The sequence below is a fragment of the Vicugna pacos genome, chromosome 21, assembly GCF_048564905.1.
Source record: "Vicugna pacos chromosome 21, VicPac4, whole genome shotgun sequence".
Classification (NCBI taxonomy): domain Eukaryota; kingdom Metazoa; phylum Chordata; class Mammalia; order Artiodactyla; family Camelidae; genus Vicugna; species Vicugna pacos.
The window spans coordinates 8,456,779-8,968,489 of record NC_133007.1 but is presented as its reverse complement, the minus strand read 5'-3'; the positions used below and the strand labels follow the sequence as shown (position 1 = coordinate 8,968,489).

Here is a 511,711-nt window from a genome sequence, read left to right as displayed (position 1 = left end):
ACTAAACCAACTGAATAAAAAGTAGAAAATGCAGTGACTGCAATGCTCCCAAATACATACCTTTTGGATCTTGGAGGCACGTACTTGGCAGTATCATCAGCAGATTCGAGGAATTAGCTCAGACTTCGCTGAACCAAAACCCACAGCAGAAAATAACATGCACAAGTGCTTCTCCTTGAAAGAATTTTAAGCTCCATCTATTAAACTAAATTACTCACAACAATGGGCCAAAAATCTCATGTTTACCTACCACAAGACTGAGTCAAGTGATGGGAAAACATCTTGAACTCCCCAGGAGAGATTATGGAAACGGGTTTTGAGCAGAGGCAGTATACCACAGTGGTGATATGTGTGGGCTCTGAAGCCACGTCGCCGGGCTGAGGTCCCAGCTCTGCCACTTCTGAGGTCCAGTGACGTCGGGTAAGTCCCTGAATCTCTCGGGGCCTCGGTTTCCTTGTCTGTAAAACGGGGTTACTGGTAACTACCTCATGGATTGTTGTGAAGAGAAATTGAATCATTATAGAAAAATCACTTAGAAAAGTTTATGGTTTATACCTCCAGTCTGATGATGATGATGATGATAATAACAGTCATCACTATTGTTATTATGACTACTATTATTTAACATTTGTTGAATGCTTATAGTGTTGCAGGCTTTAGGCTAAAAGTTTTTCACATATAATTCTATGTCACCCACACAGCAGCCTTTTGGAGTAACTCCTATTATCCCTCTTTGTTTATTTATTTATTTTTTGCTCTTTTTAAACCTTATTTTTCTTTTTATTATTGATTTGTAGGAGTTCTGGTGCCAGATACTAGTCCTTTGTCAGAGACATTTACTGGGAATATTCTCTCCCAGTCTATGGCTTGCCTTTTCATTTCTTAACTGCCTCTGTGTGTGTGTGTGTGTGTGTGTGTGTGTGTAAATAAATAATTGAAGTACAGCTTACCATGTTGTGTCAAGTTCTGGTGTACAACACAATACTTCAGTCATACATGTACATATATATATATATGTATTCATTTTCATATTCTTTTTCACCATAAGTTACTATAAGGTGTTGAATATAGTTCCCTGTGCTGTACAGTATAAACTTGTTGTTTATCTTAACTGCCTTTTGATAAGTAGAAAATTTTAATGTTGATAAAGTCCAATCTATCAATTTTTTTTTCCTTTTAAAAGTAATGCTTTTAGGATCTCATGAAAGAAACCCTTTCCTGCCCCAAGGTTATAAAGATATTCTCCAATTTTTTTTTCTTCTAGAAGCTTTATAGTTTCAGCTTTCACATTTAGGTCCATGATCCATCTCGAATTATTTTGGGGGGTGAAACTCTGGGGCAGCCAGGTGGAAGAGAAGCAGAGGTCAAGGTATGCGGGAAGGTGCGTGGAGCATCTGCACCCTTTCCCAGCATGCCCCTCTCCCCGTATCTCATGTGTTCACCAACCCAGAAGACCCTCCCCTTTCTTTACAAATGAACGTCAGAGACAGTGAGTAATTTGCTCAAAGTCCCACGGCTCACAAGGATAGACCCAAACTTTGAAGACAGGGCTAGTATGAATCAAGAGCATGAATCTTTCATCACTGTTTATACTGCCTCCCAAGTCAGCAGTTCACAAACAATATAAATCCATTCCTTTGTTCATTCATTCATTCATTCACTCATCCATTCACTGAGAACTTGCTGTGTGCCAGGCACTCTACGCAGCATTGGGGATCTAGACATGAACTAGGCAGACCAGAAGGGAACTGCCTTCCTGCAGCCTACATGCTGGGAAGGGACACAGACAAGCAAACAAAAATAAAGCCATCGTGTAATAATCAGACAGTGGAAAGTTCCCTAAAGAAAATCAGAAAGAGAGGATAGAGAGCGTCAGGGCTGAGCGGGCTACTTTAGGTAGAAGAGTCAGGGCACACTTCCCTGAGAAGGACAGAGGAATCCAGAGAGGGGTGCTCTAGGCAAGATCTGGGGAATGAGTGGAAACAGAGTGAGGCAGGAACAAGAGTGGCCTACTGGAGGCATGAGAAGGCCAGAGATACTGGAGGGAGCCAGTTTGGAGAGAGAGGGCGTAAAAGAGCCTCTCAAAGAATAGGAAAGTGAATTAACTAGGGAAATGAGGCAGCACTGAGAATCCACTTGAGCTCTGTGTTCATAAAATTAAGACTGGTGAGCCTTTTTTTTTGGTGTGTATTTTTATCCAGACACATTCTGAGACTTGGCGCTTGGATGCACCCATGAATAGGTGAGTAGAGTGCAGTGAGGTCCAGGCACCTGCCATCTGAGGGGGAGAAGGTGAGGGAGTTGAGCCTGGGCCATGGACTCAGGTAGGGTGGGTGGATGTCAAGGCCTGGGGCCATGATGGACAGTGGAAAGGTGTAAGGATGATGGACTGGTGGACCTGGTGAGGTCAAAAGATGGTTGGAGTTGGGGCTCCAGAGAGAGTGAGCTGGTGTTCAGAGTGAGATGCCAGAAGTCCACATTTATGAGTTGGGGCAAGAACTGGAAATGACAAAGACCAGAGTGTTACTATAAAAGCGAGTAGCTGAGCTGGGAGAAAGATGGTTGAAAGTAAGGAGGAGATGAACAACAAGGTCCTACTGTATAGCACAGGGATGTATATTCAATATCTTGTAATAATGTATCATGAAAAAGAATATGCACCTATAAATGTATAACTGAATTACTGTGAGCTACACCAGAAACTAACATAACATTGTAAATCAACTGTACTTCAATTTTAAAAAAAGTAAGGAGGTTAAGGATCCAAGAGGCCAGAATATTACTTGGATCACCTACACTGGTCATCTCAAACCTGGTCACATACTCGAAGAACCCAGGGAGCTCCTAAGAAATACACAGGCCTCCAACCCCCAAAGATTCCAGCTCAGCTGGTTAGGAGGCAAGGGTGTTGTGTTTGGGTTTGGGTTTTTTTTTTTTAAGTTTCCCAAATGATTTTAGAGAGCAGCCAGGGTTGAGATCGACTGATCTAAGTGGGCCAGCCACCAAGAGTGAGCACAGTAGGGGTGTGAAGAGGGTAGAGGTGAGTCAGAAGGGCTCAGAGCTTCACTGGATGAGGCGTGACCGCAGGCTGGTGGATGACCACGGCGTGGGAGGTGGATGGAGATTCGATGGCCTGTCCTTCAAAGCGGGGGCGGGGAGGGAGGCAGCGGTCAGGGAGGAACCATGGTCTGGAAGTGGTCATGAGGAGCAAAGCAGGCATCTACCCCACCATCAGGGCCCTGGGACACTTGAGGAGTGTCCCCACGTTCCCAGGAATGAGTCAGGTATCAGAGCCAAAAGGTGAGGGGGACATTCAGAGAGGAGGCTAAAGACACTGGGGAGGGCTTGGGGGTCAGGAGAGTGGGAGATACAGTCAAATAAGGAGACTTACGAAGGTGTACGGGGAAGGGGGCCTGGGAGTCTCAGGGTGAGGTAACCACGAGGGAAGGTGTGATGGATGGGGACTTTCTGGGGAAGATGAGTAATCCATTCAAATTAGAGCTTCTCTTTTGTATTTTATTTAGACTCTTAGGCAATGTGTTAGTTTCCTAGGGCTGCCATTTCAAAGGACCACAAACTGGGCTTAAAACAACAGGAATTTCTTTGCTCTTAGTTCTGGAGGCTGGAAGTCTGAAATCAAGGTGTCAGCAGGGCCCTGCTCCCTCCAAAGGCCCTCAGGGAGGATCCTTCCTGTCTCTTCCTAGCTTCCGGTGGCTCCCTGCAATCCCCCACATCCCTTGGCTTGTGGCTCTACCACTCCAGCTTCCGACTCCACCTTCCCATGGCCGTCTTCCCTCTGTGTGCCCAAGTCCCTCTCTGCTTGGAAGGATACCTGTCATTGGAATTAGGGCCCACCCTAATCCAGTATGGCCTCATCTTCACTTGAGGACATCTCCAAAGACACTGTTTCCAAATAAGGTCACATTCACAGGTACTGAGGGCTAGGATTTCAACATATCTTCTAGGAGTAGGAGAGGGACACAATTCAACCCACAACGGGCAATTCATGGAAGTGGTGGGACAGCTGGGAATAGCATTCTTATCCGAAGAACACAGGCCTTTGGGCCTCTATTAAACCTGTTACTCGCCTATCGCTGCAGGATAGGGCCAGCTTTAGGCTTCTTTACAGACCTCAGTGTCCAAGCAGGGGGAGGCCAGTCTCACCAGGCACACACGCAGCTCCGTGGACTGTCCTCAACCCTGCCTGAGCGAGAAAACAGAGCTGATTCAGGGAAAACCCATCCTCACCATAGATGAACAATTCAAACAGACTTTGTGTTCAGGGGAAGTCAGCAGTATCTTTGAATACACATGGAGCATATTTTTGATGAGAAGCTACAAATTGCCAAGCTAATGAAAGCCTCAAAGATTTCCTGCTATCTCGCCATTAGCAGCAAGCAGTGAAGGAGAGATAAAGACAAAGAAAATAACCCGTGTTGTGCTAAGAACCCAAATTTAGTTGAAAAAGTCTAAGAACCCAAATTTAGTTGAAAAAGTCATGTATTCCATCAATCAGTTATCAAGGATTAAGTGCCGATTATTGTAACATTGACACAAGAAAAATAAAATGCACCGTAAAGAACTTATTCACCCACCAGTCAGGGATGTGAAGAAACTAGAGCCACATGTTAAAGACAACGTACAGTTAACTCTTAAGATTGTGCCATGTAGACAGACTCACTAATACAGAAATCCAAAAATAGGAGAGATTAATCACTCCGTGACTACTCAAATCGGGCTTTCTGGAGTCAGACAAGTATTTCTTTGGAGCCTGTTCTGTGTATCTCAGTCGCTGGGCTGTACTCTAAGCCCTCAACCCTCACTCCGTGAGATTATCAGTATTTCTTGTTTTACAGGCCAAGAAACTGGCATAAAGTGACTTGCCCAAGGTCAGACAGCTTGTCAGCTTCCAAGCCAGGAGTTGAACCCAAGTCTTTTATCCTCAAGTCCATGGCTTTCTCTACAATGCACTGAAGAGTGAAAAGGGTTTGGATAGGTAAGGAAAAACAAGGAGAGTGCTTTATGTGTGGGAAATGGAATTAATATTTTATCATTACATTTAGCTAATTGGCTCTTGAGAGCCGGCCTGTATCCCCAGATGAGAAGCTGCTGTCAATCCTCCAGGTCTTAAAATATCTGGGTTAGTGAGAAGAGGATCACAAGGCCTCCTTGTGCTTATTTTTAACTTAAAAAATATAACCTTTAAAGAAAAGGAGAAGATAAAAATGAAAAAAAATATATATATATCTCAGAAATGTTACAAGCTATAGTCAAAAGGGAACTACTCAACAGGAACAGCTCGGTTATTGACCCTGACTCGGAAGCTGCAGGGAGGGGTCCCTGGAGGGTCACAGTGGCTCCTGGCCCCATCAGAGCTGAGAAGGGTGGCCCTGCATCGGAAAGTGGGCCTGCGACTGAAACTGACGGCAGGAGACATGCAGGTGTGGGTGCCACCTCCCCAGGCCTGCCTTCAAAAGACATTGCCCTTGATTTTTTCTTCAGAGAAGAAAGGGAGAAAGAAAGTCAGCGGACCTTTTCCAGCTTCTACCACTGGCTTTGGCAATTTCAGAACAAAAGAAAAAGAAGGGGCATCTTTTAAGGAATGGCCCTACGGTATCTGAAAGAGGCACCAACCGACATGTGAATGCTGCTCTTATGGGAAGGATATTCTGAGTGCTGCTTCGTGTTTTTTTGAGACAAATCAGCAATGATATAAATCTCCTGCACAGCTGTCCCATCAACTCGAAGATACGAGGAGCAGGGAAGCTCTAAGTGCCAGAAACCATGTCTCCTGGGACCTCAGAGCGAGAGGTTTCTATAAAGCATCCCTCTGTGTCATGTGTCAAAAGAAGCAGCACGTAAGGACAGGCAGTTTCCCTCAGGTCTGGGACAAGCTGGGCACTTTCCAGCCCTGGGTCCCAGGCAGGGGAAGAACTATCAGAGCTAGGTCCTGAGTCTAAGGAATTGACTTCCTGCCTGGGGCTTTAACCCACGCTCCTGCTCATAGCAAATGTTCCGCAAATGTTGGACATCACTGAAGGACACGGCCACCACATGCAGTGCAACAAGACAACTGTGCAAACCCCTGGCTACCTGAGGGCTGAATCATGTGCTGGGGGAGTTCCTTGGAGACCAAGAGCAACACAAGCTGGTTTCACGGGGACTTCAGCCAAGCTCACAATGGACCCAACATGCACTGAAAAGGTTCTTGGAGTGAAGAGATTTGTTTCTTTAGGCACTGAGCATGTACCAAAAGCACAACGGTAAGCAAAACACATCCCGTGCCTGCTTTCAGAGCTACAGTCCAACAGTCGGTTTCCTTAGAGTAGAGGGTACTGGTGAGTCATGACAAAAGTTGACATTCATTTAGGGCCTACGATGTGCCAGGCATGATGCTAAGTGCTGCACAACTAGAATCTCAATGGCCCCTCACTGCAACTCAGGGATAAGGGGGGGGTTCTATCATCAGCATTTTATGGATTGGAGACTGAGCCCACCCAGCTAATTAGCGGTGAAGGCAGAATTCAAATCCAGGGCTGCCTGGCTCGTGGGCCGAGCTCTTTGCACTACACCCCCCGGGAAAGGAGGTCAGGGGAGGCTGCATGTGGAGTGCTTGGTGGCCCGGTGGAGCAGTCCATATTTGCAATGGAGGAATTATTTGCTATCAGTTTTGTCTTCCTGCTGTTGCCTTACCTGCTCTGCCAAACTCAGATTCCCAAGGGCCATACGCAAAATTCAGAGGACCCGCCAGGCGAGATATACGCTGCCCCTCCAGACCTCCATCAGCTTTCCTGCCATAGCGAACTGCACTGGCCATCTTGAAAGGAAATTTCAGAGCCCTGCTTTTTTTTCTCTCCCTTAAATCCTAAGCTTAATGAGAAGTCATAAGAAACCAGTCCCCCTGGTTTTTTCTCATCCAGCTCTTGTATTGGCCTTTTTAAATTTTCCCAAGATCCACAAGAACCCTTGAATTTGCCCAGAGACTAGAACTAGTTTTTTAGGTGGCATCTTACCACCCAAAACATCTGAAGGAGGAGAGAGATGCTTGCAAACTTCTCCTTAGGTTTGCTTCTCCATCTTCTCAGGGTGCTCTCTCCACCTCCCAAGAGGATGAGGGGCAGTTCCCTGCCCTCAGTCCTTGCCTTCACTTCTGAGCTGGGAAATCCTGCTCCCCAGGGAGGCCAGCCAGGATCAGGAAGGGCAAGTTGGAGGTCAGCCCACCTAGAGGAAACAGAACTGGAAATGCTACAATAAAAGTGGAAAAAAAATTTTTTTGGTGGGGGATGGGGAATAAATCAGTTTTGTTTTTTTTTAACAGAGGTACTGGGAATTGAACCCAGGACCTCATGCATACATGCTAAGCATGCGCTCTACCACTTGAGCTATACCCTCCCCCCTAAAATGGAAATTCTTATGCTCAGATGGATAATATCTATCAACCACAAAGCACTTCCAGAAACATCCTTTCATTTGAATCTCTCACAATAGTTAGGCAGGTTTTAATGTTGTATTACTTTTTTTTTTTCACAGTTGAGGAAATGAAGGTACATAAAAAGGAAGTGAGTCCCTAAGGTCAGAGAAGTAGAACTTGCTGCCAGACCCTCTGAGCTCAAATTCTGTACTGTCTCCTCTGGTATATCCACTCAGAAGCCCAGTGCAGACAAGGACGCCAGCAGAGACAAGAAGGCTTCCCGGTCAGTCTCTATGGTGTCGTCCTCCAAGATGAGGTAGATTCACCCCCAATGGTTTTCACTGCATTTTGTAATCTCCCGTGGCTCTCTCCTCCCACAATATGTCTTTCTCTTACAGTATCTGGTTCTGGTCCTAGCCAGCATTCAGAGTAGTGAGTTCTATGTGCCCACCATTCCTGTAGAAAGACGTGCTATTTTTACTTTGCCCTAAAACTATTTCTTTTAAAGGATAAAGTTGTCCCTAGTTCTTGTGCTGTGGGATTTAATAAGCTCATATTTTTATCTTGTGATGTTCATTATTTTATAAATTTCGATCACATTCCCCTCTCAGCCTGGGTCTTTCCACAATGAGGAGCCCTAATTCTTTTATCGTCCCTCACAAAGGACTCTCCTGACCTTCTCGATCAATTTACGTGTCCTTCTCTAGACCTTGTCTGGCTCTGGGTGTCTCTGCGGTGTATCAGATCATCGGGCCCCCATCCCTCTGTCCATTATTCTGTATGAAAGAGCACAATAACTTCGGGTAAAATCAAATGTAGAAATATTTGAGGGACATTTTTAAAAAGCAAGGAATTCTTTTGCTCCATGTCAGCCCGGCATATGCTGAAAAAAATATACCTTTTGCTTCAACTCTGAGACGAACCTGAACATACTGCTACTAGGCAACCTTGTAATCTGTTATGAAAATGGCAATTTGCAAAACAATTTCACATACATTATCTCCCTTGACCCCCACATGAACCACGCCTGGTAGAAAAAAAACATATGGTTATCCTCATTTTTCACATGAGAAAAGTAGAAAGATGAGTCTCGTCCCAGGTCAAACAGCTGGAGTGAGAGCCCCAGTCACTGGGCGCCCACTGGGAGAAGGGGGCTTAATCACTGCGCAATACAGCCTTCCTTATGAAGACTTGCGGTTTAAGTTAAAGCCCCAAACTACCTCTTTCTAAGTCTATTTCTGCGGCCACAGCACAGTCATGAAATAGTCGATACCTCTACTGAAAGGAACGCTGTTTAAGGTTAGTCTAGACCCTCTTCCCTTCTCCCTCTACATGTCGTCCAGGGGGGAGTCTCAGCCACACCACACGCATCATCAGCACCTCTGTGCAAATGACTCCCCAGTCTACATCTGTAGGACACACCTCCCCTCTGAGCACCAGAGAGGCACGAAACTGCAGACTTGACATCTCCTGGACATCTCAGTGTGGGGGTCTGCATCTTCTGCCCCAGTCATACTTCCCTTCACTGCCAAAACCCAGTTGTCTTTTGATGTTCCTCCCCTCAAAGACCATCCAGGAGCCCAGGAGTCCTCTTGACATTTCCCCCTTAACCCCGCCCCCATGTCCGGTCTAACACTGAGTCCTTCGGCTTTTACCTCCCACAGAGCTCTCCGTTCTGTCCATTTCGCTCCTTGCCCAACATCTCCGCCTTAGTCCACGATTCCATCATCGCTCATTTGGAATTTTATGGACTTCTATTCCTCTCCAGCCCTTCCTCCCCACTATAGCTGGAGGGATTCGTCCACCAAAATGCCATTCTGGTCACGCCACACCCACCCTACTCCTGCTTACAGCACTGCGGTGGCATCCCAGGGCTTGTCAGGTAAAGGCTACACACTGGGAACTGGCCCACCAGCCCTGCCAGCCCTCGTCCCACCTCCAGCCTCATCCCACAACTCTCGCCTTCACTTCTCAACCTCCAGCCCCACTTCGTTCAGCCCCTTTTACTTGCCACTCTTTCGTTTGCCACAGGTCCTAGAACATTCTTCCTTGTCTTCCTTGCCTATTTAAATTCCTAAAATTCAATTCTTAGAAGCATCAAGCTTCAGATAGAGGCGCAAGGGTCTTTCCTTAGGGAAAACTTCCTTGCCCTCCCTGAGTTAGTTCATCTGTTTCCCCCACCAGATTTGTGGGCTTCTGGCTCACCACTGTACTCCCCGTGCCGTGCAGGGCCTGGCACATGGAGGCACGTCAATAAACGTTTTTAAATAAAGGAATAAGCTCACTAGTAAGGAAACGGCTGTATGTGATAAACATCCTCATTATGGAACACTAAGCAGTTGGTAAAAAGAGTAAGTCTACATGTTCTAATATGGAATGAGGTCCATGATGTATAACTGATTAAAAATAGTACCTTACAGAACAGTATGCAAACTGTGATCAGTTATTTTTTAAACCTATTAAAAAAAATACAGCCATCTCTGTGTGAATGCATAGGCACGTATGTGTTTTAAATGGTCTGCAATATACCTGAAACTAATATAACATTGTAAGTCAACTAAACTTCAATTAAAAATTAAAATAAAATATTTTTAAATTGCAAGACTAACACCAAGCTACTGATAGTGGTTTACCTGAAGAATAAGAATGAGACCGAGCAGAGAAAAACAGTGTAGCAATTTCTACTCATCAACTTTCCACTGGTTTAACTTTTTTCAATGACCCTGTGGTATGGTCAAAATTACTTTAACAATACCATTTTTAAAATAATGATGCAATTCACTGAAGACCAGGAAACTGACCATTTCTATGTTCAGCAAAAAGAAAAATAATAATAACCACTCTGTGTATGATTCCTCAACAATGATAAAGTTGCAGAAACCAGCATATTTCAGCTCAGATCTTAGGTCTATCAATTAGCTGTGATGGAGAGGGAACAAGGAAGAGAACCACTGGAGAGGCCGGCATGTGTTGGCTTAATTAGGTCTTCCCTCACCTGACCTGTATAAACAACAAAAGTTTTGAAAAATCACTGCTTTTTAATTCACTCATAAAATCCTGGAAGGAAAAATAAGAGAAAGAAATAATACCGTGAATTTTTCTTCATTCAGTTTTCTTTTGGTTGTTGTTACAAAAAAGTGATTACGTGAAGATACCTTTATTTTCCTTCACTTGCCAAAAAGAGATCCTTTGTCGTCTTTACCAAAGTTCCAAGGAAAAAGACAGCTTTCTAAAGCCACACAGATTGCAGAGGAAGGAGCAGGGACAAACAGACAGGATTACTCTACAGCTAACAGCACAAAACCTCACTCTGGTTGTCGAGAGACGTGTGTGCAGGTGGACAGACCCACAGTTAGTGAGGAAGAAGAGGTAGCTGTGTGGGGGTGAGTTCTCTGGCAGCCAGCCTACAAGGGAGAGCCGGGAAAAGTCTGTGAATATAGAATAAATGCTGTCACTTGGAGCTGCACTGATTCTTTTTTCAGACTAACTAATGGCTCAGAACAACCAAACGATGACTAAAATGTGAGTCAAATGCTTTCAAATCAAATCATGCCAATGAAGCAGGAACACAGGCAAGCAGAGAGCAGGTCATTAGAGGTTCTAACCAATACTTGTTAAACCCGAAGAAACTCACGCTCCTTAATGACTGCCCATTTCAATCTAAATCACTTTGACGTGAGCGAGCCGGGGACAATCGACTTTATTACTAGTGACATCTACCCATCAGCTCTGAAGGTGGGAAAAGGTAGCTCCCAGTGGGGCATGTGCACTTTTCTCAATCCTGATTTGTCTTCCTTCTCCCCTGGGGTCTATCCAGCATGTCTTCAATTATCCCAGAGGGTGTCCAGAGATTCTAAAATGAGCCTCGAAGTTGGTGTCTTGGTATTTTTGAAAACTAACTAAATTCAAAAATAGCTCACATTAAGAAGTAAGTTTGGGTGAAGGCAGGTGAAGAGAGGCTTATTAAATGCAACCACAGGGTGTGCAGCCCCCAGAAGGTGAAAATGTGCAGCCGGGCCCAGGGGAGACGGCAGCCCGTGCCCTCGTGGAAGCACCAGGTGGGCCCACAAGAGACCCGTGGGCGGTTTCCCTGATCTCTTCTCCCTCCCTCTTCCTTCTGCTAATTTCTCAGTTTTAAATTCTTTCCCTAAATGCTCCCTTTCTATTTTTTACAACTCAATTCTTCCAAAAGCTTTTTGGTGAGGAGTCCCTGAGAAGATGGGTGTTTTCGAACGGCCTGGGTACCTATCAGGAAACAGAGCCTCTTACCATGTTTCCTGGAACAGGACCTTGTGAAGAATAAGAATCAGGTGTCTGCTTTTATCCCCCACAATCCCCTCCTCTCGGGGAATGACCACTGATGCAGTGGGAGGGCTAAAGAGCAATGCTTATAACCAAGCAAAGGCAAAGGGCCTCTTCCCACAGGCCAGGGCCGGGGCAGCGACTGGAGCCCACTTCAGCCTCAGCTGGGCTCTCTCCTCACACTCCCTGTTCTCTTCTCTGAATGCATTCACTTCGATGTAGGGGTAATATATTCTTTTAGTTTTTATTTTGGTAAAAGATACATAACATGAAATTTACCATTCTAACCATTTTTAAGCACACAGTTCAGCGGCATTAAGTACATTCACATTGTCGTACAACCATCACCACCGTCCATTTCCAAAATTTTTTCATCTTCCCAAACTGAAACAGTAGAGCCATCAAACAACAGCTCCCCTCTCTGTCTCCTCCTCCCAGGTCACGGCAACCACAATTTTACTTTCTGTCTCTATGAATTTTATTCCAGGTACTTCACATAAGTGGGATTATACAATATTTGACCTTTTGTGACTGGCTTATTTCACTTAGCATAGTGTCCTCAAGGTTCATCCATGTTGTAGAATGTGTCAGCATTTCCTCCCTCTGTAAGGCTGAGTAATATTCCATTGTATGCATATACCACATTTTGTTTATCTACTCATCTGTGATGAACATGTGGGCTGTTTCCAGAGTAACTAATTCTCAACTTAATCTCGCAAATTAAGACCTGCAGATCACTCATATTCAATTCAGTTCAAGGGTAACTCACTGTGCAAGGAAATAAAGGCCTGGAGACCTTAAGTAACCACCTCTCAAGTGCTGAGACTGGGACTCAAATCCACATCTTGGATTCAGAATCCTATGTTCATTCCACTAGGCATGCTGCTCCCGCTGGTGCAAGGCAGAATGTGACACATCCTGGGGGAGAAGCTTCAGGAAGGTAGAAGGGAAACAAAAGAGATGAGCACCCACCTGAGGGGAGAAGATCATGCAGAGGTAGGTGTTGGAGGTCAGGAAGGCTTGTGTTAAACAGAGATAAGGGGTAAAAGAAACTGCTTAGCAGAGCAAAGTAGGGAAGGTGGGCAATCCAAGTGTACACGGAGGGGCTGGTGGAGCTGTCCAACATACAGCTGGAAACACAGAGGGACGAAATCCTGGTCATAATGAAATCTAGCTGGAGGAGTCTGAGCTCCACCCTGCAGACGATGGTGAGCCACTGCTGAGTTCTGAGACATACACAGTCATAGCTGTGCTTTGGGAAGGTCGCCATGGCAATAATGTAGAACAAAGATGGAGGGGCGAGGGTAGTTTGAAGGTAGGAGAGTCAGTTAGAAGGTGACTGGAATTAGCAGATGTGACATAATTAGTCAGAATGGAAAAGAGGATATGGAAGTGAGAGACCTCTTAGAGGTGAGGATGGCAGAACCTGGCCGTTGATACATTATGAATAGGGAGACCAGACATCCTAGTTTGTCTGGGACATCTGTCTTCCTAGCATCCTTTCACTCTCAAATGGGTCCAAATTTGGACAATAAAGTATATGATCACACTAACTAGGAATAAGAAAACAGACTCAAAGGTGACTCTAAAAGATTTTGAAACTGTGTTAATGAGGAAGGTGGTAAAACCTTTAAAAACACAGAAGGGAAATCAGGGTTTTTGGAAACATTATGAGTTTGGATTTAGACATGCTGAGTTTGCCGCTGAAGCAAGGACTTATTTAAGGGACAGAAGTACCTTGCCTGTGGATTTGCGCTGTGTGACATGAAGGAAGGCATCGTTGACCTAAAAAAATAAATAAATCCAGAAAAAAATGAGGTCAGATTTGCATATATGCACATTTCAACAAACATCTGTTGCTGGCTCAGTTCTTAAAAGAGCTAAAGTATTAAGATATGTCTCCAACAAAGTGTATACAGCTAACTGTGCAATATTAACTCAATAACTGATCACCACAAACTCAAAGGAAAACAATAAGAATAACCTAACCTCAGTTCTAAACGACCATTTTAATGTTGTCAGGCAAATGAGAGCAGGTGAAAAGTCCTCAGGCCTGTCCATACTCTGCTGTAATATTTCTGTGTGTTCTAGCTTTTAAAAGAATAGAGCTACTGCCAGAAGAATCAATCATTTAATTTTTTATCATTTTTATCTTTTTATTAAAATGGTCCTATTATCAGTATAACTGAAACTGCAGTCTCTCTCAAATCCATTTTTAGAAGTACAAGGTTATAAAACATAAATTAAAAAGCAGTCACAGTAGTCAAGACAGTGTGATATTGGTGTACGAATAAAAAAAAAAAAGTCAATGGAACAGATTAGAAGAGCCCAAAAATAGACCCACACAAACATAGTCAACTGATCTGTGACAAAGGGGCAAAGACTATTCAATGGGAAAAGGGCAGCTCTTTCCAAAAAATGGTGCTAGAACAACTGAACATCCACATGTGAGAAAAACAAAAAAAGAATCTAGACACCACCCTCATATGTTTCACAAAATTAACTCAAAATGGATCTTACACATAAATGCAAAAGGCAAAATTATAAAACTTCCAGAAGAAAATAAGAAAAAAAGTAAGGTACCTTGGGTTTGGCGATGAGTTTTTTAGATACAACACCAAAGCACAATACATGAAAGAAATAACTGGTTAACTGGACATCATTAAAATTAAAATCTGCTCTGCAAAAGACACTTAAAAGAATGAAAAGATAAGCCACAGCCTGGGAGGAAAATATTTGCACAATGCTTCTCTGATAAAGAACTCGTGTCTAAAATATACAAAGAATTCTTAAAACTCAAAAATAAGAAAACAAACAACCCCATATAAGAATGTGCAAAAGCTCTGAGCAGAAATTTTACTAAAGAAGATACACAGATGGCAAATAAGCATATGAAAAGATGCTCAATATCATATATTGTCAGAGAACTGCAAATTAAAACAACAGTGATACAACTACACACCTACTGGAGTGGCTAAAATCCAAAAAGGAACACCACCAAATGCTGATGAGGCTGTGGAGCAATGGGAACTCTCATTCACTGCTGGTGGGAACGCAAAATGATACAACTACTTTGGAAGACAGTTTGGCAGTTTCCTATAAAACTAAACATAATCCTACCATATGATCCAGCAATCATGTTCCTAAGTATTTACTCAAATGAGCTGAAAACTTACATCTACACAAAAACCTACACAAGAACGTTTACAGAAGCTTTGTTCATATTTGCAAAAACTTGCACACAACCACCAAGATGTCCTTCTGTAGGTGGATGGGTAAACAAGCTGTAGTACATCCAGACAATGGAACATTATTCAGTGATAAAAAAAAAATGAGCTATCAAGCCATGAAAAGACATGGAGGAAATTTACAAGATACAAGATCAGCTTACAAAAATTACTGCTATTTCTCTATATCAGAAATAATCACACTGGAATTTGACACAACACTGTAAAATGATTATGAATCAATAAAAAATGTAAAAAAAAAGAAATAATCAACTAGGAAATAGAACAGAAATAAAATATTGTTCTCAAAAGCAACAAAAACAATAAAGTAGTTGTAATGAACATAACTCAGAATAATCCAGAAGACTTTAAGGGAAAAAACTTTAAACTCTATTGAAAACCATGAGCAATCTGAATAAGTAGCAATGCATCCCTGTTCACAAGTGAGACAATTAAAATTGTAAAAAATATCAATATTACCCCAAATTCACCTCTAAAATCAACACAATTCCATTCAAAACTGCAGCCAGATTCTTTGTGGAGCTAAATAAATGTATTCCAAAATTTATCTAAAAGGATAAAGATTCACAACTAGCTTAGTCACACTTGAAAAAGAAGAACGCAGGTGGAAGAGTTACTCTTCTAGATATTAAAACATACTTCAAAGCTATAAACATAAAACAGTGTGGTACTATTACAGGAACAGATACGTGAACCAAGGGAACAGAACAGAGAGCAGAGAGCAGACACTTACATGTATATCTGGGAATTTGAAATAAGACAAAGGTGGCACCACAAATCAGTAGAGGAACAATGAACTGTTAGGTCTGAGAAAACAAGCTCAGTACAAAAAGAAAGAAGTGAAACTGGTTACCAAATTTATACCCAATACAAAGGTGACTTCAGATAGATTTAAATCCTTAAGTGTGAAATAAAAGAACACAGTTAATAGAGAAAAATAAGAAAATCACTGTGATTCAGCGATGACAAAGGATTTGTTAAACAAGTCCCAAATAACAAACACAAACCATAAGGCAAAACATTGATGTTTGACTGTATTAAATCTAGAAAAAAGTGACAGACACATGACAAATTTGGAAGGACAGACTTGTAAAGCCTCAAACGAACATCCAGAACCTTGCTACTCACAGGGTGGTTCAGGACCACAGGCTTCTGCATCATCTGGGAGCTTATTACAAACGCACGGTCTTGAGCCCCATCCCACCCTTATTAAATCATAATCTGCATCCTAACATGGTTCATGTGCAGATTAAAATTTGAGAACCACAGGTTATACAAGGAACTTTCGCAAATTAGTAGAAAGAGACAGGAAGTCTCACAGAAAACTACCTGAAGGGCTTAAATTGCAGTGCAATGAGCTGGAAACCTGAATGGCTAGCAAATATATACAGAGATGCTTAAATTAATAAGAAACCAAGGAAATACAAATTAAAATAACAATAAAATGCCACTTTATGCCTATTAACTTGCCAAAAATCAGAAAGTTGGACAAATGCTACATTTCAACAGGGTGGCAAATAAACAAGAATTCTCATGCACTGCTGAGAAGGGCATAAACAGGGCAAGTCATTCTGGAGAGCAGCCGGCAGTCAAATGAGGGATGCGTACATCCTATGACCCCCCAACCCGAGTCCTGGGAAGATACCCTCAAAGCGACATTTGCACAAGTCCCGAGGGTTATCTATGAGACTGTTCATTGTAGTACCGATTATGGCGGCAGGCAATCAAGTCAACTTTGAGGTTTATCATTAGGGAATGGATCTGTAAACCATGGTAGATGCACATCATGGACACTATGCAGTGGTGGGAAGTAATGAACTGGATACAGGACCAGCAATGCAGGTGGATCTTAGAAAAGCAGCACTGTGTGCAAAACGTTAAAAACAGAATACGATCTACAGCACATTTATGTCACTTGAAAATAAATTAGCACACAAAATGATTCTGCGTGTCTTACAAGGAAATATAAATCCAACGATATGTACCGAACACATGATAGAGACTGACTCAGAAAACGAGAGTAAGTAGAGACAGCCATAAACATACAGGCGTAAAAGCCAGAGACGGGCCTCGTGCCAACAGCCAGGAAGATGTGCTTCGAAACGAGGATTACGATTAACCAACCCTTTCCACTTGGAATCCTTCCCCAAAAGCATAAGAAAAATAAATAAATAAAAATAAGCCATGAAACCAATCAGTCGTGGCAATCTCTCTGCGGCCTGAAATTCCTGATTTCGAGAACATCTGTCTCTCAGGCCTTTGGGCCTTACAGAGACCTTTCCAGTCTGTGCAAATGTAGACGTTCTTGGAGGAGGCGGAAGAGGGCTAAGACAGATGTTTGAAACACTCGTCTTCCTGTCCATCACTCAAAGTACGTCTCCAGGCGACTCACAGCTGCATCACGCTCCCTGTCAGTTAGAAGCTTCTTGTTCCCAGGGATCTGTCACAGCCCACAACAGAAATACTTGGGAAAACAAGCATAATTGGAGAGAGTGATATTTCTTTCCACCTGGCATCCTTGAGAAATGAGGAATCTCCTGCAAATAAATGTTAACATAAAAAGAAAGTTGTCTCTGCCAATGCTAAAGCTTATTTTTAATCATTCTGCATATAGATCTTTATAAAAATGTGGCACATATTTACCTGACTTCTTTAAAAGATACTATGAGGGGCAGAGGAAGCATAATCTTTTTGTCCCATGATTTGGGAATCTCAGAATTTTGAGCATACGTTATTTCGTCCTCTGTTTTTCGGATGTTCTGTTAATTCTGTGTCTAGCTGCCACTTCTGTTGTGATGGCGGCTTCTAAAAATAACCCAGCTCTATCCCTTCCTACCTGGTGGTTTCTATCTGGGTAGGGAAAACACACAACCAGTAGTGTTAGGGGCTGGATGTTTAATACCAGTGATGACCCTCTGAGTGAGAGACTAAGAAGTGAAGTACCAGGCTTTAGACCAGAGGGTTTTGATAGGTAATTCAGATGCCTGGGGACATTGTCCCCTCCTGTATTCTACAGGCTGTGTCACGCAGAGGGAGGCTGCTCCACACAAATGCCTACACAGATACACAGGCTGTTCCCAGAATCTTGGTTCTCTGCCCTGCAGTGGGTGAAGCCAGAATTAAATTTGTCTCCAGAGATATGCAACCTGGAAATCGGGGGTCGGGTGAGGATTTTGCTTTTGTTTTAGGTTCTGTTGTTGGAATTCTTAATTAGCTCATCAAACCGGCATAATCAGAGTTAACTATTGTTCCCTAAATATATTATGCTGATTCATCCTTCTCATTAGAAACTAGCTTTTCCCCCTCTCGCAGCACTGTCCTAAGACCATCCCAACTAAAAAATAAATTCCTTAAGTCTTACTTTTTATTGACTGGCATACAGAATGTACCTAGTGAATGTCTGACAAATAAAATAAACTCATGAATGAATGAATATATCAGGGGCTGAGTGAGACTGTTTTTAAAAGGTAGACATGTTTAGTTAGTGATACACTGTCACAGCTGAATTATACGCATCAGCTCATTGCTCTGATAGAAGTTAATCTGAATCCTCTTTTAAAAGTCAGTCAATGCATTTCACCGGAAAAGATACAGATGGCAAACGAGCATATGAAAAGATACTCAAGATCATTCTTCATTAGGGAAATGCAAATTAAACCCACCATCAGCTACCACTACACACCTATTGGTTAAACTTAAGGAAAACAACTGACAATACTAAGCTCTGGCAGATGCAAAGCAACAATGCTCACACACTGTCAGTGGAAATGCAAAATAATACCACCACTTTGATAAGCAACTTGGTAGTTATTAAAAGGTAACCATGTAGAAGCAAATCAGTATAAACAAAATCCTGAAATGTTCAAACACTGTACGTTGGAGCACCAGCTTCTAATCCAAAATACATCAAAAAAAAGGAGAAGGAGAAGGAGGGGGAAGGAAGGAAGGAAGGAAGGAAGGAAGGAAGGAAGGAAGGAAGGAAGGAAAAGAAAAACCTATAAACCCACGTACTGTGGGCTTTGCTAGGAATGCGGTAACAGTATCCCTGTCTTCAAAATCATGGGCTGTAGAGACTGCTTCTCATGACTGAAGCACAGAGAGTGAGCTGCTGGCTTGGCCAGCTTGCCCTTCTTGAGGGGCATCAACATCTGTTACTTCTGAACTGATGTTCTTATCTAATGACGTTCTCTAGCCACCACTGGAGACTTGGGGTGTGGGTGATGGGCTAGGGAAGAACCAGCTGCTCGGTAAATAAAGCCAACTAAATATCTGTATAAATTTAACAGAAAGGTTAAACATATACTTAGTGAATGATGCAGAAATCCCAGTCAGAAGGTAAATAAAAACATAAGTCTATACAAACTTATACATGAATGTTTATGGAAGATTTATTCATAATCACCAAAAAGACTAACTAATCAAGTATCTATTAACTAGTGAAGGAAAAAACAAGTTGTGGTATGTCCATTCAATGATATTATTCAGCAATAAAAAAGAACTACTGACTTATGCAAAAACATGCGAAGCATGTTGCAAAGTTGCATTATGCAAAGCTGACTCAAAAGGCTACATACTGTATGATTCCATTAATACGACGTTCTGCAAAAGACAAAACTATAGGAACAGAGAACAGATCCGTGGCTGCCAGGGGCTGTGGGGGTAGAAGGGGACTGACGACAAGGGACACAAAGGAATGTTTTGAAGTGATGGAAATGTTCTATATCTTGATTGTAGGGGGGGTTAGATGACTAAACATGTTTGTCAATTTACAATTTGCAGGGAATTTTACTGTATATAAATCATCCCTTAATAAACCCATCTTTTATTTTTTAACACCTCTATTGTGGTATGGTTCCTGTATAATAAACTACACATATTTCAAATGTACAATTTAATGCATTTTGATAGAAGTGTATACCAATGAAACCACTACCAATCAAGATTGCTAACATTTCCATCACTCCCCAAGAGGTACAGTTTTAGAATTCCCAACCTATCCCTTCCCATCTCCTTTACCTACTAGTAACCTTAAAAATAAATCTGACTTGTGGAAAAAAAAAAAAGTCAAGCCATGTATTACTAACCACAAAATTAAATAAATTTTCAAAATTAAGTGTCAGCCTGGGTTCCTTAGAAAATACAGCCTGATCAAAATGTATGCCCTAATGCTACATGGCAATCCCAGGGAGGCGAGGGTGAGGGGAGAGTAGGGTGATCAAGGAAGGAGGAAGAGGAACCACAAGGCATGTGTTACTGGTTCGGAACTGGCCCGAGCTGCGAGGGGACAGGCAGCTGGTTGTTGTTCACACGGGTCTGCTCCAGAGAGGTCGTGTGGAACCCGGAGCCCATTGAAATGGCCCATTGGGAAGAGGAAAGGCAACTGATTTATCTCCTGTCTCCATGTGCCCAGGCTTGCCCACGCAGGACTCCTCCCCACCTCTGGGTGGTTACCCAGACACCACATACGGTTTCTGGGGCCACCAGACCTTCAGCAGGCCCTTGGGGTCAGACCTCTGCACCGGAGCTATGGCATCTCTCGCCCCAATGGGCAAAACAGAGGCCTCGCCTCACGTCAGCCCTATCCTGGGGGAAAGCATGAGCCTATCAACAGTGTCAGGAGATGGGCCCGAGAGCCGGGCCGGGGCTGTGTGACTGCAGGGGTGGGCAGTGGGAACCATCACTGGAGAAGTGTGACAAGAGGCCCAGGCCTGGGGCAGGTGGGGCCGGCTGATGTGGGGAGGCCCCTACACTGGGTCTACAGCAATGGACTAAAACTGAGACTCCATCTAAACTGAAGGAATAGGGGTAGGGGAGAGCATAGCTTAGTGGTAGAGCACGTGCCTAGCATGCATGAGGTCCTGGGTTCAATCCCCAGGTGCATGAGGTCCTGGGTTCAATCCCCAGTACTGCCGTTAAATAAATAAACCTAATTACCTTCCCTCAACAAAAAATAAATAAATAAAAAATTTTAAAGAGCAATTTAATTTTTAAGAATATTCCACAGATACACTCAGGAAACCTCAAACAGACAATTTCTATCCATTAAATTTGTTCATGTGGTGATCTCACCCCACCTTCACATAATAAACACGTTCAGATCCGTGAGGTTTAAGTCCTGTGTCAGGTTGGGATGTGTGTGGGCAGCTCCCTAGAGAAAACAGACTCTGGCACATCTAAATAATGTCTTCCTCTGAACAGATCTCGGGGCTAATTCACAACCCACCCGTCGTCGTGGCACAGATACCACCCTTCAGAAAACGATACCTGCTAGTTAAAATTCAAAACCTGAAGACTGCGTCTCTAATCTTGCCTCTAAAATGTCAATGTAAAAGTGTTACAGTTCAGGGACCTGAGAAAGCTCAACTCTGTATTTTATAATGACTATGTATTTTGCTTTAAACAATATACTGAGGGTTGACCATGTGCTTTTATATGTACTACCTTACTTAATCCTCATAAGCACGTAGGAGGTAGGGCATGTTACTGCTCTCATCACAGGTGAAGAAACCAAGGCACAAAGATGTGAGTCACTTGCGCATAGCCAGTTAAGTGGCAGCGCCAGGCTCTGAACGCCAGTGGTCTCACCCATACCCACGATCATCCACTGAAGAGATGTGTGAGTACCTGCCGGGATCTGGAGGTACAGGCAGCACGTGGGCCTCTGGGAATGACAGGCATCATACAAGTCCTTACAAGTGGATGAAGAAGAAGCAGAGAGTGCTACGGATGCTCACACCTGTTGCCTACTGAAAAGTCTGTAATACAAATACGTGGTCATGTTAATACCAACTATCAACGTCAAATCTATAAGCCCACATATTCAGGAGAAGATGTAAGCTGGGAAGCACTGGCATCTCTGGTGTTACGCAGATGTTAAGTACTGCAGTCATTTTCAAAACAGATTCTGATCATTTTTTTTCCAATGTGTTAACTGATTTATGTGAAAAAATATTACTCAGGCTTTAAAGTTCAGTGAAATTAATTATAATTTCCTTTAGTCATCTTCATTTTAAAAGAACAAAATATATAAATTCTGGTACTGCTTAGGAAAATCCAAGATTCCTGTTCATTTTAACAATAAGACAGCTTGTTCACATAGCTAATTCCATGATAGATGGATAAACTCTGTGCTCTAGAAAAAGGTTTCTAAAAAGCAGCTTCTGGCTTGTTTGAGGAGAGAGTATGAATGACGTAGCCCTAAGGAGCCCCCATTCCGGGGTCAGAGACCAACCCGGACTGGATTCCAGGTCTGTCACTTACGACATAACATTGGGCAGATTTCTCAGCATTTATAGGTCTTGATTTCATCTGTAACCTACGATTAAAAATGGTTCATACCTTAAAGAGTTGCTGTGATGATTAAGTGAGAAAATGCCTGCAAAGTGCTAGCACAGTTCTTGACCTACTGTAAGTGAGCACCTAGTGTCTGTGAGCTGCCGTCACTATTAACACTATTATCCTAAATAGCTTGCATAGTGAAAGAGGCAGGAAGGGAAGGAATAGTGAATGGATGGTGTGTGAATGAGATGCTTAAAATGTGTCAGGGAGCTTGGCCTCAGGTAACAGTTGATAACAGGAAGGTCAGCAGAGTGGGCAGAGCTAGAAAATCCTACACGCAGAGCCCTCGCTGGAAAAGAGAAGGGCAAACAGAAACTGACAGCAAGTTAGCAGTTAGTTAACTTGAGCTTAAGATGAGAGAGAACTTCAATGTGGGTAACTGTAACAATCCACCTCGGGTTTTCTTTCCTGCCTGAGCGGCACCTAGAACACCTCAGTGAGGAGAAGAAACAGCTCCAACTAGCCTGCCTTTCCACTCTGGTCCTGCCCACCTGTCCTTATCCTCTGTCGACAGGTGTATGTGAGCCTCAGGTAAAGCAAACATCAGCTTATGAGTCACATGATAAAAGTCACAAGTTGGAAAGGGACCCAGAAATTCTCTGAACTGGTGGCTTTCGAGATTGCAAGCCACAAAACCGTTCTTAAAAGGGAAGTGTGAACAAAAAGATAAAAACATGCAGCTACTCAGGCCCCAACAGAGATGGCGTCCCAGAGCCCGGGCAGCTCAAGTCTCAACCTGCCCACCCTGCATCTTGCATGCGGCTCTGAAGCACAATCTGAAAGCCTCTGATACTGTCCTACCCTTCAATTTTAGAGATGTGGAAATGAAGGTCAGGAAGGTGAGGGGCAAAGCCGCAACAAGCCAGGGGAAAAGCTAGAAACACAATCCAACCAGTTTTCTGTTCATCAGTCAGGTTCTCTTTTTACCACTGAATATTACCTTCATGACCAACATGCCAAAAAGATGAGGAAGAAAGCAAACCGTGTTTGAGAAGAATGTGCATCAAAAAACATAAAACTGTATGTATGTTCATGTGTAACTGAAAAATTGTGCTCTACACTGGAATTTGACACAACATTGTAAAATGACTATAAAGCAATAAAAAAAAGTTTAAAAAAAAACATAAAACTGGAAGGCTGAGGGAGGGAGGTATGGCTCAAGTGGTAGAGCACATGCTTAGCATACACAAGGTCCTGGGTTCAATCCCCAGTACCCCCTCTAAAAATAAATAAGTCAACTAATTACCTATCCTCCCCTGAAAAAAAATAAAATAAAATATTTTTTAAAAACTAGAAGGCTGGAGAGCAACCAGGCTGGCAGTGACAGCTTGGGCTTCACTAATCTGCATATGAACAAAACATCACCTCCATCAGTGGCTGACTAGAGTTACCAAAATGGTTTTTTGAACATTAAAAGAAATTAAGCCAAAAAAAAAAAAAATCCTTCACAGTGAATGCCTAACAGATTCACATTTACAACTATGTTGCATATGCATGCACACAATTACACTTTGGAGGAAGTTTAAGCCACGTTAATGGGGCTGTGAGGGAATGAAAAAAGGGAGTGAAGAGCCAACAAAATTAACTACAGTGACTAATGGATGAATTACAGTCATACAATGCTGGGCATGATTTGGTGTTTTGTTCATAAAACTCCAGCTTAGATCATCCGGTTATACTTTAAAGAGTTTGCATTCTACAAAGTTCAAGTTAAGTGCTTCCTTTTTGGATTTGTACGTTGTGGAGTTCAGAGTTCATATCAACATAGGTAAATTATTTTCTAAAGTACTATCACATCCCTCTGCTTAAAACACCAGTGACGTAGACAGAGCCCCTCAAAACTCAGCTCCTTCACAGCCTTCATAGACTCAGTTTCTCACTGGCTTGCAACACCTAAGTCCACAGCCATACAACCCAAAAGACAGGGAGAAGTCCCATGACCCTGCAGCCTGTGAGACCCCATTATTTTGCATTGTATTTTTACCCTTTAACTCCATGAACAGAAGAGTTATGATATCTAGAGAGAAACACTCCAGTAGTTTGACACAGATTATTTCCTAGCTTTATCTACATCATATCCCTTAAGAGCGTCTCACCTCCTCCAGCTTAAAAACAGCTCCGATGTGTGGCTGGATGCGCCCTTGCTGGCAGTACTGAATTGCAGAGGACAGGCCCCTGGAGAACAAGGGAAAGTTCTGGTCCCAGTATCGGCTCAAGTACAGCCCCATAGCAGAGACATTCTTCAGAAGCAGAAGATTGGCTGGCACAGAAGCAATGGTTCCTCCGGCAAAACCCACCACCACAATCCTGCCTTCCCATGCCAGGCTGCGGACAAAAAGGAGAAAGAAAACCAATTATAAAAAGTAATGAACATTCACACCCATTAGGATGGATACTATTTTTAAAAAGAAAAAAAAAACAGAAAATAAGTGTGGGCAAGGATTTAGAGAAATTGGAACCCTCATGGACTACTGCTTGGATTATAAAATGGTGCAACTGCTATAGAAACCAGTATGGAGGTTCCTCAAAAACTTAAAAATAGAACTACCATATGATACAGCAATGTCACGTCTATAACCAAAAGAACTGATAGCAGGGTCTTGAAGAGATATTTGCACACCCGTGTTTACAACAACACTATCTACAACAGTCAAGAAACAATCTAAATGTCCATCAACTGATGGATGGAGAAACAAAAAGGAAATCCTGTCCCATAAGAAGAAATGGATGAACCTTGAGAACATTATGCTAAGTGAAATAAGCCACTTACAAAAAGACAGATAATATATTATTCTACCTACATGAGGTATCTAAAGTAGTCAAATTCATAGAAACAGAGAGAATGGTGGAGGGGAGTGTATAGCTCAGTGGTAGAGTGTGTGCTTAGCATGCATGAGTTTCTGGGTTCAATCCCCAGTATCTCTGTTAAAATAAATAAGTAAATAAATAAATTTAATTACCTTCTTCCCAAAAACAAAAAAAATAATCAATAAAAATAAAATCTAAAAAGTAGAATGGTGGTTACCAAGGGCTAGGGAGAAGGGGGAAAAGGGATGTTGCTGCTTAGTGAGTACAGAATTTCAGATTTGCAAGACGAAAAAGTTATAGAGATCTGTTTCACAACAATGTAAATATATTTAACACTACTAACTGTACAAGCTAAAATGATCAACATAGAAAATCTTTCGTTATGTATTTTTACCACAATAAAAAGTGCAGAATGGGGAAAAAAAGCAATGTACATTAATTCAAAGACACAGAAAGAGACAGAAGGTAGAACAGAGGTTACCAGAGGGTGGGGGGGCAGTTTAATGAGTACAGAGTTTTTGTTGGGAATGGTTACACAACATTGCGAGCATGTTTAATTGTACACTTAAAAATGGTTAAAATTTTAAATATTAGGTTACATATATTTCACGTATTTTTTAACAAAAAAAGCAACATGCATTAAACCTCTAGGAGTGAATTCCTCTTGATGGTACAAACTGGCTGGGGTGAACCATTCTGCACCAGTTTGGACTCCTCAATAGGAAAATAAAACTAAGCTATAAAGAAGACAGTAGGGGCCAGAAGAGCTAGACCATTTTGTAAGGGGACCCATTTTAGAATTAAGGCTTTCTATTTAACTACTCAACTACTTTGCGAAAAGGAATCGGGTATAAGCAGATGTCATTCCATATGCTGAACTTCAAGACAACTCAGTTTGAAGGTTTTGAACTTAGGAAGCAGGAATAATTAGTCAGACGCTTTAATGAAGCATCATTTGCTTTGCATAAAAACTTACCTTAGGGCTCATACTTTTCGAGAGAATTTTGAATGATCTACAAAAATTCACACAAGTATTCTGCGCCCCATTACAAGAAGTACCATACAGCACACGCGAAGCAATGAATTATAAAAGCAAATTTTGTTAGCATCTTTTATATACGTGTATGTTTATTTTGTGTTTGCTTCTGCCTTTTCTTCTTCAGAGGGGAAATGAAAGGCTGCTGCCCAAACACTGTCATCCAGGCAAGAGAAGGGTGTGCCCTCGCAGCTCTCTGTCCCAGCTCTGCATTTACGCAACACACTCCTTCCTTTGCATCCTCTCTAAGCATGGCGGCAGGCACAGTGCAGTGATGCTCAGGGGCTACAGAACCAACTGGATCCCTTCTGTGGGCAAGCTGCTCTCTCTGCTTCTGTTTCTCCTAATTTAAACTGAGATAAACCACAAAACTGGGCTTCCCAGGATGACACAAGAAATGAAGCTAATATTATCAGAGCACTCCAGAGTCCCTGTTTGAAAACAGAATGAGAATTGGTGTGGATACAACAGTCGCGTTAAGTCTCAAGTGACTTCTTTTTTAATTAAACAAATCAAGGAGACACCTACACTGGTGGCTACTTCAGAAACCAGTAAGATCTGAAGAGTCTGTACCTTGGTGCACAGTGAACAGGGGGACTGCCACGCCCGTAATTGTAACATGTGGACAATGATCTCAAGAATTACCCACATCCTATATATTAAGTAGTTAGTGGGTGCCGGCGTGGCTGAATTTAACGCATGTATAATTTCTAAAGCATTTGGTATTGCCAACTAGAGAGTCTGCAGTCACTTTCTGGATATTTTCCAGTTGGATATTTTGTGTTTGCTATATTTAAGCATTTCCTGATTTCCCCTCTGCTTCTATTCCTTTTCACCCACCCACTCAGCTGTTCTCGATGATGCCAGTGCCTACAGGAAAAGTGAGCAGCAAAGACGAAAGAGAAGTGAGGCCAGAAGGAAGACAGAGGTCTGGAGAGGTTTCAGCAGAGCCCCAGGTCTAGCCCACTGGGAACGACCCCTGTGCGTACCTGCGGAGAGCTTCCAGGAAGAGATCTCCTCCCACAGTGTCGATGACCACGTTCACCCCGCCATTGCCCACCAGCTTCCTCACTGCCTCCTTCAGGCTGCCCTGACTGTAGTTCACGCTGGAGTGGGCACCCCGCTGCATCGCCAGCTGGCACTTCTCATCACTGCCCGCAGCAGCTATTACCTGCGCAAAGAACACAATGCTTCTGATGGTCCAGAATAGGTACCAAGAGGGGCTCACCCCACCCACCAAGCCTCCAATCAAAAGGCACTAATCAAGGAAGCCAATTCCCCGTCCCAGTATCAGCCTCAACCCAACACATCAGGTCCGTCACACAGCACCATCACACTGGCCCCTCCATGCCCCACTGGCAATGGGACTGACATCTCCAGGAATCCTGGAACTCCAATGGGTCTACGTAGGAGATGGTTCAGGAGACACAAAGTCCTCTCCAAATGCAAATTAAAACCCCTATTTATTGAGTACATACTATGAGTCAAGTGGTAAGGACACAAGCTAAATAGCAAGCTTAGAGTCAAGAAAGCAAGACCCAGCGGTATAGCAGGGGGAGCTCAGAGGGGTCCAGGAGCGCGAGAGGTATCCACCTGTGATCTATTAGATCAGGAAAGGCTTCTCAGAGGGCAAAACATGACTCAATGGAAAGACCTTGAAGTCGGACAGACCTGAATTCAAATCCTGGCTCTGCTACTAACTGCTGTGGTACCCAAGGCAAATTACTCAGTAAGAACCAACACTTGGCACTTACTATGTGCCAGACACTATTCTAAATGCTTTACATACATTAATAACTCACTTAATCTTTTTTTTTTTGGCTTATAAATATCAAACATATATTTCTCACAGTTCTGGAAAGTTCCAGATCAAGGCACTGGCAGATTTGGTGTCCTGCTTCTTCGAAGGCTCAGCCCTCACATGCCAGAAGGTGCAAATAAGTTCCCTGGGGTCTCTTTTATAAGGGCAATAATTGCATTAATGAGGGCTTTGCCCTCATGAACTAATCACCGCCCAAAGGCCCCCACCTCCAGATACCATCACACTGGGGGCTAGGATTTAACAAATTTGAGGAGGACACAAACATTCAGTCTATAGCGTGGTATAACTTTAAGGACCCAGGGATTTGTCCTTTCCCTTACCCATATCTTCTTCTTCTTTTTTTTTTTTTAAATCAAAGTATAGTTACTGTACAACATTATATAAGTTACAGGTGCACAATATAGTGGTTCATGGCTTTTAAGGGTTATACTCCATTTGTAGTTATTAAAAAGTATCAGCTGTATTCCCTATGTTGTAATAACTCAATCATAATAACCCAATAATATACGCACTATTATTATCTCCAATTTCAAGATGAAGAAACTGGGGCAAAAGAAATTAAATTATCTGGCCCAAGATCACACAGCTAATAGGAGGCAGAACTGGGATCCAAACCCAGGTAATCTGTCTCTAGAATTCTTGCTTTGAACCTCTATACTTCCAGCCAACTTCTCTTAAGATTCAGTTACCTCATCCTTAAAAGAAGATGTGTTTTTTAAATTAAATGGAATATTGTATATAAAGCACTAGGAAAACAAAGTGTTACACACACTGTTACACATATGTAATCCTTTATTCTATTTAAACCACAGCACATCATGGGATGGTATACTTACTCGCCTCCTGTAGAGGGATACAGATCCAGAGAGGTTAAGTACTTAACCCAGGAGCATACAGGTAGGAGGTGGAAGAAAAGTTTCAAATCCAGTGCTGCCTGATTCCAAAGCCCATGTTTTTCCACTCCATCACCCTGGGACAGAGCCATGTCTGAGGCCTGCCAAAGATGGCAGAGGCGGCTGTGGGCCACACTGTGAAGTGGCCTGGGGGCTGCAAGTCTCCAGAAAAGCTTCAAACACTCAACAATTTGCCTAGAGATGCCCACCAGCCCAAGCACTTTAGCCCCAAGGTGATGTTCAGAACTTGCAGTCAAAAACCCAAGAACATCCGTGTCCCCAAAAGAATCTAAGCTCACTCATAACTATTTGCAACTACCATCAAACACTCCCCAGGGGAGCCCCCACACAGCTGCATTTCGCTGAGGGCTGTCAGCACACAGAGCCTCTGAGGACACCCCAGACTAGGTCAGGCACCAGCCTCCAACCCAGGCTTCCCTGGGTCCCGGTCAGGCCTGCTGTGAACCATTTTCTCTCTTGATGCCTCACTTTCTTTGTCTGTGAAACAGGGGTAATAAACACTTCCATTACCCATCTCCCAGGGTAATGTGAGGGCCAAGGGTGAGGTGATTGCTGCAGAGGCGCTCTGTAAGCAGGACGAGATGCTGTGAATGGGACGTGTTCTCAAAATGACCTGTTCCAAGTAGGTGGCGTGATGACATTATTATTTTTTTTCCTTGTTTGCTTTTGCTTAAAACCATTACTGCTGCTAAAGAAAATACAGCTTGGATTAATTTTATTATCTGAATTGAAGTGAATTTTTCTCTCTGCCTAACTTCCCATAGCTATTTAAAACAAATGGCACGATTTTACCTTCCCAGAAATGTTAAATAGTCAATGGTTCTACACAATGAGACTAGTTTTGGTCTCCCCTGCTAAGAGAGGTGCTAAAAGCCCTTACTTTTGAGTTGAAATACATTAATATTTCACAAGGAGCCTCTTGCTTTCAGAACTCACAGGCCCTTCCCCAAAGAAAGTCAATGTGAGGAAGGAGTGATGCCACCTGAGGCAATTCCAGATCAGCCCAACTCCCACCAAATATGCACAGTGTCTCCGCGCCTCTGGATATCCCAGCTGGGACTCCACAGGAGCCTCACACTCGCCACGTCCAAAGCTGAACTCACCGTCTCCTCCTGGGTTCCCAGTCCCAACAAATGGCCAGTCCCCCAGTGAGCCTGGTCGGCGCCTTCCCCTCAATGTAGAATAATAACAGGGACCATTTTTAAAGGATCCTCCAGCACACGCCACGCCCTCCAGCAAGCACTGGATTCCCACAACCGCCCTATGAGAAGAGCATTGTTGTACAAACGAGGAAACTGAAACTATTAAGCTAGAGACAGAGCTGGAATCTGAACGTAGGTAAGGCTAACTCCAACGTCCCTGTTCCTTCAGCTTCTCTTAGGATGCTATCCAGTCACCAAATTCTCTATTTTCTTCTACTTTGTCTCTCTCCACTCATCGCCTGCAGGGCCTGGGCTCAAGTGCCATCACCTCTGGCTTGGGTTGCTCCAAGAGTCTGCCCTACTGCGTCCAGATTGCTCTGGACCTTGCCCCATCCCTCATGCCCACTGCCACCAGAGGGAACTCTGCAAAACGCAAAGATGATCATGTCACTTCTCTACTTAAAACCCTCAGTAGCTCCTGATAGCTTCCGAGAAATGTTCAAATTCTGCAGTCCCTCATGATCTTGTCTCCGCCCACCACTCTGGAGTCACCCTCTACCACTCCCACCCCTCAACCCTGCGCCGTTGCTCCAGAGATGCTATTTGTAATTCCCTGAATGCATCAGGTTGGTACCCAGGTCTCTGTCTTCTACTATGTCCACCCATCACTGAATCACCCTTCCTGTCCCTTCTTCCTCTATTCAGCTGCGACCAGTCCTGCAAAGTCAGCTTAAATGTCTACCTTCTCTAAGAAATCCTCCTTCTCTGATGCCCACAGCCTCAAAGAGATGCCCCTGTAAAGGGCTGGGTTCTTCTTTTATGTATTCATTCACTCATTCAGGAAATACTTATTGAGTGCTTACTATGGGCGAGGTACCATGCTAGGTGCTAGGACTATAATAATGAACCGACCAGACACTATTCCTGCCTTCATGGGGGTTAAAGTGCAGGGTGAAGCAGACGTTGATCCAATAAGGACACAAGTAAAGGACTAACCACACACTATGAAAGAGAAGTACAGGATGCTCTGAGACCACATACAAACAGTCGGGGGCAGAGGGAACTTCTCCTGAAGGACAAAGAATACTTCCCTGAAAAGGCAAACATCTGACTTTGAATTTGAACTGCAGGGGAGAGAGCTGAGAGGGGAGGGAGAGGGAATAGGGTCTGCAGAAGCTGAGAAGTGAGTGGAACCTCGCTAAGTTCCTGGGAACCAGAAGGACCAGTGGTTTACTCCTCAGCCCCCTCCCTGGGCTGCAAGCAGACAGATGGCAAGCCCCTAGCCCAGGTTCCTTTATATCCCCAGTGCCTTGCACGTGATTTTTAACAAATAAATGAATATATATGCTGTGATTTTTAATAAATACTGTGATTTTTTTTCGTGCAAAAGCATCTTTTTACTTTTTTAACACCTTTATTGCAGTTTGGCTCCTGTACATTAAATGACACATATGTCAGATTGGACTGTGATATTTTTAAATGGAGAATCGAACACACAAGTACCTTGGCCTGAAGAATGTTTGTTGCCACGTCTATCACAGCAAGGCCTGTGGCTCCAGCTGCTGCTGTCACTAAGACGGTTTCTCTGTGCCCAAGAAAGAGGAGTGTTACCCAAGAAACCAAAAATTATCCAGCAACGTGATTCCATGAACAATTTTAAAGCAAAAAGAGAACTGACAGGCTCCTGCATTCAACCCCTCGTGTACATGGACACGTATACATCCACCCTCTGGCCTCCTGGGCTGGATTATGTATGTGGTTGCTAAATCAGTGCTGGTTTGGTCCAGTCTTGAAGTCTTCCCAGGTAAAAGATCCCTTGATCCCTCTGCGTAGCCTCTTACTCATGCCAGTGGCAGCCTTCCTTGGGGCTACCCCTCCAATTTTTACTTTGCAAGTTCTGTCTTAAAATTGTTTTCACTAAACACAGGCAAATTTTAGAAGGTGATGATCATGTAACAGCCACAGCTCAACTACGCCCATCGCTCTGGAGCAATCCCGAGGCTCTATGAAAAGAGCAAGAAGCTGTACGCTATGCTCCAGGGAAAAGCGGGAAATTCAGCACCTGAGTTTGAAATACCACAGGTAGGCACACCCGACCAAACCTCACAGGAGCAAACACCACAGGCCTCCATCAAAGCCGGACTGAAGTGAGTTTACATAAACCGACCCTCTAAAAGTTAGGGCTTTCTAGGAGGTGATCTCCAGAGGGGCCTGATTTGAGAGAGAGATGTCTTCAAATTCATATTGGCCAATTCACAGTCTACCATCCCTCTCAGACAAAAGGATATCCTCTCTGTCACCAGACTCCAGTCTTGGGTCACTACCTTCCTTTGGCCTTTCCTCAGACAGCCTGAACACAAGGTGAAGGTCAGGGGAGGGGAGGGGAGGGGCAAGGGCTGGTGGGCATTTCTGGTATCAGAGAAGGTACCACCCAGCCCTCTGTTGTCTGCACAGTCCTCACCCAGGCTGGGTCCGGGCCCGATGCTCCAAGGCCAGGATAGCAGTGCCGTAAGATACAGGTAGGGCCGCCGCTTCTCGAAGGGGGACACCTTCTGGAATCTGCCACAGTGCCTATTAAAGACATAACAGCGACTTAGGCATTAAGCATCTGTACCTGTTCATTAAGGCTGCCCAGTACCTATGATGATTTGATTTGCAAAGGGCAACACACGTCAGGAACCAAGCCCAGCGGAAGTCAAGGCCAAGCAAGCTGTGGCCAAGTTCAAGACCTGGGGGCAACCATCTTCAAAAATCCTAAGGCTGGTATCCGGATCAGGAAGGAACCAGCTTACGGAGGATGTAACACAGCCCACTGTACTACAACGAGTGAACTGAATGGGACAAAAATTTTACCTCAGATGAAGCTGTTGGGAGAAAGAGTGTACTGTTCACCACCAGGGGGCACTACTCACACCTCGCACAACCACATGCCCCCACCGCCCTGGCTGGCTCCCTTCCCAGGGCTCCCTCTTTCACAAGCTTGGTGTGGGGGAGAAACCCATTACACCCAGCTCAAAGCCCCCAAACCCATTTTTCTACCAAAACTACCAAACTGTGGTCCAGTGGGACAGCCAGCCAGTTGCTCTGGGACTCGGAAAACAAAATGCCTTGCTTCACGAAACCACTCTACACAAACAAAGCTTTGTGCAAGGGCTATCTGACGGACAGAAAAAAAGGGATTGAGCATTTGAAAGAAAGAAGTGCTTGGCTGAGAAACAAGATAAAACCAAAAGAATACAAAGAGAGGGAAAGAAGAAGGAATGAAGGACAGATGGAAATTAAAGAAAAGAAAGAAGAAAAAAAAATCTCAAAGCACTAATATTAAAGAGATAGGGCTACCTTGTGGTCAACAACGCATTCTTCAGCCATACCATTAAAGCCACTTATGCCAATAACTCGATCTCCCTGAAGGGAAAACACCAGCAATGTTCAAATGAATGGCCTTGCCACTTACCCCTTCCCGAATTAATCCAAAAAAGAAAGAAAATCCTCCTTTCTGACCTAGTAAGACACAGGTTTCCCTTAATTAACTATTCAGTGTTAATGTTTAGTAAATAATTTCAGCCATTTTCTCAATACCCCCACCCGGCTGCCAAGCCAATTTGAGCACATTTTGGACCAGGATAAGATGGGGTAAGGAAAAGGCTGATAAGAATTAGAATATTGGTATTAATTTCTTTCACAAGAAGCTGAAACTTGAGAATTCTCTATCTTCTCAGTAACTAAAAACCCAGGTGCTGCCTTTTATTAGTAATAAAACGTTTGACGAAGCCAGGAGCTTCCACAGGCTACTTTCCCCCGATTCAGAATTAGTTTCTTCCCGCTCCACCTTGATTTCCCTTTGATGTCTGCTGGCAAAGGCCAGGAGAAGCAAGAACTCTGGCTACAAATGAGGTTAGCACATTTCTCATAGCTGGCCATACATCAATTCCCTAGATTTCAACTTATTCACCTCTTTCACCGTGCTGACATCCGTGCCTGTCTCCAATACCGTCCCAGCAAACTCCACTCCTGCAACGAATTGTTTAAAAACTAGGTTATCTGTAAAGCCCAGCACCAGGGAAGTAAGAAGACCCTGATCAACAGACAATCCTATGAGTTTTCTGGAGCTGAGAGGGTCTGTGTTCCTCCCACCCAGGGGAGGGATGGAAGAGTGTTGTCCCTCAAGGCACAGGAAAGTGATCTAAGATTTCACAGTCACAATCTGAAAAAGCTATGGCAGGCTCATTCTTACTGTGACACAAATGAAAATTCCAAGAGCTGGCAAAAGCATAGAGAATCACAGATATACAAGTGCTTTTGACCTTGACCACTGGGGCCTTGGGCTCCTACCTCACCTCAATGACAGCATTCACTGTATTATATTTATTTGTTTCCATGTCTCCTCTTCTGAGGCCCTCAAGGACATGAACTACATTTATTCACATGACACTTGGCTCAGTTGGATGAACTGGTGTTGTCTGCCCTTTCCTCTTCCACTTCAAAAATTTCTTAATTTAATGACCATATATTTTCCACTTGAGCTGCCGGAAGAGTAAGTCCGTTGAGTATGACACCACCTTCCCCCCATCCAGCATTACAGCAAATACAAACTGAGGGAAGTGGCTCCCAGTGCTGAGTCATAACCAAATACCCTAAGGCCAAACCACTGTGCCCTAAACAGTGTATAGCTGTATAAAATATACATGTACTGTATACGTGTTAAACTATACTTACTTCTCTTTTAATAAATGTCAACAACAAAAATCAGTCATTGGTCCACAGATTCAGGAACTAAATGTAATCAGATTGGGCATAATGCAAATCAGATAAGAAATGTATAAACTCTTTTTCTTCTTTCTGATCCTTTGGTATCAGGTTTCTTGGGGCATGCATTCATGAGACTGAGAGTTTTAGCTGCAGCAAGATGTTTATGATCCTTCAGTGAAAAAACAAAATTGAGGCACTGTCAACGAATGAAAGGGAATGACCTGGGCCAGTGATGATTCTGAACAGAATTCTGGTGAACATGATATACAAAATTTTATCTGTTCATTTATTCATTTTTAAAGTATTTATTGAGGGATGGGTGAAATAGGTGAAGGGGATTAAGAGGTACAAAACTCCAGTCATAAAATAAATAAGCCACAGGGATGTAATACACAGCATAAGGAATATGGTCAATAATATTGTGATAATTTCGTATGGGAACACATAGTTACTGGCCTTATCGTGGTGATCATCTCATAATGGATGCAAATCTCAAATCACTATGTAGTACACCTGAAACTAACATAACACTGTTCATCAACTACATTTCAATCAATCAATCAAGTACTTATTAAACATCTACTATGAGCCAGATACAATAGTGCTAACGGAGGGCGGGTAGGGGAATAAGGCTGAGCAAGGCAGTCACAGAACCTTCGCTCACAGCACTTGCAACTTAGTGATTCTAATTAGCAGTGAGGTTGACGTAGCTGAGACACCACAGGCAGCGGGCAAACACCACTATCATAGCGCCCGAGATGAAGCACATGGTTCTGAAAACTCTCTAGACCCTCTTTTCCTGAAGCAGTCCCTCGGCCGCCCTTCCTACTCACCAGGTGTGAAGGGAAGTTGGGGCCTTTTCTGATATTGACCATGACAGACCAAAATATCCGCAAAGTTAATTCCACAGAAATGGACATCAACTCTGACCTGCAAAGGAAACAGAGCAACAAGGCAGAGCAGTACACATTTGTGGAGACAAAGTTCATTCAGTTATACCAAAATATTTGCTGAACGCCTACTATATAGCAGGTACGGAACTAACTACCAGTGCACATTCTTGAAGCAAAATGGACAAGGTTCCTGCTCTCATGAAGCTAAGAATATAGTAGAGAAGACAGGCATTAACCAAACTAATTATGAAGATTTATGTGTTAAATTACAATTCCTACACAAAATGTTAAAGATACAAATGTACAGTGCTATATAAGCGCATAATGGGGGGGGAGATTTGACCCTTTGGGGAAGTCAGGAGAAATTCCTGAGAAAGTAACACTCGAACTAAGAACAGCTAAGAGTTAATTATTAAAAACTGGGGGTAGTGGGGAGGAAAGCCTGGCACAGACAAAAGCAATGGCATGTGCAAAGGCCCCGTGGTGGGGACAAAAGAAAAACCAGTGTGCTTTGAGGACAAGGAGGAGAAAAAGACGGGCTAGAGAGAGCAAGACCCACACCATCGAAGGTTTTGTAAGTTTTATTATGGATCTTAGTGTTCATAGCAGGAATACTGGAAGCCAGTAAGAGATTGTAAGCAGAGGGTAACATGATCAACTATTTGGAGAATCAGGAATCCTACAAGCTAGTTCTAGAGTCCCCAGTTTCTGGGTTTCATAACAAAACTAGATCGGAGGCAGGCCTGCAGGAGTTTCTCTAAGTTTTATTAGGCAGTAGTTCTCAAAGTGTGGTCCCCAGAACACCAGCTTCAGTGTCACTTGGCAACTTGTTAGACGTTCAAATTCTCAACCCCCAACCTACTGAATCAGAAACTCTGGGGACGAAGCTTGTTTGAACAAGCCCTTGGTGACTGTGATGCAGCCTGACGTCAGAGAACTATCAAAGACCAACACAACTCAACAGGGCTTGGAATCACAGGAGGATATGAAGGCTGAGACAGAATTGGTGAGAGCTGTTTGTTTGTTTGTTTACATTTCCAATTTAGTACAGAGGTGGCCATATTGGTGAGAAGACATTTTATGGGCAAAACACATTCATTCAACAATGTTTTCAGCATCCGTCACAGGCCAGGCACCATTCCAGACTATGGGGATTTTACGGTGGGTCAACGCACGTAGGCCCAGCTCTCATGAGCTAATTCTTGACAAAGCAGCGTCTGGACAAATAACAGAACAAAAGATCCCAGCCCTCAAGCCTATGCACATGGTGTGCATGACACAGCTGTTGATGTGTGCAGCCCATATAAACTCTCAAGCCACTCCACCGTGATTTAGGGTGAACGTCTTTCAGCATGTGAATCCCAGGAAGTAGATGCTCACCCAAATAATCCATTGAGCCACAGGGTCTGTGTTGGTGACACTTCAGGGCTGCAGCCACATTCCTCCCCCTCACCAGTGGTTCCCAACCCTGAGCCTCACTGCCTGCTTCACTTTGTCAGAGGTTCTCATTATCCACGCCAGATGACAGTGTTACTGGGGGGTCAACAGGCAAAGCCAAAGTGACTCCCACATTTCCCACCACTCCATCTGTGGGGAAATGCCCACAACCCTAAACTAGCCCCACCCACCCCAAATTACTGCAGTACACCAGAGGAGGGCACGTTATCATGGAAATTAAGGGCGTTCGAGGGCTGGCTGTGGGGAGGAGGTGGGGGTGGATAATTAGATGTTCACACTTTTCAGAGGAAGCAAAGGATGGGGTCCATTTATCTGTGTTAAATCAATAACGTGCAGGTGATTATGCAAAGCAGTGTGCAAATCAAACTGTCAGTTTCTAAGGCAACAGCTCTAAGGTCTTCAGAAAATGCCTACATGTGTTTTGAGGAACAATCTTCGTTTAGAACTCTGGTCTTTTTGTGACCCAGGAAACGGCCCTTCTAGAAGTCCAGCTAGAAGCTGGGCTCCAATCTCGCGGGCGCCCCCTGGCCGAGCACTTGCGAACTCGACCCGGGACGGAGCCGGCGGGTTGTGGCTGGTGGCCGCGGGGACAGTGAAAGGGAAGTCCAGGGGTCCCGGGGCCAGGCCAGTCACCCTACCTCGTGCGGCCGGACAGGGCGGGGGGCGACCTCCTCAATGGCCAGGGGCTGCTTCAACTCGGCGCACAGCACGGCGCGGTAGTGCCGGCCGCAGTCCTGCCCAGCCCTCCTGCAACGCGGAACAAGGGTCGGGTTACTGGGGGCGAACCGGGGGTCGCCTGTGGGGGCCCGGGGGTGAGTCAGGGTCGCACCTGCAGAGCCACGCCCGAGGCCAGCACCGTCCCCACACCACCGCCGCCATAGCCGCCATAGCCCCACTCAAGGGTCACCAGAGGGGGCAGTCCGAGCACAGCAGGAAGAGCCGGCCCCGCCCAGCCCCGGCCTGCCCCGCCCCGGCCTGCCCCGCCCCGGCCTGCCCCGCCCCGGCCTGCCCCGCCCCGGCCTGCCCCGCCCCGGCCTGCCCCGCCCCGCCCCGCGGGACAGCGGGAGGGCGCCCGGCCACGCGGCCCGCGGACGCCAGCCGACCGCGCCTCGGGCCTGCCCCACCAGCCGGGCGCTGCGCTTCTCCCGGGCGCCGCTGGACCTGGAGCCCGCCTCGGGGGACGGGGCTGGGGGTGGAGAAAAACAGGTGAAAAAGAGAGTCCCCGAGATTAACCTTTGGGCCTTTTTGTAGCAAATTCGGGAGACTTTGAAACCACACTTGGTGGTTCTTGTACAGAGAACAAACTAGTGGTTAACAGTGGAGGGGGCGAGGCAGGGAGGAGTAAAATAGGGGAAGGGGATTAAGGGGTACAAACTACTAGGTATAAAATAAATCACACCCAAGAAGGTAATGTACAGCACAGGGAAGACCGCCAATATTTTATAGTAACTTTAAATGGTGTGTAATATATAAAAATATCGAATCTCTGCTGTACTCTTGAAACTAACATAACCGTGTAAATCAACTATTCTTCAGTAAAACAAATGTATAAATAAATAGCTAGGAGCGGGGGGTCTTCTGGATGTGAGGAATCCTAAATGCTTAAAAACTTTGATGTCTGCCTTCAACATCTTATTAGGATTCAATGCTTGTTAGTCATTTTCTCCCACTTACAGGAGCATTTGTACTAAAACTGTACAGTTACTAGTAATCCAATGTTAAATGATCCTACACAAATTCAAAGAAAACTTCCAATTAAAGTCAGCCCCAGACCTGGTAGTTTTCCTGTTCCTGACACCTATATTATGCCTGGCACACAGTAGAAGCTCAACAATTGATTCAATGATGTACCGAGGTGAACAGGTACACTATGGAAAAACTGAGAACATGACACTATAATCTGTGAAGTGTTATGAAACTGGGTAGATCTCTGTTGCAACAGCAGCCAGATATTCATACACTAGCAATGTAAGAGAATGCTATCTTGGGAAGAATGTTTCATTTGACAGGTAGCTTTTAAAGACAGTATGATGTCTTACATCTGGGCAAAGAGTATGCAGTCTCTGAGTTGCAAGCCCAGCTCTGCCACCTATTTGTGTGGCTTTGACAATCCTCCTGGCTGTGGAGTTGGTTCCTCCCCCATAAAGTGAAGGCATTGGGCAGAGTCTCTAGATTGCTAAATTCTGTTTCTATTTTTTGATGGAAACCGTAGTCCAAGATAGCATAGAATAACAGAAGGAATGATCAGGAATGGAATAAAGAAAAAATGAAGTAGGAATGTATTTCTGAGATTATGGCCTAAAGGCTTTGGTGGGAAAGGAATTCAAAAACCAGTTTCCCACCTCAGGTATGTAGTAGAGATCCACTGTGATCTTAAGGGCAGTCACAGGGAATTTGAAGTCATTTTAGGCCCGCCTCCCTCAGGGGGAATCTCCACAGAAGAGGAACAAGGACTTAAAGGTGAGAAGGTGGAAAAACTTGAATTTCCAATGAGACAATTTGTAAATTATTCTAAATCAGGAATAATGGAGACATACAAATATTATCAAAATGAACATTCTGCTTGCCCAGTAACAGTGAGCAACAAGAAATCTCAAGTTTATGAAGTGTGAAACCAGGGCTGATCTGGGGATGCAATGAATTGTTACGTATGGAAAATGTTCTGTAAGATATTAAGTATTGATATGAGACAAAGCTATCGACTTTTAATTGATCTCCTTGAAAGCAGCAACCATTTCTAAATCTCTTTTATGTTTGTAGTACTTTGCATAATGCAACACTTTTAGGCGCTTAATACATGCTTATCTACTAAAGTGTTGAATGAGCACTCAATTATCTAGTATCGATTTTCCAGATAATTGGAAGTATCTTTAAACATCAGGTTGGGTTTTTTTTTTTTTGATTAAGTATTTTTATAGAAATGTTTCCACTGTCACTTTCATAATATCCTTGTCATTCTCGGGGAATATGAAAATCAGTGCGTTTTGGAGAAATCTATCAATACTTCATTCTTCATTTATAGCAATATCTGAAAAAAATAGCAGAAATCCCTATAAGAAGAATCTTGGAGGGAGATGAAAGTATCTTAGGTAATTGAGGTGATTTTAAGCACCTATATGCAAAATAGCTTTCACTTTTCCAAAGAGCTTCAAAGGTAAGTGATAAGGCGTTTAATAGTAGTTGCTATAGTAGCAAAAGAAATATTTGTCTTATCCATCAACATGCTGCCAACACCACGCTGTCTTCTTTTTGTTATCGTTTCTGGTTATGTTGGTTCATGTGGCGGTAAGGGAGGAAAGCGGACAAGAAGAGTAAACTTTGAGTCCTGGGGGAGAATAAGACCAAGCAGCTAAATGTGAACTCATCAGTCCTCTGGAAAGAAAAAGAATCTTTCACTGGCCTGCAGACTAGTTTGAGGGCTCATTAGGAAGTGAAAGAGTAACAGATGATTCTTCCTTCTGGTACAACATACACGAGGTGCTAATATTTAACATCCAGAAGCCGCTGGAGGGCTGAGGGAGAACACACAAACAGCTATGTTTTCACAGAATAATAGTACAAACAATATAAGCACCACACAGGACTACGCTGAAGATGTAGAAGTATCCCCTGCAGTTAAAATGCTCTAGCCAATAGTCTGTCAGCTCCTTGAGAACAGAGGCTGTGTCTGTAGCCCAGGGTACCAGCACAGCTAGCACACAGCAGGTTCTCCATACGTTAGGAAGGGAGAAAGCAAAGAGCCCCACAAGCTGTTTGGGAGAGCTGCCAGCACGTTACTATCCAAAGACACATCCAAAAAAAATGTTAAGGGGGCTCGCATTTCCTGCCTAAGTATACAGCTGCCGGGGCATCATCTGATCTATTTTCTGACTAGTTCAATATTGCCATTATCCGGATAAGTTGTCATCTTCTACCGAAAAGACGAGGTGTGTTGTAGTTGCCTTTTCATTGAATCCCCCCAGATTACTCTTCCTGATTGCTGGAGTTGGGATTAACTTTTCTCCACTTCAGAGATGGACTTTGGCCATCGGTATATGTGGTACCATATTAACCGTCTAGTTTATTCTAAGAACCATGTAAGATTTGTCACATAACTTATTTGCTCTGATGACACTGTGGAATATAGAATTTCAGAGCTGGGATGGAGCTTCAAGGCAATCTAATCAAAGTGCGTCATTTACATGTGAGAAAGCAGGAGGCTCAGAGAGAATGTCCTAAGGTCACACTGCAGATAGGTGGCCAAAGGAGCATTAGGAGCTGCCTTTCCTGATTTCTTGTTCGCTTCTCTTTCTACTGAGCTCTTTAGATTTCACCCAACACTATATGCAGTAATAAAATTTCACATTTTCATAGTACTTCATAGGTTTCAAATCACTGTCACCCAAATTGCTTCTTCCTGCCAGTGATAAGAGGGACAACAATTATTGTTTACATCTTGCACTAATTGGTAACTTCTAACAAACCAGTCACTAAGCCCCTTGTGCCTTATCTCATTAGTCCTCACCATAGTCCTTTTACTAGGATACGATTCTGTTCACCCGTTTATAGATCAGGAATGCGGGCATAAGGAGGCTACGTAACTTGCCCAAGGCCACACAGCTAGGAAATGAAGCAGTTTAGAAGCCTCCTAATTGCCTGGTGCCAGAGCCCGGCCACCCACTGTGCCCTCTGCAGCAGACAAGGAAGGTATTGTACCATACCTTTTAAAGCTGTGCTTTTTGCCTGTAGTTTTAAGTTTAATTTTATAGGAATTTTACAGTGGTTCAAGCCGAGAAATAGATGAATTAATTCCCTGAAGGAGAGGAGAGAGAGAAAGCAGCCTCCGGGAATGCCTGCAGTGGAGACAAGAGCAGGCGGAGAAGTTAGCACATAATTAGGAGCACCATCCTACTCCGCAGAGCCACAGGCTTGCAAATGTATTGATTTTATTTAAGTTTAAAGGAGAGTGTGTAAGGTTAGAACTGACTATATAAAGTCGTTTTCACACACACACACACACACACACAAACGTGATTTTAATGAAACAGTGTGCTAACTGGGTTGCCTGGTTACCAGCCATCAACGAGGCAGGTACCCACAGGCGTTTGGGCTACATTCCTGGCACCCAGATGGACTCATTTGGAGGCAGTGGTGACCCAGGCGATGGCTGCCATGGCCCCCAAAACTAACCACCTGTATTTGATGCAGGGATGGATTTTCCACCTTAAGTTTACAAGTTCTCAAGCATTCTGGCAACTTTATGAAGCCTTTCCAACACCACCTCTCCCAGAGAGAACAAATTCTTCCCATCCAGATGTTTCCTCCCAACAACTTTGTATAAACCTGGATTAGCTCACTAATCTCATTGTTCAGGTGGTATTTATCTGTTTATCCCAACAGCTAAGCTGTGAGCCCTGTGGATGGTTCTGATGGTAACACAAGGAAAAGAATCTAGGCCTTGGAATCACATGTACCTATGTTGAATTCCTGGCTTAGCCACTTACTCATTGTGACCTTGGGAAAGTTGTTTAACCTCTCTGAGCCTCCTTTTTTTTTTTTTTCATCTATAAAACAGTCATAATAACACCCTCCTGGGAGTGGTTGTGAGAATTAAACAAGATAACAACTATGCCCAATACAAATGGCAGCTCTTATTAGGAAGACAGTCCCTGCCCTTGGACCTCTCACCATCTAGTGGAGAGACACACACATAAATAGGCTTCTAAATGCCTGTGATGTGTCCTATGACAGAGGGCTGCAAAGAGGGCTGCGAGAGCACAGAGAAGGTCAACCTACCCCATCGGAGAGCATCCTTTCAAGAAAGCCTCCCAGGGGAAGGATGAGGAAGAATTAAGAATTAACCAGACAGAAGCTACAGCTAAACGTGTCCCAGGCAAAGGAGTGCACAGGAGAGAACGTGGCTCATTCAAGGAATTGCAGGCAGTCAGTTATGCCAGAAGTTACAGTTTGAGTTGGGGAATAGTGAGGGATGAGGCTGGAGAAGCAGATGGTGGTATAGAAAGAGCACAGAATCAGACAGTGAGGAATTTCAGCCACTTTCCAGCTATATATCCTCAAGCAAGTGACTTCTTTCTGAGTCTCAGTTTCCCCATTTGTAAAATGATTGTGATTCCACAAACTAATGTATATAAAGTGCCTGGCATAGAATATTTATTTCTTTTTTGTTGTTGTTTTGTTTGGGGGAGGGAGTTAATTATGTTTGTTTATATATTTTAAATGGAGGTACTAGGGATTGAACCCAGAACCTCATGCTTGCTAGGCACACACTCTACCCCTGAGCTCTACCCTCTACTGGAATATTTAACTCTGTTAGTCTAGGATGAACTTAGTGATTGACCCATAGCATCACTCACTTTGACTGAGTCAATGGGAGGCTGAATGAATGGGTGAATTCATTCACTTAGTAATATTATTTAGACACCATCCCTATACCAGACACTGTTCTAGTCACTGGGGGTATAGCAGCGAACAAAACAGACAAAAATCTCTGCCCTCGTGGGACTTGCAGTTCATGAGTTGAGATGGAAAAGGGGCCACGGGTGTCTGTGAGGGGACAGTCTACTTCATAGCCCATGTGGCCCCAGGGTTATCTGATAAAAACCTAATAAACTGACGAAGCAAGTTTCCAAGTTGAGGTCTGGATGTAAGTCCCACCTCCCAACAAAGAGGAACCTCTTGTCCCCTCCCTTAGTCACTTCTCGCTTATCAACCCCCAGCTTCCTGTTGTGATCCAGAGGAACTGGTAGTTGTGTTGTTTGGCAGGAAGAAATGTCAAGGAGGGCTCAGTTCATTCTTGGGCTCTAAGTCTAAAGTGGTGGAAAGAGGAAATAGGAAAACAGCTCACACAAAAAAAGCTCTGGAGAGGGAGATTTGCCTATCTCAGCAGCCCAGTGATAAGTGAGCTCAAATGCCTTATGATGCATGGAGGCTTTATTTCAGTAGCAGGATAATCATATTCACATGTGTATAGTACAAAGGGTTCCCCAGGTGATCTCATTTAATCCTCCAAAGGACTCCACAAAGTACGAATTAACCCCCCATTTAATCCTATCTCTCTCCTTTAACTCCTCCCTCTCCCAGTGCCTCCTTCCCTGTAGTATATAACTACATCCAAGCGTCAATAATAGACAAAAACAACAAAAATTTTCCTTCCTCTCTCATCCCTCTCTAACAACACCCTACTCTTCTCCTTACAACCAAGTCCACTGAATGTTAAGAATATGCCCATTAGAGAGAACTATTTATTATATGATCCAGCAATTCCATTCCTGGGTATACACTTGGAAAAACTGAAAACACTAATTCAAAAAGACACATGCATCCCAAAGTTCATAACAGCACTATTTACAATAGCCAACATATGGAAACAACCCAAGTGTCCATCACCAGACAAATGAATAAAGATGATGTTGGATATATATGCAATGGAATATTACTCAGCCATAAAAAGGGAAGTTCTGCCATTTGCAGCAACAGGCATGGACCTAGAGAATATTATGCTTAGTGAAACAAGTCAGACAGAGAAAGACAAGCACTGTATAATATCACTTATATGTGGACTCTAAAAAGTAAACCAGTGAACATAGCAAGAAACAGATGCACAGACGTATCAAACAACCTCACAGTTACCAGTGGAGGGAGGAAATGGGGGAGGAATAAGTTAGGGGTAAGGGATTAAGAGATACACACTATTATGTATAATAGAAATGAGCCACAAGGATACATTGTGCAGCACAGGGAGTTATAGCCATTATCTTATAGTAACTTTTAATGGAGTATAATCCATAAAAATACTGAATCACTATGCTAAAGCCCATGTAATATTGTAAATCAACTCAATAATATTAATTTTTAAAAGAACATGCTCGTTAGCTCTGTTGCTCTCCTCCCACTCACTCTCCACTGTGATCGTCCCCTAAATGCCGCTGGTCCGGTGGGTGCCTGTCAGTCCCCGTGGTAGCTGGCCTCTTGCAGCCTTTGAAGCCAGTCTGTTGGTTCTCCTCCTACTTCTCAGCCCACTCCCCAGTCTTGTCCTCAGATTCCTTTCCTCTGCCACCCCTCTAATGTTGTCAGCTTCCTCTCTCTCTCTGTGTGAATTCTCTTTTTTCTTCAAAATCCTGCTCAAGCACCTGATTTGGGAGGCCTTCTGTAACCATAGTCTCACCCCCTCTCCCCTTCTCCCTTGTCTCTCCCACCTCCAAATCATACACAGTGCCCTCCTCTCACTTTCCTGGGAGCCCTTCTGTAGCTCCGGTAAAGCGCGGACCATATTGTGTTGTGACAATGTGTGTGTCTCCCCCGGACATTATGCAGAACTTCAAGGTGGAGCCAGTGACTTCTCTCATTAAGCCTGGCACATGTTAGATGGTGAGATTTAGAGATGTTTTGCAAATTCTCAAGAGACAAACAGCTAGCAAATGGAAAGGCAGGCCCTCAACCCTAGCCTTCTGTCTGTAAAGGATGTAACTTCTCTGCCTCAGCACAGAAAAGAACCATGTTGCGAGTATTTAATTCTAAGTGCCTCAGCCCTGGTGAATTATATATAGGGGCAAGGTGGCAGGAAGGATTTCCTTTTCCCCACAGACATTGCCTCCAGGTACCAGGTGTGGAAGGATTCTTTGGTATTTGTAGCCTTCCTTTCACAAACTCCAGGATGAGAAGAAGGAAGAAAAGAAACAGCCCACCTCCCATCTCTTCCTCCCAGTGGACGATTACCACCATCACTTCCTTTTGAACCAGGAGGCAGGAAGTCTAGCCTAGCTCATGAAATTCCAGACTGGAGAGGAGTAGGGGTTCTCTTAAGACACTTTGCAGCTGGGCCAGCCCTGAGTATGATCGCTGCCACACTGAAGTAATGCTCCTGGGGAAACCTTCAGAGGGTGATCACAGATACACCTAGAAGGAAAAAAGCTTCCCCTTCCCCCTGGGATTAAACAAGCTTTCTAGGGAGAGGCTCTGAAATCAGACAGTGTGTGCATTCGCCAATTACAAGCTCAAGTTCCACCCAAATACACACAATCAAAGGCTTACCAAGGCCATCATTACATGTGCAGGGCCCTCCTGCTGTTTAGGCAACATTTCAGTGCTGCAGTGAAGCAAGAGAAATATCATCAAAGCGGGAAGGTAAAGACAGACCCGTCCGGCCAGCCGTGCCTTTTTTCGACCTGATGACTCATGCCGCCTTGTCATTTATAATGTTGCAGCCTGGGAGGGGGAGAAGGAAACGAAGAGGGAAAGAGTGGACTGTGTTGTGCCTGTAATTTGTTTCCCGATTTCAGACGGCTTTTTAATGAGCTTTCTCATTAAGGACTCTGTGAGCCTATGCTTAAAAGTTTTCCGGACAAGCAAATAAGCAGGACTTAAATCAGATGGCGTCAGGCCAGCACTTCATGTTTTGTTTTAAAGATACAGTAATTGCGGAGGAGAGGGGAAGGCATGGGTAGTATGAAAGAAAACACTGTTATTTGTGAGAAGAGAGATTTGATAACTCTTTTGTCCAAGATGATTCGGAAGTGAGCGATGTAGTTTTCCCCACTCCTGATGGAAATTCTAATGTTCATCAATTATTAGAATATTAATGTGTATCTGGGATGGCCTTTCTCTATTCAGCTGGCTCCCAAGGAGAGATGTCATTGTGCTGGGCTATCCTAGCCCTGGGTTCATATTTCTGGTAAGGTCCTCATCACATTGCCTCAGAGATAATGGCCCCTCCTGACTCTGATCCCCCATGGGATAGGCACTCAGCCTCACCCAGCCTTGTTTATATTTCCATGGCCCACACAGTGTCCAGACACATAGACATTCAATAAATGTGATTTTACCATTTAACTGAATTCATTAGGTGCTATTAGTATATAAAAAGCACATAAAATAATTAGACCTAAGTACTAGATTGCAAGTCAGAGTAATTTATCACCTTGCAAGGTTCAACAAACATTTTAATGTGCTAACAGCCCCTAATTAAAGCAACAGCCTTCAACTGAAATTATCAAGAGGGAGGAAGAAAAGTGTAGCCGGCCCTCTGGATCCATGGGTCCCGCACCCGCAGATGTGGAAGCCGGTTGTGCTGCACCATTTTATGTAAGGGACTTGAGCATCCTCAGATCTTGGTATCTGCTGGGGGTGCTGGAATCAATTTTCCTCACCCCCAGGCCCCAAGGACACCAAGGAATGACTGTACTGATAGGGGTTCAGAGGTACAATTTTTTTTTTAAATCATTGGTGCACATCATTTGGTTTCTGAGCAGGAATTGGCTCTTTTACAGTAAGGGATGTGGTTGTTGGTCAATTTCTCTTTCTAGCAAATTTGCTTAAACAGAGCACAAGTACAGAGTGCAGGAAAGCAGATTCTAGCTGTTGCCTATCCTTGAACCCAGGTGCCCACAATCCTTCCCTCTGCTTGAATGGTATAAGGCACCCCTCACCAGGGACTTCCAGAGATGACACACTGCTGCACATGAACTATCTGACACAGTGTTGGCTATGGAGTGTGTGTTCAGTGGAAACCAGGAACCCATTGCCAAGGAAGGTTGAAAAAGAGGAGGGGGCTTCCCTCCTTTAGACTGAAGAACGGGCATCAAGAGAAGGTAGCACAGTCCTCCCTGAAACATTTGCTCAGTGGTCCAGCTGAAACTGCTGCTGGCTGTTCTTGTGTGACCTGGACTGTATTTCATACAAAAGGTCGAGGCTATCTCTGTGCCTCCCTTTCTCACTTGCGTCCACATTTGAGTAGTCAGCAGTGAGTCAGTGACCCATCCCTACAAGCGAAAGGAGATTGGGTGTCCTCAAACTACATACCTGAAACACTTCCTTTGATGGGCATCACCTAGTCAGTATTTCACGAAGTGTGAGCTGTGGACTGTGTATCAGATCCCTGAAGATATCGATTCAAAGGATTGGTCTCCCAGCTGGCTTGACATTCTGGCATCTGTAGTTTCATGAGGCTTTCTCATTGATCTTGCTTCCTGCTGAAGTTCAAGAGCCTCTGGCCCTGGGTTCCGACCTAGTGGGGCCTTGGATCACTAGAGGGCACCCTGGAACAACAGTTCTCCCAGGCTGTGGGCTTCCTGCCAAACGACCGGGGCTGCGGCGCCCTGAGAGATCTGGGCTACGGTTTCCAAGCCCATCCTGAAACCACAGTTTCCTTTAAGAGACTTGGTCCAATTGCCACATCACCGAATATATCTAGCATGAATTCCCACAATGGCGCTGTAATAAAGTCAGGTTTTTGTTTGTGGGGGGAGGTAATTAGGTTTACTTATTTATTTATTCTTAGAGGAGGTACTGAGGATTGAACCCAGGACCTGATGCATGTTAAGCATTCACTCCACCACTTGAGCTACACCCTCCCGGCTAAATTCAGTTTTTAAACACAAATTGGACTTAAGTCATCCTATCACCCTATCATTAAACACAAATTGTGAACCAAAACAACACTAGGTATTAAAGGGACTGACAAAAGAAGGCATTCTTCCTACTCTGAACAAAATTTTGGGAAAGATAAGGCATAAATATGAAATCATTTGAACATAGTTATAATAAATTAATTTTCAACTTAATGAAAAATAGAATAAATGGCTAAATCTGACACAAACAGGGACAATATGTACACAAACAAGGAACTTCACCGGAAGGCCTGACCTGACGGAGAAAATTGCACACGGGGTCCCTGGGAAGGCACTCTGGGAAAGGAGAAGGAACGCCAGACAGCCCAAATACATCACGTCTTTTTAATTCAGGGCTCTTCCTTGTGTCCCAGCAGACACTTAACTAAAATAAACATGGCAAATGCAAAGCTGGGAAGGACCACTGGGACTTTGGTCATGTTGGCATAATGCCCATTTATTCAACAAATCTTTATGGGGCACTACCGTGTGCCAGGCACTGGCCATGCACTGGGGGAAATGGTGGGCAGGACAGACGCCTTTGTGCTGCCCTCGGGTGTTTACAGTCCAGCAGGAGAGACAAACCAACACGTAATTACAAAGTAGCGTGTAAGTGATCGGTTAAGTAGGAGGTTTGTGGGAGCTCATGGGGCGAAGCCTAACTCGGAGTCATGGCAATGAAGGAAGGCTTCCTGGAGTAGAAAGATGCAGTGGAAGAACTTAAAGGATGAGTCAGGAGCAGCAAGAAAAGGCATGTTTGAAAGAGGAGGGAGAGAAGAAGCAGAGATTTGAGGAACTGAAAGAAATTCAGCGGAGCTGGCAGAGTTGGGGAGGGGGCCAGGGGAAGTGTGCTAAACCATGGTGGGCAGGGGGAGGGTGTGCAGGGCAAGACTCAGCCAGCTCATGAGGAGCCTTGTAAAGGTCAGTGGGGATATGTGGACTTTATAAGGGTACGGAGGGGCCACTGAAGGGGTATGATCAGATCTGCATCTTAGGAGGCTCTGCCTGTGCCAGGGTCAGCGTTAATAAGCCAGGAAAGCCAGAGGAATCAGTCTCCCTTTAACGGGAACTCTCCAATTTCCTTCCTCCATCCCCAGTCACCAGCTCCCAAGGAAACACTTTATTATTTTTTTTGAATTATTTCTTTTGAGAAGGCTGTGGGAGGTAATTAGGCATATATATATGTTTTAATGGAGGTACTGGGGAATTGAACCCAGGACCTCATGCATGCTAGGCATGTATTCTACCGCTGAGCCATACCCTCCCTTGCGCCCCCATACCTCCTCTGCCCAAACCTTTTAAAAACAGAGGTCCTTTTTTAAGATCAGCTTCACAAGCCAGATAGCAGAGGAGACAGGAATAGCCTAAGAGGTGTGACTATTCCAAGCTGGACTGCCCTTCTCAGTGTACCCTTTGGTCCTCACAAAAGGCGACCTTGGGCAAAGTGAAGAGGGAGACAGGGCCACGCCGGACTGAAATGGGAAGTGATCTGAACCCCATTTCCTTGGTTGGATGCCCTAAGCACTGCTCTTGAACTGGTTAAAGGCCATACAGAGGAGAAACAAGAAACCTGTGAATGGCACAGAAAATGTATGCAAAATATACAAACAGAGGCCTTATCCACCCAGGTAGCTGCTGTTTTATTAGGCTTATTACTGATTATGACTTGGCTCGGCCTCCACATCAAAGCTTAAGACTCTTAATCAAGCCTCTCGTCCTTATCTGCCTAGTAGCCGAGAGGCAGGTGATGGCAGTAAACCTTAACCTGGAGAAGCGGAAGACTAAGGCAGCTGACTGAGCTTTCCAAGGAAAGTCTAGCTCCACCATTGTTTGCCAGCAGAATAATCAGAGAAGGCTTTTTTGTTTGTTTTTAACCAACGCCAGCCTCAGGCCAGTCCCAAGGCATCCTGCTTTGAATCCTTATTTCCTAAAATGGAGGTCGCACGGAGAACAGGCCTTCGAGTAAGGCCAGTTCCTCAGTTCCGGCCTCTCACAGAGGCCTCACACCCAGTTTCCTTTCCTTCGGAGTGAGGAAGAGTCTGTGTGCAGGGCCTGGAGCCTCTGGGCACAAAAATAGACTATTTGAGCATTTGGATTTTCCTTTCCTCACAGTGGACTTGCTCAGGAAGAGGCACTTAAACAAGACTTTTTTTTTTCCCTCTGGGTTTTTCAAAAAACACATTTAAAGCGGGGCGGGGTGGGGGAGCAAAACTGTTGTGGAGAGACTTTTCAGGCCCCTCCTCTTGGTTCCCCGAAGAGGCTCAGGTGAGGCAATCCTTCCCCCTTACTTGCCCTTTCTGCTTGCCCTCCCACCACCCCCACTGCCGCCCCCAGCAAGCTTCCACACGCCTCCGCTGGGCCCCCACCACGTCCGAGAGGCACCAGCGTCTCTTCCATTGTTAGGCTTGTAACTGAGACTTCCCACACAGTGATATGAAGAGACATATGATTCAAGCATCCCCATTCCAGAAATATTATTATAGTCTCAGGAAAAAAAAATCGGGGCCTGCTCTATGTCTGTCACCTGAAATAAACTCCCAGTTCCTTCCCTACTGCTCCCCAGATGCTCAATTCTGAAGATTCTTCCCGCTGATTTTGGGCCCCCCACCACATGCACACAAGGTTCCTAAGCCCAGCTAGTGGCTGAGGAAGTGGGAGGAGAAGAGGGGCCTCTGCAGTCAGCCACGTCAGGCTGTGTGAAGCACATGCTCGTCACGTGGAGAAAAAATGTGCCGGGCTAACCTCTGCGACTCCCTCGGGAATCCAGAGTTTGTGTCTCTTTGCAGAGCCCAGAACAGCCTGTCTGTTCTCCTCCCCCTGTTGTGTGCCTGGCGCTTCCCCAATGAGATATCTTCTGGAAAAGCTTTTCCTGTGAGGGGTGGGGAGCTTTTGTTCTCTGGGAAATATGGTGCAGCTAATTAAGAGCATTGTCCTGTGAGGGGGAAGGTTTCAGAGACGGTTTCCACCAGGGGCGAGTGCCACTGCTTCTTGATCTCTCTGCCCTGCTGGGCTAACCATTTTGGGGGGAGATCGTGATAAAGCCCAATGAAATAAAAATAGATATGCCAAGTGAAATCTCCAGCTCTCTTTAAAAAAAAAACATTAAAAAAGAAAGATTTTCTCTGCAATGAATTGAGTTTCTATTACTAACACACTTCAAAGAGGGACCCTCTGACAGTGGTCTTGGACTCCTACCCATTTGGTCAAAGCTGGAGGTCCCAGGACCAAAGCCATATTCTGTTACACCCCATTTCTTATGTAATAACACTCAGACATGCAGCTAAAGTAAAATTTCTAGCAACTATTTTGATTTAGCTGTTGGTTGTCAGCACAGAAGTAGTTCAACAGCTCAGGTCTTGATTAGAAAAACAGGAGCAGCATCGTTCATGGCATTTGTGGGATACAGCCCTGCAAAGGCCTTAAAATCTCATGAAAGCTATGATTGCCCCATAGTGGCAAATCCAATTAGAAGTGAACTCCGTGGAGGCAGCCTTCTGCAAGATGTATCACTCACCAGGTTTGCTCTCTCCGCATTCAAGAATTTCTATTTATTAAATGCTACAAATATTTATTGAGCATTTACTACGTTAGGAAACAAAACAAACACAGATTCCTGCCCTTATGGGTCTTACAGTCTAGCCGGGGAAGATAAACGATAAAGAAAATACAGTAAATAGCTTATATATTGAAAGATGATAAGTGCTTTGGGGGAGAAAGAAGTAGATCGGAGTAAGAGCAACTAGGAGGGCTGGGCTGGGGTGAAGGAAGGAGGCTGCAAGTGAAATAGAGTGGTCCGGGTAGACATGGAGAGGTCACTGAGAAGGTGGCCCTTGTACGAGGACTTGACGGAGGTGACAGAGTTAGCCATGTGGATGCCTATGGAGGACAACTTTCCTGAAAGAGAGAAGAGTCAATGCAAAAATCCTGAGATGAGAATGTGCCTAGAGCAACAGGGAGGCTCCTGCGGCTGGAGCAGTAGACCCAAGGAGGACAGGGCAGGCAGGTGGCAGGTTCCAGATCAGCAGATTCTCGAGTGCCAAGGCCAGAACTTTGCCTTTTACTCTCAGGGGCAGAGCAAGCCACAGGAAGTTTTTGAGCAAAGGAATGAAATGATTAGACTTAAATTTTAACAGAATCACCCTAAGCTACTTGGTAGAAAAAAGACTATGTTAGGATATCAGCAAAAGTGATAAATCCTAGTTGTCTGAAAACATTTTTTTCTTTTCTGTCCTGGGTATATTTTGAAAGCAGACAGAGCCACCAAGATTTGCTGATAGATTTGATGTGAGGTGTGAGAATAAAAGTTAAGGATGATGCCAAGGCTCTTGGCCAGAGCCACTGGAAGGAAGAAATCAGCATCACTTGAGAAAGGAAAGGCTTCACCAGGGTCACCTGGGGTCCATTTGACCCAAGTAACTTTTTCTGCGGTTCTTATCCAAGTGTGTGAATCAGAATCACATGGTGGCAAGTTCGCCAATTTCACTTGCCCAAGAACCCCAGAGATTCTGCTTTAGCAGGTCTCGAGTGGGGCCCCAAAATATGTTCAATGTACACTTTAGGCTAAGAACCACAGAAATTGTGAAATAATATTTGGTGGGGTTTTCTGCTTAAAATTCTGGACTTCATAATGAAACAAGTGAAAGAATTTATAGAAATCTTTCCACTCTCAGATGAACTGCAGTTTCTCCTTTCAAATTGTGTTTTGAATGAACTATATCTAGCTTAATACACAATTAAAGCTTAAACATTCAGAAATGATAAATGATACGGAATGAAGCTGTGAGGTTAAATTCTGATCACCCTCATTAGAAAATTGGTTATGGGACAGTGATGTCCTGAGTCTGTTTAGGTTCTTTTGTTGCTTACCTAGTGTGGGCTAAACATCAAGCCAGTCGCCATCTCTCCAGCAGGGACCAGAAGAGATGGAAAGGCAAACCTTCTTGGTGTAAAACAAACAGGAAGACAAGAGGAGTATCTCTGGGGAAGTTTGAGGGATGGTTAAAAAGTGACATGATGGTTTTTCCAATTCAGGCACAATATGAAAACATGAATCTAAAGGTAAAGGCTACAGATCCCACTTTCCAGATTGGAAAAGAAAAAACAAAAATCTGAGACCCAGGAGGCCAAGTTCACTAGCTTACACTCAAGGAACAATTCAGTGACAGGACTGGGCTTCAAAGCATCGAATCAAAGACCTGCTTTGCTGGTTCCCAGGGCTGTCAGCACTTCCTCGTCACAATTGGTTCCACTGAGAGTTGGAATCCCTCAGTGAAAGGCCGAGTTGCATAATGAAGCAGTATTCAATGGGAACCTTCTATTCAGGCTGACTCCCGGCCGGCCGGATCGTTCTTTTATCCTGGATCGTTTTCTCAAACTATTTATTGCCGTGCGGCGGTGGTGGGAACATTGACGACAAAATGGCACCTTCTTACTGGATGTTGCTGCTCCCCGGCATGTCTGACTCACACCTGCTGACAGGAAGGAGCCTCAGCGTCTTGGTTCCCTGCGGAGCTGGAGGTGGATTTTAACTTGCCGTTGCCCTCCCGTCGTCAGGAAGAGTGTCAGCTTAGTTCTGATTTAAAAACAAAAAAAAAAGAAAAGAAAAGAAAGAAACAAAGAAACTCCACAGACCTTGATTACCCAGCAGGTCACTAGAGGCAGAGAGAGAGCAGCTGAATTCTCCAGCCTCACGTAGAGGACCCAGTGCTGGCAGTGGGAAAACCAGTTTCTGACTTGTTAAACGGCAGCTGAATTGGCCGCCGAAGCTCTTAGGCAAGGAGGAACAGGCGGCCCCTCTTTCCACATTCAACTTTGACGCTGAAAACATTCTTTTCACTGGGCAGAATGTCCTCTGGACGACGTTTATTTGGGGTACATCTAGAGTACTGGTTTTGTCAAAAACAAGCATTTGTTTGAAAAATCACACTCACGTCCAGTGAGAGTCTAGAACAAGTTAATGTCATGTGCTCTTCTTATTGCCCATGGGCTGGGGTTGTGAGTTCCTGCTTCCCATTCGTGGCAATCTGGTTGATGCTCTTTCAGAGGGTTCTTCCCAACCCCGGGCATCCTGGAGATCAGCCACTTGCAGGACGGCTGGCCCCGGAGCAAGGACGGTGCAGAGAGCAAAGGTGACTAGTTCTGTGTGATTTAAACCCCTAACTTTGTTTTCCTTAGTACCTTGCCCTATGACACCAAGACAGAGACCGCTTAGCACACAGGTGCAGCCTCTGGGATCCATTTAGATGTAGCCGATCTTGGAAAATCACTTTCTCTGGAAGCCAGACTCAGGTCACGGTCCCACTGTGTTGGAGTATTTGCCCTTTACCTGCACGCTCATGGAATGGCGAGGGATTGTGCTTTTCTGCCTGTCTCCTGGACTGCTCTGGGGTACTGGGAAAAGGGGCACACGCAAGAGCAAACTGCTCTGATTAATATTGTATTTATAGTTCAGTCTATCAAGGTCATTTCCCTAGATGCCAGCCTTCCTTTATGAAGACAGAAATACTGTGTCAGTGTTTCTCTAACGCTAGAAGAGGCAGGGGGCCAGTGAGGAAGACCAGTAGTAGTAAGAGTGAGATGCACATTTATTTACACACACACACACACACACACACCCCACACACATTTGGCAGCTTGGTGCCGTGCCTAAGTCTGGTCCGGCTTTTTCTCCTACTCTGAAACTCTCTTAGGTGGCCTCAGTTCCCTCTTAGACTGTTTCTTTGGAAACAAACCCACCTCTGTTAAACAATTTTATTCTGTTTCTATCTCTTCTCTGATCAAACTAAGCATCGGGTGGGAGGCCAGTTTGCAGGACTGTGGTAGGAATATAGTGTCACTAATAAAAACTGACTTTTAAATCATACAAGTTTGTGAAGTCTGAACTAAAGTCTAGCGTCACAGGGGAGGGTATAGCTCAGTGGTAGAGTGCGTGCCTAACGTGCATGGGGTCCTGGGTTCAATCCCCAGCACCGCCATTAAAAATAAGTAAATAAACCTAATTACCTCCCCCCACCAAAATAAACCCAAACAAATGAAAAATGGTAAAGTCTGGCATCTCTGACTCTGGAAGGGAAAGCACCCCCAGAACACAGCCCTCTCCTTGAGCAGGATGAGTGAGATTACAGATGTCTGTGACACTGGCAGAAGGGAGGGCCCTGCAGTCTTAAATTGTTGGAAAACAAGTTAAAACAGTTACCTTCGTGTTTCCTTGCTCTTAAACAGTCACATTTATGTAAAGAAGACATTACCTCAGAGTCAGTCATGACGCCTTCAAGAACCTTGAGGTGTCCTGTTCGATTCAGACCTTCCCCCTCAAGGGAGTATAATTCCCTGAGCACTCGGGTAGAAATAGAATGACCTCATTTCCAAAAAGCTCCAAGTGACCAGCAACCATACTGATGTAATTTTTATGTGCGGTGCTTAGTGTATTTCTTATTCACTTTGGTGTTAATGTTAAGAATTTTGATGACAAGTTTAGATACAAACATTTCCTTCATTTATTCATTTCATAAATATTTAGTGAGTAGCTCTGTGGAGATAAATGACACAGTACCTGCCTTCAAAAGTAGTAACAGCCTTCTTTAGAGTGCTCACTATGTGCCAGGAGCCATTCAAAATGCTATACTTAGCTCTTCTCACTTAATCTTAGCAAGAACTTTGTAGGTACTTTAGCATCTCCATTTTGCAGATGGCAAAATGAAGGCACAGATTAGCAAGTTGTCTAATGGCACCAAATTAGGACATTGCAGAGTCTGATTCTGAATCCAGGCAATCTTGCTCCAGGGCCTGAATTCTTAACCATTGTACTCAAAGTGCCTTGGGTCTAAAGAGAGAAAACAGACAAGTGTACTATGACTGAAAGAAGTGTGGGACACCAGCAAGTATCTAAGGGATATATCGACCTAAGCTGCCCATCACCACGACATACGTATTTAGCCAAATTCCCTGCTTTGCATGAGATTCAAGAGCCTGCCTAGGAAAGTACTTCACCCTAATCCAAAAGAGGTAGGAACACACAGACATATAAGTTGGTGGAGGTGAGAAGATGTTCCAGAGAAGGAGTTAGATTGAGACTAAGGAAGTTTTTTTAGCAGAGAATCCAGTCTCAGCTCATTGAGGCCAGATAGAAGACTGTCTGGGAGCAGAGGGGACAAAAGAGAGCTTGGTGACAGATGGCCAGGTCACAAGAGGCCACACATACCATGCCAAGAAGTGAGGGTTTTATCTTGAAAAATTTGCACTTTAGAAAAATCACTGGCTGCATGATAGAGAATGGATTCGAGATGGACAAGCTGGAGGCAAGCGGACCAGCCAGGAGTTGCTTGGGGTAATCCTGGGTAGAAAAGATGGGGGCTTGGCTTAGGCAGTGGTAGATGAAATGAAAGTAAGTAAGTGGATTCCAGAGATATTTAAAGATATAATCATCAGACTCAGACTTGACTGGAAATGGGGTACAGATGAGGGAGAAGAAGTTGAGAATGACACTCACATTTCTAGCTTTGGGTAAATGGTAGGACCATTCACTGGCACGGGGAACCCAGCAGAAAGAAGAGGCTGGGAGGGAAAGGTAGGTGCCTTTGGAGCAGTTAGAGTTTGAAGAGCATGAAGTGCCTCCAGACCATCTGAGTGGACATGTTCACGAGACAGGTTGATATACACACATACCAGTCCCAGAGGGGCGATCTAGGCCAGAATTGTGGATTTGAATCACAGGCAAATAGACGGTAACTAAAGGCAAGGGAGTGGATGGGGCCACTCAGGGAAAGTGTGTAGATTGAGAAATGAAAAGGACCCAACACAGGGAAAGAGATGGCTGGCAAAAGAGAAGCTTAAAAGAAATACAGCCAGAAAAGTAGAAAGAAAATCCAGCCAAGCAAAGAAAGCAGTTCAAGAGATGGCGAACCATAGTGTCAAACACTGAGAGGTGAAGAAATAAATGGAGTGAGCAGTGGCCCTAGGATTTTGCAATAAGAAGGTCATTGGTACCCTCAGAGATGCAGATTGACAAAAACGTTGATGGCGTATGCCATGATGTGGTGGGGGTGAGGAGTGTGTGGGGGATAGAGCAGTCGTGACACCAAGTGTAGACAATTCCTAGAGACGTGTGGCTGAGAAGGGGAAGAGAAAGTGCAGAGGCCGTGGGATGGTGCTCGTTTGTTTATTTGTTTTGTTTTTATTGATTATGCAGAGATTTGAACATTTTAAAATACTGATGAAAGGATTTAGTCGGGGAGGGAAAGGTGAATAATGAAGAGAGAAGGAGAAATCAATAGGACAGTGGGAGGGTCTGGGATTCAAAGGACAGGCATTCAGAGGGGAAGCTTCAGAGGGGAAGGGGGACTTCCAACACGAGTATAGAGAAGGAGGATGAGGTGCGTCTGGTGGGAGGCCAGACTGCAGGATTGTGGTAGGAATTTGAGGTAGTTATCATCCGGTGCCTTGTACTTTCCCTATCAGTGGGTGTTGAGTCATTTGCTGAGAGGGAAGGAGAAGTGATCTGTGTGGGTGGGAAGGATGGCTGCAGATTTTCAGAGAGACAAGAACTTGTAAGAGAGCTGCTTTGGAGAATGGAAGGGAACGTACCATGAGGGTCCCCCAGGCCTGGAGTGAAGTCGGAGAACCCCACCCACTGTGATGTACGCGTTCAGCCAAATTTGTTGCTTTGTAGGAGACCCAGGAGTTTGCCTGGGCAAGTGTTTGATCCTACTCTACAAACAAGTTTGAAACATAGGTGGATACGTCAGCTACTTGACTGGACTTAGATAAATAAATATTTCTTAGAGTTAATATTCATTAATGATTCATTTTAGGTGCTGTATTTACTGTGGATAAGCAGACCCCACAAATCTCACCTTTTCATTAGATTCTACTTTTTATTTGTTTTGTTTTGGGGGGAGGTAATTAGGTTCATTTATTTTTAAACGGAGGTACTGGGGAGTGAACCCAGGACCTCATGCATGCTAAACACACACTCTACCACTGAGCTATGCCCTCCCCCACTCCATTAGATTCTAATATCACAACATTGAACTAACTGGTGTAAAGAGGTGGTATTGATAGTTAAAAGCTCAGGCTCTGGAGTCAAACTTGAGATTCAATCCTGCTGAGGCTACCGACCAGCTATGTGACCTCCAGCAAGAGAACCTCTTGTCTATAAGATGGAGATAATATGGACACGTACCTCATAGGGTTGTTAAAGGAGATGATGCATTTTGTGGGATATTTTTGATATGTTAACTTTTTAAGTTATTAGCAAATTTCCTTCCTGGAACTGTTTTTTTGTGATCTGCTTCTGGAAGTAGATTGGGGAAGGGGAAGTGAAGAAAAAAATGTCTTTCTAATTACGGCACACCTAAACCTATTAAGAAGATTAGGCCAGGCAAGCAATACATCTGAAGCCAACAGCAAGAGAAGGATTGTCTTGGGCAATTGATTTTCCCTGTAGAAAAGATTCCCTACTTCCTGGAGAGAAAAAAAGGAACTGAGAGAAAAGGGCGTCTGCGTGTGTTTGTGTGTATGTGTGTGTGCATGGGTGTGTGTAGGACGGTGTCACTGGAGAGAAGTGAAGACTTATCAGATCTAAGCCCAAAGGAATGAGGGATAACTCAGCAAGTTATCTATTGCCAGACACTCTGCTGGTTATCTGTTGCGCAGTAACAAATTACCCCCAAACTTAGCAGTCAAAGGAAATAAATAAACATTGATTATTTCCCAGCTGCTGAGTGTTAGGAATCTGGGTGTGGCTTAGCTGGGTGGTTTTCACTCAAGGTCTCTCTGGAGACTGCAGTGAAGCCTTTGGCTGGGCTGCCATCATCTGAAGACTTGATTGGAGCTCAAGACATGGCAGACGGCCTCCCCCAGAATGAGTGATCTGAAAGAGGGAAGAGGAGAGACCAAGACAGAAGACATAGTGTCTTTTATTACTTAATCTTGGCTGTGTCCTACGATCACTTCTGCCCTAGTACATAGATCAGCCCTGGTGCAGTGTGGGAGGGGACTGTAGGAAACGTGACAGATGTCGGCCGTTGGGGTTATTTCAGAGCCTGACTATCAGAGATGCTGTCAGGGGGTTGTTGGAGAAGCCAGGCATGAGTGGGAGCGGACTACCTGACTTCCCTGGAATTTTGTTCAGCACTGTGGCTCTGCCAGCTCAACTTCCCTTTGGTGTTATTTAAAGACTTCTCTACTACAGCAGACTTCCCCTTATTTTACAGGGCCTCTAGCAGGAGTGGTGGCCACCATGCTCTGAATCTTGGTTTCTTTATGCTTACCCTGTTGTGTGACTCCCACCTTGCAGTGAGCCCCAAAGATGGATGCCTGGATTTATTCCTGGGTGGATGTACTCAGGAACCTCCCTCATTATCCAGGACAGTAGTTAAACATATTCCAACTTCATAATAACAGCTAATCTTACCAGATATTTATTTACCAGACACTATGAAGTCTTTCAGATGAAGAATTTAAGGCCCAGTGAGGTTAAGTAACCTGGTGAAGGTAATAATTAATGGGTGGTAAAGCCAAGATTTGAACCCTCTAAACCTGGTTCTAAATCCATGCTCTCAGTTCCTGATTCTTTATTTTCAGCACAGAGCCCAACGTTAGTAAATATTCAGTAAATGTTTGTTATTATTAAGTTTTCTCATTGGAGACAAATGTAACTTTCTGCATTCAAGAAGCTAAAGAATTGGTATATTCATTGAAAAAGGTGAACATTATGTTTTTATTACTTTTTTTTGTTGCTGTCATCGACAACCTGACAAAGCTTATATAAAGTTGTATTTACCAAATAGCTATTTTGATCGAAGTGCCTGCTGAATTGCTCAATGGTGGATCCAGATTGGCTATGGCTACCATTTGTTTTACCTTCTGTTTAGACAGTTTTAATAACCCAAAGTCATCCTTTCAAACATCGGTGTCAAAAGCTGCCAGTTCTTCTCTGGACTCAACTGTAATCCACACTGCTGCCTTCCTTGAGGGGACTGAAAGGAGTGTGGATTCTTCCAGGTTTGAATTTGGTTCAAATTCAAAACCTGAGCGGTGTGACCTTGGGAAAGGTACTTAATGTTGCTGAGCTGCCTCCTATGTAAAATGGGGCTGCTGGGAGGATTAAAAGAGATAAGATATGTAAAGCACTTAGCACGGTGCTTATCGCAGAGTAGGCTAAATGCAGTTAAATGCCTTCTCCACTTCCTTCTCTCAATAGGGTTTAATTACGCTGGTCATTGTGGTCCCAAATCATTCTGCTTATGCCACTTTGTGGCATCTGAAATTTATCAGATGATATTCAAATGCATGAGTGCCTAGTGATATCTGTATTTGTTTTGTATTTTGTTTATAGACAAGGCTCATCGCCCCTGATGTATTCCCTGAGAGCAGAGGCTATTTCCTGTTCATACTTACATTTTTGTTCCCTGTGGTGCCCAGCAAAATGACTGGCACATGGTAGTATTTAATATGTATCTGCTGGCCTAAATGGAAATCAGAGTAAATGGAAAGGATTGAAACTAACACAAAATAGGAAATGCTTGCAATGAAAGGTGAAGAAGATGGGCTTGAGGAGAAGGGAAATTCATATTTCCAGGAAACAAATCACGTGCCCTGCATAGATTTTCATACTGCATATCATTCAACACCCTCCACGTACATCTTCAAACTCAATTAAATAACATTTCAAGTCTTTAAAGAGATAATGGTGGCAGAAATAGACAGAGATTCATCTTTTGAAAATATTTAACATTCTATTTCATGAGCTTAAATGATATGAACTCCTAGTACTGGAGAAATTATACCATTAATCATATTAATGATTTAACTGGTTTCCAAATGTTTTAGTTCTATTATTGCTTAAAGAGAGAGTTCTTAGATGGGAGAAGAATTTGTCCTAGAGGAAGTCAGTCTGTATTCTCCATTCAACTAATAGGACACTTGATAATAGATTCCTAATGGATCCCTGATAATATGAGTGGAACAGTGGGCCCAAGGCATTTTATTTTCCTTTCCCTATTGTCTAGTCACTTCTGAATGACAAACTATCAGCCATGGATCAACCCAACCGTCTGATTCCTCCATGCCCACATCAGTCACTTGGTAGCCTGGAGTTGCTGCCTCCTGTTTGGGTGTGCAGGGCTGTGGCTCTTTTTAACCTCCCTGCACCATTGTATGTCCTTTATTCAATGGTACATGTCCTGTCAAAGAAATGCCTGGTTGGAGTTACTCAGTTTCCTGGGTATCTCCCACTAATACAGGAAGTATACATGTTTTTGAACTTCTGTTTGTTTTCCTTTTGCTTGAAAAAGAAAAGAAAAGAAAAGAAATGCCTGGTCATGGCACAGCTCTGGCAAGCTCTCAGGAGAGGATGGGGGTTTCTCTTCCAGGAGAGTCCCTTCAGTCCCTCGCAGTGTTGTGGAGATGCGCTGGCTTTCTTCTTAAGGGGCAAGTGAGGATAGGTTCAGGAACAGAATTTCTCTTTCTTCAGGTTGTATTGCTGAGTTGGGTCCCCTTTTCCAGTCTTCTCCCCCTCTGATGGTGATTTTTCTCCTTTCAGGGGCCCCCTTGTCCTCCTCTGCAGTCCAGATCCTATTATGGGGGTGGGTGGGGATGAGATGGGGCTCAGGGAGTGGGTGAGGAGGTCTGTCAATGCACATTACTTGGTAATAACTTTTTTTGGCGAAAAGTTTATTGGTTTGTTTTTAGACAGAGTCAAAATGTTCCCATATCAAAACAGCCACTTCAAGGCAGCCACATCAAGATGTTCCTGGCATCAAAATGACTGTGTCAAAGCTGTGTGTCAGCAAATTGACTACAACAAAACAGCCTGTATCAAAATGGCTGTATCCTACGTCGGCACAGGACTTGCCATCCAAGCAATGCATTTTAGAATGTCAGTGCTGTTTATAGTAAGATAAGATGAGAAGTTGTTTCTTTCCATTGATGCTTCTAGAGCTGGACTTGACCACAAGGAACTGGATGACAAGAAGGCACCACTCTTTCTTCCTAGTTATCACTGCCTCCTGCAAAAAGTAATTAGGCACAAATTAACAAAGATGATCCTGCTTTTACTAATTTTATAATCATGCCTTTGCAGTTCGTTCTCATCACAAAGATCTTTTGGAATTATCTACTAAGAATCAGCCAACAAATGTATGCCAACATGAAGGCAGCCTGGAGCCACTTGTTAACTGCCTACCACTACTGTGTTCAACCAAGCCTAGAACAACCATAACATGTGCAAATGCCCTGAGATGCTGCCTCTTCAGATACCCAAATAGGTTGCAAAACCTTTCCTGGAAGATTTGATGTTAGAAACCTTCCTTGACTTCTGTCTGTGGGCTAAGAAAACTTACAGATTGGGCAGAATCTTGCACTGGGTATGCAATAGATACTGGACGTGGCTCTGTCCTGCATTAATTGTCCCACCTCTTCTTTGACTTCAAGGTACTATGCTCTCTTGGCTTTATCTTGCCTCACTGGCTGCTTCTTCTCTGTCCCTCTCTGTCTCTCATTTTTCTATATGACCTCTAAACATTGGAGTGCCTCCGTGCTCAGCCATGGTCTCTAGGGCTAATTCTCTTGCTGGAGAGCTCATTCAATTCTGTGACTTTAAATAGCATCTCTGTGCTGATTACTCCAAAAATACACTTCTAGCCCTAACCTTTCCTAGAACACCAGATTCATAAATCCAATACCTCCATTTGAATGTCCAAGAGGCATCTCAAATGTATGAGTCCAAAATGGAGCACTAGATTTCCCAACCTAAACCTGTTCTGCTAGTCTTCATCTTAGTGCCAAAATGAACTATGTAGTTGCCCAAGCCACAAACACAGAAATTATCCCTGACTTTCTTTCTCTTTTTAAATACATATATTATCAGCAAATGCTACTATAGCTGTGTCTCCAAAACGTAGTTGGACCACATCTCCTTTCTTATCTCTTCACTGGCACAAACACAGAGTCTAAGTCACCGTCATCTCTTACCAGGGCTACTACAAGGGCCTCTTAATTGATCTTCTTTCTTTGCACGGCTGTCTCCTTCAGCCCCCTAGGTCTCAGACAACAGGTCAAAGCTCAAAGAGGACTTCCCAAACTACCCTGTTGGGAAAGCCAACTTGCTCTCTGAAAAAACACCGTGTTGATTTTCTTCATGGAATTTACTACGATATGTGATTGTCTGTTTCCTTCCCTTGACTGTGTTCCCTGTTGGAATCTAAGCTCCAGTGGAGCAGAGAGTTCAACTCTTTTCTTCTCCATTCAGTTCCCAGGGTTCACCACAGTGTTTGACCCGCAGTAGGACCTTGACAAATATTTGCTGGAAATAACGAATTCAAGTCTTTCCAAAAGACAAAAAAAATCTCTTTGGGATTCCAAAAATTTAAGATCCACCAATATTTGCTATTGTTCAGAAATAATTTATTCAGGTTGGCCACACATACATACATACAAACATGAGGAAAGTTCATTTAAAGGCATTAACTTGAGACTATTTTAAGACCCAGTTCAGACATAACTCTGTAAAGACTATTCCTTGGTTGTCCTGACTTGAAAATGACAATGGTGACTACCTGGTTCTGGCACCAATCATTGGCAATAACTAAAGGTGTTCTGCTGCACAAGATTTTACAAAAGATTAAGTTGGGAAGAAACAATCACATGGCTTAAAATGAACAATATTGAATTTTTAGTTATCTGACACATAAACATATATACCTTATAGACAGAAATTAGTCAAGAAATGAAATATTTTATAAACTGGTACAAGAATTCTCTTTAGGTAAAGATTGTCTTTGTTTAGAATAATATCTTGAGAAACGCCTAAGAAGTGAAAGTAGAGGCTCTGTATGTGTTGGAAAGAAACAACAAAAAGATCACAAAATCATTCTGCATAAGAAATTGGAGAAGAAAAGAGAAGAAGTAAATGAGGAGGAAGAGTGGAGGAGAGGGCTGAGGAAAATGTCAGGAGGCTTAACTTTGGTTTAGTAGGAATAGAGCAAGAAAATCAAGTTTTCAGTTTTAACTTAGCTGCTGAAGAGTGCTGCGTATTTGCCATTTAGCTCCCTATCTGGCAGACATTATCTTTGAATCTCCAGGAAGGGTCTATTACACACAGCTGCCCCTCATGAATTTGGGGTGGGAAAGCTAGGAGGAAGGGCTGGACCCACCCTGGAGTTGGTGCCAAATGAAGATAAAGAAACAGCTGCAAGATAGAGAATTAAAAATGGGAATTCAGCAGAAGCCAGAAAGCAAACCCTGAGGTTATCAAGAGAATGGGGAGCCCAGAAAAACTGCAGGGAGTTTGTGGAGAGCACTGGTTTTTCCCATAAGACATGGGATGGGGTTTCCAGATGAATTTATATAAACCTCAAGGTGATATCTGGATTTGCAGATAATCCAGGAGCCACTAAAAATGTGATCCCTCTGGTAAACAGTAATCACTCCTCCCCATACCATTAGTGAAAACCCTAGTTAGGGATGATTGACAGTGTGTGTTCCAATGTGTATTCTCTCCTTTCATTCTATCCTACTTTATTTGTTTCTATGTTCCTCTGTGGTTCCATACTCCAATCTGGACCATATTAGCTAGACTCATAGGTCACTAGTTTTTTGGGTTTTGTTTTGTTTTGTATTTTTTTTTTTTTTTTTTACTATTCTTAGAGTTGGTTAGCCAGAGCAAAAAAAATAAATTTATGACGTCTACCTGGTGGGAAAGGTCTAGTGAAAACTAAATTTTAAGCAATAATTATCAGAAAGACCAAAAGTTTCTGCAAAGAGCATATTCAATTCAACTACATCATTTATTTCTTGAACTCCACAAATATTTGTAGGTTCTCAGACTTTGAATATGAATGAATAAAGCTCAGTGGCTTCTTTTGATGAGTTCACTGTCCAATGGGGATACATGAGCAAATAATTACAATGCAATATGGTAAATGCAAAATGCAGTAATAACAATGACTTCTATGAGATCTTTGAAGAGAGGCACTTAGGGAAGCCTGCAGGAGGGGGTCAGTGTTAGCAATGGTTTTGATTGAGCTGACAGCTGATTTGGATCTTAAAGGATGTGAAAAGTTAGTCATGTAGAGATGGGGGTGGGGAGTTAGGTTTGGGTTGGGGTAGGAGAGGTGAAGGGAAATGGAGCTGTGCCTTCTAGAAGGGAGAACATGGCAAAGGCACGGAAGGACAAAAAATGCATAGGGAACAACAAGCAGTTGAGTTGCTGGAGACAAGATTAAGATGTAATTAAAGCTGGAGAAAAAGGTAAGGATAACGGTGGGCTTTGAATGCCACGTCAAAAAATGCAGACCATTCTATCCGCAATGGAGAAACTTTGTAGGGCTTTGAGGCAAAGTGGCATGGTGAGATTAGAGTTTTTAAAAAATTATTTCAGTGATTGTAAAGAGAACAATTAGAAGGTGGTGGTGGTGACACCTGCAGTTGCATCTATATTTGAAGTAGACAAAACAAAGGAGAATGGAGATTTTTTAGCAAATTTTTGTGCTAGTCCAGGTAAAAGGTGAAGAGCCCTATCTGAGGCCTGGAAAATAAAAGTGGGGAGGTGGAACAAATCAAGTAATGTTTAGGAAGCTAAACTGTCAAGGCAAGAGAAGAACCCAAAGAATTTCCTCTTGGATGACAAATATGGCTAATGGGGTCATGAGCTAAGATTGTGTCTGCAGGAGGAGAAACTAGTTTAATGGAGAAGATGGGGAGTCCTTTTCTAAACATGTGAAGTCCCAGGTGACTTTGGGACAGCCAGAATGAGCCAGGGTAAGCTGGAACTGAAGGGAGAGATCTGAGACGAAGAGACAGCACTGAAATTCATCTCTGTACAGGTGGTAGCTGAAACCTTGAGGATGTGTCAGATCACCTAGGGAGACTTGCAGAGTGAGAAGAGTGTTGGTCAAGGGAGATTCCAGGGAAAAGATAAAAAGGCCCACAAAGAAAATAGAGAATGAATTCTCAGAGATGTATGAGAGAACAAGGAGAGTGTTATTAATGAGTAAATTTTAAGAAGGAATTGATTGTGTAAGATGTAACAGAGACATTGCAATATGGGCTTTAAATTCACCCCCTTAGATATCATTTTGAGAGCTGTTGTCATAGAGCAGTTACAGGTTGAGGAGTGTGTAGGGAGGTAACTCCCTTGCATATCCAGGAAGGATAGTCAAACCAGACAAGGACGACACCAGAAGGGAAAGTTATCAGCTTGTCTCATGTATAAATATAGATACACAAGAACTAAATAAAATATTTACAGTTCCTTAAAAATATAATCAAGAAGGGTTTAAACCCAGAAATATAATGATACTTTTTTTTTTGAAGTCTGCTAATGTAACTCACTATCTCATCCAATTAAGGGCAAAAACTAAACTATCACCTCAATAAATACAAAAAAATGTTTAATAAAACTTAACACTCAATTTGTGATTTTAAAATAGTCTTCTTAGAGAACTAGAAATAGATCAGACAATCCTTAATATCAAAACTTACAGCAAATATCGTAGCTAATGGTGAAATAATGGAAGTAATCCCTTTAAAGTCAGAAACAAGACATGACTATTGTATCCATTCCACATTGTCCTGTAGGTCCCAACCAATGCAGTAAGACAAGCAAACAAAGGGAGGGGATTGGAAACAAAGAAACAAAATAGTCATTATATGAAAATAATACAATTATCTACTCAGAACATTCAAGACAATCTTTTGACATGAAATCAATACGTATAAGAGAGTTTTTCAAGGTTGATAAACACAGCATCAATATTCAAAAACTGATGGTGTTCCTATACATAAGCAATAACCAATTTGAAAATATAATAATAATAATAATAATTAATAATACCGAAATTAGAGTGGGAAGAAAAGCCATATTGTTTTCAGGAAAAAATCTAACAAAAAAATCAAATACCTATAAACGAATGATAAAACTTTATTGATAGATATAAAATAGGAGAGATGTACCATATTTTTGAAGGGAAAATTCAGTATTATAAAGAGGTAATTCTCCTTGATGTATAAATTTTGTTAAATTTACAATCAGAATCCCAACAGGGTGCTTTGTGGAATTTGACCAGCGGATTCTAAAATACACACGGAATACTTAAGGGCCAAGAATAGGCAAGGCAGTTTTGAAAAAGAAAAATGAGGGAGAGAAATTAACACAGTGTGGTACCAGAGCATAAATAGGTAAATGGACCTGTAGAACAGAAAGCAACACATATGAGAACTTGGTGTACAATAGAAGTGAAAGTACAAAGAAATAGGGAAAAGCTGAACTACTCAATAAATGGTGCTGTGTCAATTAGCTATCCATGTAAGGGAAAATTAGATCCTTCCCACTGTACACATAAATAAATATCATTGGATTAAAGACTCCAAAGTGAAAGGCAGAATAATAAAGCTTTCAGAAGATAACAGTGCAGAATATATTCATTACTTCCCAGTAGGAAAGGCTTTTTTGAGGCATGAAAAACTTAAACCATAAACAAACAAACAAAAAAGATAAATTAAAATTAAAATTTCTGTTGAGAAAGATACGAACAATTTTAACAGGCAAGACTAAAAAGAATATATTTGCAATTCAAATAACTGACAAAAGATTAGGGCACAGCACATAAAGAGAACTTTTATAAATCAATAAGAAAAAGACAAACATGCAATAGAAAAATAACTTGTCAATGAGTGTGAACAGGCGATTCAGAGAAGGGAAACCCAAACTGCCAATAGTATATGCAAGAGATGCTTAACCTTTCTAGAGGAAAATGTAAATGTGAAATTGGACTGCTTTCCATATGTATGAGAATTGCAAAATTTAAAAATCTGACAATACTACATATTGGCAAGGATGTGAAGATAAGAAACCCTCATGTTCTGCTGATAAAGTAAATTGGTATAATCACTGTGGAAAGCAATTTGCCAATATTTTGTAGAGTAAAATCAGTGTGTACCCTACTACATAGCAATTCAATTTCTGGACATATATCTAGAGAAACACTTCTCCAGATGCACAAGGAGAATTGCCTTAAGGATAGTCACTGCTTTATTGTTTGCAACCATAAAAAATTGGAAACAACCGTCAGTAGTGGAACATGTAGATTAATAGTGGACTATTCAAATGATACAAAAACTACAGAGCAATTAAAATGAATGGACTAGATCCTGGAGTATCAACATAGATAAATCTTGAAAACACAATACTGAATGCAAAAGTAAATGCCAAGATATATTACGTATATAGAAATTTCATGAAGGCACAAAACACAAATTCAATAGAAAAAATCATCAAAGGATTTGCATACACACATGCACGTGCATGTGGGAAAGACACATACCAATATTAGAACAGTGATGACACCATGGTAGCTGGGAGGAAAAGGGTTTGGATGAGATATAAAGGGGGGTGCAGCTGTATTCACAACGTTTTATCTCTTTTTTAAAGATCTGAAGCAAAAATAGTGACTTAGAGTTACGGAAGTAATAGAGACAGTGAATATAGTCTATTCTTCCAAAAAGTTCAGATGGAAAAAGGAAGAAGAAAGCTTGGATGATGATTTGAGGAGTATGCTGAGTTGTGAGCCACTCCCTCAACATTTTTATTATGTCAAATTTTAAACATAGAGAAAAGTTGAAAGAATTGTAAAGTGAACATCTATGTACCTACCACCTAAATTCTACAAAAAGGATTTTGCTGTATTTGGTTTATCATATATCTATCCATCTATCCATCCATCAACCCATCTTATTTTTTTAGATGTATTTCAAAGAAAGTCGGAGACATCTGTGTGTTCACAGGTCAGGAGCTTTTTGAGTAGATGGGAGAGATAATCAGAAACTGAGGGAAGAAGCCCTTCATGATTAACGCTTGGTTGAAAGAAAGAAGAGAGAAGATAATCACTTAAGCCCTGAAAGAGGAGGGCGAGTTTGGCTTTTAAAAAAGAGGAGGGACCACTCATCCTCTGAGACTGAAGCAAAAGATGGTGGTGAGCTGGGGATGCTGAAGGAAATCTTGATCGATGGTCTCAATTTTTCTCCTTGAAACAGGAGGCAGAAACATGTTGAGAATGAGGATCGGGAGTTGACTAGGTCTTGAAGAGAGAGACAAAGAATAGGTATATTTACTGGAGAGAATGGGAGAGGGAGTTGATCAAAGATAAGTTAAGGGCTTGATGGAGTCCCTGAGGGCCTGGATGAGCTCGAATCCATAGCAATACAAGACTCTAGATTATGTGATTTTCTCTAGCCCTCAGCTATTTGAGAAGAAGGAGTAGGAAAAAAGCAGACCGTAGGAATGATCTAGAGTTGATTTTGCAGGACCGGGTGCAAGAGGATGGAGGAGACTGGTGTGAGATTATTTCAGATGAACAATCATTAGTCCTAGGCAGGGCATGGGACTAAGAGAGTCTAGGAGTCAAATAAAACAGTAAACAGATTCAAGTCCTCGTGAAATGGAGAAATAGCCCCTTTGCTGAGCCACAAATTTAGAGAGAAGCTTTGTTTTAATAAGGCTCACTGCTACAACTCCAAGCACAGGGACACAGTTCATTTAAGAGCAGTCTTCATAGTCTCTCCAAAAACTTTGTGGCAGCCTTCGCCACAACGCTGTATTTTGACTGCAGCTTTATCCAATTGGGACACCAAAAAAATGTGTACCAAAGTATAATATTTGAAGCCTGTCTCTTTCTTATCCCTATAATTCTCAGTCACTGATTAAAGGGAAATGCTTCTACTCACCTATTCTCTTTTCCCCTCGTCCCTTTAATGGTTTAGTACTTTCTCACTTCTTCAGCTTATTACTATGAACCCCTTCCTTCTCATCTCTTGAACCTATCGCTACAAACCCCTTACTCATACTTTCCACCACGACATCTGCAATCATTATTCCATTCTAATAATATACTCTACCTTCTCAATATTTCTTCTTGGGAGTGTATGCTCCACTTCTTGCCTTGAATTAAGGGGGTTTTCTTCAAGACTAGGATTTGCCCTGCAAATTCCTCTAGTTGGGGTTGTTCATTCTCTGGTACGCTTTGTTTTGTTGTGCTCCAGAGGGAGTCAAGGTGCAGGGGTTGGCATTTGGCTACTGGTAGCCCCACTGCTGCTTCTGGATCATCATGCTTCAACTGTCATGTAAAAGCTAATCCTTCTCTTAATGATGAACGCTACCCTCTCCTCCTCCCTGCCACTAACCAACATTCTGGTCGCTTCCTTTCATTCCCCAAAGACTTGGAGACTTAACTCACAGTTGCCTTCTTTATCCCACCTCCTACCACCATCCTAAAAATTCAATAACTTAGCTTCCTAATATTTGTACCTCCTTAGTCCTTGTGACCTTCTCGTCCACTCTGTTTCAGGTGTCTACTTCCCAGGATCACATTCTGTGTCTTGTCATCATTCAGCCATTACACCTCATCAATCTTAAACTCCTGTACCCCACTTTCTGACTACTAACTTCTAAACTTCTATCTCCTCCCTAGTTCTCCTGCTAAGGATATCTTGCTACAGACCAATGGGAAAATGATTTTAAAAACTTTCCAGAGTTCTTATTCCCAATAGCAATCAACCCTAATTGATAATGGTGAGATATTCAAGAGCTATGATCATCTTAACCCATACTTAGGTGACAGCCTTCTAAGGAGATATTTTGGATCTTTTTTGGTCTTTGCTCACAAGAGTCTTAAATAGGCCCCAACTATTGTGACCAATGTCTCGACACCTTTATTATGCTAGAGGCAAGATAAAAATGGGCCACTGTAACCTCCACACAGTGACCAAAGATGACAGCATCACTCTCAGGGTAATATGAGACTGTGAAATCATTAAAAAAAATAAAACTCTCCTCTAGAATCATTTGGCTTTGATTTTTTTTTTTATTGCATCTTTTGAGGAGTCATCAGAACCATAATGCTAAGGAAGTGATCGTTTGCTTTGGCTAGGCTGAAGTAATTTAGTGTTTCAACAGTTACTAAGAGAACACAGAAATTAATTTGCTAAAGATTACCCCCTTCATAGATTGTGTTAGTTCATAGATGTTTGGCACTATGAATTCCAAGCAGAGCTGGAAATGACATGGTGTTTAGAGTGCTGGCAAAAGCAGGAGTACACAAAAACACATACGGACATTTTAATATTTGCCATTTCTAAAACAAGTTCAGTGGTCATCCCTGAAAAAAAAATCAGAACTTTGTACTCTTTCTAACACTCGGCAATTTAAAAATTTTAATTACATGGGGTGAGGAAGGGCGTTTTGTTATTTTCAACGCTTAGGACCGCTAAGGTTTTAATTAGGCCCTGATGTCAGGGGCCCTTGCCGTTCGTCCCATCTGACTGTTTTTATTCTTTTTGCATTCCTAGTTGAATGCTGAGGTGAGGTCATTATTTTGGAGGAGATTTGCCAAGAAGAAATGACTGGTGGAGGTCTGTTTGTCTCTGGCCCGTTCCACTGTTTTCCCAAACAATATAGTCATTGGATGGTACAAACAGTGACTTTCTCTTAGGGAACATGGGCCAGGTATAAAGGAGCACTCGTAAAACCCAAGAAGATTCCTAAGTTTTCCTTGGTACCGATGAATGCCTACGATCCAACAGTTTCTGATTTATAATCATTGTCAAATGTTGCTATGAGGAGAGTCAGTGTTCCTTAAGTTCTCTACATCAACCTCAGTTTCCCCATTTGGAATACTCATTTCCTTTCTCTCTGACCTGCTTTCAAACTTGACTCATGCCACGGCTTTGGTTTTTCTCCAACTTTTTCTACCCAGAAGGCAGTGGAATAGATGGCAGCCACCCAACCTCTTGAGGCCTGCTATCCCAGGCTCTTGAACAAAAGACAGAAAGTAGAGAAATTGTTCCTTTTAAATACAGACCACTTCGAGGGAGTAGGGAATCTATTTTCTTCCACTGCATCCGATTCTGCTTAAGACTCAGGATGCAGGATGCTCTCTTGATGAGGGACAGACAAGGTTGAAAAGAGGGACATACTGAGCAATGAGGAACAGCTGAGAGCTACAAAGATAGGGCTGTGCTCATGTATAAATAGAAATGCTGCTGCTACGCTGATGAATCAGACCAGATGTTTCTCTGATGTCTCTGTTTGGTCCTTTGGTTTGAAAAAAAAAAGTATAATTTTGCTAAAATTATATGTGGGGCCAGGAATGTGGCACAAATGCTGTAAGCTTAAATAATATGGAAAAGAATAAAATTACCAAGGAAACCTTTATCAACAGAAAAACATCCATTTACAGAAGGACAGAAAAGGGCAGGAACGAAACAATCTGTTGATGGAGTTGATGAATTGAGATTCAGGAGGTCTGAATTCTAATCCTTCCTGTGTCCCCGGCTGTGTGACTTTGGACAAGCCATGTCCTTTTCCCAGGTCTAGGCATATTTTTTTTTAAAACTGGGGAGAGGCAAGAGAGAAAACAGGGGCTTCATTAAATTGATTTTCAAAGTGTCTTCTGCAGCCCCAAACATCTGTGAACCCAACCAGGTTTTCTTTTTCAGTTTAATTTCTTGTTTCCTGGCTTCTAGTTTCATTGAGGGGTTGATATGTGAAAGACGTTGCAGGGGATAAACATGAATTAACACAAGGGCTCTGTCCTCAAGATGCTTATAACCTAAAAGCAGAGTTACACAAAGGTCTATATCAGAATATAAACTGTGATTGGTTCCGGAAGGCAGACAGGAACAAAGGCCATGGGAACCCCGAGCAGACGGAGATCAGCGCCAGCTTGGAGGATAGGGAATGACTTGCTGGAGGAAGATACTGGCATTTGATGGGGCTGGGGGGAGGGGCTTGAAGGTTGGTGAGTTTTTAGCAGGCAGAGATGGAGGAAAGGACATTCATTCCTGATAGAAGAAATAAGCGGAGGCTAGGGGCAAGGAAAGCGCTGGGTGTATTTGGGGAACATGAGACATTTGGGGTGGCTGAGCATAGGCTATCAGTTAGGTAGCAATGGTGGTTTGGGACCACATTGGGGAGGCCCTTTTAATCTCTCGATGGAGCATGCATTGTACTTAGTAGGTAGTAGAGAGCTGTATTTTGAGCTTGGATATGACCTGGTCTGAACTGTGCTTTAGGTTAATTCACATACAGCACAGTAGAAAGGCCTCAGGAGCAGGAGGACAGCTAAAAAGCTAATGCACAATCCTGGTGAGTGCTCACCATGCCTGAGCGAGGATGGGGTCAGCGGGAATGTAAAGCATTCCAAGGAGGGGGTGGATTTATGCAAGTTGGCGGGGAGGAGAGGACACAACGGTAACTCCATGTTGAAGTAAGTCTGAGGTAGGACCTACTACTTCCACTAACAAAGAAGGGAAATTCAAGTAGGGAAGGGTGTTTGTGCAGGGAAAAGGGGGAAAGAACTCACTTTCTATGCACTGAGTCTGCAGCACAGGAAGCATAACTTAGTGGAGGTGTGTCCAACATTTAAAACTCCTGACTGGACCTCAGTACTGTGAATAGGGCTGGAGATCCATGATCCAAGTGAGAGCTGAAATCAGGGAAGTGAATAGATCACTAGGGAATTGGAGAGTGAGGCAGGAGGAAGAGAGATGACAGAATCTTGAGAAATGTCTAAATTCCTACCTAGTGATGAACTGGGCATGGTCAGTGTTACAGAATATAATCAGGAGAGTGCGGCACCATTTTGCCCAAGATGAAAGGGAATATTGAAAGGGAGTGGCTGGTGAACCACAGTTGTACAGCTTGGGAGATTAGGGGTTTAGAGGTGGTGTCTAGTTAGCTTAGAAGGAACTGGCTTTAATAAAATAGTTAAGAGCATTTGTGATGAGGGAACTTCTTATGTGTGTGTTTTCTGACAGGTGAACAGAGGAGAAAATTGGACATGAACCTGGTCCTCGGGTTGTGATAGCCAAGATTCCAAATCCTCACCTCTCTTTAAAATTGGCAATGGGTACTCAGAACCCAAGGCCTCTTTCTTTCTTTTGGAAATCTCAGATTATTGCCAGCTTTTGTTCTTCAGAGTATTACATGGGGATAATAATTTATTATCTTTTCTCCTCCATAGTTCCCCAATTTTTAGTTCCCTCTTGTTCTGGGTCTTGGGTTTGATTCTTAGAGGTGAATTCCAGTGACAATAAATATGTAGATTACCTCCAAAGAGAGCTTGGTGTCAGAAGCTCTAGGGGGAAGAAAAAGGAGGAGGGGTTAGGGCAGGCAGGGAAATGAGACTTTAGCTCTATTGTAGTTCACATACAAAGGCCTGTTTGCAAACTACAATGGAAACCAAGACTTTATCAGCAAAGGATTTATCTTCACTTTAAGATCGGGGATTACAGCAGGCAGATACCACTGGTATAAAACCAAGTAGGATTAACTGCTTCCCAGCAATGTAGATTGGTTTATCACTTTTGTTTGTTTGTTTTGTTTTTCTTCAGTATGTTCTTAAGTGATAATAATTTACAAAAACCACGAAATATTTACTTTTGGCTCCACAACTGTTAGAAAAACTCTACCCACCAAAGGGAAAGAAAACAAAACAAAATGAAACAAAACAACCCCTAGGAATCTACATCTGTCAGTGAGTTAAAAATTAGGAAACTAGAGGGGAGGGTGTAGCTCAAGCGGTAGAGTGCATGCTTAGCGTGCATGAGGTCCTGGGTTCAATCCCCAGCACCTCCTCTAAAAATAAATAAGTAAGCCTAACTACCTTCCCCTACCTAAATAAATAAGAGAAAAGAAGACCAATTAGGAAACTAGGGTTTTAATTTATTAGCTAGCTATGTTACTTTAGGTAGGTTGCTTAATAGAATAGTATGCTCGCCCCACCCCCTCTCCACCGGCTAAATGGTGATGAATAAAAAACACTGGTTCGGCTTATCTCACAGAATTATTGCTCAGGTTGTGAAAGTATTTTCTCTTTAAATTATAAATATTAGATAAATTCCAGACATACTGTTACTTAAGTAACTAGATAACCACTGCAGCCAGTCTGGGGTCAGGCTGGGGAAGTGAAGCAGGAGCTGGGATTTGAGGAATCTGGATGAAGAAAGTAGGATTACTGGGGCTTGGCAGAAGTTTATTCTTCAGCTCAAGAATGGATGATGCCAGGGGGAGGGCATAGGTCAGTGGCAGAGTATGTTCTTAGTATGCAGGATGTCCTAGGTTCAATCCCTGGTACCTCCACTAAAAAGAAAGAAACAAACAAACCTAATTACCCCCCCCATAAATAAGAAAAAGAACGGATGATGCCAGTGAGAGTAAGCTAGAAAACAAACCACCCCCAATACCTCTGTGACTGTTTCACACACCCCTCTTAATGCTGCTTTGAAATAATTGCTTGGGTAAATAAATTCCTGATATATTGACTAATAAAGAGATGCTCAGATTTGTACATCTGCTGCCCATAACTCCCTTGCTCTTTGACTTCTGTTACCATGACTTCAACAGTAATATAGTGTAAATAAAAATGCTCTATCTCTGTTCAATGCAGGGCTCTAAACCTCCAGCTTCAACACTTCCCTTTGTCCACTCAAACACTGAAGGGTACGAGGATTTAGACTTGGAAGTCTGACTATGGAGTCAGACAGCAAGAAATCAGGGTTCTAGAACTGGACATGATCACTCCAATATATCACCAAGCCACACATCAGCAAGCTTAATCACAAAAAGTTCTTGAGGGAACAAAGCTGAAGTAGCCAATATCATTGAGACACTGCAGACCTAACTGTATTGGTGGTTGTTTTGCCAGGTGACACGGTTGTTCCTCAGTTTTCTCACCTGTTTAACAAGAGGCAGGATGAGATCATCGCTAAGGTTACCTCCTGCTTTGAAATACTATTACTCTAAGTAAGAGTTTGGAGAAAATTACAAAATGTGTCCCCATAGCTCTTGATAAGCCCAAACAATATACCAGGATACCACAAAATCACAAAACCCATTTCGACCAGTCTCTTCGTGCCAAGTAGGGAGAAATGGGGGGTGGTGTGGGGATACTAAACAACCCTCCCCACCCAAAGATGTTGAAAAAAAAAAGCAACGTAAACTTATGGAATTCTTGCTTTGTTGTATGCCGCGGTGATCAAGAAACATTCTTGGAGACCTACTAAGTGGAAGACACTTTAAGTTGATACTTTTCGATTTTATTATTACTTTTCCAGCAATTTCTTAAATCTTAACTAGTGGGCATAAAATTAAACCCAAGGTCAAGGGAGCGAGTCTACAAAAAGACCAAAAATAATACGCAAGTGACATCATTAGAGGCTTTGGAAAAAAAGCCAACATATTGCGCCAAGATCAAAGACAAAAAAAGAAAAAAAAAAAGAGACAGAAACATATTTGATTAATACTGGGTTTTTGAGCATTTCATGTCCTTGCAAAGCCCGTCCATCCATCCACACCACACTTCCTAAACTTGCTATTCTAAACCGATGACAAGTCCAGCTTCAGCGCAGACAGGGCACAGAGCGCGGATCCCACACATATCCCACAATCCCAGATCCCGCTGCCAACTCCTCTCTCTGGGAAGGAAGGAGGCGTTTCCCCCAGGGTGACTGTAAAATAAAGCAGCCTCTCCAATTTCTTCGTCCAACAGGAAAGAAATACTGGTCCAAATAAGTAAAGACACAAATGCATACACAAAAGGAAAGGGTGGGAGGAGGGGAAAGGGAAGTTCTTTTCCTTTCTTTTTAAATTTCCCGCATGCCTTTCCCTCCCCGCCTCCCCACGCCGGCCGGCTCCACTTCCAGCAGCAGTTCGGCAGACCGGGAGACCGGGAAACGCACTGCAGGGCGGTCTGGGAAAGCGTATTTGGAAAGTAGGCGGGACTGGCCGGATGAATAACTCGGTGTCCGATTTTTCCTGCCTTCGGCGGCAGTTCCTCCTCCGCTTCGTTACTCGATTGCACACGCGGCTGGGCTGTCGGCCCTCGATTGCTCCGGCCTATCACCCTGGGATGCCGCCTGCCGCCGCCACCGCCGCGGCTGCCGGGCTTGTGGGATCCGCGGCGGAGCCGGAGCCGGAGCCGGAGCTGTGGCGGAGCCGTGGCCTCAGAGTTAGGGGGGCGGGTCGGCTCATTCCTGGACTGGGTGCTGAGGACAGGCGGGCCAGAACCTGGGGCCACCAGCCCACCCAAGCTAAGAGAGCGGACACTCGGAGCCCCTGAGGCGGCGGCGGCGGCGGGAGCCGGTCAAAGGGGGCGGCCCCGAGCGGCGACGCCCCCAGCCCAGCCGTGCCCGGCCCCACTCCATCCCCGGCCCCGGCCCTTTCGGACCGCAGGGGACGCCGGCGGGGGCAAAGGAAGGCGGCACCGAGGGGGCCGGCGAGCGAGCCGCCCCTCCCGGGTTCTTCTCCGTCCCCTCCCGGGAGGGACCCACACCTGAGCCCGGACCCACCCCCGCCCGGGGCCACGCTGGATCCGCCTCCCGGCCTGGGTCCCGCCCGCCGGCTGCAGGTGGGCTGCAGCGCCCGAGCGGCGGGCAGTGGGCGGCGGGGAAGGAGGTGAGCCGCGTCCGCGCCGGCTGCCGCGCGGGTCCTTGCCCCCGCTGCTGCGCTCTCCTCCTCCCCTTCCCGCAGGCAGGGCGCGGAGTCGCGCGCCCGCCCCGCCGCCGCCGCCTTGTCCCTCCGGGGCACCATGGAGCTCTCCCTGTCGTCCGGAGGAGCCGCGGAGGCGCTGTCCTGGCCGGAGATGTTCCCGGGACTGGAGTCCGACTCGCCGCTCCCCCCGGAGGAACTGGACGCGGTTGTCCCAGTCAGTGGGGCCGTGGCCGGTGGCATGTTGGATCGGATCCTTCTGGAGTCCGTGTGCCAGCAGCAGAGCTGGGTCCGAGTGTACGGTAAGGACTAAAGGCCGTCTTAGAGGCTGGTGTTTCTTATCTTTCTTTGCTTAGGCTGAAATTCCTTTCCTGGTCTCAGTCCCGTTCTCAGTCTCCATCCATCCTGGGTCCGTTTCCCACATCTATTTTTTTGTTCGGGGTGCGTTTCTGACAAGTTTCTCCAGAATGGTACTTGGGTAGAGAGATGTGACTGAGTATGGTTTTGGGACCTTTTCGGGTACCTGCAGTAAGTTTAAGGTGGGGTTGGGCTATGCAGGAAATTCTCAGGTGGTTACTTCGAGGGTAAGTGTCAGCCGACCTTCAAGAACACACCGTGAAATCAAGTGAATGAGATTTCATTTCTTTCTCTTGAGTGAGGCAAGGCTGGAAACCAAGGTATTATGAAAAAGCTTAGCAGAGGATAAGGTAATAAAGTAAAAATCAGAAGTATTTGTTTGGTGAGAACAATCTAATTCTATAACCTCTTTCTGAACCTCACTCTCCAAAGGCAAGCACTTAGTCCAAGGGGTGTGGATTGTTTCAGATTGCACTATTGTTTCTGATGCTCTTTGTAAAGTGACTGGGTTGCTACTCAGCAAGTTAAAAAGTGATGAACACACTAAAACTTTCCCTTTCTGCATTCCTAGCAACCACCTCTTTAATTAAAACTGAATGATGAGATTCTATTAGGGTGAGGCTTGTGGCAGCATTAAAACCATGCTGGTTTTGAAAACTCATAGCCCACGGATTTATAGCCTGGCATTCAGGACTGAGCTGTGACTTCCAAAATATTGAAACGTCAAGGTGTTTATCACTTAACTTACAGGAATGCAAAAGACATTAGTAATGTGGCCGAGTATAAGATGGCAGATTTGAAGCACCTGGGGTCAAACACGATGTTAAGTTGTTATCCTGCAGACATGTGCATTTAAGCCTGTAGTGATCAAGTACCTTATATGTTTGTTTTTTTTCCATTCTTCTGAACACAGTATATGTTTACCATTTGAGAGTGACCATGACTTCGAAGTTGTTGTCCTGGAGATTTCAAAATTTAAGCCCATCACTATCAGAAAGATCATAGAACTAAGAGTCCAGGGATCTGAGTTTTTGTCTTAGTTCTGCCACCAAATATCTATGTGATTTGGAGCAGATCAGGTCGCTTTTTTGATCCCTGATTCCTCGTCTGTAAAATGAGTGTATTGGATTAAATAATCATTTAATGGTTCTTGCAGTTCTAGACATCCAGCTATTTTTATAACCAATTCTTAAGGATTTATGTGTATAGCACTTTGTATTTTGCTGGATGTTTATGAATGTTGGTTGATGTTATTTTAATTAACTGAAAGAATTAAAGCAAAAAAGTGGGAGATGATAAAAGGTAACCCAGTTCATTCTCAGCAGATTAAAAACTTTAGTGCCTGATTTTCCACCCACCTGCTAATGCCACTTAGCAGATAATTTATAGCAAAGGTTGATGAGAATCGGAATATGAGCTTGAATTGGGATACATTGTGGTTACAACTTTTTCCTGTTCTCTCTTCTTACCCTTATGCACTTATTTGGCATATTATTTTTTGTATGAAGTTAGAGATAGGGCCTTGTTACTGCAAGAATATATGTATATGATAACTCAATATTTCAGTGTCCGAAACTATTCTGTCTGGGTTTTCTAGACCTAGTGTTAACTGTGTTCTTTGCATGCAATCCATAAAACAATGTGCTTGTTTTTGTAGTCCCTTCCTATGGCTAGGTTTGTGAGAGTGTGTGTGTGTTTGTGTGTGTGTGTGTATTCTTAAATATATACATGTATATACATATCCATATATATAGTCTCTCTCACGCACACTACGTAGTGTACATTTCAGAGCCAATTTGTAGACTTTCCACTGCCTTGTAACTTTTTTGTCTTCTCTATCAATGAACCAGAAGTTGTTTTTATTTACTGTTCAGTACTGCTACTTTCCTTCCTCCGAGGCAGCTCATCCTGGATACTACTTTATTGTCTTTAGTTTGATGTAAATATTCCAGAACTATTTGAATGACTCTTGGCTTTTCTGTGTCCTTAGCTAGTTTTTAAGTTGCCTATTGTATGATTCTTTGAAAAGCTTTGAAGTAAAAATAACAGAATGTAGAAAATCAATTTGGAAAACATTGGTTCATTTTGGTTTTTTTGTTTGTTTGTTTTGTGTGTTCAAAATCCTGATTGTTTTGGAACATCATGGGTCTTTTACACAATTGAAAGAGCCTTTGATGAATGTAGTCTAATTTTTTTTTTTCTTTAAAGAAATCCAGAAACTAGTCTTGAGTTTGCAGCTGGGGGTTGAGAACCTGGGTTTTCATTCTGACTTTGCCACAAATTGTTGTCTAACTTTGGGTAAGTAATTTTAAGTCCCTGGGTCTAGGTTTCTACATAAAATGTGGAATCTGGAGTAATTGGTATCTGTGGTACATTTTAGCTTTAGAGTTGTCTAATTCCATGGCCTGCCCTATTATTTTGACCTCCAACTTGGCCTCCCAGTTCCAGCCTGACTCTTGGGCTCCGGGATCCAGCAAGCCTTTAATGCATTTAAATCGTGACTGTCGGGATTATGAGGGGCACTGTTATCAAAAGGTCAGTGAACTGAGTTTTGAAGGAAGGAATGTTGAGGGCAGATGTATATTTGTTTGGAATGTTTTCACAAGATGGGAAGGTCTGGATGGGGATCTCAGGTCGAGCTCATCAGTATGCAGACCGCAACAAGAACAGAACTACCCTCCTACCCCCAAATAGCTTAACAGAAGCTTTTAGAAACAGTATCTTATTAGTTTGCCTTACAAAATATGAAGAATGGGCACTGTTCTGAGTTTGCTGCTGACAGATCGGCTCCTTGGTGGATAATACCTATATCCAGAGTTTTTGTATTGTCGTGACTGGAAAACTTTTTTGGAATATACTCAGAGCTTTATAATAGGTAGACTATATTTAGAACACAAACGAATGCATATCTCTGAGACATAGCTAAGAGAAAACAGTTATGCTGTGCTGTCCTTCATTTCCTTTTAGTTGTAAAATGTCTCATTTGTTTTATTTCAGTATTATTATAAGTTGCGTGCATGCCCATTAAGACTATAACATTTTTGACACCAGGGAGCCTGCGTGTCTTGTTTATCTCTGTATTCCTATCTTGCCACTCCTTTCATTGTCACCGTGTCCAGCAGATTAATACCTTGCTTTTAGTAACTGTTGAATGTTGATCTGTCTGTCCTTTGACTATCCAGATCTCAACCTGACTGACTGTATGGGTGGTAGAGTCGCTTAAACAAAGGCATGCCACAAACAGCTAAATATGGATGCAGAATCCAAGAGCATCAAATGCAGAACATTTTTCAGATATTTATAGCCTCAAAGAGAAGTCAATTGGCTGAAAAAGCTCAGCAGCCCAGCAAAAGGAAACGGGAGCGGTGAAGCCAGCCTCACTGTCTGTGCTTTGTGGTAAACAATGAGAACATTAAAATTAACTACTTTACCATGAATGGACGGGTGAGTGCAGGACACTGTTTGGGGGAGATGAAAGATCCCAGCCTCTAGCAGTGCCTGCACTGAAGCTCTGCACCCTTCAGTACAACAGGTCTGCAAGTGTCCGCACAGATGGGCTCTTGGATGGCTTTTGAAGTGACCACCAAGAAACTGTATTGTTTTTAATTTTGATAGTATCAGCAGGACTTAATCTAAAATATTCAGTTAATAAAATAAATAACATCAACATTATTGCCTACCATTAAGCTAATGTATAGGTCATTGTTTATTGATAGTGACCTGCTGGAAAATTTCTGAAGGCTGGTGCTATTTCAGCAAGCAGAAGAAAAAGGGAATTAATCATACTGCATCCAATACCATATAATTCTAGAAATGTCGCAGTGGGAATTTGGTACGAATTTCTCATGAACTGGATATGAGTTGATGGGGGCAGAAGTCTTACCTGGTTATAGTAAATAATATTGCTTATGCTTCACAAATTAAAACAAAGGATGAGGTACATTTCATTGCATTTTTACAGAATATGTCTCTGTGCTTACTTAAAATGTTGCAACCGTTTGAGTCCAGGAAGTTGTTTCATTTTGGTCCAGTATGGATTAGATGTGACTAAGTCATTGATCTTATACAGAATGTTCTTAACATAATGAACTTTGAATATTTTTAGCAAGTCACTCATTCTTACATGTCTTAAGTATGCACCCCATGACTCCTGTTTCATGTTAATATGTTGATAAATGAAATTGCTCGACCAAGACTAAAAGTTTCACATGCTCTAGCTAATTGATTGCCAGAAGAAACTCAGTGAATGTGTGCTCAGTATATCCCAAAACATGTTTGTGTTACATAAGTATTTTAATTTCCTCGAATACTGTTAATAGAACTTTTACAAATGAGTATTAGTATTTTAGAAATTCTTCGAATCTTAAGCTTGAGTTCCATACTTACGATGGGGCATTGACTTTGAGTGTTGGCACATTAATTTCCCATGATCTCAAATACATTTTACACACAGTAGGAGCAGACACTTCTACACTGAAATTGGAGAGAACTTCTAAGAAGGTCTAGGCATATACTGTTTATTTTAAATTATGTTGATTTCAAATGGCTTCCTTTTTCCTTCCTCTGAAGGAAAACGTGTGTATTTCATTTAAATTGTGTGTTCCACTAATGTTACAGATGGTGGACAGTTTCCTTTACAACATCTTAGTAGTTTCCAACCCTCTGCCATGTTGGCTTATGCTATTTCATTTCAAAGAATGAAAATATTTTTGAAGGATAGGAACTATACATCTACAATCTCTTTTCCAAAACCATTTGGACTAGAGTGTTTCAGAATTCAAAACTTTTGATTTTAAAAATATGGTATATATATAGTGACATAAACCCCCTAGTGGTGTCTAGAGCAACATCCAGGAATCAGTCATGTTAATATTTCTGCAATTAAATGGACATTCGTACGGAGTATGGTGTAGGACTATAAATAGCAGGATGCCTGTGCAGATCTGATTTTACTGCTAGAGAAGTTATGAAAAAAGGGTTTTCAGAGCTTTTTGGATTTAGGAATTGCAGGTATGGAACTGAGGATATGTACAACTTCTCTGACGTAAATAATAAGTTTTAGAATGCCCCTTTTACCTGAGAATAGCATGTTTATAAGGATTGCCTTTATCATTTTCAGATACTGAGGTTCAGTGCATACACTTTGAAAAATGATGTACAGTTGTGTCCTATTATATTGAATGAAATACATTTTTCTGATTTGCTAAGGAAAAGAAAAGGGATTCACATGACAGGGTAGGTTTTACTGAGATTACTGAGGAAATGGTGGCAGGGCAGTGGTTTGTAATGCTTTGTTTTATTAGAAGGATGAGGTAAGTTGAAGCGGAGGGTTTATGTAATTGTTCTTTGCAGTTGCTCTCTTCAGTGGCACAGAGTGATTTGATCACCTTTTAAGTAGGTGAACCACAAAAAAGCATTCAACTAATGACTGAGTTAATCCAGAAAAAATTCAGCTGTCTGCTCCCTTGTCCCTCCCTATTGGAATAACTTTTAAGTAGCTGGAGAGGTGTTTGGTCTTGTTAACCAGGAGGAGGAGTTTGAAGTGTGCTGAGGGCACCACTGAAACTGCTTCACCTGGCCCTGGCAAAGGGATGACTGCTCTCTGATGTTTGTAAAAACACCTTTCTTCCCAAAGGCTATCAAGTGCTTCTCAAGACCTGTTGGTAGAGAGCCCTTTACAGATTTAATGGAGCAGGTTTTCTAGTGGGACAGCTGCCATCAAGAAGTACCTGATACGTAAATAGTAGGGAAGAAAAGACTTTCCTGAGGCCCAGAGAAATGGTGTTAGTGGGTGTATTGTAAACAAAAGAAATAAAAGCTGAGTCCTTGAAAGCATGAGAAAACTTGCTGGACTGTGACATAGAAGTTACCCTTTTCTTTATCTCTGCCAGCAGAATTCAGATGTTAGAAGTCTGAATTGTACCTTCCCTTACCAAGTGTTGGTTACATTAATTAGTTAATGCAACGACTTTTCTCATAAGGGTATAGTTTAGATCCTGATTGCATTCTTACTCCTCCATAAATTGTCTTCAGCATGGCTCATGTTCTGTTCACATTGTGTCATTTTCAGCAGGCTTTCTAGAGGTACCCTCTACCCCACTCCTGAGTCTAAGAGATTGATAATACTAGCAGATAGTGTTTGGGAGAGTGAAAATTTAGAGAGGAAAAATTTTAACATAGGCAAAAGAAACAAAATCCAGAAGCATATTGTGAAAAGTTAAAACGAAACTTTTAAGTTGATACTCCTAAATATTTTTCAAAATAATCCTTTAAGTTTCCTCATTAAGGAAACTGGCTCAGGAAGTTTAGCTTATTCCCAAAACTGGAGACAAATTCCACAGTTTGTCAGGATTAGAACTTCTAACCTCAGATAGATTCCTCAGCCTCCTGTTTTAACTTCTGGATATGACTGCTTTCCCTTCGGGAGATGGCCTTTCAAAACTGTAGGTCAGTGAGAAATAGCAGATTGTTAGTTTCACAGTATTTAAGGGAAATACTGAAAGTACTATTACCTAGGTAACAGAAAACAAAAATGGTCAAAACATCCCGAAAGTAGGAGGAGGATAATCTACTGATCCGTAAGAGGTAGGCTAGAGATCAGGTTAGATCTTTTTCACCTCTGTTTTCCTAAATTCTTTATTCTGTGACTGGAGTGATCTTTTAAGGAAATTTGAATGTTTCATTTATGATCCTTAGAACCCTGAATAATACCTAATAACTTTCTACCTTCCCTTTAATTTCCAACCAATCTGATTCATATCATTAAAAATTTAATACTATTTCCTAAATATAAATATAATCCATGCTTACAGAATTTGAATTACGGGAAAAGCCAAGGACAATGAAAATCACCCATAATTCCACTTCCCAGAAATACTACTTCTTTTACTATTTTATTGTGTTTTATTCCAAATCTTTCCTGTGTACTGGTATACTTGATTGTACATTTTGGTATCATACTACATCTATTTTATATCCTGCCTTTTTCTAACAGTTTATTTAGTTATGTTTTTGAAAATATTTTCAAATGTTTTTATTTTTAAATTTAATTTAAAAATAGGTAATACATTTCCTTCTTTTAGAATTCAAAAGGTATAAAAGGATATGCCATGAGGTCTCTCTCACCCCTCCTCCCTACCCCTCACATGCCACATGGAAGGCCATCACTGTCCCCTCCACATAATCAATCAATGTTCGAAATTCTTATGTTTCCTTCCATACCTATTCCATACATATAGAAACAGATAGATAGGTAGATTAAAAACTTTGCAAAGAGTAGGATCCAAGAAATTTAGTTTAAAGCAGAGTCGTGTTTATTGCAACATTAATGAAATGACTGGAACAAACCCACAAAGGAAGTTGGTTGGGAGTTCGGGGGTCTGGAGCCAGTTGTTAATTGCTTTTTATCTGAGTTGACAGCATCATAGTTTTTACTGTGTATATGCTTTTTTGTCCTTTTTTACAGAAATGATAACCCATTATAGAAATTGATCTGCACCTTTTGTTATTCCTCCCTCACATCCCCCCTCCACATACACATATTAATATATCTTGGATATATTTTCCTGTCCATTTGTAGAGCAGTTCCTCATTCTTTTTATGGCTGCATAATGCCTGGATGAATCATAATTTATTTAATCAGTCCCCAAGTTTTGCTGGTACAAGCAATAGTGCAGTGAATAATCTTGAATATAAGCCATTGTGGTCGTGTGTCAGTATATCTGTAAGAAAAATTCATAGAATTGCTAGATCAAAGATAGCGTTTTTGTAATTTTGAAAGATATTCCCAAATTGCTCTTCTTAGGAATTGTACCTATTTATATTTCCCCAGCAATGTATGAGAGTGCACATTTCTGCATACATAGAGAATTATCAAGAATTTTTTAAAGTGACAATCTAAAAGGTAAAAAAAATAGTCTCAGTTTTCATAGAAAAGAAACTTACAGTAACAGAGAAGGGGAAGAGGGTGGGAAGGAATAAATTGGGAGTTTGAAATTTGCAGATACTGACTACTACATATAAAATAGATAAATAACAATTTTATACTATATAGCAGAGGGAACTATAAAAAAAAGGCTGTTTTAATTTTGCTTTTTCATCTCTCTTACATTAAATGTGATTGCATATTTTACAGAGCCATTTAAATATATCCTTTCCTGTGACTGAATATATCTTTTGCCTATTTTTATTGGGTTGTTGGATCTTTTTCTTAGTAATTTGTAGAAACTCTTAGTATGTTAAGAGCCCTTTGACTGCTGTGAGTTGCCAGTATTTTCATTTGTCTTTTGTTTGTTTTTCTTTTCCTCTGTGAGAAAATTATTTTTATACAGTTGAATGTATCAATCTTTAGGGCTTTTTGGTTTTATGTCATAGTTAGAGGGGCTTTTTCTGTTCTGAAGTTATAAAAGAATTCTCCCGTGGTTTGTCTAGTACTTATTTGTTTTCATTTTTTACATATAAATCTTTGATCCATTTGGAATTCATCCTGGCATACGGTTTGAGATATGGATACAATTTCATTTTTAGAAAGATGACTTTCCACTTGTCCTAACACCATTTGTTGAGTAATTCGTTTTTTTCCCCACACTGATTTAAGACGACTCCTTTATCCTTTACTAGATTGTCATATACAGTTTGGTTTATTTCAAGATTTTCTACTGTGTTATTGTTGTCTGTCTATATTCATGTGCCATTATCACACTGCTTTATTACTGCTTTATTACTGAGGCTTTATAATATGAAAATATGATTTGTTAATGACTAATTTAACATAACTTATTTAACTATTAACCTATTTTAGACATTAACATTTTTCAAAAATTTTATATTAGCAGTCTACTAATTCTCTTTGTAGACAAGTCTTTGAATTGAGCTCCTTAGGTTGAATTCCTTGAAGAGTATGTTTTTAAAGACCTGAGACTTAGTGCCAAATTTATGTGACCTTCCTGGAAAGCAGTTCCTGCCACAAGTATATGAAAGTGTGGCTCATAATTTTAAGTCCCACTTCTGTATTGCTACTGTCAGCATATTGAAGTATGTTTACATAGATTTCATGTAGTGCCTTAAACATTCTTTGGTACATATTAAATGTGCTCGGAATTCTAATGTTTATAAGACTGAGTTTTTCCCCCCGGTGGTACTCCTTTTGATAAATGGCATATTTCCAAGTGAATGAGGGAAGGATCTGAGTTTAGAGTCAAAGCAGTTGGTGTGCTGAAGGTCAAGTCCAGGATCATGGTGTTAGACTCTCTAACTGAAGTAACCTGACACAGATAAATAATGTTATAGATACCCGAAGAAGAACATAGTGGTTTTCATCTCAGCTGTTTGTGTCTTCTGCTTTTTGTTTCTCAGAGTATTAAGAAGGAATTGACATCCATGATTTGAATATAGGTTCATTTAGTTTTAACTGGATGGATGACTGAGGTGTATACCTTATATATGTTATAGCACTGTGTTATTGCTGAGTTTTAAGCATGGGATTCATTTAGGTATGTTCCAAGGAATTTTATAATGTCAAACAAAGCCAATTTCAAGGAATGGCGACAAGAACTAATATTAGCGACAAAAGTAATTTCAAATCTTCAGAAGAAAAGGTCAGGAGTAGGAATTGGATTGAAGAACAGTTTATATAGATCATTAACTGGTTAACCAAATATTCTTTTTTTTTTTAAAGGATTTATTTTTTTCAGAGCAGATTTAGTTTCACAGCAAAATGAGCAGAAGATATCAGAGATTTTCCCGCATACCCTCTATTTCCACAGATGCATAGCTTCCCCCCATGAACAGCCCCGACCAGTGTGGCATATTTATTACAACTGATGAACCTACGTTAACACATCATTTTCACCCAAAGTCTACATTAGGGTTTACTCTTAGTGTTGTTCATTCTGTGGGTTTGGATAAATGTCTAATGACATGTATCCATCATTATGGTATCGTACAGAGCATTTTCACTGTCCTAAAAATCCTCTGTGCTCTGTCTGTTCATTTCTACCTACCCCCTACCTGCTAACCTCTGGCAACCATTGATATTTTTACTGCCTCCATAATTTTGCCCTTTCCAGAATGCTATAAAGTTGGAATCATACCAGATTTTCTTTTATCCATTAGCTGTTTGTTTAGCGTGTAATAGGAGCAAAGGTAGAATGAAGCAAAGTAGTTTACCTTTTAATGATATAGAGCAGTTTGAGAGTGAAATGAAGAATCCCATATCCAGTTAATACTGTGGAAGTTTGTAGGAAATTTTGTTTGATTTAAATTTGGGCAGGATGTTACATGTAAGTATCTTGCTCCCATGAGTTTCTTACGCTTGACTCTATATAATTTTCTTTGTATTTGTGAATTTCAAGAATACCCCCGAGTGAGGAAGCCTAAGGCCTTCCTAGTGCGTGTTCCTGTTTTGAAATGGGTCAGTTTTGTCCGGTAGTTGGTGATCAGCCTGTATCAACGAACAGACCGTGAAAAAGATGCCCAGTACAGTAGCTACCAACTAACAAAAGACATGGCTCAAATCTAAAAAAATGCCTCTACTTTTAGTATTTTCTGGCTTCATAAAGACCTCATAGTAGTTTTCATTTTCACAGAAATGAAGATTTATATGCTAATTTTTGAATCTTATTTGGTAACATGGTTAAGAGAGAACAGTATCATGTGATTCCTATTGAAACAGAAAAATACTCTAAAGGATTTGATATGCCCATATTTCTTTCTGTTTTGTTCAGGTCAGAAAGTCCTAAGTCATTCTTTTTTTTTTTTTAAGATTTATTTTATTTTCTATTTATTTTTGGGAGGGAGGTAATTAGGTCTATTTGTTTATTTTTTGAGGAGGTACTGGGGATTGAACCCAGGACCTTGTGCATGCTAAGCATGCACTCTACCATTTGAACTATTAAATTTTATTTTATATTTATGTATTTATTTAAAGATTTTTAAACATTTTATTTTATGTTTACTAAGACATTCTTTTTCTAGCACATACTACATCAGTTTAAGAGGAAATGTTTAGTTATTTGCACGTTAGGTTGTGTTTTTCATATACATCTTGTCATACCTTGACAGATGGTCACATTACCTTGTGATGCCTATTGGCCAGTAATCTTTCTTTACCTGTAGCTTAACTAGTAATGATAATATTTCCTTATGTAACCAGCAGTTATTCCATTTACCTGTGAGCATGTTATATAAAATGATATGTTTTTACAAAGTTGCTTTTTTCTATGATATTAAAATCCTCTGTATTTTTTTCTTTCAACAAATTTATTAAACATGATAAATCTTTTCTCCATTTTATTTGTAAGTAATGTTGTAAAGTTAGTGATTTAAAGATTCTTGATGAAGTTATATTAGAATCTGAGTAAGGTTGGAATCTTGGTTCCAATCCAGTACTTTTCTGGGAAGAGTTACCCCATCTCTTATCTAAGTTCATAGTTACTATTTCCAGTTTAATGTATTTGTGTTAAAATATATCATAAGCTATTCACAGTAGCATTTTTATGTTTTTCTAACATACCAGATTTCATTTTAACCATTCATAAGCATACAAGCCAGTGACATTAAATACATTCACAATGTTCTGTAACCCTCACCACTGTCTATAACCAGTTCTGAGAAGCTGCCAAAACTTTCCCACAGCATCTACATCTTTTTACATTCCTATCAACAATGCACAAGAGTTCCAGTTTCTCCCCATCCTTGCCCACACTTGCTATTTTTCATTCTTTTTTATTAAAACCATCCTGGTCGGTATGAAGTGATAGTTCATTGTTTTGATTTTTTTTTTCCTTCATGATGAGTGATGTTGAGAATCTTTTCATTTGCTTATTGGCCATTTGTGTATATTCTTTGGAGAAATGCCTATTCAAGTGCTACTTCTATGTTAATTCTTGGTAGATATGTTTGTATTTTTCAAATTATTAGTGGTAAGTGTTAATTATCCTATATAGTAATCTTAACTCTAATAACAGTGACAATCATAAGCGTGATTATAACAACAACAATAATGTTAAACTCCTTGGGTACTCACCGTGAGCCAGGCACAGTTCTAGGTGCTTTATGCCTATTAACTTATTTAATCTTCATAACTACACTATGAGTGAATGCTGTTATCTTCATTTTATAGATGAGGAATCAGAGGCATAGAGATGTCAAGGAACTTGGCCAAGTTATACAGCAAGTAAGTGGCTAGTGTGACATTTGAACTCAGACAGTTCACTCTCAAGTCTGTGCTCTTCACTGCTATATAATTTGGCTTCTCACAGATAAAAACTTTAAACTGTTAATATAAAAAGCACACACTGTGATGTTTGTTAATTTGAACCTTGAACCTGTGGTTTACCTTTGTGTTTCGTATAGCACTATAATGACATTTGATCTGCTAGATATGCTTTGGATGCCATGATGTTATTGAAAATTTTCGTAGAGTTGTCCAAGTTTTATTAACTGTAGACAACATGAGAAAGCTTTATGTGAGTGAGTGGTGTGAATATTTCTATATTTTAAAAAGGTTGTACAAAGTCTGTTAGCTATCTAAAATTTATGTATTTTCAGCAGTGATACAAAATATAAAAAGTTTTTTACCTTATAAAAGCATGCCTTTCTAGGCCTATTATTTATGTTAGACCAAGATAGAATACTGAAATTTAAGAGGCCACACAATCATAAGAACCATGAATTGTATTTATCTGGGGCATAGCTTTATTTATTCTAGGATTTACAGTTCAAGTGCCTTTTGCCTTTGATAAGAAATTCTGAAAAGAGAATCCACATTCACAGAGCCAGGTAAACTCAAATGTTGATCAGAGCTAGGCCATATAAAAGACATTTTAGGATATTTATAGAATTCACATGTTCTTTTCTAAAAGTCCAGGAACACTGGCTTCTTAGTGGGCCTGGTTTGCTTTTATCTTAGTTCCTCTTGAACCTGGCTGTCCTTATGTTGCGTACAGTTTATAATTTAAACATATCCTAAGCTTTGTATTTCAAACTTAAAGCATGATTCAAACATAGTAAACTGTGTGAATCAGTTCTGAAATTTAACTTTCCTAGTAACAGATTGCAGTTCTTTGAAATCTGAGATTTTTTGAGCTATGGACAATATAGCAGTGGGAAGTGAGTTATAGTCTTACATTCTAATCAATTCATACATCTTAAAAATAATTTGATATAATTATTTGACATACAGTAAACTGCACATATTTAAAGTGTAATTTGATATGTTTTGAAATTGTGTTGCAGAATGTTTCATTCAGTTCAAAGTAACTTCTCATTTTCCTTTTGATACCATCTTTGACTTACGGGCTTTAGAGAGGTGTGTTATGTAGTTTCTAAATATTTGAGAATTTTTCCAGGTATCTTTGCTACTAATTTCTAGTTTGTGGTCAGGATATACTTTGTATGATTTGAATTCTTTTAAATTTACAGAGACTTGTTTTATGGCCCAGAATATAGCGTGTACTTAAAAACAAATGTGTATTTTGCTGTTGTGGAGTGCTTTATAAATATCTATTAGGTCTAGTTGATTAATAGTGTTGTGCAAATTCTTCTGTATTCTTCCTGATTTGCTATCAGTTATTGAGAAATTTGTTGAAGTCTTCAGTGAATTTGTCTATTTTTCTCTGCAGTTCTATCAGGTTTTGCTTCATATATTTTGAATCTTTGTTACTAGAAGCATAAACATTTAGGTGTATTATGCCCTCCTGAAGAGAGACATAATATCATTATGTACTTTATCATTATGAAATGGTCCTCTTTATCACTGGTGATATTCTTTGGGAATCTATTTTATCTGCTATTAATAAAGCCACTTTAGCTTTCTTGTGATTTGTGTTAGCGTGGAATATCTTTTTCCATCCTTTTACTTTTTAACCCACTTGTTTCTTTATATTTAAAGTGGGTTCCTTGTGGGCAACATATAGTTGAGTCTTGATTTTTTTTAATCTAGTCTTTCCATTGGGATATTTAACATGATTATATTTATTTAATGTGCTTGGTTGGGTTTAAATTGAATTGGGTTTAAAAATACTATCTTACTGTTTGTTTTAATTGTCACATCTGTACTTTTCTTTCTTTTTACTCTTTTAATGCTTTTTGCATTAGTTGTATATTTTTTGTTGTTTTTCTTTATGTAGGTACTGGGGATTGAACCCAGGACCTTGTGCATGCTGAGCATGTACTCTACCACAGAGCTATGCCCCCTACCCCAGTTGTGTATTTTTTATGATTCTACTTTCTATTTTGTATTACTTTAGTGATTGCTGTATAGTTTATAGTATACATCTTTTAACTTATAATTGTCTACCTTTAAGTGATGTTATGCTTCTTCAGATATAGTATAAGAACTTTATAACATTAATACTTAAGTATTTCACTTTCTGGCTTTTGTGCTATTGTTGTGATACATTTTACATTTATCTATCTTGTCTGATCATGGAAGTCCTCCCACCCCCATATCTGGTTTGGTCCTGAATGACAAAACATCCTGGAGCAAAACAGCAGTGTTCTTTTTTTCTTTCTGCAGTTTCAAATCTGGTGTTTTCACTTCTTCAGGAAGGTATGATCTTGAGCTATTGAAGCCCTGACAAGTTTGGTTTCTTTAGTGCCTTTTGCTTATTTAAAGTCAGTGCTCTAAGAGGGGTCACTGTATTTCTTTGGTGTCACTCATGTAGCCTTCTGACTCAGTACAATAAAAAAACCTTCATATGCTACTTTAAATTCCTCCAGATATGCCACAAACTGTTAATGGCATAAGCCCTGACTACAAATTTCACAGCACATCTCTTCCTGTAAATGGTGGAGTAGAAGTTGGGAATGCTTATTTGACCTGAATAAAACACTGAAACACTTTTTTTTCCTTTTCTGAAGGTGCTGATTTTTGGCAAGCAAAGTCAATTTTTCTAGGTTAAGACTAAACTAAACTTCCTAAGTTTCTTACTGGCAGGCAATTAAGCTACTAAATCATGCTTATTGTTAGTCTAAAAAATAAAGTACATTTTACACAACATTGTAAAATGATTATAAATCAATAAAAAATGTTAAAAAAAATAAAGTACATTTTGCCAAATAGACAATGCAAAGCAAGAATGGATAGGAGCTGGTAAGGGGACTGCATTTGGCTTACAGACTACATGTCGTGTAGGTGGGCAGTGACATCTATACTTGGTTCACTGTAGCTATTTTGACTGAAAAGAAAACATACTGACTTAGGAACAAGTATGTATGTTGGCAGGTCTAACCTAAGGCAGAATTATTTTGCCCTGTCCTAAAGGTGCTTACAGTTTAGTCAGAGAGGTAATTATTAAGCAAATAAACACAAATATAAAATTACAATTCTAACAAATAATGTATAAGAAAGTACATGGTATCCTAAGAGTATATAATCAAATGATCTAACTTAGTTTGGGAGAAGAAAGAAGACTTTCTTGAGGAAGTGCCTAAGATCTAAAGGGTCGAGAGGAGTTAACTAGGTGAAGGGAGATAGGACAGGGCGAGTGTTAGATGAAGAGGGTAGCATGTGCAGAGATTATGGTGTTAGTGAGCCTGGCAAGTTTGAGGAACTCTGAATAAAGACCAGGGTGGCGGGATTGCAAATAGTGAGAAGGCACATGGTGTAAGATGAGGCTAGAGAAGTAGCCAAGTGTCAAGGATTGGGATCTGGAAGGGGATATATGTGGTATATATCTGGTATAATCGCTTTAGAAAAGACCACTCTGCTCTCAGTGTAGAAGATAGATTGGTGTGGAGCAGGGAGACCAGTCAGAAGGCTATAGTTGTAGTTTGGGCAAGAGATGACAGTAAGTCAGACGAGGGAGGTGATGATGGAGAAGAGAGAAGCAGACAGATTTGAGAGATTATTTAGGAGGTTAAAGTGGATAAGATTTGGTGGAGGATTAGATATGGGGCACTGAGGTATGGGGAAGGATGGGGACTATAGGAAAAAGGTAACTTATAGTTCAGTGGTGAATGAGTACTGAAAGGATATTGGTACTGTTGAATGAAATACAGTCCCTGTCCCCCCACCCCCCGAGAACTGGAAGCATTTTTATTCTAAGATAGTGTGTATTTTATTTAGGGATATTTCAAAGTCCTTTTCATCCTTTAGGACCTAGCACAAATATGACTTCTTTCCTGACATCACTTTGTCTACTTTCCCCCATGGCTTAGATGTTACTTTTCCCTTCTCTGAACTTCTGTTAAACTATGTTCACATTTCTTATGTGGAACTTTTCATCATCTAACTTGTTATATTCTACTTATTTGTGTGTATGGTTTATTTCCTTCATTGTATTGAAAGCTGCTAATTGAATGGGAGTTTTATTTGTTTTGATAGTCTCACAGCTAATAGTAACTGTTTCTTTACTGAAATGTTCTTCAATGAATTTGATAGTTTCACAACTTAACAGTAAAATTTCTTTAATACTATGGCCTTATGAAGGTGTGGATTCCATGATGGAATACTATTTCAGTTAATTAAAGCTCTGTGTACATTAAGGTATTTCTATACAAGAAAAATTCACTAGAGTAATATAATGGTAGAAAGATCTTTCATGATTTTGTTTTTAGATCATCAATTGTTATTAAAATTACCATATTTTTAAAAAAGAAACTACATTTAAATATGCTTTTGCTCAATGTTTCTTAACAAAATAGATTGTTAATTTTTATAATTATTGATTTAGTTTATCATTCTGCAATTGAACTAATCATGGAGTTATAAAATACCTAACATTTATGTAAGACTTAATTGTTCAAAACATATTCATACATAATATGTCTCAATCTAATCTTATAATAGCCCTATTGGATAGGTAAGGTAAGTATTGTTCTAATGTTGCAGACCCATGCCATAAACTGAAGGATATTTTTGAAGACCTTGGGTGAAACTATTTTGTGTTTTCAAAGATAAAAATACTCTTTTTTACTTTCTTTAATAGATTTAACGGGAAGCCCTTTGAGTACTAAAGTTACTCATACTGTTGTACATTGTAATGTTTTGGATGATTTGACTCGAATAGCTTTTTGGGCTGTCATCTCGATCAGGTTCAGTTTCTGAGATGAACTCAACTCTAACCTATTCTGTTTAAGCATTGTATGATGTTTTCATATTTTAGTTTAAAAAAAGTCCTTAAATGTGTCTTCCAGGTAACTAGTAAAGCTGCATTTTAAAATAGATTTACTTACATGAAAGAATAAAATGTACCCTGAGTGAAGGAAATAGCAAGATCTTATAAATAAAGCATGATTAAGATTTGGAATATGATAATACGATTCTTTCAAGTTCTTTTAATGTGTTAAAGGGAATCAGAACAGGATCCCAGTAACCTCCTTTCCCCCAGGTTTTTAAAACTCTCCTGTTTCATTATACATTTTCATGTTTCTGCAGATGAGTATCATCAGTCTTACTAGTGATTTAGGTTTCTAAACTGATAGGTTTCTGAGACCCACCTCTGACTCCTTTATGAAGATCAGTACAATATTTTCTTTATGTCAGATCACCTTCAGGGTTTTGTGAATAAATTTTTTTTCTTTTTCTAATTTCCTTTTAACGTTTCTTTAATAAACATATTTTGTTCACTAATGTATTAAAACCTTATATTTTTGTAGCTCTTGGGCATATAAGATGTACATTTTCCTTTGTGTTCCTCACTGCAACTTAGTGAAATAGAAAGGGTTATAAATGAAGAAACTGAGTCTGAAACAGGTTGTGAGTTGCATAGTCAGAAACTCCAATCCAGTACTTCTACTTTCTACTAACAGAAATCAAGGAGTTCTGCTTTCTCTTTGTGATTTGTTGTCATTACACTCTTTCCTGTCAAACTCTAGATCTCTCTTAGCTTTATGTTTCTCTGTGCATAGCTTAAAATAAACAAAAAACCCAGCCCTGCTTTTTTATCTTTAGCATTTTTCACTAACTTCACTTCATTTTTTGGTTTTAGTCTTTCTGATACTTTGGAAGCTTTTGGAGACAGATGTTTAAAAGCTAAGCCTGACTCTAGGATTGCGTCGTTTTTTGTTTATGGTATTCTGTACTTTGAAGACAAAGGGCACCCTGAGTCTTCTCAAAGGAGCATGGAATCCATGGAGCCGACTCTTGTTGTTACTGCTGAAAAAAGTCAATGACTGAATGTACTACCAGCCGGAGACTCATGAAATGTTCAACAGAATGGGTTTGGGATATTAGGTGAAATGTGGAAACATTAGTGTACTTTATTAACAATCCTATTTTTATATGGTATAAGAAGAAATAGACAAGTATGGGATCGTTCATCTCTTTTACGTTTTTTCAATGCCGGAGTTGAAAAAAACTGAGTATTTGGGAGGCACGTTAAGTTGAAAAGAGAATGATGCTGTCTGCTTTAATTCTGCTTAAGTAAAAAAAAAAATGACCAAAAAAGTGAAATTGACATGGCCATTGGCTTAAGTAATATTTTCAGGTCTTTGGAATGAAGACTGTAGTAGGAATGCAGTAAAAATGATTGTATGTCAAAGTGACATGAGAATTCATTTGTCTGTTTGCATTCTAGCCCGTCATTTTAATGTGTATCCAGGAGGACAGTGAATCAAAACGACTGATTCGTGAACTGACTGGTATTTGTTAGGGGCAAGTATGTTTGTGGTGCATGAAAAACCTTTATCAGAGAGCTAGGATTTTTATGACCAGTGAAGTTTTATTTATTTACTTATTTATTTAGGGATAAAATTATAGCCTCAGTAAGTGTAGTTTTTGCATGAAGGAGAAATTAATGATATAGATTTATCAGATTTTTTAGTGTAGCCATTCATCATAAAATTAATCTGTAATATTTACTTTTCATTTCTTTGCTCTCACACTACTCTAGACCATTTAATTGTATACTATTTAAAGTCTGTTTTTATTTTTAGATCTTAGTTGAGTTGACTAGAGGCTAGTGGTAATAAATATCCAGTATGGTACAGTATGGTTAGAGATTGCTAGAATTTCATCATGACATATGTAACATTGGTACCAAATTCAGCATGTCAATCAGTGTTATTACAAGTGAGTCCTTCCTGGGACATTGTGCTGTGTGCCAGAAATTGACACATTATAACTGACTATGTCTATTAAAAAAAAAAAAAAGTCCTTCAGGCAATCTACATATGAATCACCAGGAATGCTTGTTAATGGGTACAGATCCCCTACCTTTCCTACTCCCATCTCCCACCAATCAAAATCTCTGGAAACTGTGCCTAGGATTTATGTTTAACAAGCACTTAGGTAACTTGATAAAATTTGAGATCTCCTTTTACAGATAATTCAGCATGTTATACGTATTGCTCTCCTGTTCAAGATGATTAAATTAGGAGATCTTTGAAGGCAAGGAAGAGCAAGGTGACTATTTTCAATTTAAGAATCAAATATGCTGTTTGCCTTAAACTTATGTAGTGATTTATGTCAATTATTTCTCAATAAATCTGGGGAGAAGAAGAATTTTATCACCTAGGGGAGAAAATTACATTTTTAGAATTTTAAAACAAAGCTGACATATAATTACAGCATTAATTTAATTTATTGGTTTTTTTCCTGGGGATGAAGCTTGGACTTGAATTTTGTATTGTAGGGCTTTTGAACATTTGTTAAAGCGTGAGAAAGTACTGGGAGGCTTTTAAAGGCTACATCCCATTTCCTATTGGGCTGAAGAAATACAGATATGCAACGCATTGAAATTGCCTTCTGGTCTGCACTTCATTGTACTCTGTCACTCCTAGTGTTCTTTCACAAGTCAGTTTTTCCAATCTGATTTAAAATATAAAAAGAGAAGGAGGGAAAAAACTTGAGGTTTCTTATTCTGTATGAAATTTGGTATTATGTTCATCTGTGTTAGGATTTTCAAGCTTTTTTTGCCCAAAGGAAATATCCAGAACCCCAGAAAATAAAAGTATGATCTGCTTTGGTTACACTGCATGGGTGCTCTTGAGGCATTTCCTGGGTCCTCTAGGGCCTTGGGTATAAAATTTGAAAACCATTGGGAAGGGAGGTAGTTCATACTAAATTATTCATAGAGAGAAAGGAGAGTCTGAAATGCTGTCAAAGCTGTTCGATCCTTAGAGTAGTGGTTCTCAACCTGGGACAAGTTTGCCTTCCTGGGGACATTTGGCAATGTCTGGAGACAATTTTGGTTGTTACATGGGAAGGGAGCCACTGATACCCAGCGTGTGGAGGTCAGAGTACTACTGAGCATTCGACAGTGCATGGGATGGCCTCTACCACGAAGAATTCTCCTGCCTCAGATGTCGGTAGTGCCTAGGTTGAGAAGCCCTGTGTGAAGGAAACAGGTTTTCTCAAATGTGATTCAGTTTATAGACCATATCCTAAAATATAGCTTGGTTTACAGACCATATTCTTTGTCAATAAGAGATCAATGGATAAGAAGCCAGTGTTTTGTAAATGAGTAGCTGGGTAAATTGTCCTGATGTTGCTGTTAGGTTATTCTTTCATCTGGGTGTTTATTTGGCAGATACTGTAATTAAACATAAGTTTTCTTTCAATAGTTTTAGCAAAATCTTTAATAAGAAAATATGTTGTTTCTATTTTATGTATGATAGCCTGTTAGATGTGTACAGTATGAGAGGACAACAGACTCTCTTTTAGAATTGCCATTCCCTCTTGGGGGGTGGTTCTCTTATTTTATGACCAGCTTTCATCAGCCGATTTGATGGGGTTTTTTTTAGGAAATTTTTGATCACCTTTATTAAAGTGGGTTGGCTTAAAAAAAATTCTAGTTGTATAATCTTTCTCCATAAACTTGTTTCTATTAATTAATGCAGCAGCATTTTCATTCAGTGCTGAGAAAGTGCCACAGAGGGAGAAAAACCTTGAGTTTAGAATGTTGTGTTTCAGTCTTTGAGAAATTATCTCCTACTTTCCTTAGGTCCTTCCTAATAGCCAGTCATAGAAATATCCTGGGGGAACTGATGTCCAAACGTTAATTAGAAAAAGTATGTTAAGGAAGTTCTGGTTCCAAAATGCCTCCTTCTACCTTACTTCCTCTTTAGCGGATGTACAGCATTTTACGCAATTCCTGTAGCATTATGTATTACTGTAGATCATTTTTGCTTTTTATTTCAGGAGAAATTGAAGTAGCTGATTGGTGAGGATTGTTGGAACTATATTGTTCTATTACCTTATCTAAAAGTTTTCCCCCAGGCTCTCTTTTCCCCATAAGGCATTAGGATGGCATCTCATCATATGTGTATGAACATAAACTTATTAACTTGGGTCAGTTAGGAACCTAATAACGGGGCATGAAGTTTTCCATAAAAGTGTAGAAGATGTAGTACTTCAACATTTTCTGTGGATATAGAAAACAACAGTTGTTAATTTCACCCAGTTTTATGGTCAATCACAGTGGATAACACAGGTTTTATCTAATGTTTATTTTATTTCAGCACGGAAGTGGTGGAAAACAATTTTCTTAACTAGAAACATGCAGTAAAATGAACGATCATCCTGTTTTATGTGGTATTTGCTAGTTCTGTGTATATAGGAGAGCACTTTTGAGTTCACACTAGGTGGAAACTGCTGCCTGTGTCTGGTTACTGTGATTTGTAAGGGAAGTTCCCAGAGAACTGCTTATGTTATGATAACCTATAGTTCAATTTATTGCTCATCCTTTGGTTATTTCTAGTGTCTTGTTATGATGAACTCAATCCCTTGTCTTTAGAAATAAAATGCAAATTTGAAGGACAAAACTAGAAGCATGATTTTTACCTGTTCTATTTGTACACAGTAGTACAAAATTAGGTGGTTAGCTGTTGTCTTACATATTGAATACCTATTAATACTTACTATGAAAGCAGAAATGTTTAAGTTGATGATACTACTCCAGGCTTTTGTTATTTACTGAGTTATAATTTACATATAATAAATTTTATCCCTTTTATGTATACAGTTCTTTGACCTTTGCTACGTAGAGACAGGCATGTGAACTCCCATCCACAATCAAGATAGAGAATATTTTCATCATCCCGAGGATAGCCTTGTGCTCTTTTGTTTTTACTTATTTATTTTTAATGGAAGTACTGGGGATTGAACCCAGGACCTTGTTGTGCATGCTAGGCAGGCATTCTATCACTGAGCTATACCCACCCCCACCTGCCTTGTGCTCTTTTACAATCAGTCCCTTTTCCCATTTCCAGTCACTGACAACCACTGATCTGATTTCTGTCCCTGTACTTTTGCCTTTTCCAGAATGTCATGTAAATGGAAACATGGAGTGGATAGCTTTATATGTTTGGTTTCTTTAACTTAGCCTGATGCTTTTGAGATTCTCCCACTTAAAGATTTTTAATGTGTTAGATTTCATTCCTTTTCATTGCTGAGTAGTATTCTAGTATATGGATGTGCCACAGTTTATTTGTTCACTTACAAGTTGATATTTTGTTTGTTTTCAGTTTTTGGCAGTTATGAATAAAGCTGCTATATTCATTGGCATGCAGGTTGTGTGGGTGTATGTTTTTATTTTTCTTGGGCAAATATCTAAGAGTATTGGGTTGCTGGGTCGTGTGGTAAGAGTATGGTTAACTTTGTAAGAAACTACCAAACTGTCTTCTAAGGGACTGTCCTCTTCCTCTCTCTCTCTCTCTGTCTCCCTCTGTAATCTGTCTATCAATCAATTTATCTACCTACCAGTAGATACACACACATATAGTGGTAAAATATCCAGAACACAAAATTGGCCATTTTAACCATTTTTTCTTTTTTTAAATTGAAGTATAGTCAGTTTACAGTGTTGTGTCATTACAAATCTTTTTTTTTAAACTCTTTTTGTTGTTGGGGGGGAGGGAGGTAATTGGTTTATTTATTTATTTACTTTTTTTTTTATAATGAGGTACTGAGGATTGAGCCCAGGACCTCACGCATGCTAAGCACACACTCTGCTACTGAGCTATATACTCCCTCTTAACCATTTTTAAGTGTCCACTTCAGTGGCATTAATTATTCACATTATTGTGCAACCATTATCACCATTCATCTTCATAACCTTCTCATTTTCTCAAACTGAAACCCTGTACCCATTAAATAATAATTCCCTATTCTTCCTCCCCTCAGCCCTGGCAATTACAGTTCTACTTTCTGTCTTTATGAATATGACTATTCTGGGTACCTCTTATGAGTGGAATCATATAATATTTGTCCTTTTATGACTGATTTATTTCATTTAGCATAGTGTCTTGAAGGTTCATCCATATTGTAGCATGTATCACAGTGTCCTTCCTTCCTTTTTAAAATTGAGTAATATTCCAGTGTATTGTATACCACATTTTGTTTATCCATTCATCTGTTGATGGAGACTTGGGATGCTTCACCTTTTGGCTATTGTGAATAATGCTGCTATGAACATTGGTGTACATTGAGGTAGTCTTTGAGTCCCTGCATTCAATTCACTTGGGTATCTGTCCAGAAGTAGAATTGTATTGTATATTAATTTTATGTTTAATTTTTTGAGGAACTGTCATACTCTTCCATGGTGACTGCACCATTTTGTATTCTCACCAGAAATGCACAAGGGTTTCAGTTTCTTCACATCCTTGCCAACACCCTTCTTTCTTCTTCTTTTTTTCTATGATAATAGTCTTCTACTTGGTGTGGAGTGGTATCTCATTGTAGTTTTAATACCACAGGTTTTTTTAAAATCTTTTTTACATTATGAAAAATGTCTAATTTTAGTATCTTGTTTTGCTTTTGAAATTAAGAACTTAAATTATTTATTAAAAAAAAGCAATAAACGTTCCTGTGTTCTGATAATGTATATGATATTCTAACCAGCTTGAAGTTGAATTGTCCTAGGTTACCTGCTCTCTTATAGTTAGTACCTGGGACTGTCAAACAGATGCAGAACAAATAACTGAAGAATCTGTTCTGTGCTTTAGTAGTAGTTTGTTAACCTGGTCCTCAAACTCTCCTAGCATACACATCGGCATCCTCTCTACTGCTGGTATCGTCTTACTCACTAGTGTAAAAAAGCTGCAATTCTAGTTCTGTTACCAAACAAATGATTTTTGCTCATATCTCTCTCACCCCCAGTGCAAAGTTTTGCTGTGACTAGTCATTCTGTGCAAACCTCCTGTGAGTTTGAGTCTTTCGGAACTATGTTGTCTTGTGAGTTGGAGCCACAAAGGTGTTAGATTGGGTCAAGTTCTGTCTCCCTACTACAACAAGAAAATAAAACAATGTATTTAAAATGTTTTATCATAGTAGTTTGCTATTAAAAATTGTGCACGGAAAGTAGTCTAGCCCTAGACTGAAAAGTAGGGATATGTGATGCTGCATTTTAGACCAATTGCACAAAACATCCTGAAGAATTAAAGAAAGCATTCTTGAACAGTACTGTAACTTCATTGTTTATCAGTTACATGGTGGTGATGAGAGAAATTGTACAACTGATACAGTTTGTGTGTGTGTGTATATATATATATATATTGTTTGTTTGTTTTAGCCAGTTAGCAGATACTTGAACATCTAAAGGAGCAAGGCTTGGTGTTAGTTATTGTAGGAGATACAGATTATTATAATAACTAATATCTTATGATGCTTACAGTGTGCTAGACATCTTTTTAGGCACTCAGAATTTATTACTTATGTAATTTTTATAACATCTATATATGTTGTCACCCACATTTTGCAGATAAGAAAACTGTGGTATAGGGAAGGTAAGTATCTTGGTCAAGGTCACAGAACTGTTGGTGGAGCTCGGATCTGAACCCAGGTAGTATGGCTCCAGAGCCTGCCCTGTTAACCTGTACTCTGTACCACAAAGTAGAAGACACGGTTTCTGCCCTTAAATAACCTGTAGTCTAGTCAAGGTGACATAACTCAAAATACATGCAAAGATGTAACATATATAAAGATTGTAGGCTGTAAACAAATGCAGGAAGTAGAAAGATGGGTCCAGATAGCTGACTGGATTGGCAGAGTACAGCAGAATCACAATTCTTGACTCTGGCAGTCTTGTTGCAGAATATGAAGGAGCAGCTGAGATGGGCTGTGCACAGTGTGTGTACCCTCTGTGTGCATAAGATGGAAAGAAACACCATTCTTTTAGGCAGTGCATTTTTTGTTTGCTCGTTAAAAAAATTTTTTTTTAATCCATGTTGAATGTTGATTAACATTCTCTTACTTGTTTTTGAAATGAATTTAAATGAAAATGTGGGAAAGCTTCAAGCGTCAGTATATTTTACAACCTACCTGCTTTTCCAAGGGATTTCTACTTGCACTACCCTCTGAAAGTTGCTTCTCATAGTCCATGGGGGAAGATGGGGAGAGGGAAGAGAAGGGAACAGCTGCATTCATTCAGTTCCCGTAAATGACTTTTGTTAACTTTGTTGTAATACTTCAGGTCTGTGCTCAGAAACAGGGTGTGTCATGCATTACACAGCATGCTGTCATGTGTAGTCTGCCTCCTCATGACTCTGAGTAAAACTGACTCAGTGGTTTGATTGAGGCCTGGCCTTCAGTGCAAGTGAAGCAGACATCTGCTTAGAGCAGCTAGAACGTTAAGACTGGTTTTCATTCTTTGGTCCTTCAGTGTATAGCTTCTTTTGCCCTCAGTCATAATGTGACCCACCGATTATAGGTTGATTCTACTCTTTTATTAATTTTATTATTTCCAGAATGTGTCATAAATAGGAGGGTAGAGCAGTTTGAAGATAGAGATTTAGCAAAGGTGGTTCGTGTTTTTAAAGTAACTTTCCTTCTAACAATTACTATTATCCAGTAATGATAGTATATTTAAGTATGTTTAAGTTCAGTGTTTTCTCTTGACTTGGAATTATTCTTGAGTTTTGATGAGATATTACAGCCTCTTAAAAATTAGACAACATAAAAAAAGTGTTTTCTGTTCTGAAATGGAAGCATTCAAAGGCACAAGGAAGTTTTAGTCTTTTTTTTCCTTTTAGAATAACAAAAACAGCATTAACTTTTTCCGTCCACAAATAGTAAGTAAAAATGATTCCTTTGATAGTGCTTCCTCTGAGTTTTAAAATTTCCAGGGTACATTATTTGGGAAGAGCACATCTTTTGAGGATTTCATTTAAGGTATATCTATGATATAAATGAACTCAAGACACAGAGGAAATGGAACGAACATTACATTTTGTAACTTTCCTATTTTTAGGCTGCAGATAAACTATAGCAGTGATCTTGGTATAAAGGGCCTTTAGTATATTTGTCTGTCTTTACTCAATGCTTATTCTCAAATCTAGACTTTTCCTACATATATTCCCCTAGCCCATAGACACATTTCCCCTTCAATCTCTGATCAGGACAGTTGTGCATAACTTCAGTTGAATTCTGACATTGTTACTTTGTTTCTAAAGAATAAAGTTTGCAGTGAATGACTAGCGGAAAAGAGGGCCGGATAGAAAGCAGTACCTCTCTACCCTGCTTACTAAGGCATATGAAAAATTGGGAGGGAGTAATGATTGCCATGGTGGCTATGTCATGGAAAGCTATAGAACACCTTTGTGAAAAATGTCTGCTTTCTTTGGGAGACATTTATTTTGTGAGACAAAATTGAAAGGACTTTGGAGTGATAATCTAGTTCACTTCTCATTTTCATATAAGGTTTATCAACTCAGGCCTTCTGACCCTGATGGAGTGTTCTTTCTATATCACTTCTTAGGTATTTATGATTTCTTTGGTGATTTAAAGAATTTCTTTCCTGTTGAAAATCTCAGAGTTCAAAATATTGACCCATATAGAAAATGCCTATTATATTTTATAAACACATGATGTACCTATCAATTTTTGTTTATTTGAAATCAGATTAACTAGCATTCCAATCCCAGTTCGGAATAACAGGTTACTTAATCTCCCTGTGTCTAAATTTCCTGGTTAGTGATATGGAGGTACTAATAGAAATCTAGCTAGTTGTGAGGATTAAGTGAATAACTCAGTATCTCAAATTGGTCACATAACAGGAAGAAGAGAATCATTTTATGTGATTTGAAACATAATACTTTGTACATTTTTTTGTACAAATTTTTTGTTAAACAGCTTTACTGAGGGACAATTTGTGTATAAATTGAACCATAAAGTTCATTTATTGTAATTGTAAAATTAACTGATTTTTAGTAAATTTATAGAACTGTACAACTATCACTTCAGTTCATTTTAGAACATTTCCATCACCCCCAAAAGTTCCCTTGTATCGGTTTGCACTTAATTCCTACTTTCAGCCGTAAGCAACCACTGATCTACTTTCCAACTCTCTAAATTGCCTTTTATGGACATTTCATATAAATGTAATCATATAATATGTGGTTGGTTTCTGTTTCAGTCACCATAATGTTTTCAAGGTTCATCTGTGTTATAGCATGAATCAGTACCTCATTTCTCTTTATGGCTGAATAATATTCCATTGTAGAAATATATCACACTTAGTTCATCTGTTCGTTAATTGATGGGCATTTGGGTTGTTTCCACTTGTTTGCTATTATGAATTATCCTGCTATGAACATTCATGTATAAGTTTTTGTGTTATTATGTTTTCAATTTTCTCAAATATATAGTGTCAATGAAAAGTTAATCAGTTGACCTAAGAAAGAAATGGAAAATTTTATTCGAGCCAAATTTGAGGATATAACCTGGAAAGAGCATCTGGGAAAGCTCTGAGAACGGTTCTGCCTGTTAGAAATCCAAGTACAGTTATATAAGGTTTTTGAGACAGAGGATGCTACATCAGATAAGGTATTATTGACAGTTTGCATAATCCAGATCTAAGCGTCATCATTGTGGCCCCTTACATTGAAGAAATGTTATCTGTTAAGGAGTTGTCTTGTTGATGCCAGGGGAATGTTGCTCTTTATGGCTGAGCGAGTATTTCTGCCTATGGGGAAGGTTTGGTTGATGCATAATGCAGATACACAGTGCATAGTATGGGGAAGAGAGGCGGCCAAAGGGCAGAGAAAAATACTTACGTCTTTCCAGTCTTGCCATTAAATATGAATTTTATTTCACAATACCTAGGATTGGAAGGAATGGGTCGTATGATAACTCTCTGTTTAACCTTTTGAGGAAATACCAAACTGTTTTCTATAGCAGCTGCACCATTCTGCATTCTGCCACCAATGTATGAGGCTTCCAGTTTCTCTGTATCCTCTACAACCTGTATTTGCTCTGTGTGAGTGTTTTGTGTAGCTATCCTAGTAGGTGTGAAGTGGTATTGCATTGTGGTTTTAATTTGCATTTTCCTGATTGCCAGTGATGTTGAGTACCTCATAATTTGCATTTTCTTGATTGCCAGTGATGCTGAATGCTTATTAGACATTCCTATATCTTTTTTAGTGAGATGTCAATTCATACCTTTGGCCCATTTTTAAATTTTATTATTTTTTAATTATTTGATTGTATGAATTATTGATATATTCAGAATACAAGGTCTTTTAAAAGAAATGCAATTTTAAGGTATTTTCTCCCAGTCTGTGGCTTGTCTTTTTGTTTTTTAATGATCTCTTTTGAAGTGCAGAAGTTTATGATTTTGATAAATTAGAATTTGTCAATTTTTTTATTTTATAAATTAAGCTCTTGGTATTATATCTCAGAGAACTCTTTGCTTAACCTAAAGATCATGATGATGTTCTATGGTTCTTTTAGGGGTTTTCGTAGTTTTAGCTCTTAAGTTTAGGTCTGTGATCCATTTGTAATTAAATTTTTGTGTACAATATGAGGTAAGAGTCTATACGTTGCTATTTTTTTTTTTTTGGTATGTTGATATCCAGTTATCCTATCACCATTTGTTTAAAAAGAATCTATCCTTTCCTCATCAAATGGTCTTAGCATCTTTGTCAAAAAACAATTGACTATAAGGTAATACTAGTAAATTTTTATATGTTGTATGCACATTGAAACATGTTTTTTTCTTTTTGATACCGGCACAGTAAGTTAGAGTAATTAAACTAAAATATTAAGGCTTATTATCAAGATATATATTTTAGAATTAACATAAGTACTAGTATTATAGCCCTTTGCTTTTTATAGAATATGGACATTTGCATAATTGAAGAGAGAAAATCTTTATTTCAGATATAGACCAGGTCTTTTTCGTATTATATCCAAATTCAGCAGGGCAATTTGTAAGACAATTGTAGCACATTTTAAATCATGGCTCACCTTAAGCGTGATTTATTTAAAAGACCAATCCCTAAATCTTTATTGTACTGTCATTTTGTAGAATGGATTTGAACAACAGGATGGGTTTTTCTTGAGGTTTGGAGGATGAGTACTATAACTGTATGATTTATATGTCTTTTATGTTGCTTTCATTCACCTTTTGCACTTTGGAAATTTAAATGATACTTTTACAAGAGTTTGATTGGAGCAGAGAAATGAAATCCATGAGTTGAGTATAATTTGGTGTCTGTTATTGCTCAGTGCTTTATTTGCCATCATCCTTCTTTTTCTGTGTCCTTTCTCTCTTACGTGTTTTGCTTCTTTTTTTTTTTTTTTTCCAAGAGGGCTTTTTTAAATGACATGAAGTGAAATACCTGTCATCCGTCTCTCTGTGATCACTTTGGTCTCGTATCAGCCATGAATAAACCTGGCAGCTTTATGAACAGCAGGACGAACTTAATGTGGCATGTGTGCTAGGAAGGTACTTTTCTTTTCTTTCTTTTTTTTTTCACATTGAAGTATAGTCAGTTTATAATGTTGCGTCAGTTTCTGGTGTACAGCATAATGTTTTGGTCATGCATACATTCCTTTGCATATTTTTCATTATAGGTTACTATAATATATTGAATACAATTCCCTGTGCTATACAATAGAAACTTGTTCATCTATTTTATATATAGTAGTTAGTATCTGCAAATCTCGAATTCCCAAATTATCCCTTTCCATCCCATTTCCCCTCTGGTAACCATAAGTTTGTTTTCTATGTCTGTGAATCTGTTTAATCTGTTTCTGTTTTGTAAATGAATTCATTTGTGTCTCTCTTTTTATTTTCTTTTTAGATTCCACATATAAGTGATATCATATGGTATTTTTCTGTCTCTTTCTGGCTTACTTCACTTAGAATGATGATCTCCATGTTGCTGCAAATGGCATTATTTTATTCTTTTTATTGCTGAGTAGTATTCCACTGTATAAATATACCACAACTTCTTTATCTGGCCATCTGTCAGTGGACATTTAGGTTGTTTCCGTGTCTTGGCTACTGTAAATAGTGCTGCTATGAACACTGGGGTGCATTTTTTTTTTTTATAAACTGATGCTTAAAAAAGTGCCACTAGAAAACAGTTCCCTGTTGTTGGTCTTTTCTTTTTTCTTTCTTTCTTTCTTTTTTTTTTTGCAGGGAGTGAGAGGGCATGTTTGGTGGGAAGAGTAGTAATTTTAGTTGCTTTATAACTTACTGTCTAACAAAACTTTGAAAATTTGTGTTATATGTAATTAGTTACTTTATTAGAGTTTTAATAAACATTCTGGGTGGGGCTCTTGCCCTGCTCCCTGTGAAAACCTTTTCATAGGACTCCTGTGAAAGAGAAAGTAGAGGGAGCCCTCTGAGGTTTAGATAAGATGTACCAGCTAGGGAGTCCTTAGTCCTAGCTAAGTCTGACAAAGCCTCTTATCTTTTCTCAACATATAAAGGGCATGTCATTTATTTTCAGATAATTATGTTCTTCATCAGTAATTGTCAAGTCAGGGAGAAGTGTGACAGGATCATGTGGGAGGGCCTTTTCTAAATAAATAGCTACCTGGCTCCCCAAGATTCTGATGAGTGTTGGGAAAGGAAAAAGGTTGAAACAGGTGTTCATAGGAATCAATGTAAAGAATTTGTAAGGAATTTAATAATTGAGAGATTTCTTAATCCTTTATCTATTGCTGTGTAACAGACCATCCACTCCACCCCAAATTTAGCAATTTAAAACACAATGAACATTTATTATCTCACACAGTTTTGTGAGCCAGAAATTCACAAGCCATTTAGCAGAGTTTTGAGCCAGTTAGCAGGGTTGTTCTGCCTAAGGGTGCCCTAACATTGTAGTCGAGATGTCAGCCAGACTGTAATCATCTGAAGGCTTGTTTGGGGAAGGAGGATTGGTCACTCACATGGCTGCTCTTAGGAGACCTCACTTCCTCACTGGCTTGATATTGGCAGGAAGCCTTAGTCCAGCCGAGTGGACCTCTTTGTAGAGCTCTTTGAGTGTTCTCAGGATGTGGCTGCTAGTTCCCCTCAAGGGAGTGATCCGAAAGAGGGAGCAAGGAGCAAGCTGCACAGTGCCTTCTGTGACCTAGTCTTGGAAATCACATACTGTCGCTTCTGCCTTATTCTTTTTCTTAGAAGGGAGCCACTAAGCCAACCCACTGTCAAGGGGAGAAGAATTAGTTTTCATATTTCAGTGGGAGGAACGCTGAAGAATTTATGGACGTATTTAAAACTAACATAGGGGATATAAAAGGAAACTGGTTTCTTTTTTCTAATATCTGGCATTTAAAAATATTTTGACTCCTTCTGTTGCAAGATAAATTATGGGTATATACCTATGTTAAAGACTCTACCCTTTAGGATTTTGTAGTCCAGTTGGGAAGTTAGGCATGTATGTAAACAGTAAGAAACCAAGATAAAATAAATTTCCAGAGTACTTGTGAATTTTCCCAAATTAACTTTGCCTCAATATAGTTTCAATTTATTGTCTTAATTTTTATTTTTTGAAAAAATTTTGTTGGGGGGAGGTAATTAGGTTTATTTATTTTTAAATTAAATTTAATTTTTTAAAGTGGAGGTACTGGGGATTGAACCCAGGACCTCCTGCATACTAAGCACACACTCTACCATTGAGCTATACCCCCCCCCCCAATTTGTTATCTTTAATTGAGGAATGTTAAAAATCTTCCCTTCATTAAAAAAGCAACAAAATAACCTGCCATTCCTAAGTGTGTATTAGTTGAACTCTTTAGGAGAAACTCAGACATTCAGGTAATTTAATTAGTTGGCTTACCTATTATACCAAATATATGAAGTATAGAAGAGAAACAGCAGCATTTTAAGTATATCTTATGAACTTTTTGAGTCTCAGGAGAAATAGCCATTGTTCCTTTAATGATCCTAGTAAGCTAATTGCTAATATAAAAGAGATGCAGATACCAAATGAGAGTTCTGAGTATAGTAAATTATCCAGACTGTCAGTTTATAGGTCTTTATATAAACTTCAGTCCTTTTTGTAGTTTTGTATTTGATTAAACATTTCCTACTAGTAAGATAGTTTCTGTTTAAATATAGAGGCAATATAGTGCAGCAGAAAGATTGTGGGTTTGGGATTAGACAAATTTGGGCTTTAATCTTCGTTATATATTACCTTTGTGACCTTGGATCAGCTATTTAATCTCAGAGTCTGTTTCCTCATCTATGAAAATAGTACTGATCTCTGAAGTTTGTTGTGATTAAATGGAAATCATGTGAAGGGTTGCCCCGTGTTTCTTAGATACTCAGTACATCTTATTTATCTTCATTTTACTCCTTTCTTTTAAAGAATGAAAAGACAAGGCAGTCAGAAAAGGTTTCCTTGAGGAGATATATTTAAACGGAGGCCTTAGAGTCCAGCTCTATGCAGGCAATGGAGATGACATGCACAAGGCTATAGGTGAAGATGAGCTTGACAGTTTAGTGAACTCATCAAAGACGTTGTGCCTGCACAGAGTGGGGATAAGATTGGAGAGATTGGTAGGAGCCAAATCTTAATGCTCTTGGAGGTTGTGGCAAGCATTCATTTGTATTTAATCCTAAGTGTGGTGGAAGCCATTGGTGAGTTTAAATCCATAAGGGCTGCAACTCTGATTTCCAAAAATTTTGAGACAGTGCGCTGCAGGTAATCCCAGAGAAGGGGTATATCTTTCTGTTATTATTCAGAATCTGAAAACCTAATGTTTATTACTTGATTTCAAGATTGTTTTTTCTTTTTTTCGAAATCCAATGAATAAAATTTTCTAGAGGGGAGCCATGTAGATTTATGATCCTTTCTTAGTAAAACATTTAAATTAACTGCAGAGATGATAGAAGTTCCCCCTCCTCTCTCTGTTTCTGCTCTTAGAATTTTTTTTTTTCCCTCTGTCCTCTTCTTCCAATTACTGCATTTTTAAGGAAGTTAGGAATTGAACATTTGAAGTGAGTTCTGCTGTCTGTTCTGTTGTTTTTCTGTGAAGTGTTGCACCGTTTTTACTGTTGGCTAAGCAGATTATCTGGAACACTTTGAAGACACATATACTCCCATAGCCTTTTTTCTCTTCATGCTAACAACATTCTGTTACTATACATGTCTCATCTGGAATATGTACTAGGGAGTAATATTGGGGATTAATTTATTAACCTCTGTTAACTTTGAAAGGACTTTACCTTTTATTTCACAGAATGAAAACTCTTTTAGGAAGAGTGCTTTTAGGAAGAGTCAGCCTTAGATGTTGACTGATGCTTTCAAATAGTCAACTGTTTTGACTTTCAAAATGTTACCAAACTCAGGTTTGGCTGCTTGCTGCTTGAAAGGCCAATACTCAAGAGAGAGACAAGTGCTGTTAGGGACAGAAAGTTTGCTTTATTCAGGAGGCCGGCAACCTGGGGAGATGGTGGATGTTCAGAAACCAACTTCTAAGATTCTGCTTAGACCATGAAAATTTTTAAAGGGAGAATCATTTAGAGAGGGGGTCAGAGGGTCAGTTACCTTCCAGTGTGTGCAGACTTTCTTCTGACTGGTTGGTGGTAAGATAGCAGGGCTGTGTTCCGGGAATCTTGGGTTAAGCCTGAAGCTACTGTGCTCCACCACCTGGATGTGGGCCCCAGTTCCTATTCAAAGGTATTGTTATGTATATTCCTTGAGGACCCTACCTCATTTGGCTGCACTATTGTTTCTTTTTTGACTGTTCCTCTTTAGTTTCTGCATTCCCTCGCTTCTCTGATAAGCAACCATTTGAGTCTGCCCTTTGGAACTCAGGGATGGTCAAGGAGACTAAATGAAGCCTATTTCCTACAAAGGTCCGGGCAGGGGAGACACAGTAAGGATTTGTACCCAGGAGGGCCCCACAGGATCTTGCTCCATTTCAAAAATATTCAACAGTAGTATTACTTTTTGAAGTAATTTGTTTGTGACCAAAACATCATGGCCGTGACTTCATAATTTGGTTAAACCAATACCAAATACTCTTTAAGTAAAAATATATAATGTGTCTGTAATAGGTACCGTTTTTTTCACCATTTCTGCCCTGGATTGCCAAACAGATGGCAGCAGAGATGCTCTCACTTCTCGCCCACTCCACACTTTCCAGAAGCAGTCAGGAGGGAACTGGTGCGTTTCCTACCTTCTGGTAGCAGTGGAGAAGGAAGAGGAAGATGACTAATATTTAATCAGTCTTTAGTGTAGTTAGGTAGTACTTAATTGTTTCATTTAATCCCTTTATTTTTATAACACAGGTGATATTCTCTAGCAACTGAAGTTAAGAGATTAAGTAACTTGTCCATGGTCATAAACTTCTTAAGTAATGCAGCCAGGATGTGAACCCAGGTCAGTCTAACTCTAAACCCATGTCTGTCCTTCCTTCTTTTCCATTTCCTTCCTTCCTTCTTTCTTCCCCTTCCCTTTTCTCTCCTCCTCTTTCCTCCCTCTTTTCTTTTCCCTCTTTCTTCCCTTCTCTTGTGTTTCCTTTCTTTTTGTTCCTGTCCTTTAAAAAAAAAAAACTTTTATTACTGTAGTCCAGGTGCATTGTTGAAACTTATAAAATGTATAATTTATATTTTACTCAAGTATTTAGATAAGCAGAAAAAGTTAAATTCCCACCATTTAAGCCTACCATTGTCTGAATACTTAATGTTAACTTGCTTTTTATTCATTTCTCTCTACATTTTAGTAAATTTTCATCTCTTTTAGTGATCCATTTAACTCCCAAATTCCTTTGCAAAAAATGAGTTGTAAACCGGTATCAGTCTGGTATCATGCATTGCATCTACTCATTATGTCCTTTAAATAAGTTCCCAAGTACAGTCCTAAAGAATAAAGTCATTGGCAAGATTCAGTTGAGAGAAAGTTTACGTATTAGCTCCTAAAGCTGGTTAATATAAAATTCCTGTCACTCTTATGTTTTTCACAAATGTTCCACGTGAATGACAAAGTTAAAATTAAGGTTAAATATTTTTAGATATGTTAGTTAAGTATTCAGATTATTGTAGGAATAGAAAAATGGTGATTGATGTCTGTCCTTGACTGCACAGGGAGGAATCTGCTTAGAATCTGAAGCTCTTTTGGCTGCCTTTATAGAAAGGGGAGAATAATAATTGATAACCATTCTGAAGACATGAGCTAGTTCTCCTCAAGTTCCTTGACATTGTCAGATGAATGATATTATACACTCTTGAACCTGGCCGTTATCATAATGGTGGCTCTTTTATGCCTCATAGGGATATACCTCAAATGTAAGATTTTTTTCACAGAATACTTTTTCAGAACAGTGACATGAATTAGAACTGACTTTATCATGCATCTTCTCTTGTAATGCATCACAGGCATTGCTGTGTTGGTCTCTTTTCAGAATGAGAGCTGTAGTAAGGTTTTGTCCATAAGCCATATAAACCCTGAGCAAGTAACAGAACCTTTTTATTCCTTAGTTCCCACATCTCTAAATGGGATGGAAATGCTGTATTTTCTTTGATTCTGAACTGCAAACTTTTTTTTTTTTAACATTCTAAGTGCTCTGAAATCAGGATATATATTTATGATTGCCATGTCTTACTGTCAGTCAGATGACAATACAGATGAAGTTATTTGAAAATCTTTTGTTGATACCTTCTGGTAAGATCAGAGCAACCAGCCACCCTCATAGATTTGATGGTAGTACTTACCTCAGAGGATTCTTCTGAGGATTAAATTGGTATATATATATAAAGCACTTAATAACTGACATCTATAAATGCTATATAAGTGTTAGCTTTTTTTTTTTTTTTTTTTTTTTTTTTTTTGGTTTTTGTTGTTTTTGTTTAGGGGAAGATGTAATTAGGTTTGTTTTAACAGAGGTACTGACTGGGGATTGACCCCAGGACCTTGTGCGTGGCTAAGCACACACTCTGCCACTCAGCTATACTCTTCCCCCAGTGTTAGCTAGTTTTTAAATGTCTATTAAAGTGTGACAACTGTGGTTGGCTGGTTTATTTATAATTTTAAGGTTATATAATACCTTTCCACTGTGGAATACAAAACATTTTCTATTGGGCATTTTGAAAAAGAAAACTAAATTCCTTAATATTATAGATAAATACAAAGGAGAGAAGATTACTGAGCTTTTGAATTTTAAAAAGTAACTCCTTACCACTATTGCATTCTTCTTTCTGAGTACCAGTTTGGTACAGAGCTGTAGACAAAATATTCTTTAGTTTTTACCAGTTGGAAAGTTGCCTGTGACAAGGGGGGGGGGGACAAGAAAATTGTTTATTTTGGTGCAGTACTGTACTGTTCACTAAATCACATGGAATATATGCTGTATTATAATTGTCATCAAAAGTTATCATTTGCCATGTTATACCTTTTTTAACATAGATTTTTGCAGAATGGTTTTCTTTGTAACAAATTAAAGTAGTGGTAAAATAGTCTAGACACCTTATTACCTTTCATGAGAATGAAATGTACACAGATTTTGCTGTTTTGTGATAAGATAGTGGAAGAGTACTCTTGTCAAAGTCTGAGCACTTTACCAAGTACACTTATATGTACTTTGCTGTTCATAGCATTTTCCTTTTTGCATATGCCCTGTGTAAAGTGGACATTTTAACCTCCATTTTACAATACTGTAACAGGTTAAAGAGCTTATCACCTTAGTAATAAATGTCAGGATTTGAACCAATTCTACATTATAACTCTAAAACCTGTGAAAGCTGATTGAAGTTTAAAACTGAAATAGTTGGAGCCTCTCTTTTTAGACTAGATCAGTGCTTCGCAACATTTTCTTCATTATCTCCCCCACCCAAGCCATCTGCCCCCAGCCTTTTAAAAAATATGCTTTATTTTTTAGAGCAGTTTTAGAGTTACAGAAACTTGTGCAGAAAGTACAGAGAGTTCCCATACCACCCCCCCAATCCTCCCCAACATGTGCACAATTTCGTTTGTCACTAGTATGGTATATTTGTTGAAGTTGATGAACCAGTATCAATACATTATTGTTAACTAAAGTCTGTAGTTTAGGTTAGGTTTCACTCTTTGTGTTGTACAGTTCTGTGGGTTTTGACAAATGCATAATATCATGTATCTGTCATTATACTGTCATACAGTATAGCTTCACTGCCCTAAAAATGACCTGTGTTCCACCTCTTCATCCATCCTCCACCCTCTTCCCCCTGAATCCCTGGCAATCATTATCTTTTTACTGTCTGTATTCCTTTTTTCAGAGTAGTCTATGGTTGGACTCATATAATGTGTAACCTTGTCGAGCTGGCTTCTTTTACTTACTAATAGGCATTTAAGTTTTCTCCTTGTCTTTTTGTGGCTTGGTAACGTTTCTTTTTATTGCTGGATAATGCTCCACTGTATGGATGTACCACAATTTGTTTATACATTCAACTATCAAAGGGCATCTTGTTTGCTTCAATTTTTGGCAGTTGTGTATTTGTGAGCTCTTCATCTGTTGGTCTGGAAAAGCAGTATTTCAAGGAGCCGTTTAGACCCCACCATGAAATTTTAATAATCTTAGATATAATGTGTATTTGTTTATGTGTTGTGGCCCTTTGGAAGGCCATCAACCATTTTAATAGCTAAAATTATTTTGTCTTCTTGGAATCACCTTTAAGGTAACTGTATGGACCACTGTGCTCAGCCGTTGTGTCAGTATCCCAGACAGCAGCAGAGAGGAAGGGAAGAAGGCCAAAAGACTCCAGTGTTCAGTTGAATCAATTACATAATAAGCAGCCTTCCCAGAAAGTCCCACACAACATTTCCACTTAATCTCATTAGCCAGAATTTAAACATATGGTGATTCCCGGCTATAAGCAAAACTAAACTAGGTGCATTGCTGCCTGAATAAAATTGGGGTTCTATTATTGAGGAAAGAAGAGAGAGTTTATATTGGATAGGAAAGTAGCATTCTCTACCACAGAGAGGGAAATAATAGTCTCTGTTTCTACTGGGATACAATAAGTAATTCTTAAAATTTTGTTGATTATTGCAAATTTGCAATAAATTAATGTTAGTCATCTGTTAGCAAGGTCTTTCTTGTAAATTCCTTATTGGAATGAGCACGGACGATTGCCTTGCACATTTATGCAGAGGGCTTTAAAAAGGCCCTTCTGGGAAATAAGACAGATTATACTTTGATTTTTCACTATAGAGAGGAATAATCTTTCTTGTTTTTACTCCTCATGCTCTGGCTCTGGAGTCCTAAGGGGATTCTGACATCTTTCACAATTGGAGGTAGTCTTAGCACTGCAAGCTTTATTTAGCTATTATATATGTACCAGTTCTAGTCAGATTCCATTCTTCATTTTTCTGATGTTCAGAAAGAAAATCAGAGAAAACTTGGGGTGAATAAATTATTCTATGAGCCACTCAAGAAATATTAGCTAAGCCTATTTTTTGCATGTAATCATGGTGTTTTCAAAGCTGTTGCAAGTTTTATTGCTGAGATACTTGGGAAACATGTTCCTGTCTCATTCTGTTATTCTTAGATGATTGAGCTGGAAGTGTTTATGCAGCTTTTATAATGGTGACTTATTGGCTGAGTATGTGTGCCTGCTGCTGTCTTTGGCATTTGAATAATGAATTAGCTTGTAGGTGGCCTTGAGAAGGGAATGTTATGAATGGATTTTGCCTACGCTTTTTTGGTAGCAAATTATATTTGCTGCAAAGTTGCTGTGCCATACCTTTATTCCTTCAACTATTACAAAGCTATTAATTTTCACAGTGATGGATGGCAGTAACCTTTCCCACACCGACCTAGTCTCAGCATGGCGTAATGTCAGGCTAAACTGCAGGTGGAGATGTCTATATAAAGGCTTGGTGTGAATGCCAAAGTCACTTAGTGGCATAAAACGCTTGTTTTTAGCAATAGCCTTTGGCTGTTTCCAGTTTTCTTGAGATTGGTTCATTTGTTTCATATAACGCGGATTATTTATGAAGATGCAAATACAGCTATAATTAAATCTTTCTTTGAATTGGTTATGCCAAAGTAGATGCTTATGGTAAATTCTTCAAATTGTTTTATTTTGAACTTTTATATAGGAGGATCAGATATTTTGTCTTCACCTTTACCTTCTATTCTGCTTTCCTCAAGTTTCTTTATATGAGCAGTAAAATGGGTAAGTAAATATGAACAAACTATTAAAATATATATCAGCTCACAGGCTCCCTTTGGCAAAAAAGAAAACTATACAAGGAAAGATGCTTTTTTCCCCTGGTGGTCTGAGACGCAGTAAGAGAACCCTGTTGTACACATACGTACACCTGGAGAAAGCCCACCTTACTGAGCGACCGTTTTCCAGCCTTGCCAGAAAAAGACTGGGTTGTTAGTTTGCCATAAGCGTCTACACTGGAGTAACTGGTATTTCTCTGATGGTCTTTCTTTTTTCCTTCACTCATTTTTTAAAAAGGGGTATAAAACCGAAAGTAAGGAATTAAAGAAGTAACAAAAAAAAGAAAGACTTGGTAAACCACTTTGACTTTTAATTTTGACCCTTCAGGGACAAATTTCATATATATATGAAGGAGAACTGTTTAGTTACTGTTTAGCAATAGCCTTTGGCTGTTTCCAGTTTTCTTGAGATTGGTTCATTTGTTTGAATTTAAACACAATGATTTTTATCACAAGCATAATCCACAGGCTTAATATGGCTCATCTATTTTATTCTTTACTCTTTACTAGGTTACATTTGAGAAATTTGGGGAGTTGTCCGTGGCCACTTAAAGCTATTGCTACACTTACATGAATATCAGCATGTAAATATATGGATTTATTTAGGCAATATTGGAGATTACCACTGTAATTTTGCAAATTACATTTCCTTTTACTATAATTTTCTACTTACCTTCTGTTTCTCTAACCTGGGGAAAAATAGGACTACTGTGATAGTTAGGTGCTTGCTAGCTTGTGCGTGCGTTTTCTCTCTGTTCCCCTCCTTTCATCTTCCCTTCCTTCCTTCTTTTAAATACAGATGATTAAGCATATTTCATTAGGGAGGGTTGTGCCATGTAGATGATCTACACTAGTGTAAAAATGTCCTTGTTGAGCTAGGTCATTCTAGGACATAGGTATCTCTAAACTCTTCATTAATTTATGCACTGCATAGTGGTATGAAAACTTAGAAGTCTTTCAGATTCCTAAGTTATGGAGAATAAGATAGGAAGAGTTTATGTTCTTAGACATTTTTTGAGTATTTGCTGTATACAGGGAATATTGTAGGCACTTACTTGTAGGAGTTTTAACCTCTTAAGTAGCAGGCCAGAATCTGATTAAGTGCAACATGTGTCATAAAGTAGATTTTTTTTGTTTCTGATTGCTGTACACATTGTCAATAAAAGAAACTAAAGTTTTTGTAGTTTTAATTCATGATTTCCCTCATCCTAAATATATCTGCCAGTGCGTCTTCAACCATGGCAGTCTTCCCCTTCTGCTTGTGATCTCTTAATTTTCTGTTCTTTGCCTAATGGTGTTTGTTGTCTGTGTCTTTCTACATATTTTGCCTTAATCATTAATTTACCTTTTTGACAAACGTTTTGAGTATCAGTTGGAGATTCCAAGTTGTGTCTGTGAGCCACATTGGAAACAAAGTAATCATTTTGAAAAGGATGCTCTTATTTCTTTGTATGAAATCACTTTCCCATCATCTTTCCTTCTGCCACCCTCCTAAATGGAAGACAGGCAGATTTAATCAAATAGTGCAGTCTGAATGATTTTCTGTTACACTTAAAATAAATTACATTTAACATGCAAATAGGATCAGTCTGATTCTTAATTGTCTATTGTCTTACCATTGGTTATCTTCCTTCATTAGCTAATGGAAACAATTAGGCTTGGAGTGACTGTTACTGGATTGTATTTGGAAACTTCCACAACCTCAGTGTATAAACATTATGAGTTCTATTAGTGTCACTCTCTGCTTTAGATGGTTCAATTTGTAATTTTTCCATTTTTAAAATAATTTTTCTCTTTTAGGAGAGTTAGATTGTAAATTAGCCCCTTGTTAGGTCATTAGATAACCTTGCTACTCAAATTTTCATCTTTCATAGATTTTCTGAGATTTTAAAAAAAATAAAAGCCTTGTTTTGTTTCCTGATTCAGTTAAGAAATTGTAGTGTATTGGACTTAATGGTTTTGTGTTTTTTTAAGGCTAAATAAGAATCAACTGATAATTTTCTCCATAGAAGATAAAATATCACCTGTTGTTATATTAGTGGGGACACTAGGGATTAAATTCAAATATTGTGATACAGAAATATTAAATCCTTGTTGTTTCTTTGGGGATTGTCTGTAGTTCAAAATTCCTTCATCATCATCATCATCATCATCATCATCATTATCATCCCTTTTTTAAACTGTAGTTTAGGATCTCTCAATCCTTAGGTTACATTTCCTTGAGCTTTCAAGAGTGGAGGAAAGAGAGAGAGAAAGAGAATTAAGATTTATAAAAAACCCAAGAATAAAAGGGGAGAGATATCTTCTTCGCTGGGAATTTTGTAATCATTGGAGAGGTGAATGTGGCCGGCACAGCTGCCTTAGAGTTACAGTTTTGATAGTTAAATATTGTTCTCTCTGGGTTTAGGATTCTTACTATATTATAATTTATGAGGAAGTAATTATAAAGTTGTAGATTTGGAAGGGTTCTTATTACAGGTCAATTTTTATATTTCTAAGATAAGGAAATTGAGGTCCAGAGAATATAAATAATGTGACCAAGCCTGGTATAAGAGCTAGTGCAGTAATTCATGTCTCTTGAATAGAATTCCACTGTTATCAGTGTAGTAGTTTAATGAACACTTGTTTTGAATGGGCTCACAGTTTTTAAAGATCTGTAGCTTTCTGGTTTTTTTTTTTTTAAAAGAACATGAGTTATTGTATTGTGGTTTCAAAATGTGGGAAGTTTATATGTGAAATTGTACATGGTGCCTAGATAGTGATGGTACAGGAGACCCTCCATATCGATGAGTTCTGCCTCCTTGGGTTCAACCAACCAGGGGTTGAAAATATTTGGAAAAAAAATTGCAGAAAGTTCCAAAAAGAAAAACTTACATTTGCCTTTGTAGGCAGCCATTTACATAGCCTTTAGATTGTATTAGATATTGTAACCTAGCCTTAAAGTATGCAGAAGGAGGTACATGGGTCATATGCAAAGTCTATGCCATTTTGTTTAGGTATTCGAGCACCTGCAGATTTTGGGATCCATGGTGGGCGGGTGTGGGAGGGATCCTGGAACCATTCCCCCCTTGGATACTGAAGGACAAATACACATATTGAGGGGATAAATTTTAGTTAGTGCTTTTTGTTTGTTTGCCTGCTTTTTAAGTGTTGTTGGAGTTGAAAAAAGATTACTTAGGTCTTATGTGCATTTTCTGTTTTTTTGGTGAAACGATACTTTTAATACTACTTATAACCCTAAAATGATCATTAGGAAAATTTGGTAGATTTTTTTTCTTTAAAGATATTTCCCAGTGGAAAAGAAAACAAACATCTGTATCAGACAGGATGCTTGCCTGGGGTTAAAAATACAAAGCGAAATGAATATTAATAAAAAGAAGCTAGTTGCTTCTAAAATTTCAAGGGTATCAGTAAAATTTGCTGAAATCTCTCATGTTAAAAAGCAGTTCATTCAGTTGGCTCTGTATACTCTTAAACATTGTAAGGTATTACATTTTAGACTAGTCTCCTTAAGGACTTAACTATTTAATGTAGACGCACATGATGACTGAAACTCCCCAAATGGATGTGTAACTTGAAGCCATTAAAAATTAAGATTTTTAACATTTCCCCCCAATGCTTTGCGTATATAACTGCTCCTCATTATTTATGGATTTGGTATTTGAGAATTTGCTTGCCTGTTCAATTTTATTTGTAATTTAAAGTCAATACTCTCTTGCTTTCATGGCCATTTGCAGAGCAGCAAATTTGAGCCTCCTGATGTGCAGGTTCCCAACTGAGATCAGATAAGGTGATGCTCTGCCTTTTTGTTTTAACTCTTTTACTATAAACTTGTGCCCTTTTTGCTATCCAATTAATTCCATGTTTTTATCTTATTTTTATGCTTTTTGTTGGTGATTTTGCTGTTTAAAATGGCACCCAAGCATAGTCCTTAACTGCTATCTGATGTTCCTAAGCTCAAGAAAGCTGTGATATGCTTTATGAAGAAAGTATATATGTTAGATTCACTTCATTCAGGCATGAGTTACAGTGTTTTTGGCTATGAGTTCAATGTTAGTGAGTTGACAATATATATTAAGATATTTTAAACAGAAACACACATAAAAGAAGATTATATATTGGTCAGTTGATGCAGATGTGAGCAGAGGTGCACAGGAACTTAACCTAGTATTTCCCCTAGGAGCAATGGTTCCGTAATCACTAATTCAGTGTTTGCAGTGACTTTACAGAACATACCTACTACAAATAATGAGAATCAGTTGTATAGTGGTAGGCAGCCTCCAGAATGGTCTCTAATGATCCAAGCCTCTTGGAATTCACTCCCGAGTATAGTCCCCTTCCACGCTGAATGTTGGCCTCGGATGGGGCTGATCACCAGAAAGACCATGTGATTAAAAGGTGGGAACTTTCACCCCATCAGCTGACTTCCAGGGAAGGAAGAGGCTAGATACTGAGCTCTTTAGGAGCTTTTGAACAGTGAGATTTGGGTGAACTCCCAATTGGTACACGCTTGGAAGTTCTGGGAGGGTGGCATGCCTGGGAGGAACATGGGAGCTCCACAGGGACTCCCTCTCTTCGCCCCTCCATACCTTGCCCATGCATCTCTTCCACTTGGATGTTCCTGAGTTGTATCCTTTATAATAAACCAGTAAATGTTGGTAAAATGTTTTCCTAAGTTCCAGGAGTTGTTCTAGCAAATCATTGAACCTCAAGAAGGGATTGTGGGAACCCCCAGTTTAGAGCCAGTTGGTCAGAAGTGTGGGTGGTCTCCTGTAAATTTGTGACTAGCACCTAGCAGTCTTATAAGACTGAGCTTTTAGCCTGTGAGCTCTGAGCTAGCTCTGAGTAGTTAGTGTCAGAGTTGAAGTGAATTGTTGGACACTTGGTGTTGGGGAATTAGAGAATTGGTGTTGGAAAAGACATCATATATTTGGTGTCAGAGATTAAAAGAACTGTACACAGCTGTACATAGATCAGTGAGTAGCACCACATTGCCAGTCAGGTGAGTAACACTTTGATCTTCCATATCCAGTCAAACCTTCAGTCGAATGTAGCCTTATCTGATATCTAACTGTAACCTCATGGGAGACCCCAAGTGAGAATTAACTGGCAGAGCTCTTCTCAAATGCCTGACTAATAAATGATTATTTATCTTTTGAAGCCTCTAATTTTAGGGATAATTTGTTCTGCAGGCATAGAAACTGATCTCTCTCTCTCACTCACATTTTAATTTTTTTGATAGAAAATTTCAAGCATACACCAAAGTGGAGAAAATTGTGTCATGCGTCCCATGTAACCATCAATCAGCTTCAACAGTGATCAACTCATGGCCAGTCTTGTTTCATTTATAACAGCTCACTTCTCACTCACACACTTCAGATTATTTTGAAGCAAAGCCCTTATGTTTTTTTTCATCCATAAATATTTCAGTATATATTTATAAAAAAGAATTCTCTTAATGTCGTTATCATATCCCTCCAAATTAATCATTTCTTAAAAATCATCTAATATCCATACAGTATTTGTATTTTCCTGGTCTTATAATTTCATTTTATGTTTAGTTCATTTGAGTTTGATCCAGGTAAGTTCCTACATTTCAATCGTTGATGTATTTATATTTTAATTTATAGGTTCTTCCTGTATTTCTCTTTTTCCTTGACCCCCCTTTTGCAATGTGTTGTTGAAGAAATAGGATTGATTTGATTTTGTTTTTTTAACAGTTTCCTACAGTCTGAGTTTTGCTGATTGCATCCGTTTCATGTCATTAACATGTCATCTTGTGCTTGCATTTCCTGTATATTTCTGGTTAGATCCATGGGCTTGATCTGATTTAGATTTTTTTTTTTTTTTGGTGGGGATGGGTAGAGGTAATTAGGTTTATTTATTTATTTATTTTTAGAGGAAGTACTGGGGATTGAACCCAAGACCTCATGTATGCTAAACATGTCCTCTGCCACTTGATTTATACCCTCCCTCCTGCAAGACTTTTTTTAAACAGCTTTATTGAGGTGTAATGTATATAATACGAAACACACTGGTTTTAAGTAAACAACTCAATGAATAGATATTTATAGTTATGCAATTATTATAACAATCTGATTTTAAGACATTTCTAACATGTTAATTGTGCCCATTTATAATCGATTCCCATTTCTGCCCCTAGACCTAGGTAACCACTAATCTATTTCTGTCTTTATAGATTGGTGTTTTTTTGACATTTCATGTAAATGGAATCATAAAAAATTGTTACTATGTGTGTTACTTCTTAGCATTGAGTATTTTTTTGAGTTCATCCATGTCATGGCATATATCAGTTATTAGTTCTTTTTTATTATTGAATGTAGTATTTCATTATATGGATATATCACATTTTGTTTGATCATTCACCAATCAGTTATTAGTTCTTTTTTTATTATTGAATGTAGTATTTTATTATATGGATATATCAGATTTTGTTTGATCATTCACCAATTGATGTATTTTTTTGACTATTAATAACAATGCTGCATCATACAACTCAATAGCAAAAAAAAAAAAAACAAGCAATCCAATTAGAAAATGGGCAGAGGAACCAAATAGAAAATTTCCAAAGGAGACATATAAATGGCCAACAGGTACACGAAAAGGTGCTGGTGAGGATGTAGAGAATAGGGAACCCTTGTGCACTGTTGGTGGGAATGTAAATTGTTGCAGTCACTATGGAAAACAGTTTGGAGGTTCCTCAGAAATTAAAAATTGAACTACCATATGATCCAGCAAATCTAATTTTGGGTATATATCCCAAAAAAACTCCAGAATTTTATCTCAAAGAGATATTTGTACTCCCATGTTCCTCACCATATTACTCACAGTAGTTAAGACATGGAAACAACATAATGTGGTATATTTTTATACAATGGAATATTTTTTAGCCATAAAAGAGAAGGAAATCCTGCCATTTGTGACAACATGGATGGACTCTGAGGGCATTATACCAAGTGAAGTAAGCCAGAGAGAGACATATACTGTATGATCTCACTTTTATGTGGAATCTAAACAAAACTGAATATGGAATATATTGGTGGTTGCCACAGGCAGGGGGATGGGGGAGTGGGGTAAATGGGTGAAGGTGGTCAAATGTAAAAACTTCACTTGTAAGGTCCATGAGTTCTGTGGATATAATATCTAGCATAGTGACTATAGTTAACACTGCTATTGTATTGTTACAGTTGTTGTAAAATGCAGTTGTACATTTGAAAGTTGCTAAGAGATTAGATTTTAACAGTTCTCATCACGAGAAAAAAAATTATAACTGTGAGGTGATTGATGTCAACTAAACTTACTGTGGTAATCATTTAGCAACGTATACACATATCAAATCGTTATATTGTACACCTTGAGCTAATATAATATTATACGCCAATTATATCTCAAAACTGGAATAAAAAAGAAAACAGGAAAGAAAAAAGAATAATGATGCTATAATCTTTTGTATGTAAGTCTTTATATAGGCGTATGTTTTCATTTCTCTTGTGCAGATACTTATGAGTGGAATTGCTGGGTAACACTATAATTCTATAACTAACCTTTAAAAAAATCTGCCAAACTATTTTCTGAAATACTTTGCCTGCCTTTATAGCAAGCCAGCCATTTCAGTTGTCTAATGTTAATTCTTTAGCTGCACAATCAAAAACTAGCCACCTAGCTGTTTAAATTAATTAAAATAAAATTTAAAATAAAGTTCCTTAGTTACACTAGCCATATTTTCAAGTGCTTATTGGTCACCTGTGGCCAGTGGCTACTATATTGAATAGGATAGAAGGAACATTTCTATCATTGCAGAAATTTTTACTGGACAGTGCCATTTTATAGTGTATTTTCCAGAAGGGCTCAAGGAAATTATATTCCCTGGGGTTTTGCATATTTATAAGTTTGTGCCAATATACTTTAAAGTCATTTTCTGCTGATAAAGAATCTTTGGTTACACATGTCTTGTGGCTGTTGGTGTTATTTCCTTGTTTGCTTGTATTTTTGAGGTTCTTGGGTATTTCACTTTATGTAGTTTTGTTATAAATGTTGTCTGTGAATTACTAGTTTAGGTATCCTAGTTATGTTTTTATGGGGGGATTTAGGGAAATTCAAAAGTATGCAACCTTCATCATCATCTTCCCAGAATCCCTTCACATTTATTTTACTTGTACCTGTTACTAACTGAGAATTATAAAAAGGGCTAGAGAGAACCAGGTTATTTAGTCCCTAAACTTTGCTTTAGGGATGAAGAATCTGAAACTTGGAGAAGTGTGGTTATAAGCAGAGTCAGGTTCATACCCCAGTTTGCTTGATTCTCATCAGTGTTCTTCCCACATCTGTAGCACTGAGACAAAGGATAAATGTAAGGGGAGGTCACATGACTTTCAAAGGTAAGACGGATACTTGGGTTTAATTGGCTCATAAGGTTAAATGAAAAGAAGGAAAGGGAAGCAAAGTAACCAACTGAAACAGTTATAAAGAATCAAATACAAGATAAGAATATATATTGTATTTATAAATATAATTCCAAAAATTTTAAGGCTTTTTTTTAAAGAGCAGTGTTAGGTTAACAGCAAAATTGAGAGGGAGGTACAGAGATTTCCTATATATTCCCTGCCCCACCACATACATAGCCTTCCCCATTGTCAACATCTCTCACCAGAATGGGACATTTTTACCAAGGATGAACCTATACTGACATATCATAATCAAAGGCCATAGTCTACCTTAGGTTTTACTCTTGGTGGAGAAATGTATAGTGATGTAAGTCCATCATTATAATATCATACAGAGTATTTTCACTGTCCAGAATCTGTGCTCTGCCTATTCCCTCCCTTACCACAATACAAATCTTTTTATAGTCTCCATAGTTCTGCCTTTTCCAGAGTGTCATATAGTTGAAATTATATAGTATGTGGTCTTTTCAGATTGCCTTCTTGCACTTAATAGTATGCATTTAAGGTTCTTCCATATCTTTTCATGGCTTGATGACTCATTTCTTTTTAGTGTTGAATAATATTCCATTGTCCAAATGTACCACAATTTACTTATCCATTCACCCACTGAAGGACATCTTGGTTGGTTCTAAGTTTTGGCAGTTATGAATTATGCTGCTGTGAACATCCACATGCAGGTTTTTGTGTGGACATGAGTTTTCAACTTTTGGGGGTAAATGCTTAAGATGTACAGTTGCTGACTCATATGATAATTGGATGTTGAATTTTATAAGAAGGCACCAAAGTGTCTTCTGAAGTGTCTGTACTATTTTACATTCTCACCAGCAATGAATGAGAGTTCCTGTTGTTCCACGTCCTTGCCAGCATTTGGTATTGTTAGTGTTCCAGATTTTGGCCATTTAAGAGGGGTGTAGTTACCGGTATCTCTCCATGTTTTAATGTGCATTTCCCTGGTGATGTATGATGTGGGGCATTTTATCATATGTTTATCTATCATCTGTTTATCTTCTTTGGTGAGGTGTCTTTTAAGGTCTTTGGCCCATGTTTTATTCATTTTCTCCTGGTCTGTGGCTTGTCTTCTAATTCTAAAGCTATTGTCTTTAGCAAAGCAGAAGTTTTAAATTTTAATGAAATCCAGCTTATCAGTTATTTTCTTTATGGTGATTGTGTCTTTAGTGTTTAATCTAAAAAGGCATCACCATATCCAAGGTCATTTAGGTTTCTTCTGTTATTGTCTAAGAGTTTTATAGTTTTGCATTTTACAATTAGATCTGTGATCCATTTTGAGTTAATTTTTGTGAAAGATGTAAGGTCTGTGTCTAGATTTACATTTTTCATGTGTGTCTGTTCAGTTGTTCCAGCACTGTTTCTTGAAGAGATTTTCTTTTCTCTATTGTCTTGCCTTTGCTCCTTTATCAGAGATCAATTGACTATACTTATGTGGGTCTATTTCTAGGCTCTCTATTCTATCCATTGATCTAATTGTCTTTTTTTTTTTTTTTTTTGCCAATACCACAATGTCATGATACTTGCAGCACGGGTAGCATCAGTCCTCCAGCTTTATTCTCATCCTTCAGTAGTGTGTTGGTGATTCTGGCCTTTCCATATAAACTTTAGAACCAGTTTGTTGATATCCATAAAATAACTTGTTGTATATAACTAAAATATTTTAAAAGTAGGTAGCTGGAAAACTATTTGCCCATTAATATGGACTGAAAGAGCTCCCCTGAAAAGGGAAGAGTAAGCTTTCCAGGTAGGCTTCTTAAGGTGTGTTGATAAGATTTGGTAATTCTGTGACCAATTATCCTCTTCTGGGTCAGTTATGTGTTTACTGCAACATTTTATAATATCATCATTTGTAATTATTGAGCTTTTAATCAACATTTTCAATTAGCTTAGACTCTTAACCATGGTCAGAGGTAAATATAAATGATGGGAAATATAAGATTGTTTTATTATAAAAATATGATCAGATACTTAAAAAATAGAGGAATTAATTGACTAAAACCTATGAAAAGTACTAAAAAAAAATTTGGCAAAGTGATAGGAAATAAGATAAAAATACCAAATAAATAACCATCATACGCCAAACAAGAATGTAAGTTCTCTAAAAGCAAAATCCATGCTTTAAAAAAAATCTCCATTGTTGCTCATAATGACCAAGGTTTTTCTTACTGCATTTAAAAAATTGTCATTGGTATATGATTAAAGATAAAACAAATTATCTTTAGTAGTGGTAGAAGGTTAGGTAAGCAGTATGTAGATGTTTTGCAGATGCCTTTTCGTGATAAGTTCAGTGATAAATAATATTAAGGCACTGAGGAGTCATTTATAGTTGAAGCTGTAGTTTTTGAATAGGGAGATGATATAAATTAAGACTGGCCCTTTGATATATATCAGATAAATTGGAGAGGGCAGATCTTAAAGACATGGGAATCTGGAAAATCTCAGTAATAGTGGTAAGGCTTATTTATGAGCTATGGTGCTGGCTTTCTAAACAGTAAGAGAAAATGTGGTCATGAAATTGGAAAAAAATATTTTGAAATAATTTTAGATTTACATAAGCGCTACAAAAATAGTGTACTCAGTTACCAAATATCTTTTTCTTAGCTTCCCGTAATGTTAACATCTTATATAACCTTAGATAAAAATGAGGAAATTAACATTGATGCAATGCCATTGACTAAATAAACTACAGACTTTATTCACATTTCACCAGTTTTTCCACTGATACACTTTTTCTGTTCCAAGATCCTGTCCACGATATGATGTTGCATTTAATTGTCATATCTCCTTAGTCTCTCCCAGTCTGTGATGCTTTCTGAGGCTTTCCCTGTTTTCCACGATCTTGATACTTTCAGTATTCATTAGATATTTTGTAGAGTATACTTCGATTTGGGTTTGGCTGATGTCTTCTCATGATTAGACTGGACTTAACGCATTTTGGGGAAGAACACCATAGTTGTGAAGAACCCTTCTCACTGTGTCTTATCAAGAGATACATGATATCAGCTTGACTTAACACTGGTGATGTTAACTTTGATCACTTGGTAAGGTGATATATGCCGGTCTCTCCACTGCAGTGCTGTTTTTCTCTTTTCATAGTCTACTCAGTAGAAGCAAGTCACTAAGGCCAGCCCACATTCAAGAGGAAGAGAAGTAAGCTCCATCCCCTGGAAGGAAAAGTATCAAAGAATTTGTGGACATATTTGAAACCTACCACATAATTTAATTAATCAGTATTTGAGGGAGATATTTTGAGGCTATGCTAATTAGATAAACATTTTGAGAGAAGACTTAGTTTTTAGTAATCGATTAATTATAAGGCATAAAAGAAAAAAAAAGGAACTCTTAGATTTTGAGTCTAGGTGACTGATTTGGTTATACTGTTGAAAGAAATGGAGTCATTCACTTTGGTTCTGTCATTGATTCAGTCTTTTTCGACACTAAAATCTAGTTCTGTAAAGTATAAACAAGAGTTTAGACAGATAATTGAGATATAATACTAGGAAACAGGACCTTGATTCTGTATTCTTCTCTTGGCCCAGAGGGCATTGGAGTATTTCAGGACATAGATGCCGTTCTGATGTAGACTACTCAATTCTGAGTAATTTTATCGGGTTGCATTCTTTGTCTTCTGTCAAGATTTCATAATTATAATTTATGCATTGTTTCCTTGGTAAACTTGCCCTTTATTTTTAAAATTTAAGACATTTTTAGGAAGTCTTCCCCCGCCTTGAAGAACATAGCTCAGTACATTATAACCCAGAGGAAAAAAAAAAAGGATTAGAAATGTGGTGACATCCTATTGTTATAATTTACATGTTACCTTTAAAAAAAAAATCTGTTAATGTCTTCCAGGAGATTTTTTTAGTCAGTTCTAAAGTGGCCTCCTACATCTTTTAGAACACAGGAGACAGATCTTGCTGATTGCTGTCATCTTGCCAGCCTGATTTTTTTTTTTTCCTTTTATGTGGAATATGTTGCACTCCCTCTCCCAGTTCTACTTAAAACCCCCATGAATGTCTGGTTACCACTGATGACTATCTTTCATCAGACTGTGGTGTGCTCTACAGGGCTTTGTTGAGAATACTGTACCTCTGTTCTATGCAGGGAATGGCTGAGTTTGGTGCTATTAAATCTGTATCTCAGTTGTCACAGAGATCCTTAGAACCAAGATCCCTTCTTTTTCCTGGTAATTAGTAATCTGCTGGTTGAATTCATAGTTTCCAGAAACCTGTTATAAGATTGTGCTTCATTGGTTTTCCCACCTATAAACCTTATATTACTGCCTTGTTTAATGATTACTAGGTATTTAATTGCAAACATATTTTAATAAGTTCTGTTTAGGTAATATTTACTTCACAGCTGGGAGCTGGTAATTACTCCTTATAATAGAAACTTGCAGTCCTCAAATTTCTTACTGAAGATTTAAAAATGATTTCATTTGTGGCAGATTAAATACTGGAATTGAACCACTAAATTATTCACTATTTGCTGTTGAAAGCACATATGTAAATGCAAAGAAATGAAGCTCTTGATTTAGCAACAGTAGTGATTTAAATTATTGTTTGTTTTGAGAATTTTCTCTCCTTTATCTGAATTTAATTTTTTATTGTGTACATTATAAAAATCATCTCTAAGCAAGCATTAATTGTGTGATTTCTACCTCTTCCCCACCTTTTTATATCAGATAGTTCTAGAATGAATATGAGTTATGTGTTAATTTAGTGGATTCCTTGTAAACAATAAATTTAGAATATGATATGAATGTTAATGTGGAACTTTAGTAGTTGTAACAGTAAATTGTGGATCAGATTAGGGGAGATGTATATTTTTTGTTGTCAGAATGTCAGCTGAGCTCAGATGCATACTTTTTTTTGGAAAAAAATATGCATGAAATTAGAGTGGCTAAGTTATTAGTGTCAGCTAAATTATTAGACTTTTTTTAGAGCCATTTAGCAATTCTTTTTAGAAGTTGTGGATTTTTGGATGGTTGGTATTTAACGGGTCCTGTAGAATAGATAGAGAAGAGAGAAAATGAACTAAAGGCATCAAACATTGTTAGACTTTCTAATAAATACTGTTCTTAAAAACACAATGTAAAAGGCCAGTGTTATTGAAATATAGATGGATGACACTAGTTAAAATAAAATAAAATATAATGTTAGAACAGGTTGGAAAAGGTGATTCTGTTTAATTCTTGGCAGGGTCATTTCATGAATGCCTAGACCAATGTAGCATTTCATCTATAAGTCTGCAGTTCTGTTTAGCCTAAATGCCTACTCATGTATATCATCTTTTCTTATAATATTTGACATTATGGGTAGCCTTCTTTGTGTATATAAAATGATAGTACATATTTGGTGGGCCTTGACTTTCATAAAAATCCTATTTTTGAGCATTATGTAGACTTCCTGAACTCCTTTCTGTGTGGGGGATGGAAATCTTATGTATTCTATTTCCTGAGTATTGATGATTTTGAACTGTTGCACTGTGGCGCTGCTTGCCTCAGATTATTCACTGTTTTTTAGCTTAGGGAGACCGCACTGGCAATAGTCTAAATATTTTAAGTTCATTGTGTCCTGCCTGGTGGAGGGCGCCTCCCAGAAATTCTACATTGCCAGGTGCTTCTCTGGGTCACCGCACAGCCATAGCCTAGAATTTGTTTGCTTACAGTGGTGCCCATCTACCCAGAGTTCCCTGATGTCCTACTCGTCCCTTTCTGTCATCCCTCTGCCATTTTACCACCCAGTTTTTGCTTTTGTGGGGAGGGAGGCTTGGTCAGTGAAAGGGCTGTAGGCCTGTATGAAGGAGAAATACCTGATTCTAACTCCCAGGGCCGCAGATTGTTGAGGTGCCTCTGAGGGTTATTTGCTGCTCCCTGGTAGCAGGTTGGGGTAATAAGGGTGGTATTCAGGTAATAGGTAGTGCTCTCAAAGCCTTACTTAGAGATTTGATTAGATCTTTTAGTACTCTGAGAACATAACCACCATTATAGCATATACATCTTTTTATTTTAATTTTTTCCATCTATTTTTAGACTTGCTGATTCAGCCTTCAGATGCATCTTTGTGAATGCTATATATCAAAGTAAGGGACTGCCAATATTAAATGATGCTCTTCTCTAAGGTTTATTATTGCTACAAAATTTGTATATAAGATTCAAAGTAAAGGAGTTACCATTTAAAGAGTTAGTGTTTTATTTAGTTCAGTGATGACTAGTTTCCGCCCTATACATCTCATATGAAAACCACTAACCACTTTTCTTGTTAAGATTGCTTTTCATTTTTTGCTGATTTCCAAATGGTAATTTTTTTTTACATGTGTCCAGAAAATTAGTGCCCAGTGGAAAAAAATTTTTTTTGGCTGCTTTCTTACACTTGTCCAGTATATATCAAGAGGCCGGGTTAGTTAGGCAGGTGTATGCTTGGTTGCAAAATCACCTTATTCGCTGTTTGTTTAACTTACTGCGTGCATTTTATTTTAATCGCAAACTTCCTGTTGGCATTTAAATTTGCAGTTTTGCTTTATAAGAACAAAGGGTGAGCCCTTATAGTGTAGTGAAGGAATGGGTTTTGGAATTGGACCAACTTGGATCCCAAATGCTGCTCTGCCTCAGAGGTTGTGTGTTTCCTTGTACAGAGTAGTTGACCAAATCTAATTTACCTCATTTGCAAAATGGGGAAAATAATATTCTTTTTAAGGATTCAATGAAGCAATTTATATGTAGCATTTACATCTAGCACATGGTGGGTACTGCGTAAATTGTGGCGATTCTTACTGTATACGGAAGAACCATTAGTATTATGGCAGCTTTCTCAGAATATTAGTAGTACCTATGACTTTGATTCCTCATGCTTTCTTCCCTTATAATTCATACCCCCAAGTTGTTCTTATAGAAATATGTATAAGGCGATTTCTCCCTTAAAATTTACTTGATACTTCTCTTTATAGGTATCAGTTTCATCCTGATATTCCTGAGGTCCTAGGACATGGGACAACATGCAAACCCTAAAAAGTACTGTAATAAAAAATGTTTCTTGATGACTCATAGATTCTAAGGCTTACGTTTAGAGTACTGGATGATACTTTGCGAACTCCATATTGGCAAAATATGGTCTTTAAAAAGTGTTAATCATACTGAAATCATACTGGAATAAGGTAAAATATAACTTAGAATACATAAATATAAGTCTGGAATATAAATAACAGAAAACTTAATTTGGAAATTATTCTTGGGAAACAAAATATAGTTTTAAAGGAGTAAAAATATAAACCTGTACAGTTTGGTATTTCAAACTAAAGTGTGTAAGTTGGTATTATGCTGGGTATTTTAGGTTTTACTTTAGAATTCTTTATCTTTCATATTTTAGTCTTTTTAATTTAACATGCACATCATTGCTACCAGAAACATTGCTCATGAGATAATGACACCACAGCATCCATATTGATGATGTCTCTCTTGACTATCGTGTGTGATATATATCCTCTAACTAGGCCAGTCACGTAATACAGGAGGGTAGACCTGGCATATCTTATTTCAAAGTAGTGCCAAGACTTTGTCTTGGCTGACCAGACAGTCTGCTTACAGCCTAGTAGTTTTCAGATGCCCTAGAAAATAAAATTAACAAAGCAAAGTGAGGCAAGGAAAGTGTTTCAAAACAAGCTGATTTACACATCCACCTGTTCTTTTCTAAAGTGCATTTACTTGTTAGACAGTATTGCAAAGTATGAAAATCTCTCTTCTCTGCCTCTTTGGATGAGTGTGGCCAAAGCAAAAATCAGAATGATCAGAACTTTAAAATTTCCAGTTATTTCTGGGAAAATTGTGCTGTGGTTTTGAAAACTACAGTAGAACTTGTACAGAGGGAAAAAGCATAATAGTTTTATAAAAACAAAGTAATAAAATTATTACTATGTAAGAGAGTCAAGAGAATAGGTTTCCTTTTAATAACTAAACTTATGAAATGAGATCAGGATCAGGTTGGTAATAAAGGGATCCCACTTATATTAAATTTATTGAGTAAACATTTACTAATCTTGTCTAATGAAGAAAAGACAGTGAAAAACCCGACTTATGGAGCATTTTGAAAGAAGATAGCTTGATTGCTTTCAGTAGTGTGCAGGATTAGCCACAACGAGAGAAGGAGGAGAGAACAGTAACCAGGCTTCTTTTGTAAGAGAAAAAACTTAAATTGGCCGGACTCACTGTATTAACCATCTTCATCACTCAGAATCAGTTGCCAGGACGGCGGTGGTCTGTCGGACGTCATAAACTCCACATTCCCTGATTGTTTCTTTGGCCTCTTTTTTCCTGTCTGTTCCACTAGCTGAGGGTTCCCTCAGTGTCTGTCCTGCCATTTTCTTTTCCTATCTCTTTTGTCTCGCAAAGGTCTTAAACACATTTTCTTTTTTTCCCCTCAAGTAATTAAAAAAATTAAGATACAATTTACATACTGTGAAATTCATCCTTTTAAAACATAGTTAGGTGTATATAGTTAGGTGTTTTAGTATATTGCACAATAACTTATGCAACCATCACTGCTATCTAATTCCAGAGCATTCATCACCCCCAAGAGAAACCCCTTATGCATCATTATTAGTCACTACCCGTTTTCCCCTCCCGTAGGCCTTGGCAACCACTAATTTAGTTTCTGTCATTATGGAATTGCCTATTCTGTACTTTTCATATGTGTAGAATCATATAATGTGGCCTTTTGTGACTGGCTTCCTTTACCTAGTATAATGTTTTTAAGGTTCATGCATATTGCAGCATGTGTCAGTTCTCATTCCATTTTATGACAGTGTAATATGCCGCTGTGTGACTGTACCACATTCATTGGTTGATGAACATGTGGGCTGTTTTCACTCTTTGACTATTATGAATAATACTGATATGAACGTTTGTGAAAAAGCTTGTTGTTGGCATGTTTTCAGTTTTCTTAGGTATGTGCCTAGGAGTTAAATTTCTGGGTCATATGGTGACTCTATATTTAACTTTTTGAAGAAATGCCAAAATGTACCATTTTACATTCCCATCAGCAATGAATGAAGATTCTAGTTTTTCCAAATCCTTGTCAACACTTGTCACTGTCCATCTTTTTATATTACACCCATTTTTTTGTTCTTCAAACATTTCATATGTATGTATGTGTGTGTATAAAATTATCAGAAACAGTGAACATGGTGATTGAGTTTTTCAAACATAGGGCCAGAACTGTATTTTATTCATCTTTTGTGTTCCTAATAACTGTTACTCAATGAATGTTTGGTTTTTAGAATTGAAAGGAACTTTATAAACTAAACTAGACCTCTCCCTATGCTAATTTTCCTGATGAATAAGCTGAGGTCCAGAAGAGAGTTAATGTCTCTTGTCCAAGGTTGCCTTGCTCACAAGTGTTGGACCACAGCAAACATCAACCTAACGCTTACTGGATGCTCTTTAAAGGCCTTAGTTATAAATGAGTGATGTGGTGAAATTGTTTTCATGATCTTTCCCCCTTCTTTATGCACGTGCACACACATGCGTACTCACACAGTTCCCCAGACCCGCTTTATCTCTATTGCAGATGTCAACAAACCCTGTTTCCCATAAAGTGTTCTCTGATCTCAGCAAAGTCAAATTCATCTGTTTTCAGCTTCCTAAAAGTAAAACAAGACCTTGTTTCCTAAAGGTGCTAAAAACAAAGGAGATAGGAGGGATCTTTTTTAGTGGGTCATGTGCTTGTAACCAGTGTCAGAGTTGCGAAGTGAAAATAATAGCTCTGTGACAGTACCAGTGTGATCACTTAATGGATTTTTAAATTAATACTCCTAAAAAATTCAAGGCATGTTATCCAAATAGCAACAGCTTTAAGGGGAAAAATTTTAATGAAATGTCAGATATCCTCATGGAACTAAAATCAGTAGGTGCCTAGTATGAGTAAGACGTGGCTGAAAGTTCTATATAGTTTTAAAAGACAACGGTTGATCTCTCATTATTAATATGTTTATTCAAAAAGAAAACAAATTAAAAATCAGTGAATGGAGGTTACTTTTTAGTTTAAAGTTTTAGTCATTTACATGGATTTATTTTTACAATTTTATTATAATTCTTTCTAATTTCTGTTCTGAGGAATGCATTTCCAATTGTTACTCAAAACAATAAAAAAAAAAACCTTTCCTAATTGATACATCCAGCAATACTTTTTCTCCTCCAATATCTGGCAAGAGATTTTCCATCTTTAGTGTTTCTTAAGGCTTTTAGTTGTGTGCACACTAAGTTACAATGTGCATAAGCCCCTGGTTATTACTGTTTTATGCTATTTAAACACAGTGACAGAATGACAGTGGACTTTAGTCCTGCCCAGAAGACTTGAAGTTTAAATTAGAGAGACAGATAAAGAAACAAGAGAATGAAAGAATGAAGTTTCATAGTTTCCAGTTAACTGTTGAGAAACATAGTCATGTAAATGATTTGACTATGCTTTTTTCTTATTTGTTGATATCTGAACTATGCAAGAGAGAGATAATTTCCAGTACAAAAGATGAGCTTGTTTTTCAAAAATCAAAATAATAGATTTTCAGTTATATGAGAGTACTATTTTGAAATTGTCAGCAGTTTTGAAAATTTAATTCTTTCAAAAGTAGTATGGGAAAAAAAGATATAGACAGACAGCTGCTTTTAAAGGGGGAAAACAAGTTTTTAACTATGTCTAAGGGTATTTTAAAAAAATAACAGTTCATCTTGGATTCAGAGTGTGTTTTCAGTGTTAACTAAACAACCAGATTTTCCTGTCAACTTTGGAAACTGCTGAGGGTGAGCTTGATTCATGGCACAAGCAGATGGCATCCTGCTTCTGCAGAATGGGCAGAAAATTCCTTAAGCTCCCACCTGCATATGTTCTAGTCTTTATAAGATCCTGTGCACTTTTAAACTTAAATACTCTCTACAGTTTTAACACATTTATTAAAGTTGAAATCAGAGATAGCACACAAATAGCTAAAGTTAGTCTTATTTTAGATTGTGTGATAAATCAAAAAGGGAAAACTACACACCAGAAACTAGACTGTCTTATTACTGGCAAAATACTACATATTTATGACATGTAGATATAGCGGTATCCCCTGAGGAGGAGATTTATCAGAAATCTCATTGCCAGAAATCTCTTCCTCTTTTCATACCTTTAGCTTAATTTCTAGAGGTAATTTCCTTTAAAGTACTTTATAAAGGACCAATTTGTAATCAGAAGTTTTCACGGGTAATCTATGAGAGGGCACCTCTGTTTTGAGTATGATATTTTCTACTCCCACGTTCATGTCTCTCTTTAAAATTGGGGATTGTGGTGTGTTCTGCCTTTAATCTGGAGCGAAGGTCCCAACAGTAGCACTGCTAGCTTTGGAAACTACTTAAAATGCACACCGGGCTCTGTGTTTCTGAGATTTTTGTCTACAGCTTATGTTCAGCCTCACAGCAGTCAGTAGGGGGTGTCTGTACCATCACATGAGAAGCGGGTAGTGGGTCACACAGAATGCACTCTTTGATAGTCATTCTTAATACTGCTTCTTACTCTGTGAAGTTGTAGAGTTTGTTACCCAGCTTGTATATGGAAACCAAAGTCTTTTAGTATTTATTTAAATGATAAATATCATATTGTATGATAACGTTGAAGTTAATTGTGGCTCTATAAATTTGTTCTTTTAACTACAAAGCTATTTTTCATTTAATGTTTAAGATTTCCAATACAGTGAGGAAAGATCAGTGAAACTATCCTTAGTTTTCATCTTTTATTAGAGCAGTAATAGAGCAATAGAGGACAGAATCTTTAAAATTATTTCTAACGTTGATATACACAGTTGTCCACCTGCCCTTTAAAATGTGCCACTTGTCAATTTTTTGACATTTTTATGACTATCTCCTCTTTTTTTTTTTTTTTTTTGGTAGCCAGTGTGTACTCAAGGGAAAAAGCCCAAATCTATTTATATTTCAATATCTCCAAGTTTCACTTAACTGTAATGGTTACTTTTTTTTCCCCTCTATGATTGACAAGTTGTATTCACAATTTAGAAAAACCCAGAGGAATCTTTGGTGACAGTTCCTATTAGAAGACTTTATTTTGGTGAAGTGTTCATTTATTTTTATATGTCTTTTAGATAAGACATTTCAGTAGGTTCATTCTTGGATAAGTTCGTTTTGAAAGGTGTTCTTTTTCATCATTACAGTTGACACTAATTGCCTCCCTTTTTGGGTATTTAATGAGGATGCTAACTATTGAGTAGGTCCAAGCAATGATCTTTATCTTTTACCCTTAGAGGGAGTATAAGACAAGAGTTATGCAGAAGTCCTATTGGTCCTGCTTATGACACAGCTTTTAAGATTTCTCTCCACAATTCTCAAATTTGTGCCTTTTTCTTACCATTCTATTTATTATTGAATTTGCCTTTTAGCGTCTGCAACCATATGTTGAATCCCAAGTGTAGGGAACAGTTAATGTTCTACTTTCAGCCTTTAAAATGAAGGCTATGTTATTTAATTCTGGGACAATCCAGTTTTAAGGGGATGGAGTTAGGTGGGTGGGCTTTCCAAAAAGCAACATGTAAAAATTACTAGCGTGTTTATACTTCCCAGAATGCCTCCTTCTTAACATTCCACTTTATATTTTAAAGAAATGCACGTCATGGAAGAATGGAAGTTTTAAAATAGATTAGCAGTTTGGCTAAGCGATTATGAATACATTTATTTTCCACTCTTAAAATACTTCGTGTGTGACTTTGTCCTTCCCATCCTCCTCACTCTGATTTTAGATTTGTCTTTTCTCGGTTGGTTTAAATTTTCCCTCATTTCTAAATAGGTAAGTTGAAAAAATACAAAATAGTCTCTGTTACTTGGTTGCTAAGAAAAATTCCAAGACATTTAACAGTGGATTCTTGACCTGCATTTTATAGGGAATAAAATGTTGGCCAGAAAATTAAACATTTATGGAGTAGATTAAAGGATTTCCTCTATTTTAACATAGAAAAAGATCCAGTAATTGCATCAGGAAGTAGCTAGACTGAGAGACAGAAATTCTGTGGTCTTTCCCCAGAAGTATGTTAAGATGTAGTATACACGTGTTTTGGTAGGAGCATAAAAGAGGAAGCTGCTTAGTTAAATCTAACAGCTGCTATTGTGGGAAGAGCTAAGTCATAGTTAATTCCTCCACTGCACTAAAATAAATAATCAAAAAAGGAATATCTAATTAGAAACACACTTCTTAGGAGGATTAAAATATTTTTAATATTCATTCACATGTGCAACTATTTAAAATTTTCTCTCCTGTTTTACAGCACACTTTACAAGGGAAGTTCTTTGGTGGCTCTTTTTCTTAGAGTTGGCCCTTCCGTATTCACTTTTTAAGCTGATTCTGTTTGCTTTATCCTCTGAAAGACATGCTACTCATTTGTATTTCATGCTCTTTTCGTATGTCTTATTTATTCAGGAATTCGGATCTATCTTTAGCCTTTTTTCAGATCTTCAGGTTTCAAATGTTGATCATTCGTGCACCAGCATCTGTTTACAATTAAACACACACATACTTATACACACACGCTTATGCCCGCAGGCCCATGTGCACATACATACCAGCCTGGATGTTCTTCTGTTTAAAATTGTCAGTTCTTTTTTTAGTTTTGTTGAATTGATTTGTTCATCATTCCATTTCTTCCTTGACCACTTCTCTTATATTTTTTTACAACACTTTGTCTCAGCCAGTTTGAATGGAAGCAGTGAATTCACTTTGGCTAAATTTCTTGGCAGATGCTCTTGTTCAACATAAATTTGCTTGTCTTTATGTCTTTAATAAGTTAATATTTAATATTTACTTATCTGACAGTAAATTTATACACCACTCTGCACCAGTTGTTCCTGAGAGTATGGAGTATTTTTATCCACATGTTATATCTCTAGGCCATCCAAAAGCAATTTCTAATCCTGAACATATGAGTTGAAAAGATAAGGAACAAAAACATAGCTTTTAAAGTAATCCAATGTATCAGCGCATTGTTCCTGCTCATTCTTACCCCTACATTGGTCCTGGTTTTGTTTTGAGAAGCATCAACACCATGGAGCTCAGGCAGTTTAACTAGTAACTGGTTTCTGTCCAGAGTAAAGGCTAAGGAAACATTAATAAAACCTGCAAACTCTTATACTGTCTGAGCAGTTTTCTCTACAGAAGAGTAAAAATAATAACTGATACTTGGGTAGCTTGCCTAAAGTATTGGTCTGGGGAATTCGGGCTTGGAAGTCTGAGCAGTTAGTAGTTCCTAGGGAAACAAGCATTGACTATTTGAAAATGGGGTAGATTGTACTTTGTCCATTCAGATAATATTGTGCCTATGAAATTGGATTGAACTGGTTGGTGTAGATCAGATCCTAGTAGAGACAATAGGTTATGAATAGTTTCTGTGGCAAAAATTCTTTACCTAGTACTTAATTCAAGCTAATTTAATCAAAACATAAGCTATTTTAATCAGATGGCCCATTTGGAGATATTTTACGAAGCTTTGGCCTGGAAGGAGACCTGAGACTGAAATGCCAGGAGCAGTAACCGTCCCAAGTATTAATTGCTTTCTCTTTTCACCATCTCCTATGGAAATAACCATGTCCAAAATTTATGCTTGTACTTGGTTCTGTCGTTCAAGGCTTTTTAAAAGGATTTGTTATGCCTAAGATTTTTTAATCATTAAGAAGTTTATGGGTGTATAAAGTTTATCTGTTCTTGGATAGCCTTACCAACCTGAGCAAGATTCTTTTTCTTTTCCCTTCTCCTCTCTTTCCCCTCCTTCTGTTCTTTTCTTCTTCCATTCATTCATGACAGTCTTTTCCCAACTTTGAACCTGGTCAAGGCCTGGCTAAATGTGAAACTATTATTGACTCTGCCCTGTTTAGAGATTTTGTCAATTAAAAATTGGTACATGGAAGAGATGTGTTTTTAAAGAATTTGCAAGTCCTTTTTAAATCTTCTTCTCCCTCCATGCAATTTCACAAAATCAAGTATACCTACAAATTGGCCCAGGTAATAGTGTGTCAGGGGTTCAGATGAGAGGAAAGGCTACTTCTGACTATGACCTGGGTCACTTGTGGAGATGGTGGTGGTCTTAGAGAAGCTGGTGATAAACCTGGCCTCTAGCATAATGAGATGGACAGAAATACCATGCAAATTGATCCCGTAAACCATCATTTAACAATATTTGGTTTACAAAGAAGATTGACAGTTTTCCTATTTAAATTTAATTGTTATTCCTAGATCAGTGATTCTCAACTCTGTCACACTCACTGTCCACTTGTTATATAGCAAATAGTTTGTGATGTTCTTTTTATCTTATCCAGAAACGAAATTAATATATATGAATATATGTGTGTGTACATATAGATTAAATATATTTACAACAGCGTACCTGTATAAGTTACCTCACATTAGTTAAAAGTAATTATAGTACCTTAAGTAGTATAAATAAGAGATAATAAGGAAAGTAATTCAGAGTAAAATCGTATGTATTTCAATGTGTAAATGACTACACTAGAAGACATTGTGAGGTAGTCAGATGCTTATCCCTGTCTATGGAATCATCATGATTGTGGCACTTTAAAATGCAGATTGATAAAGATGTGCTTCACTGGCAGTTACAGTAGCACAAGTAGTGTTGCCATTGGTGACATGATTTTGGAAAAAGGTGAACAATCTCAGTAAAGTTCCAAACAAAGCAAAATATAATCTTTATTTATTTGGTAATTGCATTCCTAGAAATTCAGTGTATATTAAAATTGTGTGGGAGTACCTAGTGTTTATTTGTAGAACAGATTTAAGCTTTAGGCTTAGATAATTGTGAACTAAGTTTTCCTCTACGTGAATGTCTGGTAGGACATTCTTCACTGCATGGGAATATCCATGCATTCCAAGATGACGTGTCTTAACATTCATATTCTTTTCTTCATCCTCCTTTCCCAGGATGGCAGGGAGGAGAGAACTCGAAACCTCCCTCAGTAGCAACTTCTAGTTACTATGGTAACCAAAAATACCCTCACAAATGCCCAAAGTACCTTCTAGGGGCACACAGTCCCTATTTTGAACCACTGCCCTGGAGGTATGATCAATGGGAAAATCGTTCTGACAGTCCAGTGTGTCTCATAAGGCATTTGTAACTCATTTTTAGTATTCCTGTTTCTGAAAATAATGATCTTAACCATAGGATACATGGAATAAATGAAATATAAAATGCCAACATCACAGTGTAGCATACACCTAAATACAGCATTTGCCTTGGCTGAAAGTGTATAAACCTGCCATTCTTTTCTAGGGCAGGAGGTCCTAATCCGTGGTTTGGATACTCCCCCCAAATCACACAATTTGGGCAATGGTCCATAGTTTTGAATACATAATTAAAGGAGTCCCTGAGGTACAGAGTAGTCCAGCAAGTGTGGAAGGGGTCCGTTCTCTTTCCATGGACTTTGGAGCACAGTGGTATTCCCAGAGATTGACTGAGATTGAAGTAGCCTTACCTTTAACCACCACTTCTTTCCTTTTTGAGTACCTTTTGACTAAATAGCAATTAAAATCCTGTAATTGAGAAAATCCATTTTTGAAAATTTAGGTCTCTTGAAATCGTTTCATTAAAACTCAGAGGAAAAGCTGACATATTGTTACTGAGTCTTTATTCTGTCACATTCCAGGGGAGGAATTTTAATTACTGGGTAAAGCGTTCCAAGATATCAGTTATGACAAACAAGCTTTTATAAAAAATATTTTGTATTGTAATCAAGTCTAACATTTAAAAAAAGAAAATAAAAAGCTGAAAGACTTTTTAACTCTACGCCTCTTTCCAGTTACTCCTGTATGTGTGACCATAGTTCATATCCTTATGGAAGTTACTTTTTAAGAGAGGCAGTGACGTTAGGACAAGTTTTACTTAAATGATGCGTCCGTTTCCTTTGGCCTGTTACTTATTCTAAGAAATTTTGAGAAAAATCTTTGTCTCCTAATAAATGAGTATGATATGAAAAAAGCATTAGCATACAATCTTTTTCTCCTCCTGGAAAGTGGCAGCAATATTGTTAGACCTCTCTGTAAATGCTTAATTCAGGTCATATAGTATCTCCTCCTGGTCATCTTTTCTATTACTAGAACATCTATCTCCCTTACCTATCTGTATCTTTCTATGTCCTAACCATTTGGAAATTGGTTTCAGGATTTCTTTCTTCTAATATTTGTCATATTTCCTTTTTTATTTGCCATCTAAGATTAATGTTTTCCTGATAATACAGTTTCTACTATATTAAATTGGAAAAGGCTGAAAGCTTTTTATCAATTTTTGCTGAGACAAAATGTGTGCTTTTCTAATTCATATACTCTGAATGATACCCTAACATATGCTTTCAAGTAAGTGTATCACTGGGGGAAGAAGAGTTAATGGGGACTTCTTTTACAAGGGTGACACCTAAGCTAGGAATTTCGTAGGCTAGATGAAGTTAAACTGTTTCTAAGACCAAATTCCCTAAATGATTAGGTTGTATGGGAGATGAGTTATAATTAGGTCAGTCAAGAAGGCCTAAATAGTTAATAAATGAGAGGCTAATTAGTTTTCCTGTTTCTGCCTCTGGATTTAAGCAGCGTAAAATGTTCACGCATGAACCCGTTGACTTTGGCATTTACTTTCCAAGGACAATTGCAGGCAGCAGCTAGTTCCTCCATGAGCTAAATTCAGCTCCTTCCTGAGCTTGCTTTAAAAAAAAATCATCCTTGCCAGATTTCAGCTTGAGTTGCCTGTTCTCAAATCAGTACAGATTATTGTCAAATCCTGATTGCTGTGTATTGCTTTCCTAGAGTCAGTCACAGGAAGCTCTTAGGAAAGTCTGACTGTTCTCTGGAGCTTTGGGCGCTTTTACAGCTAAGATGAGATAGAGAGAGTGGTATAGAACTTGGCACCTTATTGAGGTTCTAGATTTTAGAGCTAATACAACTGACTTGACTGCTAACTTTGGGAGAACAAAATTTTCTTAATTGTTTCAGTTTTCTCACTAATAAAATGGAGAGAATGCTCTTAGGTCCCTTTCACTTCCATGATTTTAACATTTTTTACCTTTTTAGTTAAGTTATGGGAATGATTAATTTCCCATTTAATCCTATTCATTTAACTTTGAAAATTTTAATTAACTTTTTAAGGGGAAAAGTCCTATGAGTATGAAAACCATCGTAACAATTACAGGTTCTATGATGAAAGGGGAAGTCTACTTCCTACCCCAGACCCCCCAGCTTCTCAGGCCTCTTTCCCAGAGCTAACCGTTAATGCCATTGTAGCCATCCAGAAATATTCTGTGCATGTGTGTCGCCCCTTTTCACCAAACATTTATTTTATATTTTATTTTTAATCATATTTTATGTTGTATTTATCTATATTTATTTTAAACATTGACATTCTTTTGAAATAAATGACGAATAGTAATAGCCATAGAGTAATTATTTAATGCTAACGAAATTATTTAATTCATGCAGTTTATTTTGCTAGACCATTACTATACTCTGATCTCTATTAGAAAGTAATTCATGATCAGTTAGCACTTCCATTTTAAAGATGGTGAGACGGTAAGTGATGTCTTTTCTGAACCTTCACTTTTTCAGACAGCAGTAGTAATGACGTATATAGCACTTTATATTTTATCATTTTTTCCCACTTGGTTCAAATGTTTTAAAAACTTGTGTCAAAACTTTCCATTTCCATCTGGCATTGAAAGTGAGGTGGTATTTTAAAAGTGGAAACATTCAATATCGAAGATGTCCAAATTTAAGAAACCCGTCAGAACTGGTTATGTAGTTGAGCCCTCTTTTCCTCTTTTCCTTTTGTTTTGTCTAGGTGGTCATTTAGGTAGTTGCAGCCCCTCAGTACAGTGTCCTTTTTCCTGTGCTGTTTCCCCATTCTGGCATTTAGTCCAGTTACCTGTTCAGATGAACACTTTTAAATGTGATTCACAAAATACTTAGAAATTTTTAATTCTCTGATGAATAAGACAGATCCATGCCATTTAACCAGGATGGGCAAATATATGACATGGATGCCACTGCTCTCCTGGGCTGTGGCACGCCTGGCTGACATTTCATTAGTAAGCCATCCCACTTCTCTTTTCTCTGAGCTTAGACTCAGCCTCAGGATCTTTCTTAGTCTGTACTTTAGACAGCCAGTACCAAGTTGTCAGAGATGGTAATTATATATTAAACCATATGAATTAGTTGCCATTTTAAAGGTCTATTTGGAGGATTCTACCAGTGTAGACCTTTATATGGAAAACAGATCTAAATTTTGCTATCTCCAGAATCTCCTTCATCTGAATAGTTCCTTCACTTTTTAAAAATGGAACAGTGGGTAACATGAGTAGGTGAGAGAACAGTGTCATGAATGTGGAGTGTGATACTGCCGGAGAATTACTCAGAGTCTCCCTGCTTTTGGAAAAAAATACAATCCCTGAGTTATGTCTTTGGAAGCTAATACATCCAGTGGTACCAACAGGCTTCAATATGATCTTCTTCTTAAGTTTTGATAATACTGTATCCAGATCAGTGTTATTTGGGATTCAGTAATTATATTGTGATCTTGAATTACATCTAATGTTGATTCAAGTATCTTGAGACTTAACTTGAATTGTATCCTAAGGTTGTAATGGTGAGCAGTAATAGACAAGGTCCCTGGTTTCATGGAACCTAAAATTTAGTTACACAGACAATGAATATATATATAAACTATTAAGTGGTGTCAAGGAAAGGAACGTGACTTTGGGAGATAAGGGAAGATTTCTCTGAGGAAGTGATATTTGAGCTGGGATTTAAACTGGAGGGGGCACTGGGAGAACATTCCAGCCTGAAGGGACAGCATTGGAAAGGCCTGCTGGACTGGGGAAGGATAGTGTATTAGAAAAACTAAGGAAACCAAATAATGCCGAGTGTGGAGGAGTGGGGTTAGATGGTTCCAGAGAGGCAGGCAGGGAACAGGCCTACAACTATTGTATAAATAACTAGTTTAGGAGACCACAGGTCCTGATTAAAAGGGATTCTATAAGTACTTTTGTGGTTAGTAATGGATAGTGCCGCATACTACCTTTATGTTTTAGACTAGAAAAACATTTCCAGTCTTGATGTTCAGCATTTCCATAAAGTTTTAAACTGTTCGTAGCTAAAACTTGAATCTCATTGAAGGGTTTTATCTATCTCTTTTATGATTTCAGTTTTCACATGTTATGTTGAGTGTTGCTTATTGAATTGATTTTTGGCTTTAGGAGCATTAGTGATCTTGAGACTTGTGTCAGTGATAAAGGAATCTGAGAGCTTCTTAATACCAGTGCAAACATATAGACATTAGATTACCATAAAAAATTTAACTTCAATGCAAGGAATAAATCAGCATTAGAGAATGTATAGGACTGCATAGGAAATGTGGATACTAACCACTTGAAACAAAATAAAAAATTATATAAATAATTTATTTCATTTATGTGGTGTTTGTAATGCAGTGGTAATCTGAAATGAAGACCTGACATTTATTTATAGAGCTGAAGTAAAATAACCATTCAAATAATTATTTAATGAAGGGAGGAAAAACAATGTCTTTTTAGACAGTTTCATCAATACTTTTTACTCTGAGACACTTCGGAGGAGGCCTCCAAGTGATCTTTTTAAATGAAGTATTGCAAGTCAGTTTATTGTGCATAAACTATAGGCAAGGGATATCGCTCAAATTTCTAAAGTCTTCAGTAGAACGAACTGTGAAAGCTTCAAAAACACAGACAAGAAGTAGGGAATACAGTCTAAGATTTTTGATCACAATAAAACCTTTTTTCCCCTTTCTTGGCTTAGGAGAATATCACATTTATAATAATAATAATAGTTACTATATGTATTATTCACCTAATGGTGAACCTGAGTTCTTTATGTGCTTAACTACAGTTACTAAATTACCTCTATTTATGACTTTGCATTTATGGTGCTTCCTCATAGGTCTTGTGGCTTCTGAATGTGTACAAGTCACTACTCAAAAAGTTTGCATTTGCATGATATGTAGTGGTGGCTGATAACTTGAACAGAGGAGATTATAACTAAAGGGGAACCTGGAAAAATGGAGTAGATGCAAAAAATAATTGTTCTCATTAATTGAGGGGTATTGTATGGAATATTGTGGGTTTTTTTCTGTTTATAAATTCTGAAGGATCCCACTGTTTTATTATAAAGTTCAACTGTTTTATTATACTTTTTTTTATTATTGATTTCTTGGCTTACAGAGTTTTTTTTTTATGCTCTGCTTTCATACGGCCAGACTCTTTTTTGTAATACCATAACACTTGCTGTCTGCCACACACTAAGTGTCTTATATGGGTCTGGCATTTTGCTAGGTGTTTTACTTACGTTATTTGAAATTTTTACAACAGATTTGCATTGTTTGCGTTATAGCCCTGACTGAGGAATGTGGAAACTAAACCAGTGATGTGTTGCCGAATGTTCGATATTGGCTCCTCGGGTTAAAAAAAGCCTGATTTGTAGCATTTGCTGATTTCTGTGGGGAAAATGCTCCAGTCATGGCTGATTTCAAGCTATCAACTGACTTTGAATGAAGTCAGTGAAAGAGATTTGGGAGGAGATGGGCATAATTGTCTTTCCAACAGTGTGAGCGGGTTCTAGCATACCACTCACTCACTGAGACCTTAAAAACAAAGTGACTTTTCTTTGATAAAGGCAGAATTCACACTCAGATCAGTCTAATTCTGAAGACTTTACTCTCTCTATAATACTCTTTTTCCTTTCTGGATAAAAATTAGCTAGTACTGTCCTTTTAACTTAAGGAAGACAGAAAGAGTTGGAAGAGAAGGCAGAGAAAAGGGGAGTGAGGGAGGGAGGAAGAAAGGAGCTCTAAGGTTGGAATTTGAGAGCTACTGATTCAGACCACGTTGGAGTCGGGGAAGAGGCTAACTCAGCTTTTATCAAAATGACAGCTGCCTACTATGGTATTTTTTCGCTCTCAACAGGACAGCCAGAATGTAGAAATGATAATATTGGCTACTACATCTTAAGTGGGATTGTGTTCAGACAACCTCCTTCCTGCAACTAATGATCTGTTCTTACCACTCTTATTCATACCAGCTTCAACTAGTGACCACATCATTGCAGACAAAACCAGTCCAACAAAGTAGCTAATGTAGATAATAAATAACAATCTCTTATTCATATGACACAGAAAATAACCACAATTTTCTGGGGTAAAAAGAAAGCCAAATATGCTATCGTATATTCAGCATTTGCAAAATTGCCTATTGTTATAAATTACAAGGGGAGAGAGGGTTTCAGAGCACCTCTAGAATGAGTATTCATTCACTTGAATTTTTCAGAGACTGATTATGAAATATTTATTAATCTGGATGCTCTATCTACAATAAAATTCTACTATTATTTGTAGCTTTGAGATGGATAAGGTGTCAGATTAAAAAGTTTTTCTGTATGCTCATAACCAGTCACATAAAATTCATGTATTTTACTGAAATGCTTCTTTCATAAAACATAAAATCTGAGTTGAGCCAAGTAGCATTAATGCCTAACAAGAAAGACAGTGCATTATTAATTTTCTAATTCCTTCCCTTTCCTACTCTTGCAAAATTATCTGGTCCCAAAAACATGATATTGGAAAAAGAGGAAAAGAACACATCATTACTACCCTAACCATAATTTTTAGTTTGTTTTGCAACCAGAAGTATCTATGGTTTTTAAGCAGGAAAATACTAAAATAATCCTGAACAGGGACTTAGTGATCTTTTCAAGAAATCAGCTTTTTGTGTTACTGATTTTTTAAATTGAGCTATAATTGACATATAATGTGTAAGTTTAAGGTGTACAACGTGTTGATTTGATACATTTGTATATTGCAGTATGATTACCACTGTAGCTTTAGTTAACACCTCTGTCACATCACATAATTATCATTTCTTTTTTGTTGTGGTGAGAACATTTAAGATCCAGTTTCTTAGCAATTTTGAAGTCTGTATTTCAGTACTGTTGACTGTAATCTCTATGCTGTGCATTAGATCTCCAGTTCTTAGTCATCTTCTAGTTGCAAGTTTGTATGCTTTAATAACATCTCCCCAATTCCCTGACCTCTCTTCCCTCCACCTGTTCAAATTAGGCCTGCTACGTTTTATCCTCCCACCCCAATTCCCTACAGGTTGAAAATGCCAGCAATACCTTGAAGACTAGGAGGAGGTAGAAATCTGTAAATGGCATCCTGATCTTATCTGTTATTTTGTGCACTGCATTATTTTTCTTTCATAATTCATTGTCTGTTCCAGAAGAAAAGAGAGCCTGTATGTGTTTGTCAAGAGGGACAGTCAATATGCATAGTTTACTGATGTAATGATTAAACTTCTGATGATAGAATAATTTTAGGTTTATACGAGAATTACAAAGATACTGAGACATTTCCATATGCCCTACACCTATTTCCCCCTGTTATTAACATCTTACCTTACTAATGCACATTTGCCACAATTAAATGAACCAGTATTGATACATTATTATTAATTATGGTTCATACTTTATTCATATTTCCTTAGTTTTTACCTAACGTGCTTTTTTCATCTAGGATCCTACCCAGGATACCACGTTGTGGTTAGCTGTTACTTTTCTCTTAGGGGCTTCTTGGCTGTGATGGTTTTCAGGTTTTTCTTGTTTTTGATGACCCTGACCGTTTTATGGAGTAAAGGTCAGGTACTTCAGTTGGAATCATATATCATTTTCTTGTGATTAGACTTGGGTTAGGAGTTTTGTTTTTTTTGGAGAGAGGATGGTACAATGTTGTTTTCATTCCATTATCTCAAGGGTACATACTATCAACATAATGCTTTTTTAAAAAAAGCTTTATTGAGGTATAATTGACAAAAATTGTGTATATTTAAGGTGTATAATTTCATGTTTTGATGTATACTTATGCATTGTGAAATGATCACCACAGTCAAGCTAATTAATGTATCCATCACCTCCCATAGTTACCTTTGTGTGTGTGTTGAGAACACTTAAGATCTACCCTCTTAGAAAATTTCAAGCATACAAAATAGGATTATTAATGATAGTCACTTTAATGTACATTTGATCTCCTGAACTAATTCATCTTGAGTAACTGAAATTTTGTACTCAACCAGTTTCTCCCCATTTCTACCATCCCCAATCCCTGGCAACCTCTGTTCTACCCTGTGTTTCTATGATTTGACAATTTTAGATTCCATGTATAGGAGAGATCATGCTGTATTTGTGTTTCTGTGTCTGGCTTGTTTAATTAGTGTAATGTCCTTCAGGCTCATTCATGTTATTGGGAAAGGCAAGATTTCCTTCTTTTTAAAGGCTCAGTAGTATTGCTTTGTCTGTGTGTGTGTACATACACGTCTTTCGCATTTTCTTTATCCCTTTATCCATTGACATTTAGGTTGTTTCCATGTCTTAGCTATTGTGAATTATACTGCAGTGAACATGAGAATGCAGATATCTCTTCAAGATTAAGGTTTATTTCTTTTGGATATATACCCAGAAGTGGGATTGCTGGATCATATGGTAGTTCTATTTTAATTTTTTGAGGAACTTCTATCCTATTTTCCATATGGCTGATCAATTTACATTTCTCACCGACAGTGCACAAGAGTTCCCTTTTCTCCGCATGCTTGCCAACATTCTCTCTCTCTATCTTTTTTTGATAATAGCTGTTCTGACAGATGTGGAGTGATACCTCATTGTGGTTTTGATACGTATTTCCCTGATGACTAGTGATATTGAGCGCCTTTTCATATATTCATATATTGGCCTTTTGTTTGGCGTTTGAAAAGTGTTTATTCAGGGCCTTTGCCCACTTTTTATATCAGGTTTTTTGGGTTTTTTGCTATTGAGTTGTTGGAGTTCTTTATGTGTTTTGGATATTAACTCTTTAACAAATATGTGGTTTGCAGATATTTCCTCCCATTTGTAGGTTGCCTTTTCACTTCATCGTTTCTTGGCTGTGTAAAAGCTTTTTAGTTTGGTGCAGTCCCATTTGTCTATTTTTGCTTTTGTTGTCACATCCCCAGAATCATCGCCCAGACCAATGTCAGAAAGCTTTTTTATGTTTCATCTAGCAGTTTCACTGTTTCAGATTTTATGTTTAACATGATTTAATACTGTTAGTGTTGACTTTGATCACCTGGCTGAGGTAGTATTTGTTGAGTTTCTCCACTATAAAGTCACTCTTTCCCTCTGTTTTTCATACTGTATTTTTTTGGAAGAAAGTCCATTGGTCTACACATGTCAGGAGTGTTGAGTTATGTTGCATCTTCTTGAAGTTGGAGTATCTACATAAATTGTTTGAAATTGTTCTGCACAGAAGATTTGTCTATTCCTCCTTGTCCCCCCTCTTTTACTTATTTATGTCATTCTGTCATACTTTAGGCTACAGTCCAATACTACTTTGTATTTCTTGTTGTTCACATTATTCTAGGCCACAGGGAGGTTTTTCAGCTGGCTCATTGTCCTTTTGACATATCCCATCATTGTGCTTTTGTTGAAAACTTTCCTTACTTTCTGGTTTATTTATATGTTTTCTACCCCAGTCCTAGAATCAGCTGTTTCTCCAAAGAGCCCTGGTTCTTTTTGTTGGAGAATGGCATTAAGATTCAAGATCTGGGCACTAGGTGTTCTTGTTTATAGGGGTACTGTTGCTTGTAGGCCCTCTAAATTGGCAGAGCAAGGAGATACATGTGTGTATACTGACCCATGTAATATACACATATCAATAAATATTTTTAAATGCAGTCGTCTATATATAAGCTGAAACATAAGTTCATATTGATGTCTCCAACTCTTATCTATTACCACATGGATCATGCTACCTACCTTCCATGGCTTTTCTGTAAATTCCCACTGTAACAATGAGAAACCTGGCACCCACAGTCGGACACCCATTTACTTAATTGTTCAGTTTCAGTATACATGTATAGGGCTTTCAGAATTGTTAATCCAGAGCTCTGTGGGAAACAACTTCACCACCTAGAGTGCTTATATATAATTTCTTTTATTTTTAGTCTTACAGACTCTGCTAATCGCCAGAGTTACTTGTAGCTCTTGTTCCCCTCACCACCTTCAGTGAGGTGGTTTCACACATTTGTATGAGAGGTAGATTGTTTTATCACATTCTGCATTCAATTCTGGGATCCCCTAACTTCCTAAATGATTTATTTTTAATTTGTATCCTTTAAGATACACTCTTATGCTATAATGTTCTATGGGTTTTGTCAAATACATAAATATTGTGGAGCCACCACTGCAGTATCTTGCAGAAGAGTTCTACTGCCTAAGAACATTCCCTGTGCTTCACCTGTTCAGCATCTCTTCCCCTTCCACCCTGAGAGCTATTGATCTGTTTGCCATCTCTATAGTTTTGCTTTTTCCAGAATGCTATACAGTTGAAATCATATATTGTGTAGGATCCTCAAACTGGCTTTGCTCACTTAATAATATGCGTTGAAGATTTGTGTCTTTGTGTAGCTTGATAGCTCATGCCTTTTCTTTCGTTGAATAGCTTATTGAATAACCGCTACCTATTGAAGGACATTTCAGTCGCTTCTTGTTTTTAGTGATTATACATAAAGCTGCTGTAAACATCTGTGTAGGTTTTTGTGTGAATGTAAATTTTCAAACAGTTGTATAAATACCTGGGGGCAAGATTGCTGGATTGTATGACTAAGGCTGCATTTAGTGTCACAAGAAATTGCCAAAGTGTATATGACAGGATCTGTACCATTTTGCATTTTTACCAGCAATTAATATGAGTTCTTGTTGCTCTACATTCTCACCAGCAATTGGTATTGTCAGTTTTTTTGATTTTAGCTATTCAAATAGGTAGGTCATGGTATTTTATTGTTCTTTTAATTAGAATTTCTTCAGTGACAGATGATTTTGATCATCTTTTCATATGCATGTTTGCTATCTGTATATTTTATTTCATGAGGTGTCCAGATGTTTTGCCCGTTTTTCAGTTGGGTTGTTTGTTTCATCACTGTTTGATTTAAAATGTTCTTTGTATATTTTGAAGACAAGTCCTTTATCACGTATGTGTTTTACAGATATTTTCTTGGGAGAAAAAATGGCTTCTCTCTTTTCTTTTTTAAGCAGTATCTTTTGCAAAGCAGAAGTTTTTAATTTTAATGAAATCCTATTTATCAATTTTTTTCTTTCATGAATTGTGTGCTTTTGTTGCAGTATCTAAAAACCAAATATCAAACCCCAGATCACATAGAATTTTTCCTATGTTTTCTTCTAGAGGTTTTATAGTTTTGCATTTTACGTTTAGATTTGGTCCATTTTTTAGTTAATTTTTGTGAAAGATGTTAGATATGTTTCTGGATTCATTGTTTTACATATAGACATCTGATGTTCTAGCACCATTTGTTGAAAGACTGTCATTTCTGCATTGAATTGTCTTTTTGCATTTGCTAAAAATCAGTTAACTATATATGTGTTGGGTCTGTTTTCAGGCTCTCCATTCTGTTCATTTTTCTACTTGTCTATCCTTCTGTCAATACCATGCTGTCCTGATTTTTGCAGCTTTATAGTAAGTTTTAAGATCTGGCAGTGTGACCCTTCATCTTTGTTCTTTTTCAGTATTATGTTGGTTTTTCTTAGTCCTTTTTTCCTTTTTATAAAACTTTAGAAACAGTTTGTTGGTATCCACAAGATAACTTGCTAGGAATTTGTTTGGGATTGTGTTTAATATATAGATCACATTTGGAGAATTGACTTTTTTTCAGTAATGAGTCTTCCAATACATGAACATGGAATGGCTCTCTGTTTGTTTAGATCTTCTTTGATTTCTCTCACCAGTATTTTGTAGTTTTTGCATATAGATTCTGTACATATTTTGTTAGATTTATGCCTAACTATTTCTTTTGTTTTTTTGGGGGGTAGAGGAGATGCTATTATAAATGATATTTTTAAAAGATTGTTAATTCCTATTGTTCTTTGTTCATGTATAGGGAAGCAGTTGACCTTTGTTTGTATCCAGTGACCTTGCTAGAGCTGCTTAGTGGTTCCAGAAGATTTTTTTTTTTGTAGATTCCTTGTGTTTTTGTCCACAGATATTCATGTCACCTACAAATAAAGGCAATTTTATTTCTTCCTTTCCAATGTAGATGACTTTTATTTCTTTTCTTGTCTTAGTGCACTAGTTAAAGACTTTTAGTAGGCTGTTGAGTAGGAGTGGTGAGAGACTACATCCTTGCCTTATTTCCCGTCTTAGGGACAAAGTGTCTAGTTTCTCAGTATTAAGTATTGTTAGCTATAAGTCCTTTTGTAGATGTTCTTAATGAGGTTGAGGAAATTTGCTGAAGGTTTGCCTTTTTTTAAATTCGTAAATGAGTGTTAGATTTTTTCCCTTTTTTATTGAAGTATAGTTAATTTACAATATTACATGGGTTTTTTTCAAGTCTTTTTTGCTGTCACATGATTTTATGATTTTTCTCTGTGCTGTTCATATAGAGGATTGCATTAATTGATATTAAAATAGTGAACTAGTCTTGCATGATTGGTCTCCTTAGTTGTGGTGTATAATTCTTTTTTATACATTGTTGGATTTGATTTGCTAATATTTTGTTGAGGATTTTAATGTCAATGTTTATAAGAGAGATTGTTCTATAGTTTAAATTTTTTTTCTTGTAATGTCTCTGTCTGATTTTGGTGTTAGAATAATTCTGGCTTCATAGAATGAGTTAGAAGGTGGTTTCTCTACTTCTATTTTCTGGAAGAGGTTATGGAGAATTACCATTGCTTGCTCTTTATGTTTTTGATAGAATCCACCATTGACCCTCATCTGGACCTAGTTCTTTGTTTTCGGTAGATTATTGTTTATTCAATTTCTTTAGTAGACATAAGTTTATTAAGGTTTATTTTTGTATGAGTTTTGGTAAGTTATGTCTTTCAAGAAAATTTTTATTTAAGTTATAAATTTTGTGGGCAAAGGGTTGTTTATAATAGTCATTTATTATCCTTATCATGTCCATGTGATCCGTAGTTATGGCTTCTCTTTTTTTCCACCTCATATTGGTAATTTGTATCTTCTGTCTTATTTTTGCTTAGCCTGGGTAGAGATTTAGAAGTTTTAGGGACCCTTTCAAAGAACTAGCTTCTGGTTTTGTTGATTTTTCTCTATTGTTTTTCTATTTTCAGTTTTTTTAATTAATTAATTAATTAATTTATTTGTTTATTTTCCTCTGCTTGTTTTAAACTTAAGTAAGTTCTAGTGGCAATGAATTCACTTAGCTCCATTTACCCCAAATAATCTCTCTCTCTCTCTCTTTTTTTGACTCAATATGGAATTTAATATGACAGGTCTTTTTCCTGTTCATAAAACTTTTCTGTCATCTTGAAGCTTAATTTTTTTCTGATGAGTATAATCAAGTTATTCTCATACTTGTTCCTTTTTGTATTATGTCCCCCAACCCACTGGCCGACTTTATCATTTTTCTCTTCATAATGAGTTTTCAGCAGTTTAATTACAGTTGACCTATGAATAACACAGTTTTGAAATACGTGGGTTCACCTATACGTGGATTTTTTTCTGTCAGTACATACTAAGGTCCTCGGGGTGAATTTAAACTGAGGCACTAGGATATGGAAGGCCCGACTATAAAGCACTGGGGTTGGTGCCCCTATTCCCCTGCATTTTTCAAGGGTCATTGTATTGGTGTGGTTTCCCTGGTTTTATCTTGCTGGGGATTTATTGTTGCTTTTAAGGAATTTTAGTTCAAATTTTTACAAATTTCAGACTTAGCTCTTCAACTTTATTTCCATCCCCTTTCTTTTTATCCTCTTCTTCGTGAGTTGCTTGATATGGCCCCACTGTCTACTGATGCTATTTTCAACCTCTTCTCCCACCTCTGTTTTCCAACTGTTATATTTTGAATTTCTCCCTCTTCATGTGTAGTGATATTTTCTTTTGTGGACTGTAATCTGCTCTTCTATCCATCAAGTAAATTCTTCATCTCAGGTATTGTGTTTTTCAGTTTCATAAATTACATTTGGTCCTTTTAAAAATATCTTCCATTTCTTGCCCTATTATCTTGTCTTCCTTTAAATCCTAAAATGTATTTTAATAGCTGTTTTATAGTCTTTGTCTGTTAAGTCATATCTTTCATTTCTGGTATTGCAACTATTGATTTTCCTACTGGTTATGTTTCACATTTTCCTACTTCTTAACATGGGTAGTAACTTTCGATTGGATTTTGGGCAGTGTGAATTTTACATTGTTGATTTTTGTTTTTTGTTGTCTTCCTCTAGTTATGATTGAGGTTACATTTATTGAGAATCAGCTTCTTAGTTTTGAGGCTTGACATAAAGCTGTGTTAGAATGAGTCTAAAGTAGACTTTTTTCTTGGCTAATTTAGTCCTACCACCGATGTGTAACCTTTGGGGATATCTACAGATGCTTGGGGTATTAAACAAGATGTCTTCTTCTTTGGCTTGAGGGATCTCAGATATCTTGTAGGGCTGAGTTGTGAGGATTTTCCAGTTCATAGCTCCTTAGCAGTTTTCTTTATCAGTAGTCCTGAAGTTTAATCCTCCACCCATACAGTTTAATTATGCAACCAGTCACTCAAAGGGATCCCCATGCAGATTTCTGGATTTTTATCTTTCTGTGTAATTTCCTTTTCTCTAATACTTTATCCTGCAGATTCCATCAGCTTTAATCTCCCTGAGTTCCCATTTCTTTTCCTCAAATTCAGTGAGACCATTTGTGTTCTGCCTGTCTTTCCTTTCCCTGTGCCAATATTTAGAAGATGCCTCCGGCTTAAAATTCAGGATTGTCACATGGCTCATGTGATACATTTTCCTTTTCCTAGGGATCACAGTTCAGTACTTCCTGTTTTCTAATATCTGAAAAAATTTGTTTCATATATTTTGTCTGGTCTTCTGGTTGTTTACAGCAGGGAGGGCAAGTTTAATATCAGTTACTTGGTCATGGCAGGAAATGGATGACTATAGTTTCATTTTTAGCACAGTATTAATTATGTCACCAAAAAGTCTACCACTAAAGTAATTTTACTTCACAGATTATTTAAAATATTTCCTGTCATGGAGCATGTTTAAGTAAAACCTAGAAATAGTAAAATCCTTAAACTTACATTCTGAATCTATGTTTAATTCAACAAACATTTATTTTTGAAGTATTACTATTTAGAAGGTAAACTATACTCAATATTATACAGACATCTGTGTATCAGCCTAAATGTGAACTAAATTGTATTATTCTAGGGTGAAGAACTGTTGGAGTCACTGAAAGTACCTAACTCCTTAATTTTATACCCCCTTATTTCTCAGATGTTTCTTCTGTTTTGATTTAGTGGTTCGTAGATGGGACCACTATGTTTGCTTAATAGGGAGCAGTATTCGCTGGCATCAGTTATAAAAGAAAGACCCATATGGTTATTAGAAGCATCCAAGATAAAAGCAAGTAACCATAGCAATTATTGTCGTCCACTTCAAATGTTGATTTATGTTACCTTTGTGAAAGCTGGTGCCGTTAACGCAGATATCAGGGCATCATTATCAACCCTGAGTCACTATGAGTACACGATTCATAATAGTCTCCAAAACCACTGTGGCTACATCATTATGGCATAAATAAAGGGCTTTTAGCAATAGTTATAATTGTAGTTCCTATGTTCCCTGCTATGTATACCTCACATATTTTTAATAAAAATTGTCACGTAAGGATGTAATAACTAATTCCTGGTCCAGTAGTGGAGTCAGTTTGAAAATAAGGGTTGTGGAACTTTGTTGGAACTGTTAGGAATACTGTCTGTTATTTTTTGAGCTAATAGTATGTACAAGTACCAAAAGGAGATAGTATGTACAAGTAGCAGAAGGAAAGACCATAGTCAACCAGAGAATTCATCCTGAGTCATTGGTCTCAAGATCATACTTCTTAACGACAGTAAGAATTTAATTAATGCATTTTGGGGAGGAACTTTAGAATTCTTTTACTTTCAGCAAAGGTCATAATAACTGTTACATGGTACATGAGAGTTATATTCAATTTATAAATGACATGAATATGTCATAACCCAAGGGTCTCATAGTCTCAGTATAAATCTGTAACTGAGCCAATAAAAGAGATAAATGTATCTATGAGTGTAATCTATACCAGTTGTCTCAAAAGTGTGGTGTGTACGTCTGAGGAGTACACAAGGTAATCCTTTAGAGTTTAGGTTATAAAAGTATTAGCAATTCTGTTGATATTTTAAAATCTCACTCTGTTTAAATTTATGTTTTATGATGTATGTAACATTAATAAAATTAGTCTGTGTATGTAATTTATGAATAAATATAACTAGATAGAGATGCATGCTCAGAATGTTTTTACTGATGGTGTGTGTTGGGGAAAAAAAAGTTTGAAACTATTATTTTATACTACCAATCTTTCAATTAGTAGTTCTCAACTGAGGACAGTGTCTGGAAACATTTTTGATTGTCCTGACTAGGGAGTGAGGGTTGCTTCTGGTATCTACTGGGTAGATGCCAAGGATGCTGCTAAACACCCTTCCATTCTCAGGATAGTTTTCCCTCACAACACGCACCACCGAACACACACACACACACACACACACACACACACACACACACAAATTATCAGGTCTAAAATGAATTTGAGAAGCCTTGCTACAAACTGTATTTCCTCTTCTTTCATGGAGGATAGCAAAGAAGTGAGTCTAACCCATGTTTCTTTTCTTTTTCATCTCACCTTAGACTAATATTTGGCTTTCCTCTGTGTATGTCTGTATATTCTAGTATCTCAAAAATAGGCACCAAAAGAACTGAAAGTACTTATTGAGTGTATATGTCCATGAATGACTGAAAAATTGTGCTGAACACTGGAATTTGACACAACATTGTAAAATGATTATAAATCAATAAAAAATGTTAAAAAAAAAAAAGAAAGTACTTATTGAGAATTCTGCAAAACCAGAAGGGTAATCTGAATACTTAGAGGAAAAGAGGTAACAGAGTGTGTGAAGCCCCCACATAGTAGTATCTTAAATATTTGTGTGTGTTTTTATGCTTCGTTAAGTTCAACCTTAGTATCTGTATACTCTCAAACTTTTTGATATTTTATAAATGAGTGTCCTGATTCATTGAAATCTAAAAATAAAGCAGCTACCGATAAGATTGACAGGAAAGAATTCATCATCAGCTAGAATGACCTGTTTGCTGAGTGAAGAACAAAGAGTATATGATCTCATGATTTTGGTGAAAGATTCTGACTTGAGGTTTTGTTTCTTCAGTACATGATTCTATGCATACTAAACTTCGTTTTAGTTTCACGGTCTGGGGAAAGAAAAGCCCTTCTTATAGCAGGAAAAAGCACTCACTGTGAGTTTTCCATTTCAGAACATGCGTTTCTAAATAGCGAAGACCTGTCTTTATTTGAATTTATATCTGAACCAAACATGTCTTATTTCTATATGTACTTGTGTGTTTTTAATAAAGGTGATTCCAAGGAGATGCAAGGCTGGCCTCACAAAAGAGTGATGAGGATTAATGGCTTCAAGTATTAGAAAAATGAAATATAACAGTATTCTATCACCATCTAGTTGCTTCTGCTTTTGATAACATGTGCCAAAGAATGTGAACCAGCTGCTCCTCACCCTCCTAAGATGCTTAAGGAGTTCAGTCAGCATAGCTGAATTGTTAGCATGGTTCTTAATTAAAATAGATCACCATCTAATTGACACATGAGGTTCTTCCTGAAGTCAAGGGATAAGTGTTCCATCTAGAGCTCCCTCTAAATCCAGAAAGAAGCTTAAAAGAGGGAACAATTTGAGAGTTATAGTCAGAATTAGATGCATTTAATAATAGCATCACTCAAACTATCTTTTTAAAACATTTTTAAATCTGTTGTGAACCAATATTTTAGCAAAATACAAGAAAAATTAGTAACTAGAGAAATCAGATAAAAGACAAGCTGTAATTTTTTTATTAGATTCAACAGATATGAAATTACTCTGTCAGACTTCTATAAAGGTTTCTAAATACTTATTCTCTATTTTTGTATTCATGTTGACACAGCCTCATAGCAGTTTGTGGACCACCGGAGGTCTGAGAACTAAGCTTTGAGTAATACTGATTTCAATAGAAATTATTCAAAATAAAATTTCCTTTTCTTGTGTTTATAGCTTAGCCCTCACTAAGTACAAATTCCTACCTAATCTCAGTTGAAATACTACCTTCTCTGCAAAGCTTTCCTTCACGTACCCAAGCTCGTACTCGGTTGACTCAGGTAGTCCATCCTTTCTGCTCTCATTTCACTCCAAAGGGTCCTTCAGTCTATCAGTTATCTTATTAATTCATTTACTTTATTTAAGAAAATGTGAAAACAGTCTTTAAGAACTGGGGACTGAGGAGAGTTTGTGGCACATAGTAGACACTTGGTAAAAATCTTTAATGAATGAAATAAAAAAATGTATAAATTGCAGCAAACTAAGGGCCTAATGATCAACGCATACTGATGGAGGAGAACTTTATTTTCTGGAATGAAAAGAAGACAGTTTCTTAGTCTCAAAATTTAGACTTATGTGGATCAAATTCTTATAAAAATAATTCTTGATAGAAAGTCAGATGAACACATGCATGTATTTCATAACTTGGTAACACAGACTGGGAGGGAAAAAACCTCAAACCACTTTAACTTGCTAGCATCACTGGTTAAAACAAATTTTGTCAAAAGAGGAAGGTGTTATGATAGAAAAGGGAATTGAAAACTAGTGCCCCAAGAGTTTTAAAGTTACTTTGTTCTGTACTTATATCTCTTTCTTTTCCTTGTCTCTTCAACTGTGAAGACTTGGTAACCCATCATACTCCATCAGTTTATTTCAGTGTATTTGATGACAACTTACTGATGACTCCTTTGCTAGGCACCTTGCAGAACACCAAGGAGCTTGAATGTGAGGAGATTAAACTCTGGTGAATAAGTCAGAAACACATAAAACAAACTAAAATAAAAAGTAAAATGCATTAGATAGAAAATGCAATAGAAGCATGAATGAAGAAATTTTAAATATGCCTGGTTTATTTTAAAATTAAAACTATTTATAGATTGCTTTTCAAGTTTTTATGTTTCTTCTGGGTCAGTCTTGGGCTATATGTAGGACAGCTGTTATAGATGACACATCTGTATTGAAGTGGATTTAATATTTTCTTTAAATAATAAAGTCAGTAATTCAGAGATAGATGATAGATAATGTTGAGCTAGTTTAAGCAACCCATCAATAAATGAACAAGTTTGAATTTAACCTCCAATCTACAGGAGATGCAAATGGTAAGGAATTTAGAGGCGTACAGTCTTCTGCCTTGAATGTGTGACTAAGTAGGCATATGAGTGTATAATTTTCAGGACTTCCCCGTCTGAGGCTGCACAGCTATTTCCTTTGCATTCCATCTCCAACAGACTGGTTTAGAGAGGGAAGAAGTGCAGAATTCTGAAGTCCTAGGATGCTGGCACTGCCCTTGGGGAAAGTTCAGATCTTGCATCACTTCTTGGGTATGTGCACATTTCCAGTTCCCACAGAGAAGCTGATCCTTGGCAGGAGGCAGATAGACACAGCCAGACTGAGTCACAACTTGAGAATCAGGGAAATTATTTTTTAAAGGAATAAAGGCCCTTAGGATCACATTTCTGCAACTTAACAAGAAGCAATGAGAGAAAAAAAAATTAAGCCTGGATCACATTTGAGGGGACCCATCCTAACAACTTCAAATTATTCTGCCATGACATAAATCACTGTGGATTCATGTGGCAATTTACCTTTATTGATTCTCCTTCACAAACATTGACTGATTATCTAACCCCACCTGCCAGCTGTGTGGTGTTCTTTAAATATGGCTCACAGGATAAGCATGGGTCATGTTATTAAGCAAACATGGAAGTCCACAGTAAATACCACAGGCCTGCTTTTCTGTCCTTTCTGACTGGAAGTTTATTTGTTGGAAAAGTCTTACAACAGTAAAATAAGTTACTTTTGTTTATAATTTTGAGTCCCGTGTATTGAAAAGAACAAAAATTAAACAGCACTGTCCTGAAAAACCAAGGACATGGTTTTATGACATTATGCTTAATAAAACTTAATTCTATTTGGAAATTCTTTAACCTTTCTTTAATTTCTTTAAATTTTTTCTTTCATCCTTTTCCTCCCCGCTTCCCCCAACCCCACTCAGCACTAACACAGGTGCTTAATATATCACTTCTTTGTCTAGATTTAAATGTCTGCTCTGAGAGGGACCTAATCTTTATTTCCCTGTAGCTAACAACTTATATTGCCTCATAGATATGTGAGTCTTAAGCAAATCTAACTATAGAGGCTTGACACAAAGAATGTTTTAAGTTTTAAATGTAAGTATTTTTAATTTAACATGCCCACCAAATGCTTGCCAACTATTTTTCTATTGCTCTACCTGCCATCCTCAAATGATAAACCAAAAATAATAGTTGTGTGGGGCACTGTGAGAGATGGTACTTGTGATTCTGTGAGTGCTTGAAGATCTTTCAAGGGTAATTTTTGACTCCACTCAATTTTAGCTTTATTCATGTACTTTAAGACCTAACTCTACCCCTGCTTCCATTTCCCTCAGCACAGATATACATACACAATACAGTTCCACTGTGGTCCCTTTTTTATTTAAGTAAGGCTAAGAGAAATTAAGTGACTTGCTCAGAGGTCAGTCAAATAGACAGTTGTGGGTGGGACCAGCTAGATTTCATCTTTTTCTTAAAGCTTATATTCTACCCCCACAGTCCAAATAAATCACTTCTAATTTGCCAGCAGTCAACATTACTACTTTCCCTATAGTAAATGTTCATTAAATATTTGCTATTTAATTGCATTTGAACACCTGATTGTAAGTGATCTTTGCAGTAATACTCAATTTTGGTTATTACAAGGGTTAAGGAGTTACTAGGCTTCTGTTTGAATTACTGCTCTGTCCCTTGCTAAATATTGCTCTACCAATCCATAACTGTGGCTCTGGTACTTAATTGTGTGGCTTTGAGAATTGGCCTCATTTTCTCCATCTATAGAATGGGAATAATATCCACCTCATAGAGTGCTGTGAGAATTAAAAAAGATAGTTAATGTAAGATGTTAACTATTCAATACATGGTGTGTACTATTATCTGTTAGCATACTTGCTGTTTTCCCTCTCAAAAAGCTGCTGCCAAAGGTGAATCGTTTTTTATAACATCAAGACTAAACAGAATTACTCATCAAACTACACATTATTTTCTAGCTAGAACTCTTGAATGTACGATACTTATATATCCAGGAAAAAAAATAAACTCATTATGGTGGGCTCTGAATTAAATATATTGGATTCATTATCCCAAGGCTGTTGTTGTCATCATAAAAAAATAATTACTGACAGTTTTCCCATAATTTATACTATTCACATATGTAATATTCATATTTATATATTCATGTTTTCCCATACTGTTAATATAGATTATCCATACTATTCAAGGGACTCAGTGTAAACCTCAAGATTCTATAACATATTAAAGATATAAATTCACTACCCTGAGATTAAAGGCTTAAGAGAATTCTAGATCTCGTAAATATTATGAGGATATCAATATAACCATAGTAAATGAACAAAAAATGAAAAAAGGATGTGAAATATTACAGGCTTTCAATTTAAGAAAGTAGAATCTTTAATTCTCAAAAGCCTTTGTGGTGCTTATTTTCATTGATTAAAAAAAGTAAATAGTGGTCAATGTTATCATGTATTTCTAAAAATCTACTGCTTTGTAAATTTCGGGGCCTTTCACACTCACCAGAACCATGCTAAAAAATAACTATAGCATTGTAAAGAGAGGGAAAAGTCAAAGCACAAAGTGAGAGAATATATTTGCAATGTGTAAAACAAAGGATTAACATCTAATAAAGGACTGCTATAAGTTAATAAAAGAAAGTTAAGCCACCACATAAAAAATGAGTAAACAACTTCAAGTGGCAACCCACAAAAGAGGAAATACATATTGCTAGTAACTAATCAGGAAAATTCAACTTAAAATACAAGGAAATGCCATCACACACCGTCAGATTAGTAAATATTTAGAATCTCTGAAGGAGATACAGAGCAATTAGGAATTCTTACTTAGCACATCTCAAAGGACTATAAATTGGTACAGGCACGTTGAAAAATACTTTGGCTTTACCTGGTACGGTTAGAATGCATGGCCTGTGACCCAGCAATTCCACTTCCACACATTTACCCTAGAGAAATTCTTGAGTATGTGTACCAAGAGACATGTGTGAGAAAGTTCAAAACAGCGAAAACTTGGAGATAACTCACATGTCCATTACTAGTAGTAGGTAAATATATGATAGTAAATTCATACAATGAAGTATGTTTTTTATAGTAGTGAAGGTGAAGGAACTACAGCTACATACACCACTGAATATGTGAAAGTCTGCAAGTTCTATTATAGATACTTCTGTCATTTTTTGGAGGCAAACATTCTAGCCCTCAACCACCAGGAGGCTGACACGCATTAAGCAAGTGCAGCCTTCTACTAACACTTTCCCCCTCTTCACCTCTGATAATTTCACTCTTTTTTTCCCTCAGGCATATACATGCAGGCCCTCCTAAGGGGGTGATATCAACGGAAAGATTTTTGCATTTTTAAAGTGATCTCCAAAAGAAAGCTACTTGTTGGTCTTAATGGAGGTAAAGAATTGAAAGAAAGAAATGATTTTTAAGCCAAATTTTGAAATTTCCAACAAATTATAAAGCATGACACTGAATTTTGACACATCTTGACTTTCTTGACTTTGAGATTTGAGTAAATCCATCCTGTATTCTATACAGAAAGATAAAAGCCATTTAGGAAATTGTTTCATGGGTTTTTCCAACTATTTTATAAAATGCTTATAAGGTTAAAGACCAATCATTTGCCATTTTAATTTCAGTTACAATTTATCGTGTAATTTCTTCCAGCAAATGAAATATAATTGTATTTCATAATTGGGGGAACATGGAAGGCTTCCAGATTCTTCCCTGAGCATAATTAGGATGTAACATCGATCCATGATAGAAAAAGGACAAGAAATATTAGAATTACTAATATATAGTTTTATATATAGTCAAGCAGTTAGTAAAGCCAGTTATTTAGAGTCTTTTCTGTCATTCAGATACTGTTAAAAATTGCTCCATGCTTATGGAAAAATAGATGCTTTTGTGAATTAGCAGGCCATACCAGATATTAGAACTTTTTATAAAGTGGCGTCTTTCCTGAATGATTTAGTTAAAGGCCAGAAATAGAGTTCCTTCTTAGCCTGTTAGAATTTCATATCTCTATTTAATATTTTACTGAAATCACAAAAGTCCTACTTGCTAAATCTAATGGCAGCTTCTAAATTCTCAACATTATTGACTTCTGTTTGGCACTATTGACCATACGTTGTCCTTGAAATTCTTTCTTCCCTGGTTTCTTTCACATTGCTGTCCTAATTTTATTTTTCTTACTGCTCCTTCCCAGCCTTGTTCCTTAGTTCTAGTCCTTTGCCCATCCCTTAAACATAAAATTCTCATCAATGTATTTCCCTTGCTGTATGTACTCTGTCCCTTTATGCTCTCATATACCCAAACAAGCCAGCTTAGATGAAAGTTTCAGGAAAGATAGGAATAAAGAAAGCCAGAGAGGAAAGAGGAGTAGCATTCTGTTTTATTCTTAAATAAAGATCTCATTTTAGAAACCAAATGGCTAACCTATAGTTTGTCTCTGGTATTCCCTCCCTGCCCCATTCCCTACTAGACCTTGCTGCACCATTACTTTTCTGTCTTGAATATTCAACCTTCCCCTTTCTACTTGGTCAAACTCTCAGCTAAGAGTTACTGACAAGATGTATGTGTGACACTTGACACTTGGTATGCTATCTCAATGTCCCCAAAACTGAGAGAAGTATTATTTTCATTTTAGAGATAAGGAAACAGGTTAAGTGATAAGCCCAAGCAAATTTACACAGCTGATAAGAAATGGAGCTAATACTACTGCTCATGGAAAGCTGTCTGGCTACAAAGCCCATCCATGTTCTTTGCAGGTCACCATTATCTCCTTTTTCAGTTTAAGATCCCATCCTAGTCCCACTCTGGTAAAAGTCCTTGAACCTTGATTCTGTTTTTGAGAATCTACCCCAGAGAAGTAAAGATTCAGACAAAGATCTATACAAAGTTATTTGTTACGAGGTTACTTTTAAAAGCAAAGACAAAGCAAACCAATGAAAAATCATCATTAAAGGAATGACTGGGTAAACTGTGGTAATCCATTCAATGTAATATAATGCAGACAATAAAAATTAATGATCTCAAAGCATTTTAATGATGATTGAAATGTGTTATAAAATAAGAATATTATAATCTTGATTATAAGGAAATACACACATACCTAACACATATATATGTAAAAATAAATACCACAAGGGAATAAACTAAAATGTTCATTGAGTGGTGGGATTTTAGATGATTCTTTTATTGCTAAAAAATTTTATGAGACTAATGTGTATATGTGGTTAATAGCATAGCAGAATGCTCATAATGAAAAACACCAGTCCCTGCTATCTCTGCCTTCCCACTTCCAGGGCAACTACTTTTAAATTCTTTAAACAGTTTTCTTTAGGTTGTCTCTCATAAGTAATATGACAATATTTTCTATTTCTTGATTTTAGATATTATATATTTACCTCTTTGTCTGAGAAAACATTAGGACTTTTACACCACCCACTTTCACTATAGCAGCCCCAAAATAGCTGTAGTATACTTTTTACTCATATAAGAAAAAAAGAGTGTTTGGGTGTTTTTTTAACATGAGACTACGCTTTGATTATATTTCTTTTCTGGTACATCTTACTCTTTTTTCCTTAAATTTTGAACTGTCTATCATCTTGCATTGATTTCTGTTCTTGTATCCTCATCCCACCCCCTCCCATGTTGTTGTATCAAGTGTTTTTATATACTTTTATATTAAATTCCCCCACCTGCACACACATTTTTGTTTTCCCTAGAGGTAATCGTCCTAGAGCTTTGTGTCTACCACTTTCTATCTCTGTTGGTACCCTCAATTTGCTTTGTGACTTAGTTTTGGGACTTGCCCTAATTGCTTCTCTGGATTAGATTCCCTATATCCTGGATCCTATGTCTTCCTCTTCCTTGAATTACTTCTCATTTTGCTGAAACATTATCGTCAGGTAGCTTCCTAAAAAATGGTGCACTGAGTTAGAAATTTCTGAGTCCTTGCATGTCATTCTGGTCTAATAACACTTAAATATCTTGAAGGTATTTGATACAACTCCTGAGAAGTCCAGTGCTTTCTCATTTTTTAAATTGCTTTGCAGGTGACATTCTATCCCCCCTCCTTTAAAGATTTAAGCTCATCTCTTTATTCCCAATATTCTGAAATACTGTGATGATGTGCAACAGTTATTAAGCCTTTTTTCAATCAATAGTTGGTGGATTCTTTTAATCTAAAGACTTGTACCTCACTTCTGGGAACTTCTCTTTCTCTCTTTCTCTTATGTAACAATATCCTCCCATCCATTTTCCCATTCTTTCTTGTACTCTTATTAATCAAATATTATACCTTATGGATTGAACTATATATCTTTGTTCCCCCTCATTTTTCTGCTCCTCTTTTTTAATCCTTGCAAGATATTTTCCCAACTTTGTTTTTCAAGTGGTATTTGAGCTTTGTTTTTATCTTTTTGTTTTGTTTTGGCTATTTTGAATTCCCTGCAGCTTTTTCATGTAATATAACTGCTTTTTTCTATAGCATCCTGTTTTTCTTTAATGAATGCAAATATCTACATGAATCACTCTGATGGCAGCAATAAGAGGACTTATTATTTATTTTAAAGTTTAAAGTTATTTTTCCTACCTCATCTCCATTTCTGGATTTTAAAAAATTTATTCCGTTTGAAATTCTCAGGCTTATTAAAGCTGTAGATTGGTATCTTTCATCAAATATGGAAAATCCTGCCATTACCTTTCAAATAACACCTCCTTATTCATTCTTCTTTTCTTTGGGAGGCTGAAGTATCACCTGTTAAACTTCCTCGCTGTAACTTCTAGGTCTCTCTACTCCTATATTGCCACTCCTGAATACTTCCTATATTTTTACATTTTCTGTTTTTGTCTTTCCACATTTTATTCTGGATAGTTTTGTCTGACCTAATTTTCACTTTAGGAGTATCTAATGGTTTTTCTGAGTTCTAGGACTTTTGTTCAGTTCTCTTTCTTATCTACTCTGACATTTTTATAATTTGCAATGTTTTGCTAAATCTCAAAGGTTGGATTTTATTGTCCAATGTATTGTAACCGTGTAATTATATAGACTTGCAACTCAAATACTTACTTCTGTTGTCTCTGTTAAATGTGTGTGTTTTTATTGCCTATTGGTTTTACTTGTTTGTGCTCATGATTTCTGGCCTTATCATGTGCATTATTATCTTTGATTATGTGCTGAGCATTATATAGCATTACAGTCCTTTATTTACTTTCCTAAAACCCAGAAAGCTCTGCAACTAAGTGTTTTCATAACTCATTCATTGGCCAAACATGCTGTGAAGTGACACAAAGCTATTTAGTTTTATCCAACTTAGTATGAACGTTTGTACATTTTACATCAGATTAATAACAGGGTGATGCCCTATACTCTGATGATGCAACAATACATGGCATATGTACCATATTACCTTTCTAAAGTGTGAAGTCTTCTGAATTCTCAAACACATTTAGCCTTAAAGTTTAGCTAAAGAATAGTGGATCTATTTGAAAATTTATTTCTAGAAATAATTTCAGGCTTGGAATAATGTTACTTTCTCTCAATAAGATTTTTATCTCCTGCCATACACTAAAGGTTCTAACAAACTGGAATAATCATATCCAATTTCAATTTTTGAGATTCTTGATGAGCTAACCTAAAATACTAAAAGCCAGGCTCTTCACAAATCTGCTTCACTTTAGTCCTAGGGTGACCCTTTGGAGTCCCGGTCCAAAGTGGGCTAAAGAGAAGGGGATTAGGAACCTGGGTTTTCAACCCTGTGTGTCCCTGGTCTCTGACTTTTTATCTCTTTAGCCCCCTTGCCTGTGAACAACATAGCTCAGGTTCTCAGGATCTCTTTTGGGTATCAGAAGGCCCCAAGAACTACTTCCAGTGCCAGGCTTACTCTTCTGGAGTGATGTCTCATCCAGGTGCTTCCTCACCATCTGGTTAGTTGTTTGATACATGAAATCTTTGGTAGACTTTTTGCTGCTTGGAACCAGCAATGGGGTCATTAACTCTATGGTCTCAGCTCAGGTTCTCATTATTTTACTTTCACTAATATGCTAGCTGGTCTCCCTCCGTTGACCTATATCCCTTGCCATCTAACTTTCTGACCATTGCCAGAAGTGCATTTCTAAAACAGCATAAACACAATCACATTACTAGATCACGTAAACTTTTTTAGTAGCTTGTACAGTAGTCTTGTCTCCCGTTACCCCTCTTCTCATACTCTCAATGCTAATCTGCACCTGAAATGGATCATGCTTTTTATGTATTTATGCCTTTGCCTGTGCTGTTCTCTTTGTTGAGAGTGCCTTTCTTCTGCCCTCAAACACTATCCTCTTGGCCTGAAAAACCCCGTGTTCTTTAAAACCTGGGAAAACTGACTTGCTTTTTTTTGATAGAACTTCCTTCATGTACTCTGTCATCTCCTCATTTTCCACAGAGTAGACTAGGTTTCCATTTGTCCTCATTATATTCCATATGTACTGAATATTTTGGGACTAACCAGCCTTTCTGGGCAGTTATTAGTGTCCATGTCTGTTTCTCCTTACTAGACTGTAAGGTCATTGAGGGAATATAGAATGCATTGTTACTTATGCCAATCCTTAGCACAACTCTGAGAATACAATTAGTTCCTTAAAAATGTCTCTTGAAATAATTGAATGAATATTTTGACCTGAACAGTATTTTTAAATCTTTCTCACCTAATATTCATAATGAATTAAAATATGAGGAAATATGGTTTATAGTTTCTGAAGTTTTATCTTGTGGATTTTTAGGATCCTAGCACATGTTGAGATGATCTATAGTTTGGAAAAGGATGTCTAAAAGTCCCTGTAAAATTTTAGAAGTCACCCAAAACTGGCAGAGTAAATGTTCGACTAGTTCAGTTCATCACAAGGGAGTAGGCATTCAGCAAGTATTTGTTCAATGAATGAATTACAAAAGAACTCACCTAACAAATGATAGAGTGAACTATACAACAAATTTAAATAACTAACCAAATATAAAAATACCATGTTCAGAATGCTGTCTGTGTGGTTCTTTTATGTGAAGTCTAGGGGCTACTAAATGCTCACACCAACTAGCACATATAGGAACTGGTACTAGGATGTATGTGAGAGGCAGCAGTATAGTGAATAATCCCAAGCAAGGCAGATGAAAAACTGCATATCACTGATGGTTGCTCATAGTCTGAGGGAAAGGACGACTAGGAGAAATGAAGACATTTAACATTATTACTCACATACTTGAAGTCTGTGTGTCTACCGTTAACAGGTGTTGGCCCATCACGCTTGTAGGTAGATACAGTTTGAGTGATACAGCTTGAGTTTTTTTGTTTTTGTTTTTTTGTGGGGTTTTTTGTTTGTTTGTTTTGTTTTGCAGGGGGAGGTAATTAGGTTTATTTACTTATTTATTTAATGAAGGTACTGGGGATTGAACCCAGGACCCCATGCATGCTAAGCAGGCACTTGACCACTTAAGCTTGAGTTTTTGTTTTGTTTTTTGGTACGAAAGATATCATGAAAGAACAGGAATAAAACAGTGGGAAAGGGTTGATTTTTAGATGACTGGAAAAAGTATTGACATTACTATGTGATTATAATTTAAAAAGCTATTATGAAATTGAGACAATGAAGTGTAGGAATTATGTTTATATTTACACCAATAAATAATATTAGAACATTGACTTAGTTGTAAACTATGCCACTTAAGAGTGATGTGGTAAATTTTTGGATGTAATTCTTAGAAGAATTATAATAATAATATAGAACTATGTAAAGAGAAGTCTGAAGAATAATCTCATGTAGAGCATCAAATTGTGTTGGCTTTTATGAATTGTACAGAATTTTATAAAAATTCCTAGTATGAACCAAGTGAGAAAGTGAATCAGAATTGGAAAGTGACCATCTAACCAGGCTCCTCATTTCTGATGGAATGTTCATTATTTTGATCCAGAATATCAGTTCCTTTGGTCTTGTTCCAGAAGGTGGTTGATTCACTGAGGATAAAGGCAGAGTCTGATGAAGAGGAACTTGGGCTTCTTTCTATTACACAGACTTTATCTCCGTAGAATTTACTGTGTATATGGTTGCCAGGACTAACTCCTTATTTGTTAATGATGTGGCTGTACCTTCAAACACAAATGCAAAAATATGGGAGGTGTCTTTTAGTTGATTAATGTCAGTACTGCTTGTTAAAAGCCCTTTGAGATTTAGAAATTTCAACCCAATGAATAGGGGTAATCTGACAATCCTGTATTTCTAGGGACCGAATACTTCTGAAGATTTTCCAGTTTCTGCCAGAACAGAACAGAGCTTGGTGGAGGCTCTCCCTAGTTGCTAGGATTGGCCTAGCTCTAGGTTACCTTTCTTCCTGGAACTAGGCTAGACCTCTTTGATAAGTAGTCTCTCTTACCTCATATACTGTTTGTATCATTTTTTAAAAAAATTTTATTTTGAGTCATGCTGACTGTGGTGTCTGACTTAGACTCCTATCTGAGCCTTTACCTATCATAATTTTGAAGTATTTGAGTTTCATTGTTGCAGTAAGAGTTGTATTTAGACATAATCAATATGGATTTAATTTCCTCTTCTTTTTCTGGTATCCTAGGTGAAAGCTTAGAGTATCGATTTTAGATCTTTCTTCTTTATTAATATATGTATTCAATTTCTCTCTAGGTACTTTTTTTTAAATTACATCCCACATATTTTGATAAGTTTTATTTTCATTTGGACTAAATATTCAAAATTTTTAAAAAGTTTCTCTTGATATTTCTTCAAGTTTTGTTTAATCTCTACGTATTTTGTAATTTTCCAGCCATCCTTCTGTTACTGATTTCTAGTTTATTCCACGTGGGTCTGAGTGCATACATTGTATGATTCATAGTCTCACATTTGTTAAAGTGTGTTTTTTGCCCCAGAACATGGTCCGTATCTGTGAATGTTGCACATGAGTTGGATGAAGCACTGTTGTTGGATGAAGCAGTCTATAGCTGTTAATCATATCCAGTTGATGGATGGTGCTGTTGAGTTCGACCATGTCCTTACTGATTTTCTGTCTGCTGGATCTGTCCATCTTTCTTATTGGAGTGTTTGAAATCTCCAACTGTAGTAGGAGATTCATCTATTTCTCTTTGCAGTTTTTACCTCGTGTAGTTTGATACTCTTCTGTTAGATACATATAAGGATTCTTATGTTTTCTTGGGGAATTGACTCTATCATCATGTAAGTCTTTGTCTATCCCTGATTATTTTCCTTGCTCTGAATTCTGCTATGTCTTCAGTGAACATAGCTACTTCAGCTTTCCTTTGATTAACATGTTATATATGTGTTAGGATGGAATATCTTTTGCAATCCCTTTACTCTTAATATATATGTGTCTTTATATTTAAAGCAGGTTTCTTACAGACAACATATAGTTGGGCCTTGTGTTTTGATCCCAACTGACAATCTCTGTCTTTTAGTTGGTATATTTAGACCATTGATATTTAAAGTGATTATTGATATAGTTAGATTAATATCTGTTATATTTGTTACTGTTTTCTATTTGTTGCCTGTGTTCTTTGTTTCTCTATTTGTCTTCCACTCCTTTTTTGCCTTTCATGATTTCAATTGAGCATTTTATATGATTCTATTTTTCTTAGTTTTTTTTCAAGTTTGGTTGCCCTAGAATTTGCAGTATATATTACAACTAATCCAAGTTATTTCCAATGATACTGTATTGTTTCACAGGCACTGCAGGTACTTTATAGTAATAAAATATTACAAATTCCTTCCTTTGGCATCCTTAATCGTGGTGTTTACCCTAAGTCTCCCTTAGTCCAAGCTGCTTGGTTATTTATCAGATGTACAATGCCAGTGTTTATTTTGGGGTTATCAGAATGTTGTTCATTTTCCAAGAATATGTTCATTAAAGAACATATGAAACTTGTTGAGTGTTTGTAGTTATCTCTTTATGCTTCTTTAAGATTTTCTCCAGTGATGTCAATGTTAAAAATGATTTTTAAGAAAACCTGGAAAAGCCAATTAAAGCAGTATTTCTTCCCTTTTCCCATTTCACATAATTCTTTTAATTTCCTCTGTTATAACCCTCTCTATCCATATCCTTGAAGAAGCAAATAGCCACTTGGTTCAGGGAAAACAAATTCCTGGAGTGTATTTGATGTCTTCTCTCTTTTGCTCTGCTTCCCCATCATATGTATTTTAACTTCATCTTCCTGGTATCAGAGATAATGTTAAAATCAAAAAGGTGATATTGACTCTTCTTACTACTAGTCTGAAGTTAGATATTTTTATTTTAGATGTTTCTTGGATTTTTTATTAATTAATTCAACAAATATTTATTGAGTGCCTACCATATGTTACTCAGTGAGGACACTATAGAGAATGAAACAGGCATGGAAGTTACAGTTTCATGGGTAAAACAGGCATTAATAATCTCTCAAGGAAATGTCCAAATATAACTATAAATGTAGTAGGGAGATGCATGGGGCTGTAAATGGCTATAAAAAGGGGACTTGAGCTAGTCAGGGAGGTCAGGAAAGGCCTCCCTCAGGAAGTATTAACACTTGAACTGAAATCTAAAGCATGAGTAGGCAGTTGATGAGGGGAGAGGGGTCTTTCCAGGTAGAGAGAGCAGTGTGGGCAAGAGCCCTGTGCTGGATGGGGACGGTGAGTGGCTAGTATGAAGGACCGAAAGGATTCAGGGGAGGCCGCAGGGGCACGGTAGGTGGGGACAGGCTGTGTTGAGGACTTTTGTTTTGTGTTGTTTTTATAAGAGTAGTGGGAAGCACTTGAAAGGTTTTAAGTAGTATGCAATAAATTTGTATTCTGAAAAGAATATTCTGACTACAGTGAGAGTAATGATTTGCAGGGAGCAGGAGTAGATGTACTTAGATGAATTTAGGAGACTTACAATCAAGGTGAGAAATGATAGTAGGTTGATTTAGAGGAAATGGTGAGAAGTAGAGAGATTAAATAATACTTAAGAGGGAAAATCTGTAAGACTCATGGATTCGATAGTAAATGGTAAGAGAAGGAGAGAACTAAGGTTTGGGGCTTGTACAGCTGAGTGGATTTGGTACTTTTTTTAGGAAAAGCAACATTGAAACGCGACCAAATTTTAAAGGAAAGATCATGGGTTGAATTTTACACATTTTGAATTTGAGAGGCCACAAAATGTCAAATTGAATATATGAGTGTGTTGCTCAAAGGAGACAAGATCTGAACTGCAGGAGTAAGTTGATGTGGTAAAGTTAATGTGCATGGTGAGAATATGGAGGGGATGTCTTGGACCCAGTTTGAAGAACTCCCAGCATCTAGAGACTAGATAGAGAAGACAGAAAGTCAAAGGAGACAGAGGAGGTGTGATCAGTGAGATTAGAGGAAAAACTACAAGTTTTTTTTTTAATTTTTTTAAAAAAGATTTTAATAATGGCATTAGAAGTCATCTGTTTTTATTTTTAATGTTTTCCAGTTTAAAAAATATGATCGATTCCAACACTTGTCTGGTAAAAATAATCTTTATTTAGCCCTTCTAGACATATCTTTCTTTGTCTCTTAAATGAGAAGCGGTTGTGTGCGTGTCAGGTGTGTCTTTGAGTTCTACTTAGAAGGGCGGTAGTATTTGCTACAGGAAGTGTTTCATCGGGAAGCAGATGTGCTCCAGTGATAGGAGATGGGAAGGGGATGTTTTGTTATTAATTACTTAGCTTTGTATAAACAAGGACTTTGTATTTTTGAAAGATTTCTTCTGGTTTATAAAAGTTAATCCTATTTTTAAAGCTTTTCTTGAGTTGATCTAAGAGGTTTGCACTCTCTTGTTGCAGTAACAGAACTCTTTGTTAATTGTAGCATATGTCATGTCTTCTATTACAAAAGGGCACGTGTGATTTCCAGGATAGAATTTCAGTTTAGAAAAGGTGTGTCTTAAGATAGGAAGTGGTGGAAGACTAATATTTGTAAACTGAGAAAGCTCAAGTTTTGCCTTTTCATCTCTGCCTGCTTCCCTTATTTGAAATAAATCTAGAAAGCCAATTTAATGAGAAACTGATATCCTATTTTAACCTTTAAAAGAGACTTTTAACATTTAAACTAAGTAACACTAAAAGATCTGGACTTAATGTCACATGCTCTATAAGCTCCTGTAAGCTTAAATTTCTCATCTGTGTCCTGTGGATCATAATTTGGAAAATGCTAATTTTAAGAGGTTATGGAATCCTGAACTGGGAATTAGGATGCACAAGGATACATGGTTGGTTTTTTTGTTTTTGTTTTTTTGTTTTTTGGGGTATTAACTAGTCATGGACAAGTTCTCTCTGGCCTTGTTTGATTATGTGAAAGAGTTGGTTAAGTTAGTCTGTAATAACTTGTTCAGTTCTCTTTAATTCTGAATCTGTGGGTTAGTGTTAAGGTTTTCATTTTTGCTGTGAGTAGATTTAAAAATATATTTATTTTTTAAACTTTGTGCATTAAAAAGTAATAAAAATACACACCTGTAAAAAGTTCATATATTACAGAAATTAATAATATAAAAATTCAAATTTCTTGTAGTAACAAAAATAACATTTTATTATTGTTAAAAAAGAAAATATTTAAAAGAAATAGCAGCAGATTTTAGCACCATGCATATTCCACCATGTACATACTGATATATTAATGATAATCTTGAATAAAAGTGGGATCAGAATCTACTTTTTAAAATATACCCTGCTTTTTTTTTTACCTTATCTGTTAGAGCTCTTACCACATAAATTTCTGTTTTGCGTTTTTTTTTTATGAACATGGTATATACTCACAGTTAAAAAAATAAAACTATAAGGATCTAAGGTGATTTCTCATTTGTACTTCCCACAGGTGATCACTCTTAAAAGAATGTATGTCTTTGTAGCACAATAAATATATGTTTGTTTTTACATAGTTATGTACTGTGACTTGTTTGGTCACTCTCCTCGTGATGGTCATTTGCATCTCCCTCCCTTGCTTCCTTCCATTAAAAAAAATACTACAAGTCACAAAATGCAGAAGATTGTTGGATTTTTAATTGTGCTTTATTTATTAGTAGCCTTGTCTCCAAGGAAGAGCTTTGGCTAGGATTACTATGTCTTTGATTCTCAGTTAGCAAACTACCATGAGCTGAGTCTCTTATGTATATGTTCTCAGAATATTTCAGGCAAGTGTTCTCACTTTATCCTCAAATCCAATACAGTTTTTTATTTTGTTGAACTTGATTGAATCTCATGGGGGCCTTGAGAACTCTTTTATTCCTTTTATTTAATTTAAAAGTCTACCTACATCTTGCTGTTCACAATTTGGCCCATGAATCTGTAGCACAGGTATCACCTCGGGGCTTGTTAGAAATGTAGAATCTCAGACTCTCATGCATGTATACTAAAGCAAAATCTACATTTTAATTCAGTCTCCTGGTGATTCATCCACACATTACAATGTGAGAAGCACTGGTCTGGAAGCAGATCTATTGCATTATCTTTTTATGCTCCATCCTCTGTGCCCACATAGTGACTTTGATCCTTTGGTTCTTATTGTTCTGATATAGAGAGGAGGAAGAAAAGAAAAAATGAAAAATTTGAACTAAAGAGCAGAATTCACTAATGTTAACAGCCATTTCCCCTCTGCTTTTTATTGTGCCTTCCTATGATAAGGTCTGTGTTGATTTTTACCTGGTTTTTACCATACCAGTTATATGGAAGAGACAGAATACAGCCAGCTCTGCTATCATGCTTGGTGTCGTTTAGGTTTTTGGTATTTTAAAGATTATCTTATTTTATTATTTTTATTATATATTTAAGATTTAAATTTTTAAAAATTTTATTTTATATCATGCTTGTTTTGAAAATGAAGATTTGTACCATGCAGTTGATAGTACGGAACAATCTGAGCATTACATGAATTTTGTGTTTGCTTATGTGCCATTTATTTGAGAAACATTAGCTGACTACAGAAGACTATACCCCAGTAAACCATGATGCTGTAGGAAATACTCAAGATGTTGGCAGACATCTTGACAAACTACCGGCTACCTCAGATCCCCATACATATGTGAGCCACATATCCATCCACTGAGGTGTTACAGCTGTCTTTCAGATTTCAGATACCCTCCCTCCATCACTTCAAAAAACACAAAATCTGCAGCCCCTTTAATGCCCACTTCCACAAGCAAACTTCAGGGTTTTTTTCAAAATAATGTGCTGTATTTATTTCAGCATTTAGGTGTTTCTTAACCATTTAAGATGTTTAAAATGGTCTATAGTTTTTATTAGCTTCTTATCTCTTTATATGTGTCATTGTTCTGAACATTACTTCCCAACCCCATCTTCCTCATAAGCCTTGTAGTTTTATTGTGCAATTTTGTATAGTGTGATGATTTTTAAAATGCATATTACATTTGTTGACTGAAATAAATGCATATACTAAAAGTTGAGATTTATGTTTTATTTGGTGGACATTTCTGAGGACTTGAACCCCTTTGATCCCGGGATGACAGCCTCTCAGATCTCTCTGAGGGACTGCTCCGAAGAGGTAGGGGAGGAGCCAGGATACATAGGAGTTTTACGACAAAGACCAGGTAGTCAGAACATTAAAAGATTACTCATTAATTGAAGACAACCAGACATCTCAAGTTAAAGAATTTAGCATTTTTCTATGTATGGGAGGGAGCAAACTTTTGGGCTCATTGAAATCATTCCTTTGCCTAGCTCCTAGCTCTCGAGGGCCAGTATCCTGTCCTTTCACATCTGAGTCCCCTCGGGCTGCAGAAGCCAGGCTGCCTGCTTGTCTTCACTGTGTGTGGGTGGCGGTAGCAGTTGATGACTTGGTGGCTTCAGCATTTTTTGTTTACTGATAAGGTTTGTAGTATTTTTCGTTCACACAGTATAGCAAAATTGAGTATAACAGTGGAATCTTAAGATCAAGAGAATCTCAAAAGAAATTAGTTCTATTCCATTTGCCTTAGACATAGTAAAAATTTCCTTACCTCACACTTACCTAACATTTTGTAGACTCCCCTTCCTCTTGTCAGCCTTTCCTGGTCAACTGGCAGTTCCAAAAAGGGAGGGACAGTGTCTGTTCTGTCCTTTTTTGGTTCCTCTGGTCCTAATACAGTACCTGATACTCAATAGCAATTTGAAAATGAGGTAGGTACTCAATAGCAATTTGAAATATGGCTCTATGTGAATATAAGTACTTGCATGTTATTTAAACTCCAATGTTGTTTAAATAATATGTAAGTACTTATATTCAGATGTTTCTTTTGACTTAGCAACCAGAGTGGTTCTTAAAGCTGTGCTTTAAGTACTAGTATGACAAATTATTATTAAGAAAATTGCTAATAAAGCAATCAATTGATACTTGAGGTGGAAGAAATGTTCTTGTTATGACAGTTTAGTCAACAGCCAATTTTTATATTAGAATTCATAATGAATGTGGAAGTTCAGTGGTACTAGTGTCATTGTTTCTAATTTTAAGAAATTATAAATCCTGTGACTATTTTCTTAAAAATCATAAATTCGTTATATATATTTGAAAAAATTCAGAAAATGAAGAGTGTCAATTTATTGTTTTAAATTCAGATGAAAGATAAAGCTTGGAGAAATAACTAGCATAAATGATACTAGATTTTCATAATGATAGAAGATAATTTGAAGCATTTGTCAAATCCAACTTTAGCTAGCTGTGAGAGAGATGAATCTTCTTCATTTCTTTGATTATTCCTTCTTGGAGGCTGTCACTTCCTTAGTATGTAATTCTTTCGCTTTTTGATTTCGCTTGAATATTTTTCTGTGTTATTTAATATTTTCCACTTCCATATTCCTTAAATAGGGAAGTTTATGGTAAGAATTGTAGTAGTTCCTCAAAAGAATTGAGTTGATGAGTTTAGAAACTGCAATAGTTATTTTTACTTTACTTATTTAGTGTGTAAAAGTATTTTCTCATTTAACATTGAGTCTCAGTTTCTCATTGTGGTTCATGTTCTACTCCTATGGTACAACTTTGCTCAAAATTACGGTCTAAATTTTTCATTAAGATATTTTAATAGGGTGATCTTGATTAACTTCCCTCTTACAAAACATGTAAAACTAGATATTTTGCTATATGTATTACTCAAAAGATACTTGGAAATAGGGATCATTACAGAATAACAATAAAAATATCTGTGTTACAGACCCAAAAGGAAGTAGTTGTGAAATTGAAAAAAAAATGTACTTGTGTAATATCCTATTTTGATGTAATTTGAAACCTATAGAAAATTTTCAAGAGTGCAACTCCCATATGCCCTTTACCTGGGTTCAATAATTGTGTATATTTTGCCCCATTTGCTTTATCATATTTTATCTACCTTTACATGCATAGTTTTTCCCTTGAGTCATTTGAGAGTAAGTTGGAAACATGCCTCTAAATCACTAAAATACTTTAGTGTGAGTTTCCTCAGAATATGAACATTCTCTTTCATACTCAAAATCAGGAAATTTAACATTGGTATGATTCTATTATCTAATGCATAATTCTTATTCAAATTTTGTCAGTTGTCCCAATAATGTTCTTTGTAGCTTTTTCCCTCGCTTTAGGATCAAATCCAAAATTATGCGTGACTTTTGTTTCTCCTTAGTCTCCTTTGAGTCACAACAGTTTTATAGACTTTCTCTGATTTTCTTGATCTTGACATTTTTGAAGCAAAGAATACAGTTATTTTGTAAATCTTTTTAATTCAAGGTTATCTGATGCTGCTTATGATTAGATTTAGGTTATATATATTTTTTTTCCAGAAATGACTCACAAGCTGTTCCTTCACAGTTCATCATATCAGGAGGTGCACAATGTTAGTTTGTTCCAATATTGGCGTGTATGTATGTATGTATATATGACTGCCTGCCTGAATGCCTGTTTTCCTTCCTTCATTCCCATCCTTCCCTTCCTTCCCCTCCTTCCCTTCCTTCCTTCTTTCCCTTCCTACCCTTCCTTTCCTCTTTTTGTTCAATGTATTTACTCCTTTCCTCAAGTCTAAAATACACAGAAAGTGGTTTCAGAATTGCCAACCCATAACACTCATTAAGGAAACCTGCTAGTTAGAGTTCAGTATTGCTTACAGTTTTTTAAGGTAAAATTTAATTATGGAAAAATGCATTAATCTAAAGGGAACAGTTGGATGAGTTTTAGCAAATACACCCATACTCCCATCTATGTCAGGGCTTAGAAAGTTCCCATTACCCCAGGAAGCTTCCTGGTGTCTCTTTTTTGTTAATAGTGCCCTCCACCACTGACGACTGCTTTTCTGATTTTTTTCCCCCATTATAAATTAGTTTAGCCTGTTTTAGAGCTCTAGAAATGGAATCATAGAGTATGTGCTCTTTTGTGTCTAGTTCCTTTTCTTGACATAATATATGTGGTATTCATTCACATTGTTTTGTGTATTAGTAGTTTATTCTTTTTATTGCTGAGTTGTATAACATTGTATTAAAATATTACAATTTGTTTATCCATTCTACTGTGATGGACATTTGAGTTATTTTCACTTTATGAGTATTATAAATAAAGCTGCTGTGAACACTCAAGAACAAATTTGTATATTTTCATTTCTCTTGAATAAATGCTTGTGAGTCAACTGATGTGCTTTGGGTAGATGTATGTTTATCTTTGTAGAAAAAAAAATTGTCAAATTTGTTTCACAGAAATTGTACCATTAATGCTTCCATTACCAATTATGAGATTTCTGGTTGCTCCACATCCTCACCAACACCTGCCATTATTAGCCCTTTAAATATTCACTGTTTTAGTGAATGTGAGTGATATCTTATTATGGCTTTAATTTGCATTTCTCTGAATACTAATGAGAGTGAGTACTTTGTATGCTTATTGACCATTCATATAGCTTTCTTTGTAAAGGGTTTGTTCAACTCTCTGCCTGTTTTTAAAATTGGGTTTTCATTTTATTAATAAGTTGTAAGGGTTCTTTACATATTGTGGTACAAATTGTGAGATGTTTGTGAATATTTTCTCCTATTTTGTAGCTTGCTTATTGATTTTCTTAGTATGTCTTCTATTGAACAGAAGGTTTTGATTTTTATGAATTCATATTAATGTTTTACTGTCATGGTTATTAACTTTTGTATTCTAAGAAATCTTTTCCTACCCTCAATTGATAAAAGTATTCCCTTATGATTTCTTTTATAAGCTTCATAGTTTACGTTTAGGTTTATTGTCCATCACACATTAGTTTTTGTGGATTGTGTGATGTGCCTCTAATAGAGATTAGAACTTAAAATGTTTATCATTTTGCTCTTTATGCATATATTCACATTTCTAAGTTTTTTAAAACAAGGGAAAATTTTATGATTGTAATACACTAATTTGATACAGTATACTTTTGGGAAAGCGAATTACTTCAACATTTCTTTAATATAGAAATGTATAAATTTAGAGACTGTATAAACAAATGAAAATGAGATTTTTGCTCTATGATAATGAAAATAACTAGAACATTTTAATATGTTTCAAAGAATAGGTATGTTACTAACTTTACTGTTTGGCAGTAAAAAGAAATACACTTAGTATGAGAACTGTTTTCATTGTACATATTCTATAAATAAATGGATGGTTTTTTAATTTTCCACATGAAATAATTTTTTTAATACAACTTGCAAAGTGATTTGATTGCCATTTTATATCTCTTTTTTTGGTGTTCTAAAATCTGTCAGGCTTTCCATTCGAAACCCCTATTTTCAGGAGTTTATGAGCAGACAGCTGGAGAAAAGAAAAAAAACTAACCAGCCAGAAACGTGGCATTCATAATCTTGATTCAATATAAGGTACTTGCTTTCACAAAATTTTAAATAGTCAGCTTTTTTTTTTTTTAAATTGGAAATAGCACAAAGAGGAAAAAAGGAATTTCTTTGGTTAAATAGATAGGGAATATTTTTCCAGACAACTTTTCCCAGTTAGATTTACAAAGCAAACTTTTCCCTTCTAGAAATTATTTAAATATGTACGTTCCTGTGTTCCAGTTCCCACAAGATGTTGCCTCAAGACTTTCCTTTTCCTTTGCTACAGTTCATAGCAAATACCCTCTGTCCCTATTCTCTTCTCTATTTACTTATGCTTTTAAAATTCTCCCTAGTATATTTACATTAAAAATGGCTTTCCATTTTGGCACTCCTTTGTCCCTTTTCCCTCCTCTTTGCAGTGTCTACTGGAACAAAATGGTATATGACTTTATCTATCGATTGAAAACCAGTATTAACTTTGAGAGACATGAGACATTGTGGCATAAATAGCAATGATTTTCTTGAAATGCAGACTTTAAAACTATTCTGAAGAACTGTCACTTAAAGAGTAGGCTTTTAGACAAGATTCTTTTTTCCTTCTTCCGGAAAGTGCAAAGTGTCAGCTTGAATACTTTCACAATCTGTTTTTAACCCACTACCATTCACATGGTGAATGTTTAACTGCTATTGGTCCATAAAGGTGTCTGTGGGTTTTTTGCTGCTTTTATTTCACTTCTCATTTTTTAAAAAAAACATTTCCTGAAAACTTAATAGAGAAATGTAACCTATTGCAGGAAGGAAGATGATCTTCTTTTGCTGCACTCTGAAGATAATTTGCTTCAGACAGGAGGTTTTTGGGTGCTTGCTGAAATTTCGGAGATCTGGGAAAATGGGGTAATAACATGACACCAGCTCTTAAGCAGCAACATCTGTTGTGGTTCAAAGCCACACAAAGAAAGCTGCTTAAGCAGTTGAATGTTTTGGACTGCACGGACAAGTGTGGTTCAACTGCAAAGACTGCAGAGCAGAGGAAATTTAAAGTTTCGAGAAGTTGTTAAAAAATGGAGTCGTGGAAGATGAGCATCTTCAAGAGACAAACATCACCTTATCCTCCAAGCTATCGAAGATCTTTGTCAGAACCTGCTTATGCACATTCAGAGACAGGAACAAGCTTAAAGAGTTATCCATGGCGTGGTCCAGTAAAAAGCAAGAGGAAGAAAAATGAACAGGCTGTTTCCAATCTAGGAAAGCCACTGGGTGCTTATCGGTGGCAAACACATCCCAGTTTTAGGTGGAAAGGGGGCAAAAGGGAGCAATTGCAAAGTGATAAAGGAGACTTGGATGAACCACAGAAAGAGGTCCTGCCAAAGATGGATGGGAATAATGCTTCTTCCTCTGCTGACAAGGTCCTTGGAACATCAACAGAGAAGCAGAACCTGGTCAACACCCGGTCACTTCGGGTTCCATTCAGCAGATCTATTTCAGAGCCAGAACCACGCTGCAGTATCAGATTTGTTAGACGGTGGCCAACTTCAGCCGAGTCAGTGGAGTCTGAGCAGCAGGGATATTTCATCCGTGGCATTTTCTCTACTCTTTCCAGTGGCTTCTCTAGGATGCTGAGTCTAAAAGGAGAATCAACCAATGAGCCAGTAAGAGAAGGTATATTATGATGAATAAGGGGAAAGAGGGATGGCTCAGATTTAATTACTATTGGACTTTTAATTATCTGTGCTTTATAATAAACTAAGCCATTCTATTTGCTCATTATAAAACAAATTTACTGAATTAGTACAATTTTTAAAAAGTAAGAACACTACTTCAGAAACTTAATGATAGTAATTAATAGTAAAAAATTGATTTGGACGGAATATTTTTATTATGTTATACTCTTGAACTCTGTTTTGGAGGCTGTTAAAGTGTTTTGTTTTTTATCCTTTTCAACACCCATTGATCTACTTTTGCACATTAAATGCAATTTAGAGGGAGAAGTAGTCAAATAATTTTCTCCTGACAAAGTTGAGAATTAAAAGAATTTCTACTATTATCTCTTCATAAAAATTGACAAATACTATTAGAGAGAACTATTTAGAGCTGAATTGTATTGATAGCTTTTAATAAGTTGGAATTTTGATTCGCTTGTGTCATGAAAAACAGACAATTTGAATATGGAAGCAGAAGATGCAAATCTTGAATATTTGTTCAGATGACAAAATAGAAATTTGTGTTTGATTCATTTCAAACAACAGAATCATCAATATTAAAAAAGCTCATTTAGGACTTGTTTAAATTTTAAAGTGTTTTGTATTGATGGTAGCATTTTGAGCCACAAAAAGAACTCTTACATTTTTATCTGATTGCCTTGGGAATGATTGACCTTATCTGATGAACTGTTTCAATTATGAGTTAGTACATACATTTGTTTGCTTTTTGTTTTTGAAAACCTTAATACTGAAACTTAACACTGATAATATCTTTATCGAGTAGAGGACATTTTTGGATAAGCTCTTATCTTATCTTTATTATGAGATTGACCACATCTGCAGAAGTTTAAACTCTTCCTCAAAGTGTTGAAATTGTTGAATAATTTTCTTATTGGAGCATAATTAAACTCCTTTAAAAATAGTATCAGTGAAAAATTGAGTAATTTTCCAACTGTATTTATGCCAAAAATTCAGTACTTCTCCTAAACCTTATCCTCCCTCAGATTTTCCTATGATTGATGAGTTTTAATTAAACTATTAAGTAGATAGATTTTCTTCTTGGCTTATAAATAATTGCCAAGAGTGAAGTACTTCTTGATGTGCCTCTGTTAACATTCTCTTAAAATTTTTGAAAGGCTAGATTGTTGCATTTCCTTGGATACTAGTATGTCTGTTTCCTTGCCAGGTGATCATAGGATGATCAAAGTAAAGGAGCATCAAAGGAAATTAAGAGTTTAAAAGAAATTCTTAGAATCAACAGCTCTTAGTGGTTAACATATACATTTGATAAAGAAGGCTGTAGGAGTTTTTTCTTTTTGATATTTGTATTTACGAACATTTTTGGACTTCTATAATTAACTTTCAGTTTTTAGGAAATATGCCAACATATTGGCAGCCCGCTTACGTGTGAGGTATTCTGAGGATATGTCCCTTTTTACACATTTATGGTCTACTTAAGATGATATAAAATATTCTGTATTTATTATGTCATAATGTCTTATACATTCTAATCATGTAATAATTCAGCAAGTGGAAGCGTATACAGAGTTTAAGGTGTTATTGTAAGGGATTTCAGGTCCAGGAGGTAAAGAACAGTGTTCCTACCAGTCAGACCAGAAGTTTTTATTAAATAGTTACTGTGATGTCTCCTAAGTGCTTCACTAGTGGAGAGTCAAGCTCTTAAGGCAGAAATGCGGTGTTTAATACAAAGATTGGAGCTAGTTCTTGTGAAGAGATTTCCTGTTCTCTTTGGGCTGGGGCTTCTATCCAGCCTAGAGTCAATGTAAGTGCTTTTCTCACTTTCTGTAGTTGTGAACCTTTCTTTATTTCTCATTCCCCCCAGGGGAAAGAATACAGTTGGCTTAGGAGACCTGAATTCTGCTTCCATGTGGGCCAGTTCTCATTTGTGAAATTTAATCTCTGAATTTCTCTTTATGCGTTTGTGGAATAGTAATTTCTTTCTTACAAGATGATAAATGAAATCTGAAAATGCTTTGTAAATTATAGTTTATGTAGCATTTATTCACAAATGCTGTGTGAATCGAACGTGTTCTTATCAGAGTTGCTATTACAGTGTTGTGGCAAGGTATGGAATTATTAAAATATTGATATAGTTAAGAAAATCAACATATTTAAAATTTTGAAGCCCACTGATGTTTGTTACTTTTCTTGTTCAGTATAAACTGGAATACGTGAGAAACATTAAGTAATGTAGTATGCGTTTAAAGCATTTAAAATAGTGTTTGGCACTTAGTGATTGTTCATTATATATTTGATATCGTTCTATTAAGAAAGTGAACTTAGGTGGATATAGTTTTAAAAAAATAGGAAAGAGAAAGAGAATGCCTGGCTGTTGAATTTGTTATAATTACCAAATGCAAATAAATTGTAATTTTCTAATCTTAAATTCTGTAAGTCTGAACTTGTTCTGAGCATGTGCATGTTCTGAGCATAAACAGGTAATAATTCTTTATATCATAGCTGACTACAATTAATCTCATGCTTAAAGCGATTAAATATACCATACTCAGGATCACTAACAAATTAAAGAGGAAAAGCTCAGAGGCTTCACTACTATACTATGTTTAACCCTCCTCTTGTATGATATATATTTCTTCACCTGATGCAACATGTAGGTCAAATGACAACATGAAAAATAAAACTTGTGCTTCTTAGAGCTAAAAGTAATTCCAGCTGCTTTGGGCCCATGTCTAAGCATGGAGTCAACATGCTTGCAATAGTGGAAATAAATTGAAACACCCAATCAAAGAGGATTTACTAAACAGAGTATGACATATCAAATCAATAAAATATCATAGAGTTGGCATAACTGTCATTTACTAGCTATGTGAAACTTAGAAGAAACTATGAAATATAAGTGTACATAGGATGTAAACTACATATGCCCAACGTGTATAACACTTGGAGAAATTACTGGGAGGCCATTTTATTCCTAAATTATTTTTCTTTCTCTGTCAGTATGTAGAGATGGAAACGAAAGCTTGAAAAGAAAGTAGGGAAAGAAATAAAATATACTTTATGTACTTCTCTTTTCTTGTTACAGTTAATATGTTGTCTTTGTAATGTCATAGTAATAAGAATATCCTCTCTCCATGTTAGTTACATTTTAAAAGATCCCCTAACTTGGGAATTAGGAGGCTTTATTTATTTTTTCTTCTAGATAATTTTCTTTTAACATCCACATTCAAATTTAATGGACTTATTATTAAAAAATCTTATTGTGAAGGACCTTATACACTAACTCGACAGACACTGCCCTTGGTGCTGGGAACATAGCACATTATTTTATTAAGTAACTAGCAGCTTCCTCACTTACTTTAGGGAATCAGTAACTAAATTAGAAAAAAACCCCAGAGTACTCAGTTCACAAGATGTACATATAAAAAAATAGTGGTAAGGTCTTGTTATTAATAGAACTTTCATAATCCCTCAGATCTTCTCTATAATTGGACTTTGTGTTTGCTTTACATCATAATAAATTAACAAACGAGACCTCTCTACAAAATACTGAGAAATATTTTCCCTTCCTGCCATTTCTCCTACGAATCACTGCATTTCTGTATGTATAACCCCTACCCAGCTAGCATTTTGTCACTCACTGTTGCACCTAAGCTGTCCTGCAGTTGTTGATTCAATGTTTTGTCACTTACGATATTTATATTGTCTCTTGTTAAGCAACTTTAAAGTTAATACGTTTTAAAAATTTAGGCAGCAGACTTTAATAATTTAGGCTATTTATAGATAATTCTATTGTATTTGAAATTATTCAACACATCAGTATAATTCTTTTATTTTTAAATGAATGTATTCTGGGTGTATTAGTCTGCTAGGGCTTCCCTAACAAAATACCACAGACTAGATGGCTTGAAAAAACAAACTTATTGTCTCACAGATTTGGAGGCTGGCAGTCTGAGATCATGGTGCGGTGCGGTTGCTTTCTCCTGAGGCTGCCTCAGCTTGTAGATGGGCTGTCCTCTTGTATTCTCACTTAGCCTTTCCTCTGTGCGCAGGTGGTGCAGTGTCTCTTTCTCTTCTTCTAAAGACACCAGTCCTATGGATTAGTGCCCTACCCTTATGACCTCATTTATCCTTAATTACCTCCTTAAGGGCCCACAGTCACACTGGGGCATAGGGCTTTTAATATATGAACTTTAGGGGGCACAGTTCAGCCCATAACCCTACAGAACAAATGTATCAACAATTATGAGGTCATTAATGCAGTATATTAGCATAAATTTTAAAATGTCTTACGACGTAGTCACGTATATGCCCAAGCTTTAAAAAAATTTGTTATGAGGTCAAGTGGCCTTCTGAAAAACAGACTATATCACTTTAAATTTATACCTTTTCTCATTGTATATGTATATTTTTGAAATGGTTATAAGCAATATAAGTTGTCTTCCTTTTTTCATTTAAGATTGTTTCATATACATTCCCATCTACTGACCATTAATAAAAATTGCAAGGATGTTGGATACTCTGGTAATCTATTCTATTGAAATATTGAAGTAGGCTCTATTGGACATTTCAGTTGTATACAGTTTTTTTCCATTACAGTTTCTCCTTTTAGGGGAACTTCTCCCCAAGTTTGGCTTGTTTCTTTGGAGCATATTAGGAAGGGTTATACCTTGGAATGTGACTCTCATAGCTCATTATGTATTGTAAGGATTTCTGTGAGAAAGATGAAACACATTAATAATGCCTGTAGCAATTTATGAGTGCAGTTTTCCCCCAGGACCTTACCAAATTTGGACTCAAGCATTGTTTGGTTGTAGTTTTGTGTTGTACTCATAACACAGGGTGTGGGAAAGGAAAAGATCTTTGGTGTTGGATAAATGAGTTCAAGTTTTTACCTATGCTGTTGTCTAGTTGTATGACTGAGAAAGTTTCATACAACATTTCTGAATCTCCGTTTTCTCATCAGTAAAGTGTGGGATGATAACTACCTTGTGGGGTTGTGTTTATAAATAGTAAGTGAAGGAAGATGCCTAGTTCTTACCAGGTGTTTAGTTAATAAAAGTTTTTCATAATTATTAGTTTAAAGGGTATATAATATTACTATTATACTTTATTATTAGTGAAGTGGCACATTTTCCCATAGATAGTTCATATTTGTAACATAATTTATTATTTTTCAAGTAGACTTTCTCCTTAACTATCAAGTGGAATCTGAGTATATGTAGCAATATTTCATTTATTTATTTTCAATTACTCTACCTTGTAAGTTTTAAAATCATATACACTTATCCCAGATATTCTTGTTTTCAAATAAAATTTGAAGCAGTTTAAAAGAGCTGTTCAAACCTGACTTCATTTCTTGCCTATTTAGAACATTTATTTTAACAATTAGTACAAATAAATTCTTATTTAATTTAAAAAAGTTTTTCTTTTAGAACTGCTTAATTACATTCTATCTGGGATTGATTTAGTTGTATGATATGAGGTATAGAACCAAGCAAATTATTTGCAACATTAATAACAGTTATAACAAATTATTTCTTTCTACATGATTTTACCATATGTTTAAAATATTCTGAATGTTTCTATGTGTGTTTAAAATGTCCCCTGAAATTTCTCTTATCTCACAAATTTTTGTTTCTAAAAACAATAAATGTTTTTTTCCTGCAAAATGAAGTAGCCTTTTCTCCAATTACAATAGTAAAAATAAATCACTGTGTAAAATTTATATGTAAGCTATCTGATTCTCCATTTTCTTTACAATAAAATGGAACTAGTAATACAAACATCATGGAGTTGTTACAAGGATTAAATCAGATAGTATGTAATAAGCGCTTTACCTTATCTATAGTAAGAGCTCAATCAATGGTAGCTTTAAAAATAAAGCTGTATGTTACAAGGATATACCCTGGAATCTTTTTGAAGTAGACTTAATAAATATTTCAATTTTAATTATGTATTTATAAATCAGTTTTGTCTAAGTAATGTTTTCTAAATGTGTTTTCAAATTCTGGGAATACTTCCTATTTGCTAATTGTTTAATTCATAGAAGGACTATTGCAATTTTTTACAATATGTGATTTTCCCAACCAAGAGCACTGTGTGTGTGTTTGTGTGTGTGTGTGTATACATACTTCCTTCCACTTGTTCGTGACTTAATTTTTCCATTGGAATTCTGCAGTTTTTTTTTAATAAAAGAAAAAATTAACCTTCAAATATTTTATTGTAGTTAGGATTGTGCTCTGTTTTTATTACATATTTTACAGTTAATTTTAAATTTTAAAGAAAGTACATTCATCTTTGTACTGAGCTCCAGTTTACTACTAATTATTTATCTGATACTCAAAATCACCTTCTTTTTGAAGCAGAATATTTTAATTTAGTTTAATAAAGCAGAAAAGAGGATCAGTCTTTGGAGACATAAAGCCCTATTTTCAAACTCTTTATTAAATAGTCACCTGTTTGCTATGTAATTCTTGGTGAGTTATGTTTGACCTTTCTGAGTTTTACCTTCCTCATATTTAAAATAAGGATACTATGTATATTGAAAAATTATTAAAAAGCAGTGTGATGTAGTTGTCAAGAATCTTTAGAGATATTTGGGATTTAAACCTGGATTTATACAGAATGATTAATACCAACCTTAAGATTTACCTTTCCCGGGGAGAACTAAGGAGACATGAAGGGAAGGAGTGATACAAGTTACTGACATTATTTTCATTAGGGGTTGAATTATGATTTTACTGATATTTATTGAAGTACAAATAAGTAGATGAATGGATCGTGAGTAAAGTATGATAATTAGAATGACTAAAGATACTTTAAAATCCTGACTCGGTCACTCATTGGTAGTGTGACCTTGGGCAAATTACTTTATCTCTCTGAGCCTCAGTTTCCTCATTTGTAAGATGAAATAATATCTACTTTGTAGGCTGTTGTGAGGATTCAGTGAAAGGGGACGGGTAAAGTCTAGAGCACGCGCTTATCAGATAGTAAGAGCTCAACGGAAGTTAATACCCAATGGTGTGCTGGAGCCAGTGTGCAGAAGCCAGTTTTGTGCATCTATTCCCAATTCCCATTTAGTGACAGTGCAATGATAGCTTAAAATTAACCAGGGCAGGGCTATTTATGGCCCAGAAATGTTGTAAATTAAAGGGGGGTGGGGGTGGGACTGCTGGTATTTCAGGAGCCACAGTTGATAAATTTTTAGCAACAACCACTGGTAATTCCTATTATTATTAAAATATTTAGAGTTAATAGCCAGTATTATTGCAGAAAATATGACTTCACTCTAGATTTAAATATGCTTTTTTCTTACTTTAAGAACTTTGATATTTTAGAGTATCAATCAAAGTTGAATACTGAGTTATATTAAATGCCTTCTTGGCATCTATTGAGATATATTTCTTTTTATCATTCATTTACTGTTAGTTTGAATGTCTAGGATAACCTGTATGTGTTGAATAATTAGTTTGAGGTATTTTTTGCAGAGGTATGCTAGCACTTTTTTTTTTTTGGTAAGTCATCTGTAACTATGTTCTTGCCTTTGAGATTACATAGTAATGGTTTTGGATCTTATTATTGAGTGATTTTGAGATCAGAACTATGTATTTCTTTTTAGTCCATTTAATAAGATATATTAAAACTTAATCCTTTTCTGAATTTTAGAATACTATAGTAACTTTGGAGATGATGTCTAGTGAATTCATTCATGGTGGCTTGATTATTCAGTGATTTTTTTTCAATAAGACGATTTAAGATTTTGCAGTCACTGTTATCGATAACTTTTTCCACATCTTGTTTTATTATGGCGCTTTCTGTTTCTTAATTATTTTCACTTGGATTTTCAGTATATTAATATGTACTAAGTCAAATAACCTCCAGCATTAACAAAATTTGTGTTTATTTTTACCTTGTATTTAAGTAAATCCAATTAATATAAATTTAGCTAATTATTAGGTATAATCATTTAAAAGAACGTACCTGAATGTTTTAGTTTATTTCCCTCATTGAATTTGTATCAAAAGTTCCAACGAAACTTCTCTTGAAAGTAAAATTTTCTTGTCCTTTTTGTCTCATGCTTAAATGATCAGATTTCACTCTTTCCATGTGGTTATGTAATTTCTGAGCAGTCTGCTTAATAAAATGGAAAAAAAATGTGCTTTATATGCAAAGACTTTTCCTTAACAAATAACTGACTGGTTTGATTTTCTCATCTAAAACAAAGTAATTTAAATTCACCAAGTCAGTAAGCAAATCGATAAATTTATAGGAGAGAGCCAGTATCCTAAGGAATAAAATGTCCTAGCCATTCATTTATCTAAAATATCTTTGTGCAATTATCAAACACTCAGATAACCAGAAGATATTCTTTATTGAGGTATTATTAGGTACAAAGCTTCCAGCCCATTCTGAACCATGGTAGTTAATGGTGCCATCAATAATATGGCAGTTTTTCTAGGCTACGCCTAATAATCTTGATTGCCGGGCCACCTCTAACCTGGAATAGACATTCTCTCTTCATAGGTATGTAATCTGATGGTCCACTTAGGGATGTAATACCATAAACTTGTACCTGCCTCTCAGCGTTAGAATTTGTTGTTAATCTCAGTTTCCAAAATCAGAGATTCTAATTTTGGACCTAGGTTAAAAAACCAGTAGAAATCCGAATAGCCATTCTAAAACTTGCCTAATCATCCAAATTATATATATATATATTTTTTAAAAAATATTATATATATATTATATGTATATATATATATTTGGTGTAATATATATATTATATATATATTTGGTGTATGCTGCAGTGGGTCAGTTTTTGGTCCTTAAGCCTATAAAGATTAGTTAATTCCTTGGTTTTCAGTTGCTAATGATTTTCCAGTAAAGTCTTAATAAGCAAAGCAAAGCAAAAAAAGAGAGAGAGAGAAAAAATAAGAAGGATTTGGTTTTAAATATTGTGATTAATAGTTTATTTCACTGGTTGAAACTTTTATGTTGTGATTTGCAGCAAACTCTAGGCATCTCTGGCATTTACCTTGAAGCAAAATTAACCTGTAACTTTTTATATTGGGCTCTGATTTCTTAATGTAACTGGATCCAGATCTTTCCTTACTGATTGCCTTCATTTTTTCTTCATCACTAGCCACTGAAGACGATACAGAAATGAATATAGACCATTCTTCACACTCCACACTAGTTTACGTCATAGTGAGGAGGCAGATATGTAAACAGGTAAACAGTTCCTGACAAGATGTCATTTGAATTAGATTTGGATTAATAAAAGTCTCCCAAGTTAAGGAAAGGCGTTAGGGGTCTTCTAGACAAAGGGAACAGTGTGAAGACCAGGAGAACATTTAGGGAATTGTGAGAAGTTCAAAAGTAAAAATTATAGAGAATTGGTAGACAAATAGATGTGCCTGGAAAGGAAAGTTGTGGGTCAGCGTTTGAAGGGGTCTGTGTCGAGTACCAAGCTGAAGTTTTAATACAGATTTTAAAGTAGGAGATAACCTTTGTTATTTAGGAAGATAATTTTTTATTAGTATGGGAAGTAGACTGATGATGGAGAGAGAAATTGTGTTCGAGTTTACGTAAGACATGATAAAAGCCTAAATCAAAGAAATGTTGATAATGAATAAAGGTAGAGACTTTCCTGAGGTAGACTGACAGAATTTGAAGAATAATACAGAAAGCAAATAGGAATAAATTAGATTTAGAAAATGGTGACAAGTTAAAGTTTGAGAATAAAGAAGCAGAACAATTCATAGGGAAAGGCAGTGAACATGTGTTTAGGATTTTCTTATAAGCTCAATTTTTCATTCTCTGGGTACTTTATATTCATTTATCTGGCTTAATCCTCTGAATAATCTGTGAGGCGATTATTCTCATTTTAAAATGTAAGGAAATAGAGGCCAGAAAGGTCCATTTACTTTCCTTAGACTACACCCAGCTAGTAAGTGGTGGGTCGGGGTCTCGACTCTAAGCCTCTGTTCTTATCTCTCCATTTTGTGGCCCTCTGTGAGCATATGATGTTTGAGAGGTTGTCAAGAACCAGGGACCAGCTACCCAGTGAGCATTTTAGAATAATGGGACAGGAGTTCAAGAGTAGATATCAGTTTCCATATGAAGATAAACATTTGGGAGTCATCAGCACACAGGCATCAGTCACAGTAGAAGATGAAATCACGCAGGTGGAGGATGTAGTGTGAGGGTAATGAGAGTGTTAGAACTACCACCTTGGCACATCTGGCAATCTTATTCCAGCCTAACCAGAGTCTATTAGCAGAGCCACTCAACTTCTATGATTATAGACTTGGTGTCCAAATTAATGATTTGGAGTTTTGAGACCTTAGGTTGCATTTAGTTTTCCATCTGTTATCTAAATATGTAACAGTTTTGCTATTTTGCTCGTGTTTTATATCTATATATTCATTCAGTGAATATCTGTATAAGGTATTTATAAGATTTGAGTTTTAATTGATTAGTTTCAGTAATTAGCAATTTCCTACACCTGTGATGAAAACATAACTTATGTTTTTAGTTTAGTGTAATCTAGAGTTTCCTACTGGTGGCTTGATTGTAGTGAACAATCAATTCATTTGTCTCCATTGCCAGGATGATTGTCATATTTTTATCTGCCTGAGGCAGTTTGCAAGTCAATTTCTCATGCTCAAGGCCGATATATCTTTGTGAGGAAGCAAAGAAAAGAGTAAGATGAGTAATGACTGTGAATCTATGATTATGAAACCGTATCCACATGAGTATACAGGTTCTTAGTGACTGAGCTTTAGTCAGTAAACCACAGGCATTTTTCCTGTCATTCTCATGTGAATTTTCTCTTTGAGATAGCCTTAGTATTTTTTTTCGCTTAGTTCATAATTTCTGGATTTGATGATGATTTATTCATTTGCCTTTACAAAGCAGAAATCCTGTGTTGTGTCCATGTTTTTCGATATTGTCACCAAAATGTCAAAATAGATTGAAGCTTCAGGGATACCAATTCAATTATAACAGCATAGTATATAACCATAACTGTGGTGAAAATAAAGGGTATTTTGAATGTTATGTGTGTGGTTTGTTGTTCTGGAGAAAAGTGGGTATCTGGTTAGAACATATGAGTTCTTGTCAGCATTTGTGGGTTTATTCTCAGCTCCAAGCTTTTTTTTTTTTTTTAAAAAAGAGAGACAGAGTCCATGCCTGGTATATGTTTATTACAGCATTTTATATATTATTGATACATTGTAACTAATGAAGATTTTAAACAGTTGCAGGATAATATACAACAAATTACTGACAGTATAGGTAAAATAATGATAGCTGTCATGAGTACTTTGTGACTCCATTCTTTAAGCTTTCTTTGAGAAAAACATGATTAACATTCCTAAGCAGTGGTGATGGTATTTTAAGCAAATTATAATGAACATTTTTTTATTCAAAGTGTTTAGACTTCACTCTCTATTTAAGGGACTGCTCAAAACTCTACCTAGTGGAACTCGTCCATTTCATAGTGGTTCTTGCCAGAATCTCAGAGTAAGAAACATGCTTTAAGATTGTACGATGATTCTATTAAGTGAAGGCTAGGCACTGATACTCAAGCATTTATGTTTTATTTACCTCCTTCCTCTTGAAGGCATCCCAAACCAAGGATTTTTAAAAAATAAGCCTTCTTGTAGTATTACTAGTCCTTGAGCTGGATGGAGGTGTTGTGCCCTTAAAATAAGATGATAAAGATCTCTTCCTAGTTTATTAAAAAGAGATGAATGACATTCAAATTTTTTTAATTTAAAAATTTTAATACATATTTCTTAATATTTTGGTGCCTGGCTGAGTGTGTATTTAACTCAAATTTTTCTATTTGATTACTTTATTTTAATATCAGTGGTTAAGTTGCTTTTTTTTCCTGTGATTTAACTTTAGGGTATGGCCTTTCAAACAATGTGTTATGAATACCTGTTGTCCACAGTGGAGAGGGGTTGGTTGCTAGTAGAAATTATGATTATAGCTGGTTTATTAATCCTCTTTAGCCTTTATACCAATTTACTGGATTGACAGTTATGCCTCAGAATTGGCTATTAGACCCTAGATTGATACCGTATTCCTTTGAATAATGCTTTCCTATTTCTGTTTTCTGTGGAATTCTAAATGTATCCTTTAGTTCAGCCAAAAGGAACTTAAAACTTTCTTGTGAATCCCATCTCTTCTGAAGCCCAGTGTTCATTACATCTTTTTTGACTAATGAGGAATATTCATTTAAACACTATTAATTGAGCCATTTTTGTTAGTTTTAGCTATTTTTCTTTTTCAGTGTTAGACTATTTAAGATATTAGTATAAAGGGATCTTTTATTCAAGAGTAAATAGTGTTGGAAAAATATCACTTAAATTATTTAAAGCAGTTGCCAAAATTTCATACTAAATAATGTATATATGTGTGTATGGAGGGGGAGATAGAGGATGATTGAGAATTTATCTTGACACAACATGAAATGTGAATTTATGAAAATAAACTTAAATCTTTTAAACAAAATTTAGGTTATAATTGCAACTACACACTAATTATTAAAGAAGACAAAGAGCTAAATGTGAATTTTGTTTTATTTTTTTCTGAAGAAAATTGTATGATTGCAAATTATGACATTCTTTTCAAATTTTACTTTCTCTGAACAATTATTACCTTTTTTTAAACAAAATTATTAGAAGAATTTATTAGTTCTTTCAAGGCTCATTTTAAAATTTATACTTATTTCAATATATTGGAAAACTAAGCTATTCTTTTATATCCTGTTGCCGCATTATTCTAATTTCACAATGTAGTTTTAAAATTAAAGTGCAGGACAGAAAACACAAGGAAGAATTCTGGGGAAAGAATAAGTAGTTTACAATTTATAAATAAAATTTAAAAACAGAATGAATTTATGAGTAAAACTGAATATTTAAGTTTGATAAGCATGCTTCCTTCTGTAGTGACATATATTTAGAACTTACCTATCCTAAAGGAGTATTCTTGATGTAAATCATGTCTATACTTGCTATAAAATAGAGTGCTGAGTAACTGTTAAAGAACAGAGTGCTCTCTAGTACAGATATCAAAAGATCTCTGAGCTATATTGCAACAGAAGTCCTGTATATTTTTTGGATTCTTTGTAGTTTTCAGATCCTTTCACATGTGTTATTTGATAATAAGTACATTGTGGAGAAAATAGTAATAGACTAATAGTTCACTTTATGTATGGGGAGAAGCATTTTATGTGTGTAAATAAATTTTAATTAGCGTTCCCCTCTAGAGAATAAGTCATTTTTCTCTGACTGTTTTCAAGATTTATTCTTTGTCTTCTGTTTTCAGATGTTTAATTACGTTTCTTGTCCTTGGTTTTTTTGGATTTATCCTATTTGGATTCATTTAGCCTCTTGAATCTGTAGGTTTATGTCTTTGCCTACCCTTTGGGAGGTCTTCAGCCATTGTTTCTTCAAATACTCTTTTATTCCTACACTATTCTCCTCTCCTGGGACTCTGATGGTATGAATTTTGGATCTTTTGATGTTGTCCTACAGGAGTTTGTTCTTTATAAATTATTTTTTCCCATCTACTTTCTGTTTTTTATATTCAGTAAATTCTGTTGATCTGTCTTCAAGCTTGCTGATTCTGTCTTCTGTCATCTCCACTCTACTATTGAGCTGTTCTAGTGAGATTTTTATTTCTGTTTTTATATTTTTTAGTTCTGTAATGTCTATGTGTTTTTTTTTAAATAACTTTGGTTTCTTTGCTGAGATTTTCTATTGTCTTAATTTATTCCAAGAGAATTTCTAATTGTTTGCAAAGCAACAGTTTTCTGATAGCTGCTTTAAATTTCTTCTCAGATAGTTTCAACATGTGATTCATCTCAGTTGATTTTCTTCTCACATTCAACTTCCGATATTCCTGTTCCTTGGTACGATGGATTTTTTTTTTAATTGAATCTTGAACATTCTGGCTGCTATGTTAGGAAACTCTGGGCCCTATTTAAATCCTTTATTTTAGCAGGCAGTTACCCTATTTAGATCTAGCCTATAGTTACAGGTCTGCCATTGAGGGGTATGGTTCCAACAATTTAATTTTCAGACCCTTTGCAGCACTATTTTGGTCTGTTTGGTTTACATGGGCCTCCTTCTAGTCCCTGATAGTGCTGACTGGGGCAGTGGAATGCGCTCCCCCAGAACAGGCCATCTGTGCCTCTAAGAAGGGGAAGGGAGTCTCCAGTCCATGGGTACAAAGAGGCTGGGATCCCCTTGCCTGTAGGAAATGGAGAACAATTCCCAGGCTGTGGCAATTGTGGTGGGTTACACTAGTAGGGGCTATTATTATTGTTATTTTGTAAAAATCCTAAGATCAGAACAGGCAAGGGTTAAGTGAGGTCTGGTAGCTTTAGTGTGAGATTAAGAATCATGAGTTTGGGGTTCTATTTCTATTTTGTTTCTGACTCATTTGGACTCTTTGGGAAACTGCTTAACCTTTTTGTGTCTAAATCTTGCAATCTAAAGCTAGAAGAATCTTGCCATCTGCTCACTTCATGGAAGATGGTAAAACATTTTTTGGAAAATGCTTTGAGATCTGTGGGAGAAAGGTGCTATATAAGCATATAACTTTATTCATCTCTACATTGACATTCACTTGCTCATTAAATATGTATACAGTTTTTAATCAGCATAACTAGTAATCCAAAGTTACTATATAAGTATAATGTGTGGGTGATGATACTTCTGTTAGAACATTTTCTTTTGTGTTTTCTTCATCACTTAAAAACATAGATTCTCGCTACAACATTATATTATATATATATACACATATATAAAAATTGATATATATATAAATTATGATAATGACTGAACAATAATTCTTCATTTTTATACTTAGTTTTAATTATAATATAGCTTTGACTCTTCTTTAAAAAGAAAAATTTTTTTTTTGGTGGGGGAGGTAATTAGGTTTATTTATTTCTTTATTTCTGAAGGAGGTACTGGGGATTGAACCCAGGACCTTGTGTATACTAGGCATGCAGTCTACCACTGAGCTATACCCTCCCCAATGACTCTTTTCAAAGAAATGAAAAAGTATGAAAGTTGGGACAAGGAATGATTGGTTGATTAATTATTATGACAGTAAAATATGGGCTAAAAATTACCTTAAAAGAACATTTAATCTCTTCTCCTGCCACAATAGAATTGTATTTTAATGAATTCAGTTCAGTAATTACTGATCAAGTGGCTACTATATGCATGGAAAAAGGTAAGACAGTTTTTTCTCACATGCTTAAAGTCTATTAGGGAAAGTAAAAATATAACTATTTACTTTATTCTTACATTAACATTAATGGTATAATCTTTTCAAAGGTGGTTGCAAGTAGAGGCAGTACATGAAATGAAATCTTACAGAAGAGTTTCGCTATTTTAAACTAGCGAGAATGGGCTAAATGTTATTATAAAGTTCAAAGAGTCAAATGGTCAGGTTGGACAAAGTATGAAATTTGCCAGATTGATTTCTCATTGCAGTCCAGAATTAGTGCTAATTTATAATTTTTTAAATAAAGGTAAAAAGTTATGTTATTCAAGAGAATAAAGTAATTGAAAACTTATGTTACCTGAAGAATTGTCTTAGGAGGCTTTTTGTGCCTTATAATTCACTTTGAGATTCATCCTGAATAATTTTCATTTGAAAAGTAATTCTGAAGAATTGAAAGAAATTTAAAATTTGAAAATAAGACTAAGAGAAAAATTGCATTCTAAACCTATTAACTGTTGCATTTTAAAATGTAAAATTGGAGTAATCCAGGTATAGGTTGTGACTATTCAAATGGTATAGTCACCCTGGAATTTTGCTGTTCACTTATACTTAGAGGAGAATATTTGGATAGGAATATTTTATTCCAGCCAGATGGCAATATGAACATCGATACTTAAATAAAAAGTAAACTCTATATTTTAATTTTTATAGTTACATGAAGATTAGAAAATTAAAGATAAGTTCTATTTTACTTTTAAGGGGACCTTTCCCCTGTGATGTTTTGGGACTGGCAGTCAGTTCCTTTTAGTCTTTTTGCTTCAGTTGCAGATCTCTGAAATGCTACCTGGAAAGAGGAATGAAATAGTCTATTAATTATTAAGATTAGAACTCAGGCATTGGCCCAGAAAGCTCAAGAGGAATTTATAGATAGAACTTAAAGGCAAATAATTTATAATAATATTTAGAAAAAGGATCAAATACCAAGAAATGTTGTGAAATCATAATCTGCCGTCTAGTTTGATAATCCAGAAACTGGGGGTTCTTCCGTAATACCTTGTTTTCCCTTTCTGTCACTAAATCCAGTTCATTACCAAGCCTTGTCTTTCTTAACAGTTAAATAGTTCTCTAGTATGACCTTCCTTTATTTCTTCTACCGTACACTGGTCCCAATCTACCATCCCTCTTGCTGGGATTGCCATAATAGTGCCTATGTTAATTTCCTAGGGCTGCTGTAACAAATTACCATAAACTGGGTAGCTTAAAACACAGCTGGCTTTCACAGTTCAGGAGACCAGGAGTCTGAAATCTAGGTGTCAATGTTGATTCCTTGTGAAGGCTCTGAGGGTGAATTTGTTCCAGGCCTCTCTCCCAGCTTCAGATGATTGTTGGCATTCCTTGGCTTTTAGGTTCACTACTACAGCCTCTTTCTCCATCATCATGGCCTTTTTCTTTGTGTGTCTCTTCTGGGTCCTCAAATCTCCCTCTCCTTATAAAGATATGAGTCCTACTCCACTTTGACTTCATCTTAACTTGACATTTTACTAGAAGTCCTAGCCAGGGCATCTAGACAACAGAATGAAATAAAAAGCATCTAGATTGGGAAGGAATAAGTAAAACCTCTATTTGAAAATGATATGTTCAAGTTTAATGGCGTAAGAAAGCCACTCAGATTTTGTTAAATAAAAGAGTTCAGCAAGGTTATAAGATGGAGATAAATATACAGAAATCAGTGATATTTCCATATACTTGCAATGAGTAATTCAAAAATGAATTAAGAAAACAGTTTCATCCATAATAGCATCAAAAGAGAACAAAATACTTAGGAATAAATTTGACAAAAGAGGTGCAGAACTTTTACTCTGAAAAACTTTAAAACACTGTAAGAAACTAAGAAAGATCTTAATTAATGGAAAAAACCTCATGTTCATGAGTTGAAAGACTTAATATTGTTAAGATGGCAATACTCTTTAAACTGATTTGCAGATTCATTGCAATTTCTATCATAATCCCATCTGGTTTCTTTATAGAATTGATGAGCAGAATCTAAAATCTCTATGGAATTCCAAGAACCAGAATATGCACAACAATCTTGAAAAGTAACAAAGTAGGAAGCCTCATACTGCCCAATTTTACAGATTATTACAAGACAGTGTGTTACTGGTTCACGGATAGACATATATCAGTGGAATAGAATTGAAGTCCAGAAATAAAATCATATGTTTAAGGTCAACTGTGTTTTGACAAGCGTGCTAAGACTGTTCAGTGAGGGGTGGAGGTTGTGGGGAATAGTATTTTGAACAGATGGTTCTGGGACAACTTGATAGCATATACAAAAATTGATCCCTTACCTCATACCAGATACATAATTTACTCAAAATGGATCAAAGACCTAGACATAAAAGCTAAAACTGTAGTAATCTTAGAAGAATTACTGTGGAGGTATAGCTTCATGATCTTGGTTTAGCAAAGGATCCTGAGAAATGACACTAAAAGTATGAGCAACAAAAGAAAAAGTAGATAATTTGAACTTAATCAAAATCAAAACTTTGGTGCATTAAAGGATACCATCGAAAATCCCACACAATGGGAGAAAATATCTGAAAACCAAATAACTGATTTGGGATTTTTATCCAGAATTTATAGAGAATACTTGTATTTCAAAAATAAAGACAATCCAGTTTTTAAAATGGTCAAAGGAATAGACATTTCTCCAAGGAAGATATGCTAGTGGTAATAAGCGTATGAAGAGATGTCTGAACAAACACTAGTGAAGAGAAAAAGAAGATGCTTGACATCATTAAGCATCAGAGAAATGCAAATCAAAACCACAATGAGAGAGACATCACCAAGTGACACAGAGACTTCTGAATTTCTCTCCTGACTTGGACACGCTGAATACACAGAGGCACAAGGATCCAGAAACTTGCTGAGTGACTCCTATAGATTGGGCAACCAAGAAAAAACTCAGGTAGGAAAGGCTGAGACAGATTCTTGCCATGCATCCCACCCCAGATACAGTACCATATAGTTGTGAAGGAATCCTCAACTCCCAGCCTTTCCCTGAGGAGTAAAGGTTTGGATCACACATCTAGTGACCCAACTTTTAAAGCTGCTACCTGAGGGATGGGCCTCCAAATCACTTAGCTCTGAAAGCCAACAGGGCTTCACAAGTTCCACAGGAGTGTAGCAAAGAAGTAGTTACTAATGGTTGTGTGAGCATGCATTGCAACTATTCCCCTGAGGCTTAGTGCAAAAGGAACAGGCAAAAACATGCCCATTTCCCAGTCTTTCCCTGGAAGGGATTTGACTGCATACTTTATAAGCTAATGCCTGAGGGTCCAACTTCTAATTAGCATGCATCTAGGTGCTGGCTATGATCCTCCTGGGAGCCCGGAAGAGCCAGTAGGAACTTCCCCTGCAGTCTCCTACTGGCTTGCTCTTACTAAAAAAAAAGTCTCCAGTTTCTACCTGGAAGGAGCATGTCCCCCTGTCTAGTGCCCCCATTTGTGTGGCTGCTACCTGCTATTATATAATTTAGATCTGATAACCAATTGGATGTGGCATTCATGAGTCCCACAGGACCATATTAAGCAAAAGCAACAAAACAAAACAAAACAAAACAAAGCCAAACCAAAAAACCCCAGCTTTTAAATAGACACACAAGCGCTTCCTGCAGCTATCATTCCCCACCTTGGGGCAGGGCAGGGGGTGGTGAGGTGGTGGCAGCTCAGCCAGAAAGTCAGGCAAAAATACCATTTCTGCCTGGAAGGGATTTGACTGCATTCCTTCCAAGTTGTTCCCTGAAGTTTCAGCATCTAATTGGCCTGCATGTGATAATTGAGATATTGCAGGGGTCCTGATAGACCTGGTGGGAACATCCCTTGCTATCGTCACCTGGCTGGTCCAACAGTTAAATCAAATTGTCAGCATCTCCCTGGGAGGAGGTTGTCCACACATCTAGTACCCCACCTGTTGTGACTGCCACCCAAGGGACTGGCTCCTAAATCACCTTGCTCTGGGAACAGGCTTGGCATTCACGAGTACCCCAGGACCACACAAAACATAGTGTTGGTTCTGTTTGGGTGTACAAGCATTCTCAGCAACTATGACCTCTCGCTTACCGCAGAGTGAGTAAGCAAAAATACTCAGCTCCTAGTTTCTTCCCTAATTGGAGTTAGATTGTTCATTGATTATCCTGACTCTCCCAGTTGCCACCTGAAAGGTTTCCAATTAGCCTGCTTTGGGGAACCGAAGGGTCAGACAGTTAGTAATCCCTGGGAGTCTGTGCGGGCAGTTCTTACACCTTGGGAATACTGATGGGTCTTAGCACACCCTCTGTTACTGGGAGTCACTAAGAACAAAGAAGGTGATTTGGACAGTCACAAAGGTTTGATAGGCAACCAGAAGCTCAGATTGGTTTGATTGATGAGGTTTATCTCTTACACAAGACCAGTATAGTAAAATTTTGAGATGTGGCTGTTTATTTAATGTGCAGAAACCAACGCAGAGAGTCAGGGAAAATGGAGAAATGAGAGTATGTTCCAAACAAAACTAGAAGATATATTTCCTGAATCTTATCTTACTGAAATGGAGATAAGTGATTTACCCAATAAAGAGTTCAAATTAATAGTAAAGATGCTCGCTGACATCAGGATAGCAGTGCATGAACAAAGCAAGAATTTCAGCAACGAATAGAAAGTATTTTAAAAGTGACAAACAGAAACCATAGAGCTAAAGAATAAAATAAATGAACTGATAAATTCAGTAGAGGAGTTCATTATGAGAGTAAATCAAGCAGGAGAAAGGATTAGCAAACTTGAAGACAGGGCAGTGGAAAAAAGAATGAAAAAGATTGAAGATAACTTAAGGGACTTATGGGATACCATCAAGTGGACCAATATATGCATATATAGGAGTCCGAGAAGGAGATTAGTGAGAGAATGGGGCAGAAACATTATTTTAAGAAAAAAAATTGAAAACTTCCCTAATCTGAGGAAAAAAAACACACCCAAATCCTGGGTAATATATTCTAAATGCAAAAAAAACTTAATGGGTTGCAGAAAAGCAATTCTAAGAGGGAAGTTTATAGTGATAAATGCATATATTAAGAAAAAAGAAAGGTCTTAAATAAATAACCTAATTTAGTAATACCTCAGGGAGCTAGAAAAAGGATGAAAATAACTTATCAGAGTGGAAATAGATCATTTAAATACTAGAAAACAATAGAAAAGTTCAATAGAATTAAGAGCTGCTTCTTTGAAAAGTTAAACAAAATTGACAAACCATTGTTAGCTAGACTAAGGGAAAAAAGAGAATACTCATACATAAAATCAGGAGTGAAACAGGAGACATTACAAATGATACTATAGAAATACAAAGGATCAGAAGATGGTACCATGAAAAGTTATATGCCAACAAATCGAATAACCTAGAAGAAATAGATAAATTCATTGAAACAGACAACCTACCAAAACTGAATCAGAAAAAACAGAATATCTGAACAGATCAGTTACTAGTAAGGAGATTGAATCAGTAATCAAAAACCTCCAAAGAGAAGTCCATGACCAGATGACTTCACTGGTGAATTCTACCCAACCCTTAAAGAAGAAGTAATACCAATTCTTCTCATACTCTTCCGAGAAATAAAGAGGAGGCAACATTTCCAAAGTGATTTAACAAGGCTAGCATTATCCAGATATAAAAACCAGACAGGGACACCACAAGAAGAGAAAATTACAGGCCAGTATCCCTGATGAACATAAACGTGAAAATCTTCAACCAAATATTAGTGAGCAAAATTCAACAGCACATTGCTGTGATCAGGTGGGATTTATTCCTGGCATGCAAGGGTGGTTTAAGATGTACAAATCAATAAATGTGTACAAACAAATAAACATTAACAAAATATAGGATAAAAAACATGATCATCTCAGTAGATGCAGAGAAAGCATTTGACAGAATCAATACTTTGAATCAGTCTTCTTTCATGATAAAAACTCTCAACAACATAGGTATGGGAGAAATGTACCTCCACATAATAAAGGGCACACATGACAAACCCATAGCTAGCACACACAATGATGGAAAGCTGAATGCTTTTCTTCTGAGATTTAGACCAAGACAAGGTTGCTCACTTTTATCACTGTTATTCAGCATAGCACTGGAAATCCTACTGAGAGCAATTAGGCAAGAAAAAGAAACAAAAGACCTCCACAGTGGAAAGGAAGAAGTAAAAATTGTCTTTTTTGCAGATGATATGGTCTTAGATATAGAAAATTCTGAAGACTACTTCAGAAAACTGTTAGAACTAGTAAACAAATCATTAAAGTTCCAGGATACAAATAAATACATGCACACCTTCATTTTATTATGTTTAGCTTTATTTTACTTTGTAGATAGTTTTTTTTTTAAACAAATTGAAGGTTCGTGGCAGCCTGTGTCAAGCAAGTCTATTGTGCCATTTCCCCAATAGCATTATTTAAAAATTATGGTGTATACGTTTTTTAAGACATAATGGTATTGTAAACTTAATAGACTACAGTATAGTGTAAACATAACTTTTATATGGGGGTTTTGGGAAGCCAAAAAATTTGTGTGACTCATTTTACTTTGACGTTCACTTTATTGTGGCAGTCTAGAACCAAACTCAAGATATATATCTGAGGTATGTCTGTATACAGAAAATAAGTTGCATTTCTATACACCAGCAGTGAACCATTGGAAAGAGATATTAAGAAAACAGTCTCATTTATAATAGCATCAATAAGGACAAAATACTTAGGAATAAATTTGACCAAGGTGTTGAAAGAACTGTACACTGAAAAATATGACATTGATGATAGAAATTGAAGACAAAAATAAATTGAAAGATATTTTGTGTTCATGGATTGGAAGAATTAATATTGTTAAAATGTTTGTACCACCCAAAGTGACCTACAGAGTCAACACAATCCCTATCAAAATTCCAATGGCATTTTTCACAGACGGAAAAAAATCCTAAAATTCATATGTATTCACAAAAGACCTCCAATAGCCAAAGCAATCTTGAGAAAGAACAGCAAAGCTGGAGACATCACACTTTCTCGTTTCAAACTATGCCAGAAAGCTATAGTAATCAAAACAATATGATGTTGGAAGAAAAACAGAGACATAAATCAATAGAACAGAACAAAGAACCCAGAAATAAACCTGTGTGTATGTGGTCATTTAATTTTCAGCAGAGGAGCCAGGAGCATATGATGGGGAAACAATAACCTCTTTAATAAATGGTGTTGGGAAAACTGAGTATCTACATGTAAAAGAATGAAACTGACCTTTGTTATACCATATATAAAAATCAACACAAAATTGGTAAGACTTGACTATAAGGCCTGAAAATATAAAACTCGTAGTAGAAAATGCAGAGGGTAAACTTCTTGACATTGGTCTTGGCAATGATTTCTTTTGGATTTGGCACCAAAAGCAAAGGCGACAAATCCAAAATTAAACAAGTAGGACTAAAACAAAATAAAAAGCTTCTACCCAGCATAAGAAATCATCAACAAAATGAAAAGGCAGCCTATGGAATGGGAGAAGATAGCGGCAAACCACATATCCAGTAAGGGATTAATTTTCAAAATGTGCATAGAACTCATATAACTAGCAAAAAATTAAATAACCCAATTAAAAACTGAGCAAATAATTTTAATAGGTATTTTCCTGAAGAAGACACTACAAATGGCCAACAAGTATATGAAGAAAAGCTCAGCATCACTAATAATCAGGGAAATGCAATGAAACCCCAAGATAGATACTGGCTCACATCTGCTACAGTGGTTCATATGAAAAAGACATAGGATAACCAGTGCTGCTGATGAGGTAGATAAAAGGGAACCCTTTTACACTGTTCATGGGAAATGTAAACGAGTACAGCCACTATGGAAAAGAGTATGGTGGTTTCTCAAGAAATTAAAGTTAGAACTGCCATATGATCCAACAATCCCACTTCTGGGTGCATAACCAGATGAAACAAAATCGTTTTCTCAGTACTGTCGTGTTCACTGCAGCATTATTCACAATAGCAAAGGTATGGAAACAACCGTATCTGTGGATGAATAGATAAATTCCCTCTCTCTCCTGTATATACATGTATAATGGATTCTTTTTTCAGCCTTAAAATAAAAGGACATACTGTTATTTGCAACAGTAAAAATGAACTTGGCATAATGCTAAGTGAAATAAACAAGACAGAGAAAGACAATACTGAATGGTATTACTTATATGTGCAATCTAATTTAAAAAAATGTTGAGCTCATAGAAACAATAGTATTATGGCTGCCAGAGTTTGGGGTTGGGTGAAATAGGGAGAGTTTGGTAAAAGTGTACAAACTTGTAATATGAATATGGCCTAAGGAACTAAGTATAACCTGGTGACTATGCCTGATAATACCGTATTGTATCATTGGAGTTTGCTAAGAGAGTCGAGCTTATGTGTTGCCATCTAAAAGAATTAAAAGCTCAGATAATAACTAATATTGGTGAGGATGTAGAGAAATTGGAACCCTCATACACTGTTGGTAGGAATGTAAAACGGTCAGCTGCTTTGAAAAATGGCCTGGCAGTTCTTCAAACAATTAAACAGAGAATAACTATATGACTGAACAGTTGTACTTCTAGATAACTACCCGATAAATGAAAACAAATGTTCATGTAAAAACATGTACATGAATGTTTATAGCAGCATTATTCATTAAGACCCAAAGGGTGGAAATAACTCAAATGTGTATTAACCGATGAATGGATAATCTAATTTGTATATCCATACAATGGTGTACTAGTATATGCTACAACATAGATGAATCTTTAAAATGTTATGCAACATGAAATTGCACATGTTGTATGATTCCAGTCATATGAAATATGCAGAATTAGAGAGGCAGAAAGTAGGTTAGTGGTTTCTTAGAACTGGAAGGGAAGGGGTGAGATTGAGTATAAATAGTTACAGCATGATGAAACTTCTCTTTGGGGTGATGACAATGTTCTAAAATCAGTGGACATGGGAGTGGCACAGATCTGTGAATATACTACAAACCATTGAGTTGCATACTTTAAGTGGGTGGACTTTATTCCATATGAATTATATTTCAGTGAAGCTGTTATAAAAAGAAATGTCTGTCTTCGCAGGCAGGTAAACTACATGTGTTTTGATATCACAGATAGTTTGTTTTATAACAATTATATTGCTTTTTAGACTTCAGAGTACAGCCACAAACAGCTTTAGTGATTTGAGTTGCTGAAGACAGTCTTCTATTTTAGACTTAGTGATCTTACAAATTGCCTGAAATGTGAACTTTGTTTTGCCTTCACACTAGATGTCAACTTTGTTATTTTAAAAATAAATTTGTAAAACTTGTTTTAGCACACTCGGAAACCCCAGAAAGATTGGTGTGTTTTATCTTGTACATATGTTTCTAGTTTTATCTTCCTCTATAGTCTTTTAACTTTTGTTAACATTTTTAGAGTTCTCATTAAGACTTCTGCTCTGTTTAAATCAACTTTTGTCAGTGACACAAAAAACATTTTTTGCTTGGTAGAAATTTAAACGTGAATATGGAAGATGGTATAATAGTAACCTAAAGAAAGACATATAAGAGACAATTGTTCTTTAGAAACTGTATTAAATAGGGAGGTTTCTGTTTTAGTTTTGGGGAAGGGAGAAATGTAATAATAGATTTTTAAGATTTTTAGGATCTTTGTGCTTTAATCTTATTCTCAGTTAAGTTGATTAGAATTATTATTTCAGTATTTTAAATATTAATTTTCATTTTGTTTAACACTATGACTTTTGCTGTCAGACTTTAAAATTGATTAATGATCTGCACAAAACCTCTAAAAGAGTCTTCCAAAAAAGAAAAAACAAATTAACCTACAAATAAGATTATTTTGCATTATTTTATATCCTTAAGTCGAAGTCTTTTTATAGCCTAAATAAGTAGCTCCACTAAAATATCTGGAGTATTTTATAAAAGATGTGGTGGATTAACTGATATGATTAATTCCGCAAAGCTCCTCATTCCTTCTGTGAACATTGTGACTCTTGCTCAGAATGCACTGGACACCTGGGGCTGGAGAGCTGCTCTCCAACGTGCACACTCACTTACGTACATTTCAGTGAAGTTGGAAGCTTACCAAGAATCAGTGATGTTTGTCCCTAAACCTGCCAGTTTATTTTTGTTATTATAATTACATTAAATTTTAATGTTTTGTAAACTGGTGAAATATAAATAGTTGTTTCCATTAAGTTAAATTTAATATTTTGGAAAGGCTCCATAAAGGGAAGTTGTTTGCAAATAATTACTCTTAATCTGATGAATCAACTATAAGAAACTGGTGAAAAAGTCTGGATGGACTCTGTATTCCAATTATTTCATCAGTGTCTTTAAGTTTTCATTAAATAAAGAAAAGAAAAAAATAACTGGAAATCATAGTTGGTATATAAAGGCTGTGGTTTGTGCAAAAATACCAGGCGAAACTATGAATCAGTAGACTCACATACTAAAAGAAGGCTTGGCTCCACATCAAAAGATTGGTCAGTGGGTTTGCATTATTTATATGGGTGATTTTAAAATATACTTTCAAAGGTATGCAAGTACAACTTTAAAAAAATTCTTTGCTTTAGCTAACTCTTGCAATTTGCTAACCAATGATAACATAAAAAGTGCATCCAGTATACTTTAGACCTGTTTCCTAATAGTCATACATACCCTCATTTAACAGGAAGTTGCAGTCAAGTTGTCCTCTCTGTTCTTACCCACTGATAAGGGTATAGTATCTTTTGTTCCATCTCTGCATGCCTGGAACTGTTTAGTAATCATTCCTTCTTATGTCTACCTGCAACACTTAATTCTTGTTCTTCTTTATGTGCACCACATTGTCTTGCTAATACCTGATTACGTGTATATCATAGTGGACTTTACTTTTCTCCTTAATGTCTAGCACAATGGTTTGCTTATAGCAATACTCAGTAAATGGTTAAGGTCATAGCTTTTTTTAACCTTTAGAATTGATAGATTTAAGTAACATGCCAAAATGGATGTTTTCATCTTCTGCATCAGAGAATATAAATTTCTATATACACTTTTCTGAAGGATTTTTTGGCAAAATGTGTTTAAGAGTCCTAAAAACTGTAAACCTTTGATTCAGTGATTACATTTCTTATGATTTATTCTAAGAAACAATCAGATATATACAAACTTTGGATGTGATACTTGTTGCAGAATTATTTATAAAACTGAAAGATTGGAATTAACCTATATTTTCATCAGGGAATTCATTCAACAAATTTTAGTACATATGTATGGTACAATACTACATTAAAAATCATTTTCAAAGACTGATAAAGGACATGAGACTATGCAAACAATATATTATCAATAGATTATAGGTGATTAAATTTGGCACACTATTTCAGTTGTCCATCACATGTACCATTGCACTCGGTCCTGTGTCATTAATACATTAATATGTGTGCCATCCTCTTTATCTCATTTATTGTAGGACCAAGAGTTTAAGAAATAGTAAACGACTAGAATTGAGTAGTTCATATGCTTCACCCTCTTGATCCAGATTATCTTCATGTGATTGTTCTTGGCATAGTTATGAAAACATACAGTTTTGTCCTTGGTCTGCAGTGCTAGAGAAGGATTCAGCCTGCCTAACCTCTAGAAGTAGTATCCTGCCATTTCTTTCTTTGTCTTGTGCTTCAGTTGATATTGCTTCCTCCTTTGCCCTGGTATATCAGGCTCCCAGCCGTTTTTTTCCCCATACCTCCTTGTTTCCTACTTCAGTATAATGGAAAATATGAAATTACAGGAGTTATTGAGTAGCTTCATAGCTCCTTAGCTCAAACTCTTGACTAGATTTGACACTTTGAAAGCACTGTTATTAACAGTGAAACTGGTTTTTAATCAGTGAAATTAGGCACTTTTACAATGAGGTGTTTCCACTTAAAGAATTACTTTTCGTAGATGCCTGTTTTGACAAAGTTGTGATTATTATAAGCAAAATATATTTAATCACCTTATGATCATGGTCTGTTGGATAAAGAAATGAACCTGCATGTAAAAGTTATCTTTTTTTTTTTTTTAGGTTTTGTTTTGGTTGGGGGAGGTAATTAGGTTTATTTATTTATTAATACTTCTTGAGGGAGGTGTTGGGGATTGAACCCAGGACCTCATGCATGCGAGACACACGCTGTACCACTGAGCTATACCCTCCCCGCTAAAAGTTGTCTTGATACAGATGTACACCTTTGCAAAATTCAGCTTTGCAGTTGGGAGGCACATGATCTGGTTCTTTGTTGTAATTATTGCCCTTGAGAAATGTATTTTAAACTTTCTTTTGCTTCAGAATTGTACCAGTGCTCCACTAAATTTAATAGTTTTCTTCCCCATCCTTCCGCATTGTCATGTGGACACTGATGACATGGCAATATTTGTTACTTTTGGAGGCTCTAAGGAACTTGTATAAAGCCCACAATGGCTTTCTAAAGTTAAAAAAAAGTCTCTAGATTTTATATCTGTCTCCTGTATTTTGAGGGTCTTTTAAATGACCCTTTACACACATCATCTTTCACATTACCTTTTTTGAAAAAAGTTTTTAAGAATGGTTAAATAAATCACTTGTGTAAATAATATTTTTCTTCACTAAGATTCTGACGTTTCTAAGGATTAAAACAATGTACTAAATATCTTCAAAAGTACTAAGCTGTGTATAAGCTCCCTAAAATAAACTCAATACTTAATAACTTGAATTAATATAAATAGGCATCTACTATAATTTTCACCCAAAGGAGTTTATAAATCAGTGATGTTACTTTTTTAAAAACATATAAAAATGGTTAAATAGAAAGTCTCTTTCTTTGCCCTTCAATGTTGGCATTGTAAGGTCCAAACGCGAGGTAGAATAATAGAAAGAAGTCGCAAGGTGTGGCTCTTCAGTCGTGGTCGCGTAGCTCCAAGCTCCCTGCTGCTGCCATCAGTCATTGAACAGCTCTTGGGAACTCTCCAACTGAAGTCTGCACATTCTCCCTGTTTCTCTTGTTAGTTTCCAGCCTGCATTTTGAGAAAGACTTGCTTAAAATATTTATCTCCTAAACAGAAAAATAACTGTGGAACTGTTCAAAAATCTCAGTGGCTCACGGAATTAATGGGAAAACATTTCACAAATAAAGTTGATTGTAAAGACTATATAACTAACTTGGGATAGATAGATTAGAGAAAAGCTTAGCTAAAGACCTTTAATAACAATATAGTCCTGAAAAGAGTCCTTTATAAAGTGTTAAAAACTTGTTTGAGTTTTAACAATAATATAGTTAATTATAATCACCTTGCACTTAGCCTATGTTTCTCTGTTGCAGTAGTTTAGCTAGGATAAACAAATTTACATACTAAATTGATATTTGAGTTCAAGGCTAATGTTAAGCAAGAAAAAATAACTTTTGCAGGAAAGGCACGCAAGGAAGAAATTATTTTTATGAGTTACTAAAAGTGTACTCCGAAACACAGAGGACCGTAGGGATTAATCAGAAGTATTTATGTGTGTCGCATTTTAAAAACCTGTAATGTAGTTTCATGAAAGATATTCTAGGCTGGCCTTTTGAGAATCTCTCAATTAATAGGGCTATATAAATTCTTAATCCTCTTTTTTCCTGTCATTATGTTGAGAATATAAAAATGAATAATTGGATGATTGAGGAATGTTCTTGAGAATATTATTTGGAGGAATTATTGAGGCAAAATCAGTGTCCTTTCTCTGCTGGAAACAGTGACTGAAAAGAAAGTGGGCAGGCTCCTGGTATTGTTATGAAGGTCGTGCTCCTGGGCTTTGTATAACTGCAGGGTATTTAAAGTTCCTGGTATCCTTGGAAACACAAACTGTGATACCAATTGGTGCTTGTGTTTCAATGATGTCATACAATTTACAGATCTCCACAATGGATCTCTTGTTTGTGGACCTACAGAGTTCAGATAGTTTTGAAAAAGCACCTAAAGGGAGAGAGAGAGCGTTAGTTAGTTAGCCAGCTAGTTAGTTAGTTTTTTTCTCAGGCTTTAATTTTAAGAACCAGTGACAGCCTTACTATCCATTCCTTAGTCGTTTGAGTTTGGCTTCAGCTTTTCTAAAAAAGAAAAAAAAAATCATCCACTGGCTTTCTGATTGTTTTACATTCTTGTGATTGCTTTTGAATAGTAAATACACGTTTCTGTACTAATTGAAACGTGTAGAGAAACAGATGAGGATTGATTGCTCTTCTCAAGTTTAGCCATCAGCTTTGCAGTGGTAAGAGGCTTATAGAACTGAGAGTATTTGAACTAACTGGCTAGACTAAAACAGTGCCATTCGAAAGATTGTATTCTTTTTTCTTCAGTCTCTCTTTTTAAATCTGGGAAATAATTGGTAGGCTGACTTAAATGATGTACGTTAAGTTGACCAAATCAGTCTAAAAAAATAATATGTTTTTTCCCTTATATTCACTTCTGCTTCTAATTATTTCTGTGGCCAAATCGCTATAGGTTTATTGGCTCTTCCTTTGTAAAGTTTGCATTAGGAATGATGTGTAGTTTCATGGCACAGTGGTCTACCAGAACCTGTCCAATGGTAACAGATGGAAGTTTCTTCTGTTAGAGCAAACCTGTGTAGTTTTTTTGTTTTTGTTTTTGTTCCCCAGAATATTTCCATGGAAAAATTTGTTTATATACACCATATAATCTTGAAGATAATTCGCAGTTTTAAATCAGGTTTTTTTCATCTTATTTCTGTATTTTTAGCATCAGTAGTTTAGATTGGAATAAGAAACGAATCCATTATTTCAGATGTGTGTGAAGTAAAAAGAACAGTAAGAGCTAACATTTATTGAAGGCTTGCAGAATGTTAGGCACTGTCTAAATGCTGGGCATTTCTTATTTAATCCTTATCACATCACTATGCGGTGGAAACCGTATTGTTCCCATTTTAAAGGCAAGGATACTGAGAGTCTGAGAGGTTAAGTATCTTGACTAGAGTCTCACAGCTGGTAAGCAGTGGGGATTCCTTTAGTCTTTCTGAGTCTATGCCCTTAACCACTTGACCAGTGTGCCTCTCCGTAACAGTGGTAATAATGGGAGCTAATATTTATTGAATACTTCCCTATGTGCCAGAAATCGAGAAATTGTGCTCAGCTTTTTCTAGTGTGTTAACTCATTAATCAAATAACCTAATTTGGTGACATGGGTCCTGCCATGACTCTGAGCCTCACGGCCAAATTTCTGTGCTTTGGTAGTTTCTTCTCAAAGATCTTTGTAAACAGTTCATATGTGCCGAAAATCAGGGTTGAGTTATGTCAAGCAGCTGTATAAGAATCCTAGCAGAGGTATGTGCCAGCGCACCATGAGTTAGTGTCACCTTTCTGTATATTGAGGTGCTGTATTACCTATCTTCTGGGGAAAGTTAAAACCTTAGAGTCATATGAGAAGTGTAAGTTTCAGCCCAGTGTTCCAAATGCTACCTAGATATTTATATTAAAAAAAAAAAAAGAAGCCTTGTAGCCAGCGTTGCTTTCTGATTCCTAGGGTCTTCAAGTAGACTTGAACTAGTTAAAAATAGGTGGTTCCCTTAGTAGCAGGTGGTTCTCTAATAATAGAAAAAGTTAAGCATTCTATGTCACCCACACTCCATACCATGGTAGAGAAGCTGAGTTATGGATGTACTGAAGTTCTTTAAACTTCATTTGCTATTGATCAGTTTAAGTCTGGAGCCTCCCTTTAACCATTTTCTAATCTTGTGGGACCTAGCTATATACTTTTAAAGTCAAAGTAGTAGATGTCCATAGTTACAAGTGTGTACTACAAGGATTGAAACGAAAAAGAGCATTTAGCTTCCCTACCCGCTGCTTCAGCTAGTTTCTGGTCTATCCAGGCATCCACTTTCGCCTCCTTATGAGTATTTTTCTACTACTTGCCTTCACAGTTTAAAATAACTCATGCATTCACACATAGACATGTGACACATGAAAATATAGATAGACAAATAATTTTGAACACTTTTTGTTTGGAACTATCTTCCACTTTTAATCTATTTTTAAAATTTCCTCTAAACACACACACACATACACAACTGTGATTTTATTCTCTTATAATTGAGAAAGTGGAGTCTCAGGTTAAATCATTTGCCCCAACTCATGGAAACAGTAAATCGCAGATTTGAATCTAGTCCTCTGAGTGCACAGCTAAATTTGTATTTCATAGGAGTCAGATTTGTTGACAATGGGACGATATGGCGATTTCCTCCACCTTTTTAATGCCCAAGTGGTTAATGATGATACTAACAAATAAACTTCTATTGTGTGCTTGGGATGGTGAAGTTCTTTGTTAATCACTTGGTGTGTATTATCTCATTTGGACCTCACAAAAAACCTCTAAGGGAATAGTTGCTTGATCATCCCTATTTTATTGTTTGTTTTGTTTTCATCAATTTTAGAGCTTTTTATTGATATTCTGTTATGGTAGATGAAGATTTAGCTGGTATACACAATCATCCCAATTTCTTCACCATTATTTTATATATATATATATATATATTTTTTTTTAATCAGTATTCAGTATTTTTTTTTCTTTTCCATTTCTGTCTTTTTCTACTTTCTGGGTTATTTTCTGAACTTTGTCTTTTACTTGTACTATTGAGTTTTGCCATCATGTTTTTAATTTATAAAAGCTCTTTTTAGTTCTATGAATGTTGCTTTTTATGAAAAGCATCCTGTTTTTGTTTCACAGATGCCATTTCTTCTCATATCTCTTTGAGAATAGTGATGGTTATTTGGTTTTTTTTCTCCTGTATCATTGGCTCCCCCTTCAAGTTGTCTATTTCTGTTTGTTTTGACCTCTATTTAATCTAATGCTAGAGGCTTTCTCTGATCTCCGGTAGTTCTTATTTTTCTACTCTAGATTAAGAATGGGAGACAAGAAAATTGCCTAGAAAATCTGAGTGTGAGGTTGAGCCTTGTCCACTGAGGGCTTTATTGTAAGGTGATCTGGGTGGCCTGTTTGTGGGAAGGACATCTTTGGTTAGTATCCTCTTGAGCTGATCTGATACCCAAAAAGAGCTCTTCTAATTGCCTGTCTGGGAAGCAGAAGTCTATCTGCCAGTTATGAGAGTCAGATGAGGGAGTAAAGAAGACTTTGGGAGAAGTACTTCTTAGCATTCCTTATATGTTTTCAGGATGCTCTTCTCAGCTTTTACAGTCATCCTTTAGTCCACCGTTTATTTTACTCTTCCAAGCAAGTAAACCTCTGTTCTTCTGCCTGAGTTGGGAAGGAATAGTTACCAATAAAATAAATTAGAGAGAGAGAGAGTCTTGGGACTCTGGCTGATTTTTTAATCAGTTTACCCAGTACTTATTTCAGACCATTCTTTCCCACCCCTACTCCTTTGAGAGATACCTAGTGGTGGCTTATCCATGAACTTTTTCGGGATTCTCTGGTGTAAGGTGAGAAGGGGTGAAATTATATATGTTCAGTCTGTCGTTTTATCCTAGTAGTTGCCTTATATTTCTTAAAATGAAGTTTGAATAAGGCATTTGTGGACCACGTGAAGCAATTCCAGTTTCTTCTGTAGGCCAGGGTTAGAAGTCTTGGACCTAGACAGACAGATCTAACTTTTGACTGATTGGGGGGGGGGGCTGGATGTGGCTGAAACTAAATTAATTAGCTTCATCCTTAAACCGGGTCTTCTTCCAGAATTCTTAATCTCAGTAAATGAAACCCCCATTCACCTCTTTACACAAATGCAAATGAGTGGTTCTATTAAAACCTTTCAGGGGCTTCCTTTTCTTTCTAGGATCAAGTTCAGCATCTTTAACTTGGTTTATAGGTCTCTGCATGATCTTGGCCTGGGCTGTTTCCCCAGCCCCGTAACTCTGCATTTACCTCCTTGCTTCCTGTACGTCAGTCATAGAGGCCTCCTTTTCAGATTGTTGTTGGAGGAGCAGAACCAGTTTATTCCTCAAGGGCTTTTGGGCTGCGATTTCATTTGCCCGAAATGCTGATACTTACACTTCCCTCCACACTTATACACCACTAACCATGCTCCCAGCTGCAATGATGTCCCAGACTAAGTCCATAGCTCTTGTTACATGCTCTCACAGCACCCTGTACTGCTTCTGTATAGTGTTTGTCGTAATTGTTTAATCGTGTGCTAATGGTGCAGTATCTGACCCTTCAACTAAATTTAAATTGTGTGAGTTCAGTGAACTGTCTTGTTCAGTTAGATCCTCAGGCTTGAGAATAGTGCTTAATACACAGTGCATAAATCATTACTGAATTAAAAACAAAACCAAATGAAACAGAAAAACAAGGAGAAGCTTTATGATATGCTAGAAAAAAGATCCTAGATTGTATATCAGACTAAATTGTAAGATAACTGTGCTAGATGTGTCACTTTGAACAAGTGATTTTTTTTAATCTTTCAGCCTCATTTTATTTTTATTAAAAAAATTTTTTTTGCGGGGAAGGTAATTAGGTTTATTTATTTATTTAATGGAGGTACTGGGGATTGAACCCAGGACCTCATACATGCTAAGCAGGCACTCTACCACTGAGCTATCCCTACCCCTCAGCCTTATTTTATTAATCTATGAATTGAGGAATTGTGAATGTATCCCTTGGTATCTGAACTGTCACCATCTAAACATTTGCTGTGATGACTTGGAAATTTTTAACCTAAAGTTGACTATCTGCATTGAATTATCATTAAAAGAAACTGCATGTGTGTTCTGGCCAAAAACATGAAGTTGTACATTAATCTGAGTGAGAGAATATGGAGTGGAGTAGACTATTGTCCTTGAATTAGTTGTTTTCCCAATGGGACTGTGTTCTGTGATCATGTGTCTGATAATTGCATATATGCACACACATATTCACTAACAAGTTTATTAAATATTAAGTGATGTTGTATGTTTATTTTTCATTTAGAATTTTTTGGTGGATTGTGTATATAGGAGTTTAAGAATATTTATTATTTAGGGAAATTAATTGGGAGTTTTAGATATTCTTGAACTGAATTATTCTTTTTCCACTTGAAATCAGAATATAGTCTCTGTTACGTGAAAATTTGCCACCCAACACATTTTAGGAAATGGATTAAACTTGGATAAGAAAGATATCTGTTCTATTTGTGTTGACTGTATTGAGAAAATGCTAAATGCTTCATTTTACTGCTTTATAGTCTCATATTGTAGTTGGTTGTTCCCTAGTACACATTTGAGGTCAGTGGTTTTTAATAAAAAGAAAGCTTTTTCACTTCTCATGTAAGTCAGCTGACTCGTATCAGGACCTCGCTGATGGAACTGGGTGTCGACTTACTACTGAGTGACTGATAGGACTCTTTAGAGAAGCCTGTGTGCATTACCTCCATGATAGTTTTCATTGTGAGTTCAGTGATTTATAATTCAAACAGGTCATCATTCAAAATAGATGCGTATTTAGCTCTGCATTCTGTTCCATTTGATACTGTGGAGAGAGCTAGAGCAGTTAAATTTTTTTAATGCTGCCAAATTCTTGATGTTTTATTTTTAATGCAGTCTGCCTTCTGCTCCCTAGATAGTGAGATAATGACACAGGATTGACTGTATAACCAATTGTGAAAACCCCAGAAACTGATTTCTCAGTAGTGGTTAACTGTTTACTCTTTTTTTTCCTTTCTCCACTAAGAATCACATTCCTTTAAAAGCTCTAATTCTTTCCCCACAGCAGCTGCCCCTAAAGGAAAGTGATGAGATTCAATTCAAAAAGAGGCAGGCGTGGGGGTACATTAATATAAGAAGAAGTCCTAAATATGACAGAAAGAATAAAGTATTGAATGGTGTTTGAGATTAATTCTTAGTATAGTTCATTTTTCTGCCAGTAACAGGAACATGAGGTACAAAAAGGATCTTGAGTTTTGATCATGTATACAGCACCATGGTTATGTTTTAAAGGGCCTGATTAATATTTTCTCACACTTTTCTTAAATTTGCATAGTACTTAACTAAGAAAAAATTGCATATAGATCATTTTTTTCCTTCTAAGGATGAGTATACAAATGAATTATTTTATTTTGAGTATTATATATTTTTCTGTTTAGGTAAAAGTATGAAATACAGATGTTCATATGATTGGATGCCATTTGTCAACGTGGCATCATTCATAACTTTCCATTCCATTCCCCAAGGCATATAGTTGCTTAAGCAGTGCTTGGCCCAGTGTGGCAGTTATGGGACTTATGTCTTCTAATGCATATCTAAGAGGTGAAAGAAAGCTGAATGATCTGCTCAGCCTGCTGTTTCCTGGCATGCATGACAGGGGCAGTGCAAACTGCGTACTAGTGATGGGGAAGGGAGAAGCACGGTGGACCCATGATAGGAATTGCTTCCCATCCTGGACAATCTTCTTAAAATTCTTACCTAATAGTATCAAACTAAAATTAGTTCTTCTGCAAAGAAAAGTGTTACCTTTATCAGAGAACCCTTGATAAATTAACGTTAAATAAGTCATGCCTTCTGGGAACTTCTTACATTGTTATCAGGTAAGTGTGATAGAGCAGAGCTAGAAGGCCCATGCTTAGGTCCTGGTGCTTCTGCGACTGAGGGGGAGGAAGGCAGGGGCCTGTTTGCAAACCTTAGGCTAAAGGAAATTATTCATCAGAAAGAAGTGTCACATATTACCTCCTACCTACCCTCTCTTAAAGAGGGTGATACTGAACATAGGGGATTTACACTTGTGATAGTCACAAGTGATAAAGTCGCATGGAAATTAAACCTCCAGAGTTGAGAAGAAAACGAAAATGGTTAGCTAAGGGTGAAAGACACAATATAAATTCATTTCAACTAATAGTTATGGTCTCCTAGTGAATTTATAATAAGACTGACAATTCCATAAAGGCAAACATTTCTGACCTAGTGATTTTATATCCTAAACACATTGAATCATAAGTACCCTCATTATTCATGAAGGTGAGTGTGACCATATTTAAATTTACTGGGGCCATTGATGGTATGCACTGTAATGTAATTTACCAGCCCACAGGTCCACAGTATGTCAGGACAAAGCAGAGTTCACAGGCAATAATTTTAGTGTTTGGAAGGTTATCAATCAAAGAAAATTTTTGTTTCTTCTGGAAACAAGGTATATTCTGACATTTTGACAGAATATGGAGGGTGGAAAGGTAATGGGGGATAAAAATAAACAAAACTAAACTTCATTTTAGTGTCCTGATTGTTTTGTCTTTCCTTTCTGTACTTTAAGAGTGGCAGAGGAAGACAGAGTATACTGATGGCAGTAATGGCTGGCAGCTGTACTAGGTCTTCAGCAGACAGTATTAACTCATTTATAGAATAATTTTGTCCTATAGCGCTAATATCTAGTGGGCTGCTGCTTGCTGAGCAGCGTGCTGCAGTTAGCGGCATTATTAAAAATCATCTCCATGTGGCATCTCTAACATTTCTTCTGTTGTAGCAGAAATTGCTTATAGAAGATAGCCAAGCATACAGCACATTTTAAAAGCTTTATGGCAAGGCAAGGATTTTATAATTTATCAGAAAAATAAAGAACTTCCTTTTAAAAATACAGCATGTTGGTTGGCCTATTAATATAAGTGATTTTTAAACTTGAACTTCTGTGAAAACTGTCTAGAACATTTTGGTGAAGAGAAAAATATCCCTTTGTCTATTTAGGGAAATTGACATGTTCTTTGCTAGTTGTAGCAAATAGCTCTGTTTTAAAGTTGTTTAGATGTGTTTTTACTTCAATAAGTAAATGGTCACTCCAATTCTGAGACTTAAAAATAATGCTTGTACTCTGAGTTCTGACCAAATTCAGAACCAAAACAAGTCTGATGATTGAAATTTGAATATTGGGAAAAATGTGTTTGTTCTAGGCCAGGTTAGCTCTGGCATGGGAATAAACACACACGTGAAAAAACACACACATGGTCTTTCTACAGCAGTTCAGACCCCTGCAGCTTACAACTACTTTTTAGAAATGTATTTCACTTTTAATGTATTAAAATCTTCCCTGTTATAGATTTCCCAAAACTGTGTTTGTTTTTGTTTTTTTAGGTTGGTGCTAAGAATTGACGAAAGGCTATTGAGACTAAATGAAACATTAGGGTTGTGTTAGCTGAAAGATTCTCTGTGTAGAATCCTCTGTAAAGCTTATTTTGGATAACAGTAAAATAGTTTTAGAATTTTACCAATTGCATTTAATTTATAATGTTGTTATTTTAAAAAACGTGCCTAGTCAACAATGTAATTCAGAAGCAACTCCGATGAACTTCTAAGGAGCTGTGTGATACAAAAATAAAATTTCCCACAGCAACTTTTTATTTTACAGTCTCCGTATTTGGGCCGTAGACTTGTTCTTGTCCTCTTTCCTTTATCCCTATTTCTGCTTCCAGTCAGATTCTTTTATTTGCTCTCCTACTGTAAGTCTTTTGAGATGCTCTCTAAGTCTGGAAGAGACAAGATGTTTACCCTCTAAGAGAAAAGTTACTTTGCGGATATTTATAGATAAGCCTAATGGAATTTCCAGCTCTGTTGTATCATTTTAGTGCGTCTTCTTTGTCAACTGGTGTGACAGGCCATTTTACTCCCTTCTCTGGTTACGAGGAAGGGTTACGAGGAAGGGTTACACACAGAAGAGAAGTTTTTTAGCTGTTGTTGTTTCCTTGCCAAATAGTTACTAAATTTATATTAGCATTTGAAGAGGCCTGGAATTTGACTATTAGATTTGCAGGTAGACTAAATAAACTGATATTTTGAATGCTGTTTTGAAATGATTTGGTAGTAGTGGCTTGCATTCAGCCCTCCAAACTTAATTCAGATTTAAAGGCTTCTCTTTTGAGTTTCCTTTTTTTTTTTTTTTTTGGAAAAACTTTTGTTTTGGATTTGCTAAAACGAGAGCAGAATTAAAGTTATGTAACCTGTTTTGTGAGAATTTATTAATCTATATTTATATTAATAGCTCTTTTTATTCTCTCATCTCTTTTGTGCAATTCTTCCCCCCAAAACAATTGTGGAGTTACCAGTGCTGTGGATTTCAATTTCAAAGTCCAGCTCATATAGTCCCTTTCTTTCGGTTTCCACTGCCACCACTCCATGACCCTAATCATCCCATGCCCAAGCCATTGCATTAGTCTCCCATCCATTGTACAAGACCTCTGGTCTTTTCCCCACTTCGTTTTGTAAGCTATTGCCGGATTTTCTTAGAATCCTCACTGCCTTCCTATTGTCTAAGCAGTGGTCTTTAAAGTGTGGTCTGTGGAACCTCAGAACCCAAAAATCTCCTGATCTGCTAGGTAACTGTTTTTATAATAAAATTTGCCTTTTTTTTTTTTTAAGCTGTTTTGACATTTGCACTGCTGATACAAAAGCAGTTGTGAGTAGATCTACTGGTGCAGCAGCAGGAGCAAGGTTGTGACACCAAAGCACCGGCAGTGACCACGGTCTTCTCGGCCGCGTGTGTAAGGGAGAAGAGCCAGTCTGACATAAGGACATCCTTGAGAACTCAGTGAAAATCTTTAACTTTATTAAATCTCAACCCGAGTGTTTGTCTTTTTTAGCATTCAGTGCGACGACATGGGGGTACAGGTAACCTGCATACCGAAGTATGGTGATTATCACTGTGGAAAGCGTTTGTGCAAATTGAGCTTCAAGCCAAACTTACCATTTGTTTTTCATGAAGCATCATTTTTACTTGAAAGAACAACTGAAAAGCAAATTATAGTTATTCAGTCTTAGTTATTTGTCAAACATTTTCTAGAAAAAGAAAGACATAAACCTGTCTCTTAAGGTGAAAAAAGCAACAGTATTTACTGACACTGATAAAATTTAAGACGGAAAATGAAGATCAGTATTTTGGAAAACTTGAATCTGCCACCTGGAGCTTGACAGCTTCCCAGTATTAGATTAGTGTGAGATCAAGACTTTTCTGCAGATTAATGAATGTGATTTCTTGATATTATATAATGAAAAGTGTCATTGGAAGATCTGCAAAACTAAGTGAACCATTTTTTTTCTAAATGATCAGTGCATAGTGTCCCAAACTCATGCATATGGGTAAAAAGATCCAATCAAAGGGCAGGGTAGATCAGTGGTTTTTAACATAACAGAGGATGAAAAGTATTGGAGTAGTGTCGGATTCCACATTTTACTCACTTTTAAGAAGCAACTGCTTGTCAGTTTTTGGTATAGTATTAGAAAAGATGACCCACAGTTATCTGAAAATGCTATTAAAATATCCTCCCCTTTTCCAGCTGTGTACCTGTGTGAGTCTAGATTTTCTACTTCTACTTCAACCGAGACAGCATAAAGCAAGAGGTAGAACGTTGAAGCAGGTGTAAGAAACCAGCTGCCTTCTGTTCAGCCAGATGTTACAGAGATTTGTGAAGCTTCAGGCAGTGTCACTCGTCTCACTTATTTTTTTGTTTTGTTTTGCAAAATGGTTACATTTCATCAAAAATGTGTTATTTATATTAACATGCAATAGATCTGTAATTCTTAATAAATAAATACTTTAAACATTTCTGTTTTAATTTCTAACATGGTAAATATTGATAAATATAACCCACATAAACAAAAGCTCTTTGAAGTCAATTTTAAAAGTCTAAAGGGATCATCAGATCAAAAAATTTGGAGAATTGCTGGTATACATGATAATATCCAAAGAAGTGCTTTCCATTGGGATTCACTGAGTGGCCTCTGATTCTTTTTAATGTTTCTAAAATTATTCACTTTTTTGTAATAAGGCCAGTGTTCAGTGTCCTTAGTATCTTTAAAGGAATGGAACAGTACAAATCTAAAATTTCTTTCTAGTTTTGCTATTAAGATTCTTACTGGTAATTATCCTTTTCTTTGGTGAATTTTAGATACTAAATACAATTGGAAGTCAGAAATTAGAAGTATGCCACTGGAACAAGAGAGACAGAGGGTGGGCGGGAGGGAGGGGTAGGTAGAATTAATAAAGTGAAATAAAGCAATACCTGAGTTTCCCATTAATATAGTCTCAGTATACAGGCTTTACGAGTATACTGTTAAACCTTTATTTAGCCATGGAAATGAGGATATGATAGTATGAATAAATAAAATTTATAGGCTTCAAAAAAAAATCTAGTTCTATATTGTTACTTAAAATGCCCTTTAAACCTTGATCCAGAAATGCTAAAAAGAACCAAAAAAAAAAGAGAAAGAAATCACTTATCCTCACTTCTTTTGTATTTTCTTCCTCTGTATAGATTCTTATAAAATGATCATAAAGTAGATATTAGATTATAGAAAAAATGTGAAACTATAAAATTAACAACATGGCTAATCAACCTCATACTTCAGACAAAAAAAATTAAAATATGGAAGCATTGCTCACTATTTCATTCTGCTTTTAGCACTGGGGAGGAGTAATTCGAGGTCCCACCATGCTTTATGAAACACTGTCTTGTTTCACAATGTCGTGAAGAAACCAGGGACAAAGCTCTGATTGGAGAAAGGGAGAACATGAAGGAAGACTGTAAGAGAAGTACTCAGGGTGACACAGGGAAGATAAGTTAGGTTTTCTTAAATTCAGTGCTGATGCAGATTTATATTTTGTCAGGAAACCTGGGTTACGCTGTAATACAGTTTCCTATATTCTAAGTCTATCAATGTCTCCTTGCTCAGTATGGATCATAACATTGCTATTCAGATTAAATTACAGGGGGCAGTTTAGGTCACCCATGGTCAACTTACATAAGAAGGTTAGTCATTTGAATGAAAACTTGTCTAGGCCACAAAACCTCACATTTTCACACAAAGTAGGTGCATCCCTCTCTGTCGAAGTAGGCTTGGTATTTGACTCTAAAGATAGGCCTACATTGTGGTTAAAAATCTAATCCTTTTGTTTGTCCAAATCGTGTGAAGAAAATCAGCCCTGACATGGCTTTTAAGTTTTGGCAAGAATCTCTTATCCGTGTCAAAGTATTAAAAGAGTCAATTTCCTTAAAGCTTTTTGCGATAATTTTAGGAAATTTTGAAGTGTAAAGAAAACTTTAATTTAAATGCTTGCAGTAGAAGGGAGAGTGGAGGGTGGGGAAGAGAGCATTGGTGTGGAATGGGGAAGCTGTTGATGCAGCGTGTCCTGGTGTGTGTAGTTCAGAGGAGACAGAAGCAGAAAAATAAGGGGGAAAAGGAACAACAGTGAACATCTAAGAATTAGTAACATGTCTCGCCAAGCCCTAGTAACATTATTGGTTCTTGGATTTTGAGTTATTTTGGAGGGCAATTGATAAGCTCCTCCCAAATGCAGAGCAACAGGATAGATAGATTTAGATAGACTTTTAGAGAGGAGAGGAAGTTAAGCCGGAAGGAGCACTGAAGGTAACATCGGACACGTAGGGGATGTAAGAATAGAGCTGTACACGTAGTGCCCTAATTACTGACTTGTTTACTTTCTACAGGTCTCCGGCTGTAGTTATGCATATTTGAGTAACTGCAGTATAAAACAGCTAGATTATGTGAATTTCCTTGAAGTCAGGCAATACCAGGAATACTTACCATCCTGTAATAAAAAGACTAAAAGTCTGTAGAAAGTAATGAAGACTGTCACCTAGTAGATAATGTGTGCTTATTTATAATTTACAACTCTCTTGCCCTTGTGGGTTTCTTCAGATTGAGGTGTTTCTCTAGCATAATAATTAAATAGTAATAAATAATGTATTTTAAATGTTCCTTGCAGTATATTCCTGAGATGAATTAGTCCTTCATAGCTAAAGAACTTTTAATATATATTGAACTGTCATAAAAGCCTCATTCAATGGACCTAATGTGTACGATGTGTACTAGTGGTCAAGATATGTTCCAAGTTTTGTAAATATTGCTGCTCTGAACATTAGGGTGCATGTGTCATTTTGAATTAGTGTTTTCAGTTTTTTTCAAATATATACCCACGAGTGGAATTGCTGGGTCATATGGTAGTTCTATTTTTAGTTTTTTTGAGAAACCTCCATACTATTTTCCATAGTGGCTGCACCAATTTATATTCTCACCAACAGTGTACAAAGGTTCTCTTTTCTCCACATCCTTGCCAGCATCTGTTACTTGTAAAGTTTTTGATAATAGCCATTCTGATAGATGTAAGGTGATAGCTCATTCTGCTTTTGATTTGCATTTCCCTGATGATTAGTTAAGGGGGATATGTTCCAAATTTTACAACAGCCCAAATGAGTGTATAGTTCATGTAAAAAATTTTAAGTGATTTTTTTTGAGATGTGACTCCAAAAGCAAAGGCAACAAAAGCAAAAATAAACAAGCAGGACTATATCAAACTAAAAACCTTCTGCACAGCAAGGGAACCATCAACAAAATGAAATGGCGGCCTGCTGAATGGGAGTAAGTCATACATCTGATAAGGAGTTAACATCTAAAATATGTGAAGAACTCAAACAACTCAGCACAAAAAGCAAGCACTATGATTGAAAAATGGGCAAAGGGTCTGAATAGACATTTTTCCAAAGAAAACATACAGATGGACAGCAGATCCATATGTAAAGGTGTTCAACTTCCCTAATCATCAGGGAAATGCAAATCAAAACCACACTGGGATATCACTCACACCTGTTATAATGGCTATCATCAAAAAGACAAGAAATAACCAGTGTTGGTGAGGCGGTGGAGAAAAAGGAACACTTGTGCACTGTTGGTAGGGGTGTAAATTGATGCAGCCACTATGGAAAACAGTATGGAGTTTCCTCAAAAAATTAAAAATAGAATTATCATACAATCCAGCAATTTCATTTCTGGATATTTATCCAAAGAACATGAAACCTCTAATTGGAAAATATATATGAACCCCTGTGTTTATTGCATCATTATTTACAGTAGCCAAGATGTGGAAACACTTAAGTGTCCATCAGTGGATGTATAGAATACTACTCAGCCATTAAAAAAATGAAATCTTGTCATTTATGAGGGCATGGATGGACATTGAGGGTATTATGCTAAATGAAGTAAGTCAGACAGAGAAAGACAAATACCGTATGATCTCACTTAAATGTGGAATCTAAAAACTGAAACAAATGAACAAATAAAACTCATAGATGCAGGAATAGAACAGTGATTGCCAAGAGGGGTTGAGGGTCTGGGTGAGATGGGTGAACGGGATCAAGAGGTACAAACCCCCAAGTTATAAGTAAATTGTGGGAATGTCAAGTACAACGTGATGACTATAGTCAATAATGTTGTCATGCATATTTGAAAGTTGCCAAAAGAGTAAATCTTAAAAAGTTCTTATCAGACAAAAAAAAAAACATTTGTAATATTTTATGGTGATGGATGGTAACTAGACTTATTGTAGTCATTATTTTGCAGTGTATATAAATACTGAATCATTATGGTGTATACTTGAAACTAATATGTTACATATCAATTATACCTTAGTTTGAAAAATATTAAAGTAACGTAGGAAACGAGACGTTTAGAAGAGGTGAAACATTGAAATTTGATATTGTGTACCTCCGCCTTTAAGAGACATGATGGTAATATATTTAGATCTTTCCTTGAGGAAGTTGCCTTCTGTGTTTTTAAGATCTTACTGGCCTCTAGTGGTAATATAATGCTAGCCATTTCTAATCTTATGACCAATTAGAAATAAAGCCATTTTGAAGATGTAGGCTACCAATAACTTCACTCTTTCAGTTCTGGATCAATAGTACTTTCCAAACGTACATTCAACATCATCTTCTTCCTGAAGACTGTCTATCTTTTGTTCTTGTCTCTGAGTCACCCCCATCTCTTTATTTTGAATGATACTGGTTTTGCTCTAAAGAGACCTTCCGTTATTTTGGTGCATATACAGTGGTGATTACTCTGTCAAGTTTGTGCTAACAATTCTTCCGAGAGTGTTTCAGCCCTCTTTTCTGCAGATTCTCGGGCAAAGTTTTCCTTCTGTATATAACTTTTTATTTTCTTCAGAGGAATTTAAGTTTTCAGTTTGCCATTTAGACTTATGTTTAGAGCTCTTTAATTTGATTTTGAAGACCCTTACATTGGAAATACTAGTTTCCCAAGGATGGTAATGATTTGTCACTTTTGTTTATTGTGTTCGTCACACAGATGTGAAAGGGCCACCCACCCACCGTCTGTCTTGTGGTCAGTCACCCTACACCGAGACGACGACATGGGAGCGGAAGTACTGCATCCTCACGGACAGCCAGCTGGTGCTGCTCAATAAGGAGAAGGAGGTGAGGGGGACACTTCTGAGAAGAGCTACTTCCCTTTTCTGACCAAATTCCTAAATAATCTAGTTTTTACTTGCATTTTGATAAATTGCATTTATGAAAATGGAGGCTTTATGAATGTTACACTGTTAAGTAGGTCTAAAGGGCTAATAATGTCATAATGATACGTGATTGCCATGAAGGAGTGACTTCCATAAGACAGGGCTGGATTTTCACTGAGCAGCAGTGACAGAGACACTGAGTTAAGTAATTTAGAGTGAGAATGGCTTGGATTGTGTAGGCCTGTCCCCGAAAGTGGTCCAGGGGGACTACTGGAAATTATATTGGTCTAGCTCCTAGCAAGTAACAAATGGCACAGTCAGTAGATTAATTGAAAGAGATTTAATGAAGGGACTATTTCCAGAAGCATGGGATGCATAGGGGACCCACCGGCGGGTGATGAGCCAGCAACAGCAGAAAGCACTTGTCACCCTAGACCTTCAGGGCAAGGGAAGGGAGCAGTGTTCCTGGAACCCGGAGAACTGTAGTTGCGTGAGAGGGCCACGTGGCAGTTGCTGTGGCTATAAAAGAACACAGCCTCTGTCAAACCTCAAATGGCCAGCAGGGAGACACAACACAGGACGAACAGAGCAGTGCTCTTTTCCTGCTTTCTGATTCCTTGCCAGTGTTACCTGCTGGGCAAACCTAAGTTGAAGCCAAAGGAAAAGATTGCTTTTGATGTGTTCTCTAGAGATTTGCTTCCTGAGACCCAGCAAGGGAGCGAAGGGCAGAGTGTAGATCTGGACCAGCAGATAGAATGGAATGAGCACAGACATCTAGTTCTGGGTAAACTCTCTGTCCCTCAAAGTTAAAAAAAAACTCTTGAGCTCATCATATACTACTGCTGTTTTACTCCTCAAGCTATTACAGGGTACAGATCCTTCCATATCCAAGTAATTCATTTGCTTATTGGTGATTTATCAGCTGGTTGACTTGGTAGGGCCATAAAACCACCCCACTTCCAACCTCCACAAACACAAAAAAATGAGTGAGTATGAGAAGAAGTATCCTTCTTGACAAAGAAGGCAGATAATGGGAGGGAAGGAGAAGAAGAGATCTCATTCAGTGCAGGAGAAAGATATATTGCCAAAATATGTGTAAACAACTGGAGAGCTTCAGGTAGGGTGTCAGTTTCGTAAGTCATCCCTCAGGACAAGTGAGTTCAGAGGCAGCAGGGCACAGAAACGACTTTTCTTAATTCTTGCCTGTGATCCCTACCTTCCTTTTCTCTTCCTCTCTTCTTCCCCTTGCTGTCCCTTTTCTCTTCCACCTCTTCTTTTACTCAGCATTTTTAATATCGTAAAGGCAAGTTCATAACAATAAGGCTGTTTCTGTTTCTTCTTTTGTTTTCAGAGGCAGTTTTTATTTGGAAGGGCCTGGCGAATGTGCCCTCTATGACCTGGCTTATTTTTTTTCTCCAGCCATTTGAAAAATGTCTCTTGCTTTGTTACCGTCTCCCTACCCATGACCCTTTTCCGGAATTTTAATATAATTAAATTTTATTGTATTAAAATAATTTAATCAAAGCCAGCCCATTCTGGAGCAGTATAGTACATGTTGCTTTGTTTATATTAAGTAGATACATAATAAAAATTGGTGGAGTGAATGTTAGTATAGAAGATTTCTAATTATCCAGTTTGAATAAACAGATAATTCAAAATGTGCACTTAAACCGATCTACTCTGTCAGCAGTCTTTTATCAGAACTATGTTAATCAGGAGTGATATGAACAAATTATATGCCATCTTTTTGCCCTTACCTACATTTTATTCAATTTAGTAATGTAAGAAATTAAATAGCCCAAAGATGGATAGCGTAAGGTCAAAAGCACAGCTTATCTAGAAGCAAGATGTAATCTGCGGATTAAATATTACTGATCAATTGAGTAATTCAGGCTTGGGCCCCATAAAACAACTTTAGTCCCGTAAAATAACTATCCATGATGAATAATTTTCTAAAACAATTTTTTATGTACTTTATCCTGTTTTATACCAGCCATCATGAGGAGCCCTAGACATCTGGGGAGCCCCTCATCTTCCACTCCACTGTGGCTCTGAGTATCCCCTTCTGTGTCCCTGCCTTCTGCTCATCCTTTCCCAGTCTTACAGCCCTTTCACTGTGCCCTCTGCGACTCATGGTCCGTCGTCAGCCAGATCAGCTATGTCTTTGCCTCTTCTCTGAAGGAAGTCCTTAACTTCTTGGTCTAGCTTCCTTGAGGTCACTGTCCTCCATGAAGTCCTGTGTTTCTCCCACAGCCCTCGCACCATGCTGCCTGGAAGAGGTACCCTTCTCCTCTCATAGCTGCCTCCTGTCTATTCTCCCTCATTTTCCTGCGTCCCATGTTGTAGTCATCCAATCCCAGTCATTCCTCCTCATTTTTTGTTGATTTTCATTCCTGGCTCATTATCATTATCTGCAGCAGTACCTTAGCCTTAATTTGAGATAGTCCAATATCTACAGAGATGATTGCTTCAGCACACTGGCTCTCAGTTCCTTGTACTCCTCACCTCCAAGAAATTTTCCTCCACCCTGCCTCCTTGCTACAACTTCTTCATATTCTCTGCGTGCATCTTACTGTCTGACCATCACCTGCTCTCTTTCTGGCTCATCCCCTTTTCCCAACAACTTTTCAGTACTTTTGGGACCTATGGTCCATTGTCCCTGTCACCTTTCTGCCCCTCATGTCTCTGATATCCTCTATTCCCTCTCTCGCAGCTTGAATACTGTGACCAGACATTTTAATCTTTGCATACCATTTCCCTGTCCTTTTTTTTGCATCATTGTACTCACTTGGCAGTGTCATAGGTCAGTTAAATCCTTCTCCTCATCTGTCCTGCCCAGCTTCCAAGCAGCATAGTGTGTCTGGAGAAAACCACTCCACCATGCTGATGGTGTTTAAACTAATGGCAGCAAACCTCATGTGAGGGTTGCTTGGCCTTCACAGAACATTTCCCAGTCTGATCACTGTCCAGCCCTCCTGGACTAGTGCTGCTCAGTCTATGTGTGGTGAAGGGCCAGTATTTTCCCTACCTCATCATGCGTAGTAAAATTCAGTAATATGAATTGTTAAGAAAAATAAAGTTTTAAAAAGATAAAAATGTAAGTCCAAATTTTTATTAGGTTTAACAGAAATGAAATTACAGTTCAATAAATAGTCATAACATAAGAAAAGAAGGAACAAAATTACAAAAATTGTACCTGTTCATGGAAAGTGTGCTGTACAATGAGGTGAATCCACTGGTCACACCAGGTGCACTTCTCAATTTCTGTGTTGTTGTGTATCGTGGACCATTAACAGTTTGCAGGACAGCACAGATCTGTGGACCACACTTTGAATAGCACAATCCAAAATGATTTCTAAGATTTTTTTTTTCACACTTCCTTTTGTATTCTAATTCCTTCTCTATTACCTTCAATTATAGCTAATTACTTTGCTTTGTGCTTCACTGAGAAAATTCAGGCACTCAGAAGAGAACTCTATTACCTTGTCTTGTCTGTCCACCAACAACTATTTCCTTAAACCCTGATTTCCCTCCTTTAACTGTGGTTGAACTGCCCACAGTCTGATTATCAGCCCCTCCCCTTATGCCCATTTTGTTACTTCTTGCCTTTTCAATTCTCTCTTACCTCTCTCTTACCTCTCTTACATCTTCAGCTCTGCTCTCTGCCAGATCATTCCCATCAGCATGCTGTTATTTTTCCCATCTTAAAGAAAAAAATAAGCCTGTGTTAACCTTCACTTGTACCTCCAGTTACCACCCCTTTGTTTCCCTTACCAGCAAAAATTCTCAAAACTTCTAAACTCACTGTCTCTAATTCTTCTGTCATTCTCTTTTTTTTCCCCAGTACTTCAGTGTTTATATATTTTGATTTTTAAAATTCTGTCTTCTATATACAGCTCTGTGCCCACATAAGCACATCAACTTTGAAGTGGACAATCCACTTGCTCTTCAGTCCAAAGGTCTATTGGAAATAATACCCATTGAAGTCTAGCTGAGTTTTGAGTTTACTCCTGGTGGCTATTCACACACATAGATCATGTCAAGACAAGAAGACTATGACTTGTATCTTGTGCCCTTTCTCCTTTCTACGCCTGTCTAAGCCACCATAGAGTGACTCCTTTTCCCATCCTTTTCCCAGGGGTGAACTAGTCTGGGGTGGAGGCACAAAGGATTTTCTAATGATTGACATGGAGGGTGGATGGGCATTAAGAAGATGAAGTGGAGGAAGAAGGAACAGTCTAGGCTTAGAACTTTCCCCGGCTCAGGAGAAGGCAGAAGCGAGGGATGCTGAAGGACCTGGAGACAGGTGGTGTGACTATGGTCCAGAGGGAGTGTGGGGGACTGAGGGAGGGAGGCAGGGACTTTTAAGGGCTCCTCTCATTTCTCTTAAACCTAGTTCAGTCACACTCTGACCTCCATCACTTTGTGAAAATTGCTCTTGTTAAGCTCATTGGTGACCTTACACTGGTAAATTCAGTAGTCAGTCCTCACATCTCATCTTACTTAATCTGTTAGTGACATTTAATACAACCAGTCACTCATTCCTTCTTTTAGAACCACTTTCTTCACTTGGCTTCCATGACTCTGTGCTCTCTTAGTTTTCCTCCTGCCTCCCTGGCATTTCCTTCTGAGTCATCTCTGCAGATTTCTCTTCTACTCTCCACATCCCAACAGGGAGTGCTACAGAGTTCAGTCTGTGGACCTCACTTCTTTAGGAATCTCATTCAGTCTTATGACTTCAAATACTGTCTAATGCTGATGATCCTGATTTTATATCTGAAGCCTACACATCTCCCTTCTCTAGAGTCATATATCCATCTGCCTGTTATGCACCTCTGCTTAGATATGTAGTAGTCATTTCCAACATGCTCCACACTGAGCTGCTAATCCTGCCTCCGAAACCATCTCCGTTACTGACAGTCCCATCCTTCCAAGCCCCACTCCCCCAACCCCTTCCCACTCACTATGTTTCAGCTATTAAGCACAACAAGCATGTTCCTGCCTCAAGACCTTAGCCTTGACTTTTCCCTCAGATATTTGCATGACTCACTTTCTGACCTTCTTCAGCTCTTTGCTTGCATATCATCTGCTCAATAAGGCCTACACTCACCAAATTATTTAAAATTGCATCCTCTCCCTCTATCTTCATTTAGAACTTCTGATCTAATTACCTGCTCTATCCCCCTCACCCCATAGCATTTACCACCTTCAGAAATGCTATATAATTAATTTTTTGTGTTTATTGTCTCTTTTCTCCTTTATAACCTTTTAGGGTAGGGATTTTTGTCTGTATTTTTCAGTGCTGTATCCCTCAGTGCTTAGAACAGTTGCAGACATATAAGTAAATTCTCAATAAATATTTGTCGAATAAATTCTGAAAAAGCCAAATTATAAACTTTGATTCCTGAATTTCCTTAATGTAAGTTTGAGAGGAGACGAACCTTCTATTTTTTCTTTTTTGTGTGATGTCTTCCCACAACAAGAGGCTTAATTACATATTTTTTCTAAAACTGGATAATAAATAAGGGGAAAGAGAATCCATATGATGCTATTCCATTGTGGAATATGTAATTCCATCTTTACTTGTTGAGTATCTGTAATATGTGCAGTATTCTGGTTACAAAGATGCAGTTTTGTTGGGGACACACTGAGGTAAATTAAAAGTTATAACCATTTGGAACTAGATGCAGAGGTGGCAGTTATGCAGCATCATGAAGGTACTGTCTTTGAATTATTCACTTAGCAGTGGTTCATTTTATATTATGTGACTTTCACCTCAATACATTTTTTTAAAGATTATAATATTACCACAAAGGAAAGGTTAAGATACTGCTTGGGGTGCGTCATGATTTAAAGTGGAGATGGCCAGAAAAGGAAAAGACTGGAAGGCTATTCCATGTATGTATAAAGATACAAAGTCAGGAAACAATTTGTATCTCTTTGGTAAGCTGCAAAATGGTCAGAATTCTTGGAATATAATTTGCAAGAGGAAAAGTGATAGCTGGCAAGGGCTGAATAATCGCTTTGAAGGCCATGCTAAGGAATTTGGACTTTATTCTGGAAATGATTTGGACCATGGATAGGTATTTAATAGGGCTATGACATCATCACATTTGCTTCTTAGAAAAGTAACTCTGTTGATCATGTGGAAAATTGAGTCAAAGGGATTGAAAGGAAATAGAAGAGTCACATTACTGCAGTGGAACAGCTAAGGGATGATGGAGGGACAGTGAGTTTACAAACACAGTTTAATGCCCTGAGGCAGGGATGTTCTATCACTATTAAGTTGGAAAAACTCGATTAAGACTCTAGGGTAAGAAAATGTTAAGACATGGCTCTACCTGCTACTTGAATTTTATTTCATATTCTGTTAATTTCATGATAGAAAAAGATTAGAAATCTTTTTTTTGGGGGGGGGGTGGAAATACCAGAATATGCTGTCACTCTTCTACCTTCCACCCACACTGTCACGAAGAATATAACTCCTACGCTTGGAGTTTTGTGCCGAACAATTTAGAATTCCTTGAAACAAGGAGTTTAAGGAATTTCCTGCTAAAATTATTTTAAAAAAGCTGTTTTAAACCTTAATCAACTAATCACGGGGGTGTTTATTGCTGTGTTAATAAGATCAATTAGGAGGGTTCTATAAGGATTTACACTGAATCCTTAGCTAGGCTCTGTTGGAATGTGGGAGGATTATATTAGTCTGGTATCACTCATGTATTCAGTGTGTGGGATCTTTTAATGCTCTCTCTTAACTCTGCATGTTTCCCGTCAGAAATGGGAAAAAGTCTGCTTGGGGACTGTACATGGGAAGAGGGTTAAATACACCGATTACCAATCTGGGAAATGTAGCAGAAGGGTAGGCCTGGGCGGAGTGCTGGAAAGAGAAGTCTGCCAGGAGTATCACCTTGAGAAGTGACTCATTGAGTCAGTAAATTGCTTCATGCAAATTGTGCCAAACAGACTTTGCTTCTGTGTTAGGAAATATGCTTCCCTGCCTGGATGCCAGGAGAGGCCCCAGCTGGCTTGGCACCAGCCCGGTTCAAAGAGGGCGTAGGAGGCCATTTGAATTCCACTTTGCTTGCGAGAGATAAGCCCAAGTAAGCCAGAGATGAAGGAGTTGAGGGAAATGGTAGCGAAGACAATCAGGAACCCTTCTGAGGTGCAGCCAGTATAAAAATACAAAGGAAAGCTGAATTTGTGAGTTTCTTCCTTTTAGCAATAACAAGCCATTTAGGGGTCCCTTTTTCTTCATTCAGACTACTTTTTGTATTTGGAATTTTAAAAGCTAGTTGCTAGTGTATAGGCAGCAATGTAATAATACAATTTCAAAATATTTTTCTTGCTTTTGGAAAGCAGTTTTTACACTCAGATATATTGATGAAAATAGCAGTTAGGCTTTCTGAGAACAGCGAAAATCAACTGTTATTTATCCTGAGGTAAACTACCCATGGCATATTTCATTCAGAACCACGTTCAAGTTATTCAGCAGATACATAACGTGCCCCCGTATGTGAATTCACTGTGTTAGGAGTTACAAAGAATAAGACACAATTCTTTCCTCTCTGCCCAATACCACATTTAGTTGTGGGAATAAGACAAACCATTTAAAAACGGCATTTGATAAATAGCACAAGTAAACTGGATAGAATAAAAGAAAGAACTCCGTTTATTCTGAAGGACTATAATCTGTGTCATTAAGATGCTGTTGGCAATGGGCAGTTACCAAAGGAAGCTTAAGAAAGGAAGGGGATCAAAGTTATGTGTGATGAATATTAATCTGTAGGATGTATTGGAGGAGGGAAAGATAGGAAGGAGACCAATTAACAGACTACTAGTCCTCTGATCTGAACACTTGAATGGTTTCCCAGTGCTTCCTGAATTATGCATGGCCTGGTATTAAAGCCCTCCCGTGTGGTTATAATATGCCTGGGTGTTCTACCCCACTGCTCCCCCTTACGAGGCTCTGGCTAAACTGGCCTACTCCCTGTTCCAAATAAAGTAAAAACAACAACAACCAAAAGCCTGTGTGCTTACCAACCTCTGGGCTGATGTTATGTTTTTTCCTTTGCCCAAAATGGCCCCCGTCTCTACCTATCAAATATTCATTTATTCATTTGTGAGTTAGAACTATTCTAAGGTTTGGGGGTTGACTGCTGAGATATAAGCTGTTGAGTTACATGGAATTAGTTGCACAAATAAATAATTATAATTCCGTATAAGTATAGTGACAGAGAAAGCTCTGTTATTGGAGGAACCTCAGGGAGGTGCACTTCACCTTCCCTTAGGGGATTGATAGAAGGGAGGATTCCTGGAAGAGGAAGCGCCTGTCCTAAGCCTGAGGATGAGTAAGAGTTTACCTGGCAGGTATAGAATAGAAAAGAAAGTGAGGGAAAATGTTTCAGGCTGAGAGAACACATTAAGCAAAGGCACTGAGCTACAACATAGGGGATATATTAGGGAAATGCAAGCAATTTGGTGTTCCTAGAATATGAAGTCTGAAGCTGGATGCTCATCAGTGGCCTGATTCGGGGAAATCCTGGTATAACATACCAATAGGGATCCTGCATTTACTGTGTAAGAGAGTAGTTGTAAAACACTTTTAGCAGGCTTCTTCCTTTGTAGAAGGCTTGCGCAGAAGTCCTGTACAACAGGCAGACTCCAGATGATGCTCAGGTTGGAGCAGAGAGATACCCTCCTCGTCACAGACTTCCACGTACAAACGTACCATCACTGCTTTGAAAACCACTGCAAAGGAGAGCAGCTGAAGGGCTGTAAGCCTCAGGATGATACAATCATAACAGCAATTTGGAAATGCGCTGGTAACTATGTAAAGGATAGATTTAAGGGGCAGAATGTCACCATTGAAGAGGCCGTGTTAGTAGTTTGGGTAAAAGACCATAAGAGGCTTTTGGCACCAGCTATGATGGAGTAACTGGTACAAGACTAGCCTTCCTGTTGCAAACAGTGTAAGGCTGGACTGAAAAAAAAAAAGGGTATATAGCAGCTATTTTCAGGCATTGGACAATGGGCAGCCAAAGACCGTGACAGCCGCCATTCCCCCTGAGGAAAGAGAGGACGCAGCAAGAGGCATAGCACAAGGCAAAAGAGGTTAAAACAGAAAGAAAAAAATTTTTTCTCTCATGCTACAGAACTTGGACAATGTATAGTTTTTAAAGGATAATTCAGTATAAACAAGTAAATGTGAACTAGTAAACTAAATTAGGGCCATCAGAATGGACAAAATTGCTTTTCTCAAATTGACTTTTCTGAAACTGATTTTCTTCAGTTGTATAGTGAAATTTGTAAACTCCAGCTTAGTTCACTTGAAGATACTTGAAATATTATCCCTCTAACTTTCAAGAAGTATATCAATATCTTTAAAAGAATAATTTATGTAAAAAGCAACTGATGGTGTCATAAAAGCAAATGATTCTTAAGAAACACAAATTTAGGAAACCATAAGTAAAACAAAAAGACAACCTACGGAATGGGAGAAAATTTTTGCAGATGAAACCAACAAAGGCTCGATCTCCAGAATATATAAGCAGCTCATACAACTTAATAAGAAACAACCAAACAACCCAGTCCAAAAATGGGCAAAAGACCTAAACAAGCAATTCTCCAAGGAAGGCATACAAATGATCGATAGGCACATGAAAAATGCTCAATATCACTAATTATCAGAGAAATGCAAATCAAAACTACAATGAGGTATCACCTCATACCAGTCAGAATGGCCATCATTCAAAAATTCACAAATGACATGCTGGAGAGGCTGTGGAGGAAGGGGAACCCTCGTACACCCTGGTGGGAATGCAGTTTGGTGCAGCCACTGTGGAAAACAGTATGGAGATTCCTCAGAAGATTAGGAATAGACTTACCCTATAACCCAGGAATCCCACTCCTGGGCATATATCCAGAAGGAACCCTACTTCAAAATGACACCTGCACCCCGATGTTCATAGCAGCACTATTTACAATAGCCAAGACATGGAAACAGCCTAAATGTCCATCAACAGATGACTAGATAAAGAAGATGTGATATATTTATACAATGGAATACTCAGCCATAAAAACTGACAACATAACGCCATTTGCAACAACATGGATGTTCCTGGAGAATGTCATTCTAAGTGAAGTAAGCCAGAAAGAGAAAGAAAAATACCATATGAGATCGCTCAAATGTGGAATCTAAAAAAAAAGAAAAAACAAACAAAGCAAAAATACAAAACAGAAATAGACTCATAGACATAGAATACAAACTAGTGGTTGCCAAGAGGGCAGAGGGTGGGAAGGGATAGACTGGGATTTCAAAATTGTAGAATAGATAAACAAGATTATATGTATGCACAGGGAAATATATACAAGATCTTATGGTAGCTCACAGAGAAAGAAATGTGACAATGAATATATATATGTTCATGTATAACTGAAAAATTATGCTTTATACTGGAATTTGACACAACATTGTAAAATAATTATAAATCAATAAAAATGTTAAAAAAATAAATAAATTAATTAAAAAAAAAAAAGAAACGCAAGTTTAGAATAAAAGTGAACACTATTAAACACCTTAAATTCTGAGTCAGGGATAAAGGGCCCTGAACTTTAAGTGTGATACTTTGAATAAAACCTTTAATCATATTTTAAGTTTCAACAGTGGGAAATGAAGCATCTACGTTAGAACTTTGAGAATATAATTGTGAGTGAAGTTTAGGCCCAAATAAGAATTTGATATATTTTATTTATTTATTTTCTTAGATACGGTAGAGGCAAAGTATATGATAATAGAAGCCATTTCTTACTGTTTTTCCTGGATGTGGCCTTTGTAAATTTCTACAGAAAAGATCACATGCCATAACTTCCTAAAATATCAAAAATAACTCCTGTTTTCTATGTGGCTTAGGCCTTTATTATTTCAGGCAATAGGCTTTTTTTTTTTTAAATAAGAACTATTACAAAAATAGTTAGGTTTACTTATGTTCATCTGTTTGTTCAAAGATCCAAACTGTTTCTTCCCCCAGATTTACCCCCAGTCTTTCCTAATGCAGGTGGAGGATTCATTTTTACATTTCTTATTGGGAGGGAGTTATTTAACCTCTTGGTGTTACTCTTTTAATTATTTAAGTAGAGATCATTTCCATCCTGAAGAGGGTGGACGACTTAGGTTACCCTCTGTGAAGTTTTGTGTTACAGAGAGCTTTGGGGAGGTTCGTGTCTTTAGTGATGCTGTTATCTGGTATTCACCCCTCCCCCCCTTTTTTTTAGAATTTTACTTTTCTTAATTCTGCCATTTGATTTCTCAATGTTCAAGCAATAACCATAGCTATGGGGATGAGGAAATGGGGACTTTTTAGTCCTATAAAGAATGTGAAATTTCCAGTCCATGAATTCATTAGAATTTTTCTTCAGAGTCTCCCTAACACAGAGTTTTCCTCGCTATCATCCCTTTGACCCTAGACATAAGAGTTGGATTACTGAGACAAAGCAGAAAGCATATACACTTAGGTCCGTGTCCACCCCAGTTTTGCTGGATCAGTTGATGTGATATGTGCCCATTATAATCATATGGAGAAATAAATTACTCCTCATCTGTACAAAGGGGATAATAATAATGGCTCCCTGATAATTTCACACATTGTTAAATTCCTTTGCCTTGCACCTGGTAAGAACTTACTTAATGCTTGTCATTATTGAAATTTGTTAAAATTTCTATATTGGAGCCATAAGAAGTTAGAGACTAACATGATTAATTGTTACCAAGTTGGTTGTCTGGACCTGCGTTGGGGTCCTAGCCCAAGCAGAGACCCCTAGTCTCTGCCAGGGAGGTTCTTTTTCCGCTCTGATTTTCACAGCCAGCAACGAACTGATGCTGAGGCTGGAACAGCACTTTGTTTTTTTAATTGAAGTTTTGTTTTGCATGTATTTAGCACAAGCTTTATTCAATGGCCAAAGAATGGAGGAGCAGGTAGTTCATAAATCAACTTCTCCACCCAATTCCGGTAGAGACACCATTTATGTAGGAGGATGAAGGTAAAAGGAAGGGAATTGGAAAGAGTGGGAGGAATATTCATGCATTATCAGAGAACAGGGGGATGGTTTGGGCCTGGAACTGATGCAGCTCTCCTTTCCAGTCCCTGTATGGGCTTGTCTGGTTATTGCCATGGCAACCACCAACTGTCATGGTGCTGGTGGGTGTGTCATTTAGTATGCTAATGTATTACAATTAGTGTATAATGATGCTCATGGTCTATGGGGGGTCAGATCCTCTGACATCTTGGGCTTAGTTGTTTCTAACTGGTTCTTGGTTTTTTTCTCTTTGTAGCTTTCTCCTGAAACCTAGATAAGAGTAATTGGTTATTATTCAAGGGAAGGGCAGGGTGTGATCCTGGTGGGCGATGTCTCTCGGTTGCACTTCTCTACAATGGTAACGAGTCCATAAGCTGTAAAATAGCAGCAGTGGAGATATTTTGTATCGTTCACAGTTCTCGTTCCACATATACAAAGAGAAAAAAATTGTACCAGAAAAAAATATTTTTAGGATTTCAAAAACTAATCTCACTTTTGGAAGAAAATATGCCATTTTATGTCAATATCTATACAAATTTTGACTGAAAATATATTTTATTAACTGTGTCTAAGTGCTTAATTCTAAAATCGAAGAAAATTTGGGTGATTTTACTACTTTTATCTAACAAACCTTCCTTTAAGAGAATTTTGGAGCAAAAAAATCTTTGTGGTCAGCTTTTATTTCCGCTTACCTTATTGAACATTGGGCAGGACTGGGGTTTATGAACCAGTTTCTGATGTAGAAGACTCTTATTTGTGTGAGTGTTTTGTTTTGTTTTCCGAGCTCCCTAAGTAGGTAAACACCTGGATGTGATTGGGCACATACGTCATGTCAGCTAATTTACATACTCACCTTTCCTGTCCTTTCAGTTTTCTTTTTAAAGAAAGGCCTCCTGAAAAGGGATTGCTAATACTTTTAACCATTGTATATCCTTTGTTTCTACATTTCTTCTGTTTGGCTCTGATGGTTAAAAACTCCTACCTTCATTAACTGAAAACGTTATTCAGTCAGAAGGTAGTAATGGTGCTATTGAGTTTCATCTCCTTTTTGGTTAACTAGATACCCGTGGAGGGCGGACAGGAGCAGCAGACGGATTCCACCAAAGGACGATGCTTGAGGAGAACTGTCAGTGTCCCTTCCGAGGGTCAGTTTCCTGAGTACCCACCAGAGGGCGCCGCTAAACTGGGTAAGCTAATATATGAAAGGAAAGGAATTGCTGGTTTTTATCTGGTATTTATGGACTTGTTATTGAGTGTTACAATAAAACAAAACATCCTGCATTTACTGCTAAGTAAGTGCTTTAAAATATGTATGTGTACCAAGAGTTAGAGGTCAGTAGTGAGTTTTATTCTTTATAACCAAATGGCAGCAAAGTTATTTTACAGAGATAAAATTTATCTGAGCACTGGTAAGGTTACCCTGCAGTCCTCGGTAAGTTGGATGATGCGCTATTTCTGAATTTACTGCTTGGCTTTAAATTTTGAAAGAGCGTTAGGTGTCTTGCTGAAGCACTGAGATTCACCGGGGAGCCAGTTTGAGATGGGAACTTAGTATTTGGTGGTTTGTGCCCTGTTCACACAGCTACTGATGTTGTCTTGTATAATGTAATGTCAGATCAGGCTAGTTTAGCTGAGCTAGTTTTATATGGCCCATGTAAGTTATACTCGGGAGTGGGTGACGGAAGGGAGACATCAGAAGGACCCCCTTGAGTTGTTATGCACTAAAGAAATTAATGTCAGTATGAAAGCAGCTCTTTCCCTGTTTCCTACCTACCAAATGACCTTATTTGGTATTCTGCATGCTTATCAATGGATATTTAGATAATTAGGCCAGTCAGGTAGTTTTAAGGAATGTAATTAAGATTCAGTAAAAAAAAAAAAAAGAATTTGAAAAGTAGGAGTTGCTTTGGTGTTTTCCGTTGTGGTATTATTTGTTTAGCGAACTTAGACATTTAGTCATAGACACTTAGTCGATAGATAAAACAGAATCATTTATTGTCTCTGTGTTGGCTAATATGGATACTTCTGTAATCTTGTTGTATTTTTGAAAATCAGGGTTTTGATTTTTTGTTTTTGCCTTTTTCTTCATTTTTTTTTTCATTTTCTAAATGGAACTCAGAGTCTTAGCCACAATTTGAATCCTTTAGTTCTCTTTTTATCCTGTGACATTGGTTGCTTTTCTAGAAATTAGTCAGGTTAGCAAACACTTTTCTCTAACGAGTCATACTGGGAAAAATCAAATTTGTCTCTCATCCTATTTCTACTGTACTTCTTTAGCATGTGTTGAAACCAGTTTAGGTGTGACTAAAATTATATTGCAAACCTGTCTGGGTGTAACCATTTTATAGCCTGTTTGTATTTCGCTTACAAGTTCTATGTGACTTGGACTGGCTCAGAGTCTCCTTGTTTCAACTCCTTTGCTGTCATTATTTGTAGTGTTATGTTGATGACTGTCTTTGCCACTTCTCTAGGAACCTTTGATTAATCACACTTTGACCCACACAAGTCAGCTGATTTTGAGGAAGTGTAATTATAGTCTGAATAATTATTACGGTTTTCCGGAAGAGAGCTATAGGTAGTAAATTGTGAAACATCCCCAACAGTCCAGGTACAGGTTCCAAAGACAAACTGAGATGAGGTGGCCGCGCTGTGTAGTCCAGAGTCAGCCCTCCACCTCTGTCCTTGACAACACGTCTGGCAGCCACCTTGGCTCATGACAGCCCTCAGGCATATTTGGAGTGGGTGTCCTGCATTAGCACTGAAAGCTGTCACTTATAAATATTAAAGGGGAAAGACTACTTTTAGAGCCGTTTTTTCTTACATGCCAATCTGATGTTGAACTAGATAATTATTCTGTTCTGTTTTCATTTCCCAGTGATTTGTCTTCAGGCAAAATTCCTGCTGTCAGATATTTAATTGGGTAATTGCTATATATGTAACATTTTATGCCAGTCCGTAAGAATGAAAAGAAATAGAAGATGAGATTTCTGCCTTTAGAAAATTCTTATGTAGTTCGGAAGATAGATTATTGATGACTGTTCATATTACACAATATTATTGTTGTATATTGTGTGGCTTTTATTGATTTTTAACTTTTTAAAAAACATTCATTTATACAGCAAATAACTATTGAATGGTAATTATGTGCCAGACATTGTTTTAGGCACTTGATGTATAGCAATGAAAAAAACTAGACCAAAACCGCCCCCTTGGTGGAGTTCACATTCTGTTGAGTAGTGACAGACAATAAGCAAGAGTAATAACTAAAATACATACTCTGCTAGATGGTGATAAGTGCAAAGACAAAAATAAAGTAGGGAGCAGGGGTAGGAAGTGTCGAGGAAGTATGTTAGCTGAGGTGACCAAGGGATGCTTCACTGTTAAGTGACATGTGACTAAAGACCTGATAAAAGTATGGGAATAAGACACGTGGATGCCTGTGAGGGAGGGGTTATACTCGGGAACAGCTCGTGTAAAGTAGGAACAGCATAGAGGCCAGTGAGGCTGGAGTGGGAAGAATGAGGGGGAGAGTAGATGGAGATGACGTCACTGAACTCTGGCCAGCAGACCATAAAGGTCGTACAGGTCATCGCAGGAACTTTGGGTTTTGCTCTATGAGATGGGGAGCCACTGACTTCTATCTTGAGAGTAGGGATGCAAGGATGGAAGTTGAGAAACCAATTAGGATACTATTGCAATAATTTAGACAAGAGATGATAGAACTTGGGCCATAATGTAGTGGTGGAAGGGCTAAGAAGTGATCACATTCTGGGTATATTGGAAGGTAGAGCCAATAAGTCAATTTGCTTGCTGGATTCAGTGTGGAAAGTGAGAAACAGAAGAGTGAAGAATTTTGGCTAGAGCAGCTGGAAGAAGGAAGTTGTTATTTTTTAAAGGAAGGAAGACTGGGAGAGGAAGCAAGTTTGACAGTAGGGCTGACCGGGAACTCAGTTTGCACATGTTAAGTTTGAGGATCTTATTAGATACACAAGTGGAAATAAGTGAGTGTAGAAATGGAGAGGTGCAGACCGACAGTACAGATTGCAGGCCTTTAGCAGACAGAGGATGTTTGAAGCCATGAGACTGAATGAAATCAGCCACGAAATGTGTTTAGGTAGAAGAGGAAAGTTCAAGACTAAGCCCTGAAACATTTGGAGGTTAGGAAGATGAGGCAAGGCAAGGGACGGACCAGAGAAGGATGAAAATCCAGAATTTGGTTTCCAAATAAGCAAGCCAAGTGTGTGTGGGGAAGCCCTTCTGTTTTGCTCGGTTTCTCCCTTTGCAAGGTCTGTGTTCTTTGTTCCTCTCCAGCAGAGGAACCCCACGGAGGTCGGATCAGTTTCTGCAGATGTAAAACCAGGGCATAGATTTTGATTTCAGGGCTGAGGCAGTCAGCTCTGGAGAAACACCCACTCATGAAAAACACACACCTTTTATTCTACCTCAGAGAAGTAGCACAGAAAGGAGCCCTGTGAATGTGAAGGATTTGTGAAGAGCTTCTGTTAGTGGCGCCAGCTTTACTGTACATCAGTGATTTCAAACTGGTGAAGACACTTGCAAGTTAAAAGGTGGGAAGGCCTGTCTTTTGTTTAACATGAGCAAGTTCACAGTGACAAGAAACCTAATAAATGTCAAGAGCTTAGGGGAATAAAGTGTGTTTGGGGAGGCAGAAGGGCTGGAGTGGGTAAGCACAGTGTGTACTTCTCACTCACTAGTTCTCAGGCTTTTGCATTCAGCAGTTTACAGATTACCCAGGATACTAAAATGTATTTTTACCCTGGCATTTGACACAGATTTTGATACAGCAAATTCTTTTCCACTGAAAATGGGATGCTTTCCTAAGGCACATGAACATCACGTCTAAAGCACCCATTTCCAGATTTAGAAGAACCTGGAAAAAGCTATTTTCCTCTGGTGATACTATCCAGATTTTAGTTTATTCATCAAAAAATAGATTTTTCAGATTTAACCTACAAAAAAGCATGATTTGCTGAATTATGAAAAGGAAATTACTTCTTCAGATCATAGGGTCTTTGCATGTAAACAATACAGGGACGTGTGTTCACTGGCCACATGAACTAGAACTACTAAAATTTCATTTTCAGTATAAATATAACCTACATGAATTCAACATTTAAAAAAAACCATCAGATACCTTTCAAGAATACTGTTAAATAGGGTGAAAGCTGAACAGTGGACAGCATTTTTGTGACACACAGGTTTATGGGAGAAAACGTGTCTCTAGTGCAGCTTGTTGTCTGCGGGGGACAGCACAAAGGTGGGTGGAGAACCCGGGTGGTTGCGTTTCTTTGACATTCCAGTAAAGTTCATGCTCTCGTGTCCAAGTGGACAAAGCAAAGTTGGAGCCTCAAGTGAGCAAGAATACTTGTTTGCAGGTGACATCAGAAACGTGATCATAAAGCTGGTTTAGTTAGAAAGTGTGAACATTCTTAAGTCCACACTTTCTCAATTCTTAAAGGGTTCACATTGAACTGGCAGATTCAAAACCAAATTTCTGGTAACTAACTCAAAGTTGCATCTTCAGGCCTCTGTTTTTTCATATTACGACAAAATCTTAAAATTACCTCATGGTCTTACTTAAGAATCTCTGGATTTTTAAAAAACTGGCTGTGATAAGTAAATTTGTTTCATTGTCATGGAGTCCTCAAAACCTAGAACCAATTGTTAAATATCCTTAAGATTGCAATTTCACATAGCATGCCTTTGACACAAGTTAGCAAGCCTTAGGAAAGAATGTATCAGAAGTCTTTTAGACTTTCAAAGTTAGCTATGCAGAAATTTCATGTTTATGTAAATAAAGAAGTCAAACAAAAAAATTTTAAGTAACACCACCAAAAGAGGAAATCAAATTGGAAAAACCTTGAGGAAGAGCCAACTTTGCACCTGTCTTCCTAAGTTTATTGGCCCAAGTGATAAAAATTTGAGGAAACTTTGAAGAAAATGAATATTAGAAAGCAAAATATACTCTCTAGGGCATTCATAAAATTATTGGAAAGGAGAATTCTTTTAATCAGAATTATTAGAGGATATTGATTATTCAAGTCTTAGCTTTAACTCTGACCTTCTCTGTTAAATTAGCCTGAGTTCTAACTTTATGTATAAACTAATGAGGACTCACTTTTTATTCCCAAGGCATTTACTATTAGGAGTTTCTAGATAATTTATGAAGTATTTTCAAGATGCTAGAATCATCTATAAAACTACGGGGTAGTAATGATTTTTCAGATAATAGATTTTAAAATGTTGGTTAATAATGACTGTGTGTGGTAGCATTCAGCATTTAGATTGGCTATTAAATTTTTATGTATAAAAGTATATGTGATATATATTGTTCACTGTATTTAAACTTTTTAGCTTGATGTAGTCCCATTTCTTTATTTTTGCTTTTGTTTCCTTTGCCTAAGGAGACAGAGCCAAAAAATACTACTAAGAAAAATGTCAAAGAGCATGGTGCCTGTGTTTCTTCTAAGAGTTTTATGGTTTTGGATCTTACTTTTAAATCTTTAATCTATTTTGAGTTTATTTTGTATGTGGTGTGAAAAAGTACCCCAGTTTGAATCTTTGGCATATAGCTGTCCTGACTTCCCAGCACCATTTTTTGAAGAGGCTGCAAATGGCATTAAATAAATAAATAATGCCGTTCTGGGGCTGCCGGCTGCTAGCAGGTGAGGCTGGTCCTGGTATGGCACTAAAGCCATCTTTATTTCACTCTTAGGAGCTAGATTTAGATTAGTAGTTAAAACTATTTTTTTTAAAGAGGAAATCAATTTTCAGTTCTAAGTCAAGGTGCCAAAGCATGATTTCTGCTAAATTATGAGTGAACCTTTAGATTCTTGATTTGCTGTTTTATCTTCCTCCCCATCCTCATCCTGGCCCGGTAGAGATTAATTCAGTTTTGTGAAAGGTGGGTCCAAGGTGCTTCCCATCTGGTTGTGCAAATTATGTGTTGCCCAGCAACTAAGGGTCCATGTCAGTTAATCGTCATTGTTGATTTGTCATTATTTCATAATATGTCCAGCAGGTGGCAGTAAAGTGTCTTAAATAAAGGATTCCTTTTCTGATTCAGTTAAGTCATTTGTATAGGCTATTGTCAGGGTTGCTGTAAATCCAGAAGACCTGGGAAGAAGAAATGAAGGAGGTCAGTATTTAGCTGTGGACCAGCTACTTGCTAAGTTTAGAAAGCTGTATCTTATGTGTTAATATTTAGGTTAATCTAACAAAATTTTAAACTTTTTTTTTAAACTTAAATAAAATTCGTTCTCTCCTTCAAGTTTACTATATACTTTTATAACAATCTGGAAGGTCAGGCTAGAATTTTCAGATTTTGTCCCATGTCACAAGAGGCCCCACAGACATACATGTGGACAGCCAGGCTGGTACATTCAAGCTCTGTCAGGTTGGTGCCCCCCAAACCCAAGTAGAGTCCTCTAAAATGTGATGCCCAGGTGAGGGGCCTCTCCTGACCAGTCCTAAGGCAATATTAATCTTAGCAAACCACTATGGTGGTTGGAGAATTGGGTGAGAATGATAATGAGTGGCAAAAACAGTCAGGAATGGTTTTTAGATTCACTAGGACTTCTGGGGAGGAACACAGTGGGCTGAACATAAGCATGTAATTGTGTTCCTTCCAGAAACCCCATTATAAGTATAGTAATGGGATATTCTTTTAAAGACGTGGTCCTTCAAGGATAAGGATAAGGAGAATGACAAAGAAGAAAGCAACCACAAAAAATAATCATACATAATAATAAGTTGAAGGCTGGAAACTAGATGGAGTATGGTGAATGACCTCGCTGACCTAAGAAAGCCAAATCTTAATCTGGCAATGAAGAAAGCCAAGAACCAACCTGATTTTTGCCGCAGAATCTTCAAATAGCTCGGGAATCGATGGCATCAGGAACACGGTGGGAGGTCCCTCGGTCTTCTCCTAGTCTGCAGACCACTGGACAGTTGCTCTTCCCATCCCCACCTCTACCCTGATACAAGACTGCAGGTTAATCCTCTAGGTGAAAAAAACTCACAGGTCTCTGGACTGGGGCACACTAGGCAAAATTGAGAGCACAGGGGACTTTACCAAATACAAGGGACTAGAATAAACACCTGCACACGGAATAATGAGACTCCTCCACCTGTCTCCCTCACTGGTCTTTATCCTTCAGGCAAGAGACCAGAAGAGTGCCATCGGGGTGTTAACTAGCCAAGGGAAGACCTAAGGATGCTGACATTCCCAAGACTAGCAGACACCGAGGGAGAGCCTCCAGCATGAAAGAGAAAGCCTAAGACAAATAAAACTAAAGGAAAAAGAACCTTGGAGGAACAGAGAGAGGCTGGGAGTAGAAAATTTTGAAAAAATCATTATCTTCAGAGAGAGAAAACATTACATACATGAGACAAGAACTGAATGAATGCTCTACAAAGGCAAAGAGCTGCTGTATATTTTAAAAAATGGTAACAGAAATAAAACTCAATAGAAGGTTTAGAAGATGGATTTTTAAAAAAGTTTCTTCTGTACAGCACAGGGAACTATATTCAATAGCTTGTAATAACCTTTAATGAAAAGGAATATGAAAACAAATATATGTATGTATATTCATGACTGGGACATTGTGCTGCACACCAGAAACTGACACATTGTAACTGATGGTACTTCAATTAAAAAAAAGAAAAGAAAAGAAAGGAAAAGAAAAGAAAAAAAGAAGGGTTAGAAGATGAAAATGAGGAAATACCCCAGAAAGTAGAGGAAAAAAATAATTAGAGTGTCAGTCTAGGAAGTCAAAACAGCGAGTTCCAGAAAAAGAAAAACAAGGAGAGGAAATCACTAGCAAAGTAATTTAAGAAAATGTCCCACAACTAAAGGGGTTACTAAGCACCTATGACAGGGCACACTTTGGGGAAATTTTCAGTTTATGTCTGGTGACAAAGGGGCCGTTTTACAAACTGCAAAAGGAAGGAAAAACGGGTTGCAAACTGAAGATCAGATATTAGAAGGGCTTCCTATCAGCAATATCAGAAGCTAGAAAACAATATGGAATGTCCTCAGACTAATGAAGAAATTCAGTGTAGAATTCTATACTTGTCTATAAGCCATTGATCGCACATGAAGATAAAATAAAGACATTTTCAGGCATGCAAGGTTAAACAAATCACCTCCAACACATCATTTCTCCTGAAGCTAATGGAATGTATTCTTCACCAAGAGTGAGCAGGATGTGGGCTGTATTACAGGAGATCCAACACAGGGGAGAGACAGGGGGAGCCCTCAGCAGTTCCACAGCCAGGTACCAGCCACAGAGTGAGGACAGCCATTTCAGACTGAAGCAGTCAGAAGGCTGTCGTGAAGGCTTCCACAGGGCGGCACAGTGAATAGAACTGAAACAACAGGACATGAATTTGGGATTGTATTAACAATGAGGACATAGAAACCTAAGTAAATGAATAATCAGACTGTGACTAAAGCCAGTTTCCATGCTTGATCAGTACCAGCGGTGACATCCTCTGAGACTCGAGGTGATAAGCAACATTGACAAATGACTTTATGATGAGAACCAGCTTCCTACCACTTTAGTATTGTAAGTGTTCAGTCCATAAAATGTACTCTATTTTAGAAGCTAGCTAGATAAGTTAAAACTAAACCAGCACACTTGAGTCATTCCCAGTTACGCCCTCTTTCACAGATTCAGTTAACATCCTTCTCCAGTAACAGACACATTTTAAGGTTTTACTCTATTAACTGGTTCTAGAACTGACTGTAAAAGTGACGGTGCTCTAGGGCTATCTCAGTTCTTCTTCAGCCTTTTCCAAAAAGCACTTTATTTGCGCTCACTAGCTAATAAAGTGTTTCTGTAGCCCGAAGTCTGGCTTCATCTGTCACTGAAATTTCTTCCATCAGAGATGTGATAAGTTCGAGAACTGCTGTCCTCTTCATCCTCTAACTCTGTTCCGAGTTAGTGGTAGTGACTTCCCTCCCCTCTTTGGAGCTCCCCGTTCCTGACCTGGGTGACTGTCCTGCTATCGGTTGTCCTTCTCCCGCGCTGTGCCTCCTTCACTGTTCCCCTCTCTGTGAGCGCAGGTGTGCAGGTGTCTGAAGGTCTAACCCTTACTCTTCTTTGCTTGCTTTGTCCTTTCTCTGTAGATGACCTCACCTATTTTCATGTTTCCAAGTATCACCTTGATGCCACTAACTTTTCAGTCTTTGTTTCTGGCTTTAGTTTCTCAGTTCCAGACCTGAATCCCCAAATGGTCAACTGAACACCTCTACCAGAATGGTCGAAACTAAAGCTGTTATCTTTGGGTAGTTCCCTTCTTCATCCCCCCACCCCCTCACGTGACTGCTGCTTCTGTTAATAAGACCATTGTCCTTCTAGTCCTCCTAACATGATTTGACTCAGTTGTTTTTGCCTAAATATCATTGTAGCTACCCATCTGTTTCTTCTTGTCTCTATTTTCTTCCTTCTCTGTTACTCTTTTCACTGATTGTTTGACATTATTGCCTTAAAAGTCACATCCATTCTTTGATTAGGAAGCTTCACTATCATTATTTCACTGGTGAGGATACAAATATTGTATCAGAGTCTGAGATGCAGGGTAGCAGGACTTGTCTTGTGAGCCTCTCTCCAGTACCTCTGGTTTTTAGTATTTAATAAACTGACTTGAGCAAGGAAAACAAAGTCACATTACTTTACTTGTTTAAACACTTTGACTGGATCTCCGTTATCTATAGCTAAAATCCAGATATGCAGTGACATTGACGGGCCCTGTCTTCTGACCCACACTTGGCTCTCTGATGTCATCTTTCTTTACCTGCCGCAGGGACTCTCATTCCCCCGGGCATCCTCATACGTGGGCTTTGACAGTCGGGCCATCTACCTGGATTGTCTAGCTCTGTTCTCTCACTCCACCCCTCACCCTCCGTCTATGATAATCCTGTTTGTCCTGAGGCCCAGTCAGATATCACCTTTGGCAATTGTTTCCTTCATTTCACTAATCAGATTTCGAAACATTTATCTTTGATAAACAGCTTTTTTTTTTTTTACCTCTCATACTGAATGCAGGTCCTTAGCTTTTATCAAGTTGTTGGTATGTGTCTTTACCAGACTGGAACCTCTTAGTGGCCAGAACTGCTGTCCTGACCTCGTTTTTGCCACAGCAACTAGCAGGTTGTCACGTGCATCTTTGCAGGTTGAGTGAGTGACTGATTGTTGAGCACGTGATTGATGTGGGACACAGTAGAGAAGCCCTTGCTTGACTTTTTCAGGTGAGGCACTTCCAAGTGAAGAATAATCTTAGATGTGGGAAGTTGTTTTTTTTTTTGTTTGTTTGTTTGTTTTTTTTGCCGCTGCAGGGAAAACCACATCCACTTCAGAGAAATATTTTAGGAACAAAATTAGAGAATTATTATCATTGTGTGGCCACAAAGACTGTAAACTGTTATTACAGTTACCAGTGTTGGTTCTGGTAAGTGCCTAGTTGCTGTGTGCCACTGTCCAAGTTACTAGGTCACAGCATCCAGTGTGCCTGGTTGCGAATGTCAGATCTGAAGTCTTAGACGGCTGCTGCCTGATTCAGTAACCACAGTTGTGTTAGTGAGTGTGGCATCTGTGCTTTACTTCTAAGATTTTGTTAGTAGTAAATAGCTTTTAGTAAATATTTTCTTGTTCCTATACAGAATGGTAAGGGAAAAAATAAGTTCTTTTAATGAAAGAAAGTGATCTTTTATTTTTTTTTATTTTCATTTGTTTTTGCTGCATTTCAGGTTGATAGCATCATTTGGCGTTTAGGTTAAGAGATTAATTAGTATATCACAATCACAAGAGCAGATTTGGCAATTATTTCACAGAATAAGGAGTTTACTGCTGCAGGAAAGGAACTGCATGTTGGTGACCGAAACTCTCCATTCTCTCTGGAAGGGCTGCCTTTATCAGAGGCAGCCGTGGGGCAGTGGAAATGGCACAGGCTTTGAAGTTGCCTTAACTGGATTCAGATTCTCATCATTAACTCTCAGGGTCAACTTCCTTATCTGATGAGATTTTTATTATGATTTGAAAGAAGAATGCAAGACCAACAACATAAATTTTGATTTGAGACAACCTTCAGTTCTCTCAGACTCTTAAGTAACCATGGAACCAGTGAGATAATAGAGTAAGTGTTATGTTTCTCATTTTGCTTGGACAGCTTTAAATCAACCCAGTAAAAAAAAATGTGAGGTGTGATGTCTTAGGAAGCATCCTGTCTCTGTATCTCATGACTTTACTCATGTTGTTTCCATTTTCACTTGCACAGTTTGGCAAATTCCTTTCTTCTAAAGTACAGTCATAATTCACCATCCTGTTATGTAACTTGAGGTAGAAAGATGGGGGTGGAGTTGTTTATAATACATCTTAAGATTTATTTTTGAGACTTGATCTAGGTTCTTGGCTGCCAAAGAACCTTTTCCAAAAGGAAGAATATATGATTCAGATAAGTTGAGCAAAATTGTGTAAACATTGCTAAACATTGCTTACATCAGTTGTGTGTGCGCGGCCTCTCTCTCTTTCTCCCCCCTCCCTTTTGGAGGGGCAGGGGAGGTGGGGCAGCAGAATTGGCTAAGCTATTTACCAAAGCCTTTTTAGTTTATATTTCAAACAGGAGGATTTATAAACCAGGCTGGTGGAAAATCTAGTTGAGTTTGTGTTCAAAACAGACTGGATGGAGCTGCCTCCAGGGAGGAGGCTGTTGTGTTAAGGACCTTGTAGGCACTCACCTGCCATCTCATTTCTCTAGTGACGTTACTCAAGAAAGGAAGCGCCCAAGCTTCTCATGAAGCTGCTGTGTTTGCTGGGTTGTTCTGATGACTTGCTTCTCTCTGAAATGTGCAGCCTGTTTCCTTTCTGTTGTCTTCAGAAATTTGTGCATTAAATTTTTTTTTCCCATTTTGACTGATACTTATTATATCACAGCAGGAAATTCCCATCCATCTCATTTTTTTCCTTCTGCTTGCAAAATAATGTTTGGTTTGCCTGTCCTTGGCATGGTGTTTCTAACTCTAGAGAGTAGAGAGTAATAGGAAAAATCCAAGGTAGAAAAGAGTGAAAAGAAGATGAATTCATAGGATAAGAGAGAAGTAAAAGAAACTGAATTAGAAAGGACTGTAATAAAAATTATTACTTTATCTCAGTTCATTTCTTCAACTTAAAGGCCTTTGGGTTTTTTTCTCTCTGACTTTAATCAGGGTAGTGCCATCAAAGAGTCAACAACATATTTAAATGAAGCTTTTGTGATTAAGGTTTAAAAGTAGGAATTGCAGGGAAGTATTCAGATGTATGTGTTAGGAACTAGAGGAGCTAGGGAGGAGGGCCAGTGAAATAATACATTGGGAGTGACTGAAAATAAGAAAGGAAAATATATTTAAAAGCAGAATATCATTAGCAGTGTGCATAACAGATACAAATAGCTGTGGGAATAGCCACTAAAATCTAGAATGTTCCACAGTGATAAGTGAGCCTCCCAAAAAAGAAACCGCATGCAAAATAGGAGTGAGGAGAAAATTTAGCCTCTTCTAATAATGTTTGACCTCAGTGATGTAGCATAGGGTTATTGGTAAAGATGAGCTTCTATAAATAAATGTGTTTCTTCGGTTAGTAAATTAGAATGATACTCAAATTTTCACAAGCTTTCCTGAGGCTTAGCAATGAATTTTACTGCTCTGTTGTATTTATGCCTAAGTAATACATTTCATTGTAGTGCTTGTCTTAGTCACTTCTTGCTGCTGGAATAGAGTGCATGGACTGGTTGGTTTAAACAGCAAGCAGATTTGATGTCTGCTAAGGGTCCTCTTCTGGGTTACAGACTGCCAACTTCTTCTATCCTCATATGATGGGGAGAGGGCATGGGAGCTCTCTGGGGTCCCTTTTACAAGGGCACCAATCCTATTCATGAGAGCTCCACCCTCATCACCTAATGACATCCTAAAGGCCCCACCCCCTAATACCACCTCATGGGAGTTAGGAATTCAACACATGAATTTTGGAGGGACACCAGCATTTAGTCCATTGCAGTACTGTCGCCACGCCATCTTATAAATACTGTTAAGACCCTTACTGCAGGACCAGTTTGATGTAATGATAATGTCCAGGCGAACTGAATAATGTCATTCTAACGAACATTTCTTCTCTATTTTGAATGAAACTTAAAAATTGCCAAACTCTTTTTAAAATTTAAGTATTTGTATATATCCAGGTTGCTGTCATTGAGACCTCTTAATAGTTTTGCAAAAGCACGCTATTATTCTAGTATCTGTTTACATTAGAAGGTGGATTCTTGAGGCTAGTAAGTCTTCTTAAATTAGAAACTAGATGTCAGAAAACTATTAAAATACCATGGAGACTGTAATTAATAGCATCATAATTTGTTTTTTAATCTGAAGACATAACAGGCAGGAGGATAGATAACCTGACAGATTCTTGTAGCTGCAAAAACAGCAAAGAAAGTCCAATGAGAGTATCCAGTACAAAATCCAGCAGGAAGAACAAAGTGTATACCGGCGTAGTGGATTGAGGGTGGTCTTCAGAAAGATATGTCCACGGCCTAATCTTCAGAACCTGTGGATGTGACTTCATGTGGGACAAGGGTCTTTGCAGAAGTAATTAAATGAAGGATGTCTAGATGAGACCATCCTGGATTATCTGGAGGTGTTCTAAATACAATGACAAGTGTCCTTATAAGAGAGAGAAGAGAGGAAGACACAGGCGCAGAGGAGAAAGCTTTGTGGAGCAAAAGCAAGGATTGGAGTTATGTAGACACGAGCCAAAAAAGTGCCCGAAGCTACCAGAAGCTGGAAGAAGCAAGGAAGGATTCTCCCCTTTGGACTTTGGAAGGAGTGCAGCTTTGCCTACACCTTGACTTTTGAACATGTGGTCTCCAGAAAGCCGTGAGAGATAATCTTCTGTTGTTCTTAAGCCCCTCAGTTCGCGATAATTTGGTCTAGCATCCCTGGGAAATGAATACACTTGGTTATTTATTTTTTTTCTGATAAATTCTTGGATAATTAGTGTGCTGTGTAAGCTTTATCTCACCTCCTGTCATTTTTTTTTAGATACGGTTCTATGAAATGGTTAATTTTAAGTGTGAGTCTCTGATTCACATATTCAGAAATCTGTTGCATTTCTATACACTAACAGCAAAATATCAGAAAGAGACATTAAGGAAATGATCTCATTTACCATCACATCAAAAAGAATAAAATACCTGGGAATAAATCTCCCTAAGGAGGCAAATAACCTGTACTCCGAAAACCATAAGGCACTGACGAAAGAAACAGGGGGGAAGATATACTGTGTTCTTGGGCTGGAAGAACCAGTATTGTTACAATGGCCACACTACCCAAGGTAGTCTCCAGACTCAGTGCAATCCTGTCAAATTACCAGTGGCATTTTTCACAGAACTAGAACAATAATTAAAAAATTTATATGGAAACACAAAAGATTCTGTTTCTTCCTGTTTCTTGGTATCACTGATTGCCCCCTCAGTTTTCTCTCTTTATATTTTTGGAGTTAAAGTAAAGAATAGTTACAAATGTGAAGAAGCAAGAAGTGTGACCAGGTAGACATAACGAAGATGAAACAGTGAAAGAGGTGCTGTGCTATCCTTGTTTTGTAGATAAGAATACTGATGCCAGAGGAGTGGCAGAAGCGAATGCAAGCCCAAATATGTGTGACTTAAAATCCACTTTTTTGTGGTGCTTCCCCATCATTTTGTACAAATCGCAATTACTGATCAGCTATTTCTGGTTTAAAAATGACTTAAAATACTGACAGGCAGCTGTGGGAGCTTGTCTCTCTTCTCTTTCTCTTCCCAACTAGCTTTTGTTCCTGCTTCAAAGCCTTACAGAGTGACTGACTTAGCAAATTACCTTTCCTTATGGAGTTAATCTTTTTAATCATCATATACACTTAAAAATTGTTCCCGTTACGTCCACACAGTGTTCTGGCCTGTGCAAACAAAGCATTCAGAATAGTCAGCAGTGCAGACCAAAGCCTGTGTCTTCATGGAGCTTACGTTCTGATAGGAGCAGACTGACAAAAAGAAACAGCTCCACATTATGCCATGTGGTGATGAACACAATGGAGAAAAAGTGAGATCGGGTAAAGGGAGTGCTATGGGTAAGAAAGGGCCCAGGGAACATTACTCCATATGAGATGATCAGAGAAAAATCTCACAATTTAAGGGACATTTGGTGAAGACCTGAAGGAAAAGTTCCCAGAACTAAAGGTTATGAGTTTCTGGGTTAAATGAGTCTGTTAAGTGCTCAGCATAGTGAATAAATAAAGACCTATTTCGAAGCACATGTCCCGGAAATTTCAGAGCATCTGTGATGAGGAGAGCCTTCTAAAAGTTTTCAGGGATTTAAACTAAAACAGAAACAAAAATACAGCATGTAGGATTCGAATAAGAGTAGCATCTGACTTCTTTGAAAGCAGTGGTAGAAGCTAAGACCAGGGAGCAGTGCCCTTCAAGTTCCAAGTGAACGTGACTGAACTGAAATTAGACTCCAAGCTGAAGTAGCTGTCAGGTAACTGTCGGGGTAAATCAAAAGGGAGAAGAAGACAAAGGCAATCCCCGGAATATTGGTGAAGAGGGGAGTCACAGGATGGCAGCTGTGTAGCTGACAATCCGGTCCAAACTGGGGGAGGAGGATGGAAGGCTTTTAGGGCCTTCTTAGTGTAATCTCAGCATTTCTTAATAATGTTCTTACACCACTAGGTTTATTTTGACATGCTGAGATCAATACCAAAAGAAAAGGCTAAAAATTAAAAAAGAGGGATGCGTTTGGTGGGGTGGGTTATGGGGCTGCTATTTTTGTTAGCCTATTTGATTTTAAGTATGGTTGGCTCCCCCCACCACGAACGTGTATTATTTAATAAAGTAATGTGTAATTTAAGGAAACAACCTTTTGAATGTGTAAAGTCTGTATGATACTACATCAGGGTTGTGAAAAATTAGATACTAAAATTAAGTTTCCCGAGAGAGTGCTAGCACATTAAATGTTAGTTTCTTCCTCTCTGCCAGTTTTGCTGTATTTTCTGTAAGAAAAGAAATCTTGAGTTCCAAACAGTTGATATATGGACACATTTAAAACTCAGCTAGTTTTTAAGTAGGGTACTGTAATTTCAGACTTTAAGTACAAATTATACATTAATAGATTATGACAAAACATTCAAGATGCCAGACTTTTTTTGTGAGAACAATTCCTTTCATTAAAAAAGTCACAAATAATAAATATGTAATCAGAAGTGAAGTACATACCAAAAAAATTAATTTGATGAAATTTAACATCATTTCCTTGAACCACTTTGGACATACTTCTTGCTACCAACAAGACAGGAGATTCTATCTCCGGCAATATTTAGGTCAGCTTTTATTATACATTCAATAAATCTTGGTTGATAATATTGTTGACTAAATTGCCTTAAGTTATCAGAGTCATTTATGGGGGACGGGATGTAAATGTTGTTGACAGCTAGAGTGAAGGCATTAGTTTATTTACGTTCCACTTTATTACAGCATTATTATCAGGTAACTAGTAAGACCTGCACAGTCTTTTCTCAAAATTGTTTGACTGGAAAAGTCCAGAAGATTGCGCTGATGCTAGCCCATAATATGAGGGACATAAGTGATGTGTTATTTTGTTTTAATGTTTTTGCTTGGAATATATACCTAAGATTCTGGAAGTTACTGTCCCACATACCTACTGAGAATTATTTCACAAAGCATTTCGTTTGTACCTCTCCTTAATTAATTTAAGGTGTCAGCATTATCTTATCAAGGCATCTACGATTACAGTATAGAATATGTGCTGTTCTCTGTATGGAACAAAAGACTGAACAGTGCTCTTGGTAAGAGGAATACTGTTTTGACAAAGTTGCAGACTTTTTCCCATGATTATAGTTGCAGGGGGATGTACCACGTAATGAACATATTAAAAGTGTTCCTTGGTAAAAGAATTAAACATTTCTATAAGTGGAAGGAAAAGAAACTGATTTCAGAGAATCCAAAGCGATAGCTTGTGAGTCCTGGTAGATGAAGAAATCCGTAAAGATATTTATCACAAAACGGTAAGCGTTTTGAGGGAAAGAATACCATGTCAAATCAGGGATGAATGATAAAAATTGTTCTTATTCCTCATCCCCCCACTTTTTAAAGCCCCACTCCCACCCCAAGTACACAGAGTACTGTTTTTATTTTATTTTACCCGACAAATGCTTGCATAGTGGTTTGTGCCTGGGATTGTTCTAAGCACTTTGCAAATATTTACTTTATGTTCTTGGTACTATTATTATCCCTGTTTGTTTTTTAATATTTAATGAAACTGAGGTAATGCTTTTCCAAGACTTTGCAGGTAGTATAAAAGCCACAGCTGGTATTTGAAGCTGGTGATCTGGCCCCGGAGTTAGTCCCCTTACCTCTGTGCTTTCCCCTGCTCATACCACCCTAGAGTGGTGAGCATGAGAGGCAGGGTTTAGTACTCCTGGGTCCTATGACGTTGTCAGTGTTTATCTCCCTGTACCGCTACAGAAACACATTCATCAGCAGAGGTGTCTGCTTTACGGTTATTTAGTGGAAAATGATGTGTAGTCATCAGTTTGAAAACATAAAAACAGAATATGTAGGAGTTTTGTTGCTGTTGGTAGTCTTAGGAAAAACTGTGATGAATGAAATTCTGTTTACTGAAGATGCAGCTTCATGCATCATTTAGAGGACTTCTCTGCCACGAACCCATTCAGCACTTAATCACACTCAATAAATATTGAGTCCAATTAAACGCTGAACAAGGACGCACAATATTCAGCATTTCCCAATTTATATTCTTTTTAATTTCATGTTTGCATGGGTATGGTATGGAGCTTAAAATTCGTATCATACGAATTTTAGGAAATTTTGAATGTTTTGTGAGAGGTCATTTTAATCATGCAACCACAGACGGTACAGGGTAAAGCAGAACCTGTAATGATCACATGTTACAAGTTCAAGCCTAGAAATTCTCTGAGCACAAAACGGTATCCTTAAAATCAGTGTTGTGGCCTTTCTCTTGCCAATGAGAGAGAAACCATTGTATTCATTTCCTGACCTGAGTGGGAAAGGGATAGTCCCGGTTCCCACACGCAGACGTCCCTGCCCTTCATTCTCTGGGTGGCGTCTGGAGAGACCCCGTAGTGGGGCTGGGACTCTGCCCTGAGTCACCAGTAGCTCTTTCCTTAGCAGACTGATTAATCTCTCTTTTACTTCTCAGTTTTTGTCACCCATAAAATATCACTTAAATATGATACTTCCCTGATAATATAGCTGTTTTTCACTTATTTCTGTCTCCTATCAATGTGACATTGTTAGCATGTTAAATACGTTATTTAGTTTTAGATTAATTAAAAAACCCAAGCAATATGCTAAGTTTATTATATCCTGGGGCAGATTTATCCATTAATAGTAACCACTTTTGAAGGTAGGTTAAAGAATAGTACAGACACATAATCATAATTCTTGAATATGTTGAAAAGCAAATTCTTTTTTTTTTTAAACCGGAATTGCATACTACTGTCACTGAAACAAATCTCTCATAGAGGATTTTCAAGTTTTTCATTGGTAGTGATTATTTTTTGTCTTTGGCTTCAGCATAATGAATTTAGATACCATGTTTTATTGCTGAGGGAAAATGTGTTACCCTTGTGATGGACAGGAAAATTTGGCTTGTTTTCAAAGCAGATGGTAAATCAGTCCTTCAATGCAGTATGTGTGTTGCTACACCACATCATGTTTTCTTAATGGGACTGCTGGTTTGGAATTGACTCTGTGCCTCGTCCCATAATTCTGTGCCTTTTGCCTTTTCTGGGAGAATATCTAATTTATTTCTTATGATGTAGAACTTTATTTGGTAACTATAAAAATTATTTTATTACTGCATGTGAAGAAATTTACAAGAAAGTTTTAACCTCTTGAAAGTTGTTTTTCATATTTACTGATATTTTCTAAAACTAGAAATGATTATTTATGGATTTGTTTTTCACATCCACAATGTTTTACCCTTGGCTTTAACAGATTAGCAGATTACTCATTTTAACTTAAAAAAAAAAGAAAAAAGAAAAATCTTCATGCCATTACGTAGAAACTTAAAAAAAAAACCCTCCTCAGGAAATAAGGGGGAAATGATTGTATTTCGAAATGTAATATTAGAAGTGAAAATGTAATAAGACTAGTATCATAAAGTGGGACAGGACTGCCCTCTTGGAGCCTAGAATATAATTGAATAAAAGGGTCTAATTTTTATTACTATTACCATCCTAATGGTTCAGTAGTGATGGATAGAAGTACCACAGATTAGTTTTTCCCTTGCTTAAGAATTAAATTTTCCTTTGGGGAGTGAATTTTTTAATTAAAAATAATCAGAACTATCTTTTTAGAAATTGAATATATTTGTCATATAACATCGTATAAATTTAAGATGTACAGTGCATTACTTTGATTTTTTATGTATTATAATATGATTGTGATATTTATATGTTAGATAATTGTAATACAGTTTTGTTGTCTATGTTTATTATACTGTACATTAAATCACTGTCTTATTTACTATTTGTTGCAAATTTGTACCCTTAAACAATATCAATTGTTCCCCCAGACTCATTCCCTGGTAACCACCATTTTATTCTCTGGGGGTTTTATTGCTTTTGTTTTTTTTGAGTGTGACTTTTTTAGATTTCACATATAAGTGATGTCATACAGCCCTTGTCTTTGACTTACCTCATTTAGCATGATGTGTTCAAGGTCCATACATGTTGTTACAAATGACAGGGTATCTTCCTTTCTCATAGCTGAATAATATTCCACTGTGTATATAAACCATATCTTTTTTTTAACCATTCATCTATTGATGGGCATTTAGGTTGTTTTCATATCTTGGCTATCATGAATAATCCTGCAGTAAACATGGGAGTGTATATATCTCTTCAAAATACTGTTTTCATTTCCTTTGTGTATGTGCCCAGTAGTGGAATTGCTGGATTGTATGGCAGATATATTTTTAATTTTTTGAGGAGCCTCCATATTGTTTTGCATAATATTAGACCAATTTATATTCCCACTAACAGCGTACAGGTTTCCCTTCTCACCGCACCTTCACTAGCACCTGTTGTCCCTTGTCTTTTGAATGATAACCATTCTGACGGTATGAGGCGTTGTCTCGTTGTGAGCTTGATTTGCGTTTCCCTGATGGCTAGTGATGTTGAGCATCTTTTCATGTCTGTTGTCCATTTTGATGTCCTCTTTGCTTCATGACTTATCTCTTCTTGGAGTTCTGCTGGGTTTTAGCTTGCTTCAGTTAGTTGTGAGAGACTCATGGAAACTGAGTGACGTGAACTTTACCTACAGTGTGCAGTAGTGTTTTAAGCTGTATATAGTACATACATATGTTGTTGTATCAGTGGTATGCCAGAGGTGACCGTTCTGTACAGTACTTTGCTTTTTCTAAGTGGATTTGTGGAAACAGTAGCCCACACTTGCAAATATTCTTTAAAATTAAGAAAAAACAAATGCCTGCTGGCCTTTTTTTTATTTTTTACTGAAACTGAAGTATTATCTGCATTATATGGGAAAGGTGGACTAGTAATACTTCAGTTATGACAGCAGATTAGCTTAACAGGAAATCAAGAAGCCTTGATTGTGTGTGTGTGTGTGTGTATTTAAAGCCGCTGAAGAAAATGAGTTTTTGAAGGCTTTAGTAAAGTACAATTTAAGCTCTCATTTATAGAGTCAATGTCACAGGCATGTCCTTGGCTCTGTGAGCACATTGAGATATCCGTTAATATCCAGCCTTATCCCAGAATGTTTTTAGTTGCTTTTTGCTATTTATTAATGAATTTTTTTCACAGAAATAGAAGGGTTGCTTTTGTTCCTGTACCACTCATATGCTGAAATAAAACTAGAAAAACATTTGCCTGGATTTTTCCACAAAGGTTTTGCTTCTTTTTCTTTGAAATATGGTCTTATTCCTACGAGAGCCTGAGTATTGAGAAAGGTGACTGGTGTGATTTTGCCTGCTCTCTGTAGTGCTTCCTCCCGGCCATTTCAGGTGAACAGATGCAGTCTACCAAATTCCCTTAGCTGGAAAAGCAAGGTAAAGCCTTCATGCCTGGCCAGAAGTTGTAAAAACATTGCGTGGCTATCAAAATTGTCACTTGTTTGGCATATGCGAGTACTTTGCTAACCCTATGACTAACAGATCCTCTGGTTTTTATAATGCCTTTTTATCAGAAGAGAAGTGTGTCTTATCCCATTATACACAAATAAAATGAAATAAAAATTAGAATTTCAGGCCTTTCTGAATAAGTGGGTGACTTTGGTGTTTGTCATTCCAGTAACAAACAATGATTTCCTTTTCTAATATGAACTCTAAAAAGAATGCTGTGGGAAGACCACAGTATCAGAATGTCACTCTGGTTTATGGGGAGACATTAAAAGAAACTGTGTTTATAGTTAGAAGAAGCTGTGTTTCTGATCATCCGCTGGTCAAAAGAGCGAGTGCACGTACAGACTGGTGGACACCTCGGTTTGACGGCTGTTGATACGTGTGTCTGCTTGGAAGAGAAAATGTGTATTAAGAGGGGTTTTTATCTTTTTGCTCATTTGTTAATTTGTTCGGTAAGAAATAAAATGGATATGCAAGTAACTTTTAATTACATGCAGCTAGCTTATTTTTTGTGCCCTTTGATTCTTAGAAAATCATGCATCTGTGATCTTAGGGTTTCTTCATGGCTGTCACATAGACTTCTACACCAGTACCAAAGTCAGAAATCTATAATTACTTTTGTAAGGGGTAGGGAGAAATTATGCTATCTATATTCTTCAAAATTCTCAAAATACCCTCTTTGATTGATTCATAACTAGGAAAAAGTATCCTAGCCTTTTAGAAACAAAACCAGTATTTGTTGATACTGAATTTGGAAACTCGCAGAGATGCAGCCTTCAGCAGTCCACTTGTACCCATTTTCAAGCTGTTTGTTTATTCAGCAAATATTTATTAAGCACTTATTATGTGGCAGACACAATATAAGTTCCAAGAAGGACAAGAACAGAGTACTGTGTTAGGTTAAAATAGGACCATAGTTCGACAAGGTGGTAACCAAACTTTGAATTTGATTGATGCTCTTATTTATGTTTGGATTATAACACGGAATCCCAGAACTATAAGAGACCTTTAAAATTATCTATTCCAATCCTTCATTCAGTGTTTGAATATTTTTTATTATTCTTTGATTGTTACTGATATTTGACTATTTTTGACTTGCATTTTCAGGTAGTTCAACCTAAGAGAACCATTTAAATAGCATAGTGCTGGACCATGACTAAATGGATTAGTTAAGGAAATGCCATCCAGCACTCCATACAGAGGAGAAATGTGAAACTAGATATTGACAGCATAGTGACCATTTGCAGAAATAAAATGGCTGACGAGCCCTCATGTAGCCAAAACGAACATCCTGGGTGCTGAGCTGAGCATTCTAGTTGTGTGAGCCGATATATCAGCTCGAAACTCCTTTAGACTCTATGAGGCTCTTCTAACCAGTGAGGGATTTTCTGTATAGATGTGGGTTTCAGTAGCTTTAAACTTGAGCTCCTGGCCAGAGGGTGAGCCACTTACTCATGCCTCTCCAGCTCCTGAGAGAACTCCTCCCTGCTGTTGTAGATTAAGGTTGTTATCAGTCTCTTCAGTCTCTGAAGTCTCCAGAAGCTGCATTGCCCCGGCCATGACAGCACAACACATGGCTGTGGGTTCCTAGATGTTAAAAAATTACTCCAAGAAGCAACTCCTAGGGATCAGGATTTCACCTGTTACAGGGAGGTCCTACTTGGGTAAAATGATGAAATGACCATTTTCCCTTGGTATATTATTTGATTGACTTCGAATAGTTCCTTGAAACTGTACAAACCTGAGACGAATTCCTTTATATTTTTGTTTTTACCACATGACGTACACAGTGGTAGGCTCTGGCATCAGAAAGTAGATACACTATGGTCCCTGTCCTCAAGTTATTCTAAAGCACTCCTTAGTCTAAGTACTTACAAAAAATTTGATAAATGTAATATATTCTTTCATCCACCCACCCATCCACCCACCCATCCATCATGTATTAAGTACCTACTAATGCCAAGCATTGTTCTAGGATCTAGCCATAAGCTGAAAACAAGACAAAGTCCTGCCCCCATCTATGTCATGTTTTGGTGGGGAAAAGAAACAATAAACATAATATAATGTTAGGTAATGATGAGGGCTATAAAGGAAAAAATAGTGGAGAGTTAAAAAGTACAGAGGAGAATGTGATCAACTCTGGGAGGAAACAGGGTAAACTGCACTAAGAAAGTAATTTTAAATCTGGGTTTTGAAGGGTACATTAGAGAATGGCAGGCAGACCATGCAAGGACGGAACTTCTAGATAGAGAAGTAGCAACACCAAGGCTAGAAAGCATATAGTAGGGGAATACAAATAGTAATACAAGCTTTTGAAAAAAGATTTAGTATAGAAATTAATAAAATATGATGTATAGTCTCCTTGGAAGAATGCTGAATAATGGAATAACATCATATTGGGATTTAAGAAAAATTGTTTCCTCAACAGTGGCTCTCATATTTACTCAAGTATCAGAACTCCAGGAAGTAAAAGTACTTTTTGCAGAACACAATAAATTATTGTTATAATTCACTTTCAAATATCTGAAAATGTCATTACTGATCTGAATTTGGAGCCATTCGAGGCATCTTTAAGGTTAATTAACAGTAATAGATTCTAACATTTTAAAATATATTTAAGAAGAAAAACTCACACTTAAGAAAATCGTATACATGAATTTTTTTCTGTTATTTTGGGAAGGATTACTGTTACTCTGTTTTATCATCAGAACACCAGTGTTGTTCAGTGGCATAGTTGGAGAACTGCTGCACTACAGTTGTGCATCAAATGGACTGTCATCCTGTGTGGGAAGACTTAGGGAGTCACTGTCTCTTAAAGCAGGCAGGCTTTTTGGAAAGCCACTTGCAGTGGCCCTGACTTCCTTTTATTGAGCTGAGCTCTCTCTCCCTGATAACTTAGACTCACTGCTGAGATTCTTACACTGTAACTCTTGGATAGAATTATGGAAATCATGACCTATTCTTAGAATTATTCTGAGAAATAGTAAATCCAAATTATTTCAGTATGCTTTGCACTATTTAAAGGTTGATTATAAATGACACTAATAGCGATAAAGCTGTGTATTCACCTGAGTGAGCAGAGGGTAGGGCTGAGAATCTGGTCTGTAAGTCTTCATAGTTAGGCCCTGAGTTTGTTCTTTCTTGTATAACTTTTTGCTTATGCCTCTCCCCACCCACCATGATTTTTATTTGAGTAGCAACAGAGTTGAGGAGCAGTTCATCTCAAGTAGAAATAGGAAACCCAAAGTAAAGGTAGAAGAAAATGCATTGTTAGAATATTATGATCCTTGAAGGAAGATGAAATTAGATAACCAAAACCAGGTTATGATGGAATTAAAGGAAACTTTAAGTGTAAACCATTGAAACTTGGCGAGAAAAGGAGGAGCAAAAAGGCATGCCAAAGATACTTACATTCACATAGACATACAGATACATACACATGTATGCATATCTGTGTATCTAGCTAGTATGTGAGAGGTATATTACATATAACACATTTATATAAATGCACAGAATATATGTATTCCCGTCAGCTGTTTGTTAAGTGGTAAATGACAGATTGATACTGTGCTCTTCTCAAGTGTATCCTGTCCCACTGTCTGAAGTGGCAGGTGGAATCTAGTCAGTGATTTAAACTGTGAATTTTCTTCAGTGTTTTAAAAGAAAAAATTTTTAATGGGGGAAGTAATTTGAGGTTTATTTATTTGTTTATTTTTTTTTGACAGAGGTACTGGAGATTGAACCCAGGACCTTGTGCATGCTAGGTAGGCATGCACTCTACCACTGAGCTATACCCTCCCCACAAAACTGTGAATTTTTTAATTGATCAATCCTGACCTGCTAACCTCAGCAACCAAGCAGCTGCATAATGTGTTAGGTAATCATACCAATGGTGACGATTACATCATTGACCTGCCTTCCTTTTTTGGAATGTAGAAAACAACAAACCCTAGAAATATGTCAGATTTTAAAACAAACCAAAATGATGGCTAAGGACAGTGCTGTCATCTATAGTATTACCACATCTAGTTGACTAGTTATGAGCCATTCTGTTTATAAAATTAATTTTTGATTATTCTTTATTTTTAAAGTGAAATGCTAGCTTGAGACTTAGATGAAAGGTTTTAGAGAAATAAAAATTTTCTGAATTTAAAATATTTGTTGTGATAAGGTGATGCACTGAGTGAGTTTAAGATAGTAATGTGTGTTAGCAGACTTTTATCTCTATCAGCTGTAAGATATTTCCCTGGTTTTTGTGCTTTGGAAAGTTTATATTTTAATTCAGCATAAGGACGTTCAAAATAAGAATCTCTGAAGTTTGCTTTATTTTTCTGTCCCTAAAATAGGAGAGATTTTGAAATAGATTGCTTTAAAAAAATAAATCACTTCTTAAAACACACAAATATGTATACATCTACCTCTGGGACAAGAGAAATGAATTACCTCGTTTGGTAACTCACATTGCTTCTCCTGAGCTGGATGGCTGAGCCCTGCGCTGTGAGTGGGAAGGATGGCTATTGTTCAGTGCTCTCGTGAAAGAACTGGGGGGAAAAAAAGGATTCAGTTTGACTGGCGTTGGCTCTGGCTTTTCTGCATTCCAAACTGTCTGAGGCATAGAGCGAGAGGAAAAAAAAAAAAAAAAACAAAACAGAGAGAGAGCGCGCGAGAGAACGAGCTCGGACCAGTACCGTATAGAAAGTGTTTTGAGTTTCTGACTGGCGTGCCGGAAAGATCATGTTAGCAACACCCAGAAACTTCACAGAATGCAGACCCCAGGTAAGAGTTCCTAGAGTCTGTCTCAGACAGAAATTAAAGTTTGTATATATTTAAAGGGAATGTGTGGGGTTTTTTAAAAAAAGAATTACACAGATGCAAAGACTTTACTTTTGTGATTATTGGCTTAAAAAAAATAGTTGGTTTTTATTACTGTGACTTCACAGGAATACTGTGTGGAGGCTGTCAGCAACCAGCACAAAATCCAGCTCAAGAATAGCCTTCTGAGAAACTCAGATAAATTAAAAGTGTAATGATCCCAGCAAAATACTAACACTGCAATGTTTACTGTTCTTTTAATAATACGAAGTGGATTCTTATTCTGGATCTTCTCTAGATGCTTTATGAAACATTAAGATACATGGGTATGGATGCAGTCCGTTTCTTTCTGAGGGAGACAAAATATCTTGATCATCAATAATACTGTAACAGCCTTGCTTGAATTGCAGTAGCTAGTAATAAATCTGTGTCATTAGGCAAGTTCAACAGGTTGGATGTCTCTATGGAGACAACACTAAGAGTTCAGGTGAGAACTTTGCTTGTTCTTTTTGCCCAAGGCATGCTTTTAACATCCTCTGCCAATAGATGACAGTTCAGCAACTTAAACTGATTAGCTCCTTGAAAGTTCAATCTCGAAGAGACTTTAGGAGAGCATCTGCTACAGTCCACACTCTCCATTTTCACTGAGAACATTGAGGTCTAAGGCATGTTGTGCTTGTTCAAAATCACAGTATTAGAACAGAACTGAAATGAAAATCCAAGTCTCCTCATTTTCAGTAGACTGGTTTTTTATGGTACCAGCTACATTTAGGCTTTGTACCATACCTGCTGGTATCAGGTACCGTTTGAGTTATTGCCTAAAAACCAAATGCATCATAAACCTACCTAGATTGAAATCTTATGAGAAGGAGATACTGGGGGATGGATGTCATCAAATCAATATTGATACCATGCTCTTGATCATGGTGTATGACAAAATATTTGTCAGAAGAAGAAAAGCTTTCAGTTAAGGAAATGGACTATAGATTGTATGCTGCTTTTATATAAGCTATTACATAGCTGTGGCATGTCCTGAATATCTCTATGTAAAATTAAAACTCTTTCAAATTGGTATGAATATCTTTTAAAGACTTTAGGACCCAGCGGTTTTCTATATAATTTATTAGTAAAGCCTTTTTTTTTTTGTAACTTGGATGTATTTACTGGAAGCAAAAAATCATCCCTTATTCGCTGCCTTCTCTAAATTTATTTTTTTTAATGTAAGATAACATTTTAAAGTTATCCAACTATTTGGACCAATTGCTTCCTTATCCAGGGTCCAGCTCTGTTTCTCTCGATTTGTAAGGGTCCTCTGTTACTTCACTTCATGAATTATGTGTTAGAGGGTAACTTAAGTGGAGGATCTTGAGAGTCACAACAGACAGTGCACATCTGTCTTCATACATTTTCATTTAGTCCCTGAAAAGGTTGCTGCCCTTTCCATTTTTCTGGGGACCATTGTGGGGTTGAGAGAGGCCACACTATTCTAGTGAGCTAAATAGTAAAGATAGCCACTGTCAAAAGGATCTGTCATGGCTCTTCACAACTCCTGGGAACAAGTGAGCCTGATGTGGCCCTAAGCACAGTGAAGGGATGTAGTCTTTTTGTGTTAAAGCTTGACCTGTTCATTCCAGTTTTCAGCTGGGTCTGTGGAAATGCAGTTGCGATTCACAAGTCTGTGAAGGAGGAGCAGTAAGTTGTAAGGAATAGTTTCATTACTGCTCTCGGCTATCGGAAACCAAATTACAAAGTGCATCCTCCACCCAGTAGGAAACAAGAGACTGTTTGTCTTACTGCCGAATCCATTATTAAAGCGCACTGTTTACAGGAGTACTGGTGGCTGTGAGAATGAGGACGTAATGCTCTCTCCAACTTAACAGTGTTCATGTTGTGTCACACGGGGCTGAGATTTTCCTCTCTCCTTCTCTCCTGCCTGGAGTATGTGGAAGGACTGCCATGATGTGTGTGCGTATATTATGTTATGTGTGTGTGTGACAGGTGTTAGGGTGGACCTCTGGCCTGAGTGCATTCGTCTCCCCATACTGGAAACAATTAGGACATTAATCTATTGCTGCTATTTTACTCACCTGACTTGAAAGAAACTACTTTATTAACCATCCTTATCATCAGAAATCACTACTACACATTAGAGAAGAATATTAGAAGGAAACACATACTCCTTCTTCTCTCCTGAATACAAATGTCAGGTTCACCAGGTTTATACTTTGTGTGTTAGAGCAAAGCGCTGTGGTAATAAGGTGCCCATTTTGTGAGTAAAGACAAACTATAAATGGGAGGGAGTGGGCAGAGAGAAATGAATGGCATGAGGAAAGAAACTCTCATGTGTACGTGAAGTAATTTTCTTTTGACAGTTGTTTTTTTGAAGGCAGGCACAATTTCACTACTCATGATTTTTCCCTTAATTCTTTACTCATAAAAGTTACCTGATTAGCCACTCAAAGCTCCGGGAACGCAGACATGGCTGTGTTTTCCCTCCTGCTCCAGCCGTGACCTTCAGCAGCTTCTCAAGAGGGACAGTGTTACAGACTGGTTTTGTTCTTTCTGTTCTTTCACGCTCTCTAGTGGTTGTTCGTGGTGGTTCTTGTTTTCAGTTCCCTATGTATCAGTTTTAGTGAAGAAGCAGGTGACTGTGGTGAAATAAGTTTCACCAGATTCTTATTCTTGAGGTGCATAAACTTTCCAAAATATCAAATTCTTGAGTAGGGAGAGGGAAAAACTGTTTATGTCCTTTTGTTTCCTAGTGAACGGTGATTCAAGAATGTGCCTTGTGACTCAGCAATATGAATCCTCTCGAAGCTGTCTTCTTTTTATTATTTTCCTTTTCTTTCTTTCTTTCCTTTTTTTTTTGTGCTGATGGGGATTCAGTCTATCAAAATTCCACATTTAATTATAGGTATGATGTCAGCTTGTGTTTGGAAGCTTTAAGCACTGCCACTGAGAATACTTTCTTTGTACACACTTGACAAGTAGGAGAGACTTACTGAATCATCATTAAAATTCAGAGGAAGGTCTTTATCTTCTCTGGGACCTTTCTTGCCCCTACTCAGACGTTACTGTTCTGCTGAATTAGGAACACTCTGAACTTACAGACATGGGAAGGGAGCCAGGAAGGCATTCTTAGCCAATAGTTTGACTCTCTACAACTCCACATTTCTGTCATTCTTAGGTTTGCAGTATTTTATAAGTAAATAATTGCTGAAACAGCAATTTGAAAAGTTAGTTTAGGTTCGTAGAGTTCTGTTCTTTGAAGAAGAAAAATTACCTAATTCTGCTTGCTGTTTTTTATGTCACACTTTCAAAGGTAAGCAACTTTAGCTTCCAGGATCAAGCAGGCGTCATTCAGAATCAAGTGTCACCTAGGTTAGCCAACCTGTTGGACAGGTTGCTTACTCTGATGTAAAACATTTTATTCCATAGACAGTAGAATACCTTTGAAAAACTTAGCAGCACTGTTGTGTAGTTAACTATCCATAGATACTACCTTTAGTTTATGAAGACTAGAAAAACTGGATAGTCTCTCACTGTTTAATATTCTAGTTGGTAACTTTTTTGCTAACTTATATGTCAGATGGGTTGTGTGTAGTTGATTGATCTCTGGTCTCTTGGGTCAGATGGAGAAGGTAAGATGTTTGGGTCCCTACTTCAATGATTCTTTTTCTAGGAACACCTAGACTCTAAAGTGTCAGCTAAATAGATGAAATTATTTTTTTTTAAAAGAAGGAATGGTGTGTCAAAGGGAGTGTAAGAAGAGCCAAAAAAAAAAAAATCTGGGCTGTGTGAACACATAGAGAGAATTAGGTTTGCTCAGTCAAAGGACAGAACAAGATGTGATGTGTCTGCTAACAGGAAGGGTCATCATCTTTGTGTACTAAGAGCTCATTATGTAAAGCTCATTTCTATGAGTTTGTGCTGTATAGTTATATTTATTAGCATTTTCTCAGAGTATAGGAAACTAATCACTCAAAGAAAGGGCAATAGATAATTTAATTTCTCCATTTAGTAGAGGAATTGCACCACAGTAACTATTTAGTCTGATTTTCGTGAGTCTCTATTAAACAGCTGAAATTTAAGGGGATTTTTAGTGAATTAAGATCTTTATCTTCCATACACTTAGCTTACATACATCTTGAGATTTTTCTTAAAATATTTTATCTCCACTTGAAGCTGAGTGAAACATCATGGTAGTTTCCTGAAGCAGTAAATGTCACTCTATTTTACGAGTACCACTATTTTACTTGTAAATATTTGCAGTGACAATCACTAAAACTATGAAATATATTTTTAGTAATTTTAGTTTTATTCATTTTCTTCCCTTAAAAATACAACACTCAGTAAATACTTAATTAATGAGCAATTTTTGAAGGTAAATTTTCCAAATAAGTAACCTTTTTTTTATTTCAGTTGGAGCCAATATTGACCATTTTTACTAGCAAAACCAAAAACATGGTGTAAGGAAGGTATCCTCGGAGTTATTGCTATCATTACAAAAAATGAAAACCGCCTCCTTTGGAAGCGTTTTTATTAACAAAAACCAGAATGTACTTTTCAAGGGGAATTTATTGTAATATAAGAAGCAGAAGTCTAGAGGTAGTATATCTGTTTGTCCCCTGTGCCTCAGTAGAACTGTTTAGACCAATCCTTGATGACACCACTTTATTTCAGAGATTCCCTCCCCACCATGGATCTGGAACAAAAGCAGTTTTCTCACACTACCGATGAGAGTATACATTTGAACAACTGCTTTGAAGAAGTATGCTCTATGACCCAGCACTTCTGCTCCTTATATGTACCCAAAAGAAATGCATACATTGGGTCCCAAAAGACCTGTACAGAAATATTCATAACAGCTAAAAATTAGAAACCACCCAAATGTTCATTAGCACTAGAATGTGTAAATTGTGGTGTGCTTACACAATGGAATTCTATACAGCATTGAAAAAGACAAATGACTCCTTCAAGCAACAGGATGGGTATCACAAATGTATATTGAGCATGAAAAGTTAGTCTCAAAAGAATAAACACAGTTTGATTCCATTTATACAGAGTTCAGATTCATCTGAGGTGATAGAAGTCAGGATAGTGATTATCCTTATGGGGGAGTGACTTGGAAAGGGCGTACAGGGGAGGCTGCTTTGTTGTTGTTGTTGTTCTGTTTCGTTTTGTTTAATTCAGATGCTAGTTACTGAGATGAGTTCCTTTTGAAAAACTTGATTGACCTGTACGATACATTCTGAATGTATGTTACCCTTTAGTAAAGAGTTTGAGAAAAGATATTTCTATAATTTCTCTACTTTGCTTTTAAAAAAAAAACCCACAAAACAAAAACAAAAAACTGTAAGCAAACTTCCAGGATGATGGTGTGATATTCTTTGAAAGTCTGTTTTGTTTATAGAGGGGGTGAGGAATGACCCCAGCTTTAATCTCACATTTAAGGCTGACTACTCTATGTGTACAGTCAAGGACTTAACATTTGAGGTCATTTAAAGGGTTAGATGGGGAAAGCCTCTGATAGACCAGGTTTGTATGTGCATCTTTGAAACAAAATTTCAGTGTGTGAATAATAGAACTACTAGGCTTTGCATAAGATTTCAGTGTACCACGTAAAACACTGATTTTCATATGTCTTCAGTATTTTATAGTAGTAACAATTTATATATGTCACTGTAGTATATATAAAGATATACATATACTCACACCAAACACATTAATTTTTATATGTAGTTATTAATTACTTCATGATACAAATTTAATAAGAGTTTTTTGTACTTTTGGTTTTAATACACTTTTGCCTTAAAAACATACTTCTGTGCTTTTAAAGGATATGTGATTACTTGTTGTATGGAAGAAAAATAAAACATTTTAAAACAGCCTGTCATCACTGTGAAATGTGGAAGTATCCAACACAAAGATGGAAGATACTTAATAAATGTTAATTTCCTTCTTTTTCTTTCTAAAAATACAAACATGACATATTCTTGAACATACATTTCTTCTCTTCTCATATAAATTTCCCGCCGTCCTGTCCTTCCATTCTTAATCATTAAATGAATGTGTTTAGCCCTATTTCTGGTTTTATTTATAGCAGTCTTCTCCAGTGGATCCTTCATATTTCACCTGTTTTGCTCAAACTCAGTGTTTTCACGTTAGCATACTACATTCATTTTCTATTGCTGTTAGAACAAATGACCACACACTTAGTGACTCACAACAGCACCCATTTGTTATTTCCGAGTTTCTGTAGATCCTAAGTACAGGCAGAGTGTAGCTGGTTGTTTGCTCAGAATATCACAAGGTCAAAACCAAAGTACTAGATGGGCAGTATTCTTACCTGGTGCTCAGAGTCCTCTTGTAGTTGTGGGACTGAGGTCCCTATTTCTTGCTGGCTATTGGCAGGGAGTCATTCTCAGCTGCTGGAGACCAGCTTTGGGTCCCATTCCTGTGGCACTCTCAGAACACAGCGGCTTACTTCTTCAAAGCCAGTGAGAGAATCCTACTCTAGTCTGCTATGGTGGAGTCCAGTGTAAAATGTGACACAGTCCTGAGTGACTGTACCATCATCTTTGCCATATAATACAGCCTAATCAAGGGAGTGACTATCCCCTCATATTAACACATCCCGGGCCTCACTTACACCCAAAGGTAGAGGACTAAACAAAGATGCAGGTACCATCCACACCCGCATCATAGACACCAAGCCTCCGTGCATGATTCTTAATTTTGCTTTCCACCCCACCCTCTTTCAAGTCGAAGGTGGACTATCCCATTGACGTTAATGATACTCGAAATTCCGGCAGGTTAACAATCTCGTCTTCATTTCAGTTCAGTTCATATTAGTTTTATGAGGCCTGTGCTTTTTTTCTGTGATATCAGCATTTTCATTTTCAGTCTGCTACCCGTTTTTAATAAAATAATGGAAAACACAGTAAAATGTTTAATTGTGCAAACATTGGTGAACAGATTCTGATGCCAGATTAACTGTTGATGAGCATGAGCGTGCTGACTTCATATTTATCATCAACTGATAAATGACAGTCCTGAATTTTACAAAATTACTAAATTAAAAAGTTACAGACCTATCCATTCTTAAATTATGTTGCTGTTGAAGAATGATCTGAACTCTAGGGGAGTCCCTGGGCCTATAAAGATGTTGTATAATCTCACCATCATGACAGTTTCCTGCCCATTTCAATCTTGCCTTCCAATTACAGACGTTTCCAAATGCCTGTCATTTAATGCCTCATAGTTTTTGGCAAACTGTGCCACTCTTCTTCCTTGAATTTTTATGTATTTTGCTTTGTTTATTAGATTATGTTTTTAAGCATAACACTTAAGAGATGTAATTTTCTGTTCTAGTTTGTTATCCTTACTAGAGTATTGTGTTCTCTTTCTTGTGCCATATTTAAAAACTTTCGGCATGTTTTCAGCGATGGAAAGGTTAGAAAATAAGATCTGGAGGAACACTTAGACACTGAGTTTGTCCAGCGTGAGAAACAGAAATACAAAACATACATGAAAACATAGTCACCGACTATTTCCCCTATCCATCAAGAGGAGAAGAAAGAGAACGCAGCAGTAGGCAGAATCTGAGTGAAATAGAAGTATGTAGGCTTTTGGCTCTGAGACTGAGAGTCTTAGGCTCTTCTTCCTGAGACATCATAAGTTAAGTCTTATTTTTCCTTAGGTCAAATGAACCCCATCTGAAGGCCAAAGAAATTAATTGAATAAAGTTTCAATTCTGTGCCACCCGGATTATATACAGTTTTCTAATCTATTATAATAATTGAATTTATTGTGTGTCTATTTTAAATACAAGCTTAATTTAAAAAATAACAGTAAGAGCTGGTACTTCTGACAAGTACATACCAGGTCCAGATATAAAAGCCCTTCCATCCCCTGCACTCCAGGAATTCTATTATTTTCTGGACCTATAACTAAAATTAACAGTATTTATCCTTCCAGACTGTGAGTTTGTGTATGTGCATGAATGACACATGAGCATAGATGTTTTGGGTTTTTTTAAAGTGCAATCCCAGTAAAAATCTCATGAGGGTTTTTTAGAGGAATTTTACAAATGGAGTATAAAATTTATACGGCTGTACAAAGGCCCAGGTGTAACCAGCAGCTCTAGAAGAAATATTAGTTGGATGGACTTGCTGTATCAGCTATCAAGACATTTTATAAAGCTATAGTAAGTGAGACAAAGTGGTATTGGTTTTAGAAACAGACCAGTGGAGCAAAGAGTCCTGAAACAGGTGTGCACATATGTACATTTAATTTATGATAAAATTGACACTGCAGAGTGGTGGGGAAATTATGGTCTTTTCAATAAATGGTACTGGCCCAACTGGTTGTTCAAATTTTAAAAATGGAAGTGGATTCCTTCTTCACATCTTACACAAAATCAGTTCCATGTAAATTGTAGACTGAAATGTATAAGACAAAATGATAACCCTGAAATATATCATAACATCTTTATAGCTTTAGGATAGAAATAAATTTTAAATCAGACAGAAAAAGCACTAACTGTAAAGAAGAAAAAAGTGATAAATTTTACTGTATTAAGGACTTCTGTTTATCAAAATATACTGCTCAGAGAGCAAAAAGGCAAGCTATATAAACTAACAAAGAAAATGTACTCCTACAAATTAACACCAAGCTCAGTAGAAAAGTGGGCAAAAGACTTGAATAAGCTCTTTACAAAAGAAAATAATCAAATGATCATAACCATTTGAAGAGGTGCTCATCCTGATTACTAATCAAGGAAACCCAAAGTAAAACTACAAGATCCTACCACACACATTTGGCTGAAATTTAAAATCTGAAGAAACCAAATTTGTCAAGGCTATAAGAGCAATGGGAACTCTAACATTGCTAGTGTGTGTGAAAATTGCATACAGTTTCTTTAGAAAATGATTTGGCATTATTTAGAAAAACTGAAGATAATGCTAACCCAAAAGAAATACATGTTTATGTACGTGATGATACATGCACAAGAATAATCAGATATCTATAATAGCCCCCAAATATATACAACCTAGGAAAAAAAATCAGTAAAATGGTTTTTCAAAAAGTAAGATAGTTATGCAGTAGAATACAGCAATGAAAATAAACTACAGGGACACACAACATTAATGAATCTTAGAAAGACAATCTTGAGTAAAAGAAACCACACTCAAAAATGTATGTTGTGTTATATTATTTACATAAAATTCAGGAAAGGAGAAAATAAAACTGTATATTGAAGGACACACATTTGGTCACTAAAATTGTAAACAGAAGCAAAGAATGTTTAGCAAAGAAGTCACGGTTGTGGTTTTCTACTGGGTAGGGGGAATTGGGATGAGATGGAGTATTTGGGGATGTGAATTGCTGGCAGTGTTCTAAATCTTGCTTTTGTGGTATTATATAATTCATTAAAGTCTACACTTAACATTGTACATTATTTTAATATTTCAAATAAAAATGAAATAATATATTAAAGACATCTTTTCATTTTATTGTATCTACACCTCTAGATCCTTAAAGGTTGCATGCATATTATTTTATTGTAGATTTATCTATTTCCCTCATAAATATTTAATGTTTTTAGTTTTTGCAATTACCAACTTTGTGTTAAATATCTTTGTACATATGTCTATGTTCAGTTGCTTGTGCTGATATCTCTGTAGGACTGATATCTCTGTAGGACTGGTTCCTAGAAATAAAATCAAAGATAGTTTGCATTTCGTATTTTGTAGACACTGTTAAATAACCTTGCACATTTGTTCAGGGTGTTTGGGGTTTTTTTTTTGTTGTTTTGGGGGTTCTTGTTTTCATTTTTTGCTATTTGAAGCTTTTAATTTTTGTGCTTTTTAATCTGTTTCTCTTTTCCATTGTAATTTCTGGCTTTTGTGCCATGCTTAGAAAGACCTTTCTCAGTTTAAGATTAGGTCTTTATTTGGAATTTATTTTTGGTTTTTTGAAATGAGACTTTTTCAGCTGTGTAGCCAATTATCTCAATACCTTTTATTGAATAGCCTGCTTTTTCCACACTGATTTGAAAAGTGCCCTTTATTATCAGCTAAATGCCTATCTGTCTGCCTGGATTTTTTTTATGTTCCACAGATCTATTGTTCTGTTCTTATTACATCAGTATCACAATGTTTTAATGACGGTAGATTTTAAGGTGTTTCTCTTACCGCTATAGCAAACTCCTTCTAATTAGTTCTTCCTTTCCGAGTGTGTTTGGCTGTTGCAAATGAGTCAAGTTGTCCCCCACCTCCAGCCCAAAAAGAAAAATGTGTGTTGACATTTCAACTGGAATTCCACTGAGTGTAAAGATTATCTGTTGGAAAATTAACTTTCATACACATTTCTAAGTTTTAGTTGTTTTTAACTATATACAAAGAGCAAATTTTGTATATTCTTTTGGGACTTACTTTTTTCACTTAAGTATTATATGACATATCTTTCCATATTGCTGCTGCAGCTCATTCATTTGACTACTGTATGATTTTTAAATTGTTCGAATGTACCAGACAACTTTAGGTTGGGTTTGGTACTGAGATTCCATCTCTCATTGAAGAATATTTCGTTTGTTAACAGAACTTTGCTGTTGATACCAGTGCTGTCATGAACTTTCTTGTACATATCTTCTTTTATCTATTTGCAGGAGTTCCTCTTTGCTAGGAGTTCCTCTTTCCACCTAGGAGTAGAATTTCAGGGTATTAGGGAGAATAAATGTTCAACTTTAGCAAATAATGCCAGACTGTTTTCCTACCAGTAATGTACATGAACTCCAGAGAGATCCACATTCTGCCTAATACTAGATGTTGTCAGAATTTCTAATCTCCATAATGAAAATAAGTGTTTGATTAATATAACCTGATCACCAGTGATACTGAACAGTCTTTAATAAGTCTGTGGCTTCATATGTTAATGCTTTTGTGAAATTATTTTCCTCTCTTGCTCATTTTTTGTTGAGTTGTTATGGTCTTTCTGTTAATATTTAGGCATTCTTTTTATGTATCTTGGTAGTAACCTTTAAACAGTTGTGTGTATTGTGAGTATATTCTCAATTTGTAACTAGTCTTTTCACTTTCTGTGTTTAAGGTCGTTGGATGGACAGAAGTTCATAATTTTGTACAAACCCATCAATCTTTTATTTTATAGTCAATATTTCTTATTTCTTATTTACAAAGTTATTTCCTACCCCAAGATCTCAAGATATTTTTTATGAGGAGTTTTAAATTTTTATTCTTGACATTTAAATCCTTACTCCACCAAGAGCTGGTTTTTACATGTTTATACTTTTTTTTAATGTTGATAACTTTTTCCTGCCATATTTATTGAATAATCTTTCTTTCTCCCCATGGACCTAAGAGCACCTCATCTGTCATATGTAAAGTTTCACATTTTTTTGGCAAATGTCCTAAATTTTCCTTATTGAGCTTATCCCTAGTTTATAGTTTCTTCTTTTCTTTCTTTCTTTTTTTTTTGGAATGGGACCTTTTCTCCCTTTAATTTTTCTAATTGGCAATTGCTGATATATAAGGAAACTCTCAATTTCTGTGTATTTATCTTTACTCTAACCTTCTTACTAAATCCTTTTATTGTTTTTCAATTGATTATCTTATCCCCTGTTGCCATCCCCACTTAGGAATACATCTTATTTTCTGCAAATATTTATCATTCGTTTCTTTTTTCCTGATATGTATGCCCTTACTGCTTGTCTTACCACATTGCTAGAACCTCTTACCAGTAACATGTAATAGGCCCTGGTGAGCCTCCATCCTGTTAAAAAAATAATGCTGATAATGAATAGCTTTATGCTGATCCTAACCTTGATAAAATGTTTTTAATTGTGCATAATATTACCACTGGTTTCTTTATCCTTTATTAAGTTAAGGAAGTTTCAGTCTGTCCCAGATATTCTAAGATTACTTTCAGAAAGAGTACTGGGTGTTTTTAGTTGGCTTTTCAGAATCTCTTAATATGATCATTTGGTTTTTATCTTTTAATCTATCACAATACTATATTAAAATGTTTATTTATTTCTCCCAAGTCACAGATACAAAGCCAGGAAGACTAAAGCCAACAGGTCGTTGATAATATAAACTGGTCCTTTTTAATATTTTTTAAAATCCTTAGACTGTGTGTTTGTCATCCAGCAGATGGACGTCCTGCTTGTCCTCTTACTCTGTCTCATTTTTTTTAGTAAACATCATTAATGAGTTTTCCAAGAGATTTAAACTTGTATTATTTATTATCTTCAAAAAAAATCTGAGAATCTCTTTTCATACTCACTAAATACATCACTGCTGAAACATAAGGACACATTTAAGGAAGGCAAGGCAGTGACTTACCACCATAGTTTCTACACCGTAGCCAAATGGTGATGTCTTTAGGTGAACTATGAATGAGACTCTGTTCTAAATGGCTGTAGGACTTTGATAAACCTTTAACTGAGTTGTTGTTGTTGAATTACGTTCTTCTGTCTGTGGCAGCTTCTGCTGCCCCAAACCTCAAGATCTTCTCAGCATATAAGACCTTAATAAAATAGAGAACACGAGAAAAGAGAGATTTGTGTTTGTAATTTTGTGTTATTTTTCCTAAAGATAGCCCCAAACTGTACAAGCTTCAGGCCCCTCAACCCCCAAGTCTGCCTCTGCATGTAAGCCAAGGGGGGGGTGGTGCTTGTTTCTTCCAGTCCTGACCCCCATCTGTGCTAAAACTGCTGGAAGGCAGAGCTCTAATGATACAATGCGAAGCCAATAGTTTTTTGGTTACTTTCAGTAATTAAACAGTCCATTTACTCTACTTCAATTTAAAATTCTATCTGATACTCAAATTAATTCCCTCCCACCACCCCAACTTTGAGTGGGAGATGCCCAGTTGATTTTTTCACTCCTTCTATCCATAGGTATCCCTTCCTTTTCTGGTTCTAACTCTTCTGATGTTGGAGCTGGGAAATGGGGTTGAGAAAGGGGACACAAGTTTTTCCTTAACTGGACATCCAGTTACAAGGCTGCAGGCTGCTTCACTGCTGCATCTTGGTCAGTGTATTTATTATCTTGATAAGGCTGCTGTTAAAAAAAAAAAGAATGAATTTGTAATACTCTTCTTTTTTAAGTCTTCTCAATCAGTTGGTACTGTTACTACAACTACTTTTAAGTCACTGTCTGTCAAAATGACTAATTTTAAAAAGAGATCCTAAAATATTCAGCCTGAGATCTCCTGCCAATGTGGAAGCTGTTAAAACTTTTAGAGCAGCCAACCAAAACTTCAGTAAATATTAAGTGAACTCGTAAGTGCCAGGCACTGCTCCAGCCCCAGGGTTACAAAGCTGTGTCCTTAGGGGACTTACAAAGTTACTAAGGGTCCAAATGAAGAATAATGAAACACATGGAGAGAAGGGCGTGGATTCAAGATATATTGAGATAGTAACTCTAAGCGGTGAGAATTCTCTCTGAAGGCAGATTGCTAGAATACAGAGAAAGAGTAGATTATTAGAAACAGAGCTAATGTTTTGCTAAGGCAGAGGAAAGCCCTGTCTTTTTAAGAGTGTTTTTTTTCCCCTCACAGTAACAAACCCAGTCAATCTCCAGAGAACAGGAATATTAGTGATTTATGGGTCTGTGAAAATACCTCTTCTACTTGATTTTTTATCTCTGCCTATTAATAAGATATAAGCCTGTGAAATAACCCTAAATCAAACCCATGTAAATATGTAACGTAAATCATGTTAAAAAAATCCATCTGGATCTGACTCTTTCACAATGACATTATAAGTGTGACAGCAGTTGAAGGACAGTCATTTGCTACGTTGATGCATCTTTGAATCTTCAGCCCAACAAGCTCACTTCTCTTACTTCTTTCAGATTTCAGCCTTCTTTCCTTTACGCACACGCGCGCGCGTACACACACACACACACACACTCACACACACACACACACACCCTTTTCTTTCTCGCCAAGAAAGACAAAGCTATTGACGACAAGCCCAGAGTTGCCCCCAAGTTCCGACCACCGGCTCGAATTCTTATGAAGTGGACTTGTAATATCCTTAATGCTGCTGTTGGCAGTCAGTTACAGATTCCATTATTGTCGATCAATGCAGTCGCCATGCGAGGTGGGGGGAGGAATGGAGGAGGAGCAGAAGAAAGGAGGGACGAGAGCTTCCTATTCACAGATTTATCAACCTGCCTTTGCTCGCAGGAAATCTTCGTTAAAGGGGGCTGGGATGCTGTTGAAACAGCTAAAGCAGGAAGGGGTTAGGGGGGCTGCATTTTTCTTGGGCTGACTGAAAGGAAATTTGAAAACCTTTCTTCTCAGAACAAAACAAAATGCTGAATTTGTTCTTTTGCCTTTGTTTTTGTTTGATGATATGATTTACTTAACTGATTAGCTATTGTGCTGAGTGGTTATCGAAGCTGCTTCAGTGTAGGAACCTGTTTCTTTTCGTTGAGTATCTTTATTCTTTATTTTCCTTTGCTTTCTCCTGACATTGAACGCAAATCATTATTCACTTTTATCCTGGCTTTCTCTTTCAGGCTAAAGCTTAACACCAAGAGACTGAAGGACAAATCTCTCTTCCCTTCTTTTCTATCACCCTCTTTTAACCCTCTCTGCTTCCTCCCCTCTCCCCACCCCGTTGTATTAGATTGATGTCACAGAGACAGAATTCAGAGTGGAGGGAGGATCACATTTTCTCTTTCATCGTTACAGCCTAGCCAGCAGTTTAAGTGTTAGACCCCCCCCCCAAGAATTGAATCTCTGTGTCTTTCTTTTCCCGCTCCATCATTCAGTAATTGTGCTCTGTATGGAAAAGTTTTCTGGCTGGAGAATGAGTCTCCTTTCCCCCGGTGATGTGGCCGAGTGGTTGGATAGTAGCACGGAAGAGGAGAAGAGCCTTCTGTCATTTCTGGGTACGGTAGGGTTCCGCTTGTTCTTTTAACCCTTTGTTGTCTGAACTTCTCTTACTTTGGGGAGTAAGACCCCGGATTTTCTAAAATCCACTTTTGTATTTTTAAAAAGGGGGAAGAGGAATTAACGGAATATGTTTAAGCCATTTGCTTTTCAAGTTTTGTTTATGTCTGTAGACATAGTGCCACCAACAGTGGCTATGAGAAATAAGAGACAGTTAGCTTGGCTTTAACAAAGAGTGCCAGTTCCGTGTGCAGGGCTTACCGTGTCATGTGGTCAGCTGTTCATGGTATTTAGAGAACTTCTACTAGCCAAAATATATTATTGTTTTACTATACTTTTCAATCCAGTGGTGATGAGGCTTGCTGTGTGACATTGTGAGTAGGCTTTGTGTGCAAGAAAAGCCAGCATACGGATTGAGAAGTAGCTTTTATGCAATGCTTGAAATATTGGCAATGTTCATATGTAAGATTTCGACCAAGAATACAATATAGGACACATGGACCAGCTATGACTTTAACTCCCCTTTTGTGGGTGCTTGCTAATAAATGTCTTAGAAAAGCAGTGATTAATCGTGGGATTACTGATATAATAAATTCCTAGGAAAGTTAGGTTATAAATCCAGTTGTATCTTAAATGTAATAGAAGAACTTGATGCTTATAAAAATCCTGTGTGTGAATACTACTTTGTTAGATTAATAATTGTTCTCAAATTTATCTTTTTTATAAATGTGATTTATCATAATATATTTCCCTAAATATAAGTATACCTTTATTATAAATGGGCACAATTTATGGTGTCCTAATTTATGCCTCATGAATATTCTCTATGACCTATGAAAAGTCTTCTGCCATTCCAAAAGATATCTCTATCTTATTTTACCTTCTTTATTATATTTGGCATAAGTTTCTGTTTTGTTTTATTTAATTGAATTATGTTTTTAATCTTAGCATTCTATAAATGATTTTTTTCATGCACTTTCAATCTGGAGAGTCATCCTAATCTAATTTTTTCTGATTCTATAAAGACTCAGGTATATCTATTTAAATATTAATCCTATTCTTAATTTGTTTATTGTGGCCTCGCTTACCTTGGGCATTTGGGTGACTTTAAGAAAACACATGTACCTCTTAGCTCCTCATTTCTCTGAAGCTGCTCTTAATCTACTTGCTTCACATTCCCCTCCCCCCACACAGAGAAACATCAGCGAAGAAAAGCAAATACAAATATCCCTGAGTAAAACCAACCACTTAGACCCCACTGCATTATGGGAAGGGAAAGTGGTCATCACTAAACATCGTCCCCTTGCTCTTGCATGATATTTTTATGAATTCTAATTATCTGTCCTCAAGATTAATGTATTTCCTTTTTGGACCATTACCTTACTATGCCTAAAAAGAATTTGATCAAATAAATAGAGATGGGCAAATAAAAAGTACTATCTTTTGTGCCCCTTCCCACCCCACTCCCATTGCTGTTTATCCATAGATGGGGGTAATACAGACAAAGGATGTTAGAGCATGCTTAGAAGAAAAACGCAAATTCCTACAAATTATCCACGTAATGGAAGGTAACCTGAGCATATGTAATAGAGAAAACACAAGTAAGTCAGAGTCATGATTCTACTCAAGCACTAAAACGAGAAGTTCGTTGCTGAGTGAGTAGATGGCTGTGTGTCCCAGGCTCTGCTGATACAACTTGGAATAGCTTGGTGATTAAGCAGAGCCCTTGCAGTGAGTCGATTGCTAATGTAGTTACCGTTAATGAGAATGTGCTTTCTCCAGTGACGATGCTAATAGAAAAGAATCTGCTTTCTGGTGAATCTAGGACAAGTGGAACTGAAAGGGACATTGAATCAGAGAACCTGTGCAACTGTGCTTTCTTGGCCTAAGGAGTTTCATGGCAGATTTCCCTCTAGAAGAGGAGACAAAAGAAAAGCTCTCAGTGCTGTTTGTGCTTCACTACTTCATCTCTGCATAGTAGCAACTTACCTGATGTCCAGGCCTTCCTATTGATTTAGTGCACTGCTTGTTTCATGAAACTTCATAAAACTATGCCCCCTTCATCATTCTATTTAAAATGGTTCCTTCATCACCTATCAGATAAAATTAAAACACCTTACTCTGGATCTTATTCTGGTCCTTCCACCTGACAGTCCAGTGTTCCTTTCCATGGTAGTAGGTTGAGGGTGGGGAGGACCCTACATTTCGCCAAATTGATTAACTTTCTGGATCTTGGACAAACATTGCCCTTTCTTACCTTTGTGTGTGCTGTTTCTTCTATTGGCAATGTCCCTTCATCCAAACTGAACTTTCCAAAACCCTAGCCATGTTTCCTATCTTGCTCATGAACAAGATACCATGCTAGGTGCTATGGCTGGATACAAAGGATTATAAGATAAAGCCGCTTGTGAGAAGCACAGAGTTTGTTTGGGGATTAAACATGAATTACGCCCAACTAAGTAAGAAAGATTTAATGATAATTCAAGACAACCATGGAGAAAATAAAATATGGCAATACCTGATTGTGAGTTGAATTATCCAGGCAAAAACCGCTTTGGGGATTTGAAGAAGGGAGATACCATTTTTGATTAGGAACACTGGTGATTGCCTTACAGAGATAGCATTTAATCTCAGTCTTAAAAGAAAGAATATATTTTTATGGAAATGGTGAAATTTTTTGCATGAAGGGAGTGTTACAAGGGATATTAATTTATGTTCATGCCCAGTGAGTAAACTGATTTGAAAGGAATGGGAAGTTCACGTAAAGAAGTAATGAGAGATGATACTTGAATGATATTTGATGGCTCACTGTTTAGGGCCTTTCAGGACAGGCTAATTAGTGACAGTTTTTTTTATCCTGAAAGCAGTTGGGGTAGAATTAAAGATTCTTGAGCTAGAAAAAGATATGCTCAAAGTAGTTTTTTAGGAAGACATATCTGAAAGTGTCATATGAGGGGGAAGAGATTAGAAGTAGTTAAATCTGTTTGAAAGCTATGAAGTGGTCCAGATATGAAATAAGTGCCTCTGTTTTAACACTTAACCCTGTATATTGTAGTTAGTTTGCGTATTTATTATTAATCTAGATTGTTACTGTCTTTGCGGCAGGGGTTGTCTTTTCAGCACCCAGTGCGCTCTAGTTGCAGATGAACATTTGCACAGCTCAGATGAATAACTGAGATGAAAAGATGGACAGATTACAAAAGATCTGTCAGCAGAATTGGTGACTGATAGGAGGAATGGGGAACAACATGAGTCAAAGACTGTTTTTGAAGTTGGGAGGATGGTGGTACTATTAACAGAAATAGAGAAGTTGGGGAAGGGTGCCCAGTTTTTGAGGGAAAAGGTGAGTTCTGTTTAGATATATTGACTTTGAGGTGACTAGTACACCTCTGGGTAGAAATATAGTTTTGATGTTTGGAAATGAAGTCACAGGTAGAGAGCAACACCTGGGAGCCATTAGAGAAGATAGTTGAAGCTGTGAGCAGTTATGGGTGACCTCTGTTGAGGGACTGTCAAGAATAAGCAGAGAGCAAGGACTGAATCTTGAAGAGCCCCAGAGGTGGGGGTGGGGATGGGCTAGAGAGGAAGAGGAGACACTGGGCAATCCTAATGGTAGGAGGAAAGCCAGGATGGTGTGTCATAGCAAGTGATAAGGCAGAAAAGGTTAACAGTATGGTCAGTAGTGTCATTGGTTACAAAATCCCAAGAGAAGTCAAAAAAGACTACTGGATTTGATAATTAGAAGATTTTTGATAAACTGTGAAGGTATATCAATGCTATTTCATTCATTAGAGTTGAGGGCGGAGTAGTCAGATATTACAGGATTGAGAAAGACAGCAGACTGTGAAACAGTCACGGGTACCTCTCTTGCCTGGAGATACCTGTGACTAATAATAGAAAGGAAAAGGTACCTTTTTTAAAATTGGGGAGACTTGTGCATATTTTTAGATAGAGGAGAGAGCAAAATGTTGAACTTACGAGAGAGGAGGATAACTAAGAGAATAAAATCCTGTATAGGTCTAAAAGTGAGGGTGGGATTAAGGGCACAGAACTGACGTTCTGAGAGGGAGAAGGGAGGAACTCATACAGGAATCAGAGATTCACGCACCCCGCAGTTATGGAGTCTTCTCAAGTATGTGTGGAATCTTTATGAAAATAGATAATAGATTGGGACATAAACAGATCTCAACAAATCCAAGTCTTTATAGCATACAAACATATTCTCTTGATCATAGATGAACTAAGTCAGAAATTGGTACCAAAAATTTTACTTTTAAAAACCTTTACTTTTGGAAACTTTTAAGGTTATTTATTATAACTCTTTATTCAATGAAGAAATAATAATGAAAATTATAAAATACTTAGACCTGAACATCCTGAAAATAGCACATATCAAAACTTGTAAGATATTGCTAAAATAGTTACTAACGGAAACTTATAGCCCTAATCTTTTATATTGAAAAGGATAAAATTAAGTGAATCAATGAAGCATTAAACCCAATAGGTTAGAAAAAAGAAAAAATAGACCTAAATAGGGAAAGAAAGAATGAAGATAATAGCAGATGATAATGAAGTGGAGGACAGAGATTAAACATAATAGAGTCAAAATCTAAGAGCTGTTTTTTAAGAAGTCCAATGAAAACAGATAACACTGTCAAGATTTGATCAAGACAAAAGACAAAGCATAAATAATGTTAAAAGTGGGGGAAAGGACACAATTATAGAAAATCAGAGACCTAGACTATCATGAACAACTTTATGCTAATATAGTTGAAACTTACAGAAAACAGACATTTTAAGGAAAGATATAATTTATTACAATTGACTATAGTAGAAATTTAAAAAGTAAGTAGGCCTGCTACCTATAACCAGAGGAATTGAATCAGTAGTTTAAAGTCTACCACCAATTATGATTTGATTTCTTATATAACTTGACTTCTGAAAAAGAATGAACGCTGAATCACACTTGGGTTAATATTTACAATCAATGATAAGTCATTTTCATTGCAAATGAATAAATGGACATTCTGGTATCTAAAATTTTTTTTTAAAAATGCTAAGAACCATACTAAAACCTAAGCTTTGCAATTGAATCCATATTGAGTCCCACAGATGGTCATGGTTACCTTAGGGTTTTTAAGTCTTACCTCCTTTGTCTAGGGGATAGCCTTAGAAAAGAAAAGAAAAGAAAAAAAAAGAGAAGTTCTTTCAAAAATTTTCCTTATATGCAAATAAAAAACTAAAGGAAATCAAGCTGAACAGTTATCTAAAGAAAATGGAAATGAATAAGAAACCATCAAGACTTAAACCTGATTATTTTATGTTTAAGTGTACTTCTTAATAAAACCTGAAATTTTGTGAATTTTTAAATAGAATGGTGCATAGAAGGAAAAACTTGATCTCCCATGAAGCTTCTTTATCAAAATCTCAATTATGGTGGAAGATTCAAGTTAATATACATAAAATGAGAGTGATTCTTACACTTGACTAGATGGTATACTTTAATGCCATTTGTAAATTAGAAATAGCTAGAAAATTTATTAATGATTTTATTATGAATTACATTAAACCATCTGAAATTGCTGATGTTTTACCATCTTAACATATAAAAAAAATGTATGATCACACGTGTTTATTGAAGGAGACAAAAAGTGGCCAGACTGTGCTCAGCTTTTTCTTAGTTGTTTAGTTAGAATTTAGTTGTTACCAATTATCTTTTATTCTGTTTCAGTACTCTGTGAGACAAGCAAGAATGGGTGCAAATGGTTTATGGAAGCATTGTGGGAGAAATACTTAAAATTGAGAGAATTCTATTTATTGAAATTTGTTTTATTTGAAAATCTAGACAGGATCCCCATTATTCAAATCTTGCAGCACAAGACCTGAGTTTTAGAACAGTGTAATGGGCAGGACTATAATCTGGTACCCAAAACTAGAGAGCATATAATCAAGTCATATGAATTTATACAAATGTATTACTTAGAAGTCAAAGAAATGTGAATAATAAGGCCTGATTTTATGGAAGTAGATGAATTGAAATTGGTATTGATGGTAACCTAAGATTTGGCAGATACATGAAAACCATTAGCAAAGACAGGCGCAAGGGAATGAAGATGGCCTGTTTTAAGATCAAAGATCATCTGACTAAGGCAATTTGTTGGAGAGTGTTGGCAGAAAAGAGTGACTGTGTAAGGTAAGGGCTAGGTGATTTTTGTTCAATGCCTGATTGTCTGTCTTTGAGATCTCTGGGAAGATAATTACATCAAGAAAGTAATGTTTTACGGAGATTAATCTCGTAATGGTGAGCAGGATAGCTTTAAGCAGAGAGAAACCAGGCATCAGTGAGATCAGTTAGGATGGCCCTGCCATAATTCACAGGAGAAAAATAAAAAGTCCTGGGCTAGAGGGATACATGGTAGTGTAAATAAAGAGAATAGAAAGAAGCCAACAGTCATTGTGAAGACTTAACAGTGTCCAGTAGCTGAAGTAGTACAGATTAACATCACAGACTCCTGCCTTTTCTGTTACTTTCACTAGTAAGTGGTGTCCAGTGTAAACGGTTTTTGTTTTTTATACAGTGCCACATGCGTATCTCAGTAAATGATTAAGTTCTCATCTTCATATTAGAGGCTTAAATATTTGTATGTTTTCAATACTTACAATGCTTTTTATTAATGTTTGTTTTGGAGTAAAACCCAAACTAGTTTTAAAAACCCTGGGGCATAATCAAGGATCAGATTTTTTAAAAAAAGATTTTAGAGATGAATACTGAAATCATGGTATGAGTAATTCAATTATACCCAGAATTATATATGAAACATGCCAGTAATGAGAACATATTAAGTCAGTTACAGAAAAAGTAAGCTCTTAGAACATCTCTGTAAATTAGAAGATGTATTGTCTTCCAGAGTTGAAGACAAAATATTATTCACCAAAATGAAGCTATGAGATTTAAAAAATCTTGTAAATAACTAGATTGAAATATTCAAAACAGTCATTTTATGCTGAACAATGCTTTCTAGTTATTTAGAGTTTGTTCTTTGTAAAACCTAAAATCTTAATGCTTTCTGTCTGTGTTTGGCCTAAGTGGTACTGAAGATTACTTTATGAGGATAGAAAGGCAGGTTCTTGTAACACTTTTTAAGAGCAGTTGTAGATTCACAGCAAAATTAAGAGGAAGTTACAGAGATTTCCCATACATATACCCTTGCCCCCACTAATGCACAGCCTCCCGTGTCATCATCCCCCACCATAGTGATACATTTTTTACAGTTGATGAATCTACACTGATACATCATGATCCCCACAAGTCCATAGTTTACATTCGGATTCATTCTTGATGTTGTACATTCTGTGGGTTTGGACAAATGTGTAATTTTTTACAGTATCGTACAGAGTATTTTCGCTACCCTGAAAGTCCTCTGTGCTCTACCTTTTCATCCCACCCCCTAAGGGCAGGTTATTTTTTTGAAAAGGTTTTTTGTCATTTTTCTATTCAAGGAATCAGTAGTAGGTATTCTTTATAGTGTGACTCCTATTCTGTTCACATTCTTTCACCATTACATGAAAGGAACCTTTCTCCGTCTTTACCCCATTGCCTCACCCCTCTTTGTTCCTTGACTGGGGTATCCTTATTAGCATCAGCATTCCAGGATTGAGAGTTTTCTTTGATGGGATTTTGTTTGCAGTAAATTATCCCCGAAGAGTATGATTTAATTCTTTAAATATGTGAAGAATTGTGTGCATAATTTTAAAGTTCTTTGAGTTACTTTTAGGAAGAAGTAAGACAATTGGAGTTTCCATGATTGTTTATCTTATTTTTTCTCCGAGACAGCCCATTATGCAAAACACACAGAGAACAGATAGCACGCATGGTGACTAGAGGTACAGGCTCTAGATCCAGACCGCGTGGGTTCTGATCCTGCTTCTGCCCGTTACCAGCGTGCAGGCAGGGGCAGAGTGCTGAGAGGACTTCTCCCCGTTTCCTCATCTGTAAAATGGGGGCGATAATGCCAATTCCAGAGAATCACGGTGAGAATCACAGAGAAGATTAGCGTAAACACTTAGCATGGAATAAGGAATAATCAGTGATAGTTCGGTGTCACAGTTATCCTTTGTAAGTTTTTATTATTACTGTTAAGATCCCTGTTGTTATCACTAAGAACCAGAGATACGCTTTGCATTTGAAACTTAAGATACCATGTTAATATCCCTGAGCTGTTTTTTCAGCCTTTCTGGCTAGCTACTGTTTGCATGAAAACTGTTCTCTGTCATCTTATCCAGTATCATCACGTGAAGCCCTAAGTTGAAGAAACGGAATACTTGTGGGTGTTCAGATTGCTTGACCAGAGAGAAATCTGTTTTCCTATTATAGTAACAAGAAGAATTTTTAAAATAATAATAATAATATTAGAGAATAAATTTGTTGAAGTAAAGAAAAGATGGGGGAGACTAAATGGCTCTGCTTTCTGAGAATTCACCACATTTCTGTACTTAGCACCAATTTGTACGTATCGAAGTAAGTGTCACGGGCATGCAAACTTGAAAGGCCTGCTTGTTTGAGTGAAGTAGTGCAGTCTGAGTGATACAAATCAGATGAATTAAAGTGGCTCTGGGGAGCTATACTTTGGAGCAGTTGACTGTCAGTGACTGTCAGTGCACTGGCTTTGCAGCAGTAAAAGTGGGACACAACAGAAAACGCCCCACTGCAGATCAGGTGGACGACATCTGTGCGACACCCAGGTGCTGTGCTGTTAGCAGCTATAGAAAGGCAGGATGTGATCTTCTTCTCTTTGCTGTTGTCACTTTTCCTTTATAAAATTGTTCTCTACCTGCATCTTTGTTTCCCATTACCTTTAGGAATCCTCCAACAAAAAGTACTAAGTTTTGTGAAACCCTTTTTTCTTTCACATTTGCCATTTTTTATTAAAGCCCCTCGTTACTGAAGAGGAACACAACCCATTTCCTAATACTACTAGTCTTTCCTTCCTATTCTGTTCCTTAAATGTCTTCTATGCCTCCTGTGGAAGAACAGTTCTCCTCATTTAGAATTCACAGCATGGGAAGATAAGTTATTTGCCTAACTCATTCATTAATAACTTGAGCCATGGACATATATCCTATTTATTGTTGTCATCATTTACACAATATAGGGGAAAATAGATGACAGTGAAGTGAATTCATTCACAGCAGCACTGTACACACTGAAATTTCAGTTACTTGGATGGGTGAACAGAGTTGGTGTGTATTCAGTTTTCTATTATGCTTTGTTGAAATGTTACTGATTTTTAGAAGAGTTATTGAAATGAATTTAAGAATTCCCTTTTGATAATAATAATAATACTAATATAGGAACACTTATTTTCCTAAATATAGTATCGAAAATATTAAAGGGGCCTGTGAATAATTATAACTGGCAGAGCATTCACATTAGTTCATGCTTTATAATTCTCTATACAGTGTTACTAGGAATTGGCTTGGGTTGCTACTGGTGTGAAGTGTTTAGACATACTGTATGTGCCAAACTGACTGCATCTATGAACATGTCATGTTTTTCTGGTCTGTCATAACTAGAGAATTTTGCTGTGAGAAGGGTATTTTGGTTCCTTACATCCTTGTCCACCAGATTAAAACTTTATAAACATCTTTCTTCTTTTTGTTTATTGTTCACTTTGAATTTTCTGAAATTACTGTTACATTGATAAGGTTATTCTCTTTTTAAAATTTTGCCTCCACTTTCATCTAACAGAGTAATTGGTTCTACCTCAGGGGCTGCCCCAAGAATTAAGATAGATAACTAGACCCAATGGTTAGCACATAACACACATTCAATAGTAGCTCCAAGTATCATAAAAATAGAAAAATATTTCTGTCCTAGACAAATTATTCATAAAAGAGGTGCTTAAATAATTTTGTAGTACACCTTTTTGTCCTAAAAAAAGTTTTTTTAATCATTTCCTCTACTAAAAAGAAACAAACTATGGTAACTCATTGTAAAAGTGAGAGATAGACATGTCAGAATTCATGACACGATAAGCTCTGCTGTTTATGTTAAGTATACACATAGATAACGTGGTGGTATATGAAATTTGGTTACATGTGACTAAACAAAAAGTAAATATAGTTGACGATTATAGATATTTGTCCATAATGGCATTACATAACTGATACCTTTCTCATCTAAGTTATTTGCAGAGGCTTTTAGAACCTAATCCTCAGTTAATATGATAAATATTTCCCTTACTGTCTTTCCAAACATAATAATATTCTAGAATTATTTCAGTCACATCCATTATTCAAAATCCTAAAAAGAAAATAATTAAGGAAGTGTCAGTAAGTGTATCTCTGTGGCATTTCTATGGGGTTTCTGTGTTTTGCTGAAGTACATCTCACCAGCTGGTTTTTCTTTCAGAGTAAAAAGCTCCAATGTGTAGGCCTCCAAGGCCTGCATGATTTGAGCACGCATGCCCTAATTCCTCTTAGACTTCTGCTGTTGCTTGTCCCCACTTACTGACACCAGTCCCACTGGTCTCCCAGCTGCATTTAACCCAGAGGCTTTGTATTGGCCTCCTCTGCCTGCAGTGTTCCTCCCTGATAAATCTGCAAGGCTGACCTCTTCACTTAAGTATTGGCTCTCACTCGCCTTCTCTATGCATCTGCCTATAGTTATTGTAGTAAAATTACTGTACCTCTTTATCTCCCTTACCCTGTCCTACTCTTTTTCATTCCCTGAACTATCTTTTTTTACGTTGGCTTTCCTATAAGTAAACTATAGGGCATGAACACATGAGTTCTGTTCATTGAATAGGCACAGCTTCCACCAAAAGTGCCTCTGTCCCTGGAATCATCCAGTTGTCAATTTCTTTGCCACTCGTTTCAAAGAAAGCACGTTGACACAGAGGAAAATGTATATGTTCAGGAAATTACATTATAATAATATACTTTGGATTTAGAGAGCCCCATTCTTCCAAAAAGCTAATTTTGTATTAAAGCATATAAATTCATTCATCTTGTCTTCATCTCTGGTTGGTCTGAATTACCCAGCTTAGTAATAAAGACCAGAGCAGGAAAGGTTGAAATGGCTTACCCATAATCACACAGATAGTCGGTAGAGCTGCTAAGAAAAGCACCCAAATATTCTCTGTGTTCAGTGCATGATCCTATGTGGAGCAGTATTGGAGGTTCTCTCATTATTATAAGTCATCACCTCATCTTAGTTCATACCCAGTGGAAAAGGACATAAAGAGATAAATTTAAAACTTAACTGCATTTTTTATAACTGTTTTTTGTCTTTCAACCTGAAGATGAAAATTAGTATTTTTAGAGGATGAGAAAGTGAACAAAACAGTTTCAATCCTCTGTCTTCCGAAACAGTATTGTATGCCTCTTGTCTCAGAGAGTTAGCATATTTTTAAATGACTATAATTAAATATTGTGACTATGAAAGAATATTAATTTTTATAGCAGGTGAAAATAATACAGTAGTGTGTAGCATGAGTGGGGTAGGGCAGAGAGCTGTCTAATTTTGGCCTACTGGAACTGATACAGATTTTCCTTCCAAATCGGCAGAAATGTAGCTGTAAGAGCATAGTAGCAGCTTTCCCTTCTGCTTGGAGATTGAAAGTTAAAGGTAGCTGGACTAGTTTAAAGGCAGGTCAGCCTGTGACTGTTGTAGCAAGGTGTTAATTCTGCTCTTGCTGATGCTGCTCCCCTGTTTCTAAGTGGACATTGGTTCTTGGGGTGTATATTCTTCTCAGCTTTGAAATAGTTATGAATCTTCTGAGAACTAAAGAAGCTTAACGTTCAAAGGCCTTTTCTGCATTAGCAGATAAGTTGCATTGTTGTGGGGGTCTGAGAAAGTCAAGAAGTGTAGACTTCCTTCCCTTACCCCACTGGTTGATTTAGCATACCTTGTTTCCTTACTTTTCCCTCTTTAATGGCAATTGTTCAACCTTCAAGAATAACTTAATGTCCTCTTTTTGAACCCAATGACATTTTTTAAGCTACATCAGAGTTATGATTTTGTTTTCATGGTAAAGAAAGAGGATCTAAAGAATTTTTTTCTTTAGAAGTACAACAAAGAACATATTTGTTAGAGTTTGAAATGTGGTTGCTCATTTTAGCCAAAATATTTTTAAATAGCTAAAAGCATTGAAATATATTTACTTAATGAATTCATATGCCTAAAAACTAAAATTAGATGTTTAGAAGACAGTGAGGAAATAAGTTTCTTTTTTTTCCCCTTAGCCAGAACATTGCCAATTAAGAAAAACTGTTTACTAGATCATTTTATCCTTGCTAATGGAACTTATTTTTCCTCCCAATTTGGTTTCTCCATCACTTATTCAGAGATTCAAATATATTATATTGTAATACTCAATCTCATGTATCTTCTAGTGATCAGTAATTATGAGAGGAAAGATGAGATTTTCCTCTCCTTTCACCAGCCTCTGTCCCCACCTGCCTACCCCCCATGGAGTTGCCTGACTTGAATAATCGCCCTTTAAAGTCATATTCCTGAAGTCTGAAGGTCTTGTTGTTCAGTGTGCTTTGACAAAACTGATGTGTTTAAATTCAGTGCTTTGTGCCATTTCCATGATTTTTAGCTAATTATACTGCCTCTTTTTTTTTTTTTTTAGAAATATGCATTAGAATTCATGTGTGCCTGATTCTGAAAGTGGCTTTGTGCATTAAGGCTCGTTTAACCACTGATGGTGATGGTTAGAGAGAAGTTGAGAGACTTACAGTTATTGATCTTAATTTTAAAACACAGTGATAGCATGGAACTTTCCTGTACTGCAGGCGTATAAGACGCTGTTTTCAACCTCTCAGTCATTAGGCATATTGTCATTTGGCTTATGTCTTACCGGTCAGGATGTCACAGTGAAGAAATGTTTAGTCATGGGAAGAAAATTAGTGTCCAGCATGCAAAGATAGTAATAGGGTAAGCACTTCCAGCTGGATTTTCCTGGGAGGGATTGATTTCTGTGCATTACTGGGTCTGTGTAAAATGGTGTCCTTTTGGCACTAGCTCAATATAAATTTCAGTAAATGTTTTTTTCTTGCTGCAGCTTTAGTGTAATACAGTGAAATTTGCTGTAACTGAGGGGAGGCAGCGGTTGGGCGTCTGCTAATAGCCTGAAAGTAACTAATGAGGATGTGCAGTCGGAACGATTGATTGAATAGCTGCAGTCCTGTGTGTTTCTTTCTCGCTTGCTCTCTCTGCAAGCTGTAGAGAGGGAGGGGGAGAGCAAGACACAGGGAGGGAGCGAGAGAAAAAACGCTTGCTCTTAAGTGGAAGTAGCACGGATCCCAGGGGCCAGGAGGCCAGAAATGGAAGTTTAAACTGCATCTGTCTTTTAAAGGGAGAACAGCAGGAATCAAAATGTCAGTCTCCGGAGTCACGATTTACTCCTTATTTTTTAAGATCTGGAAGATAACACAGAATACTTTTTTTAGGATGTATTTTTTTTTCCTTGTCCATGTTGAGATTGTCTAATGTTATCTGAGAAGCTGGATTCCTATATGTCTGTCAGTTGAAGTGGAGATGGGAAGCAGTTGTGATAAAGGTATAATATGTATATATCTATCATCTGTGTGTGTGTGTGGATGTGCATATATATGCATATATATATATGTATCACTCTATGAAAAAAATTTTAAATGTAACCTTAATATAATATGTAGTGATTAAATTGGAGAATACCACATCATCTGAGAAATCTGAAGCTTGTTAGGTCAGTTTGAACAGATTTAGGATTCCAGAGTGAGATCTTAGTGAGGTCATATTGCCAGAGCAAGGAGAAGCTGATCTATTTTTATATCTGCATAGGCATATATGTTATTTTATCCTAGCAGCAGCTTTTAGTTTTCTCATAGACCTTTGGTTGCAGGCTGGTGAATCATCTTATCTGCACAGAACTGAACTTTGACCTTTGTGCAGACACCATCAAGTCATGTGCAACACTAGACTCTATTTTGTTCACAAGAGTATAAAAAAATTTCATTGGATTCTATTAACTCCTTATTGCTGACATAGAGAAGTAGATTCATACACTGTGAGATACAAATATTAAGAGCCTAGGGATATTAAACATAACTCAGAGGAAATTACTTTTTTATGTGCATAGATAAAGATTTAAGCTAAAGGAGATTCCTAACGGTGACCAAGTCTCCCCAGTACCTTGATAGTATCTCTTTAGAAATAAAGAGACAGATTATATGAATATAGAATGTAATGCATCTTTAAAGCAAAAGGATTTTTTGTGTGGGAAAAAAATAATTTTACAGGTTAGTGAAAGATCCTAAATTTGAGTTTTTAATTATGTTTCTTTCTTCTTTACCAGAGGTGCCAGCAGAAAGGTCCCCCCGCAGACGGAGTATCTCAGGGACCAGTACATCAGAGAAACCCAATTCTATGGACACTGCAAATACCTCACCCTTCAAAGTACCAGTAAGTGTTTCTCTTCTCTAAATGATTATTTTACTTTTCTCCTTTCTTCTTAGAGTTAGATGCAGTTGCTAAGAAATCAAAACATTTTTCTTCTCAAGAATTTCTTTGCAATACTGAGGTTAAAGGAAAGAGTTATCAACTTACATAGATTAACTGTGGTTAATGTCCACTGTTTTCAATAATAAGGTTTTTTTAGGTTTTAGGGAATATTATTTTTACATATGGAGTATTTCCAAAATATGTATCTAAACACATTAAATTCAAATCTCTCTAAACTATAGAGTGCAAATCTTTGTAAGATGTCCTTTTATCATGTTACTAGTAAAACCTATCACAGTTTTATAAAGATGCTGATAGTATTTTTTTTTTCTTAAAAGGTGGGGTGTAACTTTTTTTAGTAGTGAAGCTTAAGCAGAGAAGGATGAGACTCATAAAATTGCACAGCAAATTAGCAGAGAATTAGACAGTTAGGAGATCTAAGCCTGAAACCTGGCTTGTGCTTTGCCTAAGCCATCTTTTAGATGACCATAAAAGTGCTTAAGAAATACCCTTGAAGAAATATCCCAGTTAGAAATACCCCTTAAACTGACTAGGCAGTACTGAGAAGCAGTATTAAATATAAAAGAATGCTAAGATGGAAAGGCTGGAAGTGATTAGGTCAGCTGACCACCAGTTGCAGCCCCAGTTTGGACCTTTTTGACATGAGTTGGAATAACCCAGATTTTAATTCATCCATTTTCTTTGTTTATTGATTAAGAAGTATAGTTACTTTCTAATCATATTTTTTATTAAAATTGTTTTTAAAAATTTATTATTTATGGAGGTACTGAGGGTTGAACCGAGAACCTCATGCATGCTAAGCATGTAATCTACCACTGAGCTGTACCCTCCCCCGCCCTAAAATTCATTGTTTTTAAACTTGAAAAGAATTACATCCGTGAAGTTGATCATTATTGTAGATATAGTAGAAATCAGTATAAAGTAGAAATAGCCTTTTCCATAGGGGGAGAGAAAGTGTTTTTTTCTTTTATTTCAGCCAAGTTACTATGTTATATTCTTTATTTATTTATTCCAATACTATTTTTTTTAGGTTAGGATGACCTTTTAAGTAGAAGTGGTATTTTGAGATGTATAAGCTGGCATTCACTTGTAAGTTAATCAAAGTGAATGTTTTATTTTGCATTAATCCTGAGAACCAAGATCTCCCCTTTTTATCTCAGTGCCTTGTAGAGTTTGTAGATATCTTTTACTGTGACACCTTTGAAATTTTTACAAATTTTCTCATTTTAAAAATCACAAACAAGTGCTGGATTAATAGTCTAACCAAATTGTGGCAGGAATTTTAAAATATGAAACTTTATGCCTTTTACTAAATTTCTTTGTTCTCTAGACATAACTATTTAAAATTTATTTTAATGAATGAAAAAAGCATTTTTTTCTCTCCCTTCCCCTTCTTGTTTTCCTCATGAAACAAGTCAAATATCGTGAAGCTAACTATCTATATACAGAGTTTGGTGAAAAGGTTTGATTTAGAATTTGAAGTTTTCTACCATCATTCTAAGATAGAATGGTGAATTCTTAAGTCGTTGGGTTTTGTTTTGTTTTTTAACATCACTAGCTGACATAGAATATACCTCTGCAATGTAGTAACATTGAAGTACTTCCTATATTGAATCTGAAGTTCATGGCTGGATATTTAAAACTTGAATTACTTAGCAATATCAATTTTCAATTTTCATTTATATTTAAACAATAAATTGATAGCTAATTTAAGGTTTACCTTAATAATAAGACTAATTATGTGAGTAAAAGTAATAAACCAATGATGCATGTACATAAGACTAGCACTTCTTACAGACTATTTATTCATTTGTTATTCTTTTGACAATCTCAGCCACCATGTGGATTTAGAAATATTGAGGGAACGAAGGGGCCTCTGACTAGCAAATTACAGTCACAAAACCCATGCACTTAGCTCTCTAGGAGAATTTAGCCATTCATAAGCCTTCACCTAGACAATTGTTTGGAAGAAAAACCGTCAGAACACACTGATGGCAATTAAAAAAAAATGGCAGTGAGTAGAGGCAAGAGGCAGAGAAAAGGAAAAACAAAGAGTCAGAAAAACAACCTGGATCCACTTAGGGGAAAGGCAGATAGTCTTATACTTACCAATAGTCCTTAAGGGTACGGTACCATTGTATTACAGGATGAGTGATACATAGTGTGCTAATTGACATTGATAATAATAATCCTGAATCATCAAGGAAAAGTGAAATTATATTGTTTGTATTGGACTTTTTACAAAGTGGAACTGTGTAATGTTGTGTGATACAGATCCGTTGAGAATATTTAAAAATCTTAAAAATATGTGAGGCTTTATACACTTGTTATCCAGAAAAATCTTGTTTGTGAAATACCTCACTCCTTGATAATGCTGGATAAATAATTTATATTCTTTTAAGAGAAGCAAATATGCTGGCTAAATGAGGCACTGAAGTACTTGGGATGTCTATGGAAGCACATTGTATTTTTTAGATTTCCATATAATACCAATACCTAATGTGACTTACATCACTTAAATGTAATGCAGGAAGAAGTATGTCTAGTTTTTAGATCAACACAGAATATTTTTGTAATAAACGTCACAAAGGACTTTCTGAACATGGGAAAGCAGTACAAAAAAAGAACGAAACTTTGAGATATTTAACTATCAGTTACTTACATAGTATCTCAAAGATCATTTCCAAATTAATGTTATAAAGGGGCAGAAATGAGATTTAGGCAGAAGCACTTGTGGTTCTAGAATTCAACTGCCTTTACTATGGTAAACAGCTTACCCATCAGGAAGACTCAAAAGATAGCTAATCGTGGACTCTCCAAAAGGGCCCTATTCTTCCTAGCTCTAGGTTCAGGCTTACTGAGGGCTGATGAAATAGATTTTAACAAGCTCTGATGGAAATCATTGACAGTGACACACTTATTGAATGCATACTTTGGGCAAAGTATTGGTGATACACCAGTTGATATTGATGAAAGTATTGATACTTTCTTGGCACTCTACTTGGTACTGAGGAAACAGAAATGAATACAACAGAATTTCCATCCCAGAGAACTTATATAGTCTAATAGCAGGAGACAGAAAAATGACCAGATTCCTAAGGAGGTAGATGATCATGGTGACACAGGTTTTTAACAATGCACTGTGTAAGCCAAGGCTTTATCAAGGAGCCAGTATTTCAGCTGAGTTTCAAAGGCTGAATGAAAGTAGTTGACAGAGAAAGGAGAGTATTCCAGGCTGAGGGAGTTGCATTTTGGGAAGACATACTTTATAAGGTGACTCATGCTTCTAGGGAACATAGAAAGGGTTCAGTGAGGCAGGAATTGAAAAGGGTGCAGGCAAAAATGGCAAGAGAGTGGGTTGAGAGGTAGGTTGGGGCAAAACTGTGAGTGGGTTTGTTGTCAAGCTTAACTAAATTTTGCTAGCCACTAAAGCATTAGAAATTGGTTTAACTGAAATACTTGTCTTGGCTCAATAGCTAAACCAAGTTATATATAAATACTGTGAAGTACTGCTAAATTACTTGACTCTATCCCAAATGACTCTTCTTGCTTTCACTGACTGTCATTCCGTAGATGGCCAGTCCAGCACCCACCGCTGGCTATCAGCTAACACTGCTGGTAATTGTAGAGGACTGGTTCACCTTAGGAGATCCCTAGAAGCCAGTGGGTAAGAGCTGCTTAAATCCTGCTGACTGCTGCTAGATAAGGCAGAAAGGACCCAAGGAATAACTGTAGCAGTGAGTCCAAAGCAGGGAAGCCTAAAACCTTTCAGCTGTTACATATCTTCCTCATTCACCCAAATTTATATTTTTTAAAACTTAAAACGGATAGCGAGTAAGCATTATATTCATGTATTTTCCTTACTTAGTCTAAGCCGTCTTTATGCAGGTATTAGACAGCAGAGTCAATAAGTTTAAAAATAAGAACATAAGAAATAAAAGAGGGAACTTATATGACCATTGAACCTATGGGTTAAGGCAGGGTCTTGGCTTTTAGCAATGTTTTAGTGTATTTGTATTTTTATCTAGTCGTAGCCATAAGAAAAGCAGAGATCTGTAGGGTACGTTTTCTGTTCTTCCTTCACATTCAATATTTCTTTATTTTAATTCCAATTGTGGTTTGTTTGCAGGTCTGTGTCCCTCATTAGATAGAAATATCTATCCTACTTATCTTTGTAGCTGCCCCAGTGCCAGCACAAGTACCTTGCACATAGGAAACACTCAACAAATAATTGTTGAATGGATAAAATATACATGAATTATCTAAGAGCCAGAATCAAGTGAGTATAACTCACACCTGCTCTCTTGGTATTACAGATACCTCTAGTTAAATGGATCACAGAACCACTGAGTAATCACTAAGAGATCATTTGGAGTAAACAAGGAATACCTGTCAAAACAGATTTTTTTCTTCAACATAGATCTTAATTTATATTTGAAATTCGGGGCTGTGGTGTTTTACGTATATAGTGTATGTGATTTCTACTTATAGGAAGTGAAACTGGATGGGATTCTTTATTTAATGATTTATCTCCGTGGATATTTCTTTGAGTCCCCTAGATGTCATAAATATGTGTAAGCGCACGATGCTTTTGCAGATCTGGGTTTTGAATACTAGGTTCTTCAAGAACAATTTTAGCTGTTTGAACATTTTGGCCTCTTTTGAAGTTCCTATTTTTCATTTTTTTCTTCAACATCCTTCTAGACTTTCCACCTTTGTCATATTTGTGTTTTCCATTAAATAGCCATTGTATATTTTATATGTTGTTAAAACTACATTTAAATGGTATTACAAGAGTGATCGGGAAGAAATGAGTAAACTAACGAAAAGTTATTCAAGTGCTTAAATGTAATTCAGAAAGTGAATGTGCTAACATTTTGTAATTGTATGTATTTGTTTCACCTTGCCTGAGTTTTTGGAACAGACTTCTTTCTTTAATATTCTATTTATAAAGTGACTATGGATATTTATGATTTTTGTATCACTTCTCCTTAGACGATGCTATCCATTTAGCTTTGGCTAAAAGAAAGCCGCTTGTGTTCCGGGCCAGGTGCTCCGCTCCGTGTCCTCATTTCCATAACACAGTGGTCTGAGTTGCCCTTCCTTATGAATGTAACACAATGCAGTCGCAGCTGCTTCATTTGTATTAGCTTCGGGCTTGGCTCTGAAAGAATTCAGGCACTAAAATATATGCCAAGACAACCAGAAAGCATAGCTGAACTATTCCTGTGTAACCCTCCTTGTGTTCTTGTCACAGTGACACCTGAGCATTGCCAGTCTTATATACCAGATACTAAAGACTGTCAAAAGATGAAATCTCTGCGTTATTTTTAAAAGAAAGTAAAGCTTTAGAAGAATAAATGTAGACTAAGTTAAATTCCTGTTAAAAAAAAAAAAAAGAAATGTTACACCCATTCTGAAGTATTGCGGTATCAGGCTCAGTTGGTATTGGTCTCTGTTTTGAACAAAATCCTCAAAAAGATCTTTGTTTTCTCCACGTTAAACAAAGAGACAGAAAGCTTCATACCCACTTAAGAAAGACAAAGACCAGAAAACATTCATTGTCCAAACCAGTGGTTTTCAACTTGGCTATCCATAAAAATCATCTAAGGAACTTCAAAAAAACCCAAAAAACAACAAAACAAACACTACTTCCTGGGCTACCTAGACCGGTTAAATCAAAGTCTCCGGACTAGAACCCAGTCTTCTGCATTTTTAAAACCTTTTCAAGTGATTCTAACATGCAACCAGGGTTGAGAACTATTTGTCTAAATAATTGGTTAAAATATTCGGAACCCATTTTGGTCAATGTTTTCCTTATGGACATCAGCACCTTTTGTGCCTTCAAGGCTGACAAAAAAAAAACCTAGCAAGGAATGGTTTCTCAGTGGCCTGCAGTCGCTCACAGACAGGTTGCTGTGTGGTGCATCAGTTGCCCTTCTAAGTGTTCACCACAGTCAGTTCAAATGACCAGTCTAATTTTACAAGATACCGACTTTATTGTGGCACAGTGACAACTGACCGGCCTAAGAATCTCAGTCTTAGCGGTGAAATAATCCATTTGAATTCATAGCACCCAAGTTACAATACCATTTCAGTCTCTATATTCTTGTTGCTGTTGTATTCCAGGACACAAAGTTTCCTCTGCTGCTTAAAGATTCTTTATTCATCTTTCTCCCTTCTCTCTCCTGATCATCTGCATGGAGTTAAAATCCATAATAGGATCACCCTGCAGTGATACTTATTTTAATAAAGAGTACATTTATATTCATATATGTATGAATATGTAATATATGAATGTATTCATACTATGTGTCTATCAAAATATTACTACCAGAGGTAAAATGATATAATAAACATAGGAATGTCAGAAAAGAAAAATTATATTCTGAGGATATTAAATATTAATTCTACCTTTAAATCATTTTGTAGTCAGAATGGGTATAATTTTAAAGTCTTTTAATAAGAAATGCCCCAGAAAATATAAAATTTGGAGAAGAGAAAAAAGGAATAAGGTTAGATATGACTCCTTGAGGGGGATAGAAAGCAGACATCTGGAGGAAAAGGGAGCAGACACAGCAGGGAATATTGCCAAGACCCTAAACTTGAAAGAATCAGAGCATGATGGAAACCCTCCTCAGTCTACGGTTATTCCTAAGAAATAGGTTTGCAGCAGTGCTCACTGGTGGAGATTCCAACTTATCCCGCCCGGGAGAAGAGGGCTGTTTGAGAGAGAGGACAGGATGAACCCAATTATAGTTCATTCTTATAGGTGGTGTACTATATGGCCATCTCCTCCAAGTCAAGAAATTTTTCTTCTGCTTTAATGGGGGAGTCGAGGCATAACACCTTTCATCTCACACTTAGAGATAAACGTTTTGAAGGGCTAGTGTCCACTTAGGGGAGCATAAAATTGGCCACTAAGTGTAATTGATATCAGATGCTTTCTCCTTTCAAAGTTATGAAGCTAGAGATATATAAAGGAAACCTTGCCAGCTTCTCGATTTGGCTAGGGCTAGCTGTAACAGAAAAGTATTTTTGTACTTCTCAGCTATACCTATGCACAGCAAGGTACAAGCTTTGCTGGTAAACCGTTAATACCCCTGAGGTGCCCTCCTACCATCAGACTGTTTAGTTTTATAACCAATGCCAGTACCATTTCACTGGATCTTTAAATGCTTTGTTTTACATTAAACGTCTATAAATTTCAGTTTATTATTTATTTTTTATTGAAGTCTAGTTGAGGTACAATGTTATGTTCTTTTCAGGTGTACTGCCGTAGTGTTTTGACATTTACATACATAATGAAATGATCCCCGTAACTCTGGTAACCATCTGTCCCCATACAAAGTTATTACAGTATTATTCACCATATTCCTTATGCTGTATATTACATCCCCATGACTTATTTATTTTATAACTGGAGGTTTGTACCTCTTAATCCCCTTCACCTATTTTGTTCCCTCTGGCATCCACTTCTTTATTTTCTGTATCTGTGAGTCTCTCTTCATTTTGTTTTGTTTTCTTTTTAGGTTCCCTATATAAGTGAGATCATAGTGTATTTGTCATTCTCTGTCTGACTTAATTTCACTTAGCATAATACCCTCTAGATCCATCCATATTGCCACAAATGGCAAGATTTCATTTTTTTAATGGCTAAGTTATATTCTTGTGTGTGTGTGTTACACACAAACATACATACATACACATACCACGTCTTCATCCATTCATCTGTCAATAGATATACTGAGGTTATTTCCGTGTCTTGGCTGTTAAAAACAGTGCTGCCGCTGTGAACATTGGTGTGCACATATCTTTTCAATTTAGTGTTTTTTAAGAATTTTTATACAATTTTTAAAGGTTACTTTCCATTTACAGTTATTGCAAAATACTAGCTATATCGTTGTACAGTACATCCTTGAGCTTATGCTATACCCAACAGTTTGTACCTCCCACTCCCCCACCCCTGTATTGCCCCTTCCCCACCACTGGTAACTACTACTTTGTTCTCTATATCTGTGAGCCTGCTGCTTTTTTGTTATATCCAGTAGTTTGTTGTGTTTTTCAGATTCCACATATGGGTGATATTATACAGTATTTTGTCTTCCTCTGAATTATTTTACTTAGCATAATGCCCTCCAAGTCCATCCATGTTGCTGAAAATGGCAAAAAAAATTTTTTTAATGAATGAGTAGTATTCCATTGTATGTGTATATACACACCGCATCTTCTTTATCCATTCATCTGTTGATAGACACTTAGGTTGCTTCCATATCCTGGCAATTGTAAATAATGCTGCTTTGAACATTGGGAATCATGTGTATTTTTGAATTGGTGTTTTTGTTTTTTTCAGATGTATACCCAGGAGTGAAATTGCTGAGTAATAAATATGGTAGTTATATTATTGGTTTTTTGAGAAACCTCCATACTGTTTTCTGCAGTGGCTGCACCAATTTACATTTCCACCAGCAGTGCAGGAGGGTTTCCTTTTCTCCACATCCTCACCAACATTTGTTGTTCGTGTTCTTTTTGATGATCGCCATTCTGACAGGTGTGAGGTGATATCTCATTGTGGTTGTGATTTGCATTTCCCTGATAATTAGTGATGTTTAGCATCTTTCCCTGTGCCTCTTGGCCATCTGCATCTCTTCTTTGGAAAAATGTCTATTCAGTTCTTCTGCCCATTTTTAAATTGGATTATTTGTTTTTTTGATGTTGAGTTGTATGAGCTGTTTGTATATGCTGAATATTAATCCCTTATCGGTCATATCATTTGCAAATATCTTCTCCCATTCAGTATGTTGTCTCTTTGTTTTGTCAATGGTTTCTTTTGCCATGCAAAAGCTTTTAGTTTTAATTAGGTCCCATTTGTTTATTTTTGCTTTTATTTGCTTTACTTTAGGAGATGGATCCAAAAAAATATCGCTGATTTTTTCAAAGAGTATTCTGCCTGTGTTTTCCTCTAGGAGTTTTTGTAGCATACAGTCTTACATTTAGGTCTTCAATCTATCTTGAGTTTATTTTTGTGTATGGTATTAGAGAATGCTCTAATTTCATTCTTTTACATGTAGATGTCTGGTTTTCCTAGCACCACTTATTGAAAAAACTGTGCGTTCTCCTTTGTTATAGATTAATTGGCCATAAGTGCATGGGTTTATTTCTGACCATAAGTGCATGGTTCTTTCTATTCTATTCCATTGGTCTATGTGTCTGTTTTTGGCCCAGTTCCGTGCTGGGATTACTGTAGCTTTGTAGTATTGTTTGAAATCAGGGAGTGTGTTTCCTCTAGCTTTGTTCTTCTTTCTCAAGATTGTTCTGACTATTTGGAGTCCTTTATGTTTCCATACTAATTTTTAAATTATTTGTTCTAATTCTGTGAAAAATACCATTAGTATTTTGATAGGGATCACACTGAATCTGTAGATGACCTTGGGTATTATGGCTAATTTAACTATATTGTTTCTTCCAATCCAAGAACACAGTATATCTTTCCGTCTGTTTGTGTTGTCTTCAATTTCTTTCATGAGTGTCTTACAGTTTTCCAAGTACAGATCTTTTTACCTTCTTAGATAGGTTTATTCTTAGGTATTTTATTTTTGATGTGATTATAAATGGGATTATTTCCTTCATTTTTCTTTCTGATAGTTTGTTGTTAGTGTATGTAAATGCAACGGATTTCTGTGTATTAATTTTGTATCCTGCAGCTTTACTGAATTCCTTTGATGAGCTCTAATAGTTTTCTGGTGACATCTTTAGGATTTTCTATGTATCATATCATGTCATCTGCAAACAAGTGACAGTTTTACTTCTTCCTTTCCATTTTGGATTTCTTTTATTTCTTTTTCTTGTCTGATTGCTGTGGCTAGGACTTCCAATACTATGTTGAATAAAAGTGGCAAGAGTCGGCACCCTTGTCTTGTTCCTGATCTTAGAGGAAATGATTTCAGCTTTTCACCATTGATAATGGTATTAACTGTGGGCTTGTCATATATGGCCTTTATTATTTTGAAGTATGTTCCGTCTATGCCCACTTTCTGGAGAATTTTTATCATAAATGGGTGTAGAATTTTGTCAAAAGTTTTTTCATCTTTAGTTTGTTAATGTGGTCTATCACATTGATTGATTTGCAGATATTGAAAAATTCTTGCATCCCTGGGACAAATCCCACTTGATCATGGTGTATACTTTTTTAATATATGGTTGGATTCCATTTGCTAATATTTTGTTGATGATTTTTGCATCTGTGTTCATCAGGGATATTGGCCTATAATTGTCTCTTTTTGTGTAATATCTGTTTTGTTTTGGTATCAGGGTGATGCTGGCCTCATGGAATGGGTTTGGAAGTGTTCCTTCCTCTTCAGTTCTTTTAAATAATTTCAGAAGGATAGGTGTTAACTCTTCTCTAAATGTTTGATAGAATTCACCTGTGAAGCCATCAAATCCTGGAATTTTGTTTGTTGAGAGTTTTGGTTTGTTTGTTTGTTTTTTAATTACTGATTCAATTTTGTTACTGGTAGTAGGTCTGTTTGTATTTTCTATTTCTTCCTGGTTCAGTCTTGAAAGATTGTACATTTCTAGAAATTGACCCTTTTCATCTAGGTCATCCATTTTATTGGCACACAGTCATTCGCAGTAGTCTCTTATGATCCTTTGTATTTTTATGCTGTCAGTTGTAACTTCTCCTTTTTCACTTCTGATTTTATTAATTTGAGCCCTCTCTCTTTTTTTCTTGATGAGTCTGATTAAAAGTCTATCAATTTGTCTTGTCTTTTCAAAGAGCCAGCTTGTAGTTTCACTGGTCTTTTTTTTTTAATGTCTTTTTAGTCTATTTCACTTATTTCTGCTCTGATTTTTATTATTTCCTTCCTTCTACTAACTTTGGATTTTGCTTGTTCACCTTTTAGTTCCTTTCAGTGTAAGGTTAAGCTGTTTATTTGAGATTTTTTTTTTTGTTACCTGAGGGAGGCTTGTATCACTATAAACTTCCCTCTTAGAACAACTTTTGCTGCGTCCATTAGATTTTGGATCATTGTGTTCATTTATCATTTTTCTCCAGGTAGTTTTAAATCTCCTATGATTTCTCCAGTGACCCATTGGTTATTTACTAGCATGTTGTTTTGGGAGTTTTTTTCTAGTGGTTGATTTCTAGTTTTATACTGTTAATGCTCAGAAAGATGCTTGATATGATTTAGACTTGTTCCATGGTCAAGAATGCCCATGTGTACCTGAAAAGAATGTGCATTGAGGAAATGTTGTGAAATATATCTATTAATCCATCTCGTCTAATGTATCATTCAAGGCCAGTGTTTCCTTACTGATTTTCTGTCTGGATAATTTGTCCATTGGTGTAAGTGGGATACTAAAGTCCCCTGCTATTAGTGCATTTTGGCCTTACTGTCAATTTCTCCTCTTATGTTAATATTTGCTTTATATATTTAGCTGCTCCTGTGTTAGGTACACATGTGTTCACAATTGTTACACCATATTGTTAGATTGATTCCTTTATCATCATGTAATGTCCTTCTTTGTTCTTGTTACAATCTTTCTTTTAATTTCTATTTTGTCTAAGTATTGCTGCTCCAGCTTTCTTTTCATTTCCATTTTCATGGCATACTCTTGTAGCTTTTTCTAGTTCTGAGATCTTCATATTAGAAGGATTTTTTTTTTTTTGCTGTACTGGGAGTTCAGATTTATTCAGATCATGTCAGCAAAACAACTTTATTATTTATGGAAAGAAGGACCTGGATTATCCTGATTGTTGAGCAAAGCTATTTTTTGCTTAACTTTTTATTTCTATTTTTCTATGCAGAGGCAAGTTAAGTGACAGAAGACCCAGGGTTTGCGGGAGAGTGAAATATATGTCAAGACAAATAGAACAGACTTTAAAGATTCCATTTTTGTCTCCTTTCTTTTAGGATTATTATCACATGCTCCCCAACTATTTACCATGGTTCTCTTCTTTCAGGAAAATGTGCTCACATAGTTTATACTAAACTATCGTGTATTTTATATTATATTGTCTATTTTTAAGAAGGCACCAGCTAAAAATTTTGGAATGTTAATGTTCTAAATTTATTATATATGTGGCTCATGTCAAAAATAAGTTTTTTTGGCATCAAAGTAGATAAAATAAGTAAGTAAAATAAGTTTGTGTGGTTACAGCAACAGATACTGCTGTCAGGGTTTTTTTAATTTTTAATTTTTATACAACTTTCAATGGTTACTTTCCATTTATAGTTATTACAAAATAGTGACTATATTCCCATGTTGCACGATACATCCTTGAGCCTGTCTTACACCCAACAGTGTTGACTTCCCACTTCTTCACCCCTTTACTGTCCCTCCCTGCTCCTCACTGGTAACGATTAGTTTGTTCTCTGTATCTGTGAGTCTACTTCTTTTTTCTTACGTTCACTAGATTGGTGTATTTTTAGATTCCATGTATATGTACATCATATCATCCACATATAGGTGATATCATACATTATTTAGCTTTCTCTGTCTGACACATTTCACTTAGCATAATGCTCTCCAAGTCTGTCCATGTGCTGCAAATCCACCTTCAGTTTTAAGGCTTTTATGTTCTCTCACTGTTTAAAATACACTATTATTACCCTTATGTGGCGTAGAAACTTCAATTTCTGACTTTCTTAATGTGGTTAAAGCTTAAAAAGACTGAAATGCCCATTAAGCTTCACTATTAATGAAACTGAAAGAGGAGTCAGGGCAGAAGAGGGATGAGTGCCTCGGAGAGCACACTTAGTGACGCTTCCAGGGGCTCATCTCCAGCCTCACAATGCTTCCTGATTAACAGCAGGACAGATACTTTCATCGAGCTGATAATTTATCTAGAAGGATTTTTTATTACTCTTTTATATCAGGATAATGAATAATCTACAAATTAGGAAATAGAAGGTGATATTGTTTGAACAATCTTCTAAGCGTCTTCTGTTAGTATTCTGCTAATGCTTAGTTACGGTGTCCGATAGTAATTTAAATTCAGTTTGCCCCAAACTGTACCCACTTATGATTTCCCCAAAACTGTTTTCCCCATGAATTTCTGACTCTGTAGTACTACAAATTTCTTTAGTGCACAGGGCCTACACTCAGAAAAGCCCTTTGCATGGAGTTTAATACCATCTCAAAATTCTTAATGACTCATCTTTGGGTTTGTATTTTGTAAATGAAGTCTGGTGGGACAAGGGAGCATGTGCAAGGACTTGGAAACAAGGCACGGTACTGTTTCCCATTGCCTCTTTGGGATGGATTCTACATTCCCCACTTTTCCCACCCCCAGGAACCCCAGCTACCCCCTCTCTGTCTGCCTGACCCAGCCACAGCGGTCACTCTCTGACCCTAGCAGGCCTGTGCACAAACATAATAGGGGATATGGGGCCTGCTCTTGGTGGGGCCGTCCTTGCCCCTGCCTGTGTCTGCCAGGTGGCCAGGGACCACAACTCAGCTGAAACAAACCTTATTCACCCCCAATTCCAGGTACCTAGTGAGTTGGAAGGGCAGCTGCGGGAAGAGAAGAAGCTTGGCTCGACTTCCCTGCCCTGGGCCAGTGCACACCACGTGGGTTTGGTGGCTGCGGAACAGCAACTTGGCAGCTAGTGGGTCACACACACACACCTCCACACCAAGTTGTGGACCCTGGTCCTAGGCACCTGTGAAGATCTGCACTTGCCTTGGTGCCCAAGGGAGCATGACATTAAACAACAAATTAAAAATACCATGGCAGATGGGGAGAGAAACTCCTGAAGGAAGGGAAACGATTACTGTTTCAGTGCCTTTAATGCTACCATTTTGCTGGTTTTTTAACAAGGGGCACTAGTATTTTGCACTGATCCCCTCAAAATGTATAAGTAGTCCCATCTAACACAGTGGAGACTTTAACTCATCTCCTGGCCTCTAAGTCCTCCTTCACCCAGTTCAGCTTTCACACTGCTGCCAGAGCAGTCTCTTTAAAATTTAAACCTAATTACTAACCTTGACTCTCCCTTGCTTAAAGCTTTTTAGTAACTCTCTATGGTCCCACGGCCATGGACATGATCAAGTTTTGTACGTTTTATTTGGCTCACACGATGGGTTCTTTCCCCTCTCCTCTTTCTCTCCCTTCCTCCTTGCCCTCATTTGAATGTCTTCAGACATAGCTAGCTAGCTTTTCCTTCAAAAAGCATCAGTCACCTGCTAAAGGTTTTTCTGTTTAACTCACGTTTTACAGGATGATCAAACCAAAGTTAACTTGGCACAAAGAGCCTTTTGTTGTCTAGCTTTTGGCTGCCCTTCCAGTCTCAGTTTTTTATACTCAGTGTCCCCATCCCCAACCCCAGTTCTCAGAGCCTCCAAACTTAGAAAGTGCTCCATCTTAGTGCTCCGTCTTTACCAAAGTTCCCCAAACAAGTTTTCTCCAATATCTTTGCACATTTCTACCCAGTAAGGCCACCTTCTATACTGTGTAAAAGTGTCGTTATCCTTCACAACCCAGCTCCAGCTCTCCCTACCTCACGTAGGCAACGTTAGCCTTGACCTTCTCTGTCCTTCCATAGGACTGTGCATTTATCCATCATAATACTGATACCATTGTATTGCAGGGCCATTCTGTGTGTAGTTGCTTACCATGTCTGGTCGGTGACATTCCAGTTGGTGGTTTCCAGAATGGGATGTACATACCTCAGAGGGTACACAGCACAATCCATTTGCATTGCAGAAAGAAAATAATGTTTTGATTTTTTTTAATTTCACTGTTTTTAACATTTTGTGTTATTGACTGCTTTATAGTCATACATTGGGACATACTTATATTTTATGAATGCACACCAGCAATATTCTACTCGCTTGATACACGGTCAAGATAATTTAGAAACCATTCTTCTAGAAGATCAAAACTATGTCTTATTCATCTTAGAGTTCCAGCACTGACCTTTTCTTTTGCCTAATCTGTTTATGAAATCTCAATATGGGGATGACTTTCGTAATCGCCCAAGGTGTGCATGTTGCAAAGACATTAGCCTTTCATGCCATAGCACCTTCATTAGTTGATGGCTTTAAATTAATCAACATTGTATACTGGCTTTTTTTAAAGATTCTATATTAATCTGTTAAGTAAAATGGAATTAAGGGTGGAATATGGTGAGAAGAAGCAAATCACTTTCCTTCACTGGAAGCCCTGTGAGATTAAACGGTAGAAAGAGTGACTCATGGGGACTGGGTTAGTTTGCTTCTCACTCAAGGAATAATTGGATATTTAGGAATGTGGTCTGCTCTCAGCTATTTAAAAGTTAAATGAAAACAAAACAAAACAAAACAAAGATAATACTTCCAGCAGAAGTGAGGCCATAACCTGATGCTCTGTCCTTAGCCATCTGGGCTTCTCTCCTATGCAGTCAGCGGGACCATCCTTGTCACTCAGGAGCACTTCTTCATTGAGATCAGGTACCTGCATTTGAAAAAGTCTTTGTACTCTTCCGACCTTCTGATCTATGGCCAGTGTTTCATGCCGTTTTAATTCTGCCAGAGTATCAGTACAAAGATTTCATGCTATTAGCATTTAAGATTTTGAACCTAGAACAGGAAAGGAATGATAAGAACCATCTTTTTCAATGTATGGTCAGCTAGTGTCTCCCTTGTGTGACCAAGAGCAAATTAGTTTGACCTCCTCTAAGGCCTGTGGTGCCTATGGTAATGAAATACTACAGAAATATTTTAAGAACCCCACGCAGGTTAAGAAGTACTATATACTAAGGACCAACTTGTTAATATTTTGGGGCCTAAATTCATAATGGAAAAAAATGCTTGCAGAGTAGATGCAATACATTAGGAAATAGCTTCTAGAAGTTACATAAATATGCCGAGTCACATCTCTTCCATGTGTGTTTCTCCCTCCCTCCCCCCACTTTATTCTCTACTTTAAAAAAAAAAAGAAAAGCATCTACCCTGATAGGCATTAGTAAAGAGTAATTATTATATTGTTTTACTTTGTACCTTTTGCTCACCACCATTTCCATAATGTGAGTTTAGGTGCATTTTGTTTTACCAGAGGCAGGAAGGATTTTATTTTTTTGAGCAACTAATAGACTCCAAAGCTCCCCCTCATCTGTGATGCTCTTATTCTTAGAGTCCTAGAATTGAGAGAGAAAAAACTTCAATTTAATTCATCTAGTCCATCTCCCCTGACAGTGAGAAAAAGTCTTTCACATTATATTATCTGATGCTTTTCAGGCTTCCGTGATAACCTCTGGGAGACTGTCCAACAGACTAATAGACCTCACTTAGGGGAAATGTTCTCTTTCTTAGTTTTGACTCTTCATTTCTCATTATTTTATCCCTGAAAGCCGTCTTCCTTAATATTCATACTCTGTGAACTTGAGTAAGATCCACAGTCTCTCCTGGTAATGAGAAAATCAACAGCCACCTCATTAGCAGGAACTGAGGTGGTCTGCAGAAGTGAGCATTTCAGATACTAAACCTGCCCTCTTTGAACGCCAGTTGTGGTTTTATTTTAATAATGTTGAGGGTATTTTTTTCTTCCCCCTCATATGTGTTAGATACTTCTCTACTTTGAGTGAATTGGGATTTTCGTAATGATTCAGGTCCAGCATTCTGCAGATACATATTAAGTAGCCCACTGTGTACTAAGCATTGAAGAAATAAAAAGATAAGCTTGATAATGTTTGCCTTCAGGAGTCAAGACTCAGTAGGGAGTATAAAATAAGAATAGAACTAATTGGTCAAAACAGAGGAAAACAGTATTATAAACAAAAAGATCTTAGGTAATCAGAAGCAAGAGACTAACTCCTATTAGAGAAATCAAGAATGGTTTCCTGAGGAGTTAGTATTCAAAATAAATAGTGTAGGAACAAGTGAGTGGCCATTTGGGAAAAAAGATAAAATTAGATGTAAGATGTATTTCACATCTTACACAAGAGTAAACTCCAAATGGATTAGGGATCTAAGTGTTAAAAATAAACAAATAAATAAATAAACCGTACAGCTACTAGAAGAAAACATAGATGAAATCCTGTCTAACCTTGATATAGGAAAAAACAAAACAAAACAAAAAAACCTTTCTGTAATGATTGCTGAAAAGCCAGGGGCAAAAATATTCTTTCTTTTTAAAGTACATGGCTAAAAACATAAAGTTAAAACCAGCTGACTGGGAGAAGAAATTCACAACATATAAAGAATTGTTTTAAGATGAGGGACAAATGACCAAAACCCCAATAGAAATAGTGAAAGAAGATATGAATAGGTAGTTCTAAAAAACAATAAAAATTGTTCTGAACAATTTTTAAAACAATGTTCAAACTTAGAATCAGAGAAATGCAAATTAAAACAACATGGAGATACTATTTCACCTTTTAGGCTAACAAAAAGTATAGTATATAGAAATTCAGTTGGTGAGGTTATGGGAAAGACACTCTCCTACATTGCTGATGGGAGTGCAAACTGGTCCAACCTTTCTAGAGGGGATTTTGGCAAAGCTATACACACACTTACCTTTCCACCCAGCAGTCCCACTTTTAGCAGTCTACCCTGAAAGTACACCTCCATCAGTATGAAAATACAAAGTATTTTTTTGCAGCATTGTTTATAATTGCACAATATTATAAAAAAAAAAAACCTAAATCTTAAGAAAGTCATTACATAAACTGTGTGTGCAAGGTAGAGTAATGGTTCCCCCCAGAGATGTCCACATCCTAATAAACAGAATCTGTGACTGTGTTGTCTTACATGGCTAAAGAGACTGCTGCGGATGTGATTAAGGCTGAAGTCTTTGAGGTGGGGAGAGTACCCTAGATTACCCAGGTGGGTTCATTCTAATCACATGAGGCCTTAGAAATTGAGAACCTTTCAGAGAAAGGCAACATTGCTGGCTTTGAAGATGGAGGAAGGGGGCCACAAACCAAGGAACGTGAGTGGCCTTTAGAAGCTGGAAAAAGCAAAGAACAGATTCTCCCAGAGCTTTCGGAAAGGAATGCAGCCCTGCTGACATCTTGATTTTAGCCAGATGAGACCTGTGTTGGACTTCTGACCTACAGAGCTATAAGATAATATATTTGTACTGTTTAAGCCACCATGTTAGTGGTAATTCGTTACAGTGGCAATAGAAAACTAATACAGTGAAAAAACTGGTGAAATTGGAATTAAGTCTATAATTTCAGTCAGTGTGGTACCTATTTAAATTTCCTGGTTTTCATAATTATACTGTGGTTATGTAAGATGTTAACATTAGGCGAAGTTGGGCAAATGAAAACTTTCTGTACTATTTTCCCAAATTTTCTATAAATCTAAAATTATTTCAAATATAAAGGAAAAAAAATTCCTTCTCTTCTTAAGATCCCTACCCCCCACCTCATTAACATCTTGTTGTTAGTTGTGATTCTTATTGAAGTTGTCATTTCTTTCCTGCTATTCCTTTGTGAATTTCCAAGTAGGCTTTTAATTCATGTCAAAATTAAAGACTTGTTCACACATTTTTTAAGCAGTTTTAATCTTAATAGACCCAAACTGGAAACATCCCAAATGTCCGTCCATTGGCAAATGTAAACAATTTTGGTATGTCCATACAATAGAATAAAAAGGAACCGACTACTGATACATGCACCAACATAGATAAAATTCAAAGCCAGTATGCTAACTGAAAGAAGACTCCTTACTGCATAATTCTATTTGTATAACATTGTAGAAAAGATGAAACTGTAGAGACAAATCAGGTTAGTGATTTCTAGGGGCTGAGGGTGGAGGAAAGGGTTGACTATAAAAGGGCGTGAAGAAATTTGGGGTGGGGTGATAGAAATGTTCTGTATCTCAGTTGTGGTGGTATATGTTTGTCAAAACTCATCAAGCTGTACAACTAAAAATAGTGAATTTTGCCTTGTATAAATTGTACCTCAATGAACCTAATTTTTAATAGAAAAGATAAATTTAAGACATAATTTATAAAAGTTGAAAATAAAAGGTTTGAAAAAATTTAACAGGAAGATAATAATCAAAATAAATCTGAGGTAACAGTGGTCTGTTAAATGAAAATGAACCTTTAAGGCAAAGAATATTATTAGGCATAGAGAAGGTATGCTAAATATCTTCTGCTTGCTCCCCTAGTGTATCAGTGTTATATTATTATTATATATAACAATTATAATATGTTATATCATATAATGTAATATCCATGTTTTATTTTTATATTTTAATATAGTCTAATAACACATTAATACATTAACATCTGATTAAGGAGTATGATTTACAATATTAATTTCTATGTTTTTGTATGTTTAAGAGTTTCATAATAAAAATCTAACTTTATTTAATAAAAGAGAATCATTAAATGTTTGTCAAAAATCCAGATCAAAGATTCTGATTCATTAGCTCTGGGCTAGAAAAACAATTGTAACTTAATGACAGAATCGTTTCTTTTTCCCTATGATGTTTAAATTTACAAACAAACAAAACAAAAATAAAAGCAAAAACAAAAACCCAAAATCAAAAACCCCCACAAGGAGAGAGATTACCCACATTGAAACTGCTTGTTAACTATAAAGCATTTTGTAACTGTTGTTCTGTTACTGTTCTTACTACCTAGCTTTCCTTTCTGTTTGGACGTGCAATAACTGGAAGATAAAACTAAATAAAATATGATCACTGAAAAGTAGAGTTTAACATTTTCAGTCACCCTTCCTTTTCCCTTTTCCTTGTTTATTTTCTGCAATCAGATTTTAGTCAACGTTTATCGAACATCTACAAGTCCTTAAGCTGCGTTACGAGATCAAGGAAGGGAATAATTTATGTATGATATGGCCCTTCTTCTCAGGTAATTAAAATTCATAATAATATGAACTGCTGAAATATGCAAAATACACAGAGATTAATGTACTAATTAAACTAAAACTTAAAAAGCAAGAACGAAAACAGTTCTCACCTGAGTCCTTTCTAGTTGACATTTCTTAGTGTAAGTCATGCAACATTTTTAAGGAACTGCTATTAAATTTACTTAATCACCATGAATTGCTTAATCCCTTGTGTGGTTGCTGGTAAAGAAAAGTCTCAAACAGGATTAAAGCAGGGTTCTGTTGCACATCACTGTGTTTTTGTGTGGGAGGTGATGACACGTTTCTCCCTCTTCTCCGTGTCTTAAGGGACCGACGGCAGCACCAGGACGCCGGCAAGTCAGCGTGTCTGATTCCCACCACTGAGGCTTCTGAGAGTGGTTGCGTAGCAGCAGTTTTATTTCAGTTACCAATCATGCCCTGATAGCCAAATTCCGTCTTTGGGGGTTACTCTAATTTGCCGGCAGCGGACAACTTTTATCATTCTCTTAACATTTACCAAGCTCCAGAGAAACACACCATTTGGCTTTTCCTTCCACTGGCAGCTGCCGGTTTTAAGCCTCATTTTGACAAAAAATAGTGAGTACCAACTACTTCAAGTTAAGTCATTTTAGTTGTGTCATTGCTATGACAGTGTAGTTGTTTAAAATAAGAAGCTTTTTACTCTTTTTAAGAATTGTAGATGGTAGCAAGAGCATTTCAGAGGAGAACTGGATGAGGCAGGATTTGTTGGGAGGGTTTTATTGATGTTCTTTCAGACTAGATTGGCGTCAGAAAGATGAAATCGGGTTTATTTGTTGTCTTCTCCTTTGTTTCCATTTATGCTGTAGGATTTGTAGAGTACACCTATGGGAACATCATTTGCTCTTCAAATTAACGTAAGACATAGATAAAACTTTATGTGAAAGAAAGAAACATTTTCCTTTCGGTATCCATCTATTTGTAAATTTTATATTTGGATGTTTTTCTCTCAGTGATCACCAAATCAGTTACGTATAAAAGTAATTTCAATAGGATTTCAATTGTACTTTAGTTTAATTATATAGATAGGAATCTTAACAAATTTTTCTAAGTCAAATGTCACATTAGTGGGGGGTTTTGCTTGTTTTCTTTTTTCTTTCGGTTTTGAATTATCATTGTATTTCTGCCTCTTTGTGGTATATAATTCTACAGTAAGATATGTGTAGAAATTAAGTAGTACACGTGGGGAAAATGCATTATATTATAGTGCCTACAGTATTTGAAGAGAATTGGAGAATTGATACAGTATAGTGATTAAAAAGCAAGAGTTCCAGGGTCGGGCTGGCTGAATGTGAAGTTTTCCTCTGTCACTTAGCAGCTGTGTGACTTGGGAAGAGCCAGATTCCTTCCCTGTATCTCAGCTATTGCTGTGTGATCTACTGTTGAAGAAAATGAACTTCATATATTGTGCATTCTTGCTCAAAATCCTGTTAAATGTTCATAGTTAAAAGTATTTCTCTCAGAAAAGCATGTGCTTATTTATTTATGACTGTTTTGAATGGTCTTGTCTCATTATTGATTTCCTTAGAAGTCACAGTGAAAGGTGACATCCTTACGGTGGCCTACAGGACTTGCATGCTGTAGCACCTACCCCACTACCAGGACCAGCCCCACCCTGCTGCCTCTCTGACCTCGTTTCCCACCACCCTTCTTACTGCTTTCTCCATTCCTGCCACACTGACTTCTTGGCTCTTTCTCGATCATACTAGGTGTGCTTTTACCTTAAAGTCTTTGCCAAGCCTAGTCCTGTTGCCTGGCATGCTTTTCCCTTCTAATATCTGCATGCTAACTCACCCCTTCAAGTCTTCACTCAGTGTGATCTTCCTCCATAAGGCTTATCATGACCACTTTATATTCCCAACCCTCTTTACACAGCTCTGTTTTCCTGTAGTGCTTGTCTTTTGCTAATTAATTTTGTTCTTTGTTGATTGTCTCCTTCCACCGATATATAAGCTTAATGAAGGCAAAGATTTTTGTTTGTTTTATTCACTGACATATCTCAAGAGCCTAAAGTGTCTGGCAAATAATAGGTACTCAGTAAATATGTGAACAAATGAAGCTTTTTAAGTACTAGCAATACACTGGGTTTAAATCCTAACTCCTCTTCTAACTGTGTTACCTAAAGCCTGTTACTAAATACCAGCTTCTTGAAGTTGTTGCATGGATTAAATTGTGTTGCATATTGGAAAGCACCTGGCTAGTGCTTGATAGCCAGGAAGACTTCAGTAAACTTACTCAGTCAACAAATGTTTTTTGAACATTTGTGATGTACCAAGTATCACTTACAGGCAATGGTATACATAACTGAACAGAACAGCCCCAAATCCCTGCTGTTGTGGAGTTTATTTCCCTTCCTTTGTTGTGATGATTTCTAAGAGGAAAAATTATGATTTCACTGAGCCTGTTCATAGTCTCTCATCCTAGGTTTCTATTCAGTTAATACTTATAGGTTCTTGTTTTCCATTATTTTAAAAGTACTTTTGCATTCAGTTATTCTTTGGGGGTGGCCTTAGGAATTTTTTAATTTAATTTTTTTAATTTGGGTTTGGTGTTTTTTTTTTGGAGGGGGAGAGGGAGGTATTTTATTATTTTTTTTTAATGGAGGTACTGGGAATTGAACCCAGGATCTTGTGTGTGCTAAGCATGCACTCTGCCATAGAGCTATACCCTCCCCCCTGGCCTTAGGAATTTTTCAGTCCTCATTTTATGGATAAGAAATCTGAAACTTAGAAGTTGTGACTTGTTCAAGGTCATTCAACTGGGGGAAATTGGAGCCAGGACTTGAAGCCACACTTCCTGATTCGGAGTTGCCTGTTCTTTCTATAGTGGCACTTGTAGCAAAAACACCATGATGGCTTTTATGCATTTCACTGCCTTTATTATTTCAGTTCTACAAACATATATTGAGCCCCTACTAAATGCCAGATATCAGATCTGCCCTGGGAATCCAGTGTTTAGTCCCTGGCTGAAGGATTTCACAGTTCAGAAGGGAAGGCTGTTGACACATCAGTGGGCATGCAGTGTGCTAGATGTAAGCCTGGCTCTATTTATAGATACTTGAAAGCACAGAGGAGGGCCACCTAATCTAGAGCAGGGTCAAGACATGCCAAAAAAGGCACCTTCAAAGAGATCATGCCTGAGCTGAGTCTGAAAGGATGACTTAGCCAGGGGAAAATGAGGGAGTATGAGCAATAGCAGAGATGCTTGGTGAATGGAGAGAATTGTAGGCTTTTATACTTGCTGGTGTGTAAAGCACAAAGCGGGGAATGGCCAGGGGTCAGGTAAGAGCAGTTAGTAGCTACCAGATGATACCATATCCTATAGGCAGAACTCTTAACCAGGACCACTCTGTTAGGTACGTTTAGGTCAGTTGCTCACTCCTGGTCCATTCAGCTATAGCCAGGGCTGTACATGATACAAAGCATACTGACCTGTATGTAAGGAATTGCTCAGAAGGGACCAGGTGGGCAAGAGGGCGTGCCATACACTCTGAGGTTTCCCAGAGTGGATAATGTTGCTGGACGCCTCAGTGCCTGGCTGGTCCAGGCAGAGGCACAGCAGAAACCAAGCCAAGCTTGGAGACAGTGAATATTTAGGGGCATCAGCCTAATGAGCTCTGTGGTCTTCCTGAGCAGCCTGATCATGGGACCAGATTTTAAACGTTGATCTGGTTTTGATTTTGGATAGATGATCATTAAGAGAATGGAAGTTACTGGTAATTGAATAGCTTCAGATGAAGCTATTCATCTGAATCTAGGAATCTAGGTTGACTAGAGAGAGGAACAGGGCCAGGGAGAAAATGCGGTGGTCAAGAGACTGGAGGTTTCTCTGAGGTTAAAGAGCAGATGTATTTGGAGAAAGAGATACTGGGTCAGAAAGAAAAGTCAGGAAGAAGAGAATTACTGCCTAAGATGCCTGAGGTGGCAGATCTGAATAATGATAATATCTAGTGTGCGAGTATAGGAGTGGGTGGCTGGAGAGGTGGTTAAGGGTTATTGGGGTTAAGGAATTGTGAAGCCAGGATATCAGACGGATTACTACCTGGTTATTTACTGGCATGGTGTTTAGGAGTTAAGAGACAGAAATATTGCAAGTGAGAGGCTAAAGTCCTTCATGGAAAAAGGAAATTGAAAGAGAGATTAATGCATGAGAACAGCAAAGAATGATAAAGGATGTTAAGTCTAGATGGTATGAACCTCAAAGAACATGCTTTACTCCAAACCATTATTTTATGGAATAAAGGTTTGAAAGCAGCCATGGTAAACTAGGAAGACCCCAGCAATCCCAGTAATCTCTGTAGATTACTCTTTTACAATATGCTATTTGTCATCAACATTCTTGAAAGAAAGAATATATCATGGTATTCTGTGGGGAAATGTGAACAACAGCTACTCGGAGTCAAAGTAGTTCAGAAGAATGAAGCAGCATTGGGAATACTTTAACCGATTTATTTTGTATATTCTTTTTGTGTATACAGTATGTGATATAAGACAAGAGTTCCCTAAATAAGTCTTTTAAAAACCGAGCTCTTTAATACAAAATTAAAATTCTAAGTGGCAAGGCACTGTATTATAGTTTAATTGGCAGCTTTTTTCTTAGTATACACATAAAATAGTGGTGTGACTTACAGTCACGGGTGTAATAGATTCAAAGGAATATGATAGTTTTATTTTGTGATTAAATATGCCAGGCACGTGCCTGCCTAAGGCATGTCATGTCATATTTATTTGTACTTAATTTCTAATCCTATATTAAACTACAGGCTTTTTGAGGGCAGAATTGGTATTTGTTTTATCTGTGATTCCCTTACAACACCGTATGGTGATTTGTAACATATACACATAAAATAAATATTTAATAAACAAATGGATTAAAATATGAAGTATGATGTAATAAAGTGCCACAGAAAGGTAAAGTACTAATGAGTGACTGTCTACTAGTATATTCTCAGTTACCTGCTTAACTGTGTTTTTGTTAGATTTGTATTTAGATATAGTATTTGGTCAGGTCCTTGGGCTGAATCTCAGCTTAAGGCCAGTGGTTTCTGAACCAACTATAAGTGATCCTAATAGAATTCTATAAATTTAGGTCTGGTTTGCTGATTACATTTATGAGCAAATGTGGTGACTCATCTTGACTGAATCATGGCAAGTAGTAAATAAAGCTTTTGTCTTAGAGAACAAAGGACAGTGACTTTCCCTAATGATGCTAAGATTGTATAGAAGACCAGGCAAATGCCTGTCTCTGAGAAATATTGTACTTTAAAAAATAGCCTTGTTTTTTTCCCCTTGCAATCAATCTCAATAAACCTATAATAAAAAAAAAAACAGCCTAGAGGACATGAAACAGCCTGGGGAATGATGTCTGTGTGATATTCTCTAGGAGTCTTTACCCTCGTTCTTTGGGCTACAAGAACAAGACATAACATGAGCATTTTTCTTTCGCCAGCTAAATAGTTCTATTTCTGATTCACATAAGTTGGTTTCCATTTTTCTTTTGTGTGTTTACAAACTGCTTGGGGTGGAAAAGCACTGGGGTCCAAGCTGCTGCTGACCAAGTATTTCCAGCTCTCTTTCTGGATACATGATAGGGTTGTACGTTCTTTCCCCATTGGAGTTAAGTGTGGTCATGTGACCTTTTTGTCCAATAAAAGGAGACCACAAGTGACATGGATGCTTTAAGAGCAGGTATGTAATGTGTCACACTTACTTTATCCTGCTGCAGCAACTGCAGGAGCACAGAGGTAGAGCCTCCTTAGTCTCAGTCTCTGAGCGAGGACAGTGTAGAGCCAGGTCCCCATCTCCGTTATTCAACCCGCTCATAGACATGATATGTCTTGTGCCATTAAGATTGTGGGGTGATTAGGCAAGCATAATCTAGCTTATCTTGAATACAGTCTTCACCCCAAAACAGTGGCCTTTAGTGGTAACTAAAAGCATGTAACAGATTCGATGTGCTGATACTGCAAAAAATAAAATAGTTTTTTCCTTGTAGAAATATTTATTGTACACAGCTTCTATAAGCTAATATTCATCACAAGATGATTAGAAAGATTTATTTCCACAGAGCAAAATACTCTTAAAACCTTTTTTAAGACATTTTGATGTGCTTCTATAAGACGTCCTTTCATCTGCCAGCAATAGAATTGTTTCTTGAAAGCGGTGATCACTGTCATTCATTCTCTGCATTTTTTTCTTTCATTCAACAAACTTTCTTGAATGCCCACTGTTTGCCAGGTGCTAAGACTAGGAAGATGTTCAAGGCATTCTAGATAGTTTGGTAGAAGTGGCAGACGGCAAGCAGGGGCCAAAAACCGTAAGGCACTTTGTTCTTCTGAAGTCTCGCTGCTTCGTTGGTTCATAAATGATACATCCCTCAGCTACACTTAAAATTTAGCTTCACAAATACCATATCCAAGGTGACACAGACCAAATATTACCACTTTTGAGACCACCAACATATTACCTTAGAAGTTAGAAGTTCCTTTACCATAGCTAGTATAGAAAATTTTTAAGAAATAAGGAATTAAGGGCTATGAAAAAGTTTAATTTTCCCAATTAGCATAGAAGAAAAAAATTATCACATTATCAGGTGATTTCAAGCAACTATTTTTTACAAATTAAAAATATTAAAAGCTGAGATCTGTTTCTAGTCTTCATTATAAGACTGAATATCTTTTGCAAAGGCGTGCAGATCAGTTAGGAGACAGTGAGGTTCCCTTTTGCCCATCACCTTCTGCCTTTTCATTCTAGGGGTTCTTCAGCAAGCGCCTGAAAGGCTCCATCAAGAGGACCAAAAGCCAGTCAAAGCTTGACAGAAACACGAGCTTTCGACTTCCCTCACTTCGCAATACAGATGACAGGTAGGACTTAACTTGCTAAAGACAAAGAAAGCAGTTTTACAGTGGATTTTGATAAAGCATGTTGGTCTTCTCTTACTTTGCATGAATGACTGTTGAAAAGATCTGACACAGAATTTACTTCTTGGTCTTGCTCCTATTGAGGAGCTCAGATAGCCAACGGTGGCTCAAATACCCAACCAGTTTTAAAATCTTATAATATTGGAAAGTATATGGATAACTAAGAACTTATTTCAGAATCAGTTGTGCTATTTCTGTAGAATCAAGTTCTGGTGATTAGAGGCATATCTTTCTTTTGCAGGATGACTATGAGATGATGCTGACGACAGATAACATTTTTTGAGCATTTGTACTAAGTGCTTTATATTCTTTAATTTTTTATAATAACCCCATAAGATTAATATTATTATTTTTAATAGTTTTTATTGAAGTATAGTTGATTTACAATGTTGTATTAATTTCTGGTGTACAGCATAGTGATTCAATTATACATATATATATATATATATTCCTTTTCATGTTCTTTTCCATTATAGGTTATACAAGGTATTGAATATAGTTCACTGTGCTGTACAGTAGGATCTTGCTCTTTATTAAGATAAACATTATTATTATTATCATTTTATAGATGAAGAATCTGAGAAACAGAGAAGTTAAGTAATCTTGCTCAAGGTTGTACTGCTTAGTAAACAGCAAAAATGGTATTTGAACTTGGGCAGTTTGGCTCTAGAGTCCATGGACTTCACTGCTACGTTGTTCTTTGGGTATAGTATATGGAATCAGTCTCATTAATTTGCAGTCACATCTAGAAGACATGTATGAAAAGGAAGCCTGGATTTCAATAATTAGGACTCCCGGCTTGAGCAAACTTCACATGGATACCTCGCTAAGGAGAACAACCTTCTAAGATGACTGAATGTGTGCTGGGACATATCTGTAACACTTCATGTCTCCGTGATGCCCAAAGTTTAGGACATGGTACTTGTTGGGTCTTAACACATCACCACCATCACCAGTATTTACTGAGTGCTTACTCTGTGCCAAGCATTTTTAATATAGTCTCTGATTTAAAACAACCCTCAATACCATTATTATCCTCATTTTACAGATGAGGAACCAAAGCAAAAGAGATTGAGAAACTTGCCCAAGTTCACACAGCTAAATAGTAGAGTTTGGATTTAAATTCACGTCTGTCACTCATAATGATACTCTTATTTATACTCGGTTTTTTTTTTTCTTTTGGTAATCAGTCCATTATTTTCAGTTACCTACATAAGAAACAGAAATATAGAACTATAATCTCTATCATGGCAGATTATAGATTTGCCAGGCAGATAATTACTCTCCTTATTTTATACATGAAATAACTGGTCCCCCATACTGAGTTGATGAGAGGCTCTTCTGAGAGCCCTGAACCACATTAGAGATGTTCTGTGAAAGCTGCAATCTGTCAATTTGCAGTGTAATTGTATTGTTAGATATCCTTTATATCTCTTTGTTTTAAGGTAATCATTAAAAAAAAGACCTTTTTTTCTCATATTTTTCCTTGGATTTCTATTATTCTGCAACTTTCATCATTGTAAGAATTCAAAGTATTTTAATAAGTCTCAGCAAACTAGAATGACAAATTTTTTCAAAGTACTGGTTTTTAAGAACAAGGATATGGCGCAGCAACTAAAACACTCCCAATTCAACACCCTGTTTCTTAAACTTTGCAGCCTCATGTATGAATCTGAGAGACAAGGAGATATTTTTTGTAGGTGTATTTTATTTTTTAAACTTGCACTAAATATCACCTTCTTAATTTCAAAGTGCTCTCTCCTATTCTGTTTTGCTTTAGGTAGCCTAAAGGGATTCTTGGATTGAATTACCAAAAGATGATATTCTGCTAGAGTCTGCTGTTACTTTTATATAGTCAGTGCTTCTGTAGCCTTTCCAATGACTTAAATTCATTATATGTGCCTTCTATGGTGTTTTACTTCAGTCAATAGTAGTATCTTTCTGTCTCAAATACAGCATAATAAAAAAAAGTGCTAGTAAATCTCAAACATTAAACAACCCTTTCTATTTTTCAAATCCATTTGAATTATAGTTTCCTATAAAGAAATGTTTCAAAAACTTTATTCTTATATAGGGATGTACTAAATAGAAGTTTAAATGTATCAGTTTTTTATTTTTGTTTTTTTGAATGGGCTCTCTTGCCTTCAGATCATCTGCAGACACAGATAAATAGAACTAAAGTACAAGCTATTAATCAACTGAGTTCTTTAAATTGGTACCCTTGCAGGTGTGATTTTCCAAAAACCCCTGGTCTTGTGTGAAATACAGCAGTTGCCACAATCAGGCCCTTTCTTCCAAAATGGTTTATGGTATCTAAATCTAAGTAGAGAAACATTCCTATTCTTATATCAAATCAATAGAAACTCTAGACAAACCTAGTAAACAGCCCCCTTTTTCAGTTTTTAAGTTGTACAGTAAAATATGCTTGTATCTTTGTTGTTTAAAAGAGAAAGTTCCAATACATAAATACAGCTTAAAAAACTAAAATGCCTCTTTCCCTTCCTTTTCTCCCCATATTAATAACTTTATTAACAGTTTGTATATTTTCAAACCATTTTAAAAATCCATACATAAATGCACATACATGTTTGTTTTTCCTGTTTTCATGTAAGGGAGAACATACCGTGTAACTTTGTGACTTAGCTTTTTAGTGTGAGTATTTTGGACAACTTTATATGTCAGTATAAATCTACATCATTCTTTTTAACAGCTGCTTTCTTAGTGTGCTACATTGTTTTGTAACATATGTACTTCACTTCTCTGTTGACATATATTTTAATTGTTTCCCTTTTTCTGGCACAAAATATGGATGTAATGACCGTTTTTGTTATGCACCTTTCTGTCCTTATGTGATTGGGTTAGATTTCTGAGATAGAACTACTAGGTTTAGAGTATGCACATTATCAAATTGTCCTTCAAAAAAGCTGTACTAATTTCCTTTCCCACCAGCAGATTAAGGTTACTTTTATCCTTTGAACAACCATTTACATTTTGTCAGTATGATGGATGAATAGTAATAATACATCTGCAGTATATATACTATATGTCATATGCTGTTCTAAGCATTTTACATAAACTAACTCATTTAATCGTTACAACAACCCTGGTTACAGTCATGACCTCATTTTGAAGATGAGAAAACTGAAACAGAAATCAATAAATTGTACAAGGTCACACAGCTTAGAAACTGGCAGTACTGTGGTTCAAATCCAAGAACTCTTAGCTCTGGGATCTACACACTTTAAAAAAAAAAAAACAGTATGAACAGCCTTTATTGTTTGCAGTAGGAAGTTAAAGTGGAGGGAATGTGACAGCTTCGGCTCCTGGGGGCTCTCCACAGACTCAGTCACCGCCCTTGAAAGCTAGAGTCTGCGTTCTTAACCTTTATGCTATGTTGCCTCTCAAAATAAAGACAAGCGGGAGCCATTTCTTTGTTTTAATTTGTGTTTCTGTAATGCCTAGTAAGTTGACCATCTTTTCACATGTTGTCTCCTGTGACTTGCTTATTTATCTTTGCCTATTGTTCTTCTGAGCTGTTTGTCTTTTTCTTATGGTTTAGGACAGTGCTTTATTGTTACTAGGGATTGTAAGCCACTGTTACGCACACTGTTAAATTTTTCTTCCAATCTATTTCTTGTGTTTTAGAATCATGCCTCTAAATTATATAAAAGTTTTAGATTTTCATTTGGTCCAACTTGTCAGTCTTTTTCTTTGTGGCTTACCTGGCCAAATTTGACCAGAATGCTAAACTCAAGAAGCCAGGATCTCTTTCTTATTAAATTTCTCATTATGACACTGTGCAAATCACTTTCTCTCTCTGCTCTTCAAGAGGAGGGAACAGTGTATCTGGGGTATCAGGAGAATAATAAAGTAGTGATCATGATATTTTGAATTCTTCAAGGCTTTTATAACCACAAACCTTATCTGCCCTCATTACATTTTTAAAAAGATAAAATTATTCCTGTGAGGTCTGAGTTACTGCATTAAGATGGCAGAAAAATAGTTTTAAATGACTTAATTTCCTCTAAAGAAAGTTTACTACAAATAGTAAGCTTCTCTGTGCAAAAGACCATAGGGTATTTTAACATGCAGACTTAATTGGTCAAAAAGACCCTGATGGCTCCAGGTTTGTCTAGCCGATGATCTGCAAATCATAAACTCTGCTCTAAGGCCCTGAAGGAATTTGGTACCAGTGTTGCTTTGGGGATCAATTTATAATGATCCTTAAATTCAGAATTTCCTTTGTAAAATTGTGGGGCATAGGCATAAGGAGTGAAAACTTGTCAAATAATTAATGTTTCTAAAAACCAAATTTCTTGATACACAGTGGCATATCTAATTGTGACAGTTATGTACAGACTAGAAAGCCATGTACTGCCAGGGAATATAGAAAAGTAAGACACCGCCCCCAACCTCAAAGAGTCCTCTAAAAGAAGTAAATGTCCAGGAAGTGGGGGTATAGATGAGGTGAGATTACTTGTTGGATGGATCAGAAAAGACTTCCGAGGGCAGTGGCCTGTGAGGTGAACCTTAAAAAACAGGTACCATTTGAACTTGGAAACAGATGCATGGAGAGAGCATTCCTCAGAATGGAAATAAAAGGCAGAAGCAGAGAGTAGGAAATTACAGGGCTTGAAAAGAAATACTGGATATTTCAGGATATGTAAAGCATGAGGTAGGCCATGATTGGAAAGGTAAAGTTCCAGTTTTTGAGTTGATAGATAAAAAACTCTGTGTTTTTTTGTCTTAAAAATGACAAGTATAAGAAACAGAAATATGAACTCCATCTTCTAGTTTGTTGAACCTAGGAGAAATCTGGAAAATATATTACTTAAAATTAGAGGAAGATCAGACGTAGTTGCCTGCAGAAGGAAATTCTGAAAAGAAGTCTGTCACTTACGATTCAGATCAGTTGCTGATTAACAGATACTCAAAACAGCAACAAGGTAGAGTTATATATTCCTCACGTATGAGAACTCTGAGGGTGGGCAGTCTAGGACTAAGAGTTCAGCCTCTTGGTGGGCTTTTTCCTCTGCTGTCCTAAGATCTTCCAGAATCTCTTTATAAACACAAGCCAGTTACTGAAGCTCCAGCCATAGCATCCATGTTTCAGGCACCGGAACACAGGGGCCCATAAAAGGACATCTGTCTTCCAGCCACATTATCTCCCTTTAAAGCAATTTCCCTGAAACACCATCCAATGACTTCTTTTTATGTCTTATTATCACCTTTATCTGCAAAACTAGGAAATGTTATACCTGAATACGTTGTTGCCCCCAATAATACAAGAGTCTGTTATTAAGGAAAGAGAAAAGGATGGGCATTAGAAAGACAGCTAGCAGCCTCTAACATAAGAAGGAGATTGGTTTATCCACTCACCCACCAGAACTTTGGAAAAGTCCAACTCCCACCCAGCTCTAGAAGGCCAGTAGCCAGGCTTACATTTATCACAGAGCAAATTTGAAAAATTGAACCAACCCAGATGAAAAGACCTACAGATACCAACATTTGTGTACCCCCATTACAATTTCAGCTGGTAATTCCACTCCTAGGTAGATCCAAGAGAAATGAAAACATATATCTCCACAAAAACATGTACATGAATGTTCATAGCAACATTATTTATAATAGCCCCAAAGTGGTAATGACCCAAATGTCCAGCAGCTGCTGAGTGGATATACAAAACATGGTATATCCATAGAATGCAGTATTATTCAGTCATAAAAAGAATGAAGTACTGATACATGCTACAGCATGGATAAACCTTAAAAACTTTATGCTAAGAGAAAGAAGCCAGTTATAAAAGACCATATATTGTATGATTCCATTTATGTGAAATGTCCAGAATAGGCAAATCTATTTACAGTATGACAGTAGATTGATGGTTGCCAGAGACTGGAGATACAGGGTAGGGGGAGTGATGAATAAAATGACTGTTAATGGACATGAGGTTTCTTTCTTTTTGAAGTGATGAAATGTTTTAAGCTCAGATTGTGGTGACAGTTGCACAACTCTGAATATAATGAAAATGTTACACTTTAAATGAGTAGATTGTATGGTATGTTAATTATATCTCAATTAAGATGTTAAATGATTTAAAAAAAAAAAACAGCTGGCCAGGAAGTACTCTGAAATGAAACTCATTAATCTGGAAGTTCTATTCTAGTATACAAAGCTTCCACTGAGTTCTTTAGTACTTTAATCTTTTTTTTTAATGGGAGGGGTAATTAGGTTTCTTTGTTTGTTTGTTTGTTTTTTGTTGGAGGTACCCAGGATTGTACCCAGGACTGAACCCAGGACATCTTGCATGCTAAGCACTGCACTCTACCACTGAGCTATATCCTCCCCCTAGTGCTTTAATCTTAAATATAAACAGATGGCCAAGAATCACCAGATATTTGAGGAAATTCTCTAACCTGAAAGACAGAGGAAAAAACAAATAAATAGGAGAGAGAAAAAGAAGAACCCAAAAGAAAGAGAGGTAATGCATAAGGCCAAAAACAACTTCAAAGCATAATAAATATTTTCAAAAGATAAGATTCTGCAGCTATGAAACAATAGCAGGATGCTGTAAGAAACTTCAATGACACAAGAAAGAGAGCTTAGAAATTAAAATATAAAAGCTAAAGTCAAGTCACTCTCCCAGGAAGTGGAACAGAAAATGAGAAAATCAATCCAGAAGAATCTAGTAAAAGAAAACTTAGAAAATTTTGAGAAGAAATTGTCAAAGAAATAATGCAAGAAAGTTTCCCAAAACAAGGAAATATAAATATCCAGATCAGAAAAGCCATCAAATTCCCAATACAGTGAATGAAAAATAAAAAAAAAAAACTTTCCAACACACACATGTCAATTCTTATCATGAAAGAGCACACAACCAAGGCTTTAAAAAAAACTTAAGAGCCTCTAGAAAGAAAAAAATAGATTATATACAAAGGAGGTGTGGAAGGATTGAATTGGAATTCTCAACAGAAATATTGAAAGTCAAAAGTCAATGGAGCAATGTTTTCAAAATTCTGAGTGGAGGTTATTTTCAACCCAATATACAGAATGGTCCATACACAGAATGGTCCTTGAATGTCAGACTGAGGAGTTTGGGTTTTATCATATAAGCAATAATGGGGAACCTTTAAACATTTTTGAGCAAGGAAATTACATAATCAGAATTGTGCTATGTATAAATTAATCCAGCAGTGAAATTCCAAATGACTTGATTTACAGAGACTAAATTTCGGAGACCAGTTGGCAAAAAGCTAGGATAAGACGTAATAAAGGCTCTAAAGAGGGTAGTGGTAGTGGGAATGAAGAGTCAGAGATAAGATAGGAGGGACATTTTAGAGGCAAAATCGATAGGATGTCACAAAGTCATCATTGTTACAAAGCCATCTAACCAGATAAAAGCCAGTAAAGTGATTTCATAGGATCAGTACTGGCAGCGTCTTCACATTAAAGCCATGTCATGTGGAAGGGTGCTGGGACAGGAGAAGACTTTGATGTTTCTGCCTTTTGTTGAAATGCGCTTTGAAAAGTTTGAAAAAGTAGGAAATGCTGAAAAACCATGATCATACCACATAGTCAGGCATTCCAGGATTCTGAATGCCTGGCTGGTTGCCAGAGTTGTTCTGGAAGTGCTACTTCAATTTACCAACACCTTGAGGTGAAGATAAGCATGTGGAATAGAATGTACTCACCTCCTTCAAACATCCCTCAAGTGAAAACCTTTGCAATAATGTCTTTGATTCTGAGGCTCACTGACAAAGCCTGGTTTTAAAGTAGTCTGCTTGTCCTTTGTCAGGAGATGCCTAATAATAAGTGTGGTATTCATTTATAGGGGGTATTTTGGAATAATATACTCAGCTTCTTGAGTTTCTCCTAATTAGAACTAGAGGTTTTTTTTTAATTAAAAAACATTTTTTTAATGGAGGTACTGAGGGATTGAGAGCAGGACCTTGTGTGTGCTAAGCATGCACTTTACCACTGAGCTATTCCCCCACCCGCCTAGACCTAGTTTTTTAGCTCTTTATTTTGAATTTGTATACCCATAAGTTGTAAAAATAGTGCATAGAGTCTTCAGGCACTTCCCATAGTAGTGATATCTTACAGCTGTAGTGTAATAGCAAAGCCAGGTAATTGACATTGGTGCAGTGCTGTTAACTAGACTACAGACTTCATTCAGTTTGGGCCAGTTTTTATATGCATTCATTTGTGTGTTTATAGTTCTGTGCAGTTTAATCCTATGTATAGATTTGTGTGACCACCACCAAAGTCAAGCTACAGAATTATTCTATTACCAGAAACAAACTCCCTCTGCTACCCCTTTATAGTCATCCCCACCTCCCCACACCCATCCCCGTCTCCTATCAACCACTTTTTCTTTTCCATCTCTTTAGTTTTGTTAATTCAAGAATGTTACATACGTGGAATCATATAGTATGTAACCATTTAAGATAGGCTTTTTTCCTACTAAATAGGATGCCCTTGAAATCCATGCAAGTTGCTGCATCTGTCAATAGTTTGTTCCTTGTTATGGCTGAGTAGTATTCCATTGTATGGATATACTGGAGTTTGTCAAACCATTCACCCACTGAAAAGCATTTGTATCTAGTTTTGGGCTGTTAAGGAATAAAGCTGCTGTGAACAGTTGTGCAAGTGTAAGTTTCAACTTTTCTGGGGTAAATACACAAGTGCAGTTGGTGGGTTGTATGATAAGTACTTGTTTAGGTTTAGAAAAACCGCCTATTTTCCAGAGTGCCTGTACCATTCTACATGTCCACTGGCAATTTTTAGGGGTTTTTTTGCATCCCAAGAGATTTTCACCTATGTTTTCTTCTAGAATTTTTATGATTTTTTAGCCTTTATATTTAGGTCTGTGATCCATGTAGTTAATCTGTGGTTACTCTAAATAAAAGGTCTTGACTCAGAGCCTTGTGGTGTTCAGTTCAAGATAGTAATCAAAACTGCAAACTTACCCCAGCCAAGCCAATTGCAGAGAGTCTCCTTGCTTTTGGAGAAGGAACTGTTGTAAACCACCTCCTTCTCTCCTCATCTACTCTTCCCGTCCAGCTGAACTACCCGTGGTTTTAGGTGCCCTCCAGATTTAGGGCAAGAGGAGACAGAAAGGAGGGGAAAGAGAGTAAGAAAGTTTTAGTTCTCTCTTAGCCTTCCATAATACTCTCTGAGCCTGGCAGATGCTGAAAGCTGACTCCTCCATCATGGGATACTTTGGGGAATTCTTCAGAAATGTCTCCTCTTTGAAGAGTTCTCATCTATGGTTTTATTGAGTTTGGTGAGTACATTTCTATTCTAAATGTTCATTTGCAGCTCCTCCTACTGTTTCTAAGTAGGAATTCTTGCCGTTCTGGCCTCTTCACCCTTCCAGTGTCCTCTGGGCCACAGGAAATACTCACACATCCTTTGCCCTAACAAACCTCCAGGAGTGCAGCCTAATCCAGGAACATCAGCTTGGGCTGTGCTACCAACAGTTCCTCATTTCTCCTCGTCCGGATTTCCCAGATAAAATCAAACCCCATGCTGTGTGCATTCCCTCCCTCATATCCCTCATGTATACATGTAGGGGGGGGTGGGGTCAGGTGATGAGCCTTACAGCTTTCTCCAGAAATTCTCTCTCATAAAATTCCTTCTCCATATTCTCACTACTTTTTGTAGTCTTATTCTGAGAGGTTCAAGGTAATGGAATTGGTTCCAAAACACTTCCTTTGTAAAGTCTACAGTTTGTCTAGTACTTCACTTTGGTATGCAACATGTTTTATCTTAGAATCTCAATTGAAACTTCAATTTTAATATCATTACATATGTATATAGTAATTTTATTGAAATCTACAGTCGTGCAAAATGGAACTAACTCTCAGCACTGGCTCCTACCACTCCGACTAAAAGTTCATCATTTACTTACACTACACTGCTTCATATATCTCTGCTTTCGTCTTGCTGCCCTCTCTATCCCAAATACCGTTGCCTATTCTCACACCCTGTCCTTTGTCAGGCTTACTTCTGATCCATACTCATGTAACAGTACCCAAGACAGGAGTCGTATGCTCCCTGACTTCTTTTCCTTGTTCTTCCTGTACATCATCCTAGACTAAGCACCTACCCCACACACCCACCCATGGCCAACTGCATACACCTCACTGTAGGACTGACTACTTTCTGTTGAATTTATCTTTTCACGTTTCTGCTTACTGCAGCAGATTGGAAGCTCCTCAAGTGGACAGTCTTTGTATCCCCATCCCTACCACAATGCCTGTCCTAGTAAGGAACTTAATTTCTTGGCCTGAGACAACAGGGGAGTGTCCCAACAAATTCTAGATAGTAAGAAGAAGATTCTCCGGTATGGTGTACTTGGATAGAATGACAACTTCTCAGAAATTATTGGCTTCCAGGCCATTAATTAATCAATACAGCCTAGCTGTAGATTTATAGAGTTTCCCTTACCAGTGTTTACTGGTATGGGCCAATTAAAGATCCCTTAGTTTTGTGAACTCAAGCCCAGTTGAAGTTTCTAATTGTATCACAGTAGCATTTTAAATTCATTAGAAAGTTTTATCTTAATAGAAAAATATTATTTCCTTACATTTATTCCTTCTGTCTTCATATTCTTCCAGCAAAGAATATATTCAAGAATAGCTATCCTAACCTCAGCCAGATGAATAATTTACATAAAATGAACTAATGCATGTCATGTCACTGTGAAAAAACTGTGTTTGTAATGATAGTCCCATTTGTATAGTACTGCAGTTTATGAGATATTTATAAAATCATAGATGATTGCATTTGATTCTCAGAATAACTGTGAGAGATAGGAAGAGCAGTCATTATCCACATTTTACAAATTAGATAACTAAGGTTCAGGAAGAAGTTATTTGTTCCACATCACATGGCTAGTGAGTGACTGGAGCTGGCATGAATACATAGGGCTTTTGACTCCAAGTTGAGTGCATTTTCCAATATACTCTTAGTTGCATATGTTGATAGGAATTCTAACCTGCTGAGAAAATGACTGAGAAAAAAGGAAGAATCAAAGGGAAAAATATACATATACACACACACTCAAAACAACAACTCTTAATAAAAAAGAGTAGATTACTATACAATAATAATTAATGAGTCAATTTATGGTCATTATATTTCCACAATTTGGTAAAATATGAAGATATTCCCGACTATACTTTCCTTTTCCCTTCCCTCTAAATCCAAATGGATTGGGTAAAAACTAAAAGAAAATATAGCTAGAGTTCTTATGATCTTGGAATGGAGGAACCCTTTCTAAGCATAAACTGGGGGAAGTAGTTACAAAGATGACAGGAAAAGTACTAATTTACAAATCATATTTACATTATCAGTTAGGTTCAACAAATAGAAAAATGGTTTAAGAATATGAAATAGCAGTTTGTAATTCACAGAAAAGGGAACTGAGATTGCCAATATACATGTTAAAATGTCCTCAACCTCCTAAGTAAAGAAATTCATACTAAAGCAAAAATGAAATACCATTTACTACCAGTTACACTGGCAAAGATGTTTGAAGTTCAGCCATGTCTCATTTTGGCTGTAGTGTATAGAAACACGCACCATTGGTAGGAATTTAAATTGCTGCCATCTATTATGGAGGGTAAATTAGCAATATTGAAACTTTAAATATATGTGCTCTTTGGTCTAGCAGTTTCACCTCTGGAAATTTAAACCATGAATACATGCACTTGTACTTAAGGTATATGTACTAAGATATTTTTTGAACCTGGGTGGTAATCCCCCAGAAAAGAAAAGAAAAGAAAAAAAAATTAAAAACTTAGGTGGTAATCAAGGACTGGTTAAAATTCTGTAGGCCTATGTAAGGGAATATTTTGTGGTCATTAAAAAGAGGCAAGTTACATCTATATGTTCCAGTGTGGACAGAATTCCAAAATACACTTTTAAGGAAAAAAGTATAGTAGAATCCCAGTTGTGTGTGTACACATGCATACCCACACACATATGTATATGTATATGTATAATATTTGGTTGTCTATGTGCAAAAAATTTCTGGGAGTGCGTCACAATTGTTAATAGTATTTTCCATAGAAGCTGAGGGAGGTACCCTTATTTATACTTTTCACCTTCTATCCTTCCTCTTGGAATTTATTACCAACAGCACTTACTGCTTTACTATTTGAAGCGGAAAATGTGATTAGAGAAAACCTCCTTTTACCCTATTTCAACCCCATGCCTCCCTCTATTTCCCAGTTGCCACTCATTCACGACCGGACTCCACTGTCTCACATCCCATTCATTTTCTCAACCCTCTGCAGTCTCATTTTTGTCCTCATCATTTCGCTGAAACTGCTCTTGTCAAAGTCTCCAATTATCTCCCAGTTCATATACCATGGCTACTATTAATATTTTAACACACTCTATCTTCTGCAGTAATGGACAGTCCATCCTTCTTAAGAGCTGTCTTCCCTGGGCTTTATGATACTTGAGTCTCCTAGTTCTCCTTCTGTCTTTTAAATTCTTCAGCCTCTTTATCAGCTTTGTAGATTTAAATGTTAGCACTTCTCAGGTTGTTTTCTGAGGACCATTTATCAGTCTGCATGTTGTCTTTCAGGATTCACGTTGTCTTGGTGTATTGAGGCTGCTGTAATAAAAACATCATAGACCAGGTGCTTTATATCCAACAGAAATGTATTTCTCACAGTTCTGGGGTCTAAGAAGTCCTCGATCAAGGTTCTGGCAGATTTGGTCTCTGGTAAGGACCTGCTTCCTGGGTCCAAAGACTGACTTTTCTCTGTGTCCTCAGATGGGTGAATGGGCAATGGATCTCTTTGGGATCTATTTAATAAAGACAGTAATCACCTCTCAAAGGTCATATCTAATACAGTCACGTTGGAGGTTAGCATTTCAGTGTAAATTTGGAGGGGACACAAACATTCAATCTGTGGCAAATATCTACTCCCACAGGAACCTCAAACTTGTACTAAGCTTGATTTTATTTCCACCCTCTCCTCAACCAGCATTGCCTGTCACGTCTGTGAAGGACACCGTCTTCGTAGCCAGAGGCTGGTCCTGACTCTGCCCTCTCCCTGATGCCCCCAGTATTGTAGTCGTTAAGGCCTGCTTACTGCCTGATCTCTGCCCAGGTCCATCCACTTCTGCGTTTCTGCTGCTCTGGTTTGTGATCTTTACTCGGATTCCTGTCACAATTTATGAACCAGTCTCTATGAGTCTCTCATTTTTTTCTCTCCCCTCTGTGTACCCCTTTTCCCACTGCTTAGCCAAAGCACTCTTGCAGAGATGCACATCTGATCCACCACCCACAACCTTTCTCTGTCCATCCATGGTCTTGTGGTCGCACCAAAACACCCATGTTATACCAGGTCCCATCATGGTACCCCTCAGTCCTAATTGTTCCCTCGCCCTTTTCTCGCAGCCCCAACACACATCCACAGCTGCACCAGAGCCACACTTTTTGAGTTTGGAATTCTTTTGAATTCTTTTGGAATTCCTCAAACACGCTAGATTTGTATATTCTCCCTACTGGCCTTCCCACGTGCTGGTCATTCCCCCTAGAACTCTCAGTACCTTCACATCTGCATGTAGCTAATTCTACTCTGTCCTTATGGCCACAACATCACATTACTTTTTCCTACCAAAAAAAAAAGCCTTTTTGAATCCCCAACTGAATATCCAGAGCCCTTCTAAGTGCTCACAGAGCCTCTTTTGTATCCTTTTTCATAGGTCTTATCACACTGTATTGTAACTGCTTGTGAACTATATAAACTGTGTGTGAGCCAAGGACCTTGCCTTCCTTCTTCACCACTGGTTCCTGGCGTCCACCTCTAGTGCAGTGCCTGATGTGTAATGCACACCAAGTAACCATTGAGTGGATAGATGGATTCATACAAAGATTCACTTGTTCACCCAAATGAGAGCTAATGGGAAAGCAAACAGTCATGAATTTAGGAATGATTAAGAAGTAAATGTCATTGAACTTGGTCAGTTTCTTCCTTATTTATCCTCCTTTCACCTATACTTAATTTTATGGTAACGATGAGACTAAAAATCTAAGGCAAAGAGAAAGAAAAGTTACTAGTCTTTCCACTCACTCTTAAACTAGTATGTTGATTGAGTTGATTTATGAGTGTCATTTGATTTAGTTCATGGTTTTTTAATTGAGTATGTTTATATTCACTTTCTTTCATAGACACTAGTAGATTTTATTCCATTTGCAATTTAAGGACAAAAAAGGTGTATTACTATATGGTACAGTTTCTGTAAGGAGACTGTTTCCTAGTGTCTGTCATACTGGAGGTTAGTTGAGTTTACTGCTCTTCAGAACATGTTTTAATATTTATAATCTTGTCCTCATTCTGTGTGCACCTTCACTGCCTGCACACATGTATATGTACCAGAATAGGCTGAATGTCATTTTTGATTGTGATGATAAATTTCCTTACCATGAGTTTATTCATTTTAAATAAAAACTCAGGCTGACAAACATCCTTCTTTACCATTGGGTAGCTGGGCTCATTAGACATGCTGTCTAGGGGCTGAGAGCAGGGAGAAGGAAGATCAGCAGTACATGTTACGTTTCCATAAATAGTGTTTTGTGTGAGTGGCTGTGTGGTGTTTTTTGTTTGTTTGTTTGTTTTTTAATCTGACACAAAAACCAGTGAGTGACATCAGCAGTGGGGACAGCTGTAACTGCAGCGGGTGAATCATAGCAGCGTGTGCCATCACAGTCCCCGGGGAGGGCTGTTTTTTAGCACTCAAGTACAACTCTTGTGAATGAGCTTTAATTTCTTTCTTTTCTTTTTTTCCTTTAAAAAGAAAAATCCAGGTAGGGAAACCTTTATAATATAGGAAAGGATCTGCTCTTTCAAACAGAAAACATCAGTTGAATTCACAGATAGCTGGTTGAAAAACTATAAAATCTGGGGCACAAGCTGTATTTTTCTCAAAGTGAAAGCTCAGATGCAGCTTTTAAAAAACTGATTAGACCCTGTGTAAATTTGTTGGTAGGGTATTAGGATACCGAATTTTGTTAGTTACTACCTGGGAAATTTTCAAACAAGGTGAAGTGCCTTAGAAACACGTACTGGTGAATACAAGCATGTATCGCTGTACCAAGTTTATGACTGAGCTGTCTTTTCAAGAATTCAGCGAAGCAGTCTGGAATCGTAACTGCCACACCAAGCAGAAATTCACCTGCAGTGGAGTACAGGATTTTGTGTGGCAATAAGCATTTTTAATTAAAAGTTTCCCAAGTTTGGAACTGAATCTGTAAACCTGTGGCAGATTGAGCAAGCTAGCACATCCAAGCACTATTGGCGCTTTGGGGGAAATGTGCTTTTTAAAAAATTGGATGGTTGAGCTGGGAAAAATGCAGCTGTGTTTTATTTTACGTTGCTCTAATCAGAGTTCTTTGACTCCTTTTTTTTCTTCGTCAGTGTATCCAGTGGTGTGTGTTGGCTCCCATCCCCCAACCCTTCACTTTTGTCTTTTAAGACTGATTTCACATAAGGATGTGGGTTAAAGCAATATAATATTCATTCACTGTAGTGAGTAATAGAAAGCCCCTCCTGCCTGTCGTTTATCTCTTAAATAGGTCAGAAGCAGCAGGTAATCTTCATCAGCGAAGCAATTAGATTTTTTAACCCTTACCAATCACATTGCTAGTTTGCTTGGAGTTTACACAGAATTGAAGGTTGTCTGCTGACCTGAAAGCAAAAATGTAAAGGCTACGGTGTTCCCTAATTAGAGGTAAGATTGCTTCTTCTTCCCAGTTAAACCAAGAAGTAGTCATACTTGAGCTCTGAATAATTACATGGTGTGTGGGATGCTGGGGGTTGGGGAGTAGGGCTGCAGGGGTCAGGAAGAGAACCTTGACCAGTAGTCAAGGGATTCACAATGTCGAGTTTCGAGGCCAGGGTCCTTGATGAAGGCCGTTGTCAGATTGGACTGGGAGAAGCTGTTTTAAGCTCATATTATTCTCTCAATAAATCCGCATTCTGCTTTCCATTAGAGAAGTAAGCTGTAGTGCCATACGGAGCTGCTAAAACTCTAGTTAGCAGATCTAAGAAAAATCAACTCATAGGAAGGTACAGGCGGTAAACAGGATTCAGAGGGGACTTGGGGTTTCTCGTGCTGTTATATAGAAGCATTTGCACAGATAGTGCCTCCCCTCCCCGCCACCCGCACACCATTCCCAGGCTGCTTGATCTTCCTGTTTACTGTAATCCTGCTTCTCTGGGAATTACCTGTCTTCTCAGAGATCCTTTCTTCCCAGTACAGGAAGGCCTTGCTTACTTATTCATCAGCCATGTTAGTCATATTAGCAACTTTGGTGTTCAATTCCTGGGTATAGGTGGGTAAACACACAAACATACGTAAATGCTCTACAATATGGGATTCTGAGCTATACATTAATAATTGAAATTCAGTAACCAGGAAGAGTTTTGAATTCGAATTCCAGTTGGCTTGGTTGTAATATCTGTCAATGGCTGTATTTGGAAGTTAAACCCAAGTATCAAAATGAAATTTGTTCAGCATTGGAAGTAGAGTGAATAAAGAATTTGATCCAACTGAGTTACAATGTGTAACTCAGATGAGTTAATGTAAAATAATACCTAGAAACATTAAACGAAGGTAAGCAGTGCAAAGGAAATAGACCAGACAGGAGAGGAAGATAGAACTTGCAAGGTGGGACGTGGCGAATACCTTTTAGAAGGGGCTGGGGATCAGCTAGGAAACAGCTGAAACTTCTCAGCTTTGTTCTCTGTCAGAGTTAAGAGATTCTCCTCCATCCCAGAGTTGCCTGTTTTTTCCCTACAGCTTTTGACTCCAAAACTGTTCTTGAAATGGGTGGGGCCTTGCCGTTCCTTCCTCTCTGTCTTAAGATGGTCACGTTGGCAGAGCATGCTCCTTGAGTCCTTCCAGCCGCAGCTTCTCCCTGCTGCCCTCAGCTCTAATCTCCTTCTAGGTGTAGCACCATGGCAACAGGCCCAGCCTAGAGCCCAGGAACCTTGTTTGTGTTACCTGAGGGGCTGGATGCAGCCTGAGGAAGAGAAGAAGGAATATTATCCTGTCCTGCAGCCTGTTTGGGAGATGGCTTCATGTTCTGTTGTATGTGTGTCTGTTCTGCTTCTACTGAAGACTTGAAATTACACCTGGAAAACATTTAGCCAAAGATGCTATCAGGAACCGAAGGCAGCAGGGGAAACCATCTTCTCTTGGTTCTTGTCTTCTAAACAGAGAGTTGTTTTCTGAGATGTGGTTCAGAAAGTGACTTGCTCTGCCGTGACATGTGGCACCGCTATGATTTGGGGTTGCACTGCACGATGGCTGTACGGTTGCTTCATGTAGGTAGACATTTATTTGGTTTGAGATACAATTAATTTATGTTTTCAAATATCTTCCTAGAGAATTTAAGAAACAAAAGTCAGCCTCCTTCTATTTTAAATATGCCTCGTCTTTCCTGTTGAGAGACTCACTCTCAGAGCAGGAGAGGGTTTTCCCCTCCAAGCAACTAACTCCTCCTGGGAAAATGGGCTGGAATTGTTGTTTCGTATGTGTTTTAAGAAAGCTGACAATATCCTGTTGCCTAAGCCAGGCTTCCTATGAAGTATATTGGGAAAGGTTGGTAATTACCTTAAAGTAAAATTGTTTTTGCATTTAGTTACTTATAATTGATACGCTGTGTTGACAGTATCTAACATGTCATTGTCTTAACCAATAGAACGAAAGGAAGTAAATGTGGAGCCATTACATTGTTTTGTTTTTATGTATAAAACTCTAGGCAGCTTTTGTGCATACTTTGTGTTATCAATAGTAAATATAATTACTGATGTTTTTTGCCTTAAAAAGACTGCTGAATATTAGAACACACTGTTTCACTCCAAACATTAAATGGTGACTGTTTTTTGATGTGTGTGGAAAAGAAGAATGAACTAAAATCCTGTTGCTAAAGATGTTCCTAACTGTATGGATTTGATTAAACAGTGTTAGAATGGAAACAGAAGGGAAAGAGCAGCCTTCAGTGCTGATTCCCCATCTCTCATTACTTTATGATTTAACTGAAAGCTACTGTGGCACTAGGTATTTCAAGTGTTAACATGGTTATTTCAAGCAAGTGAATGAAGCTGCTTATTCAATGTGTTTTACAAAAACAAATGTCTTTACACAAGACATTTCTTTTTATCCCTATTACTGGGTACTTCTGCTTGAAACATGTGTATTTAACGCCGGGCATTTCAGTCAATAAACACTATAATTATTGAGTAAAACTGCATGGCTAGCCAGTTCTAGATTCAAGAATATTGTGTCTTCTGTTGTTTGGCTTCGTTTATTCCTCCAAGGGGAAGGCAGTGGAGTACTGGCTTCTGCAGTAACAAAAGTGCTTCACGGTGCTTTTTTTTTTTTTTTTTTAAACAACTCGGGGACAGAACCAGCCAGGATGCCTGAAAGGCTGACAAAGATCTGTACTTCTAGAGGAGCGTTTGAACATTTCTTTTGAGGGTGGGAAGTTTCTTCAAGGCATTTTTTTCTTTATTCACATTTGTACAGTAAAGCATAGATAGAACCAAAATCTTGCCAGAAAAGAATTCCATATTGAGATGGAAATCAGACCTTTTGAAAAGCAGGGTCTTGTGCTGAAAAGTTTGGCTTTGTGGTGTGTGTGTGTGTTCATTCTGCCAAAGCAGAAAGAAACAGAATGAAGATTCCACCACTACTGTTTCGTCAGTGATAGCAGAGGACAAAGCTATAGCATGGGTAGAAAAAAAGGAATAACACCTTTGCATAAAAAAGAACCCAGGATAACCTTGGATAGTATATATTTCTCCATCTCCAGTACAGGAATGAGGATAAAAACAATGTCTGTGATGGGGCATTGAGCGCCCTTGAGACTAATAAAATTATAGTAAATTTTTGTGTTTTGTTTAAAAAAAAAGAATGTGTGTGTGTGCATGCACATACATATATATGGTTTATATGTACCACAGGAATATGATATTATTATTATTATTATTATTATTATTATTATTACAGATGAACTGTGAATTTGCTCCTTGTTTAGTTTTCCCATAGGCGTTTTTACATTTGCTGTGAGTCTCCACTGCATTTGACCTTTATTTCCTCGTTGGCTAATGGTTACACCATCATAAATATCTTTTTGTACTCTTAGGTCTCGTGGGCTGCCTAAACTAAAAGAGTCCCGCTCCCATGAGTCCTTGCTGAGCCCGTGCAGTGCGGTGGAATGCCTGGACCTAGGCAGAGGGGAGCCTGTGTCCGTGAAGCCACTGCACAGCAGCATCCTTGGCCAAGACTTCTGCTTTGAGGTAAAAATGTAGGAAGAAGAAAGAGCAGTGAGACAGCAAAGAGGTTTTCTGTCCAGTCTTCTTGTGGTTCCATTACTATGGTGTTGATGATCCAATCATCTTAACTGGTTTTTAGTTGCTGAAAATTGCCTACTTGCGGGAAGGAAATTGGAAATTGCTAATCTAATTATGTCGGTGATCGATGTTATTAATGACGGCTTCTCATTCCTTTTGGCCTACTTCTGCTTTCAAAATAAGTGAGTTTTAGTGCATTCTCAGCAGAGGTCACAAGACTAATTTATTAAGTTAGTATTTTAATTTTTTAGTATTGATAAAGATATCACCTAAGACATTATTTTTCTCCCCAAAACCTAAGCCCCCAATTTTAATGATTCTTTGAGGAAGTTGAAGTTGGTTATTTTTTCTAACTAAAACATGGGCAGTTCGAGATCTGGGACCATGTGTTAATTATTTTTGTAATCCCTGCACCTAGCCCAGTCCCTGGCATGTTGCAGGTGCCTGATTTCTTGAATGAACAAGTAGCCCTTCACCAGAGAACTGTGACTATCACCTTTTATAAGGTCATTTTTGCCTCCCAAACTAAATGTACACAATTGGCCATTTGCAAAGTTAATTTCAAAACCATCTGTGTGCTTGTTAGGGTTATGATTTAATCAGTTAGCATGAACTTACAAATTTGCTAGTAATGAGTCCTGTGTTAGATGTTGTAGAAGTTGAAAGACGTTTGATACCTGTTGTTGGGGACCTGCATTATCCAGCAGAAACACAGGGCAAGCCACGTGGGTAATTTTAAATTTTATTAAACCCAAATGTTAGACTTCGACATGTAACTAAAATAAAATTATCAATGAAGATTTTTACATTTTTTTAAACTAAGGCTTTAAAGTGTGATGTGTATTTTACATTTACAGCACATCTCAGTCTGGACTAGCTGTATTTCAGGTGCTCACTAGCCATGTGTGGTTAGTAGCTACCATATTAGGGAGAACGTAACATCTGATCTAATTTACTAGGTCATAACCTGAGATTGAGTTAACATGTGGGCACCCTTTAGCAATTTGGACAAGTCATTTATTGGTGATCTTTTTATAAAAGTCCCTTGAACTTTTGCCGTATTTGTGGAGCTCGGTTCGACAGCTTGTAGGACAAGCCCAATGTCAGGCGCTAGGCATAGAGACAGCGTGTTTCATTTTTAAAGGACAGAGGTAATAATTGTCAGGCTAACCTAATGAATGACTGCCCGCCAACAGATTGGTTGCCTAGTAGAGGAGAAATGGGTTGCAGAGTGATTCAATACTGGTAACTCCTTTTCAGTTTCATGTAGTTCCCTTCTGTAATATTATACTGAAGGCAGTCCCGAGGAATTTGGTAAACTGTTTTAGAGACTCTTCCCCCCTTTCTAGTTATTTTTTAGGAAGTCACTTAGAATTGAGCATATTTATTTGCAGGTAATTTTTACAGGTTTAAATTTAATTAAAGGTTTTTAGTTTTGTTCCTTCTAAACTGTAGGCCAGTTTTAGGTTCCTGAGCTGAATTCTCGATGGCCTTGGTCTTCGTACCTGGAGATGAATATAGATGCTATCCGGATAACAAAGGCAGAAAGTGAATGTGGTTGTAGACACAGATCACACAAAACCAGCAAATGTCATTTTGATTTCCAGGTCGTATAATTTGGATTCCTAGCATATCCCTAACTCTTAAATGATACAACTCGGAAGATAGAGCCCTCAAGCCCCATGTTTCCTTGTCCTTATCTCTGATGTTTATGTTGAAGGTTACCTACTTAAGTGGAAGTAAATGCTTCAGCTGCAACTCTGCTTCAGAGAGAGATAAGTGGATGGAAAACCTTCGCAGGACAGTTCAACCAAATAAGGTAATGGTGACTTTGAATGTCTAAAAAACTGTATAACTCTATAAGCAGTAAGTTGATAGAAGGTAGATACAGTAATAATACCTTAAATTTGATAGAACTTATAAAACACGTGTACATGTTATATCATTTTATGCTCAAAATAATCCTATTGCAGATATTATCATGATTTTGCCAGTGTAGATAAGAAGACTCAGAGAAGTGATTTTACCAAGTACATGATAGAAATAGAACTAGAACACAAAGTTTCTTACTTACTTGATTTTATTTGCAGAGAGCTAATTCAGTTGCCACGAGGCTGTCTATATGAGAACTTACATTACAGGATGATTTTTTTTAACTCAAGTAAGATGAGGGTGTATGTGGCTCTCTGAGAGCTTGCTGTTATCTTGAAAATGAGATAGAAATCCCCTTCATTGCTTATTGACTGCCCTTAACGAAGTACATAACATCACCTACTTTAAGAGGAGAATGTTCTCCTTCTGGGATTTGAGCTCTCACACACAACTTTGCTGCTTCTTTGTAGGACAACTGCAGACGAGCTGAAAATGTCCTCCGTTTATGGATCATTGAAGCCAAGGACCTCGCCCCTAAAAAGAAATACTTCTGTGAACTGTGCCTTGATGACACCCTCTTTGCTCGTACAACCAGCAAGACCAAAGCAGACAATATTTTCTGGGGCGAACATTTTGAGTTCTACAGCCTTCCACATCTTCATAGCATCACAGTTCACATTTATAAAGATGTGGAAAAAAAGAAAAAAAAAGACAAGAATAATTATGTAGGGCTCGTCAACATCCCCACTGCCAGTGTGACTGGTCGCCAGTTTGTGGAAAAGTGGTATCCAGTAAGCACGCCTACACCCAACAAAGGAAAGACAGGAGGACCTTCTATTCGGATTAAATCACGTTTCCAAACTATCACCATTCTGCCTATGGAGCAATACAAAGAATTTGCAGAATTTGTCACCAGCAACTACACCATGTTGTGTTCTGTTCTTGAACCAGTAATTAGCGTGAGAAATAAAGAGGAGTTGGCCTGTGCCTTAGTGCACATTCTTCAGAGTACTGGCAGAGCAAAGGTAAGTGGGAAGGGAGGATTGCATCACCCCAGCTCTCTTCCCTACCTTTTATGAAGAAGCAAACACGCATTTACTGTGGTGATTCACATTAGAGAAATATGCTTTGCTATATTGGTTCAAAAAAAAAATTAGGAAGGAAACCTAATAGCGGTTCTTAGATCCAGAAAAGCTGGGGATTATAGAAGTAAAGAAGTAAAATGGAGAAACGAACAAGTATTCATTTAAAGTCTGCTTGCAATGGAATATAGATACCACAGCTCACTCTTTATTGTCTGACAAAATAAATGGTGGATTTGGTGTGATAAGCCCACAGTGTGTTGAAGATTGTTTATCTTTAGTTCTGAAGTGTGTTGTATGATGGTTCTACTCAAATATTTTAAGTTAAGATTGACTGATGACTGTAACCCATAGTCACAGAACGAAGTATTCCAGAAGCATGCTGGTAATTCACAGGAGTCTTCATGAGAGTAACATCTAAATTTGGAATTAAAATACTCAGGGGGTATTATTTGTTAGCTGTCTTATGATAGCTTTAGTCTCAATCCAACCTGGAAAGAAGTAAAAATTCAGGAAGATGGAAAAGAGAAGTATGCTAATTGTATGAAGAACACTGAACAATTGATAGAGTCGTTGATCAGCCTGAACTGTGGTGATTATCACCTCTGTGAGGCATAGTCACTTAATGAGGCTAAGTTTCTATTATCTTGTATGCAAGTTGATCATGGTAAAATTGTGTTTTAGATCTAGAGGAGTTCACAGCTAGAATAATTTTTTTAGAACCAAGTAATAAAGATAAATGTTTTTAAGATTTCTTGATACAAATCAGAATATATCAGTATATTCAGTATTTAACCCCTTATCTAAATGCTTTCCTATTGATGATCATTTTTATGGTTGAAATTTCTGCTAATAATTTTGAGCTTTGTGGTGTTAACAAAGGTGTCATTGAAATTTAAGTCTCATCCTTGAGATTGCATGGATATGTTCTTTCTGTTCTTCATTTGCTCAGGTTCTAGAATATAGGTAGGACTTTTTGGCAGATTTATTGAGGTACAATTTATATGCCATAAACTACCCATTTGAAGTGAAAAATTGAGTGAGTTTTGACAGATTATGCACCTATGGAAACCGCAGCAATCAAGATACAGAATGTTGAGGAGAAGGTATAGCTCAGAGGTAGAGTGTGTGCTTAGCATGCATCCTGGGTTTAATCCCTAGTACCTCCATTAAAAAAAAAAAACAAACCTAATTACCTCCCCCCAAAATAAAAATAAAAAATAAATTTAAAAAAAAGATGCAGCATGTTGCCGTCACTCCCAGATTTCTTCCTGTCCCTTAGCATAAGAGTTGTAACAGTGATTCCTAAATGTACAAGTCTTGTACACTGAGCTACCCCCAAATAAATCCCATTAATGTTTAAAATGCTAAATTCTAAAGTGAAAGTAAATCAGCACATTCCCTTTGTATTTGGTTTTGGAGACTTTTGAAGTACCTAATGAACAGATAACATTCAAAATACCTGATGTTATCCCATTTCAAATTGAACAACAGTAAACATTGAGTGAGTTCAAATGTTAGGTCAAGAAATTTCCTGTTGATACTGAGGACCAATTTGTAACTATTATATATGAGACACTTAATATGTGTCAGAAACTGTTGAATGCTGGAAATAAAGAGGTGAATAAAAGTAGATGCTGTCTTTGGTCTCATGGGGCTTACGGTCTTCTGGGGAAAACAGATATTAATCAAATAATTACAGAAATAAATGTGTGATTACAGTTAAAAGTGCAGTTGTAAAAAAGATATATGGTGCTGTAAGAATGAGGATTAAGGGGACTTGACTCATGGAGTTGAGGGCCATGCTGGTCAGAGAAGGCTTCACTGAGGAAGCGATGTGCAAACTAAAATCCAAAGGATCTGAGGAATTAAGTCCATGATGGTGGGGGCAGAGCGAGGGTGGGCGTGAAGCAGAATGGAGAACAGCATTTGTAAAAAGCCCTGTGAATAGACAATGTTTTGTGGTAGAAAGGGCTTGATGTATTCAAGGGCTGAAAAATGGGCCCTTGAGACTGGAGCACAAAGCAGAGAGAATGGTACCAGATAAGGCTGGGAAGGCAGACAGAACAGAAAATACAGAGGCTGGTCAGCCACATTCTGCATCATGGTCTTTATCAAAAGCGCATGAAAAAACCTGTGAAGGAATTTTAATTTTTTTTTTTAATTTTCAACTTAGGTGGTGACACCTTAGATTTTACCCTGACTGACTTTTTTCTTTCAAATGAATCTGGTAGCTTTAGTTTTAAAGGTGTGTTCCCAAGATGTCTAATATTTCATCAGTCTCTTCTAATGTATATTATTTATTCCGTTGCTTTCTGCCTGACTGAACATTATTCTACCAGGATTTTCTGACCGACTTGGTGATGTCTGAGGTGGATCGTTGTGGAGAGCACGATGTCTTGATCTTCAGAGAGAACACCATTGCCACCAAGTCCATTGAAGAGTACCTCAAGTTGGTGGGACAGCAGTATCTTCATGATGCACTAGGTATGGAGACGAAAAACACCTGTTTTCTTTCCTTTCCCTTTCGATGTTTATTTCACTCTCATGAAACAGCCAAATTGAACTCAGACTCTGCGATGTTATAGTTAATGCTAGCTGATTAAAGTGTTAAAGGTGGCATTTCAGGTGTCAGAAGTCCCTGCAGTTGTCACCAGTGGAGGAACAACAGATTGGTTTCTTACAACATGTACGGAAAGAGAAAGGCCATCAGCATGGGCAGCTGCCCCCAGGCCCTCTAGTTCCTGAGATGCTGAGATGCCCAGTTATGTTAGTAACATCAGTAACGAGGCGCCACTACTAGGCGACTTGTTTCTCCCAAAGTGCCAGTGTTTATATCATGATATAAGTATATACCTGAGTCTTAAAGGTGTTAGCCTTTGTTATCATGCATGAAAAATGAAGAAACTCTTGCCAGTTTCCACAACTCCCAGTTTCTGCCTTTAAGGCCTACAGAATTTGTCACAATAACTAATTTTTGTCCAATCAGTCGTTCTTGTTGACTCATCCACTCATTTGCACTTCCAGCCTTGGTCATGAAATTCAGGAGTTAACCACTAGCATAAGGCACCGTGCTGGGCACTTTGATGTACATTACGGTAAAGCAGACATGAGTTCTTTGAAGAACAGCATCGTGTTCTTTCTCTCCATATCCCCGGTACTTCACACAGAATGTAAAGCAGCACTAGCCTAAAGAAACATAATGTGAGCCAAATGTGAGTAATTTAAATTTTCTGGTAGTCACAGTATAAAAAGGGTAAAGAGAAACAGGTGAAAATTAATTTTAATAACGTTGTATTTAACCCAGTGTATCCAGATATTGTTTAGCAGTTTATCAGTATAAAAATGATTAATGAAGTATTTTACTTTTTTCATACTAACTCTTTAAAATTGAGTGTATTTTACATTACAGCTTCAGTTTGCACTAGCCACATTTAAAGTGCTCAGCAGTCACGTGTGACCGTCAAGAGTAGACAGTAAGATATGTCAAATGAATGGATAAATCTTTGCCCCTCTGGCACCTACAGTATAGAAAGATAAGTGTGTCCCTATAACCAAAAAGGAAGAGAATCCTGTGCCTTTGCAAATAATTTAAAAACCTGATTCTAGCTGATGGAATTATAAAATTTCCCTTGTGAAGTACATTTATGAAGTGTATGTAGTTTGAAGAGTAGCGAGATCATATGAAAACAGAGACTGGACTAGGGAAGCGGCAGGGATTAGCATAGGGGAGAGAAGCTCCTGTACAAAAAGTGCAGAGACACCAGAGAACCAGGCAGGTTGGGAATAAAACCACTTAGCTGGAAAATGACGTGAAAAGACAAGTCAACAACAAAAAAGATTAGAAAAACAATTAGAACCACTTAGTAGAGAGCCTGACTGCCTGGCTGAGGAGTTCAGGTGAGCCACTGGAAGTTTTGAGCAGGGTGTTTTCAATACAGCCAATAACAGTGATTTAAATGGGTTGGTGAAGAAAGCAGCTGAAAGCAGAGACCAGTTAAGAAGCCACTGCAGTAAGGAAGGCAAGAAATAACAAGACTCTGAGTGAGGCAATCGCCAAGAGTCAGAGAAAAGGTGGATCTGAGAAATATTAAAGAGGTTGAACTGATTGGATGTGGCAACTTTTCAGTTTGTGGGAAGGGGGAGGGGGTGGTAGGGGAGGAGATTAGATATTACAGTGAATTGGGGGCCTTTTGAGGGATAAGATAAATGATAAGATTCTTAATAGAAATAGAGAACATAGGAGAGGTAGACTTGAAAGAAGGAGAAATAACATTTCCACTTCACATATATTCAAGTTGAAGTTCAAGTAGGAAATCCTAGGGGTTCTTGGTAGGAAATCCCAAGACATCTGTCCAGCTGGCTGTTGGAAATTTAGAACTAAGTTACCCATGTGGAGGGAATCAGTGAAGCAACAAGATTACAGGAGGAGGCAGAGAATAGGGCCCAAGACAGATCTTCCAGTGCACCTGGTTTCTGGTGTCTAAGGAAGAAGAGAAATCAGAGAAGTGATCAGAGGCAGCGTGCACACACACATACAAAAAAAGAAAGAAATCCCAGAAGGTCCTGAGTCTTTGACACCAAGAGAAAAAGAAGTATCAATAGAAGCAGAGATTGAGGAGGGTAAAGATTAAAAAATAAAAATGGCTATTCAGTCGGCAACTTACAGATGATTAGTGATGACGAGGACCGCTCTCAGGAGGACAGGGGCCGGGTTGAAAGGGTGGAATTGAATGACTACTCAAGAAACAGGACCGCTGTGTTTACGTGACCTAGACTCACTGAAGTAGCAATTAATTCCTACCCTGGAGAAATAAATTTTTTCTCTTCCTGCTTTCTATCTTTATGTTTTTGTTTTCTTTTCTCTAAGTCATGTGCTTTAGTTTAATATCTAATGGGAATTTATAAGAAGCATGGTGAGAATGGATTTTCATTGACATTAGGCAAGGCACCAAATCATAGTCTCACATAAAGAGCTCATTACAGTCAGATCATAAATTATATCTCATGGTTTGCTTTAATGATTTGTACTGCCTTATGAAAAGCACTGTTGAAGCTTCCCAAACAGCAGTCTATTCTGGGGAGGTAAAGGGGTAAATATTTGTTGACCATCTGCCTCTTAAAAATCAAATATTCATATTCTACCACTCTGCGTGCCAAACAGGATTTCCAGATGAAATCATTTCTGAAATGAAAGGGAGAGACAAGTCCTTTGATAGGACAGTTAATAATTAAATATCTGATTGGCTCAATGAGACATGAAAATTAATTCAGTGAGCAGGGGAAGAAATTCAAGTAACCCCACAAAGATCTCTATTATCATATTTGTAACCCAAGAGCCAGGGCCAGGGTGGTGGAAATGGCTGCTGCTTCACACAGAGCGCAGCCAAGTTCATTGGTAAGCATCTTCAGGACAGAGATTCTGTTGTCTTCTTCCCATCCAACTCCCCGTATTTCTAGGTAGCCTTAACATCCTACCAGGATTTTGCTCCTGTATTTTATTTTTGCGGCAGAAATTCTGTTTTGAAAGCAGCTTACAGAATGTGTCTTAGCGCCAGTGTAAATTCAGACTTACATTAAATGGCTGAAAATAGTAAAAAGTGATTTTCCAATAGTAACCCTGAAGAATGGCAACATTTTCAGTTCCCGGAGAAAGACGCCGCTATTTTCACAGGATACTGTACTTGCTGTGGCAGGAGACTCTAACAGGATAATTGAGAAGGGTTTCACGGTGAGATTTAAATAAAAAGGCTTCACAGTGAAGTCTCAGTAAACAAAAAAATTAATTTAAATTAATAAGTACAGCTGAGCACTCAGTAATAAAAGTTTTGTTGTATTTCATACACTTCGGGCAAAAAAATAGATGTTATTTCCAGGTTGCCTGAAGAATTCTCAAGAGAAAATTGAGTTAAAAATTAGATAATACCTACCTGCTTTTTAGCCAGTCTTCATTTATCCTGATTAAAGGCATTGCTGTTTATAGCACAGATTCTGCCTCAGTTAGACTCAAATTAAATCTTCTACCTGTTAACCCCTTTTACCTTTCTAATTGAAATCAGATTGCATGCCGATGTCCTGTAATACACAGGAAACACCATTTTCTGTGACATATAAAAAAGAAGTCCCTTTAAAAAGGCCTGATTTCCATCCTTGGTGACAGAGGCAAATTTCCTTTTAGCAATAATATGTCCATACCTACTGGCTTATTTCTACACATGAAATTTGGATGCTAGATAGTAATGAGTTAATGATTTACACAGAAGACACACCACAGGACATTCCAGGCACAAACTCATATTTAAACAGCATATTGAGTGCTCACCCTCTTTGGCCCTGGTCTCTTTTTCAAAGGCAAGAAAGCGAGCAGACATGAAGGGAGTATGGAATCTGTCTCAGTAATTGGTGGTCGGCTAAAGAGCTTCTAGGTGCAGATCTATAAAAGTTCGCCTTTCAGTGTGGTACTTTCCACACTATTGGACATAGGTTATAGTTTCAAAAGTGAAAAGAATTTTCTCAATTTTGGAAGGTTTAAAATCTATCATAATCAGGTAAAAAGAAAAAAACAGATGAGGTAAGGATTTGTTCTTCCAGGAAATATCAGGCCTATCTCTACAGAGGATAGGATCTATGAACGGGGCTTCTAAGCTAAATGTATTTGGAAGAACATATACAGCTTATATAAAGGGATATTCTCCTGTGTGCTATGTTGAATGACTACCCCATTACAAGAGGTAGGCCTGGAGACCCTCACTTGGTTATTTATTCTTCTAAAATAGTAACAGCATTATTCATCCTGGTAGAGAGGCCTTATAATAAATGATGAATCCTACTAATTAAATATATTGGTGGTTTCAGATAAAAGATTTAACGTTGTAGCATTGTTTAAAGTAGTATCATTATGATTTTTATAAATACTACAATGATGGTGATGTTAGTGAGGACTGTTTTCCCACTTTCGGGATAAGGAAAATAAACATGCTATCTGGGAGGTGGTAAATAACTCTTGGCTTCCAAAGCAGGAACCCTCCGTGAAGAATCTTTTGTGCCCTTCATGTCAGGCATCAAAAAGAATTCCCCACTGTACAGTTTTAGTACAAAAATCCTAAATTCTTTTATTCTATTCAGGAAGACACTATTTATAGCTACACTATTCATCATCTTCTTTCTCCAAATAGGAGAGTTCATCAAAGCTTTGTATGAGTCAGATGAGAACTGTGAAGTGGATCCCAGCAAATGTTCATCCAGTGAGCTGACAGACCATCAGAGCAACCTGAAGATGTGCTGTGAGCTGGCTTTCTGCAAGATCATCAATTCTTACTGGTGAGCTGGTGTCAGTGCTTCATCCCCTGCTTATGGAACTTAAACACCTCCATGTAAAAGTGATCACAGTGTTAACTGTTATTTCCTAACTAAAGGAAGGGCTTAGGGGAAAAATTGAAAGTTTCCCTCACGCAGTTTTTCTAAAATCTAAACCTCCATTGTAAGCAGAAATGTCTCTGAACTATCTACATAAATGTAACATTTCCCCAGAATATTAGCACCACATTCTCTTCTCTAATACCAGAAGAATTTTAAGGACTTTTTAACATGTTTGCTAGTGTCCAACAAGTGTGTTGATGGTTTTTGTTCATTACTCCAACCCCAGCAATCGGTGAACTTTTGGAAGATTTTTGATGAACGTTCTTTAGAGAGACTGTGATACACTCTGGTAAACTACACAGTTTAGTCAGGAGCCTTGTGCCGTTTTCCCACTTTGCAAAACTAAATTTACACTGATCCCCGAGTTTTGCGGCTTTGGATTTCCAGTCTCCATCAGAATTTTCTACCACCTCTCAGCCATGAGTCAGGCAGAGCTCTGTTAGGCCCTCCTCCCAGCCTGGCTCTCTTGGGCCAGAGTGGGATCACCTGTGCTTTCTTGGGTTATGGTTCTTTTCTACCGAGAGGTTTTGGTCTTTTTTTCCTTCCCCAGTGTTTTCCCTCGTGAGTTGAAAGAAGTGTTTGCGTCATGGAAGCAGCAGTGCCTGAACCGTGGCAAGCAGGACATCAGCGAGCGGCTCATCAGCGCCTCGCTGTTCCTCCGCTTTCTGTGCCCGGCCATCATGTCGCCCAGTCTCTTCAACCTCATGCAGGAGTACCCTGACGACCGCACGTCTCGGACTCTAACGCTCATTGCCAAGGTCATCCAGAACCTGGCCAACTTTGCCAAGTAGGTGTAGCTACCATCACCACTTTTTTAAAAACATTGTTTAAAAAAGTACATGAGGCCTAAAATTCAGGTGGTGGGGGCCACATCATTTATGTCATGTGATTGTTGTTGTGATGTTACTAAAAATAGCAAAAAAAATTGGACTCACTTTGAATTTTCACTTAATAGAGGAATGGTTAAATAACCTCTTCGTTCAATGGACTGTCAGCAGCCGCTGCAAGTTATGTTAACAAAGTACCAATAATACGGAAAATGATAAAGATGTATTAAATGAAAAGTGCTACTAAAAACTTTAGCTCCCCCCTCACCCCAGAAAAGGATACCAAAGTGGTACATATGCTTTTATCCCAGCAGTATAAAAACACAAAAACCTAAGTACAAGAAAGTTGGGAAGGCCAGTCAGACAGAATTCTGTGGTTACATTGTCTAGGACAGTCAGTTGGCTTGGCCCCTTTGAAAAAGTCAACGTCGTGAAAAATGGAAAGATGGAGGAGGGACTATACTAGATTAAATGAAACTAAATCCAGTACTTGAATTTTAATTGGATTTGAACTGGGAAAAAAAATGATAAAAATCACTTTGGGGACAATTGGTGAAACTTAAATACAATTATATATCAGATAATTTATTAATAATGTCTTTTAAAAGTTTTAGCGTGATGATGGCTTTGGTTTACATAAGAATTATTATACTTATTCTGGAGAAGTAGGTACTAAGGTACCTAAAGCTTATGTCTACAATTTGGTTTAAAACAGTTCAATCAAAAAAAAGTACGTGTATATGTAGAGAGAGTGAAAACAAACTTGTTAACATGTGAACAATGGGTTAATGTAGGTGAATGGTTGGGTGTACATTGTATTCTTTCCCTTTTTCTGTAGCTTTAAATTTTTCAAAACAAAGTTAGGTGAAAGCAATTGGGGAAGAAATGCACTGAAATGGAAACAGCAGATATATTTGGGTGATGGAATGGGTACACAGCCTTTTTTCTTCTTTGAATTGTTTTCAACTTTTTGTTAAATTTGTTTAATTTTTACAATTTATAGAAAATAATTTTAAGAAATCACTGAGAAGGAATTCACACTGGCAGAATCAATCCCAGATTTACTCAACATTGAAGCTTAAGGACAAGTTTCTAGTAGCAATGTATTGAAGGAAAAAATTTGAAGTTTAATGAGACATTGTTTTCTAGCATAGCAGTGGCTTTTTAGAAGTGCACTGTTTTAACTTTGTGTGCCCCTGAAATATGCATGTTGACCCATATTTGAGCTAATTCTTGTCCAAGTTGTTTCTAGTTTATTTGGGAACATGTTTTATGGACTTGAGCTAGGCCCAGAAGGCAGCTAGAACCTAGACAGACACAGAGGAGAGGGCGTTCTTCTCTAGCACAAGCGAGGTCTTGGAGAGGAAAAAGAAGGTAACATATTTGGGAGACTTTGAAGAAGCTGGTGATATTGAAGGTTTATACTGATGATGAATGTTTATACTGACTTTAAATACCAGAAAAAAAGACTTTTGTCTTTCCCCTGGAGAGAACAGAAAGCTATTCAAAGTTTTTGAGTATTAACATAATACTAAGAAAGTATGTTTTAGTATTTATCACTCACAGATACTAAACAAATTAGTCACCTACCCCCCCCAAAGTGTAAATTCAATTCAAAGTGATCACATCTTTTCCTGAATATGCTCTTTCTCATTTTCATTCCCTCTACTTTAGATTTGGTAACAAAGAGGAATACATGGCCTTCATGAATGACTTTCTAGAACACGAGTGGGGTGGAATGAAGCGCTTTCTTCTGGAGATCTCTAATCCAGACACCATCTCAAACACCCCAGGCTTTGATGGCTACATTGATCTGGGCCGAGAGCTTTCAGTTTTGCATTCCTTACTATGGGAAGTGGTTTCCCAACTTGATAAGGTAAAGTAGGCTGGAAGGGCAATGGGAGATGGGAGGCAGAGAATCCTAAAGAACCTGAATTCTGGAGAGTGTCTACGGAGCAATCACACTCATGCTTTCTGCTAGTTGAAAGCAGCCTTTTGCCCTAGAAGTCTGGGAGGAAGTAGTTATTATTTCTGAGTAAAATATGTGCCCTACAAACCAGGAAATTCTAGAAAGCCATGAAATTATTAGCATAGTTTGAAGTAGTTACATAAATTAATGGGGTATACATTTCTGTAGATAGATACACGTATGTGTGTGTATTTGCCTAGAAACTAGTATCAAATACTGGTGTTTGCAGCCTTATTCATGTATTGTAGGATGACATGAACCTCATATAGTAACTTCTAATGAAAGTGTGAACTTGGAAAAATACTGAGACGATTGTGTTTAAGTAACTTACTCATGAGATTTGTTTTTATCATGCAAGTCAGAGGGTTTTATATAACTATTAGTACTAAAGACTTACATGGGATCTGAAAATCCTGATGTTTTCTTTTTCTTTGCAGATGTGAATTAAGGATATAGAAAACAATGATCATTTTTAAACAATTATTTTCTGACTACAACCTAAGAATTTTATTGTATGTCGTATTAGTAACTAAATGTATACCATGCCAATCGTTTTCTTCCTTCTGGAATTTTGCAAAGAGGGATAGAATTTGTTATGGAAAACTGTCTAACAGACTTTGGCTAGGTTTATCCCAATAATTATTTATTAATGTTTTTGTTTGCTGCAGGTACTTTATAAATATCTGTGGTGGTATGTTAGAATAACTTCACAAAGCAAAGTTATTTTTCTGTGATAAGAATTTGATTGTTTGCTTTCCTCCATTTTCCTATTATCTTTAAAAATATTTCACCAACAAAATGGAGGGGTGGGGTGGGGAGTAAAACCTATTAACAAAGACCAGTTTCCTGAGGACATGTAAATGGTAGTATGCCCACTGCTGCTCAAAGCATTTGTAAAGTAAGAAACTGTTTCTTATTCTCAGTAACCCCTTCTTCATTTGTAGAAATGCTAGCTAGATTTTCAGTTGGCAGCTATGCTGAAGGTAAATTTCTTGAATATGAATCATGGCTCAAGAAAGTCGAGCAAGTAAAGACATTCTCCTGATGGCGTTTGTACTCATTTAAGCAGGGTAGAAGAGTCTACTGGTTGTTGAGAAAACAATGGAAACCCAGGGGCAGCCATGTACAATTGCCTAATGGTTGAGGGTTCCCATAAGACCCCATGAGAATGAGAATTCCCTAAAGAGAAAGATGATTGAGATGGATAAAGCAAGTCATAAAAAGTTACTCTTCATTGAATAACTGCATCAGTGGGATACAGATACAGTTATCTTGTGAAATCAACCTGGTTTATTCAGTGTCAGGGTCTTTTTAACAGGCTTTGCTGTGTAAGTACATTTTCTCCTTTTTAATCTCTGTTTGGTCCTGGGAACCAGGAGTACCTCTAGACATAGCTCAGAGAGTTTACCTGATTTTGCTGCTTTTTAAAACAAAAAATTGTCTTGCTAATGCAAACTCAGTTGGTGCTAGGTCGGCATTCCCAAGATTAAATAGGCTAGTGGATTGTAATATCAACTGTGTGCCCTGCAGTGCTCTGGACCCCTGAATGCAACACCTTCTTGTATGTTGGCATGCATTTCTTTCCTCACGTAATCCCTTTTCTTTGGAAGTTTCATCACACCAGCCAATCCTCTGGTCTTAAAGTCCTTTTTGGTTAGAAGGTGTTTGGTTCTTCCCCTCCCCACCCCACCTTGATCTACCAGCCTCCCAAAGATTTAGTTTGCTTTGCATGCCTATTTTAGTTGGAATGGCAATAGTTTGGTTGTGTTAAGCATGTCTTTTTAATTTTTATTTGCATAATCCTAATTTCTATTTCCTTTCTTTCCTCAATGTCTGCTGCATCTTGTTTCGCCTCCTCCATTCATCTCGACGCCATGGTTCTGCTGCTCCATAACAATGCATTATGAACCTGCCACTCCCATACGCAAACACCTACCCTTCCCTCCAACCTACACCTCTCCATCAATGGGCATCGTTGTCCCAAAAACAATCTGTGGTGGATATCGCAATGCTTATTATCCAATTAGGGTGAAAATTCCTTCCTACAGGCGACCGTGGCAAAATTGGGACCTCTCCCTCGTGTTCTTGCTGACATTACCAAATCTCTGACTAACCCCACACCAATACAACAGCAGCTGAGACGATTCACCGAGCATAACTCGAGTCCAAATGTCAGTGGGAGCCTCTCCTCTGGGCTGCAGAAAATATTTGAAGACCCTACTGACAGGTATGAATTTTAGAGAGAATTTGAACTCGTTATCTCAGAGAGAGATAATGTTTATAGAGATTTGGGGAAAATCTATTTAACTCACTTGTTGAATTTTCAACTTTAAAGTCACAAACAGTTGGAAAGAATCATCTGACTTGAGATAAATCCAATTGTTTGTTGTAATAAAAACACAAGATCTAGGACACTTATTGTCTAGAATGACATTGTAGAGTTATGGTATATTCGACAAACTTTCTTTTAAAAACTGTCTTGCTTAATAGAGGGCTAAGGGCTCTGTGAAGTTGATGTTTGCATGTATGGTAGCATTCAAGAACCTGGAGAACCTCAGCTGAAATCATTTCAGAGCTGTCTGTGTCAGCTGGACAGGATACAATGTCAATGCTTAGACTTTGTTTTCATATTGGCAAGACGTGCCTTTAGTAGGGACCCTTTGGTGGTGCGCTCAGAGCTTCTCCTCTGAAGGTTTAGGCAGAACCAGTTAACTACGAATTGGAATACCTTGGGAGGTTTAAAACCTAACTAGGAAGTGATGGGAATTCTCATAAAAATCAAAGTCAAGGATGGAGCGATAGACACAGTGTTATTCTCTACCTTTGAAGAAAACTAAAAATGTTGGATCTTATTCTAAGAATTGTGATGATGTCATCTCGGTGTAGGAACCAATGTAGGTATCCACACTGGGCCTGTGAGCCCTCAGAAGAGTTCATATGCCTGAGATGAGGAGTCTTAACTTTGTTAAAATTTGCCTCAAGAGTAATTAAGGTCCTTTCTTCTTCCACAGTGATTTACATAAACTGAAATCTCCAAGCCAGGACAACACAGATAGCTATTTCAGAGGGAAAACATTACTGCTGGTTCAGCAGGCCTCCTCGCAGAGCATGACTTACTCGGAAAAGGATGAAAAGGAAAGTAGCCTCCCGAACGGCCGGAGCATCTCCCTCATGGACCTCCAGGACACGCACGCCGCTCAGGTGGAGCACGCATCCATCATGCTTGATGTGCCTATGCGCTTGACCGGAAGCCAGCTGTCCATAACCCAGGTGGCCAGCATCAAACAGCTGCGGGAAGCCCAGAGCACCCCCCAGAGTGCACCCCAAGTGCGAAGGCCCCTGCACCCGGCCTTGAACCAGCCAGGCAGCCTCCAGCCCTTGTCATTCCAGAACCCTGTGTATCACCTCAGTAACCCAATTCCAGCCATGCCAAAGGCCTCTGTGGATTCCAGTCTGGAGAACCTAAGCACTGCCAGTTCCAGAAGCCAAAGTAACAGTGAAGACTTCAAGCTCAGTGGGCCCAGCAACAGCAGCATGGAAGATTTCAGCAAACGCAGCACCCAGAGTGAGGACTTCTCCCGGCGGCACACCGTGCCGGACAGACACGTACCTCTTGCTCTGCCTCGGCAGAATAGCACCGGGCAGGCCCAGATCCGGAAAATGGACCAGGCTGGGCTGGGCGCCCGAGCCAAAGCCCCACCGTCCCTGCCGCACAGCGCTTCCTTACGGAGCACGGGGAGCATGTCGGCGGCGTCTGCAGCCCTGCTGGTTGAGCCCGTGCAGAACGGGAGCCGGTCCCGGCAGCAGTCCTCTTCCTCCAGGGAGAGCCCTGTTCCCAAAGTGAGGGCGATCCAGAGACAGCAGACGCAGCAGGTAGGGCTGGGCGAGGGAGGGTCCGGCCCTTTCCTTGGTTCTTCGCATAGATGAGTCTTTGGGAAGTCCAGTTGCTTTTGGGGATTCCACTTTAAAATATTTTCTGCAACCTTTTCTTGGAAAGAAGAAATGAAAAGTTTGGGGAGGTTTCTGGCTGGGGGAGGCAGCAGAATACGCTTGACTCACTACCCCCAGGAGACTGTAACAGCCACGAGGGGCAGTGGGGGGGTGGCTTTCGTCTCTTCCAGCAACAGAGCTGCCACCTCAGTTTGCACTGAGAGCAGATCTGTGATGTTGAATGAATAGTTGGACATAGCTGAAGTAGCTATGAAATCTACAGGCCAAATCAACTAGGATATATTCTGGGAATCTGGACATTAATCTTTAATTTTTTTTCCTTAAGTTGTCAGAATAAAGTTTTGCATTCTGAGCTAAGAGTTTAATATAACTGCACTCTACTCCATCCCCCAACTCCCTCTGGAAATGGCAAGTCCCATATGCCTTTTCCTGGAAATGGCTAGAAAAATAAACAACTGAACCCCTACAGAGGCAAAGTAGAGGAGAGAGGTAGAAAGATAGAAACACGGGTGATTGACAAGGATTTATAAATCTCTTACATTTCTGTTTATATGGACAAGCCTAGCCAGTGTCGTACCTCATCTCAATAGAAGTTTATCAAACTTTTTTCTTCACAAATAGAAGTTTCCCAAGAATTTAATCATTTCTTCCTTACATGTTACATTTTGAGGCACCAGTGCATACTTTGCTCTCGAAATAAACTAATAACCTTATGAATGCATATATACGTTTCTTACTTTCAGCTAAAAAAGATTTTTCTCCTAAAAAAGATTCGTTGATTTTTTTTTTGAAACCTAATCATGCTTTATATGTATTAGGGAGCTTTGTGGTTAAAAGAGTACTATGACAAATCCTTTTGTCAGCAAAGATCGATGGTCAGAGGAGGTTGCAATGAGACACCAGTGTATCTCCTTCATATATTTATATTTTTATAGGTAGGCATTTCCTGATTTGGCTGCTTCTCCCTCCCCTCTGCTGTGATCAGAGCCCTTGCCCCCACTTTGATAATTACTGTTTTAAAAAAAAAATAAGAACATTTACAGAATCCTTGAATACAGAAGTAGAGGAATGGGTGAAAAACTTAAGCTGATTCTGGTATCTGACTTCCTGGGCAAAACCTCTTAGCTAGTCATTCTTTCCTAAGAAATAAATCTTAAATTTTTCCTTTTTATTCTGTTTATATTTCCCAGGTTCCCCAATTCATTTGATTTAATAAGTATTTTCATTTAAAGAAAAGGAAAAAAGATTATATTATGTTAGTATATGTAGCAATAAAATAGTTTTTTCCTTTTCTTTAGATGAAAATGCTTTTTTGTATGTGTCTTTTATATATATATATATATATATATATATATATATATATATATATATATATATTTGTACGTTTGATTTGTAAGTTAAGAGACTATCCGTCATTCACATCTTACTGTGAATTAGTGTACACACATTGCTTTTATGCCAGCTTCTGGTTGAGAGCAACTCCCTTCAGAGAATTAAAGTGTTTACGGAGAGGAGAAAAGAAAGATAAGTAATTTTAGAGGTGGAATACTATGTGAAGCAAGTATCCACGTGGGGGCTCAGTGCAGCACAAGGGCCCTGAGGATGAGATAAAGAGTAGAGAAGACAATCAGATTGGCAGAGGGGCAGGACTGGGAAAGGGCTCTCTGCCTACTTTTCAAAAGTTGCCTTAGACCCAGCCCTGGACAGAAAGAAGAATGCTTACCTTGTCCTCCTGCATCATGTAGTCCTCAGTTCCCAGCGTCTACAACTCAGAATGATTATTTCTAACTATTATAAATTGAATAGCCTTTTGTGTGGGCATCTGAAACCAACTGTCATTTACGATATTTGCGCTATAGGAAAATAGAGTACCTATCACATAAGCACTCAGTATGTGTTTCTGTGGGTGGAAATAAAGCTATCTGGATGCATGGGGGGAGGTAGGAAGTACATAGGGTCTCCATATAACCGGTTTCAAATTTTTTGTGCCACATCCATTTATGTGTGGGAGAATGTCTGTATTTTATCGACGTGAAGTGGGGCCTGGTCACAGTGAGATGTCTCAGCACAGTTTTAAACTTTCACCTTTGTTTATGCCTTTGCTGGTACTGCCACTGTCATATCAGTTAAACCATAAATCACTATTTTGATTCCTCAAATTTCTGTTGTTTTCTACACTGGCTTTTTCTATGCAGATGGTTTATTCTTTTGAATTTATGTTGTGGTTTTTTTAATTCCTTCACTTTCTGTTTCTTGCACGCTTTTCTCATCTCACTCCCATGCAACCTCTGATGTTCTATGTAATCAGCACATTTTTTACATAAATTCCTTTACATATTTTAATTGCAAATTTGTGCTGGGGAGTTCTTCTCTCCCCAGCCCTGGAGGATTTCTTTGCGGGGATTGTTCTGTAGGCATCTGTAATTATTGGTGGCTTTGTCCCATGCAAATTCCATTTGTATCTTAGCACAAAGGAGCGGCCATTGTCGGCAGTGTAACTAGCTTCAGTCTTCTCCATCTCCTGAGTGGGAAGGAAATAAAATCCTAGTGGAACAATCTATAGAGAAGGAATTTTTTTTTTTTTAGAAAACTGTCTTTAAATTTTTTGCCCCTTTTCAGCCTCTGTTTGGATTTCTTTTTAATCATCTTCCTTTCCATTTTGTTTCTTTGTGTATCTTGTACTCTGTATATATAATAGACTTTGTATAGATATAGCATGTTACCTAACTTTAGAAATTCAGATTTCAAAAGGCTTTTAAAATAGGTGTTTGACAAGCCTGTCAGAATGATGCTGTGGTTTTCACATTTGGGTTTGTTGAACCCTTTCCTAAGCAACCTCTTCAAGGATTCTCAGAGTTTACTCTCTAATTTAGACAGCCCTTTCTTTGGTGTTGGTAGCAGAAGTGTTATTCATTTATGGGAACCTGGCGATTTCAGGCTATGGAGAAGCTGAAAGCAACAAGTCTTGTTTATATCTAGTCAGTACCAGCAGGGAACAGGGAACCGACCTGTTCTCAATCTTTCTCAGCACAGCCAGGCTGACTAACTAGGCTCAGTGGGCCTGCCGTCTCAGGGCCTTTTGCCCTAAATCTTTATTTTTCCCAGAGAAACCCTATACAAGCTTTTTCTCAAAAGGGAGATATTCCTAATAGGACTCCCTCTCCTTTTCATTTTGCCTTTTCGTCCTTCATTTTCTTTAATGATCCACTGTTGAAAGTGGGTGGATAAAATGCTCATCCTAAGGCTATAGCTAAGCAAGATGGGATCTGAACCCCTTACCAACCTCTTTTCTCAATTTCTTTGACTATAAACTAGAGAGAATAAACTTTGCTATCTATGCAGCTTGTACAGGAGATGGAATGATCACTGAGGAAAGCCTCTGAAGTACTTCCAAAGGATTAGAGGGAAAACACAGGGTATCCTTCTCTTAGGAGTAAACTATACTTGGGTACTGAATTCTGAAGAGAATCCAAAGTATTACTAAATGAGTATTTTATTGAGCATCTATTATGCAATTGCATAGTCACTACCATTTAAAAAAAAAACTATGATATGGTACCATACCTCAAGGGTTGACAGTCTCACTGGGAAATAAGACCAGCACACATAAGACCAATAGAATAACTGTAAAAGATAGTATGTAGTTCTTTCATACGAAGATCATATTATAATAAAAAATAATTTTGAAAGAAAATTTTAAAATAAAAATCACCTCTGTATTCTTCCAGTCTAACACAATAACTATTTCCGATTTGTTCAAAATTACTTTTCCATCTCTTTGTAATTATGTAAAGGTTTTATCATGAATACAAGGAATAGTTATATAAATTTAATTAATTTTTTTCAGCACATATTGACCACCTACCATATACCATGCAAAGTGCTAGGAGATATTAAGAAGTGGTTGAAAAACAGATTCAACCAATAAAATAGGAATAGACTCAAATGCCCGGTTCCCATTGTACACTCTCTCATAATTCACTGAACATTGTTAGTCCTTCTGAAGATAAGGTAGCTACCACCATCACCAGTGAAATGAACCAACTCTTGTTTTAAGTAAGAAGAGAACCAACTCTTCTCACTTAACAGTTACAGCCAGGTTACATACGGAGTTGTTGTTTTAAATATGTTTTTAGGGGCAAAGATCTCTCCTTAGTATATTTTTAGGGATTGGCACTCAATAAATAGTTACTCATAGCCAATCATAGGGAAGGAAAGTTTACTCAAGCAATATCTTAACTATAAAGCAGAAAGCTATTGAATTAGCTTCCTTGGAGTTACAAATCCCAAATAGTAAAGTTGTTTGTTTTAGCAGCTACTTGATCTCAAGCAGCAGTTGAATAGAAAATCCTGGTTTCACAGGAAAATGGCTTTCCTGTGCCCTGTGTGGTAAACTGGTAAGATTCTAAAATTTTTAAAAGTTTGTCTCCTTTAAATATTGACTTTCTATTAATGTTCTAAGACTCAGAACCACAATATTTTGCCTCTCGAGTGTACATATATCAAATGAAAACCTAAACCCCTCATTTAAATACCTGTATTTTAAAATATCTGTATATTTAGAGTTTAAGCGGGTTCTATTCCAGAATGGCATAAAGACTCTTAAGGTATGTAGCTCTGCATGTGAGAGAAAATTCCCTTCCACTTATGGGATTATAGAGTATTGGTCCTCAAAATAGAAATTCATTTTAATTATAAGAAGGCTAACTCACCTACAGCGCTTTGTTCTGTCTGTCTCTCGGGAAGGCCAGTGAAAACAAATTTGTTGTATATTTCCAGCATTGTTTATGGAGAAAGCACTAATGTTCAGTAGTCTAATAGAAACTCTAATATCCAGTGCCAGTTTTTTAGCATAAGTTATAGTAATAACATCTAAGCTCTATAGTACTCTGTAGTTTCCAAAGAACTTCCGCAGACACTGCCTTGCTCAGTCCTTAAGGACTCCCTGTGAGGTGGTCAGGATCGGTGGTGATAGTGCTGGTGGCTGCATCCCTGGTCAGTAGATTTGGAAAAGAGTATCTAAGAGGTTAAGTGACAATGTAAGTGGCAGAGTTGCTACTCAAGGCCAGAATTCTCATCACTCTGTGTATTTATATTGGAAAAGGCCAGTTTATCTAGCTGTCCTAACTGGAGAGAAGTGTCCCTTAGACTGAGTCGGCATCCATTGTTTTGACCCTGTGTTCATCAAGAAACTTTCTGGTACAATACAGATTTCTGAGTGAGCTTAACTTAACATTAAGAAGTCAGTGCTCTGTCAAGAGGACCAATATCACTTTTTGTTTTTCCTCTTCCCCTAAATAGCTGATGTGAAAATTAAGAATTCGGCATTCTGAAAACATAAATGGGTACCTTGTGAGTTATTCAGCATTATTAAGTTCTTGGGTTCCTGATCGTCCTTGGGTTAAACAGATGTTTCCTCACCTGAGCAACCATCCATCAAGTTGTGCCTTTGTTCTGTCATTCTGTCACCATTGTAATTTCATTAGGTGATGACCTAATTAACAATTTTAAGGCCTTGGCTTTCCATCTCTGGAGGGGAAAAAAAAAAAAGGCAGGTTTTTGATGTGATTTCTATTCACAGTATTTCAGAGTATTTTATTCTTTTACAGATGGTTATTCTCTTCCCTCCCCACCAGCCCTGAGAGTAAGGAAATATTTAGCACTGAGAGCATTTATCAGAAAACAGGGGTCACAGTTAGGTCTTCCAAGAATAGCACTCTTTGTGAAAAATAACTGGTGGATGACCTCTTTGGGAAGATGCTAATGAGTATTTCTCATGCAGGTTCAGTCACCTGTGGACTCTGCCACGATGTCCCCAGTGGAGAGGACAGCAGCTTGGGTTCTGAACAATGGGCAGTATGAAGAGGATGTGGAAGAAGCTGAGCAAAATCAGGATGAAGCCAAGCATGCTGAGAAGGTAGAACCTGGTCTGTCTTTATCAATTTACTGTCCCCACACACATAGTGATTGGCTCCCAAAAGGGTTGTTTAGCCAAGAAGACGGTCTCCTCCAGTCCTCATCTCAACTCCATCACATACACCTCTGCGTATAATTCAGTGTGTGTGAAAATATGTAGAAGTGTCCATCAAGCTGAGGTAGGGGACATTAGCTCTAATTTTTTTTTCAGTTGCCTTAATTGGGAGAATATTCTGCTCTTCATTTCTAGTTGTTTTAGGTGAATATTTAGTGTTTCTTATAAACTAACCAAGGTCCAAATTACCCTTGAATTAGACTTCCTTTCTGTATCTTTGTAATAATTTTGTCTTTTTTTTTTCTTTCTGCCTTTTCTGGATAAAGAACTACTAAATCTATAGATGATCTTTTAAGAAACATTAACTAAAAGAAGAAACAAAAAAAAGATATTAACAAACTATTGCTTCAGTTTCGTTTTGTTAAGAAAAGCTGACAAGGAGAAAAAAGGTTATCAAATAAGAGCGTCGACATGTTGTATGGCATTCTCTCATTTAATTACCAGCCAGACAACTAGCTTCTGCTCCTTGTCATCATGCTCCTAAGCGATGCTTATTGATGCCTTCTACCTCTTCAAACTGTTATCAGAATTGCCATCTTTGACCTGCTAGGTTAATAAACATAGTTTAGGACCATGATGCTGGGTAAGCAGAAGCTAATTGTCTGATTGTCAATTAATGGGGACATTATGTGAAAATACATTGCATTTTACAGAGCACCATACAGATTTACTATTAATTGGTAATGAATTTAATTAGATCATCTACAGAAAAGCATAATGCTTCTCACCTCACCTAGAAACTTGACACTCCAGTTACTCAAACCCAACCACAGCAATGTCAGTGCAAGAAAGGGCCGTGTAACCAGTTGAATTAAATAAAGCTTTAGTGAGAAGCGGACCTGTGCATTCCAACAAGCAGTACCAAATTGGACAGAAATGAACCACTTCATGAAGACGGGCCAAGAGGTAGTAGTAATCAGCCCAGAGAACACGTAGGCCTTCTGCTTAGAGCTTGTGACCTGACTGTTTTACACTTTTGTAGCTGGGGAGAAAGCAGTCACCGATTCTGCCACAAAATTCTCTGTGTTGGTTTAGCAGCTCAACATAGTAGGAATGCTGCTCGTTCTCTGAAGGGCTGGCTGTGGTGGAGTGAGGGAAGGGCAGTCTGATGAGTCAAGCCGTGTCCGATCCTGTAGTACCGGTGATGATACAGGAATCTTTTCTCTCGTAGACAGCTGGCTTTTGGCTTATTTTCAGTGAGTTGTCAGACTTCTAAGTGCTTGATCTTTTTTTTTTCCTGCTTCCATCTGATACCATCACAGATTAGATGTGGCTTACAGCAACTGGTAGTTTAATGTAGAGAATGATACATAAATACGTAGATTTAGAATGCCAAGGTAAGATTCAAAATGTAATTTTAGAATTACCGTTTATGCCCATTGATCATTTTAAAGAAAGAACATTGGTAGCACCTGGAATCGCAGCTCCTCCAGCATCCAGCTGCAATGCCTAGGGTTTCTTTCATAAAAAATAAACCGCTAATGTCTAAAACCAGGGTGACTCCAGCTTTTCTCTCCCTGTCTTTGGCGCCTCTTCGCCTCCGCTGTAGTACGAACAGGAAATTACTAAACTGAAGGAGCGCCTGCGAGTGTCGAGCCGGCGGCTGGAGGAGTACGAGCGCCGGCTGCTGGTGCAGGAGCAGCAGATGCAGAAGCTGCTGCTGGAGTACAAGGCCCGGCTGGAGGACAGCGAGGAGCGGCTGCGCCGGCAGCAGGAGGAGAAGGACAGCCAGATGAAGAGCATCATCAGCAGGTGAGGGGCCCGCCGCGTAGAGGACGTGGGCTGGGCAGGGGCCCAGAGCCGAAGCAGCAGCAGCCGCTTTCAGCTCTCCGTGTACTCCGTGGGGCTTGGTACAAAGGCGGTAACTGGCTCTCTCTCTTACAACCTTCTAAATGTGAGCCCTTGGTGCACTTCCTTTGAAGAAAGAGGTAAGCGTACTTTCTTTTAATTGTAATAATTAGAAAGAATAAAATCCCAGTGTCTCACTTGAGAAGTCTTAGAGGAAAATTGAATTTTAAAAATCTTAAGTATTCAATGTCCAAGATTACCTTAGTTTTTCACGGCAAGTCCAGAGAGGTGGAAAGGAGTTCCACTGGCTCTCTTTAGGGCCAGAGAACCAAGGGGGAGGGCCAAGGATGCCAAGGGGAGACGAAGGGGAGGGCAGTTTTACCAGACACTCACATAGCACTTACCATGGGCCAGGCCCTTTTCGAAGCACTTCACAAATTAAATTTGTTTAATCTGTTAATAATAATTTGTTCAATACCAACCTCTGAGGGTAGGCGTTATTATTATTCTCATTTTACAAATAAAGAAACGGGCAACAAATTCGTGAAGTCTCTTGCCCAAGGCTACTTAGTGGTGCAGCTGGGGTTTGAAGCCAGGTCGTCCCGGCCCAGAGGCCAGGCTCATGAGCGCTGTGCTCCAGTATTGTTAAATGCTGTAGGCAGGTCGGGTAATTAAAGACACGAGAAGTTGTTTTTAGCAGCACAGAGGTATTTAGCAGTCTTACTGAGAGCCATCTCACGGAGTTAAATAAACGTGAGTGGTAGTTGAGAAAGAAAGTAGACCTACTAAGCATCAAGCATGCTCTGAGGAAACAGCTGCTCAGGGGAAGACAAAGGTCAGTTGTTATGAGGTAACAAGGTCAGGAGAGGGTTTGGGTTTTGTTAGTTGGTTCGATGTTTGAAGATGAAGTAGGTTGTGCCGAGGAAGGGATCTGATAGAAGAGGGAGAGAGAATGACCGTGGGAACAGTGTCCTGGAGGAGATGAAAATGTGTGGGATGCAGTCTCAGGAGAGAAGTCGACTTTGGATGTCTTCTCCCAAGGTGGGAGAGACGGTGCAGCAGGGGTGAGGGAGACATGGCAGCTCTGAGCTGTCGTGAGTGTGGGTTTCTCGTCCTCTCCCCTGGCCAGCCCTCTCCTTGAAGACGTTGATCTCTCTCCTTCCTGCCCCATTCTAGGCTAATGGCTGTGGAAGAGGAATTGAAGAAGGACCATGCTGAGATGCAAGCAGTCATTGATGCAAAGCAAAAAATAATTGATGCACAGGTAAGCAGGTTATTGAGCTACTAGAAGGCACTGATTTATAATAACTGTTACTTCCTGACGTCCCACCCCTTGCAAATGCCAAGACACACACTGGAAAATAGGTCATTGGAAAGTTCTCGGCATGACCTTTTAAAGTTTGAAGGAGTTTCTGTGTGACCTCTATGACTTTTCCTTTCCTTCACCGGTGACAAGTCTGTTAACCCAGCCAAGCTCTAACACGCCTAGTGCAGTTGCTCGACGAGTCTCAACCTAGTGCATGATGGGTTTACTTCTTTCCTTCTGGAAAGGAGGGCACTCTCCAAGGGGTACCTGTGAGAAGTACACTGCATGTGTCTGGCTTGTGACCTCCACTGCCCATCGCTTGGCTATGATGTTCACGGTCTTGTCAGTCACGTCACTGTGCCATCAGCCTCCAGCCCCGGGCAGCAGTAGAACAGCAGGGGACAGACAGGGTTGCAGAAGGTCCTCCCGTGTTACTCTTTTGGTTCAGGGTTTGACGATGATGCTCGGGACTCGCTTGGCTGCCCCTCTTTGTTGCCGCTGTGCTTAGAGAGCCTCTTTTGGCTGACGGACTCAGAGCCTGGGCCTCTGCTCACTGGAGCTCAGACCTGTGACACTAATGGCATGATGACAGCCACAAGCACCTCACAGGGACATGTCAGTGATCAGAGCAAAATCCAGGAGGCAGGAAATGTTTCTAAGTCCTGTTCATTTCATCAGCACAACACCTCATATTTCTTAGAGTGAAACAAATAACAAAGGCAGGTGCAGCTGGGGCGTGGCTGGTCTGGCCCCAGAATGTGTCACCTCCCTGGAGGCCACCCAGCCAGGTTGCGTTTCTCACCCTTAGACGCCATATCGTTTCCCTAAGCCATGAAATAAAAACGGGAGCCGGGGCTTTATATTCTGCTCTCTCCTGTGCACATCAGCCAGTATCGGTCTGTGGTGGAGCCCCCCAGATCCTTTAGACAAGCACTTAACGCCTCCAGTCTGGTTTCCCAGCAGGGCTAATGTGGGATGGGGTTTATTTTTCAAAAGAATTGGGAGTGAGGCTGAAGGCAGAGCCGTGGGAGGACCATGTCACGGGCCATGCACACGAGCCCCGGGAGGCCAGCGTGAGCTGCGACGGTCTCTCGTGAGCACAGCTCCCGGACGTTTGGACCCTTGAACTTGGCAGTTTCCGGATATTTAGACCCCCTGAGAGTCAGAGGAAAGTTCTACTGTGATTGTCTCACTTGGTCCTTTTTTTAAACTTTTCTGGGTGTCCCCAGGTGGGTGAGGGAATGGTGGCAGGGACATGGCCATCTCGCCAGACATACTGTAAAAATTCACCCGAGAGGCTTCAGAGAAACAGCCTGGGTGAGGGGGGCAGTTTAGTCAGGAAAACTAGTGTGGATAAGTTTTCACTCTGGGGTTTTCGGTATGACAGCATAAAGCAGGGAGAGGTGTATCAGTAACCACACCAGAAGAGATTTTGGTTCTAATGAGATCAGACAGACTGCTTTGATACTCAGCTGGCCTGAAGCTGTGTCTGTCTGAGGCGGAGCGGGCTCGTGGGTGTCGTCATCGCGGCTCTGCACACACTACTTCCCCTTCCTCGGCTGCCTGTCCAGACAGCCTCATCGTTAGCTTCTGAAGGTTTCTATCCCCACCCCCAATTTTGACATCTAGGGTAAGATGACTGGATGATGAAGCAGGAGTCATAGGCATAGACGGTGAAAGCAAGGAAGGGAATTAGAATGATCAGGGCTTAAAAGCGCTGGAAAGTAAGGACCTTTTCTCAGTTAACAGGAGGGAGTCACCATTCAGGAATGGGAGAAATATTGTCCTCAGAGCGTCAGTCAGTGTCAGACGAGTGGTCTGGCTAAACTAGTTAATAGTTTGGGTCCATACTTCAAGGCAGTGGTTTTCAAATGGTTTGATTCTGTGGACTGTTTTGGTGGAACCAGAGGCACCTTCTGTAGATAGGCACTTTCCAGCTGCTCCTCCTGACTGCTCAACAAGGACTCCTCTCAGCTGATGGGTCACATCACACCAAGGTTGGCCAAATACCATCAATTACCTATTCGAACACAAGCCTTACTGTACAGGAATACCTCATTTTATTGCGTTTAACAGATCATGTGTTTTTTTACAAACTGAAGGTTTGTGATACCCTTGCGCTGTCAGATTGTAACATTTTTAAGCAATGAAGTATTTTTTAATTAAGGTACGTACATTGTTGGGTTTTTTTCTCTTTTTTTGACATAATGCTATTGCACACAGACTGTGATACACTGTAACTATGACTTTTATATGCACTGGGAAACCAAAAAAATTGTGACCCATTTTATTGCAATATTCACTCTATTGAGATGGTCTGGAACCAAACCTGCCATATTTCCCAGGTGTGCCTATATAATAAATTTTCTACGGGAAGCTTACCATGGATCCCTAAAGAATACTTGGAGAATCTCCTTGACTGTGTAAATCACAAGTTATAAACAGTTTTAAATCACAGAGCATAGTTTTTTAAAAAATTATAATCTGCCTGAAAGGAAGGTTTCCCAGTTCCAGCTGTTGTCAATACACTAAAATCGTATTTTAGCAAAAGACTATGAGCATCCTTTGGCATCCTTTGTAATGAATGACTTTTTACATCAGATCCTTTCCTTTGTAAGGATAAATCTTACGTCTCAAGTGTTTGATGGAGCAGAGCAGCCCTTCTGGCATCACTTAATAGACTGAGGACATGTTTGGGGGCGAAAGCTTCCCAGTGAGGTAACCCAGACTGCTATGTCCCTGAAATCTGCCGTAGTGCTGCTGCCAGTAAAAAATATTTCTGAAACGAATACAGTTGCTTTCCTTATACTAGAGTCGAGCCCAACATTTCCCAGAACACTGAAGGCCAGGCTCAGTGAACCTGTTTTCATGTCTCTCAGCAGCCCTGTGCCCCTGCAGACAAGCCTTGTCCCTGAATTCAGTCTCTCCATCTCCTAGAGCCAGTTCGTGCTCCAAGGCCCCACCCGGGTCAGCCGCTTTCTCACTGGAGCTGGAAAAGGATGAGTGCTCCACTGGTGCCCCTGTCCTGGACCCTGTAGCACGGCCCTGGGGATCCTGGTGCTGGTACTAAGGGACCGTTTCTTAAACGTCAGGCCAGGGGCTGTGCCACCTTTCACCCCCAGGGTCTCTCCATGGGACTCAGATGGAGAACAGAGAAGGGCTTCTTCCTAGGAGAAGCAAGCAGCTGCCTAGTTACTGTTGCAAGTGATATCTCCGCTGTGTTAAATTACAGGTCATAAATGGAGATGAGATTATTCAAACAGGCAAGTAACCCGGTCCGTTCTCTAGCTGAGCAGTTCCCAGCCCTGGCCCAGTGCACTGGTCTCCTACACATTCCAGCTCCTGCGCTCCCCGCACTCGAAGCCCTTCCTGTCAGCCGAGAACTAGACTACTTTGCCTTTCAATCCAGGCAGAGTCTAAATGTCAGGGCATCTTTTGCCAGCTGAACTTGACTTTCAAAAGTCCCTGTTTGATTTTTTTCCCCCTCTTTTTCGCTTTTTATTTTACTTTAAGAAGTTGGTAGTAGGGGGCGTAACAAAGGGAGTTTCTCCACTTGAAAATTTTCAGCTGTTTAGAATGAGGCTTGCTTGGCTTCAGCTTTTACTCTTGCAGGAGATAAATAAATGCAATCATTTTTAGTCTCCTTTTTGATCCTTTAAGAATCAAGTATTTTTTCATGGAAGCCTAATTTTTTTTGGATCAACCCTGGAAAATCCTGCATCCCTTAGAGCTGGGGCATTATAATTTATCCTAATGCTGAAATATTTTTTAACCATTTCAAGATATTACCAGTCTTTCTGTTTAGAGATTATTTCTACCCATAGGACAAACGATCATATCTGGTTCCTACCCCTGTTTCTTGGTAACCACTGGCCAGCTCTTACTTACCGGTTTTTAAAAGATCGATACTCATTACCCCAGTAAACTCCACTGGCTGTGATTTTTTAAATTATTATCTCTTAAAAGCCTTGTAGTTCTTTCTTTCTTTCAGTTTTACCTATCCTTAAAATGAATTACCTTCCCAAAGTAAAAAGCATCTTATACTAGATTAGTGGTTAGTTAATAATACTGATTTTTTTATGTCTTACCTCCCGAGTTCTCCACCAGGGAAAGGAAGAACTTTTTTTTAATGATAATATAAGTGTGAGCTGGTTTTTTTCCCCCACTTTTGAAACTGTGAGCACCAGCACTGCTACCCGGTGGATACCCGCCCCACCCCCAAAGCGGGAGATTAAAGAGAAGTGTTACTTGTTGCTGGTGGTGTGTGTGCTTTTACCTAAATTTCCCCCCAGGGCAGTGATCTCCCCTCTGCATCCTTGGGCAGCACATCTCGGGGCAGAGCAGCGCTGCTCCGGGTGCTGGAGAGCCTCTGCTTTCATAGCAGGGGACCAGCGTCCCAGCCTCAGCCCTGTCTGTCCCCTCTGAGCCTCGGCGCGACTGTCCCCACCGTGCTTTCCCAGGGCAGGAAAACTCCTTTGGTTTTGGGGGTTGTTCCTCGTATGCTGCTTTCTTTTTAATTTCATAGGCATAGGTAAAGAGGCTCCTTCTCAGCATTAACTTGATTTCTGAAAAATGATGCCTTCATGTTGGAAAGGTTCTAGAATGATTTCCCTAGCTGCTAAAGCTAAGACTAGGGTTTCTCTCCTAATCTTTGCAAGACTGATAATATTTTGATGGGATGATTTTTACTTCTTTAATTTGGATGAACCTGTTTTACTCTTAGATTGCCCTTTTTTTTTCACCCTTTTTTTTGTGGAGTTTTTTTTTTTCGTATATTCATGAGTATGGTTCCAAAATATTAGTTCTAAGGCTCCCCCCCCCAGAGACTCAAAAGTAAAATGAAAGCAGTCTCTTCACTGGGTAGCTTCCCTGGAGTACCTCTGAGCTGGAATGAGTCAAGGAGCTTGTGTTCTCTGTTTGTTTCCATGTGTTCTGTTTTTGGCATCCCCCCTCGGCCACATCTCCCTCCCCACATTCAGATAACTCCTCAGTCTGAGCTTCTGGCTGCTTCTCCCCTCTTGCTGTTGCATCCTCACTTTGTTGGTGACTATAAGCTGCCACCATGTATTGTTTCAGTTCTGAGCACAATGTGAATTCTTCCCCAGTGTGACCCATGTGCCCTCTTTGGGGGCTAAGAACCCATAGATCACATGCACTTCTCCTCTGTGAAATGAAACCTCTGGTGCTTCTTTCTTTACCACCTAATTCCCATGTTTTGGTTTTGACCCAAAATATTTAATACAGTAAGGCAGCTTGACACCTCTGTTTCATAGTCTTCAGTAACACACGGTGTCATTTTTACGCCCTGTCGTAGGGTCCCGAGGGATGATTAGTAACAAATACTTCTATGCCGAAAGGAAAAAAGAGAGAAAATAAACACAGACCCATTGAGCTCACGGGAAGCTGGCCTGACTAGGGTGCAGAAAGAGGCAGAGACGTTCCATTTGTCTGGGAAGCATCACGTGTACTGCTGTTGGATAGAAAGCATTAGAACAGTCACTCACTAGAGTGTTACGGTATGGTTGCCTGCCTGGAGCCAGAATAAAGCCATGATTGGTGTGTTGTAGGAAAAACGGATCGTGTCGCTGGATTCGGCCAACACCAGACTGATGAGCGCGCTGACGCAAGTGAAGGAGCGGTACAGCATGCAGGTCCGCAATGGCATCTCCCCCACCAACCCCACCAAGCTTTCCATCACGGAGAATGGTGAATTCAAAAACAGCAGCTGCTGACGGGCTTTGTGAATAGACAGAGTGCGGGAGGAGGCAGAAGGAAGTGTCCCCGCTCTCCTCCCCTCAGCCCTCTCCCAGCCCCGCCAGGTTTACAGAACGTTGCTACTTCAGAACAGCAGGGTGGCGAGAAGCTCTCGAATGGAGAAAGGAACCTTGTCTTTCAGGGCATAAGGCTGAGACTTCCAAGGTCGACGCTTTCCCCCCGTGTCTCTGTGTACATAGGGAATACTTAGTTCTGGGCCATGTACAGAAAAGACCACTGTAATATACCCAAAGGAAGTTAATAATGTAGATTACCTTTTTAACTATTGCTATTTTTATGATTGTTGTCCTCTCGCTGAAAGCACTGCAGTTCTTAGAGGCGGCAGAGTAGGAAGCACGTGTGAGTGAGAGACGAGCCCGGCGCTCAGTAGGTAGAGACCACGAGTCTGTCAGATCGAGCACGCGGACCACGATAGGACATGGCTGGAATGAGTTTTTCAGGGATTCATCTGCCAGTTTAAAAACCCCACTCTGGTTCCCTTGTCCTTTAGGAAAATGTGCAAATACCAAGATCCAAACAAAACAGTTTATCCCATTGATCAACCAAGACTAGTTCTGGATGGACAGCTAATCTGATTTGGGGATACACTGTTCCAGAGGACACAGATAAGAGCTGTTGCATCAAAACTGAACTTGAGGAGTCATTTCTAATGGAATTCCTGTTCGTGTTCATTTCCTTCTGTCTGTAGCAGATGGGAGTTTTCCATTTTAGATAGGGGGCTTTTTTTAACCCCAATTGTAATAAAGGGTGTTCTTTTTCCTCTTTAGAGTTTACAACACTATAAATATTTGTGTCTCTATATACCATCTTCATCTTCACACACCCACTGCCCTTTCCTTCCCCATGTGGGAGCAGCCATCACCAACAGGGTTTACTCTCCCCTGGAGAGGTTATTCAAATATGCTGTCCACAAGCCATCTGAAATATACACCCTTTCTTCCATACAGAAAAGGGCTAACCATACCATAGCCAGAGTCTCTGAACATTTCCTATTGAATTTTTTTTTTCTGTTTCTAAGTCATCATTTTTGTTTGGGATAAAGATTTTATCCAGTGTACTAGCAAATCTCTGGGCAGGGTAATTTTTTTCTCAGTCTTTAACTTTTAAATTGCTCCTTCCTCTAATCTCAGTAAAATTTGGAAAAGAAATCCTCGTCTGAAGCATTGCTCTCTTGAGAGTCATGATTACTCTTAATGAAAAAATAAAATACTAGACGTGCAAGGTCAGCACATTCCAGTTGTTATTCCCATGCTCTTTGCAGATTTGGCAATAATAACCCAGTTTCACTAGTTGTCATCCTTGGCTTTACTGTTGGACAGAAGCCTTCATGGAAGCTAATTTACGTCCTTTTTCCCAGAGGTGTGAAATGTCATCTTGAATGCAACCTTGATTTCCAGAAGTATGGAATGTTACAAGTTAAGCAGACATTATATATACAAGTATATATACATACATATATCCACACAGATGTACATACGACTGCACAAATAGGAAAAGTTCCTGCCTTCTCTGCTGTCAGATATAATGTTAAAAGGGATTTGAATCTCTTTAAGCAAGATCTAAGCAATTGTTCATATTGAGAAACAACATTTCTCCAATAAGTTAATGATGTTTATTTTAAATTATAAACTTAAAGGAATTTTTTTAAAAAGGAAAAGGGGAGAGGAGGGTTAAAAAAAAAAAAAAGACCTGAGAAAGCCATATGCATGGAGCTAGTGTTTCCACATGACAGAATATTTATAAGAGGACAAGGAACTTTTATTATGTCCCCTTTTGGGTGAAGCCCCGACAGAGAACCGAGCGTCCCTTGTCCCCACACCCCAGGTTGGCATCCCAACCTCTTCAGCGCCAGGAGGATCTTTGTGTTGGACCTTGCGTCTCAGCAGCCTCACCGTGGTCCCCACCCCACAACCTGTAAAAACATTTCCCTTTGTAACACCCCCGCCTCTGCCAGCCAGAGATCTAAAACAGGGGCTGCCCTGGTGACTGTCTGATCTGCAGGCTCCATGCCCACGTGTTTTGGCACTTGGGGAGCTTCTTGACCCTGGATCATTATTTTACAGATTCTTATCTCTTCCCTCCAAGCTGAGGGTACACGGTGGCCAAAATCACTTATTTTAGTAGGAAAAAAACATTACCAATTCTGAAGGAGTGCCCTTTGTTGCAGAAGAGGGTATGTAAACATAGATCTGTTCTTGTTTGCAGCTGTTCTCAGCTCTAGCCACGTTTAATTCATTCTTTGTAAAAGCCTTTAGAAAACCTGGTAAAAGAATGGTCAGTTTCAGTGGCCTTAAGTATGTAACATGGGTGACGTCTTGCGTTGAAGTTTGGAAGCTCTCAGGTGGTGGCTATGGATGACAGAGGGCTGAGAGACTATATGGGAGGGTTGGGGAGACACCAAAAATCAAATATGTTTATGATGGACACAGGTATATCTTGCCGGCATCATGGGAGCACCTTAGAGGGCTGCCTCTGTTGGAAGATTAAATGCCCAAAACGTTTGGATAGATTGTGCAGCCCTCTATTACCAGGTTGTCTTGAATAAAGAGAGTAAATAAAGTTAGAAGTAAGCTACAAGTTCAGTGTAGTTGCCAGATGTTAAATTTTAGATTATCCTTTGAGCTTATTCCTATCCAAATACTCTTCTGAGTATTTCTTTAAAGAATGCTGCAATCTGTAGAGATCTTATCCTGAAACATACTTTTTTTTAAGTATGGAAGAAGGCAGCAACAGGTGATAATTTTTATGGCAGTATTGCTTAATTGGCTTTTCTTCAGCCCTAATAAGTACCTAGCCCTGTTTTGCTGGGAGGAGGTGCATAGTTGACAAAAAGGGAGTGAGAGAAGACAGCCACGTCCTGCACTCCTGACACCCAGCACATCACAGCACAGACCAGGGCTGAATGGAATTTGGAATTCAGGTGAAGGGCTTGCAAAGTGCTTGTCTGGCTGACAACCAGACGTGGCCGTGAACAAGAACAATGCTGGTAGGATTTAGGAAAAGAGCTTGCTATTTTCCCTCTTATTATCGCTGGAGCAATAAGCTTCCTGAGCCGAAGCTGCGAAAAGGAGTGACATTTCCATCAGGTCATCATAGTCCCTGAGTCTCTGCAGTACAAGCTGTGACGGAGGGGAGATTCGAACTGGGTGACAGTGACAAACCCTTGAGCACTTGCTGTGTTCCAGGCACTATCCCCGAGGTCCTGCTGAAGTCAGGGCAGTCTGTTGGTCAGGGAAATGTGGCAGAGTGAGATGACAGTGCTGCGGGAACATTGGGCCTTTTTCACTTGGTATTGAGTTGGTCAGAATTAGCTTTCTCTGGTCTGCTTCTGCCTTTCCTGTGGTGGTGTTGGACAGTGAAGGAAAGAGTAGAATTTTGTGTCTACAACTGCTATATGCCCTTGAGAATTAACTTGAGTAAAGTTTTTCAGGTCTTTGTTTATGGATCTGTAGTTCTGCCGACCCTCCGAGGCGCACTGGGTTGAGAGCCATTCCTTTTTGGAAGCCCCAGAGCGAGACCATTTCCATCAAGTGAGTTTGATTACAATTAGTTCCACCTTCCACCTGGATTTAGTTTTAGTTGTTTCCAGTTTGGAGTTCCTGAGAAGGCTGGTTGTAGGACTGAACTTGGGGAAGGAAGCCTCTTTGGGATTACCTAAGGCCCGTGTGACGCTGATGGAGTGGACACCAGACTAGACTTGTTCCTGGGCCCAGCTCAGCCCGGGCCGCACCCTCCCTGCGTTGTCGGCGCCACCGCTAGGGGGCACCTTCTCCCACAGACAGTGGGAGACCAAAGGGGCTTCCTTCTCTGCACCCTTTTCCCTTTCTCAAGTCTAGTAGTGAAATCTCCTGCTCACTTCCACAGTAAATAGCTTCTTTCCTACCCCCTACCAGAGGGCCAAGAATTTCGGGCCAAGAGCTTCAAGACTCTTTTTTCGTCAATATGTCAATCAAAATGACCTCTTTTACTAGTTTTTTCAAAAGCAAGATATGTTAGTGTGTTGAATTTTAAGTAGAATCTCTTTTGGTATTTGAGTGATTGTTATTAGTTCTAGAAGCATTCTCCTGTCATGACCCAGTTGTGACTGTGCTTGAGTTTAGGAAGGACAAAAGTGATGAAATCTGCATGAGAGAATAAATATATTATGAGGAGTGAAAGAACCTGAGGAAGCTGCATGATCCAGGAGGCGGCTGACACACAGCAGCCTTCTCCACGGCCCCGAGGCTCCAGGAAACAGATCCTGTTGCACACCCTGACAAAACACACAATTCCTAGGGCTTTCTTTTTCAGAATGTGAGTCCATTTTATATAGCAGTGATTCCCAAATTTCCTTGAGTTTTTTAGATTTTTATGCTCTTTTGTTAGATGTGGCTTCTTCTTCTTTAAAATGTGCCGTATGTGTTATACGTACATGTAAGTTAAACTTGAAATTGATTCGGTTTGACATTGTCTCCAGAACCCTCGATATCATTATTGGTACCTTGGGGAATCATAGAAAGAAAGTTGAATATCTCTGATCTGAGAGAAGGATCCAGAAGGAAGTAGCTTAGATTCCTGGTCGGTTAGCCCTCAGGTGTTTGAGTAACCAGCCCAGCAAGGCTTGGTGGTGAGCCGCCCAGGAAAAGCGAAGCGGTCATTTTTGCCCATCGTTCAGCATGCATTTTGAATTCCTGCTCCTTTCTTATCTTTCAGTGCCCTTGTCTTCCCCTAGGAAATGTTTTAGTTCAGAACTTAAACCAGATTTATCTGTTGTAGAGAGATTTCCACAGAAGCTGTGTGTTAGGGGCCTTGATTTATCTGTGTGAGGGTACAAATATTTAAGAATAAATATCATACTTGTGTCATTTTTAAACTCCCAAGGGAAAAATTTCAATTCCCAATTCACCGAAAGGTTAAATACTAATTGACTCAATGACCACTATTCTGCAGAAAATTTGAAATAAATAGTGAAGGTTAAATTGTGACTGGTGCTTAGACATTTCCTAGTTACACTGAAATTAACTCAAGCAGACAGCAGCACATTAACCTGAGTCCCACCTGTGAGGAACTTACCTTCTAAATTTGATTTTGTTTTCCATCTCCAGGGCCTTAATAAGAGTGTGTTAATAATACACATGACTATTTTACAATGATAGCTCTAAATAATTTATTTTTTATTTCAAGAAAGAGAAATACACCTTAGAAAAACAAAACCCAAGATTTTATTTTATTTTTAAAGCCATATTTTTGTGCCAGTAGCACTTAGATTGTTCCATATGTGAGATCCATATCTGCATTTCATTACCTGGGTTTGTTCTAAAAGAAGATTTATTTTTGTTCTGTGAATAATTTTTGACAGTTCTTGTACATGTACAGATATAGATACGTTTGAGGTCTTTTATTGATATTCCTACAAAGAATACAAATAAACTTTAACTTTAAACATTTCAGACTAAAGTTGCTACTGTATTTGACCTATTGGCTGTCTGACTTATAACGTGTATCTGGGTGATTAGGACACTTGGAGAAAAACCAGAAACAACATGTTATGCAGGAACATTATTCGGAAGGTATACTTTAATATTAAAAACTGTCTTATAGTTTCCCAAATTGCAGGTGAAAACTACTGAGACGTAGGGCAAAGAGCTAGCACGAACGTACTATCCTGTGTGAGGGCACCCCAGATCAGCAGACGCATGCTATTTTTTGTTCACTTCAGAGCCGACCCATTTCAATCTGAATTGCTCGTGACCCAGCGTAAGCTTCAAGGCTTCTTGGATCTGAAACATCAAAAAAGAAAGAAAAAATGTTGACGCTAGTTTGTGACCTCCTAATCATCTTAGCCCTAAACTGTCCGCCTGTACACTCTTCATGTCCCGCCGCACCCTTTATTTCTCTAGGCTCCCTCCAGCTGCCTGCCTTCTGTCATTAGCACCCTCACCAATAGGAAAGTACGGAGATCAGCTTGTTAGGCCGCCCTGGTCCCATCACACATCCAGCCCAAGAAGAAAAAAAGAATTGTTTAATGACCAAGGAGGTGAAAACAAATGACTTAATCAGGGTCATCGTTCCTGACTGTTCATCAAAATCATTTGGCATCTCGAAAACATAAGAGTAGGGCTGTCCCTTTCGGTCCACCACTGAACAGTTAAATAGAACCTCTCTAAGGGGTGGGCCCGGGCTACCACTTTCTCAGGGGATTCTAACTTCAGCCACTCATCCGTATCTCATTCTGAGCACTGTGTCTGTTGTAATGTTTCCTCTGTCCCCATCCACGAAACTGGATAAGTTGACTATAATAGGTGGGTTGTTTGTTTGTTTTTGCCTTCTATTTGGAATTTTAAGTGCTCCTGAAGCTAATAATATATACCCTACCTTCCCACACACACACCTTGTCCCGGCCAGTTCCATTCTTTAAATCCGTGAGGTACAAATTCTCTCCATTAATATATGGTAGACATAGCCCAACAAAGGTGACCAGAAGACGGAATTCCCCATCTTGCCCCCAACTTTCCCAGTATTGGCTTTAATTTAAAACAAAGGGTAAATGGTTTCTGGTTTGGTACCCACTCCTCTGCCAAAAAAAAAAGTTCTTGACTTTTGTAGACTTAATACTGTAATACTCAGCACTGCAGTCTTATTACTGGAATGCTTACTAAAAAATTTATCAGATACCAAATTGCATCATTTTCCCCTGTTCTTCCTTCGATAGCAAAATGCACCAAAAGCTCTCCAGTCCCCTCCTCACTACCTGGCAGGCACCCGTGTGCATTGGTGTGTGCACCCCCACACCACCTTTCTTCCTAGGAACTTCAGTTTGTGAGATTTTTAGAATGAATTGCCTGGGTGCTATTTCTTTGGCCTATAAGTAAGTTGCAGTAAGCTACCAGATCAGTGCCAACCTGTTTCCTTGTCTGTAAAGTCATGATTTTGGCTAGATGGCCCATGGAGAACTCTCTGGCTCTGACATCGTGTAATTATCTGATATCAATGAAAAATGTGTCTTTAGGACATATTTGAAAATCAGCTTCAGGTGATTTTCAATATTTAGGAACATTGCTTCCTCTTCACAATCTCCTATCTCATAATACTTTAAAAGAACAGAAAAGGGGGAGAGCCTGGAACAAATATATATTCAGAACAATAATTTGATAATAATAATAGCTAATATTCATTGAGGAGTTACTATGTGCCAGATAATTTGCTAAGCACTTTTTACGGAATATTTCATTTAATCATAATACCAACCATATTGTTCCTGATTCATGAGGAAACTGAGGCTCAGAAAGATTAAGTGACTTGCTCAAGGTCACATAGCTAATAAGTACAAAGTCAAGACCCAAATTTAGGTCCTTCTGACTATGCTGTATTGATTTTTTTTTTTTTTAAGAGCTCAGGAAAAATGTTGGAGAGAGTCAGAAAAGATCTGAAAAGATCTGAGCACATGAACCAGCCTGTCACCATGGGCCAGAATGATGGCAGTGGGAACAGATGAGCTAATTTTCCAAAGCTTTTTATCCTCATAAATTGGCTTTTGACAGTAATGCTCTGCATTACCAAGTCATTTGACTGATCAAAATTAGAAGTGGGCAGAAGTCTCACCTCACTCAAAAATTGATCTTTCATGTCTTCTGGGTCCATCAGAACTGGGATGATAAAATCTGCTTTCAGGATGCCAAAGAGTTGCGCTGAAAAACAAAGTGCTACCTGATTCAGGGGAAATTACCCCACTGTCACTGGAAAACTTCAATCTCTTAGCAGTCAGGAGAGCCCATTGGACACCACAGTGTGATCATCACATGGTGATTTAGGATTTCAAAAAGAAGAAAGAAACTGCTGGCCAGAAAAATGCTCAACCCAACCAGCTAATGGCAGACAGGAGAGTCTCATGCATGGAGTACCGGCTGGCTCTCCTCCCGCTTCTGGGCCACCCTCAGGCAGTTCTGTTTCTTCTGTATTTTCCGCCTTCCTTTTAATAAGTCTATTGAGTAGAGGTTCCACACCATGCTAGAAATAGTCACCTCTCCCTGGGCCCACATTTGTAAAGGCCAGCTCTATCCCAGAAAACCCTTAAGTTCTCTAAGCCTGTGAACAAGCTCAGCCTTTGGCCATGAGCACTGGAATCAGGGGAACTTTGTATAGCATTTTATAGTTTATAAAGTACCTTTGCAGAATTATCTCCTGGGGTACTTGAGACAACCCTGTGATGTAGGCAGAGTAATTTTCACTATATTCTGTTTGCAGATGAGATCGGAGATTCTGAAGTGAGAAAATCTCCCTGAGCTTTCCCAGGAGTCGGAGAGCTACCTCTAGAGTCCGCATCCTTGTTCCCTTCCCAACATTCCACACTGACTTTCATAAAAAGGGCTTGAGTGCCCTGTGCTGAGGACTGGCTGTCCAGACTTAACTGCTTGGCTGTGCAGAGTGGGAACTTGGTAACCAGAAGCAGTTACCTGGTTGTGGCGCTGGCGTTTTTTCTTTAGAATCTGGGTGATCAGATGAGCTCCAGTGCTGGGCCTGAGTGGCAGTAGCTGTCTCTCTCCCATCGGTGTCACTGCTTTCACTGGTCACAGCTACAGGAGGGGGAAATAAAGGAGTTACTGCAAATACAGCCAGGAGCACGGCAGTCTGAGATTGCGGACTGCCTCTGAGCCAGCAGACAGGCCTGGGCAGCCACCGACCTGCAGGAGCTTCCAGTGTGGGAAGCTCAGTCCCGGCCAGAGGCGCATACACCCAGCTGTACCATCGTCTCTCACAAAGTCCCGGCTATCAGGAATATTAACATCTCCTCAGTACTGAATGTTTTCCTACCCCAAGAGGCCCAGTGCCCTTAGGTTGTCTGCCAGCTACACAAAACCCCCACCATGGCACCCAGGGACCCCCACACACACACCTCCATCAAGGGATAGCACCTCAAAGTACACATTCCATAACCAAGCTCAGCCTCCCCCTGCAACCTCCTCACCCTCCATGTGGTCGCCCATCTCCTGGGGCTCTCCAGCCAGACCCCACACAGCCCCAGCTGCTCCCCTACTCCCTCTCCCTTGCTCTCATGTTCAGTCACCAAAGTCCTGTCAGTGCCTTGCAGATGTCTTTTTTTTTTTTCAAATAAGGAAATAACCATATTTTTTCGTGGTATATTATTGTAAAATATTTAAGCCAAAAGTACACCCATCCCTGACCCAGCCAGGGACAAGCACTATTAAGAGTTTGCTAGAGAATATCCTTCACATACTTGAATTTTTTAATTTGAATGCATAAAGATCTACCCTATTCTCTTTAAAGGCTGTATTTCATTGAATGTACCGTAACTTATTTAATCAATCTGCTTTCAATGGACATTAGATTGCCTCCAGTCTTTCACTGTAATAAACAATGCTGCAATAAACAACTTGTGCGTGGAGGATACGTATATATGTGTGTGTGCACCTTATACTATTATTTCCTTAATAAATTTCCAAGGGCAGAACTTCAGTGCGAAAGAGTATGCACATTTCAGAACTGACACGCATTGCCAGGATGGTAGCACCAGTTGACCGTGCTATTCAGTGTCTGAGAGCACTGATTTTTCTCATTCTTACCGGCATTATCACCCCAAATCTTTGTCAAACTGGTAAGTAAAAAAATAAAAATTTTAAATGCATCTTGCTTTTATTTGCATTTGTATGATTCAATGAACAGAGCTGAGCATTTTTAAAAATGTGTTTATATATATTTCTTCAGTTAATGTCACTTGCAAATGATGTAAAATCTGTTCTCTCAAGTCCTTCCTCTCTCCAGTGCTCCAGATCTGGCTTTGGTTCCTCATCCAGACTATGCAAGTCTCTTTGCCACACATGCACTTCCTGTGTCTCCTCTCCGAGTGTCCCCTTCTTTCCCACCCAAAGCATTGTAAATTTCTTTAGTCAAATGAATAAATTTGTACAGTCCAGAAATACAGAAAGGCAGCAAAGAAACACTGATACTCTAGTTACTGAAATATAACCATTAACATTGTCACAAGTTTCCTTCCCATCTTTTTGGCTAAGCATAGGTTGACGCTTCCTTTCAGTGTTGTTGTGACTGTCACATGTGTAACATTGAATCATCATTTTTCCTTTAGCATCCTGACACAGGCATTGTCCCATGACATTATAACCACCTTGCTTCCATTAACGACAGATCTGAGCATTTCACTTACTAGAAGCCTCTGAGAGCTGCACCGACTGCAGGATCCAGCCCTTCAGAATTTGGCCTCAGTCCACCTCTTTCCTCTCCTCCCTTGCCACTTCTTTCCCAGATAGGTGACCTACACTCCAGTCACATCAGACAGCTTGTCTTTCCTATCCCGCACATTTTCACATCTGCCTATCTCTGCCTATGCTGTCCCCTCTGCCAGGAAGAACCTTCTAGTCTTTGCTGCCTGACGAAATCCTCCGTTACCTTTCATCCAATTACCACCACCTTTCCAGGCAGAATGAAGGAGTCACTTTCCTGCCAAGGCTCTTGGTTCACACTTCTGGGGTAGCATTTATCAGACCGTCCTGATTGTACTAGTCCCTATTAGACTAAGCTCTTTTAAAAACAGGAAGTGGGTCCTGCTCATCTTGGTATCCACTGCCTTGTTCAAAACAGCTACTCAGGAAATGATTGTTGAATTAAATCATCTGCAAATGTGCAAAACACTATTTTAGGCCTGGGAAAGGTACAGAGACATAAAACAGCCCCTGCCCTGTAAGACAATACAATCTCAATAATTAACCATTGTGATCATTCATGGTCATTAATAATGAATAAAATGAAAATGAGGCCAGCCCAGTCTATTGAATAAGGTAAGGACAAAGATGGAAGACTGAATCTCTAAACATTTCACTACTGAATTCAGATCAGAATAGTAATAACTACCACTTATGAATGCCTGCCAGGTGCCAGGCACTGAAAAATACCTCGTAACATTGGTGTTTTCTTCACTTTAAAGATGAGAAAAATGAACTTCCAAGCGCTTAGGAAAGTTGCCTAAGGCCACACAGTAAGTAGAAGAACCGGCGTTTCAATCCTTGACCCTCAGACCTCTCCACCAAAACAGAGGGCCCGGCGCTGGGCCCGCCCGGGCGGGGTCTCCAAACGCAGGCGCGCGGCGGCGGGCGGGGTGCGGGCGCCTGTCTCGGGCCCTGGCCGGCTCCCAGCTGCCTCCGGGCGCGCGGCCTGGCTCGGGGTTGCCCACTCGTGGGGCGCAGCCGAGCTCCCTGAGCCGGGAGGCTCCGAGGTGCTTTCTTCCGTCCGCGGAGGCTCGGGGCCGCGGGCCCAGTTGGACGGGGTCCCCCCGGGGGGAGCTGAGGCTCCGCGGGGGAAGCCAAGCGAGGGTCTCCCTGCGGCCTCCCGCCGCGTCTCGGGCCCGCCCCAGGGAACGGGGTCCCCCGGGGGCGCGGGGCCTGGAACAGGGCTCGAAGTTGAGGCCAGAGGGATGCTAGTCACTTCCCGGGGTACCGAGGGGCTCCCCAGGGGCGCTGGGCTCGGGGCGGGGGTCCCCGGGGAGGCCCGGGCCGCGGGGCGGAAGGATGCGCCCTGGGCGGTGACCGGCGGGGTCCAGGGCCCTCCCCGGGGGACCGCGCTGACCCCCGAGGACGCGGGGTTGGCCGAGGGCTCGGGGCCGCCGTCCCTTGGGGCTGGGGCGCCGCGGCGCCCGCGGAGGCAGAAGCGCGGGGGACCCCGGTGCCAGGGTCGAGCTCGGCGGGCTCCGTGCTGACTCGCTGCGGGAGCCCCGCCGCCGAAGCCTGGCCGTACGAGGCGCCCGCGGGGCCCGACGGCACAGAGAGAGCTTCTGTGGGGGCCGCTGCCCCGGACACCCGGCCGAGCACTCTGTGTGCCGAGCGCCGAGGGGAGGAGTGCGGGGCTCCCGGGACCGCCGGGCGCCCAGCGGCGGGAGGCATTCGGCGTCCGGCCGCGGCTCCCGGGTCCTGGAAGCTGCCGGGCGGTTCTCCCAGGCCCGGCCCTGCACGCCCATAGCAGACAGCCTTAGCAGAGAGGGCCTCCTGAGCCCGTTAGGTACGGCCTGGGCCGCCAGCAAGCCAGGTGAGACCTTGATGGGAAGCAGAAGACAGGTGCTCTCCCACATTCTCAACCAAATCTGACCACAGACACCGGCCCCAACGCTGCTTAATAGCTCAGGGCCCCCACTCCTGCAGGATCTGGGCCTCCTCACTCAGCGCTAAGCAGCCCCGGACCCACCTGCATCTCCTACCTGCAACCCCCACTCCACCCCCACTCCCCTTTGCAAGCTGACTCCTGCTCATCGTGCAAAGTCACCTCCGCCAGGAAATCCTCGGATCATTACAAGAGCTGGGACAATCTCCTCCTTTGTGTGCTCACAGTACCTGCCTTTCCTTGTGTCCCTGGAATGAACAAAGCTCTTGAGACTATGAGCAAGTCCCCTAACTTCTCTGCGTCCTCAGAAAAGGCAATGATACCTTTGTCTGTTGTAGGAATCTAAAAAGCCAGGAGAACTGTGATTTTGCCCTCAATCATCCTAGTTAGCTTCAGAACTCTTGGGAAGCAAAATGAAGTAATAGCTGTGAAAATGTTTGAGGAATTTAAACATGCCACAGGGACACTGTCACTGTCATTCCCTGCCATGTCCCCACACGTAGTCCCAACTGCTCATTCCTCATTTCTCCTTCCAGAAATGCCCCAGGTCAGAAGGGGCTTGACAGGAACCTCTGTGCCCTTCACCCTCTGGATACTGAACCTCAGATCTGCAAGGTCAGTGGCCCAGTTCAAGGCGGGAGGTTGATGGTTGCTGAGTTCGCCTCCAAACCCCAGCTGGCCCAGCAGAGTTGCGGGGAGAGGTTCCCAGGGAATCTCTCTCCATAAGTGGCCCTTGGTCGCCACCTCTTTTCTGGCCCCTCCCTGGCCCTTTGGGGAGGATCCACCCTCTCCACTTCCCAGGCCCTGGAGACCCCAGGATGCAGCCAAGAACAGGCTCAGAGCACCCATATAGAGAGCAGAATACAGTGTACTTGGCCTGGATGCCGTCCCCGCAGCCGCTTCTGCAAAGGGCGTGTAGAAGAGCTGAGGGAGGTCAGCTGACTCCCGGTGTCCGATGGCGGGGTCTGCAAGAAAACCCCGAAAGTGAGTGAGGGGAGGGCTGCCGAGGCTGGGACACACAGCCCCCCAGGCCTGCCACAGCTAAGGGGCCTGTGAGAAGTCCCTCCAGGCACTGAGGGACCAGCCTCCCCTCACAGGAGCCAAACTCAGGAGGGCGCCTGTCACAGGATAGGTCCTTTCACAGTCTTCATTCCTCACAACTGCTCTTCACGGGAGGAACCAGCGTTCCTATTTTACACATAAGGATCATGATTCTCATCAAACCCAAAGCACAAAAAGAAACAACCAAGAAAAGGCGAATCCACGGAGACAGAAAGTAGATTAGTGGTTGCCAGGGCTGAGGGTAGGTGAGAATGGGGAATGACTGCTAAGGGCGAGGAGCTTCTTACTGGGGGTGATAAAGGTGCCCTACATCTTTAGATAGTGATGGCTGGACCACCTGGGTGTGTAGTCAATCCCACTATACTGGACATTTCAAAGGAGTGGATTTTAAGATATGTGAATTACGTCTCAATAAAGCTGATACAAACCAGACGGAAAGAAAGAAGGAAGGGAGGAAAGAGAAGAAAAGAGAGAAGGGAGGGACAGGCAGGATGGAGCCTGGTGCTGGGGAACGCGTTACACGTATTACCCAGAATAACCAGGCAGGCCTCTGGGTCCCACGTGTGTGCAGTGACAACCACAGGGACAGTAGATGGTATCTTTTGGGTGCTTACTCTGTGCTGGGGTCTCTGTTAGGTCCTTTATGTTCATTCTCACCCATTCTTCAAAGCCGTCCTATCAAGTGGGCCATCAGTACCATTTTGCTGAATATATTTTCCAGCTGAGGATGAGGATGCTGCCCACCTTGTTTTTATCAAGTAATGAAGTCTGACTCCAAAGCCCACACTTGGCAACCTCCTCGTTGCCCAGTAAGTAACTGCCATGGTAATAACTGCGAAAGCCCTGTGGCTGGATGTGGGTCTGTCCTATCCGTTAAAGATCCCCCCAGAATTACAATAAAGCCTGCTCCAGAACTCCATTGCCCTCAGGGTCTAGAAGTACTTCCTTACGTCTCTCCCCAGTGCCTCCTGCTGTCAAGAAGACCCACGTCCCACCCCGGCTTAGCCTCGGCGGGCCGAGGGCTGGCAGGGGCGACCATCACGCACCGTCAAAGCAGATGAAGGGTTTCAGGGAGGAGCAGATCACCGCAGAAACTCTGGGGGAGAAACTCCAGTAGCTGCGGAGCCCCGCACACAGTCCTGCCCCGAACTGGGGCACCTGCAGCCAGGCGGGGATGCTGCCGGGTCCCAAGTCGCTGGACCATCTCAGAGACCCGGAGGCCTTGTCGATGTAGAGGCCGATCCAGGCCTCAACCTTAGTCGTGATGGATTTCAAGGCCTCCTTGCCCATCTCGTCAGTCACCGTCTGCAGGTCGGCCAGGTCTGTGTAGTGTGTGCGGCAGAACCTCAAGGCCGACAGCCAGTCCCTTTCTTGGTCAAATCGCTTGAAGATCAGCCCACCAATGCGGACCTCAGCTGCGGGCAGAGAACACAGAGACCGCAGGTCTGAGGTCCAGGATCTCCGCCTGCTTAGTCCTCATCGCCCCCAGGATGGAGCTCTGGTTTGACCCTGGCCCTCATCCCTGGTCCTCAGCTATTAGGTCTGATCAATTTTATAGGCAAACTAAATACCAGACTGGGAGAACGAATGAGCTATTCCAGCAGCAGCTAGGGGGAAGAATATTAATTAGGAAAAGCAGGGGTTAAGAACTGTCCTCTTGGCTGTGTGGCCCTACAAGTCCAGTCTAAGTCTCAGTTTCTCAATCTGTACAATGGGGATAACAGTGGTACCTAAATTTATTTAATGTTGAAGGAGTAAATGAAACTGTGTATATAATGGTTTTGCACAGTGTATGCAAATCGCAAACACTCAATTAAATGGTAGACTTAAACTTTGCGGGGAGGTAATGAGGGAGATAGGACAATCTGGTTTAGAATCAGCCTCATTTGTGATATCCAGGTTCTGTGCGTGGCGCGCGGGCTCTCAGGAGGCTCCAAGGCTGAGGCAGAATAGAGGAAGTGTGTGATACTCCCAGCATCAGGACAGCCAGGGAGAAGAGGAGAGCCTGGCGAAGGGCACACTTGCCAGACGAAAGGCAGACCAGGCTCACCTTCTGTGGCCCTGATCTCCAGTGGAGCCAGGCAGACCCAGACCCCAGCCTCCACAGCCTGTCTCATCTGCAGCACATAAGCAGCTGTAATTCTGAACAAGGGGAGTTTGGAAAGGATGTGCTTTGGCACCACCCGAGGGACTGATTCCTGTTAAAGGAAACACCTCTGTTTGCAGAATTGGAAATCACAGCCAGATTCAAATCGGGCCTCCCAGACTCTCTGGCACATGTCTGCTCACATAAGCCCCATCAAGATTTGCCTGCTGTTTCCTTAATTTTCCTATCTAAACTGATCCTTTAAAGCTGCCCCTTTTTAAAGCACCTAGTCCTCGCCAGCCCTGAGCTTTGCATGTAGCACACATCATCTTTTAAAAGCCTCACTCTAATCCTGAGATGCGGGCGTGATTAACCTCATTTTACAGAGGAGAAAAGGGAGACGGGGGCGGGGCAGGGTGGGGCGTGATGACTTGCCCGAGCTCATGCCTTATTAAGCGTCAGGATGAGACTCAAACGCAAGTCCTCCCGCCTTGGGAGCCTGCGCTGTCTTCACAACTCCGCGTTTTCCTACAGGCAGAGAATCGACTTTACAGATTGGGCAGTACGTTTCCTTTGAAATTTCTCTACACCAGACACGAAGAAACTCTTTTTAAACATACTAAGGCAGTAATATCCCCCTCACCGGACGGATGGGGCTGGCCTGTGAAGATGCATTACCCACGGCTCCCCCCAAAGCTGCTAAAATGGGGGCATCAGAAGACTGGGCTGCAGCCCGGGTGGAGCCCCCTCCCCGGGGGGACCAGCTGAATGACGAAGGCATTGAGTCTCTGCTTGGGTGGCAGGCTGGGGGCAGCAAAACCAGGGGACCCCACAGCCAGCCAGGGGTGCAGGGAGCCAGCTGGTCCAGACAAACCTGGGAAGGCAAAGCCCTGGGTGTGTACCTGGTTTCAGAAAGGTGGTCAGGCTGAGAGCCGGCCCCAGGAAGGTGCGGGACTCGACGGTGGGATCTGTGAAACAGGCCACGTGTTATGGGGCGGGAGAGGGGCTGCCCGGGGTCATCTGCAGGCACCAGGAACTGCCAAGTTGAAGCCTGGAGAAGCCTGGCTCCAGGGTAGACAGGCTTCTTTGTTTCCACCTACATATATAGTCCATAAACATATATATAGAGCGAGAGAGAGAAAGAGAATGTGTGCACCTGTTGTGTGGCAGACGCTATTCTAGGCCCTGGGGAAAGAGCAGGAATAAGACAAGCAAGGTCTTTGCTCTTGAAGAGAATGTGAGAAGGAGCCAGGCTTGCTGAGAGGTAGGAAGGAATAGCCCCGGCAAAGCTAGGGTGAAACACGGCCCCCGGGGTTTAAGGAGCAGAAAGCAGTCAGTGTGGCTGGGGACACAGGAGACCAGGCCAGAGAGCTCAAGCAGGGCCTGGTTGGCTCCAAAAAGGATGTGATGCTAAGTGCTAAGAACCAACTGAACGTGTTTAAGCAGAGTGGTGGGATTTACATTCTAAGAGTTCCCTCGTAGAAAAGAGACCGGAGCGGGCCAGGCAGACTCCGAGGAGAGCCGTGCTGGTGTGCAGACTTGCAGAGATGAGGAGTGGATGCAGCGAGGACAGGTCTGGGTGGGGTCCAAAGACTCCAGGGGGTGTTGGAGAAAGCCCTGCACGCAAAGCCCTTCCTTCAGAGGGACCCCTGCCCCCACACACCCACCCACCGCCCATGGGAATCTCGCTACTGGCCTGGGAAAGCCAAGATCAAACCTCAGTTACCATGGGCTACATTGCAAGGCCCCGTGACAGACAGTGTGGCAGAGAACTGTGGACACATAAGCTTCGTCCTCCAAATCCCTAGTTGAGGGGGTGGGGTGGTATAGATTTGGGCTGGGCCTTGGCTGACTGAGAGAAAAGCATAAATGGGCACTTTTTACTGGGAAAGTACTGTCTATTACCATCCCCCATGTGACCTCAGCACCTTTAAGACAAGGCTCAGTGGCGTGGACTGCCGGGGCAGAGGTGGGGCCAGACAGGGGCAAGGATCAGGGGCTGTTCCCCCACAGCCAGCACTATGCACATTGAGTAAATAGATTTTCTGCAGAGATGCCTGAAGGCGCAGGGTCCCACCCACCTTCCTCCCCGAAGCAGGGGTTCTCCCAGAGAGTGAGTGTTCGCCCCTCACCCCGTGACGCAAAGCCGCACCGCGCTTTATGGGGAGAGAGACCTCGGACTCTGGTTTCTGCATAGATTCAGATGGATCCCCATCCTGACCTTCCTTTTTCCCGTCCTTTTCTTTTTTCTCTTTCCCCAGATCCTTAATTAGCAGAAGCGGGAGATGTAATGGAACATTCCAGATTTTACTTTTTGTCTACCCTGATTTACACCCATTTCTCTGAGGGTCCTGGGAATGAGGGACAGAGGAGATAGATAGAAACAAGGCAGCAGAGAGGAATATAGCAAAAAGGGTTAAGATAATAGTTATTCTCTGAAAGACTTGAGCCAGACCTATGCTTGCTCTCTCTCCCTCTCTCTTTCTCATCTGCTCTTGAGAAGCACCACTGGGAGGAGGACCAGGCCCAGAGCAGGAGCGGACGCACCGTAGTAACAGATGAAGGGCTTTGGAGCTGTGCACGAGGCGGCCCCCAGGCTGGGGACATCGGTTATCGAGTACAGAGTGGCACAGAGGCCGTCCTCGTAGATCGGCAGGGAGCCCCACTCTGGGTCGCTGAAGGTGGAGCCGCTGGACCATCTCAGGCCACCCACGTGCCTGTCAAAGAAGAGCCCAACCCAGGCCGCGGTGCCGCTGCTGAGGGCGTAGAGGGCCGTGAGGCTGCTCCAGCCGCTCGTGCTCTGCAGGTCAGCCAGGTCTGTGTGGTGCCGCCGGCAGTAGTCCAGGGCCTCGTACCAGCTCATCTCCTCCTCCACCCTCCAGAAGGTCTTGCCGTCGCTGGTCAGCTGCAGGGCTGGGGAGGGAGAGGTGGTCACCACATGGCTGCCCCCGTGCTCCCCCCAAATCCCAGGCGCTCAGCCACAGCACCGGCAGCCTCCCCAGCCTCTCCTCTGCCATGCCGCCCGTGCCGCCAGCCCTCCACGTGCGCACAGCTCTGGGCCTTTGCACAAGCCGCTTTCTTGGCCTGAAAGGCTGGCCATCCCCACCTGTTCCCTCAATCCCCGACTCTTCCCATTTATCCCCCCTTCCCTCTGCCCCATCCCGGGTGGGCTCCCTTCCTGTAAGAGGCAGCGCGCCTTAGTGCTTAATAACCATAGAATGTGTGTACTGAGCGCTCACCCTGTGCCGCTAGCTTATTGAATCCTGTCCAACAACTCCCCAGGATAAACACAACTACGCTTGTTTTACAAATTAAAAGACCAAGTCACTGAAAGTTAAGTGACTTAGCCAAGGCCACCCAGTGGGGAGAGAGAAAGCCAGGACCCAGGGACCACAGGCGGGGCTCCCAGGGCGCGGCCCTCAGAGCGTGGTTCTGCCCTGGTGTAGGAGGTGTCACAGCTGTAACTAGGGCTACACATTAGAACCGCATGGGGAGCTTTTCAAATACACCGGTGCCCAGGCCACCCAACAACGGTCTGAGTCTCTTGCTGGGACCAGTGTCAGAATTCTTTTTTAAAGCCCCCGAGGAAAAGAACAGGACCTTTTGGCTTGTCTGTCTTCATCACCAGGTCCAGGCAACTTGGGACAAAGAACCAGCCTTATTTATCCCTCTATTCCCCGTGCTCAGCACGTCAGAGGGGCTGGATGTAATAAAAACGAATGAATGAGTGAACAATGAATGAATGCATCAAACTTCACCCTGAACCCCAAGATCTCAGTGTGTGCTTCTCTCCTTCCTGACTCCATCCCCTGGTGGAGGGCCCAGCACATGAGGGCTGGTGAGGACTACTCTGCTCCACCCAGGGCCTGCGGGCAGAGGGGGAGAGAGGGATGAAGGACAGATGTGCTGCCAGGATCTTGGGGTGGGGGAAGGGGGCCTAGGCCTTAAGGAACCAGCCTCAAGCCAGATGCCCTTGGAGAGGAAAAAAAAAAACAAGAAAAAAGAAGAACCAGGCACGCAGAGGGCAAGGATGTGAACAGCAGGGGAAGACACGGGAAAGGACTGACAGGGCACCTGCCGAAAAGAACGCCACTCCTGACACCCACCAGAGGCCAAGAAGATGCTGCCTGTCGCTGAGAGCAGCTGGAGGATCCCTGGGCGGGAGGAAGAGAACAGAAAAAAATCACTCTTTCTTATGATGTGTGACTCACTTTGAATTTTTTTTTTAATCCTCTTCTGTTTAATTGTTTAAAAATCACTGGCTGTAGCCCACTAGATTGACTTTCGGATCACATGGGTCCCCACCCACAGTTGGAAAAACCCTACTGCCCCAGCTGATCTTCTGGCTTTAAACACAGTGAGCCGACAACTCTGGGAATCCAGCCTCCACCCCAAGCTCGGAGTGTGGGCACGTGCTCATGGGCTCACCCTGCCAACCGGCTGGTCCAAGTCCTCCCGGCTCATCACAGGGGACCCCTCACCCCAGCACCTCCAGTCCCCGCCCAGGAGCCACTGTGGGTGCCTCCCGGTTTCCCAGTCTTGGCAAGTCCCATCAGTGCTACAGCCAGCGTGTACCTTGGACGTTCCTGAACTTCCCACTTCTTCCTGTGCCCACTGCCTTGACCCAAGTCACCATCCCTTCCCTGGGACTGACAGCACTGGCCCCAAAGGTCTCCTCTGCTTCTGTCACAATATGCTTCCCACTCAGCGGCCAGAAGTGCCTTTTTGAGATGTTCACCTTGTCACTCCCGCGGGTTACAGGGCCAGCTCCGTCCCACAGCCCACAGGCCTGCTGTCATAGGAGGCCTCGTCAGGCCCCCGAATTCCCCATCCCCTCGCCCCCAAGACTCAGCCACAAGGCTCAGCTCTGTACCAACTTTTTCGTTGAGGTTCCTTCGTTTACCCCGTAGGCCCAGCCCACATCTCCCTTCCTCAGAGAAACCTTCCCACCCACTTGACCTAAAGAATCCCCCACGTGCTCCTCCCTGTGACTGTCCCTTGTCACCACCCTGATTATCTCCCGCAGTGCTTTTGTCACCTGTGACGATCTTGTTTACCATCTTCTTGCCGAGTGTCTCTAACCCCCACTGCAGCTGGGCTCCGTGCAGTCAGGGACCCCTGCTGAATGGCACCTCCTAGCACTTAATGTCTTGATCGATGCATAATGAAGAAACGAATGAGTGAGGTTCTAAGCAGGACAGCAACCCCAGGTTCCGGCCCCCGGGCAGGTGGCCCTGGACAGGAGGGAGGCGAGGAGGCTTCTCTCATGCAAAGACAGTCACTTCTTTCCACCTTGTCTCCCCTTCAACCTCGAAATCTGGGCAACGCAGGGAGAGGCACCCTCCCCTGAGGCCAGCACCCTGGACAGTCATGGAGCCTCGTGCCCTCCTGCGGGTCCCAGTGGGGCCTTACCTGTCGCGCAGAGGGACAGCCCCAGCCCCGGGACCCACATGGCTGCGACACAGGACAAGGCAGCTGGTGGAAAGTCTCCCCTCTCCTGGCAGAGGCTGTGCCTGGCCTGCTGGTTGTTTCTTCCTTGATCTCCACTCTCCTCCTCCTTCCTGCCCAGACTGACAGATTTTACTAAACAAACACTTATGCAGTGCCTACTGCATGCCAGCCGCTGTGGGAGGTGCGGGGGATGCAGCCTGAATAAAGCAGGAAAGATCCCTGTGTTCCTGCAACTTACAGGAAGGCAAGCGACAGGGATGGGCAATTAATGAGCAGAGACGGGAAGGGCGAGCCCAGGCCAGGCTGGCTGGAGGTGGTGGGGGGAGCAGGGAGTCAAATGGGAGGGGGCAGGCTAGGTGAGACCCCTGGGGTCCTCAAGGGTCGGAGGAGCAAGAGACTGAGACTGTGGAAGGAGAGGAGAGGGAGGACAGAGGAGGGACAAGGAGCTGGCGTGTGTGGGCCAGGATCTCCTGCCCTCTCCTCCCTGCCCACCCTCTCAACAGCCACATCGCCCGGCAGAGGCCATCGTGATCCCCATTTGACAGAGGAGAAACTTGTGGCTCCAAAAAGGGAAAGAGCTTGCTCAAGACGACAGGGTAGAATGTAGCAGGGCAGCAATGCCAGCTCAGGTCACCGCAGAGCACGAGGTGGGAGGTGATGCGCCCCCAACTGGTCCTGCCTGAGTGAGGCCAGAACTCCCCCATGCTGGTCTAGGCTCCGGCTCCCTAATCTGGTCTCCACAGACCAGGCACCCAGGCACTTTTTCTGGGGGACGAACCAAGAACAGCTCGCTCTCTCTCTTTCTCTGTCTGTCTCTTCCTCCCTCCCAACATCCTGTTTATGCCCAGAGCTCTCTCTATTCCTCTAAGAGTTAAGCTTTTGGAAGCCAAAGCCTGGAAGACTCTTTTTTTCTGCCCTCCACCCCTTCACACCCTTCCTGGAGGGAAGGGCAAACAGCCCTTCTGACTGGAAGGGCAAAGGGAAAGAGGAAAAAATTGTTCAGGCTTCGACAACAATGTCCTGCACAATAACCTCTTGTGCGGGGATGGCCTCAGATGACTTCTTCCAGTGACAGAACCCGTGTGTGCCGGGCCGCTCAGGACCACTCTCCGGGGACAGAGGCGAGCCTGACAGTCCTGGCCCCTGAAACCCCACCTCCGCCAGGACCCTCCCCCCTGGCCATTCCCCCAGGGTCCTCACCTCTCTTGATTTAAGCGCCCTGCTAGGCGCCCCGCGCTTCCCTCTGGGAGCGGAGAGAACCGTGGGCAGGAGAGTGAGCATGTGGGGTCAGGCGCAGCCTCCCCAGACGGCTGCCCCCTGGGTGGGAATTCCTCGTGCGTCCTCTTCTGTCCCTCTGGTCTGTGAGCTCCCTGCGAGCTGGGACCACGCAGGGTCACATGCACTCACCCCATCACAAGCACAGCAGAAGCCCTCCGTGAAGAGCGGGCCCTGTGGTTTGTTTTAGGGAGATTTACCATTATTCTTCCCTTTGGAGTCCCACTCCTACCTAGGACCCTGCCTCGTACATGGAGCTCTTGAGTACATGTGTGAACGAGGAGCCCTCCCCTGGACGTGGAGGGCCAATGATAGGGGGGCAATGTCAACCCTGCTCCCAGGATGCCCGTCTCACCCTCTCTGTTGTGTGAGAAAACCCCACTGGGTAAAAGGAACAGAGAGGAGGCAGCAGCAGCCTTCCCGGGTGACCCAGGAGCAAGCACTTGGTTTGCATGAGCTGCAGGAAGCAAAGGAGTTTATGGAAACTCCTGTCCCCGAAGTAGGAATGCATTTCCACCCAGATATGTTCCACCCTGAGGTGCAGGTCTACAGCTTTAACTCTCCCACAGTCTCTCTATACGTTTTCCCCCAGACCAGCTAGGTCTGCACCCCCAGAGTGGAAGCTGCGTATCCCACACTTGCTCTGTTCCTCGGACATGCTCTCAGCACCCCTGAGAGCAGCCAGGGGTTCTTCTGCAAAGTGAGCTGCTAATGACCGTGCGGGCTCTTTGTTAGAGATGTGCATTGCGGCCGCAATGCCCTGGCCAAGCATAGCTGAGTGGTTTTCTCTAAGCCTTGATTTCTGTGAGATAATAGAAAAAATATATATTGGTCTCTGCCCCCGGTTCCTGGCTCGGAGCACCTAAAATCCATGTGATTTCCTGAGCAACAGGAGAGTCTCTTTTTTTTTTTTCCCTAATGAAGTGGCTCTGGTGAGCTCCTGGGTGGGGGTTGGCCTCCAAAAAGACTAAGCCATGATGAGAAGCTTAGAAATTTTCAGTCCCATCCCCCTCATCCTTCAGAGTTAATGATTGCTCATGCCTGCGTCATGAAACCACCATAAAAATCCCCAAAATATGGGATTCAGGGAGCTTCTGGCTTGGTGAACGCATGGAGATTTGGGGAGAGGGCAAGGAAGCTCTGTGCCCTTTCCTCTGGCCTCGCCCGGGGGCTCTCTTCCATCTGGCTGCTCCTGAGTTACACATCTCCTTTTGTAGTAAATCAGTCACCTAGTGAGTCAGATGTTTCTCTGAGCCATTTTAGCAGATTCATTGAAACTGAGGCAGGGTGGTGGGCGCCTCTAATCTATAGCAGGTTGGTCAGAAGCACAGCTAACAACCTGGACTTGGGCCTGGTGTCCGGAGGCGGTGTGGGGGGAGTGGAGAACCTTGTAGGACTGAACCCTTAACCTGTGGGATCTGATCCTGTCTCCAGGCAGATAGTGTCAGAGCTGAGGAAAATTGTAGGACAGCCAGCTGGCGCCCCAGAGAATTGCTTCTTATGGGGGGGTACCCCCTCATGTTTGGTGTCAGAAGTGGTGGGGTGTGGTGTGGTGTAAGATTAAAGAAGACACTCAAGAGGAAAGCCTGGGGGGTGGTTTTCCTTATCTGCAAAATGAGGGTAATAGTTGCCATGTTACAATGGAATTGTGAGGATTAAATGAATGAATCTTTGATACACTACGCAAATCCCAGTGTGCAGGAAACATGGCATCTCTTTATCTGTCTCTGAGTCAACTCAAAAGTCTTCAGGCGTACGCACAATCACATGCACCCACATTAAGTACACAGTCTGACTGGTTTTGCAGAAGGTATGCGCCCGTGGAAGCGCCACCACAATCAAGCTTAGAACATTTCCAACACCCCAAAGTGGTCCCCCTGCCCTTTTGCAGTAGTCCCTCCCTGCACCCCAGCTTCAGACAACAACTGATCTGCTTTCTGTCACTAGAGATTCATTTTTTAGCATTTTATTTGAATGGAATTTCACTCAGTAAAATGTCTGAAAGAGTCACCCATCTTGTCACACGCATCCGTAGGTCAGTCCTTTATATTGTCGAAGGGTATTCTATTGTAGGAAAATACTACATTTTGTTTATTTGTTCTGCTGGTGGATTTGGTGTTGTTTTCCAGTTTGAGGCCAGTATAAATGAAGCTGTGACGACCGTTCATGAACAAGTCTTTGTATGGACTGCGTTCTTATTTCTTTAGGGTAAATGCCGAGGGGAGGGACTGCGGGGTGGTATGGTAAATGTATGCTTATAAGAAACTGCTACCTCTCTTCTAGAGTGGCTATAACATTTCCCACTCCTACCAGCAATGCATGACAATTCCAGTTACTCCGATGCCTTGGAAACATGTAAATCAACTTATTTTTGACTCTGAGCCCTCACGCTACCAGGTAAGGAAGAAATTCAGCCTTATCTATTGTCAGGACTATTCCCACAACACACGCACACACATGCACACAGTAGGGGAAGAACAGAGAGGCTGGGTCTTACCGTGTGCGCTGTCTGCGCTGCTGACCACTAAGACCTCCATTATCCTGTTATTTCAGGTCTGCCAACCCCACCAGGGATGAGCCACCCCAGTGACTGAGGATGGTCCCAGAGTCTGGGACCCACACAGCTGCTCCTCCCTGAGGTCCTTCTCCTGCCCAAGGCATTAGAAGAAAAGTACAAATTAGTACCTAAAACTGTTACCCTGCCATATACATAAAGCACTTAGCACCCAGGCTCATAGAAGACGCTTGATGAATGTTGTTTCCTTTCCCCAAAGAGGAGGGAAGTTTGTTCTCCTCACCCCTGGCCACATTCCCCACCCTAAAAACTGGGGTTTCGGGGTGAGAAGACCTTTCTGTTTATTCCTGCTCACTGTTATGAACCATTTACTCAGCTTGGAACCTTAATCCATTTTGACCATCCTCTGTTGCAAAGGTAGATCTCAGTGCTCAGCAAACAGGCAGTTGGATAAATGAATAGATGGTTTACTGTTGTAAATTTTATGGATGTGGACATGAACTCTTGAAGACAGTTGTGCCTCATGGGGCCATCTCTGCTCTAGAAGAAGGTTCTGCTACAGCCAGCTTCTCTAAATTCCCACACAGCTGGGGGAGGCAGCGGGGCTCGGGAGACAGGCCACTGGGGCCTGCCTTGGACGCTTGGATCCCTTGGAGAGCCATCCCAGGTCCTTTGCTCTTGGGCGCCCCCTAGGGGCCGGAACACAGTACTGGGCAGCCAGCTTTGCTTCCTTCATCCCAAAGAAACATTTTTACTGGAGCCTGAGAGGGAAAGTAAACCAACCATTAGACTCTAATCTACTGCTGCTCGTATTTTGCATTTATTTTCTCACCTCTGTTTAATAACTGATCTTTAAACTGTTTTTCTACTTTATTCCTTTTAAAGTAAATGTTTTGGCCAGTAGGAACAGGAAAAGACGTTCAACATCACTAACCATTAGGGAAACGCAAAACAAAACTACAGCGAGATACCACCTCACACCCATTAGGATGGCTACTATCAAAACAACAGAAAATAGCAAATGCTGGTGAGGATGTGGAGATAAGGGGACCCTTGTGCACTGTTAGGGGAAATGTAAATTGGTGCAGCCACTGTGGAGAACAGTATGGAGGTTCCCCCCAAAAATTAAACAGAATTGCCATATGACCCAGAAACTCCACTTCTAGATAGATGCCCAAAAGAATTGAAACAGGGACTCAAAGAGAAATTTGTATCCTCATATTCATAGCAGCATCATTCATAATAGCTAAAACATGGTAGCATCCCAAGTGTCCACTGAGGATGAATGGATAAACAGAATATGGTGTACACATACAATGGGATATTATTCAGCTTTAAAAGGAAGGAAATTCTGACACACGCTGCAACATGGATGAAACTTGAGGACATCATGCTGAGGAAAATAAGCCAGTCACCAAAGGGCAAATATCATACGATTCCACTTCTGTGAGGTACTTAGCCAAATTCGTAGAGACAGAGAGTAGAATGGCGGTTGCCAGGAGCCGGGGAAGGAGGGAACGGCAGTTGTTTAATGTGAAACCGAGCGGAACTCTGCAGGGCCTTCCCTGGTATAAAAGCTCTTCCGTGTCTCTTTCTTGTTTGTTTAAAAAAACAAAAACAAAACAAAACAAAACTTAAGTCTCCCAGACCTTCCCTGAGTTTCAACGAGCAGACTCAAGCAAATACTAATTAGAGAAGTGAAGGAATGCAGAAACAAAGGGAAAGCAGTCAAGCAAGAAAAGTATTGACAGCTGAAACACTCATTCACCCATGAAACAGGGTCACAGGACCCTAGTTCCTCCTGAAAGAGTATAAACAATCTGACGCATATCTTTCAGTTGCTCTGCACAAACTATGACCCCACCTACCCACCCCGCCCACGAGGATGATGATCACATGCTGAGCACAATCGTGTGGACCCCAGACTGGTTGGAACCAGAAGGTTGATGATTAAGATTCCTGAAACATCACCGTGATATCTCACCACCAACCAATCAGAAGGAAGTCCACAAGCTAATCACCCTGCACCCCTCACCCCTAATGTCGCCTTTAGAAACTCTTCCCTGAAAGTCATCGAGGAGTTGGGGTCTGTTGAGCATGAGTGCCTCGTCTCCTCGTTTAGCCCCCTGCAGGAACACTGTACTTGCCTTCAGCACAACCTGGTGTCGGTAGACTGGCTTTGCTGCCGGTGGGGCGAACAGATCCCAGTTCGGTTTGGTAACAGATGGGTGCAGAGTTTTCATTTTACAAGATGAAAAGAGTTGATGGTGATGGTGGCTGAACAACATTGTGAATGCATTTAACATCACCGAACTGCACCTTTAAAAATGGTTGAGATGGTAAATTTTAAATACAAAATTTGGGGGAAAAGTAAACGTTTCCTGAGTTAATATTATTTACCTAATTTGACTATTTTTTTCATTAACCTATTATGTGCATTATCTCCCATTTTGATCATATTATCTCTTAGATGACTGAATTCTTTTTGTTTTGTGTAATTGTATGTGTGTACGTGCGAACTTTTTGTTCTGTTCTGTTTCACATAATTTTCTTCGGTTGTTGTTTCAATCCTCTTAGCAGGTTCAACAACTTACTAGATTCATTATTGATTTCCTTTTATTTTTTTATTTTTAAACATTTTTTAAATTGAGTTATAGTCATTTTACAATGTGTCGAATGATTTCCTTTTATTATCTTATTTCATTTTAGGGATGAAGTGGGGCGTTCTGGGAGGAGGACGTTAGTTGGGTGCACACCACATGTGCCTGGGTATATATCTACATCAGTTAAATCTCCCCCACCCCACCCCCTGTTATCCCCATCTTCACCCCAACACAGTCCAGAGCCCTGGGGCTGGGGGTGAGGCTAGAAATAAAAAAGAGGAATCCCCAGTGCTGCTGCCCTGAGGAGGAGAGTCAGGCTTTGTCCCTGGGAACGCGAGGTCTTTGGAGCAGCCACACTTCACCAAGAGCACGTGTCACACCCCTTACATAGGTTATCTTATTTAATTCTGAGAGATGAAGTTCCAAAACCCTGTGAAGTAGGTACTTTACTTGTATCCCATTTTCTGGATGAGGAAACAAGCTCAGAAAGGCTAAGAAACTTGCCACGGTCATGTAACTAGCAGGCGGGGACCTGGAGTTCGCAGCCCCGTCTGCCTGGTGTTACAGCACAGACTCCCACCCTGCAGGACTGTGTCCCCCGAGGCTGTCATTCAAGGCCTCATGTCAGGGCTACTGAATCAGAGCGGGGAGGGATGGAGTCCCACATCTGCCTTGTGTGCGATAATCGTCCTACAGGCAGGCAGGTCCCCAGGCTACTCATTTATCTCTTTTAACCCGTTTTACAAATGTCAAGTGGGAGCTGCCAACATGGGCCACAGTGGCTGGGACAGTCCACGTGTCCTCCCGCCAGGTAAGGATGGCGGTGGGTCCTTGCCCCTGGGCCGAGGTGGGCTGGGGAGGGGGTTAAACGTGCTGGCCGTGCAGCCAGGCTGCCTGGGTTCATTTCCCGGCTCCCCCACCTACCTCTGCGACTTCAGAAAAATGATTTACCTTTTGAGTTAAACAGCTTCCTTGTCTGTAAAACGAGGGAAACACTAGTGCCTACCTCTTAGGGTAGTTGTGCGGATTCAGGGAAATAAACACGCTCAAAATACTCGGTTAAGGCGCTAGCTATTTATTGCAGTGATTCCCCGTATCCCTGTGGGGGAGCCCCTGACTCTAGTTCAACCTGCAAGGACGGGAGACTAGCAGGGTCACCAGGAAACCACTGGACCAGACAATCCAGGTCCACAAGCCCCAAGTCCCTCCCCAGGGGAACCAGGAGCCCCTCCTTAGCCAAGGCCCGAGCGGCCCCGCCCTTGCGCCCGGAAAGCACGCCACGCAGCCGGCTACTCCGCACAGCCGCCTGGCGCTACCCGAGCGGTGCAGCAGGCTGGGCGAGGCGGGAGCCCGGAGGCTGCGGGTGGGGGGCCCCGAGCGGGGGTTCGCAGCCTCCAGACCAGGTCTGAGACTGAGCCGCGCCCAAGGGCTGCTCGAGGGAATCTGAAAAATAGGGTGTTCTCGTCCCTCCTGGAAGAACGAGGGATGGGGGGTTGCGGACAAACACCCTCCTACCTGATTGGTCTCAGGGGACCGAGCAGCAGGAGGGAGCAGAGGAACGGGCCGGTTCTTACAGCCCAGCAGAAAGAGAAATGTCTTCGTGCCCTGATACCAGCAGCCACAGCGGCGGGTGGGAGGGGAGGGCGGAGGGTCTGCAATCAGAACAGCCGGGCCAGGGGCCGAGGGGGCGGGGCCTGAGAGCGGGGTCGGGGGTGGGGGTTCCTGCTGGGCCGTCCCTGGAAGGAAGGTCCTGAGGGAAGGGGCCTGAGGCCAAGCCGCAGGTCAGATCACACAGGCACGGACTGAAGGAAGGAAACGAGCTGTGGTCCAGAAGATGAAGTGATGGGCCAGGACGGCCGGAGAGACAGGTAATGTGATGCTTCATCTTACGTGTCAACTTGACCTGGTAACGGGGTGCTCAGATACAGGTGACCCTTGAACAGCGTGGGGGTTAGGGGTGCCAACCTCGTGCAGTAAAAAATCTGAGTAAGTTACCTTACAGTCAGCCTGGTGTCCGAGGTTCTGTGTCTGCTGTTGGAACCAACTGCAGGCCCTGTAATACTGTAGTGTTTACTAGTGAAAAAAATCCGCGGATCTGGGGACCCGAGCAGTTCCAACCCGTGTTCAAGAGTCAGCTGAATTCGCTTGAATATTATTCCAGGTGTGTCTGTGAGGGTGCTTTGAATGAGGTAAACATTTGAACAGGTTCACTGAGGAAGGCTGACCACCCTCCTGAGGGTGGGTAGGTCCCATCCAGTCTGTTGAAAGCCTGGGTAGAATAAAAGGCTGGGTGAGAAGTAATTCTTGCTCTGCCTGTTTTAGGGCTGGGACCTCTGTGTTCTGCACTCCGATGGGAACGCCCACCACCGGCTCTCCTGGGTCTCCAGCTGCAGATGGCAGATTGTGGGACTTTTCAGGCTCCTAGAAAGTGAGCCAATTCCTTAAAATAAATCTCTAAATAGATAGATGATAGGTAGGTAGGTAGATGCATATCCTACTGATTCTGCTTCTCTGGAGAACCCTGACTCACACAGGTAACCGGATTGAAGGCAAAATAGAAGGCTCATAGAATTGGGGCGGAGGGGGCGAGTGTCTGGCAGGGAGCAGCCGGATGGGGGTTAGGTAAGGTTACCGAGGGATCAGCAAGAGGAATCACTGACGCCAGGTCAGCACTGCAAAGTCTCTTTGTGTGGTCTCTGGGGCTTCCATTTTTTCAGTTCTCCGGATGCTGAGAGCTGAGGGTTGCTCAGAACCTCATGTACAAATCCAAGAGTTGTTACTTTATGAATATCCCCCTATTTCCTGAGGTGGGAACCCGCGGGACCTCTGAGAATGAGCGTGTGTTACCTGCACACACTGCCACATGGTGAAGTTTCAGCCAGACACACGCACACCTCAGAGGACACCTCCTAGCTCTGTGCTGTTACAGGATGTGTAGGTTTAAGTCCAGTCCAGTGCTGTGTACAGTGACAAGGCCGGGTAAAGGTGAACTTGGCCAGATGGAGCAGACAGAGAAGGCTGATTTAGTATGCAGTACACCTGCGGGGACAGGCTAGCAACCCTATGCTGAAAGAAGACACATTTGATATGCTGGAGACAGGTATACACTCACCGACCAGGGCCCAGCATGGAGGGGATATCCCCACTGACGGGTAGAGGGAACATGTCATCTTCAGAGACTCAGGTAGGCATTGGCTGGGAAAGCCTGGCACATGGTGGGTAGCATGGCCTCCTGCGTTAGGTTTAGAGAAGAAACTCTCTAAAGTAAAAGGTACTGGGACGCTCACAAGGCCAGGAATGGGATCGAGAAGACCATGGCAGAGAGCCAGCTCCAAGAACCCGGCTGTGCCCCTCCTCTGGGCTCCATCAGCACCCTGAGCCTGGGAACCACGCTGTAAGTGCGATTCTCCTGATGGCCCGTCAGCCCCATTAGTGATGAGTTCCTGAGGGCGGGGACCGTGTCAAGTGTCTTTGTGCTCCTGGTGCCTGGCAGGGTGCTTGGCACGTAGTCAGGGCTCAGTAAACACGTGCTGAGTGCACAGGGGACTTGCTGTGGAGTCCCCTGAATGGTGACCCAGAGCTCCTTGCTAAGACCCAGCCAGGCCCTGCCCGTGGGCGGTGGGGCTGAGACCCAGGCAGGCCCCGGGATTCCCAGCTCTCTGCATGGATGGTTGTTGTCACATTTTTTAGAGGGTTGGGGGCACAAGAGGGGGGTCGTTTTGTCTTAATAATTAGATAGAAATAAATTAATGCTGTGTTTAGGGAGTCTCGGCAAACGACAGTGGCCTGCTTCAGTGTTCGATTCCGTCCAAGTTGTCGTTCCTTAGGGAGCAATTTTCACACGAGTTTTTGCCACTCAGAGGAGCGACGTCAGTGACATCTCCTTCCTCAGCTTCAAGTGGGAGCCCAGGGCCCAGAGGGTTCTTCTCAAAGCCTTTGTCTGTCACGTGGCCCAGGGACCTCCCCCTGCCCCCCGCAGAGCCCTGTGGAGAGGAGCAGGGGGAGGAGCAGGGTGCTGCCCATGGCCCTGAAGGGAGAAGGCCGGGGTGGGCCAGGGTAGGCTTGTGGGTTCAGTCCCTGAGCAGGGGGGCAGGCCTGCTGGAGAAAGGTCTCCTTGCAGAACCAGCATATGGGTGACGAGCAATCAACCTCTTGTGAGGAAAAGGCCATCACTGAGGGGTCCTCAAGCAAAAGACAGTATCTGTCTGGTGTTTGGCTACAAAAGAACCAGCCAAGCGAAAGCCCTCATTGTAAAAAAAATCATGCAGGACTTGAATAGACAGGCATCAGATCCCCCCTTTTTTATTGCCACTAATTAAAATGACCAACTCTAAGAATCCTCGAGGTGTCACCACACAGAAGTCCCCGACATTTCCCCAGGAAACGTGCTGGTGGGTCACCAGCCAGGAGTTACTGCTGCACATGTGAGAGTTTCCAAAGACCTACAATTAGCAGGAACGTGCAGCCGTCTCTGTCCATCAGTCAGGTTCTCGGTTGCAAAAGGAATCCACAGGAGCTGGTTTAATTGCTGGGAGGGCTGGAGAGACAGGCTGGGCTCCCGGCTTCCAGGACAGCGTTCAGCCCCACATCGGGGGACTGGCTGATTCAGAGCCAGGGCTCTGCCCCACCTGCACCTGCAAACAGGAGACTTGGGCAGAATTTCCCCCCGGCGAGATGGGGAGCTGAATGAAACCCAGTGTTACCAGCAGCCTATCCAAGTGGATCTTTTTCTTGGCTTTGTTAAACCTGAACTAAATCAGAACGGCCAAGTATTTCGGCATGAAATGCAAGATGAACATGGAATCCACTGAATTCAAGATCCAGAAAACCAGGCAGCCTGTTTATGTGCCTTCTACAAGGTTTTTGCCAACAGGGGAAAAAAATCCAGAGCCCTGTTGAGAGCTCAGGCATGTCACAAGGAGGAAGAAGCAAACCTGTAGGAGCTGCCTAACTTCTTGGTCTTTAAACGCGCCAAGGTTTCCCCCACTTGCAACTCAGCGGGAACCTTCCAGGCTGGTCCGATCTGGTCGCCTGTGCTAGGAGCTGTCCTCACCCTGACCGCCTCCACAGTGGTTCTCAGAACCTGCGTCTGGCTCCTCTGTTTGGAGGCTGGTGTAAACAGCCTGCTCCAGATCCTTGACCTCGCCACCTGACCCTGGGCTCTACCAGCTTCCTCGCTTTCATCACCACCCGCAGCTCCAGGGGAGAAAGGCTTTCCCCAGCCTGGCCCCAGAACTCCTACTGAGAGAAACGGACTCCTTCCGGGCCATTCTTCATGTGGACTCAGCTCTGAGATACTCATGGTCCCAGGGGCAGAATGGCTAAGAGAAGGAAGAAAGTCAGATGTGAAAAAGGCTCTGGCCAGGCTGCTCCCCACCCCCACCCCAGGGGGCCAACCAGGGGCCAGTGTCTCCAGGTTCCGGAAATCTCTGGTCCAGTCTGGGTTGTTGTCCATGTCTGGTGGTGGGGCCCAGCAGTAGGCGTCCCCAGGCAGGGGTCATGCTCAGGGGCTTCATGGGACTAGACACAAAGGCTCATCTGAGGTAGGTTTTGGGTTCTTAGCCAAGAGGACAGCAGCAGGGCCCAGCCCCGGGAAGAGGCTGGCAAAGGTCAGGTCCCAGTGCTGCTCGGAGGGCTTACAACAGCCAGGGAAGCTTCAGACCAGACCCACACCTGATGCCTGCAGGAGGGAAGGGAGCTGTGCATGCCCTTCTCCAGAATGGAACTGGGGCAGACTGGGCCTGGGGCAGACCGAGACAGACCTAGACTGGGACACACTGGGGCTGTTGTGCTGCAAAGCCCCGGACAGACAGGCTCATTATCAGTCTCTGTCACGACATCTCACCCACTGGCCATTCAGGTGACAAAGAGGTAGATCCCTAACCCGAACTCTGCCAGTTCACATTTGCTAGGAGATTTATCTCAGCTCGAGAATCTGGTGTGATCTTCCCTTTCAGTTGGCTGCCTCCCTCTTGTACCAAAAACAGAAGAACTCTAAGCCAAGTTTTCTTACGTGAGGACTTGTTAAAGTGAAATAGGAAAAATGAGATGCACTAGGAAGGTATGGCGGAGATTGCCTACAGGCTCCTTCAACTTACTTCCTCTTATTCTTGGGAGAAACTTGGCCACACATCCCAGCATCCTTCCTGGTCAGGTGTGGCCTTGTGGTTGGTTGTAGCCAAAGAAATATGAGTGGGAGTGAGGCAGGCTGCTCCCAGGACTAACCCATGGAATCCTCCCGTTTGTGTTTGTTGGTTGGTTGGTTTTAATTATTTTATTCTTTGATGGAGGTACTGGGGATTGAACCCAGGACCTTATACCTGCTAAGCATGAGCTCTACCACTGAGCTTTACCTCCCCCAGAATCCTCCCATTTGTGACCCTCCAGGGACACCACAGTCCCCCAGCAAGGGCAGCCCAGACAGGCTACTACCCTAGTTTTGCTGCACCAGCTTCAGTGATAAATGGGAATTTGGAGGTGTGAGAGGTGGACAGGAGGCCAGGGACCAGGATAGCAATTGTAGACAGCCTCGGAGCTGGGAAGCCAAAAGAGGCAGGAGTGTGCCATCCTCTATTTGGACTCCATCCAAAGAGGATAAAGGGACACCAGCCAAGTAAGGGGCCCCAGGAGCCGTATTTGGCAGGAACAGGGCAGCCTCTGATGGCTGGTGACTCCTGCTTTATCTCACACGGCAGGCTGCTCCATAAGAGCCGGCTGCGGGAGTAGTGACAGTTTCCCTTGGGTCCTGGGAGGCCCTGGCAAGTACGCCTCCGTCGTGGTGAGCACATGGGAGGAAAAAGCCTGATATCCTCAAACAAAGCCTTTGCTCTGACTTTTCACTTATCATTAGCTGTATTGACATAGCTGGAAATTTACCATAACTGTTCAGAATATCATGTTTTGTTCCTGAAATAGAGGTACTAGAAGTTCTCACAACAGAAACTGGATGTGACTGTTCCATAGAAAAAACCGGAACTATGATTCTAGCCAAGGTCTGATACACTATTTATAGGAGTGATCAGAAATTGCCTGGTAACCCATGTGTCACTGATGCCTGAACCCTGCACAGTGGAGAGGTAAGGTGTCTATGAATCAGTTATGTGGGACAACGTGGTCATGTGAGAGGTTCCCCAGGGCTAGGAACCAGACAGCCCCCTGGAGGAGGACAGCACCAGACTCTGCAGCAGGTCAGCGGGGTGCTCCAGGAGCAAATCGTCTAGATGACGTGTGTGAGCCATGTCTCACGAGGTTGACCGGAGACCATGGCAGTCACGATTCTGGGCACCTTTGTGAAATGTTCCACCCTGATCAAAGGGCATTAGAACACTGGGCCCCTCAGCACGGTTCTCTTCACCTTCTCTAGGCCTGGATGTGAGTTGTGGCTGAGCCCCAGCTGCATTGGAGTTCAGACCCTGGAAGTCTGTACCCTGGGAATCACAAGATGCCAAACGCAGAGGCCTAAGTCCATCTTCAATCCCCCTCCCTCTTCCCCTGCCTCCCCATGCAGCACTGTCTTCATGAAACTGAAAAACCAGGACCCTTGTAAAGAAAAGGAAATCCAAATGCCATCAACTTGGAGAGTAGAGACACGGGGCTGTTTCTGTCTCTCCACTGGGCATCTCCCTTCCCCAGACTTCACTGGACATCGGAGGGCTTTACGCTCCTTGTCCTGGGCCCGCGGATTTCGCCGTGAAGGCGGGTGAGGGAGAGCATACCTGGCGTTCTCCAGGTAAGAACGGCCCCATCGCCTGCCTGTAATGACGTTACACCAGCAATAACCAGATCGCAGCGCTGCTCCCACCTAGGGCCTGGTGCAGTTGCAAAGTTTTAGAGAAGAAAATAACAGACTCATTTATTTAGGTTCATTAAGCATATTCCTAGCCCTTCCAGAACATCCTGGTGACAACAGTGGTTATCTGGGGGCACACGTACAAGGCACATGCCTGGAGCTGTGGGTCTGTTGTTAAATTTCTGTCCAAATGATGATGTGTGCGTGTGCATGTGTGTATAATTTTCTACTTTACAAAGCAGTTTCACAATGAGACCTTGATTTCTTTTACACTCAGTTTCCTGCTCTGTAGGCCGGGGGCTCACGTGACAGGCTTGGCTAAGAGGAGGCTCATTTAACAACCGCTCCGCCGAGAACAGAATAGTTTGCTGCAGATCCAGGAGGAGCTCAACTCGAAACAAGGAGGCAATGGTGCCCATTCTCATGGGGCTGGTGAACGTGGAGGAGGAGGCAGTCACCTTCACGGCAGTTCCCTGAGCAAGCCTGTGGGGTCCTGTGATGTGGCCAGCGGATCTGGGAGAACTGAGCACAGTGGTCCAAGGATCTTAGCATTCCAACCCCTCATTTACGAGGGGGAGAGGAGCCTGGGAAACTCCCCACCACTCCCCTCCCTCCCTCCACAACTGAACAGTAACAGACATTCTCCTTTGGTTGTGATGGGGTGAGACTGAGGGCTGTCATCAGGATGGGGGCTGCAGAATAAATGTAAAACAGGAAATGCATCAGAAATGCTGCAGGTGGCTCCAAGGAAGTTCCAGTGCTCAGCGCCTCCGGGAAGGGCAGGCACAGGTGTAGGAAGTGGGAGGGTGAGTGTGATAAGTCAGGTCTGGGTGCAGGCGCAGACTTCACGTGCAACTTGCATCCTTTCCTGTGCTCCTGTGCTGTCTGTTCAAGGAACTTCTGGGTTGGCCTTTTCTGTAGTAAGTAGTAGTTGAAATGAGAGAGAAGAAGGGAATGGAATGCCAGGGTTAAGAGCAAAGAAAAAATTAAGCTTGCTAACCCAGGTGCTGAATGATGTTAGGTCCCAGGGGAGGCCCCACTTCTTTGACTACTTGAGCACAAATCACAGCTACCCTCAGAGTGGCCTCAGTATCCTTCCCCGTTCGTCACCTGGGCTTCTCACCATCAGCACTGTCCGAATATTGCTTCTTGCCTGCAACACTCTTATAGGATGATAGAAAAACCAGGGGGAAAGAATGGAGTGGGTGGAGTAGGGGAGAGGGGAGGACTGAGCTCAGTGGTCCAAGGACGTTAATGTTCCAACTCCTCATTTACGAGGGGGAGAGGTGCCTGGGGAAGAAGCTCTGGGCAGTCAGGCCCCGGCACCAGAGACCAGCCAGCCGAGACTGGAGATTGGCGCCCCTCCCACAGCACAGAGAGCCCCGGGGTTAGCACACATGGTCTCTTTGAACCAGAGAGACTTCAGGGCATCTCAGCACAGATCAGCTCCAGGTCCGAGGCAGGGTCAGAAGACGACGCGTGTGGGCTCCCGGGAGAAGCTTGTCGTTGCGGGAGATGTTGGGGAGGTCCTGCTGTGGGGGGGAGCTGGCAAGTTTTGCTTTTCCTGGGTGTGCCCTGCACTTGGGCCATACAAGCCATGGCCCTTTGGGGTGAACTCTTCAGGAAAGCCCTGCTCTGCCGTGGTGGAGGGAGACTTCTTGGCTTTGGGAGCTGGCCTGGGGGCCTCTTCTCCGTGGCTGAGGCACCCCAGACTCAAGCTGCGGTGACACTCCGGGCTGGCGTGTAGGTCCTGGGCATTGTGACCTCAGCTGTTCCGCACACAGAGAGGTGGTCATCCTGCCCTCACCTTGGCCTGTAACCTGCATAGGACAGTGGCCTGGTCACGGGGGCCCGTTGTGGGGAGGTTGAGAAGTCGAAGAACACTCTGGCCTCCTCCATCATGTCGGCCAAGAGGGCAGAGCTGAAGAAAACAAGCCCGGTAAGGGGAGACGCTGCTGGGCGCCCCGTGAGCCCCCGCTGAATGGAGGTGGGGGGTGGGGAGGGAGGGAGAATGCCCCAGCGAACCCGGGCTTTTCTCTCTCCTTCGAAGCATGATGTGGCCTCTCAGCCTGGAAGGAGGGTGGGGAACGAACCCCTCGTGCTGGAGTGGGAAGGACCCTTTAGGGACAAGGAGCACTGAAACGCCCCACCCACTCCGACCCCTCTGGGAGCCATGACCTGGGCCAGGCCCACATCTGACCTGCATGTTTAAGGTGCATGAGAACCTCATTAGATGAATGTAATTATCACCCCCAATTTACAGATGAAGAAACGGAGGCTCAGAGAGACTAAATAACTCGGCTAAGTCACCACAGCCAGTAAGGAGGAGAGCTGAGACTAGAATTCAAGTCTGTCCACTTTCAAAGCCGGTGCTCCTGATATAATACTTAGACTGCCTCCTTCAGTTCCCTCGCAGTGCTCCCCGGGCAGGTGCTGCTCGTGAGGGCAGACCCTGGCTGAGTCTGAGCGGCCCGGGCTCGCGTGCTGGGGGCCCCGTGGGCCTGGGCTCGAGCGCATGTGGACAGGCCAGGTTAGGTGAAGAGTTTTATTCTCCCAATCCTGATGCCTGACAGGCCGAATCCCAAACCCCTCTCTCCGCAGAGCAAGAACTACAAGGCAGTTTGCCTGGAATTGAAGCCAGAGCCGATCAAAGTAAGAAGCTTTTTTGAGGCCATGCCGGCAGCCGGGCCTGAGGCCCGTGGGGAGGTGTCTTTAGTCAGGGGGCTTTCGCTGTTGCTGGTGCCCAAGACTTGTCCCAGGTGCTGGGGGAGACACTGAGGGACAGACAAGCTGTCTGCTCTCAGAGAACTGCACACTTGAATCAGATACACACGTGCATAAGCAGGGAAAAGGTCGGTCGTGTTGCCTACGATGCAGAGAATGAAAGCAGGGAGACGTGACTGGGTGGCCGCCGTGGGCCGGGTGGTCAGGAAGGGCCTTCGTTTGAGCTGAGGGCTGAAGGGCGAGTCGGCGGCCACCGCGAGGCTGAGGAAGGGCTCAGCGGGGGGAGGCAGCGGCGTCCACAGGCCCCGAGGTGGGAGTGAGCTTGGCTGTGCCGGGGACAGAGCTGAGGCCCAGTGGGCCAGGAAGGGGTAGGATGAGATGAGCTGGGCGAGAGAGAAGGACTGAGGACACCTCTGTGCAGGTGGGGCCAGGCCACCAGCTCTCACCTCTGCCCTGGCCCAAAGGGAGGAACAAAAACTCGGGGCGATGCCTCCTGTCTCAGCCACCCCACACCTGCGATTTCCAATTGTCTGTGTTTCTGCTTTCAACCAACAGACATATGACTACAAAGGCGTTAAACAAGAAGGGCCATTTACCAAACCAGGAGGGACAAAGGAGCTAAAGGTAGGTGTGTGGACCCAGGAGGCAGGAGGTTGGATCAGCACAGGGAAGAGGGGGGGCCCGACAGAACAACTTCTACTGCGGATAAACTGCTGGCATTTACGATTCTGCACCAGCTTTTGTGACTCATTCCTCCTGTTTCTTGTTTTGTTTTGTTTTTTGGGGGGAGGTAATTAAATTTATTATTATTATTATTGATATTATTATTGATATGATTATTATTGGATTGAACCCAGGACCTCATGCATGTCAAGCACATGCTCCACCACTGAGCACATCCTGCCCCCTACTTTTGGCTCTTTTTTTTTAACTCTATATTTTTAAATAATTTCAGACTTATAGAAAATTTTCAATAAGTGGTACAATGAGTTCACCCAGATTCCCTGAATGTTGGCATTTTATCATTGTTTTCACTTTCTCTCATATTCACACACCCATATATATAATATATATATTTCCTGAACCACTTGTGAGCATATGTTTCTCTCAAATTTCAATGTATAGGTCCTAAAAACAAGAACCCTCTCTTACACAGCCACCGTACAATTACTGAAATAGCAAAATCAGGAAATTAACATTGATACAGTTTTCATCTACAGCCCTTATTTTAATTCCACCAGTTACCTCATGAATGTCTTTCACAACAAGTGAAAAGACACCTTTTTGGACTGGGAGCCAGTCCAGAATCACACTTTGCATCCAGTTTCTGTATCTCTTTAGTCTTTTTTCACCTGGACCAGCTCTTCAGCCTTGTCTTTTGGGACATTTTTGAGGATGAAAGGTCATTTTGTAGAGTGACCCTGAATCTGGGTTGTCTGAGGCTTCCTCACCATTAGACTTAGGCTGTGCATTTTTGGCAGTCGCGTCACCGAGCGAAGTTATGACTGTTTCAGAGTACATCACATCTGGAGGTGCCGGATGGGTGGGTGTCCCACTGTCTATTTTTCTTAACAGCCCCCTTTCCTTCCTCCCTACTCACAACTATCTCTGCTCCTCTTTGGCAATGCCTCAGGGTCTTTCCTTTTCTCCTTTGGACCTTTTCCCTTCCATCCAAGACGTTTCTTTACCCCTTCTCTATTTTATTTCCTCAGAATGAACTCAGGGAGGTGAGGGAAGAGCTCAAGGAAAAAATGGAGGAGATAAAACAGGTAACAGGATAGGATTTCCCATCACATGGAGAAAAAGGGTAGCTTCAAGGAAAATGCAGTGCCTAACTGTGAATAACAAAGGAAATGAGGAACTGCACGGAACAAGCAATCAAACTTCCTGAGCCCGAATCCTCTAGAGTGTTTAAGTTATGTATTTCTTACTTGTTTGATGCTTAAACACAATGTTTGAGTGATAAAGACTCTCCGAAGTGTCTCATCAATACGGGTGGGGAGATACAACCTTAGTGACAAAGGGAGAGAGGCTATCTTGGAACTTGGGGGCAGTCAGGGACCAATTATTCACCTCCCCTTATTCATCTCCCCTGAGCAAGCAGCAGAGCAAGAGCCCTCTTCTTGTTTCTTTGATGGAACCACCCACAGTATACTTGTGAACAAGGGAAATGCTCAAGCAAGAAGGTGTAATTGAATCTGTGGTCTGAGCTCCACGTGGAAGACTTGCAGTGGCCAGATCCAAGCTGTGCCCAGGCTGCTGCTGGTGGTGACTCGGTGGCACTGCACCCAAGTCCCTTCATAGACTCTTGGAAAGAAAGTGGCTTTAACAGGCCATTGTTAGTCCACTCGTTAAGCTTTATCCATCTCATTCCAGAGTAGCAGCTACTTTGCTTAAAATGCCCCAGAGACAGCTCCATATTCAATAGTATGTTCTGTGCCTTTCTTCCTCACTAGATAAAGGATGTAATGGACAAGGATTTTGATAAACTCCAGGAATTCGTGGAGATTATGAAGGTAAGCATTTCTTGAGTGCCCTCCATGGGCCAGTATCATACTAGGAATCATGGAGGGAGATGCCAGAGCCTGCCCTGTGAGTACTTACAAGCTAGTAAGAGACCCAAACTCTACTGCAAGAAAGAATTAAATAGCAAGTACCAAGCTAAATGATGACTGGCTGTCAATGAATTAGGAGTTTGGAGAAGTGAGGAATGAATGAGGGCTGGGGTAACCAGAAAAGTCCTTTTAAAGTAAGTGAGTCTCAAGGTAAGCCTTGAAGGATGCATTGGAAGCTTAATGCAAATCTAACCAAGAGCCCAATAAGATTATTTTTGAACTCAATAATTACTAAAAGGATCTTCTAGATTCTAGAATAGTGGTTCTCAGACTTTGGTGAGTTTCAGAATCACCTGGGGCACTAATAGAGGAAACAGAGCCCAGGTCCTGTTTGGATGGGGCTTGCGCCTTTGGATTTTGTTCATGTCCCCCAGGTAGAAGTTTGAGAACAAGCAATGTAGAAGCATAAATAGGCAAAAGCATTCATCTATACATTTTTCTGGAGCTATAAGGGGACACTACCCCTACCAGATTCTAACATTCATAATAAAGTCACAGTAATCAAATCAAGGCAGTGTAGCCCAAGGGTCACCAGACAAATGAAAGAAACCAGCATAGAAAACCCTGTACCAGCCTCTCTACCAGGGATGCCCTGAGACTCACTTGTGAGTATTTCTGAAATCCGTTTACCCAGTCCCTGCTACAAATGAACTGAATAAAACCCCTAAGGCGGGCACAGTTGTTCAAAATTCAAATAAGTGATTCAGGTAATTGCCCCTGATGAGAACCAGGTCCTCACCACTTTAGCAGTAGTTACCAACATTGGCTGCATGTTGGAATCACCTGTACTGTGCCTTTGACCTGCCTCCACTTTACACCTGCCTGTGCCCCTTAGCAATTCAATCAGAACCTCTTAATATGAGGTCCAGGCATTGGTAATTTTTAAAGATCCCCAGCTGATTCAATTATATACTCAAAGCTGGGCACCACAGCTCTATAAAACTTAAAATATAATAAAGCTGATTTTCTGAATTATCAGTGAGAAGAGAGGGATTATTAATATTAAGAACATTGCTTGACTGTATGAGGAAAAACTTAATTCTCTTAACACTGTAAACTGAAACAGTTTATAAAGTGAATTCAAAACATAAAAATCAATAAGAAACTATGTATTTAACTGGATGGTCTAAATATAAATACAGTGGAAGAAATCACAAAAGAAATATACATTTAATAGTATAAAAATTAAAAAAATTATAACCAAAAAGCACCATACACAGAATTAAAAAGTAACCAGCAGTTTTGGGGAAACAATTTTCCACAAATATGATAGACATAGACAAAAGGTTTTTATAAGTAACATATAAAGTGCACACAAATCTGTAAGAACCAAATAGGAAAATGGGCAAAGGGTATGTATGAGCAATCCACAGAAGAATATAACTAAAAAGCAATGAATATGTTAAAAAGCTTTCCCTCATGAATAATCAAATAAATGCAAATGAAAATAATACTGCGATAACTGCCACACTCAAATCAGCCGAGTTTGACTTTATGGCAATTACAAAGCAAGACAGGAAAAAAACAAAAAAACAAAAAACAAAGCAAGACAGGATTGCTCTTGTCTATTTGTTTTTTTTGTTTTTACTTTCTGTATATATTTTGTTATAAATCCATCCAATTTTATATTATGCTTTTGAAACTTGTTTCTTGAAAATGACTTAACAGCATCATTTTCCTTATGATACAAAATATTCATTGTACGTGGGGTTTTTTCTGTTTCTTTTTTCTTTTTTTGTGTGTGTTTTTTTGTGTGTGTATGTTTTTAGGAATGCTCTTGTACTGCTGGTGGGAGGGCATTGTGCAAAACTGAAAAGGATTTGGACAATCAAAAAATATCAAAACTCAGTGACAGAATTTAACCTATGAGAATGCTCAGAAATGCCAGCATGGGTATATATAAAAAGATGTTCATCACAGGATTATCTATAATAGCAAAAATGCATAAACAACCACAATTTTCAACAGTAGAGGGGTAGCCGAGCAAATTATGATATACACATATAATGAAAATTAAGAACAATAGGAGACTGTTTAGAAAGAATACTTAGAAGTTAAAAAACAAGATACAAATAATATATACAGGCTTATCTCAACTAGGTAAAAAAAAATTTGCAGATACTGACTGGTATATATAAAATAGAAAAACAAGTTTATACTGTACAGCACAGGGAACTATAGTCAATACCTTGTAATAGCCTGTAATGAAAAAGAATATGAAAAGGAATATATACATATTAACTGAATCACTATGCTGTACACCAGGAATTAACACAACTTTGTAAACCAACTACACTTCAATGAAAATAAATAAATAGATAGATAGATAGGTCAGTCTACTCCCCTCTACAAATAGGTAAGTAAATATATGGAAAAAAGACTGGAAAGAAATATACCAAAAGGGTTGACATCAGTCATTGCTAGGTGATGAGATTAATTCTTTTTCTTTCGTATACCTCTGTATGGTCCGAATTTTCTACCAAGGGCATATATTATCTCTGTATTAAAATGTGAACACAGTGAGCGTTCTGTTAGTGGGTAGGACTGGGTATCACAAGACACAAAGGAGGCTATTTCGGGCGCGGAAGCAGCTTGCACACAGCATGGGCGCCGGCTGAAGGCGAAGCACATCGCGGTCAGTGGGGAGATCAGTCGTGAAAGTGGGATCGCTGGGGGACACCCTGAGCAGGAAAATGGAGCGAGCACAAAGGCAGGGGATAACGAAGGCTTTTGAAAGACAGGCAGACAGGTTGGGACTTGGTTGTGTAAGCAGTGAGAGGCCTCTGGAGAGTCTTAATCAAAGAACCTGCTAGGAGCGGCGCTTCCGAAAGCTGAGCTGTCAGCTGTGTGCACGGTGGCCTGGGGGCGCGGGGGCGCCGGTGGGGGCCGTCTGGAGCCAGGCTGTCAAACCGGAAGCCGCATCCCCGCTCAAGGTGAAGGAAGCTGGACCAGGTGTAAGAACAGAAGGAAAGGGGTAAATCTGAAAGATGCATCGCTGGAAAAATAGCATTCTTGGTGACTGATTCAGCATGAATCATCCGTGGCGAAGCATCCATGATGACACCAGAGTCTTCATCCGGACGGTTAGAAGAAAATGGTGGTGGTGACAAGGATAGTTGGGAAACAGCTGAATTAGAAGAGAAAATGAGGAGGTCAGTTTGGGACATGAGTTTGAAGTGATGGTGAGACTTTTTAAAAGATGGGATATTTTGACTCTGATGTTTCGGACCCAGGGACATTTTGACTTCAAGGATATTTTGACTTTATGAATACAAATATTTTATTCAAAATTTATACCAACATTTAAAAATGCTTTTCAAGAAGGTTTTTTTTTTTAAAAATCATTTCCACTTCACAGTGTAATTCCTTGATCAATTTTCTGCCTCAGATCAGTAAACTCTTCCCATGTCTTTCATATTTTAACAAAATGGTTTTCCTTGAAGCAGATTATTTTTCACTTGTATTCTGTGATGTTCAGTCCAACCCTGTTTTTGTACATAACAGATAATGTCAGTAACATCTGCCATCTTAGGATCTCTTTTGTGACCACTGCTTCTATTCAGTTTCTTCAGGTCAAATTTTATAGATTTAAACTTCGCCAAGAAAATTTTATTCTTCTTTCAGTTCTTAGTGAATAATGAATGTGAAATGCCATTTGAACTTCTGTCAGTTTTATTTTGTGTTGACAATTTCCTCCAGTATTAAAAGATGGAGCAAATCCAAATACACAGAATCTAGGTGCACAGTGAAGCTCTGGAGTCAGAAGTGTCTTTGGGGGTCAAAAGATTTATTTTCTTGGTTCCATGATTTTATAGGCATTGGCCCAAGGCAGATAATGGTTCTATCCAAGTGTGAGATCAGGCAAAACAGATCCTGGCCTCTGACCCACATGGAGAGTTTGGACAAGCCCCTCATGACTCTGTCTATGCCTCAGCTTCACCATGGAATAGGGGAAGGGAAAGGGAGAGCTGGTACGTGCCCTGTACATCGTAGAAGTCACCTCACCCAGGGCCAGTGAGGATTCTTGAGGAAGTAAGGTGCTGAGGTGGTCTCTGAATGGTTTGCAAAGTGAGGCAAGAGAAGGGGTGTCAGAAGCCCTTCAAGATGATGATTCTAGCTTTGAATTCTCTCCTGAAGGAAATGCAAAAGGATATGGATGAGAAGATGGATGTTTTAATGAATATACAGAACAGCAAGCTGTAAGTGTAACCTGCACCCATCTCTCCTCACCCCTAAAGAACCTCCTCCCTCACTTTGTTAAATGTCCTTGGGGTTCAGAGGATCCCCAGACTCTTCGAGGAGCTGTCTTGGTTTCTCTTGTCCCATGGCTTAGAGTCAAGGCCTTCCGCGGTCACCCATGCTACTGGTTATCTCCTTTCACGTTGGAAATTATCTCCCCGACTCTGCCCCTCCCTGACTCCCCAGTCCCCTTAGAAGAGGAAAGGAGCAGCAAGAACTCAGGCTGATAGGAAAGACGGACACAGACCCACAGCTCCGTCTCAAGAAAAGGGATGGAGCTGAGGGAGCACCGCTCGGTCTTCAAAAGAAGATGATGGCGCTGCAAAAACCGAAAAAGGACCCAGTGGATTCCCTTCACCAGTGTGAGACCTGCTGTGTAAGTGAAGCCCTCCCTCACCCTGCACTGATGCGACACCCCGGACTCCTGTTCTCCCCCGACCTCCCCTGGGCCCTCTCACTCCCTGTAAAGGGACTGGTTCCACTCCTCTCCCAGCCTGGGGTGCTGTCCTAGTCTTGAGTCTGCTCTGGGGGCTTGGCCTCTAGGTCTGAGGAGATTCCTAAACCCTGACCAAGTAGGACCCAACCCCAAATGTGCCTGCCCCCCAAGTGCAACTGTACCGTTCTGTCCTTTCCTCTAGCAAGACTCGATGAGGTGCCCAGCAGGCTGGCCATCTTGGACCAGTGAAAAATGACCTTTCTTGTGCTGTTTCTGTCCTCCACAGGAGAAATGTTTGTTGTGTGCCCCAAAGAACAACTACAATCAGGGGTAGGTAGATCCATGCAAGCGCCTTGTCTCAATCGGGTGCCCGGGCCTCCCAAAGGCAGTGTGCCCAGGGTGCATTCCTGGCAAATCTCACCCAGGTTGTGCAGACGCTGCCATCCCCCCAGCCCCCGCCCCACGCACTCAGTCTTGGAGGATGTGGCACAGGAAGGACTCATTCAGCCCAGCCTGGTGGCTGCTGCCCAGAGACCCCATGGAGGGGAGGGTGCCTCTGTAGCTGCTGAGCTGAACCTGCCTCAGGCTCCTGACTTTCTCTCCATGCAACAGGACAGTTCCACACCAGGCCTGGGCACCCTATTCACCCTTGGCATCTGGATCTGCCTTCTGATTTATTTGTGCTTCAACTCCTGTGTGACGGAGGACGTGCTTCCCACCTAGAGCCGCGGCAGGACTGTGGGCAGCTCTGCTCCGGTTCACCTCCCCCGACTCCTTGAGCCTTGGACTCCGTGAGCTGCAAGGCTCTGCCCTCACGAATACCACCCTGCCCCGGCTCCCTCCACCCGGAGAGGAAGATCTTCCTTTAAAGCCAAAGTGGGAGTCAGCATTATGAATATCAGCCCCCAGCTTGAGTGTGCGGTGTCACTTCTTTTGGATCAAAATCAGCGTATTTCAGACCCCAACCCTTCCTCGTGCTTCCTGATGGTTTAGTGGAAAATTCTTGGGGTCATCCTTGGGGTCTTTCCCCTCCCCCTCCCCCCATCGCCTCCTGACACTTCCCCCAGTTCTGCAAAAGTCCCAGGTCAAAAGGACTGGCCCTGAAGATATGAGATGCCATTCTGTGTGATCCCAGAATATGTGTGTGTGTGTGTGTGCGCGCGTGTGTGTCCGGGGCGCCCAGTGTGTAGCCAGTACTGCTTCCCTCTGGGGTCTTGTCCCCAAGCAGGACTTGAGGCTCCGCTCCTTGTATGAACTGGATCCCTTTCTTGGATTCTAAGGACCCATCCTCCTTACCTTCTGGAAGGTTTCCTCACCCCTACCCCACCCCTCCTCAAAGAAGACCTAGCCCTTCAGAGACCTTTGAAGGTGGGGATGAGCCATTAACCGCCTACCACTCCACTCTGTCCGGCCCCAGATCTCTCAACTGAGGAAGATGAAGCTTGCCTGCTGGCTTGAAATAAGAGCAAAGATACAGGGAAAACCGTATTTCAGCAAACCTCCCCGCCATGGGTGTGGTTCAGTGAAGGAGGAATTAATGGGGTTCCATATTTTTTTCTCACCAGCTCTTTCTTGTTTCATCTCTTTGCTAAGTTGGCTGCTTCAGCTTTTAGATGGTCCAGCAAATGACCAAGTTCTTTTTTTATTTTTTAAAATTTTATATATATATTTTATTGAAGTGTAATCAGTTTACAGTGTTGTGTCAATTTCTGGTGTGCAGCACAATGCTTCAGTCATACATAAGTTACTGCAAGATATTGAATATTGTTCCCTGTACTATATAGTAGAAACTTGTTTACATTATATATATTTTAGTATTTGCAAATCTTGAACTCCCAATTTATCCCTTCCCACTCCCTTTCCCCCTCTAGTAACCATAAGTTTGTTTTCTATGTCTGAGTCTGTTTCTGTTTTGTAAATAAGTTCGTTTGTCTTCTTTTTAGATTCCACCTATAAGTGATAGCATACGGTATTTTTCTTTCTCTTTCTGGCTTACTTCACTTAGAATGATATCCTCCAGTTCCATCCATGTTGCTGCAAATGGCATTATTTTATTTTTTATGGCTGAGTAGTATTCCATTATATAAATATACCACAGCTTCTTTATCCAGTCATCTGTTGATGGACATTTAGGTTGTTTCCATGTCTTGGCTATTGTAAATAATTGATCAAGTTCTTTTTTTTAATGTATTTTCTTTTTTGATTTTTAATTTTTTTTTGGTGGGGGTAGGTAATTAGGTTTACTTGGCTTTTTATTTTTAGAGGAGGTACTGGGGATTGAACCTAGGACCTCATGCATGCTAAGCATGCACTCTACTGCTTGAGCTATACCCTCCCCCCCGATCAAGTTCTTAACGTCTACATCATCATGAGCGATGCCTTGGGTGCTTCTGATATACATTTAAAGAACAACCAAAAGCAAAATAAAACACAGGCCTTGCCCTCAAGGAGCTTATAGTTTTAAAGGAGAGATGGTAGACTCGTCTATTAAAAATATGGACCATGTATAAATAAGCACAACCATCATTAGCCGGTGATGAAAGCAGAAGTGGATTGGGGTGGGGGAAGGAGAAGGGTGGGTATAGCCTGCTGTTAGTTTCCTGTTGCAGCTGTAACAGATTACCACACATTTAATGGCATAAGACAACACAAAATTGGGTCAAAATTGGTCTCACTGGGCTACAGTCAAGGTCTTGGCAGGTCTGCATTCCTTCTGGAGACTCAGAGGAGAGTCTTGCCTTTTTCAGATCCCAGAGGCTGCCTGCATTCCCAGCCTCATGGCCTCCTTCCCTCCCCAAAGCCAGCAGTGGCCAGTCAAGTCTGCCTCACTCTGCAACACAGATTCTCCTGCCTCCTGATTCTGCTTTCAAGGACACTTGTGATTTCACTGGGCTCACCTGGGAATCCAGGATGCTCTCCTGGACTTAAGGTCACCTGATGACCAGTCTTGCCCCCCCCTCTGCCATGTAACAGAACATGTTAGCAGGCTCTGGGGATTAGAACATGGGTATCTTTGGGGGCCAATATTCTGCCTACCAAAGGGGACCCTCAAACCTCCAAACGCTTGGGAACACTGCCTCGCTCAGTTCTGTGTTGGAGTGGTTTTAAAATAGGCCCAGAAATTCTCTGAAACTCTTTCAAGAAGAAGCTAATTCCTCTCCCCTTGAGGGAGAGCTAGACATAGTGAAGAACAGAATATGGCAGAAGTGATGATGTCTTCCGAGGCGAAATCATAAAAGGCATGTGGCTTCCGTCTTGCTGTCTCTTGGACGCTTATCCTGGGTAAAGCTCACTGCCATGTGGTGGGCCACCCAAGCGGTCCTAGGGGAAGGGCCGCGTGCCTCCTGCCAAGATGAGAGGAGTCGTCTTCCAGCCCCAGCCAAGCCCAGAGATGACGTAGTCCTGGCCCACATCTTGACTGCAGCCTCGCAAGATGACCTTGAACCAGAGCCCAGTTAGATGTCTCTTACACACCTGACCTGCAGAAACTGTGAAATAATAAATGCCTGTTGATTCAAGTTGCTAGATTTGGAGGCAGGTTGTCAGGCAGCAGTAGATAACACCAGTGCCAATCTGAAGCACAAAAACAAGGTCGTCAGGGAAACAGCTGCCAGGATCAGCTGAGTGCAAGTGGTTGTGCCCTGCTGATCAAGCCCCCAGGGCTGGGGGCAGTGGTTTCTGCAGTCCCTGTCCCTTAACCCTTCCCAAGCTCCCCTGTGCCCCGGTTCCGTGTCATCCATCGTAGAGGCAACAGAAGGACACCACCGTGCGTTACGGGGCAGGTTTGCCTGGCTGTCACACAGCTGTCATGTCTGTCCTTGGGGATGGACCTTTGGGGAGCCGCAGCCTGTCATTCCTGCTGACACTGCGCGTGGGCCAGCTTTGCTGGTGAGTGTGTGCCTTTTCAGTGGGTCTCAATGTCACCTCATCTGGAAGGAAATCGTACTTAACCTTGTCTCTCCTCCCAAATGCGCTATTCCTGTCCTGTGTGCAGAGCCTCTTGGGGGGCACTTCCCTGACTTGGGGCATCACTTCTGTGTGCTGCAGGACCCACTTCATCAGAGCAAGGTGGCCATCTGCCCAATCGGACTCCTTTCCCTGGAAATTTGAGATTGGAATTTGGTGAGACTCAGCCCCCAGAATTGAGGATTTGTAATCAGGAGATGGGGAGACATCTGCCACCATCAGCCAAAGAAGCAGAGATTGCTGATCTATGGAAAAAGGAAACCACTTTGTGAAGAGAAGAATGAAATGGAGACGCTGAGAGAAGCGGAGACCATGCAGTTCCGGAGAGGGGGATGCAAGAGCCAGTGTCTGGCCCGGCCCTGCTGGCCCCTGCCTTGGCTCAGTGAGAGCCCCTGGGCCCCTGGACCGCAGAGTGGCAGTTACTTACCACCAGACAAGCCTGAACTAGGCCCTGCAGTTAGAAGACCCTCGGAGATTATCTGGTCTGATCTCTTCAACTTATAATGAGGATTCTGGGGCCCAAAGAGGCACAGTGAGGTGCCCTCAGTCACACAGCCCATTTGCAGCAAAGCCAGGACCTGAACCCAGATTTCCTGACTCCTGGGCCAGTGCTCTGTGACTCTCGGGGGCTGCCAGTACTTCCAAGGGCAATGAGATGAGGTAGGACAGACCTCGGGTCAGCTTGGTCTAGACATGAATCAGTGCTGTGGCAGCAGGTAAGTCACTTCACCTCCCTGAGACTCAGTGTTTCCATCTGGAACATGGGGATAATGACCCTGGTTCTTACGGGTGTAGTGATGTGTATGAGGAAATCAATCAACAGGAAAATATGAGAGTGGTATGGGGACTGGTAACGCAGCACCCCTCCTGTCACTCTGGTGTCTGATTCCCGCGGAGTGATGGGCTCACCCAGCCCACCCACGGGGAACAGGTGCTGTGGCTCCAAGCCCCAACTCAAGCAGTCACCAGAGAACCAGGAGGGTGAGTCACCTGGCAGCAATTAGGTGGGCAGGGCCGGGATGAGGCCGGACTGTGTCATCCATTTCCCTCACTGCCCTGGGCCCTGGCACGGCGCCCCCCCCCCCCACAGCCTCCCTTCTCCCAGGTTACAGGCTACAGCCAGCCTCAGAAGGTGGGTGAGGATGGGCTCAGGCGTCTACCTGACAGAGGGGAGCCCCATCCCTACCAGATGCCACAGGTCTGAGTGTATCCGTTTCCATGGCAACGGGCTACCCATCCACCTCCCTAAGGGGGCCACAGAGCCCTCCCTGAACTCCCTTCAGTATTTCAAAGGTGATTTACCCTCCTGTGCCTGTGATCAAGGTGGCTCTGGTTCTTCTCTCTATATCAGGACAAAATGCAGCCAAACACAATCCAAGTCTCAATTCTGGAGATTGTACAGTGAGTCTGAGAGCCCAACCCCAGGTCCAACCACAGGGGACCGAGAAGGTGAAGGACGTGCCCTCAGCAGGTGATGGAGGAGAATGCGGGAGATTCTGCCCACTGGACAGGCTGATACCAATACCAGCTTTTAAACGTGGTGACCGAGGGGGCTTTGTTCTGTTCTGTTTTGTTTTTTATGAGCAATGAATTTGTGAGGCGATGAGCAACTCCAATAATAGTCTAATTTATGCAGTATTTCTGAGGGGCAATTTGGTGATACATATCGGATGCTTTGAAAGATAGGAAAACACTGCAGATGGCTGCCAGGATTTAGCTACAGGGTACTCAACACAGAGTCATTTATGTTTGGAAAAATCAGAAACAACATAAGCGGACACCAGTTGGTTAAATAAATTATGGCACACCCATAAAATGGAGTGTTCCACTGACATTAAAAATAATTTTAATTTTATTATTTGTTGTTGAACATGGATGTACCTGGAGGTCATCATTCCAAGTGAGGTAAATCAGTCAAATACCTTATGATATAACTTATATGTGGAATCTAAAAAAAAAAAAAAGACACAAATGAACTTATTTAAAAAACAGAAAGAGACTCATAGACATAGAAAATAAACTTATGGTTAGCAGGGGGGAAGGGAGGAGGGTGGGATAAATTAGGAGTTTGGGATTGGCTGATATAAACTATGATGTACAGAATAGATAAACAATAAGGTCCTACTGTAGAGCAGAGGCAACTATATTCAATGGCTTGGAGTAACCTGTAATGAAAAAGAATATGAAAAAGAACATATATATGTGTGTATAACTGAATCACTATGCTGTACACCAGAAACTAATACAACATTATAAATCAAACAATAAAAATTTAAAAAAGAATAGTATGTTGTTGAAATATATTTGATACCATCAAGAGTTATGAATAATATAAGGTTAAATGAAAAAAAAGCAAATTATGAAATAGTATTATAGTCCCGTTTTTGGTAAAAATTTTTATGTGTGTGTGTGTGCACACTCACATAGGGAGGCATGCACAAACTGAAAAGACAGGATACACACAAGAATAACAGTGGTTTTCTCTGAGTAGCAGGATTGTGACAATTTAGGTCATTCTTTGTACTTAACTATAATTTCTAACTTTTCTATGCATTATTTCTATGCATTATTTGTATAACAAATTTCATAATTTTTCCCCCTTATTTTAAGGAAGAGAACGATGGCCCGGGAAGGACCCTTAAGGATGGAGACAAAGTCAGCTGAGATTTCCTGACGTCCTTTCTGATGGAAAGCACCTGGGACCTTTCTGTTTCCTGGGAGTGACCCGTGAAGTCATGCATTGTCCAAATGTTCATCCGGAGAAAGGGGGTGGCTTCATCTCACCAAAAGGACAATTTAAAAGGACAACAGAAAACCAGTGAAAATGGCTGTATGTTTCTAGCCGTGAGTGACACTCGCTCAGTGCGTATCATCCCACCCGCAGTGGTCTGCCACCCTCCTCTCCGGGCTGAGCGATTACAACGTCCGGGAGTAGAGGAGGAGTCCCTGCGGTCTCTCCCCAGCAAGCCAAGCTTGTCCTTTTAGAAAGTTAGTTCGATCACGTTGCTCTTCTGCTCAGCACCCTCGAGGTTCCCGTTCCTCTCGGAGCGGAATCCACGCTCAGGGCCGGCCGTGCCTCCGGGTCAGCCCTGCCTCCGGCACCCCCACTGCGCACGCGCGGCCCTGCCGCCACCTCGCGCGGCTCCCGCCGCTGTTTTCCTCCCTCTTCAAACCCGCCACGTGCATTCTCACCTCAGGGCCTTTGCACTCGCAAATATCCCCTCCCGTTTCCTCAGCTCTCCACGTGGCCGTCCACTCAAAAGTACCTCTCTCGGTGACACGTTCCCTGTTACTCTGCACAGATAACAGTATCCCCGCCCCAGGGTTCCTTATCGTCCTCACTCTGCTGTATCTTCCTCTCCAGCACCCTGAGCACCAATGGCAGCTTAAACACTTCACTTGTTTGTTGTCTGTCTCCTGCCGGAATGTGGGTTCCTTGAGAGCAGAGGTGGTGTTTCGGCCACAGCTCTATTCCAGGCGCTAGGACGGTGCTGAGGGCACAGCAGGGGACTGATGGACACTCTCCGAAGGGACAGGTGAGTGTAAAGATACCTACTCTGTCCCGGATCCCGCAGGCTCTGCGCTCAGAGCTTCCTCTGCATTGTTTTATCTTATTCTTACAACAACCCTATGAAGTCATTCTGCCTGCCTTCCCACTGAATAGACATTGAACAGACATTTAAACGGTCCTTCTCCCCATTTTATACAGGAGGAGTCGGCTCAGAGAGAGAAGGTAATGAAAGTAATCTGTCCAAGGTCACAAAGTAAGTGGCAGATCTGAAATTTGAACCTGAGCATCCCGATGTCAGAATCTTCTTCCTCTACCCTCTTGCGTCTAACTGTGTGGTCCCTGAGCCAGCAGTGTCAGCAGTATCTGGAACTTGTTAGAAATGCGGAGTGCCAGGCTGAGTGCCAGCCCTACCGAACCAGGACCCGCGTTTTAATGAGACCTCCCAGGTGACGCGAGTGCTCACTATAGTCAGAAGTCGTGCTCTCTGCATGCCCTCAGGTGTGTGCAAAATAGGGGACCTCCCTCTGAGCCAGGGGCTGCCCGTGGTCTGGGTTAGTTTGGCCGTGGGTTCTGTACCTCTGTGGGTTGCCCGCTACCCCTCGAGATGAGAGCTCTTTAGTATCTGCCGGGCTCTGGAGAGGGGGACCAAGCTTCGCTATGACTAGCGGAAGCTCAGTGCCAGCCTCTGTCTGGGAGCCAGTCCTGCTGTGGGCAAGATTGCTTCTCTTTCTTGGGGGAAAGCCTCTCAGTTCACTTAGGAAAAACCATACCTGTGCCTCTTAAAAGCGTGTGAAAGGCCCCATGGGCATCAGAGATGTGGCACCGAGCCTGGAGTAGAAGCTCTTTCCACCTGACACTTAGGCACTTGGGCTGGGGAGGTTGTGAGAACAAAACAAAACCTGTTTTCAATTAAATTATTAAAGCCCGGGAGCCCACCCTTTTATCCATTTTTATCACCAAGTACCACCTTCAGTCTTGACATTCATGAGAAGTGGGCCTGTAATAAAACTCAAAATCCTCACTCCCAGCCTTGCCCAAGCCCATTAAAAACAAGGGTGTATGTCTCTGTGAACCCAAGTATGCAAAAGCCTACTACGAAAACACCAGCAGAGGGCGCTGTGACCCCACTGGTCCCTGCCCACTGACCTCTCCAGGAAGGAAAAGCTGCAAAGAGGCAAGAAAGAAAATCAGACAGGATTGGAGGTCTGGGCCCTGAGGCCCCTCCTGGCTTTATCTTTGGAATCTTGTGGGAGCCCAGGACTCCTGACACCTCTCATTTGTGCCTACAGGAGAGCCAGTGGTCACCCACATAGGGGTCCACTCCAAAAGGCCACTCCAACATCTAATATTTGGAACTCACAAAAAAGTGAGGCCACTCCTTTATTTACTTAACCAGCCTTTGGTGAGCACCTGCTGTGAGCCAGACATAGAGCAAGACCATGCCTTTTGCATAAGGGGTGCCATCACAATAGTTAGATGGAGGCCAGCCCCCTAAGCCTTATAAATCTCTAATAGAGAGATACTAGAACAAACGAGACTATTTCCTGTTCTGAGGTCGGAGAAAAGGAACAGGGGAAGGGCAGAGCGGAGGAGAGGGACGACCACGTGGGGAGAGAAGAAGTAGGGGAGCCAAGCAGGAGCAGGAGGACCCTGGGGAAGAGGAGGGGAGGTTGGCTTCCATCCCTGCTGGTGTGTATACAATATAGAACCTTCAAAAGTTTGTCTTTGGCTTCCTCCCACTTCCCTTTCTAGACCCTGACTTGGGACAATTTCTGCAGAGCCTGGGACTGCAGGGAGCAAGCCCGGAGCCCCTGCAGCACGACCCCGCCTGCCCTGCGGGTCGTGGCCACCACGCTCGGGAGCTTTCTCCTCTCCACTCCCCGTCCACACCTCCAGACCCGCAGCTGCCCTCCTCAGCTCAGGGTTGGCAGCCAGGTAGTCCTATAAACAAACGTGCCCTGCTGTGTGGCAGACTGGCCCACCCAGGGACGTGTGTGACTTTCCAAGAGTACCCAAATTCATCTCGAAGTGGTAACATTCCAGACGGTGGGCTGGCGGGCCATGACAGTTTCAGGCTGTGTCGGGGACGGAATTTTGGGAGCAAGACCTGAGCAGCTGCCAAGGGGGTCTCACACACTGTTTGCTCAACAGGCATTGGTACCACAGGAAAATCTGGATGCCTGTCCACAAAGAAGGAAGTAAAGCTGACATTGCCCTGCCTTGTTCATTGTGTCTTCGCTAACGCTGCTCTCACCACAGGGAGTGTTCCTCCAGGTCTACCTCTTAAAGTCCCAGCCAGCAGTGGTGATAGAAGTCACACTAGTGGTTACCTGCAGGGCGAGGGTGGGGCCGGGAGGGAAGACAGGGTAGAGGTGCAGGGGAGGGCACTAGAGTGCTGATAACATCCTATTTCTTGATCTGGGTGGTGGTGACATGATTGTGTGCTCTGTGTAAAATGTTATTCATCAAACTGCAGATGTTAGATGGTGCAGGTCCTCAAAAAAAAAAAAATTTAGCATGGAGTTACCACTACGAGCCAGCAATTCCACTCCTAGGTACATGCCCCAAAAACCTGAAAATATATGCCACACACAAAAAGTATCTGTGAGTGGCAGCATTGTTCATAATAGCATTCTTCATTATAATGAATTCAGCATTATTCGTAATAGCTGAGAGGCGGCTATAACCCAGATGTCCCTCAGCTGTTGATGACTGATAAAGAAAATGTGATCTATTCATACCATGGAATATTACTCAGCCGTAAAAAGGAATGATGGCCTGATACATGCTATGACATGAACGGACCTTGGAAACATGCTTAAGTGAAAGAAAACAGTCACAAAAGATGACATATTGTATGATTTTATTTATAAAAAAGTCCAGAAGAGCCAATTCCACAGAGATAGAAAATGGATTACTGACTGCCAGGGGCTGGGGGAGAGGGAAGTGGGGAGTGACTGCTAATGGATGTGGGATTTCTTTAGGCGGGGAATGGAAATGTTCTGGAATTAGTGGCAATGGTTGTACAACTCTGTGGCTATACTGAAGTGTACACTTGAAAGGTGTGAATTCTACAGTTGTGAATTAGATCTCAAAAACAGGATCAAGCTGTACCTTTATGATTTGTTCCCTTTGATCTCTTAATAATATATATATATATATATATATATATATATATTTAAGTTTAAAAATGAAGATGCCACTACTCTGTTGCCGTGGCTCCTGAGGTTTTAAAAAAGTCACACCAAAAATGCCACCTCCTCTATGAAGTCTCCCTCATCGCCCCCCCCCACCCCCGAGATCCTTTAGCATTTAGTGCCAACAACCTGCTTACTACTTACTGCTCATTGATCCTGGCCACTCAGTGCGGCTGTGGACCAACATCCCTGCATCCCTTGGGGGCTTGTTAGATGTGCAGCCTCTCAGGCCGCCCAGACCTGCTAAAGCAGACTCTGCCTTTCAACAAGATCACCAGGTGATTTGTATGCACATTAATGTTTGAGAAACATTGCTCTGGAAGGCTTCCTCCCCTCTCCCCCTCCACTTCTGCCTATGTTCAAGATTGTCTTTGTCTCTCCCCACCTAATGCTAGCCAACATTTGTGGATTCAGTGCTAGTGGCCTCAGAACTAAAGCCAACAGCTACTCTTAAGACCAGGATAGAGAGACTAAAATCTGGGGACACTGTGGTCAGATAAAAGAATACGTAAATTCTGGACATCCGAAGTGAGATCTCCAAACACCACTTCCCACCGAAAGGCATCAGGGCTTTGGGAGAAATGGCCGATTCTAGGTCTAGGCAGGAAATGGACAAGATGAGGCTTGTTTAAAATGTGCAAGACTTCTCAGGTCATGTTTAAAGGGTTCAGGAACCAACTGGAAGAGATTCCCACTGGTCAGAACAGGGTCACTTGAGCATCGATAAGAATATTAACTGAAATGAATTGAAACACATCAAATGTGTTAAAAATCCATGAATTCATAGTAATACTGAAAACTAAACAACTCTCATTGTTCCCTGTTGGAGGATGCTAGGAAAGTAATTTATTACTTTGAAAATGGTAAACAAAAGGAGGAAACCAAGCAGTTATTCTGGGTGTCAAACGGTAGGTAGTGATGTCTGTCTGATTCTGTCAGTCCCCCTTCCTTTATAAGCTGGCATGCTTCTACGAAGGAGACAATGATAGACCCTGAAATCACTATTTTGAAACAGTGATATTTCAAAAGATTCAGGCATTGATCGTCTGCAGCATCTAATATCACAGAAGGAGACAACCAGACGTCATGTGCCTCTTGCTGGAAGAATTTCCCACCACTCAAAACAAACCTGAATGTGATTAAGCTCTAGATCGAGTGCCAATTTACAGGAAAAACAGGGACAGAGATTGTGCACAAGTCTCCAGAATAAACAACCCAGTGTCTTCAACAAACGAATTGCAAGGGGAGAAAAGATGGAGGAGTAACTTATAGATTAAAACAGGCTTAAAAGTCAGAGCATCCAAATTGAACACGTGAACCTCATTTGAACCCTGAGTCAAACTGTTTTTTGAAAACTCTGCTAATGACAATTTTGAGACAAATGAGAAACTTAAACACTAGGAACTGCTGGTTGTAATGTAAAAAGCATTCTTTTGTAGTGATGTACTAGAACGTTTCGAAATGCAATCGTATGCTATCTGGGATTTGTTTCAAAATAATAGAAGATGGGCTAAGCTGACGGTGGGGGGGGATGCAACCCGCTTGGCCATTGCTGGGGTTGAGGGGGTGGTAGGTGTGCGCTGGTTTATGACAGTATTCTGTCTACGTCTGTGTATGTTCAGAAGTCTCTAAAGTTTAAAAGGCTAAAACAAACAAGCAAAAGATTTATAACAAAGTGTTGACGTAAAAAAAACACTACACACACATAAGGGAAGCAAAGCAGAGTTTAGGTGCAGGATCTGTAACTGCAAGAATAAGATGACCTTTCTTATTTTCTTCTCAACCTACTTTCCAGTAACTAGATTTTTTTGTAATGTAATAATTTGCCTTCAGTGGTGTTCTACAGAATGAGACGCTCAACTCACAGCCCAGAGAATGAAGTAGAAACTAAAAGTTATGAAAACTCAAGGAGAAAGACTTAGATACAGAAATAATTACAGGTCAGAAATGAGCCCAGCTGAGTTCACACCAGAGGCCCAGCGACCGAGGGCTAGAGCCAGGCTGTGCTGTGTCATGACCATGTCGGGGGTGGAAATAGCGTGTCTGTTTAGCATCCTTCTCCCCAAAAGAATCTAATGTGAGAGCCGTGGCTTTCAACCTTGGCTGCACATTCGAATCACCTGGAAAGCTCTCGAAACACAGATGCCCAATTAAATTGAGATCCCTCAGGAGGCCCGCGACTTCAGTGACGGCCAGTGCTCCCCCAGGGACTTGACCGTATATGCAGCCAGATGGAGACTCTTGGTGTCAGGACAGGCAAAGCTGGGACTGCAGCCGGCCTGCCCACAAGCTGGGTAAACCTGCTGGGAAATGGTGACAGCCTCTGCCGGGTAAATGACAAGGTGAATTGGTAAGTGAAACACTGGGTGTTAACGTCATTCTGTTTGCTGTGAGTCACCTGAGGTCATCTGGAGCCACTGTGTGCAACCTGAGTCACTCCTCTCTGGGTGTCCGGGGGTGGCTGAGAGCCAATGAGGCCAAAGGTTGGCTCCTGTGGGCTGGGCCAGGGGCTCCCGGGGTAGCAGGTTTTAGTAGCACGCAGCGGGTACCAGGGGTAAACAGCTGGCCGGCAGAGGTCATGGTCTGGAACCGGGTGGGGAAGGAAGGAAGGGTTTGGGGTCCACAAGGACGGCCTCCTGCCACGCCCTGGGCTGTGAGTCAGCCCCGAGGAACACCCAGCGGCTGAGTGGGAGCGCCGCGCCCGGATTCCATCTCCACAGTGACGGAATCCCTCCTGCAGGATCTGGGTCTGGCGCCGAATAGTGGCTTTCGTCAGCGCCACAGCAGAAAGTTAAACTCGCTAATTGACGGGGAAGAGAGAGATTAAAAGTCAGTATGTCAGGAGCCACTGAACCCTGGCAGTGGAGGAGGGCAGTTTCTGAGCAATCAGGACACATTATGGGAAAACGTGATTTGAGTTTCCGAAATTTCACACCCCTGGTACGTGCCACGGCGCAGCAAGACCGCCCTCACTGCAGCCTCCTTGCCAAGTGGGGGTGGCTGGACGTCTCCCTGGCCTGTGTAGGTGCTGCCTGGCCTCCCTCCGGTCCAGCAGGAGCCTGTCACCCCAAGCCCATCTTGGCCCAGAGGGAATGCCCCACCCCCGTGCAGGAGTAGTGACTAAGCTGACCTCCTACCACACCCCCCTGCTCTGTCTCTCTCTGCTCTGGGTCACCTTTGATCATCCCTCTGCCTAAGCCCCACCTGTGTGTACCTGCTCTGACCGCTGACCAGCTCAGCATTGTTCACGGCTCCTAGCCCTGGGGTCCTCCTAACTTGGCCTCACTCAAGAATTTCCCTACTCAGGCCGCCCAACCATAGATGACCTGACCTTCCTGGGACACTCCCCTCTTGGGCCTTGGCCCCAGAGGTCCTGGCATCACTTACCTGCTACCAGGTAACAAAAAGGCAGGGGGATCTGTATCCAATCAACTGGGCAATGATGAGTTTAAGACTCTCAGCCACCTTCAAGCGAGGCATCTTGGTGAAGCAGGGTCCATATGAGGCTGGAGGAAGACAGTGTAATGTGGGTGGGAGGGCAAGGTCTGTGGACTATGGAATCAGGACAGTTTTCTGGAGGAGGCGGGACCTGAAGCAGGTAAGGGGGACAGGCTGGACATTAGTTTGGTGCCAGGACTGGGCAGCCGCGTGCTGGTGACAGGAAACAAATCAGGAGTGAATGGGCTCTGAGAACCCTTGTGGGCAAGAGTGACACCCAAAATTTTTAGTCTCTGGTCCTGACCCACCAGAACCTGGAGGTGCTGGCTGTGCCAGGTGGGACCCTCCAGCTGCTGGATTGTGGGGCGGTCTGGGGGCTTTTGCAGAAGGACCAGGGTGATGATGGGCAGGTCGTAGTCTGGCTGGGGGTAGAAGCTCAGAGCAGCAGCTATGTACCAACCAGGATGGAAGTGGCTCAGGATTTCAACAACCCCCAGGGCTGTGGGTAGCGGGCATCGGTGAAGCTCCGCCCAGCCCGGGGCACTGGCCATGAGATGTGAGCCCACGCACAGATGGGACCCCTTAGCTGCATACTGTCTGCAGGAGGACACGGTCGTGAGTCAGGAGCTGCTGGTTTTCCCTCCTTCTTGAAAAGGATGCTTTGTTCCAGCCTAGTGTGGAGGACCCTGCAGGCACCCACTGCTTTTGGAAAAGCTGTGACATCTCTATCCTGGCCCAGCCATCACCCAGCCATAGCCCGGGCCCTACCCAAGAGAAGCTGGGTGCCTCCCAGCCCTGTCTCCAACTTGGAGGCTGGCCATCTTCCTTGGGAGGTAGATCCAGCCTTGATTGGTCCTGTGAAGTCAGAACAAAAGTTTCAGAGACAGGAGACAGGGAGATTTGATGACTAGTCAAACCTCATTTAGAGCCAGGAAAATCAAAAGATTGTCCCCGACACATGACCATTGTAGTTACAACCTTTGTGATCGGGGCTGGCTGCTCACGGCTTGCAGAGACTTTGCTGGGAGAGGAGCCCTCCTCTGTACTGGGCACCAGTGGGGATCCGGCAGGAGTCACCCAGGAAGGCTTTGACAGACCAGGAATCCTAACTTCAGGGACGGGAAGAAAAAAAAGGCCAAACACTGTTACTGAAGGCAGAGCCGGGTGGCAGCTCAGCACAGCCAGGGCAGGGGGAGTCCACGGTGATGGGCACAGAACTGGCTGACTGGCTTCAGCAGGAAAGGAGCCTCCTGAATGGATGTGGGGACCCACACAGATGTCATCCGTTGGGAGACTGGAGGACCACGCTGGGGAAACATCACAAGGCCAGCTGGTGGCAGGAGACCCACCCAAGGCCACGCTACAGTCAGGATGCCACTGCTGGGCCTGCTGCCCTTGGGCATGAAACTCAGCCTTCACACATGGTCTCCTGGTCAAGCTGCCACAGCCCCAGAGGAATTCTCTTCTGTCCCTGCACCTTACCCATCCCAGGTCAGAGGCCCCAATTGCCTGGGCCAGGATGGGGCGCCTTCAAGCTCTACAGGGGTGAGAAGTGGGAGCACCTGATGGCTCCTCCTTCCCCCGAGACTCACACACGGGGATTCCCTCCGAAGCGGAAGAGGGCTGGTTGCCAGGCAGCCCAAACACACACACAGGGACAGCAGCAAATGCCCACGATGAGTAGTCTTGTCTTTAAACCTAGAGAGTAACCAGGTTAATGACATCACCTACAGATGAATGAAAGAGCAAAAGACTTCGTGTGGGCCCATCTACATGGGCCATGCCCAAAGCAAACAGTTGTGACCCCTGTGGGTGGAGGGGTGGGTGAGGAGCTCCGCTCTGCTCAGGCATTCCAAAGTGACTCAATGCTTACCCTCCAGAGAGCTTGCCTTTCTGTCAGGGTGGTTCCTACCCCCCGTAGACAGAGTGCTGGGACCTCTGGAGGCTTAGTCAGAGGACCCGTCAGACCCGATGGGATGTAGTGACATCTGGTTGTTGCCGGTGGTGAGGGAAGGTTTGACAGTAACAGCAGAATGGCCCGTGGATGGCTCCGAGGGCCCATGAGCTCCCTGAAACTGGGTGGAAGACGTTGCATGTGTGCACAAGCAGTTTTTCTGGAGCAAAATCGGGGCTTTTCATGGGTTGTCCAGATGGAAACAAGCATGCCTCTAGAATAATTTCCTCAACACCTTCCAGATGCCCCGAAGCCATGATGGGCTGCTCTGAAAGATCAGTTTCCATCCTCTCCTTTCTCCTTGCCATGGTTACTACTCCAGCCCCAAATGCTCCCTCCCTGCCACCTAGGACCAGAGTCCTACACACAACTTGGATGTTTAAAAGGCATCTCCCCTGAACACATCCAAACCAGAACTCTGGATTCACACCCTACCGCTCCCCTAAGCCACATTCATCCCCCAGCCTTCCCTAGCAGAGTTAATCTGCTTTTTCATAAAGAGGGAGGACATGTAATAAACACTGAGTTCAAATCCCGGGAGGACATGTAATAAACACTGAGTTCAAATCCCAGCTTTCCCACTTGCTAGCCATGTGAAATTATGTAAATGGATTAAACTCTCTGTGCCTCAATTTCTTCTTCTGTAAAATGAGGACAATAATAACACCTAGTCCATAGGAGTGTTGTCAAATTTAAACAGCTTTAAAATATGTCAAGCGTTCAGAACAGTTCTGGGCTAACTGCATATGAGGAATTGTCATTCTTCCAGTGGCTGGGGACAGAACCCTAAGAAGGAGACTTCATGTCTCTTTCCCTTACACATCACATCCAGCTCCATCAGGGATTCCTGTCCATTCCCTCTTCCCATCCATATCCCAAATCTGACCTCCTCGCCCCATCTCTATTGCTACCAGCACAGTCTAAGCCACGTCGTGGCTTCCGATGGCCTCTGAACTGGTCCCCCTCCTCCTGTTGTCACCATTCTCCCCACATCCGTAGTGGCAGCCAGAATGATCTCTTAAAAGTGTAAATCAGATCATATCCCTCCTTTTCAGACTCAGAACACAAGCCACAGCCCGTACTGTGGCTGACACCCCCGTCTGTTCTGGCCTGTGGCCACCTCATCTCCTGCCATTCCCTCAGCTCTGAGTGTCACTTGATCCCTCCTTTACCCTTGTCCCCTCTGCCTAGGATGATGCCAGACTCGAGGGGGTGAATAAGGGGCTGTTGTCCAAGGGTGGTGAGGGGAATTCCTCTGAGGAGGTGACATGTGGACACACCCGAATAACTGGTGGAGAAAGCCAGGCAAACACCTGGTGGGAGGAAGCCTACTTACATGCAGGTATACATACTTGTCTTCACAATGACCTGATTTTCTACAGGTGGTGCTCAGTAGGGCTCCCAAACCCCTGCAGGGAGGTATCCAGAGGTTTAAAGCAGCCTCAGGCATAGGGAGGCTGACCCGACCGGCTGGAGGGGTCCTGCTCTGCGCCAAGCACCACCTTCCTACCCCCACATCAGCCAGAGAGCAGTGTCAGGGGCTGGTGGGCGGAGGACAAGCCTGGGGGATTCACGTGTCCTATTACCGCCATGCTTGAAGCAGCATCCTCAGGGCAAGAATGAAAACACAACAGCCTCCCCTTCTCTGAAGCCTGGCTTCCCCTCTCTGAGCCTTCCTCTGCCCCCACGGGTGGGGGAAGTCCCCAGGGGAAAATATGCCTTTGCTTTCCCGAGGCTGAAAGGGAAGGGCACGGAGACCCATGGGAGAGCTATCCCGGCTGAAGGAGGGGATGCAGTTCCCTGGGCAGCTTCCCCTGGATTTCAGGGACTGAGGTTTAAGGACAAGGGCAGCTCAGTGAATGAATGGATGCTTCTGAGGCACGTTTAGCCCAGGACCCCCAGTCACAGACTGGCGAGAGTCCCGCAGGCCTCTGCTTCTGCCACAGCCTGTGAAGCGGTCGGTCCGCTGGCCCAGAGCAGGACACCGGGGGGAATTTCAAGCGCCGCTGAAACAGTAGATGTTACTGTCTTCGTTGGCATTGTTGAGATTACTACCATGCCGGTTTCTTCTTTTGCTAAAAGGGGATTCGTTCCTGGCACAGGAATGATAGCAATCTCACCCCGCGCTCCACTCGGCGCCAGGCATTGTCCTTAATGGTCTTGGTGTCCGGCGCGAGCGGCGGGAGGGCGCCGCGGTCGTAGGGGTGCAGTTCCCGAGGTTCCCACTGGGTGGCGCAGGCGCCCACTCTGTCGGGAGCCGGGTGCTGGGGGCGGTGGGCTGACCTCCGGGGAGAGGGGTCCTGGGAAGGGGGTGGAGAGGACCCCCATCTGTGACAGAGGAACCCCACGTCACAGCCCCGACCTGGGAGGTCCGCTGCGTCCTCACCCGGGCTCGGGTTCCGACAAAGGCCTTTCCTTTGCTTTCCAGAAACTTTTCTCCTTGGGGATCCGCATCTCGCAGAGCAGGCTCCAAGGTCACAGGCTTGGTCACAGATCTACTGGAATAGGGGTAAGGAAGTTTGGGCGGAGGCGGGAGAGGGGAGGGGAGCTCTTGCAGAGTGAAATGAGGAAGCGCAGGGTGGTCAGCGGTCAAGGCCAGACCTGTGGTCAGCTTTCTTGGTTTGATAGTTAACCAGCCTGCTGGGACCCGACCTTGGGGTTCTTGTGCAGATGCTGCGGGGGAATGGGAGGCTCTGCCGGGAGAGCGGAACCAGGCCAGGACTAGGGAGGGTGGAGAGAAGTGGAGGGGGCCGGACTAGACACCTTGTCAGGCAGGGCCCAAGCCTGCAGGAATGAAGTGGAGCCCCCCTCCATCACCCCAGCATTTCCTCTCCCTCCTGTCCTGTGTACTGTTGTTTGCAATTTTCTCTGGAGGTTCTCAGATTCTTGTGCGAAACCACCCTCTCACCCTACTCCTGACTTGACCCTTCTTCCACATCTGGGCGATGCACCATTTGCCCAATTAGAATGTACTTTTTACATGTGAGAAACAAGCGAGGAGTGAGGCACTGGGGCGGGGGGGGGTGAGTGCGAGGAACGAGGCACTGGAGCTTTCTGGAACACTGTCAGGGGAAGCCAGGAAGTGGACCTGGAACGGGCACCTGAGGATTTCCGGACACCTGGAGTGTACACCTTAGGGCACAAACCCACATCTTTGGCACAGCCACACGACACCTGGGATGTTTCTCCATGCTCTGTGGGGACCCAGAGTTTCTTGTCTGTCCTGGGAGAGGGAGCTGGAGAGCGATATCAGAATGACATGCCGGGGGCTATTTGTATAAAATGCAGATTCCACCTTCCCATTCTCAAAGGTTCTAATTCCGGGAGATGGCCCAGGAATCTGCATTTTAACAAACACCCCCAAGAGCTTCTGAGCCATGGTGGGTTAGCCGCACTTGGAGAGATGTCGGCCAAAGCTCCTGGGCACTACTGTCCCACAGTGAGAAGCCTGGAGTTGGCAGTCCCTTCTTCCTTTCTGGGCATCCCTCTGGCTTGCTGTGGCTTCAGGCTCGGCTCCTCCCGGTCTGTCCCCTGGCCTCAGCCTCTTCAGCTCTCCAGGCCTGGTGTTTCCTTTTTCCTTTTTCTTTTTCCCGACCTCACTGGAATGCTGAGCCCCTTCTTTCAGAAGGTAAGCTCTCTATTGGCATCAACCTGGACCTTTAGGACGCCTCAAATAGTTGCGCAGCACTGGGTAAATTCTGTAAGGCCTGGCGTGTTCATCTTCTAGCCATTCTTGGAGAGCCTGCACCCTGCAGCCACTTCATTTGCTTTTCTTAAATGGTTCTGATTTGAGCCTAAACTACCCCCTCCACTCCCACCCCAAGTCCTTGAGCCTCCTGAACTCCTGCCCTCTGGGCTATCCATCACAGTTTCTTTCATTCTTTTTAGTCCTCTTGGAATAGGAGGGTGCCAAAGAAAAAAAAAATGTTTTTAACAAAAGTTAGAAAATGTCTAAATTTCTTGATCTTCTGGAAGAACTTAAAGTAACCACATTTTTCTGGGATTGATTCTCCCCACCCTCCACCCACCACCTTCTATCATAAACATAGGAAGTTGGCAGATAAATTATACAGAGAGTCAGTCCTCAAAGTTGGGCTTTTCCTTGTTGCATTGAGAGCAGCATTTTGTAATTGTCTGGATAATACGAAGGACAATACTTGTGAGAGTGAGTCAACAGCAGCTTCCCTGCTGGTGTCTGCCCTCTAATCAACCCGTGGATGGACACGCAGCACCAGGAAGGGATCCTCGCAGAACATGAGCAAGGTGGAAAGGCTGCAGGCTGGCGCCGGGAGGGCAGCAGAGACAGAAAGCAGTAACGAGGCCAGACAGGCCCGTTTTTCTGCACCTTTGAGCAAGAAGTGGGAAGTGGAAAGTGGTCTCTTTCCCTTCCCAGCAAATATGGGGCCTTGCTCAGAATTTCCTCCGACTTTGTGTCCCCGAGACACTGGCTGCCCAGTTACATGGCGCCGGGTCCGGAGAGAAACTGCTGGTGGGGGTTGAGGAATGCTCTCTCAGCTCTGTGAGGGTGGACGGGTTCTGTGTGCGATAACAGATCTTGGGGAGGGTCCTGAGTTCCAGATGTATCTAGAACCCTCTGAAATTTTATTTTTCCAAAATGTTGGTCACTTTTAAAAAATTGTATTTTGAAGTCAGATTTGTTTTCCAGTATTCAGGGGCGCTTCAAGAAAGCGATAATGTGTGTTCTTGCTGGGTCCTAGGAGGGCGCTAAACTTGCCAGAATCTTCTCGGCCGCGTTAGTTTTGTTTGCTAACCACGGAGAGCCAGCCGTCTGGGGACCCACAGGCTGGGTAGGACCCCCCCGCCCTGGAACCAGAACGGGACCACACCTCGTCCTCCAGGCAGCCGCTGGCCTCCAGGACGCTGACTCCGCAAGATCTGTTTTGACCACGTAAGTGCCAGGTATGCGATTCCCACTTCTTAAGTGGCCCCATTCTCCCTGAGAGGGGCCCGTGCCATTGCCTGTTTACAGAGGAGGAAGGCGAGGCTGAGGGAGGCTAACAGCCTGGCCCCAAATCACAAGCCCCTGCTGGATGGGGAGCCGCCCACCTGGGCATCCCGGGGGCCCAGAGCGCCAAGGGCTTCAGTTAAGTGCGTGCGCGCAGAAGGGCGCTCGGGGGTCAAGCCCAGTTGTGATTCACAATCCAAATTCCGTCCACTTCATCAAAAAGCCAGGACAATGATCTTCCACTTTTTCATTGAAGACCCAAGAAATCTGTGTCCCCGTCTTCTCTGCTTTAATTCTCTGTAAGCCAACTATCATTTCATACCCTAAACCAAAGAATAAACTCTACAGTGATAAACATGAACATTAGAAAGGACAGGCTCTGGTCCACGGGGAAGACAAGCACCTGCAGGACAGCTCCACAGAGCCTTGAGATTTATTTCCTGTCACCATGAGGCCATCCCAGAACCACATTTTCAAAATAGACAGAGAAAGTGAGTGCTCCTGCTCTGATTTGTTAGTTGTCATAACACCAAGCAAGTGACTGAGGGGACGACTGTGGGCCAGACTTGGAAGGCACCCGTGTCATGTAGACACAGCCCAGAGCAGCCTGTTTCAGATAAAACGTCTTGCTTCTGAAACTCTTGAAACCTTCTTGGCCCTCGGATGGGGCAGAGCTCACCCGGACGTTTCCGAGCCCACGTGAGCCCACGCGGTGGAGGCACGGAGCGGGAGCGGTGGCCTTTCAGGGGCTGTCTCCTCCTGGAGGGCCAGGCAGAAGTGACATGGGCGCAGAACAGGTCTTGCCAGAGTGGTTTTCCAGACAAAACTTAAAGAGAAAAGATGTCTAAGAAAATGCATGAGGTGACTGACGATGACGTAAAATAAAAAAGTCATCACAAATTCTCATGAAAAACATGATGGACCGACGTTCCCCAACTTCATCTGAGACCACACCCAAGCTTGTCTGTCTCTTTGACCTCACCTGGAGTTCTGTGACGTGCACCGTGGTATATACCACGGTATTCGGGACAACCCACTCGTATTTGGCAGAACTCCTTTCTCCAATACCCACTGTGGGTTCAGGAACTGTCTCTTCAATGAGGAGAAAGCACTGCCTTTAGATCCAGGTGAGGGGGTCCTGGTCCTGGCGCAGCACTCTCATGGAATAAGCCCACTTCCTCCCTTCCAGAATATTCTCCAGGTACTCAGGGCCACACAGCCCCCTTTACAGGCCTGTCTTCCTGGATAGACCGTTTTGCCAGTCCCTGAAATGGCCAAGGAGGGTCCTGCAGGGGGTCGGCTTGGACACAGAGCTGGGTGTCCACGTGCCCCATGGGAGAGCTTTCCTGGCGCCGGACCTGCTGGAAGGAAGGGGGGCTGGACTGCAGATGGGGCACCAGGACCGTCTCCCTGGGGCACCGCGTTCTAGTGCAGAGTTCTGAGGGGCCAGGAAGTCTACATTTGAACTGGGCTTCCCAGCCTCGTGTTGCTCTGAGAAACTTAAGGAAACAATGAGATAGAGGCACTTTCTGGGCAGAGGTTGCCTGGCTGGAGCGGAGGGGCGAGGGGCGGTCTCCTGCATGAGGACTGTGGGCTTCTCTCGGTCTCTTCTTCTAGGCCCCATGGATGTTCAAGGCGCCCTGAGTGTGTCCTGTCTAGCTCAGTCCCTGAAAGCTCTGTTGAATTCTCACCCTGCTATAGCTAGCAGCTATTTGGAGCTAAGAAATGAGTCGCCAAAATAATGAAACGCCTAGCTAAGCTTCCAATCAAAATTATGGGGACTTTCTAAAGAAATAAGTTACGAAAAATGAAGTGGACACTGCAGGTCCCTTTAATGAATTCAAAGACTCTGTTCCAAGATGGAAATAATGTTAAATAAGGGCGTTTAAGGCAGGGGAGGTGGCCAGGAAAGAAAGGAGACTGACGCTGAGCTGAGACTACACCCAGGCTCTATCTCAAATGCAAATGTGCGTTATGTGTAGCAAAGTTCTGTTTGTTGCTCTGTGGATTTAAAACACAGCACAGCTGCACTCTTTGAGATGCCACTAACTCACAGCGTGGGTCAGTGTTCACGGTCAGGCTGGACTGACCCTTTCTTCTATGCTACTTAAAAGACAAGATTTATTAAGAAAATTGAGGACAAGCAAGAGTGCAAGGGGAGTGTTAGGTTTCATTAAGTAATCAGCTACTTGTCTAGCACAGGAAACTATGTTCAATACCTGGTAATAACCTAAAATGGAAAAGGATTGGAAAAAGAATATATATATGTGTATGTGTGTGTGTATGTGTGTATAACTGAATCACTTTGCTGTACACCTGAAACCAACAGAGTGTTGTAAATCAATGGTACCTCAATTTAAAAAAAAATCAATTCTTTAAAGGATTTTAGCACCATGATTGTTGGCACTTAAAGAGCATTGTGAACTGTAAATGAGTCATGCATTCTTTGAAGGAGGCCTCCTGAATTGCTGAAAGGCAGCAAATTGCATTTCCTCCTCATCCAGTCTAACAACAACAGGTAATATCTTTTAGGTGTTTACTACCTGCTAGGTCATTGGTTGAGTGCTTTCCCAGCATTTAGCCCTCACTACAAGCCTAAGAAGTGCAGGGTACTAGTATTATGGCCATTTTACAGATGAGGAAACTGAGGTAGCAAGAGACCAAGGGCCCTGCCCAAATTAACCAGCTAAATACTAGGGATACAAAGACAGGTCCCATATGCTCTCTGCCTTTAGGAGGTTTACTGCCTAGTAATTTTTTTTAAATGTTGTAGATTTTCTAATTTTAATAGGTTCAGACCAGCTTCATCTTCCAACTGATCTGAATTCGGTGGGTTTCATTCAAGTAAAACAATATGAGGTATTTTTTTTTAACCATGGATTGTTATTGTCATGGATTATAATAGGAATGAGGGGAAAACTGTCTTATGGACTCTCCAGTCCTCACTCGGGAACCTGACTGCCGGGAGAACATTCTCATTTCCAGATTGGAACGTGGTATGTGTTATGCTTGAACGATCGCAAAAACAGTGATGATTCTGTAACAAAACCTCAGGGAGGCTATTAACAAGTTGGCATATCTAATTCATGTGGAAATGCTCATTTTATTTATCTGAGAACTGCACTGGCGCTCATTTAATTAAGAATCTGGTCCCGTGGAAGGGCGATTTTGTGAAGTTCATCATACTGCAGACAGACATGAATTCAGACGCAGAAGAAAGCTGGCTACACTTCTCAGGGACAGCTTATCTCCCTTTGACCCTCCCATTTCACATGGTTTGAGAGCTGCTTAACAAAGGAACGATATAGTTATGTTGTATCATTTTATAAGATTTTTAATGGCGAATTCATCTAACTGCTAACTGTACCAGGCTTCTGAACAGCCAAAAAGGAAAATGCTTCCAAATTTGACGCCAGCTAAGGAAACTGTCTCTGTGTATCAGAAGGCAGGTTGACACCTAGCAGCTTTCTCCGCTGTAAATAAAGCGTTGGTGTCATCTAATCTATGGGATAGGCATTAACGAAAAACGTGAGGAGGCAGGTTTGAATGAGAAGGGATCTGAGAAAAGCAGAGAATGGGAATCAGATGGAAACTGGAAGGGGACAAGGAGACTGGAAAAGATGGCAGAGGAGGGCACCCAACACCCCCACTTTCTCCAGGAAGCGCTGCTCACCTGTCGGAGCCCTGTCTGCTGATCTCCCACATCCAGGTGCCGGGAGCGGGTGTGTCACTGTCACGGCCCAGCCTTCCTAAGCCTCCTCACCTCCAGGTCTGGATTCTCTGGTTCAGGGTAAGCGTTTTTTGAGCACTAATTATGTGCCAGGTGCTGGGCTGGGTTGGGGTCACACCCATTTACAAGGAGAACAGGTCCCTGACCTTTAAAGCTGATGTTCTGGTCAGAGGAGACGGTCGTAAACAAGTAGATAAATAATTGTGGGAGGAGATGCAGATGGCGATTTGTGCTGTGATGAAAATCAAGCAAGGTAAGGGGATTGAGTGTGATGGAGGGACAGGAGGGCTGTTTAAATAGGTGATTAGGGAAGGTCTCCGTGAGGCTGTGACATCTTAGCAGGGAAGGAGTGGGCTGGGGAACTCCAGGGGAGAGCACTGCAGACAGAGCAAGCACCAGGGCCCCGGGGCAGGGAGGAGTGTGTTGTATTTAGAGATGAGCAAGAAGGTACCAAATGTAGCTGAACTGGAGAAGGGGAGAGAGTGGAAGATGCGGGTGGAGAAGTCACCCAGGCCAGATCTTGTGGTCTTCTAGGCCAAACTCTTGGATTCTCTTCTGTTTTTTTAAAGAGTGGATTCTATTATACGTAAATTATACCTCGTATCTGATTTTGTTGGTTTCTTTCTTTTTTTTTAAATGGAGGTACTGGGGATTGAACCCAGGACCTCATGCATGCTAAGCACGTGCTCTACCACTGAGCTATGCCCTCCCCACTTGGATTCTCTTCTAAGTGGAATGGGAAGTGGTTGGAGAATCCTAAGTAGGGGAGTGATAAGATCAATTTCCATTTTTCAACGGTTACTACATGGAGCCTGGGTTACAGGAGGCTGAGAGAAAGGAGGCGAGTAAACACAGTGACCAATCATAGCATCTGTCTTCTTCCTTCTGCGGTGAATGCAGGAGCGGGTCTGTGCCCCGCTGGGGGCCTGATGTTTCTGTGGAAGTTAGAAGGGCAGACGCCCTCCTCTCTTTGGTACTGAGCTACAACCTCTGCCACGTGGAGGAGCCAGAGAAAGGGGGCGGGGCAGCATCAAGGCCGCAGCTGCCTGCCCTGAGGTCCCAGGGCCGTCAGGCTTCCTGCAGCTCTTCCTCTGATTCCAGAGCTGTTAGCTGAAGGCGTTCTAACAAACACATGGAGGTTAGAGACAGAAAGCAGATGGCCAGCGAGGAGTGGAGGGAAAAAAAGAGGGGGAGATCGACCTTGGCCTTGATTGTGGGTGGGATCCAAGAGACGCATGAGCTCTGGCCCAAAGATCTCAAGCAGAGAGGACTCTGCGACCCTGGCAAGGGGACAACTGCGTGGTTTTGGTCCAAACATCCAAGTTACTCAATTCCCCAGGTGACACTGCCGCTGGGGGACCTATGAACAGTCCCACAGCTAACAGCTGGCAATTCTGAGTTTTAAAAAATCAGAATGTTTTTTAAACAAAGAAACAAAACAAGGCAGTGCCTTAGTGTGTATAGCATAGGAGGTAAAGCAAAATTAATTCACAAGGATTTCCTTGAAAATACAGGGAAAGAAGATCCTGACATTTTTCTACAAATTCTAATGGAAACTAATAAAAAATGAGCAAAATATCACATCTATTGTCTTTACTCTGTGTGATGCCCCCGTTACTTTAATGTGTGAATGCTAAATATTTACACAGGTTTTTGTAGCTTCTCTCTTGCCTTAAATTAACCCCCAGCTCTCAGTTTTTTGGATAAGAGTTTAGCTTCCTCAATCACCACTTGTCTGACCTACCAAAGAAGTTGCAGCTTAACTCCACGCAGCGGGTGGAGGGTAAGTTTAGAATGACTAGAAGTCAGGGTGCTTGTCTGGGGAAGAGGATGATGAATTTAAAATGGTAGGTACTGCTATATATAGACTAGAGAGACAGCAAGGTCCTACTGCAGAGCACAGGGAACTATACTCCATACCTTGCAATAACCTATAAGGGAAAAGAATCTGAAAAAGAATATATGTATGTATAATTATTTTTGCTGTACACCAGAAACCAAAACAACACTGTAAATCAACTATACTTTAATTAAAAAAAACCTCAATAAGTAGAGGTTAGACATTGAGGAGAGAAGGGGAAAGAACCTTCATTTTAAAGCAGGAGGTCTGGCGTCTCTTTGCAGGCATTGCTGCCCATTCAAGCCGTCTCCACATTCTCCAGCCAGCACTCACTACCAACGCAGGGAGTCCTCACAGGGCTAGGATCACCCTGGGGTGAAGTGGGAGAAATGCCCTTCTAAAGGGGCCTCAATAAAGTATGACCATGCTGTGTGTGTGTGCGTGTGCGTGTGCATGTGCGTGTGCATGTACATGTGTTATAAAGTTTAGTGCAATGGTATTTCCAGCTTTTACTTCCAGCTCCCCCTCTCCTTAGGTGCCAGTCCGTAGTTCACAGCTAGGTATCAATTTGGTGCCAAACACCAACCTTTCCTCAACCTTCTCTGAGGCTTACAGTCCTCACATAGTCAAGGTTGTCTTGCCTCCTCTCTTAGGATGAGTTCTTTCCCAGGCTGGGCAGCATCTCGCTCCCTCAGGTAAGGAGACTGTAGGTGGGCTGATCCCACCAATTCACCTGGCATTTCTAGACACACCTACCTTCTTCCATCCCCGACCCCAGTGCCTAAACCAAGCAGGTGCAATGACCAAATCTGTGTTTAAATAAGATTAGACTGGCAGCCAAGGACAGGGTGATTTAGCCTGCAGCAGAATCTCCTGGAACACTTGTTAAAAATACAGACTCCTGGGCCCTGCCTGGATAACGTCATTCACTAGGCCAGGGAGGGGCTTGAGAAGCTGCATTTTAAACTCCTGCACCTGTCCCGCCCTCACCTCCACCCTCACGATTCTGATGCATTGATGTTGGACCTGGATGAGAGGGAGGCGAAGCTGGAGGTCAGGAGGTCAGTGTGGAGCCTGCATCATGTGTGAGAGATGCCGGGGCGACCAGGCAAAGGCACCGCCAGAGAGAGGAAGGGGAGGAGACCGACTCCAGGGGCAGAGGAAGACGGGTGGGAGGGGCCGGGCACTCTCCCACCTGTGTCCCGGCCAGCACCCCCTTTCCAGCAGGATGTGGGGCGCTCACACACGCAGGGAGGGGGCCTGGGCTGAGTCTCCTCCGTCCGGCTCCAGCTGGCTCTGCTCCCCCGACAGCAGCTTTCCCTCTGGGGACAAGCCAGGGCCGCTCTGTGGGATGCTCAGGTTACAGCTGTGCCCTGGCCTCAAACACGGCCTCTCCATGGCCCTGCCTGATAAAGTTACCAAATGCCAAGTGTGACAGATTCCTGGACGGGGGCGGAGAGTGGAAACCATGGCTGATCCCAAAGGGCTGTCTTTCGCTTCCCAAACTCAATGATAACAGCCGCACCTGACGTTTCCAGAACCTTCCTCTTCTGGGGGATTTAAAAAATGCCTCGACTCCTTGGGCGTTGTAACCCTGGGGCTTTTTTTTTTTTTTTTTAATGAGCACAATGGATTGTCGCATACAAGTGTGAAGGTTATTTTTCTTCTTCGTTTGCTATCAAGCAGTGGGAGCCTTAATGTCATTTGACAGACGTGGCTCATTCCTGGATATAAATGGCTCCCTAGATTTAGAGATTCTAATTGGCTCTTTTCTTAGCCTTGTCCCTTTTGTATTAACAAAGGCCGTATCTTTGTGGGTGGTCCCCGTGGGCCTGAGAAAACCATTTTACCAGGAAAAACTCACCTGGGAAATTTGCCTCCTGCTGCCTTTGTGCTCATCCCAGGCACCCGGTTTAGGACTCCACCCAGAATGGCAGCCCTGTAAATGCTGCTGGTCCTCTCCCTGGAGCGAGGCTTCACCCGGGGACGGGGCCCTGGGCCTGCAGTCGAGACCTCGTGGGGATTATGGACTCACAGGTAGGAAACAGGGATGGGGGTCAGAGAGGGACTGTCTTAACTCCCTAGAGAGTTTGTATGTTGGCGCTTAATTGGGAGGTCCTGCAGCAAGAGTGAGGGGAAAGGAAGGTGAGGCCAGGAAGGAAGGCAGGACGGGCCAGGTGGGGCATGAAAAGCCAGCTGCAGTGTCACAAGAAGATGCAGCCTTCAGCTTGGTCACACAGGATGTCTTCCAGGCAGGCCAAGGGGATCCACCACACTTCAGGGGAGGAGAGGAAGAAAAAGGACTTTATCTCCTGGATCCCGTCTTTCTCTGGTCAAATTCTCTCCATGGCATGTTAATTCCCCCACAGTTCTGACCACACTACCTGCCTCCTCCAGGCAGTCACTGGGAAGCTGGACCCTGGGCTCCACATTTCATTCGTTCACATTGGGCCTGGCATCAGATCCATAAAAAGCATACAGAGCCCCACATTCACCCAGGGTTGTTAAGAGCAGCTGCTGAAGCCAGAGGACAGGTGGGGCTGGGCAGACTCATAAACTGGATTTGATTCAGCGATAAACAAGGAGTTAGGGATAAAATAAAAAGGCGGGTTTGTTTGTTTGTTATTGTTGTTTGTTTGCCTTTTCACTGAAACTCTGTCCCTGCTAGACCTCCAAATGCCATTTACAGCTTCTTTCTTGAGACTGGCATCTGTCTTTATCAGCATATGACAGGGAAAAGGAAAGTCCTGGAGAAGTTGTGGGGGAAAAATTTCAAATGTCTTCACTTCCCAAATTACCCCATCTCATTGCTCTGCCATGCTCGACTCCTTACTGTGTGACGTCGTGAAAGTCACTTGACCTCTCTGAGCTGGTACCGCAATTTCATGAGAGTCAACGTAATACATACAATGGAAGGTCCTTTTGCGAAGTCAGTGAAATAGCAGATGCACAAGCACTTTGAATACTTTGGTGTGCTCTCTAAGGCTCTTGTTAGTACTCCCCTCTCTTCCTGCAGCCCCACCCACCGTCCCTCTTGAGACATTCTGGCTTCTTTCTCAGGCCTTCTTGGGCTTGGTTCCAGCTGTGTTTCTAGCAAGAATCTCTCCAGTGCTGGCCCCAACCCCATTTGCTCCTTCAAGGTCATCTGTCCCTTGGAATAACCTCTCTTTGGCATTCTATTAGGGAGAATTCTGACGTCCGCATCAGGGTTCTCACTCTTTTAAGCTGTAATGATTTGCAAGGGCAATGATTTCACAATTTCACAATAAAAGGAGCTTTCTTTTGAAACAATGAGTAAGCCCTGCACAAGTAGCAACATGTCAGGAGCCATAACAGCTTGCATGGGAAAAGCTGGTCTGACTGTATCCTGCAGTCACTCTTCAGGCTGGGAAGAAATGCAGGTGGCTTGTTTGCTTCACTGCTAAGCCTTTTTTTTTCCCCCCTCAACACCCTTTCCTATGCATGGTTTCATTTTAGCCTCCCAATAACCCCTATGAGGTAGGAAGGGCGTCTCCATTTTTACAGTAGAGGAAGCAGAGGTTCCAAAACACTGAGTGATTTGACCAAGACCCGAAACAGCCAGTCTGAGACCAGAGCAAATGAGAAACTGTGTCCTCTAAGTATTTTCTGTGCAACACTGCTGCGTCACTTCCACCTGTCCTTTCCCCCTTTATTCTTGACTTTCACAAGTACTTCTGTCTCCGGGGAAAGTGGCCGGCTCCTGGCAGGGGCGTGTGCTCTTGGTAACACAACTGCTTTGACTCACCAAGTAAGTCGCAGAACCACGCAGCCGGGAGGGAACGACCCAAGACCACACGGCCAGCCTCCTGCCTTGAGCTCAGGGGAGGCCTTGGGGGCTCTTCTCCTGGTGGGGATACTGAGCCTTATCCTCCACCCCCAGAGGCATGATGGCCAGACTGGAGACCGACAGTTCTCTTATTGTGCAGAATGTCATTCTGTTGGGTTCTGTTTTTCTCAGGGGGCTATGCAAGGTGATGGGATTCTGAGAGGGGAGCTGAGGGGTGGGAGTAGGGTGAACAGGGGCTGGAGAGGCAGAAAAAGGTTGGCGGAGGAGCTTCAGAGGAAGAGCAGAGATACTAAAGTGGATGGAATGTGGCTATGTGATGTGCGTGCACCTTCCTTTGTTCCCCGTGAGAGCTTCAGTCAGACACTCATTACTGGTTGGAGCTTTTGGAGTTAAGGGAGGTGGGGTGGGAGGTGGGGTGGCAGCAGTGGGATGGGACTGGGTGGGCATGAGGGGAAGCAGAGGCAGCTCGACTGCGCTTAGCCACGTGCAGGTCACACACAGAGGATTTCATCGCAGAAGCGGGGGGTCTGTGGCTGGCCTAACTCATCAGGGCATCTGTTTCCAAATCGAGAGAGAAGTGTTTATCAAGAATTCTTCTTCTATGTCTGTTCAAATCATTCCTCTTTTAATTCAAATTCAAATCCATTTCCTCTGGTTTGGCTCAAGCTGAATCCTTGCTGGTGTCCCAAACTTTGGCTCACAACATCCAGAACTGAAGGAGAGGCGGCAGCTTGGGAAGGACGATGGCTCTGGCCAGAATCAGTGGAAACTGTGGGCCAAGCAGTTCTGGAAGATGAGTTACACTAGTATGGAGGCCAGGGCTGTAGCCATACGAAGGAGCTCTTACTGTTCTTCAGAAGCGGCAGTGAGTCATTACCACTTGGTGAAACAAGTTATCAGGGAACTCAGAAATACCTGGCCCTGCCGGTGGTGTAAATTCTAGTGCTGATTGACAGCAGACCCAAGCGGCCAACAATACTGACGGCAGCGTGGACTCATGGCGTTCACTGTTAGTCCGCATGTTTCCAGAGTTTGTTAAGCACTATTTAATGTCCTTGGCCCTGTCCTGTCATGCAAATCCATCTTCTATCTCTATGTGTGATAGGCAGATACAAGCCCACGTCTACTTTCTCGGCAGTGAGGCTCCTTCTTGCTTGTTAATGCAGCCCCACCCTGCTACGCTCAGGGTGTTTTGCGCACAAGTCCACCAGGTGCTTGTCTCAGTCCATTCAGCTGCTATAGTGAAATGCCAGAGGCCGGGCGGCATGGAAACAACAGAAATTTAAGGGCTGGAAGCCTGAGATCAGGGTGCTGGCACGGACAGGTGAGGGCCATCTTCCAGGTCAGACTTTCTTTTTTTTTTTTTTTAAATGGAGGCACTGGGGATTGAATGCAGGGCCTCGAGCTTACTAAGCATGCGCTCTACCACTGAGCTGTCCCCAGGTCAGACTTCTCGTTGTGCCCTCACATGGCACAAGGGGCTAGGTTATCTCTCTGGGGCCTCTTTTATTAAAAGGGCACTAATCCTATTACGAGGCCTCTGACCTGACCTCATCACTTCCCAAAGGCTCCACCTTCCAATACCGGCACACTGGGCTTTAGGATTCCACGTATGAATTTCGGAGGCACACAAACATTCAGACCACAACAGTGCTACAATTTGCAAACTTAACTAGTGTCTGCCTCCATGCAGGGCCCCACCTATAGCAATAAATAGAGGTTTTGGTGTGTATTTTTTAAAAATAAAGATGCAAATATTTATCCATATGCACATATATGCATGTGTGGTATACTAACATATCACAGAAAGGGAAGGTGACTAGGTCTTAAATGACAATACATCTATTTTTAAGGACCATTGTTTTATCAGCATTTAGATTTCAGGGCACATTTTACTTCTCATTTTACTTGACACATGAGAAAATTGTTGCAAGCTAGTTGAGCTGTAAGGTGAACTTGACTATGACAGTGGGACACAGCTCAGCAAAGACAGCAAGGTCAGCTGCCCAGTTTTCTGTTCTCCTCTGCACGCTGTACCTACTGACCTGGTTCAGGATCACTTCTTTGTTCTCCGAATGACTGTTAGATTCACACCAACGTCTTCTGTGCAATTAACCGGTAGGGACACCATCTGTATATGGAATGAATGGATTCAAAGAGACTGATTAGTACCTGTAATTAGTGCCAGCTTTGTGTTGACTTATCAGCTGAAATTCCTTTTTCTAAATGGGTCTAGAAATTCTTGGGTAGGTGGGAAAAATACCTTGCATGGCAAAAGTCTGTTTAAATCTCCAGTCCTGCTATGCCAACTGGTCAGGATAAGCTAGATACGCTATAGTAACAAACAGCCCTTCCACCGTAGGATTTATGCAACAGAAGTTTATTCATGGTGCAGACCACTTCTGAGGTCTGAGCGATTATCCAGATCAACTGTCTTCACATGCTGACTCAGCATTCCATTCGATGTTAAGGCGCTTCCTTACCAACACACATTTTCCTAATTGCCACAGCAGAGAAAAAGCAAGGAAGAACAAACGCTCCCACCTGGAGGTGACATTGTCATACTTAATTTGCAAAACCGAGACCCAGGGCCACACCGAACTCTGAGCAGGCAGGTGTATCAGATGTTGGCGCCTGTAAAAACAAAAACAAACAACAAAAACCACCCCAAACTTATTTCCAATAATGCTTTGTTATTTTTGTGATTCTGTGGGTGGGATGGACAACTTCTTTGCTGGTTTTGCCTGAGTTTCCTTATACAGCTATACTTAGGTGGATCAGCAGGGCTGAAAAGTCCTCGATGTCCTCACACGTGTGTCTAGCTTTGGTCCTGGCTGTTGGCTGGGGGCCTCAGTTCCTCACGTGGCTTCTCAGCCTCAGTAGACTCAGCTGACTTCTTTACACCATAGTCTCAGGACAGTGGTCCATGAGGACAAAGGCAAAAGCTGCAAGATCTCCAACCCAGGCTCCAGAACTGCACAGCACTCCTGCCACGTTCTTTTGGTCAAGGCTAGTAACAAGGCCATCCCAGATTCAAAGTATAGGGCAATAGTCTCTTGATGGGAGGAGCTGTAGATATTGTAGCCATGTGTTTTAACCTATTACAGTAGGGTACATGAACAGGTGATTCTTGTTATTTATGGTAGTTATAGTCTATAAAGTCGTTGCAAATAGAAAATATTGAATCATTGCTCCAAGGGGAAATACAAGGTTAGGTTCCTATAAGCCTCTGGACACAACATTTTTATCAACTGATCAATAATAACTATTTTATGTGTGTATCAATTTTAAAGACATCTTATTTAATACACATAGTTGACTCATTTACATTGAACTCATGGCCAGTACCACTATAACTCATGTCTGAATGAAGCTTATTAAAAATACATGTATTTCCTCCATAAGGCACATCACAGCCTTCATGTGCTTAGGAACACTGGACAGCACTGCAGCATTACAGTTGGAAGTCATTTAAACAGTGAGATCACCAATAAAAAGCACACAGATATGGGGAAAAATCACTAAACAACTCCCCCTCAAAGGATACATGTTTATACCCCAAGAACTGAAACAAGACGGCTTGTTTTACCTCGGCTGGGAACATGTGCATCAGACAACTCCAATTTTTTTTACCACTCAGCACAAGTCCATAAATGAGAATGAGAACAACATGAGGACTGATTTGGGGGTTGCAAATAAAGTTTAGTTAAGGAGGTGAATTTGCAAATGCAGAACTCACAAATAATGAGGATTAAGTACACATGAGAGATGGAACCCAGAATGATGAACAGGGGTGATTCTGTCACATTCATCCATGGGAAAACAGGAAAGAAATGAACATTTATGGAGTATCTGCTATGTGCTCAGTTTTGATAGTATCTTTCTAGGGATTTGTCCACCTGTTCGTAGTATCCCCTTATTATTATTTTATTTCTGTAAAGTCACGTGTAATCCCTGTCATCTCTGATTTTAATAATTTGAGGTTTCTCTCTTTCTTCCTGGTCAGTGGAGCTAAAGGCTTGTCAATTTTTTAATGTTTTCAAAGATTCAAAATTCCACCTTTCTAATTTCTAAAGGTAGAAGATTATATAGTATTGCTTTGGGATCTCTCTTCTTTTTGAATATAAGCACTTACAGTTATAAATTTCCTCTATGCATGTTTTTGCTGTGTCCTGTAAGATTTAGCGTGTTGTGTTTTCATTTACATTCATATAAGTCTTTATTCTAATTTCCTTTGTTTTTCTCTCTCTTTTTGATATGTTGTGTAATTTCTAGATATTTGTGAATTTTCCAAATTCTCTTCTTTTTTTGTTGATCTTCTGTGTAATTTTTATATTTATTATTGAAAGTGAGGTATTGAAGTTTCCAACTATTATTGCTGAATTATCTATTTCTTCTTTCAGTTCAGTCATTTTTGCTTTATGTATTTTGGGACTCTGTTCATAGGTACATATATGTTTGTAACTGTTTTATCTTTTTTGATAGACTGACCCTTTTATTATAACATTTTCTTCTTTTCTCTAGCAAAAATTTTGTCATGTATTAATATAACATAGTATAATTAATTTGTGTAATGTTTTATCTGATATCAGTATAGTTACTCCAGCTTTCTTTGGCTACTATTTACATGGTATATCTTTTCCATATTTGTGTCTAACTCCAATTCTGCATATGTTTACACCTGATGGTGTCCCACACAAGTCTTTGAGGTTCTATCCATTTTTCTTCATTCTTTTTTCTTTCTGTTCCTGGGACTGTATAACTTCAATTGACCGATCTTCAAGTTTGCTAATTCTCTCTTCTGCCTGCTCATATCTTCTTTTGATCTCCTCTAGTGAATTTTCCATTTCAACATCAGAATTTCTATTTGGTTCTTTATATGTATATGGAATTTCTGTCTCTTTATTAATATTCTCTATCTGGTAATATATAATTCTTATATTTTCCTTTAGTTCTTGAGACATGACTTCTTTCAATTCTTTGAATGTATTTAAAATAGCTTGATTTTAAGTCTTTGTCTAGTAAGTCTAATGTCTGGACTTCTTCAGGGACAGTTTCTATTGGTTGCTTTTCCCCCCATGTATGGGCCGTACTTTCTTGCTTATTTACTTGTCTGATGATATTTTACTGAACATTAGATATTTTAAATAATATAATGTGACAACTCTGGAAATCAGATTTTTCCACCTTTCCCGTGTTTGTTTTGCTGCTGCTGTTTGTCATCATTTGTTCAGTGGCTTTTCCGAACTAAGTCTGTTTTCTTTGTTAGGTTGGCCATTAAATTCTCTGCTTAATTAGCTTAGTGGTCAGTTAGTAATTACACAGAAATTTCTTTAAATGCCCAGAAATAATATATCTCCCAGTCTTTGCTGAGGACTTTGTGTGAGTGTTGAAGCACACCTTCAAGACTAAGCCAGGCAGTTGACAACTGTCCTAGCCTTTACTTCCTCCTTTTCAGAGCTTCAAGGTCAGCGAGAGCTGAGAATTTAGGGCTTTCTCAGGTCTTCCCTGAACATGCTCACAGCTATACATATGCATACATATTCTTGTAGATTCCCAAGAATGTGTCAGGGTTTTCCAAAACCCTCAAAAACATTTCATTCCACTGTTTTTCCTTTTAAACTTTTTGATTAGCTTATTGTTTGCCCCACCTGTTACCCACCACTTTAGGCAGCTGTAAATTTAAATAATTCCCTCTAATTGTTGTCAACAAACACACCAGGGTAAAAGGCTTTTTACACTGAGTAAGCTCCAAGTTAGGTCAAATAAAGATAATCTTGCTAGTGAAGTCGTTCAGAAAAATAATGAGACAGGTCAAATAATGACAATTCTCTGAGAATTAGTTTTTAAACGTGCCCCCTCCAGTGGCTGGCAGGTTTCTAGTTGTCACCAGTATTGGAAGCTTTTGGTTTTCAAGGCCACAGTGGAACTGGAGAGGGATCATGTTAAAATGCCACAAACTTGTTTGTTCTTACTGAGATCCAGTGGTTTTTCTTGGAAAAAAAAAAAACTGTATTTTTATTGACTACATAGGCTAACCAAAAAGCCTTTTGTTAATTTTCAGAGTTTTGAAAAATGCTGATTCTGATCACTTTTGCAAGTTTTCTTGTTGCTGTTATGGAGGAAAGATTTTTTTGAAGATCCTTTTTCACTCATGTTCCTTGGTAGCTATTTTGATCTCTATTATAGCAGTTAGGATCAGGTGACCTAAAACTTAAGTTAACAATGGCTTAAATACACAAGTTGTATTCTCTCATGTTAAAATTTAAAAGTAACTTCAAATTGTTCAGGGACAGCAGCTTCTTTTAGCTTTCAACTCTGCCAGCCCTAGAGTGTGGCCCCCATTTTCATGTTTTAAGATGACTGCTTAGCTCCAGCAATCACATCTGCATTCCAGGAAACAAGATGAAGGAAGAAGAGCACACACCCTTCCTTTTAAGTACACCTCCCAGAAATTGCACATGATATTTCAAACCATAGTTACAGAGCCACACCTAGCTACATGAGAGCTTGAGAAATATGGTCTTTATTTAGGAGGCCATGTGTGCAGCTAAAAATTAAGAGTTTATTACTAAGAAAGGAGGTAAACTAGCTGCCGCATGTATTTGACAGGTGAAGAAACTGAGGTTTAAAGAAGCTCAGTAATTTATTCAAGGACACCCAGCCAGTATGTAGTGATGGCTAGGATTCAAATCATGTAGTCTGATCCTTAAGGCTGTACTTTTAACCATTCTGCCATACAGATTCAGAGAAGTTAAATAACTTGATGAGGTCACAGAGTTAGCAGGTGCAGATCTGTCTGACCCCAAAGTTCATCTTTTTTCCATTATTTACCCCAAGTCATCTAGTTTACTCTGGTGGACCATCAAGAGAATAGGGAAAAGCAGACCCCGCTGTTCATGCTGAAAATGCCTGGTTCATTAAGATGCCTGAATCAAGTGCATTGGGTGTCTTTTAAACACAGGGTAACAAGCAGCACCCAAAGGCCAACAAATGAACCAAGATGACAGATACTCAGAACTAGAGCTATTAAGAAACAAACGCTGTAGAACTTGCTTGCTGTCTGAAATGGGATTAAGGAACCAGTATGGTACAGGCTGTGAGTTGCCGTTGAGAAATCAGTATTGAAGTTTATAATCTTGAATAGAACACTAAGTACTAAGTTTGTTTTGTTTTTCTCGCTAATCTCCTGAACTCCTAACCCTGCTCCAACCAGTCAGTAGGTTATTGGTAGTCCGTTCCACTCACATCTGGCTCTGGGGTGGGTGAGGCCCAGAGTAAGCCCAGGACTTAAGTTTCCCTTGAGCCCCCCCAAGGTCTAAGGCAACAGACTCCAATGCCTGCCTTGACTCACCCATTTCTTTTCTTTCTTTGTCGACTCTTTATTTTTCTTCACCTCGGATTATCCTAAAGCTGAGTTAATTGAGACCTGAATAAGTAAGGTCGTATTGTAATTACAAACTCAGGACAAGTTTTCAATTCAACCGGAGCTCCTTTTCACATGGTTCACAGAGGATACAGTCACCCAGGGGGTAGCAATGGAGTTGCAGTTTGGTAACCAAACAGAAGCACAATTGAAGCTGCGGTGACTAATACAGCTGTGGCCCCATTCACAGCCACCCAAAGATAATCCACTGTTCTCTGTGGTTGGAATCCACCACACACACACAGAAGATTGGGTTCCAGCAGCTGGAGTAATTCTAGCTCTGTCCAATGGTGGATGTTTGAGTCCCGGCAGTTAAACTCCTGGTTGGAATTTGGGCCCCATAGGAGCTGCCATCTGTCCCCCTCTTTTGCTTCTAAAAGTCTCCTCACTAGCACACAGAGGGTCCCCAATGCCAATAGCCCCCTCTGCACCCTGGCACCCCCAAAATAACCCCTGCTATTACCTCCCCTTCACGAACACACAGGCGCAGGGATAACTTTAGCCTCTGCCTTGGTCCTCCACTTTGAACTTTCTCCAGGCTTCCCCACTGGTCTTTCTGTTGCTTCACAGCGGAATTCTTTCTCGCTACAACAAGGTTAACAGATGTCTAACATGAGAATACCAGATTGCATTTAATTTTTAAAATTTAGTCAAGCACTTTATTTTGAGGTAGTTGTCGATTCATGTGCAGCGGTGAGAAATGGCACAGGGAGATACCACGAGCTCTTTACCCAGTATTCCCCATGGTAGCATCTTGGCAAAACTATGATATAATAGCACACTCAGGATATTAACATTGGTATAGTCCTCAGATCTTACTCATATTTCCCTTGTCGTGTGTGTGTGTGTATGTGTATTTAGCTCTATGCTATTTTACCACGTGTGGAGTTTTGTGTATCAGCCACCACCTCTTGTGCTGCCTTTGTATAACTGTCAAAAATAATCAAGAATGAAAATCATCAAAAATAAGAATAGAAAAGAGTTTTATTTGAGCCAAACTGTGGACTAGCCTGGGAGCCCGCTTCCCAGATGACTCTGAGAAACTGCTCCGGAGAAGCATGGTTTCCAGCACTGTTTTATATCCTGTCAGAACAAAGAACATTAAACAAGTTAGGAATGTATTTCTTCAAGGTTTAAAAAAAACCAGACCAGCACGTACATATACAGCACGTACAGTATGGCTGTGACACTTGGGACGGAAGTCTTGCCATGAAAGGAGTACCAGCGCTGGCATCTCAGGAAGAGGGGCTTTTAGTCTTCAGCATGGACATTCTTTATTTCTGGTCAATGTGCCCTTTCTTTTAATAATTAAAGCAGGTGTACAATGTCTGTTTGATAGGCCACAAACAGGCTATTTTAGTTAGCATGAGATTCAAGTTGACTCACGTGTAAGCCAGAATGTCTTCCTAATGTCTCAATAGGTGAAAAAAAATTCTTTTATCATAGCTCTACCCATCTTCTTCCTGCTCCCTTCTCGACTCCCCAGACCTAACCCCTGGCAACCTGTTCTCTATTGCTGTAATTTTGTCATGTCAAGAATGTTGTATAAAGGAAATTGTACCCTATCTATCCTTTTGGGATTGGCTTTTTCCTGTCAGCCTAATTCTCTTGAGACCCATCCTAGTTTTTGCATGTTTCCATAAGTTGTTCCTTTTGGTTGCTGGGTAGTATTCCAAGGAATGGAGGTACCATGGTTAATTTAACCATTTACCCAGTGAGGGACATCTGAGTTGTTTCAGTTTGGGGCTATTATGTAAGGCTGCTGTGAACATTCATATATACAGGTTTTAGGGGGAGGGTATAGAGCTCAGTGGTAGCGCTCATGCTTAGCATGCAAAGGTCCTGGGTTCAATCCCCAGTATCCCCATTAAAAAAATAAATAAACTTAATTACCCCCCTGAAAGAGGAAAAAAAAAGAATACCATATATATAGGTTTTTGTATAAAGATAAAACATAAGTGTTCATTCTCTGGGATAATTGCCCAAGAGGGCAGTTGCTGGGTCACGTGGTAATTGCTCATTTAGTTTTACAGGAGACCGTCACCAACTGGTTTCCCACCAGTGATGTGTGAGTGATTCAGTTCCTGTACATCCTTGCCAGCAACTGCTACTGTCACTGCTTTTTCTTTTAGCCATTCTGATAGGTGTGTAGTGAAATCTCATGGTGGTGGTTTAAGTCTTTTAAATCTATTTTTATATTTCAGCTTTTAATTGTAAACTGATTTGTGCAGCTTTCCTGTATTGTTTTATTTTGTGATACAATATTTTGTTTTTTACTTTTTTTATTGATGTATAATTGCTGTACAATATTATATAAGTTACAGGTGTACAATCTAGTGATTTACAGTTTTTAAAGGTTATATTCCATTTATAGTTATTATAGAATATTGGCTAATTCCCCGTATTGTATGATACATCCTTGTGGCTTATTTTACACACAATAGGTTGTACCTCCTAATCCCCTGTTCTTATACTGCCCCTCCTCCCGTCCCTCTCCCCACTGGTAACCACTCGTTTGTTCTCTATATCTGTGAGTCTGCCTCTTTTTCGTTATATTCACTAATTTGTTGTATTTTTTAGATTCCACATGTAAGTGATATCATACAGTATTTGTCTTTCTCTGTCTCATGTACTGTTTTTCAGAAGCTTCTTTACTATTAAACAGCTGAGTAAAGTGTTGGAAAAATTCATATATTCCACTGAATTTCTGCTAGTATTCACATAATCTCATTTCACTCATCAGTGCACACAGTTTTTATTATGCTGAGAATTCTATGAGTGTCTACTTTTGAGACATGACTTGATGCACTTTGTTGAAATATTTTCAGTGATTGTCAACTCAAAAGTTAATACGACATCTGCTGCATGAACAGTGTAGTTAATGGGCTGTGCTAGCCTTTACGGGCCTGTTGTAAAGGGGATTGCTTTGTCGACATACCAATTATGTTTCCATATTCATAACATATTTTTTCTAATAAAAAAATTAAACTATGAAAAATAGATACCTGACTATTTCTTTTCCAGCTCTTCAGGAGTGAGAATTCATTTAGGCCACCTGCCCAGCTCTGATCTGCAAGCTGCCTCCTTGGTCCTCAACTCCATGCCGCCCAGGTCACACCCCAGCTTTCAGGCCATCATCCTTGCCCCTGGGGGAAGACGAAAGGTAAGAGCAGAAGCTCAGTGCTCAAGCTTTTATCGGTCTGTGAGTGAAACTGATGTTTTTAGCAGACAGCTGAAATGTTTACTTTGAAAAAAGTAGAGACCCCTTGGCCGGGAGACAGTCAGGAATGCATGTCATTGAATCTGCAGGTGACCCGTAGTTACTTTGGCCCTACTTGAGTGTCCAAAGTGTTAAGGGGAGAATGAGCCAGTTTAACAAATAGCTCATACCTGCTTGGGCTCTCTCTGCTGGTCCTCTGAGCGTGTGTGTTTGCATCTCACACCCACATACAAGCATGGAATGAGCGGCTTGTGTAGAAACCCTGCAACAAACATCAAATCTGTAGGTTACCAGGGAGTCCCCACTGGGTTCACTAGCAAAGCAGCTTCTGAAAAGAGTGTATATAGTAGGCACATGCCTCTGAAAGCAGTGCGGCTATTTATTTTTTTAATAGGGGATTCTCATGTTACGAGAACATCACAGATTACTGAATAATTTATTTAATGGCAGATTATATGGGCGTCACGCTTTGCCAATGAGCTCATCCCCAAATGTCTAAAGGAGATAAGGTGAGCAAAACTAGAGCTCAGGCTTGAGCGAGCTGTCTGTTTCTTTTCTTAGATATGCGTAACTGTTAGAGCCGTGTATTTTACTTAATATTATCTCAGCTGCGCTGTCATGTATATAATCGAGGCACCACTTTATTGTTGACATTTAACTGACTCGTAACAGTGCATACAACACACAGCACTGGGAAATATAGAATAGGTAATGAATGGCCTTGTCTGTGCTTGATCTCAACAAAGGACTGTGATAAATATATGGGTATGTTTGTTCTCTATGAAAATACAGGGAAACAAGAGGGAGCGCAGTTCAATAAAAGAATGTTAGATTTGGGAAATAGAGACAAGAAAAAAGATCTGGGTTGGTAGCTTTCTGTGGACCTCTACTGTTACCTTTTTAATGATTTGGGGTAGAAAAACAATCAGTTCCAAGTTTACAGATCTTAGGTTTTTTGCCTTTAACTGTATACAGTCTTCGGGTAAACAGAGGTACCTTGGAAAATGGGCACATGTTTCTGTCAAATGAAATTTTGATGAAAATAAAAATTTATTTAAAAAGAAATTTAAAATTTGACAACAGGAAGATGGCAAAAGGCTTGGACAGGACATCACATGAGAAGAAATTCATGTAGCCAATAACTGTGGCAAGAGATGCTTTATTTAATTTTTTAATTTTTTTAGTGTTCAGGGAAATGCAAGTTAAACCTGTAATGAGATATCACCATACACCCACGCAACCAGTTACAATTTTAAAGTTTGACAATAACAAGGACTAATGAGGACAGAGAGTGGGAAATGCTGCTAGTGGGCGTTTTCAGTGGAAGCAGTGGTTTTGGAAAATAGCTGCCATTGCTGACTGAGGTTGAAGATTCACACACCCTGTTTTCAACTGAAGAAACGCTGCTGTGGGAAAACGTCCTGGAGGTGGATGCCTGTGCATCCCGTGGACTGGGATATATACAAGAATGTTTAGAGAAGCGTTGTGCATAATAGCCCCAAGCTGGAAACAACCCAAATGTCTGCCCGACAAAGAAAGGATAAGGGAGCATAAGAGCCACTGGTAACAGCAGGGATGAATTTCACACACGTTAACGCTGAGCAAAAGAAGCAGGACAGGAATCCGTAGAATAAGTGTCCACTGATGAAAAAGCTCATGATCCGTCAAAACTAAGTCTGCTTCGGGATGCTTGGAGAGAGGGGAGAGCTATAAAGGAAAGCAAGGAAATCATAATAAAGGTCAGGATGGTGGTTTCTTTTAGAGGAAGGGAAGGATTGTGATCACAAAGAACACTCGAGACTTCTGGGCACCGGAAATGTTTTGTTTCTTGACCCTGCTGTGGTTTCATGGGTTTTCACTTTATAGTACTCACTAAACTGGATGTGAATGTTTAATGCACTTTTATGTACGTATGTTATATTTCACACATGCACGTGCACATGTGTGCACGAAAGAGATCAAGATTTGCAAAAAAAAACTCCCTAATTCAGTTTAGTTCCTTTGAAAGATAAGCTTTAAGTATTCAGTTCAGTTTCATGAACATTTAAAACAATAAGCCAAATCTTATGCATAGTTTCCCATGAGAATCCTAGAACGCGGAGCTGGAAAGACAGCCGGAGGAGAGGGGAGAGCGCTGGCCGCCAGAGCAGAGGCTCCTTGCCAGCCAGCCCTGACCCTCAAGGGCCGTTTCCCCGCGCTGTTCTCTGGGCCTCAATCCTTATCTGTAAAAGGGATCAGACCTGATTAGAACTCCTCTTAAGAGTCTCCTAGTGTATTCTTGGGCGTTCTCTATGGGAATTTTTTTTTTTAAATAAGAAATTCCTTTCACTGTGATGACAATCTACAGAACACGCACATTATCCGGGTCCTCTGTGTGTCCACCTTAGAGCTGACAGTGCCAGCACTGCTCTGTGATGATGACCACACTGGGGCCCAGATGTGCTGTTCCAGTTGTCTCAGGCCAGCCAGATGAAAACACAGGGGGTGACCTTGATGAGTACAGCCTGTATTTGCCAAGTGACCTCATGCAAGGCTCACAACCAGAGTTTTCACGGGAGTTTGAAGAGACCACATTGTGTGAGATCTGAGTCAGGGGACGATGCCCAACCTCAAGAAGTGACTAGGTGCCCAGGACAAAGTGAGGGGCAGTTTACTCCGCAGAATCACGCCATCTGTCTCCTTAAATTAATGCTGCTAGCTTGAGATTTATTGGTTTGCTATTTGGTTGTCAAAATCGTGATGTCGTTTTGACTTTATAGTTGTAGAAGTTATAAGCCTGCGGACATACGCCCAGTTTCATGTTTGTACATATTTAACTAACAATCTTATAAAAGTAATTTGCATCCACACTGAAAATCCTCAAACATTTTTTTTCTTGAGGAGGCCCCCACATGTCATTCGAATTTGAGCCGCACTGAACCCCAATGATCTCCACTGAGCCTCCTGTGATTCTGTTTCCGTTTTGGAAGTTAAGACCTTTCTAAAGCCAGTGGCAGGGTGTGTCCCTGGTGCAGCCAGGGACCCCAGCCCCTCCGTCTGTAGATGACTTTGCCTCCAGGGGACATTTGATAGTGTCATGACACAGGTTTGATGGTCACACCTGGAGGTGGAGCCTAGTCAGCAGAGACCAGAGATGTTGCTTCTCAGCCTACAGTGCATAGGACAGCCCCCATAACAAAGCACCCTCCAGGCCGTGACGCCAGTGGCGCCCAGGTTAGAACCCCTGGCTCCGCTCTCTACAGCTTTAACTTTTAAAGGAAGGAAGCCTTCTCTGTGTTTGTTCCCAGGTAATCAGGATAAGGCAGGAGTTTTCTTTTGTAATTTACCTTTCTTGGCACCTGTTTCCTCCCACATGGAAGAAACAGACAGGTGAGCCAAACAGTCCCTCAGGTGTGAGGTCAGTCACGTGACTGGCTTGCGGTAAGCGTGGAGGTTTGATGCGCGCTTCACTTTACTGTTTCTGAGGCAGTCTTACTCCTGGTCCTCCTCTGTCAGGTCCTGGTCCACCATCTACATGGAGTGACTTTGCTTTGTAGGGACCTGGCCCCTGATGTTTGTAGCTGGTCTCTAGACAGACAGTGCTCCCAAGTGATTCCCAGAGGAGCCAATATCTCTTTCAGGATAAACCCCTGGAAACAGATGGGAGGAATCTGGATCAACCTCCAAGGCTGATCTCGGGGCCCCGTGGTTGTGCTTGTCTCTGTGCTGTGATGGTTGCCCAGCTCCTGTCTATCCTCACGTAATTCTCATGTTTGTTCAGGCAGATCCCGCTGGGTGTTCCTGGGTCCCATCACCCCTCCCTCATCAGATATTTAACTCCTTGTGATTAGAGCCTTCTGTGCTGTTTTGCCACCGGCGCACCACCCGGCAGGCTGAGCGCAGTGGCCTGCCGGGTGGTGGCCACGCCGTCGGCGAGCTGGGAACAACACCATGTTAAAAAAGAGCCCAGGTGGGATTAGGGGTGACAGCTTCTTGAATGTCACCCACTGTCCTTTTCAGCCTCTCCTCTCGCTCACCTGCTGTCCTGGTGACCCGAATCCAGTCACAACCAGCCTCTTGGTTTTGGAAGCATTAGAATGTATAACATTCTCCTGACGAGAAAACAGCCCTTCATCTCCAGGACCAAAAAAGGGGATGTGTGCTCACTCGGTGGGGCTGGCCGGCTGCCCGAGGTAGGGACAGGCAGCGGTTCTGAGCTCTCCTCGGTCTCCACCCCGGCTGCTCCCCTCCCCGCCGTGCTCACACAGGGCCGTGGAGACCGCTGTGGACAGACGGGCCTCCATCCATCCCTGACAACCTGTGATGCAAAGCAGCTGACTGGAAGCCTCACATCCTGCCTAAAACCACCACCCTTTCCTCCCTGCCCCTAGCCCTTAAAAAAAAAGAATCCTCTGTCTAAGGTGATGTCTTCCAAAGGCACAGAGGCGGACCACGCCTTTAGCACAGCGTGCGTGCCCTGGGGTTCAGCAGACAGGGCCCTTGTTTCCTGGCCTGGACTCAAGGGGTCTGCTCAGATCCCACAGCTGAGAGGAGGCTGGGTTGCTGGGCACCACTGACAAGACTGAGGGGCGCAGGCGTCTGCGTTTGGCACACACAACCTGCAGACCTCCTCGCCCCTTAGGCTCTTTGGTTGACACCTGTCTCCTGAGTCCTGCACAGCTGAGGGCTTGCACGGCTCAAGGAGTCTCACGGCAAAAGAAATGCAAACTATGGCTGAGGAAGGAAGGAAGCAAAATTGAAGGCCAGAGAAGCTGAGCGTGGGGTGTAAGGGGATGAGGCTAGACCACAGAAAGGAAGGCCCATCATGGGGTCAGAGGTCAGAAGCAAGTAATGTGGTAGGAGACAGGTTAGCGGAAATGGGTCTGGTGGAGTCCATGAGCAGTGCCAGGCTGGGGCCTCTCTTGTGGGACCTGGTGATGTTTCAGGTCTGGAGAGGAGTGGAGAGGGAGGTAGACCTGACGGCGTAGGGATGGTTAGGCCAGACTTGACAATCCTTCTATCCATTTCAGCCAGATTTTAAATCTGTGATGGTCAGACTTGGGGGAAAAGGAAGCAGTTGTGCTCTTTCCCCCACTTTACCCCAACACAGTGGTGACCTGGGGCCTAATCCAGGACTCGGAAAGCCAGACCCTGTCCCAGCCAAAGCACACGCAAGCCCCCAGCTCGGTGGTGGGGAATAGCTGCATGTAGCCCCTCCACCTGGCTGACCCAGAACCTAACTTTAGCCTCCTAGGAGCGTATGCAAAGTGGGTAACCCGCTGCTCCAGCCTCGCCCAGGGCCACTTCTGTTTTCCATTCTGCACCTGTGGGGGTTTGCGTGTCTGAGAGCTCTCCCGGCCAGTTCTGAGGCTGAGAACATCCTCGACTCACACAGGACTCCTTGTTCCCTTGGCAACAGTCAGCTCCTTCCTCCTCTCCCACCCCAGGAGCAAAGTCACACTTTCTGCACTTCTGCCCTGGCGGGTGCGCTCCGTGAAGGGGAGGGGCCTCACGGAGCAGGTCTGCCCCTGAGTTACAAGCAGGGTGAAGGGTGGTGAGCCGACTCGCCCCTGTGAGATGGGATCCTATCAGTTCGGGAGCCTATGGTCCAGCCTGCAGAGGGTCCAGGCTCCCATCTTCCCCCTTCCCCGGCCGCTGGCCTTGTGTCCTGTCATGGTTGAATGGCTCCCCAAGCAGAGGTTGGAAAGAGAAAATGAAAGGAGGAAAATGGAGAATTAATAGCTCATGTAAAAGGCCTGATGGGGAGGGAATTTAAAACCAATTAACCAATTAAGATTTCGATTATCCCATACGCTCCCCAGCCCCTTTATGGCAGATAGAATTAAACGTTGGGTGTAGGCACAAAACACATTTCACACTCATTTACCAATGAGTTCTCTGGTCTTCAGCTTGAAAGCTGGTGAGCCTTGGGGTTACCATGCTCCACTGGGAACCATGACACCAGGTGACACCACACCCATGTGCACCCTGCAGGCTGAAGGACAGGAAGCCTTGCCTGTGAAGAGGGAGGTGGGCAGCATCTGCCGGGAGTGTGTGTGATGTCTCGTTGGCACCAGGGAAAGACCCAAGGATGGGCTGTGGGAGTGGAGCGTGTGAAAGAGACAAAAAAAGTGTCTTTCAACCCCATTGCCTCTCCCCCCATTGTACTCTGGGAGAACACCATGGTCCTGACGCCCGGCCCTGAGGGGTTACCCCGTTTCAGAGGGACATCGAGGAACAGAGCTGAGGGGTGGGAAGAGGCCAAACGGTGGAAGCCTCGAGTGCCCCTCTGGCGAAAAGGGCAGCTCGAGCTGCCAGGAGTCTCAGGGCTGGATCCTCTGCCGGGGCCTCGCTCCTTTCACCGCGTGTCTTCCTTCTCTTCACTGGGCTGTGTCCCTCGAGAGAAAACGCAATGCTTGGCGAAGTAAGTCAGACAGAGACAGATGGATGCTGTATGATATCCTTACACACGGAATCTGAAACAGACAACGCACTAATGGATACAACAACAACAACAAAAGGAACAAACTCCCAGACACGGAGAACAAACTCGTGGCTACCAGTGGGGAGGGGGCAAGATAGGGGCAGGGGATGAAGAGGCACCAGCTACTATTATAATATAAATAAGCTACGAGGATGTACCACACACCGTGGGGAATTAGCCAATATTCTGTAATAACTATAGGTGGAGTGTAACCTCCAAAAAGTGGGAATCACTATATTGTATACCTGTAACTTACATAATATTGTACAGCCACCGTACTTCAATAAAAAAACAGAAAAAAAGTTAAGTAAAACGAAGGGTCAAGATTTTTTAAAAAGAAGGAACAAAATGCAAAGATGGGCTATGAGTTTCCTGAAAGAGTCTGTGGCTCTGTTAAAGTCAAGTGAATTAAAGTCTGTGAATGTAGAGGAAATGTCAAAACAGGTGCGAAAGGAGGAAGTAAATCTCCTCTTGAGTAAGTAACTGCTAAATTAAGCTCTGTTCATCCGTGGGGTGTAGGGTAGAATGATTGCCCCCCATTTGAAATCTGATTCCTACCCTGCGCACAATGGGCCATCCAAGCCACTGGCCCTCCAGGAGCACCACCCCTGCTCTCTCTTAAGGGGTGACAGTTGGTGCCACAGACCTGAAACCACTCTACTAGCAGAATTCACATCACAGGCTGCGCTCCTACCCAGAAGACAAGTCTATCCAGTTTTATAGAACAAACACACATACGCCTTTGGTATACAGCTGGTGATTATCTGGGAACATGGAACTACAACCCAGGTCACCCATCCTGAGTGTCACACAATAGAAGGAGAGCTCTAGCAGTGGGGGCCGCCGGGACCAGCATGGGTGCCATAATTTACTGAACCGCCCTCCAAATCAAGCTCATGATTTAAGCCAGCCCATGACTTCGAGAAATTGATGTGTTCCCCTCCAATAAACCACTGCTACCACCACAGCCTTCGTTCTCACCATCTCTTGCTTTGCTGGTGCGAGGGCCTGTTGTCGCCACCTTCAACTGTCTTTCACCACGCGTAGGGCTGCCACCTCCAGTACTGAGCACCAGGAGAACCGCCAGACTGAACGGCTTCTCTGGCACAACTCAGAGAAAAGAATTGGTGTTTTAGCTTTGTATGGACCTGGGGTATAGTTAAAGGAGGAGAGGGGATGGGCTTGTCACTCCCCACTAAAAGGGATTTCCCAGAGAGTCCTAAATCAGCTGAAACACGTGGTGCAGCTGCTGTGGAAGACACCGATTCAGGTGACAGCACCTGAGGGCAGCAGGTCTGGGTCTCCTGGTGTGGGGACTGAGGCACAGATGTAGGTCTGCTTGTCAGAGAAAAGTGAAAAGGGCAATCCAAGAATAACAACATGGAGGGGAGAAAAACCCAAGAAATGTACCTTTGAAATGACTGTTCCTCTTTGAAAACCATAAAAGTAAGATCCTACTGGGTCCCAAGGGGTGTGGCTTTGTCCAAGATCCAAGGATGTGGAGGAGCCGTGGGCTCTGCACATGTGGAGAAGCCCAGGAAAGGGATGTGGCATTCTTACGTGGCATTTTACAGCGGCTTCTGTCCACCCACCTGGTTGTACCTGATGCTCACAGCAACGTCTGAAGTGGGCACGAATGACTGTCTTCATTTCACAGATGAAAACATTGGAGTCCAAGAGAGGTTAAATGACATATTGAAAGCCACACTTTCGACATGGTAGGGCCTGTATTAGAACCTGGGCGTTCGAACTTCAAATTCAGGGCTCTGCCAGCGGTGGTAGTGGTTTTTGAACTGTATTCCCAACGCAGCATTCTTGGAGAGGAAGGGAATCCTGGCATCCCTAACCCCTATTCGGACGGGAGCAGTTCCCCCTTTTTTTTTTTTTACTTTCTCTATCCGTGTTCCATTTTGTTTGTAAAAGAAAAGAGGGGGTTAAAACAGGGTGGAAATTCACCACTCTGCCATGATCCCTCTGGTGGGGATTCGGCCACAGGACAAGCTTGGAACTGGTACAAGGAAGGGAGGGGTGGGGATGGCAGCTCCAGAGGCAAACTCCTCACATGCACATGCTCAGCACTTCAGGTCTTTTCTTAGAGAAAGAAAGAGCTGAGGCCTGTCCATTTGGGGAAGTTCTTCCTGGCTCTGCACCATGGGGTGCTGCCTGGTCAGCTCTGTGGATCCCGTCCAGACAAATCCAAAGCCCTCAGCAGACTCTGAGTCACAGACCATCCAGGCTAAGTCAGCTACTGCAGCCTCATGCCTGGTGAGCGGTGCCTCCAGGCGCCTCCACGCCCAGCCTCCAGTGACATGCATGCTTATTCTGAGAGTTGGCTGAAGCTGGGACATCTCCTGTTCATAGAGTGAGGCCACTCAGGGTGTCACCCCCCACCAGCCTGAGCCCTAAGGCTTCCCGGCAGTTTGTCCCTTTTCTCCAAGCTCCTTTTTCCTGTGACTCTGCTCTCTCACTGCTGTTCTGATCTTTCCAGGAACCTTTATTACACCTGCTGGTTTCAGCTTCTCTTAACAGGGGCTGTTTAGAAACAGCCCCCTACTCTCCCTGACTTTCCAGTTGGCAAATATTCTGGCTTACCAAGGGCGCCCTGAAGCTGTGTGGAGTTGGGCAAATCACTTAAGGTTGGGTTTTGACCCTTTAACCCGGACTATTGAAAAGCTGCCTGCAAGACTTGTCTAAGGTCTACCTCTGCTGATCATCATGGTTGGTGGACCTAAATACATCCTTTCTGCCCAGATTTTACAAAGCCCTCACAGCTTGCTTTTGTCAATACCTCTTTCCTTAAACTGTGTGGGACAGAAAGAAATCAGACAGAACTGGGTTTAAGTTCCAGCTTTGCACTTACTAACTGTATGATCTTGGATGAGCTACTCAACCTCTCTGAACTTCCTTTTCCTCACTTACAGAAAAGAGATAATATGAACCATGGCATCAGGTTGGTGTTTTGCTTGTAAATGAAGAAGAAATGAGACACAGACTTCTCTACAGTTTTTGGCACAGAGTCAGATTTCAATAGATGCTAGTTTCTCTTTCTTCCTTAGGGATAGAAGCCAAAGTTTATCCACATTTCTTTCCCCCACATCTAGTATTGTGGCTGGCACATAATGTACGCTCAGGAAATGTTTGTTGACAGTGTGAATGAATATGGAATGAATCACGAGGGCATATGTGAAACTGATAGGACGGGCTACAGGAAGAGGTGCTGAAACTTGTTAAGTGTGAAAAGACAGATAACACTATTAGAATTTGAGAAGTGAGAAATGGGTAATCAAGTGGTCCAAAACATGCATACAAAGATGTTCACTGTTGTGTTCTTTATAACAATAAAGCTTTTGAAATAACGTACATGTCCTACGAAAGGGACTGGGTACATTAATTAAGGTGGTTAATGTAATAAAATACTACATACCCATTTTTAAAATGGAAATTTAGAAGTTTTGTTCTATCAAAATGACAAAAACATATTTTTAGGTGAAATGGTATTTTATAGAATTGCACTCTTGTAAAATGATCTATTTATTTTCAAAGGAAAAAAAATGCCTACAAGAATATTAAAAGACAGTGGTTATGTCCAGATGGTGGAATTCTAGTAATTAAAAAAAATTACACTGAATTATGTCTCATTTTTATAATCAGGAAAAAAAAATTTCTTTTGGAAAACCAAAACATACAAAGGGTATAACAATCAGTGGGTTTGTTTGGTTTGGTTTGGTTTGGTTGTAAATGTCAAAACCCAGTTTAAACTCATTTAGACTTTAAAGGAAAACGTGTCTGGAAGGCTAACACGGCTGACTTCAGGAAGGTCTCGGTGTGGCTGTGCCGCGGGAGTAGCTGGGAATGCATCTGGCGTCCTGAACCTCTGGGTGTTGGCATCATTGCTCTCATTCCAGCTTCCTCCACAGGGCAGGCAGCAGCATCCTGATGAGTTCAGAGCATCCTGATGAGTTCAGAGGAAATGGGCACTGTGCTCTCTGGTCCTTAGGTCATAAATTCCAAAGCTACTCTGCAGTTGTCCCCACTGGGTCAGCTGTCTGTCCCTTTCCCGGCCACTGTGCCCAGGGCGTGGTGGTAATCTCTAACTGGCCCAGCTTGTGGCCCGCTCTCACCCTTAGGTTTATCAGTGTGGCGCTGGAGGCAGGGTCCTGGGGAAAGGGCTTAGTTAACGGGTTGAGAAGTGGTTGTCCTCTTCCCCCTGCACTCCTCTGCTGGGAACTGCTGTCTCCTCAACGGCGAGGAAGAGAGGATAGGAAGTTCTGGGTGTGTTGACTTAATTTCAGTTTTCAGAAGAGGGCAGGGGAAGGTTGGAGGTAGACGGGCTGCCAGAATTGGATCGACATTTGTCAGTATCAGAAGCAGTGAGTGAGCGTCCCTGGCGAGTCCCCGTGCCAGTGCAGAGACCCACCTGAGTCCTTAAAGAGCTCACGGCTCAACCCAAGGCTGCGTGCTGGTTGGATGGAGGCAGGAGTTTTTGCTGTTCTCTTTACCTGACCTCTCTTCCTGGGCATCTTCCATCACTTCTTTGTTAAGCAAGGAGAAATACATCTTCTAAAAAATGATGGATTTTCTTAGAATGTCCTGCATGAAACAAGCAGGGCTGAATAAAACACTCGGTTTCCATTCCTCTGTGCATCCCCTGCTGCATTTACTTAGGAGATGGTAATTAAATTTCTTTCCAGAATAGAATGACTGTGTCCAGAAGACATCAGTGTTTCCTTTTAAATACAGTAGGATCTCATGATACCATAGCTCACTGTTACAATTCAATTTGGAACAAGTTATTTGGTTGGGATGGGATCACTGCACTGTGAGCCCCTGATGGTCAGGAGCTACGTTTATGCTACCTCTGAGCTACAGCTCCCAGTGCAGTGCTGGTCCATGGTAGTTCTTAGAGAGTAATGGTACTCAGAACTCTTATGGTTCATTCTTAACATATTTGTTTCTATTAGTGTGTTTTTTCTTCCTCCTTACATTTCTTTTTTCTGTCTGTTAAGGATGCCACACATTTCCCCAAATGTGGTTCCTGCAGGAAACTATTTTCAGAGACATGTTCTTCCTCTGAGTCTTTGCAGTGATGTTCCCTTTACCTTGCTCTATAGCATTTCCTCACGTAATTCATTTTTGACCTCTTTACTCATCATTGAGCAAGGTAAGATCTATCCTCCCACCAACAGAGAGGCTGTTTGGACTGCTTTGGGTTGGGCTCATGGTCCACTTGAGTACTGGCTGAATTCTTGTCTTAGTTCTATAGATGGGAGCAGGTTCATGGTATAGCTCCCAGCCCACTACAGACAATTGTCTTGCTCTTGCAGTGCACTTAATCCAGACTCCCAGCAAAAGCATTGTCATGGGAGATCTGGTCCTCAGCCTATTTCCTGTTGCCCCAAAACAGTATAGCACAGAGAGTATATTTCCAAGATGCACAGAAGAATTTTAGTGTGGCATCATCGACCTATAGACTTACCTATCTCATCCCTTAATAGCCACTGTAGTGAGAGTGCATTGTAGCGTGTTTTCTTTGTACTTGATAATCATTGAGGACTGAGGGGAACAAAAAGAGTGTCTTTCCTTTCCTATTTAGCATAAAAAGCTATGGAATGAGAAAACATCCACCCCAAACAATGGCAAGTCAGGCCACATGTGTCCCCATTTCCATAGCTGTATACCATTGCTATGCATTATTTACTTTGCTTTTCAGTATAAATTTATTTTTTAGTTGCAAGTAAAGAGATAACTATCAATGATGGCTCCAAGGATAAGGACATTTGTTTTTATTAAACAAGAAGTCCAGAGGTATGGTCTCAGGGTAGTCTGAGAACTCAACTGTGTTATCAATGGCTCAGGCTCTTTCTTTCTCACTCTGACTTCCTAGACATCATGCTTATTGCCTCATGGACTCAATATGGCTACCTCTGTTCCAGGCATCACATCAATTTTCCAGATAAGAAGAAGGCGAAAAGGAATGGCAGCAAGCTTTCTGTCAAGTCTGTCTCTTTTATCAGAAAAGCAAATGTTCACTGGAAAACTCCCAGCCAACTTTTATTTTATGTCTCATTGTTCCCAGCTGGTAACATTTCACTCCTAGCAGCAAGGGAGGATGGGAAAGTATTTTTCAAAGAGAAACAGAACAACCATGAGTGACTGAATTTATCCATCTTAATATATTCCCTGAGTCAAGGTACATTGTTGCTACCCATCACATCATTCAAACAAAATTAGTGTTGTGTTAGCAACGACTACTGACAGTCAAGGGCAGCCTTGGCAGCATATTTTTGGCTGCACTGATGATAGCTGTAAGACTGACCACTGTTTTCCTAAGATAAAGATACTCTGAATATAGTGAAATGACGTATGACTTTGATCACTGATAATGAATATGGAGTCGGTGGAACTGAATATTATCTAATATTACATACTTAAAAAATGACAGCATGGCTTATTGAACTTGAGAAGACTACGGAGAAATCAAATCAAGTAACATTTATACAACCTTCCTTTGCAAAAGCAAGTAATTTCAGAACCCAATAAGCACCATTTGCACTGGTTGTTCGGGCTTCACCAAGCAAGTAATTTCTGAGAATCACATACTTCAAAGAGCCCTTTCTAGTCTACGTTGCTACTCAATTCAAAGTGAAAGGTCTTTCTTGGGCCGTGGCTTCCTCCATCCAAGCAAACCCTGCAGAGCCCATTGCCTGCTCCTGTGTCTCCCCGTCCCGTTACTGTCTCTCAAGCCCATCCCTTAGCAGAGTTGAATTTGGTGTTAGAGGGGCTTCTATTAGGGCTCATGAGGTGAAAGGAAGGCAGTTCAGGTCGCCAACCAACCCCGATGGCTTAGGGCTGAGGCTTCCCTGGGAAGCAGGACTTTCAGTGATACAACCAGGACGGGCCTATGGCTGGTCAGCCAAGGGGGCATCACCAACATGAAAGGGGGAGAGGGAGAGGGGTTTGAGGAGAAGGAAGGAGAGGGAGGGAGGACCTGGGAAGTCGTGGCCATCTAGGCCAGCTCTAAGTGGTATGCTTTTTCTCTCCATGTTAATAACTGGGGTTCCTTCACATCGCCTCGCCAGCGATGCTTGAACTCACCACTTCTTCCAGTTCTTTACTCTGCCAGCCTGCACATCATTGCCCATTTCACCTCCCAGCTCTATCCCACTATTAATATTTTCCCCAGATTCTATTCCTGTTTACCAGATTCAGGGGCATTGCAAGTGCCTGCTTTGAAGCCCCCTTGGGCCTACACATGGCGATCCTAGATGATACATAAAAGAGAATTTTTAAAGTCATAGCCACCCTCACAAATGAGATCCATATGTCCATGGTCCTGGAGCAGAATCAAAATGCAAAGTGAGTCAAGGCTGATCTGAGGGCCTGCCAGGCTCTGGATCTGGGTGTAGCTAGTAAGAGCTGAGTTTGGCTTCTGCAGATACACCACACCATGGGAGGCAAGGGAACCAGAGTGTTGCTCACAGCTCACAACCAGAGGCCAGCACAGGGCTTCCTTAGCCTGGGAAGTGAGCCTGGAACCTGCTGCCTACCCCTGCCTGGGGCATAGCTTAGTGCCTTGAGAATCAGGCTCAAACACAAACCCCAGAAGGGCAATGCATAGAGAAAAAGAAAGGCAGGGGAAGACATCAAACATATCGATGGTCCTGTAAACCCAATTTTAAAATGCAGGAAGAAATCATACACCAAAAAAGACAGCCAATAAAATCAGTGATTGGAAGGTGAGCTTTGCCAGAAAAAAAAAAAACCCAAAATAATAAAAAAAATTATGAAAAATACTTGAAAATATACACATTTAGACTCCTTAAAGAGATAAATGAAAGCATTATATCCTTAAAAAAAGATGCCAGCAATATATTCTGCATTGAAACAGGCAGAAATGAAATAGACACAGATGGATAGAAAATTAGAAATTATGAAAATATAACCATTGACTTTTTTTTTTTTTGACTCAGTAGGATAAATCCTAAACTAAGTGTAGTTGAAGAGAGAATTAACAAATTGGAACTGGGAGGGATTCACCCAAAGGTTAACAGCTTCATGGGGCCATATAATAAGATAGAGAATGACAGGTACTGTGGTTATGTATTGGGGGCTCAGGAAAGGCTTGTCAAAGGTGATGTCTGAGCTGTGACCTGATCGAGTAAGGATGTGAATGTAAATAAAAATAAATCAAATAAATCCAAAGATGTGCAGTGGTAATAATACCCACTATGCAAATTGCCGTGAGGATTAAACAACACACATAAAAGCACCACGCCCAGGGCCTGACACATACCTGCTAACAAATGTTAAGGAGCCCTCCTTCCCTTCCCAAGAACCTGAGTGAATAGAATAGAATCTAACCTTCTGCCTCCACGTTGAGGGGCCCTTCCCACCTCTGCTGGAGCCCCCGCTTCATTCCCAGGGGACTGGAACTGGCTGGTGATTTGGGGATTTAATAATGGTGGAGTTGGCTCTCTGTGACAAAATGGCTGGAACGCTGTCAGCTGTCCATCTGCCTGTTTTCTCACTCTGCTTCTCTCCCTTGAGAACAAACTCTATTTCCCCTGCTAGCATTAACTAAACAAGCCAGTCACGTCCAAAATGTAGAGATGACATTTTAATATATCCAGGCAGCCTGGCTAGTAGTTTCTTTGCAAATCTCAAGATTTTATCAGCGCAGCTCTCAGCATTTCTCCCCATTCTGTCTTGTCTGCAGCCTCAAAGAACTCCTGACAGAGGTCACAAAAGGGGGAGAGACAGAGCCACCCTCTTTCTGAGCAAGGAGCCTGTTCAACGCGCAGGCCCCTGATGGAAACATTCCCTAATAAAAAGAACAAAATAAGACTGCTACACAGCGAACAGCAACAGAATGTTCCATTGGACAGAGAGCAGCTTCTTGGGATGTGGGAATCTGAGACACTGGATTGCATTCAAAGAAAATGCCTCAGAGTGATAAAGAGCAAATCCTGGGGGCTCAGCGACAATCAAGTTTCCATGCATTAAAGGAGGGGTTCCCTGCCAAGGCCTGGGGGTGGGGGCTGGGTATCCGAGGCTGGGATGTGGGACTCTGATGCTCAGGGTTGTTAGGCAGAGCAGCTTATCCGCGCTTGAGCAAAGCAGATAAGGGAGGCCGTGCTGGGCCAGAAAGAAGCTGGAGGAGCAGAGGGTGTGTTTGCTTTTCTAACCAAAAGAGAGAAGATTTATCCCACCCTCTCTGAGTCCTTGGTCAGGAAAAAAAATGGCTTTAGGGAAGAAAGAAGGAAGAGAGAAAAGAAACATTCCCCCTGCCCTCAAATTTTTGTATATATGCATTTTCATTAAAGTACAGTCAGTTTACAATGCTGTGTCCATTCTGGTGTACAGCACAATGCTTCAGTCGTACATGCACGTACATCTATTTGTTTTCATATTGAAACATCCCTTTTTGCTGCAGCGAGGACAGGGGTTTTCACTCAGCTCGTAGGGGCGAGGCAGGCTAATGGACACTGGGTTGCGGTCCAGGGAGTCCCCTTGGCATCTCCATCCTGCTCTTGCCAGCACAATTGTCCCGCACTAACAAGTCCATAAAAACAGTCTTCCCCTTGTTTACTCTAAGTTCTTTATTCCCCTCAAACTGCACATTTCTCCAAGAATGAATTACTTAAAAGAAAACAATAAAGAACTGAGCATTTCAGCTTTGGCTTAGTTGGAGGTAAACATTCACGCTTGGAATGGGAGAAAGCAACAGAAATTGCAGGGACAAACAGTAGGATTTTAACATCTCCACATCCTACGATGCACATATCCCCTGATATGTTCTGAAGGAGAAGGAAAAAAACAAGTTCATGTCATATTAAAAACAAAGCTAAATTTTAAAAAATCAGATGTTTGGAGTGAGAGTAGAGAGAAAATTTTTGCATGCCAGCAAAACGAGAGGATACTGTGTTCTTTTGGTGGTCTCCACACAGATTATAATGAGATTATATAGAAGTTTTGTTTTCAACACGCTTTCCCGTTTCACACGCCCATACTGCTTGAAATGCATCTTTACTAAGATTTCAGTCAGGCGGCAGGCAGGTAGGAAAGACATTAAATAGGGGAAACTTCAAATTGAGAGTGGGGCATTGTTCAGTTATCAATATTTATTAATTAGACAGTCCTCTGCATTGCAGTAGCTCCGTACACGTCATTGGATTAAATTAATGCAGAGCACCAGAACAGCAAGTGGAAATGGATTTGATTCCTTTCCTTAGGGACGATCATTTGCTGGTACCCCTTCATCATGACTTAGAACCAGTTGCCAACCCACAGAGCCTGCCACGGGGTCTGTGTTTGAATAACGAAGGAACTCCTGGTTTCATAGTTAAATCCTTTTTAGACCTAGTTCCTCATTCTTTTTTATTTTAATTTCCAGAAATCTTTTAATAAGATTACATAGATGACTGTCCAGGTAGCATTCTTTATTTTATTTTATTTTTTAATTGAAGTACAGTCAGTTACAATGTGTTGATTTCTGGTGTATAGCACAGGGTTCCAGGCATGCTTATACATACACATATTCGTTTCTATATTAGTTCCTCATTCTAGTTGGAAACAGTATTGATCTATGTTCTTTCTTTAGACTTTGATACGTACGGTTTTTTAAATTCTGTCTACTTTTTAAAGTTAACTACTTTTCCTCATGTGATCCTCCAAAAACCGCAATCCCTTGGGACATCCAGGAGAGTATTCTGAGGGCAAATGTGACTATGGTGGCCCACTACCTTGAAAGGGTGTTCCAGGCCACGCACCCTGACGTTCTCTCTCCCTGCACCTCAGCCTAAACAAAAAAGGGCTCTGTTACAGACCTAGAACTCCAGCCCTGGGTCCATGATTTCCCAGAGTGTGGGAGACATGGGAAAGGGGGAACCCGGGAAAAAAAAATCACCTGTTCAATATTACAGAGCAAATTATAATTAAGTCAAACTAGAAACTGGAAGTCACTGGTTCCCAATGATCTTTTTGAGAAGCACATTTTCAAATTAAGTTAGAGTATTTGAATAGCTGCGTGTGGGGATTTGTTCTGTGGGGTCCTGGTTAAGCATGCTCATATAAGGTGCACATTAAAAAACAAGTGGAGCACAAGCAAATAATCCAATTTATCGACTGAACTTAACTAGGAATATTCATTTGAATAGCTAATAACTTGACACTAGATGGGAAAATGACCTCACTGTGCCCCTTTCTGGATACGACTCAGGAATCGTCAGTCATCCCCAATCCCTTGTCTCCTGATGAAATCAGCAGTGAGTTTAGCAGCCGCTCTGTTGTTATAATTCAGCTACTTTATTTCTGTTTTAATCAGAGCAGATTACTTTTGACCAAACCAGCGTCTCTGGATATGATCTAAACCGTATGACCTCTTTCAGTTAATGAGAACTGGTTCCTCTATTCATCCCATGCTTGTGCCGAGCTAATTTATCTTGACCAATATCATTATGCTAATTATATAAGTACAGTTGGCTCTTGCAGACAATTTCTATTATGAGAGCTCTTGCAAGTATAACACAGAAGAAAGAATCAAATGGAACAGACCTGTAATTAGGGAGATTGTGAAGATCCTTCCCCGGGTATCACAAGTGTATTTGAAGTATAGGACTCTGGATCTTTGTATTATGATGCCTGTATCTTCTTCTGGGCCACGTTGATCCCTCAGTTTCATGGGGTAAAATCTCAGATGTGTACAGGGGCCAGGAAGGTAAGGTAAATGAGTCAGGCAGACGAGGTTCAAGGGTTTATGCCTCTGTCTTGTGAGTGAGGACCAGCGAGGCCTGGGCCTGGGGAAAGTGCTTGCTCCATCTGAAGGAGGCTGCCTGCCTCCACGCCATGACACCATAGGGGAATGAGGCCCGATGTGGCCAGCAAAGCCACGAATCTGGACTTGAGTGAAGTAGCCTGACTTTTAAGTGGCTCTTTTTTTTTTTTTCTGATACTGAGCTGGGTCAAATAAAATTTATCCCAGAGTAGGATCTGGAGGGCTGTCATTTTGTGACCCTGCTCCATTCCATACAAAGTTCATTTCAGTAACAAGAAGCTTAGAAATGGTCTATAAATTAGCTGGAGCATCCACCAGGTGGCAGGAAGAGGTAGACAATCTCCTGTGCTTGGCGACCTCTCTGGAGTTGAGGAAGATTTCTGTGGATCCATCTGGAATCTTAAAAAGCAGCTGTCCTCTTGGCCCCACCAACCACTGCTTCCCAAATCTTAAAGCAGCCAACACTGAGGAGACCTCTCTCTTCTTTTCCTTTCATTATTGAACACAGATACTCCGGAAAACACACTGCCCACCACACCACACCCCACCACCACCCCTGCCTGGCACCCCACCCTCACCCCAGGGGCCACTGGGGAGCCAGTCTGTGGAGCATGAAATAGCCCTGAGCTGCTTCCTCCTTCCTCTGAGTGTAAGGGCCCTGGAAAGGAGGTGGGGAGTTTTCTGAAGATGAAGGATGTCCATGCCCGGGGTTGGTTCCCGCTGTAACTGGGCAGCCAGCTGTTTTCATGTCAAGGCCCAGTGCTGAGCATGGTCAAGGTCTACTCAAGGCTGACTCCTGTGTTTGAGGCCCTGATCCCGTGCCTGGCCATGCCCCCGCTCTTTTTTTTTTTTTTTTTTTTTGGCTCTTAGCTGTCCTGCTTCCCACGCTGTGAGCTCCTCCTGCCTCTCAGTCTGGTTTTGACCCTTACACCATTGCTCCTACCCTCAGTGCACAACACAGCAGGCCTCTTCCCCAGCAAAGACTGCCCCTCTATTTCCACCTCTACCTTGGTCCAGTCTCCCCTGGCCCAGCCGCACCCTCTGCTCCCAGATTCACCCAGGCTCACCCCACCCCATCCTCTCCAGCCTCTACCCAGACACAAGCTGTGCTGCTGGGACAGTCCTGCCCCTCCCAGAGCCACCTCGTTGCCTCTCCTTCAAAGGCCCAGGGCTAACGGCAGTACACGGAGTAAATCTGACTTGAAGAAAATGGGATGAGGAGAGAGTGCTCATTTCACTAAGAATTAACAGGAGAAGATAGCTCTAAATTGCAGCAGGAGAGAGAGAGGCTGTAAAATGCTAGCATCTGTTATCTAGAGGGATGAAGGAATTTCAGGTTTTTTCAGAGTACAGTCATCCCTTGGTATCTGCAGGAGATTGGTCCCAGGATCCTTGCCCTCCAGGATACCAAAATCCACAGCTGTTCAAGTCCCTTGTATAAAATGGTATAGTATTTTCATATACCCTAGGCACATCCTCTCTTCGTATACTTTGAGTCATCTCTAGATTACTTGTAATGCCTAAGCCGATGTCATTTATGTAAAGAGTTGTAAGTAAAATGCAAATGACATGCAGATAGCTTCCAGCATGCAGCAAATTCAAGTTTTGCTTTTTGGAGCGTTCTGGAATTTTTTCTCCAAATATTTTTGACATGAGGTTGGTTGAATCCGTGGATGTGGAATCAGTGGATGCAGAGGGCCAACTGTAGACGAGAAAGCCTAGCGCCTAGAATAGGGTTGGCCGGGAGCGGGGAGCCCTTCCTGGAGGCCATGCGAGGGACAGATTGGCTTCAATATCAGGCTTTCAGACTCTGCCCTGTCTTCTTCCCCGTCCCCTGGAAACAGAGATATCCTATTAGGAAAAAGGGTGGGCTCATTTAAATGAGAGTTAAAGAAAAGCCACACCAGGCAAATTTCCTTAATGCCAAATTGCTGGAGGGCACTGTAAATTGGTGAGAGAGCCCCACCTGGGAATTCAGGGGCCTGGCTTCTGGGCTGGTCTGAGTCACAGCACCAAACCTCTTCAGGTCTCCAAGAGCTCACTGAGGATAGAGAATGGATTGGATGAAGCAAATCAACCCAGAATTTAGGGGCTTAAAACCACAAACTTTATTATCTCAGATTCTGTGGGTCAGGAATCCAGGCACCGTGTTGCCAAGTCCTCTGACTCAGGGTCTCTCTGTGGCTGCAGTTAAGGTGTTAGCTGGGGCTGCGACCATCTCAGGGTTCAACATGGAGAGGATCTGCTTTCTAGCTCACCCGAGAGGTTGTGGCAGGATTCAGTTCCCCTCTGAATTGTGGAATAAGAGTCTCAGTTGGAATAAGAGCTCAGTTCCTGACTGGGTGTTGGCTGGAGGCCTCCCTCGGTCTCTTGCTGCAAGGGCAGCTCACAACACGATGGCCGGCTTTTGTTAGCATGAGCAAGGTAGGGCCAGCAAGACGGAATCCAGTCTTTGTGACATCCCATCGCTTTTGCTGTATTCTGTTCCGTAGAACTTACTCACTAAATCCAGCCCCATACCCAAGGGAGGGGAGAACACAAGGGCATGAATTCCAGGAGGCAGGGCTCAGTGGGAGCAATTTCAGAGGCTTCCTATCACAGGTTCTCTCCAAGGCCCCTCCCAGCCATCAGAGTCTGTAAATACTCATTCTCTCTCCCCCAGAAAGAGGCTACACATTCTGTTTACAGCCTGCAACCTCTCAGAATCTTGGCCAAGTGCCTGAATGGGCTCTGACATATTCTTCAAGTGTTACCAACATGAAGAATGTAGTCACATAAGAAAATCATCTTATCCAAAAAGAGAGAGACTGTGAAAAAAAGACACTGAATCTTCTCTAGTTTGGTGGCATCTACCATCATAGAACTCTGCTGGTAGACTAGATACCTTTTTATTTTTTTATTTCTAAAATTTTAAATTTTATTAATTATTATTATTATTTGTTATCAGCAAAAGTGGGTTTATTTGGGAATAGCCAGGAAAATTGCAATTCAGGAAATGCAAGGAATGGCAGACCATGGGCAAATCCTTGCTGAATTCATTTATCAACTAGTAGTTCTTGTGTGGCGATTTTAGGGTTTTCCATATATAGGATCATGTCATCCGCATATAGTGACAATCTGCCCATTTTTTGATTGGTTTGTTTCAGATACATTTTTAGTATGTCTTTGTTTAGAGCAGTTCAGAACCAAATGCACTGAAGCCAAGCTGTCCAGGGAACCTAGGCTGATTTGATCCTGCGGTGCTAGGAGGAGGGTCACAGTTCAAAGGACTCTCACTTTCTTTACAAAACAATTGAAGTCATGGATTATCCTCAGAGCCTCAGTGAGGTGTTCACCTTTCCTCTGAAACGATGTGACTTTCTTAAGACATCTAAAGTCTGTACATGTTATACACTGGCCTGGCTCAAATCTGAAGAATAATCTAGGTCTCCAAACCCTGAGGACTGTTGGGTTGATTTGAATTAAATGTGATAAACCTTCCCTTGCAGAAAAATGGAAATTAATGTTGCTATCTTTGCCCATCACACATACACTTTGTAAAGCAGTCATAGATTCTTTTATAATTCTGTTTTAATCCATCAGAAGTCTAGATTTCCTTTCCTAATAGCCTTCTTTAAGATTGTGGTCATCACAAACCCTTCATTTTTTGATCACTGGGAGCTCTTCTCGTTTGGGAAGCTGGTCTATCCACGTGCACGTACACATTAACCAGTTTGGAATCTGCAGTAAAACTGGGCCTCAGTAGCTTCTTACCTCCAAATGAAAAGGCTGAGATCCATGCTTTTACTCATAGTTTCTAATTCCGAGGATTCCTCAGTAAGACATTTTGAATTTGTGAGGTTTTAACTGATCCCTTTCAATTTTCTTTCCATCATACCTAGGGATCTAAGATTTACAGATACTTTGATTTACAATTATCAAAGCTTTTTCATGTAGTTCCTTATTCATTCTTTCAAACCTCTGGAGGTTTTACTCAATAAAAATAGGGGTCTGGTTCTTTACTGGGAGGGAGGGTGGCGGTAAAGAAAAGTACATGGACTTTGACACCAGATGAGCTTGGATTAGGATTCCAGATCCGCCACTTACCAGCACTCAGATTTCTGTCAAGTTACTTCACCTCACAGTGACTCTTAAAGGGTTTTCATCTGTAACATGGGACCGCAGACGCCTATCTCCTGGAATTGTTTCAAGGGTTAAATTTCACAGATATAACTATATGATGTGTTTAGCAATGTGCACAAAACTGGCTACTCAATAAATGTTGGCTTCTTTTAATGCTTACAGAGAAACAAAGGGAGATCCTGGGAGCTTCTCCAAATGGTCAACCAAATAGAGACAAAAAGGGAGCAGAATCCTTGAGTCTAGATCATCAGCCTTCATTGTAGTCACTTCTCATAGCTCCTTTGGCAAGTTATTACCAAAATATCCTGCGTCACCACTTTAAGAAGCTTTATAAACTGAGCCTGAAATGCCATGAAAGAGACATCCTGCCTCTCTGCCACTCCTGCAGCCTCAAATAAGGGCAGATTTGCTCTCTATTGGTCAAGATCAAAGGAATGCTGTAAGTAATGCATGCAGAAACACTGAGATGCCCGCTTTCTGGTCTTATGTTGTGTTGGGTGTTGTGGTTTAGCTGCCACATCTGAATGCATGAGACATAAGCACAGATAAAGGTGGGTGATGGGTTCTCTGTGGAGCCTACTACCCCCTCAATAAATAGCTCCTCTAGATGATCCACGAAGTCAGCTGCACGTTCAGAAATTCCTCTCCTTTGCCTGGCAAGTAGCCTGACATTGGCTCAAGCTGACCAGGGGTAGCTGTGAAATGTGAGCAGCCCCTGGACATGCACCACACCCTGAAGTCTGGCTAGAAGGGAAGGGAACTGAAGGAAGGCAAAGAGAAGCCACCAAGACCCCAAGTCAGGGGCTGGAGGAGGGGCAGCTGAGAAGCAGGGGAGACACCTGGCTCCGAGGCCTGAGGCCTCTGTGTGTGTGTTGGTGGGGATGTGCTGGTCTGTTTCATTAGCTGTTGGGGAGAGACCCAGAGTGCACTGGCCCAATGGTTTCTCTTCACCACTGGAGGAGGATTAGAAAGGCCTTCACCAGCTATGAAAAATAAAGTCAGGGGAGGGCATAGCTCAGTGGTAGAGTGCCATGCTTAGCGTGCATGAAGTCATGGGTTTGATCCCCAGTACCTCCGTTAAACCAAAAAATAATAATAATAAATATATAAGCCTAATTACTCCCCCCCAAAAAAACTCAAAAATAAATTTTTTAAAAAGAGTGCTATTTAAATAAATACATAAATACTTACAAACATACATACATACGTAAGTAAGTAAGTAAATGGGCTGAATGTTGAATAGTCTACAAAAAATTAAGAAAAATAAAGATCAAAAGTATAAAGAAGGAGGGTGTTAAATGGCATCATCAGTCCCAGCTGCTTCCAACTTCCTCCTTCCAAAGCCCCCACCTCTAGGACTCACCCCCGCCGTTTCCCTCGCCACTGGGACACTGTCTGCCCTCCCTCATGGGGGGAGCTCGCTCTCTTGCTCTCCTGGCTTTGGAAGCTCCCTTTAAATTCATCCAAGGAATCCCTTGAAAACACATCTAAGATGACAAAAGAGAATATTCCAAGCAAAGGAAGCATTTCAGAGCACAGACACAGCCCGACCTAGGAGAGCACACGTCTGGGCGCACACGGCCACACCGACAGAGCTGCTTGGGTGGTTTCTTTTCTCCGACTCTATACTAATCCAGGAGACCCAGCCCCAGAGTCCTCCTTTTCGGTCCTTATATCCCCCCTCCTCCCTCTCACCGCCACTCCTGGCATTTCACCAACACCCAGCAGTTATGGAGAGAGCTGGGGGCGCCTCTCGGGACAGGGAATGGGGACTCCTCGTGCCAGTGAAGGACCTTCACCCAAGGGACACGTCAAGATTATTTTTTTAATTTTGCCACTAAATATCTTCTGGGATTATCTGGGATTATGGTGGTATTTGTAGAAAAAGCATCCCGAGATAAATGCTACGGGAATTGATACCCCTGGATTTTCAATTCCCTACAGCTTGTTACTGATTCACTTTTCAGTTAGATGGTGAGTCCTGTACCTGACCGTTTTTAACTTTCTCTGCATGTGTAATGATCTGCAGACTCAAGGCGGGGAAACTCCTACATGATGGAACCAGGCTGGAACAGTCCGTCATTTACTACCTTCCCCTTCTAAATCTCCCCAGCCTTTCATCTGTTTGAGGTTTGAGATTTTTATCTACCTACCTAACTACCTACCTATCTATTTATGTACACACACACACACACACACACACCCGGGCTCCCCTCCTCAAATCCTCCCCAGTTGGTGGAGTTGGCAGCAGAGCTCTGATCTGGGGGCCAGGCTGAACCACTCCAGAGAGTCAAAACCACAAGCAGGAAGCATTTGCATTGCACTCTTCTGCACAAAACACAGAGCCCCACAGCAGGTTTTCAGTTTCAGACCTAATTCTGATTCCCCCAATGCAAACTGCCTCCTCACTTGCCTTTAGGGGTGTCATTGCTACAGGACACTTTCTTGAAAAATCACCCTTTTGTGAGTCTCCTTTCTAGCACACCCCTCTCTGTTTTTCCCTTTCACCTGGCAACAGCAGGCATTTTCCGTTCCCTTAGAGCACACTGACATGACATGCGGCTCCTGGGGGAATCCTTCAAAGAAACAGATTCTTGCTTGATCTCCGACCTGCTCCTACAGACAGAGTCCGTGGCAGGAAGGCCCAATTCCCGGCCAAGTGAGCCACCCACCAAGCACAGCTGCTCTGCTAATTTTAGACCTCTCTGAGAAGCCACCTGACTTCAAGGCACTTGGGCGATACACATCACACCCTATCTCAGGAGCTGATCTGGGGTGGGGCCTGCTCCTTGCTCTTCACACCCATAACACCTCTCTGTGAGCTAGAAAAGTGACTGTTTTTGGAGGCTACTCTCAATAAATGATAAAAATTTAAAAACACCCCTCAGCTAGCAGGCTGCAAATCCTCTCCAGCTGGTCTAGCCCCCGCCATTAGACTGATCTGTCCCACGGCCTGATCTCTGCCTGGACATCCAGGTGCCACCTCACAGTCCACAGGGTAGCAGGTAGATTCCTACCAGATTATACCATTCAAAGAGCGCTTTGCCTGTGAGATCTCATCTGACCTTCCCGCTATCATTATAATCTAGATAAGGCTGGCCTTTATATCACTCATGTTACTGAAGAGGAAACTGTGGTTCAATTCAGTTATGCAACTTGCCCAAGATCACACGACTAACCAGAAGCATGACTTGAACGTAGGTCTTCAGGTTCTAAAGTCTGTTCTCTGTCCACTGCACCAGGCTACACATCCAGGGACAGATCGAATGAAAACTTCTTTGCATTATGTTAGAGAGAAAGAGAATGGATAATTCAGGAAAAATATTTGCATCATTCACTGATGATATGGAAAAACGCTCATGATATGATACCAGTAGAGAAAAGGTTGATGATAAAACCATATGCGCATGTGGTACTAATCTTTTTTAAAGTATAAACATGAATGGAAAAAACATCAAAAAGGAAAATATCAAATTGTTTTTAAGTCATTCTTATTTTTATCTGGATAATTATTTTTCTCACTTTCTCCTTCTATGTCTTCTAAAATTTCTACAATAGAATTATGCTACCTTTAAGTAAAAACAGTAAGTTTTCATTATAAATATTGTTTATTCTCATGGTAAAATAGTCAAATAGTATTCTTTCAGAATTTTTCTATACATATAGAAGCTAATTCTATTTTTTTAAAAAACACCAATAAGGGCATAATGCGCATCCTTGTGTTTTTCACTTAATATCTCTTAGTCATATTTTCATATCAAGACCTATGGATCTGCCTCATTCTTTAGCAGCTGTATGAGATTTCATTGAATAGATGTGTCTTCATTTATCTAATCAATCCATTTTTTAGACATATTTAAGATGTTTCTAGATTTTTTTGATATGTTAAATGATAAACACACTACATTTATGCCCGTATATATTGTACACACATTTAATTGCATATGAGCAATAACTACCGAGCAGTGGAATGACTGGGTAAAAGCACATTTGCCTTTATGACTTTGATAGACATTGCCACACGCCCTCACCTTCACTTACTATGGGTTAAATCTTCTTTTTCAATGTGTGTCGACTTGATAATAGGGTTTTTTTTTTTCAAAGAATTCTTTTACAAAATGCTTGTAAAGAAAAAGTTTCCATCATTGACCAATACAGAGTGTATTGGGCACAGTCCAAAATATAACAGGTAATCACATAATACTTTTAATCAAGATTGTGTAACTCAGGGTTGTCGTATTTCCCCTCAGTATCTACTTACCAAAATCTACTCTTCATTGTTCATTGTCAGTGTACATCTAGCAATGAAAGCCCAACCCTATTTAGAGTGGGATATGAAGGTCATCTTATGACATAAAACTGCTATGGTTCGTAGTAGGAGGCAGTAACTAAAACTTTTCATCCCTGTGACTGAATGACCAAAAAGAGTGCACCATGATTGCAAAGCTCAGCTGAAGACTGTCAGAGCAGGGCATTCTCAGCACCGGGCAGAGGCCTGACCATGATCTACAGGACAATTGAGTGCAGAGGTGAGCAGGAGGGGCCAGGAAGCAGTCTTTGTATCAGCTGAGCATCTTTCAAAGGACCGCCGGAGGTGGCTTCCTGGGGATGAACACTCCCAAGTAAACTGTGCTTCTTTCATAAAGAAGCTCAGGCCTTCCTGTGCTGCTGGGTTGGTTTGTGTGTTTACTTGCTTGCTTGCTTCTTTGTTTTTCAGCTTTGAGTTATGAGCCAAATCCAGATATTACTGCATTACCCGCATAGCCATCCAAGGGATGGGTTTTAAATCATCATGCTATTAGGAAAAACTTGTACAATGACTTCATCATCTCAACGGATACCAAGAAATAATTCAAATCAAATCAACATGTATTCCTTTTGAAAATTCTGAATATTTTAACAAGAGTTTCTGTACTAAAATTTCTTAAACAAACCCAAACTATGAGCCAATATTATATAAAATGACAAATCTCATCAAAGCAGAATCAGAGCTGGTGTGCCCTCTGCCGTCATTGCTCTCAGCACGATACTGAAGAGTAGACAACAGTGTTCTGAAAAGGGCAAGAAGCAGAGGCATCTACACAGGACAGGAAGGACCAAAGTATCTGTGAGACATGATGTTATCACATACTTATAAAACATACACGCTATGGAGTATGAGGCAAAGCCACCACACTGAGTGGTGGTCTTTTAGTAGAAGATATTCCATTCTATAAGAGTAACAAAAACATAAATTCTTTTTATTTTATTTTATTGAGTTATAGTCGGTTTACAATGTTGTGTCAATTTCCAGTGCAGAGCACAATTTTTCAGTCACACATGAACATACACATACTCATTGTTGCATTCTTTTTCATCATGAGCTACCACAAAATCTTGTATATATTTCCCTGAGCTATACAGTATAATCTTGTTTATCTATTCTATATAAACTTATCAGTATCTACAAATTTCGAGCTCCCATTCTGTCCCTTCCCACCTACCTCCCCTTGGCAACCACAAGTTTGTATTCTATGTCTATGAGTCTGTTTCTGTTTTGTATTTATGTTCATTTGTCTTTTTTTCCTTTTTCTTTTTTTAGATTCCACATATGAGCGATCTCATATGGTATTTTTCTTTCTCTTTCTGTCTTACTTCACTTAGAATGACATGCTCCAGGGACATCCATGTTGCTGTAAATGGCATTATGTTGTCATTTTTATGGCTGAATAGTATTCCATATAAATATACCACATCTTTATCCAGTCATCTGTCAATGGATATTTAGGCTGTTTCTGTGTCTTGGCTATTGTAAATAGTGCTGCTATGAACATTGGGGTGCAGGTGTCTTTTTGAAGTAGGGTTCCTTCTGAATATATGCCCAGGAGCGGGATTAGTGGGTCATATGGTAAGTCTATTCCTAGTCTTTTAAGGAATCTCCATACTGAAAAACATAAATTCTTGAGTATTGACTCAACTTGGAAGAAAAATTTGTTTTATCTTATTGAAAGAAATGTGAAACATCATAATAGGAAAAGTAAAAGGAGACAAAATAAAGGCAAAAATCTCCTTGCTTCTTGTTAAGAAGAGAATACAGTAAAGATAACACATCTTAAATTAGTGTGTGAATTTAGCGCAGTTTAAGTTTCCCAAAGACAATTTGTACAGCTTGACAAGTAATGTGAAGTTAGTCCAAAATAAAGAGCAATCAAGAATAACAAAATTTTTTTTAATTTATTTAAGTATCCTACTAGACTTTGAGACATATAACAACTAAGTCTTTATGAAAATTATATGGTTTTGACATCAAAACAGTGAGAGGGACAAAAATCACTAACTGAATAAAATGGGTATTCCAGAAATAAATTCAGCAGCTTTAGGGACAAAATATATTTCAGGAGGGAAGGGAGCATCAGCAGTGTAACAGTAGCTAAAAGAAACATTATGTAGGCAAATTTGTAGGAGAAACAGGAATAATTGTATGTATAGACATGTCATACTTAGAGTGAATTATTGAGAAAGTATCTGGTGTCTTGCCTTCTTTTGTGGTTTATTGTTTTGTGGAAGTTTGTGGGGTTTTTTTTCCCTGCTGTGGACTCATCAGCAAAGACTGAAGGGAATTTTTCCCTTACCCCTCGCAGCGGAGGCAGCCAGCCTTTGTGTTCCTGTGTTCCTGGCTCCCAAGGGACACATTTTGGGTTTTGGAATCAAGCCTTTGTTTGGGAGCCCTGGTTCCCAGGCAGAAGGGGGCTGAGGGAGGGGTGGGATGGGGGACCAGGCGGTGACTGGAGTTGGGGAGAGGTCTGATGCCAGGCTGAGAGTGGTTGGTTCTCTGTTTTGAGGTCTCTAAGGAGAGGGGAACACACAGTGCCCAGGAGGTGGCAGGGCCTTGAGCCGGGGATGGCTGCAGGGATGTTGTCAAGGCCAGTACCAAGCCCCTCAGCTTGGGAGCAGCTGTCGTACTGTTTTGCACTGTGAGGAGAGAGAGCAGCCACAGCGCCCACCAGCTGTCTGGAGGTCTGTGCACACTCGGGCAAGGAGCATCTTCTGTGGTGACCAGATGGATTAATGACAGAGCCCTCTTTCCCCATCCTCCTAGGTTGAGTGGGCCCTGAGGGCCTGGCACAACCCAGAGAGGGGCAAGGGAGAGCGAGACCCTTTTCCTAAGTAAGTACTACTGGGCTCAGAGAGTAGACCCTGAGCAAGAGGAATAAAGTGACATTTCTTCCGCCTCGGCAGTGGGAGAATTCATACCTATTGAACACTTCTGACATTTTGATAAACCCAGGTTGTTCAGAGAATAAATAAACAACAAGCACAAACTATTTTGAAAAATAGAAAAGAAGCTAGTATATTTATCCCAGTGGTGGAGGACAGATGCATTTCTGGGATCACAAAAATATAAAATAAAAAATAAAAAATAGAAGATTAGACAGAGGGGTCATGGGAAAATATACAGCCTGACTGGCACATACAGAAATACGGTCACATGGCGCACCCAGGAGGCCCCCAAATGTCCAGGATTTATTCTAACTCAAGATCAACTATAATTAATCTATAAACGACTATTAGCAAAATGTTTTAATTATGGTGGTGTTAAACCGAGTGGTATAATCTGCATTTTTCACCAAATGTGACCTAAACCTTCGTGCAGACTCCCAAGTTAACAAAGGACTCACTCAGCTTATGCAGTGTCTCACCAGAGCATGCTTTCTGAAGCAATTGTGGAAACGGGGCTGGGCTTTCAGACCCTTATAAACCAGCCACTTATCCTCTCCCACCGCCAGACGGCTGCTCGTGATGTAGAGCCAAGCCTGAGACCATGAAAAAGCTGTTCCATACGCGCCCAGCACAAAACCCAGGTCTCCTCAGCATTATGTTACACATCCAGTAGAGGGGTCAAGGCTAAACGTCTCCTATCTGACACTATAATGCGGCCACTGAGACTTCGAGATGGAAAATGGGTGTTAGGATTCTCCAGAGAAACAGAACCAACACTTCTCTTTCTCCCTCTCAACAGAGAGACAGAGATTTGAGATGATAAGATATTGGCTTATGCAGTTGTGGAGGCTGAGAGAGTCCATAATCTGTCATCTGTAAGTCAGGGACCCAGGAAAGCTGGGGCAGTCCAAGTCCAAGCCTGAAGGTCCGAGAACCCGGGGAGGCAGGCAGTGATGTAAGTCCCAGTCTGAGTGCAGGAGAAAATCAGTGTTTCAACAGACCACGTCAGGCCAAGAACATATTTGCTCTTTCTCCGCTTTTGTGTTCTGTTCAGGCCCTCAAGGGAATGGGTGCTGCTCACCTGCAGTAGGGAGGGCGATCTGCTTTGTAAGTATGGAAACACTCTTACAGACACGCCCCAAATCATGTTTAACTAGATATTTGGGTACCCCGTGACCCAGTCAAGTCTATACATAAAATTAACCATCTCACATGTATGTTGGAGTCCAGCAGGGACGACTCTGCCTAACGCTACGGTTGTGAAACTAATTAACTGCCCATGTGTGTCTCATTAGCAGGCTTGGCTCACGCTCATCATTGTAACCAAGCTTCATGCTATAATTTTTTGAATTCCTCAGCTTTAATTCCACTAAAATTTCAGAATGAAACTGGGACATCATGGATGGCTAACAAAAGGAAAATAGGTGTGAATAATGTCCTTGACTCATGTTTGAGTCATGTGGATTTTCCTTCAACACCATTATCACTAAAAGTAAATGAATGTGGCTAGCATTCACTTAATTGAATTTCTAATCACATGGTTCACTACTGTAAAAAAAAAAAAGTGCTCATTCCTGCTCAAACCAGGCCCAATACAAATGTGCAATAAAAATAATTATTCACTAAACTTGTAGTTTGAACATATTCAGCATTATGATTAGACCATTGATGACCTTAAGTAGGCTGGTTATTAATGCCTTCCAAGTTTTTATAGTTTTATTTTCTGTCTCTGGAAACAATGCTCCTTCCTGTGGCTGCTCACTGTCTGCTTTCTTTCCCTTTAGACAGAGGCCCAAGATGAGGTTCCACGTTTTGTCAACTGAAGTGTGGTAACCATGTGGGGTGATGGCAGGAGCTCTGAACTTGGTGCTGAGTTTCAGTCCCGGCTACCCCACCTATGAGCCTGTGACCTTGTGCAGGTAGCTTGACCACACAGAGCTGTGCAATCTCCTTCATAAAATGGAAGTGATGATACCTGCTCTCCCATTGTTCCCTGCGGCTTATGGTGAGGCTCAAATGAGATAGTATAGAAAAGTCTTTGTAAAGCACGCAGCACCATAAATCGTAAGGTGTCATTATTGGCACTCTCTAGGAACCCAACGTGCTTAAACCCTTGAGTGTATTAAAATCACAAGACTCGCTGGTTTAAAACATTCATTTTTCGGCCCTGCTCCCCGAGAGTCTAATTTAGTAGATTCTAGGTGGAGCTTGGAGGTGTCCATTTTTATCCCTCAACACCACCACCTTCCCTTGCCGTGTGGTTTGCGTGTGAATGGTCTAGGGATGGCATTTAGAGAAATACTAATGTAAGAGTAAAATAAAACACTTCAGAAGAACTTCAGAAATGGTCCTTCAGAGGAGTAAGTTAGGTCCTGACCGCTGTGAGTTAAGTATCAGATACTTACTTGCTTTAAGTAATAAGCTTAAACCAGCTAACGAAATGATGGCTTGTTGGAAGATGTTCCTCAAATGAATTCACTACAGAAAAAGATAACAGTAGAATTGCTCCTAGAGTTGGATGAAAATAATGGAGAAGACCTTCATTTTCCACTATACCTTAGCTCCCTCTAATCCTATTTTGGGCCAGTGTTTCTGGCTTCTCCCTTCTCTGACATGATTTCTGTACTGAATGAACGGCCTCCTTCCCATTCTGGGCAGACTAATGGAGTCCTGTCGTTTAAACCAGGTTGTGTGCTGAGCCATGTGGGCATGCCACAGGCAAGACGCATGGGGAGGAAACAAAGCTTCAGAGATTCTGGCAACGACTGGGTTCCAAGATGGGAAGTAAGAGAGCTGTAGTCTCTCAACAGCCACAGACTCCAATAAGAGCTATTTTGTCATTCAGAATAGATTGCACAGGGCTAGCCCTGGGCTAAACTATGAAGTCAGTGAAATTGACTGTGATGTTTGCCTGCTATCTTCACTTCCTGATCACTCTTATTGCCCCTGCCTGCTGTCCTGGCCAGGGACTGAGGACCTCCATTTTTGATATCCCACCATGCCCTTTCTGAGTAGCTGGAACCTGGAAACTTTTTCTTTTCTATGACGACACCCAACCTATCCACTTGGCTCAGTGTCCCTGATGTTAGAGGGGATAGTGGGGGTGCTGGGAGGTGAGGCTGGGGGGTGGGACTCTGATTATTTGTATATTTGCATGGAAGTTTAATGTGTCACTTCCCCCAGGTTACTGAGGACTTTCTGGAAAGATATTTTAATCCCAAAGAATAGAAATTCTAGGAATTACAGGCACAGGTAGCCTTGGAGGAAGGGTGGGGGGCGGGGGGTGTTGGTGGAAGAGAAATTCTCAGGTAGAGCCTTCCCTGAGCCACACCACCCTGGGAGGGGATAGTTCCAACCAGCCGTGCGCATTTCCAAGGGATTTATCTGAGGACTCCATGGCTCCATTGTTTGGACTTACCAGTAAAATGCCTCCCTCTAGCCTGCCAGTCTCTGTTCCTGAAATAGAGGGGCTACGTGCTTCACTGACCCTCTTAGCAACCACACAAGAAGGGGTTATGCTGTCCCTTGCACAGTGGACCACTGGATCCCTTCAAGGACAGTACAGACTGTGAAGGTTAAATTCATCAATGCCAAGAATTGACTGTACTGAACCTTAATTAGTATATGATCCTGAATTTAAAAAGAAAAAAATACCCCATCTCCAGCAGTGGACCCTGATTAATTCAAGTCAATTAGTGAAAACCCGGCTCCCTTGCCACAGCGATTGGTTTTATCAAACTAAGCCAATCAGTCCATGGCATTCCCCTGGCTACATCTGACCTAATTAAGGGCAGCGAGAAGTAAGAAGATGTCAGAGGGTTTCTCGTAAGGGAACTTCATTGTTTTGATGAGGATACTTCTGGATGTCACTCTCTCTCTCTCTGAAAATTGATCAGGCAGCATGTATCCATCTTTTTGTTAGCAGCCACCTTGCTCCATGAAGGAGAGCCAGACACAGGATGAAACTGACAGCTAAGGTAAAACAACCTCCAGAACAAAACTGATTCCATGATACCATCACTGAGCTGCTGAATCAAATTATCACTGAAGCCCACCCTACCTCTGGACTTCAAGCTATGGGAATATATGAGTTAGGATAGGTTCACGTGCAAGTAACTGAAAACTCCAGTAACAGTGACTTAAGTAAGTTAAAGGGTTGTTTCTTTCTCAGGGTGGAAAAAAAAAAAGTCTAGGCAGATAGTCCAGGGATAAAAGTCCCTTCCATCTGAAAGACCTGACATCTGAACACATAATTTATTCCTCATTATTCCAAGATGGCTGCTCCAGCTACTGCTATCACATCTGAGTCCAGTCAGCAAGAAGAAGAAAAGGGAAAGTCACTTTTCAGAAGACGCACATAACACTGTTTACATGACAGAACTTCATTATATGGCTACACCTGGCTTCAGGTATGGTTGAGAAATGTTTTTCTTCTGGGAGGCCATATGCCTGGCTAAAAATTGTGGGTTATTCTCCTGGTAGAAGGGGGAAATGAATTTTAGGGGATAACTAGCATTCTCAGCCACTGCGTATCTTCCTTATTATTTAAGGCAGTTTGAATTGGGTTTCCTGTTATTTACAATTAAACACATCCTAACTGATACAACCCCATAACCCCCGCAATTGCCTTCTATCTCCAATCACATGCTGATGGGTAAAAATAAAAAGCCCTTCACTGAGAGCATCTCAAGGTCTTTCCTTGTTTTTCTCCTCAGGCGTGGGACAGCACCTGGCACATAGAAGCCCTAGATAAATATTTGCTGAATTGAACAAAATTAACTAAGAAGATTCAAACAGAGGGAGTTCAATAGGATCTTGGCATAGTGACTTGTCAGCTCTGGCCTTGGGCAAGCCGTAAAACCTTCTGAGCCCCAGCTTCTTAGCCTATAAATGAGAGAAGTAAAACCTACCTTCAAATATTGTTATAAGTATTAGTGATGTATATAAAGTGCTTGGCACAATTCCTGGCACATGACCACATGGTTGACACACACACCATGTATATGAATTTTTAAAAAATCCTTACACATTTTGAAGGAAGCCTGAAGTTGAGAAAAGAGGGATTTGGGCAGTGTTTCAAACACCCACGGACTCTTCTGGATATTATTCATTCTTAGGAAAATATGACTGCTGAGTTCAAAGGAAAGAATACTTGGAAGAGATTTTTCATTAACACTCTGAAGCCTTCTTAGATATCAAATAGTTATTTAGTGAGTAAAGTGTGAATGAATCAGGACATATGTATGGAATTTATCTTGGAACCCTGGGTGTGTAAAACCTAACCTCAAAATGTGCTTTGCATGCTCTTGCTGTCCAGAGGCTGGAAAAACAGCATGACATTCTGCTGAACCCGGAATGACCTTGAACTCAGCAAAAAGGCCAAATTGGTGGAAGGATCCCAGGTCACTTTTCAGGGTCTTTACCATATCAAGGGATATGGTAACCCACTGGGACTTGGGACCTTTGGGGTTCGTTTTCTTTGGTTTGACTAGGAAAGCTGAGGGAGAAAACAGAATCATCCTCTTTGTCCTCCAGTCAAGGTCTGAAAACAAAGATAGAAATGTCACTCCCGTGAAGATGGCCTCTTACAACAATTCTCTCACAGATATGGAGAGAATTCAGAGTTAGCTTTTAAGTCAAAGCACAGATAAAGGTTTTTGTAAGAGGAGCAGAAAGACAAGAGTAAAGGGGATTTTGGAATGTTGACGGTGATCTGCGGTTTCTCCTCCCATGTTGGAGACGAGGGGGCTGCACCTCAAAGAAAAAGCTGTTCTCAGCAGGGTGGGCAGTGAGCTTGCAGAGGAGGGACTGTAAGACAAGTGTCTTGTCCCATAGTCCAGTAACCTCTGGCAAGAAAAATGTTTAAAATACAAGAAAAAAAGGTTTTAAAAGCTATTTGCAAGGGCAGCATATTGGTTTTCAAGGGTTGCTAGTGTTTTAGAGTGTGCGAAATGCTTTCACACACGCACTCTCACCTGACCTACACTAACGCAGGACGGCATGAAGCCCACTCTGCCCGATTTTGCAGAGGAGGGAACAGAGGTTAAGTGATTTGTCCGACATGGCAGAACTGCTCGGAGGTGTGCTGATTCCAAACACACTTCTCTTTCTGCTCTACACCTGGGCATGTCAGTGGCAAAATTATCTTGTTTCTTTTTAAAAAGAAGGAGGAAATGCTGATTTGTTGCTCTGATACCATCATCTCCCTTTGCTGACTATCTTTAGGGTAAAAAGTCCCCTTTTAAGTGAAATACACTCCAATGTTCACTGTAATAGCAGCAGCACTTACAGTAGCCAGGACATGGAATCAGCCTAAGTGTCATCAACAGATGACTGGATAAAGGAGATATGGTACATATATACAATGGAATACTACTCAGCCACAAAAAAGAATACAATAATGCCATTTGCAGCAACACGGATGGACCCGGAGATCGTCATATTAAGTAAAGTAAGTCAGAAAGAGAAAAAAAAATACCATATTATATCCCTTATGTATGGAATCTAAAAAGATGACACAAATGAACTTATTTACAAAACAGAAACAGACTCACAGACATAGGAAACAAACTTATGGTTACCAGGGGGAAAAGCAGGGGGGAGGAATAAACTGGTAGTTTGAGATTTGTAGATACTAACAACTATATCTAAAATAGACAAACAGCAAGGTCCTACTGTATAGCACAGGGAACTATATTCAACACCTTATAACAGGCTGTAATGAAAATAATATGAAAACCAACATATGTATAAATGAATCACCAGAAACTAACACAACGTTGTAAATCAACTATAATTTAAAAAAAAATAAAATGAGATGGAAAAGTTTCTGGATTTTTCTTTACGAGGAGGTTACTGATGCTCTGCCTCTGGCCTCTGGCCTGCTGAACATAGGAGAGGGTCCGTTCTGCTCTGGTCTCCCTCCCACGTCCCTCGCTCGGCCCTTCTGGCGGCCACTCCGCCGGCAGGCGGGCCAGGGTGGGGCACAGTAGGCTCCCGAGGGCGCCTTCGGCCACAGCACTCCTGAGCCACCGCAAACTGCCGAAGACTCCAGTTGATGTCAAAGGCCAAAATGTCTTGTCGCAACTGTCGATGAGTTCTAACAGATGGGCTCTAACCCCTGTCAAGCTGATCTTCCCTCTAGACTGACTGAGAGTAGAAACTATCCCATCTTTTTCAAAGGACAAATCCTCTCTATTCTCAAAATTGTAGGCCTATTGAGGTTGCTGGATAGCCGGTCAAAACATTAAGCTCTTTTCCTAACAAATGGCAAGGCTGGGGCTCTGTCCAAACTAGACTTGGGCATACTGACCACTGATTGGTACATTTTCGCCTCGTAGTGATGCTGATCATTTCTTGGCTTTTAATTATGTTAATCAGAACCAGTGATGTGCTGGAGCTGGCTTGTGCCAGCTCACAAGAGGTGATCCTTAAACTTCTGGATTTTTTGAGCCGATTTGTTAAAAGCAACCATGATAACAAATTCAATTATATAAACTTATGATTAAATTGTATCAAAAACAAATGTAATAAATACTCAAAATGTATCACTTCCTAATTATTTTACTCCTTTTTAAAAACTAACATATAATATCTATGCTCTTGAGATAATTTAGGCTGATGGTACCCGTCTGATGGAAACACCATGAAGTGGTGTGCAGCTGTGTTCCTCATCCCACCTCCACGTTTGGTGATGTCACACTGGTAGCTTGAAACCCACCCTGGAGGGAGTATTTACCCCACAGAAATCGGAAAATAGAAAACAGTATAAATCAGAACTTCTTTATTTTAGGGAGGTTTTTTTCCTTTTATTTTTAAAATGCACTCACCAGCACTCCACTGAGCAGAACCAGCTGTAGATCTGGCAACATAAACATATCAAGGTCACTGTTCTTAGACACAGACTCACAGACATTGAAAACAAACTTCTGGTTACCAAAGGGGAAGGGGTGAGAGGGATAAATTAGGAGTTTGGGATTAGCAGATACAAACTACTATATATAAAATAGGTAAACAACAAGGTCCTACTGTATAGCACAGGGAACTATATTCAATAGCTTGTAATAACTTATAATGAAAAAGAATACATGTATGTATAACTGAATCATTATGCTGTACACCAGAAACTAACACAACATTGTAAGTCAACTATGCTTCAATTAAAAAAGAAAATCACTGTTCTTAATGCCCTAGCAAAATCTTGCCTGTAATTCCTAGCAAATCCAGGAGTAGCAAGAATGACCTTGAAGGACCAAGTGAGTGTTAAGTAGAGTAAAACCAAAGTGCACTGGAAGCCACCCTCTTCCTCCTTCTTTTAATGTGGATCTCAATGGCTGACACCAATTTCAGATAACATAGACACACCAGCTGCCAAAATCAACCACCAGTACAGTCCTCTTATCCAAAAGTAGAAAGAAAATAGTGCTGGCGGCTATCCATTTTCGAAAAGAAAGCTTTAACCTCAGCCACCAAAGGTGTTACACAGAGAGTGCTATCTTGGGCAGGCATCCCCAGCATTTAAATGGTTAATATCAAACAAGTGCGTGCGTGCCTTCAGGCCCTTCCATGGTACTTTTGTGTCTGATTTGTCCCAGCAGACACATAGGGAATAAACTGCTCTGGTGGCCAAGAGGAAGGGAGCCACTCTCCTGACTGGTGAGTTTGGAGGATGAATGGGAGCAGGGGGTGCCTAGTCCCTTCTTCTCTCTCTCTCTCCCCTTTGGGAGCAAGTTCCCTTTAGGGACCAGATGTTCTCAGTCCTTCCTTGTCCCACTTCTTACAGAAGCCTGTGCTGGCCAGATATTGCCTACAATGGGGTGGGAAAGCCTGCCTGATTCTGGGGCTCAGACCTGGCAAACTTACTTGTCCACAAACACTGGGCTTATCTTCTACAAGCAGATTATTTTTGCTCCCATTTGCTTTACCCCTTTGTCTTATTTCTCAATTGATTCAGAACCCAGCAGGAAAGAGGGTATTAACTTCAAGATCTCTCTAACCCACCAACAGGCAGGGCTGTGATGGCTCAGAACTCAGTCTTCCAAGGACGTCACAAAGAAATTTCTATGGCTCTGGTGAGAAGCTGTCGACACTTGCCCACAATATCTTTCATGTTCAAGTGTTTGAATGTTCCACTATATAGAAGTCTGGCATCTCAGTGAAGTCCTGGCTTATGTTGGCCCAACTCCAAAAATTATTCTTTAAGAAAATCTTAGCTTTTTTTCAGGCATATCCCCCACTCACAGAGCAGCTCCAGGCAGGGATGGGGAGGCCTTTGATCAAGACAGGGCTCCTGGCCAGGCTCTTTAAAGTTTCACAACTGAGCATTAACCCTCGCAACCTGCCCACCTGGGTTTCAGAGCAAATGCTCTGCTCTTAAGTACAGTCAAGAATTCCTGAGTTCCAGATCTCACTAGAGAAGGCAATTTTGAATTGTTAACCATCCCGATTTTCTGAGAAACCCAGGGAGATCATCTTAATTTTAATATGTGCTATAGGAATGTTTATGAAGATTATCTGGATGAAATTGACAAGTGACTATTCCTACTGTGTTTGCTATGGAGCTCTCATTGAAGATACAATTCAGAGCATCCTCCAAAACCTTCTGTGTGGTTACCCAAAAGAGGAATGTCTCAGATCTTTGTGCTAGGGAAACTTTGTCTCCCTCGAGATGAATGAAATCTTCTTCTCAGATGATAACTGAAGTACCACTTTCCTTATTTGTCTTGACTTTAAGGAGGCCACAGCCAAGCCTCAGCCTTCAAGCTCAATCACAGACACTCTACTGACCCTTACGGTTGGGATATCTGCCTTCACCTCTTACTCGTGCTCTCTCCCCTGTATTCTCTCTTTTATTAATTTTGATATATTTATTCTCTCTTAAGGTCATTTTAAAATTCCTTTGCAAAGAAGCAAGATATAACCAAAAAATTTAAAAGACTCAGTGATTGCTTGCGTTTGGCAGGGTGGGGAGTGGTCTGTTGGGGGCAGGGAGACAACTGCAGAAGGACATGAGGGAACTTTGGGGGGTAATGGAATTTCTATATTTTGATTTTAGAAGAGGTTACCTGCGTTACATGCATTTGTCAAAATTCATTGAACTGAATGCTTGAAACAGTGCATTTTATTGTAAGTGAATTAAACCTCAATAGTGTTAATTGATTTGTCCATCTAATATTATGTTTCTTTTACCTGTAGGCACTTTGCATGGTGCTGGGCAGAGAGAGATTGCTCACAGTTGTGTTCACTGACAAGGGTACCTGGCCAATTGGTCGGAAGGGCTGAAAGCCAGCCCATGCCTGGGTCACCAAGCCAGGTGCCCAGCAAGGGGCTGGGTCTTCTCAGAGGAAGACGGAGCCTTTTCTGTTTTGGAAAAGGCATTATATGTACATGGATTCCTGGAAGTCTGGTTCTGAAGAGACAGTGAGAAAGAATATAGACAATTGCCTGCCCTTGTGGAGCTTGTGGTCTAGGGGGAGAGGGTTCCAACAAGCCAGTAAACATAACGATAAATTGTTATAAGCTCTGCATAGAAGGAAATAGCATGACATAACGGAGAGCGTCAGGCTTGGGGAGATCCTGGAGCTCAGTCGTCAGGAAAGACTTCTTAGAAGATGACATTTCGGCTGAGGCCCAAGTGATGAGAAGCAGCCAACCTTGTAGTGTGTGGGAGGAAAACATCCCAGGCAGAGGGAACAGCAAAAGCAATTTCTTGGGGGCAGAACTTGGCCTATTCATGGATCAGAGAGAAGGCTACTGAGCATGTAATAAGCAAACTGGAGAGAGGCACAGGGGTCAATAACGTAACCAATCTTCAGAATGTTACAGATAAACCCTGAGAAATGGTTCAGAACACCAACTGCACCACAAAACACTTTATTTCTCATAAATCTGAGGGTTGCGAGACACTTTATAGATAAGATAGTCAGTCCTTCAGTTTTCCCCTGTGACAAATACAAAAAGCAAGGCCCAGCCCACTCTGATAACTGATGGCGCAAATAGGATTAGAACTCAGGCTTGGCTTCAATTCAATTCAGCGAACCTTTACTGACTGCCCACCACGTGTCAGGTCCTGTTTTCTACCTGCCGGTCCGGGGCTTTCTCAGGCTTGGCAGGGCTGGTGAAATTCTGCCGCCGGGGACGTGTTCACATAAGACAGCTGCAGGGATTCACTCGGATGACTCTGTCACAAGACTTGATTTTCCCCTTGTTTTTGAAAATGTTTCCATTCCTGAAAGTGAGATCCAGTTTTTGGAACCATGAATGTTTTCAAGCAGCCAGTTCTGAAGTTAATCCTGTGTTAACAGCGGGAGGAATGAGAGGACTCTGTTAAGGGAATACTGGGTGGGGATGTACCAAGGGTTGAGGCACAGGTGAGCAGGGTTGGTGATCGGCCGCGGGCATCCCAGATTGCCTTTGAAATCCAAGGAAAGCAACATTGGGATGGAAGGCTTGCAGGGAAGAACTCAGATCTCACACCCCAAACCGTGTCACAGAATACGGTCTCACCTACCACATTTCCTTCCTCTGTCTGTACTCATGCCTGGAAATGGTGGGTGAAAATGACAGCTACCCCTTCTGAAGCCATAACTTTATCACCATTAAATGATTTGCAGTCTAGCAGAACCCTGAGTTCTTGGAATTATAGTCTCCCTCTCTGATCTCACTTTTTAAAAAGCTCAAGAAGCAACAGCCACGCGATGAAGCACCAGCCCACAGAAATTCACCACAAAGCCACCACCTCCCTTTCCATCTCATCAAGTTGCAGCAGTGACGGAAATGAAACCTACCGTCTTCAACACAGACTTGAGTATCTTAGTCAAGCAGGTAAAAAGCTAATTAAGAAACCAAGGCTAATATTTTAAGAGATATTTCCCCTTGAGTGTGGCAGGTTTTGCTTTCCTTTTAAAGAAAATGACTTCTTATTTTCCGCTCAGGGGTATTTCATTAACTGACCCCTAATCTGCAGATGCAACCCCTTGGCAGTCAACTGAATAGCTTCACTAATTCAAACTCATGCTGGTCCTTTCTATGGGAGGGATTTAAGAAGCTCCAGTCTCCATCTGGGCTGACCTCCTCCTAGGGGTGCAGTGGAATCTTGTACAATTTGCTGCCCAGCCCTTCCTCCTCTTCTAGAACTGCCCTGACCCCTCCAATCACAATGCAGTTTCTTGAGAGACCCATCCTCTAGGACCCAGGACAAATTTGACTAGTCCAGAGGCCGCTGGGCCTCAGAAACTGAGCAGGAACCTTAAGGGCCTCAGGCAGCATCCATTGGAGAATCCGTGCCTCTCTGATTCTCCTTCCCCGTCTCCTTCTACACATCAGCTTTCTCTGCTGCTCTCCCAAGTGGCAGAAGACAGCAGGTAATCTCTCCAAATTTGAGACTCTGTTTTGCAAGCAACAGGCTGTCACAGAGACCAACAACAGGATTGTAGACAGGCCTGAAGTGTCACGAGAGCTACAGGCTTGAATAAGAGTATGAGCAAGAGTCTCACGCTGTCACTCCCCTCGCCCATTTCTTTCTATGTATCTGAGTCAGTCCTCTCTCACTGTAGAAGAGCTCTCAGTCCTCCCCAGTTCACCACATAAATGATGCTCACAGCCAACAGCTCCTACGGTTACAACTCCCCAATTCAAGAGAGCAGTTATACTGAGTTGGAATCATAGTCTAATTCCAAATTCCTGGGAAAACTCTTTGATTGGTTCTCTATGGATGTTATTAGCATTTTGGGCAGGGCAATTCATGCCGTAGGGAGCGGTCCCATGCATGGCTGGATGGTTAACATGTTGGCTCCTGCCTGTTGGATACCAGTAGCACCCCCACCCTACTGATTGTGACAACCACAGAAAAGCATCCACACTCTACCAAGTGCCCCTTGTGGGGGCAGTATCAGCATAGTTTGAGGACGGCTGCATTAGACATTCCAGCTCAGCCTGGTCCACTTGGATGTCTTATTCCCAGAGAAGTCTCATACTGGTTATAAATGGCTAAATCCTGAGAGGAATTTCCCTTGGACTACATCTTAGAGGACAGAGGTATGAGGAACCCAAAATGAAATTTTTGTTTCTTTATGATTCTGAGTCAGCTCTATTTGCTACTAAAAACAAAAACATTTAGATTTTTTTGAAGTCACATCTTGCCTCCGCTAAATAGCTGATTTATTTTTCTTGCACAATGACATGATGGTGAAATCAAGGCTGTGGTAAACGCTTGTGTCGTTATTGTTTTTTTTAAATTTTGTAGTGTACTTAGTAGTCAAATATTGACTTGTGAGTTCGCATTCTCCTTTGGACTCGTGCAACCAACTGCCAGTACAAGCCAAGTGTCTCGCCTTCAAATACCCCGGGACAGTGGAGTGGGAGGACCAGGAAAGAGAGACCTTGCCAGCTAAGGCAGGTTTTCCCTTCATAGAAACCCAGGTTTGGCCATGACCATCTCTGCCTACCCCTCTCCCGTTATCTGAGTTCAGGGGTGGGCTCCCCCTTTAGCTCAAGAACCAGAACATGAGCATGAGCAGACTCGATACACATGTGGCCCAAGAGGAATTAGGTGGGTGGGAAAGGATGAAGGCATTGCTTTAAGGCGAAAAAATTTATTAATTTTTTATTTGTTTTATGAGGGGGAGGTAATTAGGTTTATTTATTTATATTTGGAGGAGGTACTGGGGATTGAACCCAGGACCTCATGCATGCTAAGCATGCACTCTACCACTTGAGCTACACCCTCCCCGCAAGGCAAAAAATTTTAAATTGTTAATGTAACTCTGGAAAATATGACCCAGAGCAATAGCTCAAGGACCCTTAAGACTGCTGGGATTCCCAGGCTCTAGCTTGGAACCTGCACGGGTGACAAAAGGGAGATCTATCATAAAGTTTATGGGTTTTGAACCAACATGATGAACTAAGAGGTCATCTCTGAAATAATGCTGTTATGAGCAGCTGGGCCATAGCATGGAAAGAGAATGGATTTGGGTGGCAAGAGATATGGATTCTAGGATAAAAAAGAATCCATGAGGGAGTCCATACTGATATGAATGAACGAATGAATGAGGGTGAAGGGGAAACTCTTCCTTACAGTAGGATTCCAACTAGTAAATGTAGGAGAAAGGATGGAATTAATCACCCCTTAGCAGCTACCACATCAGTAGTTGCTCAGGTAAAAATCATTAACGGATGGTAAAATCAACGGGTGAATGATGAGAAATAAACCTAGATAGTCTCAAGGTTTCTCTTCACAAGCTGCTTATTAATTACAAAAGGTTGAGATGGTAACTTTATCATGGAGAAGAAAACCAGAGACATCATCTTAGCCAAGGGACCAACATTCTATCATGAAAAATGGACAAACGGGTCTCGAGTGCCTCCTGCCTGACGCGATGCCCGGGGAGGGATGCTGTGGCGCTGCTGTGCTGTTTGTGCCAAAGCTGCAGAACCTGACTTTAATCATGAAAAACATCAAATGAACCCAAATCTAACGACATTCTTCAAACTAACTGACCTGTATTCTTCAGAAGTATCAAGGCCCCAAAAACGAAGAAAGACTGAGAAACTGTTCGGGATTGAAGAGACATTACAACTAAAATTGTGAGATTCTGGGTTGGATCTTGGTCCAGCAAAGGATGCTACTGGGACTGCTGGCAAAATCTGAATGAGGTCTGTAGATGTGTTCACTGTATTGTTTAATGTTGACCTTCTGATATTGTAACTATACTCTGGTTATGAAAGAGTGTTTTTACTTTTAGGAAATGAGTGCTGAAATATTTAGAGATGAAGGAAAGGGAGAGAGATTAAGGTTCTAAGCCTAGCTCTGCATTAACTAGGGGATTTAGGACACGTTATTTATACCTTCTGGGGTTTGGTTTCCTGTTTGCAAGATGAAGAGATTGCACTAGTTCAGTGGTCCTCAAAGTGCAATAAAATAAAATAGCATCATCAGGGAAGTTGTTCGAAATGCAAAGTCTCAGATCCCATCCCAGACCCTGGTCAGAAACTCCGGGGATGGAGCCTGTGTAGTAACAAGCCGTCCACGCAATCCTGGTCCGTGCTCAGGTGTGAGAACCATGGCCCTAGTCATCTCCGAGAATCCTGTAGCATAATGTTAGCTAATGTTCTGTGGTTCTCATTTGTCTCTCCTCCAGAGGACAGCCCTTTCTCAGAATGGGCACCTCCCCTCCCCCAGTCCATTCATCATTTATTTGGAGCTGACAAAGGGCTGGCCAGGGAGCTGGAGGTGCTGGAATTTTGGAGAAATTGTTCTCCTGGGCATTTAGACCCAACCTCTGCTTGCAATAGGTACAGATTAAACAGAAAACATTTAATAATACTCCTGAGCTCAGGAAACATCAAAGAAACCAAGTGATGCATAATTAAGTTCCACACAGTGGCTTATCTGCTTTGGCCTCTTACTAAAATGCTTGATCCGGTTGCTTCTAGGAAGAATGGGGCTATGAATCATTCCTGAGAGTTTCTATTACTACCTGTAGAAAAGTTGGCCTTCGCTTTCTCTTCAGGATAAATGGTTCCTGGATTACTCAGGTGGTAAGAATCTCTCCTAATGCCTTCTAAATACTTCTACAAACCTGGAGTTAACTCTTGTCTGTGAAGAGTCCTTAAGCTGTGAACCAAGAGACTATGACGTTCGCTTCTGATTGTCTGATTAAAAACAACAAACAGACAAAAATCTCTCCCATTCTTGGTTTACTCATTACCACTGGGTTCCTATCCCTGAAGTTTCCCCACTCACACCCACACCTGGTCTTCAGGTAGTCACCTGACTCTCAGAGCTGCTTTTTCAGTCCTGATCTTTCCTAACTGCCATTTCCGATTTTTTGTTTGTTTGTTTGTTTTTACTTTTTAATTTATTGATTGATCAGATAGCACATTCATTTGCTACAAAACTCAAAAGTTAAAGAAGGTATGCAGTGCAAATCTCCACGCCCTTCTCTTGCCTGCCCCACCTTCATCCTCAGGCTCAATTTCTGATTTTTGACCGTCATCAGGATATCCTTTTAGCACTGGTGTCACCTAACATTCACTCTATCCAAAACCCACGCATCATCTTCCCTGCCATCCTGAACCCAACCTCTTTAAGCCTCTTGATCTTCATCTGTAAAATGGGATAATTGTAGTGCTTTCCTTGTCGGGTGTGTATAGTCCTCATAGAACCAGTCCTTGTAAACTTGAGCACTGCCAAGTTTATGTAGTCAGCGCTCAGTAAAAATTCACTATTGAGACCATAGCGACGATAACAATAAAGTCTCCCAATTTTGAACACCTGAGTATGGTTTTGTCTTTTCTCCCAGTCTTCCCAATTGACAACTTTGGAGTTCATCCCACCCACCCTCCTCCTACATCCCAGATATTTTGGTTTCATCTGTCTTTACATTATCCCTTTCTTGATGGGATTTGGATGGGGCAAAAAGAGTTAGGAAGAAATTCCCTGGGAGGCTGCCCTTTTCTTGCAAAGACTCTTGGGACTAGTCTGCTGAGGAGACTCAGCTGACAGGTCACACGCCTTTGCCCCCAAGCTCCTTTCAACACGCACCCTCCCTGCCTCTCTTCTGGGATGTGGCTGGTAGTCAGTAGTCATTCCTGACATTGCTATTTCCTCCTGGGCAAAATGACTGCGCTCGTTATATTTAAAAATTTAAAGTTTCCTGGCTCTCTTTAGTGCATTTAATCCTACCGCCCTTGGACTTCCACAGACAAAGGCAAAAATTCTCATTTTTGCAGAAAAATAGGTAAATAAATACATATTAGAACAAATCCTTCTTTCTACCAAATACTCTAGTGCTTCAAATATCAAGGACAGCTATCTTGAGGAGGAGAGGGTTGTCGGGGAGGGACACCCCTCGGTCAGCATTTCTGCAGAGGAGGAAGGATGTGTCAGGGCTCACACCTCTGCGTTCAATCGTGCTTTCCCCTCCCGACTCTTGGCAAATGGGTATTTCACACTAAGGGCTGCATTTAAATCTAATCGTATGAGTCACTATACGAGTTTTCATGGTTAAGCCCTTAAATGAAGAAAATCATTCTTATCCCGATGATAACAACATAGAAATGACCGCACAGACCCCTCACCGCTCTCTACCAAACCATCTTTGAGCCTAGGAGAGTAGGGCAGCCGACACTGTAGTGGATCACGACACTCGTAATCTTGCCAGACGCAAGGGTTAAGAGAGAAATGCCTTCGTCACCAAGGCTGAAACATCTGCCACCTGGTCGTAGCGTTTCATATTTGATTTCAAGGGACATTAGATTTATTATGTCCTGCACTTCAACGTTGCAGCAGACGCTTCCTGTGCTGGAAGACAGTGGGCTCGGGCACTTCCTCCTCCAGGAAGCCTTCCCCTCCGCTGGCCCCAGTCATTTGCCTTGGGTCCCCGTCAGCAGCTTTGTTCCGGTCGCCGGGGGCCTGGGCTTGGGCCTTGTGCTACCCACTTCAAGTGTACGATCCAGTTATTTTTAATAACGTTACGAAGTGGAGCAACCATCACAACAAATCATTTGAGAGCATTTCTATCCCCACAAGACCTCTCTTCCCTCATTCCATCCCCATCCCTGGCCCCAGGCGGTCACTGATTATCTACTTTCCGTCTCAGTAAGTTTGCCTTTTCTAGACATTTCATGCAAATGGAATCATACAATATGTGGTCTCTTGCGTCCAGCTAATTTCACTGATGTTTTTGAAATTCATCCGTGATGTAACATGTCAGTAGTTTATTGCTTTTTTACTTCCGAGTAGTATTGCATTGTATGAATATACTGTATTTTATGTATCCCTTCACTACTTGACAGGCTTTTAGGTTGTTTCCAGGTTTATGTGTGTGTGTGTGTGCGCGTGTGTGTGTGTGTGTTTTTCATGGAGGTGCTGGGGATTGAACCCAGGGCCTCATGCATGCTAAGCACTGAGCTATATACCCTCCCCTGTGTTTCCAGCTTTTGGCTCTTATGAATAATGCAGCTATGAATATTTGCATGCGAGTCTTTGTGTGGATATACGTTTTCATTTCTCCTAGGTAGAAGTGGCATTTTCAGGTAGTTTTATGTTTAACTTTTAACTGCAAACTGCCAAGCTGTTTTCCAAAGTGGCTTATACCATTTTACATTCCTCCCAGCAATTATGGGTTCCTTTCTCCTCTCCAAGTCATGAGACAAGCATCCTCTAATCTTTGACTCCCAGTTTTTTTATCCCAAGAATTAATTACATCCTGGAGAATGTTTCAGCTATGCTGTCCTGGGTTGAATTATGCTTTGTTCTCTATAATGACCTTAAATAGACATTTATGACGGTTACACTCAATATGCACGTGCCATTATTTATTTAAAACACTTAGTTCACTGGGCTGGCTCCAGCAACCATTTAGTTTTCTACTATCTCAGGGGATGGTCATGCAAAAAGTACTCAGGCAAACTCTGAGGCACACAATAGCATGCTGCTCAGAAAACTCACTGGGAAACTGAACTCCCTGAAAGAAGACTTTAGAAGAGTGTAACCTCAAGTGGTATTTTCGATAAGAGGATATTGGCCCTAAATTTGTCCCCATGGAACTCACCAAGGTGAAAAGCCAATACGGAGGACATATGTACAGGAAACCTCAGAGCCCAGAGGAAACAAGTTTAGACTTGTGTGAAGCTATACACCAACACATCTCATAGATTTTATTTTAAGGGATTTTTTAATTATGTAGGTATAGTCAGAGAAATTTTGATCAGAAATCCTAACTTTCAGAAATCCCACTAGACTGTTCCTACACAATAGCAAGAAAAAAATTTGCTCAATGACAAAAAATATTCAGAGATTCAGAAATGAAACTCAAGACAATTTGAGTCTAAAAGTTGCCATTGAAGCCTTAGTAATACTGAATGTGTTTAGTCCCCAGGGAAAAGGGTTGGTGAGGTCATAACTGTTGTCTCTCCAGATCATTTGCATAAGAACTTCAGGTGCCTGAAATAGCCAAAGTCTGCTGGACTAAGATTTCTAACACTGCAAACGGAGTATTTATAAAATAAAATCACTGACTGCTGAGGAGTAACATGAGAGAGTTTGTGGTGTCCTGACTATGCTGCTGGTTTCTCAATCTACAAGTGTGCTAAAATATCATGGAACCACACACACACACACACACACACACACACACACATGCACATACACGCAAGAGTCATGTAAAAATTAGTGGAATCTAAATTGGGTTTGTACCTGAGTTAATAATATTATACCAGTGTAATTCCCTGGTTTTGACCTGTACCGTGTTTATATAAGTTTATTCCTTTGGGAGAAGCTGCGTGAAAGGTACGTAGGACCTCTACGCACTACTTTTGAAATTTCTTGCACCTATGTCTTAGATTATTTCAAAATTAAAGTTTATTTAAGAAAGAGGGAAAGAGAGAGAAGAAAGAAGGAAGGGAGGAAGGAAACAAAGGACCCCTTTCTTCTGTCTTCAGCATGGATTGGAGGTAGGGAAGAGGCAGGGGACTGTAAGGTACCTCCTAAATTTGAACAAAGATTCCTTCTGAAGAGGAAATTATGAAAAATCAACACAACAAACCTACCCTAAACTGGAACCTATATATGGGCAGATATAAGATAGATAGATAGATAGATAGATAGATAGATAGATAGATAGATAGATAGATAATAGATAGATAGATAGACAGACAGACATATAGATACTCTACAGCTATACAAAGATCAAGCATAGTGTAAGGAAACTAGTATGTGTCATGCGGGGTCTAGCTGCTTGTCCTGTACCTTTACTTAGCAACAGTGACAGCGGAAGGAGATAAGCCTTTACTGTGCCTGCAAGCAGGCAGTACACACATCAAGATCCATCCACAGGAGAGGGCCCGGACGGACTGTTCCAGCATCCTTGGCAGGGGTGCTTCTACATCGGAAGTGGGTGCATCAGACTGTCGTAGCTTGGCGTCAAGAGCTATTAAGATCATCCTCCAATTCCCTTTGCTGTGATTCCATTCTCAGTTTTAATTGTACTTTGGCTCTTCATGCAGCTTTTGTATAGCAAGATAATGAGCTGATCGGCCAATGCAAGGATTTTAGCCCATTTGACGTTATTTCTTCTTCATGAATAAATAATTCAGCATTCTGGTTCACATATCAATATCTTGCGGGTTTTATAAGTATGAGTGAGCAACTGGAGCATGAGTTCTTAACCTGGAAACCAGGGATGGGCTTCCAGGGATCCATTAAGCCCTAAGATTGAATGCAAAAGCATCTGTGTATGTGCCGTGTGCATTTGTCAATGAGACGGGTCAATAGCTTTCAGTAGATTCTTGTAGAGAATTTCCAATCTGGATGCACGTGAGTTTATAAAACATAGGATTTCTGGGTTTATAAAACTTATTTTCACGGAATACACTGGGACTGATTTCCCATACTGTAATTCTCTTTTGACATCATTTTAACAACTTCATAGGATTCAATTGCTCAAATTCATCTTCTAAGATTTTATTTTATTTCATGTTTTATTTATTTATTTTTTGTGTAGGGGGAAGTAATTAGGTATATTTATTTATTTATTTTTGGAGGAGGTACCGGGCATGCAACCCAGGACCTCATGCATGCTAAGCATGCGCTCTACCACTTGAGCTGTACCCTCCCCCTCGTCTCAGATTTTAAAAGCTTGTCCACTAATAACCTCTGAAGGGCTTAATTTTTAGGTGAAATATTGCCTTATTTTATTAATAGATGTCCCAGTGTGAGAACTAGTGGCAATCATGACTATTACCAGTTAACACTTACAAGACACCAGGCAATGTGCTAACTTTGTATGTGAGCTTTACCACAGTCCTGGGAGGTGGGTCTTACTACTTCTGTTCAGTAGCTGAGGAAACTGAAGTATAGAAGTTAAGGAACTTACCAAGGTCACATTGCTGTCAGGGGTGGAGCCAAGCTGTCAGGGGTGGAGCCCAGCTGACAGCCACATCTGGCTGGCGTTGTATGGACTACAACGCTC

At 40.3% G+C, this 511,711-nt stretch overlaps 4 protein-coding genes, 5 long non-coding RNA genes and 1 other non-coding gene across 24 annotated transcripts; 4 read left to right on the top strand and 6 right to left on the bottom strand.

Moving 5' to 3' along the window:
- Positions 1-11,941: 11,941 nt before the first annotated feature.
- Positions 11,942-38,070, bottom strand: LOC102528730 (quinone oxidoreductase-like protein 2). 3 transcript variants are annotated; one of them, XM_072946057.1, is made up of 12 exons: positions 37,951-38,070; positions 37,760-37,868; positions 35,819-35,867; positions 35,604-35,700; positions 33,974-34,032; positions 33,361-33,426; positions 32,483-32,592; positions 31,525-31,606; positions 27,133-27,314; positions 24,396-24,624; positions 13,451-13,498; positions 11,942-12,685 (listed from the first exon to the last, which is right to left on the bottom strand). In XM_072946057.1, exons 3-12 carry the CDS (start codon positions 35,861-35,863, stop codon positions 12,587-12,589), a joined length of 1,017 nt encoding a protein of 338 aa, XP_072802158.1. In that variant the 5' UTR covers positions 35,864-35,867; positions 37,760-37,868; positions 37,951-38,070; the 3' UTR covers positions 11,942-12,586. The 3 variants fall into 3 exon arrangements, with proteins under 3 accessions (XP_072802158.1, XP_072802156.1, XP_072802157.1); XM_072946055.1 differs by lacking the exon at positions 35,819-35,867; XM_072946056.1 differs by lacking the exons at positions 33,361-33,426; positions 35,819-35,867.
- A 39,669-nt stretch (positions 38,071-77,739) lies between these two features.
- On the top strand, positions 77,740-375,490 carry RASAL2 (RAS protein activator like 2). Of its 5 annotated transcripts, none has more exons than XM_031688793.2 (18): positions 77,740-78,289; positions 228,334-228,461; positions 241,635-241,761; positions 296,891-296,997; positions 323,657-323,766; positions 343,001-343,154; positions 344,929-345,027; positions 345,551-346,105; positions 348,505-348,649; positions 353,338-353,482; positions 354,132-354,368; positions 356,083-356,284; positions 358,426-358,604; positions 359,389-360,250; positions 366,111-366,245; positions 367,909-368,111; positions 369,324-369,411; positions 375,021-375,490. In XM_031688793.2, the coding sequence occupies exons 1-18, from the start codon at positions 78,088-78,090 to the stop codon at positions 375,183-375,185; spliced, it is 3,843 nt and encodes a 1,280-aa protein (XP_031544653.1). In that variant the 5' UTR covers positions 77,740-78,087; the 3' UTR covers positions 375,186-375,490. The 5 variants fall into 5 exon arrangements, with proteins under 5 accessions (XP_031544653.1, XP_031544652.1, XP_072802147.1 ...); XM_031688792.2 differs by having other exon boundaries at positions 358,405-358,604; XM_072946046.1 differs by lacking the exon at positions 77,740-78,289 and adding an exon at positions 183,060-183,939.
- TRNAT-AGU (transfer RNA threonine (anticodon AGU)) lies at positions 110,077-110,148 on the bottom strand. Its single transcript has one exon. It is a non-coding gene; the product is annotated as a tRNA-Thr (tRNA).
- On the bottom strand, positions 183,448-188,029 carry LOC140688031 (uncharacterized). The gene is made up of 2 exons (XR_012062695.1): positions 187,892-188,029; positions 183,448-183,902 (listed from the first exon to the last, which is right to left on the bottom strand). It is a non-coding gene; the product is annotated as an uncharacterized lncRNA (long non-coding RNA).
- LOC140688030 (uncharacterized) lies at positions 185,513-201,441 on the top strand. Its single transcript, XR_012062694.1, has 3 exons — positions 185,513-185,763; positions 193,102-193,190; positions 201,239-201,441. It is a non-coding gene; the product is annotated as an uncharacterized lncRNA (long non-coding RNA).
- On the bottom strand, positions 246,572-250,844 carry LOC140687938 (uncharacterized). Its single transcript, XR_012062567.1, has 4 exons — positions 250,588-250,844; positions 249,743-249,964; positions 248,443-248,566; positions 246,572-247,711 (listed from the first exon to the last, which is right to left on the bottom strand). It is a non-coding gene; the product is annotated as an uncharacterized lncRNA (long non-coding RNA).
- Positions 375,491-380,647: 5,157 nt separating the features above from the next.
- On the bottom strand, positions 380,648-396,111 carry CLEC20A (C-type lectin domain containing 20A). Of its 7 annotated transcripts, none has more exons than XM_072946053.1 (9): positions 395,891-396,111; positions 394,585-394,632; positions 393,026-393,391; positions 391,381-391,446; positions 389,439-389,807; positions 388,203-388,295; positions 383,661-383,780; positions 382,810-382,895; positions 380,648-380,987 (listed from the first exon to the last, which is right to left on the bottom strand). In XM_072946053.1, the coding sequence occupies exons 1-9, from the start codon at positions 395,928-395,930 to the stop codon at positions 380,907-380,909; spliced, it is 1,269 nt and encodes a 422-aa protein (XP_072802154.1). In that variant the 5' UTR covers positions 395,931-396,111; the 3' UTR covers positions 380,648-380,906. The 7 variants fall into 7 exon arrangements, with proteins under 7 accessions (XP_072802154.1, XP_072802155.1, XP_072802149.1 ...); XM_072946048.1 differs by lacking the exon at positions 380,648-380,987 and adding an exon at positions 395,517-395,627 and having other exon boundaries at positions 382,455-382,895; XM_072946054.1 differs by lacking the exon at positions 382,810-382,895.
- A 10,489-nt stretch (positions 396,112-406,600) lies between these two features.
- LOC140688029 (uncharacterized) lies at positions 406,601-411,845 on the bottom strand. 2 transcript variants are annotated; one of them, XR_012062692.1, is made up of 4 exons: positions 411,112-411,845; positions 410,038-411,026; positions 407,565-407,643; positions 406,601-406,956 (listed from the first exon to the last, which is right to left on the bottom strand). It is a non-coding gene; the product is annotated as an uncharacterized lncRNA (long non-coding RNA). The 2 variants fall into 2 exon arrangements; XR_012062693.1 differs by having other exon boundaries at positions 410,038-411,272; positions 411,509-411,845.
- Positions 411,846-411,879: 34 nt separating this feature from the next.
- TEX35 (testis expressed 35) lies at positions 411,880-421,033 on the top strand. 2 transcript variants are annotated; one of them, XR_012062691.1, is made up of 9 exons: positions 411,880-412,050; positions 412,713-412,763; positions 413,391-413,459; positions 414,548-414,604; positions 415,292-415,351; positions 419,588-419,649; positions 419,876-420,065; positions 420,328-420,455; positions 420,738-420,793. XR_012062691.1 is itself a non-coding variant. In XM_031688798.2 (9 exons), exons 1-9 carry the CDS (start codon positions 412,012-412,014, stop codon positions 420,796-420,798), a joined length of 633 nt encoding a protein of 210 aa, XP_031544658.2. In that variant the 5' UTR covers positions 411,880-412,011; the 3' UTR covers positions 420,799-421,033. The 2 variants fall into 2 exon arrangements, 1 of the variants encoding a protein (XP_031544658.2); XM_031688798.2 differs by having other exon boundaries at positions 420,412-420,455; positions 420,738-421,033.
- A 29,397-nt stretch (positions 421,034-450,430) lies between these two features.
- LOC116284823 (uncharacterized) lies at positions 450,431-476,801 on the top strand. Its single transcript, XR_012062566.1, has 3 exons — positions 450,431-450,496; positions 460,986-461,124; positions 476,361-476,801. It is a non-coding gene; the product is annotated as an uncharacterized lncRNA (long non-coding RNA).
- Positions 476,802-511,711: the final 34,910 nt, after the last annotated feature.

What these genes read in the sequence shown, in the direction of transcription:
- LOC102528730 (XM_072946055.1), bottom strand. Translation starts at nt 38,009, where the DNA reads ATGGCGGCTATGGCGGCGGTGGTGTGGGGACGGTGCTGGCCTCGGGCG. An exon ending in CAAACATTCTTCAGGCCAAG is followed by an intron (nt 27,315 to 31,524) that starts GTACTTGTGTGT and finishes TTCTTTGCGCAG; the next exon opens with GTAATAGCTGCTGCGGGCAG. An exon ending in CTGTTTTTAAGCTGGAGGAG is followed by an intron (nt 13,499 to 24,395) that starts GTGAGACGCTCT and finishes TTATTTTTTTAG; the next exon opens with GTCAACGATGCCTTCCTTCA.
- RASAL2 (XM_015235430.3), top strand. Translation starts at nt 183,342, where the DNA reads ATGGAGTCGTGGAAGATGAGCATCTTCAAGAGACAAACATCACCTTAT. An exon ending in AGAGTACTGGCAGAGCAAAG is followed by an intron (nt 346,106 to 348,504) that starts GTAAGTGGGAAG and finishes TTATTCTACCAG; the next exon opens with GATTTTCTGACCGACTTGGT. An exon ending in GTATCTTCATGATGCACTAG is followed by an intron (nt 348,650 to 353,337) that starts GTATGGAGACGA and finishes TTCTCCAAATAG; the next exon opens with GAGAGTTCATCAAAGCTTTG.
- CLEC20A (XM_072946047.1), bottom strand. Translation starts at nt 395,930, where the DNA reads ATGTGGGTCCCGGGGCTGGGGCTGTCCCTCTGCGCGACAG. An exon ending in GCTGTCCCTCTGCGCGACAG is followed by an intron (nt 394,633 to 395,890) that starts GTAAGGCCCCAC and finishes CCTCCCGCCCAG; the next exon opens with GGATCCTCCAGCTGCTCTCA. An exon ending in ACCCTTCATCTGCTTTGACG is followed by an intron (nt 388,296 to 389,438) that starts GTGCGTGATGGT and finishes GTTTTCTTGCAG; the next exon opens with ACCCCGCCATCGGACACCGG.
- TEX35 (XM_031688798.2), top strand. Translation starts at nt 412,012, where the DNA reads ATGTCGGCCAAGAGGGCAGAGCTGAAGAAAACAAGCCCG. An exon ending in AGCTGAAGAAAACAAGCCCG is followed by an intron (nt 412,051 to 412,712) that starts GTAAGGGGAGAC and finishes CTCTCTCCGCAG; the next exon opens with AGCAAGAACTACAAGGCAGT. An exon ending in AAATGGAGGAGATAAAACAG is followed by an intron (nt 414,605 to 415,291) that starts GTAACAGGATAG and finishes CTTCCTCACTAG; the next exon opens with ATAAAGGATGTAATGGACAA.